The following is a 576,716-nucleotide window of genomic DNA, read 5'->3' as shown; positions in this document are numbered from 1 at the left end:
GGCTTAAAAGGCTTGTCTTTATTTCACCTGACTCAGAACTTGCCCAGTGCTAAAGCTGCAACTCAGAGTGAAGGGCTAGATTGCATGTGTGGAAACTATTTACAGGGAAATTTTTAAATTACTGCTGCCTGAGGTGATAGAAAACCATTGGGGCAAACAATAGACTAACTAAAAATTGAGAGGAAAGTCTGGGGAAAGAGATGTTTCTAAATACTTGGAAAGACTCTTTAAAAATATAATCTGATATCCAGAGTTGCCAAATCAAACTATTAAAATGTATACTCTTCAACCAAAAACTATGAGGTATGCAAAGAAACAAGAAAATATGGTTCATATACAGGGGAAAAGTTATCAATAGAACCCTCCTTGGTCAAGACCAGAAATTAGATTTTGTAAACAAAAACTGTTTTTAAAAATCTGTTCAAAAGACTGGTCCAAAATAGCAGTGTAGGAAGACCTAAATCACCTTCCTTGCACACTCCAAATATACACCCACACACACAGCAATTCTCCTGAATAACAACCAAGGGCTGATTGAACATCTGCACAATAAACTTGAGAGAAACTACATAGAGAAGGGTGGGGGACCACAGGAACTCCCTGGGATCTGTGGAAACTCTCTAGGGCAGTGGTTTTCAACCTTCTGGCCCTTTAAATACAGTTCCTCATATTGTGACCCAACCATAAAATTATTTTTGTTGCTACTTCATAACTGTAATGTTGCTACTGTTATGAATCGTAATGTAAAGGTCTGATATGCAGGATGGTCTTAGGCGACCCCTGTGAAAGGGTCTTTCGACCGTCAAAGGGGTCGCGACCCACAGGTTGAGAAGTGCTGCTCTAGGGTCTGTGAGAATTCTCAGGGATCAGAGGTGCTGGTGAGTACCATTGTTTATAGTCCATCTCAACCTAGACAAGTGCGGGTTGGAGCGTGGTCCAGGACTGCAGCCGATGTGCAAAGCCAGCAAGTGCATCTTTGGTCAACTCAGCCGGTGCCTGCTCCAGCCACAGCTGGCTAGATCACCAGGGCACTACCACAGCTGTGCACCTGGGGGCACCCTGCCCTGGTCAGCTGGACTGCCAGGGTGCCTCTGGAGTGGGTCATTCGGGAAACCGTGACCCATGCCTCTTCAATCTCCAACCAGCAAGACTACAAAAGCCACCAGGTACAATCAGCCTACACAGAGTTCTCTACACAAAGATCCCGCCTACACAAGGCCAGTTCTTCAAGTTCAAGGGAGGTAGCAATTTTATCTAATCAATGGAAACAAAAAACAGAAATTCAAACAAAATGAGGAGACATAGTACTGTGCTCCAAATGAAAGAAAAAGAAAGAATCCAGAAAAAAAAAAATAAAACACCAAAAAACTTTTTATGATAGCATGGGCAAAAATTTGACCTGAGTGGCTTCAGGAGAGAATGCAATGAAATCATTGGGAAATAGTGGCTACAAAGAACTCACAGACATTTTCTGTAAATGGAAAAAGAAGAAAAAAAAGGCGATGCTGGTGTAGAAATAGGGTCAAGAAAGACTTTTTAACATGACAGAAATAACAGTATGTTGATAGAAATTATCAGAAAGAGTACTTGGTGCAAGAGACAGAGGACAGAGTTGCTTGCGTGGGTGGAAAGGAATGTCATCTAAGTTCCATAGCAACAGAAGAGAAGGCAGAGAGTGAGGGCACCGAGCAGGTGGGTGTTCGGATGAGCAGTGACAGCTTGTGGAGGCTTGTTGCTGCTTGCTTCAGGTTTCTCAGTAACAAGGGAAATCAAATTGTCATATGAAAGCAGGGAATGGGGATAGAGTCAGAATTCTAAGGATAGAAGAGGTAGAATGAGCAATAGTCATTTTCCCTAAGCTACACCCTAATTCACCCAGACAGTACCAAGAATGATTTGACACTGTGAAAATGTTTTCTTCCACGTTTCTAAGTCTTCTTCCATACCCTAAGAACAGTCAGTCTTTATAGAGTGCATTCCAAAATTAGGCATTAAAAGGCAGAAGTGTCTGTATTTGAATTAAAAAAAAAATTCTTAAAGAAGTAAAAGTATTCTTCTCCTTGTAAATATGAAGAGACCCTATCAGATTTCATATAATATTCTACAAGTTTTACCTAAGTTGATGTTCTTGAGGGAAAATGCATGAAATATTCAAAATGCCATGACTCAAGGTCACTGCCAAGCATTCTTATTTTATGTAGAGGTGCTACGTGCCTCCATTCGGCATTTTAAATTTGCATGTTTGTAAGCCTCCAAACACAAATGATTCTCTGGCAGAAATATCTTCAATCTTATGCAGTTTTAAAGAGCCTTTTTTTTTTCAAATAGGATCACCATCCTCTGATAAATTGTGGTTTACATGCTAAAAGTAATATCCATGTATTATATGTGTGTTTGTATATATTCTATATGTATGTGTGTATATATATATGTATGTATATATATATATATATATATATATATATATATATACATAAACACATATAACACATATATTTAAATATCTATCATAACTCCTAAAAAAAGAAAGGGGTAGGATTTGCCCACTTGAGAATGCTAGAAGTATCCTGTATAGTGAATATCATGAAGTCATAAATTTATAATATGAAGCCATTGTGGCTTGAGGGATAAATATTCAGTGCCTGGTATTACCTGATAAAGCCATATATATGTATAGCTCCATTTTGTGTGATAATTACTGAATCTAGCTTAACATCTGCTCTTACCAGATAAACTGTTATATATATTTTTTTCATTTTGAATAAGACAGTCACAATAATTCACAGCATTGTGAAGAACTGGCAAATAAAGGGGTCATGAGAGAGAGGGAAGGTGAGTAGGAAATTTTATTAGAAATTCTAGTCTTAAAAAATGATAGTCTTTTTTATATAAATTTTTAGAAAATATCAATTGTATGTTTAAACTTCATATTCTCTAGAACTAGCTTAAAGTAAAGTACAAGCCAAAGGCACCTGGAGGATTTCTGAACTATCCATTTTAGTCCTTGAATTTTAAAGTGACTTTTATCATCTTTCAAAATAGCTGTGCATTTTCTATATATATACTTACAACCAATATCTGAAGAGGTTTCTCTATTTCCTGTTCACCTGCCTACCATCTAGAAGTGAGTGATAAGCTGAGAAATGTATTTTAGTAATGAAAAAAGATAAGCTAAAGAATAATGTAGGGAGTTGTTCAAAGATATGGATGTAATAAATCCACTTTTACCTCTACAGAATTCCTTTACTTAGAATGATCAGCTTTAAGTTGAATCTTTAAGCTACCTATGTCATAAATACCACATTATTTTACCTTGGTATACTTCAAGAACTCATATTTACCTCAGATGCCATCATTTTCTCAGTCTATTTTGAACGTGTGACTCCTTGCTGGCTGATCCATATCAACATTCAAGTTCCTAGTTTTAGCAAAATTGTCATTGCTTTTAAGTGTTATTTTAGATAAGATACAAAAGTCAAATAAATGCATAAATAGGAATATTAAAAGATTTACAAGAAAACAAAGAGGAATATTTAATCTTGAACTAGGAATGCACATTCTAAGCTCAAAAGTGGAATATGGAATCAAAGAAATAATTTTATATATAAAATAAAAAATATATACACAGTAGAAACAAAGTTTATCAGAAAACTAGAAAGGGATTTAAAATGTATACTGGTATAAACAAAATATATAAGTAATGTTAATAAATAAAGAATTTTAAATAGCATTAAGAAATAATAAACATCCAAAGCTAGAAAGAGAGAGAGAAAGAGAGAGAGAGAGAAAGAGAGAGAGAGAGAGAGAGAGAGAGAGAGAGAAAAAAAAAAAAAGAAAGAAAGAAAGAAAGAAAATGAAAAAAATTCTCAAAAGAAGTAGGAATCTCTAATGAGTATGAAAATATGTTCAATCTCCAATTCATCACAAATATAAATTTTAAAGTAAGAATAAAGCAGTACTGTTTTCCTACTAAATTAGCAACAATATTTAAAGATGAAAGTTAAAATATACAGTGTTCATTTTGGGTCCAATCACATGTTAATGTAAAGAGAAAAGGTTAAAATTCCAGAAAAATGATCTGTCAATAGGTCTTAGAATCTTGTATCTTTTGGTTTAATGTTTACACTTGTTAAATTTATTTTCACAAAAAAGTAATAATAAATATACATAGTAAGTTTACCTCCTGGTAGTTTTAAAAAGTCTATGAATATATGTAGACAGATATCTCCTGCTTTATTTTGTCAGCTTCTCTCCCTCTTTTTCTCCCCACACCCATCTATATCATTCTGCTTCTGTCGATCTTTCTATCTCTCTTTGTAAAGATATATACACAATAGTTATATATAATACAGTACATTAAAATTTTATCTACTTTAAATATATGTGTATATATGTAAATACAAAAGACATACAAACATGTAGTATAAATAAAATTTGTTTCTTGCAAGGAAACTTAACAGTTTTGTCTACTGTGACATTAGATCTTTCCACAATCCTCAAGCCTCTGTTATTCCCTTCATTAGCTTCAGATAATGCATTCCACATTTGTAAACTCTACTTATTGCTTATTCATCTATTTGTTTGTTTGCTTGTTTTTATTACCTAATGTATGCAAGCCCTCTACTGGACATGGCAAATGGAGTATTGAATTAGGACAACAGAATTCTTGCCCTCCTCGATCATACAGTTCGAGGTTGAGGTACTGAATAAGTAATAAGTACAGACTTTTATGAAGGAGAGGTTCAGAGTGCTGGAGGATCATTACATAAACAGAACTGATGTAATGATGGTGGCATGCATGACGAAATTTATCATTAAACAAATGGGATGTAGATAGTAAGGGATTGAGAGCTAAAAGTTGCAAAGGTTGAAGAGGATGATGAGAAAAAAGAAGTTTCATGCAGAAGAACTAACCTTTAGCTTCAAAAGTGTAAATAAGAAATAAAAGGCATGATTGAAGATTGAAAAGGAGGAGAAAGAAAGACCTGACCCTTAATAAGGGTTTTGTAATGGGGGTTTATCAGAGGATTATACATAGAATATTAAAAATGTAAAACATTATATTATAAAGTATTTATTTTTCAAAATGTATAAGGTCAGTATGAAGTTATTACAGTGGTTCAAAGGAAGATCTATTCTCATTTGGGATAGTCTGATGGGATTGTGAATGAAGAGATGTGGACAGATGTGAACCATAATTTAGAGGAATAAATATTAATTGCTCTTAAATGGTGGCAATGGCCAAGGGAGATTGACAAATGAAGAAGAAATCTCAGAATTCTTTCTTGAGCATCTAGGTATCTGTAACTGCTCTTTACTGAAATGTAGAGATTTGGGGGCAGATCAACATCAATAGTTCAGTTTTGGACATATTAAGCCTGAGATGCTTGTGAAATATCCAAGGAGAAATGTCAAGATTGCATCCTATCTAGAATGCAATTGAAAAGTTTGAATTATGTATCTGTGCATTTATCATATTTAATATTATGTATATAGATTAGACCATCTAGGAAGAAAGAAAAAAGAGAAAGAGATAGAGAAAGGAATAAACTCTAGCTATAATAATTAAATCTTGAGTACCTTCACTTAGGAACTTATAAATATACTAGAGGCCCAGTGCATGAAATTTGTGCATGGGTAGGTCCCTAGGCAGGGCCTTCCCTTGTTCCGCACTGCCCCCTGGTGGTCAGTGTACGTCATAGTGAGTGATCAAACTCCTGGTCTCTCAGTCAAACTCCCGAGGGGATACTTTGCATATTAGCCTTTTATATAGATAGATAGATACCTAACCTCAACCCATTGAAAATTTTCAGTCAATCTAGGCTTTGAAGTCCAGGAATCTGATGTAAAAAAAAAAAAAAAAAAAAAACCACAAAAATTTCCCACACTTAACATGATTCCAAATATGTAGCAAAAATGGCAAGATTTTAAGGAGAAACTGGCCAATTCTCCATAACAGTGAAAGAGTTTTAACACTTCTCACTCTGAAATCAATAGATAAAAAAGAAAAAGTCATCCAGCTTGGCAAACATATGAAGGAAATAATTAACAAATTTTGAGTGTGTATGTATATAAAAATCTCAACTCTTCCCAAATAGAGCAAGCGTTTTTAGTTTCATTAAACATTAGTTTTTAATGGAACCAATATAAAACCACAAAGACTCAAAAAATTCCAAAAGATACAGGTCATAAAACCTTGTTCTATTACTATGATGTAATAAAATATAAATCAAATCTAAAATAGAGCAAGATTTAAAGATAAATCACTTCTAATTCTTTCATTAAAGAAAATACAATGGAAATTGTGAAATATTTAGAATTGAAAATTAACAGGAAGATTATTTATCCAAAACATGCAAGATACAATTTCAAATAATATTTAGAGGAAAATTTATAACCTTCAAAGCATTTGTAGAAATCCAATCACATTGAATATAAATGAACCAAACATTTAAAACAAGAAGTTAGAAAATGAAAAACAATTAGTAAATTCAAAGAAAATGGAAGAAAGCAAAACTAAAGATTCAGGTAAATATTAATGAAATATAAAACAAACAAATAAAGGAAAAAGAAGTGATGAATAAAATTAAATGTAGCTCTCTTAAAATACAAATAAAATAAATACAAATCTGATAGACTTGCTAATAAAAGAAAGCCGTAAGTAATTAATACTAGAAATAAGAAAAGTGACAAAATTTTACATTTAGTAGGGATTTTAAAGAATCATGACAAAACATTTTGAAGCAACATATGCTAATACTTTTAAACACAGATGGAATAGATGCTATTCCAAATAAATTACTAAAATGTAAATATATTAATAACCAATATATAAATTATAGTAGTAATTTAAAATAATGTCATGAGGCCTAGATGGTGGTTTCAGAGAGTTTTGGCAAAAAATACCAAAACCATAAGTTTACCCTCTTACAGATTTTTCCATATGTTTGGAAAATTGGGATAGGTATCTAAGTCATTTTAAAAACCAATGAAAACTAATGTTTGATAAAGACAATATAAGAAACTCAAGACGTAACACTGTTGTGTGAAAATAGATGAAAAATCCTAAATGCCATATCAGCACATTAATTTTTAATTGAAGAAGAGTGATGACCTAAAAGCATGAGGAACCTTTCAGAACAGAAACAGTAGCAGGTACTAGTATATGGTTTTTTCCACTACATTTTGCTTTTACAAAAGAGCAAAGTATATGTTATAAGACCCTGTTTTATGATTACAATGCAATAAATTTAGAATCTATCAGGTCTGGATGTCAGAATTTAGGAGAGGGACATTACTAGCTCTTGGGCTGTGGGGGGTTTATAAACTGCATGACTGTGGCAATCTCTTGGCTTTGTACTGGCTGGAAGCGCTATACTCCTCACATCTGTGGGGTATGTAGGAAGCGTGGCTTCCATATTTGTTCTCCCACTTCAGCAGTCGTGGTTGAGATAATACCAGCCCCTTTTCTGGGGTGCCCAAGTCCTGTAGTGGCAGCTGTGCTGTAACATGGACAAATTGCTGCCCTGATGCATTCTACCAGCATCAGCTGCAGCAATCTGCTTTTGCCGATTTCTATAGAGAAAGTTGGAGTTCTAAAATTAATTTCCTCTGTAAGAGGCCAAATCCCTTTCATAGCGGCCAGTCTGCAAGTGAATCTTTTTGGATAAATTACCCATTACCTTTCAGTCTATTGCCCTTCTTGAAATAGTGAACTCTGAGCATCATAGCCCAGTCTGTCATTCCCTGTCATCTCAACCCTTGAAAGCTGCAAGGATAGTTGCTGACTCCCTGTAGAAGACACCAGAGAATGGAATAAATGGTAAATAGGAAAAGGAAGATTATTATTAATAATGGATGCTCTCCTAATAATATGGAATAAGAAACATGTCTATTATTAGGCAGGACTATGGACACTATGTTATAGGAAGTTTGCTTTTTTCACATCAGGATCAGAGGATAGTCATGAGAATTTGGAAGGGGGCCCCAGACAACTTGGAATGGCTGAGTGATCAGTGTCTGCAAAATTCTCCCAAAATTTCTCCAAAATCTAGGAAATTCTTATCATCAATGTAGGTGGTGAGCTGTCCACCATGGTGCACTTAGTTTAGAGACCTGAAGTCTCTTGTTGGCATTGGTTTGATTCACAGGAAAGGGTGATACTGCCTGATGAAGTATGTTAAGAAGATGGTAAGATCTAGAAGCAGAGTTGAGTCTTTAAAATATATTTGAATGGCTACAGATCTTCCCCTGCCTCATTTATTATCAAAGAAAATAAAGCATCATGAAGTAGTAGTAGAAAAAGTCAGTCTTTATGAGGATGTACGAATAAATCCAGGATAACATGAGTGACAATCTTCCTGGAAGAATTCAAATGCAAGACAGTTGATATGTACAGCTCTTATTCCCTGCCTTTTAAAGTTTCTGGCAAACCTGTATTTCTTGAAGCATTATAGCTTCGTGGCTCACTCCCTGAGTACACACCAGACATTGAAGCCAGATTCTTCACCTCCGTTATTTCTGGTAGCTGGATTTCATTTCTTTTGTGTGCACAACAGAGTGATGACAACCAACCAGCATACTGCCCAGTCAAAATGTCTGGATTTTAAAATGAAGGGTCACAGCAGAGAGGGTAAAGTAATAAGTGTAGCTTCAGGCCAGATCCACAGTAGCAACCCAGGAGAAAGCATGCCTTCCTGTCAATGCTATCTATCCTTTAACACATGATAAAGTCCAGTATTTCTAAACTCCTGAGAGAATCAGATTGGAGAATAAAAGGAAAGGTGGGACCCTTCATGTATGTCTACTATGCCAGACTTCTACCATCTCCCCACTTCTGGGTCCCAAAAGATATGGGAGAGAATAAAGGAATACTTGCAAAGGATGGCTTCATTCAGGGTATCTATAGTATGATATTAGCCCAGTGGAGCAGCCAATCCTATCAGTAGGTGGCAAATGCAAAATCAATACACATACCCTTTTGAGATAACTGTTTCAGAGTTCTATTGCTCTGTTTTACGAGTGATAAGATTAGTCACCTGACCTCATCTGTTTGGGTGATATCGACATATCCCAAAGGTAAGCAGAGTCATCCTTCAAGGCTTCAGTGGTGTGTGTGTTTGCATGCACACACATGTCTGTGTGCACACACCTACACTAGTTTCCATAGTTAAGTCTTCATCTCAACATGAGTTATCAGATGACTCTAGACCCCTGGACTCTTGGGACTGTTAATGTGAACCATCCTGGGGACTGCAATATGGAGATATCATCCTAAACCAGGCTAACCTCAGTGAAACCAGAGCCAATTTAGGAACGTGAAGAGACTTTTCAGATGCAATTAAGGTACCAATCAGCGGACCTTAAGGTAGGGATATTTCCCATATGGACCAATTACATGTACCATTTCAATCTGGGTCTAGAGATCAAAACGAAGAAGCCAGAAATTTCAAGTATGAAAAGGACTTGATGCACCATTGCTTACCTGAAGTTTGTTCATGCTGTGTAACAAGGAATGCTGAAGGCCTCTAAGGCCAAAGAGCAGCCTCCGGCTGATAACCAGCAAGAAAATGGGGGCCTCTATGCTATAACCTCAGGCATTTAATTCTTCCAACAAGAATGAACTCAGAAACAGATTTCCCTCAACCAAAAAGTCACCCAGGCCAACACCTTGATTTCAGCCTTGAGATGCCCTGATCAGGGAAACCAGATATGCCATGCCAATTTCTGACCTGCAGGTGACCAAATAAGTAGGTGCTTTGTTTGTTTGTTTGTTTGTTGTAATCCTCACCTGAGGACATACTTAGAGGGGAAGGGAGGGAGGAAGAGGGGAAGGTGAGGAGTAGGGGGGAGGGAGAGAGGGAGAGAGGGAGAGAGAGAGAGAAAGAGAAAGAGAGATGAGAGATTGCCTTCCATATGCTCCCTGACTGAGGATCAAACCTGCAACCCAGGTATGTGCCCTGACCAAGAATGGAACTGACCTCCTTTCAGTGCATGGGATGAGACTCAACCAACCAACTGAGCCACTCTGGCAAGCTTAAAAAAAAAAAAAGTCTACTGTTTTAAACTATTAAATTAGCAGTAATCAGTTATGCAGCAATACGTCAGTAATACAATACAATATTGTTGTAACAATGATATTCCCACTCAGATTTCACAATTAGGTTGCAGTTCCAATCACTATTATGGACCATCATAGAATTACTGCCTTGATCTTATGCATTTTTCTTCTTTCATGTTTAAGTATTTTAATTTGTGGTAAGGAATTCAAACAGTTTTATTTAGCATTAAAAGTAATAGTTGTAATACCTTGGCAAATGCACAGCTCCTGCAACCTCATTGCTTTGCCGAAGTTTTACAAGTTAACACTTTAGTTTATAATAAACCCCCCGATAGCAACTGAAACGGCAGGATTTCAGATCCTAAGTCCTAACAGGTAATTTTTGTTTATAAAAATACTTCTAACCATTGAAAGCTTATTACTATATGATGATTTAGAAATAATATTAGCATGTGTTTACACTGTGTTATAGATAATCTGCCTAATTTCCTTCACTTAGTCCCCATAGGGGTCAAGGTTGAACGCTCCAGAACTGTGAAAGAAGCAAAATCGCTCTTTGTTCTCTTCCTCACTCAATGTTCAAACTCACTCTGTACATGCAGACAACAGAGAACAGCTCTGTGGTTAATAGAAAGCTGTAGTTTTCTAAAACGTTCTAGAAGCCTTCTCCGAAAAGGAGAGTAGCAGGGTGCCTAGCATTATGTGAGAGAGAGAGAGAGAGAGAGAGAGAGAGAGAGAGAGAGAGAGAGAGAGAAGAAGAAGAAGAAGAAGAAGAAGAAGAAGAAGAAGAAGAGGAGGAGGAGGAGGAGGAGGAGGAGGAGGAGGAGGAGGAGGAGGAGGAGGAGGAGGAGGAGGAGGAGGAAAGGAAAGGGAAAGGAAAGGGAAAGGAAAGGGAAAGGAAAGGAAAAAGAAAAAAAGAAAAGAAAAGAAAAGAAAAAGGAAGAAAGAAACTGACTAGGAGTATAGAAATGCAGTTATCCAGACACTAAAGACACAATTCGGCAAAAGTGAAAATGTGTTAATTATTTAAGACTGCCCTAGATAGACCTGAAGGTCCACTAATGACATTCTCCCATGGGGAATATGGATAAGCTGATGCAAGTCATTTGTCTAAAAACATCTGGTTATAGATCACTGTTCTCTGATCAATCTGGAACATTCTATTAAAAACCAAAGGGATGAGTGCTTCTTTACATGAACCAAAGCAATGGAAATAGATGTGGATTTCTCCCCTACATGTGGATTTTGCTTCAATGGTTCAACCTCATATGCTTTGCTTGGTCTTAGTGAGAAATTAACTTCAAGAACACATGGGGGGGGGGAACCATTTTTCTAAAGCAAAGTTTTGTGTATTTATGAAACCTTGGAGAAAACATATCTTTATGTATAATAGTGGTTCTTCATCTTTGTGTGGAAGGTCACACAAGAGAATGGTGATAAAAGATAAAGTAGCTTTCCCTGCTGACCACACAATACATGCACACACAGACCGATAGTATTTCACAAGCAAGGGGCATTCACACTCTGAAGTCCAACATGGAATCACAGGTTAAGAAATTATATTTTTATCTAATCACTTAAACTCTGACAACTATTATAGGCTGTTAATAATTTTATAATGGTACATATTTTCACAACCTTAAATAAGAACACTGTGAAAATGAGCTATGTGTTGTCGCAAATATTTGTATAAAACATTTATGCACAAAATAAATAGATGTAGCATTAAGAGGTAGGACATATGTTGGTTTTATGATGGGGAACATCAAATAACACTAACAGCTTTGCGATGTAGAGGGGGATTATTCAGGAGAAAAATGTTCACCTTGAAATTGGATGCAACTGTGAACAAAGCATTTACTAAATAATTTATAAATATAATAAGGGAGATATATCTAGGGATACTTTAAACAGCCTCTAGGAACATTTACATATCAGACTTAATATATTTATTTTACAAAATATAATACTAATTATGGAGTTATTACAGCAACGTGAAAAGTGTATTTACAAGTGAGAGAAGTAGATTATTAAGCCAAAGCAGGAACTGAATGTCAGTACCAGTCTTTGTAGGCAGATACGTTTATACCTACAAATATACCTATATCAATTAACTATTTCAATCTGAAAATTGTTGCTTTGTTGTTTGGTTTAAGTAACATTAAAAATCAATTTATCTCACTTGACAGATGAGTATGGAGCTCTTGCCATTTGCCAGGGACTATGCTAGGCCATGGGAATACAGTAACAAACAAGACAGGCCTGATTCTTTCCTTCATGGAACTTGCAATTCTCCACTGGAAGAGGTGGCAGAGTGGGGGCTTCATGCAATCTGATCCCAGCATGATTGTATGACCTTTTCCCCATTTTCCTTAATATTACACATCAACAAACTTCCTTTTAGATCCTCTCTTAGTGGCTTCCTTCCTTTTATATTTGGTGTTCTTTGGAAAGTTCTTTCTATACCAATCACCCTCAATACCTACCAGGTCTTTAGCTAACCTCAACTTCTTTTTTAGGTCTCTCTTTTTTTCCCCCCTCAAGGTTTCTTGATTTTATGTAGCTCCCTAAGCTTCTCTTTAACACTCACTATACTTCAAATTATTTGTCCAAAGTCTGTGGTTTTTGTTGTGTTCTTTTTTAATGTTATTTTTATTGATTTCAGAGAGGAAGGGGGGGGAGGGAGAGAGAGAGAGAGAGAGAGAGAGAGAGAGAGAGAGAGAGAGAGAGAGAGAGAGAGAGAGAGATCAATGATGAGAAAGAGTCATTGATTGGCTGCCTTCTGCACACCCCCTACTGGGGATGGAGTCCATAACCCAAGCATGTGCCCAGACCAGGAATTGAACTGTGACCTCCTGGTTCACAGGTCAACTGTCAACCACTGAGTCATGCAGGTCAGGTGAAAGTCTGCTTTTTACTAAACTCTGTGATCCATAATGATATGGATTTCAAGACCCATTCCAATACTGGAATAGAGTATTTGGTTGATAAAGATTTAGGGAATAAACAAATGAGTGATTAGCTAATTATTATTGAGATATTATAATTCATAGGAACTTCAAGTGCTGTGTGGAAAGAGTGACACCTAAAAAGGGAATTAGAGTTCTGTTGCTAGTGGTGGATGCCATTGTCACAGCATGCAAAAATGGAGTGTGCTATGCATACTGTAAGTCATAGAAAAATGTGTTTGCTTCAGACCCTCAGCACATTCATCCATAATTTACACATCCATACAATATACTGAATGTCCAAGAAGGAAGACATTGCTTCTCATCTATCTTCTTCATAAGATTTTCTAGCATAAAACACAATGTGTAATGTCTGGTAGGAGCTCAAATATTCATTTCTTAACTGGATAAACAAATGCACTGAGTTAGAGCCACAAAACTGAGTAAAAAGAATGAATATTAAGAGCAAGGTAAAAGGAACTACCCCCTTATATTTCTTTGAACACTAATGTTTTAGCCAAAATAATCCATGTTAAATATTTATACTGCATAAGCAGGTTGGCATTTTAGAAATTAGTCCTTTTCGTCATTAGATGTCTTCATTAGTTGATAGATTTCTGCATTTAAATTCATTGAAAATGCACACAAATAAGAAGAAGCAATATAGAATCACACATTTGAAAACATTTAAAATCAAAACAGAAAACAGTCATCATCTGTTCCTTTCTCATCATACCTTAATTTGATATGCAAATTAGCATGGGTTCTGCCCTTATCTAAATTTTACTTGGCAATTTGCTAATTCACTTTACATAATATAGCACACAGACACACACACTTATACATGAAATTATACTAAGATCTTTTTATGATTTTTAATATTTTATTAACAGATGTTGAAAGTATGATGGTTTTTAATACTCCAGGGTAATCAACCATTTTACTGTAAAATGTTCTCTAATCTTTTTTCCTGATTACACGTTTGATTTTATTCCAATAAAATGACCTAATTTCCCTTTTATCTCTTTATACACGGGATGAAAAGCCCAATTTAATAATAATGGAGTTTCTCTTTTCTTGAGGGGAAATAAAACCCCCAAATAACTTTCTGATTATGACATTTTTCTGTACTTATCCTTCATGAATAAGCTATTTAGCATCTTAAAACAACATATTAATGCAAAGAATTAGTGGCTATTTACTGAATTTCACACATGGTTTGTAAAGCATAATTGTGGGCAAATAGTCTAAACTTCTATTAATGTATAGTACTACTGTTTATCTTATCTATTAAATGGGTACTTAGAATTATGTGGTGATAGTTTGCATATACTGTATTAAACTATAGTTTAAATCATATAAATACAGAAGTCAAACATCATTTGGCAGTATATAGTCTTCTAAATTTATCTAAGAAATAATGTTATAGGCACTTAGACAGACATGAGCAGAGCAAGGACAATGGGCCAGGTACAGAAAATCACCAGGGCAGAAAGCCTCAGATACCTAGTGAGGGGTAGAACTGGGAAAACAAGAACCTTGACCTCAGGGTAACCTATCGTCCCCTAGCAGTTTGGACCCCCTTAAGTTTTCCTCCCTAAAGATAACATGTAGGTCTCAGTTTTTTTCAGCTCCAGGCCCAGTAAAGCAGCAAAACCAGACAATGATGCCATGGCTGCCTCAGGACCAGCTGGATTGACTAATGACCCCCTGCCCTAGTGATGACCAATCTCTGGAGATGACAATCCTCAAAGAACACCCCTGGAAAGCTGATGAATATTCTACTGAGACCCTCCCCTGAGATCTCTCTTAAGATCTCCACCTGCAAGAGAGATAAATATGCTCAGGATGAAGGACCCAGGGCACGCTCTCCCCACGGGGAGCACGCCTTGCTATTCCCTTCCCCCTCCTTTCCTAAGGGGCCCCAGACTTGCAACTAGGGGAGCAATGGGCAGTGGCAGTTCGTCCCGGGCTCACCCCCTGAACCTGTCCCCAAGGCCCCCTTTTCTCTGACTTCTCAGTGAGCCAAAGCAGCCCTCCTAGGCTCTCCTGTTACTTCTTCTAATGATCTTCCTTGTTTCACTGTCCTAAGTATATGTTTGCTGTTGCCAATAAATTCTAACTTATTTTACTACACTTGTCTCCTGATTGAAATCTTTCTTTCAAGAAGACAAGAATGGAGTTCTTTTCATCTCCCTGGTAATAATACCAGGTGTGCCGGTTAATAATGCAGATTTTGTAATCAAAGAAAACACGATAATTTCAAGAGAAACATCAAAAGTGCTTTATTCAAAGTAATGTCCATCACTAGCTACACATTTCCCCCATCTTTCAGGTAATTTGTGGATACCATCCCAATAGAACTTTTCTTGTTTGTGGGGAACCATTCAGAGACCTAATTTTCCACTTGTTGGTACATTTTGAAGTGCTGCTCAGAAAGTGTGTGTGCCATTGATCAGAAAAAGTGGGAATCTGAAGGAGCAAGGTCTGGCCAGTATAGCGGGTGGGTTAATGCTTCCTAGGCAAGATCTTTTAATGCATCTTTAACTGCTTTTGAAGTGTATGATGATGCATCATCATGAAGCAAAATTACTTTGCCGTGTCTTCTGGAACATTCTTGTCATTTTACGATCAAAGCGTGGTTCAAATTGATTATTTGTTGTCGGTAGCGATCAGTATTAATGATTTCACCTGGTTTTAAAAGCTCATAATATACCACACCTTCCTGATCCCACCAAATGCAGAGCATTGTCTTCTTTCCGAAGCGATTTGGCCTTTCAGTCGATGTTGATGGTTGACCTGGATCAACCCATGATTTTGTGCATTTGGGATTCTCAAAATAAATCCACTTTTCATTGCCAGTCACAATTCAATGCAAAAAAGACTTCCTTTTGTGCTGTTGAAGCAACATTTTACTGATGACTTTCGGTTTTCCATTTGTCTTTCATTCAGTTGATGTGGCACCCATTTTCCCTCCTTTAAAATCTTTCCCATTGCTTGTAAATGATCGGAAATTGTTTACTGAGCAACGTTTAATCTTTCTGCAAGTTGTTTTTGAGTTTGACACGTATCTTCATCCAATAATGCCTGTAATTGTTGGTCTTCAAACTTTTTCGGTTGACCTGGACGTTCTTTGTCTTTCACATAGAAATCATCACTTTTAAAGCGTTTAAACCAGTGTTCACAAGTATCTTGAGATGGAGCATGTTCACCATAAGCTTCCCAAAGCTTTCAGCAGCACTTTTCTTCAAAACAAAGTAATGAATTAAAACTTCCCGCAAATGTTCTTTTTTTGGCACGAAATTCGACATTTTTAAGTGTAAAAATATCTATGATGTTAACACCTTCAGCAAATTTGACATATGAAGTTTTGAAGCTTGCTGTCAATACAACAAAATAGCATACATATCAAATCGCATATATATCAACATATGTGTAACTTCAGCTAGTGAAAAAAAATCCTCATTATTAACCGGTATACCTGGTACGAAGCATAAACTATCCAGAATGACTTTTTTAAAATTTTATTTTAAAGGCGCTGACTTCCTTAAGAGAATGAAAATTCATGCCCAGCAGGTAATAATGTATCTTTATACATGGTCACATCTATAAAAAAGAGAAATTTGATCCAACTTGCTTTTATAATTACTTAGATCCTAGAACATCTCTTTACTTTTCTTCAGCCTCTAAGCATGTGAATCTGCCTTCTATTTTAAACTTAACCAAGGAATTGGTGAAAGCTCAGTGTAATGTCTGAAATAGCTTGACTTCCTGGAAAAAGGGACATACTTCAACAATAAATTGGTCTGTTGTTTGACTCCACTGTAGCCTCCAAGACTTCTATTTGCTTCATTATAAGGACAGTAACTCTGTTTTAACCAATCAGCTAATGCCCATGATGACTTCCTTGTTCCTCCTCTCTTGGGTCTATCAAACCCTCTTGTTTTATACAACTCTTTGGAGTGCCTTTCTACTTTCTAGACTTGATATTTCCCAATTCATAAAAGAGTAAATAAATAAATAAATAACTAGACCTAAAAGTATCTGTGAAATTTATTTTAATAATTCAAAGGTTAGCTATGTTTTATGAATAACTAAAGTAATTGCTACCTTTAATTTCAGTATTTGATTTTAATAAAGGAAACTCCACTATCTCTTCCTGCTCCATTATCACTGGTATTACTCTGAGGTTTTCCAATAATCTCCTATTTTGATCATCTGCTTCTGCTGGATATATGGCATCACTATGGGCTCATTCACAGAGACTGGGCTCAGCACTGTAAGTGCGGCAGGCAGTTAGACATGAGCAAAGGGAGGACACTGGGCCAGGTACAGAAGGTTACCAGAATGGAAAGCCCTAATGTGCCTAACAAAGGACAATGAACTGTAGAATAGGACCTTTCCCCCAGGGTGAATTTTCCTCCCCTAGCATATGCTGTTTGGACTCCCTGACCTTTCCTCCCTAGAGATAACATCTAGGCCTCAGTTGTAATTCAGCTCCAGGCCCAGATAAGCAACAAAACCAGCCAGGGCTGACCATAGGACCAGCTCCATGGAATAATGACCTCCTGCCCTGGTGCCTACCAATCAATTGGTGGAGACCACAACCCTGAAAGGGCAAACCTAGAAAATTGCTGAATATTCTATTAAGATCTTCCCCTGGCACCTCCCCTAAAATATCCACCCTTAAAACCCTTGGGACTGAGGACCCAGTTAGCTTTCCCTCCTAGAGCGCACCCGCCCCCCCCCCCCACACACACACACATGCTTTTCCCTTCTCTTGTCCCTCCCCCTCCCTGCCAAGGCAGGTTACCTTAGCTTCCTCACTTCTAAGCTCCAAGGACCCTTCCTTTGCCTCCATAACATGTTTCCTAAAACCATTTTTTCTAGGAATTACTTCTATCTCTGTGATTTACCAAATAAATGTTCTCTTACAGTTTAGGTCTTGGTTCTGAATTCTTTCCTGCCAGAACCCAAGTACCAAGGTTGCTGAACCCAGGTTCAGTCTGCCCCCCCCCCCCCCCACCAGTCAGATACTTGGTGCTATTCCTGCTACCTACAACATAAGGACTAAAACAAGAAACAAAGATTCTTTTACTTAGATTTTCCATAGAAAGTCCTCACAAAAGGTAATTGTATATTGCAGATATTTCCTGACACAACACTATGAGCACAACACTGAAGATTCTAGCACAGAGCAACATGCAATTCTATATAATAAAAGCATAATATGCAAATCAACTGAACAGCAGGCCAGCCAAGGCACATGCCAGCGGGCAGAGGGAGGGGTCAATGATGGGTAGGGGGGGAGGTGGGGCCGTGCTGGCCAGCGCCATTCCCTGATCAGCTGCTTGGTCACCTCCTGCAGAGGGAGGCTGGCAGTGGTAGCAATGGGGTGATGAGAGGGTGCAGGCTAGGCTAAAGGACCCCCCCGCCCCAGTGCATGAATATTTATGCACCGGGCCTCTAGTTTACTAATAATAGGGTTGTGTGTGTGTGTGTGTGTGTGTGTTTAGAAGACTCATCTTCCTATTTCTAGCCTCCTATATGTCCACCACCCTATTTCTTTGAAGTGAAAATTTCTCACACTTTGTTATGTAGAACAATTTTTCTCCCAGGAACTTAGTTCTGGGGCTGCTTTACACATGCAAAAATTCATGAAGTATTCTGCTAAGCAGTGATCCATTTTACTGCAGAACTCCAACCTTTAGCAACACAAAGCCCTGACAAAATGCTTTGAAAGTAAAATCTTCCTTTAATATTAGCTAGCAAAAATGTCAAACATTCTGGCTTATCTAAGTGGAAGAGAGCAGAATTAAATTTACCCTCCTCTTGATATTAATTATAGCATATATCTTATATGACAGACCATATAAGATGGTCTCACTTTTGCTATTGTTACTTTAACTTACATTTAAACACCATAGCAATTTGCATGATGTTTAAAGTGTGCAAACCTGTGAAAAATACAAAAAAAGAACCAAACCAAAGATTCCTTGACTTTTTCCCCTCTATTTTTTTTCCAATTAGATAATCACATTATCATATGAATATGCAAATGTGATTTCATTGAAAACATTATAAGTTACAGAATCACTCAAATCATCTCTAACCCACCACTTGAATCCCATTCCCTTTACCATAGGTATATATGGTTATCCATGTGATTATGCATTCTTTCAGTGGATTTTTCCCATTTCATAATTTCTTTTTTCTTTCATTTCAAGCTAAGATTTGCTAAAGAAATATTATTCATGAAACTTGTTGAAATAGGAATTTTTAGGGGTGAAAAAGGCAGGTTTAGGGGATTTTTAAAATTAAGGGGGTCCATGGAAGAAACACAGGGTTACATAGCTACGAAGGTTACATTTCCATAAGACAAGAGGCAACAGTTACATTTCCATAAGATACGGGAACTGGGAGTAGCAAAAGGTCTATATTTACGAAATAAAGGAGGAAGAAAGCCCAGAGGGAATGGGAGAACAATGAGGGAGAAGGGCCTCACTCGTCCCATGTGAGGTTTGACCTTTGAGCTCAGGAGTTACTTATAGTGACCAAATCAAAGGGGTCTAGTGACCAATCAGAGGGGATATCGAGGCACAAAAAACTGCAGCCTTTATAAACCATGGAAAAAGGAACTTGGTGAGACTCTCCCCCTCCCCACGTGGGAGTGTGTGCTGTGGGACTTTCCCCTCCCCACGTGGGAGTGTGTGCTGTGGGACTCTTTCCCCCTCCCCACGTGGGAGTGTGTGCTGTGGGACTTTCCCCCTCCCCACGTGGGAGTGTGTGCTGTGAGATTCTTTCCCCTTCTCCACTCCGGAATCTGTACTTATTCTTCAATAAATTTCCACCTTTGCTATACCATCTTCCATCCATGGATTCATTATTTGACTCCAATGGACAAAACATCTGGGGAAGCCATCCTGCCCAGAGGAACACCATGTGTTCCAGTCCAAAAAAATCCCCTATCAGTGTTAAAACAGTAACACGGACTTTATTCAGGACCATCACAATAAGTATTGATACTGAAAAGGAGTTTTGCAGTAGTGAAGAGAGATTGGGTTTAATTCAAATTTGAGGAAAAGTGGGGATTTGCAGCCAAAGAGCAGGCTGAGGAGATCAGTGGATAGAAAGTTCCTCATCATTGCTGATGAGGTTCCCAGCAATTGGGATTTTTGGCTAAATCAACCTTCTTGCAGAAGGTAGGCCAGATGATCACATATCACTTAGGAATGGTGGAGATGAAAAATTTAGTCATATCAAGGGTGTTCAGATATTGAGGGTGGGAGATTCTAGCTAAAATCTGGCTCAAGGATAGGGCCTAGTGGAAAAAGAGCTCAGAAAAACCCAAGTAGAATTTAGTCAGGGAGATAATCTGCCAATTCCTCTATTGGATTATGTTTTAATAAGCTTTACAAATTTATCTCAAACTAAGTCAATTATTCAAAACTAAAATAGTAAGAAGGAATGTTTCCAATTAGTCCCACCTTTGTTCATTACATTGATTTTTCTTTTATGTATTTTTTTTTTATTGATTTCAGAGAGGGAGAGATAGAAACATCAATGAGAAAGAAACATGGATCAGCTGCCTCCTGCACACCCACAACTGGGGATTCAGACCACAACCCCTTGGTCTGAATCAAACCTTTACCAGGAATCAAACTGTGACCTCCTGGTTCATAAGTTGCCACTCAATCACTGAGACCTATCAGCTGGGCAATCTTGATTTTTCTATTTTTTAAGTGAATTATATCTCACTTAGGAGTCACTTGCAATGAGCTGCCTCATGAGTCAGGAGGGAAGTTGACTACTGGTGGTCAGGTTGAAAACACCACTGGAACACAGAGGGTTTCAAGTGTAAGCACAGGCAGCGAGTTAGTATTAATAAAGGAAGGGAACAAAGGGAATCAGACATTAAGCATAATAAACTAGAGAGCGAAGCAGACAATAAGTCTACTTCACTAGAAAGCTGCAGCATTTAGAGGCTCCCCAGGGGACTGCTGCATCCTCCACCCTTGGGACCCAGTCACCAAAGCAGGCAGGGAGGATCTGTACCAGCCATCATGTGGGCTTGCCTAGGGAGGAATAAAAAGAGCAGGAGAAATTTCTCTGCTGAGCACATGGTGCAGGCATGTGCAGTAGGATCCAAGATGGAGACCATAGAGGGGTGGAGTCTCGCCTGTGGAAATCTGGGGAAAGAAGCAGATTGGAAGAGGCATGAACTCAGGAATGTCTAGGAAAGGGCACAGCATGCGCCTGCAAAGGAGTGGGAAAGAGACCGGTCTATTTTCAAGGCAGAGAAAATGTAATCAAAGCTTAACAAATGCCTTTCACTGGATAACATGCGCTTGCCCATTGGCTTGCATGATCTCTCTCATTAGCAGCCAGGCAGTCCTAGCAGCTTCACAGGCCCAAGTGTGGGCCCCAAGAGTGGCTCTCACTGCAGATCTGGGTACAGAAACACAACACCAGCTGGGGCACAGCAAGGAACAAAGACCAAGCTCGCCGGATAGGGGACAGAGAGTCAACCGGACTGAGCTTTGGCATGGGCTGAACTGATGACACAGAATCTCTGGACCCTGGCCTTTCTGCTGGGCTTGATGAAGACAAGGCTGGACTTCTTCCACAGCAGAGGGATGGAGATGAGACACTGAGAAGCTGGGGACAGTCTTTCATTTCTATTCTAATAAATCTTAGCACTACATCTTATCCTTCCATGTGTGGGTCCCCGGAAATGGTTTTCTTGAGACTCAGTAGAAAGACCCCACCAGCACTGGCTAAGGGAAGACTCTCAGCTCTTTGCACCACAGATTCTACTGTTCATTAATACATATGTTTGCATCATGTCTCTCTTCTGAAGCCATTGCAGTTTGCGTATAGACACTTAAGCCTGAAACTGATAGTGGTATTCTTCTATGGATTCAACCCAGAATATATTTATTTGCCTCTCCCTATTGCATTCTTTTTTTTCTGTAGGACTTTCCCCCCTGCCCCATTTTTCTCTAGTCTCATAACTTTCTTCCATATAAGCTAATATATGTCCAACAACTTTAATAAATCTAAAAAGCCTCGATCAAATCATTAGTATTTTTTTTGTCTTTTTAAACAGCCTTTATTTTTACTCTAGTTTTACTTCATTCTTTATAATTACAATATACACAGATATTAGATATATACTAGATTCTTAGCTATAAATGGAACTTCTCTAAATTTTCCCCTTTTTTATGCAAGAAGAATGGGTACAATACAATATAAATTGGGTATGGTAGTATTTTTGACACAGGCTAATAATAAAAATTATTTTTAATTTTAAATATTATTTGAATTTTTAGATATTTACTTAGAATGAGTTTCAAACATGTTCGTCACATATTTATTAAGCATAATAGACCAGATTTTGTTAATTGATGTGAATCACATGAATTATTAATAACTGCAAAATTATTTATTTTCCCTTATAATATAGCATCCCTTTACTTGCTCCCATGGAAATAAGCCAGGTAATTATATAGCATCTTCTATTTAATTTGCTTCAGAAATTTCAGAGCATTACTCTTATCACTAACCTCTACTACGCTGTTTTATTCTTTTTAAAATAACTGTTTGAATTTATTTTGCAATCTCTATTTGCCTGAACTATTATTCTGTAAAAATAATATAAAAAAAACCATGACATCCATGACATTATAATAAAATTGTGTTTGTATTATTTTTGTCTTACTCTTTATTCGCTGTTTGTTTTGCTATGAATAATTATCTTGTCATTCTGTAGAGAAAAATGACAGGTGACACTAGGTAAGATGTATTTTCCAAATATAACTCTTTTTTATTCTCAAAGCACTTACTTCCCTCAAATATCTGCCTTTGAACTGATCACTTCATAACTCATCATTGCTGAAGAGAGAGGCATCACACGAAACTTAATTGCTCAAAATGTGAATGATGCTAATAGATGGGAGAAGAGATGGCCATGTTAAATTCATTAAGTTTTCAAAAACATCAGATGCTGCCAGGAAATATACTCCAGAGACACATTTGACAATAGTGCTCAACTCATAATGAGATTCCTCTGAATCAATTTCGTACAGTCTCCATATAAACTATAGAGAGATTGCATATTAACAAGTGGGGTTGACACTCAGCAGAACAGTGACAATGATGTGCCATCCATCCAATCTTAATTTACCGATGCTGACAGTGCTGATTTCTCTAGTAAGTGTCTCACTCTTAGCAAATCTTAACACCCTAGATGTACCTAGCTGCTGGCTTGCATCACATCTCTACCCTATTAACACTTTGCATCTCTTACAAACTCATTCTTTCCACCTACTCAGATAAGTAGTAGGAACAGAAAGAGGGTGGCGGGCACACAATGTAATATATAGACCATGTATAATAGAGTGTACACTTGACATCTATGTAATCTTATTAAAACATGTCACATCAATAAATTTAATAAAATTTTAAAAAATAATATGGCATTAATCTGCAGTCATCTTCCAGTGAAAGACCTTAAACCCAGCCCTAGCTTCATTGAAAGAATTTGAAAAGAGAAAGAAGTAAATTAGCTGAATGCTTATATAATCACAATTCAATATGATCATTTTTACACCGACTTATTTATTAGAGGGCATTAGCTAGATCTGACTGACCCAAAGGGACTTCAATAGAATGTCAGACAGTCTAGTTATACCCTTATTGATAAATCAAACATCTCTACACATGGAAAAGCAAATTGGAATTATTTGTTCAGCAAATATTTATAGAGTACAACCTGTTGTCTGATATTGTACTAAACACTGGGGACTCTTCAATGAACAAAAAGCTCCAAATCTCTGTCCCTGCAGAGCTTATTTTTAGTGTGTATAATTGTGTATGTGTGTGTGTATGTGTGTGCATGTGTGTGTGGCGGGAGGGATAAATAGTGATGGAGGAGAGTAAGACAGACACTAAATGAGGTAAGGACATCTATATATCCTATCTAATAAAAGAGAAACATGGTAATTAGTGTATGACCGCTACCCTTCCCATTGGCTAATCAGGGCGATATGCAAATTAACTGACAGCCAAGATGGCGGCCGGCAGCCAGGCAGCTTAAAGCGAACATGAGGCTTGCTTGCTTCAGTGACGGAGGACTCCAATGTTCCCCGCCTGCCTTGCTGGCCTCTGAGCTTTCAGTTTGAAACATTGTAACAAATATAGAAGCTAAACAAAACCCCAGAAACCTGCTTTAGTCCGTCAGGCTTCAGCCAGCAGGATCACACTTGTTTCAAATACAGAAGGTAAACAAAGGCCAGAAACCTGCTTTCAGCAGCGGAGGTCTAAGAGCTGGAGCCAAGCCTGAAAGCTAAAGCTGGCCCAGAATAAAAAAAAAAAAGAAAATAAGGAGCGGTTGGGAGCTTCAGTCACCCACCAGCCTGAAAACAGCCCTCAGCCCCTCACCCAGACTGGCCAGGCACCCCAGTGGGAACCCCCACCCTGAAGGGTGTGTGACCAGCTGCAAACAGCCATCATCCCCTCATCCAGGCTGGCTAGGCACCCTGGTGGGGGCCCCCACCCTGATCTAGGACACCCTTAAGGGCAAACCAGCCGGCCCACACCCATGCACCAGGCCTCTGTCCTATATAGTAAAAGGGTAATATGCCTCCCAGCACCGGGATCAGCGGAGTCGCGAGGCCTCCTGGCACTGGGATCAGCATGACAGGGGCAGCGCCCAAACCCCCTGATCACCCTGCGGCTCTGTGTGTGACAGGGGGTGGGGCCACAACCTCCCTATCTGCCCTGCTCTGTTCGTGACAGGGGGAGGCGCCCCAACCCCCTGATCACCCTGCTCTGTGCCTGATAGGGGGGAGTTCCCCTACCCCCTTATTGCCCTGCAACTCTGTGTGTTACAGGCTGCGGTGCCCCAACCCCCTGATAGGCCCTGCTCTGTGAGTGACAGGGGGCAGCCCCCCAACCCTCTGATTGGCCCTGCTCTGTCCATGACAGGGTGTGGCGCTGCAACCTGCCCATCGACCCTGCCTTGAGTGTGACAGGGGACGGTGCCCCAACCCCCCAATCGGCCCTACCCTGAGCGTGACTGAGGGTGGCATCGCAACCTCCCGATCCGCCCTGCTCTGTGCATGACAGGGGCAGCGCCCCAACTCCCCAATCAGCCCTGCTCTGAGCCCGACCAGGGGCTGCACCTAGGGATTGGGCCTGCCCTCTGCCACCCGGGAGCAGGCCTAAGCCAGCAGGTCATTATCTCCTGAGTGGTCCCTGACTGCGAGAGGACACAAGCCGGGCTGAGGGACCCACCCCCTTCCCCCTGAGTGCACAAATTTTTGTGCACCGGGCCTCTAGTATATATATAAAAGGCTAATATGCAAAGTGTCCCCTTGGGAGTTCACCCCAGAGACCAGGAGTTCGATCGCTTGCTATGACGTGCACTGACCACCAGGGGGCTGCGCGGAATGAAGGAAGGCCTCGATAGGCAGCCAGAAGGCCTTGATCAACCCTGATTGCTGGCCAGGCCTAGGGACCCAACCCATGCATGAATTTTGTGCACCGGACCTCTAGTATATATATATATGAATATGTATATCTGCACATATGTGTACACTAGATAGAGATAAGCACTATTTTTCAAAGTAAACTAAACATAGAGCTAGAAAGTATGAACAGGAGAAGGTTTGGGAGAGGTTACAATTTTTAAATAGACCTCTATGTAGATCTCACTGAAGTAAAATTTCAATGAATGTAAGGAGAAAATGAGGCCAAGAGGAAGCCAGAGAAAGATCATTCTAACTATAGGAATTGAGAACATAGTATGGAAAATATAACTATATCAGGGGTTCAGGTAAGATGGAATACAGGATAATTAGAAGAGAGTGACCTGAGACCCTGGTGGGTTTAGGCTACCTCCCTTGGTTAAGGGTACTCTATTTTCGTTTAAGAAACAACACACCACCTCATCTTTATACATGAAAATCGTGTAGAATTGGTTTCTTTTACGCATTTAGGATGAGCCCTGATTATCAACATCCTCAAGACAAAAGTGTTTGTTTGATCTCCAACATTAGCTAATGCAATGTCAATAAATATTTACATTTTTGAAGGAAGTTAGAAGTTTCTTCTCCTTCACAAAAACTATTAGAAGATGCATTTCTTCTACCTGAATATTATGTGAAAAGAATACTTGAAGGAGCTGCATGGGCCACTATGAAGAGCCAACAGGAAGCTAGCACTGTAGTCGGTAGACCCACGGGAAAGAGAGAACCTAGTTCCCTGAGGGAATTATTTGACTCCCAGATTAAGCCTTGCTTGAACTATCTGAATATTTCAGTCATGGGCATTGCATATATTCTTTCCATTATTAAGCCAATGGGAATTTTTTAAAGCGCATGAAAATTTTATTCTGCAGAATCTGGCTATAGCCTCTGGGGTAGCAAATAACCTGAGCTAAAGATTGAAGATGGCCTTAGAGACAGACTTCAAAGAGCATATTACAATGTGTGACAGCCTGAAACTATTACTGGGCACATTGGAAGATAAAGAACTAGAAGCAGTTTGAGTTAATAATGACAAAGGAAATGAAGATTGTATGTAGTCATTGGTAGTGGGGTTCAGGACATGTTCCCCCAAAATATGGCACCTTACTCTTCAAACTTCTGAAGGAGTTTAAATAGCAAAAAAAAAAAAAGGTCACTTTGACCTTTTCCAACCCTTCTAGCCTGAAACAGGTCATAAAACCCTCATGTGTGAAGTGTCCTCCCTGTACCTGAAGGACAGGGGCATCCTTATCTTCAAAGACAAAAAGGACACCAAGAAGAATTCAAAGAAATCAGCATTGCTAAGTTTCCCCCAGTTTATTAAAATTACTTCATACTCCTTGGCCTATTGTATTTTTCTATGACTGTCTACTCTTCCTCAAACCTAACATAAAAGTACACAGGTTTAACTGTTTCCTTAGGTCTCATGCCCTTATAAAGGCTCCTGTGTTACATAAAACATCTATTAAATAAATACGTATGTTTTCCTTCTATTAATCTTTCTTTGTCAGTTAACTTTCAGGCCCAGCCAGGGACACTAAGAAGGTCAGGGAAAACTTTTTCTCCCCTACATTGAGATATTGAACAAAATAATGCTATCATCCCATTGGTTCAACCAGTTAAGTGGAAGTTTGGAGAATAGGATCTGCTAATATAATTATTACCCTATGAATGGATTTCTTTTTCCTCCTGTCAGAAACAACATGGAGTATAGTGTTATAATATGAAAATTAGAAATGAGTTCAAACAAGATAAGATTCAGGCACAGACATCATGAATAAATACAGCATAGCCATGGTGATATCATTATCAGAGAAAATGTTAGGAAGTGACCTTAACTGTAATCCACAATTGTGTGGGCACCACTACAAGCATTGCCCTGTATTATTGCAAAATTGGCCTTGTTTCAAAGTATTCCTTTAAGACTGACATTCTAATTCAAATCTTTCTGATCTGTGGTTCCTTCCACTGCCTGCAATTAATGGTATGCTTAATTCAATATATGTGGTCTATAGAAGGGTTCATTCATTGTTTTATTGTAAATAATTAACAAACTCTTAAGATCAAGTGTGAAGTTATTTTTCTTTTAAGTAGATTAAAAATAATTTTACATTTGAATGCAAGAAATACCAAAATATTAAGTAGTCAGTTCCATAAACCATTTCTTCTTTTGGAACTAAATTTTCACATAAACAGATTATGCTGACACAATGCATTCTAGTCTGGAATTGATTATGTTGTAAATGAAAAGATGTTAAATTTATTTAAACAATAGAATTATAAGTGCTTTAATGACATATATATTCATACACACATTATACACACACACACACATATTCGGAAAAATATTTTAATAGCTGCTGCATGTCTTGTGTTCTTTTAAATTAAGATTACTTTTTATACTCTTAAAGAGTATACTCTTAGAGGGTCTCAGAGTTTTTACATGTTTGACAATAGACGTTTTATTACGATTTTTACCAGATATGCCTATGATCATGAACAAGTAAGTGCTAGAGATATTTCCCGTAGCCACTGTTCCACTTTACCCTTTCAATTAGTTCATTTACTCATTAAATCTTTTATTAAGGGCAGAACCAGAGGCCCAGGTCCAACCACCCAGGGCCAAAGCCCTCTTCTGGCTTCTTCTCCAGCCCCCACTCCAAAGCGGTGGCTGTATATCAGGATCTTCAAAGATCTTAAGTGATACAAACAAATTTCCTGGCTTTGGGGGAGCAGATAAAAATCTGGAGTGGTGGGAGAGGGCAACAGTAAACAAAAGTATATAATTGGAAACAATCCTGCAGATAAGACTGATGCTCTCTCACCCCTCTCTGTTCACACACCAACCACGTGCTCATGATGCAGCGCTGTTTGTCACATTCATGCTATGCTCTGCCAACGAATCTATTCCTGTTTTCCAAAAAGCTGCAACTAAAATATCTCGCTAATATTAACTCTAGGCACCGATGTGTGGAGTTCCCACATCTAGTGTGTATGTTTTCTTCTTTCCACTCACTTCCTATATAAAACATGACTGTGTTGTCAAATAAAAAGAATCTGGGTATAGGGAATGACAGCTTATTCAAGAGAATAGTGCAATGAAGAGAGTGAGGGGGAGGAGGGAGATTTCTGTAACGGGGAGAAATGTTCTCACCACAAGATCTGCAAGTGTCTCAAAGATGCGACAGAGAAGAGTTTTCTTTTCTAGGGAGAGGTACACAGGGCTAGAAAGAACTGCACATGGAAGGGTGAGATGATGAGCATGGCAAGGTGGCTTGATCGGTGGGGTCAGGGGGTGCAAACAGTGCAGCTAATCATTCATGACACAGCCAATGGGCTTTGGAGGGTCTGCTCTTCCAAAGAGGTAAAAATGGGGTCCCCTTCCAGGCTTGTCTAAGTCATTTGGGAAATGGTAGTGTTTTGCTGTTGAGCAGTTTCCCAGAACTCAAAAGGGTTGTGGGTGCATGGAGGTGGAGAAAGGGAGGAAGCATTCTGAATTGTCACTGCTTGCCAGGAACAGAGGGCTCGGGTGAAATTAAACATGGTCAGTGTGACACAAACAAACAAACAAAGAGGCAGTTCCACTGCTTTGAAAAAAAAGAGCATTGGAAGGGCAGAGCTGTTGACAAAAATGTTTCAGAGACATCTTTGCTCCTCTACCAACTATAGAGCCTGAGCGAACTCTAGCAATAGGACAGCAGATCGCCGGCGCAAACAGAAGTTTTCCCATAGGGTGGTGGATGCTGTGGAGGGACAGGAAGAACAGGATTAGGTCTTTCTGCCCCTCCGTCCCGGCACTGATGTTTGACTTGGGAATGACAGACTCTGGGGAACGAAGCGGACTCGTTGGTTGGCTGAGTAGGCGGGCAATCTGTTAGCACTTGTTCATAGACTTCTCAGAAAACTGTCACTGTTATCCTTCGCAGGGGAACCCTTTCTATGAAAAGTCACAGTAGTTTGATCTATAATCCAAGCCTTCACAGACTCTGCTAAACCCATTTGCCATATTTGACTAGTTATGCTATAAATCTGAAGATTAAGTATCCACATGTATCTCTTTTAAATTCCCAGGAGTATTTTTCTAGATCTTAGAACAATTAAAATGAAAAATCTGCATCTTTTCCTATTAAATTACATCCAGCCCCAGCCCCAGCCCCAGCTGACTCACTGTCAGTTCCCCTCATTTCACCTCCTTTAAAACTGCAGTCCCAGCAGCTTAGGGCTTGGCAAGCGAGTCAAACAGGGTTATGTCTTCAAAAATTACATTTGAAACCTCACTGAGCTCTGAAATAGCCTTTGGCAAGGGCATGGCTATAGGATAGTGCCCCCCCATGAAATTTCAGAAAAGATGTTTATTGTTATCATTAACATGGTTCACCTGTCCAATCTGTTTATTCATTTACCAAACATTATACTAGTATACATTATATGCTAAGTGATAAGAATACAGAAATAGAAATATATACCCTCAGGCTCTCAAACAGCTGAAACCTTAGTCAAGTCTCAGTCACACACACACACACACACACACACACATACACACACACACACAGAATTATACCACCATGTACTTAAGATCTTAATGTTTATAAGCTCAAAGGTGTATGAGAAAATGTGCTTAATTCAATAGTTTTACATGTTAACATAGGATTTAAAATCCCTAAACATAACAAATTAATCATTTTAATTTTTTTAGAAGATTTTTTACCCTGACCGGTTTGGCTAAATGGATAGAGCGTTGGCCTGTGGACTGAGGGGTCCCGGGTTCGATTCCAGTCAAGAGCATGTACCTTGTTTGTGGGCACATCCCCAGTAGGAGGTGTGCAGGAGACAGCTAATCAATGTTTCTCTCTCATCAATGTTTCTAACTCTCTATCCCTCTCCCTTCCTTTCTGTAAAAAAAAAAAAGAAAATCAATAAAATATATTTTTTTAAAAAATAATAAAAAATAAAATGATTTATCCTTAACAGAAACCCAGATCAAAAATACAAGACGTTTTGGCACAATGTGACTGCTGTGATTATCAGCTTAGGTATAGAAAGTGCCATTTACAATTTAGTCAGTCAGAGCCTGGGGATGCTTATACCACCTCTGTCACTTCCTCTTAACAGCTCTGATCTTGGTCAACTACTTAGAATATTATTGCACCATTTTTCAATCTCTGCCTGCAGTCTTAACAGAGTCACTGACACCTTTTTTTTTTTTTGCAATCTAAGTTAATATAGACAAGCATTTTTGAAGGCAGCCCTAAGGCCAAGGAGAGTATTTATATCTACTGCCATTCAGAGAATAACTGAGCCAATAAAGCACTCGATAGATTTTGCACTTTTCCCATTATGTTTCTGAGCCTCCTGTGGGTATTCTACGCAAGACTGTGGGTGTTCTTAATAAAAAAAATTTACAAAGCCCACAACATATTTCTTCCATTATTCTGTACTTGCCATGCTTTCATTTACACAGATTTCTTGTCAAGTGATATTGAAGTTTCAAAAATATTTACTTTATCCACTGGAACATGTACCATAATGGCTCTAATGTATTGGTATCTCCTAACCACATTCAATTAATTTTGTTGGACTAAGAAATGCATTAGGGTTTTTCACATAAAGCATTTTTTTGCTTTTGTCTTTTTTAAAAGACTACATGAAACCCAGGCATGGCCAATAAGGATACAAATCAAGTTCCAGTAAGGCTCCAATGTGAATATAAAAACCCAAATTCCCTTAAAGTTGAAAACTATGTGGAATCCTAAAATGTCTAAGCTACTAAACTAGTTACCATTAACTGAATTTATTGTGTTTCAGTATAATGAGGTCTATCTTTAAGGCCTCCTAGCATTCCCAATCCTTGCTACATCCAAAATTAAGATAGATGGATATATTTGTTAGATAGATGGCTAGATAGATAGATGGCTAGATAGATAGATAGATAGATAGATAGATAGATAAAATAATTAAGGGAAAACTACTAATGGAAATCTGCCAATATGTATAGAGTAAAAACTACCTATTATAGTTTCACCTTATTCATGGGAGATGACCCTTTGAAATTGTGGATAGCACCAAATCCTGTACATACTATGTGTTTTCTTATACATACATATCTCTGGTAGGTTTAATTTATAAAATTCGGTACAGTAAGAGGTTAACAACAACAACTTGTAATAACTTAGAACAATTATAACAATCTATATATATAAAAGCCTAAGTGACCATTATGATGGAATGACAGGAATGACCGGTCAACCAGTCACTGTGATGTGCACTGACCACCAGGGGGAAGATGCTCAACACAGGAGCTGCCCCATGGTGGTCAGTGTGCTCCCACAGGGGGAGCGCCGCTCAGCCAGAGTAGGGCTCACAACTGGCGAGTGCAGCTTCAGCGGGGAGCCTCTCCCAGCTCCGCGGCAGCACTACCGAGAGGCGACAGCAGGTGCAGCAGGCCGGGATGAGCATGAGTGCTGCGGTGCCTGGCCCCGGTTTGGGCTCCTCCCTGGCTGCTTGCCACTTGGCGCACAGCTACATCCCTGGAGGGGTCCCGAATTGCAAGCAACTATGTCCTAGCTTATAAACTGCTCATCCCACACACAGTTAAGCAAGGAAGGCGGCTTCTGCAGTATTTGAAAAAGAGATCTGTGGCTGCTTAATCCTGATCCATCAGAAGAATCTCCAAACTGTTCACATCTGTTTATTCTACGTCTGAATGAACATGCATTCCTATATATTGGGAATAGGCTCTTAGATTTAAAAATTAAAATCTGGCAAGGCTACTCTAACACTGAAAGAAACAGGATGATGCAGCGATGACATACATGGACTCTGGCCTGCACATTTTGTGGTCAGCCCTGATTCTGACACTTATAACTGTGTGACAAAGCCAATTACTTAACTTATCTCTGCTTCAGTTTTTCCACCTATAAGATGGGGAAAATGGTACTACTGCCTCAGAAGGATCATGTTATGTACTGCTTTTTATAATCAGGGCAAAAAAATGTAGCTGCCCGTACAACAGCAAGATGCCTTTCACCTGTATGAAAAGTATGGTCACTGGTGCATGCAACATCCTGGATTGTGAGAGGGATGTCTGACTGCCGGTTTAGGCCCAAAACCAGCAGTCAGACATCCCCCGAGGGGTCCCAGATTGCGAGAGGGCACAGGCTGGGCTGAGGGACACCCTCCCCCATGCACGAATTTCATGTACCAGGCCTCTAGTATACTATAATAAAACTTAGGTGAATGTAGAATTACTAAGTAATATAAGGGTCACTTGAAAATAAGCACTTCTTTAATCCTTTTTAAACAATAAAGATAAATTTAAAATAAATAAGAAAAGAAGCACTGTGATAACTGAGATGGCTAGTAAGTGGGTAACAGGCGCGTAGCTCATAAAGTATGGATTCGCTGGACAAAGAGATGCTTCAGATCATGAGAGGGAGAGCAGGACAGTGAGATTTCATCACCTTACTCAGGATGGTGAACAATTTAAAATGTACTAATTGTTTATTTCTGGAATTTTCTGTTTAATATTTTTTGGCCCTTGGTTGACTGCAGGTAACTGAAACCACAGAAAATGAAACCTGGAATACTGTACAGCATTGGATATTAAGCAACTGAAAATAGTTTTTAATAGAATAATTAAGTAAAGGATTTATTACATTCTTATCCAATTTAGTGCTAGTAATGAAAAATAATGCAGGGCTATTGCAGGGGTATAAGAGATAAAGATTAAATATCTAAGCAAGAGTATCATGAGAGGAGTGTTCTAAGGAACTTACATCTTTTCACTGTAAATAATGTAATTTATAATTCTGTTATGATATATCTAGGGTGAGGGCAAACAGTGTTTTATGCAATATTTACTTCTTCCTCTCCTTTTACTTCCTCTTGACGTGAAGGTTTTAAAACATAGAATCCGATGATGAAGAATCAGATTTACCCTTTCATTTTTTGTAATTACTAGATGCCAATGCTCCCCTTTAATATCTAGGTCTTCACAGAAACTCTGACGGCTGTTCTTACCTAGCTTACTCTTTATTTGCAAGGCTAATGGAGGACAAAGAGAAGAATTAACCTTGTTTCAATGATAAAGATATACTTTTATTGTTCCTAAGAAATGAATGATCCAAGAAAATCTTTTTTCTTAATTTTATATACTTCATTTGGATAATGTTCAACTAGGTTATTAGGTTAAATTTGCTAATATGTTAACCTATTCTGAAATATTTAGCATGCACAACTTAAAATATATGAATTTACTGAAACTATATTCAGTGACGAAAAATCCTTCATAGAGGAATTACTTCACTGATGCTTTTCATGAATAGTTGGCAGGAAGATGAGGAGAGGGATATTAACATTTTCTATATTGGGTTTAGTAAACTGATAAACACAGAAGAAATATAACAAGTGATCCCCACAATCAAATTTATCAGACTGTGGAAAATTGAAACTACTCTGAAAAATAGAAGCAAAAGAAAATTCTTTTGGGTTTGCTGAATTTGAATATTTCTTTGCATGTTCTTGGACTTGTGAAAAATAAAATCAAATACATATCAGCTTAGAAATTTGGTTACAGCTTAAATTATTGTGTCTTTTATCTAAAAAATAGGTTAATTTTTAAAAATACCATGTATTAAATAATGCAAGGCATGACCTTACATAGTTTTATCATTGTTTTACTGTACTTAATACATTATGTGTAACGATCCAATGTGATTTATTTATGTTGTTGAAACTAACATCATAAAGAACCAAGTATGGTTTATGAGTTCTGACTTTATGATGGCTCAAAATTCAAGGAGCCCTGCTGGTATAGCTCAGTGGGCTGAATGTCATCCCATGCATCAAGAGTTCACAGGTTTTATTCCTGGTCAGGGCACATGCCTGGGTTGTGGGTGATGTTTCTATCTCCCCCTCTCTCTAAAATTAAGAAAGAAAATAATTTAAAAATTCAAGGGTATAGAAAGTTCCAGAATATTTTATATATGATAGGTATGCATTCACATTGCATACTTTTTTTTTTTTTTTGTCAAGTCCTGATCAAAGAAGTAAAAGTTCCCATAGTATATGCCTTAAAACTCATATAGAAAATGTTAACTGTTTTAAAAGAAAAAAATTTGAAAAAAAAAAAGAGAAATAGTTATGAGGAATGATGTAATGGAGATGATTTAGTTCAGAGAAGCCCAAATGTATGTACCTGATTTTACAGCCAACTTTCTGTGGGCCAGATGCTACAAACTTACATAAAGAATGAAGGCAACTGCCTTATATAGGATACTGTGTTCATTCATCTCTAAATATTTACAGAGAACACTATATGCCTCAAGGTTCATTAAACATCAGGGATTGTGGGTGCTATCTTCCTGTCTGAAGAACAGAACATGCTTACTACTCTTGTCTACCTTTGATTATTTTTCCCTTAGTTTCTCAGCCCCATAATGCCCACCAGATCCTTCTTCTCCAGTTTTCTCTCTGGACTACCCAGATTGGCATCTACTCAACAAATGCTCGCTGAGCTCCCACCATACTTCCTGGCCAATGGCAATGCAACCTTGAACACGAAAATGTCCCTGCACTCGTGGAGCTTACATTCAAGTGGCAGAATGAAAAAAGTAAATAAGTGAACAAGTAACTGTATAATGTCAAGTGTTGACAAGCGCCATGGAGAAAAGATGTGGCAGCTAATAAGAATAAAGAGAGTGATGAAGCCACCAGGACATTCTTTTAAAGGAAGGCTTACTGAGAAGCAGGGGAACCCAGTTCACTTTACTCTCTAGACGGAATGTGCTCCTGGAAGATGCATCAGCAAATGCCAGAGACCAGAGACCTGTGCTGGGAAACAGACCAGTGTGGCTGAAACAGAATAGAAAGTGGCAGAGTGGTGGGGATGGGATGAAAGTTCACCTCAGTTCAGATCCTATTAGATCCAACTAACACAGTCAAGTCAGCAAAGACCTTACAATCTTCTAATAGCCTTCAAATATATAAAGGAATTTACCATTGTTTTCTGAAAACATAAGTGTTCTTCCAAGTTGAGATTACATTAAAACATAAAATTAAGGTAATATTTTAGTAATAAAACATTATTAATCACAAGAATAGATTACTAAGGGTAGTTATATCATCTTTTCAGATCATATTTTTATTTATTTCTTTTTTAGATCCACAAACATATATCTATCAGGCTTTCTGCAATATGGATATAGTGATATTGACAGAAGCTTAACACAGTATATATAGTGAAAGAGGCATAGTTCCTGCTTTCAAATGAACGACAATAATAAGAACTTTGCTAGATGCTAAAGTGAAATCAGACAGTGCCGTGTACTCTTCTTCATGTGAGTATCATGAGTATCATGTGACTAATGAGCTAACAAAGTAAATAAAATCAACAATCACAAGGGAAAGAGAGCTGGCTAGGATGGTTCACAACTATTTGCTTTGGGACTGCTCTGAATTTGTCAAGGTTTTATTGCTACTAAGAGAGAACACAGGCAAGCATTTTTGTCTTGACACCTAATTGCCACTTAAAAAACTCAAAATTTCTACTTTCAGACCCTCGCTCTGCTTTTGTGAACAAGTCACTTAACTTTGTGTACTTTCCTATGTATTTATAGAATTGGTAAGAAAATAAGTTAGATGATGGATGAGAAATTATTTTAAAAGTTGTGAATGTTCTACAAATATTAATGCCATTTCATTATTTTTCTCCACTACTTGTACTTTCTATTCTATTCCATATTTGATTTTTATTTTAGCTTTCCCTCCATTTACTTCCTATAGTATTTTTCTTCTTCACCTTCCTCTTTTAAAACCTTTCCCCCCCCTTTCAACACAATAAGTACCTGTTCTTGCTGCAGTGAGTAATTTCTCCTCGCTATCAGTGAATGATCTCATTATTAAAGAAACTTCAACAGAGCATGTACTGAGATATTTCATGTAGAATATTTCATGTAACTAGATCATAGGAAATGTAGATGTCTTCTAACAGTCATACAGAGTGTGTCATAGAACTCACATTTGGTATTGATAATAAGGAAGACGATAATAATAGATATTTTTTTGAGATTTATTGAATTCCAATGCTCTTTACATGATCAAATTTAATTCTTATTATAGTCTTGTGGATGGGTGGTATTATCCCAATTTCACCTGGACACTGAGTCCTAAAGAATAAAAAACATGCTTAGTTGATGGAGATCAAATTCATATAGAATGTCTCTAAACACTTTGCTGGTAGCATTCACTTTCTTCCACAGAAACATATAATGGGTCTAATAGATATTTTGCCAGGTTATTGCCTTCCTATTTCTAGCTTCTAAGTTTGTTTGTTTTTTTCATTCTATCAGCATACATAGGCATGGTACTGAGCTTGGTGCTAGAAGAGAGCCATCACCACAACACAACAATGCAAATGTGTGTTAAACAAGTGTACCCACAAACTTATAATCATTTGTAAATAAATATAAAATGATCTTTATATGAAATTACATTGACATTTGAAAGTTTTCTAGAAAAAAGCATAAAGGCACACAGATATTCAACATGCTCAGGAAAAATCAAATAGTTCAGGGCATCAAAAAAAACAGTGTTCATCACACTAGGGAATGCAAACCCCTAAAAACTTCCCCAGGGTAGCAGAGCCTAGAGGATTTTAAGTCAGTGGAGAGCGTATGGAAACATAGTGACTCTAAAATTTCTCTTTTCTTCTTTATTATTTTTTTCTATTCTTTTGCTTGGACTTTTGATTTGTATTCAGAGTGTTCATAATTGTTGAAACACTTTTATGGTAGCTACTTTAAAATACATGTTAGATAACTCTGCATAGATGGTTGTTTGCTTCTGATGTTTTCCTGATTTAGACTATTCTCTAGTAAGAATAACCATTCTAAACTAAAAATATGATCACTATTTTTCATTACTCTATCCCAAGAACCTGACACATTGAACTTGGAAAACAATTGCTTGGTCCTAGCCCATTTGGCTTAGTGGATACAAAGTCGGCCTGGAGAACAAAGGGTCCCAGGTTCGATTCCGGTCAAGGGCACATAACTTGGTTTCAGGCTCCTCCCTGGCCCAGGCCCTGGTCAGGGCTCGTGCAGGATCAACCAATCAGTGTTTCTCTCCGTCTTTCCCTCTCTCTTCCACTCTCCCTAAAAATCAATGGAAAAATATCCTTGGGTGAGGATTAACAAAAAACCCAAACCCAAAACAAACAAAAAGATTTGCTTGAAGAAACGAATGTGTGAATGAAAAGGTTTGAGCCTGGTTGACTGAGCAGATGATGATGCCATAATTATCTAAGTTAGGGAACCTAGCAGGGCCTTCAGTTTCCTGGCAGATTAATTAAACCCTTCTTTTAACTTGATGACTTCATTGTGGCAATAGCACTTCCATTCTCGGACACATCTATATATCTGAGGGTGAGTGACTATGCCTACACAATGTTTTCCTACATGAACAATTTGCAGATAGTATCATGTGTAACTAAGCATAAGATTAGAAGACTTGGAAATAATTTAAGTTTATGAGAAATGTTTATAATATGAAGTCGGAACATGTTTAGATGAAAAAATACATACAGAGTTGACTATAGACTTATAGCTAAAAATCCAGGAGAGCAAGGGGAGTTTGCAGAGGCCAGTTAGTTATACAAGAGAGAAGTATAGCCTCCATAAACGAATGAGATTAAAGAGTGTAAAGTATTGTTTGTCCTTGGGTCTGTGGTTTCTACAACTCGGTATTGCTTTGGGCTTACCTTCCCAAAGCCTAATGTTGACAAAACTTTATTAGCTTTCAAAAGTGTACTACTTGATGTTTTAATATACATTCAGTAAACACACACAGACATAGATCTATGCCAATAAAACTACAACACTATTCTACTTTAAGTCTACTCTGCTCTTTTCACAGTTAGAAGCTAGGCATCATAAATTTTTAAAATTAGTATCTGTGTGCAGCCTTTTGTGTATCCTCTTGTTTCTAAAGCTTAACACATAAAAACAAATATATAAAAGTGTAACACTTGATTTAAAATAAGTCAGAGACATTAATTCTTTATAATGAACAAGTGCAGATACTGAAATGTATATAGTTGTTGGTTCCAGAATTGCAATTTATATGGAAAGTGCAGTGAGAGTCTAAAGCACTAATAAGACTTGCAATTTCCAGTCTGGAAGATAAGGAGCATAGAAGTCACCACTTTATCCTGACAAGAAAGAAGCTAGACAAACCAAAACCTAAATTTCTATAGCCTCGGTTTTTATACCTATAAAATGAGGTAGAAACATCTATTCCATAACAATGCTTGAACATCAGTGTTATAATAGATGTAAAATATTTACCACATGTCTAGGTCAAAGTAGGAAATCATTAGAAAAAAATGTTAAGCTTGTTTAATGAGCAATGATGGAAGGAGCAAGATTTTTCTCATAAAAATTATTCTCAAAGAGGCAGGACACAGTTTTGGCTTGTTTTATTGAATATTAAGTCATTAGAGTAGTGTTAAGTTCTACTCAGAAGGACCGTGCGCCCCTCACAAGCTCTGCACCATGCAGTTGAAATTTGAAGTGACTGATCATTCCTCCAAAATGTCCAGATTCTCAGTTATTTTCCTTTTATCCATCTATTTATATGTCTATTTATGAAGAACTACTTTACCAAAACATGGAAATAGGCAAAAATGACCACTGATTCGTTAATATTTTGAAGTACATTTTTTAAAATATTTTTTTTATTTACTTCAGAGAGGAAGGGGGAGGGAGAGAGAGATAGGAGCATCAATGATGAGAGAGAATCATCTATCAGCTTCCTCCTGCATACCCCCTCCTGGGGTCCGAGCTGAAACCTGTGCATGTGCCCTGACCAGGAATCAAAGCATGACCTCCTGGTTCATAGGTCGACACTCAACCACTGAGCAACTCTGGCTGGGCTGAAGTGTATTTTTTATAAGCGCACCTCAATCTCATCTAATTCTCTCAAGAGATTAATATATATTTGATGTTTTGATGTGTTCCAGCCTCATAAAGGAAAGTATGAAGTTAACATACTAAAAATGATAAATTATAATGTGCATGTGGCCTATAGAAACAACGACCCAGAGCTTGTGGTTTTGTTGTTCTATAGAAATTTAACCTTTTAGCTAACTTGACATTCTTATTTTCGTACTTTCCTTAATGAGTGATTCAGATACTATAAACACAATGTATTGTCTTTCTGCTGGTGTCTCATTAAAATAAAGTTCTACTGGAACATAGCCGTGCCCATGTTTCCTTCCTATCAATAGCTACAGTTAGGCATGAGCCACAAAAGCTAAAATTTTACTCTCTGGTCATGTACAGATTGTGTTTGCTGACCCCAGGTCAAGAGTAAAGCTTTGAGAGAGCTGCTACTTCCTCAGCCTAGATTATAACCTTGGAGATTTTAACCCCTCCAGCTAACCACAAGATTCAGAGGATGAAAGCACGTTTAGGCATGGTTATCAGTCAGGATCCCAACAGCGCACTGACCACCAGGGGGCAGATGCTCAACGCAGTAGCTGTCATGATGCTCACTGGCCATTTACAGAGAAATGGCACCAACAAAGCAACACTCGGCTTCCCCCAAGTGGACACAGGCCCCGCGACCACCCTGGAGCAACAGCGCACCAAATCGCAGTCGCTGATGCTGAGGCCCCAGGCACAAAATGCAGCCCACAGCCCAACCCAGCTGAGAAATGGTGGCTGTGGGTGCCAGGTAATGATGTCACGTAGCAATGCCCAGCTTCCTCTCTAGCGACTAGTGACTAGCCTCCTTGCAATTTCTTTAGCCCAGGAATACAACTTGCTTTATAGCCAGGTGGAAACATTTCACACTTTAACCAAATGTCTGTGAAGCATTTTCCTGTGCCTCATCTCATTTTATCCTCACAGAAGTTCTGGAGTAGGTAGATAGGAGACTTGGTGGAATCTTATTTTCTTTTCATTAGATGGAAAATGGAGATTTAGAAAGCCTAGAGACTTGACCCAACTGAAAAGAAGTAAGAAATGGTGGACCTTGAAAATAAGTTCAGGTTTTCTCACTGTGCAGAATATAGTCAAACACTGCCGCAGTTCAATATTTTACCTTTTGTTTTCCCTGCATGATCTATAATAATAATCTGCTTCATGTTGATATTTACTGCTGTGTTGCTGACAATTACTTGAAAGAGAAGTTGGGGTGCTTCGCTGGGCTGGAAAAGTTTAGCTACATCAGAAAGCAGGTCTAATTAAGCAAGTTTATTCTATATATATATATATATATGGCTTAGTTGACTCAGACATGTGCAATCATATAAAGCTCTCACTGGTGCCAATTGCAAGCATGTGTTTCGATCTGTCATTGTCGATCATGAATTTGGTTGACACTTCTATTATAAAGAAAGGACAAATAGCGATATTAAAATATTTCTCCTAATTAACTTCCTTTCAATGTGCACAAATTCATGCACCAGGCCACTAATATATATGTAAATTATACCTATAAAGTTATAAAACAACCATGGTCAAGTAATAGCAAAGGAGATGTTATCACTCCAAAACCAAAAGGGATAAAGAAGTCACCAGAACACAAAAGAGAGAGACTTATAACAAGGATTGCTTTAAGAGGAGCAGCAATCTTTTGTCAGTGACATAATGATCTGAAGGTACTTCTTGGGGCGAGAGCCAGAGCAGTAACTCCTTGACCTCACTTCCTTCCTTCACTCTTTCACTGTGGTATCCCACTAGGAATTGAAATAGAAGTCAAAGGGCACAGAAATCAAGTCTTTGTTGTAAACCAGGCCAGCCTCTTAGGACACAGGGCAGAGTAAAGTGGACCAAGGAGAAGATATGAAAAGACAAAACATATGGCTAAAATAATGAGTTAGTTTTTTCAAGAAGTAGGGTCACTTGACCCACCATTTATAAAAATGCACCAACCAATAACCTCCAATCGCACTAGTAAAGTGTGTTTATGTGTGTATGAGAACAAGAAAGGAGGCAATAATGGCTGAGGAGTTCCTTCTGATGTCTGTTTGAGTGCATAGGTGCACATGCACACACACAGAAAGATATAGTATATCTCAGCTGGCATGGCTCAGTGGTTGAGCATTGACATATGAACCAGGAGGTCATGGTGGTTCCATTCCTGGTCAAGGTACATGCCAGTGTGGGGTGTGCAGGAGGCAGCCAATCAATGATTCTCTCATTATTGATGTTTCTATCTCTCTTTCCCTCTCCCTTCCTCTCTGAAATCAATAAAAATATATTTGTTTTTAAAAGATATAGTACAAATGGAATTTAACTATTTTCCCCTAAACATGTAAATTCCTAACATGATTTGTTCTAGGTTCCCTAGTTGCTTTAGAAGTTGATTGAATACTTTCAGAAAACAGCAAGGATATCAACCTTTGAGCATGTTCTTGATAAGTCACTATCCATAAATTATTTAATGGAGCAATTTTCAATAGCAGCTGTGGCTGAATTCAAACAATGACATTAAGTTTTGGGGAAATATTCTCTGTCTAAAATTATTTATGTAGGCTGCAGCAAATATAAATTATCTCAGTAATCTATAAATTTTCACTTTGATTTTTATATCTGGGTTGCAAAAATGCATTTAAACCCTGGCCGGGTAGCTAAGTTGGTTAAAACATCATATCAATACGTGAAGGGTGTGGGTTCAATCTCTGGTCAGGGCACATACAAATATGAACCTATCAATGCATAAACAAGTGGAACAACAAATCTCAATCTCTCTCTCTCTCTCTCTCTCTCTCTCTCCCCCTTCCCCTCTTTCTCTAAAATCAATCAACAAATTTTTAAATATGCATTCAATACTTAAAGTCTTTTGCTTTGAAACATAAGCTCCACCTAATTATCCTTTTTGTTAGCTATCACATCACAAGTTGTTTCTATTTCCTCTGCATATTTCATGGAGTCAGGAAAATCTGTGAACAACTTTGAAATGGGCAAAAAAGATCAAAGGGTAGTTATCTTTTAGCTACTTTGTCTTTCATTTTTACCAATGTATTAACTTGTAAAAAAATAAAACCATACCTGATAATTATTGCAAATGATTTTTTCCATAAGTATGCAAATAAACTCTGACCAATGAAAAAACAATTGATTATTTCCTGTGGATATTGACTAGTTTTTTTGTTTGTTTGTTTTTTGTTTTTTATTATTAGTTAAGGTACTACAAATGTATCCTCATCCCCCCCATTAACCCCCAACCTCCCCCTCCCCCCGATATTGACTAGTTTTGCATCTATTTGTGAATTTAGTTCACCATTCCTGTGTGCCTAATACTACATGTGTGGGTTTTTGAATTCTCCTTAGAACCAACTCTTAACAGCTTAGCATTTCCCTCATTACTTGGTTACATAAAATCTTTAACACGTGTCTATTTTATATTTGTATGAGAGTCATGGTTTTACCATTAAAAAAATTAGCTTTCACTGATAGCATGACTAAAGCCAAGAGTCATTATTTAAACTGGAGGAGGCATTTTAGTTTCTCAAGAAGCTTTAAAAGATGTTGCTGATTCCCTAGAGGGTGGAAGAAGGATCGCTCAGCAGTAGTTCAAGTAAACATCAATTTAAGCACCATAGGCTTTCTGTGACAAGTTGATAAAAGAAACGACTTAAAAAGACAAACACATATAATGCTCCTTAACTTGATCTGTGATTTTTATGAGCAAATACAGTATTTAAAAAGCCTGTTGTGTTGTACTTCGAAAATACCTCAGAGAGTGACAGGGTTTGATTTCTGTTCTTTTTTATGGTAGAGAAAAAGTAATTTTATTGCTGTTTGAATATTTTCATACATATCCTTCACACTTGGGCTGCTTTGTCATGAAAAGTGTGGGTTTCCTATGGTTCTGTATTGTTATCAGGTTGAGGAGAAAAGGTTTCCATCTCATGCAAGATTAATTAGGTTTTTGCCAATTTAAAAGGTATCATCTGTATCCTGCAGGTTCAGAAAGATATTTGGCAGCATCTTCAATCACTCCCCAGTGTGCCTGTATACTAGTATATATAAATAATCTGAAGGTGAGCATGCTTTGTGTATAGGTACAGAGAACTTTTGCCTTTGAAAGTTTTAAATTTCATGTATCTTGGATAATAGCCCAAAGTTTCATCCTATATGAAGTGCTAATACTAAGCAAAGTATATGTATTTTTAATTGGTGTTCTTTGAAATGGGAGTTATGCTTAATGCCATGAACTGTAGATATATGAGATGAACAATTAGAAAGAAAAACTCAGATGTATTCAAATATTGCTAATTGGCACTTTGCTTTAAACCAGTGGTTCTCAACCTTCTGGCCCTTTAAAAACAGTTCCTCATGTTGTGACCCCAGCCATAAAATTATTTTCGTTGGTATTTCATAACTGTAATGTTGCTACTGTTATGAATCGTAATGTAAATATCTGATATGCAGGATGGTCTTAGGCGACCCCTGTGAAAGGGTCGTTCGACCTCCAAAGGGGTCACGACCCAAAGGTTGAGAACTGCTGCTTTAAACAAATAAAACAGTATTGGTATGGATTTAGATCAACTTTTGACACATGAGCAAATGTTAATAGAAATTATATCCATTCAATGTTATTTCTATATTCTGTGTAAAAATCCATAGGATAGAAGTAGACTTTCTTGATGGTTTGGCTGCTAAGGGATAGAGTAAAATTCTTACTTCATCCTCATTTCCTACAGACCTTAAAGCTGTGAATTTGTCCTTTTCAGTTGAAAATAAATATGATCCCCTTCACAGCAAAGGGAACCATTTACAAAATAAAAAGAAAACATACTGAATGAAAAATAATATTTGCAAATCATGTTTCTGATAAGGGGCTAATATCTAAAATATATAAAGAACTTCCACAATAGCAAAAACAAACATTCCAATTAAAATTGGGCAGAAGATCTGAACAGATATTTTCTCAAATAATACATTCAAGTGGCAAACAAGTAAATGAAAATGTGCTCAACACCTCCAAACAGGAAAATGCAAATCAGGACCACAATGAGACATCACCTCTTATTTATCCGAATGGCTGTCATCAAAAAGAAATAACAAGTGCTGACAATACAATGGAGAAAAGGGAACCCTTGTCCACTGTTAGTGGAAATGAAAATTAGTGCAACCACTATGGAAAACAGTATAGAGGGTCACCAAAAAATTAAAAATAGAACTACCATATAATCTAGCAATTTCACTTCAGGCTATTTATTTAAAAAAAAAAAAAAAAGAAAACATTGACTCAAAAAGACATAGTCATCCCCATGTTCATTATAGCATATTTATATTAGCCAAAATTTAGAAACAACCTACGTGTCCATTATGAAGAAAATGTGATATATATATAATTAAATATTATTTTGCCATAAAAAGAATGAAATTATGCCATTTATGACAACATATATGAACCTCAAGGGCATTATGCTAAGTGAAATAAGTCAGACAGAGAAAGACAAATACCATATTACCTCATATGTGGAATCTAAAAACAAAACAACTGCCCCTCCTCCCCAAATAAGCTCATAAATATAGAGAACAAATTTGTGGGTACCAGAGAAAGGGGTGAGGGGAAAGTGGAAGAAATAGGTGAAGGGGTCAAAAGGTACAAACTTTCAGTTATAAAATAAGTCTTGGGGATGTAATATACAGCATAGGGACTATCCTATATAATAAAGGCTAATATGCTAAGTGTCTGGTCTGATGACCAGTTGACTGTTCAGCCAATCAAAGCATAATATACTAATGGTATGCTAAGGCCACTCAACCCCTCGCTATGATGTGTGCTGACCACCAGGGGGCAGACAGTTGATCAGTCGACCAGTTGCTATGACATGCACTGACCACCAGGGGGCAGATTCTCTGACCAGTAGGTTAGTTTATTGCTGGGTTCTGGCTGATCAGGACTGAGCAAGATGGGCCAGACACTCCTTGGAGCCCTCCTGTGGTCCCTCCCTGGCTGCCAACCCCCCGTGTCCCTTTCAGGCCGGCTGGCCCTGATCGGGACTGGGCGAGATGGGGTCAGACATGACCTGGAGCCCTCCTGTGGTTCCTCCCCAGCCCTGATAGTGCACTGGTGAGGTCCCTTGGCCTGGCCTGTGCTGTCTTACAATCCAGGACCTTTCATGGGCACACCGGTATCGCCCTAGGAGGGGTGCATGGAGACCGCAGCGGAGTGGCAGCAAGCCTACCGAGTGGCGGCAGACACAGTAGAGCTGGGATGAGAGGGAGCAGTGCAGCCCCCAGCCCAGCCTTGGGCTCCTCCCCAGCAGCCTGCCACTTTGCGCACTACTTTGCGCTGTGTAGGACTGACATGGACAGTGGGCTGGAAGACAACAAGCTGGCAGGTAAGGCCAGGCTGCAGCAGCATGGAGGTCCACTGATCCCTGCAGACCAGGCCGAGGGAACCCCACCAGTGCACGAATCCATGCACCGGGCCTCTAGTCTATAATAATAAAAGCATAATATGCTAATTAGACCGAACATCCTTCTGGCCATCCTTCCAGATGATTTTCTGAACAACCTTCCGGACGAAGCTAGGGCCCGAGTGCCAGAGGGAGTCAGTGCTGGCAGCCGGGGGAAGGAAGGCCTACTCTTGCACAAATGTCATGCATCAGGTTTTTAGTAGTAAATAAAACCATATTACATATTTGAAAGTTGCTGAGGGAGTAAGTAAATCTTAAAAGTTCTCATCACAGAAAAAAATACTTTTTGTAACTATGTAAGGTGATGCATTTCAACTAGACTTATTGTGATATTCATTTCCCAGTGTATACAAATAAATCATTCTGTTGAATCCCTAAAATTAATTTCATACTATATGTCAATTATACCTCAATTTAAAAAAATAAGCAAACATAATCATAACAACCTCTCATTCAAACAAGTGGTGACTTACTATTACTGACCAAAAGAACAAAATCACCACCAAAATATTTTTCCCAGCCTCAGAAATGTATGCCAGTTAGTGGTCCTTTAGCACAGACAGGGTCAATGACCTGTAACAACTTTTTACAGCTTTCTGTTGGGTCTCAGTGAGTTCCAATCAACCCTAGAATCTAGCCAAGAAAGCAAGATGCTAATAAAAATTGGGTAAATAGCAAACAGATCCTTTGATCCTGATGCTAAAGACTCATTTCCTTTATTTAGGTCAAATTAATAGTTTCCCTCAAACTGGAAGAAGACTGTCACTCAGAATGGTTCCCAGCCATGGGACAGGTCACACCTGTAATGTATATACTTGCTAGTAACCAAGGAGATAGTTATGACATCACCTACTAATGGGATTTCAGGCTGGACAGTAAGTCTGAAACTGGCTGCTTCTATTTGGGACACCAATAAAAAACTTAGCAGTTAATTTGACCCAAAAAGAACTTTTTAGAGTAATATGCCTCTGATCCCTATTGTATATTGACATATTTCCCTATCATCTCTTCATACAGATGACCAAGGGCAATTTCTTGATTTCTACCTCCAGGGCAAAGTGGTCCTGTCTTCATAGTCTTCTAAAATGTTCAGCTTTGTGATTTGTGGTATATGATTGAATGTAAGGCAAAGCATAAAATGCAGACATACTTCAAACACTATTCCTCCCTCTCCCTCTCTCTGTCTCTCCTATGTGCATGTGTGTGTGTGTGTGTGTGTGTGCGCGCGCGCGCACACACACACACAAATGTAGAGAAATGATACTGCTTGGTTCTGAACCTTCAGAATAACTAATTTTAGGTTTGAAGTCTCTTAGGGCAATTAAAACTTCCTTAGTCTTTTGTGTATTGGGCAAACTTTCAGTAGAGAACTCTCATATACCTGCTTCACTAACATGCAGCATTGCCTATAATAAAAGTTATAGAGAACTTATACTTTCTAATTATGTCAGGTATACTTCACATTGCCTTTTCCGCATCATTGTGACCATAAGATTGCTTAAATGATTGATGGTGCTTCAATGACTTAAATCTTTGCTTTTCATTCTTAATGTGTTTGTTTCTGCTTCGCCACTCGTAAGAATGGGAGTCACCTTTATAAGCTGAGGCCTTTGTCCACTTTTCTAGAGATTGTTGAGAGCATCATTGCTTCCCATCATGTACTAGTATGAAATGTCCCAGGGTCATGTTGCTTTTTCCGCTAAAAGGTCCAGTTCTGATTACTGCCAAGGAAACCCTGATTCCTTACAGTGGACAGTAGGGTAATGAGAAAGGAGTCAGGGCCTGGGAAAAGCAGACGCTTACCTGCTGGGGAAGCCGGGTGACATTAGAGAAGCAGTGACCAACTGAAAGTTGGAACTTTTTAATGTTACTAACTACATGTTTTTCTCATTCTACTGTATAACAACCTTGAGCCAGTTTAATTATATCATGCTTACTAAGGGAGTGACTTACAATAGTGCCCAACACTTTACAGTCATATCACACACAGTCAAACCCCAATCTGTTATTGTCATGTGAAAAAACTAAAAAAACAAAAACTCCTACTGACTCAAGGCCTAAATGTACATGGAAGAGTTCTATTTCACTGTATTCCCTTTATTTACAACATTTCCATACATAGTATATACAGACCGACTTATAATAGTGACAACCTATATAAGATTGAACCATACCTATCTACAAGTTTTTGTTTGAAAACACATAGAATAAGTGGAAACCATAAAACAAAACACAAACTTTTATGTATTTAAATTAGCATACAGATCTATCTAATTTCTACTAACTGAAAACAGAAAGCAGATAGAATTGATATCACTGGAGATCCAGAGCAGTCTATGTGTGCTTTAAGTTGTAAAGGAAACAGTCAAATAGTAAGCACAGCTGCTGCTGACATTCCATTGCTTCTGTCACATTCATTTTTTCTGATCCTTCTCTTGGGATCATTTACTCCAAGTGTCTATTATGTGAGAGTGAGGAGTTTGGGAAGCTCTTCAGAGTAACACCACTTTTTATTTAATGACAAGCTGCTATTCTGCCCTTTCCAAGTTGTGAGATAATACATCTTCCCTCACAGACGCTGGGGTTGGAACTGTTTAATGGTCAGACAATATTTAACCTCAGCCAGGGATTTTTTTTTCCTAAATGATATTCCCCAGTAGCAACATATAGCATTGTGTTATTTTAGGAGCCTAATAGTTGCAATTAATTTTTCCCCAAGGCAGGATGCCAAGTACTACAATTTATACACAGATTATCTACTGACACCTGTTCTAATTCTCCTCTGAGGAGAAGGGCCAAACTGCAGGGCATTCTGATTGATGAAGGAACTGTGCACCAGGTCAAACTATTTCTAAGAAAAGTCATCTTTTAAAAAACTCTGTCAATGGACCATGGTAAGAAGGTAGGTTTCACAGCTGATGGGGAAGATCGATGCTCCCCAAGAGCAGGAGATAAAAGAGCCCATTGTCTGTGCTAGCAGGCTGGTTTCAGTGGAGTAAGAGGTCATTCCTGATCTTAGTGAAAATGTCTTTAATAAACCCCATCTATTGGGTTGAAAATAACTAAAACATGCTTTGCTAGGAAGTGATTACTCCTTGGACCCTGAGATGACTCACTAAAGCTGGAGGCCCACTATTTAGTGTGCTTCTCTCTTTGTTTATGGTAATTTCATTTTTGATGTGATACATTATCTATACACCAGCCAACAACTCTAAATAGTGATGCCCTGGGAGCAAGTACAAGACAAACTATTGGGTGTTTTATAGACAGTTACACACCACTTAAACGATGGGGACACATCTTAGAGATATGTCATTAGGTGCTTTCATTGTGGTGCAAGCAACATAGAATGCACTTACCCAAAACTAGATAGTATAGCTTACTACACACGTAGGCTATACAGTATAGCTAGGCTACAAGTCTGTGCAACATCTTACTATACAAAACAACAAGAAATTAAATCAAGCACAAGAGAAGATGATGTGATCAACAGATGCTGTAAATATCAGATGTATGAGACTGATATCATAGCATACTGTTTTACAGCAAAGATGTTTCTTTAATAAGTAGAAAAAGTACACTCTAATGATAAACAGTATAGCAAATACATACCAGTGGCATAGTCACTTATCATTATTAGTCATATGTGCTATACTTTTATATGACTGGCAGCACAGTAGGTTTGTTTATACCAGCATCACCATAAACATTGACTAAAGCAAGACTACCATATAAATTTTTCAGCTCTATTATAATCTTACTAGAGGCCTGATGCACAAAATTCGTGCAAGAGTAGGCCTTCCTTCCCCCAGCTGCTGGAACCGGCTTCTCTCTGGCACCCGGGACCTGGACTTCCCTCCTGCCACCGGCAGGCAGCCGGGACCCAAGCTTCCCTCACAGCCCCAGCTTCATCCAGAAGGATGTCTGGTCTAATTAGCATATTACACTTTTATTATTATACATAGGTCAATGGTCATATAAGCAATCTGTCATTGACCAAAAGGTTAGATGACACATAACTATCTCTAACCAATCAATCTCTACCAAACAGTATTTCATATGTTGTTCTCTGGCCTCAAACCCACAGTATTTCTTTCATGATCTTCATGCTCAGCGGATGCACCTGCTTGTTATTTTCTGACAAAATAAAAGGAATCTTTCATAACATTTTGCCATCCCATTTACTCACTGGCCTGCCTCTGTATCCATGTTTGATAAATTTCATCTTATTTTATTTATTTTAAATATATTTTCACTAGAGGCCTGGTGCACAAAATTTGTGAACTCAGGGTGGGGGCTCCCTCAGCCCAGCCTGCACCCTCTTGCAGTTTGGGAGCCCTCGGGAGATATCTGACTGACAGCTTAGCCATCAGTCAGACATCCTTAGTGCTGCTGTGGAGGCAGGAAAGGCTTACACCACCACCACTACACTTACCTGCTGTGAGCCCGGCTTCTGGCTGAGTAGTGCTCCTCCTATGGGAATGCACTGACCACCAGGGGGTAGCTCCTGTATTGAGTGGGGTTGGGCCAAAACAGGCTCTCCGCCATCCCCCGAGGTGTCCCGGATTGTGAGAGGGTACAGGCCAGGCCTAGGGACCCCACCAGTGCATGAACGCTGGGCTGGGGAGGGATGCAGGAGGTTGACCAGTCGGGGAGGGACCACAGGAGGGTTCCAGAACATGTCCGGCCCATCTTGCTCAGTCCCGATTGGCCAGACCCCAGCAGCAAGCTAACCTACCCGTCGGAGTGTCTTCCCCCTGGTGGTCAGTGCATGTCATAGTAACTGATCAACCAGTGGACTGTCTGCCCCCCTGGTGGTCAGTGCATATCACAGCAAGCAGTTGATCAGCCTTAGTATATCATTAGCATATTATGCTTTGATTGGTTGAATGGCCAACTGGATGACTGGACACTTAGCATATTAGGCTTTTATTATATAGGATTGATTTCAGAGAGGAAGAGAGAGATAGAAACATCAATGATGAGAGAGAATTATTGATAAAGCCCACAACCCGGGCATGTGCCCTGACCGGGAATTGAACTGTGACCTCCTGGTTCATAGCTTGATGCTCAGCCACTAAGCCACGCTAGCTGGCCATCTTATTATTTTAGGTCTGCCTACATAACATGAGTTATTATCTAAGACCAAACTTTCCATTGTGCCCTAGCTTTCACTCCTCTTGCTTACTCAGGGTTATTGCTTCAATGAGATTCTTGTATATTTTATGCACTATTAATTTGTACCATTTAATTGGATTATTCAAATCAGTACACAGACATTACCTAATTTCTCTCATACTGAAAAGAAAGACACAAAAAAACTTCTCCTGACCCTCACATATGTTTCAAGATGCCACACCATTCCTCTGATTTTCTCTGACCCTGTCTCCAATGTGATTCTTCAATCATCTCTAACATCTCTAAACTCCATCAAGATTTTGTCTTTGTTATTCTAATTATACTGTTTCCTTCAGAGTTCCAAATTACCTCCATATTCCTAAATCAATGGCAATTTACCTGATTTCATCACACTCGACTTATTAACAGCATTTGGCTCACTCTAGCGGTTTTTTGAAATCCTTTCTTCATTCAACCTCTGAGATACAACACCTCTTATAAAACAAGAATAGAGTGTCATGTCTGAGGCTGTGAGCATCTTAGGAAGCATATTTTATACATTTCATTAAGAAATTGGACTCTACCTAAACCACCCAGAGCCAGAGCAGGAATTTAAGAAGAGTGAAACAATAGGATTTGTTTCGAACAACAACTCTGCAAAGACTCTTATTAAAACACAAACAAACAAACCATGAGAAACTGTAGTATTGGTCTCCCAAATGTACTCCCTCCCATATAAGAAAATTATACTCTTTTCCATATATAAGCAAAGAGTCTTTCTCTAGGCAGATGACACTTCCATATCCATTGTTAGGCTGATCCATGTGACATACTTGGGCCGATGAAATATAATTGTACTTGAATTATGTTGTGTGGAAGAGAGGCTTTCAATGTAACTCTGTGGTTTGGCTTGTCTTACTCTTTTCTTGCCTTCTGGAATGAGAATAGCAGGCTATAGAATAGTTGGTCCTTTCCTTTAAAAAGGAAAAATCACATAGGGTAGAAGCAAGTAGAGTTTAGCAGTCACAACCATCCAGCGATGTATAAGGTAGAAGTAATATTTATTATTTTAAATTACTGTCCTTTGGAGTTGGAGGCCAAATGTAAGTGTTTCCAGTATAAATTCAAAAGAACTTGATATTAATCATCTGAAATATAAGCAAAATTGGGGAGTAAAAAACTAACATGTTTTTAAGGAAAAGGGACCTTTATTTCTGCAACGTATGAACATAGAGATATAGTGAACTTTCTCCAGAAATCCTATGTAATAAAAGGCTAAAATGCAAATCGATCAAACAGCGGAACGACCAGTCGCTATGACGTGCACTGACCACCAGGGGGCTAACACTCAATGTAGGATCTGCCCCCTGGTGGTCAGTGCACTCCCACAGGGGGAACGCTGCTCAGCCAGAAGCCAGGTTCACTGCTGGTGAATGCAGCGGCGGTGGCAGGAGCCTCTCCCACCGCTGCGGCAGTGCTAAGGACCCCTCAGGGGATGTCCGTCTACTGGCTTAAGCCCATTCCTGTCAGAGGGCACGGGCCAGGGCCAAGGACTCCCCAACCCCCAGTGCACAAATGTCATATACTGGGCCTCTAGTATATTGAGAAAAAAAATGGATATAAAATGAACCTTACATGAAGCCAGAAAACATTGACTATAGAAATGAGCAGTCATTCTCAACACAGTGCAAAACCATTTGTGGTGAGAGGAAAATAAGATCCTTGGAAACATTATAACTAACAGTGTGTTGACTTGAATGTAACAGGAAAATATATTATATTAATTATTTCTAAAATAACTCCCATGTTCAGGCTAAAGAATGACAAACTTTATTGCTAACACTAGAGCCCAGAACCCCTCAGGGGATGTCCACCTGCTGGCTTAGGCACCTGAGGGGATTGGGCCTATGGTGGCAGTCAGACATCCCTCTCACAGTCCGGGGCTCTTGCAGTCCAAAGCCACTCACTTCTTACCGCCCGCCTGCAGTGGAGGTGGGAGAGGCCCCCGCCCCATGCCGCTGTGCTTGCCAGCCATGAGCCTGGCTTCTGGCTGAGCAGTGCTGCCCCTATGGGAGTGCACTGACCACCAGGGGGCAACTCCTGCATTGAGAATCAGCCCCCTGGTGGTCAGTGCGCATCATAGCGACTGGTTATTCTACTGTTCAGTTGATTTGCATATTAGGCTTTTATTATATAGGAATATTCAGGAAATTAAAGCAACATTTTGGCTCGACATTTAGTTAGAATAATGTGCAATTTAGGGCTGAAGTTTTTTAAACTTTTTCTTAGGAATTATAGATTTTTCTAGAAATCTAATAGCCAAGGATCCAACTAAAGTTATTTGGAGTATCAATTTAACTATTTTCTAAATGATGTGAAGAATGCCCTCAATATTAGAAGATAGATGAAGCTCATTGAAAGGAATAATTAAATTATTTCCTTTTTGCCTATTTCAGAAAGGTAAAAATGCATGAGGAATATGAACTGATCTTATTTCAACTTCACCATAATCCTTCTTTACCTTCCTTGTTTCATTTAATCTTCACAATAACCTGAAGTAGGTACTATTTCTATTATCCCCATTACACAGGCACATCTAGGTAATTTTCCAAGCTCACACAGTAAGTTGGGAAGCTAGACTGTTTGTTCACTACACACATCTTCTGTTTCTATCAGAACAATGCAGGCATTTGACTACAGAGATATTGCAATTTACAGTTCATGGATTTTATGTTATCTTTATTGTTGAAGATATTACTGATCTCCCCTCTCCTCCTAGTTATCTCCTCCTCCCTACTCCCTCCCCCTCCTCAGGCCTTCACCTCACTATTGTCTAAGTCCATGGGTTTTGCATACATTAAAACAAAAGTAGAAAATGTTCAAGTTATAATAGATATATATAATTTATCTCAGGATGAAGTGAAGATACATTACTTGAATGTAAAGCACTAAGTAGAAGTTAATTATTGTGCTGATATCTACCATATTGCTTAGAGAACAATTTCACCAGACACCCCATTGCCTTCCCTTCACACATACACAAACACATACCCAATTGTTCTCCCATGCTTATGTGATTATCGGGTCATCTCTCCATTACTATGTCATTGCTCTGCCCACTATCATAAGTACTTGTTTGTCCCAGGATGGTCTGAGTCTACATCCCAACAGTCAGACTATAGCTCTTGGATTTTGTATTTTTTAAACTACACTTAAAGTTTTTCAACCTCACTTTAAAGCTAAAGTTATAAGTTAGGAAACTTGGAATGTTTGTGGTCATAAGCTATTCATTGTTTAAAAAGACAAAAAAAACAAACAACAAAGCTATGCTGCCTCAGAAAGGAAATAAAACCGACAGGTAGTGAAAAGCAAAAACAAAAATAAAAAGCAAAGAAACAAAACACAAAAGAGAAGACCTGGTCAGATTCATGGCTCTGGTTCCACTTGCTTCAATTCCATGAGGAAATGAATTCCACTTTTGCTTGAGCTAGTTTTAATTCAGATTCTACCACTTTTAACCAATGGGGTCCTAACAAAGAAAGACAATATTTTAGAAAGTTCTTATCTTAATTTAGCAAAGCTGTCTCTACAACACTTATTGCATAGGCATTGCAGGGTGGGTTCTAAAAAATGAGAGGAGATAAAACATTATATCTTTCATAATGGAGAAGAGAAAGAGATATTGATAAGGAGAAAATTGTTTTTGCATAAATACACCCAGATTGTTACAAAGAATAATGAACTTTGCATACTTTATCTAGTCAGTGGTTAGATTTAACAAGATTCCTGTTGTCTTCCAGGGTGAATATGTGCCCATAACTAACGATGAATTTGCTTGTCAAAAACCTCAATTAATGTGAAACATCATAACAATGTTACAAAAAAAGTTCTTCGTTATTTTGCACATAGAAAAGGATAAAATTCTAGACCAGGATGACTCTGAAGTGTTAAGTCAGTAATGAGGAGCAAGGAAATAAAAATACAGCCATAGGCTTTGTAGTTAGCCTGAAGGTAATTGAGGATTATCAAAGTTAGTTTTGTCTTCCTTCCATAAAATAAACTGAAATTTGAACATAAAACATAGTAAAATATGTTTGTATACATAGATATATATGTTCATGTGTGCATGAGTGTTTTACATCTACACCCAACTATAACAACTCTTATGACAAACACAATGTCTTCACTTTTTTCTATTTTTCAATGAGGCTTAATAAATTGGTAAGAAACTCTCCCACTGTATATGTTTTTCTTTTTTTGTTCCTTGCTTTTTCCCTACCAAACGAAAGCTATTGCTGACACAGCACAAGTATCAATAAAGAACTGCTGAACAACAAATAGATTCTATCAACAAAAATATTAAATAATATTTAAGTGAGATTACTCAAGGAGCAATAAAGAAATAAGTGTGAATCATAACAGTTCATAAAACATTTATATGGATACAGTCTCTGAAAGGTCTAGCCTCTATTTGAGTAGGATGTAAACCTTTATCCTACAAGTCAGAATTTTTAATTCACTCTTATCTACCCTCATACTCACACATTCTAACCAACTACAATCACAGGAAGAAGGACGAGGGGAAAAATCCAGAGGCATATAATAAACAAAAATGAATATATCATTCTATGGTACAAGGAGGCAAAGTGTGATTGTGTGGGAAGCAGCAAATTGTGATGGTTTGTAAGCATTCTGCTAGAAGACATAAAATACTCACATTTAGCAAATGTATAACATGGTTTACTTTGTTTTTATTTCCTTATTCTGCATGATAGTTATATTCTGAGATTTACAGAGGAAGAGAGAAATAACATTTCCCAACAGATAAGTATTTATTGAATATGGATTCAGTAAGCAGCATTATGTTAGAACAGAAAAAAAAATATTTGGAGAAAGATAGTTGGTAGTGTTAGAAAAGGACTAAGTAATTTGTCATCAAAATAAAGCTTTTGTTTTGGTCAAATATGTGTTATAAATATTATATTACATATTATGTATTGTGCTACATGTTATATGCTATATATATTGTATTATATATATTAATAATCTAATTATTAAGAATTTTGATAGAATAAGGAATTACTAATGAGAATTCAGCAAGTAAATAGCATTTTCAGAAAAGTCTGAAATAAACTGTTCTCACAAAATCTTTGAATTTCTTTCTGACTTAGATTTGATCTCTCACTTAGCAACAGATACTCATTGAGTAACAAACATACTAGTTATTTAACAGTCAATTATTTAATAAATAAGCTCATATTTAATAAGTATGTATTTACAGTTATTGAAAAATCTATTTGGTAATCAGATACTAGTATGAGAAAATATATTTGAACATTTGAAGTGTAAATCAAGGTATGTTTATCTTTTTAAATCATTTTTATTATAATGCTTGCTAAAGCATAACTTATTGTGATGACTTTAAGAGAAAACATGTTAATGAACAATTTGTATTATGATTTCCTCAAAGAGTATGAAGGGCTCTGATATTTGCCCACCAAATACCCAGTAACCTTCCAGATAGTACTGAGGGGGGAAAAGTATAACAATTACTAATGAGATTGATTGGACCTGATCCAGGGCCTATAATAAAAATAAACTGAAAAATTATGAAGTGAAAGAAGAAATCTGAAGTCACATATTAAAATGTATTTCCAGCCCTAACCAGTTTGGCTCAGTGGATAGAGCATCAGCCTGTGGACTCAAGGGTCCCAGGTTCGATTCCAGTCAAGGGCATGTACCTTGGTTGCAGGCACATCCCCAGTAGGGGGTGTGCAGGAGGCAGCTGATCGATGTTTCTCTCTCATCGATGTTTCTCTCTATCCCTCTCCCTTCCTCTCTGTAAAAAATCAATGAAATATATTTTAAAAATGTATTTCCAAAGGCTGTTGCTAAAACATCACTACAACAAACAATTATTGAGCATTACATATAATAAATATGCTAAATATAAATTTACTCTTAGATAGGTTAAATATTTTCTTTAAAATTTTATGAGTAAATTTCAAAACCTACACTTTAACTTTGTTCCTTTAGGCCCATATTTGTTATTTATTTCTATGTAATTTCTTGTCCTCCAATCTGAATAATTTGCATCCCTTCCATAGCTAAAATATCCTTCACCTCTCAAGTTCCCAAAAGTCTCATTGCATTACAGTATTAGCTCCTAGTCTAGAATCTCATTATCTAAATTAAGTCCTGGTGGGAATGAGGTTTCTGGGATGTAGTTACTTATGTACGGTTTCTACAGTGTAGTTCTTCACTATCTGTGAAACTAAAGTCTTATTTGCCTCCACACACCAATATAATCCTGGGACAGGCATAGGATACTTGTAGAAATTTCTGTTCAAGAGACCAGGAATGAGTCACTAGTTACAGTAATTCTTGACTCCAGCTGGGTGGGAAGATCCTGGAAATTGCTCAGTCTCTGCACACTAGGCTTTGGTTTGTGCTCTCTGGGTCATCCTTTTGCCAACTCCACCCCCCCCCCCAAAAAAAAAAACAAACAAACAAACAAAAAAACAAAACTGGCATGGGTTTTTAAGTATTTTAACTAACCTTCTTCCTTTTGGTATAATTTTATGGATAATGACCTATTTTTATGTTGTACTGTCCCTATTCCTTTCAGTTAAAAGTGTTATTGTATCTGTGAATATAATTCTCTCAAAATCACCGTAGTCCTTCTATGCCTGTACTCTGAGGATTATTCATTCAGATTTCAAAAGGCACAGCCCCAACTGTCTTTGTGATAATCCCTCCTCTACCTTGGGCTCCAGTTGAGGCTGCAGTGGTAGAACCACCTCAAGCTTCCTAGGCGTCCAGTTCTTTGAGAGGATCTGTGAAGCACACTTTTATCTCCTTCACGAGCCTCTCGCTTGACAGCACCTTTGGTCTTTTTGACTCTTAAAAGCTTTTACACCCTAGTCACACCCTAGACTAGCATTAGACCAGCAATTGTCAACATTTTCATCTCAGGGCACAATTAAACTACTAAAATTCTGTGGCATGCACACACAAAAGTGTATTTTTTGCTGATCTAACCAAAAACTAGGTATAATTTTGATTCATTCATACAAGTGTTGGCTGTTTTTATTCGACAATCTGAGGGAAAAGAGGTGCATGCCCCTGACTAAATAGTCAGGTAATGCATGTTTTAAAAATTCTTGTGGTACACCAGTTGAAAATAGCTGTTCCAGACCGTGTTTTCCTGGGAATGTCCTGGATTCAATATTTACTCAGAAGCCAATTTTGAAATTCTTGCATCATTTGTCATTTGAAGAAGTTAAGAATTTTCAAAACCATAAAATCTTGGTTATTTTATGTTTAGCAGTCTTTCCTTCAATATCTCTATTTTCACATTTTCCAATAAGCAGCACCAAGAAGTCAGGTACCATATTCAACACTCCTTAGAATCTCTATTGCTGGTTTAAACAGGTAATTTGGTATATTTCCTACTCCAGGCTTTACTTTAGTGCAGGTGCTGGTGCTGCTAATCTTTTTGGCTTTTGCCTCATTGACACTGTCCTCAAATGTCCAGAATTCTATGAGCAGTCTGCTGAAGTCAATTTAGGCTTTTTTAAAAAAAACAATTCCTCAAAATCCTTTCAATCTCTACCCACTCAGTTCCAAAACCATTATATTTTTTGTTGTTGTTGTTTAAAGTATTACAAATAGTAGTACACATGTCTCCTTTCTTCCCCGTTGACTTTCCTCCAGCTTCCCCACCCCTCCCCCACACACGCCCTCACCCCCTAGTGTGTGTCCATTGGTTATGCTTAGATGCATACAAGTCCTTTGGTTGATCTCTTACCCCTCCCCAAACCCTCCTCTGCCTTCCCGCTGAAGTTTGACAGTCTGTTTGATGCTTCTTTGTCTCTGTATCTATTTTTGTTCATCACTTTATGATGTTCTTTATATTCCACAAAGGAGTGAGATCATGTGATATTTATCTATCTCTGACTAGCTTATTTCGCTTACCATAATGCTCTCCAGTTCCATCCACGCTGTTGCAAATGGTAAGAGTTCCTTCCTTTTTAGAGCAGCATAGTATTCCATCATGTAGATGTACCACAGTTTTCTAATCCACTCATCTGCTGATGGGCACTTAGGCTGTTTCCAGATCTTAGCTATGGTGAATTGTGCTGCTAGGAACATAGGGGTGCATATACCCTTTCTGATTGGTGTTTCTATTTTCTTGGGATATGTTCCTAGAAGTGGGATTACTGGGTCAAATGGGAGTTCCATTTTTAATTTTTTGAGGAAACTCCATACTGTTCACAGTGGCTGCACCAGTCTGCATTCCCACCAGCAGTGCACAAGGGTTCCTTATTCTCTGCATCCTCGCCAGTGCTTGTCATTTGTTGATTTGTTGATGATAGCCATTCTGACAGGTGTGAGGTGGTATCTCATTGTTGTTTTGATTTGCATCTCTCAGATGATTAGTGACTTTGAGCATGTTTTCATATGTCTCGTGGCCTTCTGTATGTCCTCTTTCAAAAAGTGTCTATTTATATCCTTTGCCCATTTTTTGATTGGATCATTTATCTTCCTTTTGTTAAGTTGTAGGAGTTCCCTGTAAATTTTGGAAATTAAACCCTTATCAGAGATAACATTGGCAAATATGTTCTCTTCCATGCAATGGGCTTTCTTGTTGTTTTGTTGATGGTTTCTTTGGCTGTGCAGAAGCTTTTTATTTTGATATAGTCACATTTGCTTATTTTCTCCTTAGTTTCCATTGCCCTGGGAGCTGTATTGGTAAAGATATTGCTACAACAAATGTCTGCTATTTTGCTGCCTATGGCTTCTTCTAAGATTTTTATGGTTTCCCATCTTACATTTGGACAGATACATGCAAAAAAAAAAAAAGTGAAACTAGATCACCAACTTACACCATACACAAAAATAAAGTCAAATGGGTAAAGGACTTAAACAAAGCCATTACATTTTATGTTATGGCAACACCCAACCTGATTAAACTAATATCAATATTAGTTATCTATCGCTGCATAAAATATTACTCCATACCCTAGCATAGATTAAATAAAACCAATTATTTTCTCAGTTTCTGTGGGTCAGTAATCTACATGTGGCTTAGATGGTAGCTCTGTGTCAAGGTATCTTAATGTCTAAAATGAAAAGGCTGATTGATGATGGGGCTCACCTGAAGACTTTATTGACAAAAAATGTTTGTTTTCAAATATGCTCCCCTGGTTGTTGGCAGGAACTTAGTTCCCTGTGGGCTGTGGTACTGAGAAACCCAATCCTTTAATAGTAGTTGGCTAGCAACCTTCCTCAGTTATTTGTCATGTGGGCCTCTCCATAAGGCGGCTTCCAACATGCCAGCTACTTCCCTCAAAACCAGTGATCGAGGGAGGAAGAGAGAGAACCCCACGATGGACACCTCAGGATTGTTGTACTTTAATCTCAGAAGTGATATCTTCTGCCATATTCTGTTTGTTAAAAATGGATCCCTTGATCCAGTCCAGGGGTCCTCAAACTACGGCCCGCGGGCCACATGCAAATACAAATATTGTATTTGTTCCCATTTTGTTTTTTTACTTCAAAATAAGATATGTGCAGTGTGCATAGGAATTTGTTCATAGTTTTTTTTAAACTATAGTCCGGCCCTCCAACGGTCTGAGGGACAGTGAACTGGCCCCCTGTTTAAAAAGTTTGAGGACCCCTGATCCAGTCAATCCTCCGAGGGAGAAGAGTTTACAAAGGCATGAACACCAGGAGGCGGGACACACTAAGGCCAGCAGAGGCTGCCTACCACAAAGCTCCAACCCAAGTGTTTCCTCCGGACCGCATGGCGCATTTCTGGTTACATTTATTCTGACCTCTAGCAGTGGAGAAATACAACTCATTTATGGAATTTTTTTTTTATACTGTGCAAAATACAACCAATTTTACAATTATACCTTAAGTTTCATGACTATGGGGTGGTAAAATACCTAAATTGGGCTTTGAAAATCTATTCGTTTTAGTATTCCATTACCGTTTTTATTAAGGTCAGTATTATTATTTTAAGATTGATCAGAGGCAAAATCTTGTGGATTCTTCACCATTTTGCACATCTTATGCATAAGGTACTAATCACAATGTGTTGCTACCTATCTCTGCAAATATTTTTGTAGAGCAAATAGCTCTGGAAGATAGTGTGTCTCTCTCCAGAGCAAAGGTCTCACATACTTATGGCCAATATTTAAATTTTAGTTGCCTAAACTCCACGTTCCTCTTCTATAACACAATCCTCTGTGCGTGCAGCTTTTATGTGATCTTCTTAATGAGAGAATTAGTGCTCAGATAAAAATAATGCTACTACTCTGGTTACTGCTATGGCTGTGAATATATATATATATATATATATATATATATATATATATATATATATATTATTAAGTTATTACATATGTGTCCTTATCCCTACATTACCCCCCATACCCCCCACTCATGCCTCACTCCCTGTTGTCTGTGTCCATTGGTTAGGCCCATATGCATGCATATATGTCCTTTGGTTGATCTCTCCCCCTTACCCCCACCCTCCCCTACCTTCCCTCTGAGGTTTAAGGGTCTGATCTCTGATCCAAGAGTCTTATATCTTCAACCAGCATCTATGAAACTAAAGCAGGCTAATGTGTTGATTTCTAAGTATGGTTAAATCTCAGGCCCTTTAATTGTTTTGAGAATGAGTGGTTTTGGTAAGATGTGTTAGATTTTTAAAAAATATATTTTATTATTGAAATGGTAATATTCCATTGTATGAATGTGCTGTCATTTAACTCATGATTCACCTACTTTTAAACTAATAGTCCTGAAAAGAGATCCAATTTAGTCATTTTGAAATTAAATTGCCTAGAAACAACTGAAATTGTTTCCACTCCATTTTGTCTATTCATGTCATTGAATACAAACAAAAACTGAAACTAACAATTATTGATCATTAGGAAATTATGCTGTTCATATTATTAGTATTTTTTTTTCTATTAGAGTTCCCTTTATGGAAAATACCACAGAATTCAGATTATTTATATGGGAATATGTTAAACAAAAATGTCTGTCTATTTTCTCTTTTGCAATTTAGAAAAATGTCATTATTCATTTTGTTTTCACATCCTCTCAGTCTAGACTGAGGAGCACCTGTTTATCCTGGAGCATAGCCTGAGCATCACTGCAGTATTCCGTGCACCAGAAAAATAAACACCTGTGCACTCGGTCACGGAGTTAGGAACCTTATGCCAAGGGAAAGGGGGCTTGGCAGAAGATGTGCTATTGTCCAGCAGAATACTGATGGGCTCCTGTATAAAATAAATATATAGCTATTTTGTTAGGAAATGTGTACGTAGGTAAATTTTCTGTCACTCAGTTATGTATTCTTTTGCTTAATTAACTTCATTTAGCATTTTATTAGTAGGATTCAACCACGAAAACAGAAGCCACTGTAGGTATTTTGAGTAGAAAGACATTTAATACTAGAAACTAAATTGGCTTCCAAAGCCTCTGGTAGGGTGAGAGAGAAAAGAAGATTTCAGGAAATTTCAAAATGTACTGATATCAAGGTAACTATCACCGATGAACGTAGCCACCTGCAACTCCAAAGTGGACCATTCTCAGGAGAATGCCTGCAAGCCACAGATGAGAGTTTATATCTACTGTCTCCCAAAGCCCATAGGCCTGCTGACGGCAGCATAACAGCATTGCCTTTCATTTATGTCCCCACGGTTTTGCAGACAAAACGTAACTGAAGCAAGAGAGCTTTGATACCATAGTTTGCAGACTTTGAATCCCTATAGTACAAAGGATAACACAGAAGAGTAGAAATGGTATTGAGTATCAGCAAATGACATCCAAAGGAGTTCACCCGTTATCATCTTGTCATCATTACCCATCCTTCTATAGTTAACCAAAAAAACAAATCAAAAGTACAGTGGGTTTCAGAAATTATTACTTATATATGGATTTCAAATATAGAAAAAACAAAGGCTAAGTCTTGACAAGTAGATGTTGAGCCTGCATATCATCTAAGAAGTTTTATACAATGGAATTCAAATTCTGATGAAATAAAATATAATTTTAGAATCTGTTGTCATGTTATTACATTTAGGAAGTCAGCATTCCATTGGCCTGGCTATTTGATTCCACCATGGGTTCTCGATTTCCCGAAAATATCCTGGGGCAACATCGTGAATTCACAAGGTTTTTTTTCTCTCAGATGATGCCAAATATATTTAAATAAACCATTTCTCTATTTCATTAGGTCACATGTTTCTGGGCATTGGGGTTCATGATAAAGATGAAGAATACCTATTATCCCATTTCTCAGTGCGATGTGATTTCCTCATTCAGAAGCACTGCTGTGTAGAATACTATAATAAAGCATAATAAGTCAAATATACTATAGGTTCAGGCAAGACATGACTGGCACAGGAATAAAATGTAAGTTGACAATGTGTTAATTTAATTGAGTACAGATTAGTACCTCTGGCTTTCTGGAAGAAACCCAATATATTGTATTTAATATTTGGTCTCTGGCTTGTTCTACTAAAGTATGGCCTTACTGGGGGGCTAAGACAAATGAGGCATTTGGCAGTGCCCAGATCATCCATGGTAAAGCAAGTCATTATTACTGAGCTCATGTATATGTTTTCCATCCCAATGACTATGGCCATTCAGTTTGCGAGACCAAATTGAACATGTACTAAGGAACTTAGGAAAAATAGGCTGACCAAAATATACAGAAAACTTTACCTGGATTACAGATATCTGATCTGTAGTAAGGCACCTTTGGTAAGCACTTCTATGGGACACAAATATTAATTAACTGGGCCTATTCTTAAAAGTCAATTCACTGTATTTGCCCTTTTGTTTGTTTTGTTTTGTTTTGTTTTGTCATCAATCTTCTTAATTTTTCCTTCCAACCCCTGGTTATCTGAATGATTGTTGACTCCTTGCATCCACCATACCAATTCCATGAACGGGGAAAAGAAGATGCTCTAAAATCTTTCCATTTGGAAAGTCTACCTTCTCCAATGTCCTTTATAAGACCAAAAATATCTCAAAATGGATTTAAAAATTAGACATAGCCAATACTGTAAAAATCCTAAGAGAAAACATAGGGGTGAAGCTCTCTGACTTTGGTATCAGCGGTGATTTTTTTGGTATATGACCCCAAAAGCACAGGCAACAGAAACAAAAATTAACAAGTTAAAAACTTCTGCACACCAAAACAGTCAACAAAGTGAAACAGGCAACTACAGAATGGGACAAAATATTTGCAAACCATGTATTAGATAAGGGATTACCATTCAAAATATATAAAAAACTTATACCACTCAATGGCAAAACAAACAATCTGATTTAAAAAATGTCAGAGGAACTAAATACACATTTTTTTTTTCAAAGAAGATGTACAAATGGCCAACAGGTAGGTACATGAAAAGGTGCTCAATATCACTAGTCACCAGGAAATGCAAATCAAAACCACAAAACCACACCTAACATCTAGCTAACACCAAGAAGACAAGAGAGAAGTGTCAGCTAGAAGTTACAGAAAAGGGAACACTTTTACCAGTACACTGCTAGTGGGAATGTAAATTGATATATCCACTATGAAAACAAAATGGAGGTCCCTCAAAGATTTTTACATAGAACTTCCATATGTTCTAGCCTTCCTACCTCTGAGTATATATCCAAAGGAAAACAGAATATTGAAGAGTTATCTGTGATTCTATTTTCACTGCAGGATTATTCATAATAGCCAAACAATCCAAGTGCTTGTCAATAGATAATGAATAAAGATGTGGTATATATAAACACAATAGAATATTATTCAGCTTTTAGAAAAAAAGGACAAACTACAATTTGTGACAACATGGATGAACCATAGGGCATTATGCTAAGTGATATAAAAGACAGAGCAAGACAAATATTAGTATGTGATATCACTTATATGTGGGCTCTAAAAAAGCCACTCATAAAGACAAGAGAGTAAAATTGTAGTTACCAGGGGATGGCAGTGGAGGGACAAGACAGATGGTGAATATGGGCATAAATTTATAAAGAATAGTAAATAAGACCTAGAGATCTAATGCACAGCATGGTAAATACAGATAACAAATTAAAACCATCAAACTTCCAATAACCAACAAAATTATTCCAAACACTAAAAAGAAATGATAATTATGTGAAGTGATAGAGGTGTTCATTATCATTACAATGGCCATCATATTACTATATACAAATGTATTAAATCAACATGTTGTACACCTTAAATTTGCACAATGTTATGTCACATATATTTCAAGCAAAACTTTCTTTACGTTTTTGTTGTTAATCCTCACCTGAGGATTATTGCATTTCAGAGAGAGTGGAAGGGAGGAAGGGAGTGAGAGAGAGAAAAATCCGTGTGAGAGAGACACATCAACTGGTTGCTTCCTGCATGCGCCCCTACTGGGGGCGGGGAGCCAACAGCAGCCCAGGTATGTGCTCTTGACCGGGAATGAAACCAGCAACCCTTCTGTACTCAGGCCGATGCTCTAGCCACTGAGAATTCCATCCAGGGCCAAAGAAAACATTTTTTTTAAATATATTTTATTGATTTTTTACAGAGAGGAAGGGAGAGAGATAGAGAGTCAGAAACATTGATGAGAGAGAAACATCGACCAGCCGCCTCCTGCACATCCCCCACCGGGGATGTGCCCGCAACCCAGGTACATGCCCTTGACCGGAATCGAACCTGGGACCTTTCAGTCCGCAGGCCGACGCTCTATCCACTGAGCCAAACCGGTTTCGGCAGAAAACATTTTTAAGTAAAGAAAAACCTTCAGACTCAAGCCACCCTTATGCTAACTGTTTCAGGATGAGAAACTTCTGTAAAGAGAATGTTCACAATCATGAGACCAAAATGAAAATCAATCACCTATCCACTCTCTACCTTTAAACCAAACTAACTCTTATGTCAGGTTATTTAACCACCACCCTGCCCCCATTCCCCTGCACTTGTTATTTATTTTTAAATCTGTAACAACATAATTACATAATTTTATTTTCCATTTGAACTAAATTTAAGTGTTTCGGGGCTTCAGGATTACTGGATATTTCCTTTCTCATCAATCTGTGCTTATTCCTAAAGGACTAATATACTATATTTGCTGAAGCTGCAGAATTCAGTAAGACTATATTACCTAAAAGTTAGTTTATTGAGCAAAGATGCAGTGACATAATTTTTAAATGAAGAGATTCATTAATTTACATTTGTATTCATTCAAAATAATTTTCTATGTTTATGACAGATGGTTTAAGGTCAGCAAATATAGTTCTGCAATGAAAAGTCAGAGAACTTGAGTCCCAGTGGAATGATCCACAGAGTGAACTGTGTCATTTTCTAGCCTCATGCAGTGGTTGTCAGCATCAGTTCACATTGTTTGAAAGAACGTGTTTGTAAAATGAAAGCTGGCACACAGGTACTAGAGATTGCTATTCCCACATTCCCGGCCTTTTCTCTTGATGCTACTGTTTTTCCTGTTAATCAATACAGCACCCATTTCTCTCTCAGGATAAAGAGCATCTGCAGGGATATGGTTGGGGCATCCCTGCCAGTGCTGTTTAACTAAGTCTCACAGGAGAAAGAGTGTGGTTCAGAGCTGAATTTAACCATATTGATAATGATTTGAATGTCATCTGTCATCGTAGAGCAACGATTTATCAGAGAGATTCCAGGCCTCTTTTTCTTTTGTATGCAGAGTAGAAGCAAATTTGCATATCATTACCCTTTGCTACATTCTACCTTCCTTAACCATTAGCCATTACTCTCAGAGTGACCCTGGCTGCTTTTACCCAGAGGAAACCGGTAAAACTGTTTAAAATACACATTTCAATACCCACTCCTGGAGATTTGGATGAAGTGGGTCCAGGGTAAGGACCAGATGATCCCCAGGCAGCCAACAGATGTACCGGGAAGCAGGTCCCCTTATAACCATTGCAGAGTCTGATCTCAGAAGATTGATAAAAATGGACCTACAATTTATTCACAACTCCATTTATGGATCTAGGTTAGTGATAAGACCCAATTCTCTACATGTAACTTTTCTCTACTACTTTATGAAGTTTGCTAAGTACTTTATCTCTGTAAAAGAACTGACTCAAATAGCATCATCTTACACTACTCCCTCCTCCTCCCTCTTCCCCACCCCGACCCCCAGATATTTTATCTTCAGAACCCTTTTTATCTGATTTAGACCTCTCATGTGTAAAGCTTTTATTTGCTAAATGTATTTTGGGGTATGTATAACAGTAAATGAAAGTTGAATTTGAAGGAAGTATTTTCATCTTAAAAAACAGATTTTTGTTTTCAACATAGAGTTATATTTTGCTAGAGTTTCCTCAGCTATGCCACAGAGGACGTGGTCCAAGTTCACCATTCACCATATTCTCTCATGTTCGCATGCAGTTGGCTTTCATTCTGTGTTGGGAGATGTATATGAATGATCTCATTAATGATTTGAGGAAAAAGTTCAGGGAAGATATATTTCACTTCTTTAGTTTATTGTACTAAATCTATGCATTTTACCTGACATTAATTTGACAAGGTATAAGCCAATTGTAACTTACCATGTTTCCAAAGCAAGACCTCACAATCTTTCTCTAAGACAGATATTACTGCCAGTCCCATCTACCCATGGAAACCTGGCTCCAAAGTGGTTCTCTTGAAAAGCTCACACAAAATTCTAACCCATCACCTCTCTGATTTGACTTTTCCTGCAGATCCATAGAAGAACAGGAAAAAGCAGCATTTAAGGATACAAATTTGTACAAGAAGGGACTTACCTATATCTAGTAAGTTGCTGCCTTGCTTGCACAAGAATTAATTAGATGAATACCACTAGTAGCTAATGGTATCATTGAATCATAATGTGGGAATGGTAAGAATCTCACTTAGTTTAAAAAAATAGTCAAGGCATGATCCATAGAAGAACAGGAAAAAGCACACGCATGTCATTTGAAATAAATGATAGGTTTGGTCACAGTTTGAAATCCATTAAGAATAGTTAAACACCATATAGATTACACTGATTCCCTGGGTCCTCAAAATACAAGCCACATGAGCCAACCCAAAACTGGAACTCACATTTCCCTAAGAACAGTGTTAACATTCAAATGGTAACTCCACTTAAATAACTATTAATAAAGGCAGTATTCGCCTAAATCCCAAATGCTTAATAACATATAGCGTAGAGCTGCCCATCTGAGCTAAACTAATACCTAGTATGTATTATGACCTTTCCTATCACATTTTATTATGTGATTGTTCTTAGTGAAATTTCTCTTATGTGCCTATGCCTTTCAAACTGCAGAGGAGAATAAAAAAAAAATGACAGGAAAAGGTCACACCACTGCATGGTGTGTGGCTCCAATTTCAAGGGAATATGAAATTCAGGTACCGAGGAGCTCTGGGTCGCGTCCATGAAACCATCAGGAGAAGGCAGCAGCCTTTAATGATCACAGGCCTCTTTGTTCAATTGAGTGTGACTAGATGAAGCAAGAATTCAAACTGAGTCTCAGCGGTGAACTGTCTGCTGATTGAGATGTAGCTCAGCCAGAGGAAAATGCTCCCGAGGGATTGCCATTCTACAGAGAAGGCAGGAGCTAAAGCTGATTTCGGGCCTGGCAGTGTTCAATTTAGGTGCAGTGTAGAATTCTAATTCAGTAAATAAGACGTTTTTAAGGTGCTCTCCTTTTGGATCTAGTAGATATTCCAAAAATAGTTTAGGAAATATTCCTTACTTCTCCAAAATCTCAACAGAAAAGAGTTATTTTATTTTACCCGCTAACTCTACCTAGATTTCTAAATAGTACATATCAGTTAAATCAAAACAGATAAATACTGAAATAGAGCCAAAGAGATAACAGTATTCAATTCATTTTTGTGTGCATGTATTATGTAAACATAATAAAGCTATATTTTTACCAAGCCGCCTAAGGTTGGATTATATCTGATCCAATTTGTCCATTTCACAGATAAGCAAGCTGAGTGCCTACAGTACCTTGTAAGTGGCACAATAACCCTCACAATTCATGTGGCTTTCCTGCCACTCTAAGGTTTACCATTATACCATGATGATAGGCAAGAAAGTTCTAGAAATACATACAAAGTTAGAAAGCACACATATCAGCTGTTTCAAAGGGTTGTCTCTGACCAGTAGCATTGCCTTACTAGAAATACAAATTCTCAGTTCCCAGCCCAGAAGTACTAAATCAGAAACATTGGGGAAGACACCCAGAAATCTATCTTTAACAAGCCCCCCATCCCCCACCATGACTCTGACACACACTGAAGTGTGAGAACCAGAAATACTGATGCTTACAGCAAAGTCCTGCACACGTTACACCTTCTTTATCCCATCTAGACTTTAGAATTAGCTTGTCAAATTCTTTCAAAGGAAACTATTGTGGAGAGATTTTAAATTAGGGCATTCAATCTACTAATTTTTTTTATATTTGGTCTTCCTATCTAAGAACAGGAGAAAGTTTCTCAATTTAAATATTTGTTCGTGTTTTTCGATTAAGTTATATCATGTTTCTCCTTAATATTCCTGCTCATATTCTATCAAATTTGTTCCCATGTGCCTTGTTCCTTTGTTTCTATTTAAAATTGTATTTCCTATCAGTTTGCTCTGGTTTACTGAAATGCTATTTTTGTTTTAAATATATCTTTATTTTTGAAAGTATTAAAAATGACCCCTTGTTCCCTGCATTGACCCCCTCCACCTTCCTCCCAAACCCTCCCCAGGCCTTCACCAAATTATTGTCTGTGTCCCTGGGTAATGCATATATGCATGTAAGCTCTTTGATTAATCTCTTCCCACCCCCACTCTCACCCCCTGCCTTCCCTCTGAGATTTGTCAGTCTGTTGCATGTTCCCATGTCTCTGGATTTATTTTGTTTATCAGTTGATTTTGTTCATTAGATTCCACATATAAGTGAGGTCATGAAGTATCATCTCACACCTGCCAGAATGACTACCATCAGCAAAATCAACAAACCACAAGTGCTGGCAAAGATTGGAGAAAAGGGAACCTTAGTGCACTGCTTATGGGAATACAGACTGGTGCAGCCACTCTGGATAACAGTATGGAGTCTCCTAAAAAAATTAAAAATGGAACTGCCATTTGACCCAATGATTCCAATCCTAGGAATATATCCTAAGAATACCAAAACACCAATCAGAAAGAATGTACGCACCCCTAAGTTCATAGCAGAATTATTTACAATAGCTAAGGTCTGGAGATAGCCCAAGTACCCATCTGTAGAAGAGTGGATAAAAAAAGCTGTGGTACATTTACACCATGGAATACTATGCAGCTTTTACAAAGAAGGATCTCTTATCCTTTGAGACAGCATGGGAGGAGGGGGGCTGGAGAATATTATGCTAGGTGAAATAAGACAGTCAGTGAAATGCTTTCTACATACTGATCTTAAACACAGAACCCTTTCTGAAATATTTAATTCAAATAATTTATCTGTATACTGGCCAAAAATCTAGTGCTATGTATATTAGAAATTATGATAACAGAAATGATGCCCTGTGCCTGATTTTAAAAGGACGGCTTCTAAGATATTCAACCATGCTGAGTCCTGTGAGCTATAAGTTTGGAGGGATATGCCTTTTTTGGGGTGAAATTAGTTCTTACTGATTCCTTTTAAAGAATTTTATCATAAATGATATTTTATGTCAAATACATTTTTTCTGGATCTACTGAGGAAATTGTTTTTATATGTGCTACTGTTATAAATATTATTCTTGCATTCCAGAAATAGACCTAACTTGGTAATACTATGCTATGCTTTTGTAATTAGATTCATTTTGATACTCAAGTTCTTCATAAGAAAGAAAGGATTTGCTGATGAAGACTCTTCCTCTTTCTCCATTTCCTTTCCTTCCCCTTTATTTCCTCTCCTTCCCCTTTGCTTTCTAAAGAGTTTATGTTATATTGGAATTACCTGAGCTTTGAAAAATTTTATGTTATTTATATGAAAAGTCATATGGGAGAATTGTTTTATTTGCAGGAATATTTCAAACTACTGATTCTATTTAGTTATTTAGTAATGGGTTATCCAGGATTTCCAGCTCTCCCTTGAATAACCATAGGAATATACTTTCTTTAAATTTTATGATGTTTCTAAATTTTCAACTGTATTGCCAAACAGCTATTTATATTTTCTTAACTTTTTAGAAACAGCTCCATTTTTAGTTAAGTACTCTTTCTTACTTCTTAACATATTTGTGCTTTTTTTGGCCCATTGTAATGCTAGATTCCATTTTGAGGATAGATATGAAAAATCAGTATATGTGAAAAAAAATCAGTATATGTGAAATGTATACAATTTTTTAAGTTCAATGTAGATGTAGAAAGTATGAAAAAATTTGGTAAGCCTGCAATTGGCTCCTTCTTCAGAATATTTATGTATATTCTTTCCAATGTTTGACTTATTCTTAGAGTAATCACACTGCTAACTTAGGAGAGAAATAAATTTTATGACATGTGGTGTTATTTATACATGAAATGTATTTGGCACTTCTAGAAATACAAGAGTGAACAAAAGTAGGTTTATAGTTATGTGTATGTGAAACGGAGTTTATTCTTATTTTATTATTTATTGTATTACTTATTTGTATTATAACTGTAAACCTTCTCTTACCAACCCCATATATTGCTAAGAATAAACTTCTACCCAAGACTTAGTAACGAATGAAATTCATAGGAGACAAAAACAGGCATGGGGAGTAAAAGTCCCCAAGAGTATCTTTTCTGTATCACCATTTACAACTTCTTAATGAAAACTATGAATTTAAATTAGACCATTTAATAGATGTGAATGAAAAAAAAAAAAAAGGAAATTAAAAGTGCAGGTTAGAACAACATTGTTTGCATAAGAGCTAAAATAGCAAAGTGATTAAAGAGGCTCCCTAGGATTACACCATGGATAAAAAATTGCTCAATTACTCATACAGACACCTATATAGCAATGTACATTTTCATAAATTTTAAACACTTAAAAGCTACCTTTTTTGGTAACAGAATGGTACAATACCTAGATAAATTCCTTTAAACCCAACAAAATGCAAAATTTTATTAATTTTCTGCGGTAGTTATTTTAATTGAATAATTATATTACTAATTCTCAAATTCTGAAAAGTGAAATTGTACAATGGACATCTCCCATTGTTTAAAATTACTCCCTTTTCTATCCCATACCTCCAATTTAGATTATTAGTTCATTTCCAAATTAGATTTACTTTGTTTAGAGTTTTAAGGGAGAGTTATAAATTATATCACTTAGCTGAAAAAACAGTAAGTGAGGCAAAATGTGTCTACCACACAGGATAATTTATATTCTATGATACTGTCTCAACCTCATGCTCATAGATTCCTGGCTCACCTGAAGAATGATTTAGTCAATTTCCAAAAGAAAGAGAGCTCAAAACTGAATCTATTCACTCAAATCAATGTTACCAGGCACCTGTTTATGGAAATATTTATTAAATAAATTGTAAATGTTAGGATACAAAAGGAGAAATATCTTTACCCAGCTTCTATGGACCACTTCCTCGTTAACTTTCACAGTTTCACTCACTCTGAAGAAATAAATGTATGTTTATGGATTAGAACATTCAGTCCTGTGTAAAAGAAAAACTCCACACTCTCAGTTTAGTATAACCTCCTTCCCTAGTTTGGTCTGTCTTACTTCACCCTGGGAAGCCTGTGGGTATAAAGGCACGTGATCCCTTTCTCCTCTAAATGTCCTATAGTCACCTAGAACTGACCCTAAGTCTGCAACAGAAAATGCTGATAACTGATGCTTACAACCTTTACCTCAGTTAGTTCCTGCATCTGAATATACAGGTCAACGTTATTCTGCTGGTATCACCTTTCCTCTGGAAACAAGGCCCTCTTATGCGGGGTCCCTTTCAAAATATCTCATAGTTGACTGCATTTTGCCGGGTCTATATTGTGTTCCCTGAATCCTTAAGCATCCTTTGTTGATCTTCAGTCACAAAGCAGACAGCGAACTAGCCATTTCCCTGAGTCAGATAGCATTCCCTGAACGAGTCCGTCTCCAAAACACACCAGCCAGAGTCCACAAATGTTTATCTTGGACTTTTCTTCACAGAGCCGAAAGTGATGTAGGTTCATCTACAAAACACTATAAACAGGAAATTCCCCTGAAATAAATTCATGCTCTACAATCGATACAACTTTCAAATTAATCTCATTTATGTCCTGAGTTGGTAATAAGCCAAGGGTCACAAACCAGTTTTAAAATATTTCATCCTATACTACTTAGGAGATGTAGCACTCATTTACCTTTCTGCACCTCTGGGATTTCTGACAAAATTTTTAGACAACCAGGATCTCATTCAACATATTTGTATATATAGACTAACTTTTCCAGACATGGAGATGAAAAATAACCCTAATTTTCTTCTGCAAAAGAGGGAAGGTAAAGTAAGAGAAGAAAATAGCTTAGGATTTTACAAAGAAAAATGGCAAAAGAAATGATTAAATTCCAGTATAGATTACATGTAGTGTAATGGTTCTGGACCACTTCCATTTGGAGATTTCACAGGTAATAGATGTAACATGCATTTGTTCTATGTAGATGTGATCTGTTCTATCTGATCCCTCAATATCCCTCAGAATATGGCACTTAAATACCCGTTTATTGCACAAGGAAACAAAGAGTCCAAGATGTGTTAGTTTCACCACAGGAAAATGGTGGATCACATTTCACATCCAGGTCGGTCAGAATCTAGAGCCCAAGCATTTCCAGGGGCAGTTTTTCTAGTCAGTACTTATGTGTACAGCAATGAAAAGAGAAATGAAAGGCCCTGCTTAATCTTCTTAAATTTCTTAAGATCTAGGTTAGTACAGTCAATTTTTAGTATTAATGTGACTCCTATTGTGCCACCAGCAATTTTTCATCTAGGCATTAGTTTATCTTTTTTTAAAAATATATTTTATTGCCGAAGCTGGTTTGGCTCAGTGGATGGAGCGTCGGCCTGCGGACTGAAGGGTCCTGGGTTCGGTTCCGGTCAAGGGCATGTACCTGGGTTGCGGGCATATCCCCAGTGGGAGATGTGCAGGAGGCGGCTGATCAATGTTTCTCTCTCATCGATGTTTCTAACTCTCTATCTCTCTCCCTTCCTCTCTGTAAAAAATCAATAAAATATATTTAAAATATATATATATATATATATATATATATATATATATAATTGATTTTTTTACAGAGAGGAAGGGAGAGGGATAGAGCTAGAAACAACGACGAGAGAGAAACATCGATCAGCTGCCTCTTGCACAACCCCTACTGGGGATGTGCCGGCAACCAAGGTACATGCCCTTGACCGGAATCGAACCCGGGACCCTTCTGTCTGCAGGCCAACACTCTATCCACTGAGCCAAACCCGTTAGGGCATTAGTTTGTCTTTAAACAATGTAAAGTGTTAAGACTGAAAAATTATTATCCAAGATTGAAATGGGTTAATTAAAAGAAGACTATTTGGGTGATAAGAGAAATCTCAATATGAATGACCCCACAATGCAGGTATTAAATTTTTAAAACTGTTTATTCTAATGTGTGGAATCCAAGGAATATATATGTATATGCTTATGTATGACATATATTAATATATATTGTAGAGAACACATATATGTATATATATATATACATGTGTATATATATGCATGTATGTGCATGTGTGTGTGTATATAGAGAGCAAGAGAGAAAGAGAGAGCAGACACAATTATATAAGAGAATATTCATTTGCACAAGGGATCAGAATACAAAATTGAGGCTAGACAAAATGACTTAGATTGGTACAATGAGCAGGAGAGAGGTGTTTACTTGGGCCACCTCTAGGTGCCTAGTTATTCTAACCACAAGAAATACTTTTAGATTCCTACTTTGTAACAGGCGAGTAAAATAGACACATTCTCTGTTTTAATGGGGCTTACATATTATTGGAATCAACAATTAAACAACTGATAATAAGTACGTTGGTTTGGGTGTATGGTGGCTGCCTTCTAAATGCTCACCACTTATGTCTGTAATTAGAGGTAATGAACAACCCCTCTGTTTCAAACAAATAATTGTAATTACACTTGCCTAAAGCTTTCCAAAATATTTAGCAGTTTACTTTGTTTTGCCTCTTTTGTCAAGAGCCTCTCTTCGGTTAGAAAAAGAGAATATTCCCTCCTTAGGCAAAAATAATTCCTTAAGGGGAATCCACAAAATGGGCTTTAATGACTAAGGCTATGAAGTTAGTCAACTAATATAACTTAAATACTTGTCAGAGCCAAATTATCTCAGAGATCTAGACTAGTGTATATGTTTGACCTGTCCAGAAACCTCCACTCCCATACCACCGTTATGAGAATGAAAATGAAAATCTGTTTAGCATTTGGAGGATGTCAGATCACTAACTCACATGTTGAGACCGTCTTTTCAGCTTTGCTCTGGTTTGTAACTGAGCATGAGGAGAAACTGCTTGAGAAAAAATTACAGTATTTCAAATGGGACCTAATAAGAAACGGAATATTTTGTGTTATAATTTCTAAACACACTCAAAGTGACCAAGCAGCCAGGTCTCTGCTGCTGCTGCCATTCTTGTTACAGACTAAGGAGCTCCTTAGATGTGCCACTTATCCTTAAGTTCACTGTAGCAGTGCACCAGCCAGTGGGAATCTACAGAGGACCTGGCTTCTCCAGTGACAGCCCACAGAGGTTTGGATGCACAACATGAAAGTATAGGTGCATTCATGTCCAACAGGGACACCGGCCAATGGAAGACAGGTTTGGGCAAGAAGCTTGGGGATAAATTATTTTTCCTCCCTCACCCTTTTAAGACCTGTTACTCCACATGGTCCCCCAAATGTTATATGGGGAAACTAAGTATTTGGTTACTTCTTGGTGTGGGGGATTTCTTAAGATTGCATTTCTTTAAAGTCCCATTTAGTTTGGTGAAGACTTTACCTAGTTTGCTTTATGCATAAGTTATGTCACACCAGTTTCCCATAACTAAGTCTACCCTCTTGTCTATTATTCATTTATTTTATTTAAAACTATTCACAGAGTGCCTACCATGTGCTCGTAACTATTCAGAATGTAGCACCAAAAAATAACTGAAAAAGTTTTTGCCCTCATAGAACTTGCATTCTCATGTTAGAGAGTAAAATAAACAAAGAAATACATACACATTTGTTTAGTAACAGCAGGTAGCAATAAGTGATGTGGAGAAAAATAAGGCAAGGGTGAGGAGGGATGTGTTGACTAGGGGAGACCTCTTCAAGGATCTGACACTTGACCATAAATGTGAATGAACTGAGGGAGTAAGCTAAATGAATATCTAAGGCAAAAGACATTCTAGAGCTAAAGCAAAGAGCCTGTGGCAGGTGCATATGTGGTGTTTTCACAAAAGAGTGGGTTTAGTGAATCTAGGAAAGGAATTGATCTTGATTTGCTCATTTAAGATTGTAAATTATCCTCCAAGGACAAAAAAGAGACAATACAATAATAGCTTGTTTTTCACACAATGAAGAGTTAGTATGGATAAATAGTTGGCCATACTTGGTGACTGAGAGAAAGTGATAGATGAGACAAAAGAGGTATCAGACAGACTCCAATTTTTTAGGAGCTATTTTCCAAAAAATTAGGAGCATGAAACCCTAATTCCCTAAAAGATGAAATTTTAAAAATGGCACAGATTTTGGATAGAGTATATGTTCACATTGGGAGAATGGCAATAGCTAAACATTAATAGAAAGCAGAAGAAAAGAAAGAGTGATCAACCATGTTAAAAAGACATGATAGAAAGCCTGAAGGTAGCAACTGCATTTCCCAAGTAGGACATTTTTTGGTAATGTGGGAAGAAGTGTTTCAATGGAGTAGTGAAATAAAATTTATGACTGCAGTGAATCTAACATAATATGCAAAATATGCATTGTTTTCTTAGCAAAGGGGTTTAATGGTAAGCAGAAAATGTATGTTCCAGATACCTCATTTTCAATTAATATTATAGTTTTGAAATTATGTTTTAAAAAGAGATAGTATAGATGTGAAGATAAAGATAGGGAAAGAATAAATAAGAAAAAAGTCCCTGAAGATATTGGAAATTATTTAAAATATTAGGGGAGTGAAAAAAAGGAAGCAACCTCTGTCTGGGAGAGTTAACACATGCTTCGTGGGTAAATATCCTGTGCTATGTCCTATGTTTTTAAATACTTAGTAACTTGTAACATAGTCAAGTATATGTGCCTTTTCATATAAGGATGTGAAATACTACCAGGGAAGGGTCTGTCTTCTGTCATCCTTTGCATACTATATCCAATTCAGCTTTAGCTTGCCTAAACATATCTATTTATGGAATAATGAGAGAATGGAAGAACCATGAATGATTTAAAACTTCTCTGCTTGTAAATTCCACCCAAGAAGTCTTATTTTCTATTTAAAGATCACATTGCTAGTTGTATATGTATCTGAGTTCATTTTGCTCAACCATATTAAAGGTTTACTAATGACAAAATGATTAAAGGGCACTAAATTGAAGAAGGGTAAAAAGAAAAGGTAATGTTATTTGTTTATAGGACGGGCAATAAGTGAGTATACTTTTAGACTTTTGTATAACTAGGCTTTTCTGAGAAATACACTGTAGGCCACTGATGGCGAACCTTTTGAGCTCGGCGTGTCAGCATTTTGAAAAACCCTAACTTAACTCTGGTGCCATGTCACATATAGAAATTTTTTGATATTTGCAACCATAGTAAAACAAAGACGTATATTTTTGATATTTATTTTATATACTTAAATGCCGTTTAACGAAGAAAAATCAACCAAAAAAATGAGTTCACATGTCACCTCTGACACGCGTGTCATAGGTTCACCATCACTGCTGTAGGCCAATTCATTCATTCAACTACTACTGCTTTAGTAAAGTCATAGTAAAAGGATGTGTTTGCAGGAAGATCTTCTTCAAGAGCATTTTCTCTCTGTGTTTCATTTTTAACAAGGGTATCTTCACAACATATTAGTTTCCTCTGAACAAAAGTACCTTGAGCCAAAAAAAATGAGGCAATGGTGGGTTAAACTGATTTCATTGTCTTAAAAATTTCAAAGCATCTGTGTTGACTTTAAAACACATGTGCATATTATTTGATAATCTCATCAATATAGGACGTCTAATTCTCCTCCCCTAAATATGAACTGGCCTAAGCAACTCAATTCTAATCAATAGTATGAAGGGGAAGTGATACTGCCTGATGTCTGCTAAGTCATAAAAGGCCATGTTACTTCCACTGGCTCTCTCTTTCTGCTATTAGGATGGTCTTCTTGAAAGACAGCCACCATGAACTACAGGAGCCAAGCAGCCACATGGAAAGTCCATGTGTTGGTGTTCCAGCAACAGCTCCAGCTGAGGTTGCAGCTGACAACCAGATGAACTGCAGGACTTATAATCAAATGATAGTAAAAGTAATTCTAGCCTTCAACCTTGGCCCAGACCCTGATGATGCCCAGTAGGCTGTTCCTATGAAACCTTTCCTGCATTGCAAATTCACAAACAAAATCAATTTGTCATAGTTTTAAGCACTGAATTTTAGAGTGTCTTGTCACACAGCAATAGATATTACAATGACCTTTTATTAACTAACCAAAAGGAATTTTAGAGACAGGACAGGCAGTTTTAGGGAAAGGGGGTCCATGGGAGAGGAATGCATGTGTGATGGCTCCAATGTTTATCTTACTTTCACAGAGGATAGAGAAGTCACAAGATAGGGGGAGAGGGAGAAGGAGAGGGAGGCACCAGGTGGGCTTTGGACTTTGAAACTGATACTTTGCAAAAGAGTGACCAATTAGGAAAACACAGGGCTATAAAATGGGGAAGAGGTCCAATTAGAAGGAGCATGAATAGACAAAGAACTTCCAGACTTTAAAAACCTTAGAAAAAAGGGCTTAGTTGGTTACCCCCTACGTGGGAGTTTGTATTTGCTTTCAATAAATTTCCACACTTTTACTAACAAGTCCTTTTAGTCTGAGAATTTTATTCTCAAACTTTGTGAGGAAAGAACCCACAAGGAGAATCTCCACCCCAAATTCCACATCACAATACAATGGACTGCATAAGAGGAACACACTATTTTTATGCTTTTGAAATTATTTTTCATGGATCCCTTCTCTATAAGCATTAAACAGAAGTAGTGTACATAAGACCCACTTTGAGAGAAGTTTAGCATCAGTCTTTACTTTTCTCTAAAATTTTTGAAATATTCATTATTTTTATATATTTTTTAAATTTCTACTTAGTGTTATTTTAATGTCTATGATTTTTTTGCATATTGCATCGTTCAAAGGGGTTATCACTTCCATTGCACTGACTATATATTTTTTCTTTTTTATGTCAGAATTAAATATGGAGAAGCTGCCCTAATTTATTTTGATTTCTGAGAGAAGAATTTGTGGTCGAAATAATTCAAGAATTGCTCAGACACTGTATATTAAGCAGTCCTTCAATGGAGCTGGCTATTTGAAGGACCTCCATGAAATTTTGTGTCCTATTAAAAACCATCTTTTTCTACCAATATTAAAGCATATAGTACATTTCCTTATTGATGTCATTTCAGTCTTATTCTCTCTTGGTTATCAGCAAGTTTCTACCCTCACATTTATGTATTTCCATAAAGGTATATGCTTTCAGGAACTACATTTTTTCTTCTTCTGCCTTTGCTCTTATGAAGTCTATTGCTTTTGAGCATGAAATACCATAGCATATTGTCGTTTTCCAAACTCGATGTCCACTTCACAAAGCCACAGTGATAGCAATAAGATTACTATATATATATATGTATACTGTCCTATTATAGAGTCTCAAATGAAGTTTACTTATTATCCATCCTCTGTGTGTTTGTATATAGATACTGAACCCATGAATATAATGAAATGAGAAGCATTTTAAGCCATGGTCCTGAAACCCAATTTTAACTCAAGCATGACATTTTCAAATACAGATAGCTCCTTGGAGATTTTGTTTTCTCTTCTGTAGTCCCTAAGCTCTAGGATAATCTGTTATGAAAATGATATAATAAAAAGTTTTATTTGATTTATTGGGTTTCTAGATTTAAGATTCAGAATACTAAAAAGCACACTATTAGTTTCATGTTTTTCTTTCTTTGCATGTTCATATCCCTATCTATAATCAAAAGTTGTAATTACATTATTTTAACGGTTTTTATACCTATGCAAATTCTTTAATGGATGCATATGCAATCTCTCCTAAAAGATTATCAAACTTAGGCAAAGCAACCTTGTATTAATAGCAGAGCCTCCCTTTGTCTCCATGCTGTTTTTTGTTTTTTGTTTTTTGTTTTTTTGTAGAGCATCTATGAATGAAATAAGAAAACAGCATAGCCTAAAGAGACCTATAACTTATTTTGATAAAATCTAGGGAGTAAATTAAATTGTTTTATAATTCAATAAATAATTAGCTGAATGGAAGGGTGAAAGGGTAAATATAATAAAACACATATAGTAGTCCAAAATAATAATTCAACATTATTCTTATGTAAATTTCTAAAGAAAAATTTTTTCCAGAGGTTTTTCTGAATATAAGAAAATTAATTAGTACAAGAAATATTTATTGATTATCTATTCTCACAGTTTTAGGCAGAGGAATTAGAATAGTGAATAGGAAAATATTTTTAAACCCTGTCATTCTTAGAATACATTCCAGTAAGAGATATAGAGCTTATGTGTATAAATGAGGAAACAACATAATTTTAGGAAATATTAAATGCTAAGAGAGAAAAAAAGGTAAAGAATTAGTAAAATTAGGTAAAGAATTAGTAAATGATCAGGACCTAGCTTAGCAGTTGTACATGGGGTGGTGAGAGACACAGAATAGTGAGATGATAAATAAGATGATATTGAATTTTCTTGAGAAAAATGTGTGAAACCAAACCATGCAAAAACCTGGAAGAATAGCATTATAGGTGAGAAATAAAGGTATTCAAAAGACTCAGATATTGAATAGAAGCAATATTGTGAATACTGAAGAGACCTAAGAAAAGCTAGTTTGGCTGCAGAAATAAAAGCCAGGAAAATACTTAAAACACATCATAAAATTGTGCACAGAGCTTGGAATGAGAAGGTCTCTGTTAAATCTTGGCACCACTGGTGCATGACCGTAGGTCCCTCTGAGCTCAATTCTTGAATATGTCAACTGGAACTAAGCACACCTGCCTCAAATCACCTCAAATCACCATTGTGAGTATTGAATGATTAATACATTGAAGGACCTCAGAACACAGGCATCCTCCGCTGCTGCACTGGGGGCAGATGAAGACATGGCTTTAGCTGGGAAGAGATTATATCTCACCTTGTAGGCCATATAAAAAGTTTGCATTTTATTCTCAATGTGATAAGAACATTAGAGAATTACAAGCAGGTGGCAAGTATGAACTGATTTATATTTTGAAAAAAATAAAATAAAATTTGGCCCTAGTGGGTTTGGCTCAGTAGATAGAGCATCAGCCTGTGGACCAAAGGGTCCTGGGTTCATTTCCAGGCAAGGGCACGTACCTTAGTTGCAGGCTCTTCCCTGGCCTGGGCCCTGGTCAGGGCTTGTGCAGGAGGCAACCAATCAATGTGTTTCTCTCAGATTGATGTTTCTCTCCGTCTTTCTCTCTTCCACTCTCCTTAAAAATCAATGGGAAAATATTCTCAGGCAAGGATTAACAACAACAAAAATAATAAAAAATAAAATGAATAAATAAAAATTTGTCAAGTGTGGGTTGGAGCATGAATAGAAGCAAGGAGGCCAGTTAGAAGACTTTCAATAATTTCAATTTAAAGGAGGAGGAGCTGTGCTACAGTGAAACTAAAGTGCTCTTTTAGTTTGGGTTTGATTGACCAAAAATTGCCTCCAGGCCTAAAACATCTCTTGGGCTTGGGGCCAGATGTTATGAGACACTGGAAAACTACCAATCTTTAAAGTATAAGAAAAATACCTTGATTTTAGTCCTACATCTACAGTTTTAACTTGAGTCATTTGCTATCTTTAAAATGTTACATAAAATCAGTCACTAAATTCGATAATAATGGAGGTTACTCTGGTTCTATAAACTTATAATAAATTTTATATGGAGTTTTAAAAATGTAACTTAATATGAAAAGGGAAATAAAATGCTACATATTATATTAACACCTTTCGTACCACTCACGAGCTTTCTCGTGTTTCGCGCGCCATCTGCTATGGACCTTAGATGTCAACACACTGTCTTGTCCACATCGAATGAAGCGATCTCATTGGTGGAAACCATGCAGGTCAATCTATGAAAAACTATATAATTGCACGAACCCATAAAACATTGCAGTTACATTGTATTTTGGTCATTCGAATAGTCTTCATCTTCAAGTTCCTGGCGCTTTTAGAAATGCCCTCTCTCAGAAAAAGGAAGGAAACCAACAAAATTGATATACTTCCTTTCGTGTTGTTCCATTCTAAGGAAAACGATGAAATGGATAAAAAAAGTAGTGCTGTAGCTTATAAACTGTGGACTTTTCAATTCATTTAGAGTGTACAACGTCCTCAATCCACAAGCAAAAATGAAGTATAAACAGTTTCTGCTATCGGTGGCGAGAGACTGGATAACGATGACAATAATGAAGGCTCTCCGGAACCAAAGACAAATCTGTCCAGTCCTTCCCCTGGGGGTGCAAGGAGAGCACCTCGTAAAGATCCACCCAAAAGGTTGTCAGATGATATGAAGCAGCATGAACCTACGTGTATTCCAGCGAGTGGAAAGAAAAAATTTCCTACGAGCGCCTGCAGAGTTTGTGCCGCCCATGGAAAAAGGAGCGAATCTAGATACGTATGTAAATTTTGTTTGGCCCCTCTTCATAGAGGAAAATGTTTTACGCAGTACCATACGTTAAAAAAGTACTAGGAACTTTAATTGTTTAATTGTTTTTGTACATAAAAATGTTATAATTATTGAAAAACAACACCTAAAGTGCATTATGATCTGCAGTTATGATGATTTAAATAACGTGCAGTTTGCCCCAAAACGTGCGATCCCTGGCATATGTCTTAGAGATTTCTATGCGGTACGCAAGGTGTTAAAAACTTTTAAATTGTCCACTTAAATTATCTCTTATTTCAAATAAATTTTTTATGTGTGAAATAAAAAAATTTTATGTCAAATAATTGTTTTTAATAGCCTAAAATTTTTCATTTTTAATAAAGCATGCATAATTCCTTAATTTTAGGGTCATGGATTTGGATAAGATACTAAACATTTCCAAAATTTGCATTTAACAAATTGCTCAATTATTTTCAGAACTATAGATAATCATGCCTAAATATATCTTCAGACTAAAATCATCAGGATTTCACTAAAATATCTATTTAAAATTATTCCTGTAGACCACAGTCTCTCACTAGCGTTTATTCTATATCTGCTTCTCCTCTGTCAGCTATTCCACTCTTTCTTCTTCTTCATTTAGTTGCCCATCTCTTGAATATCCCTGTCTACAGCCAAATACCAACCCTTCTATATCAATTAATTCCCTCTTGCTTTTTCTTAAGGTATCTCATGCTTGTTGAGCATTAGGGCACTTTATGGAAACAAATAGTCACTACAACCTTAGTAATAAAAGTAATTAAAGAACGCCCATGTCTTAGAGTTATAATTCCTTCTGAGGCTTTAAATTTCCTGGTTATTTTTATTAAACCTTAATATTAAGAATATTTTTCACAAAAATATAGCCATTTTTATTTGCTATATGTTTTATACTTTATGTTTTACCAAATGATAACATTAAAAATTGTAGCTATAAAAGTTTTAGGCCTGGACACTAATTATTTAAACTATTGTGTTGTCTGTGAACATTTAATCAAGGAAACTAGTATGATGTTAAATTAATCTGTGTAATATTTACTTAATAGTAATTTTCCCTACATAAAATATAGAATTCATTTTCTTCCAATAATATCATACATGTTGAGGGTGTTATGAAGTATAAAATAGTTAGCTTTTTTGGATCTAATGTACATTTCACTTCTTTCCTGTTTTATCATTTTTATCACTTTATAAAGAAAAATGTTAACTATAGCAGTAGCTTTTAATTGTTATCAAGTACATTTTTACAGAAATATTCTTGATCATTTGATGATATATTTAACCAAAAGTGTTCTTGGAGAAAATACAAGATACTGATTTAGGTTGTTTTATTGAGCAGGATGCAAGGGTGATTCCTTTCCCAGGTTCTTGTACATATGGATTCGAAGAATGAAGCCATGGACAAAAGGTGGTAGGTGAGAAGTGCAGAAACTTTAATGCAAGCAGATACTATCTCTAAAACTATAATCCTAAATTCCTCAATCCTAAGACTCTGTCCCTCTGGGCACACAGGGACATAGGAGTCCCCTAAGAAGGGTGGCCACTGCTTTCTTTGTCTTGAAGCATTATATAGGCTGTAGTTCTTTGTCTGAACATGGCCCTTTCTAATTGGATTCTTCCTGAACTTAGGACCCCCATGCTTTCCTCATTGGTCACTCTGCTAAGGCCAAAGCCCACGTGGTGCCCCCTTATTCTGTGTCTTTTCTTTGTCCTTTATATATTCATCTTATTTGTTCAAATTGGAGTTACTTTTGATCTTTCTTATGGTACCTAGCAACAGTATCCTGCCAAACCTTGAAACTGAAACTGCTGGCTTCTCTGTTCAAAAGAGTAAAGTGGCCTCTTTTTTTTTTTCCTTTATTCTCTTGGCCAGAGATTTATTGCCCCAGTTGCTCAGGCCAGAGATATCTCTGTCTTTGGTTTATGGCTGTTTTAATTGCTCAGGCCAAGATGCCTCCATCCTCTCTGGACCCCCTCCCTTTCTGTCTTAAGCTAGCTAGTCAACCCTTTTCAATACCATCAACACTTAAAAATGACTGCAAAATAAAATTTATGAGAAAAGAAATGGATAAGCTTAGTTTCAAAAACATTTCAAAAGTTCTTTGAATATCATTAGAATAAGTATTTTTGATAATGAAAAGATGAAAAAGAAACAATTCATTTTTAAAGTGCTTCTGAGCTAAAATAATACCATTACTATGATACTCCATAGAATATTTGAATTTCTATGTTCTTTGAAATTTCAATATAGTGAAGAAAAATCACTTAAATGAAGTCTATTATCATGTTATCTTAAATATGATGAGGCAATTTTGCTCCTTACCAGAATAGAATATTTCTGTGTATAGTACCATATCTTATAATAAAGGGATATGAGTACCCTCTCACTTTTATGTAATTTCTTTCTTTGTTAAATTAGATATAATATAACCAGGTAAGAGAAGAGGAGGCTCCAATGCAATTTTGTTAATTGATAAAACAAAGGCATCCAGTTCTCCTTTGTTTCAGTGGTGGGAAGATATGGGAGAATAGTAGAGGAATGTTTGCTGGGCTAAAGAAAGTTTAGAAAAAAAATGGAGCTAGGTTTTATCTACATGACTTATAAAATATTCTCCACTCAATGTTTTGAAAAATTGGCTTTAGAGGTCCACCTGTTTTAGAAATAAAGGAAAAAACAGTCGCGATTACATGTTTGGGGCCTCTTTTACCTCATTTCTCATGAAGATTCTTAAAATGTTCTCTTCCATAATTTAGTTATCAAGTTAATTTGTAACTGTTTAACAGGGTAGCATCTATAAGGTAATCACTTATGGTTCATGATATATGAGGGAAGTTTGCTTTCAAGTTATAATAATATTTTAAGCTAATTAAAGACTGGAGAGTAATCTATTGAAAACCATAATTCTTACTTATGCTCATTCTCCAAAGATGTCAAATTACAAGTATCTAACAGTTTGGTAGATAGTCTTTTAAATCAAAACAATTATTATCCAAAACACAGAAATTATATGAAAATGAAATACTCCCTAACAGTGCACTTCCTTAAGTTGGTACTTAGTTTTACCTGTATAATGAAATTCTCTGATGAGAGTATAAATGGAAGGTTTGAACATGTGTTCACATGGGGATAAAGACCTGTGGATTCATTTAGGGTAAAGAAAGTGGAAAAACATTTTACTTTTAAATTGATGTTTCATAAGTTGTCACCTTTGCTTGAATAGAAATTACTAAAACATTTATAGCATAAGCTTACACTAAGGTGCAAGATTCAGAGTATATTTTGAAATAAAATAGGGGGAAAGTTACTGTATTATTCTTCAATTAATGTCACAAAATTGTATATATGCAAATATCTAAGGTCTAAAGCCTTCTTATAGACTATAAGATTTAGAAAAATACATGTATAAATAATCCTTTTTCAACTCCTAACAATGTCAAAGAAAAAAATATTCCCAGATACAGTTAAACAGGCAAGAAAGGCTTCAGTTCAAGGCTATTACAACAGGTGAGAAAAGTCAGACACAGTTTGAGCTTCACTCCACTGAGACAAAGTTCATGAGAGTTTTTAAGAGCCAGTACAGGAGGGATCTAGGTCATCTGTGTTTTCTAAATGGCCTAACCCAAGGGAAAATTAAGCTGCCTCTTCTTGACAGGAGGCAGTTTTACAACTTTGAGCAAGGGGCCCACAAAAGTGAGGCTCCTACCAATCACAGAGCCTTGAGGTGCTAGCTTCCTTGGTAATTACATTTCAAAGTGTCCTTGAGAAAGACAACCATGGGTTATAAAACTGGCAAGGAACTTTTCAAAAAGATTTACATCTCAAAGGGGCAGAAAAGGAACTGAAAATTTTCTAAGTCCAACTCTCTAAGAAAAAGGAGGTCATGGCCTAAGTCAGAAAGGAGCCTGTCTAAAGTTTAGTCAAGGCAAATGTTTAGCTCATCTTGGTCAGCATGCACACATGTATGCACATACATGTTATCACGTACTAGCATAATAATGGTGAGGATTAAAAAATGAAATAAAAGTGCTTCAAGAGCCAAGAGAACAGTTGTCTTTTGTTAACTAATTATTTCTATTCTCATAGAAGTTGCAGCACATAAAATCAACCTACAGTAATGAATGGCATTTCTATATACTAACAACAAAATATCTCTGAAAAAATTAAGAAAACTATCTTATTCACAATAGCATCAAAAATAGTAAAATACATATTTGCGCAAGGGGTTGAAAGATCTGTTCAATGAAAACTATACGAGATAAAAAAAAAAATTTGAAGACAAATTGAAAGATATCCCATGTTCATGGATTAACATAAACATGAACATTCTCATGGTTAAGAATTAACATTATTAAAATGTCCATACTACCCAAGCCATCTATAGATTCAATGTAGTCCCTATCAAAATTTCAATTGCATTTTTTACAGAAATAGAAAAAAATAATCCTAATATTTGTATGGAACCATACAAGACCTCAAATAGCCAAACGCAATAATAAGAAAGAAGAAAACTAGAGGTATCACACTCTCTGATTTTCAACTATATTACAAAACTATAGTAATTAAAACACAAAGAAAAATGAAAACAAGGGGGGGCAGGAGGGGGCGGGTAAGAGATCAACCGAAGGACTTGTATGCATGCATATAAGCATAACCAATGGACATAAGACACTGGGGGGTAGGGGAGGCCAGGGGATTGTCAAGGACAGGGGGGGAAAAAAGGAGACATGTGTAATACTCTTTGTAATACTTAAAGCAATAAAAAAAATAAAAAATGAAAACAATACTGGTATAAAATTAGATAAACAAACGAAACAGAATTGAGAGCCCAGAAATAACCCCTACATGTACTACAGTCAAGTAACATTTAACAAGGAAGTCAAGAGTACTCAATTTTCAACAAATGGTATTGGCTCATATGTGCAACTTCCTGCAGAAAAATAATCTTGAACCTTTATCTTGTATGAATCACAAAAATTAACTCAAAATTGATTAGAAACTTACACATAGGACCTGATACTATAAAACTCCTAGAAGAAAATATAGAAGAAGCTCCTTGACTTTGGTCTTGACAATAATTTTTTGGATATAACACCAAAAGTACAAGCAACAAAGCAAAAATCAACATGTGAGACTTTAAAGTTTTTTCAATCCTCTAAGTAATGTGTGTTAGATATAAATTAGGAAAGCCATTGCTAAATTGCGGGTTCATTTTCCTGAACAGTCAATTTTTGCTATTAATAGACAGTGTTCCAGGTATTGAAAGCCTTTAAAAATCAATGAATATTGTTCCTGTGTTATTGCCAGGCTTCAGACCACATAGCACTACATCACAGATTTTCAATAAGGTGGTAATTGTGGACAAAATTGCAATGACAATATGCTCAGTAGTGATGTATTTTCATAATGTTTACACTCACTGAGAATTGTTTCAACTCCATTTTTTAAGGTAGGGCTAAGAAATAGGAAATTATGGGTTGAAGTGAATGGGCTGTTAAGATTTTATGATAATAATCAGCCTTGTTCCTTTTAAGGGGCAGAGATTTGTCAATATTAAAAATACCATTGGCTAAGAGAACCTGATTATCTTTTGGGCATCTTACAGCTTGAGTAAGGAAATGTTTATTTTTGACTTTCTTTATGAAATGTAAATTGTGAAATGCACTTATCTATACCATCATTGGAACTTATATAGTATGTGCATCTTAGAAGGCACTAGACCCCTGTAGATTTTGTCAGTTTATCTCTAGAAGGATGACACAGGCAAGCCAAAGATGGAAAGACTATAAGAAACATACTACAAATAATTATGTTTCTCATGCTTGGAAAAATATTGGGTATATGAAAAAAATTTTAAAGTGTCTATTACTCATGATCTTCTCAGGAACAGGCTTCTCTTTCCAATTATTAAGCCACCCTTTTCCTGATTTATTACTTTACTTTAACTCAAAGTAAGCTTCTTGTTTAAATCTACCTTATAAGCCACTGACAGTGTTGATTACTTACTTCTTCCTAAGCATTTTCTTTCCCATTTTTCTGATACAACCATATTGATTTTTCTCTTTAAATAGTAAATACTCCTCTTCCTCATTTTAAGTCTTGACCTTGTTTATCAGGTTATTAAATGCTTATGTTCCTCAAGTTTAGGTCCTAGAACTTCTTTTTATTCTATTTACTATTATCAAGACATCAACATCTACCTATAAAACACACATTACATAAATGTTTATCCCTATCCCAGAACTTCCTATTAATAGTAGACTCAACTAATTATTGGATATATTCTCTTGGATGACTCACAGGCAACTTATATTCTATGATTTCCACCATAAGTTTGTGATCTTACTTCCAAACCAAATCTCATCAATTCCAGTGATATTCACCTCACTAAGTGGAATCTCACGTAGTACTGTCATTTGTCAATCTTTCTCTCCTCTTGCTATTTTTTTGTATTTGATTTATCACCAAATATTGCCAATATTATATCTAATATCTTGGCTCTATTTAATTGATACCATTTCCATCAAAGTCATCCTAGCCAATCTCTCTTCTGATTTATTAAAATAGTCTCCACTATTAACAGCCACATTTCCACTGTTCTTTCAAGCTCTTCTCTACAACTCAACCAATGTGATTATTCCAAATAATGCCAGTATCTTCCTTAAATCCCTTCAATGGCTCCCCAGTAGGGCTTATTCAGGAAAATAGAAAATAGCAGTATTTCAGAGATTCACTTGAGAAAACTGGGTATGCCCATGTTTGAAAGCAAAAAGAATAAAAATTGACATAATCCAGGGTCTAATCCAGCCGTGGGCAAACTACGGCCCGCGGGCCAGATCCAGCCCCTTTGAAATGAATAAAACTAAAAAAAAAAAAAAAAAAAAAAAAGACCGTACCCTTTTATGTAATGATGTTTACTTTGAATTTATATTAGTTCACACAAATACTCCATCCATGCTTTTGTTCCGGCCCTCCGGTCCAGTTTAAGAACCCATTGTGGCCGAGTCAAAAAGTTTGCCCACCCCTGAACCTACACCTCTGCCATGCAGCCCTGTTCCTTTAAATCTAGGTGTCAGCAGCCATGCTTCCATGTCTTGTGCCCTATGCACACGAGGAGATTTCACCAAAGTTTTCTGTCTGTACTCTCTGGAGAGGCAGCCACTATGGCCCATGCCACTCTGGGGCTCAGTGGATCCAAAATCTGGGGCAGACAATGAGATGGCGCCGAAGTGTGGGGAGTGGAGCCTACAGTGTGAGGTGGCACTGGGCAGCATAGGTGCCAGTGTCCCCTCCTTTGAAACTGCTCTGCTCCTGCCCTCTGTGACCTCTTAACCTTTCTTCCTTCCACTCCACTCCAAGTTCAGAAAAACACAGAATCTGGGCTTGTGAAAGGAGATGATCTCTGAATCGCCTTCAGGGTCCTTCTTCCATTGTCTTGGAGAATAGCTCCCGGCTTCTGTTGAGAGGGCTGATCTAAACTAATCTCTTAATCAAGGGATTCCCTGGCTACTCCCTTAGTGTTCTCTCCACAACAGTGTTTCTCATTCTGTTCAATAGGATAGGCTGTGAATTTTCTAAATCATTATGTTCTGCTTTCTTTGTCCTAACAGGTTGGTCTTTAAGTCATTTCTTCTTGCCTTTTACAATAAGCAGTCAGGAAGAACTAGACTGCTCTTTCAACATTTTCCTTTAGATGTTTTCTCTGCCAAATATCCAATTTCATATCTTGCAAAGTTCTACCTCTACCTGCCACAAAACACTAGGACATGAACACAATTCAACCTGGTTCTTTGCAACTTTATAACAGGAACCACCTTTCTCCCAGTTTCTAATAACATATTCCTCATTTCTGTCTGAGGCCTCAGCAGAATTGCTTTTACGATTCAAATTTCTGCCAACATTTTGTTTAGGTATTTTGTTAGCCAGTGTCAACCCAATAAATTCAATTTGAGAGAGAGAGAGAGGGAGAGAGAGAGAGAGAGAGAGAGAGAGAGAGAGAGAGAGAGAGAGAGAGAGAGAGAGAGAGAGAGAGGCTCTACAAATTCAAAGACTAAAAAAAAATTACTTCGGCATTTTTATATAAGATGGAAGCCTTCCTCTCCAACTATCCTCTCTTCTGAACTCTCACCAGAAACACCTGCCACAGTCCATTGGTGGTAGACAGACGGACAAGAGCAGAGCAAAGATGATGAGCCAATTACAGAAGGTCACCAAGATGGAAAGCCCCAGGTGCCTGGCAACAGACAATTATAGGGTGGGACCTAGTCCCTAGGGCAGTGATGGGGAACCTTTTGAGCTCCGCGTGTCAGCAATTTGAAAAACCCTAACTTAACTCTGGTGCCATGACACATATAGAAATTTTTTGATATTTGCAACCATAGTAAAACAAAGACTTATATTTTTGATATTTATTTTATATATTTAAATGCCATTTAACAAAGAAAAATCAACCAAAAAAAAAGAGTTCGAGTGTCACCTCTGACACGCGTGTCATAGGTTCGCCATCACTGCCCTAGGGTGACCTTTCCTCCCCCCGGATATTGCTGGTCATTCCTGACCTTTCCTCCCTAGAGATAACATCTAGGCCTCAGTTGTATTTCAGCTCCAGGCCCAGAAAAGCAGTAAAACCAGACCAGCAACGTCCAGGCTGATCTCAGGACCAGCTGCATTGACCAAGGACCTCCTGCCCTGGCACTGACCGATCAATCCGTGGAGACACCAACCTTAAAAAGACACGCCTGGAAAACTACTGAATATTCTATTGATGTTTTCCCCTTGGACCTCCCCTAAAATCTCTACCCTGGAAACCCTTAGGATGGAGGACCCAGCTCACTCTCCCTCCTGGCGAGCATGCCTGCTCCTTTCTGCTCAACATCCCCCGCCCCCCACCGCCCCAGGTGCTTTACCTTCCTCACTTCTAAGCTCCAAGGGCCTTTCCTTTATCTCCATTATTTCCTCAGCCCATTTCTTCTACAAATTACTTCTTCCACCTCTGTACTTTTCTAAATAAATGTCCTCTTACAATCTGAGTCTTAGTTCTGAATTCTTTTCTTAGCAGAACTCAAGTACAGAGGTTGCTGAACCCAAGTTCGGTATGACTCCATCAGCCTAACACCAGGTGCCATTCCTACCATTGCCAACACATTCACAGAAATTGGGCTTTTTCTAGCGTTCACTTCAAAACTCTTCCAACCTCTACCCATTAGCCACTCCCAAAGCACCTTCCAGGTTTTTTTAGTTTATTTGTTATAGCAGTGGCCACTGCTGGTATCAATTTCTGTCTTAGCCTCTTCTGGCTGGTATAACAAAAATATCAGACTAGTTGGCTTTTAAACAATGGAAATTTATCTCTCACAGTTTGAAGCTGGAAATCCAAGAACAAGATGTGAGAAGATTCAGTGTCTGGTGAGAAGCTGCTTCCTGGCTCAAGGATAGCCATCTTCCCCTGAGTCCTCACATGGTGCGAGGGGATGAGGGACCCCTCTGCAGTCTTTTTTTATAAGGATGCTAATCCCATTCATGGCAGCTCTACCCCCAAGACCATGTGATCACCTCCCAAATTTCTTACCTCCAAATGCCAGCACATCGTGGGGTAGAATTTCAAAATATGTATTTGTTGGAGAGACAAATATTTCATCTACAGCAGACCCTGATGGGAGTTACTGAAGAGCATGATACTTTTCCCAAGAGTAAATAGTAAAAACTGCTTATTGCAATTCTGAAAACAAATTTTAATTATTGAAATTTTTGTGTGCTAAAATTGTGCACACAAAAAGAAAAGAATGATATTATAACCTTGACCATCACCTATGAGTACCACAGGTACCTCTTTTACCACTGATTTAAGTCATCCCTTCCCCATGTTAACTAAGGGTCAAGTTTTAGAAACAGTCATATTACTTGCCCTGATATATTTTTGAATATAATTAAATGATCACTTAGTGCCCCCTCATAAAATAAATTTGAACCCAATGCCTATATCTATGTCTTACATTATGTAGTCTAGGAGCTCATCTCCTTGCTCTGATTCTCATAGGGAAAATATTAAATTTCTTTATTGAGGGGTAGTATAATCACTAAATATTTTTGGAGCTGTAGTTTAGTGATAAGTGACATTTTTCATTAGTGGAAGTAGTGCTTAATATAAAAATTAAATTGCTTTTATCTAAAATTTTTCTTGGTAGCATGAAAATTTAATTGGAGAAAATTTTAAGTAGATAAAAGGCACATTTATGCTAGAAGATTATATCATTAATAATATTTTTCTCATTAGAAATCCAGGGAAAATGTCATAATTACATAGTATTAAAACCAATTTAAAGATGTTTCATTTAGTTATATTGCCAAAGTACAAAAAGAGATAGAAATTAATTGTACTCAAAGCAAAAAGTGTCAGTAGGAAGGTTTGTCCAAAGGAGGTTTATGTCTTCAGGACTCAATCAAAATTTTAATGAAGAATTACAAGCTAAATCCACATAAAGTAAAACACTTATTTAAGAATTTTAATACACTTCTTGAATGTATTATGATTATTTTTAAAAAAAATTTGTTTGAGCCATTAAGGAATCATTTGCTAAAACGATTTTCAATACTGCCCCACTATGTAGCATGTTTTCCTTTGATTTTGCAAATTAGAAATTTTTTTTATTATAACTGAAAATATGTTCATCTCAATTTGCATCAATTTTATAAAATATCTATGCTACTAAATCAATGATTATATTAATTTTAAAGAATTGATTTAATTTCTCATGGCTCTAATAATCAGTGAAGCATTGAATTTCACAGTTACTTATATTCATAATATTATAGATATTATTCTGATTTTTAAAAATTGATAAGTACTTTAAAATCTTATCATTTGCTCACCTTATAATTTGCTCTTGCTTATGTTTTAAAAGCCTAAAAATATCTTAATTTTAAAAAATGAGATTCTAGAGAAAATTATTTTAATTACATTTTTATGAATATATAGGATGTCCCAAAAAATGTATACACACACTTTGAATAATTATAAAGGCAGTGTTTATTCAAATACATTTCATTTTCAAAATTGAACTACCAGCTGTTAAAGTGTGTGTACATATTTTGGGGACACCCTGTATAAATGTACATCTAACATGAAGCAATAAATTAAACAAGATAAAATTTTAATGGTAGGTTTAATGGTTTAGTAACATGGAAAATTTTGGGACACTCATAACCCAAGTACTGGGCTCAGTCTCATCTTTGATTTAATATAAGAAGTAAATTTTCCTTTATTCCAATGTAAAAACCACATGATTATTCCACATTTTGATATTTATGCTATTGTGATTTCTTTTGTATAATTGCTTTTTAGAAGATGACACTTAATTTGCATTTAATACTTTATAAGTCTGATTTTCACTAAGTATGAGGCATCTGCAGACCCTCTGCTGAAACTGCCTCGTATGGCAAACCATCAGACTAGACATGTTATACATCTGGCATGTTTTATAAGCTAAACTGCTGCAAGAAGGAACGTGCATTTCTATTTTATGATGAAAAGGAAGTGTCTGAATGTCAACTAGCACACATAGAATATTACCATCTGAGTTGCCGGGCATGGGTCACCTGGCATTAAATGTTTTACCAGCTAATTCTTATGACTTACTGATGTTCTCATCATTTAGCAAATGGATCACATCACTGTAGCAATGAGCACCCTGCCTCTTCTGCTTATCATGTTAATGTGTCATGAAAGTTTAGTTTAACATTCGAAAAACAAGGAGATCTGTTTATGTTCCATGGCTAAACAGAAAATAATAATCTAGGTCTAAAGGATAATGGTCAACAGTTTTATGGTCTCGACTGGCTATGTATGAAGCTATCCCTTTCTTTCAGGTGTTTCTTTGGAGGATTAATAATGATCTATTCATTATATCATTGGGAAGATGAGAATTTAACATGCTCCCATGTTATCAAAAAATAACATGTCTTCTCATCATGCAATTGATTTTAGACAGGCAGAGGACAATGATTTTCAAAAGTTACCACTTTATAACCAGCTTTATATCTATTACTAGAGGCCCGGTGCACAAAAATTTGTGCACTCAGGGGGGGGAAGGGGGGTCCCTCAGCCCAGCCTGTGCCCTCTCGCAGTCTGGGACCCCTCAGGGGATAACGACCTGCTGGCTTAGGCCTGCTCCCGGGTGGCAGAGGGCAGGCCCAATCCCTAGGTGCAGCCCCTGGTCGGGCTCAGAGCAGGGCCGATTGGGGAGTTGGGGCGCCGCCCCAACATGCACAGAGCAGGGCAGATTGGGAGGTTGTGATGCCACCCTCAGTCACACTCAGGGTAGGGCTGATTGGGAGGTTGGGGCACCGTCCCCTGCCACACTCAAGGCAGGGTCAATGGGGAGGTTGCGGCGCCACCCCCTGTCACGCACAGAGCAGGGCCAATCAGGGGGTTGGGGCACTGCCCCCATCACACACAAAGCAGGGCCCATCAGGGGGTTGGGGCACCGCCCTCTATCACCCACAGAGCAGGGCGCCGCCACTCTCACACTCAGGGCAGGGCCGATGGGGAGGTTATGGCTCTACCCCATCACACACAGAGCAGGGCCTGTGGGGGGGGGGGGTTGGGGAGCTCCCCCCTATCAGGCACAGAGCAGGGCTGCTCAGGGGATTGGGGCCCTGCCCCCTGTCACACACAGAGCCGCAGGGCGATCAGGGGGTTTGGGCGCTGCCCCCTGTCATGCTGATCCCGGTGCTGGGAGGCATATTACCCTTTTACTATATAGGGTAGAGGCCTGGTGCATGGGTGGGGCCAGCTGGTTTGCCCTGAAGGGTGTCCTGGATCAGGGTAGGGGTCCCCACTGGGTTGCCTGGCCAGTCTGGGTGAGGGGCTGAGGGCTGTTTTCAGGCTGGGAGTGACTGAAGTTCCCAACTGCTCCTTTTTTTCTTTTTTTTTCTTTTTTTAATTCTGGGCCAGCTTTACCTTGAGGCTTGGCTCCAGCTCTTAGGCCTCCGGGGCTGAAAGTAGGTTTCTGGCCTTTGCTTACAATGTTGCGAATCTGCTGGCTGAAGTCCGGCAGTATTTGTTACAATGTTTCTTAAACTGCCCGCTCAGAGGCCTGCAGCCGCAGGTGGGGAACGTTGGTTTCCTCCGTCACTGAGGCAAGCAAGCCTCATGTTAGTTTCAAGCTGCCTGGCTGTTGGCCGCCATCTTGGCTGACAGTTAATTTGCATATCTCACTGATTAGCCAATGAAAAGGGTAGCGGTCGTACGCCAATTACCATGGTTCTCTCTTATTAGTGTAGATTCTTTATTACTAATAGTTATAACTGTAAATATTCTACTTAAAAATACCTTAATAATTCTCATCTAAATAAAAGCTAAGTACCTAAATCTGATAGTGGATATTATGAATATTATACTTTTATTCTTTTTTCAGATTTTAACTCCAATTTACAATGCAGTAATAATGCCAAGGCTTCAAGGCATCACTGTCACCTGGATTACCTTTAAGTAAGATGAAAACCAACAGAGTAGACAGGGATTTAATAATCCTCCAGCAATTTTAATAAGCAAGATTTTATTATAATCCTAAAATTTCTTCAGGTACATAATATTGGGAACAATTCAGTTTTTGCAAGTCTAATATTCCTAGTAGTTGAGTAATATTACTTTCAAATATCCTTTCTTAAGAAAGCCATTTAATTGGGAATAAAGTAGCTCGTCAGCAGTTTGTCCATTTCTCCTGGCAATAGAATTGTTTCTGACTGTCAGCCAAGTGTTTACACATGTCTCTAGGTCCTGGGGTTTTAGGGATATGAGGTCAGAAGCCAAAAAAATACACCAAGAAAATATCTCCCTTCTACCTATTTGCTTCTACCTGTCTCTAAAATAATGAAAATTACATTTGCCTTTTCTCTATAATACTCAGGCACTGGTCTATCAAACAATAAGAGTTGCTAGAGCAGGAAGTGGCTTTATTGACTGATACTAATTTTATCCCTAATAGCTTGAGGGGTGTGTGTACTTATAGGACAGCAGTACATGGAAATTGTCTTTGCTGTACGGAGTTTGAAATTTTAGCCAAAGCTGATCCTGACAATCATGAAAAATACATACAAATTATTAATAGAAATGTTGAACAAAAAAAGGAAACAATGTAAAACATCAAGTAGAAAAATAATGCAAGTTTATGAATTAGTCTTAAGTGCCTCTATATAAAACTGAAACAGTGAATATGAACTCTTTCATTATAGCTGTTGTTATTGTTATTTTTTGAGGCATATTCAGCTATACTACTCAACGTTTTTTGATTTCCCCGGACACCTCTTTAACATCAACCCTAGAGCACACCTCAGACCCAGAATCACTGGGTCTCTGAATCACTAGGTCTCTGGGGAGATAGCTTGGGATTGCACAAAAACAGTTCTGTTATCACTTGGTGTGGAACTTGGCTGGTTAATCTCTTTTGTATTTAAAACATGAAAAATTTATCTCATCTCTATACAGTGTAGAAACTCTTGCATGCAAATTAGTCAAAAATCAGGGAGGGGAAGGAAAGATTATGACTGAAGCATCCAATGTCTGCCTGGAGTAATTTTACTGAAACAAATGGTTGGCAGGAAGGAAAGGGTAAAAGAACACAAAAGATAAATGGAAGATGAGAATGTAATGCTTGAACTTTCCTTACACTTTGAGAGCAACGGATGGCCAGAGGAATGAAATTACAAAAACATCAGCTTAGGAAGACGAATATTATGTTAATGAGCAGATGTGATTGAGTAGAAAATAAAGGCAAGGATACCTGTTAATTATGACAACAATAAAGATAAATTTGACACAAGTTTGGAAACATTTTCAAAAAATCTCAAGAAATGAAATGTCATAAAAAGAAATAAAAAATATTAATGTTTAAGTTACTAGAGTGTTTTTATTTTTAGGTTGGGAAACTACCTTGGAAGCATTTCAAGAACAACTGAATCACCTCACTTTTATAATCATAGCAAATATAAAAATACATTGTGAACAAAATGCCCTTTATACTTCTGTAGTATGGAAGGAAAATAAAAGTAGCATATTCTTATTTATTTAAAAAATTCTACAATGCTTACGTTAATGCCAATATTGTTAATATAAACTCATTTAATTCTCACAACAATTCCATGAGGAATGTATATTATATATTCATTTAACAAAGAAATGAACTTAAGGCATGGACAGGTTAAGTAATTCACCCAAGCTAACACAGCTAGTGGATAGTAAACCTGGGGTTTGAGTCTAGAGTTCTAAAGACTAGACTCATAACACCATTTCATTATGTTGACTTCCTATTGCTCCTAATTTAAAAGATGGATACTATGATGTGGTAGGCACATTTAATGATTTTGAGTCCTCATTAATTTTTCTGAAAACACAATTAGTAGATGAAAACATTATTTTTTTCTGTAAATTCCAGACATAAAATTTTGATTCTGTGGGCATAATTATAATTTTCCCATATTGGCCTAGAGCTGTGGTCAGCAAACTGCGGCTCACGAGCCACATGCGGCTCTTTGGCCCCTTGAGTGTGGCTCTTCCTAAGCCTTAGGAGTACCCTAATTAAGTTAATAACAATGTACCTACCTATATGGTTTAAGTTTAAAAAATTTGGCTCTCAAAAGAAATTTTAATCGTTGTACTGTTGATATTTGGCTCTGTTGACTAATGAGTTTGCCGACCACTGGCCTAGGGTAATTCTTGATTTAAAGAATATAAGTTAAAGAGGTCATCAAATTAAAGAAGTTGCACGAGTTTAGTCAAACCTATTTGGAAGGAGGCGATAAGTTTAAGTGTAAATAAATTCCACTTGACATATATTTTGAGTGCCTATTATGTACAAGACATTGGGACTGTTAAACTGTGTAAAATACAACTTCTCTGTCTTCAAGGAGATGGCACTGTAGTGGTAGACTAAATGAGAATGCAGATAATGACTGTGATAATATGATGAGTGCAATTAAATTGTGCAAACACAGTCATCATTTAAATGGGGGAAAGATCAAACTGAGATGAAGAGATTACAAAATGCCTGAGGGGAAGGTAGTTTCTAATGTCAAGTTCAAGAAATGAATAGAATTTCAACAAGCTTAAACTCATAGAAATATTCAGGAAAAACAGTGGCTTGACTATTTTCTGCCTAGTTGCACATGCTTCAGACTAGTCTAACTAGGAAATAGTTGTTTTATTTTTTAAATATACTTTTTTTTTTATTTATTTCAGAAAGGAAGTGAAGAGAGGAGAGAGAGAGAGAGAGAGAGAGAGAGAGAGAGAGAGAGAGAGAGAGAGATGATGAGAGAAAATTATTGATTGATCGGCCGCTTCCTGCACTCCCCACACTGGGAATCAAGCTCGCAACCTTACTGGGAACTGGAATAGGCCCTGGCCCTGGCCCTGGCCCTAGCTAGCCCTAGCCCTAAACCCTAAGCCCTAAGCCCTAAGCCCTAAGCCCTAAGCCCTAAGCCCTAAGCCCTAAGCCCTAAGCCCTAAGCCCTAAGCCACACCTGGCTGGGTGAGGTCTTTGTTTTGTTTTGGAAAACGTAAATAGCAAGGAAGTGAAATAGGAGAGATACATATTTCTGATTTAAAATAATTTTGATTTATATATGAAGGCTAGGGAAGAGAGACATGTCAAGGGCAACTTTAAGATATCAAATGATTAGAGCTCAATGAGGATGTGGCCACAGGAACTCTCATTCACTGCTGGTGAGCAAGCAAAATGGTAAGGCTACTTTGGAAGGCAATTTGGGGGTTTCTTAAAAACTAGCATAGTCTTACTATGTGACCCTGCAATCATGCTCCTTTGAAGGAACTCCACACAAAAATGTGCACATGGACGTGTACAGCAGCTTTATTCATAATTGCCAAAATTTGGAAGCAACCAAGATGACCTTCATTTCGTGAATAGATAAATTGTGATATGTTCAGACAATGGAATATTTGTCCACACTAAAAAGAAATGATCTATCAAGCTATAAAAAGACATAGAGAAAACTTAATCTTAAATGTATATGACCAAGTAAGCTCTAGTAATTTAACAGGGAAATACCTGTCTCCCCCTTCCTCCCCGACTCCTTTACTCTGCTTTTGTATTTTTCCTCTTAATGCTGAATCCAAAAGGCAACATACTATTATTCAATCTATTCTATTTGAAAGAGCTTATTGCTTAAACTTTTACAAAAATGGCATATGGCTTTCCTTCATGTTTTATGAACCACCGTTCAACATTAATTTACTTGAATTTATCGTATCTTTCTTCCACCCTGTCTATTCTGTCTTAGATATGTCTTCATTTGAGTTGGGTTGCTTTCTCAGGAACATGAAATAATTGTGCCTTACTGAACCTAATTGTGCTTGTCTGAAGAAAATTCTAGTGTTGTTACAAAAATTGTCAGAACAAATTAAGTCACAGAGAATATGATAATTCATTTGGGAAATCATGTTTTACAATTTGCTTCATTTTGTATAGCTTAACATAATACTTAAAAAAATTTTACACCTTTTAGAAAACGTATGCACACTGTAAAGAATGATAGTTTTGTGAAATGCTGTCTCTAGCTAAATAATATCTACTTCCAGATTTGAAAACAAATGTACTCTAAAGATTGATATAAAATTTATTATCATTGGCTGCTATGTAAATATCTTAGTCACGTGATTCCTTTAGAAGGCATGCTTAAATTTCTCTGCCAACTAAGTTTATGAGAAAATATAGTTAAATGTCTCACACCCCCTTTCAGTCACAACTTCTACATTCACATTTATCACTAGGCAGAAAAATGAAAGATAAAAAAGAGATTATTCAGCTTAATGATTAAATCATTTTTAACTTTCAGTGTTTCACATTATGCATTAACAACCTACAGTTACCATCATAGATACCTGACTTTAAGGGTATAATAAATTACATATTCATAAAAACTCTGAAGTTAATATTGTTATCAAGAGAAAACATAGCCCAAAATAACTATGTTTGTTTACCAAGTGACAAAATACATTCCTATTCATCTGTATGTACTCAATACCCATATGGCTCATCTAAAGTGAACATTTTTATTTTATTATTAAGGAACTAATTAAGGTAATACTTACTAAGCAAATACTAAGCCCTAGCTGGTTGGCTCAGTGGATAGAGCATTGGCCTGTAGACCAAAGAGTCCCAGGTTCCATTCCAATCAAGGGCAGGCTCCTCCCCGGACTGGGCCCTGGTTGGGGGTCATGCGGGAGGCAACCAATTTGTTTCTCTCTGTCTTTGCCTCTCTCTTCCACTCTCTCTAAAAATAAATTGGAAAAATAACCTCGTGCAAGGATTAACAACAACAACAACAAAATACTAAGATGAGAGATAAATTATACAACCTTTGTGGTAAATGTCGTAACATTATTAATATGGGAAAGTGTTGATGTGGAGCAAAGAAACACAAAATAAAAAATAAGCAAACAAACAAACAAGATTTGAGAAACCTGTTTTCCAGTGTTCTATACCTATTCTTATATTCTTAAGTAAGTGTACACTCAAGACTTGTGCAATGAAAGATGGGTCTTCATTGTTCAGCAATGTTATCTAAAGAAATTTTGACTTTTGGTTAAATGATTCTCTTACTTACTCTCATTTTTCCTCTTCATAATAAAATCTTTAAAGTTAGGAAACTAAAAAGCTTGCGAGTTTGAGGTTAGTAGGCTAACCAATTGTGGAAAACTCTGAAATAAATGGTAAGCAGAATATAACCATGGGTGTGCAAAATAGCAGTTAAGTAGTCCTTCTCATGTAGCTGCAAAATATGCTGTTGGAATTGCTACCAAAGGACTCCATGAGCAAAGCATGTGCAATTACAGTATGTGTCTAGGTTAAGGTCATTAAAAGATAAATTAGGTTACAATTTGCATATATTAGTATATCAGAAGAGTGACATTCTGTATTTACTATATATATAGTTCTGCATAAAATAGCAATATGATTAGCATTTTTATAGCATGAGTTAATGGCAAAAAGTGGTCACTGCAATAAGTAAAATGAGATGTTGTCTTTGCTTGTGTAATATCCTAGTCTTTTCACTTATTAATAGCCTTCAATATAATCACATGAATTAAATCCTAAAAAATGATCTTCCCTCATTTAACATACCCCATAAACACATATTTCCATATTTATCTACATACACAATCTTTTATTCTGTTGCTTTAAGTAATTTATTTTCATTTCATCTCTGATATTAAGAAATCTCATCCCTAGCCTACTTAATTTCTATACCTACACACAACTTCCAAAGTAAATTGGGAAATCATTCTCTTTTTGCTGACCCACCAGTTCCTAACAGGCTTACATGTCCCCACTCATTCCCCAAATTTCTTCCTATTATTTGCAAGGAGACCCACTTTATTCCTGAATTCGGAATGTATTGATTTAAATTGGCTTCATAATTGTGCTCCATCTATTCCCCTAAGATCCGCCAAACTATGTACATTTATAATATTTTCACTTAAGCAGAAAGTTAAAAAAAAAAAAGTGGACCTTCTTGAACCCCACACCTAAAGTTCCATTTTCCAGACAAAATAATTAATACTTGTGGGAGGCCTCAACTAGAGAGCATGAGAGCTCACATGTTGCTGCATTTCAACCCAGATGCTGTACCACTCTTCCTGTGGTCATTGTGTTTTCATTAATTCATAGGAAATTTGATATTTATTATAAGAAAATTTGGTTGAACATCCTGCAGAACTTTTAAAAAAATCTGCAGGCCTTATGTACCATAACTTTTGAAACCTCTCTCTTTATATCATGTCAAATTAATATTAACCTACAAGTATCCCACTCTAAGGAGTTTTGCTGAAAATCTTTAAAACGATTTTTATTGATTAGAATTGTTAAAAATTAAGTCACTTTGTTTTAGTACAGTTCATTAGTTCATATATTTAATTTTATTTCACTAACATCTAAGTTGTTTTTTAACATTCATAATTTATATAGATTTTATATTTATGTTTCTGTGTGGTGTGGTGAGTACGTAGTTGTGCCTGTGTTTAAGCCTCAAAGAATTTTGCATGTTTTTGCAAAGTTTACAAACATTTGATACTAGTTTTATAATACCCAGTGTTTAAAATCAGCAATGATAATATGTTAGCCCAGTGATTTTCAACTGGTGCATCACAGCACACTAGTGTGCCACAGAATTTTTAAAACATGCAATACCTGATTATTTTAGTCAGGAGCACTGACCCCTCTTCCCTTAGATGGTCAAATTAAAAAAAAAAAAAATGACAACAGCCAACACAACAATAGCCATCCAGTGTGAATGAATCAAAAGTATACCTATTTATTGTCAGATCAGCAAAAAATGCATTTTTGGTGTGCTGCAGAATTTTATATGTGCCATGAGATGAAAAAGGCTGAAACTGTTGTGCTATCCTAAACTAACCTGCAATGACTGCATACAAGAACTGCATACATGATACTGACTCAACTTGGCCCATGAACTCACATCTCATTTACCTTTCCCAATAAGAACACAGGAACAAGATTCTTTTTTCTTTTTCCTTTTTTTTTTTTTTTGCGGGCCCATGAGGCTCAGAGGCTGGCCCTGCCTTGGCGAGACGCTGGTGGGGCGGGGCGGAGGAACAAGATTCTTAATACTTTTCCCCAGCTACCTTGAGTTTTCTTAAAGGTACTTTGCAAAACCATCCATGCCTGCTCTTCCCTCAATATTACCTTCTTTTTTTCTTCCTAGCTCCAAGTCCCACTTCTTCTAAGTATAACAAGCTATCATTTATTCTACTATCATCTGGAATCCTCTTACCCAATCACTTAATATATAATTCCTACATAGTCCTTAAACAAACTAAGTTATTTTTCTATTATAAAGGTAATATCAAACTATAATAAAAATTGCAGAATATAAGAATATCTACAGGTCTTTATATTTTAAATTATTAATATTTTGGTGTATTAGCTACTTATTTTTGCATTTATAATGTATAAACCAATCTGTGTTACTATTTTTAAAAAGTTTTTTAGAATTATAAAGGTAACAATTGATCATCATAAACACTGGGGGAAACTTTAATACATTGAGTTTGAATGAAAACACCCAGAATCCCCTTACGCACAACTACTGTTAACATTTTCCTAAATGTTCTTGTGGTGTCTTATAATGATTTCAACACCTGTATATACTTAGAATTTTTTTTAAAAACCTATGTCATTCTGAACTTTGTTAGAAATTTTCTAAATTCCTGTCTGTAAACTAGAAGGCACCAGTTACAACTGAGAGAAATGATACCAAAATGAAGAGAGGACTGATTGAATATTATATTTTGAATACTGACTCACCAAAAACGTATTTTTCTATTTTATTCTTCAGTCAAGAAGTTAGATGTGCCTTCTTGAGAAATTTGACGAATTTGATTAAAACATATTAATGAAAAAAGAGCTCTCCATTACAATTCCCAATTAGCATACTGAATTGTGAAGTTCACGGTTTCCCATTGTTATCCTCACGGGTCAGAGTTTCCAATCAGATTTGGTCTCTAAGAACAGAGAACGAGGTGGTATAAACTGGGGCCATCGAAGGTGTGAAAATATTAGGAAACCTCTCTCCAAAACCAAGCATGAAACTAAGCAAAATAGTAAAAACAAAACAAAAACACAACAATTTCCTATAGCTCTGGAAATTGAATTTAAAAAATTATTTGCTCATGAAAAATTGCTAGCATTTTGGGTAAGAAAAATAGGAGGCTGCAGGAGTTATTACCTGCGTCTCCTCCACGTGAGCCACGCCAGGCGCACTTTTACCAGGGCAGAGTTTACCATGAAAACCAGCCGCATAGGGACCACAGGTGGTAGTCTTGATTTTAGTGAAAAAGGCAAAAAAATTCATGCCTGATGCCATTTTTAAACATGTAGCAAACACAGGAAGAAATAGATGTGAATACACACTGCTCTTGTAGCCGGAAGCTATAAGCCCAGGTAGGGTGAGCAGTGTGATTCAGTCAAATATTTAACTAAGAGATCCTGCAGATGAGCAGAGGATTAGACAAGCTGTCCAAGTACCCTTCCTGGTTGGGAAATGTTGTGCATGAGCGTGAGCGTGCCTGCAGGAAAGGAAAAGCCGAGGTAGACATGAGACCTGGGTGAACTTTGAATACACTCCCCGATCCACACACAAATTCAGCAGCAAAGAATATTAGGTCTGTCTGGGCACAACTTTTGCCCAAATTATTAGCTGACCACTAAGCTTTGCAGACACACAGGAGACTCCTAAAAATCCAGGTAGAAAAAAAGAAGATTTAGCAAAACTGAGCAGAGTTATCAGTGATTGCCCATATCAAAGGAAACATCCAGTCAACAAGTCTTGGCAGAAAAAAACAAACAACAACAACAAAAAACGCATACACACACAAAACAATCGGAAAAATAATTGCTAAAAGTAAAATATCCAGTTTTCAACAACAGCAACAAAAACCAAACATGCAGAGAAGCATAGACTTAGGACTAATAATCAGGATAAACTATTATTAGTAGAAATTGGCAAAAGAGTTGGATCTAACTGGCAAACATTTGAATAAACTGTTATTAATATGTTCAAGGAATTAAACAATCAATACCTGAGAATTTTAAAATCATGAAAAATATACCCATTGGACAATATTCAGCCTTGTACGTAAACTCAGAAATTAACACAAAATACCATATTTTTCTATTTAGTGAACTTATATGAATTTTAAATGTAATTTAGAGAGGGTGTGGTGAATTGCATCCTCTCATTCTTTCCTTCCAAAACTTGACAAGCATTTTTGAGCATCTACAATGTGCGAGGCACTGTTTTTGTTTCTGAGCACACAGCAGGGGAGAAAACAAAATACCCTTTGCTCTTATAGATTTTATATTCTAAGGTAAATAAGACAATAAACCTAAGACATTAAAAAAAAATTGTCATAATCCAGCAAGCAAAAACCTTCATAGATTAAACAGAACTTATCAAAATCTAAAGCGATATTTGGGTGTTGAAAATTTTAACAGCCAAAGTAAAAATTTTACAAGACAAGTTCCATCACAGATTTAAAATGGCGGAAAGTAAAAAAGTGCCCAATAAAATGTGTGACAGTACCTCTGGTCCTCAGGTCCTGCATGTGAACAGCTAGGAAGTCATCACTCCTCTTCTTGTAATATGAAAAATCCCAATTTCTTAATCAAAATTAATGACTTTTCTTGGATCCATTGAAGAACGAAGGTTACAGAGTAAAGAGCCCAACTAAAATCTGAGACAAATTCAGATGCTCACAGCTGAGGCCTATTTATTGTGAGCAGAAGTTGCCAGGTGCTACTGTTTTTCCCACCCCCAGACAATTGGTAGGAATACCTATTGGTACTTTCTGCAGATTACTGGAAGCTGGAGGCCTCTGCAGTCCAGTGTGAGAATGAGGAACTCCTGTGGTCCACAGTATTGGGTCATCTGTATTTTGGGGGAACTCACCAGCTTCTCACAATAGAAAGGCAGGAAAGATGTCCTTGTGGCTTTGACTAGGAGAAAGGGGCAGTACCCTTTGTGAAATATTCCAGAGCCTACTCTACAGGGGAAGAGAGTCTCCCAGAAACTCATGCCACACACCTGCTCTTTTAAGGGACGGTGCCATTCAAGGTCTTATCTCCAGTCTCTGTTCCTGGAAGGTTAGACAAGCAGCAGCACAAGGAGCCATATTGATCTCAGTGATAAAGAAATGCTGTTGAACCCTAGCTGATTTAGAGCTTCAGCCCACGGACTAAAGGGTCTAAGGCAGTAGTTCTCAACCTTGGCTGCACATTAGAATCACCTGGGAATCTTTTTAAAACCCTGTTTTCTGGGCCTCATCCTCCGGAAATTCTGTTTCTTTGTTACTAATGTTGTGGCCTCACCCCATAACAAAGAAACAGAATTTCCAGAGGATGAGGCCCAGAAAACAGGGTTTTAAAAAGATTCCCAGGTGATTCTAACGTGCAGCCAAGGTTGAGAACCACTGCTCTAAGGCTTGATTCTGGTCAAGGGCAGGTACCTCAGTTGCAGGCTGGATCTCGCCCTTTTGAGGTGTGTGAGGGAGGCAACCAATCAATGTGTCTCTCTCACGTGGATGTTTCTCTCTGTCTCTCCCCCTCCCTCCCACTCTCCCTAAAAATCAATGGAAAAATTATCCTCAGGTGGGGATTAACAGCAACAAAAAAAACAAAATGCTGTCGAGTCCAGTCACAGCTTCCATCATTGTCTCTATTCTTGGGTCTATTATGAAAGCATTAGGATGTAGATATTCTAAAAATCAAAATCGATGTACATTTTTACATTCTTTAATAAGTTCCTAACAAAATCTTGATATTATTTATCGTAATATAAAATCTTTCCAAATAAAAACGTTTTCATGGTTTAATATCAGAAATGTATTTCTCGATGTTCAGAAATTTTACGGTGTAAGATATGGAGAAACATGAAATCCATGATATGGCATCGATTTATTCCAGAAGGGTCAGAGCTGAATTTAGAACTAAAATACACTAAATAAGCTTTATTTAGGTATTCTACAGCTTTCTCCAATTCATTACACGACTGTAGGTCATTTACCAATGTTTTCTTTTATTATTGCATGGATAAAGCTACAGTGTGATATATAATAAGAAGCACTGAGGTGCACTGAAATATTGGAAAATGAGAAAAATTTTATTATGTAATAATTAGCCATAAGGCCCTTATTTCTGTGAAACCTAGAATAATAATTTATATGTGAGGCTCTTTGAAGAATAAAATAATCTTTTTTATATAAGCTACTTACAATTAAGAGATTTATGAATGCAGTAAAAATTCAAAACACTTTGTGCACCTGAATTTGCATAATCATATACAAATTTATGAAAAAATATATAATTGGTGAAGCCTGAAATCAACCTACTTTATAAATTTCCAATAAAATAATTTTATGTTAAATAATATTTAAAAGGTTAAGTAGTTATTACATCATAAATAAACAAGCCATATAAATGCAAAAAGCTCATGAATTAAGCACTCTCATTTACCAATAAAAGTAAAATTTTTAAACACTATGACAATGTCTTTAAGAACTGGCTATTATAATTTATAATTTTAATTTACCTTTTTAATGTATACTGTGCCTCTTTGCACTATTATAATTGTATCCAACTAGCAACTGAAAATAAATAAATCAATAGGAAAAATGAAAACATTTTGAATATAATAGAAAATGTGACTTTATCATTCTTATTTTTGGCTAATATGTAATCTAAGAAGACATAAAATTACACTTCTCCCATTTTGGTCAAAATCACTTAGCTAAGAGTCACAAAATAGTGTGTAGATCATTATTGTTTTAATGTATCTAATGAATTTAAACAAAATCTAAAAGTCATTATTATACTCAAAAAATTATGGTAACAGCTTTTCTGAGCTATTTCCAGGCTCTGAAACTGTCAGATTCCAGATATCATTGAGCTGTATTGCTCTTTAAAACATGCAATGCCTATATTTCAGCAAACTGTGTTTTTAACCTTAAATAGAAAATAGCTAAACAATATAAGTTGACAACTGAGTAACTTGTGACTACAGTATTTCTTTAGGAGAGGTGTATAAGCTTATGAGGCTTATCCAAAGAAAACAGAAGTGCTGTGAATTCAAAAAAGAAATATTTTTGAACTATAATTGAATTATTTTATAAGGATTAACAAATAAAAAGTATAAAAATACTAAATACAGCACCAATATAAACTGGTTTCACTTTTTCTATGGAAATTAGCAGTGAAATATTGAGTTTTTGTATTTTAAATATGTGTGGTAATAACTAAGATAGAAAATATAATAGGAATTATTGTCTACTAGCTAGTCAGTCTTAGCTTCTGAACATAATCACATCATCATGTTTACAAAAAAATTCAGTTTTGAAGATACAATAATTAATGAACTGAACTATCAGGTTGAAAATTAAATTACTTCCTCAGAAGAAGTCTATCTTAACAAATATGATCTTAAAACTATCAGAGCAATAAATTGCCTTAGATAATTTAAATCAAATATTAATAACCCTTAAATAAAAATCAAATCACTCTGTTTATTTTTTTCAAAGAATGCATGACATATAATTATTTGTATCATATTATGATTTGGAAAGCTTCATGTGTTGCAAAAGTTCCTACCTGAAAAATAAAAGCCTACACTCAACCAATTTAAGAATATTTTATTCAGCTCATTTATTCTTAATTGCTTTATCTTAGCTTCCAGAGTTCCCAATTTCCCAAAAAGGGTAAATGGATTAAACTATTAATGACTAACATATCAATATCTACCACTTATGTCCAATAAATCAACAGGGTTATAAATAATTTAAAGCTTCAATGCCTGCAGTTATACAAATATTTATTCATGTTTTGTCATAAATAATTTTCCCACAGTTGGTAAAAAATATCTGAAGTGAGTATTTTATCTTTGGGGCATTCCGGAAAACCAAACTTGTTAGGATTATTTCTATACTTTTTAAAAAATATATTTTATTGAATCTTCTACAGAGAGGAAGGGAGAGGGATAGAGAGTTAGAAACATCAATGAGAGAGAAACATGGATCAGCTGCCTCCTGCACACCCCCCGCTGGGGATGTGCCTGCAACCAAGGCACATGCCCCCGACTGGAATCATACCCAGGACCCTTCAGTCCTCAGGCCAACGCTCTATCCACTGAGGCAAACCGGTCAGCACATTTCTATACTTTTTTTTTCTGATGTGTGATTTAAGTGGTATGGTGATTTTATTCATCTGGACCTAAAATATGAGCAAAAAACCCAACAACCCCCAAAACCTCACATCACTGGATTATAATAACATATGGACATCAAGTCAATCTTTATATGTAATCAAGAAATATACTTGTTTTTGATTAATAGTTGAGGACATACTCTATAAAATATACTATATAAAATTATAATTAATCAATGTTTATGAACCACTTGACTGTAAAGCATGCTTCTTTGTTAACATTTAAAGAGATGAGTTAACACAAAAACACACTCATCTTTCTGTGAAATTGTCTTCATATTCTTCCCTTCAGGGAGTCAAAATGTAAGCTCTGGGAGAACAGGAACATGTCTGTCTTATTCTTTGATATATTCCAATTACTAGTTAGAGTGCCCAGAAGGAATTAAATGAATCTTTTTTTCAGAAATGAACTCAATGTACATATTATCCACCTCTTTTCCAATCCCTGGATTTTACATTAGGTCATAATCTCTATTCTGACTGTATTTCTTCTTCCATATGAATAACTTGATCATTGAGCTGCAAAATCTTTTTAAAAAACAAAACTTTTAAGACCAAAATTTCAAACTTGAAGAGTGTATAGTGTTTAACATTCTAGTGAAAAAGTTATAGAGTAGGGGTGGGGAACCATTTTTCTGCCATGGGCTATTTGGATATTATAACTTCATTTGTGAGTCATACAAAATTATCAACTTAAAAATTAGCACCTGCTAGCCTGGTGGGTATGGCTCAGTGGTGAAGCATTTACCTATGAACCAGGAGGTCATGGTTGGATTCCTGATCTGGGCACATGCCTAGAATGCAGGCTTGCTTCCCAGTGGCGGGCATTCAGGAGGCAGCTGAACAATGATTCTCTCTCATCATTGATGTTTCTATCTCTCCCTCCTCCCCTTCCTCTATGAAATTTTTTAATATATATATATATATATATATATATATATGTGTGTGTGTATATATATATATATATATCTGTATATCTATATATATAGAGAGAGATATACAGATATATATATATGTATATCTATATCTCTGTCTCTATATATATAGATATTTTTATTTAGCCTGCTATATTTGATCAAACTTTTAATTAACTCACCCCTAATGCCTTGGCAGGGTCAGACCAAATTATTTTGTGGGCCTTATATGGCCCACAGGCCAGATGTTCACCACCCCATTGTAGAATAGTAACATGTCTAAATTTTGAATAACCAAAAATCCTCATTAGAAATAAAAAAAAAAATATATGAAGGTACTTAAAGAGATTGTAGACCAGGGCTTCCCCAGAGCTAACTTCAATATAGCAATCAGGTTTCTTTGTGGAGGTAAAAATTTTGAAAGAACCAAGTACAAGGAAGCAGCTAGAAATGAGAAAATACAAAACACCAAAATAAACCACTAATAATTTTGTCAGAATTATTAAGTTCAGCCAAAACCGGTTTGGCTCAGTGGATAGAGCATTGGCCTGTGGACTGAGAGGTCCCAGGTTCGATTCCGGTCAAGGGCATGTACCAGGGTTGTGGGTGCATGCCCAGTAGGAGATGTGCAGGAGGCAGCTGATTGATGTTTCTCTCTCATCGATGTTTCTAACTCTCTATCTCTCTCCCTTCCTCTCTGTAAAAAATCAATAAAATGTATTTAAAAAAAAAGAATTATTAAGTTCAGATATGAATCACTAAGACCTAAGCACAATCTTTTCTTTTCAGTTCTTCTTGAAACTTAAAAGAAAAATAAGAAATGGATAACTCCAGGAGATTGTCAATATGTTAACAGATGGCAGTAGAAAAATTCACCTTTCTATTTAGCTTCCATATTTTCTAATAAAGAAGGTAATCTTCAATCTGAAATAACAAAGCTGCGGTAAAAAAAAAGGAACTCTTGCCTTTTGCAACAGCATGGATGGAACTGGAGAGCATTATGCTAAGTGAAATAAGCCAGTCAGAGAAAGATAAATACCACATGATCTCACTCATTTGTGGATTATAGAGAACAACATAGACTGATGAAAAGGGACAGACTCAAAGACTGAGAAACAGCAATCAGGCTATCAATCCCCAGAAGGAAAGTAGGGGAGGGCGGGGGTAAGGGGAAGAGATCAACCGAAGGACTTGTATACATGTATATAAGCCATACCAATGGACATGGACAACAGGGGGATGGGAGCATGAGTGTGTGTGGGGGGGAGGTTGGGGGTTAATGGGGGGGATGAGGAGAAAAAAAAAAAAAAGAAATAACAAAGCAAATTAAAAATAGATTTAAAAATTAAAATCCATGATTGAGGACGATCTGGTAAGAGCTCATCACACCCCTTTAAGTGAATTTAGGTGTCGTGACTGAGATGTATTTGAACAGAGGACCAAAATGATTTTAAGTCTGGACACCACAATGCATTTCAGAATTCATAGGCATGACAAAGTTAACAGAAGATTTAATAAATACAATTATGATGAATTTTTTAAAGGAAAATTTTGTAGTCTCTTGCAGACTGCATATATTTGAGTGTTATTTTTATTTTAATACCTTCAGTTACTATATGTCTTTTAATTGGAGAATTATATTATTACTAGAGGCCCAGTGCACTCGGGGGGGTCCCTCAGCCTGGCCTGTGCCCTCTCGCAGTCTGGGACCCCTCAGGGGATGTCTACCTGCTGGCTTAGGCCTGCTCCCCAGGGAAACGGGCCTAAACTGGCAGTCAGAAATCCCTCTGGCAGCCCGGGAGACCTTGGGTGATGTCCACTTGCCAGCAGGGAGCAGGCCTAAGCTGCAGTTGGACATCCTTAGTGCTGCTGAGGAGGCGGGAGAGGCTCCCACCACCACCGCTGTGCTGGCAGCCATCAGCCTGGCTTGTGGCTGAGCAGAGCTCCCGCTGTGGGAGTGCACTGACCACCAGGGGGCATCTCCTGCATTGAGCGTCTGCCTCCTGGTGGTCAGTGTGTGTCATAGTGACCAGTCATTCCCAGTCATCCCGCTGTTAGAGTCAATTTGCATATTACCCTTTTATTATATAGGATATTTAGAGTAATTATTACTAGGTAAAGACTTCCAATCACCATTCAGTTAATGACCTTCCGATTGTTTCCTAGTTCCTTTTTACTTTCTTTCTTTGCATATATCACAGCCCCTAGAATGACAGGGTGCAGCAGTAGGGTGGGCGTAGGAGGCAGGGGCAATAGCAGCACACTTTTGGGATGGTGATTCAGATTCTGGTGGAGTTGGGCAGTCATAGAGCAGCAGCAGTTCACCCGAGTGATGATAGGTCAAAGCCGTGACTTAGAACCCTGAGGTCAGGCACATAACTACAGCAGTAGGGCCCTAGTTATAGAGGGTCAAAGCCCCAATAAAGGACTCCAGGGTAGGGCATGGAGCCGTGGCAGCTTGGTCCTCAGTTTTTGAGCTCTGGAGGCTTTCTGCTGCTTCTTTGTTGTAGTCCAGGCTTCCCCAGAGCTAACTTCATTTGTTTGTAGCTGTGTATTCATTGGTTTTGTGTGGGAGATGAGCATTGGTCTCTCCTAACCCTCCATCTTGGTGAAGTCACCTTAGCTTGTCAGTTTACACACATACACACACACACACACACACACACACTTTCTTGCTGAACTTTTTATATTGTAATTCCATTGAATCTGTAGATAAATTAGGAAGATTTGACATTTTTACAACACTAACAATTTCTAGCTATATACATCTCATTACACATTTTAAAATATTCTTTAATTTCTTCAAATAAAGTATATAATTTTAATCTGTGTATATGACTTACATACGTTTTGTTAGATGTATTTCTAGAAATTTTTCTGATTCTTTTTAAAAAGATATGTTTTATTTATTTCAGAGAGGAAGAGAGGGAGAGAGATAGAAACATGAATGATGAGAAACATTGATCTGCTGCCTCCTGCACACCCCACACTGGGGCTGGAGCCCGAAACCCTGGCATGTACCCTGACCAGGAATCAAACTGTGATCTCCTGGTTCAAAGGTCAAGGCTCAACCAGTGAGCCACACTAGATGGGCTGATTCTCTCTTTTTAAAAGAACTTATTGATAATATCAAAAATTACATGGTAGTTTAATTATTTTAGAGATTTAGATATTTGTTTATTGTGTTTACTCAAATTAGTGCTCTGTGAACTATTACCTTCAGTGTTTCTTCAGATTTTATTACTTACTAGTGGCCTGGTGCACAAAATTTGTGTAGGAGTGGGGTGTCCCTCAGCCCGGCCTGCACCCTCTCCAATCCGGGACTCCTCGGGGGATGTGCGATGGCCTGGGGGATCAGGCCTAAACCAGCAGTCAGACATCCCTCTCACAATCCAGGACCACTGGCTCCTAACTGCTCACCTGCCTGCCTGCCTTATTGTCCCTAACCACTCTGCCTGCCAGCCTGCTCACCCCCAACTGCTCCCCCCCGCCCCCTCCTCCCCCCCCCGCCCCCCTCGCCGGCCTGCTTGTCCCTAACTGCCTCTACCTCTGTCCTGCCACCATGGCTTTGTCCAGAGGACATCTGGAAGGTCTCCTGATCTAATTAGCATATTACCCTTTTATTAGTATATATTTCTATAAGCTCTTCTTCCTTTGAGGATGTCTTTAGTTTCTTGATATTCTTTTTAGGATGACAAAGATTATGAACTCTACTGTTCTCATACAGTTAGGTTATAGAATTCTCTAAACCCCTTGCTGTCCCACAACTCCTTAGGTAAGTAGTTTGTGTGACAATAGTCACTGACCGGGTTGACAATGATAAAGTAATACACCAGTATATATTGTGGCAAGGTCAAGATAGATAACCATTGTGTTTTCTTTTCTCATCAGGGGAGAACAGCTGTTTACTTAGATAGCAATGACTAGTAGTAAGAATATATACCAGGATATTTCTTTTAAAATATTGGTACCAGGAAGTAAATAACTTAAAAATAACATAAAAATAAATAATGATGAATGCTCTGAGAAATGCAGTTTCACACAATGAATATTACCTGTTTAGTACCTGTCTCTCAATAAAGATATCTTTCATCATGATAACAAAAAGTAGAAATACAAAGTAAGACAACCTAAGAGAGTAGAAAGGGAAAATCAATTGAAGAATTTAAAACACAGCCTCTCTTCTCCCCTAATCCATTTTGGACACAAATCTCAATGAATATTTTGATGGATAAGGAAGTATATTTAATTCTTTTCGGTAAGGAAAACACAACTTTTGTTTTGTTGTTTAATATTGAGTGTTCATTATGAAGAAAATAATTGTTCATAGGGATACTGATTCATAATAATCTCTCCATATGCTCATGAAGAATATGCAGTGATAAAGTATAGCAGGAAAGGTGTGAATCTCTGCCCCCAAAAGAAAGATTGGTTTAAACTGGGAATAAATATAGGACTAGGTTTAGGTAAGATCAAATGCTATGTATCAAAATTTAGCGATTTATCCTGTTTTAAAAAATATATATTTTATTGATTTTTTACAGAGAGGAAGGGAGAGGGATAGAGAGTTAGAAACATCGATGAGAGAGAAACATCGAGCAGCTGCCTCCTGCACACTCCCCACTGGGTATGTGCCTGCAACCAAGGTACATGCCCTTGACCGGAATCGAACCCGGGACCCTTGAGTCCACAGGCCGACGCTGTATCCACTAAGCCAAACTGGTAAGGGCAACCATTTATCCTTTGATTTAATTTTTATTGTTCTCAAATATTTTTCAAGTACTCATCCTATGTGAGAAGAAAAAGAAAGGAGGGGGATAAAAAGGAAAGAAGAAAAAGAAAGATATATGTTTCTTGTTCACAAGGAGTTCTCATGCAATGGGTATTAAACATTCTGATTTACAAACAGTGGGTGGGTGTTTAATATAGTTATTATCATCCTAAAATAAGCTATTGGTTAATAACAATGACAGTATAATGAGGATCTGATATATAAATTTCAGTGGGTCAGAAGTGAAAGAGTACACTTAATTGATATAAGAAAAATTGGAACCTTTTCAATATTAATGAAGAGTCATTGAAAGTATGCATTTCTGATATTCTGAAGTCAATGCTATCAAACATTGCCTTTGCAAAATGTTGAGTAATTTAGAAAACACTCAAAGAGTGAGTGGCTAACTGAGGCACATACCTGTTTCATGCAACTCTCCAGTGGCAGGTGATTCAGCGGCTGAGTAATGCAGATATGAAGGCTCAGACCCATGAAGGCCTCCTGAGTGTTCAGTGGTCCTCAAAGAGTCCCATCTGTAAAAGCATATATTTGCCATATTTCTTGTTAGGTATAATTATAAAGCTAGGTTCTAGAAGATAATATGCATTTTTAAAAGAATAAATAAAATGCTCTAATACTAGATAAGTAGAGAACATTCAAAAGTATGAATTTTAAGAATTTTTCCAAGTTACATATCTTTGAAATGAAACAGTAAAGGATAGTTAAGTTTATATTATTTTTTTTTCTTTTTCCCTGCCATGCATATCACTGTTTATCATTGCTTGCTTGTGGCATTATTTCATAAATTAGTTCAGGAAATTGTTGTTCTGTAACACTTTATTGGACTGTCTCTATACTTCACTTGGGTAACTTTATTTTCTAAGTATTTCAGGCTAACACTATTAACATGCAACAATATCTGAGTAATTTTTGTTTTAATTGAAGTTAGCAGAAGATATTTCAATTAGTTTCAGAAAGCAAATCAAGGTTTGCTAGGTATGCCCTAGCCGTATAGCTCAGTTGGGTAGAGCATCCCAGTACACCAAGGTTGTGGGTTCAATCCCCATCAGGGCACATACAAGAATCAACTAATGACTGTTTTAAAAAAGCGGAGCAACAAATTGATGTTTCTCTCTATCCCTATTTCTCTTCTTCCTCTCTTTCTAATATCTATAAATAAATTAAGGATTTAAAAAAAAAAACAGACTTGCTGGGTAATGTTTCTGAAATTTCTTTCCATTGATTATTCCTTATAATTACAGATAATTTTTTATTTCCTGATTCTTTTTTTTAAGAAGAATATCACTTGAGTTTTTTATATATAGCTTTATGAAAAGAGAACAGAAACTCAAGGAGAAGAAAATGGGAACCAGCAGGAGGCTCCTAGATAGTACATTTTCACTACAGGCAGTTTCAGAAGAAAATAAAAAAGATAAATCGAGAATTTACCCTTAATCATGTGGCATTTATTCTGCTTTATAAATGTTTATTTTAACCGCCAAGTATACTGAACACTTAACAATGAACTTAAATCTATAACGAAACATTCAGTGACACATGCAACCTAAAATAAAATTATTTCTAATTTTAGCAGTGCCATTAATCTCCTTGCATTTAAATATTTTAAATTTTATGCTGTAGGAAATAAATTTTAGCTGCTCTTTGTGAGATATGTAATAAGGAAAATTGCCACATTGATTGCCTTGCCTTTTCTTAAATTAATATGTAAAGCACTTGTTCAGCTGTGCTGAAATAAATAAGCTTGCTTAAAAAAAAAAAAAGAAAGAAACGCATCAACCTAGTCAAAGCAGTCAGCAGATTCCGGTAAGTGCTTTAAAACTCACTTAGATAACTATTTTCTTTTCTTTAAGAAATATTTTGCAAATTGAGGGCCTAAATGAAAATGTACTTTAACAGTTTAGACCAGTAGTCGGCAAACTGTGGCTCACTAGCCACATGCGCCTCTTGGGCCCCTTGAGTGTGACCACGAAGTTTCAATCGCACTGTACACGCGCGCCCGCACGTGGTATTTTGTGGAAGAGCCACACTCACCGCTGTTTGCTGACCACTGGTTTAGACTTTCAATCAGGTAAATGATACTATATTAATCTGTATCAGTTCACAGTTTAGAATTTTATGCACAATTTTGTTGTTTTTTTAACATAGTAAAACATGTGACCTTCATTCATATATTTGTTTTTCATACAATAACAACATGAGGAATCTGTTTTCAGAGAACTATTGCTTTCCTATTTATCTGTAGATAGTAAACTCTTTTAGGTCCCAGTAGAGTGAAATAAGTTTCACTAATTCTGAACTAATTTTCAACCATTGCTTTGTTCTTCTCACATAAAACATTTGCCATAACCAGCTTATTGGAATAATAACCTAACAGTAAGCAGAAGTTCTGAGTCTCTGTCTCTTTCATCCTTTATGAGAACATAAGGTAAACATAAAGGAAAATTCAATATTTCTTTGTCAAATAAGGGTAAAATATAGACTAGATCTTAAGACGGTGTATTGCAAGTCTCGTAACATTAGCCTCTAAGCCAGTAGTACTCTAAGACTCAGATAAATCATCCTCAATATCCCATATATATGAATGAAAGAATTTGCCTTTTCATGTCAATATTTCTCTCCAATGTATACATTAATGATTACTCTTTCATTTTTTAATTTGCATGATTACAGGATATAAACTCTTTACACATAAAGAACCCAACACATAATGTTGATTTGACATTATCAATGTGTTTTGTTTCTCCTTCTACTGCTATGCTTAATAGCTACATCTACCATTTCTCACAAATGTGTTGTTATGTGTATTAAGTTCACAATTTCACTTTTAGTAGGGACTCATTTAAAAGTAAATGCCATAAGAAAATTAGACACAACTCGTATTTTTTAAACAGAAGATTTCTGCCATATAAAGAATCTGGGCAGATAATGTGTAATATATAGTGAGATAGGAAAATTTTGTTGCCTGCAATGACACCAAGGAGATAAGTGACAGTATTACCAATGAGCATCCATAGTGGTAGTAGTCTGTGCCAATCCTCCCTTCAATCAATAAAAACGTGTTTGATTGAAGGGTTTTTTTTCCCCCCTCAGGGAAGCCTAAACAGTTACTTCACTAATGATCCCAATTTCGACCAGTGACCCAGAAATGAAACACTACATTTCACAAAACTCTTGGAGTGCACTATAAACAAGACTTACAAAATGTCATGTCCTTGAAAACATGAAATCTAACATGCTGGTATGTGTCTTATACTCAGAATCGGGTTCAGAAAGGAATTGTTTAATGGGCCACAGAAGGAGGCTAGGTCTATTATTAAAAAGAAACTCCCTTATAAGTAAAACAATAGAAAATCTGAAATGTGAAGTTTCTATAGTACAAGATTGGCCGCTCAATTCCTTTCATAACCTGGTGGTGCCATTTCAAGATTATTTATAGCTCTGAGGAGACTAGATGGTTTTTGAAAGGTGTTGATCTGGGAAATCCTAGAGAGTCCAGGTTTGTTCACATGCAAAAAGTATTAAATCTAATTTAGCACTAGCTGATTGCCTGATTTAAAAAATTTCAAATGATAATTATGATGACCCATTTTTTAAGAAAACAATTTTGCTTGACAATTTATATCTTGAAATGTACTGTTTTTTATCCTCATAGCCAAAGAGAAACACAAATTTAAACCTAACAAATATTCGATTTCATTATAGTATATATGAAAATGATGTTGATATTATTTATTCTTTATCATTTATATGTTTTTGAGGAATGTCTTTCATCATATGTGATTTTCAAATATTTCATTGCATTCATGTTTTGCCTCCTCGTTCTCTTAACAGAATTTTTTTAAGTCCAATTTGTCAGTTTTTTCTGTTATGGATTTTGCGTTTGATATTTTAATCTAAGTAATATTTTCTTAAACCAAAGTCACAAAGGGTTTAGTCCTATATTTTACTCTGTAAGTTTTATAATTTTTCATTTACCATTTGGGTCTTTGGCACAGTTTGACTTAAAGTTTAAACATGATGTGCTTCATATGAAGGTTCATTTTTTTGCATATGGATATCCAGTTGGTATTGCACCATTTGCTGAAAAACTTCACTGTATGCATTGAATTGCATTTGCACATTTGCTGGCAAACAATGGATGATCTCTGTGTAGGTCTATTTCTGGATTCTTTACTTAGTTTTCTTATCTATATATCTTTACTTGTGCCTATACCAGCTGTCAGCAAATTATTTCTATAAAAGGTCAAATAGTAAATATATTAGACATGTTTCTTTTATTTAATTTTAGTAAATTTAACTTTATATTTACATAACCAAATAGGACCAGTGTCTACCATATTTGACTGAGCAAGTGTAAAAGGAGGTAGACATCTTATTTATATCAGTATTAGATAACTCAAGGGTGCATACTGTAATCACTATACTAGGGGATTAAAAAAGGAAAAAGGTTTAATTACTAAGCTTATTAGGTGTAAAGATAGAACGATAAAAATATTCATTTAATCTCAAAGAAATGAAGTAAAAAAAAGAATAAAAATCAAATATTTAAACATAACTAAAGGAAAAGCATGAAAAGCTATACTATAGAAACACAAAAGCAAAGCTGACTTAACTATATCATTAAAAACATAGGTTTTAATGTAAAAAACTCTACTATAGATCAGGGGTCCTCAAACTTTTTAAACAGGGGGCCAGTTCACTGTCCCTCAGACTGTTGGAGGGCCGGACTATAGTTTAAAAAAAAACTATGAACAAATTCCTATGCACACTGTACATATTTTATTTTGAAGTAAAAGGCTCTCCTAACTTCAAAAAAAAAAAGGCCCTACTAACTGCAAAATAAAAAAAAAAAAAAATAGACCTCCTAACTTCAAAAAAAATAAATCCTAACTTGTTCTTACCTTGGTCCTCAGGCAGCAGCAGGCTCTGCACAGGCAAGCTCGTGGCTTGTCCGGTCACACCCGAGACAGAGAGGAGGAGTCCAGAGACAGAGAGAAGGAGGGGAGTCGGTGAGTGCGGCGCACATTCCACACATGTGCACTGTGGGCCCAGGACGAGTTGGCTGCTAAGCAACAGGCAGCAGCGGCAAAAACACCCAACGGGACATATAAATGTTTTCGGGGGGCCGCATGTGGCCCGCGGGCGTAGGTTGAGGACTCCTGCTATAGATGAAGAGGATTTTTGCAATGTTAAAGGTTTCAATCTGTGACAACATCATAACAATTTTACTTTCATATACCCTAAAATATAAAAAGTAAAACTGGACAAAACTAAAATCAAAAGTAGATCATTTGACAATCATATTGCAAGATTTTAACAAACATCTGTCAATAACAAATAATATATATATAATAACATGTAATAATATGATAGATATAATATTGTTTTATAGATACATATATATATAATTATATTTAAAATATGAATATAATTTACAATAGCCAAACCCAGGAAAATGACATGTTTTTAAGGTTTTTTAAAAAGCAAATCTAAACTATCGTGTTAGAAAGAATAAATGTTTTTTAAGAAGGAGAGAGGGGACAATGGCAGGCGAGCAGGAGAGTTGCAAGTCCCTGAGCGGGCTGCTGAGCGGCCTGCCCCAGAAAGATTTCCACGGGCACCTGGGCATTCCTGAGGAGCTGCTGCGGAGCCAGCTCTACCAGGAGGTGCCACCCAAGGAGTTCCAGCCTTTTCTGGTGAAGATGAGGGGGATTCTTAAGTCTGTTGCATCTGCAGACATGGATTTCAACCAGCTGGAAGCATTCTTGACTGCTCAAACCAAAAAACAAGGAGGGATCACATCTGATCAAGCTGCTATCATTTCTAAATTCTGGAAGAGTCATAAGACAAAGATCTGAGAGAGCCTGAGGAACCAGAGCTGCTGGGACAGTGGGCTTCAGGGCCTAAACTGGAGAGTTGATGGCAAATCACAGTCGCACTCAGCTCAGATACACACCCCTGTTGCTATAAAAGAGCTGGACAGGAATCTGAATTTCTGTGTTTGGAATTTGATGAGGCCAAGATCAACCAAGTTCTGAAGAAGCTCTCAGAGGCAGAAGAAAGTATCAGCACACTGATGCAGAGCCTAGCTGAAAATGGACTTGTTGAAGCAAAGGTGTTCATGATCTGTTTTGTTTTCTTTAAATATTATTCACCCATTAGTATTAAATCCTCAAATTCAAATTTGCCTGCCTCTGCTTGCTGGGACTTATTTTTTCCATTTAATCTTATAGTTGTTCTATTGCAAAGGCTCTTATACTTCAGCATGTAGAGGTACTTGTAACAGCATTTTTTTTTTTTTTTTTAAGGAGGTGTCCAGAACCCTATCCCCAGAGACTTGGATTCAGGTTGGCTGGGGTCAACTTTAGAAACCCATACTATGGTGGTTTGTTCCTGAGTAGGATTTTAGGAATATATACATGATAAATTATACAAGAATTAGAAAACATTTTATGCAAACAAATACAAAGCTGACCAAATACTGTGTATCTTGAGCTGAGGCCTAGAGGAGATTTGCTGACCCTTGACAGTAAAACCAGAGGTGCTTCTGGAACTGATTCAGGTATTTGAGTTAGTTCTACCCGAATCTGGGGGAATCTGGTTTGATCTGAGCTACTGAGAAACATGGGGTTTTTTAGAAGCTAGAAATAAACTGATCTCATCACAAAGGGACTCCCTCACCTCAAGTCAGGACTGTGGGAAGAGAAAAATGTCTCTAGAGGTGATGTGACGTTCTTTACCTCAGAAAATGTTACTTGAGTCATCAAATAAAACCTCTTTAAGAAAATATCTGCAGCCCAGCCAATATGGCTCAGTGGTTGAGCATCGGCCCATGTACCAAGAGGTCACTGGTTTGATTCCCAGTCAGGACACATGCCTGGGTTCTGGGCTCGTTCCCCAGTAGGAGGCGTGCAGGAGGCAGCCAATCAATGTTTCTCTCTCAGTGATGCTGCTTCTATCTCTCTCTTCCTCTCCATTCTCTCTCTAAAATCAATTAAAACATATTTAAAAAAAAAAAAGGAGAGAGGGTGGTTGGTTGAGGACAGAAAGTAGTCCTCTTATATACCAAAAATAAATGTGTAAGGTCTTGACCTGGGCAGTGATTATATGGACATTCTCTTTGAGGTCATTTATTGGGCTGTATATTTATGTTTGCCTACTTTCTTTCAGTCTGTGTTTTATTTCAGTATTTGGTAAATCGTGATGAAAGGAGACTGGACTTAGGGTGGTAAACACACTACAATATACAGATGATGTGTTATAGAACTGTATACCTAAAACATATATAATCTTATTAACCAATGTCACCCCAATAAATTCAATAAAAAATTAAAAAAATAAACAAAAAAATGAGAAATTGTACTTTTGCAGATGACATAATTTTTTAAAAATATAAATCCCTGGCAGAGAAACAAGATGGCAGCATAAAGTATAAACCTGTACGTGCCTCCTCCCACAACAACATTAAAATTACAACTATAAGACAAAGCAGCTATCATCCAGAACCACGGGAAAGCTGGCCGAGTGGAACTTCTACAACTAGAAGGAAAGGAAAAAGTGCATTGAGACCGGGTAGGAGGTGCAGAGGCACCAAGATGCAGCCCGGTTCAAATGCACCTCCGTAGAGGCGCATTTGAACCGGGCTGCATCTGGGTGCGTGGCAGAAGGGGATACAAGCTCTTGAATGCACTGAACTCATTTACAGCGAGACTCTGGCGTTCCAGACTCCTACAAGGAGAAATTGGACAGTCTTGCAGCAGGTCGGAAAGTGAGGGTGGCTTTCTCGAAGTGCTGCTCACAGGGATCATTGTTGCTGTGGGGGCACGGGACTCAGGGACGCGGAGGGACTGGGGCACGCAGAGGCCCAAAGTTGCGCAGAGTCGCCCGGAGTCGGGGAGACTCTGATGACAGCCATTGCTGTTTTCTCTGCCCTGGTGATTCTCTGGGACCCCGCCCTACTCAATTTACATCCCATGGCAAGCTGTGCTCAGCGGTGCAAAGGAACCACCTGCGTTTTTGCAGCCTAACCTAACAAACTGCAGCTGGGTCAGCGAGCTCCAAAATTTCCAAACCCAAAACAAGGAGGAGAAATTTGCTGATATCGCTGTAGTTACTGCTGGGTGGACACACACAGTGGTTGACTTGGAGAACCAGGAGCCAGAGTACCCCTGGCTAGATACCAGATTTCAACTCCTCACACCCATAAGGGAGAAAACTCAAGAAGCAGACTCAGTGAGCACCAAAGCCCCACTGAAGCAAGTCCTACCCCATAAGGATGTCTCCAGCACAGCAATTCTTCCACTGTAGACACAGAGGGTCCTCGCAGTCAGCCAAAAATGCAGAGACAAAGAAACATATCACAAATGAAAGATATGGAGGAAAGCAAACTAATGGAGGACATAGAGTTCAAAACCACAGTTATAAGGCTACTCAAGAACCTTCTACAAACCTCTGAGGAACTTAGTGAGACCTTCAAGGATCTTAATGAGAATACCAAAAAAATGGAAAAGGACCAGTCAGAAATTAAACATACATTGACTGAAATTAAAAATATTATACAGAGATTCAACAGCAGACTAGAGGATCCCAAGAATCAAGTGAAAGATTTGAAATATGAAGAAGCAAAAAACACCCATCCAGAAAAGCAAAAGAAAAAAGAATCCAAAAATATGAAGATAGTGTAAGGAGCCTCTGGGACAACTTCAAACATACCAACATCTGAATTATCGGGGTGCCAGAAGAAGAGAGAGAGCAAGATACTGAAAGCCTATTAGAAGAAATCATGACAGAAAACTTCCCCTACCTGTTGAAAGAAATAGGCTTACAAGTCCAGGAAGTGAAGAGAACCCCAAATAAGAGGAATCCAAAGAGGACCACACTAATTAAGGCACATCATAATTAAAATGCCAAGGACTAAAGACAAAGAGAGACTCTTAAAAGCAGCAAGAGAAAAACAGTTAGTTACCTACAAGGGAGTACCAATACGACTGTCAGCTGATTTCTCAACAGAAACCATGCAGGCCAGAAGGGAGTGGCAAGAAATATTCAAAGTGATGAATAGCAAGAACCTACAACCAAGATTACTCTACCCAGCAAAACTATCATGTAGAATTGCAGGTCAGATAAAGACCTTCACAGACAAGAAAAAGCTAAAGGAGTTCATCACCATCAAACCAGGATTATATGAAATGCTGAAGAATATTCTTTAAGAAGAGGAGGAAGAAGAAAAAGATAAAGATAAAAATTATGAACAACAAAGTGGCAACAAATAAATATCTATCAACAAGTGGACCTAAAAATTAAGTCAGAATAAACTGGTGAATATAATAGAAGCAGGGGCATAGAAAGGCAGTGGACTGACAATTCTTGTGGGGAAGGAGGTGTGGGGGTGTGGGAAGAGACTAGACAAAAATCTTACACCTATGGATGAAGACAGTGGCAGGGTGTAAGGGCATGGGGTGGGATTGGAACCAGGTGGAGGGGAGATATGGGGGGAAAAAAGAGGAACATCTGTGATAATCTGAACAATAAAGATTTATTAATAATAAAATATATATAAAATCCCTTATCTTAGTCAGGGTTCTCCAGAGAAGCAGACCAAATAGGATGTCTATGTATAAAAAGTAATTGTTTAATGAAATTGACACATGTGATTAAGGAGCTGGCAAGTTCAAAATCTGGAGGGCAGATGGATAGGATTATGGAGGGCAATCAGTTAAACTCAAAGGTCACACATTTAAATGTTAATCTCCATAAAAGTCTTCACAGAAACATACAGAATAATGTCTGCCCACATATCTGGGCACCAAGGCCCAGCTAAATTGATACAATCTTTTCACCTCTTTCACCCAACCCCCCCAAAACCCTCCCCTCTGGTGATCACCAGTCTGCTCTCCATATCTGAGGTAAAGGGATTTAGAAGTACAAATTGGTAGTTAGAAATTAGCCAGTCAATTATAAAGTGCAGCACAGGGAATATAGTCAATTAAATTGTAATAACTATGTATGGTGCCAGGTGGGTACTGGAAATATTGAATATTGGGGAGAACACTTTGTAAAGTATAGGATTATCTAACCATTATGCTGTCCACATAAAACCAATATAAAATAATACTGAACATAAACTGTAATTGGAAGTAAATCTTAATTTTCATACTCCTTTTTTTTGAAATAGTTTTGTGTAAAATTCTTTAAATATTAAACACATTGTCATTCTTCAACAACATAAATGTTAATGATATGCAAATCAGAAACTGAAACACAAAGGACTAAAAGCTATTACTTTCATTCTTTAAATCTAAGTCGTTTCTCACCTTTTTCTCTCCTATTCCTGGCAATAGATTTATAGAGACCACTAAAACGAATCTTTATGCATGGCTAACAAAGAGATGATGAGTGAGTCAGGTTTAACTTGGAATTGCATAGTTAATGGCCACAGTAATTTTGGATGAGAGAATTTTCATTTAAAGCCAAAAAAACTTGCATTTAGCCCAAAGTAGTATAAGTGAGTAATGATTTGATGACATATCCTGAAATGCTAAAGTTATATTATTAAAATTTCTGATTGCAAAGAATTTAATCTTTATTTAATGGTGACTATGTTCTTTAAGAATATATACTAGTACAAGGCTTCTTTTGATCATTGTGTTTGCAAAATGGATAAGCTTAGCCATTTTCTGGTAAATTGACTAGAATTCTAAGGATTTACCTTTTGGTTTATTTTAATACATTCTCAGTTGGGATCTTAAATTATATAGTAAGCTGTGAAGGCTAAATTATTTTGTAATGGTGTTGTTTTAAGATTTATTATGCTTATTAACCCAAATCTCTAAATGGTTTTCTTATTATCTGGAAAGCTTGATTCAGTTGAATAAATACTCTGGCTCAATTGTTCTGACCAATTAGGTAGTGTCTTTCCCCCAAAGTTGGAATTTGTCAGAGTTTTGTTTAAATATAAGTATATCTTTAACATAATTATGAAACCCAAGTTTTATATTTAAAATCTCAATGAATGAAATTTATATATCTTCACAGTTAGGAGAGTGTTAATTGTCATTTTTGTAGGCTGCGCTGTGAGACACAAAGATATAATTTATTCCTCAGAGATTTACAAGTACATTCTGTAGTTTCATTTTTCACTAATTGAGTAGAGCTATTAAGTTCATTTGTTTTATTTGATTTTATGTTAGACAAAGATAATATGAATAATTAATGGCCAATTAATAAATACCTTAAAATTCTCCTCACCTGTTAGAGATACTCAAAGTACCTTTGTGGTCTATGATTTCCAAGATTCTTTTGCACTCTTTTCCAAAACCTTATAAATTTTGACTTTTAAAAACAAAACGAAAATAAAAGCAAATTATTCTATTTGCTCACATGAAAGTAAATACATATTTTAAAAAATCTATTTGTATCTCCCTGTCCTTTAACACACTTTACTCAAAGTAAAGCTGGTTTTTAGACTCGATTCTGCCATAAATAAGAAAATATGTTTAGTAAAATCCATATTTAGCATTTAAATTTGTAAAATAAAGTTGCATAAAGAAATAATATTTTCCTAACTGATAGACATTTTAAGAGTAATTTAAAGTAGCATTTTTCAAAATGTAATCTGTAACTTCCTATGTGATAATCACCTAGGTATATTACACAAACAGGTTTCTGAACCCCGCACCAATATCTGAGCTGCAGAGTGGGAACTTGAAACCATATGGTGTAGGAAGAGTCATAAAGCTAGGATTCTACATATTCATTCATAATTTTTCTATACACATAACATTTCTTTACCGATATATATTTGCCAATGACATAACTGATAAAAGGTTAATGTTCAAAATTTATAAAGAACTTATACAACTCAACACCAACAAAAAATTAAATTAAAAAATGGACAAAGGAACTGTGTAGTATAGACGCTTCTCCAAAGAGAACATACAGATGGCCAATAGATATATGAGAAGATGCTCAAGTAGCCATTAGAGAAAGGCAAAACCACAATGACATATCACCTCACACATCTCAGAATAGCTATCATCAATAAATCAACAAACAACAAGTATTCATGAGGATGTGAAGAAAGGGAACCCTCATGCCCTGTTAGTGAGAATGAAGATTTGTGTAGTCACTGTTGGAAACAGTAAGAGCTTCCTCAAAAAATTAAAACTGGAGCTGCCTTATGATCCAGAGATTCCACTTCTGGGAATATAACCAAAGAAACCAGAAACACTAATTAAAAACAATACAGGCACCCCATTGTTCATTGCCGTGTTATTTACAATAGCCAAGATTTGGAAGCAGCCCAAGTGCCCATAAGTAGATGAGTGGATAAAAAGCTGGGGTACATTTTCATAATGCAACACTGCTCAGCTATAAAAAAAAAAAAAGAAGGATATTTTCCCTTTTGTGACAGCATGGACGGACCTGGAGAGTATTATGCTAACTAAGTGAAGTAATCTAGTCAGGGAAAGACAAGTACCCTATGATTTCAATTATATGTGGAATCTAATGAACTAAATAAATTAACACAATAGGAACAGACTCATAGGGACAGAGAACAGACTGACAGCTGTCAGTGGGGAGGGGTGTTGGGGGACTGGGTGAAAAAGGTGAAGAGATTTAGGGAAAAAAGGACACAGAAAACTATGGTGATTGTCAGAGTGAAAAGGGGTCAGGAGAGTTAGAAGAGGTAAAGGGAGACAAATGGTGATGAAAGACTTGACTTTGGATGATGAATACAGAATTCACTATACAGGTCATGTATTATAGAGTTTTATACTTTAAACCTGTATAGATTTGTTAACCAATGTCACCCCAATAAATTCAATAAGTATTACAAAATACTACAAAAAATCACCGTTCTAGAAGACTTTACAAATGCCTAGGAATATTTTTCAATGTGTTTTCAAGTGAAGAATTTTGAGATGTGGCATACAAAATGTAGCTAAGAGCCCTGGCCAGGTGGCTCAGTTGGTTGAAGTGTCATCCCCATGTGCCAGGGTTGTGGGTTTGACCCCTCATCAGAGCACATACAAGAGTCAAGTGATGAGCACATAAATGAGTGGGACAACAAACTGATGCTGCTCCCTCTCTTTCATTCTTTTTTCATCTCTCTCTCAAATCAATTTTTTAGAAAAAGCATTTTTTTTTAAAAAAAAATTCTAGCCATGAGAGCAATATATGTCGGTTAAATCTTAAATTCTACATCTAGAGTAAGTTTCCCACTTCAACACTATTTCCACCAGATTGATTATTTATTTATTTATTTATTTATTTATTTATTTATTTATTTATTTATTGCAACATGGTCGGCACATTTTAGGACATTTAGCAGCATCTCTGGGCTCTACCCGTTAGATGTCAGTAACCTCTCCAGCCCATTTGTGACACAATAAAAAATGTTTCTAGACACTACCAAATGCCCCTATGGTTAAAATTACCCCCACTCTGATTGAAAAACTGGTCTAGGGAAATGATTATGGGAACCATTTACAAATGCTTTATCCTCTGATGGCATTGAAATCTGGATGGTTTGGAGAATATTTGTTATTGATATAGTTGATATTTCCAATTTTTATAACAAGTAGCCTACAAAGTTGGTCTACTGCAGACACATGACTTTTACTAGGAAGACTGCTGTTCCTTTCTGCTTTCTTATTTTATTGATTGCCCTTTTATTTTACCCAACCCATATTCCTGCCCTTTAGTATTATTTTTTAACTGAATAAATTGAGAGATCATTTCTTTACATGATCAGAAGAGGATATGAATATGGAGTCATAAATTATTTCAGAACATGCCCTAACTGGTTTGGCTCAGTGGATAGAGCATCGGCCTGTGGACTGAAAGGTCCCAGGTTCAATTCCGGTCAAGGGCATGTACCTTGGTTGCAGGCACATCCCCAGTAGGGAGTGTGCTGGAGGCAGCTGGTTGATGTTTCTCTCTCATCGATGTTTCTAACTCTCTATCCCTCTCCCTTCTTCTCTGTAAAAAATCAATAAAATATATATTAAAAAAAATTTATTTCAGAACAAACTGTTTTATCACATGTAAATGTTCTTTGTCCTTCTTAAAAAGAAGTATAATACTCTGTAATTTCAATCAGATACATTGCTCATAAATTACTGACCGAGTATGAATACTGGTAAACTTAGTCTAGTAATTTTGCATAAAATCCCCAGACTTCCATTAACTGAATTTCTAAATTGCCCATTGGTAAAGCATTTAGTTTAATGCTACCTTGGAGTGTTGTCCAGTATTTCAGATCTAAAGGTCCCAAGGTCATGGCATGCTCAGTCACAAAGTTAGCTTTGCTGTTCTTTTGATCTATACAAACAATTCCCTATTGACATCACCCAAGTCCCACTGAGGACTAAGAGGGACATAAGGCCCTTCTATTGTGCCCTTAGGTTCATAATGAAGAACAAGCCTGAAACATGTCAAAATTATGTGACACTATCAGGAAAATTCTAACCAGTGTGGGCTCAGCATCTTTATTCTCTACAAAGAGTGTCTATCTGTAGAGGGCCTCCAAATGGGCATAAAAATGGAAAACAGCACATTCCATTAGTTGGAGTCATAGAATATTTAGTGGTTTTCTTCAAATTACTTTCTGATCAATCCCCATGAAGCACTTTATTCTTTTTCCAGTAAAATACATTTAAACTAAAAATTAAAGTAGTTTCATGTGCAAGAAAATATGTTTATATCTTAAGGATAAGAGGGTGCTTTGTTATTTTTAAATTACAAAATGTCCCCAATATTAGTAGATTTTGCTGTTTGTGTAAAGTTTCAAAAAGCACAAGGGGGCACTCTTTTACTAAATCCATCAGAAGAAAGGGCAATGATTTGTGTTGACTTAAATCATTGACTTCCTTTTTTCTAAATAGTTTTAAATGATATAGTAGTTCTATCCTTACACATCTAATTATGTTTTTAATGCTTAATTTAGAATATTCTAAACATGTAACCCTGTCCATAAAAAATACTTGTTTGCAGCAAAAAATTGATTGCTCACTTAAAATTGCAGTACAAGGACTTTCTCTTGAAAACGAGTAAGAATTTCAATTGAGAACATATGTGTGTATTTTTTAAATTTGTTTTTTAGACATGGAATTTTTTGAAATATTTTTTTTCTGCTTATACTAAGAAAAATGTTGATGAAGCATCCATTTTTAAAAGTTTCTTTTGTCAGCAAGTCAACATTTTATTTTTCTCTGGATTTTGTATTTTAGACACTTTGGCAGAAATCCATGATATATCTTGCATTAAAATGAAATGTGAGTATTCTCCCTATATGCTGATAATACTATTTTGAGTGATTCAGGAATGATGATTATGACATTTGAGCATGATACACGGGTGCAATATTTGTCAACTGACTAAAATTTAGCACTGGAAATGTTAGCTTTTAGGAATGGAAATAAACTAAGTGGTCCACTTGAGTGTAAAACCAACATTACACTAAGTAATAATATAATCTATTACTTTAATTAATTGAAGTAAAAGTAAAAAGTATAGAGAAAGCTTGAAAATAACTAGCAATTATAATTTTAATATTTTCCATGTAAAGAGGATAAGGGTATTCCAAAATGAACAATAAATGTCAAATTCATTGGTGTGGTATTACTGTTGTATTTGAAGATGATTCATTAAACTGCAAATGTTTAAAATGAAAATTTTAAATTAAAGTTGATCAAAATATGAAAAAGTTTATAAATCATAAAGATCACCATATTTTTCCAAAGAAACTACCAATAACACCTAGAGAAGAGTCTAGAGTAGTTAAAATTTGCTAGGACTAGAACAAAGAACCCCAATTTCCCAATTAGAAAACATATATGGCACTTACTCTGAATTCTAAGTGGCAGACATATAGTAGGGAACCAGAAAGGATCACCATCCTCAAGTTACTGACTTTCCATTGGGGGAGGTAGGGGATGCAATACTAATATTTACAAAATAAATAAAGTAATTTTCAGGTACAGATAGATTCAATTAAAAGAAAAAACAAACAAAAAACAACAAGGTAATATGGCAGTTACCACTGGGAATACCTAGGTGCTTGGGCAAGGCAAGTCAGGGAAGAGCTATGCTGTAGTAATATTTATATTGAGATTAAACATTGAAAAGAAGTCAGCCCTGAAAAGATCTAATGGAAGGGGATTCTAAAAAAGACAAATAAGTATAAAGTCCTTGTTACTTAATAGCATCACATGTTGAAGGGGCAGGAATTGGGGTTATGTGCAGTGAATGCAAGGGAGAGAGAAAACAGAAGGAAGATTGGCAGGGACATACCAAAGGGGCCATGTGAGGAGTTAATGGTTTCAGTTGGTATTCTAGGTTCAAGGCAACCTCTTTATGATTCTTAAGTATAGAATCATAATTATATATACATATATATATATAGTCAATACATACTTTATATATACATATACATAATATATACTTAATACATACTTTAGGAAAATTTGCAAAATTACTCTGCCTGCTCTGTGGGTTTTAAGAGACGGGAGAAAGAGCATGACAATGAGTTGAGCAACCAAGGCAGTTGAGTTTGCAGATAATAAACTGTTTTATCGGGAGAAAGTTGTAATTTTTAACAGTTGCAGTATTTTTGTTATAATTTGTACAGGGGACTTAGGCTTTATAGGCTATAAGCCTCTGTTTCCTTAACTTATTAATGGGCTAATAAAACTAACTTTCCTACTTCTCACTCATTTGTTATTTGGGTTAAATAAGGACATCTATGTGAAAGCCTGAATAAGCGATAAAGCATTTGTAGTTGTTATGGTCTGTTCTGTTAAATTGTCCCTTGGCAAGAACATCTGTTTCCTCAGAATTGATCCTGACATTGAAAAGGTTAAAAAGAAATATAACATACAACAGTTTGCTTTTGTGAAACTCACCAAAAGTGTATACATTTCTGTGAAATATGACTTAATGGTATTGTTTTTGATGTTTAGTGACTTCTACATATTCCTACAGCTATTATAGCAAATCTGACACTAGTTGATTTATCATATGAAAATTTATATCTTCTCAATATGCACAGAGCAAATATTAACATTCCAACCAAAAGAATTGAATACTAACAGATTAAGGGTCATGTTTAATTTAATCAAGTCAAAATATGGCAAGTCGTCTATCTATCTATTTTATTTATATACTAGAGGCCCGATGCACGAAATTCATGCAAGAGTAGGCCTTCCTTCCCCTGGCTGCCGGCACCGGCTTCCCTCTGGCACCCGGGATCCAGGCTTCCCTCGCAGCCCCAGCTTCATCCAGAAGATTGTCCAGAAGGATGTCCAGTCTAATTAGCATATTATGCTTTTATTATTATAGGTATAATAGATATAGATTTGTTCCATTTCCCTTTCTGCTTACTCAGTTCAGGGATTCAAAAGGCAATTTAACTTCTAAAACACATTGTGAATTTTTTTTCCCTAGTGTTTTCCACTTGTTTTGCCAATTATGAGTAAATTTGAATATCTCACCTTGGAAATTAGTTTACTTTTTGACCTGTAAGTTTCCAATCAATTCTAAACTTGTTTTGCTCCATTCCATTTATAATCAGAATTTTTTTTCTTTTATTGAAATTCTCTGGATCCAAATGCTTTTGAATTTTTAAAACTGCACAAAAATTGAACAATAAATCTATAGCAAGATTACACATTACAAAAAGTAAGTCTGTTGCTCCTAAATGAACCCAATTTGAAACTAATATTCATAAAAATTGGAGACCATCAATGTGCCAGGCATTATTCATAGCACTTGGTACATATCAAAGGAAAAAATGCCTGACAGTCATGTAACTAAGTTTCTAGTTGTCGGAAATAAACAACAAATAATGAGCATAATGTTCAATAAGTTATATATTAGTTAGAAGGGGAAAAAATAACTATGGCAGAAATACATCGAGGTAAGGATTTGCACATTTATTTCATTTATTCTTTTTTTTTTTCTTTTCCTGCTGATCCTCTTTCACTGAGTTGGCAGTCTCAACATCAAACTCTGCATTTACAGCTCCATTTTGGTGTTCAGCCCAGACTGGCAGGAATTTCTCAATGCAATTTCCTAATTCCTGTGGAAGAGAATCTGATTGCTCCAACTCGAGTCAGGGTTTCCAGAGCTGAAACATGTTCTATAAATCTCCATCTCGAGGCTCATCCCTGTGCACAGAGAAGTGCTTCCAGAAGAGAGCTGTGGCCTAGACGCACACAGCACATTGTGTTGTCATCCTCCAGTTCATAATCATAAAATGGTTTCCAGAGACCATTCATTACTGCGAGAGAAAGGTTGGCCTGTTGGATTAAAGAGTCGTACCCACATATGACTTCTTCTTTCAGGGAGGAATATCTTCTCCAGAAGTGTCCCTTCCGATTTCTCATGTATCACCAGTCAGGGCTAAGTCACGAGGTTTGAAAAATTCATATCTGGCATTTTGATGCATTTGCTCAGGGGGCAGGCCATTGCCAGTAAAGTGAATGTGATAGAAGGTTTAGGCAACCCAAGATATCAACCGGTATTAGATTACCAGGTATTTTGATACCTACTAACATATTTATTTATTTTAGATGCATTTTATTTGTCCTTTATTTGTCACTAACTCTTATAAAGATTAAAAAGAAATGGAATTTCTATGACATTTTATTAGGAAAACTAGGCTAGTTAAAATTTCCAGGAAGTCTGTAAGTTAAGTATTATAAATACTTATACATTTCATTGAGTATGTACTACTGAAACTAATTCTTATATATCAGTATTAACGCTGAAACTAATACTTATATATCTTACTGAGTATGTAATATGTGAAAAAGCCTAAAGTTTTAAAAATATAATTTAATAATTGATTACTGATTCTTTTACTAAGGCTGGCCCAATTAAAACACTTAGAGTCTATTTTGAAAAAAATTAGAAATTTTGGCCCTGACTGGTTTGGCTCAGTGGATAGAGTGTCGGCCTACGGGCTGAAAGGTCCCAGGTTTGATTCCAGTCAAGGGCATGTACCTTGGTTGTGAGCACATCCCCAGTAGGTGTGCAGGAATCAGCTGATCAATGTTTCTCTCTCATCAATGTTTCTAACTCTCTATCCCTCTCCCTTCCTTTCTGTAAATAAACAATAAAATATATTTTAAAAAAATAAAAAATTAGAAATTTTGGAAGATAGATTTTTTTTGCATTGAATAGAGAACAAAACTCAAATGTCATTCATGTAAATATAAATGTTTTGTTCTCCATTTTTTGTGAAACACAGGACGTGCTTCCTAGAATGAAGACTAAAGGAGCCGAGACCGGTTTGGCTCGTTGGCTAGAGCGTTGGCCTGCGGACTGAAGGGTCCCAGGTTCGATTCCGGTTGGGGGCGTGTGCCTGGGTTGCGGGCATATCCCCAGTGGGAGATGTGCAGGAGGCAGCTGATCGATGTTTCTCTCTCATCGATGTTTCTAGCTCTCTGTCTCTCTCCCTTCCTCTCTGTGAAAAATCAATAAAATATATTTTTTAAAAAAAACCAAAAAACTAAAGGAGATAGTAAGCATGTTACTCATTTTTCATTTAATAGTTTTTGATTGACAGTTACTATTATGTAGTTTAGGGTTCAATGATGAATTGTATATATACTATGATCTTGGGGATCAAAGTCTTCTGGTAAAGATATGTATGTTAAAAATAATTAAAATAAACTAGATAAGTGAGCAAAAATAGACACATGAATATAAAACACAATATATTTTGGAAGCATAGAGAAGGAGTATCTAGCTTTGCATAGTGAAATAGAAGTTTTCAGAGAAATGGGGTATCTGAGCTGGTCAAATAAAAATTATTGTCCTAGCCCTGGCCAGGTGGCTTAATTGGTTCAAGCAACAACCCATACACCAGAAGGTTGTGGATTTGATCTCCAGTTGGGGCATGCACCATAGGCAACCAATCAATATTTCCCTCTCACATCAATGATGTCTTTGCTTTTATCTTTCTCTCCACCTCTCTCTACCCTCTCCTTTCCCTTCTCTCTAAATCAATAAATGTATATTCAGGTGAGGATTAAAAAATTATTTTTCTAGACAGTAAAAAAGAAGGTTCTTCAATGGAAAGTAATTAACATACACGAAAGCATAAAGATGTTCAAGGGAATGAGAAAAACGTAGAGACCAGACTAGAAGTGTGCACACATCACACAATATATTCTGGAAGTAGGGATTTTATTTTGTAAGCCAGCAGGAAGCTACAAAGCCACCAGAAGTGATGAAAGCGGGCACGTATGAAGTATTTAATTTCGAAGTTACCATATTGACAACCACAATGAGATACCATTAAATAACCAGCAGATGTCAAAAACTGAAAGGACTAATGACATAAAAAAAGTATCAAGGAAAAAAAAAAGTATCAAGGATATAGAGCAACAGGTGCATTCCAGAATTTCTGAGTATAAAATGTACAATCACTTTGGAAAAGTGATGTCTAGAAAAGTGATTTGCAGCTTTTTACAGTGTTAAAAAGTAAACCTACGTATGACCCAGGAATTCCCCTCCTGGCTTTTAACTCAAAGAAAATATAAACATATGTTTGCAAAAAAAGAATTGCAAAAGAATGTTCACAGTGACTTTATTCATAACTAGAGGCCTGGAGCATGAATTCATGCACATTGAAAGAAAATTAATCAGAGGAAATATTTTAATATTGCTATTCACTCTTTCTCTATAATAGAAGTGTTAACCAAGTTCACGATCAACAATGACAGATGGAAACACACAGATGTGATTAGTGCCAGCGAGAGTTTTATATATCCTATATAATAAAAGGGTATATGCAAATTGACCCTAATGGCAGAACAACCAGAACTCGACTAGTCACTACGAGGCACACTGACCACCTCTCGGTCCTTTCCCCTAGCCATCAGGCTCCAATGGCCCAATGTGAATGAGGAACCATACCTGCTCACAAATTTTGTGTGCCGGGCCTCTAGTATAGATAAACTTGCTTAATTAGACCTGCTTTCTGATTTAGCTAAACTTTTTCCAGCCCAGTGAAGCACCCCAACTTTTCCTACTCCAGGACTGCTGTGAGGATCAAATGAGATGAGGCATGGGAAAATGCTTCACAGACATTTGGTTAAAGTGTGAAATGTTTCCACATGGCTATAAAGCAAGTCATGTTCCTGGGCTGAAGAAACTCGAAGGAGGCTAGTTCCTAGGGAGAGGAAGCTGGGCGTTGCTACATGATGTCATTACCCAGTGCCTACAATGTTTCTGAGCTGGGCTGGGCTGTGGGCCGCATTTTGCGCCATGGGGTCTTGGCAGTGTTGTCTGTGATTTGGTGGTGGGGCATGTTTCCCACATGGAGGAAGCCAAGTGTTGCTTTATGGGCACCAGGTCCATTGTGCCACTTATTGTTAAATGGCCTGTCGCTAGGAAGAGGAAGCCAGGTGTTGCTATGTGATGTCATTATCTGGCATCCACAGCCAGTTTCCAGGCTGGGCTGGGCTGTGAGCCACATTTTATGCCATGGGGTTTTGGCAGCATTGGCTGAAATTTGGTGGATTGTTGCTCTGGGGTGGTGGAGGGGCCTGTGTTCCACTTTGGGGAAGCAGAGTGTTGCTTTGTGGGTGCCAGGTCCATGGTGCCATTTCTTTGTAAATGGCCAGTGTGCATCACAGCAGCTCCTGCATTGAGTGTCTGCCCCCTGGGGGTCAGTGCACATCATAGCGACTGGTTGGACAGTCAGACACTTAGCATGTTAGCCTTTTACATATATAGATAGTAAAAAATTGGCTATAATCCAAATGCTCATCAATAACAGAGTAGGTAAACAAATTGTGATATATCCATGCAATGGAATACTACTTACTCATCAATAAAAAAGTAATAACCTACTTTTAAATACAAAAAAAAATGGACAAATCTCAAAAGCATGTGATCAACAAAGACAGATACAAAAGAAGACCTATGGTATGAATCCCATTTATGTGAAGTTCAAAAAAAGTCAAACTGATCTGTTATCATATAAATCACTAGAGGCCTGTTGCACGAAAAGATTCGTGCAATAGGCCTTCCCTTCCCCTGGCTGCTGGCACCGGTTTTCCTCTGGCACCCGGGATCCAGGCCTTTGCTCCAGCCAGAGCAGCCTTCAGTCTTCACTGGTCTGGCCAGAGACGCCTTCAGTCTTCACTCTGCCACTTCGTGCCTATGTATGCAAATTAACCGCCATCTTTGTTGGTGATTAATTTGCATATCTCGCTGGTTAGCCGATGGGAGGCATAGAGAAGGTATGGTCAATTACCATGGTTGTCTATTATTGGATAGGATAGTACTTAATTGCTATGGGGAATAAGGATTGACTGGAAGTAGGCTTGAGGAAGTTTTCTGAAGGGATTAAAATTCTCCAAGTCTTGACTGGGGCCATAATTATAAGGAGTGTGTATGAATTAAAACTTATTGAATGTTTAAGACTGTATGAATTTCCTCAAATGTTGTTAATTGAGGTAGATGTTATCTCAATTTTTAAAAGTGACACCTTTGACAGCAACATGGAAGTGAGATATAAATAGAAGGGATCAATAGCAAAAATACCACTGAAAAGAATGATGGCTTATGACAGGTAAAAGTAAAGATTTGAATAAAAACAGTGACAATGAGTAAGAGAGAGGATTTCATGAGGAAGAGATATTTCATAGGTAGAGATAACTGTGTTTATAATATGATGATGGTGAGGGTGGTGGGTAGACGAAAAGAGAAAAAAATAAAGAATGGTTGTGTTTTGATATCATTGTTAAAAAACATATTGAAGGGCAAAAGACTCAGAATAGTCAATGCAATATTGAAGAACAAAGTCATACCAGACTTCAAGACTTACTTCAAAGCAATGCTAATCTAGACAGTGTAATATTGGTGAAACAAAAGGACAAATAGATCAATGGAACACATTAGAGAACGCAGAAATGGACCATATAGTCAAGTGATCTTTGACAAAAGAGCAAAAGTAAATGAATGCAGAAAGCATAGTCTCTTCAACAAATGGTGATGGAACAACTGGGAAAACCTCATGCAAAAAAAACCCACAAAAAAACCAAAAACAAACAAACAAACAAAAAAAACCCACTAGACCCCCCAGACCTCAGACTTTTCACAAATATGAAATCAAAATAGATGATAGGTCTACATGTCATATCCCAAACTACAGAGTTTCTGGAAGCTAGCACAGGAAAAGTATACATGAGCTCAGTTTTGGCAATGACTTAGAAACTTTACCAAAAGCATGTTGCATAAAAAATAATTGATAAGTTGAATTTCATTAACATTAAAAACGTCTGCAGTACAGAAGACACTGTTAAGAGAATAAAAGACAAACCACAGACTTGGAGAAAATATTTTCAGAACACATAACTGATAAAAGACTAGTATTAAAAAATATTCAAAGAATTTTAAAACAATATGAAAATGAACAATACAATTTAAAAATGGGCAAAAATATCTGAACAAGTACCTTCCAAAAAAGATAAAAAGGTTGCATAAAAGAATATGAAGAGATGCTCATCATTATATACCATTAGGGCATTGCAAATTAAAACAACAATGAGCTATCACTACACACCTTTTAGAATGGCTTAAATACAGAACACACCAAATGCTGGCAACAATGTGGAACAGGAACAATCCTTCATTGCTGGCAGGACTGTAAAATGGTGCAACCACTTTGGAAGACAGTTTGACAGTTTCTCACAAAGCTGAACCTCCTCTTACTATACAGCCCAGCACTCAGCTCCTTAGTTTTTACTCAGAGGGTTTTAAACATGTCCACAGGAAACCTCCACATGTTTATAGCAGCTTTATTCATAATTGCCAAAACCTTGGAAAACCAAGACTTTCTTCAGTAGGTGAATGAATAAAGAAACTGTAGCACATTCATACATGGGATGTTATTCAGTGATAAAAGGAAGTAAACTATCAAGCTACAAAAAGACACAAAGGAACCTTAAATGCACATATTTAAGTGAAAGAAACCAATCTGAAAAAGTTACATACTGGCTCTAACCGGTTTTGCACAGTGGATAGAGCATCGGCCTGCAGACTGAAGGGTCCCAGGTTGGATTCTGGTCAAGGGCACATACCTTGGTTGCTGGCACACCCCCAGTAGGGGTTGTGCAGGAGGCAGCTGATCAATGTTTCTCTCTCATTGATGTTTCTAACTCTCTATCCCTCTCCCTACCTCTCTGTAAAAAAGCAATAAGATATATATATATTTTTAAAAGTTACAAACTGTATGACTCCAACTACATGACATTCTGAAAAGGAAGCTATGGACAATAAAAAGATCAGCGGATGCTAATGTATAATAAAGGGAAGGGAGGAGGGATGAATAGATGCACAGAGCATTTTTAGGGCATTGAATTAGTTTGCATGATACAATAATGTGGATACATGTCATTATGCATTTGTCAAAACCCATGGAAGATATAACACAAGGGTTAAACCTGAATGTAAATTATGGACTTGCATTAATAATAATGTACCAATATTGGCTCACCAACTGTAACAAATATACCACACTAAAGCACCATGTTCATAATGAGGGAAATTGAAGAAAGTTGGTAAGAGGATATATGAAAACTAATTATTTCAGTTTGCTATAGAGTGTGTAAGTATATGTTTATTATTCAGGTTAGAAATATAGCACCAATAATATATCTAATATCCAATAAGAAATGGATATACTAGGTGTAGAGGAAGAAAAACATAAAACCTATGTCAGGAATCTAAGAAACACCAGAATTGAGAAACAGATGGAGAAACAAGCAAAAGAGAGGGTAGATGAGTAATTCAGTAAAAGTAGAGAAGAGACAGAATAAGTTGTTTTTATGTGAGCCAATGATGAGCATGTTCTGCGGTGTCAAATGTTGCGAAAGATAGTTTATGAGTATGAGAAAACAAGGTGAAATCTAGGCTACTATTTTTAGTAAAGTGGTGGGATGTAAGCCAATTTTTAATGAGTTGAATAAAGAAACAGATTTGAGAAATGAGAGTGCAAGTTCAGAATAATAATTGAAAAGTATGATAGAGAAAGAGAAAATTCCAGCTATCATTCTCTCATGACTCACTCTGAAAATGTCAAGGAAGCTTTTTTACTTTATAGGTCTTCAAATGGTGGACTCAGATCTTTGATGACGCTTTGCTGTTGTTGACATAGCATAAATCTAGTTAATGGTATTGTAGTGAGTTTTGAAGTGTATCCATAAAATGGATAAGCTTAGGTACTACTCAATATATAAAGAAGACTCTTACAGAATATATTTAGCAACAAATGATTGAATATCTTACCTAATAATAGACAAACATGTAAATTGACCATCCCTCTGCTATGGTCACCAGCCAATCAGGAGAGTATGCAAATTAACCCAACAAAGATGGTGGTTAATTTGCATACGTAGGCACAAAGCTGCAGAGCCAAGCAAAGACTGAAGGCTCCAGCCGGAGCCGCAGGCCTGGGTCCCGGGTGCCCGAGGAAAACTGGTGCTGGCAACCAGGGGAAGGGAAGGCCTATTGCACGAATCTCTTTGTGTAATGGGCCTCTAGATTTATATATAATGTTAAATTTTCTACTTGAGATATTAAAACAATCATATGGAAAATAATGATAGTTTACCAATTTCTTGTTGACCTCTAATCTATTTAAGATGAACTAATTCTGAAATCTATAGCTTCTATTTTTAAATGATGTATTGGTTACCACAAAGGCATTTCCCTTATTAAAATTTGATTTCCTAAGATAATCAGGTTGACCATAATAATTCTGATCAACATTTAGATAATCTGAATGGTAAATCACACTTTGCTTTGGTTTAGCATATTTATATTACTCTTAAAAATTTTTATTAAATAATAGGAATAATCATATCACTGCAAGGATGGTCTAATGAATGCCTAAGAGATATTCTCTAAGAAACCCTTATGTTGAAATACACTTTAAATACATATTTTAAGAATTTTATATTTGCTTGACTTTTTTTCTAGATTAGACTGACCACTCTATTTGTGTCTATCTAGTAATCATGTTTTAGGTACAAAACAAAACATTTTAAAAATGTAAACTCCATATTATTTAACAGCTCTTTGATTTCACCTGTGTTCCTTCTTCTAGAAGGCATGGCATTCCTACCATACTTCCCTGGCTAATAACTCTTATTCTTCAAAGCTCACAAGTCTTGTCTCACATTGGACCTGTCTCTCCCACAGTATTCTATGTAGACCTTTGGTGAAATTCTGTCACATTTGCCACCCTTGATCTGGTCATTTGTGAAACAATGGTCCAGTTATCACTGGTACCTCTCACCCTCCTCGGTCTAGGCATCTATTCAGAGTTTGGTGTCCTGGTATAACCAAATCAAAACCAATGTGATTCAGGGAAGGACAATTGAATCCCCTAAGGTGGGGGGACTACCCTTTTCTTGTGCATGAGCTACTAGAAGAGAATCTCTCCTTTTTCTTAGATTCTAGTGTTTTTCATGTGAGATTTCTAGATCCTATGGTTTGTTTTTTTAAAAACATTATGAACACACCTGTATTTGCAGGGGTGGAGTTTCATATCACTAAGGTGGCTCATGATGGAGAAATTTGATCTTTAATAGTTTTGTTTGAGCTATTTGTCTGAGGTCATGCTTATCTCTAAATTTTTTATTTTTATAGAGGACAATTAATTCACATTTCAGTGTCCTCATATTGGTTCAGGAAGAGACCTGCTTGACATAATTCCTATCATAACACTCATTGTACTGTCTTTAAATTATTAATTTATGCGGGTTTTCTCCCTCAAAACAGTGGGAGCTTTTTGTGGAATGAGATAATGTAGCAATTTATTCATATTTTTTTTCTCCAGTTTCAAGTTCACAGCATAGCAGTTAGAGAACAATCAATCAATATTTTTAAAGTATGGAAGTCCCACCAAATCTGCAGGAGATGCATTCCAAGACCCTCATTGGATGCCTGAGACAACAGATAGTACTTAACCCTATATGTATATACTGTTTTTTCCTATACATACGTATCTATGATAAAGTTTAATTTATAAATTAGGCACAGTAAGAGAGTAACATAATAACTAATAGCAAAATAAATCATACTTATACACTGTAAAAAATGTTATGTGACTATGGTCCCTCTCACAATATATTACAACCATCCCTCACTTGCAGGAAGTGGTTTAATGTCACTGGTTTCAGGGGATCCCTTGCTGAAGTCTTGTACTGGCTCAGTGTTTTCTGGCACAACATGTTGCCATAAATCAACATGTTTTCTGTTCATGTCTTCTACCCACAAATTTAATGCCTTTTCCATCTTAACTAAGCACTTACCATGCACTGTGACCGTAACTTTTGCAGTTTTAGGTGCAACAGCAATACCAGCGCATTTTTTTTCCTTCTTCACAATTTCACTGATAGAAGATTCATTCTTACCATTCTTACCATAGGTCATAGCAACTTCAGCATTTTTTTTTCTTTTCTTACTAAGTCCAGAACTTACACCATTTCACTTAAGGAATTATTTTAGGTTTCTCTTTGACATATCCATATTCCAGCATCACTACTCTTGCACTTTGGGGCCATATTAAGTAAAATAAGGTTTGACTCGAGCACAGATACATACCTCCACAGTCAATCTGAGAATGGTGGTGGTTATTACATGACTAATGGGTGGGTAGTGTATACACCATGGAGACACTGGACAAAGGAGTGATTTACATCCTGGGCTGAATGGATGGTGACTCAAGAGATTTCAGCATGCTATTCAGAAAGGCACACAATTTAGAACTTATGAATGGTCTATTTTGGGCAATTTCTATTTAATATTTTTGGACTACAGTTGACTGAGGGTAACTGAAACCATGGAAAGCAAACTGCGGATAAGGGAGGACTAGTGTCAATAGCAAGTTAACTGGTTTTTATCTTTAAGAGAGGAGAAACTTGCATTATTTGTGAATTATTTCATGTTTTTGTCTAAGTTTTAGGTAATACTTTCTCTACTTTCAACAAACCTATAGTGTACAGAATTCTTGACCTTGTATGTATGGACAGTAATCACAACTTTTTCTCCCTTTTAGGACAACTGCCTAACATGGAGAGAACTCTCCATTTATCCAAGTAGCACTTGGTGTAGTTTTTACACTCTGAAAATAATTAACTAACAATAATTTAATAGAAAATGATATAAGAAGCTTATTTTTCCTAACCCACTAAAATTAGATACAAAACAGAAAAGTTCACAAATATAACATAGCAACATAGAGGACTCTTTGCAGACCTTGATTTAGAAACTTATAGCCCTTGGAGAACATAATACCCTCCAAGCCAAATAACATTCATAGTTAAAGAATAATCTCATTTCACACCCATTTTTATGTGAATGTTATTACTGTATATAAATAAATCTGCAGGTCAAACAAATTGTAAAAAAAACACATCCTTATTAATCTTAACGACATAGGTACTTCTAAAAGTCCTTTTGGCCTGTGGAATTTTATGTTTAATAACTTTAGTATAAGAATGTGAATTTCTGTGCATGTGTGTAGAAGATATTGTTTAAATATTCTTATATGTTTTTCCTGCATTTTTATGTCAGAACCTTGTACCTAACAATAGAATTTATGTTTTTATAATCAATATTCACTAAAGTTAAAAATAGTTTTTTTTCCGAAACTGGTTTGGCCCAGTGGATAGAGTGTCGGCCTGCGGACTGAAGGGTCCCAGGTTTGATTCTGGTTAAGGGCATGTACCTGGGTTGCGGGCACATCCCCAGTAGGAGATGTGCAGGAGGCAGCTGATTGATGTTTCTCTCTCATCGATGTTTCTAACTCTCTATCTCTCCCTTCCTCTCTGTAAAAAATCAATAAAATATATTTTTAAAAAAGTTAAAAATAGTTTTTAAAAATATTGAAGAATTACATTTCAATATAAAGTAAAAAAAAATTTGAATTGCTTTATTGGCCACATTCTAGCATCATCAACTTACTAATCAATTAATTTAACCAGATTCACCCACTTCTTTAAATGTTGAAAAATGCTTTTGTAAGAATCACAGTACTTGAACTGCTTGATGTGCTTCTCATATTTACGGAAGTTTGCAAATTCTGTTTATCTACTGAATGTTTTAGATTATGTTAAATCACAGACGGCCTGTTTATCAAATTAGGTATCTAATATCTTCTAGGTTTGGTAAAGTGGAGTTGGTTTCTGCAAGCAACAACAACCAAAAAGCCCGTTATACTATTCTAACAATTCCATTCCAGTTTTCAGAATGTGTTTATTTTTGATGTCCCAATGAAAATATTAGTAATTATTGCTACCTTATATTATAGTAAAAATACAGCTGCTATAAGACTTACCTGGTTTCAGTAAAAAAAAAAAAAATCTAAAATGAAGACATAGAATGCTTCTTCTTGGCATGTTTTTGTGATGGTGTTGGCAGGTCTTTAATGTGCTCCTGAATTTTTAATACCTAGAGTTTTTCTTTTTTCTTTTTTAAATTGCTGAATTCAATCTCATAGACACAATTTGGCATATGGCACAGCTCTAAATGGTTGATTTTAATAGATTGCATATTGTTTCCCTCACCTTATAATGAAATATTTCAGACATGGCTAAATTGTGCCTGTAGGATAACTCATCTATCATTAAACTATAGCTTCTGGTGACCGCAGATGCTCTGCGAAGCCACTTAATGCCCATCTCTCCTTACCCTCCACCAGCTGTCTGTACTGGAAAGACAAACCATATTTTTGCAATAGGAAAGAGGGTCAGTCCTGGCTAATTCCCTCAATCAACCTGGGGAATTGCCTGCTGGGTTTCAGGCTTGATACTGCTGAGGCCCCTACTGTTGGTAGTTGACAGGGTCATTTGAGACGGGGACTAAGGTGCTGAGCATGAAGGTGGAGTGACTTCTGCCTCAGTGTAGTAGTAAGCTCCCTGACATAACCATTTCCTCTTTCCCTGACTTAAAGATGAGTCCTGGCTCTTACTGGAATGCGGGTACATAAATGCACAACAGGTGAGGAGGAAAGGCATGGGCACTTGGAACTGAAGAACATAAACAGGAGATGACCTAAATCAGTGGTTCTCAACCTTGGCTGCACATTAGAATCACCTGGGAACCTTTTTAAAATCCTGATTTCTGGGCCTCATCCTCTGGAAATTCTGTTTCTTTGTTACTAATGTTGTGGCCTCACCCCATAACAAAGAAACAGAATTTCTGGAGGATGAGGTCCAGAAATCAGGATTTTAAAAAAGGTTCCCAGGTGATTCTAATGTGCAGCCAAGGTTGAGAACCACTGCTAGAGAGAGAGAGAAAGCCTGGAAGCAGTGTGGCCTAATTGTTCTAGAGAACGTCATAGGCTCCAAAATCCTTCCTTTGTATTTACTGTTGGATCCGGGACAAGCCTTGAAGAATAAAGGTCATCCTGCATATAAGGTGCCTGGCACTGTGTCTGACACATGAAAGATGTGCAATAAATCGGACCTTTCCTGCATATCCTCATGATAGTTCAGATTAACCAAAGAGTAGCATATTTTTACAGTAGCTGCGAAAGAAAGTAACCTATAAAAGATAACTCGGTGTGAGTGTGTATGAGAGAGAGAGAGAGAGAGAGAGAGAGAGAGAGAGAGAGAGAGAGAGAAAGAGCTTAAATAAAAGGAGTCCTATTATGGTCTTCCTAGAACCTAATGGAACCTAACCTAGAAATGGACCCACTGTCACTATATATTTAGTATTCCTTTTTCTAGAACTGCGACAAATTTAAAAATTAGGGTAAGGAAACCTAGAACACGATGTGTTTAATATAAAAAATTTTCTAGTAAAATAACTTGCACATATTCCATAAACAATGTTTGTTGATTGATTTACTTAAAATTTAGTGGAGGAAAAGTTAAAAGGATAGAGAAAGGGATTTAGAGGTGAAGTTAAAGCTTGGAGTGGCCCTCATATTGGCCTTTCCTAATGTATATAAGCTATTATCTGGTGTGAGGTGACAGAAGTGACAGAGAGGTCTGGGAATCTGAAGACCTGTGTCTTGCTGTGAGATCCAATTTGGTAAAACATGACCAGAACCAACTCCAAGGGCTAGCGCCCTGCCACTTACTTTTCCGGTACCACTGTTACTGGGGAGACGATAAGACTTTGGTTCTTGTCTTCTTGAAGGAAAAATTTCAATCAAGAGATAAAGTGTAGCAAAGTTAGTAAGAATTTAGAGGCCACAGCAAAAATATACTTAGGACAGTGAAACAAGGAAGGGCATAGAAGTAACAGGAGAGCCTGGGCGGGCTGCTTTGGCTCACTGAGAAGTCAGAGAAAAGGGGCCTTGGGGACAAGTTCAGCGGGTTAGACTGGGACAAGCTACTGCTGTCCATTGCTCCCCTGGTTGCAAATCTTATGGGGTCCCCTAGAAGAAAGAAGTGGGGAGGGAATGGAGCAGCATGCTCCCCTGTGGGACAGTGTGGGCGCTGGGCCCTTCATCCTGAGTGTATTGCAGGTTGAAATCTTAGGGGAAGTCTCAGGAGAGGGTCTCAATAGAATATTTATCAGCTTTCCAGGTGTGCTCTTTCAGGCTATTGATCTCCACTGATTGGTCATCCCCAGGGCTGGGGGGTCATTAGTCAATGCAGCTGTTCAGGAGACAGCCATGGCATCACTTGTTTGGTTTTGCTGCTTTTCTGGGCCTGGAGCTGAAATATAACTGAGGCCTAGATGTTATCTTTAGGGGGAAAAAGGTCAGGGGATCAAAATTGGATGACCAGGGATATGCTAGGGAAGGATAGGTTACCCTGGGGGCAAGGTGTTTGTTTTCCCAGTTCTGTTCCTTGCTCTGCATCAGGGCTTTTTGCCTTAGTGAGTGTCTGTATCTGGCTCATTGTCCTTGCTCTGCTCATGCCTGCCTAACTGCCTTTAAACTCCACTCTAATTTCTCCTTTTTTAGCCTTTCCACTTTTCTATGCTGATTCCCAATAAAATTGGGAAGCACAGTCAGTGAATATTCCCCTCTGTATTCACACTGTGCAAGGTTACTAACTACCCCTTCCATATCTTACCTCCCACTTAAAACTTTTCCTGTACTCTTCCCAGCTGTGTTTTGCTCTCAGCAAGCTTTCAATTAATCCCCATTGAGCTGTTAACTGATAACTAAGGTGTTTACTGAAGTGTGAATTCTCTCAGGATTATTTAAATTTTAAAAGCAGGCTCTTTGAAGACCCAAACATCCTGTTATACAGAGAAATTGAGAGGAGCCATTCCTGTGATTAATAACATCACACCATCATACTTAGTAGACTTTTACTTGCACCACCAAAATGCCCAGAAGCTTAGCATTGGCCATGACAGTGGCTGTGGAGAATGGCGGAGGTGTAAGGAGCCCTCCTGGTAGTGAGAGGTGAGCTGCACTATCCCAGACCAGCACAAATACCCTGGGGACAGGCTCATTCTACCTCTTTTGACTCAGAGCTTTTCCAACTTGCAATTTGTTGGTAAATTCTGATTTATTACCACATCTGGAGTTTGATACCCTAATAAAGGCTTTTCTCCCAGACAACGTAACTGTCATTGTGTGTTCTTCAACACATTTTTACATCTTGCAGTCATCCATGTGAAGCTGCATTTTGGGAACTTGCCAATAAAAGCTAGATGTGAAGAGTTTCTATGAACATGTCAGGTTCATCAGTGAAATTTATGCATTTTGGTGAAAACTGAGGTATAAAACTAAGTATATATGCTCCCTGAAATCTAAAGGTGATTATGATATTCTTAAATGACAATTCCTATGCTAAAATAATAATGGATGCCCAAGCAGGAGAGTGTTGCTGTATCATCTCTCATCAAATACTTTGTGTCAAATATATCTTTTAAAAAGGTAGCTTACAAAGGTGAGGTCATTTTTATTTAATAATTACTGACGTGCTGTGCATCAGAGTTACATCTAAGGCATAATTTCTGTGCTTTATCCATTAGATTTAAGTTTTGAAAAATGAGGTTTTTAAAACATCTTAAAATAGTCTCATTGAATTAAACTACTTCAAAATTTGGGTCAAAGAGGTTTGGCTGGGGATATGGAGGAATGAAGGGCCAAAGCAGGACGAGGTGAGAGTGGAGGATGGACCTCCAAATGATGGCCTTAATACATTTCAGTATTCTTTTGAAAAATATATATTTTTATTTATGTCAGAGAGGAAGGGAAAGGGAGAGAGATAGTAACACCAATGATGAGAGAGAATCATTGATTGGCTGCCTCCTGCATGCCCCCCACTGGGGATTGGAGCCCCCCCCCCCCCCCCCCCCCCCCCCCCCCCCCCCGATCCAGAATAGACCTGGGACCTCCTGGTTTATAGGTCTAAGCTCAACCACTGAGATCTGACATGTGTTTACATCAGTCAGGACCTCTATGAATTGTAATTATACATTCTGGTGTTTTTTCAACCCATTCCCCCTGCCCCATCCCCCCACCTCCATCATTCACCACAATGGAAAGGAGGAAATTGAGGGGGGGAAAATGGCAGTTTTTTTCTTTTATTTATTTTACATATTATAGATTCACTTTGAAATCCTACATTTAAAAATTAGAAACCAATATTAATCATTGTGTTCAATTCCTATTTTCTTTTTTTAATATATTTTATTGATTTTTTACAGAGAGGAAGGGAGAGAGATAGAGAGTTAGAAACATCGATGAGAGAGAAACATCGATCAGCTGCCTCCTGCACACCTCCTACTGGGGATGTGCCTGCAACCCAGGTACATGCCCTTGACCGGAATCGAACGTGGGACCTTTCAGTCCGCAGGCTGACGCTCTATCCACTGAGCCAAACCGGTTTCGGCTCAATTCCTATTTTAATATAGTTTGAAAACATTACACAGGTGTTATGAGATTGACATAGAAAATATGAGAAAGTACTGCTGCTATTCAAACAGCTTCTGACTTGTGGAAGCTGCATGAAAATTTCAAAGGTCATAACTTTGGGAGCTGTTGTTTTTGGCTAAAATAATCTTTAATAATTTAATAGAAATACATAAAGTTATTGCAGTTTTTAGCCTCCATAATTCTCTTGATTTGCATATAATAATTACTTCACCAAAATCCTCTAAGTCTGTGGGGGAGATTTTCTTTACACGGGGCTAATCACGGATTTCCTTCCAATTTATTTAGAATACTGTGTGGAAAAACAATGGAGAGCCCAGTATTTTGTCATAATTGGAGTTTGGAGGCAAAAATTAGGATTAGGTCTTTGAAACTCTCTTCCACTTTGCAGGAGGGAGGCATAGATTGGGTTTTTTTAAAGTTTTTGATCCACATACTAGAACGTAAAATACAGTTGCCGAGGAGTTTTTACTCAGGGACAATATCTTATGGTAGCTGGCAGATTCAGGTGCACTCAAATGCCCTACCTGGTCACGATTCTTTTCCTTCCTTCCTTCCTTCCTTCCTTCCTTCCTTCCTTCCTTCCTTCCTTCCTTCCTTCCTTCCTTCCTTCCTCCTTCTCTCTCTCTCTCTCTCTCTCTCTCTCTCTCTCTCTCTCTCTCTCTCTCTCTCTCTCTCTCTCTCTCATTCTACCTTCTAATATGAGAGATGGCTTTGCCTTAGGTCCTGGCTCAGCCAAGAGGTTTACAGGACAAAAAGTCCAGGGGATCCTTTGGTCTTGGTGATGCATAAAGTTTTCTCCAGACCTGACTTGGTAAATGCAGAGCCAAGGCTACTAAGAGAGGTGCAGCACGCGCCGCGTTAAATAAATCCAGGAGCAGAGAGAGTGGTCAGTCTGCGTGGCGAACCCCAGAACCTCTTCTGCTAAGGATTCTTAGGCGAAGAGCAGCGCATCCTCTGCCTCCAGCCAGCGGCGCTTCCGGAGTTAACTGCAGCTCCTATCCAGAGAGAGAGAGGAAGGTAGGATAGGAGGAGGTGGTAGAGGGAAAAAAAAAAAAAAAAAAAAAAAAGCTGGGGGAGGGAGGGGGTGAGCCAACCGGAGTGAGCGGAGAGCAGCGCGCGGGGGGAGTGGAGATGCGGGGAGCGCGCCCGGCGCTGGGAGCTGAGTGGACCGCTCCAGACGGCGACGCGAGCCGCGGCTCCTGAAACCCGCGAGTTGGCCGAGCCCCGCCGCCTTTCCAGCCGCAGCTGCGAGCACCGAGCGGGCTCACAGCAAGGTGATGTGCCGGGAAGCCGTCTTCCCCCGGCCCGGCCCGGCCTGGGCTGCCGCGGCCGGGGCTCCCTCCCTTCCACCCCCCTCTCCTCCCCCGGGGCTGCGGGGCTGCGTCCGCGAGTGCCGGTGTCGGGGGAAAGCCCGTCCCCGCCCGTCCCCTCCTCTCCCCGTCCTTGCCGCTGCGCGTTCTCCAGGGTCTCCCCGGTCTCCGCGCCCCTTGCCTGACACTGCCCCCCCCCCCCCCCCCCCGTTGTGTCTCCTTTCCCAGATGCTCAAGGTGCCGGCCGTGCTGTGTGTGTGTGCAGCCGCTTGGTGCAGCCAGGCTCTCGCGGCGGCCGCGGCCGTGGCTGCGGCCGGGGGGCGGTCGGACGGCGGTAATTTTCTGGATGACAAACAATGGCTCACCACCATCTCCCAGTACGACAAGGAGGTCGGGCAGTGGAACAAATTCCGAGACGTAAGTGCTGCGCGGCTGCGGGCGAGGGCCGCGGCGGCCGGGAGCGGGTGGGCACGGGGCTCGGTCTGCCCGGCGGCGGGGTTGCAGGAGCCGCCGCGGTGCCCGGCGGCCGGGAAGTTGGCAGTTCCGCTGCCCCCTCCCGCCCGGTGCAGCGGGGAGGGCTGGCGGGCCCGCGGCCCGGGAGTTCAGGTCTCGCCCGGTTCCCACCGCCCCGTCCCCCTTCCCCTCTGGCCTCCGAGGGTTTGCAAAGTGCCGGCTCGCCCGGCTCAACTTTTCCAGGGTGTTTCTGGCACTAGCCAACACGGTGGATGTGCTTTTGCGATGCATTGCCACGAAAGTAACTAGGATCGATCTCGTTACTAATGGTCCATTAAGGAATTGGAGGGAGGAGGAAGGAAGATGTAAGATTTATAAATGCCCGCTCTTCCAAGGGCGGGAGGGGAGTGGGGTGGGGGTGGGGGTTGTGGGGCGGCACCGGTCGGCAGAAGTTGAACCGCTCCTGATGGCATAACATTGCTGATCAGATGGGTGCTTCGGCATGCACTTTAAAACAGAACGTGTTTGCAGTGCGTTCCGTTGCCTTGTATCCCAAAATGAACCCCCGTGAAATCTGCGGGGTGAGCCGGTGGCGTGGAAGCGAAGTCCTCAGGTGGTAGCACCGAAAGGGTTAATCTGTAGACCGCCCTGGGGAGTTCCCTGACGGGTTCGGGTTCTCCTGACCCAGCCAGGTTTTAGGAGTGGACGCTAGTTTGCCTTGGAGCCAGGGACCCTGATACTCAGATCGTTTGTTTCCCCACCTGATCTGAATGAAGCAGCAGCAGAGCTAGTTCCGCGTCAAGAGCACGGCTGCTCTCCGCGCATCCAACTCCGTTGTCCTGGGAGGAGGTTGATTACTGTCCCCATCCCAGGCTTTAGACCCCAAAGGCCGGAAAGGGAGCCAGTGGGAGTCACAGACACACTGCCAACCCTTCCTGTGACCGGGGAGAGAATTTCTCCTGGAGTCCAGCCGCAGTACACTACGTGCAGGTGACTTAACTTCTTTCATCAGTTCTCACACTGTCACGATTTGAGAAAAATCAATGGAAGCTTATAGACTCGTTTTCATCTTGGCTCCTCTACCCCTTCTCCTAACACCCCTCACGTGAACTAGCTGACAAGCCAAATCTAACATGTAGCTGATTCTGACACATAGATTCCAGAACCGCTGTTTTTTTTTTTGTTTTTTTTTTTTTTTTTTATACTTTAAAATTAGATGTTGCTCATTAATACTAGACTAGGCATGGGTATGGGGATGAAAAACCATAATGATGATAGCACTTAATGGAGGGCTTTGCTTACATGCTTTGTGAACAAGGCTTAAACATTTTGCTAGATGAGTGCTCTTGCCAAAGCAACCCCCCACACGTTTGTTTTATTTCTGTTTATGCTAATATTGAATACAAAAAAAAGTAAAAAAAAAAATAAAGTCAAGCAAACAAATGAAATTATTTCTAAACCCGGGGAAGAATTTCCCTTTATCATGCCCTCACTTGGAAAAATATTGACAGTCAGTATTTGAACAATGCTTCACATATGGCATTTCATTTCTTAGTGGCTGCGTTAAAATATTTTAAAAATGAATTTTAGACTTTCATCTCTAAAATATATTTTAAATCTGAAATAGCTTACTACTCTGACTTTAGTCAAATTACTTTATTGAATTATTATGAGCAACCGGTCTATACTTGGGAAGTTTGTAAATGTGTTTGATTTAAACTTTTTAGGCAAGCTGAGTTGCCTGAATGAATTACATATTCTAGGAGTCATTCAGCCAACTTATATAATGACGGAATAGACTATTTATTGCTATAGTATTTTCAGTTATTTTTATGTGACCTTTGGGGAAAATTCATCACAATTACATACTAAATTTAAGTGAGGGATTTACTGAAGTATTTTTGGCAAATATCTGTTTTGATGCACATGCAAAACATGAAAATATAATGATGGTTTACTTTAGGAAGGTAATTACATTCCAGAGGGCATGGAGAAGATAAGTGCTATATTTTTTCCCCCATTAACTACCTGTTGCTTATCATTAACATGCTAAAATGCATGCTGACAGTGTGACCTCAAATCATCAGAGTACATTATAGGCAACCCTTATTTAGACCATCCACCCCACTCATAATTTACATATTTTCTTTCCCCTTTTTGGGAATCACTAGCTTAATAATATTTTTGTGTCTTTCAGGATGTTGTTCATTTTTTTTTTTTTTTGGTTCAATTTCAGCTGGAAGTCCATGGTTATGAGGCAGTGCTTGAAATCTGTACTGCATGAATATACCTTTAACTGTTCTGCATCAGCATTGACATCTTAAGTAATGGATTTGAATATTCACTTTATATGAAGGCACAGAAAGAAGGAACTCTGAATTTCTTTTAGAAACAGTTTGCTGACGTACTTCCATTTAGTGCTTTTGTCCCATAAAAATATAACTAATTTCACTTGGAAAAAAAAACTTTGGATACTTCAGCATATTTAATACTAGAATTAATCCTTACCTTTTGTTATGTGACTGTTTTACACAGTCAACATTATCGTACAAGTAACTTCTTGATGAAAGTTTGAAGTATATCCTCTTTTGAATTATATATGAAAAATGTTTTAAATAATATTTGATGTTATTCAAATAACTCATATTTAACTGAGTGATTTTTAAATTAATGTGATTTATATATGTGATGTAAATATATAATATATCAGATATAATAAGGCTTTAGGGATAAAGAACATGGATAGAAAGTGTTATGGGAGAGTAGATGAAAACCAGAAGCTCTGTCATTGATGACTCCTTTTCTCAATTTCCTCCATGTGAAACAGAGAAATTATAAAACCAAATGCCAGCTTATAAAGAATATCTATTAATATAGAAGAAACTTCCAAATAATTTTGACCACTTTATATTAGCATTGCTCTTTGGAAAAAGTTTTGTTGCCCTTTAAAGTGTATAAAATGTGATTATATAAACAGAGAACTTTTATCCCTTTGAAATTATTAATATATTTTGTTATTTGCATAAAAATGCCTATAATACCTTAACTCCTATGTTAGGAAAAATAAAAGTTTAACTTAAGATATAGAGAAGTCAACACATTTAAAAGTAAGTATCGTAACTAGAACCAGCATGTTATATTTAGGGTATAATTATTTGACTTTAGATAAAGCAAAGGAACAAAAAACCAGAGGCTCATTTTGAAAGTTGTTTTAAGAAATGGTTAGTATTTGTGTTGCAACACCCACCATCAACTTCAGTTTACATTTATCCCTTAAGTGATTTTTAATATTCTTTAGGTATATTGAAAGCAATAGGAAAGCATTACAAGTCACCTTTAAAAATTCAACCTTAATATAAGTTAAAGGACATGTAAAATGAGAAAATGTAAAGTACAGTGTCTCAGAGGCAATCAAATTATAAATTGACTTTTAAAAAAATGCCTTCTTTGGATATATTGTATAGTAAGTAGACTTTTCTTAACTTATTGTATTTCCCTTTTTCATCTAAGTTGGGCAGATTATTTAAGAGATGATAGTTGTTGAAGGGATATTTCCTGGCATTAGTGGCTATAAGGAATAAAGCCCCCTGAGAATCTATCAACTTTGCTGTTAAAAAGTAAATAAGACAATTGGTTTCCCTGCCTACTCCAAGGAAAGTACTGTATTGCTTTAAAAAGCATTAAAATTCAAACAGTGAGAATCTTGAAAGAATGCTTTCAGTACTTCCCTTAGATTTGTGATGTTCCATGGTTCTGTTTCCTGAATAGCCAGCATAACCTTAACACTAGGGCTCCTCCTCTGTGGTACTATTTTTAAATTAAAATATTTTAATTGAGATATAATTGACAAATAAAATTGTATATATTTAAGTTGAACAAGGGGATGATGTCATATACATATAGTGCAATGATTACCTTTGTGGTATATTAATGGTAGGCAAGAATGTTGTGCTACTTAACTTTTTAAAAAGTAGTGTACCAAAAATAAAATTAAAGAATTAATACTAATTTGAAGAAATTTAACATGTAACCAAGTATTCTCTCTGTTCAGGAATAGTTTCTCAATAATGGAGAACCTATTCTTTTTTTGGGAAGGGGCAGGGGGTAGGGAAACCTAATCTAATAAAAATGCACACATTTTTAGTGTTTCTCATCACGAAACAGTATGTTTAACTGTGGTAACTATTATCTATATTTTATCATAGTTGAGAACGTAGTCTCTCTATGGGAATTCTTCACACTTAATTTGTTGCATTCTCATGAGTGTTTCTCTTTCTTTTTGATCGTTGATTGACTATGGGCCACAGAGTGTTTAAAAAGTCATAAAAGCCTGTGAATATAGTATGCATATTTACAGATCAGAGCTGGTAAAGACTGTAGCATGCAATGTTTTTGATGTTGGACTATTTATATTGTTTAAATCATCTGGGGATGTAATCAAGAGAGAGGCAATTGACTTCTTGAAAGAAGCATTAGGCAATCTTTGAAGATCTGGGCAGACAATGAGTTACTATAGCAGCAAAGGGCTAGCCCCATGCAGCATCCTGTCCTCTATCCTTGTTATTGGGTCCTAGTTAAGCAGTGGTTCTGGTACGATCTCCACATCCCTATTTCTTAATATCCCCCTCCCCCCCACCTGCCACCACCAGTACCATACTCACCAGGCAGGATCTAAGACTGGTTTTGTCAAGTCTGATGTCACATTAGAATGGCAGGTCAAAGGATGCCCACTGATCTGCTGGTTTCATGGAGAGGGCTGTTAGGAAGGGCTGGTATCACATCATCAGATCCCAACAGGAAGTCTGAATTGAATTGGAAATGTAGTCAATTTGGTATGGGTTCATTCTAACGGAAATTATAGGGGGAAGTGTGCAACACTTTTAACTCTCTAGCTTTCATAATTTCTAGTGAGTTATTAGGAAAGTATAATTAAGTGTTTTAAGAAATACATTGTTCTGTGTGTGTGTATATATGTCATCCTATCTAATAGAAGAGAAACATGGTAATTAGCATACAACCGCTACCCTTCCCATTGGCTAATCAGGGCGATATGCAAATTAACTTCCAGCCAAGATGGCGGCTGGCAGCCAGGCAGCTGACAGGAACAGGGAGGCTTGCTTGCTTCAGTGATGGAGGAAGCCAAGCTTCCCCGCCTGCCTTGCCCGCCTCTCAGTTGCACTCTAAGCAACATTGTAACAAATATAGAAGCTAAACAAAACCCTGGGCTTCAGCCAGCAGGACCGAAACATTGTTTCAAATACAGAAGGTAAACAAAGGCCAGAAACCTGCTTTCAGCAGTGGAGGTCTCATAGCAGGAGCCTAGCCTCAGAGCTAAGCTGGCCCAGAATAAAAAAAAAGGAAAAAAGGAGCGGTTGGGAGCTTCAGTCACCCGTAAGCCTGAAAACAGCCCTCAGCCCCTCACCCAGGCTGGCTAGGCACCCCAGTGGGGACCCCCACCCTAAAGGGGTGTGACCAGCTGCAAACAGCCATCATCCCCTCACCCAGGCTGGCCAGGCACCCAAGAGGGACCCCCACCCTGAAGGGGGTGTGACCAGATGCAAACAGCCATCATCCCCTCACCCAGGCTGGCCAGGCACCCAAGTGGGACCCCCACCCTGATCCAGGACACCCTTCAAGGCAAACCAGCCGGCCCCCACCCATGCACCAGGCTTCTATCCTATATAGTAAAAGGGTAATATGCCTCCCAGCACCGGGAGCAGCTTGACAGGGGGCAGCGACCAAACCCCCTGATCGCTCTGCGGCTCTGTGTGTGACAGGGGGCGGGGCCACAACCTCCCTATCTGCCCTGTTCTGTTCGTGACAGGGGGGAGCTCCTCAACCCCATGATCAGCCCTGCTCTGTGTGTGACGGGGGGGAGCTCCCCAACCCCCGATCGCCCTGCGGCTCTGTGTGTGACAGGGTGCGGCGCCCCAACCCCCCCATCGGCCCTGCCCTGAGTGTGACAGTGGCTGTGCCCCAACCCTCTGATCTGCCCTGCTCTCTGTGTGACAGGGGGCGGTGCCCCAACTCCCCTATCGGCCCTGCTCTGTGAGTGACAGGGTGGAGCTCCTCAACCCCCTGATTGGCCCTGCTCTGTGCCTGACAGGGGGGAGCTCCCCAACCCCCTGATGGGCCCTGCTCTGTGCCTGACAGGGGGGAGCTCCCCAACCCCCTGATGGGCCCTGCTCTGTGTGTGACGGGGGGAGCTCCTCAACCCCCTGATCGGCCCTGCTCTGTGTGTGACAGGGTACGAAGCCCCAACCCCCCTGATGGGTCCTGCTCTGTGCATGACAGCGGGTGGCGCCGCAACCTCCCCATCGACCCTGCCTTGAGTGTGACAGAGGGCGGTGCCCCAACCCCCCAATCGGCCCTACCCTAAACGTGACTAGGGGTGGCATCGACCTCCTGATCCGCCCTGCTCTGTGGATGACAGGGGGCAGCGCCCCAACTCCCCAGTCGGCCCTGCTCTGAGCCCAACCAGGGGCTGCACCTAGGGATTGGGCCTGCCCTCTGCCACCTGGGAGTGGGCCTAAGCCAGCAGGTCATTATCTCCCGAGGGGTCCCAGACTTCGAGAGGGCACAGGCCAGGCTGAGAGACCCCCTCTCCCCCCCCTCCCCCCGAGGGCACAAATTTTTGTGCACCGAGCCTCTAGTATATGATTATAGGTATGCATAAGTAGGTCTATGCATACATGAATATATACTTTATATGTTTGTATATGTGTGTCTTCAAATAGGTAACAGCTATAATAATTAGAAAATCAAGGAGATTATATATTGTCTTATATATTTATATGCCAGTTAGAAGAAGATATTCTTCCTAAAATGTTAAGACATCTGTCAGGTATTTTTATTGGCATATTTTATTGGCATATTTGTTTGTTTGTTTTTTGTTGTTTTGTTTCTGATGAAATATTTTATTCCAAAAATTCAGGACATAGTCTCATTTGCTGGTATATGTGTGGTCGCTGTGTGCCTTCAGGTTTTTATGGGAAGTCAGCTTGTTTGAGATTATATGCTTAAACTTTTTAGCTAGATATACAGAGGGAACACTGTACTGCTATAAAAGCATTTACTTTCCTACTCTTACAATAAGACTGCTTTTCGATCTTATGATTCTGACTCAGAGTGGCATTTGGTGTTATACAACTTTATTCTTCATGAGGTGGGCCAGAATTATTTTATTTATCTATTTTTAAAGACTGATCTGTGAATTGTCTTCTCAGCCTGCCCTGCTCCTACCAGCTAGAGTATTTACATGCCTTTTCCATTTATGAAAATCCTTTCATCTTTTCTACCCCTCCTAGTTTCCATATTTGGCTACCCTAGTAGACTGTGAACTCTCTACAGCTATATATTTTAGTCTCTCTCTCTCCTCTCAAATTCCTACAGTTCACTAAGCATTAGCACAATGACTGGGTCAGTATTAGCATTAGAAAAATATCTACGAAGTGAAGGAATACTGTGTTAAATGTGCAATTGAACTGTCCTTAATAAAGGCTTTTTGAACTGTATTGCTTTTTATTAACCATTTTACTTCCATTTCTGACTATCTCCAGCTTAGATTTGTAATTTGAATGAACATTTAATTTTTTATAGAATATAAGGTTTCATGTGCTAACCTGCCTTAGTCCATGAGTTCCCAATGGACCAAAGTGGGCATGCTGTGTATGCTATGTCAAAGCTGTCATGTTCATATTTAGAGTGGTATCAGTAGATGCTAATTGTATGCATGTTGGTGGTCCCTCTGCCAATTCATCCAATTCTTTTTCCATAGTCTCTCTTTGACCACATAATTTTGGTGCTTTAAAGTCTTTAAATGTTTTCATGCTACCTGCTAAGTAATGTCAGAGACCAATATCTTCCCTTTCTTTTTCAACTGCTCGGCTTCAATGAAAGGTTATGTGGCTGAATCCAGGTATTAGACACACAGTCCAGATTTCTTTCTTTTCCTTCTGTCTCTCTTACAGTTGCCAATGTATCATTTAGAAATAGGTTAAGTTTCTGCAAAAGGGGCCTCTGGACCCAAGTGCCTGAGTTAAGGCAGAATTTTATTTGCCAACAATATCACCATCAGGAAGTGAGCTGTCCAGGCTTGGACTTCCAGGGTTATTTTCTCAGGGTTCTCCATAACTTGACATTTCCTATCCAGTAGGAATGATTTAAGAGAAAGGCTAGGACAGTGATGGTGAACCTTTTGAGCTCAGCGTGTCAGCATTTTGATAACCCTAACTTAACTCTGGTGCCGTGTCACATATAGAAATTTTTTGATATGTGCAACCATAGTAAAACAAAGATTTATATTTTTGATATTTATTTTATGTATTTAAATGCCATTTAACAAAGAAAAATCAAACAAAAAAATGAGTTCGCGTGTCACCTCTGACACGTGTGTCATAGGTTCGCCATCACTGGTCTAGGACATGCGGCTCGTCCCAGAATCGACTTGAACGTTGTCACCCATTACCTTGTGTGTATTCCCAAGGCCTGGACTTAGTGGCGTGGCTATAGCTGGCTATAAGAGAGATGAGCCAATGTCACCTCTAATGGGAAAGGATTAATCCGGAAAGAAAGAAGGTGAATCAGGTTCTGGGAGGAAAATATTAGTAGCTACTGTAGCTGTTTCAACATCAGAATATCTCTTGAGAATAGTCTCTGTGCCCACTGATAGAATTTTTTTTTTTTAATCATTTCCTATTAATTGTTTGCTTTGCCCTCAATCTCTTTCTCCCTACTTTCATAACATTCCTCTGTTCTGTATTCAGGGTAGAACTGGAGTGCCTGGTACCTAAGGTTGTGGGTGTAGGAGCTTAAGAACCATTAGTAGTGTGCTCCTGTCTAAGAGGATATGTTACAGGTCAGAAACAAAGAAAACTATCCACAAAAGGTGTTAAGGCCAGCCTGCATCTGCTGATGAGTCCTGTCTTCTAGTGAAATCCTTTAGCATTACCTTTTTAGTTATCTTTGGTCATAGGTCCAGAATGTTCTGGTGCAAGGTAGATAATGGTGATGAGTGGGAAGGAATTAAAATGTAGCTACCATTCCCTTAGGAGGAGGACAGATTACTCACTAGAGCCAATGTTGAAAAAAAAAAAAAAAAAGGAAAAGAAAAGAAAAGAAAGAAAGAAAAAGAAGAAGGCAAGACCATTAATGTAAAGTAGTTTGCCCTGGAATAAATCTGGAAATGATGCCATTGTTGGATTCACACAGCGCTTAGTCCTGAAAGCAAAGAAAACAATTTATTTTAGCATTATTAGTACGGCAGGTCTTTAAATAATGTCTTCTCATTCAATATCGTTCTGTTTTCACATTGATGAGAAGAAAAAAAAATCAATTCTCGGCCTGGAGCCACAGTTTGTGTGGAGTTTGCACATTCTCCCCATGTCTGCGTGGGTTTTCTCCAGAGGCTCATGTTCCTTCCACATCCTAACGACGTGCACATTAGGTGATTGGCATTCTAAATCATCCCAGGCTGTGTGAGTGTGGGTATATGAGTGCTTCCTGCGATGGGAGGGCCTTGATCTAGGCTGGGGTCCTGCCTTGTGCCCTGAGCTTTGGGGAGAGGTTCCAGCCACCCGTGATTCTGAATTGAATTGGATCAATGGGTTGGAAAACAATGATCTTACTTTTTTTTTTTTTTTAATCTTTCTTAAATGTATGTATAGCTCGCTTTTATTTCATTGTTTAATATTAGAAGTCTAGGTTGGGGTCTTTTTTTCCTATTTAAAAAATTTATATAAAAAAATCTCAATTACAGTTTACATTCAATATTATTTTGTATTGGTTTCAGGTCTACAGCATAGTGGTTAGATAATCATGTACTTTACAAAGTGTTCCCCCTGATGTTTCCAGTTCCCAACTGTCACCATATATAGTTATTACAATAGTATTGTTTGACTACATTTTCTTTTCTTTTTTTTTTTTTTAAATATATTTTACTGATTTTTTACAGAGAGGAAGGGAGAGAGATAGAGAGTTAGAAACATCGATGAGAGAGAAACATCGATCAGCTGCCTCCTGCACATCCCCCACTGGGGAAGTGCCCGCAACCCAGGTACATGCCCTTGACCAGAATTGAACCTGGGACCTTTCAGTCCGCAGGCCGACGCTCTATCCACTGAGCAAAACCGGTTTCAGCGACTACATTTTCTGTGTTACAAAATAGTTTTAGGTCTTTATTTAGAACTTTGGTGATTTTTTTTTTTTAAACCAGAAATATGCTCCAGGAACTTAACTCTTGGTTATATCAATTAGCCTATGGTAACATTGGTTTATATGTTTATGCCATTTTGCTTAAAGTCACAGTTTCTAAGGACTTATGGATGAGGTTAAGTGAGGACTTGCTGCCAGATGTGCCGATGTGCCAGAGAGGCTTCATGCTTTCAGATGTGTTTCATGACATGGGAGATAGCTGACATGGGAGATGGCTGACATTGGAAATGGCTGAGCTCCTTGGCTGGACCAGAAGCAGAGATGGTGCATTGCACTATTTGTCTGTCCATCAGTTTGTGTGTGCGTGTTTTTTAAAGAGATGGTTAACTCCTACCTTGCAAAGTGAAAACTTTAGTATTTATTTATCCTTTTTTTCATAAACGTATTTATGGCACGACTATTTTATAAGTGATGATTATATAAATTTGCTTAGCATTTTATTCACACAATTCAGAATATGTTATAATTAAATTAATAATAGTAATGATACTATAGTGTACAAATATACAAGGTAGAAAGGTAGATAAAGTCTTTATAAAACCATTTTGTCCTTGCAGTCACGTACATGGTGGGCAAGAGTAGGTTTACAGATATGAATATGTGAAATAATTTATTCTTCTATAATTATTTATTAATTATAGTATTATTTTCCATATGAACAACTGTAAACCTACTTTTACTCCACCTTGTATTTCTTCCAAAGGGTTGGTGCTTTTCCCAATGTCCTTCCAATGGGAGTCACTGGCTTTCCATATCCTACTCATTAAGCTGCTTTCTTTATCAAGGAAGTAATGGCCTTAACCAGAAATGTCTCCCACTTCTAAACATGGACAGCTGATTTTTCTATTCAGATTCAAGGGATGATGGCTTAATGCAAACTTTTATCCCCTCCTTCAGAAATACAGTAGTACCATGACATTACATTAGTCCATTTAATGGTTTAAAAATAATCACATTTAATAAAAAAATAATGATCTTTAGAATATGAGTGAGGTACTCTTTCCTTTTTTATATGTAGTTTCTGTGCTTTGGGTGTCTTTAGTCAGTATTATCACTCTTATTGTGAAATAGGGATAATTAAAAAAAAAACTCCTGATTTTGTTTTCATGACTGTTTCCTCAGGAACAATGTTATTGAGTTTTAAAATTATATCATTTAACTATGGAAAAGAAAGTTTAACTTGTAGTTGCAGCAATCTGTAATTTTATTATTTTGTTAGGGTTATAATTTGATAGTTTGGTTTACTAATGACATAAATTAGGAAAGGAATTTAAATTTTATATATATATACACACACATCTATGTATATTTTCTACACACAAACTCAGAGAGAGTGGCAAATATGTGAATTTTTTTCTATAGCCTTCTTTTATAGTATGCTCTTTATATTACTTTAGAAATTAACTGTATGCCAATGTGCCTATTTTCAGATGATTGTTTTAATATTTTGTCAATAAAATAATACTATATCTTTATCAATATTTTTTTGTACACACAAAGTAAAATAAACTATGTTTAAACTTTGCTAGATTACTTTATATAATGGAGACCATCTGTTTCTCTTATTTTATTCTCTGAAAACTCCAACCATCTGTACTAATCATGTTGAAATTTAACTATTTCTAATTATGTAATAATTAAATATATCTATATCTATATTTCTTTATATCTATATACCTCTATGTATATCTATATATCTATATCTATTTCTATATATCTACATATATCAGCCAGAATATTAAATAATATAAATGTGAAAACCAATGTTAGGGAAACTATAGATTCAAATTATGAGTAAATGCAAATTTATTAGGCACTTTAATTAGAAATAATATTTCAGTTTAATTCCTAGCTGTTACTCTAATCAAATAATTTTTAAAATAAGTAAATGGATACATTTTCTATAGTTTATATGAATAGGCTACTTTTAAGTTTGGACTTATTATAGCTAGAGGGGGCGATAATGGTAAAAATGTACTCATTCAGAATATCAAATGACTCAGATATCCTATATAATAAAAGCCTAATCTGCTAAGTGTCCGACCATTCATTCTATACCATTGGACCAGTCACCATGACGCGCACTGACAACGACCAGTAGGTTAGCTTGCTGCTGGGATCTGGCCAATGGGGACTGTGACAGAAGGGCCGGACATGCCCTGGTACCCTCCCGCGGTCCCTCTCCTTTTTATGACTGGCTTGTTTTTACTGTCTTCCAGGTTCATCCATGATGTTGCCAATGGCAGGGTTTCCTTCTTTTTAAAGGCTGAATAACATTTCATTGTGTGTATGCCACGTTTGTTTATCGATTAAGCCACAGATGTCACTTGAATTGCTTCTGCCTTTTGGATATTGTAAAAGAGGCTGCTAGGAACATGGGTGTGCGAATACCTCTTCAGGATCTGCTTTCAATTCTTTAGATATAGCATATAAGATAGGTTAGAATAGATCTAGTTTTTAGAGTCATTTTATTGCCTATTTGATATGTTGGAGACTTCTCCATTTAGAATTTCAATTAAGTTACTAAGTATGAACTGTTTCATTGAACATGGATTCTTTGTTGTTAGAGTTTTGTAGCAAAAGCAAAATTAATTAGCTGCCAGGCTGAGGAACGTATGAATACATTAATATACAGTGATTTCTATATTTTGTAGCTATTGAAGTTAAATAATACTGAACTTATTTGATGCTAACTTTTACATTAAGTATTTATATGAAATAAATGATTACATGAAATATTCTCTGATAAAAAAAATAAAATAGATTTATATGGTCAATTTTGGAATAAGTTGAGTGCTCCAGATACTTCTGTGGGTTTCTATTCAAAGAATAAGGAAAAGCCCATTATTTAGCAGGAATGAAAGAAGGAGCGGGCCCCACAGTGAAACAATCTAATTGTGTCTCCAAATCTATAAAACATGATAGGGCATTATCTTCCTGAATATGGTAAACGACCTACTAGATAGAGTTCCCCAAAATATTCGCTTGATAGCCCCTTAATCACAGCTCAGTTTCACTTTTCTACTGCCAGCCTGCTTTGTGACTTTCAAGACATTTAGTAGGGTACTCTGTGCAGGATACTCTGAAATATGAGCTTGCTAATTGCCTTGGCACATGGTATTAGCATCTGCTGAAGAACCAGTTTTAGAATATCAGGAGAATATTTATAGGCCTTTCATGGCATACAGCGTAGTATGAAATTATAGGCAACCTCCTAGTCTTCTAGGGAGACTGGTTAAGGTGCCCTTGGCAACATCTGAGGTTCTCCTCAAATGTCCCTGAGGCAGTCAGATTCATCTAAAATGAACATTCCCCCGAGGCAAAACTTCTCTGGGACATTGAATCAACATCGATTAGCCTGGTATTACCTGAGAAATGTTTCAGTGACACGAAATATAATTTCTTTGAGTTGAGATGCTGTATTCTTTAGTTTTAAAGAGCTATTGTGCCATGTCCAGCTAGCTCAGTTTGATTAGAGCAGTGGTTCTCAACCTTCTGGCCCTTTAAATACAGTTCCTCATGTTGTGACCCCAGCCATAAAATTATTTTCGTTGGTATTTCATAACTGTAATGTTGCTACTGTTATGAATCGTAATGTAAATATCTGATATGCAGGATGGTCTTAGGCGACCCCTGTGAAAGGGTCGTTCGACCACCAAAGGGGTTGCGACCCACAGGTTGCATACCGCTGGGTTAGAGCATTGCCCCAGTATGCCAACGCTGTGGGTTCGATCCTGTATCAGGGCACATACAAAAATGAACCAATGAATACATAAGTGGGACAACAAGTCAATGTTTCTCTCATATCAACCAATAAACAAAATAAGTTTCATGCTTATAGACCAAAACTCTAAAAACAAACCAGCAAAACACCTGCTGTGCTTGTTAGGAAGCTTTGAAATTTGAAAGTAAACCTAGTCAAAGTGATATTTTTATGTAGATCAACACATTGGCCACATTATCCCCAGAATTTCATGTTGACCAAATATGCTAACTTTGCTTGCTAATGTTATTATCATTTAAAATAAGTTTAGAATCAAAAGTTTCTGTTTCCCCTCCCCCACATAATCTGGTAAGTAAAAAGTATAAAAATATGGGGAAGTTGCCACTGGGGAATGACATGTGTAATTCAAATTTGTAGTCAAGATAGGAGAAGACATCCCACACCATTTTTTTTCATCTTTGTTGTTGAAAGTATTACATATGTCCCTTTGTCCCCCCCATTGACTCCTTCTAGCCTGCCCCCTCCCAAACCCCACGCCTTTACCATGCTATTGTCAGTTACCATGGGTTATGCATATATGCATACAAGTCCTTTGGTTGATCCCTTCCCACCACCCACCCCTGCCTTCCCTTTGAGATTCCACAGTCTGTTCCATGCTTTTTGGTGTCTCTGGATCTGTTTTGTTCATCAGTTTATTTTATTCATTAGAATAAGAAGTCTTCGAAAAAAATTGTACTTTGAATGTATGCCACGTATCAAGTTTCGAGTATCATCGAAAACCACAGCAGTTTATAGGTCAGTGCATGAGATCTGGAAATCTAATTTCCAGCTGGCTTTGTTTGCTCTGAGTAGCTGAAAGCCACCTGGCCTTTGCTGCCAAAAGTCTTGTTTATTCTGAGAATGAATGCCCCTTTGTTTACATGTGCTGTTGGATTTATTAGAGTACTAGAGCAAGCTTGCCATCAGTCTCAAAGGTGACAAATTATCTCTGGGGTTAGTCTCATGCCAGGTCACTACCCCTGCTACCAAGATCACAAGTAAAACATCAACATAGGGACCAGATAATGCCTATCGGGATCTGGGACAGTTATTTTGTTGTTAACACACATTTTTTACTTAAAAACAATTCACTGACTTCTAATGGGTCTGCTTCTGTGTTCCTGAATGGCTTTCCAGTTTTATTACTCCATAGCCTGTCATCTTGGACTTCAAAAATAAGTTCTTTGTGAACAATTATCCTTGTAAGTAGTAGGTAGCTGTAGGTATAGGTAGGCTTACCATGTTTGTTGTTAATTCTTCTACTTGAATATGTAATTTAATTTTTATTCATTTTTTTGTTGTTGGATTAGACTGTGATGTGGTTATGGGTTTAACTTTTCTTTTTACTTGAAAGAAATTATACATTTAAATAGCCTTAGATGGCATGATACAAATTCTACAATTTAATTTCTATAGAGATACAGCATAATTGGTATTACATATAACTATTTTATTGTGAATAGATCTAAGATTGATTTTTTAAAATGAATATAAATTATATGTTCATTTCCAAGTTTCTTTCTTAAATAAGTATTGGTTAAATCATATAGAAACCAAATTATGTTGTGTAAAGAGGTATGATAATAGAATGTGTTTATGTTCCAACTTTTTGTAACATTTTAATATAATTTTGTAAATTGACCAACTGGTTAAGGAGATTCAAATTATTTTAAACAAACTTTTATTTTCTTCTTTAAATCCAAATTTATTTATAAAAGCCAAATAAAATGGCATCATATATTTTATCTCAAATAAATGTTTTGTGTTTTTTTTTTTTTTAACAAAACCATTGGAATAAAGCAGTTTCTGTATGTGTATTTAGTTTGGCATAGAAGTTTATTTCTATGCTCTGATCTTTATATTTACTTTAGGACTTCCCTGTAATAATGTCCAATTATGAGTGTTTGCTTCGGCAGCATAATTAATAAAATGTTTCTACATTGATTAAACCGATGTTATTCCAAAGCTAATCCTCTGAGCTAAAAATCCTTAATCATTTTGGAGCATAGAAACTAGAATTTGAAGACAGCTCTGACCACTTTCCCCAGAAACATCCAGATACATGCAACTTTGCATACGATATATAGGGAATTAATTTGTAAATCTCTGCTGTGATTATTGGCAACATGGTTGTAAATGAGTTGTGCCTTACAATCTTTTCTTCATAACTTATGACAGTCTTTAATTTAAAGCTGTGCAAAGATTTTTTTAAAAAAATCCTCACCTGAGCACATATTTTTATTCTAGAGGAAAAAAAGGGAGAGGATGAGAGAGAGAGAGACATTGATTGGTTTTGACTAGGGATCTAGTACATGCCCTTGACAGGAATCGAACCCAGGACCCTTCAGTCCGCAGGCTGATGCTCTATCCACTGAGCCAAACCAGCCAGGGCTGGCACTGATCTTTTTCTCTGTTCAAAAATTTCCATTTATCCTTTAATTATCACACAGAGTAGAACTGCATATTGCTGCAATAATAGACTTTAGGGGGAAAAAATGGGAGTATAATTGCAATCCAGGAGTTAAATTGTGGAACTTTCACAAAATAGATTAATTCATGTACAGTGGGGGCCTTGACTTACGAGTGTCCCGACTAATGAGTTTTTTGAGATACCAGCTGTCTCTCTGCCGATTTTTTTGCATTGAGTTGACAGAGTAATTTGAGTTAACGAGCTCCTTAACGAGTTTGGTCTCCAAACGAATTAAACTCGTAAGTCAAGGCCCCACTGTATATTTATAGTTATTGTAGAGGGAGATTATGTGATTCCTAAGTCTGTTAGAGTTACTGTAAGCTGTTTGAATATCATAAAATATACTTTGAGGAAGATTGTTCATCAGAAGGAGTCTGAATTGAGAGAGAAAAACAATTCACCTAGTCAAACTTCGGCAGTGCTCAGGAGAGAGAGACAGTGGCCCCTTTAATGGTTGGTCTAATGTTCTGTAACATGTAGATGGAAAAAAATTCTGTCTCTAATTTCATGCTCACCCAGCAAACTTCTGATTTTCATGTAGCTCAGCCTCAGGGAGAGAATGTGCCAGTCATGCTGACACGTGTTTTCTACTGACAGAACCAGGTTTCTGAGGCTTTGGGACTGAAGGCCAGATCCTGGACGGTGGTAAATTCGTCAGGTGATATCACAGTGTGGGTTCTTTGGTACGCAGCCAGGATCTTCCTGGTGACAGACAGGTCTCACCAGGAGCTTCGTATTTTAAGTGGCAGCACCAAATAAAATCCGAATCTCCTGTCCCCAAATCCAGAAGCCCTTTACTACTTGCCTCTAAAACATATTTGCTTTCATATCCTTATTTTCCTTTTTCTGCATGCTGAATACCCATCAAATTGAATTATCTATCTTTCTGTTACACTTTCTGCTTTTTTTTTTTTTTCCCATTCATCTGGAATGAAAACTGCCCTATTATTTTTCTCCTTTCGGATTCTCATTTTCATGATCCATTTTACATTTTTTTTTCCTAATCCTTTCCATAATTTTCACAGTCAAATGCAATCCTACCCTTTTCTGAACTCCCAAAGCACTTGGAGAGGGGCATTGTTAGCAGTGGAGAGCCACGCTTCCTAAGAGGTGTGTCTGTGCCTAGGAGCATAGAAGGAATATTCATGAAACAAAGTCATATATCGATGACCAAGTGAAGTGGTAACCAGTCTTTTCTCATCAAGCTTACGAGTTAATAGTTAATATAGGTATCAAAACCTAGGTTAATACTAATAGTTGATAACACAATTTATTTTATATTTTTCCTAAAGGTTTTATTGAGCATGTCATTTATGGAACCTGTGTTCATTCCCAATACTTAGTCTTTTTCCTTATTTATTTTTCAATTAGAGTTGACTATATGTGTGTGTGTGTGTGTGTGTGTGTATATATATATATATATATATATATATATATATATATATATGGCTAATATGCTAAGTGTCCCTCCTACCGTCTGACCAGACGCTATAATGTGCACTGACCACCAGAGGGCAGATGCTCAACGCAGGAGCTGCCATGGTGCGCACGGGCCGGCACCACGGACCTGGTGCTGACAAACCAACACTTGGCTTCCCCCAAGTAGGACACAGGCCCTACCACCACCCCAGAGCGACACCCCACCAAATTGCAGCCGATGCTGCCGAGACCCCATGGCCAGCCCAGAAACAGTTGCTGTGGGCACAAGTTAATGAATTCGTGTAGCAATGCTTGGCTTCCTCTCCGTAGCGATGACTAGCCTCCTTGCAGTTTCTTTAGCCCAGGAACATGACTTGCTTTATACACAGGTGGAAAAATTTTACACTTTAACCAAATGTCTGTGAAGTGTTTTTCATGCCTCATCTCATTTGATCCTCACAGAAGTCCTGGAGTAGGTAGATAGAGGACTTGGTGGAATCCTATTTTCTTTTCATTAGCTGGAAAACAGAGATTTAGAAAGCTTAGAAACTTGACCCAACTGAAAAAAAGAAATGGTGGGCCTTGACATTGAATTCAGATTTTCTCACTGTGCAGAATATAGTCAAACAATGCTGCAGTTAAATATTTTACCCTTTGTTCTTCCTGTGTGATCTACAATAATAATCTGCTTTGTGTTGATATTCACTGCTGTGTTGCTGACAATTACCTGAAAGAGAAGTTGGGCTACTTCACTGGGCTGTAAAAAATTTAGCTAAATCAGAAAGCAGGTCTAATTAAGCAAGTTTATTCTATATCTATAAAAAGCTAAGTTGACTCACGCATGTGCAATACATGTAAATCTCTCACTAGCGCCAATCGCACACGTGTGTTTCAATCTTTCATTGTCAATCATGAATTTGGTTGACACGTCTATTATAGAGAAAGGGCGAATAGCAATATTAAAATATTTCTTCTAATTAATTTCCTTTAAATGTGTACAAATTTGTGCACTGGGCCACTAGTTATTTTATACTAGACACCCAGTGCACAAAATTTGTGCACAGGTAGGGTCCCTAGCGGCTGCTGGCTGCCGGCTGGGGCCTCCCTTTGCACCTGCCTTGGCCTAGCACCATCCGCTCACCTCCTCCACCATCCCGCCATGGTCCCGCTCTCATCGGGCCCATTGGGGCCCACAGCACCTCCACTGCCGCCTGCTGCCAGTGCTGCATCGCCAACACCCACCATGTTCTGCGCTCCCCCTGGTGGTCAGCGCACGTCTGACTCCCAGTTGGTCAGACTCCCACAGGTGGGAACAATTTGCATATTAGCCTTTTATAATATAGGAGGATTAGTTTCAGGTGTACAGTATAGTGGTTAAAGAGTTACATATAGATAGTCTTTCTTAAATGTCTGATTTCTGCATTTAAGCTCATTTATTTAACATGAACATTATTGCATTTCAATATTACTTTAAGTATAGTAAAAAAAATACAAAAAACAAACAAACCAGGAATATCAGCAAGGGCTTGCTATGTCATATGACACATGTTTGCTCTTCCAAGGAGCCAACTCCTGATACATAATTACTATGAAAATGTCAACAATAGGCTTCTGGATTTTCACCACAAGTCATCAAGAAATTAGCCACCCTTGTCCTGGCTGGTGTGGCTCAGTTGGTTTGAGCATCATCCTGTACACCAAAGGATTTCTGGTTAGGGCACATACCCAGATTTTGGGTGTCATCTCCATCAGAGCAAGTGCAGGGGGCAACTGATCAAATATGTAACCTTATATAAAGGGGAAATTTATAGAGATTTTTTTCTAAAAGAGTGTCTGTGGAAAGGAAACATCTTAATGTGATTTATAATAAAAGTAATATGTCAAAAACAATTATTTGGGTAACACCTATTAAAAAGACATACATACTCTGAGATATATTATGTAGTCTGAGGTTTTATCTCATGAATTAAAAATTCATAATTTTTTGTTATTGCAAATGAAATTGAAATTATATTTCCTCACATAAATTTATATTTCTTCACATAAATTTATATTTCTTTTTTACTTGTAATCTTACATTGTTATGCATTCAATTTAGGAAAACCTAAAATCTAATGAAAAACAGCAGATTTATAATCTATAACATAGGTTAAAGTTACTTATGAAAGATGACAACTACAGTTTGTGGCTGTTTTATTCTTTAAACTATATAGAAATAGTAATAACAACAAAGACAAGGCCAAAGCCAAGAATTATAACCACCATCTACTGAGTGGTTTGCATAACTCTGTTATGCTTTCCTATTTTCTTAAAACAGCTTCTAAATTTATATCTTGGAAAACATCCTCAACCGACTATCATGGAAGCTGTATCTGTTCCCATAAAATCAAAAGCAGAAACGAGGCCTTTGAGAACCTAGTTTAAAATCAAATCATGTGCTCCACTTAGGATCTTACCCTAGCATTTTATAGTATAGCAGTATAGGATTGAAGTGTTTTGTCATTATAATAAAAATTCAAGCTATTTGAATCATGTCATCTGCGGCAATGCAATAGATCAGCGATTTTCAACCCGAATGCCACAAGAATTTTTAAAACATCCAATACCTGACTACGTAGTTAAGGACACTGACCTCTTTTCCTTTAAACTGTCAGAAAATAAAAATAAAAATGACAGCTAACACAGAAATAGCCCTCCAGTGTGAATGAATCACAATTACTAGTATACCTATTTCTTTTGTCAGATGGGCAAAAAACATAATATATTTTTTGGTAAGTCGTAGAATTTTAGTCATTAGTGTGCTATGAGATGAAAAAGGTTGAAAACTGCTGCACTAGATGAACAAATTCATGTGATGAAACATCATCTTGAAGTTTACTATTTTTATGGTGACTGCTTATTAACTTTATAGTATGGTATTTATATTTAGTGTTCTTTTGTAAAGTTTTTTTTTTTTAAATTCAAGAATTAGATGCTTAATTTCTTAGACTTTCAGGATCTGAAGGTTTACAATACAAGTTAAATTTAGTTGTGTGAAAACACTGATATTTTGATTTATTATGCTTGTGTTGGTTCATAACCTTGGGAGCTCCCCCAGGTAGAATTTAAAACTGGTCCCCATACTCAGAGGACAAAGAGAGACTGCAGAAAGAAGCTGAGCACTACAGGTTGGGAGATAGTAGGTTTCCTAAGGAAGGGAGTTTGCATACGATGGTTGTCTTGGGAATCAGCAAGATAAGTAGATCTCTACACCTACCCACCAGAATCTTAAGAGTTTATACAGAGGCCCTCATAGGGTTTAGTCATGTACATAGTCCAGATGGTTTCAACAGCACATTACTCTCAAGGCCTTGAAGCGGCTCCTAGTGTCATAACCTAGGCAGAAGGCCCATTCCAAGGGACAGGGGATGGCTGAGGAGCCCCAGGTGGCCCTGGCCTAGGTCTCAGGTCAATTGGTTGTCAGATGTTTCTAGCACCTCCACCCACAAATTGACACTGAGATTGATCATGAGATTTTTATTTTATTCATTATACTTAAATGAATAGTTCTGGCAATTGTGTTTGTGTTTTAAACTAGAATTCCTGTTTCTTGCTTAACATTAAATAACAGCTGATACTAGGGAAAAACAAACACACATGGGAATAACGTCAAAATGTTTTTGCTAGATATTTACGTTTTCTAAATATTTTTAGAGCTACTTTTTTATTGTTTAAAGTATTACATATGTCTCCTTTTTCCCCAATTCACTCCCCCGCCCCCCCGCCCTCCCCCCTGCCATTCTAACCCCAGAGGGCAAGCTCCCCTTGCCCCAGTGTCTGTGTCCATTGGTTATGCTAATATGCATGTATACAAGTACTTTGGTTGATCTCTAACCATCTCCCTCCCCTGCCTTCTCTCTGAGGTTGGACGGTCTGTTCAGTGCTACCTTGTCTCTGGATTTATTTTTGTTCCTCAGTTTATGTTGATCATTATATCCCACATATGAGTGAGATCATGTGATATTTTTCTTTCTCCAACTGGCTTATTTCGCTTAGCATAATGCTCTCCAGTTCCATCCTTCAGAGCTACTTTTACAATATCACTTACACCATATTTTTTATGATTATCATTGATTGTGTTAAATTACATGAAGATAATAGAGTAAATACTTATAGAATATCTTCATATAAACATTAGAAAATATTTAAGAATGATTCCAACTTTTGAGTATATTTTTTATACCTATAAAGTCAGAGAACCTAGTGCATGTACTTGGTTTTTGACATAATCTAAGATATTATGTATTGCTGAACAGAGTTTGCTAATATTTCGTGGAGGATTTTTGCATCCATGTTCATCAGGGATATTGGGAGCCTTTCCTCTTATTGAGTTCTTTTTTGGAATAGTTTGAGAAGGATGGGTATTAATTTTTCTGTGAATGTTTGGTAAAATTCATCTGTGATTCATCTGAGGAGTTTTGTTTGTTGGAAGTTTGTTTAATTGCCTAATTAATTTTGTTGATTGTAATAGGTCTCTTCAGATTTTCTGTTTCTTTTTGATTCAGCCTTAGAAGATTGTATGTTTCTAGGAATTTACCTCTTTCTTCCAAATTGTCCAAATTGATGATATATAATTGTTTGTATTTTTTTTTATAATCCTTTGCATTTCTGTAGTGTCAGTTGTCATTTCTCCTCTTTCTTTTCTGAATTTATTTCTTTGTGCCCTTTCTCTTTCTTGCTTGATGAGTCGGGTTAAAGATATATATATTACATATATATGTATATATATGTATTAGACTATATTTTGTTTATTTCTACTCTGAATCTTTATTATCTTCTTCCTTCTCACTTTGAGCTTTGTTGTTCCTTTTTTAAATTCTTTAGGTGTAAGTTTAAATTGAGATTTTTCTTGTTTCTTGAGGTAAGCCTGTATTTCTATAAATTTCCCTCCTAGGACTGCTTTTGCTGTGTCGCATAGATTTGGGGTTACTGTCTTTTCATTTTCATTATGACCCAGCAATTCTACTTCTGGGTATATATCTGAAGAAACTCAAAACACTAATTCAAAGAGACATATGCACCTCTATGTTCATTGCAGAGTTATTTACCATAGTTAAAGCTTGGACGCAACCTCAGGAAGCAACCACCAACGGACAAGTGGATAAAAAAAACTCAGGCACCTTATTGGAGGGATTACACATGAGAGCTGGCATGATTCTTAAGCCCCTTTCAACTAAAATAATCTTGTATATGAGGACAAACTTCTGTAAATTTTTAGAAAAATTATGAAATAACTTGAGACATGGTAGACTATCACTGTGTGCTATTTTTGAGATACTGATTAAACATGAATGAGTAGTCAGAGGTTTATGGATTCTGTAACTCAGAGAGTCCTAGAGATTATAAGCACCAGTTCCTGAAAGTTCTTAAATTCTGTACTAATAACATCATAGGAAAATCCAAGCCTGATAGTATTTATCTGATTGACTCCTGGGCTAGATACATTCAACCAAAGTATAGCTAAAAAATGCTTTAATACACAGTAATATCAAGGGGCCTTATTACTCTCCATAAACATAGCAGAGATGTCATTTATTTAGTTCAATACAACAGAATCCTAACTTTGACTATTATGCAGTTAGGTCTGGCTGCTGTAATGCAGGTATTATAGGATTACTGTATCTTGCAGTTAGACTCCCTGAGGTTGAACCCTGACTATCACTTGCTGCTAGATTAGTTTGAACTCTGGCTCTGACACTTACCACTAAGTAACCGTGGGAAAGTTTCTGTTGTCCACATTTTCTGACTCTGTAAAAAGAAGATGATGTTAGTATTTATAGAATAATGTCAGGTGGGAGGGTTATAAGTTAATACATATGAAGTTTTTTTAGTTCATATTACCATACATCAAATACATAATACAGTGGGGCCTTGACTTACGAGTTTAATTTGTTCCGTGACGGAACTCATAACTCAAATTACTCGTATGTCAAATCAAACAGTGAACGAGTGAGACACGTGATGCTGGGCTGATGTTGTGGCATTCACTGTGACGTTCGTTGCACCAACTAGCGGTGGGGTATCTGAAGCTGGCTCATAACCCGAATTTTAGCTCGCAACTCAAAGCAAAAAATCGGCCGAGAGACGGCTCGTATCTAGAAAAACTCGTTAGTCGGGAAACTCGTAAATCAAGGCCCCACTGTACATGTTAATCATTATTATTTCTATGGTCAATAGCTATTACTGTTTAAATTTATGTTGAAATTTAAAAAAAAATTCTTGTTTGACAACTGAGTCACATTTAGATTAAACATATCTTAAATATGCAGGATCTGGCATTTTTTCAATAAATTAATGTATTTATCCAATAAAATAAATATTATCAGATATTAAGAAAAATATATAGATTGAGAGCATGTTGCACTTATCTGTGTGCACATAAATTTGTAAGACTCAGTTACTTAGCTTGTAAAATGAGAACAATATTTGCTCTTTCAGAAAATCAGAGGATTGTTACTAATATCAAATGATTTAACACACATGAAAACACTTTGGAAAAGTAATAAATTGCTAAAGTATGGTATAATTTCAAAAACACACTCTTCATGTGTGTATATATCTAAGTCTCGTGGCTAATTATACACTTTATATTTTAATGTTTTTAAAATTTATAATCATTGAGACTAAAAATATGTCAAAACAATGAGGAAAACACTGCTTTGTCTCTACATAATTATGTGTGCCCTTTTAAACCCTCCCAGAAAATATGCCATCCCTTCTCTGAAGAATCCTTGGAAGAATTAAATGGATTGACATGTTGAGGAATGATTAGAATGTGTTGTGCCAAGGGAAGTAAGATAAGTACATGCAAATCACATCTGTAAAGGGAGGTAATTCAATGAAAGCATCACAGAGAGTCCATGCCACTTAATCTGGATTTAAAAAAAATATATTTTTATTGATTTCAGAGAGAAAGGAGGAGAGAGAGAGAGAGAGAGAGAGAGAGAGAGAGAGAGAGAGAGAGAGAGAGAGAGAGAGACATCAATGATGAGAGCGAATCATTGATCGGCTGCTGCCCACAACCCAGGCATGTGCCCTTGACTGGACTTGAACATGGAACCCTTCTGCCCACCGACCAGTGCTCTGTCCACTGAACCAAACTGGCTTGGGCTTAATCTGGACTTTGATGGATGAATAGAATTTGCCTTTTGGGTGAAGGGAAGAAAGCATACCTGTTAGGGGTCTGCATTCACAAGGTATGGAGATGTGAAAAGACATCAACTACAAAAAATTACATGTGGCCTAAATAGTGAATGATAGGAAATCATTGGAGATAAGACAAAAAAGTATTAGGTCTAGAATTTAAAGCTATTTCTAAAATTGCTAAGCAAATTTTCCTGTATAGACAATGGAAGGTTCCTATTACACCAGCAGTAGCCACTTCACCAATATTGATAGATGTCCACAGGTTCAGAGTAAGACCTTTGCAGATCCTAATACCTGAATGGCCCCATATATAATTCAAAATAAAAATGAATATGAAATTAGTGTCAAGAATTTCAATGAAGTTCTGCCTTCCTCCCTCCATGATGTCTACTTTGATTAATTCTTTCAAGAAAAAAAAAAGAAATGTAAAAAAATAATACATTTTCATCATTTGCATGCCTCTAGTTTGGACATGTTCTAAGCACATGTTTCATCTCTTCTAAAGTTGTACTAAATTATTAATCTTCTATATAATGATGGGTGAATGCATTTGCACTTTATGTTCTGCCTATGTAAGTGAGAATGAGAACTAATAAAATTTTGTGTCACAAACTGGGCAATAAGAAATCCTTAAGAAAAATATGGGTATTTTGAACATAAGGACTTACAAAAATTTGCAAGTTTTCCTCCTAGCAAACACAGAAAACACAGTTTAATTTCCACCCTAGAACAGATTGGAAGACTTTTAAATGTTTGCTTTAAGTTTCTTTGAAATATCTCTTCTTTAAAATTCATTTATATTGTGTTTCATTATGGTAAAAGTAACAATATCTACTCATTCATAAAATTCCAGATTAAGCCTCATAAAACCATCTTTGCCTCAATTTCAAAATAATATTTTCATACTCTAACTACTTGAAAAATTGATGTTTTGGCTATTTAGGAAGAAAACACAGTATTTCTCCCATGGCATTGAGCATCCCACAGCATGTTGCCTAGTTAATTACATGTACCCTAGTTTGAGAAGCACAATGTTGACAAAAGCTAATTCACCTTGCTCTCAGCTTATTGAAACTAATGTGCTGATGACCTGTCTTCAGTTGGGACTATAGCAGCTGTGGTTATTTTACATCTAATGAGACAGTAATAAAAATTTAACACTTTTGCTCATCCAGTGTTATTTGCATATTAAAGTGTCAAAGGAGAAGTGTAACTGTTAGTGATCAATATGCAGAATACAAGTATATAATTACTATATGTAATTTTTGAAGCATGATTGCAAACTTATAGAATGTATAGGCTGTTGTAGTTAATGTTTAAATCTTTAATATGTTTTCTCATTAAGGTACTGTTTTAGATTCTCACCTTAACTACTACAGGAAAGAAATATTTTCTGGAAAAACATTAATAAAATAATTACTATTCATTTTAGTAGATAAAATAATGCTTACTTTTTGGAAGTATTTTCTCATATTTTCAATAAGATCAACTTGTATAAGTGAACATCTAAACTGTCATTTAATTTACTACCATCAAATAGTAAATATATGTTTCCAGTTCCAAAAATGTGCTTAGGTAAAAAAGGGATAAGAAGGTAAAAAGAAAAAATTGTAAGTTTCAATCAAATTTGAAAAATGAGGTTGAGACTTTAAGATATTTGCCCAAAGTAACTTAGGTAGTAAGATGACAAGTTTGGTCACTGTTCTCTACTGACTTCCCAAATTGGCTTGAATTTTCTAAAAAGTAAATGACTTTAATTTCTAATTACTTGAAGTGAAATAATAGCTTTAAAATAAAACAAAACACCCACATTTCTTATATTCCTGAAAAACTACAAGTAATTTTTAAAAGTTACCTTTCTTGCCTGGCTAGCTGAGCATTGACCCATGAACCTGGAGGTCACAGTTCCATTCCAGGTCAAGTCACATGCCCTGGTTGTAGGCTCCATCCCCAGTACAGGACCTGCTGGAGGCAATTGATCAATGATTCTCTCTCATCATTTCTACCTCTCTCTCCCTCTCCCTTCCTCCCTGAAATCAATAAAAATAGATTTTACGAAAGTTACCTTTCTTGCTATAACATTTTAATTTCACTTATTCAATAAATCTCTATGAAATTGCCTCTCAGCATTTTTCTACCTACTGTGCTAGGCAGTGGTGATTCAAAGACAAATATTAAGGCCAAGCTATAAGAGCTGAAGCAAACTCAACCAAGGACGGTCATGGGACCTGGACAGTGTTGGGAACACGGGCTTTCTTTTGTTCTCCCCTTCTCCCCAAGGAGTTTCTATCTGGTGGTTCATCATAGCTGCTCTACTTCTGCTGAACATTTTCTCCCAAGCCACGGGGATGGGGTGGAAAAGAGAAAAGGGAAGGTAAGATCACTTTTTCAGGCTCAACCTAGGAAGCTGTACACAAGAAGTTCACTCTTTTCTGTTTGCCCAGGACTTAGTGACATGAGTTCACATAGCTGCAAAGAGGTTTGGAAAGGCAATCTTTAGCTGTGCATACTTCCAAAACTGGAGGTTCTATTACTAACATAATGAGAGATATAACAAAGTTACAATTTTAACAAGAAACATAAAAATATCAAAAGAATATTTAAGAGGAGAGGAAAAATGCAATATTAAAAAAAATCTTTAAGTATAAGCCAAATGGTTTGGCATTTCTCTTTATCTATATCTTAGTATTGCTGACCTCTGGTTTTGAACTAAGAATGCTTAGATGAGGAAGAAGAAGAAAAAAAGGCAGTCTTCCTAGTTTTGTTTATTAAAACTTGTAAGGCTATTTTAGGGATAGTTCTTCCATTAAAAGTGCAATGGAAGTTTAGGAGCAGGGAGACATGCACATCTCTACCTTTTACAGTTGAAATTGACAATATGCTTTTTAAGAAAGGTCTAAAATAATAGAAGAGAGTTATTAAAAATTGCAAATAATGACAATTAGACTATTTGAATTGGTTTGACATAGTTCTAGAATTCAGGTAGTATCCCTAAATGGCCCCAATGAATTGGTTGGAAAAAGTCTTGTGTAGGCAGGTCGGTGTGGATTAGTGGTTGAGCAATGACTTATGAACCAGGAGATCAGAGTTTGATTCCTCGTGGGGGGGAAGGTGTGCAGGAGGCAGCCCATCAGTGATTCTCTTTCATCATGTCCAGACAGTAGTTCTGCTGTTGGGTCTAATTAGCATATTAGTTCTTTATTATATAGGATGTGCATTTATTTTCTGAAGCCAAAATATATTGAGTTTACTAAAAGATCAATAAATTCTGGCCTATACATTAAATAAAGATTATGAAGTTGAACAAAGGTGATGAAAAGTTAATTATACTCTTTGATCTTATGGTCATGATATATGAAACTGAGATATTGCTCTGGAGAAGTCATACTGGAATCATAATTAATTGGGTTTCTTCTGAGATTGTCTGCAGGTACAACTCTAAACTTTTTTAGCTGGGATCATTAGAAGTTATTCTAGTTTAAAGCTAGTTCTCTTGCTATGTAGCTAACTTTGAGTAAGTCAAAAACTACAGTGGGGCCTTGACTTACAAGTGTCCCGACTAACGAGTTTTTTGAGATACCAGCTGTCTCTCGGCCGATTTTTTTGCATTGAGTTGATAGAGTAATTTGAGTTAACGAGCTCCTTAACGAGCTCGGTCTCAGAACAAATTAAACTCGTAAGTCAAGGCCCCACTGTACTAGGTGAAGCTTTGGTTTTAATTTCCAAAATGAGAGAAATAATCCCACATTATTAGTCATTGAAGAGAAAAATAGAAAGTGAATTCTTGTGTTATAAATTAGAAAATCTTTTTATATGCATATTTATGCAAGAAGACATTTTATGTCTTATTCGTTACATACATTTATACAAATACTAGAGGCCTGTTGTACGAAGAGATTCCTGCAATAGGCCTTCCTTTCTCCTGGCTGCCGGCACTGGTTTTCCTCCGGCACCTGGGACCCAGGCCTTCACTCAGGCCGGAGCTGCCTTCTGTCCTCCGTCTTCGAGGCTCCGGCTCGCCTTCAGTCTTTGCTCTGCCGCTTGGAGCCTACGTATGCAAATTAACCACCATCTTTGTTGGTGGTTAATTTGCATATCACTCTGATTAGCCAATGGGAGGCGTAACGAAGGTACGGTCAATTACCCTGTTTGCCTATTATTTACAAATATGTGTGGAAATTAGGTGGTATTAGTCTTGCAGATCCAGGCTGGCATTCATGTTGAGCTCTTTATTTCCAGTAATGGTTTAGATTTCAATTTAAGAACTAAGAACTACATGACATACATTTGGAAAATATAAGAAATACAGTGATCAGTCTTCATATTTCTTTCCTAAACTCCCATATATTTTATAAGCTTTTTGGATGTACATTGTTTGCCATACATTGTTCTTTAAAGTGACCAACGATGATATTGTTGTCCTCATTGTCATCATATGAAATAACTTTTATTCTCTTAAAATGCTGTAGCAATGTACAGTTGTTCATTTGTGACTACTATTAGAAAAGAGATCATGCATACAATATCGTTTTGATCTTCAAACCTTTTATATTCTTACCTAATTATTAAAGGAATGCATTTTTATTTCACTGTGTGAACCTTTTTTTTTTTTTTTTTTAACCTTTCTCTTCTAGGAGCTTGCATTCTCTCTCTCCCTCCTCGCTTTCTCTCCATAGTGCCTCCAAGGAGAAATTACCAGTGTCCCAAGGAAGAAATTTTATTCAGCTCAGTTGTCTCAGAGCTTGATAAGAAGCTTTAATAATCCATGCAGCAAGAGTTAAAATTAAGTTGTTTAATTATAGTTGATGTGTCTTGTGGGGAGTCCCAGTGGGTGGCTTCTGTGAAGGGCTGTGTTTTGGGTAAAGCACTATAGAATGCTATGACAAGAGGATATGTTTATTTTTGTGTGTGTGTTAAATAAAAGGTCCAGGTACTTTTGCTTTTAATAAAATAAGTAATTTTTTATCTCTTCCATTTGATGAGAATTGACCTATGACTGGACAGAATTTCCAACTTGTATATGTACTTCCAAGGTCAGAAATTGAAAGTTGCTGTGTAGGATCCTGGGTGACGGTGAAATCAGCAGCTCCCGGAGGCTGTTTGCATCATTTAACCTTCTCTTGCTCTTTCATGATCCACTCATTATCTGACGACTTTGCTATTCCTAGCTGTTATCAGTTGTAATATTATATGTGTGTTATTAAAGTAAAAATGCTTAAGTATGGAATGTATGAAAAAAGATAATTGTAGGGAGTACTCTACGGTGTATCTAGTGACAGATAGAGTCCATTGCCTTTTCAATGTAGCATTTCCTGATCTATTTTTTTTAGTGTGTAATTTCAACCTATGGTTTTAGTTGTTAATGAAATCAATGTGGCATCCTTAAACAACATAAAGAGCATATTTCATAATTGCATTGTACCTGTACCTGTTTATAATTTTCCTATGTATTTAGGCAAGGAGTAAGTAACATTGTGTTGCTTTGAATACATAGACATTTCTAAGAAGATCATCCACTGTAAGCAGGATTTTAATCCATCAAGTAGATGAATCCACTTTATGCTTCCTCTTTTGCATCCTGAATTTTCAGAGAGAGAAATGCTTTATGCTGGTTAGTTAATATCTGTTGAACAAATTCCATGTTTGGGTGCAGAGTTTGCCTTCTGGAGGAATAGAGAAACATAATTCTATGCCCATATAATGATCATTTGAAAGCATTTATCATATCTTTTGCTTTCTAAGCCGAACATTCACTATTAAACATGTACCTTCCATAGATTGAATCCTCTGCATGATTTTTTTTTGCATTTTTAAGTAATTATGCAGTCATTTCCCCCCGTATTTGTGAGTTTTTTCTATAGAGAGTATTTATCTATCAAGCTATGAAAATATTCAGAGTTTAGGATAGAATATACAGTAAGTACACAAAGCACAGAAAAGGAATATTGCGTATGGTTTCATCACCCTGTGATAATTATGGTTATTTGTATTTGCATTTAAAGTTATTATTATTTTAAATTTCATGATACTCTAATAGGTTGGGCTCCCAGGAAACATTCTGAGATTCGAGTGCAGGAGTTTTATTGGGGAGTGTTCTTAGGAACACCTTTTAGGGTTGAAGGGAAAAGGACTGAGCAGGAAAAGGTGACTGGGAATGAACTTGCAACAGAAGCCTCAGTAAATTGTTTGAGGTACTGTGGGGCTAAAGATGACACTTAAAAACTGAATCACTGAGATGAGGGGCCAGGCCTTTGGTCTCACAAACTGACTAGTCTGGATGTGCTGGCACCAGGAATGGGGTATAATCGTGGGTGAGGCAGCTGCCTTTGGTGGAAGGCAGTGTCTACAGAGGAACTCACCTGTGCACCATCAGCAGCAACACACGTCACAGCTGGGGCGTCAGAGTCCGAGTCCTGAAGACGCCTCTGGCAGGACCATACCCACTGCACGTGTGCGGAAAGATATTGAGCATTTTGTGGATCATATCTTTCTTTTAAATTTTTTACACTTAACGATGATTTCTGTGACTATGAATTAGAAATGTTAGGCAACAACTGACTCCCTCATGTAACTTGAATGCAACTTTAACTTTTTTAACTCATTTTTGTGAGGATCCTATAAAAATAATTCATATATTCATATCATTATTTCATATATTCAAAAACATACCTATGGGTCATATGATATGAAGTCTGACATGTTTTCCATAAAAAAAGTGAAAGGTGTTATTAGTTGCTCCTAATATATTTTCTGGGCCATCTTAAATCAAGGGACAATTTCAGGGCTATATATTATTATTTTTTTAAAATACATTTTATTGATTTTTTACAGAGAGGAAGGGAGAGAGGTAGAGAGTTAGAAACATCGATGAGAGAGAAACATCGATCAGCTGCCTCCTGCACACCCCCTATTGGAGATGTGCCCGCAACCCAGGTACATGCCCTTGACCGGAATCGAACCTGGGACCCTTCAGTCCGCAGGCCGACACTCTATCCACTGAGCCAAACAGGTTTCGGCTCAGGGCTATATTTTATAGGCCTGAATAAATTACCTTTAATCCAACCTTTTACATTAGAGTCACTAATCAATTGCGTTTAATTTCTAACCTATGTTTGTGACCGTACAATATCTGCACTTGAGTGGGCTGCAATCTCAGTTGTCAGATTTAAACTATGGCTCTAGGAGATTGAACTGACAAAGAGGTGAGGTGGAATTAGTCTGAGATTCAGAGCATAGACCCAGAAGAGACCTAAAAGAAGGTTCAAAAACAAAAGAAAAAAAAACAAATAAAAACAAACAGAAAAATGACCACCTTTCTTCATTTTTGACTTATGTAAATATTATGTGCAAGGTTCTAACAGTCGATTATATGTTTAGCCACTAGAGTCCTGGTGCACAAAAATTTTGCACTGAGGGGGGGTCCCTCAGCCTGGCCTGTGTCCTCTCGCAGTCTGGGACCCCTCAGGGGATGTCCAACTCCTGGCTTAGGCCTGCACCCCGGGCCTAAGCTGGCAGTCAGACATGCCTCTGGCAGCCCGGGAGCCCTCGGGGGATGTTCACTTGCCAGCAGGGAGCAGGCCTAATCTGCAGCCAGATATCCTTAGTGCTGCTGAGGAGACAGGAGAGGCTCCTGCCACCACCGCTGTACTGGCAGCCATCAGCCTGGCTTGTGGCTGAGCAGAGCTCCCCCTGTGGGAGCGCCCTGACCACCAGAGGGCAGCTCCTGCATTGAGCGTCTGCCCCCTGGTGGTCAGTGTGTGTCATAGTGACCAGTCATTCCCAGTCATTCTGTTGTTAGGGTCAATTTGCTTATTACCCTTTTATTATATAAGATAGAGGCCTGGTGCATGGGTGGGGGCCAGCTGGTTTGCCCTGAAGGGTGTCCCAGATCAGGGTGGGGGTCCTACTTGGGTGCCTGGTCAACCTGGGTGAGGGGCTGATGGCTGTTTTCAGGCTGGCCACACGCCCTGGTGACCCAAGCTCCTAGCCTCTCCTTTTTTTCTTTTTTTCTTTTCCCTGGGATTTATTTATCTTCTATAATTGAAACTTTGTAGCCTTGAGCAGATCCCAGGTCTGCTGGAAGCCTGGGAGGCTCCCAGCCCCGACTTGATCTGAGGCCACTGCCAGCTGGAAGCAGGTATCTGGGATTTATTTATCTTCTATAATTGAAACTTTGTAGCCTTGAGCGGAGCCCAGGGCCGCCAGGGCAGGTGGGAAGCTTGGCTTCCTCCATCACCAGGGGCAACTCAAGTCTCCTGCTTGCTCCAGCTCCGTGGTGGCCGCCATCATAGTTGGGTTAATTTGCATACTTATTCCTGATTGGCTTATAGGCAAGGCATGGGGGTGTGGCTTGAGCATAGTGGAGGGACAGTCAGTTTGCATGTTTCTCTTTTATTATAAAGGACTAGAGGCCCGATGCACAAAAATTTGTGCACTCTGGGGGGATAGGGGGTCCCTCAGCCCAGCCTGTGCCCTCTTGCAGTCTGGGACCCCTTGGGAGATAACGACCTGCTGGCTTAGGCCTGCTCCTGGTTGGCAGAGGGTAGGCCCAATCCCTAGGTGCAGCCCCTGGTCAGGCTCAGAGCAGGGCCAATTGGGGAGTTGTGGCACCGCCCAGTCATGCACAGAGCAGGGCGGATTGGGAGGTTGCGATGCCACCCTCAGTTACGCTCAGGGTAGGGCCCATCAGGGGCTTGGGGAGCTCCCCCGTACAACGCACAGAGCAGAGCCCATCAGGGGGTTGGGGAGCTTCCCCCATCACTCACAGAGTAGGGCCAATAGGGAAGTTGGGGCACCGCCCCCTGTCACCCACAGAGCAGGGCCGATCAGGGGGTTGGGGCACTGCCACTGTCACACTCAGGGCAGGGCCGATGGGGAGGTAATGGCTCTACCCTGTCACACACAGAGCAGGGCCCGTGGGGGGTGGGGGGGTTGGGGTGCCGCACCCTGTCACACACAGAGCCACAGGGTGATCAGGGGGTTGGGGAGCTCCCCCGTATCAGGCACAGAGCAGGGCTGATCAGGAGGTTGGGGCGCCTTCCCCTGTCAGGAACAGAGCAGGGCGGATAGGGAGGTGGTGGCCCCACCCCCTGTCACACACAGAGCCGCAGGGCGATCAGGGGGTTGGGGAGCTCCCCCCTGTCACGCTGATCCCGGTGCTGGGAGGCATATTACCCTTTTACTATATAGGATAGAGGCCTGGTGCATGGGTGGGGCTGGCTGGTTTGCCCTGAAGGGTGTCCTGGATCAGGGTGGGGGTCCCCACTGGGATTCCTGGCCAGCCTGGGTGAGGGGCTGAGGGCTGTTTTCAGGCTGGCGGGTGACAGATGCTCCCAACCGCTTCTTTTTTTCTTTTTTTTTTTTTAATTCTGGGTCAGCTTTAGCTCTGAGGCTCCAGCTCTTAGGCCTCCTCTCCTGAAAGTAGGTATCTGGTTTGTTTCGGTTCTATAATCGAAACAATGTATAACTCCAGCTCTGAGATCCCGGCTCGCTGAAAGCAGGTTTCTGGGGTTTTGTTTAGCTTCTATATTCGTTACAATGTTTCTTAAACTGCAAGCTCAGAGGCCGGCAAGGCAGGCGGGGAACATTGGAGTCCTCCGTCACTGAAGCAAGCAAGCCTCATGTTAGTTTCAAGCTGCCTGGCTGCCTGCCGCCATCTTGGCTGGCTGTTAATTTGCATATCTTGCTGATTAGCCAATGGGAAGGGTAGCGGTCGTACACCAATTACCATGTTTCTCTTTTATTAGATAGGACTAGAGACCCCGTGCACAAAAATTTGTGCACTCGGGGGGGGGTGGGGGGGGGGTCCCTCAGCACGGCCTGTGCCCTCTCGCAGTCTGGGACCCCTCGGGAGATAACGACCTGCTGGCTTAGGCCTGCTACCGGGTGGCAGAGGGCAGGCCCAATCCCTAGGTGCAGCCCCTGGTTGGGCTCAGAGCAGGGCCGATTGGGGAGTTGGGGCGCCGCCCCCTGTCATGCACAGAGCAGGGCGGATTGGGAGGTTGCGATGCCACCCTCAGTCACGCTCAGGGTAGGACCGATTGGGGGGTTGGGGCACCGCCCCCTGTCACACTCAAGGCAGGGTCGATGGGGAGGTTGCGTCGCCACCCTGTCATGCACAGAGCAGGGCCCATCACGGGGGTTGGGGCTCCATACCCTGTCATGCACAGAGCAGGGCCAATCAGGGGGTTGGGGCACTGCCCCCTGTCACGCACAGAGCAGGGCCCATCAGGGGGTTGGGGAGCTCCCCCCTGTCACTCACAGAGTAGGGCCTATAGGGGAGTTGGGGCACTGCCCTCTGTCACACTCAGGGCAGGGCCGATGGGGAGGTTATGGCTCTACCCCATCACACACAGAGCAGGGCCCGTGGGGTGGGGGTTGGGGCGCCGCCCTCTATCACCCACAGAGCAGGGCTGATCAGGAGGTTGGGGCACCGCCACTGTCACACTCAGGGCAGGGCCGATGGGGAGGTTATGGCTCTACCCCATCACACGCAGAGCAGGACCCGTGGGGTGGGGGTTGGGGCGTCACCACTGTCACACTCAGGGCAGGGCCGATGGGGAGGTTATGGTTCTACCCCGTCACACACAGAGCAGGGCCGATCAGGGGGTTGGGGCGCTGCCCCCTGTCACACACAGAGCAGGGCCGATCAGGGGGTTGGGGCGCCACACCCTGTCACACACAGAGTCACAGGGCGATCATGGGGTTGGGGAGCTCCCCCTATCAGGCACAGAGCAGGGCTGGTCAGGGGGTTGGGGCGCCTTCCCCTGTCATGAACAGAGCCGCAGGGCAATCAGGGGGTTTGGGCGCTGCCCCCTGTCACACTGATCCCGGTCCCGGAGATCTCTCGGCTCCGCTGATCCCGGTGCTGGGAAGCATATTACCCTTTTACTATATAGGATAAGAGGCCTGGTGCACGGGTGGGGGCTGGCTGGTTTGCCCTGAAGGGTGTCCTGGATCAGGGTGGGGGTCCCCACTGGGGTGCCTGGCCAGCTTGGGTGAGGGGATGATGGCTGTTTGCAGCTGGTCACACATCCTTCAGGGTGGGGGTCCCCACTGGGGTGCCTGGCCAGTCTGGGTGAGGGACTGAGGGCTGTTTTCAGGCTGGCGGGTGACTGAAGCTCCCAACTGCTCCTGTTTTCCTTTTTCTTTTATTCTGGGCCAGGTTTAACTTTGAGGCTTGGCTCCAGGTCTTAGGCCACCACTGGTGAAAGCAGGTTTCTGGCCATTGTTTACCTTCTCTATTTGAAACAATGTTGCGATCCTGCTGTCTGAAGCCCAGCGACTAAAGCAAGTTTCTGGGGTTTTGCTTAGCTTCTATATTTTTGTAACATAGTTGCTTGGAGTTGCAGCTCAGAGGCCTGCAGCGGCAGGCGGGGACCGTTGGAGTCCTCCGTCACTGAAGCAAGCAAGCCTCATGTTATCTTCCAGCTGCCTGGCTGCCGGCCGCCATCTTGTCTGGCAGTTAATTTTCATATTGCCCTGATTAGCCAATGGGAAGGGTATCGGTCGTACGCTAATTACCATGTTTCTCTTTTATTAGATAGGATTATCTCAACTAAATGTGGGTTTTGGCACTTCTGCTTCTATTTGGAAATTTGGTCTTTTGGAGATGGGTTTGGACTGATTTGATTAGGAACATCATGAATCCACATTTTCTTGAAAAAGAGGCTATAGGTTCAATTAATCTTGCATTCATTTTTCTCTCGAGAAATCTCTGAAGCATCTTCTATAACCAAATTCCCAGACAGGGCTATCACTTAGCAGGGTCCCAAGCTAAGGTATGTGGTTTGGCTTTGGGGATGGTGACATGGATCTCCACAGAAATGTTTTGTTATTGTTTTTTTTATTGATTTTTTACAGAGAGGAAGGGAGAGGGATAGAGAGTTAGAAACATTGATGAGAGAGAAACATCGATCAGCTGCCTCCTGCACGCCCCTCACTGGGGATGTGCTCGCAACCAAGGTACATGCTCTTGACCGGAATCGAACCTGGGACCCTTGAGTCCGCAGGCCGACGCTCTACCCACTGAGCCAAACAGGTTAGGGCTGTTATTGTTTTTTGATGATAATCAACAAGGAAGAGTTTATGGTGGTGTTGATAAGACCAAACGATACTCATCTTAGTCCCATTTTTACATTCTTACTTCTCAAGAGTAAAATATACTTTCTAAACCTATATTTCTTTGGTTGGCTGCAGACATTTATGATCTGATTCAGATATATTAGAAGGGATTAAGAAAAGCCTTGCACATAAGACTTTTTAAAATGTATAATGTACAGTAAAAGCAAGCCAGATACACATGAGTATCAGACACTCTTCTGGAGACAAGCTGTATCAGCAATTTAGTGAAAGCGTTGTTAAGAGTCTTGCAAAGCCACTCGCAGATCTTGCTGCAGCTGAGCCAGGTGTCAGGGATAGAGTCAGGTCTAATGCAGTTTGGATCAGCCCCTTCTGAATGGTAATGGGAAAGGAATATTTGTTTTAAGGCCTTTTGGGGCCTTACTTCATTTAGCATGCTTATTTTTCAGGTATACCCTTGAAACATACATGCATTAAGGGAACTTGAAAATGGAGATAGCTAATTTGTGATGAAAACTTAACTTCTTCCTGTTTCTTAATTATTTTAACTTTATTCAAATAACATATACAAATGTATTGCCACTTTGATTTGAGGTTTCTGTATTCTGATTAAAAGCAATTAAGAAATTAGAGTACAACCTTCAAATAATTTTAAGGAGAGTTAACTTTCAGGTATTTATGCAGAAATTTAAGATTAATGAAATATAGATTTCTTATACTTGAATTTCCAATACTAGTTTATCTTCACGTCCCTTATAATTTCACTTACCTTCTAAATAACAGCTTAAGTTTTCACATTTTATGTATTAAAATCTATATCTATATCTATATCTATATCTATATCTATCTATATCTATCTATCTATCTATCTATCTATCTATCTATCTATCTATCTATACACACACACACACTAGAGGCCCGGTGCACAGAAATTGGTGCACTCGGGGGGAGGGGGGTCCCTCAGCCCTGCCTGTGCCCTCTCGTAGTCTGGGACCCCTCAGGGGATGACCACCTGCTGGCTTAGGCCCGCTCCCCGGGGATTGGGCCTAAGATGGCAATCAGACATCCCTCTGGCAGCCCGGTAGCCCTCGGGGGATGTCCACTTGCCAGTGGGGAGCAGGCCTAAATTGAAGTCAGACATCCTTAGCGCTGCTGAGGAGGCAGGAGAGGCTCCCACCACCACTGCTGTACCGGCAGCCATCAGCCTGGCTTGTGGCTGAGCAGAGCTCCTCCCATGTGAGAGCGCCCTGACCACCAGAGGGCAGCTCCTGCATTGAGCGCCTGGCCCCTGGTGGTCAGTGTGTGTCATAGTTACCAGTCATTCCCAGTCTTTCTGCTCTTAGGGTCAGTTTGCATATTACCCTTTTACTATATAGGATAGAGGCCTGGTGCACGGGTGGGGGCCAGTTGGTTTGCCCTGAAGGGTGTCCCGGATCAGGGTAGGGGTCCCACTGGGGTGCCTGGCCAGCCTGGATGAGGGGATGATGGCTGTTTGCAGCTGGTCACAACCCCTTCAGGGTGGGGGGTCCTCACTGGGGTGCCTGGCCAGTCTGGGTGAGGGCTGAGGGCCGTTTTCAGGCTGGCGGGTGACTGAAGCTCCCAACCTCTCCTTTTTTTTCTTTTTTCCTTTTTTTTTTCCTGGGATTTATTTACCATCTATGGCTGTCACTGTAGCTGAGAGCCAGCTTTAACTCTGAGGTTCGGCTCCAGCTCTGAGACCTTGGCTGCTGAAAGCAAGTATCTGGGTTTGTTTGGCTTCTATAATTGAAACACTGTTGCAGCTCCAGCTCTGAGGCCCAGCTGGCTCTTTCTGGGGTTTGTTTGTTTCTATAATTGCAACATTGTTTTTTAGAGTGCAGCTTATAGACCGGTAGTGGCAGGAGGGGAACCTTGGCTTCTTCCATCACTGGAGCAAGCAAGCCTCCTGCTCGCTTCAGCTGCCTGGCTGCCGGCTGCCATCTTGGATGGCAGTTAATTTGCATATCGCCCTGATTAGCCAATGGGAAGCGTGTCGGAGGTATGGTTAATTACCATCTTCGTTTATTATAAGATAGGATATATATTAGAGGCCTGGTGCACAAAATTCTTGCATGGTTAGGGCCCCTATGCCAGGCCAACAATCAGGACCAATCTGTGGGGTGACCAGCGGGGCAATTGGGGGAACCCCTGCTAGCACCTACCTTGCTACCTTGGCCTGGAACCAGGCCTAAGCTGGCAGTTAGACATTCCCCGAGGGGTCCTTAGAGCTTCCACAGAGGTGGCCATGAATATTTTTTAAAGTTTATATAATAACTTTGTCATTTGGGTAAATCTGAGAGAGGGACTACTGGGTCAAATTGTAAGTATATTAACTTTGTAAATAATTGCAAGCCATTTCCAGGGTAGATTAATATGTTGTGTTTTCATTTTCATTTGGTTAAAAAAAGTGTTGTAATTTGTCTTATGATTTTTCCCTTTTAATCATGTGTTAATTAGACATGAATATTTAGACATGCTTTGTTCATCTTTGAATATTTGGAGATATTTCTATTTCTGTTATTGATTCCTAACTTAATCCCTTTATGTTCAGAGAAAATAGGTTGTGTGATTTCAATCCTCTTAAGTTTATTGAAACATGTTTTATGGTCCAGAATAGGGTTTATCTTGCTAAGTCTTCTCTTTGCACTGGGAAAGATTGTACATCCTATTGATAGTGTTTCAGCCCTGCTGATTTTCTCTCTCTTTGTTCTATCAATAACCAAACTAAACATGATAAAATTTCCATTGCTAAGTGTGGCTTCTTTCTGTTTTTCTCTTCCATTCTAATAATTTTTGCTTTCTGTATTTGAAGTTCTGTTGACCATTTATTATGAAATTTCCTTCTTGATCTTTGAAATATACTTTATATAATCTAGAAACTCAGATTTATTTTGAAGTATCTCCATGACATTATCTATTATCTTATTTCATTATTGTACCTTTAACCTCTCCGTATCTTTATATTTATAATGGATTGATTGTAGATAATATACAGTTGGATGTGTACTCTCAGTGCATCAGCATCTTCAAATTCTTTCAAATTCGGTCAGTGTTGGACCTCGGCTACTTTTACTGCAGGTGATGTCTGCACTACTGCAGTTTTCATCAGTATTCCTTCTCTGTTTTCAGCAGTCGCTCTTTCTGAACCTCTGGACTGCAGGTTTCTCACCACTGTTTCCCCTCATCTAGTAACAAATAACCTCTCCCTGCTAGTCAGTGAGGAGTCCAGAGCAAGCTTTCTTCTGCCCCTCACCCTTGCACAATAGCTACACTTGCCTTGTGTTTGTGCAATGCCTAAGGCACAATTGAAGGTTTCACATGTCTTTGCATGGTAATAGTGCTCTGCAAGTAGGTATCTTGTTCTCCTGTATTAATGGCAAAAGGGTTTTGCTTACTGTCAGTTTAAGGTAGGTAGGCTGGTTTCTTTCTCCTCTCCCAGAGGCATCAATTCTTAGTCTGGTATAAAGTCAGGGACTGGCTGAAGGGTGTGGGATATCTGGCCCTTCCTTCTGTGGGGTCATTTTTTTGTCCTTGTTTACAATAGGGTCTCATCTGACTCATAAGCATGCTTTATGGTCTCTTCCAGCAGCAGATAGATCCTTTCTTGTAGGAGTGCAGGATCTGGGGAATGAGCAGGCATCTTGACTGCCCCCTAGTGGTAGTCAGTCCACCTTGTGCCCATGCAGGGTCTGGAGCTGCCATGTGCTTCCACAGGTATTCTTCCTTCATCATTAAACCTTGTCAGGCCTTTCACGAGACATTAGGCAAGGGCTCTGTCAGGTCTCCAGCACCCACAATCTATTCTGTGTGCAGACAGTGGAGGCCTGGGGAAGGAGCTGGTGACTGGATGTGGAATCTCCTTGTTTCTGGGACTCATTGGTCCAAAGCTACCATGCTACCCCATACTCAACCTTTAAATGTTTGTTAAAACTTACGTTGTGTTCCTGTTACTTACTTGGATGCTAGCATGTCTTTGTTCCATGAAAATTAATGTTTGCTGATAAAAAGGTAGACAGAGTAAAATGAGGGGGCCATATGGAAAATTGGTGGTGGTGCTGGGAAAAAATCTGGACCCCTAAAATTGCTTTCTAGAAAGAAGTGGCAAAGCTGCAAGCCAATGAGACATTGAAGGTAAAACAGAAGTTGGAGCATGACATCCTGGATGAATGGTACGGCACCCTCTAACTGAGATGGTGTCCAGTGCATGTGTTAGGGATGATCTCTGCAATTAATTATTTGTCCTTAGTCAATATAAAGTTAATATAAAAGTATAATTTCCTACCTATTTTATAAATTATATATTTTATACCCTGCAACTGGACTTCTGTCTTGAATGGAATTTTTTTCTTAATTATGAACAACTATTGATGAACCATGAAAAATATAAAGCTGAAATATGTATTTGTAAAGCTAAAATAAATATTCAAATTCTTTGCATTTTATATTTTACTTTTGCATTTATGTTTCCATATGAACATAACTTTAGTTGTAATATCCAGGTATAAATTTTATAATTAATTATTTTATGGGAGTTTTGTTTTTTACCGAAGGATGTTTACCTTAAAGACAAGCTCTACAGACTGGGTGTGGGGGGTCTTCTAAATCATTCTTCCACCTATTGGCCTTTTTCCAATATCAGTATCATGTTAACATATTTGACAGTACTATTGTAAGGTAAATTTGAACAAATGGGATGAGTATGAGGCATATGTTATTTCTGAGGATGTACATATGTAGTTTGGAAATAGTAAAAAGCATTTAATTGTGCCTTCATTTAATACAAGAGTGTTTATCAAAGTGTGTAGGTATCAGGATTTGGGAGAAAGGTAAGGGAAAAGAAGAAAATAGCATTCTCATGTTATTGAAAAACGTTTTATTTAAAATGGATAAAACTACTGTTTTAAAATAATTGCTTTATCCCTCACTGAACTCAGTGGTAGTTCATTGTATTTAGATTTACCGTCAGCCAGCACTTTAATTTTTTTTCTCTACAACTGTGCTACCAGGATCTAAATTCCAATTTGTGTGAAGGGGCAGCTGTTACTAGAGAGGGCTGCTCCTCCCACACTGTTGGTTTCAGCTGAAATGTGGAGAGCTCCAATCTGTCCCAGTTTTTCATGTTTTTTGTCGTAGGTGTGACTTCACTGGGTACTGTATTTTCCTAATCATCTCAATTATTTGTGGGAACAGAACCCATACGGCAGATGGTATTGACACAGGGAACCTTGAGGCATGGCCATGGCAGAGCGCTGGATAATTTAGAGTTGGTTCAGTGGTGGAGATAAAGAAAGTGGAGAGAGGAGCTTGGAGGGAGGGGAGAGGAATTAAGTCATGAGGCAGAGGACCCGAGAGAAAGCCACGGCTTTCAAGTATCTGGGTACAGGGTGAGGTGCCTGCTCCCAGGAGCCGGGATGCTCTTGGAGGCTGAGATACGATGGCTAATAGATTTATCACGTATGAGGATATACAGTGAAAAACGAATGTGTGATATGGCAGCTGTGTTAGCCACTCTTTGGATATTCAATTAAAAATATTTCCCATTCCTCCTCCCACATTTCATGTCCTGAGGAAAGTCCAAGATTTTAAGAAAGTTCTTAAGATCGCTGTGGATTTCCAGAAACCTAACATTGTCATGATCACTGCCACATTTTAGTGAATTTATTTAACATTGACCTGGACCTTTGATTACCAGACATCCACAATGCACAAAGCAAACAAAATATCACGCACATAAAGGCTGGTGAATGTAGCCAAGTTGTTGAAAATATGGAAGGGTAGGGGGTTTTCATAATACAAAGTCAAACAGCTTAAAATGGAATATCAGACATCTCTTTTGAAAAATGATTTTTACTTTTCTGCTAAATAAGTATCTAGACTCAGCTCTCTCTTCAAAATTATATTGACATGTATTCCATACTTTTAAAAAATTTATTTTTATTGTTGAAAGTATTACTGATGTCCCCTCTATTTCCCCCATGACCCCTTCCATCCCATACTCTCCAACCCCTCCCCCCCCCGACCCCCTGCAGGCCTTCACCACACTATGTTCTGTGTCCATGGGTTATGCATATAAGTTCTTTGGTTAATTTCTCCCCCCCCCCCCCGCCTTCCCTCTGCTATTCATCAGTCTGTTCCATGCGTCTATGTCTCTGGATCTATTATGTTCATTTGTTTATTTTGTTTATTGGATTCCACATATGAGTGAGAGTATGTGATACTTGTCTTTTTCTAACTCTCTTCTTTTGCTTAGCATAATACTCTCCAGGTACCTTCATATTTAAATGAAGTTGATGACAGATTTTTTTTCCTTTGCTACAAAAACCAGTTCTAAACTAATTATCTCAGCTTCCAAATAACAATTTTTCAAGGTATTTATCAAATCAAAGTGGTCTCTCTCTAAGATGAAATCTGGTAACAAACATTTTATTTTTCAATTTTTTTGAGTTTGAAAAATAAAACAGTTAAGAGAGTCAGTCTGCCTGATATATTATCCTGGTTCTCCTATTATGGGTTAGCAAAGTAATCCTCATTTCTCTAATCTGTAAAATGGAGATACCAATGGAATCTTTTGCTAGTATAGGGTGGTTATAAAGCTTAAAGGAGTTACTAGTAATTCTGATAAAATGCCTATGGTGGTACCTGGCTTAGTATGAATGCTCAGTAAAAATTACCTGTTACTAAATCCTATGTGAATGAGTTTTTTGCTGGAAACAGAAATATCAGTTATGATAGGAGAGAAAGCTATGTAGTGAATTAGGAACATTGAAATACAAATAATCAATGTTCATATTATTGACCTTTTGAATTCTTAATGTGTTGAAATATGCCGCCTGAAACTGAGCTGGCTATTTCTTAATTAAGTTTTATGGTATACTCCTGCCAGACTATAGGAAGAGCTAACATCCAGCTATATGTCTGATGATTCTTTTGGGAAAATAGGTGTAATAGTGAGTAGGGATTAATTTAAAAGTCCTGAAAATTGAAGCCTCTCTTTAAGAAATATGTTCAATATGCACATAAAAGGCTAATTTCTTTCATTGTATATATATACTTAACAAGAACAAATGGGAATTTCAGCAAATTACCTTCACAACCCTTTGATTTATTAGTGTCTTAATGACTCATGAACTGTTGGACCTCAAATCAATGATCCTGATATCATATTCAAACAGGTTTTTAAATCAGTGTTTTATGACAAACTCTAATAAAAGTTTCTGTCTAGATACTTCCTGTATATTGTCTTTTAATGTACCCTAAGGGTAATGTTAGGTTGATTCTGCTAAGCAATTTTGGCTGAAGACCAGTTTCTGTTATTGTTCTCACAGGCTTTTAGATGATCTCTTATTTACAGTCTGATAAATTGTATGCTTCTCTTCATTACATTTTCAAAGATATCTTGCATTATTCTGGGAATTCATTTCTTTTAGACAAACTATAGTTTTATATGGCTATTGTATGCTAAAATTCTTTGTGAAATAATAAAATGCTAGTATCAATGAATATCACAAGTCTTCTATTCCCTGTTTTTCCTGTTGTGTTTTGTTCATACTTCCTTATCAAGAAAGCACTTCAGTATAACATTCATAGTTTTCTAAGAAGATAATTCATTAGCAATTCTTTCTATGCATTTTTATTTTTTTAAAAAAGGTGTCATTTTTCTCATGCTGACTATTTTGACCTAAATTTGGTAGGAAGTCATTTCATAGTTCTTGGTTGACTTTTTCTGACTTATTATGAAGAAATCTCCTTTAGGAAGTTTAAAGGGATATTTTAGAAATAAGATTATGGTGTTTACTATTAATGCATAACAATCTACCTCAAAACTCCGTGACCTAAAACAATGATCATTTATTATCCTTCAAATGTCTGGGGATTTGCTGGGCTGGGCTCAGCTCAGGATTTTGTGGCTAGAAGACTCTATGTGTCACCACTGCTCTGTGGGCTGGTTGGAGTTACTCTGTTCACATACCTTCTCTATTCTTGGACCATCAGGCTAGTCACAACCTGCTCTAATAATTGGGATGACCAAGGAGCAAAAGAACTCTCAAAGTTCTTTTGACCCATACAATTTCTTGTATTCTATGTTCAGAACCAGCACATTGTCACTTCTGCTGTTGGTCAAAGCAAGTCATATGACAGCCCAAAATTAAAGGTTGAGCACCTGCTGTTTGTCAGTAATGAAACTACAGAAAGGATGTGGATATAAGAACACGTGAAGGGTTAAGGTTAGTGATACCACAAATAAGTAAGAAAGGAAACAATAACTTCTTATGCACACTTGTCAGTGTATTTTTTGTAATTGTGGGTTTTTACCATTTAAATATCCTTAAGCATGAAAATCAGGAGTCGATATTTTGTTTTTGTCTTTCTTTGGGCTTCAGAGAACTAATGTTCTTTTGCTCATAATTTAATTTGGGATGGGTCAGTGCAGCTAGGTGCTGGGTAATGTTCTGGCTTTATATTATTGTATTTAAGTATACATAATCTCTGTTCTTTTAAAAAAAAATGGCAGATAGCCCTAGCTGGTTTGGCTCAGTGGATAGAGCATCGGCGTATGGACTGAAGGGTCCCAGGTTTGATTCCAATCAAGGGCACATGCCCAGGTTGTGGGCTTGATCCTCAGTGGGGACCATGCAGGAGGCAGCCGATCAATGATTCTTTCTCATCATTGATGTTTCTATCTCTCTCTCCCTCTCCTCTCCTCTCTGAAATCAATAAAACATATTTTTAAAAATGACAGATATTATAATCTATGGTTGTATTTTGAGGTCTAGAAATTGAACCATGGATCAAAATTGATAGCCAAGGGAAAACTTAAGATTGCTAGACTATGTATGATGTGTTCTCTAATGATTTGTTAAAATCATAAAAATTTGCTAGAATTTTATAAATTTTAACTCTGTACAATGAACTTAGGAAGTCATGAAAGGATAGTTTAAAACAGGCTAGATTGTTTTTGAAATAATGCCATTATTTAATTCATTCAATAGCTATTTATTGAGCAACTGATACAAAAGTATGAGGGATACCAGAGGGGACACCATGAATAGTATCATGACCTCATGCTACTTACATTCTAATGAAGAAAGAACATATAAGCAAACATTAATATAACTTGGGTAGATTGTTGCAATGAAGAAAAAAAAAAAGATAAAGTTAATGAGAGGAAGAAGGCATGCCAAGTTGCTTTAGATGATCAAATAAGTCCCCTCTGAAAATGCAGCCTTTGAGTATATCTTGGATAAAAGGGAGGGAAGGAACCTTACATGTATTTCAATAAAGAGGTTTCTAGTTAGAGGATAAAGCAAATGCAAAAGCTCTGAGTTATGAGTATGGGAATATTAGTGATAGCAAGGATATCTTTGTGGCTGGAATGAAGGAATCTGAAGGGCAAATTGCAGGAGATAAAGCCAGAGAGCTTTCTACTGAACAGCTTTATGACCTTTGAGTTTCTGTAATTCCCGAGCCTCCCTTCCTTTATCTGTAATATGGGGATTAAGGAATAGGAAAGTTTCCCTGATATTTGGAAACGGGCCTGGTCCTCACAGCCAGGACTTAGTATTCTCCTGATGGACATTTAAAAATCTCAGAGAACAGCAACATCAGACAGTGTCATCCTGAGACCATCAGAAGGTGAGGCACCTAAGACCAGTTGGTAATTTTGTCTGAGTACAGTTGAAAGGACAGGTCATTGGTGAAATACGAAATACCTGCTGATGTGAGTGCTTGCTGCTTCGTTAGCCTTGTAGTCTGCCTGCCTTCTAAAAGAGACTTATTAATATACCCAATGATAGAATATACCCTGCTTGCTGACAGCACCCAACCCAGAGTGAACCCCTGCTTTCTGAAACTCTCTTCTAAATTCCCTTACAAATGCCCAAATCCTATGGTCACTCCTTCCTAGAATTCCCTGAGATGCCCCATGGATCTCCATGGATCTGCCTTGCTACAACAGAAGAATTAAACCCAACTTGAGTAACTGCAAGTGTTTCTCCTGTGGTATTTAATTAGAGAATATTGCATGGACAGGGTGATGATGATGAGGAGGATAAAATTAATATGTGAGAAGCACTCAGAAAATGGTTATCATGTTATTTAAAAAAAGGTGCCATTAACCACCAGTTCCCCAAGTCTCTGTTTCCTGGGAATTTTTAGCTATGCCCCTCCAGGTGTATCACCTGAAGATTTCATTTTCTGCCTCTACTCTCAAATTGCTCAGGCCATAGAGCAATAGTTTCCTTGTCCTTCAATGCCGAGAAGATTCTATGAAAACTAGTGCTTTGTTAAATAAGTGCCCCTCTAGTTTCTTTAAAAGAGTAACCAATTTTACCTATACAGTAGATTTTATTGAAAAATGCCACTAGTTGGGATGTCTTGAAAAAATGCCAATGTCTCATCTTCATCATAGATTCATACAGTAATCTGTAATGCTGGGGACATCTGTAATGGTGGTGAGCAGAGACAGTCCCTCCACTCGCGGCTGCTGCTAGCTCATGGACCACCTTTATGCAAAGTGGTCATGTCTGCAGGACCTACAGGGCTCTTCCATGGACCCCTTGACTGGGTGCCCATGTGCAGCAGCCCTAACTATACTTTTGTAGAAGCCGAGGATATCCCTGCATTGTATGCACCATTTTGTTTCTACCCCATCCAGTTTCAGTTCAATTTGAATATCACACTCATTGCCCAGGTTCTGCCTGTCCATCTCTAGGAGACTTGACTGAATATAAGATAACAAATGAAATCCAAGAACTAAAAGACTTGGAGTCATTATTGTTATGTAAAAAAGTTATATATGTGGATAATAAAGACAACAAAAAATATTTAATTACATAATTTAGGAAGGATTTAGAGCAGAATCATTCATTGAATAAATATGCAAAACTTTAAATCCTTAGATAAAATAGGCATAATAATGGAATATCTTAAAATGCCTGGGAAGATTAAATGAGAAAATTAAGGTCAAGTGTCTAGCTGGATGCTTCTGCATGTTAATCAGTATATCTGTGATAGGCAGAAACATGGCTCCCCAGAGTTGTTCTTATCCGAATGCATGGAACCCCTGCATATGTTACACTACATGGCAAAGGGGATTTGGCAGATGAGATTAAATATCCTGATATGGAGTGATTATCCTGAAATATCTTGTGGACACAAGGTAATTATGAGGGACATTATAAGGAAGGGTGCAGGTCAGTCAGAGATGTGGTGATGGAAGCAGAGGTCAGAATGATGGGGCCGTGAGCTAAGGCATCCGGGAAGCATCTACAAAAGACAAGGAAGGGAATCTCCCCCATGGCCTCCAGTGGGAAAGCAGCCCTGCTCACACCTGGACTTTAGTCCAGTGAGACTTCTGACTTTTGAAACCTTAAGAAATGGATTTGTATCGTTTAAGCCATGAAGTTTGTGGTAATTTGTAACAGCAGCAACAGGACATTAGTGCACTTTGATAGCTTTATCATCATCACTATTATTTAATTCGTTTGTTTGATAGGTCAGCCATAACGAAGTTCCACAGACTGAGTGTCTTAAACACAGATATGTATCGTCTCACTATTCTGGAGGCTGGAAGTTCAAGATCAAGGTGTCAGCAGTGCTGGTTCCTAATGAGAGCTGGGCAGGAAAGATCTGTTTCAATTCTCTTGGTGGCATCTAGATAGCCATTTTCTCCCCTTGCTTCACATTGTCTTCCTTCTTTTTGTGTTTCTGCTTCCAAAATTACCCATTTTAAGAGGTTTAGGTTTTACCCTAGTGACCTCAACTTTAGCTGATTACTTCTGTAAAGATGAAAGTTTCAAATAAAGTCACACTTTGAGATACTTGGGGGTTAAGACTTCAACACATAAATTTGGCAGGATGTGTGTGTGTGTGTGTGTGTGTGTGTGTGTGTGTGTGTGTGTGTGTGTAGGGGGGCAAACTATTCATAACAATTATTTGTGTGCATTTAAAATAAAATCCTAAAATTTGAAAGCTATGACTATAGCCTCAGACGCAGCGTGTATAAGAATTAGTTTAACCATAACTTTCATTGGATTAAGGCGGTTCCTTTAAAGGGCAGCATGTTGTAGAGGTGCCGTGACATACTGGTTTAATAAGAAGTAGAACCATTGTTACTACCACTGGGATGTAGTCTCAATTACGGGAAATGACAATTTAATAGTTCTAAAAACATCTCCCTTTCATAATTACAGAGGATTTCCTTAGCATTATCAGGAGTTAAGTTACTCATGTTTTCTCATGAGGTCTGCCTAAGTATGCTGTTACTATATCATTTTGAGTCTCCTCAATAATTCTGCAGGTGGTAAGCAAAAAAGGATGCTTACTATAGCAACTAGCAGGTGCATTCTACAGAGCAAGCGAACCAAATTGGATTTACCAATGAAATTTAATGTTTATTATATTTGTCCAGGATCAGTGGGGCTTAAAACTTCAAGAACTTCTTTGAGAGTATGCATTAAAAAAAAAAATTCTTACCAGAAAAGTGGTGTGTGTGTGTGTGTGTGTGTGTAGGAGAGAGAGAATAAACACAAATTACATACCATTTATAGGTGATATAAAGCTCATTTATGGGACCCCTCCATAGTCCTACCCTAAAGCCTTTTGTTTCTGAGGCAGATTTTCTGGAACTTCTCTTCTTTCCTTTGGTTTTATCTCCAAATTTGGAATCTAATTGTCCTCTAGATCCCCGGTTCCCATCGGGGTGCTCTAGGCTCATTTCCTTCCTCTTGGTTCCGTGTAGTGCTCACTACCTCGTATTCAACCTCTCTCGTCCTTGGAACTTCTCGGAATGCCACACTTCATAAGCTATCGCCTCCTTTCATCGGAGATTATGCCAGATCAGTCACTGTAAAGCCTTCTATATTTTGGTCAACTGTTGCCTAAATTATCAGTTTGCGTTAGAAAACTTGTATGATTTCCCCCCCAAAAAACTTTAGGGTACAATTTGTTGTGCATTTGTGACAAGTTTTGCTCGTACATGGTTCCCTGAAACAGAGTGTAGCTTCAAAATGCATAGAATAACACATATCACTATATTTTCTTACGCTTTTTGTTAACCTTTTAAAAATATTAAGATTTTTAAGGAAAACTTGCAATAAAATTGCTATTTGCTGTATGAGAAAAAAAACAATTCTTGAGTTATAGGGCTATCATATTGGACAAATTATATACAAATACAGCATCCTTTTAAATCAAAATTATATAAATTGTATATTTCATTTGGATTGACAGTTCCATTGTGTTCTTTTATAAAGAAGTCATAAAAAGTGCTATTGTTTTATCTCCAAAGCCATTAGAAGCAGTAAGAAATCTAGGTACCCAGATGTTAAAAATCAGGAGGAAAATTTTCAATCAAGAAGCTTAACTTGAAATGCATACTGCCATTGGTCAGGCTGTTACTGCTGCCTGGAATGTCTGGTTTAGCTCTTCTTTCTTCAAGATGCAGCTCTGTCTAGGAAGTATTTCCTGAACCCCTCAATCCAATGTGGTTTTCTGAATCTGGGGGTACTTCTTTCAGTAATTACCACATTAGGTTATAGTCCTCCCTCCCTCCCTCCCTCCCTCCCTCCCTCCCTCCCTCCCTCCCTCCTTCCCTCCCTCCCTCCCTCCCTCCCTCCCTCCCTTGTTTCCTTCTCTCTCTTCCCCCCCACCCCCCATTGCTAGCCTCTCCCACTGTACTCAGATTCTTGAAGTCAAACATGGTTATTGTTTATATACCCAGTGCCTAGCATAGAGTTCTGTAGTTAGTTGGCATTCAACAAATTGCCTGCTGAATTAACAAAAGGAAGCTTAAGCCAGTAAAGAAGTAATTGGGACGGAGTTGGATTACTCTTCATACTAAAATAAATGTTTCTTTTTTTGTGTTGAGTAATTTTAGAAGGTCATATGAAGAAATTCAGTAACAGTATCTAATACAGTGGCTCTCAACCTTAGCTGCACATTAGAATCACCTGGGAATCTTTTTAAAATCCTGATTTCTGGGCCTCATGATTCTCATGTGCAGCCAAGGTTGAGAACCACTGATCTAATATCTTTAGATTCAGAGCACCTACTAGATAATGGAGCAGGAGGGAGACAAACCCTTCTTTTAGGGAATTTACAAAGGAATTGGAAATATAGGTTTAAAGTACCAGAAAGAATGCAAAGGAACTTAAAAATTTTGTAAGGCACTATTGTGCAAGCTATTTACATATATATTGAGAAGCTATAACATCAGTGATTGGGCCCACGGTAATAGAAAAAAAAACAAAACAGAAAATAATGAAAAGTAAAAATACAGAGGTATTTTGGTTTTTGTAGCAACATCAATAGAGTGCCACTTCTGCATAGATAACCAGAGTGCTTATGGGCATCCATTCACTGTCTTTCATCCTTGTGAATGAAAAGAGGAAGTCACAGAATATACCTCAAGGCAAGTAAAACATAAACATGCACTGCACTCCTACATTGCAAATACCTGGCGCTAATGAGTGATGAAAGGAAGACATTCTATTTGTATCCGGTTCTCTAAATTTCAAGCCTAATTCATGGAAGAATATGGAAGGAAAATAGACAAGAATTTATTTTTGAGATCAATTTTGTCAGATTTTCCATTTTTAGTACATGAAAAAAAAAATTTAAATAAGTCACCTTTAAAAAAATGTTGAGCTCTGACATCTTGCCCAATTCCCTGAAACCTTTGGTAAACTGTCTTTCCAAAATGAATTGCTTATATGGATCTCTATACACATACATACATTTATACATACATGCATGCATTGATATGTAAATATATTTTACAGTGTGTGTGTGTGTGTGTGTGTGTGTGTGTGTGTGACATCACATCTTTTTAATTTATGTCCTGATGAACACCTAGGTTGATTCCATATCTTGACTATTGTAAATAATACTGCAGTGAACATAGGGGTATATTTATCTTTCTGAATTAGTATTTTTGGTTTCTTCAGATAAATATTCAGAAGTGGAATTTCTGGTTTGTAAGGCAGTCCTGTTTATAATTTTTAGTGAACTGCTACATGGATTTATCTAGTGGCTGCACTAATTTACATTCCCACCAACAGTGCATAACAAGTGCTTTTCTCTACTCTTGTTACTGTTGACTTTTTGATAATAGCCTTTTTAACAGGTGTGAGGGGATATCTCATTGTGATTATGACTGGCATTTCCCTGATAATTAGTGTGTTGAGTATCTTTTCATTTGTCTGTTGGCCATCGGTATGTCTTTGGAGAAGTGTCTATTAAGGTCCTCTGCCTATTTTTTAATTGAATTGGTGTGTTTCTTATGCTTAGTTATATGGGTTTTTTATTGTATATATCATTTGTGAATATCGTCTCTCATTCAGTAGGTTATCTTTTCATTTTATTAATGGTTTCCTTCATTGGGCAGACACTTTTTAGTTTGATGTTGTCACATTTGTTTGTTTTTGCTTTTGTTGCTCTTGTCCAAGCCAGCATATCAAAGAAAATATTGCTAAGACAGATGCCAAGAGATTATTGCCTATGATTTCTTCTAGGACTTTTATAGTTTTAGGTCTTATACTTAAGTTTTTAATCCATTTTGAATTTATTTTTGTATATGGTATAAAACAGTGGTCCAGTTCCACTTTTTTCATATTATCTGTCCAGTTTTCCCAGCACCATTTATTGAAGAAACTGTCATTTCCCCACTTTATATTCTTGTATCCTTTGTCATGTATTAATTAACCATGTAAGTTTGGATTTATCTCTGGACTCTCTATTCTGTTTCAATGATTGATATGTCTGTTTTTGTGAAAGTAAATTATATTAAAAAAATTTTAAGTGTCCCTAGATATAATGATTATAAATTAACTGATTTATCTGATTTGGACAAATTAAAGAAAACTAGTTTGAAATTTCTTGTGTGTTTTAGGAAATATAGTTTCTTCTATACTTATGTATAGTAATTTAAACTATACAAAGGTAGAAAAATTATTAGGGATCTATTTCAATAAGCAGATATATATGGTTGCTTATTGGCTATATAAACATCAGCCAGATTCGGCTTTCATTGAAGATGCATTATTTTAGGAAGTGGGTGTCTCTTAATTGGGTAAGCATTACCTGAAAAATGATATTTGACAATTTCTCACAAATTGCCAAAGTAAAATTCAATGTAATCTCTGCCAGAATGACATATATTGAATCAATGAAGTTTATAAAAATTGCCCAGTGAAGAAATGCTAATTATAAATTTTGATTATAATTTTGGGTAACAAATACACTGCCTCGTCCTCTGTCTTGATCTCACTGTCAATCACTTGATGCCTCTCTCTACCGACCACTCTTTTAGAGATTCCAGAATGGACTGCACAGATGTCCCTGCCTTGGAGACTCGCTATAGGAGCTAACATATGCTATTCTTTCCATTAGCTTTAACGCTTTCCCCCCAAAAACCAAGTTAAATTTACCCCATTTAATACCTTCCTGTCACCATCTTTTCTATTGCTTTTTAAGTTATCTGTGGGGAAAAAAAAATCCCCATTTTCTACTTGTCTTTTCTTTCATATAATTTTTCTTTTTGATCTAGTTATCCCTTTCTTGTTGCATATACAAGAGAATAGAAATTGACCAGGTCATGAGAGGAATACCTAATAAGACAGAGATACTTTCATCTTAAAGAAAAATAATGCCATAGATTTCAATACAAAATTAGATATAACCCCAAAATAGTATCATTGACTCAAAATATTCCTAAATTCTTAGAACCTGCTATACCTCTTCTTTTTTCTCTAATTAAATGTATATTGTTTTCTCAATCACTCAAACATTTAAGAAAAAAAATATAAACTTTTGTTATTGGGGTAATGACCATATTATAATATTATTAACTATTTTATTGCAAATATTCATACTTCTGCTGACAAAGGCCTGATTAAGTCATTGATAATTAGCTAAAATAAACATATAATTAAGCCATTGATGATTAGCCTTATCATCTTTTATGAATTTTTCCCTATTGAAAAATGGGCTATAAGCTTTCCATGAGTACTTTCAAAGCCCTATGGAAGCCGTCCTGCTTTCTATTTGGAGAAGTCTTTATTAACTTTGCCATTTGATGACGAACAGAGTATTTTATGCTTTTTAATAGATGAAGTATTTTAAAATTGTATCATTTTTGTTTTTATCAATTTACTAGAAGCCTGGTGCATGGATTCATGCATTGGTGAAGTCCCTCAACAAGGCCTGTGGGAATTGGGCCGAAACCAGCTCTCTGACATCCCCTTCGGGGTCCTGGATTGTGAGAGGGTGCAGACTAGGTCGAGGGACCCCACCAGTGCATGATCAGAGCCAGGGAGGGACAGTGGGAGGGCTCCAGGGCGTGTCTGGCCCACCTCCCCCAGTCCCGATAGGCTGGACCCCAGCAAGCTAACCTACTGGTTGGAGCTTCTGCCCTCTGGTGGTCAGTGCACATCATAGCAACTGGTCAAACGGTTGAACGAACAGCTGGACACTTAGCATGTTAGGCTTTTATTATATAGGATGTACATTCTATACAAATTTGATCTATACCTGGTGATTTAGAAGAATCAATAAATCATTTGTCACACAAATGAGCTCTTCCTTCCCAACTTCCCTATTGAATAAATGAGTTTTTTATTTATAGGAAAAGTATTTTAACTGAGAAACTTGGGAACTGAGTGAGTTTGGTCTGTCAAATCATCTGTTGTCAATGCAGTTAAAAGAATAATTGGAAGCTACTCACACATTGATAATTTCTCCTTCTTTGTTCTTCCTTGCAAGTTTCTCTTATTTTGTCCTCTTCCTTTTACCCCACTTGCCCTTCTTTTGAAATCATGAACACTTAGAGGTGGCTTGCTTTTTTTTTTTTTTTGTTTTCAGCTGTGAGTCAGGCCCCTTGTATTATCCTTTGATTTTCTAAACCAGTAAATAGAATCATCCAAATATGAAATGTAGAACAGCTTGAAAGGTTGAAATGTGACCCTCCTTCATGTTTGGGCTCTCATCTACTCCACATTCTGAAACATGATGTTCTTTCTGTGTTTTTCTTTTTCTGGTTTCAGATAAATGATTATTTTTATCAAATCTTCTTATAAAATATAATTTTATAAAATCAACAAAGAGCAGTTTTTTAAATCTGTGCTGAAAGTGAGGGATTGAGCAAAAAAGAAAAAGAAACAATAACTCGGACATGGACAACAGTATGGTGATGGCAGGGCGAGGGTGTGTGGAAGGAGATGGATGAGGGTATGGGGGGATAAATGGTGATGGATGGAGACTTGACTTGGGGTGGTGCACACACACAATACAGTGTACAGATGATGTGTTGTAGAATTATGTCTGTTTTTGTTAACCATTATCACCACAATAAGTTCAATAAAAAGAAGAAAAGTAACTTTATACAAAATAATTTCCAAGATTCAAAGGTCAGCTCTGCCACTTTCTAGCTGTGTGACTTTAGCAAGATATTAGTTGTGCCTACCGCAATCTTCTCTTTAGTAAAACTGGAATAATTAGAAAATTATAGTGAGGATTTAATAGAAGTGCTTACATAGGTGCCTTTTTAATTGAAATTGCACAATAAATGTTAATTCTCCTCATTATCTCAGCTTGGAAAAGTATGTACTATATAATGGGCATGTAGGAACTATTAGTTGAATGGATGAAGTGGCACTTTTTTTGTTTGTTTTAAAAGAGCTTTCTCTTTGAGTTAAAGATATTAAACACTCAAAAATCTGTCTTAAAGCTTATAAAATTCAGGTGACTTATTCTGGCATTTTAGGTAAATAAATTAGATAATATCCCATTTTAACATTTATCATAGTGAAACAGTAGCTTTCACAAATGGTGACCTGGATATAAACATTAGAAATGACTAATTTTCTTATTGAATTTCAGCAATTTAGTATATATTAGTATTACTATTTAACATTATTTATATATGTCTTAAAAGGGTCCAATGTGGGAAACCCTCTGAAATTCTAGTGCTCATAATATTATATTTATGGATAGATGTACAAAATGAAAACTATTTGTTAACAAATTAAGTCTATTCTTCCCTATCACAATATAGAAATAAATGTTTCCTGTATGCTTTCACTTATTTAACAGACTTGTTCACATCAAACAAATGGTCTTGTTTGTTAATTAAACTCAATTTAATTTGATTGCACCTTTTCACTATATAGATTCTATATCATAAAAAATGGGGTTTCATATTTTTTAGCCTTAATTCTTGCACAATAAAAGATAGTAATTATTTTGATTTCTTACTTTCCTCCTCATAATAGTGGGAAATACTATACCCTCTAAGTTGATGATTTATTATAATTTCCCAAAACTATTTTTACAGGCAGATGAAGTTTGACTGAAAATAATTATATTGAATTGCAAGGCACTTGCAGAAACAAGTACTTGCTTTTTGTTAGATCATATCTAATAAGTAAGAATTGTTCATAGAGTGGTGAAAGAGGACTGTGGCTAAAAATTACCTCTATTCTCAATATAAAACCCAATAAACTCTCATAATAGCAAACAGACTACATCCATGAAATCCCATGCATTTCAAAATCATTTATAAAATATTCAAGTTTCAATACTGTGAGTATTCTTTTTTTGTACACTTATTTTTTCTGGAATAATTGAAGATCATATATATATATATATATTTAATGGTACCATTCTTAATCAAGAAAAATATAGAAAAGAATACTTGATATTAAGGTGGGATGTGCAGGGGAAAGACAGGAATATTACTTAAACGGTTCATGTTGGCACAGCAAGAATTAAAAAAGTAAAATGAAATGTCCTGAGAGGGTATTCGACCTGGGAATATGTCATAAAATCATGGAAGTATACTGAAATTTAATTTTTTCCTGGTTCTCAAAAATATTTAGTACATTGAACTCCTTCATGAATTGAGCATAGTTTATCATGAAACGTTGCAGTCTGTTTGTTGTGGTTGAAACCTTTAGGAAATATTCAGAATATATTTGTCTTATACTTTAGTCCACTATGGAGCTATGGTAATAAAGACTCCTAGATATTTTTAAACCATTGCCATTTTCAAAAGCTCCATGCTTCCATTTCTAACAGTTTTCAAAAGAAATATGTAAACTGCTGCTCTCCCGCTGAGGAGTGAAATTAATGATCGGTGGGCTGCATTTCAACAGACCATGTACCTTCTATTGTCATAAATATTAGCTGTCTGACAAGACACTATTAACTAGTCTGCAGGAAACTAATTGCTGAAAAGGCTTACAGGTGCTTTTATAACAAAAGTTATAAAAATGCCGAAAACTGACAGTAAGAGCACACGAACTCTTGACAGCATAGTAAGAAAGTCAACATTTTTCTGCTCGTGAGAGATGGATTGTAGTACCAGTGCCCCTGACAGATCAGTTTACCTTTTAATGCAGAACAAAGAGAAGGTTGTAGGCTGTCAAACACTCAGCAAGTAAGAAAAATGGCATAACCTTGAGGTTCAGTTGAAAATAATTGTGCCCGTTAGGTAGATTCTGTAAATCACTCAGGTATGTTTTAATTTCTTAGAATTTAGTAGGCATTGACTTCTTATTTGAAAAAGACATTTCATCTGAAATGTTTTATTTTTGTCAGGGCAATATTGCAAGAGTAGAAACATAATTCAGTTGTTTAAAATATAAAAACGTATCCATATTGGATTTGGTAAAATTTAAGTTTTATAACAGTAACATCCCCCCCCCCACACACACACACCTTAATTTTCTTTCTCCATAGAATTTTCATTGAATGTGGATTATGAGTTACTCTGTTTTCAGTAGTTGTCTGTGTTGGATATTAATTTGCCTTCTTAGAGTTCATTGCCTTTTCAGTAAGATGGTATTTAAACCATGCAAATTTTCATAAATCAGTTCCTGGAATTTATTATTTTTACTCTTTCCCTTTCATTTTGCTAATGATGCCAACTACTGGATGAAAATGACTACAGAAAATTTAGTCTTCCTCCATTGGCCTGGATGCGGTGAATCTCTATGAAAGGAGATTTTCCTGAACTGTCCCAAATAGATTTTATTCCTTTAGCCCTCATGTGTCCTCTCAATATGATACAGTCTCTATCCATTGCATTTATTTGGATTTTTCTTGAATCTTTGATAATTCCTAATTGTGTGCATTGCATTTATTTTATTAGTATAATATCTGGTGTGCTCAAGGTGCCTCTGTCACACTACACACTCCATTAGAGTCATTTCTGATTGGTATTTATATATATATTCTTAAAATAAATGTATTGCTTATGTATTCACTTTATACTTCTATGTATATGTCTAATTTCTCAGAATTAAATTAAACTTAACATAGGAAGAATATTACTTTTACCTTGTTTCAAATTTTTGTTCTTGATAAATACCATTTAACCTCATCAATTTCTTGAATTCATGGTTTTTACATGTTTTTTAAAATCCATATTATACAGTAGTCTTAGGATAAATCAATACTTCTAAAATTTAGAGTAATGTAATTGTATTCCCTATAAAACCCAAATAATTTTTGTGTGTATGTGAATATGCTGAAATACTCTGTAGATTAGAGCGTTGATTCTTCTCTATGATGCAAAAAATGAATTAGTTTTTTGAGAATAGAATTCGTTCATTATCACAATACAGTATGCTGCTATTTCCCATTCCCAGTGGAGCACTGAGCTGTTCTTGTTTGGACAAGACTAAATAGTCCTACATTTCTGGGAATATTATTTGAAGAAAGAGAAATCTACAAATTTTAACTTTAAATTCCCTGATGTTATTTTTTTGTTCCAAGATCTGAAATAAAACTTTTATGATTTTTTTACATGTCTAGTTTTTTTTGTGTGTTTTTTTTAAATTCTCACCCAAGGATATTTTTCCATTGATTTTCAGAGAGAGTGGAAGAGAGAGGGAAAGACAGAGAGAAATACCAGTGTGAGAGAAACACATTGATTGGTTGCCTCCTACATGTGCCACGACCAGAGCCCTGGCAAGAGAGGAGCCTGCAACCAAGGTGCATGCCCTTGACCAGAATTGAACCCAGAACCCTTCGGTCTGCAGGCTGATGCTCCATCCACAACCAAACCTCTATACTACTAGAGGCCCAGTTAGAGCTATGTCTAGTTTTTTATAGAGTAAAAAAATGACTTATTTTCATATAGACTCTGATAGGCTACAAAATCAGTTACATTATATAAAGACATAATTAACTCTTGTTCGAAGACCTATTTTACCTTCATATTTAAGGTTTGGGGTTCTTTCTGGATCATACCAACTTGAATCTCATACATTGTGTGCGTGGGTGAGTATCAGCTAATTGGTTGATCAAGATAATATGGTATGAGGGACTCATGGTTAACTAATAATATATTTTTTTATATTTAGCATGGTGAGGATTACCCAAAGTTTGTTAAAAGATTCTACCTTTTTTTTTTTTAAATTAAATATTTATTGTTCAGATTATTACATTTGTTCCTCTTCCCCCCCACCCCCATAATTCCCCTCCTCCCAGTTCCCGCCCCACCCTCCGCCCTCACTCCCCACCCACTGTCCTCATCCATAGGTGCACGATTTTTGTCCAGTCTCTTCCCGCATCTCCCACACCCCTTTTCCCCCCAAGAATGTTCAGTCCATTCCCTTTCTATGTCCCTGATTCTATTATAATCACCAGTTCATTCTGTTCATCAGATTATTTATTCACTTGATTCTTAGATGCACTTGTTGATAGATGCATATTTGTTGTTCATAATTTGTATCTTTACCTTTTTCTTCCTCTTCCTCTTCTTAAAGGATACCTTTCAGCATTTCATATAATCCTGGTTTGGTGGTGATGAACTCCTTTAGCTTTTCCTTATCTGTGAAGCTCTTTATCTGACCTTCAATTCTGAATGATAGCTTTGCTGGATAAAGTAATCTTGGTTGTAGGTTCTTGGTATTCATCACTTTGAATATTTCTTGCCACTCCCTTCTGGCCTGCAAAGTTTCTGTTGAGAAATCAGCTGACAGTCATATGGGTATTCCCTTGTAGGTAACTGAGTTTCTCTTGCTGTTTTTAAGATTCCCTCTTTATCTTTTGCTCTTGGCATTTTAATTATGATGTGTCTTGGTGTGGTCCTCTTTGGATTCCTTTTGTTTGGGGTTCTCCGAGCTTCTTGGACCTGTAAGTCCATTTCTTTCACCAGGTAGGGGAAGTTTTCTGTCATTATTTCTTCAAATAGGTTTTCAATATCTTGCTCTCTCTCATCTTCTGGCACCCCTATAATTCTGATGTTGGTACGCTTGAAGCTGTCCCAGAGGCTCCTTACACTATCCTCGCATTTTTGGATTCTTTTTTCATTTTGCTTTTCCGGTTGGGTGTTTTTTGCTTCCTCGCATTTCAAATCATTGACTTGATTCTTGCGCTCCTCTGGTCTGCTGTCGGGAGTCTGTATAATATTCGTTATTTCAGTCCGTGTATGCTTAATTTCTAGTTGGTTCCCCAGTATAACATCGAAGGTCTCATTAGTTTTCTTGTAGATCTCATTAAGTTTATCGGCGGCTTCTAAACAGTTCTTGAGAGACCTTAAAAGTGTGGTTCTAAACTCTGTATCTTCCATTGACAATTTTGTCCTGTTTCTTTGTCTCCGCATTTTGTTATGCTTCCTTGGTGCACCCCCTAGTGGTCTTTGTGCACAGTCTTATAGTTAAACCTTGATTGTTGTAGCTAATACCAGGGAGGGCTTGACCTCCAGGCCAAGTGGCTATGAGAATCAGCTGTGTCTGCAGTGAGAGAACTTCTGTCCTCTAGGGAGGTGCTAATCTAGCCTTTGCCTGAGGCTACCCGCAAATGCCTCTGTGCAGGACTTGGGCGGGGCGGGTCGCACAGGATCAACAGGGTGGGCCGGAGAGAGCAGTTATGGCTGCTTTCAGTCCTGTCCCCAGGGGTTCTGCCTCTCTGAGTCCCAGCACCCGCTGCAAACCTCGGAGAGAAAGCTGCACTCGCTCTGACCGAAGCCAGACAGTCCCGTTTCTCCCGTTTGAGTCTGGGTCCCTAAAGACTCGCCTGTATCTGGAGCTCAGAGTCTGCGACTCCCTCCCGATTGAAAACAACAACCGCGCCCTCCACCGCCAGCCCGCTCCGTGCACTCCGCACCTCAGAATTTGACTTCAGCACTGCGCCTCCTCTGAGTGTCCGTATGCGTTTCTCTTTCCTCCTAGTTGTAGGACTTCCACTCAACCAGCGTTCCTGTGGTTCTGGATGATGTCCGTTCTGTTTTTTAGTTTCATTTTTGAAGTAGTTGTTCAAGGCAGCAAACTCCGGCGTTAACCTATGCCGCCATCTTGGTTCTCCGATTCTACCTTTTAATTGCAAGATTCAGCTCAACTAGTATAAAAACTGTATTTAAAGAAAAAATGTAATAAATTTAAAAATCTGAGAAAAATATTAAATAATTATTTCATATAATTCAAAATAGAGTTTAGCATTTCTATGAAACATTAAAAAATATAGAAAATATGTCAGATATTTACATTTTTTAAATAATCACAAATCATAAGCTATGTAGCAATGAAGAGAATATATATAGATTACTGGCACTGTAGATACAACTGTAAATGCATTCTGGCAGTTTAATTTTTCTATTATAAATTTATATACTACTAGAGGCCTGGTGCACAAAAATTTGTGCACTCGCGGGGGGGGGGTGTCCCTCAGCCGGCCTGTGCCCTCTCACAGTCTGGGACCCCTCGGGGGATGACCACCTGCTGGCTTAGGCCTGCTCCCTGGGGGATTGGGCCTAAGATGCCAATCAGACATCCCTCTGGCAGCCTGGCAGCCCTCGGGGGATGTCCACTTGCCAGCGAGGAGCAGACCTAAGCTGCAGTCGGACATCCTTAGCACTGCTGAGGAGGCAGGAGAGGCTCCCACCACCACCGCGGTACTGGCAGTCATCAGCCTGGCTTGTGGCTGAGCAGAGCTCCTCCCATGTGGGAGCACACTGACCACCAGAGGGCAGCTCCTGCATTGAGCGTCTGCCCCTGGTGGTCAGTGTGTGTCATAGTGACCAGTCATTCCCAGTCTTTCTTCTTTTAGGGTTAGTTTGCATATTACCCTTTTACTATATAGGATAGAGGCCTGGTGCATGGGTGGGGGCCGGCTGGTTTGCCCTGAAGGGTGTCCCAGATCATGGTGGGGGTCCTGCTGGGGTGCCTGGCCAGCCTGGATGAGGGGCTGATGGCTGTTTTCAGGATAGCCACACCCCCTTCAGGGTGGGGGTCCCCACTGGGGTGCCTGGCCAGTCTGGGTGAGGGGCTGACTGCCGTTTTCAGGCTGGCCAGCGACTGAAGCTCCCAGTCTCTCTTTTTTCCTTTTTTCTTTTTTTTCATTCTTGGATTTATTTACCTTCTATAATTGAAACTTTGTTGCCGTCACTGGTGCTCCCAGCTCTGAGGTCGCGGCTGGCTGAAAGCAGGAATCTGGGGTTTGTTTAGCTTCTATAATTGAAACTTTGTTGCTTTTGGAGCTTAGAGCCAGGCCGCGGCAGGCGGGGAACCTTGGTTTCCTCCATCACTGGTGCAAGCAAGCCTCCTTTTCGCTTCAGCTGTGTGGCTGCCGGCCACCATCTTTGTTGACAGTTAATTTGCATATCTCACTGATTTGCCAATGGGAAGCGTAGCAGAGGTATGGTTAATTCCCCTTTTTGTCTTTTATTAGATAGGATTCTCTTGAGAACTAAATGTAGAGTGATTATGATATGAAGATTTTACATATTTATAATTTTATTTTAAACTTACCCAACATTTAAAGCTTTATAAAAAATTTAAGAGTATATACCGTTGGAATTTATGAACATTTGCCATGATATAATGGAAACAGAATGCCTGCTTGCTCCAGCCCTGCCTACTAGCATATGGTCTTGGGCAAGTTACTTTATCTTTCTCTAATTCTCTTTTCTCTTTTATTAAATTAAGATGTGTGATAAATAATAAATAGATAAGAATCCTAGAGCGGTACTGTAAAATAGACTGTCCTGTGTTGATGGAGATGTTCGATATTGTGTGCTACTTAATATGGTAGTCACTGGAGGCATGTGGCTCCTGAAACATGACCAAAATCATTGAAAACTAATTTTTAATTTTAATAATTTAAATTTAAATAGCCACATGGGACTAGTGATTACCATATTGGAAATATCAGACTTGGAGAGTTATTTCTATAGTCGTTAAGTGAGATTATATATGGTTGTGCTTAAAATAATGTCCAACACATATTATAACAATAATCGTGGCTTATACAATGTTAAACATGTGTACAACAGACATTATTTCTTTTAATCATGTGAAGTTGCTATCACTTTTCAGTTGAGAAAAGCGAAGTTCACTGGAGTTAAATAACTTCTCTCAGGTTATAAAGGACCTAGGGTTCATACCAAGGATTGATGGCTGATGTGAATCCTATTCATGCTAGCTCCCATGGCTTTGCTGACAAATATTATTTTTGTCTATGTTTATATTCAAGTTCAACTAACATATTTACATTTTAAAACTTTTGTCTTTAACCGTGTTTGTATTAGAGTATTTCTGGTTTAGTAGCTGTTCTTTCCAATATGCATCCTTACTAAGCTCTTTCCAAGGAAAGGGACTTCGGGGGGCATCTATAATACTTTCATCAATGAAGATAAATTTAAAAATATTTTCATGACTTTTTACTTCAATTACATTTTTTAAAATGTCCTAGTTGCTATCTGCCTTTATTAAATATTTGGAAAATAAATTCAGGGGCAAAGAATTGATAATTGTAGATACAACTTTACATTTTGCTTCTTCTATGCATTTTTGAGGAACTGGAGTTTATTTGAATTGAACTATGTGGAAAGTAGAATATTCTTAAGCTTTTGTTAATAGCTATTACCTGTCACATTCTGAAAGAAAATCACCCTAGAGTTGCTTCATATCTTAGAAACGTCTCAAGGGTTATTTACTTGGTTCAAGATGGAATAGTAGCCTGGGAAGGAGAGTGGTCCCCTGTGAATAACAGCCCATCCTCACAAACTCTGCTGTACATCAGAATGAAAAAAGGATGTGTGATAGCTTTTTTTACTGCATTTCTTACAAATGTGTGTGTGCGATCTCATTTCTTGGTCATTCTTGATATTTTGTTTTAACATATTTTGCAATTATCAAAAAGCCTTTTTTAAACAGCTGTGTTTAAAACCATGACAGAGACCATTCTTGGGGGTGTTGACATGATGAGAGCTCTATATCTCTGTAAACTGATGCTGAAGATATTTCTATTTCTATGTTTATAAAAGCAAAACCAAAAAAATATTATACAGTAGAGTTAAAAAATAAGATAAGCTTCAATGTATGTGTTTCTTTATCCTCCTTTGCTTATACCCATTTATTTTCAGCCTCAAATACCTGTGTTAGCATTAGGACGCAAAATACGGTAAGGATATAGTGATTTTACACTTAATTATAGAGCACCCCCAAATATTTGCCTTTTAAAATGAATACTGGAAAGAATAGAAAAGACCTTCGGATTCTTAAGTATCAGAATATAAGTATACAATGACTTGTGCATGTGGTTTATTGCAAAATCTATTACTTCCATGGATCTTTTCCAGTGCAGTGGAATTAATGTAACAGAAAAGAATGCAGGCAGAATGAATTAGAGGCCCCTGGATTTGGAGAAATAGAGGCAACAAACAAAATGAAACATATATATGTTGTGTTTCAAGATGGTTACATAAGGGAAATATTGCTGCAAGTATGCTTTTCAGAATTCTAGATCAGTAGTATGTGCATTGACGTTGCATAAAAAGGGGGTTAAAAAAACATCGATTAAACAGCAATTTATTGTTAAATTTTTAAAAAATCTTCACTATGTGAAAGTGTTTGGAAAAAGCCCAGGAAAAGAGATATGTCGTGTTTCCAAGACATTAATACCAAAAATATCCCCTCTCATTTTTTCTCCTAATCAAAGTATAGTATTATTAAAAGTTTAGAATTTTATAAGTATTTATTGTCCAAGGACCTTTCTAAAATACTTTTTTTCAAGTTTTATTTTATTCCTTTGCATGTTCCCAATTGACCAAACAAATATAAAATTGCTTTAGGTTTTTATTTGCTGCACATTTAAACTCCCCATCTCCCTATGTCATGATACGACATGGTACTTAACATTTATCACTATGGAAAATCTAACATACCCGTCTTTGTATTGCTGGCTCTTCTAAAAAACATAATAGTTGAATAAGCTTTGTAATATTGTATTTTTCCCATTTTTATACCTCCATCACTCTTTGATTCAATGTTTCATTTCATATGTTATTAAAGCAGAACTTGAACAAAGCCACAAACAGATTTCGAAGGAGAGGTTTTGGGAATTATATTCACTGTACCACCACTAACCTCCCAGTCCCATGCAGTGACAAATTTTGTGAATCATTCTTGTGCTAGAGACCCTGCATTTACTCTAAAACTCCCAGATTAAGATATAGCACACCGTTTTTAATGAGCACTTGGAGTAGAAAATCAGTGTCTGGCCAAGTTCCAGTTCAAGTAATTATATTCTCCTTTCCTAAATCTTACCCTGTAGTTTTCATTCTTGAATTGTAAAATAGTCTTAACAGTTGTGATCATTTAAATCTGTGTTACAATTTAAGATCTTTAGATGGTTTGGATGAGAAGCTTATGCTGCTATAAATGCTTAAAATAGTATTGGCTAAGTTGGTCATGCTTTAAGGCGTATTTCTCAGTACTTTTAAGTGGAATAGGGAAATTATGCAGACATTAATAAGTGACAGCATTTTATTGTCCAGGTTCTTTGCTTTCATTATGTTTTTACTTTTAAGTAGATACTATATTTTACTGTACTTACAATTGAAAGAACTTCCATGTCTCATAGTTTTTCTCTGCCTAGTTGCTGTTGCTAGTTTTCTCAGATACCTGAATTATAAAAAGGAGGCCAAAGCCCTGTACGATTAGCAACACCAGTCCTGCAAGCTTCTGTGCATAGTGCAGGCAAGGTTCGCACAAGGATGTGAAGGTTCGGATACTTCTTCTGTTGTTATATAAATGGGAGAAGGTTTAGAAAAAAGGAGTGATAAGGTACTAACTTAGTGTGTTTTTATGGACTGAGTGAGAAATGGGACAGGGTCATTGTAATTGCCCCTGAGTCTCATTGATGATATCTCTCTACCCACACTGCCCAATACGGAGCCTATGGAGAACTTGAAATGTGGCTAGTACAGATCGAGATTAGAGTGTAGATATAAAATAGAAAGTGTACTTTGAAGGCATAGTGTTAAAATTAATGTAAAACATGTCAGTTTTCATATTAATTAAATGTTATTTCAAATATATTAAATTAAGAAAAATATATTACTAAAATTCATTTTTCCTGATGTTTTATTTTTTTATATGTGGCTAGTAGAAAATTTAAAATTGCATATGTGGTTCATGTAATATTTCTATTAGACAAGGCTACTCTTCATCTTCCCAATAAGATAAATATCACACGCTCTCACTCATTTATGGATTATAATGAACAATGTAAACCGATGAACAAAAACAGATGTAGAGACAGAGAAGCATCGATCAGATGCTCAAAACTCAGAGGGAAAGCAGGGGAGGGTGGGGGTGAGGGGGAGAGATCAACCAAGGGACTTGTATGCATGTATATAAGCATAAGTGATGGATGTGGACAACAGGGGGTGAGGGTGAGGGCAGGATTGGGGGATGAGGGGACATTGGGGGGATAAGGACACATTTGTAATATCTTATTCAATAAAGGGGAAAAATATATATATTAAAAAAATTTCTCCCTGTCATTTTAATTTTCTTGATGTTTTTAGAAGATGTTTTTATATTTGTGTGTTAATAAAGTCCCCACTTAATACCTGCTGACCAATTATTTTAAAATCAGTCTGTGAAATTGATGAACCTCAAGTGATTTAAAGTTTTTTTAGGAGTTTTGGATTTCTGTGAGTTCACAGTGATAGGTTTTTACTTGCTTTACACAACAATTTTTATGTGTTTTGTTTCCTTTCAAGCTTTTGTTATAACTTCATTTAAAACACTTGGGAATATTGCTTTGTTTCATTTTCTGCTTTTTAAAGGACTAGACACATGATGAAATTGTGGAAGAAATTACATAATATTACCAAGCATACCGTGTAATTTCCTGTTATGAAGGCAATAGACACTTATATGGATGGACGATTTAACACAGGTATTAGGTTAAAATAATTTCAAGGCAAAACTTTAGGATAATTGAATACTGTTTTTCTTCCTGCCATTATCACAAATATGAGGCACAAAGAAAGCAGTAGCAATGGGAAAGCACAACATTAGTGCCTCTACTTTGCTGGGTGCTAGTAATTTCATGGAAGGTTCCTGCGATCGGATTTTAGAGCTGCTGTTCTGCGACATTTGCTCCTCAATCATTGACTCCAATAGAAAAGAGTGTTCTGCAGTGATGTCCTCAAAAGCTGTAATGGTTTTGGAACATGAAGATTGACTTATTAGAAAGACACAGAGATGATAGAGATTTTAAAGTTTTGTTGAATCCCAAGTAATCGTGGGGAGGAGGGATTTTTGAAGCAGACATGGCAGGATTCTAGTGAAAATGAACGTTTGAACAAACTTTTCCTTTTCTGATTCTATTGAAGTAATGTGCTTCTTTTGCTCACTTATTTAAATATAGATGGCTGCATAAAAACTAAGTAATCAAATAATGTTTTAGCATGGCAGGCAGCTCTGATTTTTCTCTCTCCTAACTCTCTCATCGGAACGATATCCGCATGCTCATCTCACATATATGATTTCTGCTGGGGCCTGTGTGTGCATAAGGCTCCGGTCCTGGTCATCGGATAGGCACCTGACCCAGTGGGACACACACTTTTCCTGGGGATTATGGGCTTAAGCCAGAGAACGGACTGGTGGTCTTTCCCTAGTGCAGATGTTCATAAACGGTTTTTTTGTTTTGTTTTGTCACAAGGACCACTTTGGGAAGTCAATGGACCCTTCTCAAAATAATGTTTTCAAATGCATATAAGAAAATACTTGGGATAATAAAGACAATAAGCTGTATTGAAGTAACAGTTCTCAAGCTCTAAATGAAAATTCCAGATTTGATATACGATCAGATACGATTCTTACCAGAGAAAACAGCAACTGGCATCGGGGGGATTGGGGCAGAAAATGAGAATGAAGCAGGCAGGCAGAGAAAGCAGAGGTGAACAAGGGAGGGACAGAGTTCTGACAGTGAGTAAAACACCGGCACTCGTTTTTCCCCGGAGGCACAGTCTATTGCTGTTGTTTGTATGTTTGTTTTTCACTCACCTAATTGTTTCTGTTAGTTGATGACTTTTTAAGCTCCTCTTTGTGCGTTGATACTTAGTGTCGTTTGAATGCTAATCCTGTACAAACTGTGCTATATTGTAGACATTAAACACGTTATGGAAAGGATTGCTACATTTTAGAATCTCAAAGTCAGAGATCATACTATGCTACCTGACATTTAATCTTTGTAAGCCAGGAGGATGCGCTGCTGTCCAGCAGAACTTGCTGCAGTGATGGAATTGTTTCTGCAAGACAGTAGCCACTAGCAGTGTGTGCTTCTGGAGCACTGGGAACGTGACTAATGTGGCTGAGGAACTGAATTTTATAAGATTTTTTTTTCCGTTAATTTGAATTTGACTTCAAATAGTTACATACGGGACGGCAGAGGTTATAAAGCCGTCCTCTTGGATTTATATTTTCTCACAATTTCCTCCACAGGAATGTCTCAGATTGGTGCTCAGAAAGTCGCTCTGGTTAATGTCCCATGGGAATCTATATATTTCTTTTTAAAAAATCCTCACCAAGAATATGTTTATTGATTTTAGAGTGAGAAAGGAAGGGGCGGGGGGAGAGACAGAGAGATGGGGAAACAGCGATGTAAGAGAGATACATCAATTGGTTGCCTCCCTTACATGCCCCAACAGGAGATCAAACCTTTAAGCTAGGCATGTGCCCTGACCACCGTCTTTTGGTGTATGGGATGAGGCACCAACCAACCAAGCTACCCAGCCGGGGCTATTCCGATTTTTTAGGGCATTACTAAGTGCCTAATAGGAAGATAGCCTCATGTAATGGAAAGACCCTTGGCTTAGAAGTCAGACAGGTGATCTTGCCGTTCAGTGTAAACCTGGTTGCACACTAACTGAACTGTCTATGTCAATTAGTAACCTTAGGGGAACGTATCAAACCTAACTGAACCTCAGTTTCATCATCTGTATATTGGGGATAAGAATATCCCTCTCACAGTGTTATTGTGGGAATTAAAGTAAATATATTGAAAATAAAGTTAGCTCTAACCGGTTTGGCTCAATGGATAGAGCGTCGGCCTGCGGACTCAAGGGTCCCAGGTTCCATTCCAGTCAAAGGCATGTACCTTGGTTACAGGCACATCCCCATTAGGGGGTGTGCAGGAGGCAGCTGATCGATGTTTCTAACTCTCTATCCCTCTCTCTTCCTCTCTGTAAAAAAATCAATAAAATATATTTAAAAAAAAAAAAGAAAATAAAGTTAAATACATTTAAAGAGCTTACCATAGTGCCTAACATGGTTGTTAACCAGTAAATGTTTGATATTATTAGAATTTTTTTTTTTTTTTTAGTTTGGATAATTGTTAAAATATTCAGATAGAGCATTTCACTTTAGTTTATGCTAGAGAAATGCTAAGCAATAAAACCTTCTACCTTTAGTAGAAGATTCAATATTTTGTCTCAATATAATTGGAACATATTTTGAAAAGCATACCTTGGTTAACATATCAAGGTTGATATTTGAATAGGATTCTGTAGTATTGTGGAAGCATGTGATGTTTCATTTAATTGTTGAATTTTTTTACATTTAAAAAACAGGCTGTATTCTCTCAAAGTAAAAAAAAAAAAATTCTGCTCTCAGCTATCCACACAATTGCTCGTAATTATATTCTACTTGAACTTAAGTGCATGGTGATTATTAAAGGAGTTTGAATTTAAGTTTAGTTGAAGTTTAGATGTTTTTAAAGTGCTCAAGTGATGCTTTTATCAAACAGATTTATCAGATGTCTATTACTGAACTGTCACAGAATTAAGCCTGTAATGATTCTATTCAACAGTCCTCATTACACTCTCCATATCCAGTAAATTGAGCTTTCCAGGGTCCATTCTTATTTGTGTAAAATGTCAGCATTGGCCATTTATTCCTACATATTACTATCCTTTATCAGTTTGGTACTCTTTATCAGTAATCTGACCTATATATATTGAAATTTATATATCTAGCAACTGCTCCACAAATGGGTTTTTAAACATTGATATTAACAATATATTTTAGCTTGATATCTTAAGCTGTGAAATTATTTATGGATGTTTCCATAAATAATGGCTACATTAAGATCCACAGTGCTATATTTTACAATGATGCAAGATATTTATATTCTTATATAAAATACTTAATCACACTTTTTAAGATTGTATGGCTCCTTTTTATTGAGTTGTTCTTGGGGGTCCATGTATTAAATTCTAAGTAAATTTTTTAGAAACTAAATATTGTGTTTTCTATGCAAAATATATTTGTTAGTAGGACCCCTCTTGGGTATCAAAGCTGAATGCCATTCTGCTACTACAGTGGGGCCTTGACTTACGAGTTTAATTCGTTCCGTGGCGGAGCTCATAACTCAAATTACTCGTATGTCAAATCAAAAAGTGAACGAGTGAGACACGTGATGCTGGGCTGATGTTGTGGCGTTCACTGTGACGTTCGCTGCGCCAACTAGCGGTGGAGTATCTGAAGCTGGCTCGTAACCCGAATTTTAACTCACAGCTCAAAGCAAAAAATCAGCCGAGAGACTGCTCGTATCTCAAAAAACTCGTTAGTCGGGACACTCGTAAGTCAAGGCCCCACTGTAATTTTAAATTAGGTCATTAGCTGTGAAAGCTTACTTAGCCCAGCACAGCACAGCTGCTGAATATGACAGTATTTTCACGGTCAGAGGAAAGCTATATAAGGCTGATTTCACTCTCTTTAATTTCCTCCCATATTTTTCTCTTGATTTCTCTATGATAGAGAAATGCCAGCTTATGTCATGTGGATGTGGGCTGCACTTTGAGATTTTAAAACTGTCTCCAGATGATTCTAAGGTGCAACACAGCTTGAGAATGACCGCAGTAAGCACCCTACTCTAGTAGAGCGTACTTTATCACACGATGGGTTTTAATAGTGTCCCCTTCATTTGTTTCACCTACAGAAGTAAGATGAGGCAATCAGTTCTCTTGATTTCTTTTTTTTAACTTTCATCAAAATACTCTTAAAATAAATGACACATTTATTGCCTTAATGACTTGGGTATCTTTGTTGGTGACACTCTGGGTTATTATTTTATTTTTTTTGGACACAATGAATATACCAGCATTGATCACAGGTACTGAACTGACCATCATTAAGACCACACGTGGCAAACCCACCTCTGGAAACTGTCAACACTTACACTCTGACACAACCAGGCGACCTCTTGGCAGCCTCACTCTCTCACGTGATGGAACAAACATTACATCTTTATTTCCTTAGCTGTATAAAATAGTCTCCCCTCTGTGCACATGCGAGGCTATACTGATTTGTCACTACTCCAAAGTGTATGGTTTTCCTATTTCCTACTATCTCTGCCCACTTATCTTTTCCACTGTTAAAGCTGCTTTGTCCCTCTCAGACAGTTTAGCCTTTTGCTCTGTATCCCACCCAGTGTATCCTCTTTCAGTTTATTTCTTCCTCAAATCCCTTCTAATTTTAGCCTCTCCTATCTTCATCTCTCCTAGTTGCACATAAAATTCCCTTTGAAATCTATGTCTATTTCTTCTTTGTCACCTAAATACCATCTATTCTCTCAACAATTTTTCTGCCATACTTTTCTAACACTTGAACTATGCTCATTTGTACATTTAAAAAAGAATTTATTCTCTGGTTTCTTCATAGCCTATAAACTGGCATTCAGACTATCCACTCTTTCAACATTTCTCTCTAAAAATTTTTAATAAAGTCCTTATTGCCAAATTCAAGGATGTAGTTTCAGGGTTGAAAATGCTCTAGGAAGACAGAACAAAAGCCTTTATTCCATTCATGCATCACTTTGAACAATTATAGAATATCTACTTCCCAGATGACTCTTTGAGAGATAAAATCAGTAAATAATTAAGAGAATAAATTAGCTCATGTTTATTGAGCAGTGATTATCTACTAGATGCTTTCCCGGATCATCCCCTTTAATTCCCATGGCAGCCCAGGCACAGCCCAAGTAAGTGGCCAAACTCAAATTCAAACTCAGGTCTTTCTGACTGCAGAACTCATGCTTTTGTATAACTGCATATAACTGTGGGATATTCCCTTCAATTAGGAAGTTAGAGAATCACTTACTTTTACAGAGATGATTATCCAGTCTATAATCTTCATTTTAATGACAAAAGAGGTAGCATGCTGGTATAGTAATAGCTAAATGGGATTGGTTAAAGTCAGTTGGTTATGTTGTGTCATAAGACTGAAACTGCTGTGCTTCATTTGTAAATTCTGACAGTCATTCTGTCTCTGAAGGACCAGGTAATGACAGAAGATTCCTTTAGAAGAGGGGTTTTCACTCTCCTATTGACACACTTGGTCAAATAATTCATTGATGTGGGGGAGCTGTGTGGTGCATTTTAGGATATTCAGCAATGTCCCTGGCCTGTACTCATGTATTAGTAGCACCTTCTAACCCCCAATGTGACAATCAAAAATGTCTCCAGATATTGCCAAGCATCCCGCAAGGGCAAAATCACTGTTTAAGAACCACTGCACTGCCACTGAGAGGGAAGACATAGGGAAATTAGGCGTTGACATCCAACATTCCTTTGCAACTGCTATTTCCAAGATCCCCCTGACCTGCAGGTTGCAGTGGTCATGCTTTGGAACTCAGTATATTGACCTGTCTGCAGCCTTTGTCAGTGATCTTTCTAACTAAAAATACCGCATTCACTTGGCTTCCAGGAAACCACATTCTTGATTGTCCTCAGTCCCCCCGGGCCCCTCTGTCTCAGGTGGCTTTCCTGGTTCCTTCTGGTTGTTTTAGTCATTAAACATTGACCTAACACACAGCCTCATTCCTGACAGCTCTTCTTTCTTCACACATTTCCTCGGTGATCTTATTCAGTCCTATGACTTTAAAAAACATTTATGTGAATCCGCCATTCATTTTCAGAACTTACTATTAAGTCTCATATGTCTAACAGCTTGATGATTCCTTAATGACTTGGGTATCTTTGTTGGTGACACTCTGGGTTATTATTTTATTTTTTTATGATTCTAACAGTTGATTATGTAACAGGCATCACGAAAGTAATATGTAAATTACAATCCTGTTTTTGGCATAATCAGATAAAACAAACCAACAAACAAACTTGAAACCATCTTTGACTCCTCTTTTTAACAATACACAGACAATCTATCAATAAATCATGTTGGCTGCACCTTCAAGTAAAGTCAAAATTCATCAATTTCTCCACAACTCCACGGTGACCACCCTGGCTATGTTATTTATCACCAGGATTAATTCTGCATCTCACAATTTAATGCCATGAAATCTTTTCTCAGCAGCAGTTTGAGGGATCTTTGTATGCATTATATGAGCTCTTATCATAGCTTTGTTTAAAACCCTCCAGTGGTTCCCTCCCTCGTTGAGAGTCTTCACTATGATTGAGCACTCCCTACACCCTCTGGCTCCTGGTTAACTCTCTGATCTCTTCTCTTTTCAACCTGACTTTGTCACTCCTCCAGCTTCCCGTTCTAAACGTATCAGACATTGCTTCCATGTCAGGCTCTTGTTTCTTTCTTTCCCCTGGAATTATTTTTCTCTAGATATTTGCATGGCTCTCTCCCTCACATTCCTTTCCTGACCACCCTATTTAATATGATAATCTCCCACTTTCCCTACTTTCTTTTTTTCCAAATCATTTATCACCTACCACCATTTGACACTTGCACTAATATTCTTTTTTGCTACTTTCATATCTTATGCTCCCTTGTTATACCCAAGACCTAGAGGGACTTCTGGCTTAGTCCTCTACTTTTCCTACCTTCTCTTTCCTATTTTTCTCTTTGATCCACTTTCCGGGAGATTAAAGACGCATAATTTCATGGAGAATTATTTTTGCATGTTTGAGTAACTACCTTATAATGTAAAGGGTGTTTTTAGTCTAGTTGAGTAGTTATTTCTATTAAAGCACAGAGATAATTGTTAGGTCGCTCTTTTACAGCTTAGGAAAAGCGAAAATAGGAAAATATAGAGAAAGTAGACTGTTCCTAACAATTTTGCAGGCTTCTAAACTGAGGATCCAATAAGATAAAACTGAGAGAAGAGAATGAGCTAAAAACAGGAAAGAAAGAAGGCTCAACACAAACATGTGAAGCAAGGAAGTGGCAAGTAATTTTCTGAGAAGGGAATACTCTGACTCGCATTTAAGAAATTTTATCTTCCACCTGCATTATGCAAAACCCAGGGCAGATGGACAAGAGCACCCACCATGAACCATTGGAACAGATGTGCTCTGGGAAGCACAATCACAGGATTAGCAGCAGGTTTTAAGACCCTCTTTGTTTATTACATTCCAAGGCTGGACCAAACTTGGATATAGGAGGGGGACCCTGATTTAGGACTGTGAGGATTTTAAATGTTACTATAAGCCAAGCACCTCTGCATTATGCTGAGACATCAGGATACAGTAACGACACAATGTGGTGAAGCCTTCTGCTCTAGTTGTATCCTGTCAGGTCAGTGTGTTTGGTCAAAGGTGGGCGCTAGCACATCTCATGGCAAAATCAGGACACCGAGGTCAAGCCTTTGTGTTATGACCATACATTTTATATAAAGTAGGTAGAAGACTTGCCACATGGGTACTTTGGTGTGTGAAAGTATTCACTTCTCTCCTGGTGTAATAGGAGCTGAGCTCCAATCGTGTTAGTGGAATAGGATTTATCACCTGAAGCAAGGCCATTATTATGATCCCTAAACCTTTAGATTCTGTAGTTGCTGTGATAGAAAAAAGCAAAGGTATTTTGATCTAAACAAAAATTGAGGTGCCCTAACTGGTTTGGCTCAGTGGATAGAGCATTGGCCTGAGGACTGAAGGGTCCCAGGTTTGAGTCTGGTCAAGGGCATGTACCTTGGTTGCGGGCACATACTCAGTAGGGAGTGTGCAGGAGGCAGCTGATCGATGTTTCTCTCTCATCAGTGTTTCTAACTCTCTAGCCCTCTCCCTTCCTCTCTGTAAAAAAATCAATAAAATATATTTAAAAAAATTGAGGCAATTTAATGTATAACTTACTAATGTAAAAGGGGATGAGATTATTTCAAATAAGTAAAATCAACCTATATAATGAATATGGTTACTTAATATTTCTTAGTTTTGTATTTTATAAATTTTATAATTTAGTGTAGGAAGTTGTAATTTATGTATTGCCAATAGATTGAAGTGTTCCCAGTTCTGTCATTACCTATTTTAGCTATATATTAATAGTTAAAAATGTATTTATTTGAAGAAGAAGAATATTTTACTTGGTACAGATTATTTTAAGTGCAGGCAAGCTATGATCATCATAAGACTGATTAGGTATTAACAACATTAAGATAAATATGTATCACATTTTTTAGTAAAGTTGATCTTTCAGGATATTTATACCTGTCACCAACAAAATGTTCAGGAAAATTTATTGTCATAAATGCATTTGTTGCAGCAAATACACTTATTTAATATGACCCAGGGTGCTTTGTGCTGAAACAACAGAAAATAAAACTTGAATTTAAAGTACATTGATTCAACATTTCATATAAAGAAATCAAAGGAAAATTGCCTCCATTTGATTAAATTAGCTATTAATTGTGTGACTAAGCACAGAGATCTTTCTACCTCTATATTCTGCCATTCTCTGTGTCAGTTGTGCCAGACTTGAGTGCAAACAAGTATCAGACTCAGATATGGCAATGTCCAGGGGAGTAGGAGGGTCTAATTACTTCTCTGTCTCTTGGTAACAGTGAGATAATTGTCCCAGAAAATGCTAGCACTGAATTGGATCATGTGGCCACAATTGGGTCACATGGTTTTCCATAAAATAAATATTGTCTATGCTAATGTAATGATCATGACTAACTTACAATAAGTATCTGAAATATGAAGGATATAAGCAAAAATGGAGATGTTATTTGAATTGCCTTTTAAAATTTAATGGAAATGATTCTGTACAATTAAATTTTATGGAATTACTTAAAGTATCCCAAATAAAATGCTTGTGAGAATGTGTCATTGCTGATTGCCTTAAAACCTTTAATTTGATCATTTTACTTTGAAAATCCTGATGACCATATCTCCAATTTTACATTTAAAGAGAAATAAAAGCAATTTTTTATATTAGAAGTATATAAAAAAATTGACAATTGACAGTTGTGTCTGCTCTATTGGTTCAAATGTCTCTATTCCATATAAATGTAACCTGCAGAGTGGCAATATTTTCAAACCTATAATTTCCCTAGAATTACTTTCTGTGCTTTTCACCAGAAATATTCACAGAAATTTAAGCCATATTTAGAAAAACACTTAAAATGAACCTTTTTCTTTCAGTTTGGTTCACTTATACACATGTATCAGTGGAGTGAATAACACTCATTGATGGACAAATAAATTATTTTGTAAGTATCTTTTGAAAAATTGCTTACTACAATAACGTCTTTAGATTTACGCACTCAGCTTTTTATCTGATTTCTCACCTGGCTCTAAAAGGGTCATCAGAAAACTGAAGCTATTATATGGGCTAATAAATGAAGCATGGGTTTAGAATTTAAGGACTTTTCCTGGAATCCCTTACCAAAACATAACTTAGTAGTTAGTAGTAAAGTCTTTTAAAAAGTGATCTTATTAAGTGAAGTTTTGCACCAATCTTGTTCTCTAGCCGATTTTTTCAGAGTACAGCGTTTAACATTTTTGTTGTTAATTTAATGAAGTAATCCAATTATAAGTCATATTAATTGATCATGGATCTGCATTAATTTCCTCCAGTCCTATTATTTTGTTTTACTTGTTTCTCCTTAAATGACTTATTCCTATAAATGTTTGGAAGAGAAAATATCTGAGATAATTTTTTTCTCCTAGTATGTTTCCTCTTCTCTAATTCTGCATTTGTTGTTTTCTTTTTCTTTTTTTGAAAAGCAATAACATTTCCAGGAGTGTCTTACCTGTGTAAACATACTTTTTTCCTAGGGCAATTCTGTATTATTGGTGGAGGTGCAGCAAGAAGCAAACACTCCTTCTTCTTCTTTCTGCCAACCTTATACTTTCATGATATGATCCTATTTATGTTTTATTTACTGGATGTACAACACTTTTTCTCCCTAGACTCTTATGATCTTGGAAAATACAGAGTAACCCTGGGTTATGGCAATGTAAGCAGTTCCTTTCTTCTTCTACTGAAATAATGTTATTAAACCTGGAGCCTACAAGAGAGATGAATGAAATCTTGAATCTAACTAGTTTTTCAGTTATCTCCAAAAGTCTTTGTATATGTCTCTCTCAAAGACAAAATATACCTTCCATTAATTTTTACTCTTTGTGTAAACAGCTAGAGGCCTGGTGCACAAATTCGTGTACCAGTCCCTCATCCTGGCCTGCAGGATCAGCCAAAACTGGCTCTCCGACATCCCTCAAGGAGTCCCAGATTGTGAGAGGGCGCAGGCCAGGCTGAGGGACTACCAGTGCACTATCGGGGCCAGGGAGGGACGTGGGAGGTTGGCCAGCCAGGGAGGGACTGGGGGAGGGCTCCAGGGCGTGTCTGGGCCATCTCACTCAGTCTTGATTGGCCAGAACCCAGCAGCAAGCTAACCTACCAGTTGGAGCATCTGCCCCCTGGTGGTCAGTGCACATCATAGCAAGCGGCTGAACAGCCTAGCATATCATTAGCATATTATGCTTTGATTGGTTGAATGGCCAGCAGGTAGATCAGACACTTAGCATATTAGGCTTTTATTATATAGGATTGTCTATATATATATAACCCTAAGCAATCATTATGACCAGTTGAAGGGTCACTATGATGCACACTGACACCAGGGGACAGACGCTCAACACAGGAGCTGCCCCCTGGTGGTCAGTGCACTCCCATAGCCAACCTTCCGCGGCTGGCCAACCTCCTACAGTCCCTCCCCCTGGCTGGCCGGCTGGCCTTGATCAGGACTGGACGAGACAGCCCTGATCAACCCCCATCGCCGGCCTGTCCAAGGGATCCCACCCATGCACGAATTCATGTACTGGACCTCTAGTTGAAGTAATAGCAATGTTAAAGAACATTTTTCAATTATAGTTATTCAGTAAATAGGACTAAACATTTAGGGGAAAATTACTGGAGATAATTAACCTCAGGTTAACAACTTGAATTATTGCATGGTTTTCTTACTTCCCACTTCCACCCTAAATTTAGAGTGCTTTTAGTGGCAAAACAAATATTAAAATACATTTTAGATTAATTAAAATGTAAAATATTAAAGTGTGATATCATAAATATTGTGGGGAAAAAACGGCTATTTGACTTTTGGATCTCATAATAGAGGACCACCTTAGCTTAAAACCAATAGAATATTCACATCAAACTGATGGATGAATTTAAATACATAAATGTATATTAGAACTTTTTGTATCAAAAGTCATTCATATTTTATTATTTAATAGAAGACAATATTGTGAAATAAAATATTTTATTATATATATTTTACGGTTTATACATTTACAAAATTTTATCCTCTATTCCTTTCTGTTTCTTGCCATCTTACCTATGATGACCATGATTTATTTAGCTTTATAGTAAAAAGGATATAGACAAAAATATTGGAATTCCTTATGAGAGAGTTCATGACATCTAAGTATGAGGTCAGGCTGCAATATTATAATGCTGGCAACTAATATAAGCAAGTTAAAAAATTATTTCAGAATTTAATTAGCATATATAAAAATAAAATTCTGTCTAAAAATCGAATCAGTAGCAGTAATATGGTTTTTCAATTTTTAAATGAAAATAATGGGTTTAAAAATCTATTTTATCCTTCTTCAGATTACAGTTTGAAAAGATGCAAAGCTAAGATTAACATAACCAAATCTACTGTAGATCATATTTCCTTAATTAAAGTTCTTATCTTCACTTGATACCAGGGATGAGAAATTCTCAGAAGGAAATGAGTATAAGAATTCATGATTTTCATTTTCACTGTGCATATATATTTGTTTATTTGCTTCAAGCTGTTTTAGAGAAGTGCAGGTTTCCTCTTTGCCCTATCTAATCTAGGTTAGCATCAAAGAAGAACAAATTGAGCAAATGGAGGATGAAGGGCTGCATCCCTGGACAATACAGTATTCTATATAAAACTTACTTATATTAAGTATTTGCCAAAAACAAACAAACAAACAAACAAACAAACAAAAACATACCTGTGACCCCAGAAACATAATGCTGGATTGTTCTATGATTAAAGATGTTATAGGTGAGAAACTGAGATGCCAAGGTGTTAAATCAATTGATCAAGGTTATTCATTAATCAAGTAATTAGTGAGCACATGCCCTGTGACAGCCATCCCTCAGTAATAGAAACCTACTCTATATATAAAGACCTAATATGCTAATTAGACCGAACAGCAGAACGACCATCCACAGGACCTTCCAGACGAAGCCAGGGCTGCAAGGCCTGAGCCCCATGTGTGAATTTTGTGCATCGGGCCTCTAGTCATTATTATAACATGTAACTTTCTACACTCTTAGAACTTACATTCTCAGGGGAATGGCCCACTCTTTTCTAAATGCTGTTTTATTCAGTACACATACCATTGTGCAGCACTCCAACAATAGAAAATTTTGTTGATATGAGTAAGCACTCATGTTTGGAATTTTTTATAAATCATAAATAAAATATTTCTCAGCTTCTTTTGCAGTTAAGATAGGTTCCAAGAATTCTAAATATGACAAAAATTCCATAGATTCAATCAAAACAATGCTATATTACTAATCAAAGTTATTTGAAAATGTATAAATGATATTTGTTATTGCAAACAGTCAATATTGGTGATTAAAATGAATGTTAAGAAAAATAATTGAAATATACAGAATCTTTGATATGATAATAAATTTCACTTTCTCTGTTGAACACCTACCTTACTTGAGAGCTTTTATTCTCACATTTAGTTTATTTTTGTAGAAATATATGTCATTGTTATATAAAGTCCATAAAAAGAGTCATAAGAAAAAATGTAAAAGCTTTCCTAATCTTGCAACTAAGAAATAGTTCCAGTAATTCTTAGTGGCATATCTTCATTTAATTAGGAAATATTTTTGATTTATAGATTATGTTTTTAGCATGCTGAATCTTTATTAGATGATAGTACAGAGTTTAGTTTTTTTAATAATACAACCAACCTTATTATAATCTTTCACACATTAAGTTCGTTTTATCTTTAACATCTTATTAATAACATAGAACAATTAATTGAGTATAGTTCTAAAATATGCACAACTTTTTAAAAAAATAATGAACTTATAACTACAAAATCCATATATAACAATAGAAAGTTTACAATAGAAAACATAAGTCCAAACTTTATAAATTCAATATATTAAAATTTCATTTATTTATTGATTTTTAATAGATTTTTATTGATTTGAGAGAGAGAGAGAGAGAGAGAGATCAATGATGAGAAAGAATCATTGATCAGCTGCCTCCAGCAACCCCCTTCTGGGGATCTAATCTGCAACCCGAGCATGTGCTGATCGGGAATTGAACTGTGACCCCCTGGTTCATAGGTCAATGCTTAACCATTGAGCAACACCGGTCAGACAAATATTTTCATTTATTGACACTGTTGTCTAGTTAGGTTTCCAATGAACAAGTATCATTAGAAGAGAAAAGTTTAATCCTTATTAATGTAATTTTATGTGTAGCTTTTTCCAATATTTAGGCAAATATACCATTGGATAAAATCAGGGAAGTATTAAAGTTTTATGCTTTTTTTTAAACAGTAGTAAAAGAGTTAAAAATTCTATAGAAGTTGAATATTCTCCTCACTGACATCTACTCACGTGGAAATGTGACTGTAGGATGAGGAGAAATATGAAAAATTAGCTGCCTCTAAATTACTCAGGAATGAAAGAGCTTAGTATCACTCACCATCCATATAAATGACCACAGATATGGGCACCTCAGAAAAGATTGGTGGTCTCTGACACAACACGATGGGACATTTCTAACTTTGATAAGTAGACCTACTGTAAAAATAGGAAAATACTCTGACAAAATACTGCAGTTGAAAGTGTTTACCTCTATGAAGACATGACATTTATTGATGCCTCCCCCACAAAGAACTTTGTAGCCCAATTCGGCCTAATGTGAAAAAGTGGTTCCTCAATAAACACAAGCATTACCACGATACACATAACTGATATTTTTACACTGTCAGTTTTGTTTTTGTTGTTATTGTTAATCATCATCCGAGGATATTTTCCTTCCAAAACCAGCTAAAGAAACCACAAAGAAAGAGAATCACAGACCAATATTCTTGATGAACATAGATGCTAAAATCCTCAACAAAATTCTAGCAAATCGGATCCAGCATTACATTAGAAAGATCATACACCATGACCAAGTGGGATTTATTCTGGGGATGCAAGGATAGTACAATATCCGCAAATCAATAAATGTGATTCATCACATAAACAAATTGAGAGACAAAAATCACATAATCGTATCAATCAATGCAGAAAAAGTATTTGACAAAAGCCAAAACCCTTTCTTGATTAAAAACTCTCAGCAAAGTGGGAATGGAGGGATATACCTCAACATAATGAAAGCCTTATATGACAAATCTACAGCCAACATCATACTCAATGGGCAAAAACTAAATTAATTTCCCCTAAGAACAGGAACAAGACAGGGATGCCCACTTTTACCACTCCTGATTGACATAGTACTGGAAGTGCTAGCCATAGCAATCAGACAAGAAGAAAGAAAAGGCATCCAAATTGGAAAAGAAGTAAAACTGTCATTATTCGCAGATGACATGATACTGTACATAGAAAACCTCAAAGACTCCATCAAAAAACTGCTAGACTTAATAAATGAATTTGGCAATGTAGCAGGATACAAAATTAACACCCAGAAATCTATGGCTTTTTTATACACCAAGAATGAACTCACAGAAAGAGAAACTAAAAAAAAATCCCATTCACCATTCCGCCAAAAAATTAAGATACCTAGGAATAAACTTAACTAAGGAGGTAAAAGACCTGTACTCGGAAAACTACAGGACGTTGAAAAAAGAGATAGAGGAAGACATAAACAAGTGGAAGAACAAACAGTGTTCATGGATTGGTAGAATCAACATCATTAAAATATCCATACCACCCAAAGCAATTTATAGATTCAATGCAATCCCCATTAAATTACCAATGGTATATTTCACAGACATAGAACAAAGTCTCCAAAAATTCTTCTGGAATAAAAAAGACCCCGAATAGCTGCAGCAATCCTGAGAAAGAAGACCAAAGTTGGAGGGATCACGATACCAGATATCAAGCTATATTACAAAACCACTGTTCTCAAAACTTCCTGGTACTGGCACAAGAACAGACATATAGACCAGTGGAACAGAACAGAGAACCCAGAAATAGACCCATTGCTTTGTAGAGAAAGTAGAAGGGAGAGGGAGAGACACAGAGAGAAAAACATTGATTGTTTGCCTCCTGCACAGGCCCTGACCAGGGTCAGGGATCCAGCTTGCAACTGAGGTATGTGCCCTTGACTGGAATTGAACCTGGTACCCTTCAGTCCATTGAGCCAAACTGCCTGGGGCTACATTGTTGATTTAAGAGCAATATTTCTATTATTAAATGGTAGTTTGGAAACCATGCAGCAAATGAGTATGTACTCTTTGAGTTGACAGCAATATAAGTTTGTATGTGAGAACACAGACGTGTGCGCGTGCGCTAAACTGTGGGGCAGTCTTTTCATTTCTTTCCTATTTGTTGCTTCAGGAGGATTTTTAAAATGTACATTTTAAAAAACTGCTCATTCCTAATATGACATTCAAAGAATGTGATAGCTTTTTTGAAAGAAATTATTGATAGCTCAAAACAGAGGTGGAATGATACTTAGAGCAGCCTTATGCACACTGGAAAATGATTTTTTTATATAGCCATTCACTTGACAAGTATTTATTTAGCAGTAAATCATTAAAATATGTGTTGTAGTCATTGCTTGATTAAAACAACCTATTTCATTTCTCATACACACACACACACACACACACACACACACACACACACATGAAAATTCATGCTTTAATGTGTCTAGGTTGGAAAAATTGTGAAATATTGCCTACTTTCCTGGCTTTTGAACCGCTGTGAATTTCTGGTACATGACTTGTAGTATTTTGGTAGAATGTTATTAAGTAGCTTAGACAAGTGACCTCTGTCCAGTGAGATTGCTGAAAGATGAGGAAGATTACAACAATTTGTGATTGAAACTGATTGAAAATTATTACCTTCCACTGAGGAAAATCCCAAACTATCGTTTTTGATCTGTGTTCTATGAAAAAAACAAAACAAAACAAAACAAAAACAACCACTGGTATGAACATAAAACTTTTTTTTCATTGTGTGCCAAATGTTGAAATTGAACATTTTTATATTTAAAAAATTTTAATATTTAATACTTTTGAATAGTAGTGGATATTAAGGCTTAAAACAAAACATTTTCTATATATGCATTTTTAATCCTTGTGAATAAAATGATAAAAAGAATGGCTTTTTCACTTTTCATCTAGACTTGATTATATTATATTGAACAAAATTTAAATCAGTCACTAAGAATTAAACATTACATATTTATATGTGTACATTTGAGGCAACAACAGCCTCTTAAAAGTATTCTTATTCTCTATTTACAAGTAGAAAATCTAGATCAGTGTTGGGGTCAATTTTTTCCACTTTATGGATTCCTATACTCTAAATAGAACTAGGAATAAGGTATTAAATAATGCTGACTGAAGCCCTAGGAAAAGTCAATAAAGTAGAGAAATAGTCCAAGTTACTAAGGTAAGCTTGCTTCATAGTTATGTTCTTCCATATTATTTTTAAGGAAATCTAATATAGTGGAGCCAAGTGGACAGTATAATCACAGCTTAAAGAATGCATGTAACAACATAGAATATTCTAATTAATGAGAAGTATGACTTTTGAGTATCTTTGAATACTTTTGATAATATTTAAGACAGATTTTTAAAAATATATTTTATTGATTTTTTACAGAGAGGAAGGGAGAGGAATAGAGAGCCAGAAACATAGATGAGAGAAACATTGATCAGCGGCCTCCTGCACACCTCCTACTGGGGATGTGCCCACAACCAAGGTACATGCCCTTGACCGGAACCGAACCTGGGACCTTTCAGTCCGCAGGCCGACACTCTATACACTGAGCCAAACCAGCCAGGGCTAAGACAGATTTTTTAACTTTAAATGGAAATTAAAGTTTGTGATGAATAAATAAAATCAAGAATTTTTAATATGACAGTCATATTTATGGTTACTTGGGAAATTTTCATCCTATTAAAATAACAGAGAAATAGAAATATAATAGCTAACAAAAAATTAAATTGAGAGACCAGGTTATTAACATCTGCTCCTTGATATCTCTCCTTCCCCACCCAAAATATTTTAGTTTCTTTCTTCAGTATATAAGTCATCAAAGTACAAAGACAAAGCATAATCAATGTAGCATTCACCAGCATATTGAATATTCAATATTAATTGCTAGCTCGAGTTTTGGCATAGAAAAATAGATTATTTTTGAAGTTTATTAGCTATCTAAAACTTCTCACATGATTTTTGAGTAAATATACCTATTTATCTAAGTTTTAAACAGGGATAGTAATTTTAAATACTGTGTTATTAAGAGGAAAAGGACTGATAAGAATGGCCTCAAAAGATGATTCCCCTACCCACATAGGCATCCTCTCACAGCATCAACCACAGACATTATTTAGAAGCCAAGGGAAAACAAAACAAAACTAGATTCTTTTATTTATTTATTTATGTATGTATGTATGTATGTATGTATGTATTTATTTATTTATTTATTTTGAGAGAGAGAGGAGAGAGAGAGAGAGAGAGAGAGAGATTCGCTGTTCAACTCATTTATATATTCACTAGAGGCCCGGTGCACAAAATTCGTGCAGGTGTGTGTGTGTCCCACAGCCCAGCCTGCACCCTCTCCAATCTGGGACCCCTCGAGGGATGTCCGACTGCCCATTTAGGCCCGATCCTAAATGGGCAGTCAGACATCCCTCTCACAATTCAGAACTGCTGGCTCCCAACCGCTCGCCTGCCTACCTGATTGTCCCTAACTGCTTCTGCCTGCCAGCCTGATCACCTCCTAGCAACTTCCCTGCTAGCCTGATCAATGCCTAACTGCTCCTCTAACAGCCAGATTGCCCCCAACTGCCCTCCCCTGCAGGCCTGGTCACCCCTAACTGCCCTCCCTTGCCAGCCTGGTCGTCCCCAACTGCCCTCCCCTGCAGGCCTGATTGTCCCCAATTGCCCTCCCTTTCAGTCCTGGTCCCTCCCAACTGGCCTCCCCTGCTGGCCTGATCGCCCACAACTGCCGTCCCCTGCCAGCCATCTTGTGTCCACATGGGGGTGGCCATCTTGTCTGTTGGAGTGATGGTCAATTTGCATATTACTCTTTTATTAGGTAGGATTGGATGATTCTTGTATGTGCCCTGGCTGGTAGTTGAAACCAGAACCTTGGAGTATCCAGATGATGCTCTAACCAACTGAGCCACCTGGCTGGGACAAGAGTTATATCGTTGATTATGTTAACATAATGAACCTGGATTAAGTTAGGTAATTCTTGTGATTAAACATAGACTAGAATTTTCTTCACTTTTCTCACATCAGGCAGCCTCAGCAGTAAGCTAAGACCATGGTAACTCAGGCTCTGTTCTTGAAATCATACACACAACTGTTAATTGGCCCTTAAAAAAAAGTGGATAGTGTATTAGTTTCTATTGCTCTGTAACAATTTAATGGTTTAAAACAAATGTATTACAGTTCTGGAAGTAGAAGTTTAAAATGGTTTTTATGTGATTAAAATCAAGGACTGTCTAGGGGAGAATCCATGCCTTGCCTTTTCCAGTTTCTAGAAGCTGCATCCAACCCTTGATATCTGGCCTATTGTGCTGACCTCTGCCTGCATAATCACACCTTTCATTATGACCCATCTGCCTCCCTCTCAGAAGGACTTTTATGTTTACACTAGAGGCCAGGTGCATGAATTCGTGCATGGGTGGGGTTCCTCTGGGTGGCCTGCAGGCATCGGGCTGAAACCCACAGTCCAATGCTGCCTGCAACTCCTACCTGCTGCTCCCACTCATCCTGGCCCCACTGTGCCTGCCACAGGCTTGCGCCCAAACAGTACAGATCGGGGGAGGCTTGTGCTGCCACAGCAGTGCTCACCAGCCATGAGCCCTGCATCTGGCGCCCTCCCAAGGAGAGTGGCCTGTGGAATCAGATCAGGCTGAAACCAGCTCTCTGACTCCCCTGAGGGGTCCCAGATTGCAAGGGCTCCAGGGCCTGTCTGGTCCTTCTCACTCAGACCTGATGGGCCAGACCCCAGCAGCAAGCTAACCTACCGGTTGGAGCGTCTGCCCCCTGGTGGTCAGTGCACATCATAATGAGGGGTTGAGCAGCCTTAGCATATCATTAGCATATTATGCTTTGATTGGTTGTTCAGTTGTTCTGCCGTTCGGTCTGTTTGCATATTACCCTTTTATTATATAGGATTGCTTCCATCTGAATAACCCAGGTCAATCTTCCCATCTCAAAATCCATCCTCACTTCTACAAACCCCAGCATTATAATGTAACATGTTCCAGGGATTAGAACAGGACCATCTTTGAGGGACCATTATTTTTTCTACCAATTTGACAGAATCAGAATTTCTGATGTAATAACAATGCTTAGTCTCTGTGCTGGGTCAGATGGTGGTCTTTACAAAGGTATATCCATTTCAAATCCCTGGAAACTGGGAATGTTACTTTATTTGGGAGAAAGGGTCTTTGCAGATGCTGAGACAAGGATTTTGAGAAGAGGAGACTTTCATGGATTATATGATTTTAGTGGTGGGTGTACTTTTAAGGCACACAGAGGAGAGACACACAGACAGAAAAGGAAGAAAAAGAGTGAAGATGAAAGCAGAGATTGAAGTGACCACAAACCAAGAATGCCAAGGATTGCTGGCAGCTCCCTAAAGCTGGGAGAGCAGCATGGGGCAGATTTGCCCCCAGAGTTTACGCTAACACCTTGATTTCTGAATGTCTGGTCTCCTGAACTGTGAAAAATTCTCCACCATTTCTGTAGTTTTAAGATACCAAGTTTGGCAATTTGTTACATGTTGGAAGAGGTCATTGAGAGGATGTGACTATTGATTGACCTACAAGCAGGACCAGGGCAATTGGACTTACCTTACCCGCACCCTTATCCGTGGAAGGTAAGTTCTGGCCACTGTGTCTGTGCTAGTAGGCATTTCAGGGACACAACCTTAATGTGGTGCTGAGACCACCTGAACTGGGTAAGTGACTGAACCCAGTTAAGGCCTCTATATAAACTTTTAAGAATCTGGTGGGTGTAAATGGAGATCTACTCATCTGTGGCCAACCCAGACAAGCCTCGTATGTAAGTTTCTTTGCTCATTAAGCCTGACACCTATTAATCTGAAGTGATATGCCTCTTTCTTTCGTCTTTCCCTGCCCTTTGTTATGGGGGCCAGTTTCTAATTTAACCCAGGGAACTGCTTGTGGAAGCTGTGAACCAATGTTGATTTATAGTAGCCATAGGAAAGTAATATAGTCTCTAAATGGAAACATTGTTCAAAGACATGCTTTGAATGTTAGGAGTTCTTCAAAAGAAGATTAAAAATAACTTTAATAGTGGTAAATTGCATAGACTTTAAATTTATTATCTCCCCCCTCACCTAAGGATATTATTTCTATTGGATTTGGAGAGAGGAAGGGGGAGAGAGAGAAACATTGTGAGAGAGAAACATCAATCTGTTGAAACAAAAACCCTGGTATGTGCCCTGAATGAAATGAAACCCACAACCTTTCAGTGCATGGGATGACATTTCAACCAACTGAGCAACACCAGCCAGGGCTAAATTTATAATCTTAAAGAAATTCATTATTTAAGATGCATTTTTAAAAGACTGCATGGAAATATCATCTAGAGATACTGTATACACAAAGGGAATATTTGTGATAATTGAAAGACAAATACTTGATCTCTGATATGTAATGTTTTAGCAGTTGAATAAAATGTTATAGCATCTTAAAAGGTTTACTGTAGTTATTTTGTTGATGGATTAAGCAAAGTAAACTTATAAATCCTATGCATTCATATTGGTTGAATAAAAATAATTTGTAAAGAAATAAATAGACTGAATATGACTCTTACTCTGGGTAGAGTTTTTGAAAGGATTTTTGATAATAGAGTGTGAATTTTTTTATTGATGTCATAATTTATGTTTCTCATTTTTGACAAATTTTCCTGGAGAGATGCAAATATAAAATTAAAATGTTAAGACACGAGTTCATTATAGTTTTCCAAGTAGACGAGATGCACTAAATATCATAGGAAGATTTGTCTTAGTTTCTGAGATTAATAGTACTTATACTTTTTTTTTCAAAGTCTTTTTTTTTTTAATATATTTTATTGATTTTTTACAGAGAGGAAGGGAGAGAGATAGAGAGTTAGAAACATCGATGAGAGAGAAACTTCGATTAGCTGCCTCCTGCACACCTCCCACTGGGGATGTGCCTGCAACCCAGGTACATGCCCTTGACCGGAATCGAACCTGGAATCCTTCAGTCCGCAGGCCGACGCTCTATCCACTGAGCCAAACCGGTTTCAGCAGTACTTAACTTTTGATTTTCCTTTTGTCCTGTTTCTTATCATTTCTCTTGAATATGTCTTTTATTTTTGACCCAAGCTTAAATAAAGTCTAAATTGCTTTCCACTCAGAGTAGTCATATGGCGTAAAGGACTGTCAGAGCCATACACTAAGTATGTAAAGCAGAATGGTCCACTGTTATCAAGGGGGTGAATACGTTGGAACTGTTATCTGAAGCACTCCTGGTTTATATGCCACAGTTTAGCACATGCTTTTACCTTTGGTCTGGTTCATTTGTTTTTATTTATTTTAATCATTTAACTTTTCACTGTGCTGGGGGAAAACACTAAACTGTTGCCACAAACAATGAAGATAAATGGCTCTGTCACACACCATGAGATCTTGTGCAAGTCACAGTGTGTGTGTATGTGCTGTAAGTGACTTCACAACATTTGCAAAATACTATGAGCTTTAGGATTACTCACATAATATTAGTTTAGAATATATGCTCCATTTGGGGTTTGTTGAGATTTGTTCCCTATTAGTTCCAGAGCCTCACACCATCTGCGACATCAATATATTTGCTTAATGAACATAAATATGAATGACATCTGTAACCAGCTTTTTAGTAATATTTTCACATGGAGTTAAACAGCTTTTAAATAAAGATCAAATTTTATTATCTTAAAGCATATTGGAATCTAAACTTTTCTAATGATATGTTTATAATGCAGTATTCTATAATTCCATAATTTTATTTTAAATCTTCTATTTTTATTGACTGCAAGACAATACTGATTTCATGCAGCTTTTTTAGTAGGCGAATGATTTTCCTGGACAAATGTGCTTTTTCGAGCTGCTGACATTTTTTATATGATTACGATCATACACAGTTTAATGCGATGTTTATTTGCAAATTTCTTGTGGAAAGATGTTTAGGTTAAATATGAAAACATCCAAATTAAATATACCTTTTATATGAAGCTTCACACAAGTCGTATTAGATTAAAATATTGATAATGAGAATGAGCCATCAGATGGTTTATCATCTTTGTTTTCTCTATATTGACGTTGCCTTTTTCCCCCTTAAATTGTGTATGTTGTTTAGTAGTTTTTATAGTAAAAAACAAGCCCCCGGATTTTTATGTATAATTTAAGTCAATTTAACTTCTATTGGTCTAGTAAAGTGGAAGTCTGAAGAAGCAGGAGGAAAAACGGTAATTCATTGATTTTGAAAGTTCCTTTAGGATGTGGGGGGGCCCAGTGTTCAGAGCATTAGAGGAAGAATTAAATGTCAAATACTGTTTCAAAGGTGTTTCTTATTGTGACCGGTGTATGGTAATTTATTTCAATAATTTCATTTTATCTCAGCTATAGGAAGAGCTTGAAGTTTGGAGCAGTGAGTCTAAGGTGAATATTTATTTTCTTAACATAATCAAGGTGTTGCTATTTATCTTCATTCTTTTTGTACACTTCAATTAAGTGAAGGATTGGTTACCAACTAAGAAATTCCCCAACACCATTTTCATGCGTTTTAGGTGGCTTACTTGATTTATTTTTTCTATTATATACAAAGTACAGAGCAGATCAGTTTCACTTCATTATGTATGATTTTTTTGTTGCTGTTGGTTTTGGTTTTAGTAATCTATATTTAAGTTAGGACACCAAACTTAAAAAAAAATAGTGTCTGCTAACATTTCACATGTAAAAGAATACTAATACTTGATTTTGGATTAATTCATTTTAAAAATTTATTTTCATTGATTTCAGGGAGAAGAAGAGAGAGAAATATTAATGATGAGAGAGAATTATTGATTGGCTTCCTCCTGCATCTCCCCCCACCCCCCGCTTACTGAGGATCGAGCCTACAACCCATGCATGTGCCCTGACCAGGAATTGAACAATGACCTCCTGGTTCATAGTTAGATGCTCAACCACTGAGCTGCACAGGCCGAGTTGGATTAATTCTTTTTTTTAATTTATTGACTAAAGTTTTACATATGTCTCCTTTTTACCCAATTGCCCCACCCCCCACCCCCCAGCCATTCCACCTTGGGCAAGCCCCCACTGCCCCAGTGTCTGTGTCCATTGGTTATGCTAATATACATGCATACAAGTCTTTAATTCTTAATACCATCTTTCAGGAATATATTATCGGAAACCTTTATATCATATCTCTTTTTAAGCTATAATTTTTCCTCAGAACATAAATAATAAATAAATAAAAATTTCAACCACTTGACCCTTCCTTAGATGGTTCATAGGATCTGAATGAATGACATCTGTAACTTCCTTATTAGTAATATTTTTTTTACTAGGAAAAAACTACTAAACAACGTACACAATTTGAGAAAAAAAAAGGCAAAGTCAATATAGAGAAAACAAAGATGATAAGACATGTGTTGGCTCATTCTCATTATCAGGGAGGCATGTCCTGGGTGTACTTTGCAGGACAAGAGTGGAGTTGTCAGAAAAAGATGGGGCAGATGTATATATATATGGGCCCAGATCCATGGCAAGGTGTGCTTTCCTCTCACCCAAAATAGTGTGAGCCCATGAAAAGGGATGAATCAGGAGTGGAAGAGGAACCAGAGGCAGAAACTGAAAGCTGGAGTAGGATTCGAAAGCTTGGAATAGGAAAAGAAAACACTTTTGTTGATTTTATTGTATACGTGTATATTGTTGATATATTGTATAACATGTTTTGTCATGTTATAAGGATGAGAGGCAGGCACACTGAGAATAGGCGAGGCATGAGGGTCTTAAAAAGGGGACAGTTGGCTATTGGAAGGATGTGTCTTTGAGAATTGCTGGAGTTGGAAACTCACAGAATGTCGAACTTGTGAGTGTGTCAGCATTATGCTTCTTTACGGGCCTCCAGTCAGACCAGATTGACTGACTATTTTAAGTGCCAATCATTGTGCTTAAAATATGGTTGGGAGATGGGAGTTTGGGCAAATGTGTTGTCTGTTGTTATCTATTATACATTTTTATGGTTTTTTTTTGTTTGTATCAATCAATCTAGGGATGAATCACATCCATAACTCTCTTCACTATATATATATTTCATCCTTCAAATACCAGCTCTAAGAAATGAAGGAAGGATGATTGATATGTATGAATATGTGACAGTGATTTCACACTACAATGTAGTTTTATAGTGTTCACTGAAGTAGTCTATCCTTAAGGAAGCAATAGTGACTTTTCCCTTATCTACACAGATGAACAAATTCATAGGTGATCCCTTAAGTGTTTGTTAATAAGCAACGTATTAGCAAAATAAATATGCTTTTGAATAACAGTGTTCCATGGTTAAGTTCACAGGTATTATTTAGTAGTTATTTGTGTTTATATGAATGATTTTGTATTTTATTCATACTGTTTATTATAGTAGTCATAATATTTGTAAGGATGTTATGAATTAATATAGCAAAATTGACTATATTAATATTTCATGGGGCATGACTTATTTGTGACCTCAGTTTGTGAGAAATTTTAAAGCTACCTGGTTGCCATTACATATCATTCTTCTTGCTCTCCAAAGTCTAAATGAAATGGTTTTGGGACAGCAGGCTATTCTTGCTATGTCTCTATTCTCTATGAGAAAATGTGGAGTTAGTAGGTGAACATGAACCCCAGAGATAACAATCACACAAGACTAGTAATAAATAGTATGAAATTTTGTTATGCAATCACCTAATACAAGGCATCCTCTCAGATAAAATATGGCCCTCCACTCTCTTTTTCAGTATTCTCTTATCTCTTACTATTGCTTATTTTCATTTTATTTAGCTTTGAGGTAGGAGAATTAATCTCATCCACATTCCCTTTAGTTGAAACCTGAGAAGAAATCTCTATGAGGCGCTGAGTGATTCTGGCCTCTTTTTCTTAACACTACAACACAAAACTCAGAGCAAGGTTCATTGGGGTTGCTGACAGGAAGAGGATGAGAAGTGGCTAAAAGAGAAAATTTTATGAGGAAGCAATTATTATTATCTACTCTGTGATATGTTGAGAAAACTATAAGCCACTTATATTTTTTAAAATATGAGCTTCTTTGACCTGGAAAAGTTTCATGCGCTGAATGTCAATATTCCAAAATCCACTTTGGGTATTCACAAATTTATGTAAATTGTATATTACTTCAATATAGAGGGTATGCCCCCCAAATGTATATACACTCTTTGAATCGTTATAAAGGCAGTATTTATTAAAATACATTTCATTTTCAAAATTGAGCTATCAGCTGATAAAGTGTATATACATTTTGGGGGGACACCCTATATTCTTAGATTTAGATACTGTGCTGTGCCCTTTATACATAATAGTTCGTTTAATCCACACAACAACCCTCTGAGGTAGAATACTATTATCACCATCGTTTTATACCTAAGAAAATTAAGCCACAGTGGTAACTTGTCCAAAGTCACTTGCAGCTAAAAAGTGATGGAGCAGGAATGTAAACTAAGGCAACCTGGCTCCGGACCCAGTTTCGTTAATCACAATACTTTTGTGCCTCTAGGTGTAGTTTTGAAACTTGCATTTTATATACAAAGCAATCTATGCACACATTTATGACCCTAATTTATAGAAACACAAAATCTACAATGTACGTAATTTGAGTGGCATGGTTTTTTAACGTAATAAGATATTTCAGTGGAAATCACTTAACTTTATTTTTATATAGGTGTTTTCATTACCAAGGAAATTTGCCTTTTCGTGTGTGTGTGTGTGTGTGTGTGTGTGTGTGTGTGTGTGATTTATTTATTTATTGTGTGTTTTTGTCTTTTCTTTTTGGTTTTTGTTGATATCTTTGGGCCATTGGTAAGAAGAAAAAAGAACAGTGGTGGTGATTATATAGGATCACAATCCACTTGCCTGCAGGTAATGAAAAATAGTTTTTAAATATGTAAAACAATAGGGAATGATGGGTAAATGCTAGTAAATTATAAACATAGCATTACCTATCTAAGTACTTCAAATGTATTGTTTATACGGTATACACTAAACAAACAAGTCTGTGACTTAGGTCAGACTCAAGCTTTGACTTTTGGTTTTGTTTTGTTTTTTTCCTGCTACATAGTTTTGTTAGTATTACTCAGGTTGCTTTAAAATACTTCAAAAGAAATTATTTTTAAGATGACTATTTGGTTAAATCCTAAGGTAGAATTTCAACAGGCTTTTCCTTTGTTATTCTTTTCAATAAACTTCAGTAACCTATTTTCAGATGGTAAAAGTAACTTTTAAGATATATTAGAAAGAAAACCTTCCAAAAGACTGTTCTTTATAAAGCCCAGCAATGTTCCACCGTAAACTTTTGCACTGACATGCATGTGTTAGGAATTCTTTTATAGGCTCTGTCTCTTCCCTGAAGTCCTGTCTCGTCATACATTATTCTTGGTTCTTGTCTTTCATGCGTGAGAGTTGGATGTGGCACTGTTCTCCACTACATCTTGGAGCCTACATTCTCACAAAGCCAATAGAAATTTTGCCTCTCTTTAACCCCAGGATTGCCATTATAAATCATTCTTTTTGCAGCTCTCCATTGTTGAAATGAAATAGTGTGGGTTTTTTTTCCCCTCTTCTAGTTTAGAACATAAAATTGCAGTGAACTGGCTTTTGTATATTATAGTTATTTGTGCACCTCTCATCTACTCTGGAGCCATGATGAGCTTCTCTTTTCAACCCTGACTGCAAGGCATGTGGGCTAATAAAAAGGCCTGAGATTGATGGCAAAGAAAGACCAGTTTGAGCCTGAAATAATCTCAGTAATGGTAAGAAGGGCTGGAACCAAAGGAGATAATAGCAAATTAGTGATAAAAAATGGAAGTTTGCTGTGGATTCTATTAAATCTCTCCTCCTAGAATTGCTATTGACATCTGAGTATTTAGGAAGAAAGTAGCAGAACAGCCCAAAGAAACCAGCATTTCTGTTTCCTAAGCAATGAATACCAAGTTCTCCTTTTTCTCTCATGGGAAAAGCATTTAACATGCTTGTAAAACAGGGCATAATGCCATTTGGATGAAGCTTTTTCAAGAATAACTAGTACATGAAATATGAGCAATTTGTCTATCTAAGACTTAACTAGGATGACAGCTGGTATTGCGGAGGATTCATTGACATGAATTTTAGAGTTGAAAACGCTACATAAGCAATCATGAACTATAGACACAGCCAAATGAGACAGTCTCTCAAGGTATAAACTGTTCACAGGAACATTTCAACTCTAAGACTACGCAGCCTTTTAAAGGGTATTTCTACCTATCATTAGAATTAATTTATTTAATCAAGGCTGAACTTTAGAGATAGGCATTCTTTGAAATCTAATGGAGCAGTAACTGAAAGTAAAGAAAGGAAATAATTATGTTGGATTTATAAGTGATTGTGGAGATCCTCTGATAAGAAAGCTTTTAAGCAGGATGTTTGATTCTCATTGTGTTGTCTAAGCTTTAAAATCCCTGGATCTAGCCAGTTTATATTTTGGATTAATGATAATCACACACACACCAAAAGAAACATCACATCTGAAACATCATTGCTTAGTGAAATTCAGATGCAGCAAATATGAAATGTTACTTTATGTTGAAATAACTTTTTGGTCCTGAGATCAGGGGTGAAATACAGGTCTGATCATGAGGGGTCTGTTACTTCTAATTATGGGTTATGTTATCCTGCATGCCAAGCATTTTATGTAAAAGAATAGTAGAAACAAAGTGGGTCCTATTTCCTTCTTTTTTTCTGCGTCATGGCACAAATGTTCAGACTGAATCAATCTAATTTGTATTTGTGTTTGGTCTGCATTTTGTTGCATTTTAGTCTGACTTGGTTCTCCACTAGTTTCAAATGAGACTAGGAATTTCTCTGGAGTTTCTGCACTGGCAGCTCCAGAAATATCAAATCTTAGTTATGCTTTACATCCTACTTCCTTTATTAAAATTTATTTTGAGCCTAACCGGTTTGACTCAGTGGATAGAGCATCAGCCTGCAGACTGGTGTCCCAGGTTCGATTCCCGTCAAGGGCATGTTCCTTGGCTGCGGGCACATCCCCAGCTCGGGGGGGGGGGGGGGGGCGGGTATGCAGGAGGCAGTTGATCGATGCCTCTTTCTCATCGATGTTTCTAACTCTCTATCCTTCTCCCTTCCTCTCTGTAAAAAATCAATAAAATATATTTAAAAAAATATTTTGAGAGAGAGAGAGAGAGAGAGAGAGAGAGAGAGAGAGAGAGAGAGAGAGAGAGATCTCAATTCCTTGTGCTACCCATTCACATATCCATTGGTTTTTTCATGTACGGTATTGTGTCCTGACCTGGGTTTGAGCTCTTAACCCTGAGGTACCAGAGTGATGTGCTAAACAACTGAGCTACTTGGCCAGGGCTACAACCTACTCCTTTGGAGGACTGAAGATTGCACTTTGTTCCTCAGGTCTCTGGGATTTCTACCTTCTCAGCTAGCCTTTCCCAAGCTATTGCTCTGCCCCCAGACCTCCCTTGGTAGCTGCCTTGACATTGATGAAAGCTCTGGGCACCTCCAGTGGGTCTCAGTCCACTTTCTTGCCTTGACCTTAATTGTTGGCAGGCACCAGCCTTCTATCCCTCCCCTGTGAACCTCAGGTTGTTTCAGCTTGTTCATGTTGCTCTGTCTGATCCAGCCATTTGCTGCTTCTGCTCTGCGCTCTTCAGGGCCGATCCCCCAGCACTCCAGCCCAGCTCTCAGACTCCTTCTTGCTGCCTCTGTGCAATCAGTAAAGGGGCCTTGAAACATAATAGGAAGGCGGGTGCGGATGCACTTGGTGACCAGGGCTCTTCAGAATTCTACTCCCTTATCCCAATCCGCAAATGGCAGTTTAAGTTGTTACACATTCTGCTGTCCCTCTTTATTTTATGTCAGGTTTTGCTCTTATATTCTCCATGGCCCCAGGGCTGAAGATATCCATGGATCAGTTCTGTCCTAGGCAGCATTTGTCCTGAGCTGGAATGCCGTACCTTGAGGTTTTCTTAAACCCTTCACTCCATAATGGGCTAAGAAAATGTGTAGGCTTTTATAGTTTATCTGACTTCTTCCCATTTTTAAAGTGGGAGCAATGGTCTTTTCCTGGAATTGGAAGTAGTTCTGAGGTGGCACATTTACATTATTTCCAGGTTTTAAAAATGAAAATTAGTATTGCAATGAATTTTCTTATTCACGTCTCATATATTTCAGTATATTTATGGGTGTGTATGTATGTGTGTGTGTGTGTATGCATGTGTGTATGCATGTATGTATGTATTACCTCTTGGGTATATCTATAGGAGTGGAATCTCTGGATCACAAACTATGAATAGTTCATAGATTTTCAATTTTACATATATTTTGTGCTCCATGAGATATTGTTATTGCTCATACAAATACAAATTATTAGATTTACCCACATATTTTCCATTACTCTGTTCCTTACTAAATTTTAGTGTGTTTATTTTGTTGTTGTTATTGTTTTCTGTTATGCCCTTGTACCTTATGCTTTTAGTAATTCTTCTTTTTAAATTTAACCCCCTCTTATTGTTGAAAGTATTACAGATGCCCCCCCCCTTTACTCCCCATTCACCCCCACACCCTGCACTCACTCCTCCCAGGCCTTTACCAATTGTCTGTGTCCATGGGCGATGCATATCTCTATATATAAAAAGCCTGAGCGACCGGCCAACCGTCCATCTGGTAGCTATGATACTCAGTGACCACCAGAGGGCAGACGCTCAACACAGGAGCTGCCACGCTGCGGTGACTTGCCAGCTGCGGTTCTTGAGTGACACACCTGGAACCAGAGAGGAGGGAGCCCAATTCTGGGTTGCTTCACCCGAGAACCACCCTCTCGCAATCTGGGACCCCTCAGGGGATGTCAGAGAGCCAGTTTTGGCTGGATCCCCACAGGCCAGGCTGAGGGACCCCACCAGTGCACAAATCCGTGCACCAGGCCTCTAGTATACATATAAGTTCCCCAGTTAATCTTCCTCACCTACCCCCCACTCCTGTCTTCCCTCAGAGATTCATCTGTCTGTTCCATGCTTCTATGTCTCTGGATCTATTTTGTTCATTAGATTCCACTTATGAGTGAGATCATGTGATAATTGTTTTTCTCTGTCTTATTTCACTTAGCATAATACTCTCCAGGTCCTTCTATGCTGTCTCAAAGAGTAAGAGATCCTTCCTTTTTACAGTTGCATAGAATTCCATGGTGTGAATGTATGACAGCTTTTTTATCCACTCATCTGCTGGCAGGCACTTGGACTGTTTCCAGATCTTAGCTATTGTAAATTGCACTGCTATGAACATAGGGGTGCATGTATTCTTTCTGATTGGTGTTTCAGGATTCTTAGGATATAATCCTAGACATGGGATCAACACAGTGGAAAATAGTATGGAGTTTCCTCAAAAAACTTAAAAATGGAACTGCCATTTGACCTAGTAATTCTTTTTAATGATAGTCTACTGCTGATGATGTCACTAGGTTTTAGTTTGGCTGGAGATATTTATTTTTATTCTTCATCTCTTTATCTAAAGGTATGGGTATATAATTCTGCTTTGGCAACATGTTCTTTCAGGAATTTAAAGAGTTTATTTCATTATCTTCTGGCTCTCATTGTTTCAGTTCATAATAGTTAATTATCAATTTTATTGTTTTTCCATGAAGGGTAAACTTGTCTCAACAAGCCCCTTCTCCCAGCTGCTTTTTAGTTTTTGATGTTTATCCATTGCCTTATGTTTGAAAATGCGTAGGTTGTTTGTGTTTTCCTGCTAGACATCCATAATAATTCTTGAATTTCTAGCATGATCTATTTCACCACTTTTAGAAAATCTCAGCCATTACTTCTTCAGTGTTGTATCAGTAACACTTTCTTCATTCTTCAGTTACAATTACATAGATTAGACCTTATTATCAGGACATATATTTTATTTTATTTTTACTTTATTTTTATATTTTTAAAATCTTCCAGTGCTTCATTCTGAAGATTTGCTGCTGAACTTTATTTCTGTCATCTATGCTTCTTTTCTTAAGTCATGGATCAGATACCTTTTTCTGTAAAAGGCCAGACAGTAAATATCTTATGCTTTGCAGGGCATATTTCCTTGGTTACAACTAGAAAACTCTGTGTTGTAACACAAAAAGTGTCATAGACAATATGTTACCAGATTACTATGATAGTGTTCTAACAAAAAATTAATTATGAAAACGAAGATTATGCTAAATTTGACCCATAGGCTGTATTTTGTCTGTCCTTTGTCTAATATAACCTATTAAGTTTATAACTTCAATTACTGTATTTTTCAAACCTAAAGTTGGAATTTGGCACCTTTATAAACTCTAGTCTTCTGGTGAAATTTAATATAATGCCAACTATTTTCTGAGCATATTATAATTATTTTAACATTTGTGTTGGACAATTCCAACGTGCGTATCAACTCTGAGTCTATTTCTATTACTTATTTTTTTCTCTTAGCCTATCTCTTTCTTGTTAACTTATCATGAAACTGTAAGGGCTCTGGATAAGATGTTACCTTCAGCATGTAGTTAACATAGAGATGTATCACTTTGGTACCACCAAGTTTTATCTATGTCCAGATTCATTAGTACTTATGAGACTGGGCGTATTACCACAAGGGTTATGTATTTTCAGGAATCCCAAGTGAAAGTCCTGGGAATTTTTTAGAAACCTTTTCATTGGCAAACCCCATATGCCACACTTCATTTCCCAGTACTCTGTGACTATTGAAAATTACATTTAAATATTCACTTCTTCACTTCTAGGTTCTTTATGGCTTTTCTGTACTTGCGCTGCTTATGAATTGGTGAGTACCTAGAGGAGATATGTACAGAGCTCCCTTATAGGATCTTCATTTCCCTGAGGGATCTTGTGTAATTAACCTTGACTGTCTTAGAAGCCCTGGACTTCTGGATTTCAGCTACTAGCCTGAAGAAATTAGGATAAACTCTGTTAAGATTCTCTGTCTCAAACTTTATTCCATTCTGCTTCTCAGCATCTCTTCCTCAGCTTAGAAACAGATATATGCCTTGAAGGGAAGCGTGGCCTATGATAGCAGGCTCTCCTCGTGAGTTCCCCTTCTCCCAGGATCTTGACTCTTTCAGCGCTGGCTCACTTGCTGCTTCTTCAATGCCTTTAAACAGATGTGTGGTTTTGTTGTTGTTTGTTAGCTGTTTTATTAATGTCTAGCCTTTCTAGCTTGTTTCTGGGGAAACAACTATAGGCAAATCCGTTATTCCTGTGGCATGAATATTCACCTGTTACTTTTTTATTTCTCGAAAATAACTCAAAGTGGTATTTTTTTCTTTCTATCACTCCGTGCAGATTATTTTAAGTTTGTTATATCCAATTTCTTCTGCATTTTTCCTCTCCCTGGCTGTCTGGCTTTCTATTGGGTTTAGAGAGTGGGAAGTGCCACCAAGGAAAGTCATGCTTTAGAACATAGCTCCTGTGGGGCGGATGCTGTTCCCCAGGTCTTCACCTCCATTTGGTTCTGGTATCATCATGCTCTGCCTCTTTCAAGTACCTTAAGTCTACCAATAAGGGTAGGTAATGAGGTTTCCTGCTATTGCCTGAACCTTGTTGTTTTACCACCCTAAGTTGTTCTCGTAATCCTGCCAACTACTCCCTTAATAGCCCCTTAGTTAAGGTTTTATCAATTAATCATTTGAATGTGCCATCTGCTCAGACCCTGACTGATAACACATTCTCATTCCTACTCTGGGTAATTAGAGGGCTTATGGGGCTATTTGAGTACGATGGTTAAGTTTTTGCCTAAAACGACGGCCTTTGAACTTAAGCAGACTTGTATTCCGTTGAGAGTAAAACCTAAATGTAAAACTTTCATAAGAACTCCCACAGTGCAGTTACAAGACCCAGAATATTTTTTAAAAAAGTTAGGTGACTATGTAAAACAGGATATACAGAGTTATTACATAAGGCCGTGTGGCAGTGTAATAGAAACGTAACTCAGTAACTAACATGCAGTGGCCAGGACTCAAGTGAGGTGGTGAAAGCTCAACTGGCTTTAGTGTGTCGGTGTCATTGACTTTGAGTATTTTTCATTACTACAACAATTGGTCTAAGATTTGCAGTCTTTCCCTTGGCATGCTGACCTTTTCACATTGATTCTTTCTACCTGCTGTTAAGATACAAAATCAATAGAATCAAGCAGGCAAATCACTTGATACTGCACTAGCCTGCTAATAGAGGAGAAAATCTAGTTATCCAGTGTCCTTGGATGTGCCTACACTGAATAAAGACAGGCACGCAGGCCTACTTTCAAGTGGTGCTGGATTTATACTCAAGTATCTAATATGCACCCTTTACTTTAAAGAAAATATGGTTGAACCAAACCTAGGATGCAGATATGCTAGGCTGACTTTTGATGGCATCACTCCTTGATGACACTAAGAAGATTTAAGAAACTTCATCCACTCCCCATTTCTCTCCCATGTATGCATTCCACCTGACATAGAGTTACTCAAAATCAGGCCTGTGATGCAACCATTTTAAAGGGGATGATAGAAAGGGATGGTGAGCCTTCGACATTTTCCTTCCCTTTCCATCTTTCCACCTCCTGTTGGGCACATGCCAGTCATTTGGAGTATCACAATAACCCCTTCAAACTCTGTGATTTTCCTGCCAGAGTCCTGGATCCTGGATCCTGTTCAGAAAAACCTGAAACAAGTTGTTTCTCATACACGGGATTAATTTGGTAGAGGGACCCTGACAGAATCCCTTAAGTCATAACAAGTACATTGTCATCAATTTATCAGTTAAATTTGGGTTAAGAAAGTGACTGGAGTGCTTGTAACAATTTTGATTATTTTCAAAAAATTAAAATATTCTTTCAGTTTCAGTTTACATTTAATATTATTTTGTATTAATTTCAGGTGTACAACCATGGTGGCTCGACAACCACATACTTTACAAATATTCCCCTGATATTTCCAGTACCCACATGGCACTATATATAGTTATTGCGATATTATTGACTACATTCCCTAGGCTTTACTTTACATTCCATGATTATTCTGTAACTACCAATCAGTACTTCTTAATCACTTCACCTTTTTCACCCAGTTCCCCAACACCTCCCTCCCTTCTGGCAACCATCAGTCTGTTCTCTATATCTGTGTCTGTTTCTGTTTCATTTGTTTATTTATATTTTTCTTTAGATCCACATATAGGTGAAATCATTTTTGAAAAGTCATTTTTAACATTGTGCTCTACTTGGAAAGTGTTTACTATTACTTTCTGTTCTATCTCCTGATACAGACAATACTCTGGGGGATTCATATAATGTAGATATTTGCTGGAAATCATATTTTATCCAGGTATGTTATGTGACAGTGAAATATATATACTGATTTAAGATGCTAAAACTTTTTTCTTTTGAATATTTTTTTTAAAGTTACTTTAAAAAATGGTGGCAATATATTTTCTAATTCATTGTTGCAAATCCAGGAATCAGCCTTGGCAACAGGATAATTTTAAAAATTTACAACTCACTGCTCCCTTTGGCAGCAATATTCATGTAACTCATTTGTGATAATGATATTACACATTCTCCAAATGTGATGAATGAATGTTAACTGATGATACGTTGAGATATTCATTTTTAGTGTCTGATTGGAAATGTCTCAAATTTTAAAAATTGCTACTTAAAAAATTAAGCAGGTCTTATATAGAATAATATATTTTCATAGCTTATTTGGGAAATTTTCCATGAACAGGGCAGATGGGGCGAGTTGGCATCATTATCTCAGCTAGTGCCTCATAATGTTCACTGAGGTTGGGTCTCATGACCGTAATATAAAAATGCATTCTGACTAAAGACCAGTCATTTATCTCAACGTTTAGTGGAAAGAAAGTGGTTGGTGTTGGTGTTTAAATTATGAAAATATTGGAGAATTGAACTACAATTGGAAATCGTGTTCTTTTTTTTTTTAACTGTTTAAAAGGTGTTTAAAGCCTAGGATTATACAGAGATTTCCCTTACACCCTCTGCTGCCACACACGCATAGCTCTCCTGCACTATCAGTATCGCTCATGGGTAGTGCATTATTACCATGAGTAGTGCCTTATCGACACATCATAATAACCCAAAATCCATCATTTACATTATGGTTCACTCTAGTTGTACATTCTATGGATTTGGACAAATGTATAATGACATATTCCAATCAGTATAATAGCATACAGAATAGTTTGCTATGAAAATTCTCTGTGGTTGGCCTTTTTATCCCTCCTCCTTCCCCTCTCCCCAACCCATGACACACACTGATGTTTTTACTGCCCTCCATAGTTTTGTCTTTTCCAGAATGTCATATAGTAGGAATCAATCATACAGTGAGTAGCCTATTCAAACTGGATTCTTTCATTTAGTAATAGGTATTTAAGGTTCCCCCTTGTCTTCTTGTGGCTTAATAGCTCATTTCTCTTTCGTGCTGAACAATATTCCATTGTCTGCGTGTACTGCAGTTTATCTACTTACCTACGGAATGGCATCTTGGTTGTTTCTAAATTTCGACAATTATGAATAAAGCTTCTATAAACCTCATGGGTAGGTTTTTTGTGTGGACATAAGTTTTCAATACTTTTGAGTAAGTACCAAGTGGCTTTATTGTTGGATCGTAGATAAGAGTATGCTTAGTTTCGTAAGAAACTGCCAAACTGTCCCCACAGTGGCTGTCCCAGAGTTCCTATTGTTTCACATCCTCACCAGAAATTGGCTTGACAGAGTGCCAGGTTTTCGAGAGTCTAATGGTTGTGTATCCTGTTTTAATTTGCATTTTCCTGATGACATATGATGTAGAGCATTTATATAGCTTCTTTGGTGTATTGTCAGTTGCAATCTTAGGCCCATTTTAAAAATCAATTTTTTTTGTTTGTTTTTTGAATTTTAAGACTTTGTATATTTTGGAAACAGTCCTTTATCAGATGTATCTTTTGCAAATATTCTTTTTCTCAGTTTGTGGCTTGTCTTCAAGTTCTCTTGACAGTGTCTTTCACTCAGCAGAAGTTCTTAATTTTAATGAAGTCTAGCTTATTGATTATTTCTTCATGGATCATGTCTTTGGAGTTGTATCTAAAAAGGTATCATCATATCTAAAATCAACTGGTTTTTATTTTTATTTTTAATGTTATCCTCTGGAATTCTGTGGCCCATCTGAGTTAGTGCTTGTGAAGAGTGTATGCAACAACGCCCAACCAACTGAGCCACACTGGACATGGCACTTTACTTTTTATTAGGAGTAAATTCATTGATTTAGAGTTGATATTTTCTATCTGCAGACTATTGATGCAGAAGGATTGGGCTGGATGGGTGGGGAGATGAGGTTGACTTTAATTAACTCTTATAAATCTAAGAAATAATTTTCTCAGAAAGAATAATTGTGTGTGTGTGCATTTGTGTGTGATACCTTTGGGATATATTTCCATCACTGAGCTAAACAAGCAGTGAGAGAATCACTTTTAGCAATAGAAAAAAGGTTGGCAGCTACTACATAGAATTTGGATAGAGAGGTCAGTGAGACAGTCAGAGAGAGAAAGCGAGAGCGTTCGCAAAAATAATTGCCTAAATTAAATGACATTTGAAATGACAGAATGAGAGACGTTGGCAAAAGCATACCCAGGTCACATAATTTATTAATCGGAATAAAATATTTGATAAGAAGTAAGTAGACATGGGAATTTGGTATTCACTACTTTTGAAAAGGATAGAGTTATATTTCAGTTGCACAGCATAAATTGATATAGAATATAAGACTAAGTAAAGTTCTGAGCACTTTATAAGACAAGCAGTAGAGAACTGGGTGATATCAGGTTATATTTATTGTGAGAGCACAGACCAAACTACAGAATTGAGTGTCATGTAGCAAGAAATTAATATGTCAACCTGTACTTCAATTTTGCTAAGATCTTCAACTCTTCTCCAAAGTATTTTCTAATACAGTATCTAATATAATTTTCTTTGCGAAGTCATAGGTGAATCATTCAAAAAGGGAAAATTTAAACAGAGAGAAGAAAAAGTTACAGGAACTGGCAGACATGATTTGAAGTCCATTAAATGCCAACCCAATGTTGTTTCTAAAATAAAATTTTTAAAAAGTACAAAGATATAACAAAATTTTAATGACCTCTGTTTTTGCAACACCGTGTTTGTTTCAGAAGGCAATGAGGAGATCAAACTCTGATCAAGAGAAGCTTTAAACGTATGTAAATATGTAAGACAAGCGTGATGTATAGCTTTTTGTGTGTGCTACCAATTCCTGAGCCTTTTCAAAGTTCTGTCAGTCAAATATGCTTGCTTTACAGTAACTCCAACCTTTGCAGGGTTAAGTCTTATTATATCCCTGATCTACTAAGTCATATATCACATATGCATCTAACTTCAAACAACAAAAATTATTTTGGTATATCTTTTCTGCTTTGGTTTACATTATATATGTCCTCGTATTTATATTTTTTGCCTTCACAAGCACTATATTAGTAAATCAGGAATCATGGGCAGTATTAAGGTATATTTATTTTTAAGAATTTCTAAAATATATAAGTAAAAATGAATTAAAAATCAAAATTATTTACTGATAAATGAAGGAAACATGGAGATATCACTATTTATCTTAATTTCAATGCATTAACCTAGATTCACAATTATAATTATATACCGTATATTAACTATGGGAGATAGAATAAGAATGAATGAGGGGAAAAACTAAAAAGAGTAAAGAACATTTATCATATTTTTACTCATTCAGAACATAATTATTAGGGATAATTCTATGTGAAGAACATTATTTGGTGATTTAGAGAGTAGGAAGATGAATGAGACATTGATCCTTGCTTTCTAGGTACATAAAACCTAGTAAAAGAAATAATCCATGAGGTAAATAACAAGATTTGGTAGAAAAGGAGCCATGCATCAGAAAATGATGGATAAAATGTCCTGAATATTTAGAAAAAGTAGAATAGAGATTTTTTTCTGGGTGATCTGAAAATGCATTATGGAAAACTTGGCGTGAGGTTGGTTATTAAAGGTTAGTTACAATTTGGAGTTGGGGACAGTAATAAAGATTAAGAATGGATCTACCAAGTAAGACACAGGAACATGAACAAAATCAAAATGCTGGAAACAGGAAGTCAGCTAAGTCAAAGTGTCTGAGATGTGATACAGAGAGTGAAAAACAATATTTCCCATCAATAGATGGATAAAAAAAAATCTGTGGTAAATTTACACAATGGAATACTATCCATCTATAAGAGAGAAGGATATATTACCCTTTGAAACAGCATGGAGGAACATGGAGTGAATTATGCTAAGTGAAATAAGCCAGTCAGAGAAAGATAAATGTCACATGATCTCACTTACATGTGAAATCTAATGAACAAATAAATGAATAAAATAGAACCAGAGATGTGGAAACCTGGAACTAACTGACCAAACGCAGAGGGAATGGGAGTTGGGGGCTGGAAGAGATTAATCAAAGAATTTATTTGCATATATGCATTACGCAAGGACACAGACAATAGGGTGGTGAAGGCCTGGGGTGGGCTGGAACCTGGTGGTGGTGGGCAAGGGGGAGGAAAGGGGAAGGGCATTTGTAATACTCTCAACAATAAAGATTAAAAAAAAAAAAACCACCCACAAAACTAAATAAAAGGAATTAGAATGGCATGATATCTTGTAAGGGAATCATTTAAAATTGATCATGACATCATTGTTTCATTTTAAAAAAATAAATTCCTAAAAATAAGTGCTTGAGTTCTGGGAAATTTGAAGGATTTAGTTATTTTCTTTTTATTTATCTGCACTACTCTTACAGTTATTATTAAGGAGAGTCTAGGAGATGACAATTTTATTGTTATTATTTTTTTTTCAGATTTAAGGAAATATCCTAGGAACACTATACTTCAAACCCAGGCTTTGCATTCACATTAATATTTATAGACACTATATATTTACAATCTATTATATTTGCAGATCCCTTAGGGTTCAATTTCCCTGTCAGCATGGTGTGTGACATTTTTCGCTCATTTTCCCAATGGATTTTTTGTGAAAAAACTTGTGGAGTTATTGAAAAAGTGATAACAAACTCTTGTTTAGACTGTTTATCAGTACCTTTGCATATAGCTTAGGAAATTTATCACAATTTTTAATGTAAGTCATAGATAAAACTCTTAGTTTTTTTTAAAGAATATATTAAATAAAGGTATATCTCTTTGCTTATGTAAATGCTCAGTTTACATTAGAATTTGCTATGAGAAAAGTTGTGATTTCCCCTTTTAGCCCGGCCAGTGTTGCTCAGTGGTTGAGCATCGACCTATGAACCAAAAGGTCATGGTTTGATTCCTGGTCAGGGCACATGCCTGGGTTGGGGTCTTGATCCCCAGTGTGGAGCGTGCAGGAGGCCGCAGGTCAGTGTTTCTCTCTCACCACTGATGTTTCCATCTCTTTCTTCCTCTCCCTTCTCTCTAAAATCAATAAAAATATTTATTGGGAAAAAAAGATTTCCCCTTTTATGGAAACTGTAATCTCCAGTCTAAGCATCTCCCCCTTAGTATCAGAAACAGGTCCTCTTTGACTTGACTTCTGTCATTTCTTTTTAATTTCCTTTTGTTATTGTCCCAGCCTCCTTCCTGATCCTCTCAGATACTCCTGGTAAGCATTCTCTTTCTATCTTAACACATTTTTTTGAGTTCCCTCTCCTCGGAATTACTGCATTGATGTGATTTGATAAAATGCATTTGAAACTTGCAGTGATTTGGATTTGATTTTCAGCTTACATTAGGTAACTCAACTTTTTATGGAAATTGGGAATAGTGATTATTTGGAGAATATAAGTTACTGGAATATCCTAAAGACTGACTTTAGCCAGAGTTTTCAATGTCCTGGTCATTATTTATGTAAACTTCCTATTCTGTTCTATGTAATGAGAAAGTTCTGCATCTTTGTTATATGATTTCTCTAGATACCAAGGAAGATTCTAATAAGAAGTAAAATGTCCACCATCGAAGAATAATGAAGATACTTTTCATTCAAAATCTTGAGTAATTTTTAAACTTAATAGTCAGCTCAGAAAATTATTACCTTTACCAATCCTGAAAATTTCTCCTACCCACAATTTTCATAGTTTCCATAATGTCAAGTAAATAAGAAGAGTTTTTCTTGTTTGTCTATGAATTGCATTTTTTCTCTTGCCAAATTGTAAGTTTTATAAAATCTTATATAATAAAAAGAGGAGAGACATTACAAATAATTACTGATTAGGTGGTTAATTTTCATTCTCCTCAGTTATTTCAACATTTTATTACTGTCAACATCATCTGTCCTAATTTATAACCTGGCAATATTGCCTTATCACAATGGAAAGAGGTATTCATTTCTTTGATTTATTGCATATGTCAGATCATATCATAATCATATGATGGAAAACCATATTTTTTTGTTAGTTTTGGTGCTTTAGTCCAATTTCTGTGAATAATTAGTGCATAGTGGTAAGCAATTTGAATAATATATTTCTTATTTCAGTTCTCTTTTCTTATATCCTAAAGGCCAAATAAATATGTAATATAATTTTAGGTATTATGATAAATTCCATCTGGAAAATCAAACCAGTCTAAATGGATAGATAGTGATGGGCAATTCATTTTAGTAAGGGTGAGAGAAAACACGTTACTGAAATTATATTTTACTGAGGTATAATGAAAGAATATAAGGCCCTAGTATATGAACAAAAAAAAATTGTTCACAGATCAGCAACAAGATCTGTGTCCAAGTGTGGATGAGGAGGAAAATGAGTAGAGATGAGCTCAAACAGGAAGGCAGGTCAGATTATTTAGGACCTTGTACATTATATGTGGAAAATTCCAAGAAACAATGCAATGAGTATGAAAATGAAAATGAAAGCTCCTTGGGCCCAGCTCCCAGTCCTCACATAGCACAAACAACAGTGACTGGTATATAGGAAGAATTTATAAATTAAATGTTTAACACTTACATTAATGAGAATATATAAAAAGTAGGGGAGGTGATCCTTGACAATCATTTTATGTAAAACCCCTCCCAACCCTGCTGCTACTTCTTTTTCTTTCGTGTTTTTTTTTTTGTTATTATTTTTTTAAATCAAGTTAAGCGACTAAAGCTCTTATAATTGTCTTCACTTACTTACCAGTCCCAAATTCAGTTCACTTTTCAATTTACAGGAATTCCAATCGTATGGAAATGCATAGTTGGAAACTTAGTTTTAGGACCTGAATTTCATAAAAACCACTCACACACCTGTAGATCATCAAGTCTTCTAATGAGCAATTTTAATTTATGTTGCTTTTCTCATGTAACATAAATATGCCTTCAGATTTTTCTATTATTTTCAGACATTTGGGACACTGGCTTTTAATTACCTATATTAAACATTTTGTGGGAGGTTTACATACTTAGAATAGAATGAAAAGCTTGAAACTTAAATACACTTTTTAAATTTATGGTCTCTGAGGACTTTGTCTTAATCTCTGACAATGAATTGTTCAAGAACATAAAGAAATGTATTGAAAACTGAAGATCAGTTCTAACCTAGTGATCATGTTATCTTGCAAGTGCATCTGGGATTCTGTAGCCAATCCTCTGAGCATCCCTAATCCCCCTTGCCTTCCTCTGATCTTATCATACAACTCATTACATTCTAACATATGCCTAATATTATATTGTAATCTGTTGAAAGTAATTTTTTATTTGGTCTCATTTTTACCATAATACACTCTCCACAAAGGTAAAACATTTTTGTCAGTATTGTTGCATGTTGACACCCATTGACAAAAAAGGGCCTGGCACATAGTAGTTAATAGATAAAGATATGGAGGAAAATATTGCTTGACTTTTCAAATAATAATGGATAAAGGTTTTTACAAATTTACATGTTGATGGATTAAAATCTCAATCCTAAATCACATAGATTTTGTTCCTATAATGGACAATTGATAATAAATTTTACATCATGGGTATCAAACTACCAATTTCATCATTTATAAACATGTTGAGGCTTTAATTAGAATTTGCTTGACCTATCAGTTTGGAAAGAAATGATATCTTTCACAAAGTCATTGAGTATTCTTGTCAATAAATATCTGTAGAGATTTTCTTAATGGCTTCTAGTTTATGAACTCTCTCTTTGACTAATTAGTTATTTAATGTATCCATTAGGTTTTAATATTTAGTTATTTTAAGACTTTCTATTGGTCCTTTTCAAATTTATCTCTGTACCATAGCCTTTTGTTACTTGTTTTTTAATATGTGTACATATAATGCTTTGTCCTTGTCTCTTTAATATATAACCCCCTTATTTTGTTAATCCCATAACATATGAAATTTGGCTCCCGAATACCTACACTTTATTTTTTGTTATTGATTATATTTTCTTCTTCTTACTCTTTTTCATGGCAGCTTCTTTCTTCATGTTTGGTTATTTAAATATAAATGTGTTAAACTTAGTCTTTTGGAATACTGAGGAATCTGCATTGGTCATGATGTTATCTTAAAGAAAATTAGAGGTTGCTATAGGTTCACTAACTGAGTCTGCTTTAATTGATTTTCTCAGTTTAGGAATTCCTAAATGTGATCATACATGTTAATGCATGAGAGTCGTGAGACAGAAAGTCTATGATTACAAATTCTGGCAAACAATATTATTATTTCTATTGTTAATCTTTTTATAAATAGTATTTCTTATAGGTTATTTTTGCTTGTAAGTCAATTTCTCATAGCTCATTCCTGCAGCTCAATCTTTCATTATGTGTGTTTACCCATTTTAAGTATCTCAGCTTGTTTTAGTGCCTCTGTTTTAACTGTGCAAGGAATGCAAGCACAGGGCTGAGACTACTATTCCCCTTATGTTATTAAAATGCTGAGATTCTAGGTTTTTGATATTTGTTATTTCTTACAAAGTAGCCCAAGTTCTGTGCTTCTTTACATGTATTTAACAACGTGTGTATGTGTGTATGAGTCTGTGTTTGCCTTTGGATATTCTTGCAAGCTTGGTAATACATTTCACAGTATGTTTCTTATAATTTATCCATAAACTGTATATTTTATGGAAGCAAAGCCTCTCAGACTAATCTTTTCATGGATATATCCTGGTTTTATTATGTTAATTCCTGTTACTTATTAACATTTATGGCTTATTCTTGGTATTAAAATGTTTAATGTAACAGGTTAAGATTTATAAATATTCTTAGTAACTTTTTGTAGAAAAATTTACCACTTTTTTTTTTATTCCTTCCTCCCCCTAATCATTATGATGTGCACTGACCACCAGGGGGCAGAAGCTCCGACCAGTAGGTTAGCTTCCTACTGGGTTCCAGCTGATCAGGACTGAGCAAGATGGGCCAGACACGCCCTGGAGCCCTCCCGCTGTCCCTCCCCGGCTTGATCATGCACCAGTGGGGACCCTCGGCCTGGCCTGTGCCCTCTCACAATCTGGACCCCTCAGGGGATGCTGGAGAGCTGGTTTCAGCCCTATCCCACAGGCCACTCCCCTCGGGAGGGCACCAGATGCAGGGCTCATGGCTGGCTAGCACTGCTGGTGCAGCGCAAGCCTCTCCAGATCAGGACTGATTGGGTGCGAGCCTGCGGCAGGCGCAGTGGGGTCAGGATGAGTGGCAGGAGTAGGTAGGAGCTGCAGGCGATGTTGGATTGAGGGTTTCGGCCCGATCCCTGCAGGCCACCCATAGGGGCCCCACCAGTGCCTGAATGTGTGCATCAGATATATATATATATAGATATCTAGATATAGATATCTAGATATATATATCTAGATATCTATCTATCCATATATATATATATATATATATATATATACACACACACACACACACACACACATACACACTAGAGGCCCGGTGCACAAAAATTTGTGCACTCGGGGGGGATGGGGGGTTCCTGAGCCCAGCCTGTGCCCTCTCACAGTCTGGGAACCCTTGGGAGATAACAACCTGCTGGCTTAGGGCTGCTCCCGGGTGGCAGAGGGCAGGCCCAATCCCTAGGTGCAGCCCCTGGTCAGGCTCAGAGCAGGGCTGATTGGGGAGTTGGGGTGCCGCCCCCTGTCATGCACAGAGCAGGGCAGATCGGGAGGTTGCGATGCCACCCTCAGTCACGTTCAGGGTAGGGCCGATTGGGGGGTTGGGCACCGCCCCCTGTCACACTCAAGGCAGGGTTGATGGGGAGGTTTCGGCGCCACCCCCTGTCATGCACAGAGCAGGGTCGATCAGGGGGTTGGGGAGCTCCCCCCTATCAGGCACAGAGCAGGGCTGATCAGGGGTTTGGGGAGCTCCCCCTGTCACGAACAGAGCAGGACCCATCAGGGGTTTGGGGAGCACCCCCCCTGTCACACACAGAGCAGGGCGGATCAGGGGGTTGGGGCGCCTTGTCACACTCAGGGCAGGGCCGATGGGGAGGTTATGGCTCTACCCCATCACGCACAAAGCAGGGCCCGTGGAGGGCGGTTGGGGCATTGCCCTGTATCACCCACAGAGCAGGGCCGATCAAGGGGTTGGGGCGCTGCCACTGTCACACTCAGGGCAGGGCCGATGGGGAGGTTATGGCTCTACCCCATCACACACAGAGCAGGGCCTGTGGCGGGGGGGGGGGGGTGGTTTGGGGCACCACACTGTGTCACACACAGAGCAGGGCCGATCAGGGGGTTGGGGTATCGCACCCTGCCACACACAGATCCACAGGGCGATCAGGGGGTTTGGGCGCTGCCCCATGACACGCTGATCCCGGAGCCGGGAGGCCTCATGGCTCTTCTGATCCCAGTGCTGGGAAGCATATTACCCTTTTACTATATAGGATAGAGGCCTGGTGCATGGGTGGGGGCCAGCTGGTTTGCCCTGGAGGGTGTCCTGGATCAGGGTGGGGGTCCCGCTTGGGTGCCTGGCCAGCCTGGGTGAGGGGATGATGGCTTTTTGCAGCTGGTCACACACTCTTCAGGGTGAGGGTCCCCACTGGGTTGCCTGGCCAGTCTGGGTGAGGGGCTGAGGGCTGTTTTCAGGCTGGCGGGTGACTGAAGCTCCCAACCGCTCCTTTTTTTCTTTTTTTTTCTTTTTTTATTCTGGGCCAGCTTTAGCTCTGAGGCTTGTCTCCAGTTTGGAGGCCTCGGCTGCTGAAAGCAGGTATCTGGTTTGTTTGGGTTCTATAATCGAAACACTGTTTCAACTCCAGCTCTGAGATCCCGGCTGGCTGAAAGCAGGTTTCTGGAGTTTGTTTAGATTCTATATTTGTAACAGTGTTTCAAACTGCAAGCTCAGAGGCCGGCAGTGGCAGGCAGGGAAAGTTGGCTTCCTCCGTCACTGAAGCAAGCAAGCTTCATGTTCGCTTCAAGCTGCCTGGCTGCCGGCCGCCATCTTGGCTGGCAGTTAATTTGCATATCGCCCTGATTAGCCAATGGGAAGGGTAGCGGAGGTATGGCTAATTACCATGTTTCTCTTTTATTAGATAGGATATATATATAAGCCAAAGTGACTGTTATGACTGGACAACCGGACAACTGGCTGGTAGGTATGACATGCACTGACCACCGGGGAGGGATGCTCAACACAGGATCTGCCCCCTAGTGGTCAGCGCACTCTTACAGCCAACCTCCCGAGGCCGGCCAACCTCCTGCGGTCCCTACCAGTTGGCCCCAATCGGCCCCGATCACCGGCCTGGCCCAGGGACCCCTCCCATGCATGCATTCGTGCACCGGGCCTGTTTAACATAAGTGGAATACAATTTTTCACTGGTTTTGAGGCAAAAGAGGGTCAGAGAAACTTCCAGGGCCAGTACTTAGGGGACAGGTTGTAGCAGTTTAGTGTGAAATGTATAAAACACATCATACATTTAACTCTCATACTTAATTCTTACGTTTGCCCAAATATGCAAAATAGGAATCAAAGGCATTTTTACATAATTATAACTAGCTAATTTGATCAGTTGTTAAAATTTTAAAAGTTGTGTTTCCTGATTATATATATATATATATATATATATATATATATATATATATCCTCCTTTCTACTTTAATTTTAGTAATTACTTAGATCTGAACTATTTGTCAGAACAATGTAATATTAACACATTGCGTACCGCATAGAAATCTCTAAGACATACGCCAGGGACTGCACGTTTTGGGGCAAACTGCACATTATTTAAATCATCATAATGCACTTTAGGTGTTGTTTTTCAATAATTATAACATTTTTATTTACAAAAACAATTAAACAATTAAAGTTCCTAGTACTTTTTTAACGTATGGTACCGCGTACAACATTTTCCTCTATGAAGAGGGACCAAACAAAATTTACATAAGTATCTAGATTCGCTCCTTTTTCTTTGGGCGTGAAAAACGAGAACAGTCGTGAGCGGTCCCTAACAGAGGACACGCGAAACACGAGAAAACTCCTGAGCGGTACGAAATGCGTTAATTATTGGATTAATTTTGATTTAAAAACATTAATTATACTTGTAACAGAAGATATCAGCTAGCAAAATGCTTTTGAAAACATCCACATCTGTACTGATTCAGAAATTTAAAAATACTACATGATAAAAATGTTTACAGAGTTCATGAAAGAGGAGATATGGATGGCACATAAACACAAGAAAAGTTGATCAGCATTATTAGTCGTTATGGGAATGCAATTAAAATTAAATACCTCTACACATTATTAGAATGGCAAAGAAAAACAAATGTTAATGCCAAGTGCTGATGAGGAACTGAACAATTGTAACTTGTTCCTATATGACTTAGAAATCATACATTTTAGTATTTATACTAGAGAAATAGAGACATCTGTCCATACAAAAAACTTTCATAAATATACATAGGAGTTTTATTTAAAATTATCCCAAGTTGAAAACTATCCAAATGTCCTTCAACTGCTGAATGGTTTTACAAGTTGGGTTACATACATACAATGGGATATTATTCAGGAAAAAAAAGACTACTGACATATTAAACAATGTAGATGAATCTTAAATTTATTATGCTCAGGGAAAGATGCAAGAACTGAGCATCTACATTCTCTATGATTCCATTTCAATAACATCCTGGGAAGGAAAATACTATCAGGGCGGAAATCCGGAAAAGGAGATTCACTGTAAAAGAGGTGGGTAACATCCAACCTGCAGGCCGCCCAAGGCCCTCAAAATCCTTTGGTCTGGCCCTGCAGGTGGGAGTCAAAAACTCAATAAATCTGGGAGCTTTTTCCATAGCACCAGAAATTTATATGAAGTGAATTATATTAATTGATGATGTTATTAATATCCAAATGGCCCTTGACAGATGAAAGGTTCCACGCCCCTGCTCTATGTCCTCTCTGAAACTGCAGCATCCTAGACATTTTACATTATCTATGCTGTTTACGCCTCTTTATCAGTTATACTACCTCAACTATATTTTAATTATTTTAAATCTTTATTGTAAGTTACATGTGAGACATTTTATTTATTATTATATTTTCACTCATGTAACACTGGCACTGGATAACTAGGTACAGGTTCAATATAGCATATAATTATAGTGTCTTCATATAATAAATTAACAAATTACTGAACACAATAAGGTGTTTTTTGACACCTTATTGATAACTACAAAAGGGAACTATTGGTCCTTTAGGTTATAGGAACATATTTAAATGACCAAAACTAAACCAAAATATTTACAACCTGTTTAATACAATTATGAGCTGTGAAGGTCTGCTACATCATCAAAAGTAGTTTACAGCTACTATAAAATGGATTTTAAAAATGTATGAAATGTTATAATGCCTAAACTGACCTTAAAAATGCAAATGATTCATTGAGAGAATATAAATATTTCATAGGTCTTATTTACAAGATCGCCTACATTTTCTCCATGTTTGGAAAGAGAAAGTTATTAAAGTTTGTTGGCCTTTCCTCAGTAGAGCTCCAAGATAAAATTACAATTCTAAATCAGTGATTTTCAGAGTCCCAGACCAGCCAGCAGCAGCATTACCTGGAAACTTGTAAGAAATGCACGTTCTCAGGCCCCACTCAAAACCAACTCAATCTGAACCATTGAGGTTTGATCCCAAGAATAGCAAATCATCCAGGTAATGTCATTGTAAGATAGTTTGCAAATGCCTTAAGACATCCATTCCATGTTAATTTTTTCCCTACCATTCTAGATAATATCAGTTAAATGTCATCCTTAGGGGGGGAATTAAAAAAATAGTCATCTTTCCTTTTGCTTCTAAGATATTTCTTCTGGAATAATTTGCCCTCTTTCTGAATGACACCATGCATGAATCCCCTTAGTGTCAGTGTGTTAGTGTGACATCAGTTTTTGTTTAGTTATTACCATCATTTTCTGGTTTCAAAAACAACAAACAAAAGAAAAACACACCTACTAGATTTGAATCACTAATTTTACTAAGCACAGTTGTGATAACTAAAAACATAAGGCTTTTGTTTGGATTATAAATAAGCAACATGCTGAAGCAATGCATTCTAAAGTTTAATCATGAAACACCATTTTAGCTCCCTAGTATGTGGAAAATAAATGAAACCTGAATAAATGCACCATGTCAACAATGCTGTTTCCTTTATGTAGGATAACTTGAAATAAAGTCAATAACTTGGGAGGATTAACTGCAGGAGCAATCTCAGATCACATGGACTTAACAATAAGCAGTTCTAAATGAGACCGAATGGTTTCCAACATTTATCTTGTGATGAAAGTAAGATTTGGTTAAGCACCTATGGGAAAAGGAACAGACATGTTCTTGGGATAAGATTTGTGGATGAAAGTATGTTCTGTTGCCACTAGTACTAAAAAAAATAAATTTTCTATCAGTGGTTCTTACTGTAACCGTAATATATTTGTTGCAAATATCAGAAGAATTATGATCTACGTTTCAAGAAGGTACAGATGACACTCTTCTTGGAACTATTATATCATAATATAATGGTTAGGGCATCAGAAGCTGAAGATCCTGTGACCGAATTCAAATTCTGGCTCTGATATTTATAAACTCTGTTATCTGGGACATGTTATTTATTTAATCTCTATGTTGCAATTTTCTTGTCCATAAAAAGGAAATTATAGTTAACACCTATACCCTATAGGTTTGCTATGATTATTAGATGAGTGAAAAATGTTATTTCAGACAACACCTGGAACAGAGTGTTATGTAAGTAATAAATAGAACAAAGTGTGAACAAATTATCTAGATAAGTTGGTTTAAAGCAATATTTCTTATGTATGCACCTTTATATACAGGTAGACCAAATGTATTCTGTCTTTCTGCATCATTCTTGTAATCTGGGTAGTTTATCTTAACAATGAATTTCATTTCTAAGCATTCACAATAGCTATTTTCATCAATTTCTGATTAGTAGAAAAATGTCATACTTCACATCGTTTTTATTTCTTGTATTATTCATTTACGCAATGATCAAATATTTCTTAAGCAACTGCATTGTGTATGACATTGTGTTAGGGAATGTAGGAGATATAAAATGAATGAGACCTACTTGTTGATCTTAAGGAGATTTTCATTTAGTAGAGTAAATTAAGAATATATGCAATATTGCAGATGATTAATACAGAGTGGAAACTGAATGCTACACCTTTAATAGAGGAAAAATAGGGACAGTTTTAAAGATATGCCCATAGTTCTTGGCAGAATAAAAGACAATCAGTTCTCACAAAAATCCTGTGCAATAAAAATTATCATTAATCTCATTTAACAGTTGAAAGCACATCAAATTAGAAATTTTAAGGTAACTTTCAAAGTTACAGAGCCTGTCACAGTTGATAGAACCCAACAACCAAGCTCCTTTTTGTCTATTTCATATATAAAAGGATGACAGAGATAAAACTTCCATGATTCTAATTTCAGTTTCCACTGCTGACGTTCTTTTGTTTTAACCTCCATATGTCTGATCCATGAATTTTAGTGAATGGAGAATACTTAAGCCTCACTCCAGTAAATGAATTTTATTATATGAAACTATGATGGATTAATATTTGGCAAATTTTTCAATAAAATAATAAGAACTGAACTTAATTTCTTCTGATGCGCTATTATGGTCAAATATATTACTTCTCATAGTCTTTCAGGAAATATTATAATCAATGAACCCAGACAAATTTTTCCATTTTATTATATTTGTTGAAGAATGGATAAAATAAGGTAAAGAAACTAATCACTTAAGTTAGTGAAGAAATGAAAAAATAAAGTTTCTAATGAGACTTTAAATATGCCCTAATATACAGGTTTGCAGACATCCTATTTTGTCCTTTTCCTCTGTGCCATCATTGTAATCTGGGCAGTTTGTTTATCCTACCAGTGGATATTTATTTTAAGTACCTACAATATCTAGCATGCCATAATGTGTTGGACATAAATGTCTGCATCATAATGAAGTATAGTCTGTGCAATGAAAACATATATTAGTTCTATTTTGAGATAGTATGGACATACCTTGAGGTCAATGTAGTTGGTTGACATTTGTCTTTAATAAATGGGAAGTATCTCCCCAAGCAGAGATAGTAAGGTACAGGGATACAGTCAAGCACAAAATGAAAATCCACACTGCTCTGGAATATGCATACAGAATAGATCCTCTCTATTTTGATTATATCCCACCCCCAACCATGTCACTAGATTACTCTTTGTAAAGCCTACATTTTGTCATAGTTCTTTCTTCCATTAGGAGAAATATAACTTTTCATTGAATATAAAATCAAATCCACAGTTTAAAACTGAAACTAATGTAATATGATTATCTCTGACTGTTTAGAAAATTATTCCACATATTAAACAAAAATGAACTTTGATTAAATTTCTGAGAGGTTCTAGTTCTGAATTATATATCCATATGGGGATAGTTTTATCATCATCATTATTATAATCATCATCATCATCATCACCATCAGTAACTACTAATGAGTTTTTCTCTGTCAGACATTATAACTGGGATTTTATATAAAATATCACATTTAATGTTACCCCAATCTTCCAAGTTGGCTATTACACTTTTTGGCAAAAAAGAAAATTGTCACACAGAGCAATTAGCATGTCAGATCCCTATTAAATTAGAAAGCAGATCTTTCAATTTAGGATTAGTTGAATCTAAAAACACCATGCTGTGACCTCTTGGAAATGATCATGAAGAGAACATGGAAACTGGGTATAGAAGTCCTGGTCTAAATGTAAAACTTACCTTTTAACAGCCATATGAGTTTTTTTCTGGGTCCTTGCCAGGGATCTGGCCAATTTGATAAGCAATTTAATAATAAGAGAAAATGTCCTTTTTTGTTTATTTTCCTTCCCTTCCCCTTTTTTTTTCTTGTATTTGAAGTCTTTTCTAAGATAAACACTTCAAATATCTATAGTCATTTTTCAGAGTTTTCTATATTCTGCTATCAGATCAGAGAGGAAGGAGCAGCAACTATGACTTCCTTTTATCCTGATACTTTGGTTGCTTTATATATGTGAAAGTGAATTTAGGACATTTTCAAAGACCAAAGTAATAATTCTGACATTTTTGGCTGCACAGTACATATAGATAAGGAATATATATATATATATATATATATATATATATATATAGAGAGAGAGAGAGAGAGAGAGAGAGAGAGAGAGAGAGAGAGAGAGAGATTGATTTTGGAGAGGAAGGGTGAGGGATAGAGAGCTAGAAACATCACTCATGAGACAGAATCATTGATTGTCTGCCTCCTGCACATTACCCCCTGGGTATCAAGCATGCAACCCTGGGCTTATGCCCCAAATGGAATCAAACTGCCACCTCCTGGTTCGTAGGTCAACACTCAACTGCTGAGCCACTGCAGCTGGGCTATTTTAGTTTTTCTTTAATGTCTATGAGGCTGGTCAAGTCATGCTTTGCATTGAACAAGGCACTCAATAAATATTTTCCCACTTGAGCATTTTTGTAAAACTTTGATTGAGGTCATTGTTAACCATGTCTCATGGTTGCCTTATATGGACTTGCCATCAAGTGATCTAATTACCTTGGATACTCCTGGATAATGCAGGGGGAGGGAGACAAAAAAGGTTTCTTCAGTTAATCAGGCCCTCACAGCCTAATGGGATTTCCAAAGGCTCTTTGTACCTACAAGATATTTGCTATGTAATAGGCTTCTATTTATGACTAGAGGCCCGGTGCACAAAAATTTATGCACTCGGGAGGGTCCCTCAGCCCGGCCTGTGCCCTCTCACAGTCTGGGACCCCTCGTGGAATGACCACCTGCTGGCTTAGGCCTGCTCCCTGGGGGATTGGGCCTAAGCTGGCAGTCATACATCCCTCTGGCAGCCCGGGAGCCCTCAGGGGATGTCCACCTGCCAGCAGGGAGCAGGCCTAGCTGCAGTAGGACATCCTTAGTGCTGCTGAGGAGGCAGGAGAGGCTCCCACCACCACCACTGTACTGGCAGCCATCAGCCTGGCTTGTGGCTGAGCAGAGCTCCCCTTGTGGGAGCACACTGACCACCAAGGGGCAGTTCCTGTATTGAGAGTCTGCCCCCTGGTGGTCAGTGTGTGTCATAGTGACCAGTGATTCCCAGTTGTTCCGCTTTTAGTGTCAATTTGCATATCACCCTTTTATTATATAGCATTACCCTCATATTTGATACATTTATAACTCATGCTATCACCTCACTTAACTTTTTAGATATATTTTAAAAATTCTAATTTATTGCTGATTACTAATATGAAATGTGTAATTTATATTGAGTTTTATTCTAATTTTTACTAAAGACACCAAGATGTAGAGCAGAGTAATAGGAGGGTGGACACCTCAAAGGAATACCTACTAGTATGTTCCTGCTTATATCGCACCAAGACTCTGCTTCCTATGAAAGTGAATTTAGGACAATTTCAAAGACCAAAGTAATCATGCTGACATTTTTGGCTGCAAAACCCATATAGGTAAGGACAATTATTATTATAACTGTCAAGAAAATTATTTCTGGACTCTAAAAATTCCATCCAGATTTTAGTTGACACCAGTGTACTCACCTCAGAGCTGTTCAGTGACATCGAGCACCTAAATTGCGGCCCTATTATCAGAGAGGAAAACATTTGAAAGAGATAAAAATATAAAAGAGGAAAATATTCCAGAGAAATTGAAAATTAAAAGAGAGAAAAAATGATAGGGGAAGAAAAATATGCAATGCTTTCTTATGGTAGAAACAATGCTATTTGTCTTTCCCATCTGGGGGCTGATAGAGATCATAATTTCGAGCATATTTAGATAATTCATACCTGTATCTGTTAACATCTTTTAATATGTAACCGAAAATTGAGAAACCTAATATCAAGAGTTCTTACCCAAGTGTATTGGCACATGGATATTCTTGTAAACCATGGAATTTGAACCCAGTGATCATACCATGATAATCTTCATAAGCTCCATATATTACAAACAAGAGATTTGTGTTTCGCACTTGGAGTAACCTTGAAAAACATCCACCTCCTATGTTAAAGAGCCGTCCAAGTTACATACATTGCATATTAGTAGAAAACTACCAGTTAGCCCAACTAGGTAATGTGTCATTGGAAGCTTTTTTGCAGACGGCATGCCCAGTGTCGCCTGACCTCCCTGACCTTCCAGTGCCACAGAAATTAGGTCACTAGATTGGGACTCTCCTGGTGAGAAATCGCCCTTTCCCCTGTTTTAGAATGTGAAATATCATAAAGAGTAGGAATTTGACTGTCAGGAATAAATATAGTTATATGGAAGATTGATCACTATGAATAACAGCCAGCTTTGGAAAGTGAGCAGAGAAATCTGTAACAGGAAAAAGTGCCTTTGGTGCACTTTGTAAGAAGTCTGCTGGTGAGGGATTACCTGTGCCCCCCAGATAACAGATTCACTTGCATTCTTCATTACAGGGAATTTTAACTCTACTTGCTGCTTTTCTGATGGCCTAAATCCTTTTATCTTTTTAGCACATATGGCCACCCTCCCTGAAACTGGTAAACACTGTTCTGATCTAATTTTGTACCTACATTTGAGTATGTTTTGAATATCGCATCGCTTAGTCCATATACAACTATGCTAATGTATGAAGTAGCTCAGCAGTGCTCCAACATATTACAGTTGCCAACACCATGGAATCCCATTTACTTTTACCTAGAAGTGTTTGATATTGAATTTGCTTTCCCCTGGATTGCAGTTAACAACATTCTGAACTGCTTACAAGATTCAGTTGACTGGCAGTATTAATCACACACTCACACAGAATTGGCTATTGCATCTGATTTTTTTCTTATGCATTCTTGGCATCTAATCACTAATTAAAACAAAGAAAATGACTCCTTTTGCCATATTCCATGGAAATTTTGTTTTCTTTGTATGTTTAGTCTGTAAAGACCCCCCCGCCCCCGCCCCCACACACACACCCCTTCTATTGGCTCTTGCTTCTAAATTTCTATAGACATGGAAGGGAACCAAGAAACAGTATTTCTTGTCAAGAGGAACAGTTTATTCCAGATAATTAAATCCAACAATGTTCAAAGAAAACACAGCAAGGAGCATAAATTAAATTCTACCAAGGGATATAGGTCGTTCCTCATGAATGGATTCTGACAAAACAATTTTGTGGGAAGCTTTGAAAAGTTATTAATAGTTTTGAAACTTTTTAGAACTGGCACACTTTGTAGAAGAAAGTAACAAAGTATAGTTCTGTGTTTTAAAATGTACTTCAGACATTCACAGATGTTTCATCCTTATATTTGACAATATTTTTAAGCTTGTGTCCAAAATTTCTGCATATATACTCTTATGAATGCTAGGGTAGATTTATTTTCATGTGCTCAAATGATATTTGGAGAAGCAAATAAGAAAATGTAAATGTCAAAATACAATAAATTTAGAAAAACTAGATGAATCTTTCCAATGATGGGAGAACCTCTCTATTATCCATAAATATTATATAGAACTAGAGGCCCAATTCATGAAATTTATGCATGCATAGGGTCCCTAGGCCAGGACCAATCTGTGGGGGACAGGTGGTTGGTTGCCTGCCTGTGGCCTGCAGGCTGGGGGAAGCTCCTGCATTGAGCGTCTGCCCCCTGTGTGGTCAATGAAAGTCATAGCGGCCGGTCGTTCTACTGGTCATTCCACCGTTTGGTCGATTTGCATATTAGGGTTTTATTATACAGTGGGGTCTTGACTTACGAGTGTCCCGACTAATGAGTTTTTTGAGATACCAGCTGTCTCTCAGCCGATTTTTGCATTAAGTAGACAGAGTAATTTGAGTTAACGAGCTCCTTAATGAGCTCCTTAACGAGCTCGGTCTCAGAATGAATTAAACTCGTAAGTCAAGGCCCCACTGTATAGGATTGTATTGTGATATAGTTCAGAGTCAGACTCTCTGGTCCAAGAAGACAGAGACACTTGATATTATTACCTGATTTTGCAGTCTTGCTTAGAACCTGAATGTGATAGATAATAACTATCTACTGAATAAATAAATGAGCAACAATTATTTAGGTTGCAATTCCTAAATTATTTGCATAGCAAAATTGCTGCTTATACTTGGAAATTAACTAATACAATAACTAATTAGAAAATTAAAGCAAAATAAAAACGATTAAGAGAATGGACTACAGGAGCAGGTGGTTGGATGTTGAGTCTTGTGTCTGATATTCCCTGGACATGGACCTTATCACTTTTTAGACTTTTATTATCTGTCAACTGAGGTAAATGAAACCTATATCACAGGGCAATTACGATGTTTGAAAAGTAACTGGTATAGAGTGATACCAGCAATATTAGAGATTGTGGTTATTATTGTTACTAGAGGCCCAGTGCAAGCGTGCACCAGTGGGGTCCCTAAGCCTGGCCTGTGCCTCTAGCAATCCAGGACCCCTTGGGGGATGTTGGACTGCCAGTTTTGGCCCAATTCCCGCAGGCCAGGCTGAGGGACCCCACCAGAACACAAATCCATGCACCAGACCTCTAGTATTCTATAAGATCTTTGGTTAATCTCTTCCCCCCTTCCCCTCCCCCCTTACCTTTGAGATTCATCAGTCTGTTCCATGTTTCTATGGCTGTGCATTGAGCTTCTGTCCCCTGGTGGTCAGTGCATGTCATAGGTACTGGTCAAACAGTCGAACAGTCGCTTCAACTTTTATATATATACTAGAGGCTTGGTCCAAAATTCATGCACTGGTGGGGACTGGCTGGCCCACCCAAATTGGGACCAATCAGGCCAGGCCAGCCAGGGGGAGGGGACATGGGAGGTTGGCCAGCTGGCCTGCCCCCAATCAGGGTGTGGGGGGCCAATTTGGGCCTGGGCCGGCTGGGGGGAGGGGCCATGGGCAGTTGGCGTGCCCTGCCACCTGGTCGAACTCCCAGTCCAGGGTACAATTTGCATATTAGCCTTTTATTATATAGGACTAGAGGCCCGGTGCACAAAAATTTGTGCACTCAGGGGTGGGGGCTCCCTCAGTCCGGCCTGTACCCTCTCATAGTCTGGGACCCCTCGGGGGATGACCACTTGCTGGCTTAGGCCTGTTCCCCGGGGGTTGGGCCTAAGATGGCAATCAGACATCCCTCTGGCAGCCTGGCAGCCCTCAAGGGATGTCCACTTGCCAGCGGGGAGCAGGCCTAAGCTACAGTCAAACATCCTTAGCGCTGCTGAGGAGGCAGGAGGGGCTCCCACCACCACCGCTGTACTGGCAGCCATTAGCCTGGCTTGTGGCTGAGCAGAGCTCCTCCCTGTGGGAGCACACTGACCACCAGAGGGCAGCTCCTGCATTGAGCGTCTGCCCCCTGGTGGTCAGTGTGTGTCATAGTGACCAGTCATTCCCAGTCTTTCTTCTGTTAGGGTCAATTTGCATATTACCCTTTTACTATATAGTATAGAGGCCTGGTGCATGGGTGGGGGCCAGCTGGTTTGCCCACAAGGGTGTCCCGGATCAGGGTGGGGGTCCCGCTTGGGTGCCTGGCCAGCCTGGGTGAGGGGCTGATGGCTGTTTGTAGCTGGTCACACCCCCTTCAGGGTGGGGATCCCCACTGAGGTGCCTGGCCAGTCTAGATGAGGGGCTGAGGGCCGCTGTCAGGTTGGCCAGTGACTGAAGCTTCCAGCCTCTCCTTTTTTTCTTTTTTCTTTTTTTTTTATTCTGAGATTTATTTACCTTCTATAATTGAAACATTGTTGCCGTTACTGGCCCTCCCAGCTCTAAGGCCGCAGCTGGCTGAAAGCAGCTTTCTGGGGTTTGTTTAGCTTCTATAATTGAAACATTGTTGCTTTCGGGCTCAGAGCTGGGCCGCAGCAGGCCGGGAACCTTGGCTTCCTCCATCACTGGAGCAAGCAAGCCTCATGCTTGTTTCAGCTGTGTGGCTGCTGGCCGCCGTCTTTGTTGGCAGTTAATTTGCATATCGCCCTGATTAGCCAATGGGAAGCATAGCGGAGGTATTGTTAATTACCCTTTTTGTCTTTTATTAGATAGGATTAGAGAGGCTCAGTGCAGGAAAATCGTGCATGGGGAGGTGGTCCCCTCAGTCCAGCCTGCACCCTCTCCAATCCAAAACACTTGAGGGGATGTCTGACTGCTGGTTTAGGCCATATTGCTCCTAACTTCCCCCGCCCCCACTCCTGCTGGCCTGGTCACCCCCAACTGCCCCCCACCATAGGCCTGGTCACCCCTTAATGCTCCCCCTGCCAGCCTGGTCACCCCCAACTGCCCTCCTCTGCTGGCCTGGTTGCCACTAACTGCCCGCCCGCCACCCCCCCTCCCCCCCACTGGCCTGGTCACTCCACGCAGCCTGCTTGTTCAGTCGTTTGCCATCCCTCACTAATCCAATATATATATATTTCCATTCCGGACTCTATGCAGGTATTAAGGAATCATGTAAATCTATCAACACCTTGATTTTTCTAGAAGCCATATGGCAATGTCAAAACATTTAGAGTAGCTATGAATCTGGAAGCAAGGAAGAAAAATATATCTTGTAGCAGCAGATATGTTTATGCTGAGCTTGCCTATTTATCTCTGCCTAGCCACCTTGCCTATCACTATACCACCCACCCCCATCGCCATTCCTTCCCAACATACCTGGTGCATGCATATACACACGCACAGTTATGATCAAGTGATTGTGGCACACATTGACACTTATATTATGATATATATAGTAGTTTCATATATGCTTGTAGTTATTATACTTACGTGTTTCTTGTGTATGTCTTGTTATTTGCTAGTTCTTGTGCATGCAACATCAGTGCTTGCCAATTTTCAAGCTACAGTTCTTATGCTTTGTCCTCTGATCTTGGTAATATCAGGCTAAGGCAGATTCAACATTCTATATGTAGCTACATTTTTGTTATTACCATGTTTATCTCTCTGTAGACTGTATAACACATAAGAACACATGTATTTTCATCTTCTAGTGGCCAGAACCTGCTATGGTATCTGGGACATAAAAGCTATTAAATGAATGTTAAAAACTCCCTCCCTTCCTCTCTCTGTCATCTCCTTGTTCCTTCCTTTCTCCTTCCTTCCATTTTTCCCTTTCTTCTTTCTATAAATGAACTAACATATAATTATTAAGTGCAATAAAAATGAAACCAATTTTATGAACTATATTTTGATTGTTACTATTATTAATCTTCTTTTCATAACATTTAAAAGTTACTTAGCTTTTGGCTTTATTAGATTGCAGATGAGGAGCATGGAGCACCAATAAAACCAGACATTAGCTGAAACCTGTTTGGCTCAGTGGATAGAGCATCGGCCTGCGGACTGAAAGGTCCCAGGTTCGATTCCGGTCAAGGGCATGTGCCTGGGTTGCGGGCACATCCCCAGTGGGAGGTGTGCAGGAGGCAGCTGGTCGATGTTTCTCTCTCATTGATGTTTCTAACTCTCTATCTCTCTCCCTTCCTCTCTGTAAAAAAATCAATAAAAATATATTAAAAAAAAAAACCCAGACATTATATGTTAAACATTATAATTGAGCCATATTAAAAAATTCATTTTTTTTTATATTCAGGAAAAGGAAAAAAGAAGCAGAATTGTTTCTTGCTTCCTTAAAATGTTCGGGAAATTTTAGATAAAAGATTCAATTAGATAAGAACATCTTGTTTGTTTTATTATGAATTTTAATTCAGTACTCTTCAGTTGATCTATAGCCTTTTGTCTTTCTTTTATAAGGATGAGATAAGAGTAACATAAAATAGGCAATCCAAGATTATTTGCAAATCTGCAGAGCTGTGGAAAGCGTGTGTGTATGTGTGTGTGTGTGTGTACATGTCTACGTACACACACAAAAGCACATACATACATACTTAAGAGTTATCCTTTCAAAACTGATCTTTTCTAATCAAATTGAATACTGGATGAGTATCATGTTTTATTATTTAGGTACACATATTATTCAGTCTCTTGCTTAATATAAAATAAACTGGGTGAATTTCAGCCATACATTTTTCTATTTTTTTATTGATATATGTTAACAGTTTTTAAAATATCAAGTCAGTTCCATGAATACTTTTACAAGTATTTGTTGTACTTTCACTTCAGTCACTTATATGTGAACTTGATATACCTATGGTACATTTATTTTTATTGGCATCATTCAAAATGATGGAAAAATGGCAAGCTGAGTTTTTAAATGGACTATAGTAAAACCTCAGTATAATGGACTAATTCAGGCGATGGACTATCCTTTAAAGGAGCAAATCCGTTATGTAATAAAGCAGGTTTTCCAAACGCCTATGTTAAAAAATTGACAAATTAGTTTACCTGTTTTTACTTATGTTGACACATTTGTGTAATTCAAATTATATATATATATATATATGTGAAAAGTTCAGTTTCACAGAAAAGTTCTCAGTATGCATTACAGTAATTTTAAATTTATACTGAACAGGTCTAGTAAATACTTGCATTCACCAGTCACCTTGAATAAACAAATGCACAGCTGGGGCATGGCTTAATGCACTTGGGAACATCACTGGGCACTCCTTAAAACAGCTGCAGAAACTCACCCTGTGGGTCAACAGAACCAATTATCACATACAATGTGGTGTGACCATGTGCTAATCATTCTCCAAACATTGTTTACAAGCAGTAACTCTTGGATTTAAATATGTACACTATAGTTGCAGATATATAATATTTATGTCCACGAAATTATTGGTGTTTTTTCCAGCATATAGCCTATTTGCCAAATTTTGTTTAAATTAATAATGAATTAATAACAAAAAATAGCCTTTAATTTAATTATAAGCAAATCTTGGTGAAAAGCATTTTAAACATAACACAGTGTTGCCCTGGCTGGTTTATTCCAGTGGTTAGAGCTTTGGCCCTTGGACCTAAGGGTCTTGGGTTTGATTCTCAGTCAAGGGCATGAACCTGGGTTGCAGGTTCAATCCCCACCTGGTCAGGTGCTTGCTGGAGGCAGCCAATAGATGTGTCTCTAATATTGACAAGAAAAATTTGTATTAACTCTAATAATAAGAATCTTAAGTTTGTATTTTATGTCTTTTTTTCTTTTTAATTGAACTTATTGGGGTGACATCTATATTAATAAAAGCATAATATGCTGATTAGACCAGACAGCCAAACAACCTTCCGGATGTCATTCTGGGCATTCTTCTGGACGAAGCTGCAGTGGTGGGGGCTGAGACAGAAGCAGTAAGGGGCGATCAGGCAGGCAGGCGAGTAGTTAGGGGCGATCACGCAGGCAGGCAAGTGGTTAGGGGCAATGAGCAGGCAAGCAGAGTGGTTAGGGGCGATCAGCAGGCAGGCCAGCGGTTAGGAGCCAGCAGTCCCGAATTGTGAAAGGGATGTCTGACTACCAGTTTAGGCCCAACAAACCGGCATTCGGGGTCCCCAATTGCAAGAGGGTACAGGCTGGGCGAAGGACCCACCCCCTCCCCCTCCCCCCCCCGAACAAATTTTGTGCACCAGGCCTCTAGTTGGTTAATAAAACCATACAGGTTTCAAGTGCACCACTATATAATACATCATCTACATATTGCATTACATGCTCACCACCCAAAGTCTAGTATCTTTCAACCATCATTTATTTCCCCCTTTTCCCTCTTTCACCTCCCTCCTCCTCCCTTTCTCTCTGGCAATCACCATACTATTGCCTATGTCTGTGTCTGTTTTTTTCTTTTTTTCTTAATTCCTTCATCTTTTTCACTCAGCCACCCCCCCACCCCTAAACCCCTTTCCCTCTGAAAGCTGTCAGTCTGTTTTCTATATCTATGAGTCAGTTTCTATTTTGCTTGTAGTTTATTTTGTTCAGTGGATTCCACATATAAGTGAAATTATATGGTGTTTGTCTTTCTCTGACTAGCTTATTTCACTCAGCATAATATTCTCCAGGTCCACCCAAGTTGTCACAAAGGTAAGATTTTACTTCTTTTTTATGGCTGAGTACTATTTCACTGTGTAAATGTACCACAGCTTTTTTTTTTTTTTTTTTTTTTTTTTTTTTTTTTTTTTTTTTTTTTTTTATTCCCCCACTGAGCTACCAATAGGCACTTGGGCTACTTCCAAATTGTGGCTATTGTAAATAATACTGCAATTAACATTTTGTGTTTTATTTTTGTTTTATTACTGTTTTGAGTTTATTGTTTGTAATTGGTTATTCAGATTTTCTGATTCTTCCTGATTCAGTTTTGGAAGATTGATTGTTTTTAGGAATTTATCCATTTTATCCTACTTTTCCAATCTGTTGGCATGTAGTTGTTCATAATATTTTCTTAACAATCCTTTGTATTTCTTTGCTGTCAGTTGTTACTTCCCCTCTTTAATTTCTGACTTTCTTTACTTGGGTCCTTTTTTTCCTTGTTGAGTTTGGTTAAAAATTTGTCAATCTTATTTATCTTTTCAAAGAATGAACACTAGGGTTTATTGAATTTTTGTATGGCTTTTTTAGACTTTATGATGTTTCTGTTCTGATCTTATTTCCTTTCTTCTACTCAGTTTGAGCTTTGTTTGTTGTTGTTTTTCAAGTTCCTTTAGGTGTGAAATAGATTTTTTATTTGAGATTTTTCTTGTTTCTTAAAATAGGCCTGTAATGCTGTGACTTTCCCTCTTGGGACTGCTGCCATTATGCTCCATAGATTTTGGGTGGTTGTGTTCTCATTTACTTGAGTATGGCTTCTACCTGCAACTGACTTGGAATCCTTTTAGTGTCTGCTTTTATTTTATTTTAAAATAATTTATTTTGTTGGATACTTATTCTGCAATGGTGGGGGAAAATAAAACTGATTCTTCACCACAAATAGGTTTTGAAACACTGCTACACAAAACAGGTATACACAGTGAGGTTTACAGAATCTTAAACTTGAAGAAATAAGTGACATTTGAAATGCCTTTTCTTGAGATTCTTGACAATGGAAAATGAAATATTGTGGTGTAAAACTAGTAAAATAATTTTTAACACCCCCTTGTGGTGGCAAACCTCTAAGATGGAACCCCATTGATCCCCACATCTTGGTATGAATGCTTTTGTGCTTAAATTTTGTCTAACAAATAAAAAGTGCAATAGTTATTGCATGTTAATCTGAAATCATCTTAAGAAAGACCATATTCTGTCTTAGACATCCTCTCTCACGCTCTGTTGAAGGCCTCATGCTAAGGGAAACCATGGTGTGAGCTGGCCTGTGGAGAGGGCATGTGGCAAGAACCTAGGACTGAGCCAGTGAGGGACTGAAATCCTCAGTCCAAAATTTAGGAAGGACAAAACCTTTGCCCTCCCCCCCCCCGCCCCAATATATGAAAGTTTGGAAGATGATCCTCCCCTGGTGAAACTTTCAGATGAGAATACAGCCTGGTTGGCACCTTGATTGGGAGACTGTGGCAGCAGTATTTAGCTTGGCCAGATTTTTGACCTTTAGAAAATGTAAGGTAAAGGTTTGTGGTTCCAAGCCAGCAATTTTCAACCGGTATGCCTCAAGAATTTTTAAAACATGCAATACCTGACTATTTAGTCAGGGACACTGACCTCTTTTCCTTTAGATAGTGAAATAAATGAAAAATGACAACAGTCAACACAGCAATAGCGATTTGTTATTAATGCTCTGTCTTGACCTATAAATATATAGGCCATATAATAGTGTTACATCTTATTGGTTATGCTGCATAATAACGTTACATCTGATTGCTTAATTCTTGTTACCAGAAAACCTTATATACAAGTAAGACACCTGCTTTTTTAAAAAGTCACTATGGAGCAGAAAGGGTAGGTAATTTTTTTTCTTTGGTAAATTAATAAAAATTATCCTCATTTTTTTTTTGTCAGTTAAGCAAAAACTATAAAATATTTTTGGCTTGCTGCATAATTTTAGTAATAATTAGCTTATGTGTGCCATGAGATGAAAGAGGTTGAAAATCATTATTCTTTTTGTTTATTTTTTCTTTCTTTTCTTTTCTTTTTTTTTTCTCTGAAAATCGCTATTCTAAGACACTAAATTTTGGTACAACTTATTCTAGAGCCGGGGCTAACTGTGCCCTTCCTAAAAGCTGACGGTGGTATGTGTCTCATTTATTACCAGCACACGGAGAATCCAGTGATTCCTGGGGGCTGTGTATTAGCACTGTCCTCAATATAACCCTTTACTACTCATCGTAACTCTCATTTCCGGCTGTTTGGTATACTGGGATATTAAAAAAAACCTATTGTGTTGATGTTTTTGGTGGTATTATCATTTCAGTGTTTCAAGAAATCTAAAATCTAAAACTTAAATAAGAGATAAACTACAAGATACATATAGTACGCCAAATTTTTTAATTGTGGAAAGGATCATTCTTTGAGAAAGTCTCCCATCTCTGTAATGCTGAAGATTAAGGAGAAGATACTAGTCACAAAGCCAAGTTTCCAGGGCAAGAATAAATCATACTTTAGTGTAGTGGTTCTCAACCTTCTGGCCCTTTAAATACAGTTCCTCATGTTGTGACCCAACCATAAAATTATTTTCGTTGCTACTTCATAACTGTAATGTTGCTACTGTTATCAATCGTAATGTAAATATCTGATATGCAGGATCGTCTTAGGCGATCCCTGTAAAAGGGTCGTTCGACCGCCAAAGGGGTCGCGACCCACAGGTTGAGAACCGCTGCTTTAGTGTAAAGATTTTTACAAACCAGTAAACTATGACTATAACACTATTTGAACTATGACTATAACACTATTACTATAGGTAATGGCAACTGTGCATGAGAATCTCAATTTACACATGATGAAATAAAATGATAAGAACCATGAAAACAAATTGAAAATTCTCTTAAAAAAAAATTAAAGATGCAATGGGAGCAAACTAGCTTTCAATTTGTATCTAAAAATACCTATGTTCAAAGAGATGTTATTCACGGGTATTAATCGTCATAAAGTACCCAGTTGGAAGTAATTGGAATTCACTTATAAAATTTTTCCCTACTATCTATTCAACATAGAATCTGCAAAGGCTTACTTTTACTGCTGGAGAAAAAACAAACAGAAATATATTATCGATTAAATAATGAAATAACTAACACACCTTGTTTTTATGGTTGGACATTCTAAAAAAGATAAACATTATTTGGCTTGCATTTATGATGTTAAATTTTCTCTACTTTATACAGTTATTTAGTTCATATTTTAAGTAGTACAATGTTTTCACTGACTATATGCTAATGACTATCAGAGTGATAATATCTATTTTATATATATAAATTTCTAAAATTTACATTTGCTATGATACACATTCTTATATTTAAATTATATTCAATATCTAGTTTTATAGCGTTCTTAAAAGTTATGAGTTATGAAAACTAAGAAAATGTCATAAATACCAAAATAATATGAAATAAATATGGGAATATTCATACTGGATTTCGCTCCAAAACTAAACAATATAGTTTTTGATTTATTAATCTGGAAAGTGTTCTAGGATTAGAAATACTTTTATAGCATCTAGAGGTTCTTTACCTTAACTTATTCTTTGATTTTCATTTTAAATTGAGGATAATGATGTCATACTTAATGCACATTTGAGCATGGAACAGACTGTCTAATCTCAAAGGTAAGGCAGGGTGAGTGGGAAGAGATTAGCCAAATAATTTATTTGCATATATGCATATAACATGGACATAGACAGTAGTGTGGTGAAGACCTGGGGTTGGGGGCAGGTGCAGGCTAGAAGGGGTCAATGGGGAAAAAGGGGACGTCTGTAATATTTTTAACAATAAAGATAACTTAAACTTTTTTGTGTGATATATCATAAAGATTTCTAGAATCACATTCTTCCTTGGTTCCAGATTATTCATTTTGATTTCCTGTGGTGAAAATAAAATAGGCTCATCTGTAGCTTTATATCCAGGCTAGATGATAGATTTATGGTCAGAAAGGGGACATGAAATATTTGGAAAATTTAGAAGCCTTGAGATTATGGGAATGAATCACATAGATTCAGAACATTAAACATCTAAAATACTTTTTCCTCCTTCTAAAGAGATTTGCTTTTCTGTGTGGAAATAGAGATGTTTTCCATTAAGTGTTGTTTTCTTATTATTTCATAACCGTGTTTTATGGGTGTAGTATAGTATAGGATCGTAGTATAAAACCAGCTTTGAAGGCCACTGTGCTTTGTAGGCCGTATGGACTCAGTCATAACTACTCTACTCTGCTGTGATGAGTGCCATAGACAATATGTAAAAGGATGGGTGTGACTGTGTTCTAACAAAACTTAATTTACAGAAATAGGTGGTGGGCCTGGCCCATGGGACATAGATGCTGACCTGTGGTATAGTGTAATGGTTAAGTATGCAGGCTCTGAGTCACACTTCTGGGGTTCAAATCCCACCTCTGCTTTTAACTAGCTGTATAATTTTAACAGATTATTTAATCTCTGCTTCATTTTCCTCATTTGTGAAATTCGAATGATATTGGAAGTACTCACTCTTACAGATGCATAAAGAATTTAGCACAATTCCTTGTATAGAACAGGTGAGCAGTAACTTCAAGACACTTCCATCCCAGCCCCAGTTTCTTTAAGTGTGTTAGTGCTCTTATAGTTACAATGAAGATTCCCATATTTAAAAGTCCTTATTTTATTCATTAAAGCAACGTGTTTTTGGATCTTTTCCAGATGTGAATGAATTTTAAGTTTTGTATATCACTGTAAAAGTGACCAGTACCCACCCATATATATATCCAGAAGGATTTGTACCTCAATTTGCAGAGTTTTTCATAGACAATTGAGGAATATCCCAATGGCACTGTCCTTTGCGCACAATTTATTTTATTTATGTGTTTAATCTGTGGTGAATCAGGGAGCATGAAATGTCCTCTAAAAAATAAAAGGCTCACCAAAGTGTTATAAATGCATTCTTTCAGGGTCCTAGGACATCACATGGAAAAATGTGTGGTACTTTGGTAATGAACGTGACACTTGGGGACCTGAAACAGATAGTTCATCTCATATAGGTAATTTCTTTATAGTCATGCGATGCTTACTTACTCTATCTTGTGATCAAACCACAGATTAAGTATTTTAACACAGGGGAATTGCCTCTTCATGAAATTTGCTGACTTAAAAATTATACTAGTCATTCTTCCCATAATAGGATGAGATGTGTAAATGAGACTGTCATAACATGCAACACATTAAAACACACACACACACGTTTCCATTGCTATGTTTTAGCTCATAGAATTAGCAAAACCTGAGGTATTGAAATATAACAAGTAATAAGAGTTAATTTTAGAGAAATTCGAAGGTTTTGCATGAGAAAGTTTAGACTCACAGTAGTTCTCAACCTTCCTGATGCCACAACCCTTTAAATACAGTTCCTCATGTTGTGGTGACCCCCAATTTAATTGTTACAAATTGAACATAATTAAAGCATAGTGATTAATCACAAAAACAATATGTAATTATATATGTGTTTCCCTCTGTGAAAGTGTCATTTGACCCCCAAAGGGGTCGTGACCCACAGGTTGAGAACTGCTGGCTTAGAGGATAATCACAAAATACAGAAATCCTGCAAAACTTATTCTTATGTTCACATACAAAATTAATAGTTTTTGTCAATGAGTAGAGCAACAGTTTGTTATACTTATTCTGGAGATGTGAATGAGAAAATATAATTGTTGTAGAAAGGTTAAAAATCAGGGATCTTTATGCCTTTTGTATTTCCCCTAAATATAAACATTTTGTTGATTGTCTTATTTCTTAGAAATAAATAGGGGCTTTGACTGTGGGACCTTTGGTCCAATATCTCCTTCTTTGAAGAGATATAGGGGCCAACATACTCTGTCTACTTTCTGAATGTGTTTGTGACTATGTCCTATTAGGGTGAAATCTGAAGCCATATACCCTTTTGTCTTTTACTGGCTTGTGGGGAAAAAAGTATTAGTGGTAGGGGTGGTTATTTTGGCAGCGAGACTTATCCAAATAGAGGCCAGTAGGTCCAGGTTGGGAAGTCAGGTGAGTAGGTTTAGATGCAGGATATTTTACGGGGATTAGGGGTTAATTGAAAAGTCTCGGAAGAGAAACAAAGTCAGTGGATAAAGAGGAGAATCCCAGAAAAGAATGAATAGAGCATAGATTGATATGTATATACAGGGCCAAGATACTGATGACTCCTCAGGATTTGTCCTGAGAGTTCTCTGCAAGGTCAAGTAGCTGTGTTCTAAGGCTAAAGCCATTGTTCAGCATCAGACACCCAGAAGGATTCATGTTGTAAGGATTTATTTAATGGATCACAGCTTAAATCCTGCAAACAAAGGGCATTTTGGAGGCTCAGTATCTATGTATACAAAGACATGCTGTTAGGAAAGACATACTAAACAGGATTTGGAGATTTATAACTGACTAATTGTATGCCTTGGGGGCTTTCCAGTTATTAATTGCTGTGTAACAAGCCACCTTAAAACTTAGGGACTTAAAACCAGTTTATTATTATCTCTCATGCACCTATGCTCTGACTAGGCTCAGTTCTATAGTTATCACTTTGGATCTCTAATAATGATTTCAGTAGAATGGATGCTGGGTTTCAAGTCATTTGGAAGTTCAGAAAGGCTGTCTCATATGCTGGCAAAGAGTGTGGATGCAATTTTGGATATAGACCAGTGGCTTCTCCATGTGACCTGGGCTTCTCTCATAGTGGCTGAATGAATGAAAAGCTTTTTGTAAATTAGCCCTGCAAATTCTTGAAATCTACTCTGCTACATGCTATTGGTCAAGCAAGTCTTGAAAGCCACACTGTTTCCAAAGGGAGGAGGATGAGACTTATCTATTGTGAGTGGTCGGATGGATGTTACAGTAAGGGAAGCAGTTGATGAAGGCCGCCTGTGGAGATTATCTATCTACTCCTATAGGACAGGAGCTTCAGATTCTTCATCTCTAAAGTTGGGGAAGACTAGATACTATCTCAAAGCCCTTGGAACATTAACTTTCTGGTTTCTATATCCTATGTGAGCATGCTTACAAAGTTGCCTTCCCTGTGAAGACTTCCCATGTAGAACATTACAGATTTATTTGCTTGCTTTCTTTATTCCCATCATACTTTGTACAGTTTTGTCTTCAAGTAGCCTATTATGGAGTGCTTCTGGCCTTCACAGTAGATTCTGAGCTCTTTAAAGTCACAGGCTATGTTTCACTTAATTTACTTTTTCTGAGCATCTATTGAATGCACAATAAATGCTCATTGGAATAATTGGGAGCAGGGGGGACAAAGTCACAAATCTCTGATATTTCATTGGGAAGTGAATGGGTCATACTTTATGTGCATTTGGCTTCAAAATCCAGAGGCCACAATGAGATACTAACCAGCTGTTTTCCCACTGTCTGCTCCATATCTTAACAATCTTCCTTCTAGCATATACCAAGTATTTTATTAAAAATTTTTATTTTTGTATGATGCCAATTTAAGAAAGATATTATGACAATCACTAGAATGTTTTCCTGGTTATAATAATGATAGGTGCCAATTTTTATGTGCTTATTGTGAACAAGAAACTATACCAATACATTACATATATTGTCTTCTAACTTAATCTTTACACAGCTTAAAGGCATTATTATTAATCTCAATTTCTATAAAAAAAAACTTAAGAGAAGTTGAAATAGAGTAAGTGGAAGATAGAGGGTTTTAACTGTATCAGAAACCTTACTTTTGGCCTTGATATCCTGATATATCTTCATTTTTGCTTTTTAAATGTCTAACTCATCCATTGAAATTGTCTTTTGAAAATTTTTACCAAAGTAAACCCATTCTTAAATTCTTGAAATTATTAATTCTGGAATTTTCTTAAATTTTAATCATAATTTATTCAAAATGTGAGACATTATATGAATGACATCACTTATAAAACACTACTGCTTTTGGAGGAATCCATTATTGGTAAACTATTAAAAATTACATTTTAAATAGTGTATCACTGGTGAAAGAAAATGTATAAGTACTTAATATAGTAAAATATGGTTATAAATGCCTTAGAGTAAAAAAGAACTATCAAGTGTTACTGTCAATTAAAACAAACAAACAAATAAAACCGAAGAGAAATTGCTTTCTTGCTTAGTATAGTGTGAAGCCAATGTCATGGCTTTATAGAATTCATTGCGCTGTAATGATAAAGTGTCTAAGTATATAGTTGGCGATACCCTAGTTGAATTTATTTATTTAGTCTCTGACTACACTTTCTAGTTTTCCATGGTCATATACAAGGAATGTCTGCAAATTTGTGAAGAAGTCTTATGAACCTTATACCATGTGTATTTTCTTGTTTACATAGCTATAATTGGTTAAAATATATCTGACTTATCATATGACTAAAATGTTACTTAAATGTTATCTAAATGTCATAAACAAGAACTAATTTACTATATACCTATAATATACCCATATATTTAAATATATATTTCAACATATGTGTGTGAATATATATATCCAATGTCTATGTATTCCAAATGGTTGACTACATACAAAGGTCCTGTATGAAATCTGAGATATTCTACTATCAGACTTCAGATAGGGAAGAGAAGTACTATGAAAATATTATCACCTGGCCAATTTTGGTAGATTAGCCATAAAATTTTATACCACACCTAGAATGGGACTGTCATATCTTTAGTATATTCGTATGCAGTATTAGAAATACCAACCATTGATAATCATCAGCTTAACACCCAATTTATTTCTGCTATGTGTCTCCAAAAGTATACTCTTCTGTGTCTAATGTTATACTTGTGGAATACTTTTTCTTTAGCTTAAAATACTTTGTAGTAGTTGTGCAATATAAATTACAGAATGCTTATGGGAATGTAGGACAAAAGTGTGTCCAGCAGACATCAATAGTGTCTCTATTGATTTTTATTTTAAAGTGTCATCCTTAGCTAGCAATATCTTTTCAAATATATTGCCTATACAGCTCTTCATGGACACTGGATCAGAATGGCTTAACAATGGTTAACATTAATGCCTGAGCATCACCCTTTTTATGTTTACCTCTAGGGGTTGAGTTGTTCTTGGGCATCAAGACTCCTTTTCCCAATTGATTACTTACCAAAATCTATGAGGATGCTTAATTAATCCCTGACCTAGTTTTCCAAACCTTGTTATTCCTTCAGGCAATGGGAGGATATATCAGTACAGTTGTAGCAGTGAATGAATGAGTTCAACAGCTGAACTTTGGATATAATTGTGTCCTTCCAATCTACTCTATCTGGTCAAATCCTGGTTATAACCAGTTATTGTCACAGGAAATTAGTTTCTTATTCTGGGTATGGTTTTTATTCCCAGGGACCACCTTCCTAAACTTATATTCTATGTTTATAAGAGAATAAATACTTAGACATTTATGTATGAGTTGTTCGTTATAGCAAAATATTATAAACAATACAAAAGCATAGACATTTGAAGGGCTAACTAAATGATGGTAATAGCTACACAAAATATATTAGGCATTAAATATTTTGAAAAAACATTAATACAATTGTAAAGTGCTCTTAATAAATGTTACACAAAAAAACTGTGTATAGAGTTGAATGTGCAATATTATTTCAATATATTAAAACATCTGTGAAGAAAATCTTTGTTGTTAGTAGCCCATTGTTGTAGAATATTTTGATTCATTTGTCTTGTATTTCCCAATAACTCTGATCAGTAGTCCTCAAAAAGGTGATGTTTTTCCCTCTGAGGAGACATTGGCAGTACTTGGTGACATTTCTATTTGTCACACCTTTGGGGAGGTTGCTACTGGTATCTCCTGGCTAGGGGCTAGGGATGCTGCTAAACAGCCTGCAATGAACAGGACAGTCACTCCCCCAATACACCAAATATCTGGCCCAAATATCATTAATGCCCAAGGTTGAGAAACTGCTCTATGTTAAATATACATTTGATTTAAAATTAGGAAAAATCGAGCATTAAAACCACAATGAAAGAGTTTAAGTAACAGGATACACAAATCAAATTTTGTTATATAGATTATTTTTTTAAAAAATGAACAAATATTTTGTTAAGCATAAGAAATTGGCAAAGGCATAATATTGCCTTTGTAATATTGCCGCTGTGATTCACTGGTGTAAGCTTTTGGACAAGAGTGACAGGAATTCAACTTTGCCTGTTGGAACACTCGGGCTTAGTTTCAGTCATGGGAACCTGCACTTCTCCAAATGGGGGCATTTCTTGCAGTTGTTTTTTAAATCCCTTATTGGCTTATTTTGGATCTAAATTAAAGCCTGAGAACAACCAATATTCACACAAAGCTTCTGAGGCAAAAGATTTGCGCTTGAATGAACACTGACGTGAACACACTTTTATTTTGCATCCTGGCAAACTTCCTAAGATTTAATGAGGTGAAACCATCTTCACACACACACACACACACACACACACACACACACACGCACACACACACGCGCACACACACACACACACTCTCACCCACACACACACGCGCACACACACACACACACACGCACACACACACGCGCGCACACACACACACAGTCTAGTGATATGAGAACACAAAGAAAAATAACTAAAAATAGCTGATAGGCTACCTGTTTTGCTTTTTTATACTGTGTCAGATCCCCACAGTGGCCAGACCTTTGAGATTGCCCTTGACATAGCCAGAAGAACCTGGCTCATGTTTATATTATGATTATAGATTTTTATATAACTGTGGTCCCAGACTAACCCAATGTGATTATGTTATTCTGAAGGAAGTTAAATTAAAAGCGGTTGAGAATGGATTTTACCATAACATTATATGTACATACACTTAATTTCTGCTAATCTGTAAAGATCTTGATTATGTCAAACACTATGTGTTGTGTCAGACGTGTTGCTTTCATGTTATCAGTGTTAGTGTCTGTTCCACACCTATTCCCCCTTCTAGATCTGTCTTATTTACATGGATGGTGTCACTATTGCAATACTTACCCATATCTTCTTGGATGATGCCCCTGGTAGCTGTACCACTTCAGAATAGTCTGAGGTGATTATAGAAACACTTGCCTTGTTGCATTCAATGCTGCACTCATAAATGTAGGCTTTAAAAATGCTCATTACATCTAACATTTGGCATTTGGGAGGGCAGTTTGAACATCAACTTGCACAAATGTTATGAGGAGTCTCTGGCTTTTTCTAAGAAAACTAAAGGACCTTGTCAGCAGTGATAAGAATGTGTCTGATGGTGCTGTGGCCCAAAGGTATTGAGGGAGATGAGCCTGGCCCTTGTGATGAGCAAGTATGCTTTAGCCTCTCCTTTATGCCAGATGTTGTGCTGCTAGTTTATATTTTGTATAACAAATACCCCAGCGACCTTACCAGATAGCTAGGTATTATTTTCCAGCTTTAGTCACAGGGTCCTGAGGCTTAGGTCATCAGCTTTTCTAAAGTTGTGCAGCTAGTAAACAGTAAAGCCAGCCTTAAAATACCAGTTTTCCTGTCTCGACACTCATCGCTCATGTGCCCATTGTCCAGCTTGTAGTTATATTTCAGGAAAGCTCCAATCCCTCCTTCTGCAGGAAATGAATAAGTAGTCATCATCCCCGAACAGTGAGATGTAATCGAAAGAAGCAAATATTTGAAATGAGTGTGTCATGATCCACGGCTAAACTTTAGAGACTTTGAGTGGAATCTTTTAATTTAAAATCTTAGTTGTCCAAGAATTCTATTATGCTAAAATGATTTTTAAAAAGAGATTTTAAAAAGAGACTGAACAATCAATGTTTATTTAATTACCCAGTGGTTTTATCCTCCTTTAATTTAATCCTGGATAATTTTGTAGAATAGAATTTATCATTGTGGATTGCCCCTCTCTTTTTTTATAAGAACATTTATATTATATTATATTAATTATATTATATTATATTATGTTATTATATTTGACAGTATTATTGATGTCCCCCATTTCCTTCCCTTTGCCTCCTTTCCCCTGCCCTTGGCATTCAGTGCAATATTGTCTATGTCCATTGGCTATCTATGCATATAAGGTCTTTGGTTAATCCCTTCATTTGAAGTTGGTGAGGTGGGAATGCAGAAGGTGGTGAATGATTAGTCACAATAAAGAAAATGTTTTGTAGCAATTGATAATTTTTGATTAAATAAAATTGAGAAATGTATTTATTTCCAGAATTAAAATATGCCACATTTTCCTCACTGTTCATTGGAACGTGTTAGCAAAGAGCTTAGGAAGGAGACTCAAAGACTCTCTCCTTGGCCTTTCTGCATTTCCTGTGTTCTGTGTTTCCAATGGATTGCCTTGGTGTGTCCAAGAGTATTGAGCTAGGAGATGTTTCATCAAGGAGCTTCACAATGTGCTTTTTCTTACTCTGGGGAAAACAGCTTATTCATTGAAGCAGTAAAATCTGTTCTACTTAATATAAAAGGGGATATGTATGAGGTATGCATGTGTGCAAGACTTTTAGGGTGTAAAAACCATTAATAAAGTAAATTTAGTCAGTTTGTCTTTACTCTTTGTAAATTTTTTTCACTATACTTTACCCCACATCTATGCTGTATGGTTATATTGACACACTGTATAGTAAATATATAGTAATGATTTTTCCATATAAAAGATTTAAAATTTAGGCAAGATTGAATTGGGTGTGCATTTTTAAAGCTTCCAATCACATTTTGATGAACTTTTTAGATAATCTATCTATATATAAAAAGCCAGCAACCAGAATAACCAGTTATGACACCCACTGAGGCCAGTGAACCGGCCCGATTGTGGGTGGGGCTGGGGCCAACCTACTGCAGCCCCTCCCTGCAGCCGGCCTGCTCCCGATCCCTCCTACCCCAATAGGGGACGGGGCAAGCCAGCCAACCTCCTGCAGTTCCTCCTCCCGGCCGGCCCCACCCCTTATGGGCCCCCACCACCCCAATCGGCCCATGGCCCCTCCCCCCAGCCAGCTCTGCCCCAAGTTGCCCCCCCCCCCACTTCAATCAGAGGCAAGGCCAGCCAGCCAACTTCCTGCGGCCCCTCCCCCTGGCTGGCCACAGCCCTGATTGCCCCCTCACACACTATTTGGGGGCAGGACCAACCAGCCAACATCCACAGGGCCCCCTCCCACCCCTGCGCGCTGGCCTCCCCATCCCCATTCAGGGGCGGGGCTGACTGGCCCACCGCCCACAGCCCCTCCTCCCAGCCAGCCCCACCCCTTATGGGCCCCCACCACTCCAATCGGCCCAGGGCCCCTCCCCCCAGCCAGCTCCATCCCCAACGGGCCCCCACACCAATCAGGGGTGGGGCCCACTGGCCAATTTCCCATGGACCCCCTCCCCCCAGCCAGCCCGGCCCTGATTGGGCCCCGATCAGGGTGGGCTGGCCAGCCAACCTCCCACCATCTCCTCCCAACAGTCCTGGCCCTGGTCCACCCTGATTGGGGCTGGGCCGGCCAGACCCCACCTGTGCATGAATTTGTGCACTGGGCCTCTAGTCAATTAATAAGTGACTGATTTACATCAAGTATATTTATACTTTATAGTCTATTGGAAAATTACTTCGTATTTTTCCTGCTATATTAATGGTTCCATTTAATATTATAAAGTTGTGTAATTGGACACTGCCAAGATACTTTTATAGCTTATTAGGTCAGGGTAATTATCTGCATCTTATATTGCATGTTGAATTGCAGTTTTAAAAGTACTGCATTATGATATTTAAGTGAAGTGGCAAACCAAAATAGTTCAATTATGAGAGTAACCACAGATTTGCAATGAAAAATTAGCACATTTATTGGAAGATATTTCTATAACATGTAAATAATGTGTTCCATTTTGATAACTTTGTTTTTCTCTTGTTCTTTTTATTTTTTTTTATAATTTGCTGCTTGCCATTACAGGAAGTGGAGGTTTGTATTCAGCTTCTGTATTTTCTATTTTATTTTAGATTTTATATGACTCTTTACATTGTATTAACTCATATCCACTCAATTCACATTATTTTTCCCTTAGGATGATTATTTCCGCACTTGGAGTCCTGGAAAGGCCTTTGATCAGGGTAAGAATCTAATTATTTTAAAATAAAAATCTTTACATATCTATAATCACTGTTTTGAACATGATATTAACTGTCTGGTTAGATTTTAAAATACTGAATAGGAGAGCTTAGATGAATGAAAAAAATCTGCAATAATTGCTTTCATTTCTGAATAATGTAGTTAAAATATATTTATTTGGTAACACGATTATGTCAAGATGACTCATTACTAGATGCAGATCTTAGGTTACAATTTAAGCTTCTGAACTATACCATGCCCACTTTTTGTGATACAAGTCACTTCCTCCAATTTTCAAATATAGTCAAGTACAATCACTAGGAAATAGACATGTTTGTGTAAAAATTCAAAATAAATGGCTTTGGTGTCTCTTTCTCAGTAAATAAAACAGTTTTTTTTTTAAAAAATATATTTTATTGATTTTTTACAGAGAGGAAGGGAGAGAGATAGAGAGTTAGAAACATCAATGAGAGAGAAACATCGATCAGCTGCCTCCTGCACATCTCCTACTGGGGATGTGCCCGCAACCCAGGTACATGCCCTTGACCGGAATCGAACCTGGGACCTTTCAGTCCTCAGGCCGACGCTCTATCCACTGAGCCAAACCGGTTTTGGCAAATAAAACAGTTTTATTTAAAACAGAGCTGACTGGTAATTAGACTCAGCTGGGGTCTTAGATAGGCCCAAATGGAAAAGTCTTACATATAATTGGGGTTTCCTGCACCTCTGTACACACAGTGTGTAGCTCTGGTTTGCTTACTTGAGAAGTGAAAGCAGGGCATTATGCATGGGGAAGGAAGTACTTCTTTCTACCTGTGCAATGAGACTGAAAACTCAGGGCAACGATTATTGTATAAATTATTAAACAGATTTGTTTACTGAATTGTACAATATTAGAACCAGATATTTTCCTTTTTAAAGTTTGAAACAAAAGGAATTTCTACTTTATATAGCCTAAAGTAAACTTACAAAAGATGTTACTCCATAAAATAGTATCACTTAAAAATAGAAATAATTTTTAAGAAGGTGCCATAATATGTTATTAAAAGAAGCTTAGTTTATGCCTGGGAACTTTTTATTATATATTTGGAATGAATGCTTCAACAGCCAATCTCTCTAAGAGGGAACCAACCTGGGTGGACCTAGACAGGGACGGTTGTCCACATTGATGTTAACCTGCAATCGGAAAAAGTCACTCATATCCAAGCCCCTCTTTAATATTAGTTTATTTCTTCTGTACTTCATGTGGCCACTGTGTTTGTGGAGTATGCATTTAAAATTTCCAAAAAAATTATTTTGATTTGGTTACTAATAAGTCAAGTGAAATGAACCAAAAGACAAGCAATGAAAAAATAATGACATGCAGATGGAGATATATTTGCAAGCTTTCTTGGGAAATGAATTTTTATGATAGAATTAGAAACCTTGAAAAATTAGAGTTATGTATGAAATGGATATTAACACTTAAATTTGCCATACGTGGTGCATCCAATTACAATAAAGATGGTGTGTGTGTGTGTGTGTGTGTGTGTGTGTGTGTGTGGTGATGTATTGAACAATGATTTATCTCTCACTAAAAAAGTAAAAAAAAAATAAAGATTGCTATAGGAAAGCTTCCAAGCCCTTATGTACCTTAAAACAGATTTATTTTAATTTTCAAAGAGGTTTTCAGCCTCCTAACTTGTCAAAAAACATCGTATTTATGAGGCAAAGTGAAAGATCACGACATAATAGCTGACATTTATTAAGAGTGTCATGTATTGAGTTACTATTCTAAATATTCAATATATTAGTTCATTTGATCTTCAAAGTAACACTGTCAGATGATGTGGAAGGTGAGGCACTGAAGGAGGTTAAAGCTTCTGCCTGGGGTCATATTCCTACAATGTGATGGTCTGGATTTGGGTCCAGGCAGTCTGACCCCTGAACCCCATTTCCTAATTACTATGTGGTACTGTTACTCATATGATAGCTTTGAAATAAAATAATGACATACTAACAGAATTTTAAACATTAAGCTTTAAAAATAAATATTTACTTGAGTGAACTTTAGAAATAGAGCTGGATGCTTTGTTTCTATATTTTAGACAATATTTTGTAGACTATCAGACCCTGGGTTTTGATTAATGGAACATGTATTGTTGGTAAACATACATAGGAAAGTATCTATACTAATTATAGCCTAGGTGGTGTCACGCCCTCACACATCATGCCCTAATGTCGTCACAAGATGGCCGTCACATGATGGCTATATGCACAGCGAATGCAGGGCCCGGGAGCCACTCCGTGTGGTGCGGCTGGGGTTTCCAGCATCTCCACAGTCTTGTGTGGAGGTGGCAGGTCCCAGAGGAGGAGGTGGGCCACAGAAGGGGAGGACAGTTGTGGGCGATTAGGCCCCAGCAAGGGAGGGCAATTGGAGTCAATCAGGCCGGCAGGGGACCAGTTAGGGGGCAATCAGGCTGGCAGGCAGAAGTGGTTAGGGGCAATCAGGCAGACAGGCAAGTGGTTAGGAGCCAACGGTCCCAGGTTGTGAGAGGGATGTCAGACTGCCAGTTTAGGCCCAATCCCTGGATGGGGCCTAAACTGGCAGTCTGACATCCCCCTAGGGATGCAAGGTGACCTGAGGGACACCCCCTGTGCACAAATTTTGTGCAACGTGCCTCTAGTTATATAGAAAAAGTTAGTTTGAGATACATATATTTGTTTTCTATTTGTTTTTGGCTTTGAGTAAGATTAACTAATCCATTGGTAGACCATACTGAGGAGTAGGAAAAACATCCTTTTCCCATCCAATTCTGAATAAGATAGAGTGCATTATTTGAATAGAATAGACATGAGGTGTTGAATTCTAATGTTTGTTGTTTTTCCTGATGATATAATCTTTTGTTAAGTATTATTTTCAAAACATCATTGAGCTGTTGAACATAAAATAGAAGACTTTTTATGAATGTTTATAATTTTTAATATACTCTTTTTCATTCGTTTATGAACAGCATAGCACATCAATATAAGTTGGTTTTTTACACTTTCTTTTTTGGAAATTTCTATATTTCCTGAAAAGAGTGAGAAAAATGTAGCTTAGTATTACATTTTTTTTAAAGTATCAACTATTGTTTTTGATTATCTAAAGTTTTACATATATCTCCTTTTTTCCCAATTGACCCCCGCCCCCCAGCCATTCCCACCCCTAAGGGCAAGCCCCCACTGCCCCAGTGTCTGTGTCCATTGGTTATGCTAATATGCATGCGTACAAGTCCTTTGGTTGATCTCTAACCCTTCCACCTCCCCTGCCATTTATCTCTGGATCTATTTTTGTTCACCAGTTTATGTTGATCATTATATCCCACATATGAGTGAGATCTAGCATTATAATTTTTATGCTTATATTTATGCCATTTTTTAAACCATATTCATTCTAACATCATACTTCCACCTCCATAGAATGCTTCACAAAATATGCAGGAATTAAAGTAACATTAATGAGCATGTAAATTAATATTTCATAATATAAATGGCATCATTTTTCAGCCTGTAATTCCTCAGCACATAGTTATATGTATAAACATAAACACACATACATACACAAATAAACTTATACATATTTACACTCTACAAATACATTTGCACCTGTAAATTTGCTTCTAGGTAAAATTAACTAATTGTTCATACATATCTTATCTACCATTTGGTTTAACTGTCACAGATTTTCCACCTCACATAACTTTTTTTGCATTAATCAGAACATTTCCACTTGGCTTGTTTACCAAAAAAATAATAATAATAATAATAATAATAATAATAATAATAAATAAAGACTTTTGGTAAAATATAATGGCTTCAAATGAATTTAAGTAAAACTATTTTGGTGATGGTAAATCTGCGTTAAAATAAAAGAAAGCATTCCGATGTGTTAAATAAATTGCTTTGGTTATCTCCACTAGAAATTTCTGTGCCATTACTTCTCCTCATTAGTGTGGCTAATCATGAGCTGACACAATAGAAATGGACTGAAAAATAGTTTTAATGAGGACATGCATCTTTTTGAATATGGCGTAAACATCCTATGCTTATGATGACAAAGGAAAGAAGAGATGCATGGATAAACTAAAGTAGTAGCATGATAAATATTTTAATAAATGCTTTGGATAGATATGCTGTAGCTTTAAAACTTTTATTTTTTCCTTTGTAGCAGTACTTAGTGTCCAACAGAAACCACTCCACCTGTTAAACAGTATCTCTGCTGCAAAGCTTCTCTCACTGTTGGGGATAGATAATGACAGGGACAGTCACTATCGCCGTGGCAACAGTGCCCGGGACTATCAGAGGAACAGCGCACATGGCAGGCTGGCTCTGGAGCAGCCATGCCTCAGCTTCCTCCGGGGTTTGCTTTTTCTGCAAGTCTGGTGCGCCCTCGGGTTTAAATTTTTTTTTTTTTTTTTTACTTCTTTTCTCTTTGCTTCCTTAACTCTACATTGTTTTTAGGTCACATATTAATTTAGGTGTGTAAGTGATAAATTACTGGAATTTTAGCAGTATTTCCTGACAGTTGTTTAGAGTCTCTACTTATACTGAAGTGCTATATCTACAAGGATCACCTTTTATTCAAAAGATGTTGTTTTTTGTTTTTGTGTTGCTTTTGTTTGTTTTTTTTCCTGTATGATTTGATATGTAGGTGCCCTGAAGTGAGAGTTAAGAGCAAAATGCGCTTTCTATAATTCCCTAATTTTACTCTACAAGCCAGTTTGGAGTATCTGCATTTGGTATCTACCATGGCAATGAATTATAATCAATAGACTAATAATAGAGAAAGGAAATTTAAATAGATCCAGAAATTTCAGGACAGATTGATGTGTTTCACCCGCTTGTGCAGATTTCTGAGGATATGGAATTAGGGTAAAAATGTGTAGCTGTGACTTAGATCAGCAGCTTTTTTTTTTTTTTACGATGTTTTATTGATTTCAGAGAGAGGAAGGGAGAGGGGGAGAGAGAAACATCAGTGATGAGAAAGAGTCATTGATCAGCTGCCCCCTGCATGCCCCACACTGGGGATTGAGCCTGCAACTCATGAGATGTGCCCTGACTAGGAATCAAATCTTGACCTCCTGGTCCATGGGCCAATACTTAACCACTTAGCCACACCGTCCAGGCACAGCTGTTTCTATTAAGACCAGAGCTCTCTGGAAACAGCAGCTAATTTGGTTATATTTAATTCAACCAAAAATCCCGAAAGTGAAATTCAAACTGCTCAAAATCCAGTTAGGAAAGATAGACTGTGAATAGCTGATCTTGTATCTAGATGAGCAAGAATTGGAGGGAGGTGAAAAAGAAAGACTGCTCTCTGAAAGGCCCGTCATATGCTTAGCCATATATGTACCTGCTGTGTCTTTCTTTTCAGGATCAGTTCTTAGAGTTTTTATCTAATTCGCCCAATTCTTCCTATCCATTTGCAAAACTTGCCACATATACCAACAGTCACAGCTTGAGATGCCCCTTTGCATAAATCCCTGGCTACTAAAGGAGAGGTGTTGATATGTCTTCTGGAGCTTTTATTCCCTTCAATGAACAGAGCTGCTATATTATTATGGCTGTATTTATTTCTGAATTTTAAAAAGATTAGCATTTGAGAAATGCACCCCCATCTATCTTTTCCTTTTTAAAATGCATTTCAAAACTTCTCATTTATTTATTTATTGTTGAATCTTTATCGTTGAAAGTATTGCATATGTCCCTTTTTCTCCCTTTGACCCCTTATAGCCCGCCCCCATCCCCGCTCTAGGCCTCCACCACCCTATTGTCTGTGCCCATGGGTTTTGCATATATGCATTTAAGGCCTTTGGTTGATCTCTTCCCACCCACCCACCCTCCCCCGCCTTCCCTCTGAGATTCCACAGTCTAAAGCAGTGGTTCTCAACCTTCTGGCCCTTTAAATACAGTACCTCATGTTGTGACCCAACCATAAAATTATTTTCGTTGCTATTTCATAACTGTAATGTTGCTACTGTTATGAATCGTAATGTAAGTATCTGATATACAGGATGGTCTTAGGCAACCCCTGTGAAAGGGTCTTTCGACCGCCAAAGGGGTCGCGACCCACAGGTTGAGGACCGCTGAAGGCACTGTATAAATGGATTGCACAATGTAGGTATTGACTCTCCCACAGATGCTTTTAATTTTCACTTGTTTACATATGCTTAGATGGTTTTTATTGATAATAGTCTGAAACAATAGATAGGTCTGATCCAAGCTTCACAATAGAGGCATGGTAGTACCATAATGCTGCTTTGTTTAAAAGCTTCGGTCTTTTTGGCATTTTTCTAGTGGAAAAATTGGTGTTCCACAATTGAAATTCAGTGTGGATAATATGCAAAGATGATTATATGATTATAGTATTTTATAAAAATGCAAATTCTGAACCATTATTTGATCTGAATCAATATTTGATAAACTCAAAATAATTGATTTTGGTTTGTTGTATCATTTTGAAATAATTCCTTGTTAGCTGAGAGCTATGCCAATTTACATCATACACTTTATATCATTTATTTGGGCAAACTTGGCTTATAGAAGCCTCTGTAAAACTGCAAAGACATATTCAACCTAGAATCCCAAAGTACACGCTCTATGTCAGATTTAGTACATAAGAACTACATCCGGCTTCTGCATGACAATATATTTCAGTCTCCCATCTAATTATGATTTACTTTTACAAAAATACTATTCCATTTGTTTCACACCATAATCTTTAATATATCAAAATCAAGAATATTAAAATTGTTTTGTTCTAAGTCAAATACTGCTTTTTTTTCTCCATAGATAATAAAGTTTGTATAAAGGTCGGTGTTTTTAATTTAGAAGATAAAATCTAGATAAATAAAACTTAATTTGGTGTTTATTCCAGTAGCCTACATAGGTGTGCAAAAAGTCAAATTATATTTATTTCTCTTTAATGAACTTATATGTTACTGAATTGTCAATCAAATTTATAGAGCAAGGGGTCGATAAAATATAATTCAAAGGTGTTGAGATATTTAAAAAAATAATATTCTTATCTCAATCTTTGTTAGTCTAACATAGTAATAAATATTGTGAATGTTGAAACATCAGTAGATACAGATAGGAAGTAATATTTTTGGCAGGAATCCTCCACTGGCTAAAGGAGTGATTTTCAGTCATGCCTGAACACGGGATTACAAAGCACTCATTTAAAAATACAGTTGCCTCGGCCTGGTCCCTAAACATTTTGACTTAAGTTAGCTGGGGCGTGTGTGTGTGTGTGTGTGTGTGTGTGTGTGTGTGTGTGTTTAATAAAAATTGAAATATGTATATATATAATATATATATTTGTATATATATATACATATATGTATATATACATATACATATATGTATATATACATATATATACATATATGTATATGTATATATATTAAACAAAATTTACTATTTTAACCATTTTTAAGTATATAGTTTAGTGGTATTACATACATTTACATTTTTGTGCAAACATCACCAACATTCGTCTCCAGAACTCTTTCATTTTCTCAGACTGAAACTATACTCATTAAACAATAGGACTCCCTCTTCCCTTCTCCTCCCAGCCCTTGGCAACCACCATTCTATTTTCTGTCTCTATGAATTGGAATAGTCTACATTTCTCATATAAGTGGAATTGTACACATTTGTGACTGGCTTCTTTCACTTACCATCAAGTGCTCAAGTTTCATCTATCTTGTAAAATGTGTCTGAATTGCTTTCCTATTTTAGGCTGTATAATACTTTATTTATGTATTTACCACATTTTGTGTATCCATTCATCCACTGACGAACCTGTAGGTTGCTTCCACACTTGGTTGTGAAAATGCAGCTGTGAACATTGGAGTACAGATATCTCTTTGAATCTCTTCTTTCTGTTCTTTTGAGTGCACATCTGGAATTAGGAGTTGCTGGATCAAAAGCAATTCTGTTTTTTGATGAACCACCATGTTATTTTCCATAGCGGTTGCATCATTTTACAGTCCAGCCAGCAGTGCAGAAAGGTTCCAGTTTCTTTAGAGCCTAGCCAACATTTGTTATTTTGAGCTTTTAAAAAGTAATATCCATCCTGATGGGTGTGAATGTGTTTGAGTTTTAAACTCTGCACTTGTTTATTTTATGCCAATATAGTTGAGAATCACCAGGCACAAGCACACAAGCAATGGCTTATCAAAATAATTCCTTTCAGTCATTCTGTTCTACAGTACTCAGAAGATGTTTGTTAAGATGGTTATTCTTTTGAAGGCAACAAAATGTGTCATGGAATTTTTATTTTATTTTTTTAATATATATTTAATTAATTTCAGAGAGGGAGAGAGAGGTAGAAACATCAATGATGAGAGAGAATCATTAATCAGCTGCTTCCTGCACACCCCACACTGGGGATCAAGGCCACAGCCCGGACATGTACCCTGACCGGGAATCGAATGCTGACCTCCAGGTTCATAGCTTGATGTTCAACCAGTGAGCCACACCAGTTGGGCTGTCAGGGAATTTTTAAAAACTTATTCACCTTTTCAGAACCAGTGCCAGAAGTAGGTGCGAAGGGGGTCTCAGAATGGATTGTAGGCATCAACAGAACCTCAAAAGATAAAGTCCTTGTTCCCATTGAACAAGCACTTCCTATGTGTCAGGTATTATATATAAGACAATCATTGTACTAACCTTAAGAAGTAAATATATCCTTTAATTTATGAAGGAAACGAAAGTTAAGAGATGTTGATAAAGGTGACAAGCTAAGTAGGGGTTGTAGCTAGATTTGAAATCTTGCAGTAGTGGATTCTGAAGTCCATTTTCTCTCTTACTATGTGATACTCCTTTAGAGTCAACTCATCTATATGCATAGTTTTTATCTCTTTCTCACCTCAGACATACATCTTTTTCATTAAAAAATATTGTAGGAATGATATGGGAATATAGGTTGCAAAAGGGTCACTTATCAGATACACTTGAATTATATTTAGAATTGCTCCAGTATTACAGGAGGAGATGTTTGTAACTTGCATTCTCATTTTTAGAGTATAGGGATATATATTTTAAACTCACTTAAATAATTGTTATATATTAAGTGCAAGGGTATTATTTTTCTATCACTTGGGAATAACAGCATATCTGTAAGACACAGAACTGTTTCAAAGATGTATGACAGCTTCTGTGGGCTTTCTTGGAAATTACTTTTTATGGAAATATGCTGACCAGAATTCTCACCCCACTTCCTTATATGCAAAGGAGAAAAAAAATACATGTGTTTCTAGAACATTAGCAGTGAAGCTTAGAGGTCACTTGGTCTGATCACTAATATAATTATGGAACTTTTACCTCTGTAATGTCTCTGACTTCCAGCTTTGAATTAGACTCTCTATGTGAATATACCATTCCATCCTCACATAGCACTTATTATCTGAAAACTACACATTTTTTAAAAAATATTTTTTTATTGATTTCACAGAGGAAGGGAAGAGAGATAGAAACATCAATGATGAAAGAGAATTATTAATCGGCTGCCTCCTGCACACCCCCTACAGGCGATCGAGCCCACAGCAGGGCATGTACCCTTGACCAGAATTGAACCCGGGACCCTTCAGCCCACAGGCCAATCAATGTTCTATTCACTGAACCAAACCAGCTAGGGCAGAAAACTGCTTCTTTAAGTATAATTTATTTCATTCTTTCCAATTTTTGGCCTTATATACTTATTCTAGAATGAATAAATTTATCTTTCTACATGAAAGTGAATTGAAGAATTAAATGTATTTTATATGGTACTCTTTTTAGAAGCTTTTAATTATTTTTAAAATGAATGAATGTTCTTGATCAGAATACTCTGATAATGATCAAAGAGCATGGGATGCCCTGGCCACAGTCTCTTCTAGTTCTAACATTTCACAAATGTTTTTCTAGATTAGTAATTTGCTATTTAGTCCTAGGTTTTCTTTTCTTTTATTTCTTCACTGCATGTGTCTTGACAGTTCTTTTTTTTTTCATTTTTTTATTGAATTTATTGGGGTGACATTGGTTAACAAAATTATACAGGTTTCAGGTGCACAGTTCTACAACCCATCATCTGTACACTGTATTGTGTGTTCACTGTCCTGAGTCAAGTCTTCCCTCACCATTTATCCCCATTAGTCTGTGCTTTTAGTGTTTCAGGAGAAGCTGAAATAAATGATTGGCAGGCAGGATAGTTGGGTGGACATTTATTTGACTGTGCCATGTAGTCATGAGTTTGAATCACAGCTATGGTCAGACAGGCAAAATTACCTTATGCAAGTAATTTAACAATACTAGAGTTCTTTTCCCTTTGATAAAATATGAATAAATTTCTAATTGACAGGGTTGTGAAATTAAATAAATGTAAGACCTATACACACAAAATATATAAAGTGTTTAGTGTTTTTTTCCTTCTCTTACTCTTATATTTCTTCTGAAAAAAATCCACAACTTTAAGTAACTTTTACTACTTTTATTTATAAAAACATTTTTTTTGTTCTGATATAAAATTTTTCCATTCTTTTCAATATTTTAAAAAAAATGTATTTTTATTGATTTTAGAGAGAGAAGAATGGAGAGGGAGAGGGAGAGGGAGAAGGAGAGGGAGGGGGAGGGGAGAGAGAGAGAGAGAGGAGAGAGAGAGAGAAGAGAGAGAGAGAAGGAAAGGAAAGGAAAGGAAAGGAAAGGAAAGGAAAGGAAAGGAAAGGAAAGGAAAGAAGGAAAGGAAAGGAAAGGAAGGAAAGGAAAGGAAAGGAAAGGAAAGGAAGGAAAGGAAAAGGAAAGGAAAGGAAAGGAAAGGAAAGGAAGGAAAGGAAAGGAAAGAAGGAAAGGAAAGAAGGAAGGAAAGGAAGGAAGGAAGGAAGAAGGAAGGAAGGAAGGAAGGAAGGAAGGAAGGAAGGAAGGAAGGAAGGAAGGAAAAAACATTGCTAGGAGATAACATCAATAGGCTGTCTCCTGTGTGCCTATGGAGCCCATAGCCCCGACATGTGCCCTGACTTGGAATCGAACTGGGGACCTTTCAGTGCACAGAATGACACTCAACCAATTGAGCTACACTGGTCAGAGTTATTTAATATTTTAATAGCCAGGGTGGTCATGGGAATTATTATGCTCAGTATTCTGGCACAATAATTATTTTGAGAGTTTATGTGAAAAATTATCTTCCTTGAAAAATTTAGAGAAATTTGTAATGCTCAAGACATTGAATAGAACAAAGTGTTACTTGATTATATTAAGCAGGATATATTACAATTTTATTATTAACACAATGAAATGTATTAGTCTTCTTTGTAGCACAGTATAGTGTGCTAACATAGAATACCAGTCTTGGAGGTAATAAGCTAGGCTTTGTTTTCTAGCTTTTTCAATTGTTAATATGAAGCTCAATTCTCTATAACTTAAAAGACAGATTTTTTAAAAATAATAATATTAGTACTCCCTATTATAATTACTTTTCTTTTTTTATTTTAAATAATCTGACAGAAAAATTTTCTTGCTTGGTGGTAGAATTAAAAAGATTTATCAATGTTTCACCTGTAGTGCCTTGACAATTCCCTGTTTAAATCAAATAAGAAAGCTTGAAGATAAAAGATATTCCTTTATGAGTCTGTCTTTATTTTGCTTGGTAGTTCACTTTGTTTATTAAATCCCACCTGAGTCATAGATAGCGAGCAGGCAGACAGCTCTGGGTGGTGGGAGTGGGAATTTGCGAAGGTGGAGGGATTGAGCAAAATAATAAAAGAAAGAAAGGGAACTCATGGACATGGACAACAGTCCTGGTGATTGTGGGGGTGGGGGTGTGCTGGGGTCCAACCCCAGCGGGTCCAGGGGTCCCCAAAGGTGTGGACAGAGTCGGCGAAGGAGGAATGACGCGGAGACAGCATTCAGTTGATCAGCAGCCTAGCCAGGATCTCCAGCCAAGTTCTGGTCTGGATCTCCAGAGAGGTTCTGCTTAGGATCTCCAGCCAGGTTCTGTGTCCATGTTCTCTTGCTAGGTTCTCCAGCCAGGTTCTGTAGCCATGTTCCCTCACTAGGTTCTCCAGCCAGGTTCAGTCATCAGGTTCTAGTCAGGTTCTCTTGCCAATTTCTGTAGTCAGGTTCAGTCCAGGATCTTTTGCCATGTTCTCTCCAGTGAAGTTCTTCTGTCTGTAGGTTCTGTGTAGGTTCTGTCTATTCTAAGTTCTGTGTTCTAAGTTCTGTGTTCTAAGTTCTGAGTGTTGCTGTCTTGTTACATCTGTATTTATACCAGTTGATTCAATCCTATCAATCTCTATTACAAAGGTTAGGGCGTTTCTTATCTCCATTCCAGGGAGTAAAGATTATGTAGCTTAAGCATGATTGTTCATAGTTAAAGTGATTAATTACCCGCCTGGCACTTAGTTAAGAGGTTTTATTCCCTCCCTAACTTCAGGGGAAAATCCCTACCTGGGGAAACAACCTTTCTCAGAGAGGTGACCTTGGTTAAAACACATAGTGCCAAGAAGGTGAGCAAACATATTAAGAACAGTATGCCATATATGCCAGGTCCCTTGAAACAGCAAGCATGGACCGGCTCCTGGCAGGGGTGAAGATGCATGAGGTCATAGCAGGAATAAATGGTGATAGAAAAAATAAATAAAAAAGATAGTCCTTAAGCAAGGTTCAGTAGGATGTTCTATTTTTTATAAATAGATCTTTTGGCCCTGGCCAGTTTTCTAAGTGGTTAGAGCATGGGCCCAGGGACTAAAGGGTCATGGGTTTGATTCTGATCAAGGGCATGTACCTCAGTTACAGTTTCCCATGTGTGGGAGGCAGCCAATCGATGTGTCTCTCTCACATTGATGTTTCTTCTCTTTCTCTCCCCCTCCTCCCTCCCTTCTGCTCTCTCTATAAATCAATGAAGGAAATATCCTTGGTGAGGATAAAAAAATATAGACCTTTTGTTTTTATTTTTAGTTTACAGCAAAATTGAATGGAAGTTACAGAGAGTTTCCATATACCCTCTTTCCCCACATATGCATAGTCTCCCTTATTATCAGCATTCCCCAACAGAATGGTGCATCCTATATAATAAAAGGCTAATATGCAAGTTGACCAAACAGTGGAACGACCATTCACTATGATGCGCACTGACCACCAGGGGGAAGGCGCTCAATGCAGGAGCTGCCCCTGGTGGTCAGTGCACTCCCACAGGGGGAGTGCAGTGGACATCCCCCAAGGTGTCCTGGACTGTGAGATGACACAGGCCAGACTGAGGGAGCCCCCCCACACACACACCAGTGCACAAATGTTATGCACCAAGCCTCTAATTTGTTATAATTGATGAACCTGCATTGACGCGTCATAACCACCCAAAGTCCACAGTATATATTATGGTTCATTCTTAATGTTGTACCTTCTACAGTAAGCATGTCAAACTCAAAGGCTAACATGGGCCAAATAAACAAGGTTTAAATTTATGTGGGCCACAAAAAAAAACAAAAGCTTCAATTTTCAAATAAATGTAGGCTTATTTCCAGAGAGACGTGTTGAATACAAAGGGCTGAAATAAATGAATAATCGTTAACATAAAGTAATAGAATATCTTAATAAAAATTAATGTTTTTTTCTTAAACATTAACTTACTAGACACTGAATAACTGCACAAATTAATAAGCATAACGCATATAAACCAATTTTTCTTGTTCTCCGAAAGTGAAATATTTCCTGTTGCGTACACTAAACAAGTGAGTACAAGACTAATGAGGTGGAAATATTTGCTAAAATATTCACTGATAGTATTAGTGGAGAGAAATGGTGTGCCTGCCCATAAGGCGCGTAAGGGAAACAGATGCAACACGATTATAGTAATCAGTCATTAGCGAATATTGTCATTTGTTATTAATAACTAGAGGCCCGTTGCACGAAGAGATTCGTGTAATAGGCCTTCCCTTCCCCTGGCTGCCCGCACCGGTTTTCCTCTAGCACCCAGGACTCAGGCCTTCGCTGCTCTGGCCGGCTGAAGCCTTCAGTCTTCACTCTGCTGCTTTGTGCCTATGTATGCAAATTAACTGCCATCTTTGTTGGGTTAATTTACATACTCTCCTGTGTGGCTGGTGAACATAGCAGAGGGATGGTCAATTTACATGTTTTGTCTATTATTAGGTAAAATTATGTATAACAGGATATTGTAAAGATTAAGTTACGAAATTTTTATTAAAACATTTCTTACATACTGTTATATTGGCTGGGCTGCAAAAATATTTGTTGCAGGTGGCGAGTTTGACATGCTTATTCTACAGGTTTGGACAAATGTATAATAACATGTCTTTGTCATTGTGGTATCATATAGAGTATATTCACTGCCCTAAAAATCCTCTGCTCTGCCTATCCCTCCTCCTTTCCCCAAACCCAGCAGTTCTCAACCAGTTTGCGACCCCTTTGGCGGTCATACGACCCTTTCACAGGGGTCACCTAAGACCATCCTGCATCAGATATTTACATTACGATTCATAACAGTAGCAACATTACAGTTATGAAGTAGCAACAAAAATAATTTTATGGTTGGGTCACACCATGAGGAACTGTATTTAAAGGGCCAGAGGTTGAGAACCACTGCCCTAACCCATGGCCATCACTGATGTTTTTATTGTGTCCATTACTGCCTTTTCCAGAATGTCATACAGTTGGACTCAAACAGTGTACAGCCTTTTCAGACTGGCTCCTTTCACTTAAAAATATGAATTTAAGTTTCCTCCATGTCATTTCAAGACTTGATAGCTCATTTCTTTTTAGCCCTGAATGATATTCCATTATTTGGATGCACCACAGTATTAGTATTTCCACTCACCTACTGAAGAACATCTTGGTTGCTCCCAAGTTTTGATGATTCTGTGTAAAGCTGCTATAAAAATCCATGTGCAGGATTTTGTGTGGGCCTAAGTTTTCAACTCCTTTGGGTAAATACCCAGAAGTGTGATTGCTGGATCATATGGAAAGAGTATGTTTAATTTTGCAAGGATACATCAAACTATCTTTCAAAGTGGCTGTACCGTTTTGCATTTCCAACAGCAATTAATGAGAATTCCTATTGTTCCACATCCTCACACCACTTATTTGCATAACTTATTTGCCCCTTGATATTTTGACCTGTAACCCTTATAAAGCATCTGTAAGTAAACTTGGTCAATTACTCTTTCTATTTTTTCTAGAAATTCTGTTCCCATATTCAGAACCACTTGTTTATTTTTATGATATAATGCATTATTTTAATCTTAACAATTTATAGTTTTACTTTATGGAGGGTCATTTAAGTATGGATAATAGTAATATGGAACCCTGGCCGGTTTTGCTCAGTGGTTAGAGTGTTGGCCTATGGACTGAAGGGTCACTGGTTCCATTTCCAGTCAAGGGTAGGTACCTCCATTGCAGGTTTTATCCCCAGCCCAGTAGGGGGTAAGAGCAGGAGGCAACCAATTGATGTGTCTCTCTCATGTCATGTTTTTCTCTCTCCCTCCTTCTTCCCTCCCTTCTACTCTCTGAAAAAAAATATCAATGGAAAAAATTTCCTTGGTGAGGGTTAACAAAAAGGTTACATGGGTTACTTTTCTTCCCATGTACTAAGTAGACATATTGGTAAATTGGGGTATTTGAATCAGGCCACTCATCAAACTTAACTGTGGAATCTTTTATGTACAAATGAGGTAGCCCGTACCCTACCCACTGCATCAGCAAATTGTGCTGCGATCCCTGGACTTTCTACTTTTCCCAAACTCTCCAACATATGTATGCATCTGACCCAGACCTGTTTCTAACCGATGTTAAAAAAAATTGTTACATGACTTCTTATTCTATGTCCTGTTTTTGTTCTCTTATTTCAGTGTTCTATAAGCAGCAGTTACGTTGCATTACCTGTTATTTGGAATATTTATCACTACATTTGACATGTCTAAGTAAAGGGCTGAATACAAGTCTAATGAGCAGAAGGATGGAGTTTTTAGTATGCTTTTGTCTCACTCAAATACAAGCAGCTGGGCTTGTGCGTTTTATGCAGTGTCATTAAGGAAGTTATGTTTAACTACATGTAAATTACAATTTTCATTTACCCTTTATTGACAGTACGTTGGCTTCTTTATAGAGCATTTTCCCAGCATTTCCAGAAGAATTGTTTCACTTGACCCTCACACACGGAAAAATCCTTCAGAACTTTTAAGTGGAGTAAGACTGCTGCCAACTCGGATATATGAAGAAACGGGGATAATTTGGGCGTTGATTTGCACAGATGACACAAATACTGATAAATGCAATTGAGATTAGAATTCAGATCTTCTAGATACTAGTCCTATTGCCTTCCAAGATATTATGTAGTCTCTGTTACTTTATTAGTAATTTTCTTATAATGGTTTGATTGCAAAATAAAGGAAAGGAAAGGGAAAAGGAAAGGAAAGGAAAGGAAAGGAAAGGAAAGGAAAGGAAACTGAAAACTACTACATTTTTAGCTTATTTTGTTAGGGCATAATTTTCATGAGTCTAAAAAATTAACAAGAATAGTTGTCAAAGTTGTTGAACATCTACTGTCTACCACGAGCATTTAGTTATTATTCCACTCAGTTATCACATCAACTCCTACTTTCATTGCTTTTACTTTGCTCCCATGTTTGTTTGGTAATTATGGCTCCCATTACAAAAAGCAGTAAAACTGTGATTCAGTGGGGGAAATTAATTTCCCTCCTAGAGCTTATTTAGAAAAAGAAACAGAGTTTATATCTATCTCATTTCATTCCTAATTCTGAGGCTCCTCCACACACACGTCCTTTGAGTCATGACCTAGGCCAGCCTTTAGGCCAGGGAGCCTGGCTATATCCATGATCATTCGTTGCAATTTCAAGTCATGAGGACACTGCCCTTGACATTAGAGAAAAGACTGATTTCTTCTCACTCACAGTAACTTTGTACATATCATTTAATGAAATTGTTTGGGTTTCCAATTTCTGCCTCTAAAATTAGGAGGTGGCAAAGAATGATTTCAAAGTTTTAGTCTTTAAGTTTTATCTTTCCAGTGCTCCGCAAGTCCTGTGGATCACATGTTAAAGGTAAAATCTCTGAATGTAAATGTGGACATTATAACACTTAATTCTGCTAATAATTTTCATTCCTGTCATTTTTAAAAATTTTGTTTTATTGCTTAAAGTATTACAAAGAGTATTACATATGTCTCCTTTTCTTTTCTCCCCTTGACCTTCCCCCAGCCTCCCATACCCCCCAGTGTCTTGCATCCATTGGTTATGTTTATATGCATGCATACAAGTCTTTCAGTTGATCTCTTCCCCTCCCCCAACCCTCCCCGGCCTTCCCACTGTAGTTTGACAGTCTGTTCGATGCTGCTCTGCGTCTGTATCTATTTTTGTTCATCAGTTTATAATGGTCTTAATTATCCATAAATGAGTGAGATCATGTGGTATTTTTCTTTCATTGACTGGCTTATTTCACTTAGCATAATGCTTTCCAGTTCTATCCATGCTGTTGTAAATGGTAAGAGTTCCTTCCTTTTTAGAGCAGCATAGTATTCCATCATGTAGATGTACCACAGTTTTCTAATCCATTCATCTACTGATGGGCACTTAGACTGTTTCCAGATCTTAGCTATGGTAAATTGTGCTGCTATGAACATAGGGAGGCATATATCCTTTCTGATTGGTGTTTCTGGTTTCTTGAGATATATTCCTAGAAGTGGGATCACTGGGTCAAATGGGAGTTCCATTTTTAACTTTTTGAGGAAGCTCCATACTGTCTTCCATAGTGGCTGTACCAGTTACATTACCACCAACGGTGCACGAGTGTTCCTTTTTCTCCGCATCCTCTCCAGCACTTGTCATTTGTTGATTTATTGATGATAGCCATTCTGACAATTGTGAGATGGTACCTCATTGTTGTTTTGATTTGCATCTCTCAGATGATTAGTGACTTTGAGCATGTTTTCATATGTCTCTTGGCTTTCTGAATGTCCTCTTTTGAAAATTGTCTATTTAGGTCCTTTGCCCATTTTTTGATTGGATTGTTTATCTTCCTTTTGTTAAGTTGTATGAGTTCCCTATAAGTGTTGGAGATTAAACCCTTATCGGTGATAACATTGGCAAATATGTTCTCCCATGCAGTGGGCTTTCTTATTGTTTTGTTGGTGGTTTCTTTTGTTGTGCAGAGGATTCCTGTCATTTTTTAAAAAGCAGTAATTTGTCACTGGAAAGATGAATTTAATTTTCAAGAGAAATGTTCAAAAGTCATATTTTAGAAAACCATTTTGGGAAATATTTGTTAGTAGTTTTATCAAATTTATTTTAAAACACTTTATCATCAAATATATTGCTGACAAAATCTTACTTTATATGTATTATGTCTGTAATATTTTTCAGTTTCCTCATTTTAATCGGAAGCCAACAAAATTTTATATTATTAGGAGAACGGGACATCACTTAATAATTAAGGGACTTGCCCAAATATATTAAATAATTATAATGTCACCATTGAGATTAAGTTGTACATCTAGAACTAGGACTCATGTCATTAATCACATAGTACTGTGTCTTGCTATTATACTGTGCTCCGAAGTTATCACCTATAATTTTAATCATCATTGTAAAAATGAGCTAATTATTGCCATGCTGCAGTGGAGTGGGTTGTATTTCCAGTTAAGGCTAGAACATTTGGAAATTAAAACAAATTTGAAAGCAAGATAGGCGACATGTTTAAAATTTCACAGTGACCTTTAAGGTAAGAGGCAGCATAATTTTAGGAAAATGTTGTGGGCTTTAAAATTAGTACTGGGCTTTAATCTGAGCTGTACTAATGATTAGTTCTGCAAACTTGGAAAACGTTATTAACCTAAAGCCAAAGGTAATTTTTGCAGATTACATATAACTTAAGCCCTGAAGGTTTCCAAGAGATAGTTAATTATAAGGTAAGGGGAAGAGGAGACCCTGGAAAACTCAGGGGCTGTCATTTGGGCTCCAGGCATCTTAAGTATTCAACATTCTGTTGTATAGACTATTCACATATTTTTAAAAATGTTTCTCAAACATTTAAACTATGTGTAAAATCTTGTATTCTAAAATGTTAAGAATCCCTATCAAAAAAGGAACTAATGAACATACAGATTTTCACTTCTTACATTTCAAAACTAATTATATACTACGCAGTGTAACTTTTGAGCATATTTTTAGTCAATGGAGGCAGGAACTCATGCATAAAATTTTATCCCTTGTTCATTTTACTTTATTCACTTATTTATTTTTAAAATATATTTTTATTGCTTTCAGAGAGGAAGGAAGAGGGAGAGAGAGAGAGAAACATCAATGATAAGAAATAATCATTCATCGGCTGCCTCCTGCAGGCCCCACTCTGAGGATCAAGCCCACAACCCAGGCATGTGCCCTGACTGGAAATTGAACCGTGTCCTCCTGGTTCATAGGTCGATGCTCAACCACTGAGCTACACAGGATGGGCTGGTTCCCTTGCTCATTTTAAAATGAAAACGTTAGGAAGAAAATAAGTACAGTCACATAATCTTCTAAGTGTTATTTCTAGAGATAATCTTTTTGTGTTAATAAGACTCTAATTATTAGATTTTAAGTCATTTGTAAAGTAAGGGTCAGTGTCCTGTGTTTTATTGCATCCTCCCAAATGATAGGTTGATGTCCTTACCCCCAATGCTTCTATATGTGACCCTATGTGAAATAGGGTCTTTATTAATATAATCAAGTTAAGATGAGGTCGTACTGGTTTAGGATGAGCCCTAATCCAATATGGCTGGCGCCCTTTCAAGAAGACAGGAAAAAGACAGACATACAAGAATGCCCTGTGCTGACAGAGGCAGAGATTGGAATTAGGCTGCCACACGCCAAAGAACCTCTGAAGCTACCAGAAGCTGGGCAAGAGAGACATGGATTAGATTCTCCCTCTGAGTTGCCAAGAAGGAACCAATACTACCATTGCCTTCAAGCCTCCAGAAATGTGAGAGGATAAGTTTCTGTTTTTGTAAGCCACCTGGTTTGGGGAACTTAGCTATGGCAGCCCTAGGAGGCCAGAACAGTCAATCATATTAAAATAATATTTAAATAATTCCTATAATGACTACACATATTCCCTTGCATAAGCATACGAGCTGATACACAAGCAGACTAATATCTTTCTTTGATCGAGATATTAAAATAATATGTTAGTCATAACTTTCAATACATGAATTTTTGACTTTATAACATTTTATGTGTGTTGGATGAATGTTCCTACTTATATGCAACATCTATTTTGCTGCTGATTTTCTGTTGGGAAAACAATCCCCATTCTTACCCTCAGACCATATAGGTCCATAGGCTGATGCCACCCCCAAACGAGGGAGCAGTTAAGTGACCCAGCACTGACCCAGTAGAGCCTCCCTGCTCCCTGTTCTCAGCAACTAGTTTAAGGATGAGAATATGACTAAACCAGGCCACAGACTCTGGGATGTGCAGCACAGTTAGTGGGCAGAGAAGCTACCCGTTTGCAGGTGTACCTATGTAATATCACAGGAGTTTGCAGATAACCAGAGACACCTTGGCAAGAGTGCCAAACACTGGAGTGCAGTGTTATAGAATGAAGCAAGTAGAACCCAATCCTGACATACACGTCAAATCTCATGTCCAGCCTCATTTCAAATGACTATATTCATAGATTTCTGTAACTTTTCTTTCTTTGGTTAAACCAGTTTATTTATTTACTTATGTATTTATTTATTTTTAATTGAATTTATTGGGGTGACATTAGTTCACAAAACCATACAGGTTTTAAATGTACAACTCAATAAAACATCATCTGAACACTGCACCATGTGACCATTGCCCCATGCTTTTCCATTCCCTGCCCCTCTTTACCCACCTAACTCTACGTAGCTCCAAACCCTCTTTTCTTTGGACATCACCACACTTTTGTCTGTGTCTTTGCGCTATGCATATATGGTTTTTGTCTAATTTCTTCACCTTTTTTCATCCAGGCCCCTCCCCCCCCCACACCCACACACACATACACTGACATCTGTCAGTCTGTTCCAATTATGGTTGAGCCAGTTTTAATAGATTTCTCTTATACCCAACTGAAAGTGTCCCAACTATATAGAAAATGAGTTTTAAGAAATCCTACAGTGTGTAATTGGCTGAGCCGTGGTGGAGGCCATGGTGCAGAGGATTCCCAGTTCATGTATGGGAAGCTGTCATCCCAGGGTTCATTATAGGAATGCTATGGCTATTCTATGGCCCGTGATCAGACTATTGAAACTCATCCTTTGGGGGCCCTGCTTGGTGAATGTCTTTTTTTGAAATTTCCTTATGTTTATAACATGTAACCACATTTGCTAGAAAGCTTTACTTGCTATTTCTGTGACTGGTATTGTCATTGTATCAGTAGGTGAAAAAACAAAAGTTTGGTTTTTTTTTTAAAGGACCTGAAAAGCCTTTGACCTTATAAACTAAAAATTCACTTTATGTAATTAAATTGGGAGAGACATTCAGGAAAATATCTAGTTTAACTAAGTTATGTCAAATTAAATAGTTGGTATGAACCGGGGTTTCTTCCAAGGTCAAAGCCACTTCCTCTGATTAAGCTACTTGTCCTAGGGGCTCGTTAATCCACAGCAGCTTCTTTGTCTCTTTCCCTGGCCCCTCAGTGGAGAGTGAGAGTCTCCTGGGCTCTTTGCTGGAGCAGGTTGCAGATGGAACCCGAACACTGAAAGCAGTGAAGTACTCTGGGCAGTCTTGTTAAAGATGCTTTGGGATATTAACAAAAAAGAAAAGAAAAACCTGGAATGTTGGGGAGTGTTACTTAAAATCTTTGATCTGGATAAGTTAGGTGGACCAGAAGCAAATGTCTTCACTTTCTGCCCTATTTTGAGGAACAGAGCTAAGCAGCCACAGTCTCCAGTTACACGCTCAACAATCTCTTCTTTTAGTAATACGTAATTGATGAGCCTAAGTTTTAGGCCTGTGCTACCACTTGATAATGGTCAAACGCTTTCAGGCAGTAAGAAGAACATAAGGACCTAGATCCAAAAACCTCACCCTGGGAGAAACAAACATTCAATGTAATGCCCGAGATGAAACTTACTGAACACTAAAGCAATATGAATCTCTAGCGATGCTCTGGTTATTGTCACAGCAGAATGTCAAGGCTCCCACCCCTCTGGTCCATCTAATTTTTTAAAAATTTAAAACCAGAAGAATCTAGAACATCATACGTTTTTATTAGGATACGGAGTAATATGAGTAATATGTGACTTTATGTCTTCCCAAAGTCATGTTTGTATTTCCAGTGTGGTGGAATATACTTGGCAGAGAAGTATATTTAAATTGCATTTAAAAGCAAATGCAATTAAGGGTTGATCATTCTATTTAAGGGGTTTATATGGCAAAGGATAGTATGTTTTAAAGGCATTAGCTTTTTTAACATCTTTTATTTGAAAGACCTCTGAATAACTGTCTAAACTCATCCAAATAACTCTGTCAGCAAGAATATATTCAAGTGCTTTTTGTTTGTTTGTTTATTTGTTTTTCTAACCTTGCTTACAGTAGGACTGGAAGGCATTTCTTTTTTTTTCTTTTTTTTAAAATACATTTTATTGATTTTTTTACAGAGAGGAAGGGAGAAGGATAGAGAGTTAGAAACATCGATGAGAGAGAACCATCGATCAGCTGCCTCCTGCACACCCCCTACAGGGGATGTGCCCACAACCAAGGTACATGCCCTTGACCGGAATCTAACTTGGGACCCTTCAGTCTGAAGGCTGACACTCTATCCACTGAGCCAAACCAGTTAGGGCTGGAAGGCATTTCTAATTGAAGCTGTGACTCTGCATTAGACTGCATTATGGATTTAAATAAAAGAAATGAGGTCAATGGAGATAAATGACATACTTGTACAAGAGGAAACTCTCAAACTTCAGGTGTTTTCTGCTTAATTTAGAAAAGAGAAGAAACGTAGATAAAGACCATTGTGAAGTCATATAACGAGTCCTATATATCCAGGGATGTACATTTTAACATAGCATAAAGTTATATACTAAATAGAACTCAAAGAGTTGAAACAATTTCGGTGTCTTATTAGGGATGTCATCTATCCATGGATAACTACATCATTAGGAAGATTGTGATTTTGGGGGGGTCAAGATATATTAAATGGTCTTTCATAAAAATTAAAAATGTGAAGGTAAAAAACAGGATTATCTCATTGATAGTTGCCGTTAGCAAAAGCTCGATACAATGTTTATCTTTAATGATATTTAGGCTGTGTTGAAGTATTTAATTCAGGTCTAGCCTCTGAGGGATGCGGGTAGGTGAAGGGTATTCAGGTAAGATGGCCTGGCACTGATTTGCCTACATAGAATGATGAGGTTGCAAAAATCAGGAAAAATAAATATTTGCAGAACTCCTGAGAGTAGCTCCCTGAGATAGCAGATTTTATCTGGTTATTGTATTAATTTTCAATCACAGGGCATCTAACCTTCTGGGATGAGAATGAAGATTTGGCTAAATTTGGGCAGGTCTCGTTCTAAAGCCAGAAATCTAGGAAAAGTCTCATAGCAAGGATTCTGACAGGAAAAGAAGATGGAAAAACAATTACCAGGACTAAATAAATTACAGACTAGGTTTCAGGCTCAGAGAGCAGTCTGATATGACATGAAAGCCACATGATCGGAGGTGGACTTGCCCAAGGAGTTGCGTGTTGCTAATCTACCCAGCAGTGTATAACTGGAGTTCATCAATTTCCTTCTGCCTAAGGAAAGTGTGTCCTATAGGGACTTCTAAGCTAGCAGGTGAGATTTCTGTTTCACACCCAAGGAGATATATATGTTTTTCATAATCTCTCACATTATTTCATCTGCTTATCATGACACTTATTCCTGCTCCACTCTCTAACATCCAAATATAAATGACACCTTATGTAACCACATAGAAATAATGAAAGGCATAAAGCGCAAAACAAGCAAGCAAAAACCTAATAACACATCAGCTCCTTGAGGTAGTTACAGTCTATAGAAGAAATGGTATTTATTTTCTTGACCTTTTGACCTTTCCCCCTGAGACTTTACCCCTGTGTGTGTTTTCTTTCTATTTGGAAATGACCTAAGTGTTAAAGTGAACTAACCTTCTCTCCCCTGCTAATTACTAGTCTAGGCTATTTTGTTTTTATCTTACACTGAATGGTTCTTATAGAGTTTTAAAATAATTTATGAAAACAATATTTTATCAATGGGTAGCTGTTAATTTGGGAACTAATACATTACTCACCATATACTTAAGTACAAATGTATTTGTTGATAAAATAATTGCTTAATATATGAGAAGCCTCAAGGTTTAACAATTCTATATGGAGATAAATTACCATTTTTATTCAAGTACTCTGACTTTTTGTTTTCCACCCTGAAAATTACACAACTGTTCATTAAAGTATCTATGTCCTTTAAAATAAATTTAGTATTGCTCAATATACATAGAGAGAAAAATTTAGTAATTTTTCTAGCTAGAGCAGTGTTAGTTTAGGTTAAATTGAAATTCTCACTAGGTACAGATCTTGAAGGACATATTTGATCCTTATTAACATGTTTACAATTAACAGCCCACATGCAAGAGCTATAGTTTTAATCACAGAACATGAATGACTTAAGTCTTGCTGAGCTGATAGAAACTGAACCATCACCAAGCTGCCAAGTTAGATTCTATATTGCAGCCCTGTTTTTAATTAGATGTTAAAATGCCATCAAATTGTACTTTCAAACCATATCTCCATCTTTTCATTAAGCCAAAGACATTCAGTAGCTCCTACTGTGAAATACAGGATGACCTTTTTATTTAAATTAGTTTTGCCTTTCCCATGCCTACTTTATTTTTAGCAGTTTGTGTGTATGTGTGTGTGTGTGTGTTTCTTGATAAATGTTGGTATTTGGATTTAAAATTTTCAGTTTATTATCTTGTTCAAGAATGACTTTTTGGAGATAAAAAAAGTAATAAATATTATGTAGTATAAATACATTTTTGTCCCTTTTTCCCAGGTTGGCTACACTTAAAAGCTTTCTAGAAATCAAGATAATTCTGAGCATTTTGAGAAGCTAGAAATATTTTAGTTTCCATATTCAGATTCTTTCTGAAAGTTAATTCTTATAAGACAATTGAGAAAGAAGATAGTGTCTTCTTCTATCACTATTTCTTTTCTTTCTTTAAAAAATGTATTGATTCTGAAAATTATCTTTTCTTTTTATTGTTGACGGTATTACAGATGTCCCCCAATTCCTCACCCTCATCGCTAGCACTTGTCGTTTGTTGATATGTTGATGGTAGCCATTCTGGCAGTGTGAGGTGATATTTCATGGTTGTTTTCATTTGCATCTCTCTGATGATTAGTGATGTTGGGAATTTTTTTCATATGTCTATTATCCATCTGTATGTCCTCTTTGGAGAAGTGCCTATTCAGGCCCTGTGCTCATTTTTTAATTGGGTGATTTGTCTTCCTTTTGTTGAGCCATATGAGTTCTACATAATTTGAAAATTAAACCCTTATCAGATGTGTCATTAGCAAATATGTTTTTTTATTGATTTTTTTTAGACAGATGAAGGAAGAAGGAGAAGAAGAGAGAAACATCCATATGAGTGTGAAACATGAATAGGCTGCCTCTTGAACACCCCCCGCTGGGTATAGAGCCCGTAATCAGGTCCTGTGCCCTACCAGAAATTGATCAGCAGCCTTTTGGTGCACAGGATGACACCCAACCAACCTGAGAAATTACATATAATTTCTGCTGAGTAGAAGGGAATTCTGAAGTCCAGTAGTATATAATAAATTTAATAATTTATCATTTAGTAAGACACATATTGAGATAAAACAGCTGATGATTTTGAAATGCTTTTATTGGAAGAAAACAAAAAAACTATTGTAATTTTATAGAGGACAGTCTTCATGTAGTAAATTCAAATGGAGAATTAAAAGAGTTTATTCATAAGAGAAACCTTAAATGCATATAAATATTTTTGGTAACACTGGGGCAGAGGAAGGTGAGGAAGATTCCTTTAGCATCCTTGGTACTACTGTATTTTGTATTGAGAATCACTCTGAAACTCATCAGGGATGGGGCATGAGGATCTACGCGTCATGCATTTCCCAGCTCAGCATAATTCTTTCAGTTATTAGGTTGGTTTATGCCTACTCAATTTCACTTTCGTTTTCCCATGTGCAAAAAAGCAGTAGTTCTCCCTCAGAGGACTAGTGTGAAGCTTAAATAATATGTATGAAACTTTAAGAAGTGTGCATACTGCATATTAATAATAAAATGATAACACTATTAGATATAAATTCCCGATTTACAATTTTAAAGAAAAATATACATTTTTTTTGTTTTCTCAAACATGATGTTAACTTGAGCATTTATTTAATAATATAAACCTTTAAAAATACTCAAGTGTAAATCACTTTAATGCTCGGTTCCTTTTAGTTTGAAAAAGTCATATATTAATGCGTGGCACTCTTGATTTCCTACTGCTAAATTATTAGTAATGTTTATGATGATGATGTCATGATACTGTGATATGACTAATATATGCTGCCAGTGGCTCCAAACTAAATTAAATCACAGTGGTAATGATGGGCAACCCTGCTGAGCATGAGCAATTAAGAAATAAAACCATTAGTTGTAATGAAGAATTCTCGTTTCTACGGAGTGATTTTTCACAGAAAACTAAAGAGGATGAATCCAAATCAGCCCCCCAAAATAAAATAATTAGTTCTTGTTGCTTCATTAGCATCTTAAGAGATAATGACTATTGAGCCCTTTAGTATGTTTTCCAGAAGCTAATTAGAAATGTAACTTATAATTTTTTGAACTGGATACAGAAAAAGTGCTCATCAAAATATCATTTAAGTTGAGCTCTTGTTTGTTTTTTGTTTTTGCTTGTTTCTGTGATAATTAATAAAAGTGAAATGAGATAAGCCCATATCTCTAAATAGAATACACTATTTTGTTTCTTTATAAAGCTTAGATATTTAGCCATAAACACACATATATGTTTATATATGCTAAGGTCACAGCAGGTATGCTTGCTAACTGATCAGGTGGTAAAATATACTTTGTATAATCTTAGGAATTGCACAGTCAATGACATTGTTTTACTGATGGAGAAGCCAAAATTCAATAACTTTGTCGTCTGTGAAGCTGGTTAGCTTTTACCTCCGTGTTCATCCTCCCTCACAGCAGGCGGCCTCTGAGCTTCATTCCTCAGTTTCTTGTTCTCTTTCCCTGTGATAGTCAGTTTGCTGTGCCCAGCAGTATTGCTATCTCCATTTTGCCTCTAAAATTCCCAACTGATAATTGAGCATATTTATATTTAAGTAGTTAAGTCATGAGTAAAAATTGGATACTTTATGTTTGCTTCACATACCACCTCCCCCCACTGCCATAAAATGTCGATTTTAAAAAAATTGTATTGGGTTTTTGAATTCTCAGCCTTGTAAGTTTGAACTGGTTTCTAGCCTTTTCCTCTTCTTCATTCAGATTTCCTGTTAATTTGTTGAAGTAATTTAGTGATTGGCTGTGGCTAAATTAAGCAAAAAATTAATGGCTAAAGGGACTCCAAATAATAAAAGTAAGAATGAACATCACCACCCACCCTATGTGTCGTCCAGATTCAGAGTCCTGCAGAACTAGATCGAGTTGCAAGATTTAGGCCAAATACTTTCTGACCAAGGTATTATGGGAACTGAACCACATTGATGTGACGAGGGGCAAACCCATAAGGGAAATACAATTGTGCAACAAGGAGAGGGAGTGATTGCTAGCAAATGAATAAAACCCATATTTGTTTTTTGTTTTTTCCTACCCTCTCCATTCCTAGGTAATAATACTCTACTTCAGGCCCAATCTTCTTAGTCTCTACTTTTTCTTTGCTCAATTCCATAATCAATGGGAAGAGAGCAAACATCTCCAAAGTTTCAGTTTTATAAATTAAATGCCTCTTACTCTTATTTGTCACACATCCTTTCTCTTAACAGTCTGTGGTTTTTGTGGTGAGTCATTCATCATTGATACTATTAATATTTTAATGTCTTCCTATATACTTTATCACAGAAACTATGATTTGTATGACTTTATATTGTTAGAGAATCATATCTTTTATTAATATTTGCTTTTGCTGAAGGCAATTAATAATAAAATAGGTTTATTTTCTTTGTCCTCAGCAAATGTAAATATCCCTTTAACAAAGCACCTCATCTTGTAATTTAAAAACTTATAGTATTTACTTTATAATAAATATATTAATTTTATTTTATAGAGGGGGTGCCCTTTGAAAGAATAGACTCAATAATTATGAAAATATTATTAGACCAGGTTTTATGAATTGAATGCTAATTAATCTGAATATATATAAAAATTTATCTTAACATTGAAGTGAAGTTTAATTTTAATTCCTGGTGAAATTCACTTTAAAATTTTAATTTGTTAATTATGCTTTAAAGATATATTATAAATAACAAATGAAAAATATATCTTATTCAATACAAGAGAAACATTTTAAGGGTTATAATAGAGCAATAAGCCTACATGAAATGGTAGGTCATTGAACTTTAGGTCTGACCTTCTGCAGAGATACCCCGCAGTTCAACTTATTGGGGTAATGGATTCCAGTTGCCCCTGAACAGAACTTCACTTAAGAAATAGGATTAAAAAGGACACATATGTAATACCCTTTGTAATGCTTTAAGCAATAAAACAATAAAAAAAGAAATAGGATTATTATTAAAAAAAACAAGGGTAAGAGTAAGGTTTCTCCCTTCAAGTCATGGGGTTGGGGGAAGAATTTAGTCAACAAAATATTCTGTGCATAGTCTTTATGCCTGTAACCATGGCCATTTTGTATATGGAATTCTCGAACAATGTAAGTGGGAAGAATAGAGAAAAAGTCTTAGCGAACTTGAAAAACAACTGATTCACATCATAGGATTGAGAGCTGTGCTTGGGCAGCACAACTACCTACCTACTCTGTATCTGTTCCTAGAGGACTATCCACGTACCTCTCTCACTGAACTCTTGTCCCCATTCATTCAGTCTTGTTCTTTCCACAGCTATGACTAGACAGCCAGCAAATTAGCCATGGCCCATGATTCAGTATCTCTCTTTAGTCATCTCTCCTTAGTCAGCTCTCCTTTGTAAAGTAGATGTGGTGTACTTCCCTGCACCTGGCCTAACGTAGTTTACCTTTATTACTCTATTTCATGATTGTCCATGAATAGGACCATAACACAGTGGAATTCATTACTGACATACCCATAAATCAGGGCCAATTATTTTCTCCCAACCTATTTAAATTTGTAAATTTAAATTGAATATTTTCTAGTTGCCTCTTCTTGTATCTCACAGTGATATATTCTACTTTCTTCATTTTTAATATATTTGCTTTCAGAGAGGAAAGGAGAGGAAGAAGGAGATAGAAACATCAATGATGAGAGAGAATCATTGATTGGCTGCCTCCTGCACATCCCCTACTAGGAATCTAGCCTGCAATCTGGGCAGTGCCCTTACCGGGAATGGAACCCGTGACCTCTCGGTTCATAGGTCGATGCTCAACCACTGAGACACACTGGCCAGGCTATTGTACTTTCTTTACCGGAAAGTTAGATAGTGTTGAATAAAAGTTTAGTACTTCATAAGACAATATTGTAATGCAAAGTCACAATTTTTGAAATATTTTATCCTTTCTATAAGTTTCAAAGTTGAGCAGTAATATACAGCAACATTGTACCCTATTCAGTTCTATTTCCCCATTTGTCAATCATGGACTACTTTAGAATTTCCCACTTTTCAGTTCCATTGTCTTATTATATGGTCTGGTTCTAATGATGTTCTTTTTACTTTCTAATAGCTAGCAGAAAAATATACTTCTAATACTTCATATAGAAACTACAAAAAGAGCTAACCTTATGGCCATTCATCTCTGCTGCTTCCATTATGTTTGGAATATGATATGGTGCCACCTCTTATAGTTTTAGAGGCTTTTATGCCATTCATTAGAATTTGATTCTGTTGTAATAATTTGATCAGATAATATTGCATTGTCAATTTACAGCCTTCAAAACTGACTACAAATACTTTTTTAATGATTTGGAGATAAATACCTTAGTCAACAAAAATGTCCAATGTTTGACCAAAAGGGCTATGAGCATCAGAAAATGCACCATCATTTGATTTAGTTATCTGGGCAAAATAGGTTTAATCTAATCACACCTACGTAGGTGGTAGTCCATGAAACCTTCCTTTAACCAGGGCCAGATCAGTACTTAGTGAGGATTTTTTTTTTTTATAAGCAATGATATTAATTGGAAATGACAAACTGAAAGCCAAGAAAGATCCATAAGGCACACTTACCTGTGAGGGTGATTATCATTGTTGCTTTGCTAAGGTAGTCGGTTATTGTTACCCTTGCAGTTCTTCTTAAGCAACATCAATCTCCTGAAAGAAGTATTTGACGAACATTTCAAAAGCTTTACTTCATAGACCATGTTCTGAAGATTTGGATGTACATGAAAAATATTCTTAGCTATAAATTTGATTAACTTGTTACTTCAGCCAATAAAGTCATTGATTCTATAAAACAGTCTTAATTTTAAAGGTCTGTATATATACTAAACCTCTCTTCATTTCTAGGATGTCCAGATTCCAGTAGTTACACCCAATGTCTTTTATAGATCACCAAAAATGTTGAATACACAGTCAAGGAAGTGAGATCCAGTTCTGCATTTTCTTTCCTATCATTATTCATTTTTCATTAATTTTACTTTGCAGTATTTGCCTTATAAAAGAATATGCTGCATCGATGGGAAAGAATTGATTTATAGTATCTAAATGTTGATGTGAAATTTGTCATCTCTGATTTTTATTGTATGCTCTGCTGACTTGAGATGGGTGATTGAGAAGGCTTAAATAATCTCATAGAGAATCGAGATTTAAAAAGAGAAAATTATCTTTTTAGTTGTGCATAATTTACATATAATAAAATACAATCATTTAAAGTAATGTATTTTACATTTTGATACATTTTGGTGGGTGCAGATAATTGAATCAACACAGCTTTAATTAAGGTGAAGAACATTTCTGTCACTCCAGGAATTCCTCAAACTGCCTGCTTTGCCCTCTCCCTCCCACCACACACAATCAGTGTTCTAAACTGTTCTCACTTCTTTTACTTTAATTACCTTAGCTTGTTCTAAAACTTGACCCAAATGGAACTACACCATGTGTACACTCATATCTGCTGTTTTTTGTTTTGTATAAAGTTTTTGAGATTTATCAAATGTTATTGCATGTTCTAAGTTTCTTTTAATTTTTTCGTTAGTTTTATTGCCAAGTAGTATTCTGTTTGTATGAAACAATTTGTTTATTCACTCACCTGCTAATAGATATTTAGGTGAGCTCTTTTAACTAAACATTTTATTATAGTCTTTTTGTAAACATTCAAACAATGATTATGGGTATATTCATAGATGTGGTATTAATTGTAAAAAGCATGCCAACTTATTTTCCAAAGAGATTATGAAGGTACCAATTTATTGTCTGTCATCTCTCAATCTACCTTTCATTGCCTATTCTGCAATAATGGAGCTGGATCCTGTATGCTTGTCACCTTGTAGCAAACAACATGTTAAGCTTTGTCAATAGAGGGGACTTCAAGGGTATTGCAGTGAAGGGCTTCTCTTTCTGGCTCTTGGATACATCTATCTCTCCTCCCTTCTGCAGTGGTGCATGAAGGGAAGACATGCCAGGTTATTCCATGCTGTCATCATGCCCAGCGTGTGCCATCCCAAGGCAAGCTTGCAAACTCAGTCTTGGTTGGCACTGTGCACAGCAGGTCTTGCTATTGCAAATGAGCTCCCCATACTCCTCTTCACTCCATGTACCTACCTGGCAGCTCTGGCCCACCTGTATTCTGCGTTTTCCTCTTGCCTGTATCAGCTGAGCTTCCTTGCCTGCCAGCTTTGATGAACCTATACAGGATGGGTGGGAGGAGTGGATGCATGTCGCCTGCTTTCCCAGTGACTATGGAACAGCATTGACCCTGGCAACCAAATAGACTTCTTAGCCATCCTATGCTCTACAACCTTCTCCAATGACATCTGAACCCCTAATCTGGGCGGAAGCACACCTACCTATATCATCACTAGAGTATTCTTTAGAGCTCTCTTTACACCTTTATAGTTACTCCTCTGCTATAATTAGTAATTCCTTATTTTAACACCCCCCCCCCTTGAGTTACTGTGTCTTTTGTTTCTTAATTGGATCTAGATAACACTGATTGTACCATTTTATACTCTCACCAGCCATGTGTTAGGAGTGGTTGATCTAAATTCTTGCCAACACTTCTTATGCTCAACTTTTAAAATTGTAATAATTCTTCTAGTGGTAAAGAAAAAAAATATCCTTTTAATTTTATATCAGATTGAAAAGGGACTCTCTTCTGCTTCACACCTCAGAATGAATTAAATTATAATAACTATATTGTGTATACATCTACATCTGTGTGTGTGTGTGTGTGTGTGTGTGTGTGTGTGTGTGTGTGAGTGTGTGAATATTTGACACACCTCTCAGAGGCAGCATGTCTATACTTAGAGGCTTGTTTTGGTCTTTTAAAAATTACCTTTATTCTTTTTTAGGAAGAGTCATGTGGAAATTATTACTTTTACTATTAAATACGCAAACATTTTAAAATGAGTTTATTAGAGGACATGGGGAGTTTAGTCTGTGGATTTTGTTCCATAGAGATAACCCCATGCCCTGAGAGAGGTCTGAGAAATGCAGTGTCGCTCAAAGTGGGCCGGAGTTCCTCCAGCAGGTGGTTAGAAGAGCTGCTGGGCAAGAAACCAGAGGTTTTGTAGGACTTCAATTGCTATCGATACAGATACAAATTATAATGGCCAAATATAATTCCACATTACAGGGGCTTTTCTTTATAAATATATGTCAAGCAGCCTTTTAACAAGTGAGAATTTAATCATAGGTGTACTTAGCTCTGATATTGCAAAGAATATCCCAAATATTAACTTTTATGATAGGGATTCAATATCATCATCTTTATATATCAAACACTAGATGGGAAAATAGAAACCACTAATAATAACGGGTTTTTACACATAATGTTGCTGGAATGCATCTACTTTATAAAAGAAAGGCTATTAGCAGTTATCACTTTTAGAAATTTGGAAGAAACTATGTAATGACAAAGAAAAACAGTGATACAGAGTGGGAAAGAATGGTGTATTAATATATTCATCAATCCTTTAACATGACTAGAACAACTGTAATATGAAATTCTGCATTGTAGTAACATCTAGAGTTTTTGTTAAATTCAATTTATCAATGCAGTAATTAGATATATGTAATACACTTTTATACGATAAGACATTATTGAAATAAAGACTATGATTTTGATAAATATTTATTATTAACTAAATTAATCCATTAATTGCACATGAATCTGCCAATTTTGTGGAACTCCACATTTAATGTTTGTAATGAAGAGACCAGAGTTAGACTGGATGGCTTTTATGTAATTGAAGTAATATTAAGCTTTGAAACTAAGAAAGTCATTCCAAAGACTTGCAGCCACATTTAATCACATTTAGCACCACAAAATTGGCTGTCAAAGTCTAATTAACTATCAGGCATTAGCTCTATTTTCCATGCTGCTCACTTGCACAGCCTTTCATTTTAACATCTGGCAAGTTTTTTAAAATTCCCCCCAAAAAACATGTTCCTCCTATAGTTTTAGAGCATAGAGTTATAGTGAAATAAACTGTTAGATCTAAAACAAAGCATAACTGATGCTTCATTGTTGAACCATTAAGAAGGTTTTTGTAATCATATTTGAGTTACTGGTCACTTCATTGTAGATGAGTGCACACGATTAAGCTTAAAGAGACATTTTAACAAAAGCAAATGATGACATATAGTTTAGTTTTACTATTTAGTGAGGTTGTAATTTTTCCCAAATTGAAACCCAACTATCAATAGCACATTTCACCTGCTCTTAAATCATGATGCATATCCAACTTAGTCTTGTTTTCTTGATTTTTTTTCTAACTACTAAAAAGTTATTTCAGCACATAATTGTATTTTGTTATTAATTGAAAGTCAAAGAGAAGGGCATATTTGTGTATGTGTTTGCCATCATAGTTAGCGATAACATAAAAGATTAACATAAAACCTTGATGATAAGAAAATATTACAGTCTCCAGGAAGTGCAGTTTGATCACTTACAGAGAGCCACAGACTGACGACTGACATTAATTAGTGACACCTGATGCCAAAAGAACATGAAACTATAACTTCATTGTGGTTAGGAAAGACATCATTATCAAATAAGAATTCCAGACACGGCTGAACCATCCTGTAAGAGTGACTGGAAAATAAAAATATATTCAGAAAAAATATATCAAAATTATAGCACAGATGGTACATGTTGAAAAAACTACAAAAAAAAAATACTTCAGCAAATTGTAGGGAATTACTCAAGAGAAAGCAAAGGGAAAGTGAATTGCAATACTGATGAGCAAAGAAATTGCTAGATTTTATTATTTTAATTAGCTATGTCAGAAAAATAATAATAGAAATAATGACTCATTTGCAGGGGTTTGGTGGTAAAGTCCTAGTCAGGTGTAAATCATTGAAAATGGTGAGGAATTAGAATGTTACAGATTTGGTGTTATGTATTCTAAGGTCCTGATACTCTTCAGAAGGAGGATAAACTACTTATTATATAATTACTTTCATTCATCTATGCCACCTGTGCATGTAAACATTTAAAGGAAATCACTAAAAGAGATTTTGTAACTTCCAAACTAGCAGAAAGGAAAAGAGTACTAAATAAAATGCAATTAATAGACTATGAGGTAGGAAAGAGGAGAGAAAAACAAAGAAAGAAAAGAAACTTGCAAAATAAAAAGCACAAAATAAAGTGATAGAAAAGTGTCCAAATATATTTTTTAAAAATCACAGTAGACGAAACTGAAATAGGGATAGATTTGATTTATAAGTCTATCGAAGGGTTCTTGAGGGCTTCACATAAAATAGAAAAGGTAAGAATTAAAAACAAAGGAACTGGGGGGAGAATTGACAGGCAAGTTCTAATAAAAAGAAAATCAGTTACATCAATATTAATATCAGAAAAAATCCACAAAAGGTGGAAATGAGGAGCTGGAAGTTAATTCAGTTGATTCTGGTGGTGTTGCTTCAGAATACCTATTCAAACAGACCAGTGCTTGATTCCCTCAAAATCATCTTCCTTTTCTGCTCTGTAGTCATCATTGTTCCCATGCCAGTCTTCATGATTAATTTCCTTACAATGGATTCTTATCCTTTCTGTTGCTGACATTTAGTTTCCCCATCTTGATCATATATTCTTCAGAGCCTCTCAAAATTCTTGTGTGTGATCATTCTACCACACAAACCCAATTACACCACTTACCAGTTTAAAACCATTCAATGACATGGTATTAACTTGAGATAAAACTCTTTAAGTAAAGAGTTTTCCATCAGTGTTTTATCACAAAAGTTGATGGCACAGAGCATGTTATTTCAGTAATCCTGAAATCTGTCATTCCAGGAATAGGGCATCCTTTTTATACTTTTACTAGAGGCCCAGCACACGAAATCGGGAGCAGGTAGGGCCCCTAAGCCTAGCCTGCGATTAGGGCCATCTTCCGCCTTCTCACCAGTCTCCAGTCCCACCCCACTGCCTCCACCCACCCCGGTTCCCTGTTCACCGTCTGTCTATGATTGCAGCCTGCGGGCCAGGGGGAGGGATCAAGAGGTCTGCCATTTTGCCCACTTGCCAGTTCCCAGTCCTGCCTCACTGCCACCCACTCTGGTTCCCTGTTTGCTATCCGGCGATCAAAGCCTGCGGGCTGGGGGTGGTCAATGCACCTCATAGCTACTGGCCATGCGGTCATTCTAGTTGTGACACCGTTATGGTCGCTGGGCTTTTATTATATAGGTTGCCTTTCATAATGTTTCCTTATACCAGAGTTTTCTTTCATTGTGTTCACTGTTTATGTTTCAAAACCTACTTAAGCTTTCACTCATTATCCCCCACTCACCATTATATGATCCTTTCATGTGTGTGTGTATGTGTATGTCTATTTAGTTAAATGTGTACACACACATACATAATTTCTACTTAATGTATTCTAATTGCCTATTTATACATCTCTCTTTGAATAAAACAAGTCAGTGGAGGGAAGTGTCTGTTTCATGTAGGATATTTGGTGCCAAAAATTGTATGCTAAAATTGGATAATTCACTATGAAACCAGAATGTGAATTTGGAGATCATCTAGTCCAAATTCCTTATTTTATAGATGAAACTAATAGGCTACATAGAGATTATTAGCATGTACTACATTGGTCTTTGAAAAATCTGTGTCAATATTAGGAAGGTTAAGTTTCTATTATATTAGTCAAGTATCTAATAAATCCTTTCTCTGGCATTGGCCGAGCTAAGGTAACTGGTTCATCATTAACTCCATTAAAATTTACCTACAACATGATTTAAGACTGCTTTAGCCTAGAATCATTAGGATTTAATGATTCTTCTAAAATCTAGGCTTCCTGTGGAAAAACACTGTTAAAATTTATGAGTTTGTACAGATTAGGAGTTTCCATCTTTCCTGTTAAAGCTTACTTCAGTTCTTGTTTCTAACAATAATACCTATTTTTGCAACTTAGTGATGCCACTTTTTGCCTTTTCTTCAAGTCCACCTGCACTAAATATGAATACTAATGAAGGTTCCTCTGCTCCAGTGAGAATTCAACACTTTTCACTGTCCATGTTTATTTTCGTGACCTGCCATCTACATTGTGTCCTTACTTTTCAGTTCCTTAACATTGGGACTTCTCTTCCAGAATTAGATATTTTCTTAGTGACATATAGGTATGTCATCCACATTCACATTCATCTCATATTGCTCACCTGCTGACTCAGGCACTTCCACCATTAGCAGCTAGATATGGCTGGGCACTTCCTGTCTTACTGTGATCTGCAGTAAGTGAAGAATTCTGTATGAGATAACAAGTATTCTGGTGAAAGAATGAGGGAAAGCCTATATCACAAATGTACTACAAAGGTTAAATTATAAGGCAATTGTTTGAAATTATAAGGCAATTGTTTGAAATTTTCTAAAACAAAACAAACAAACAAGCAACAACAACAACAGAACAGTATCAGGTCCCCAAGTAGTTCACATCAATCAGAAAGATGTTGAAATATATGGATAAAGACAAGAAGATGGCCAAATGAATTTAAATACAATAGCAGAACTCATTCTAGGGATAGTTTTACTGGATGCTTGAAACAAAGTTAAATTCAATAATACAGAGTAGAATGGGAGCTGTTAATTTGAAAAAGATGGAAAGAGGAGGATAGTAACAGAGGGTGAGGATGAATTTATGTCAGGCTCTTTAAGATACAGAATTTATTCTAATCCATGGGCTTCAGCCAAGAGAAAGATGCTTCTGTTATTGTTGTGACTTCAAGAATAAAATCTTAGGCATCTGTATTTACAGTGTGTGATGTTTTATAGCTTTTAAGCTGCCAACAATGTGAGTTCTACTGAAAAATACAGATGGTTAAAACCACATGCACAGAAAGTGATCTTTTCCTTATTGCAGATCCTGTGTTTGATTCTTCTGGTTTACTTTTACTCTATTTTCCATCTCCTGACAAGTACTGCTACTGCTCTGTGTTATCATTTATGGTGAATTTTATGCAAAATTTCATTAAATTAATTTTCATGTGATATCTTTGTTCTGATGGTATCCTCTTTATATACCAATTTTTGAGATCTGTTTTCTCTTAAATGGATATAGTATAAGAGAAGTTATGGAACTTTTGTAAATTATTTAATGTAGTATGTATAGATAAAGAAAACTGGGAGAAATAACTAAAAATAACTGTTAATATTTTGCACTCAAGAGTAATTAGATTAGGTTAACCACGATAGTTTTATATGTACTGTAGTGTCTTATCTGAAAATAAAAACTTATTTTTCTGAGTAATATATCCTAGTTAACTATACTGATGATGAGTGTATGACATGAATATAAGGTATAGTGGTAGGTGCAATGACATTGTTTAATTGTTAGGCAGAATTGTATAATTTTAATCATATTAAATGTTATGTAATAATTAAAAATTAAAATAGACTAAGAAGTAGAAATAGCTCAAAACACTTTAATGCACTCTAAGTTATTGATTTTTATTATTTTGTATAGCTCTAAGATACAATAGTTCTATGAGACAGTTTTTAAATTAGTGACAGTTGAAGCTGTGATAGTATGAGAGCATTTTAGCAATTTGTATTTGCATAGTGAACAAAGTATTTTCAATATTTTATGGAGAATAAAATGACTAATGTAGCTTATCTTAATTGTTAGAATTACTGAGAATTTAAAAGAATCTATAATTGATATAATAATTATTTGTAAAAACAAGTTAGGAAATTGAAATATTTGTGTTCCAAATAGATGTATTTAATACATTGACTATTTTTTACTATATATATATATATATATATATATATAATTTAACATTTTAAACAATATGTTCATATTCTTTATTTTTATATCTCATGCTTATGTGGAATCTCAAATAAGAATTTTTGCAGAAGTATATACTTTGTATTTTCACAGAAATAATATATATTTATATTAGTCTATATGTGTGTTTTATTGAATTCATTGGTCATCAAAGTATATTCACTGTACTTAGTGTAGTGCTTAAGTGTGCTTTTCAAAGCTAAATTTGATTTGTACCTTGCATGTTAGTTCTGATTTACCCCAGGTTTAAGATCTAAAGAAGATTGGCTAAAATCCACATTTCATGTCCAGTGAAAGCCCAGAGCTCCCACAAATCCTTCCAGTGCACATTTTTCTAGTCACCCCAGCTACATTTTTCTATGTGTTCTAGAACTTTCTTTTTAGTTTGCCATCTTTCATGTTTTTTTTTCCTCTCAATTTGGACATGTACCCAAACTAGATGCTCAGTGTCATTTTCTTATTTGTGCCAACCCCCTCTCTGACTTTCCGCCCCCCCCCCCCCAAAATAATATGACAACAAAATATCACTAACCATCACCCATAGTGATTATCAATAGCAGCATTTATATATATATATATATATATATATATATATATATATATACACACACACACACACACACACACACACACATATATATATATATAATATGCAAAATGTCTCCTCAGGAGTTTGACCTGGAAACCAGTTCAATCGCTCGCTATGACGTGCACTGACCATCAGGGGGCAGTGCGGAATGAAGGAAGGCCCTGGCCCGCAGCCAGAGGGCCCCTATCAGCCCTGATCACTGGCCAGGTCTAGGGGCCCTACCCATGTACAAATTTCATGCACCAGGCCTCTAGTTATTTATAATAACCTAAAGGAGTAAACAGTTAAAATTCCCATCAATTAGTAAATGACTAAACAAAGTGTGGCATATTTTACAATGGAATGATGTTGTTCAGCAACATAAAAGAATAGAAGTAGTGATGCGTGCTACAACATGGTTAGACCTTGAAAGAAAACATTGTTCCAAATAAAGGAAGGCAGTCACAGGAGGTCACATTTTGTATGATTCCATTTATATGAAATGTGAAGAATAGGCAAATCTATAGAGACAGAAATTAGATTATTGAGTCCCTAGTATTGGTTATTGAGAGGGATTTGGGGGAAATGGGATGATAACTACAGGGTATGGGTATTTTTTGAGGTATAAAAATGTTCTAAATTGATTATGATAATAGTCACAACTGTGAATATACTAAAAACCAATGAATTTTGAACATTACAAGAATGATTTGTATAGCACATGAATTATTTCTCAATAAGACTATTATTTAAAATATCGCACAGTCTTTGTGTTGGCAACTACCAAGACAGAGGTTTTGTCTGGATAAATGTCAGACACAAACAATTGAAAAAATGCAACGTCTCAGTTCTTACTATGAGACACACAGCCAGCACCCTAAGTATAGCTGTAGACTTTTCTGGACATCCAAAATCCCATTAATGCCCAATAATATCTCCTTGGGTCTAATCCATTTTCTCTACCCACCTGAATCTAGATAAGAGAAGTATATATACACTGAGTGGCCAGATTATTATGACCACCTGATGTTTGTAGGCAAATTAGCTATGATTTCTTACTGAAGTTGCTAGAGGGTCAGATCATTATAAATGTCTGAATAGCACAACATACCTAAGTATCGTTGCTGATCAAGTTCATCCTATCATGTTGATGGCGTATCTCAATGGAGATGGCTTCTTCCAATAAGACTATGTGCCATGCCATGATGCTCGTATTGTGCAGGAGTGGTTTCAAGAACATGAGGGAGATTTTACCTTGCTTAGGTGGCCCCCACAATCACCAGATCTCAATCCAATTGAGCATTTGTGGGACAAAGTTAAAAGAGCCATCAGGCAGCTGGTTCCACAACCATCAAATCTCACAGAACTGGACAGTGCTATTCATCAGGCATGGTGTCAGATTCCTTGCATCACCTTTCAACATCTCGTGGAATCAATGCCAAGAATAATCACCGCAGTATTGAAGGCAAAAGGTGGCCCAGCATACTGATGGGTGGTCATAATAATCTGGCCGGTCATAATAATTTGGCCACTCAGTGTAATTCTCAACTGACAGAAGTGTTACAGTAGCATACCCCAACTTTATTTCTCCACCTTTACTGCTTAGGAGGCAGTAGCAACTAGAAGAAGTTTTGGTGTTAACATTCCTGTTTGATTACACATTGATCATAGGAGTATATGCATTTAACTTCTGAGTAGAGTGGATGAGACTACAGTGCAAGTATTCACTCTGAGTTATGTGGGTATAAGCAGAAGTATTGCTTAATAGAAGAGGAATATGAAGACAATTTATAGCTAAATGCTATTTAAATTCCTGGATCAAATTGTGTTTGATGGGATTAGAGCCCCCCATTTTGCACAAGCTCAATTTAATAATTTCTGTACAAATTTCTCCACCCACCCCCTCTCTCTAGCTTTAGATCCAGCTAAAGATCCATGCTTAAAGATGAAATGTAGTCGCCATAAAGTATGCATTGCTCAAGATTCTCAGACCGCAGTCTGCATTAGTCACCGGAGGCTTACACACAGGTAAACATTGTTAAATTAAATGCCACTGATTGAATGGTACTCCTTATACCATGAATAACTGCAGAGTGTAAATATTTGGCAATGTATGCTAAGCGTTCATCCAGAGTTTTATTGAAAGAGCTTCCGAACCTTGGTTAATGCAATTTTGATTCACTTGGGTGAAACATTATCAGTCAGATTTACTAGGGATTATGGAGTTTAGGCATATATTATAAATAAAGAGGATTTTGTGAAGATTGGATTAAAGTAGTATATTTACCTGCTTATGCTTTTTCAAGTTTAAGGAACAAGTACAGTTTTTGTACCCTCTAAATATTGTTTCTTATGCCCACTAAAACATTCTATTTAAAGACAAGTTAAATGGAAAAAAAGGATTGATGTTTATTTTAAAAAAAATTAAAAGTCACAAAATAAAGATACGACCTGGAACATTTATTTATGGAAGCACTCATACTGGTGGAGTCCTTGTAGTCTATTCCTTGAAGGCTGACACAGAATTGTAAGAGGAGAAGAAAGGGTTTTAAACATCTTTTATAATGATCACCACTGCTCCTGTAAGACAGACTCTATTTGGAGAAGAATCAGTAGTTTAGAAATAGCCTGTGAAGTCTGCGGCTGAGTTTAAGGATTGGCACTTGCCACAACCAAAAGTGAAGTCATCGGATAACTGACTGAAGCAAGCAGGTGTACGCATTCCCTTTATCACTTTGAAAGGAATTCTGCTCGGGCCAGGAGGCTCAGTGGGTTGGAGCATCACCCTGATGCACCAGGGTTGCAGATGTGATCCCTGGTTGGGGTGTGGAAGAGGACTTCATGAGAGTTGCTCTTTTCTCGGATAGTGGGACTAATTCGTGTTGTGCTTTTCATCGAATGAGCATGATGGGGCTTTCTCTGTCTGGGTATGTTGAGAGACTAATCGGATTTTAGTTTTAGTGCACTTACATCTAAATCCTATTATTCATATACACCAACAGACAGAGAGTAAGAACATTGGAGAATAAATATAAGTAGCATATCTAGAAAAGAGCAAATATTTGTTTCTTTGTTGTTCCTTATTAATCTAAGGCACATATAGGTAAAACCCTTTATTATATGCTGAAAAGATTGTAAGTCTTTGTTCCATAATTTCAAATCTATATTGGCAGATTTCAAATACCAAGATAGGCTAATGCAACCAAGACAGAGGGCTTGGGAATGAGTTCACCTGGAACAAAGAATCATGTCATGGCATATCAATAATGTACCTTCAGTTGAGAGGGAGAGGGAGTGAGAGAGGGCAGTTTGGGCATATAAAGTGTAAAAGGCCTCCTAGAAATAGCACTTTTATAAAGTCAACACACTGTGAGAAGGCCCAGAAGGGTGAATCAGAGTTCTCAGTAATATATCCCCACTCAGTCATGACCTTTTTGTTGGTTTTGCAAAGGGATAACCAAAACTTTGGGCCAGAATTGTATTTTTCTATTTATTTCCTTGGGGTTCCAAAAAGGTTCTGAATGTCTTGGAAGCTCTATTAATTAATCACCAAACATTTAAAATATCAGTATGTGAAATGATGTATGGGGGAATGGGTGGCCAGTGGGTTTTTACTTGAAAAATCAATAGGAGGATGGTGTTGAAATGAATTCTGTATAATTCCTCACCTAAGTTGCAGAGACATGGTCAGTGATTTCATATAAAATCAAACACTGCTTTATCACAAGTTTGAGACTCAGGGACAGGTTTCCGTCTACCCACAGTTAACACCTTTGAATAGGCTCATCCGCCATTTCACCCCTGGCCTCCTGAATCCAAGTCAAAGAGCAAATGAAGACCTCACAGTTAGCATCACCCCTGGGACAGAGGGACACTCTCCTTTCTATAACTGCTGAACACCGAAGCCAGGAGAGGTTAATGTTCCTGACTCCAGATCACAAAGCTAGGAATGGCCAGAGCATTGATTCCTCTCTATATTTACTAACATCAAAGTCCATGCTTTTTACAACTGTGCCATCTCACTGCTTCTCTTATTTTTAAACAAAGACTAGGGACAAAAGGAAACTTTCTTCACAAGTTAAAGACCCTCAGAAACCAATAAAATGTTATCTTAGTATAAGCATCCTAAGTAGAGAGCCACTGCCACCTTCCCCTTAGATCAGTGTTTGGCAAACTCATTAGTCAACAGAGCCAAATATCAACAGTACAAGGATTGAAATTTCTTTTGAGAGCAAAATTTTTTAAACTTAAACTATATAGGTAGGTACATTGTTATTAACTTAATTAGGGTATTCCTAAGGCTTAGGAAGAGCCACACTCAAGGGGCCAAATAGCCGCATGTGGCTTGCGAGCGGCAGTTTGCGGACCACGGCCTTAGATGCACAGGTGGGCTGGGACCCTAGCAGAGAGAGTTATGCTTTACTAGTAAAGTAGGAGGACTTCAAAGATTTTATGGGAACAGAATTTAGTCCTGTTCTAATTCTGATAGACACTATTTTAAAACATAGACCTAATATACATTAAATTCAATAAATAAATAACTATTTTCCAAAGAATTGATATTAAGATTAATATTTGATATGCTTTATTTGCTTTGAGGATGTGAGTACCTAAGTGAATGTTTCTACAACACTTAGGAAGAGAGAGTATTGCCAAGCGGTTTGATCAATGAAGGCAGCTATTAGAAATTATGTAGATCTTAAATTTGGGGGTTTGTGTGTATTATGGGGATGGGGTACAGAAAGCAGAAAAAGGGCTTACTTAATAAATGTTGGGTATTGACATAGTTCAGATTAGAAATTCTACTTTTTTCATCTAAAGGAACAGCTTTTTTTTCTTTCTTCCTTGATCTCATAAAAGCTGAAAGAAGTGGAAGTAGCTATTTGCCTTTGCAGGGGCAATCCTGTTTTCCAATGAGGTCTTCCTAAGCCCACCCCTGACTCCTCCTACCTGGATTTCACACCCATTTCTTCATTACCTTAGAGCCCTGAACTTCCCATCTGGTAACCCTCCCTTCATGGGTCATAAATGAATTGTATAATATCAATCTTCTTTAATTATCTGGAAATTTTATGAAGGTGGGGGTCTATGTCTTATTCACACCTTATACTTAGAACTTGACAGGTGACTAGTATATGTTTTCTTTGAAGAGTGTATTAAAATAGCTATTTGTATTACATTAAAAATGAGTAATTTGATCAATTGAACTGGTCAATATAGATAACGTAAGTCTAAAAATTATTTTCTGTGTGCTTTGTGCTTATTTGTTGAAGATGGTCTGAGAAGGGCATGAGTCAATCCACAAATACTAAAATGCACTCATCTAATGAGCCAATCATAAATTACTGCCATAAAAAAATGGAAAAGGGGGATAGGAAAATATGAGGGAGAGGTGAGTCCATAACAACTGGTGAAGAAACTGGTATACCCTTGCCTTAGATTTGTAAATAAGTGAAATATTTGCTAAATATATCCTTACTTCATATATTAAATAACAATACTGTCATGCCCTGCTTCATGATTGGAATACATTCTGTCAGGGAGTGCACTTATACAAACTTAGAAGGTACAGCCTCCTATTATAGTGAATGTGCTATGGTTTTATGAGACTGACAGCACAGTAAGTAGGTTTGTCTATGCCAGCAACACCACAAAGGAGTCAGTGATTGCGGTGTAAACCCTGGCAGTTGCCCTTTCTTTTTGTAATGCAAGGGCCTGATTTAAGATTTGATTGTTGAGGCATTCACTTCAGAAAGGCATCCGTTTCAAAGATAGCACCCACTTCAGGGAAGGCTCTCTGCAATAAACACATGGCCAGCCACATGCCTACATTGAGAGCCAGGCCTCACATGCCCACTGAGGCTTCTTTGTCTCAGATCTTGGTTGATTTTGACAAATGGACAGCCAGGCTACTTTTCTTTTTCTCTTTCTGCACTTTAAATTCCCACTCTTATGTTTTAAATTAACCAGTAAAGAGTGATCCCTAGAACCCTAGTCCCCCACCCCCATCCCCAGTAAAAGCAGAACCTCAGGCCTGTGTTCCCATGGTTATCACTGAAGGGCATCTTGCAATCCCAATAAGAACCGAAAGAATCAGTTCAGTTCTAAGATTGGTTCGGAAAGGAGAATGTCTGTGGGAAGGTCACAGGGACCCAGTTGACTGTATCTGGGCATTTCTAACTGATAGCATTAATATGGGCAGACCGAGACTGCAAAAAACCGTAATGTATTGCACTAGGACATTAGGTTGACTATGAGGTGACTAGGTGAGCAGAACTTTTTAGCTCCATTATAATCTTAAGGGACCACCATTGTGTATGAGGCATATTATTGATTGAAATCTCATTATAAGGTTCATGACTGTACTTGTCTGAAATCAAAGAAATAGCCTTATTAGGAGTCTCACTGTGTGTTTTACACTAGCTTTGACCACAATAGCCACTAGAGAAGATTGGGTCAACTATCCAAACATGTCATCTTCAAGGTCATAAATTTAGATATTTGTCTCTTGCTGTTTTGTGTGGGTTTTTTTTTTTTTTCCCCTGTGAATAATTGGCCTCAAATAAGGATGATACCCATGTCTTTGTGTTGGATTTTTGTCACCATTATCATCACCAGTTAAAACTAAATAGTTTTATGAACAATGAAAAATACCTTAAATACAACACATTTTCCACAATGGTAACATAACTAATTATATGGTGTAATGTAATATATATATATATATATATATATATATATATATATATATAATGGCTTGCCAGGCTTTGAAAATGACCCATTTTTTTTTCTTCCAATTTTATTTTGTATTGGTTTCAGGTGTACAGTTTTAGACAACCATGTACTTTGCAAAGCATTCCCCTCGATATTTCTAGTACCCCAACTGGCACTCTGTATAGTCATTGCAATATTACTGAGCATATTTCCTATGCTTTACTTACATCCCCATGACCATTTTCTAACTACCAATTTGTATTTCTCACTCCCTTCACTTTTTTCACCCAGCCTGTCAATCCCACTCCTCTCTGGCAGCCACCGATTCATTTGTTGTGTCTGTGAGTCTGTTTCAATTTTGTTTGTTCATTTATAATTGTTGTTTAGATTCCATATAAGTGAAATTATATGGTATTTGTCTGTCTCAGATTGCCTTACTTCACTGAGTATAATACCGCTAGGTCCGTCTATGCTGTCGCAAATAGTGAGATTTCATTATTTTTTTTATGGCCCAGTAGTATTCTGTTATATATATATTACCACAGCATTTTTATCTACTCATCTATTGATGGATACTTGGCTTGCTTCTATAGCGTGGCTATTGTAGATAATGCTGCAATAAACATAGGGTTGCATACATTTGTTCAAATTAGTATTTTGGGTTTCTTAAATAAATCCCCAGAAGTGGAATCGTTGGGTCATAAAACATCCATTTTTTAATATTTTAAGGAACCTCCATACTGCTTTCCTAATGACTGCACCAATCTATATACCCACCAACAATGCACCAGGGTTCCCTTTTCTCCACATGCATGCCAACACTTGTCATTTATTGATGATAGCCATTCTAACAGATGTGAGGTGATAGATATCTCATTGTGGTTTTAATTTGCATTTGTCTGATGATCAATGATGTTGAGCATTTTTTCATATGTATATTGGCCTTCTGTATGTCCTCTTTGGAGAAGTGTCTATTTAGGTATGACCCACTTTTTTATTGTTATCTTGGGGAAATTTTAATAGATGCTTATATAGCTGAGTGATTTTTGATTCATTGTTTTTGTGAATTGTGAGCATGATGCCCCATGTTTTAAGCTCCCTTTGCTGTCCATGCAGCTGCAGATAATTAACACTATTTCTAGATCAGTGTTTTGAGCCCCAATCAATGCCGCTGATAGTAAAAAATGGTTTAGAATAATAAGATAGATTAAGGTTGAAGATGTTGTTGTAGGACAAAACTAGTCATGTTGATTCTGTTCCATTTACACTAGAGGGTGACAAAAAAATCAATAAAGGAATGCTTTTGGCTTCCCAAGGAGGCTTATCTAAAAGGATAATAGAACTAATTTAAAATGCTATTCATCAAAATTTATGTCAAAAGGTGAGTGCTACTACTCCTCTATTTGAACTATGCACTTTTGAATCCATACTTTTTTATTGAATATGTATTTTTATTGAATTTTAGAGAGGAAGGGAGAGGGAGAGCTAGAAACATCAATGAAAGAAAAACATCAATTGGTTGCCTCCTGCATGTCTCCTACTGGGGATGGAGCCTGCAGCCTGGGCATGTGCCCTGATTCGAATCGGAGACCTCTCGGTGCATGGGACAAATGCTCATCCAACTGAGCCACACCAGCCAGGGCTAGAATCCATAATTTTAATGACCATATTCAAAAGAAGTTTAGGACTTCTTTATATAGTAATTAAATGAATGACTATAGTATTTATAGTTCCACTGCTACAATGTTGAAATATTTTTATTATGGGAAGATTTAATCATATGAACTGAGTTGTAGAGTCCCAAATATGTTTGTTTAACTGAATTGAACTTATAACTACTTTAAAATAATGTTCCTTATGCTTATCTAAGATTTCATCTCTATGTTATATGAATGCAGTAAAGTTGCCCATAGGGAGAATGAATCCCACCATTTATTGTACATTTAATATGTGTAAAGCTCTACTAAGTGCCTTAAATTGATTTTGTTTTTACAACCCTAATGCTTTGTACTAAAGATTAGTATGTTCATTTTATAAAAAGAAATACTGAAGCTCAGAAATGTTGGGTATTCTGTCAGAGATTTATTATATAGAAAGATAATAGGTAGATAGATAGGGCAGATTTAAGATGTAAAATAATGTCTATCATTTTATATGTAAATTCTTTTTATAACTATAAATGAATTTTAATCATGTTTTTAAGTACATAGCTCTCCATAACTCTTTTGGTAAGGCTATAGAGGGTTTGGAACACTCTTTTAAATACTATTTTTAAAAGAACAAGCTGAGACAATAGAGCAATATTTAACAGAAAGTACAGAGAATTTCCCACATAACCTCTGTACCAGCATTTGCATACCTTCCTCCATTATCAACACCCCAACCAGAGTGGTAATTTTAATATAGTTGTAAGCCTACTTTCACAGGTCATTATCACCGAAAGTCCATCATTTAATTGCTTTTTAATATTAATTGCATTAAAAAAATGGGTCATAGTATTTTTGATAATGAATTAGTATAACATTGATTCCCCTTTTTAAACACAGATAATAGCTAAACTTTATAGTGTTTCATTTATGTCTGGGTCTCTTTAAAAGTTTTGTATATGTTTATTTGTGTGTATATGTGCATGTGTACATACATTTGCATATATAAAACATACCCATGCACATGTATATATATATATTTATATGTATAAGTAATTTAATCTGACAACAATGATATGAGAAAAAGTGAGTTACATTTATTGCACACATTTACGATAATAAAAGTTGAGACACAGAATTTGCATGATTTGCTCAGGTGGTAGACTTGGACATTGAGCCTGATCATAGAGATTCCTTTTGATTATAATGCATTAATGTCTTTTTAAAAAAATATTTTTATTGATTTTTAGAGAGAGAGGAAGGGAGAAGGGAAGAGAGAGATAAATGTCCATGTGAGAGTAAAACATCGATTGGCTGCCTCTTCCACACTTCCTATCAGAGATCAAACCCACAACCCCGGCATGTGCTCTGACTGTGAATTGAACTGGCAAGTGCACAGGAAGATGCCCAATCAAATGAGCCACACCAGCCTGGGCTATGTATTCATGACTTTTGAAACATATTAACACTTATAAAGCAACTACACTAATAAAAGGGAAATATGGAAATTAATTGTCACTCCACTACACCCACAAGCCACACCCACCAGACAATCAGGAGCGAGTATGCAAATTAACCCTACTAAGATGGTGGCGGCCATGGAGCTGGAGTGAGCAGGAGGCTTGGGTTGCCCCTAGCAATGGAGAAAACCAAGCTTCCTGCCTGCCCTGGCCGGCCCTGGTCTCCACTCAAGGCTACAAAGTTTCAATTATATAAGATAAATAAATCCCAGATTACTGCTTCCAGCCTGGCCTCTGCTCAAGGAGGTGCTGAAAAAAAAAAAAAAAAAGGAGAGGCTGGAAGCTTGGGTTGCCAGGGGCCGTGGCCAGCCTGAAAATGGCCATCAGCTCCTCACCCAGGCTGGCCAGGCACCCCTGCGGGACACCCCCACACCCTGAAAACGGCCTTCAGCCCCTCACCCAGGCTGGCCAGGCACCCCGGTGGGGTCCCCATCCTAAGGGGGTGTGACCAGCCTGAAAACGGCCCTCAGCCCCTCACCCAGGCTGGCCAGGCACCCCAGTGGGACCCCTACCCTGATCCAGGACACCCTTCAGGGCAAACCAGCCGTCCCCCACCCGTGTACCAGGCCTCTATCCTATATAATATTAGGGTAATATGCAAATTGATCCTAACAGCAGAACGACTGGGAATGACTGGTCACTATGACACACACTGACCACCAGGGGGCAGACACTCAATGCAGGAGCTGCCCCCTGGTGGTCAGTGCGCTCCCACAGGGAGCTGACGTCTGCCAGCACAGTGGTGGTGGCAGGAGCCCCTCCTAACTCCTCAGCAGCGCTAAGGATGTCCGACTGCAGCTTAGGCCTGCTCCCCACTGGCAAGTGGACATCCCCCAAGGGCTCCCGGGCTGCCAGAGGGATGTCTGACTGCCAGCTTAGGCCCAATCCCCTGGATAGCGGGCCTAAGCCAGCAGTTGGACATCCCCCGAGGAGTCCCAGACTGCGAGAGGTCACAGGCTAGGCTGAGGGACCCCCCCCCCCCGAGTGCAAAAATTTTTGTGCACCGGGCCTCTAGTGTTATATAAATGAGACATTCTTCTAAGTATTTTAGAGGTAACTTTATTTTCAACAATCTTATATTCCTTTATAATAACCTGGATAAACATTGCCTAAGGTACTGTTTCTCAGCATATTTTAACCTAGTCTTTTTTGCTGAACATGTAATTCTTAGGTTTTTATTCTATTCTGCTATCACTCTCAAGAGTGTATAATCCTTAGCTACTTCAGACTTGCTCTTAAGGAAAAAGTTGAATTTATTAGAATGTACATCTAGATCGGTCAATATTGATTTGGCCAAGTTTTATTTTAGGTGTTCCACTTACACAAAAAATACATGTTTCTCAACTATGAAAATAAGACAACCATTGGCTTTGTTTTTTAAGTGCATAGCACAGGTCATTAATGTGGCATCATTCCCACTCCTGTTGAAAATCATGGACCTGTTGATTAAAGTCCAATATCTTTGGCATAGCCTCTTGTAAGCTGGCCCATGTGGCTTCACAGCCTGGTCTGCAGCTTTCCCCTGTGGCACATTGCAGCCTTATTGCGGCAGGGAACTCATTGTGTGGGGTGAATGCAGACTCGGGAGCCAGACTGCCTGTTTTCACAGTGTAGTCCCACTCTCCTTAGCTGTGTGATCTTGGGCATGTCACTTCAACTCTCTGTGCTTCTGCTTCTTCCTCTGTTAAGTAGGGATGTTTTTTCAAAAGGTATTTTCTGATGATGTTGTTTTAAGGGTTAATGAGTTAATAACAAAAACAATTAGAGCAGTATCTGATCCATAGTAGGTACAGTGTAAGGGTTAGCTAGTACTCTTCTTCTTTAAAGATGTTGTATTTTTTATAATCATAGATTTTTGTTGTGTTTGAGTATTTTTCCTAGTGAAATGTTCTGCCCACTTCTTTTCTTGTTCTTCTGGCAAATGTTCCATGTCTGAAGAGGCTTTTAGCATAATGGTTAATGGTGAGTAATTTGATACTAGTCTAGCTGGCTTTAAAATCTGTCTCCATTTCTTGGTATCAAAATGGCTTTGAGCATATTAAACTCCCCAGCACTCAGTTTTCTTGTTTGTATGGTAGAGATGATAATTATACGATCTGTCTCCCTCTGTTTTTATAAGAATTAAAGACATAATTTGTGTAAAACACTTTGCACAATGTAAGCACTCAATAAACATCAATTATTGAGACATCTCTATTCAGCTTTCTCCGAGCCCAAGGTAGAATTAAATTCTCCTTCACCATTATGCCCATAGCACATCAGCAACACTTTTATCGACCTGTATTATAGCTACGTATATATTTAGTAGCTACAGGTTGATTTGCTGAGTTGCAGTTGATACAATATTTGTAAAATGTACTGGTTGACTCCTGTCATGGTTATAGCAGATGGAATTCAAGGTTATATTTAAAGTAAAAGGAATAATGTGATTTTGACAGTTTAGAATGGAGAGAAAGGGGACAATGTGTCGTATGTGTAGGGGGAAAAAGTGAGAGACAGCCACTTAATGAAAAATAGCAAGGCAGTAGGCATATATTTGTTCCTCTCAAGGTTGTTAGATTGCTGTCCTTTGGACAAATGTGTTGTCTTTAATGATTTTCTAGTTTATATCTTTTACCACAGCCCATATTCCCCATGCCCCCAGAAAAGGGCCTACAGACCAAGAAGTTCAAAATATATGAGAGGGGTTCTTGAGGGCTGAATTCCTCCTTGAATACTGTCATTGATGATTGTCTGTAGATAAGGCCCCGTCGTGTCCTCTCAGATAGCTCTGATTTCCCCAGTGTTCCTAAAGACTAATAGGCTCCTTCCTCTGAGCATGGAACCAACGTGTATTTGGAGGAAGGAAATGCTGGGTTGAGTGGAGGTCTTCTCCAGTTCTGCTTGCCATACATATTAGCTTTGAAGTTTGTCTACGAAATGTTCATTAATGGACTTTTGTGTACACTTCTATATTTCCTGAAACCTGTCAGCTGTGAGAACAGGGTTGAATGATGACCGTCCACAGAAGGGAGCAAGATGAGCAGTCAACTACAAGAAGCCTGTGTGATAATGACACAGGGCCTACATGGAACCCAGCTGATAGCCTTCTCTGAATAATAAACATAAGGAATTCATTTCCTCCTAAGCCATTTTCTTGCTTCATACTATTTCTTTACAAGGAAAAGAGTAAGAATTAGAAAAAAGTACAACAAAGGAAGCTTCAAATATTGCTTGGTGAAGTTGTTTCCAAATAGACAAAAGAATAGTAGAAGTCTTTGAAGAGAGGAAAAAGTGGATAAATATCCATACTTTTATCATATGTTTCAGCAGTCCCATTCCTTGTTATTTACCCAATGGAGTTGAAAAAAAAAATGAATGTACAAAATCAAACCTGCACAGAGATGTTTATAGCAACTTTATCCATAATTGCCAAAACTTGGAAGTAATGAAGATATCCTTCCATAGGTGAATTAATAAACGGTGGTACACTGACAATGGAACATTATACAGCACTAAAAACAAATGAGCTATCAAGACATGAAGGGATATTTTTTTAAATATTTTTTTTTATTGATTTTGGAGAGGAAGGGAGAGGGAGATAGAAACATCAGTGATGAGAATCATTGATCGGCTGCCTCCTGCATGCCCCCTACTAGGGACCAAGCCCACAGCCCGGGCATGTGCCCATGACCAGAATCGAACAGGGGACCTTTTATTCAGCAGGCCAATGCTCTTATCCACTGAGCCAAGCCAGCTAGGACAACATGAAGGAATCTTAAATGCATATTATTTAGTTAAATCAGTCAAAAAGAGGTTATATAGTTTATGATTCCAACTATGTAACATTCTGGAAAAGTTAAAATTATGGAGACAGTAGAAAGGCCAGTGGTTGCCAGGCATTGGGTGTGTGGGGAGGATAATTAAGTGGCACACAGAGGATTTTGAGGGCATTGAAACTATTTTGTGTGTTGCCATATGATGGATACATGTCATTATATATTTGTCTAAACCCATAGAACTTACAGTACCAAGAGGGAACCATATGTAAACCATAGGCTTTTGGTGATTAGGATGTGTAAATGTAGGTTCATCAAAAATAGCAAGTGGCCCTGGCTAGGTGGCTCAGTTGGAGAGTCCCCTGGTGCACCAAAATGTTGTGGATTTGATTCCCAGTCAGGGCACATACCTAGGTTGCATGTTCAATCCTTGGTTTGATGCACATAGGGGAGGCAGTTGATCAATGTCTCTCTCTCTCTCTCTCTCTCTCTCTCTCTCTCTCTCTCTCTCTCTCTCTCTGATTAAAAACATATCAGGTGAGGATTTTTGTTTAAAGGTAACAAACGTACCATTGTGAAGGGAGATGTTGAACATGGAGGAGGCTTTGAATGTTTGGGGGCCGGGAGAATGTGGCAAATCTACATACTATCCCCTCAATTTTTCTGTGAATTTTAAACTACTCTGAAAAAAATAAAGTTTTAATTTTTAAAAATTGGTATAGATAAAGTCTTATAATCTCTCTTCAGTTTCAACAATAAGTGTGCATGTGTGTGTGTGTGTGTGTGTGTGTGTGTGTGTCTTAAATAATGGATGGACTGTATAACTAGTGGTGGTGGTTTACTACCAGTCATTTGATTCAAGCTGTAGCATGTAACATGATGAAACATGAAAAAATATATAGTGGCAAAAATGTAGTGGCAAATTAAAGAAATTTGATTGTACCAAAAACATATTTTGGAGCTGCAGGGTGTGTGTGTGTGTGTGTGTGTGTGTGTGATGTTGTTTTTTAGATAAGAAGATGGTTTTAATAAAATATCCCAATATTGGGAAAGATATGCTAGATATTTAAACTGTAACAAAATGTGCATAATTTTTTTAATTCTAACTACTATTTAGATCTATTATTTTTTGAAGCAGTTGGTGTTTGATAGGCAGGTGCTATGAGGTGCTAATTACTGTTTTATATCTTTTTGGTAATCACCATATCAAATGAGTATTTCTCATTCTAAATACTTCCCTCTCCAGCTAATCAATTTTATTTCTTAGTATTTTAGATAATTTGTATTATTATTCTTAATATTGTGATTTTTCAATGATCAATCCTGCTATTATTGCATTTCATTGTAATCAAGACATTTTAAATTTTAAACCCAAACTTTCTATTACTGAGTTTTTACTAAAGAATCCGACATCTTGGATAAATTACAGCTAAACCTCCTGCTAGCCAAATGTTGGCAGATAGACAATAGTATTTCTGCATAATGGACTTCAGGGTTGGAGCATATTAATTTTTTAGCTTTGTAGAAAGCCTTCATTCTGTAGCTGATTGATGTAGCTAAATAATTAGGATACTTAGAGTCATGTGCTGCTATATTTAAGTGAATTATCTTTCTTTTCTTTGGCCTGCTTTTATTTAGTTCCTCTAGATTTAAAATATATATATGCTTTAAATACTTTAATACTTTAATGTTGGGCCTATTTAGTGTCAAAATATGAAACTCAATGCTTCTTATTTAATTCTCTATTCACATTATGATTTTGAAATGTAATTTATATTCGTTAATAATCATCTAAGTGCAGAGACAGCTGGCCATACAACCAATCCACCACAGAGATTTGTTGCTGGCAAGTGTCTGCTGGTCAGGAACTAGTTTTCAGCATCCCTTCAGGTCAGCCCTTGCTTTGTGAGATCATGTGACTAGATCTTGTGTGTCCAACCAGAGTCAGTTCAGAGACCAGATGCTAAAGAAATGGCATGACTGTCTCCTCACTACCTACCCATGAGCTATTAGCACATAATTCTAAAGTGAAGGGCATAGTGGACCCACAAGATACAAGGAACTTCATTACTTTAATTACCATGTGAAAGGTCATCCAAGGAACAGTCTCATCTGACTTTTATATGAAAGAAAAATAAGCTTGATATATTAAAATTTACACTCAGTAATGTTTGAGAATGGCTTTAATGGTAGAAAATCATGGAAGTATGTGATGGAGTTATAGTGATTTATCTCATCAAATTTTACATTAGTTAAAAACAACAGGATAGTAGATAAGTGGTTTAAAGAGCTTATCTAGTAGGGACCTCATCTGGATGTGGCATGTTCCTTTTCTGTCACACACGCATCATATCTTCTGTATGAACAGAAGATAACTGTATAAAAAATGAGAAAAAAGACTTTTTTTAAGCAAGTAAACATGGTAAAAACTTGACTTTGAAGTGTTTTGCTTCCCAGCATTTTACTTTGGCATTGAACCAGTGGGATCAATAGGAATAATAGTTTTATAAATTTGGAGAATTTGGAAGAATTAACTTTGAAGTGAGCCCTACCAGGGGCTGTACCTAGGGACTGGGCCTGCCCTCTGCCACCTGGGAGCAGGCCTAAGCCAGCAGGTCGTTATCTCCCGAGGGGTCCCAGACTGCGAGAGGGCACAGGCCGGGCTGAGGGACCCCCCCTCCCCTCCGAGTGCACAAATTTTTGTGCACTGGGCCTCTAGTTTACCTATAATATGGTCATAGTTCTAAGAATGGCATTAGTTAATAAAGGAGACATCCATTTTTCTTTTATGGAGGCTAACATCTAATATGCTTTTTTTTAAAATTAAAGAATAGGTATGTAAATACACTATTCAATCACTATGTGATCAAGATGGAATTGACATGCTACCTTAATTGATAGAGCTGTCACACCTCTTAAGGCTATGATATCAAGGCATGAACATGGAGGATTAAATAGAGATTATCAGGTAAAGTCGAGGAAGAAGAGTGAGGCAGAGGAGGCAGAGGAAACAGCATGTGTGAAGGCCCTGAATAAGGAGAGAATATGAGGAGGGGAGGACAAATGAACTGAAGAGTGTGGCCTAGACTAGGATAGGTGTTGTAGATGGAGAGAAGTGGATCATCAGTGATATACCCTGAAAGTAGAAACAACAAGGCCCACTGATTAATTTCACATGGAGAACCAAGGAGAGGTAAAATCTACATTGATTTTGAACTAATTGTATTAATCACATTGGCAAATTTTAAGAATCAGATAAGCCTGGAAGCGAGAAAGAAGAATAAATCTAGAATTCCATTTTAAACATGTTAAGTTTTAAAAGGCCAGCAATATTTCCGGTATATGAAATTTGTGGAAATGGATGAAGAAGAGACTGAAGACAAAGAAGAGAACAAATCCCTGGAAAATTCCAGTGCTTAGAGGAAGAGCCTGCAAAGGAAACTGAGAAGGAGCAACTCATGAAGTAGGAGAAAATCAAGAGTCCATGGTGAAGCCAAAGCCAAGAGAGAAATTTTAACATGGAGGAAAATGTTGACTGTGTCCATTCTGCAGAGAGGTTGACTGAGATATTTATAGGAAAATATTGAATTTTGATAGTTTGGGGTTGCAATTCATAGTAGAACAGTTAGGGGAGTCAAGGAAAATAGGGAAATAGAAGACATGTTCTAGGAGAAAATGATGGGAGTCTTATTATAAATAACAAGATTTTTTTTTAGTACTGTTTTAATTTGTTTTACTTTAAGGTTTGAGCTAATTGCCAGAGAGCTTTTGGTACTGCTTAGCATTCAGTGAAGCCAGGAGAGTTTTGTGGTGCAGGAGAAACAGAATCAGTCTTTGAGAGAGTGAGACATGAGAGGTCCTATCTACATGTGGATGTGTGGAAAGTATCCTCAGTCTTATCAGAAACAAAAAAGAAAATGTGTGCAGATGCATGTAAATCTGTAGACGTTAAATTGTTAAAGGTTTATTTCTTAACACCTATTTTCTAAAGGCAGTGTCAGCAGGCCCTTATAGTTCGTTGCACAAGTATGTATTTTTTTTATATATATATATTTTATTGATTTTTTACAGAGAGGAAGGGAGAGGGATAAAGAGTTAGAAACATCGATGAGAGAGAAACATCGATCAGCTGCCTCCTGCACACCCTCTACTGGGGATGTGCCCGCAACCAAGGTACATGCCCTTGACCGGAATCGAACCTGGGACCCTTGAGTCCGTAGGCCGATGCTCTATCCACTGACCCAAACTGGTCAGGGCCAAGTACATATTTTTAAAAATGGAATTATTATGAGGTTTCTTGTTGTTATTTGAATAAGGATGGATTCACATGTTTTCAGATTTAAAATATACTAAATTAAATACAGGGAAATGTCTCCCTCACAATTTGTCCCATCCTACCTAGTACTGTTTTTCCTGGATCAAATGATGTTTTCAGTGTATTTTAAGTATTTACAGAAATATTTTATTCACATATAAACGGATACATTTTATTAATTTTCTTTTCCCCTTTAATTTCCCATTATCTTCTCTGCATGAGTTTACCTAATAAGATGTTTTGAGATCACTCCTACTAAGCAGAGATTTCTTCTTCTCTCTCTTTTTGCAGCTATGTTATATACTATTTTAAATTGATTATATATGTGATAATTTATATACGGTATATTACTTTGAACTCAGTGCATGTTGCATGGACAGCAAATGTTATTCGTTTTCCTTTCCCCTGTATTTTATACATATCATGAGACGCTAACCCAAAACCAGAGGCAGGACATAGATTTATCTGTTTTGTTTATACAGCTTTGACCTTAATGTTTTGTTCTAATAACTGATTTCATGTGCTAATCTCAACAATAAGTCTTTCCCATTTCTCTTAACCTTATTCCTATTTGACTCATGTGGGCATGCTTTGGTTGCTTTGAATTTTTTCTTTATTTGGCCTGCACTCTGCTTGTCTTTTCCCAATGCTGTCTTTGGCAGGACCCCTGGATTGAGGTAGGTGCCAGAGATTCTTACTGCTAACATGTAATTAAAAAAAGAAAAGAAAGTGCAAATGAGAAATAAGACTTTTGGAGCGTAAGGGCTCACCTATCTTAACTTGAGAAATTTCTGCTTCTAATATTACACATGTGATTCTTGGTCCAGCGTTAGTGAAAGCATTCTTACTATATACTTGATAGTAGACTGACTCAAAAACCCTGGATCAATATATGCTTCCTCTGTAATGGAAAACTTGTCTTTTGTTTCAAGAGTCAATGGAGACTTAAGCAGATTTGTAGCAATAACTTTGAATCATGGCTAGATTCGAGTCAAAAGCTTATGTTGCTAATAGGAATCTAAAATCTTTGTGTGTATGCATTTGTAGTTTTGCCAAGAGAGAGAAAATTGATGTAATGCTATTCAGATCTGTTTTACATCCTTCTTCTTCAGAGAAGAAAGCTTTGGCAGCTTTCCCAACTAATGGAAAATTTCCAAAGGTTAAAAAAAAGAAAAGTGACTATCAGATTCTGGCTTCACTATCAATGAACAATCACTTCAGAAGCATTAGATTTAAATGACTTACTCTAGAATGTCCATTCAGACTTACCTGATACCCAAACTCTACAAGTCTCCTTGAAAATATGTATTCTAAACATGAGCATTCAAAATCAATCCATTACACATGACTATGAAAGTAGTAGTAGACAAAGCAATCCTGGAAATTCTGTAATTTAAAATTATAGTCAAGAAAAATTACAGTACTATCAGGGAATGTTATGCTTATGAACTTTTACAAATAATCCTCTCCCCCCTTTTAAAAAATAATCATAATAAATATTTTAAAGTATTCATGACATTTACAACTCTTTATATATCTTGTCTTTTAGCTAAATGTTCATAGCAGATTGTCATTAAGTATGAGTTGGTTTAATTGACTTCACATAAAATAAAACCTTTAAAAGTAAATAACTCAACCCTGACTTGTACTGTGCTACTAAATACAGCATGATTAGAAAGAGATTAAAAACCCACTATTTAAAATATATATTTAATAACAAAGCATCATGTTTTGAGTAAAATCTCTGAAAATAACAAAATAGCCCATATTTAAGTATAGCAAATAGAGAATAATCATTGAACACCTTACTTCATTGTAAAAATAAAGATTTTGGTTTGAATTTTTGCTTTGCCTCTTATTAACTCTGTGAACTTGGGTGTTCTGCTTCATCTTTCTGAATCCCATTTGAATCTCTCATAGAAAAACTGGCTAAATTTAAATATTAATTTAAAATTAATTTTATAAGACAAATAATATAATAGAGCAAAATAATTAGATAACATGTTTAGTATCTGGGATATCTTAACAAATGTTAGTTTTCTAAAAATGGCCAATCCTAGAGATGATAAAGCAAATGGTTAAAACTTGTTATATTTAATAGCTAGATTGAGCTTTAAACTAGACATAATAATCCAGTCTAGCCTGGCTGACATGGTTTAGTGGTTGAGCATTGACCTATGAACCAGAAGATCATGGTTTAATTCCAGGTCAGGGCACAGGCCTGAGTTGTGGGCTTGATCCCCAGTGTGGGTTGTGCAGGAGGCAGCCGATCAAAGATTCTCTGTCATTATTGATGTTTCTATCTCTCTCTCCTTCTCCCTTCCTCTCTGAAATCAATAAAAATATATTTAAAAATTATAAGAATCCAGTCTATTTGTTGCTGCAGTAAATATTTAGTAAGTAAGTCTTTGTTTCACGGGTTTTACTAGACACTAGAGGTACAGAAACCTAGTTTTATAGAGAAAAAAGAAAGTAAAGGAGAAAGATGGAATATGTTGTTGAACTGGAAGGAGCAGATGCTGTAAGTTTAAATAGGGTAACCAGGAATGGCTGCAATGAGAAAATAAGGACCGAAAGGCAGTGAGAGGTTGAGCCATGCGTGTATCTAGGTTCTAAGCTGCCTATCACATTCTAAGGCTGAGGACAGCAGCAAAATTCACTGTAACAATTAGACTTTATTTTTTATTGAATTTATTGAGGTGACATTTGTTAATAAAAGTATGTAGGTTTCAGGTGTACATTTCTATAATACAGCATCTGTATGTGATCTACAATTTTTTTTTTTAAAGCTCACATGTGTTTACTTTTCAGTAAACACCTTCCATCTATTGAGGCATAGTGGTCAAAATTTAGTATGAATTAGGAAGATTATACATTTTTTGACAGGGTGTTACAGAGCTTTTTAAAAAATGCTTTCTAGAATCTTAAGAGCTGTCAGTATGGAAAATCATGGATGCTTTTGTTTTTCCCTTTGCAAGTGTTAAATGTTTGATGTTCTTTTGATTTGTCAGTTTTTCTTTATGATGTGCTTGTCAAAACAGGGAGCTAACTTGAGACAGAGCATTCTGAAGCTGCCAGCGCTGCTATTCAGACTGTCATCATTTTACATTGTAACATTGCTGTGTGATGGAGGCCAGCTGGTGCATTTAGGTTTCTTATTGGAACTTTTCATCTGATCATTATTGTGATTTGTGGTTTTGTACAGAAACGCTTAATCATTCTTATGTAGCAAGCACTTCTGAAGCTGCAGAAGGCTTTCTCTTTCGCTGAGTAATTTCTGCTATCAATCTGCTGGTCTGGAAGAATTTCCAGTTTGCTGTATTTTTGTTTGTTTGCACAGGAAGTAATACACCACAGAGGCTAAATGCATAGTAATGGTTTGCAATGAACTAATGAGCGGTACCGTGTTTGTGATACTATTATAGTTATAATAACTTGGATGAAAACAATTACTGAGTACCTGTCTGTCATATTTCTTTCTTGTAGCATCTCAAGGGACAGCAGGTTATTGTTTGCTTTCTTGCAAAGTCAGAGTTAACTGTGCCTCGTGCCTTGGGTGTATTCCTTTATTTTAAAGATATTGGACCTTAATATGTGGGCATGTTTCTTTAATAGTAGTAATGTGCCACTAGTCATTTCACACATATTATTTCTGCTTTTAATATTAACAAAAAATTGCTTTACTATTTGTGTTTGGTTATAAATGGAAGCTACTGATGTCTAATATGTTTCAAGAAAATACATGCATGAAAATATATTACTTTTATTGTATTTATCACGTATTAGTTTAATTACAGGACGTATATTCATGACATTGTATGTTTTGGTATTCAAATCTAATACTTGGGGCAAATAAAAGATATTCACATATAATCAAGGATGAGAAATACATTTTCATGGAAAATTTTAAGTTATCTTTTGTGCTTCATGAGGAAAAATGTGCTTATGAAAATAGAAAACATGAATCCATCCTTTTACTAATAGAAAGTAATAGGGACAGTTCAAATATAGGAATAAAAGTACAAAATGTCGTTAATCTTCACGTACTTGTTAAATACATTTTTCTCTCCTTTTGTCTCTCATCTGTCTTCTAAAATAAGTAAGCATGTTAAAGACAGGATCTCTTTTATGAATGAGCTAAACACTACCAAATTGTCACTGAGGCATAGGGACATAGGAGGCAAAATAATCCATGCTAGTAAAATCTTGACACACTCATGAAAAAATCTACAAATGCTTTCTACACAAATATTTGTGTATCAGAAAACTTAGCAAATATTTCTGTCTCACATCTTGGAGGTCCTTTTCAATTTTTCTCCTGAATTGTATAAATTACACATTGGGATTAAATGCTGGAAAATGTCTATACCTTGATCTATTTCTACTTTTCTTTCTTCCTTTCTTCCTTTCTTCCTTCCTTCCTTCCTTCCTTCCTTCCTTCCTTCCTTCCTTCCTTCCTTCCTTCCTTCCTTCCTTCCTCTCTCTCTCTCTCTCTCTCTCTCTCTCTCTCTCTCTCTCTCTCTCTCTTCCTCCTCTCTCCTTCCTCCCTCCCTCCCTCCCTCCCTTCCTCCCTTCCTCCCTTCCCCTCCCTTCCTTCCTTACTTTCTTTCTTCTTTCTTTTATCTACATCCAAGGATATTCTCCATTGCTTTTTAAAGAGAGTGGAAGAGAGAGGGAAAAACAGAGAGAAATATTGCTGTGAGAGAAACACATCTATTGGTTGCTTCCTGCATGCGCCCCAACCAGGCCTGGGCTAGGGAGGAACCTGTAACTGAAGTACATGCCCTTCACCAGAATCAAACCCCTTTGGTCCACAGGCCAATGCTCTATCCACTGAAAGAAATCAGCTAGGGCTCCACTTATCTTTCTTAGTTTAAGAAATAGCCTGACTAGAGCTGTACTGTAGCAGATAATTTGGATATATTTTATGAGTTTAGAATTATATCATTTTCATGATATATTATAAGTTCTCAACTCCTGTGTTATTCTGTTTTCTGAAACCTTGTTTCTGGAATCTATAGTTATCTGTAGACTTTTATGAGCATGAATTAAATTTAAGAGAGTATACTGGTACATTGTTATTGCAGTCAGACAGGGTTTCAAAAGAAGTATAGACACTCCATAAAAAAATACCAAATCTCTAAAATAAAGTTCCCAAACCTGAATGTTACAGGGAGAGAAAAAAAAAACAAAACTACTGAATGTCAACCTGAAAGTCTCTATAACTGATAACTATCCAGAAAAGGAAACTGCCTACATGTGGATGAATTAGTTCAATGAACTCCTCAAATGAGGATCCAATAAGTTGATGAAGACATATTATTGGAAGTCTGTCCAGGACTCTGATTCCTAAGATCCTTAAAGGTTGGGGGTGGGGGGGAGATCACCTCAGCTGAGCATCAGACAACTATGTAAATAGAACCCAGAGTTCTGGCTATGTTGGGGAGATGGAGCTCAAATCTGGGGCTGCCAAGGTGATAGATGTTCAGAGATTAGGTAATAGAAGGAATCTGCAGAGAGGAGGGGTGTCATAAGTCTGCATAGATTTCATCTTTGGCCAAATACACAAGAGCTAATTTGGGGCAACATGAGGCTCCTAGGGAGCTATGACTTAACTGGAGATTTTGAAAATTACAACATGTCGGTAGGTATCTAACAAGGCAGAACCAGAGACTTCTCTGTGGATGTGTGTGGGCTCAATGGGAACTCTTGGTGAGATAGGTTTTGAAATTAAGGCTAAATTTACACTTCTACAGTATTTTTAAAGTGTGATCCATAACACCCTGGGGATCTCTAAGACATTTCCAGGGGGTCAGTGAAGCCAAACTAATTTACCGTAATAATAATCCTATCTAATCAAAGAGAAACATGGTAATTAGCATACGTCTGCTACCCTTCCCATTGGCTAATCAGGGCGATATGCAAAATAACTGCCAGCCAAGATGGCGGCCAGCAGCCAGGCAGCTTGAAGTGAACACGAGACTTGCTTGCTTCAGTGACGGAGGCTTGCAACATTCCCCACCTGCGCTGCCAGCCTCTGAGCTTGCAGTTTGAAACATTGTTACAAATATAGAAGCTAAACAAAACCCCAGAAACCTGCTTTCAGCCAGCCGGGATATCAGAGCTGGAGTTGAAACAGTGTTTCGATTATAGAACCCAAACAAACCAGATACCTGCTTTCAGCAGCAGAGGTCTCATAGCTGGAGCCAAGCCTCAGAGCTAAAGCTGGCCCAGAATAAAAAAAGAAAAAAAAGAAAAAAAGGAGCAGCTGGGAGTTTAAGTCACCCGCCAGCCTGAAAACAGCCCACAGCCCCTCACCCAGACTGGCCAGGCACCCCAGTGGGGACCTCCACCCAGAAGGGTGTGAGACCAGCTGCAAACAGCCATCATCCCCTCACCCAGGCTGGCCAGGCACCCCAGTGGGGACCTCCACCCTGATCCAGGACACCCTTCAGGGTAAACCAGCTGGCCCCCACCCGTGCACCGGGCCTCTATCCTCTATAGTAAAAGGGTAATATGCCTCCCAGCACTGGGATCAGCATGACAGAGGGCAGCGCCCAAACCCCCTGATCACCCTGCGGCTCTGTGTATGACAGGGGGCAGGGCCACAACCTCCCTATCTGCCCTGCTCTGTTCATGACAGGGGAAGGTGCCCCAACCCCCTAATCAGCCCTGCTCTGTGCATGATAGGGGGGAGCTCCCCAACCCCCTGATCGCCCTGCGGCTCTGTGTGTGACAGGGTGCGGCGCCCCACACAATGATCGGCCCTGCTCTGTGTGTGACTGGGTAGAGCCATAACCTCCCCATCGGCCCTGCCCTGAGTGTGACAGGGTGCAGCGCCCCAACCCCCTGATCCGCCCTGCTCTGTGTGTGACAGGGGGCAGTGCCCCAACTCCCCTATCGGCCCACACTGTGAGTGACAGGGGGGAGCGCCCCAACCCCCTGATGGGCCCTGCTCTGTGCATGACAGCGGGGAGCTCCCCAACCCCCTTATCGACCCTACTCTGTGCATGACAGGGTACGGAGCCCCAATCCCCTTATGGGCCCTGCTCTGTGAGTGACAGGAGCCAGCGCCCCAACCCCCGATTGGCCCTGCTCTGTGCGTGACAGAGGTTGGTGCCACAACCTCCCCATCGACCCTACCTTGAGTGTGATGGGGTGGTGCCCCAGCCCCCCAATGGGCCCTACCCTGAGCGTGACTGAGGGTGGCATCGCAACCTCCCAATCCGCCCCGCTCTGTGCATGACAGGGGGCGGTGCCCCAACTCCCCAATCAGCCCTGCTCTGAGCCCAACCAGGGGCTGCACCTAGGGATGGGGCCTGCCCTCTGCCACCCGGGAGCAGGCCTAAGCCAGCAGGTCGTTATCTCCCGAGGGTTCCCAGACTGTGAGAGGGCACAGGCCGGGCTGAGGGACCCCCCCGCCCCCGCCTCCCCGAGTGCACACATTTTTGTGCACCGGGCCTTTAGTATTATTAATAATAATAATAAGTTATTTGCATGGTGACTAAAACTGTGGTATTGTAGCACAGATTAAGGCAATAACAACAAACTAGGGTAGTAGTCATTTGATTTTTCACTGCTTTGAAATAGCAGTAAAAACTAACACTGTCACTTAAGAGTATCCTCTTTAAAGTAGCAAAGTATATTACTTTTATTAGCCTCAATTTTATGTAAGCCTTCTAATAATCAGGTAAAATCAGAAGTATGCATAAAAACATTCTGCTGCAAAATGAAGTTAAAGTTGTTATGGCAAGGGAAAGCACTTACATGATTGAGTTACAAATAGAACTAGCTATATTTTTTCAAAAAATAACAATTTTATATAAAATAATGAATAATAGAGAACTATGATTATTCTCTTGGTTATTTAAATGCATATTATTATTATTATTATTATTATTATTATTAAATAATGAATGAAGTAGATCTATGACTTCAAAGGAAGCACCTGAGAAACAGTTGATGGGAAAAAAGAATTTGCGTTAATAGTTGCAAACATTTCCCAAAACTGGTGAAATGCAGCACTAACAGTTCTAAGAAGTCCTGTGAATCCTCAGCCAGAGAAAATTACACAAAGCAGGACAATGATCCAACTACTGTCCAACTTGTCATCCAAAACTGGAAGTATGAAGACAATGGAATTACATTTTTTAAATGCTCAAAAATGTCAAATCAGAATATCCTACAAGATTACCTAAAAAATTGAAGGTGAAATGAGGATATTTTCAAAAAATAAGCATGGAAATTTCATTGCTCACAGACCTTTCACTACAAGAAATCCTAATGGATGTTCTTCAAGTTAAAAGGAATTCATCCGTATTAAATCAGCTCTACAGGAAGGAATGGAAAACACTGAAAATATTACACGTCGGTAGATTTATATATGTAAATGTATATGTTTTTAATGTTTAAAATAAAACATGACTTTAGAATGTAAATTATAATTTTCATTATTGGATTTTTGCATGTATACATTTTTGCATGTAGGAAGTTTTGTATATTTAGATAGCGGGTATTTAGGGATTAAAATTCTGCCTATTGAATACTCTGTGATGGCATAGAATAAAATTAAGTGATAACATCCTCTGTGACCTACTAAGTATAAATTATTACGACTTTGTGTTCATTCTGAGTTGCCATTTTCTAAGTGCTCAGAGAGGACCTGATATATAACAACCAGAGGCCCGGTGCATGAAATTCATGCATGGAGGGGAGTGTCCCTCAGCCCAGCCTTCACCCTCTACAATCTGGGACCTCTCGGGGGATGTCGGGATTGGGCCTAAACCGGCAGTCAGACATCCCTCTCACAATCCGGGAGTGCTGGCTCCTAACTGCTCACTTGCCTGCCTGCTTGAGTGCCCCTAACAGCTTCTGCCTGCCAGCCTGATTGTCCCCTAACTGCTATCCTGCCGGCATGATTGACACCTAGCTGCTCCCCTGCCGGCCTGATCACCCCCAACTGTCCTCCCCTGCTGGCCTGATTGCCCCAACTGCCCTCCCCTGCCAGCCTGATGGGCCCCAAGTGCCCTCCCCTGCCAGCCTGATGGCCCCCAAGTGCCCTCCCCTGCCAGCCTGAGGGGACCCAACTGCCCTCCCTGGATACAACCTCCTCCTCCTCCTCCGGGCAAGGTGGCAGAGACGCTGGGGCTGGCCTCCTCCGTGCCATGCAGAGCCGCGGGACCTCCCAGCCTTACGGCGCAGAGTGGGCGGCAGTCCCTGCCTCCACTGTGCATGTGGCCATCTTGTGGTGGCCATCTTTGTGGCAGCCATCTTTTGACGGCATCACCCACGAGGGCAGGAGGGCATGAGGACCACCTAGGCTCTTATTAGTATCGATAACTATATGTCTGAGATCTTTTGTCTAAATACCATTAAATCCCACGGTATGCTGTGCTTTAAATTTTTAAAAAATATATTTTTATTGATTTCAGAGAGGAAGAGAGAGGGAGAAAGACATAGAAACATCAATGATGGGAGAGAGTCACTGATTGGCTGCCTCCTGCCCATCCCCTACTGGGGATGAAGCCCACAACTCAGGCATGTGCCCTGACCAGGAATCAAACTGTAACCTCCTGGTTCATAGGTCGATGTTCATCCATTGGAGCCACGCAGGCCAGGCTGTACTTTAAATTTTCATTCTAGTTTTAGTTTTTTTCATTCCTTTGAAAATATTGAATAATGATAGGAAGAAAGAAAATGTTAATGTATAGGCAAGTTCTTCGGATAAATGTAAATTATTTAAGAAATAATGTGTTTAAGAAGGGAAGTCTATGTTTATCCCTTAATTCAAATTTTCATCTATCCATTCAAATTTTATTGACCGTCTAGTACATATTAACTATAACATAAGGTGGTAGTTTAGCACTTAAAGAGTATTCAATCAAATATATGGCATATGAAATGAGATAGTGGGTTTATTATTATGAAAAGTGAATGCAGAGGAAAAGCACACATGGGTATAGTTTTCCACGCTGAGATTCTGATGAGACCATTAATTTATATTTTAAATCATAATACTAATCAATGTGTTTTATCCAATGAATCATAATATCTAATACCTAATATAATAATGATCTGTCCCTCATTTAGTTTTTGAAAGTCAGGAGAAAATAAAATCTGTCATTGGGATAAAAATGGGTTTCAAATTGTGCTACCAGTGTATTTGTATTCATTCCCTTTCATAGAAAAATGGAGAATGTTAGGCAAATCTTTGTATAAAAAGGAAATCAACAACATTTTCTGTGTGGAATATTTAATAGCACATTTTTAAAAAATTGAATAAAATAATAAACTGTCAGTTTTACATGAATATTTGCTATTCAGTATTACCTCCTGGGGTTTAAGTTAATGAATTTTAGTACTGGAAATTTTTGAATGCTTGGCAGCCTTAAACATTGTCTTGGCGTTATTGTGCTAACTCTAAATCTGTTTAATAAGTATCATTACCAGCAATGATAATTCAAGTATAAAATTCTAACTGATAGAAAATGTTAACTTCTTTATAATGAGTATAAAAGAGCCATTCTGGTAACATTAACAGATTCCCAGATTAAATAATACATTAAGTAAAATAAAAAAGTATATGTCTTTGTTTACTCACATTTCTATTTATCTTTCCAAATCATGTATTTTTATCCACCAGTTGATGATAATAACAAAATGGTCCTGCTTATCTATTGTTAGTAATTCTAGGAAATGTAAAGGTCAAAAAATTACCATCAGGGAGAGGTCTGATACCAAGGGGCACAGAGTACTAGAGATAAGGTTTGGGAAAATCCGTAATTAAGATTTGATGATACAGGTTACGAGGACAAGAGGCAGGAACATGAATTGGAAATATTTTGACTACAGCAAAAAGGAGGCAAATTGTGCTTGGCACAAATTAGGCATGAATGACTGAATGATTGAAGGAATGATATTTATTCAATATGCATCTAAATAGACTAAGTAATATATAGCATATTTTGAAATTAGCTAGGGTGAGACATTTCCACATTGGTATTCTCATGATTGAAGGAGAAACATGTGAAGCCCTATGGAGTTTCATCTGGTGACTCAACGTATTTCCCATGGTTGGATTTTGACAATGATTTGTTCTTTGATTGTAAATAGTGTAAGTCATTTTCAAAGCTACCTGGTGCTTTCCTTTTGTTTCTGAGAGTTCACAGATTCTATGGAACTTTTGAAAATGTTTTCCCAAATGATTTTCTGACATTGGAGCATTATAATGCAGTCCAAAATCATATCCTGTCATTTAGATACAGATTCAAAGAAAATAGATTTCCAGGTTTACACCTTTCTTCTCACCTTCCCTCTCCTACAGCTCTCCACTCTAAAACACTTCTAGTTGGAAGTGACATTTGGGTTACGTGTAGAAGAGTCTCTGATTCTGTTGGTATAATTATGATAAAAAACACTGACCTGAAAAAGTCCTACTTTAACAATTACATTGATAATGGCCAGGACTATGAAATGTCTGGGTTCACCCTAATGGCAAGCTATCCTGACAGTTTCTTGTGCTCTGGAAGAAGTCACAAGACCACTGGGTCAGAGACGGAGGATCCTTTTACTCGCAGGAATAGCATTAGCCAGAATAATACCATTTGCACAGGTTCCTTGAGCTTCGGTTTCCACAGGTTGATATAACAAGGGCCATATGACATCTGTATACATGGTGGTTTCTATTCCAGGATAGGAACCTCAATATCTTATAAGAAGTGAAGTAGACAGAACAATGGCTTCCAACAGATATTTATATCTTAAGCCTAGAACCCATGAATTTACGTTTTTCATTTTCACTTTTACTATTTCTGATTTCTCCTTTATTAAGCCTGATTATATCACTTGCCTATCTTTTCCATTTAAACAAATGTAAAGTTCTAAATCTACAATGGCTAGATCAATCATTTTTTTAGAACAAGAATGATTCTTTCGTTCCCAATTCTACAACCTTTGCTGGATCCAATCAGTTTCCTTGTATGCAGTGAACCACTGCTCAGTCCTTGAGTTGCTCTACAGTATCATGTGCAGCTTTATTCCAATCATTCTGTCCTTAGACCTCTACAAGATTGACCAGACTGAATTTCTTAAAGCCTGATCACTCATATGCCTGCCCACTGTGCTTGTTTTTCTCTTGCTGTTCATTGCTCATAAATATTCACACACAACTCGCCAGTGATCAGTGTTTATCCTATTCTGATTGCAAGCACAATTTGCCACTCTCTGATTCAAGCACTGATTTTGCTGACCTGGCTAACTGGATGCCACTTCTTTTGTCTCTGTAATTCCAAATGTAATTGCCATACTCAGTGGAGAGGTTGACCTGCTGGAGAAGTGCTTTTATTGCCATGGTATTCTATGAGTAGCTGTCCTCCCTATCAGAGCCTCTGCCAAAGCTCTTAGGATTGATTATCTTATACTATGGGGTAATGAATATTTTGAGTGAAAAGACATATATATTCCTCCTTCTGAGTAAATTCCAAGTGCTGTATATTCAGTGAAATGTTTATGTTTCCCACCTGAAGGTATTCCTCCCCCTTCTATATCTCACAGTAATTTATTTCCCTCATTGTGGCTTTTCACTTTTATATGGGTGGTATCTACCATCTGCGAGGGTCTATAACTCATCTGGTTCCTTTTATTTTTGCATTCTCCTTATCAACCTGAACAAAGCCTTGCTTTGAGGTTCACATGTGAAAAGTTAATTGATATAAATAAAACTGTTAAAAGTATAATCCTTGCATTTTCAAGGATTTTTGCTTCTCAAATCAAATATTTCCATACTGCTTGATATTTTTACAATGAGTATATACTACTTTCATAATCAGAAAAATAATTTTATGTGAGTTATTAGCTTTATTCCCTTGGAGTAGCTTTGTGAAAGAGTTCCAAAGTGATTCAGTCTAATTAGACTAAAATGTTTCAATTATTATTCTAGTGTGGTTTTTTATTGTGCTTCATTTTGAAAATAACCATTAAGGGGAAATAAAAAAGAAGTTTTGATCATTTTGTGCCTCCTCCCTTAATTAAAATCTGTGTTTACTTTCTTATCTTGATGATTTATTTTATTTTTATCATCTATTGCATATGATTTACTTATAAAGTTGAGATATTATAATTATAACTGTGTTACTAGTAACTAATAAATATCTCTAGACCACTCTCTATAAGGTGTAAAAACTATAGTTATATTTTAAGTAAAGATGGTATTTTTGACATTCTTATCTAATTATGTATTTTTCTTATTCTTCTGAATTCTTTGGTAATTTAGCTTCTTTACCCACTTCCCCCCTTTAACCTTTTCTTCCGATTTCTCTTATGAGCATTAATTAGTTGGAAAAAGTCACAGGCTCTATTTTCTAACTTATTACATCTTCCTTGATCACTCCTTATTTCCTTCTCTATTTTTTGCTCAGTTAATTTAACAGGAGCCAGGTAAACAATGTCAAATGAGCAAATCATATTTGCAATGAGCTCATGTCATACATTCTAAAATCATTACAAAGTAATTAATACTATGCTTATAGCATCCATTGGATGCTTGTCATATTTTATGAAAATTAATTTCTTTGTCACCAATTATGATAGAATATAAAAAATCCAAAGGTTTAAATAGCATCATTTAAGCTTGTCACTCTCCTCCATTCCCATACCTTATTTCATGACTTTAAATTCAAAAAAAGGAGAGAGGACTTCTCTCTCTTGATCAAACCATCCATGTTCCTATTTGAGTGTCCTTCATAAACATTTGCTAAAAGAATGCATTTCTCAGTTCTGGGAATACAGCAGTAAACAAAGAGAAGAATCCCAGTCTTCATGGACTTTACCTTCTAATAGAAGGAAAAAGAAAATAATCAAATTAAATAAATCTTCCCTTAAATAAAATCTTCTCATTTTGGACATAATCACCTTATTTCAATTGCAAGCTTTCTCCACACCCAACCGCAACCCTCTCCTCCTCAATTATTCTGCATGACACTCTATACTTTCTATATATTGTCTTTTATAATTAAGGGAATAAGAACAAAAAATCACTATAGTTACTTTTTTAAACAAAACCATTGTGGGGCCAGATAAGAATTGAGGCCTTGAGACTTGTTAGGAAGCTACTGCAATGATCCAGAGGAGAAATGATGATGGTTTAGTTCAGCTCAGTGCTGGGGGAGGTTATGGTAAGTGGATGAATTTGTAATTTTGAAGAAAGATCCCACCACTTTCGCTTTAGGTTTTGAGAAATAGAGCAGAGTCAATGATATCTCCAAGGTGTTTGCTTGAGTGACTAGAATTTTGAATTTGAAATTAAGTGGGTTGGGGAAGACTTAAGGAGACACACATTGGTGATGAGGAAAGCAGGGTTTCAGGTTGAACCATGCATTTATGCATGATTTTGTCCTTCAATAAGGAACAAAGGTAAGTGTTCTAAGAGAATAGTGTCTACTTTCAGGGCCCACTTACATTTAGTAATCTGTGAGTTTAAAGTGAGACCAAATATTGAGATTATGTGCTTTCCTTCAAACATGTACATCTGCATAGTGGTAAGGGCAGAGATGGGGTTTGCTAACTGTGCATGATGAAGTGAGAGAGGGGAGTCATTTTAGTAATAGTTAATGGACTCTAAACTTGTTAAATAGAAAAGAGAGGACATAATCAGGGTAAGGAAGGCTGAGAAAATTGCTGGAATTGTGATAGAAGAGGGAGGGAGTTTGGATTAGAGATCATGGAGTCCCTAGAGAGTTATGGGTAATAACACAAACTGATGTGTAACCATAGAGATGAATGTCTGGAATTGGGTAGAGGAAAAGGTCATTGTCATCAAGGGTGTGGAAAATATCTATGTGGCTACTAAAATCACTAAGAATTGTTGGAATGAGTGTCATTGTACAAGGAGCAAAAGCCACTGAGAAATAATTAGGACACAGGGTCCATAAATGACTGTGAAGAGGAAAGATGGAAAAGTCTGAAGATGCAAGATTCCAATGTGGGTGTTTTTAAGGGGAAGTGACAAAGAGTGAGGAGCAAGGGAAATATCTATCTTGTTCATGCTATGAGTCACATAAAACAATAAGAAAGCTGGAGAAGGCTAAAGAAACAAGCAAGTTAGTTTAGAGCAAGAAGATGACGGAAGTGAACAAACTATTATAAATTATATATTTGCAAAATAAAACTATTCAGTACTAATTTCATATTGGCATGCTTTCAGAAATATTGGGAACTATGTTTCTTAGCTACTGAAATGTGCTGAAATACATAAAGATCTGTTTATAATGTGACAGTTAAGCCTTTTGAGTCCCTACTGGAATAGGAATAGTGTAGCAGGCAGGCCAAGGAAATAAATGAGATGATTTGAATAAAATGAATGTAAGGATTATGACAGTCCAATATTTTAAAAAATAATTCATATTCTTTTCCAGGCAGGGAAGCATGTGTACATGCATTTTTCTGTTCCAAACCTCAAATGTTAACAAAGGATTTGCATGTCAATATTTAAACACAGTTGAAACAAATGTTCTGAAATGGGATTACAGCGATGGTTTTCTAATTCTACAAATTTCCTAAAAATCACTGAATGGGACAGTTAAATGAATGAATTTTAAGGTATGTATATTATACTTCAATAAAACAGTTTTATTTTTAAAAAAGTAAAACAGAGAACATTTTAAAATAACATGTAAGCAACAAAAATAGGGCCCCGAATCAAATATGGTGCTGCTGAGTATTAGCTGGTAAGGCTGTTATGGTGTTTTTTTGTTTTGTTTTTTTTTGTGTGTGTGTTTTGTTTTTTTGTGGGTTTTTTTTTTTTTTTGGTCAGTAATCTTGTAATTGGCATAGTAAAACATTATATACTTTGATCCAATAATCACATTTCTGAGAGTGTTTTCTAAGAAAAATAAGTCAAAGGAGGCAAAGCAACATGCAGAACTTTGCTTACAACAGCAGTTTTCCCGTGATGGTAGAATTACAAATGAATAAGGATGAATATTCAGTAAGTTATGCAATATTTGTACTGTAGAGTTTTGTGCAACATAATCACTTTGAGACTTTAGAAAATGGATGCAGTAGTGGGAAAGGTGGGAAAGTGAGTATATTTGACTATGAAAATATATTCATGGAATACAAATTGAATATTAAAAAGAAACTCAAAATTATTGGGGTCAGGCTGTTGATTTCCTCATTTATATAATTGAGATATAATTTTTATTTTAAAATGCAAGTAATAGGTAATGAAAATATTTGTTTTATATAACTAACTAGTGGCCTGGTGCACAAAATTCGTGCACTGGGGCGGGGGGGGGGTAGGTGTCCCTCAACCCAGGCTGCACCCTCTCCAATCTGGGACCTCTAGGGGGGTTTCCAACTGCCTGATTAGTCCCGATCCCACAGTTCCTCTCACAATCTGGGACTGCTGGCTCCTAACCACTCCCCTGCCTGCCTGCCTGCTTGCCCCTAATCCACTTCTGCCTGCCAGCCTGATCACCCCCTAACCGCTTCCCTGACGGCCTGATTGACATCTAACTGGTCCCCTGCTGGCCCAATCACCCCCTACTGCCCTCCCCTGCCAGTCCCATCGCCCCCCAACTGCCCTCTCCTGCAGGCCTAGTTGCCCCAAACTCCCCCCACCCCCGCAGGTCTGGTTGCCCCCAACTGCCCTCCCCTGCCAGCTATCTTGTGACAATGTGGGGTGGCCATCTTGTGACCAATAAGCTTCACTATTAGTGGAACAAATTAACAACATGGCCAAATAACATAATGTATAAGAGGAATGCAACATCATTTCTGCTCAAGTTCTATAAGCTGAATTTAATCATGAAGAAATATCAGGTAAACCCAAACTGAGAAATATTCTACAACATACTTGGTCTATAATGCTCCAAGGTGTGAAGGTTATGAGAGCCCAGAAAGATTCAACTGTTCCAGATTGGAGAGATATTTTAAAAAATGTCAACTAAATAAAACCAAATAGGATTCTGGATTACATTCATTTGCTAAAGGGATATTTTTGGAGCAATTATCAAAACTTGAATGGAGTTAGATGGAAGTAATGTATCAACATTAATTTTATAATTCAGATGGTTGCATTGTTGTTGCATAGACGGCATGTCTTTGTAGCCAGTACACACTAAGGTATTAGGGGGATGATTGGGGATCATGTTAATAACTGATATTCACATCTTTGTCCAACTCTCCATTTGATGTAGAAAAAGGAATCTACTCTCTTATGAAGAATACTTTCTAGAGTAGAGTGTTGAATTAAACTGGCTTGGGACAGCAGCAATATCATAGTTATTTATACTAATACTAGAGGCCCGGTGCACAAAAATTTGTGCACTCAGGGGGGTCCGTCAGCCCGGCCTATGCCCTCTTGCAGTCTGGGACCCCTCGGAGGATGTCCACCTACTGGCTTAGGCCCGCTCCCTGGGGGATCGGGCCCAAGCTGGCAGTCAGAAATCCCTCTGGCAGCCCGGGAGCCCTCAGGGATGTCCACTTGCCAGCTGGGAGCAGGCCTAAGCTGCAGTTGGACATCCTTAGTGTTGCTGAGGAGGTGGGAGGGGCTCCCACCACCACCGCTGTACTGGCAGCCATCAGCCTGGCTTGTAGCCAAGCAGAGCTCCCCCTGTGGGAGCGCACTGACCACCAGGGGGCAGCTCCTGCATTGAGTGTCTGCCCCCTGGTGTCAGCGTGTGTCATAGTGACCAGTCATTCCCAGTCGTTCTGCTGTTAGGGTCAAGTTGCATATTACCCTTTTATTATATAGGATAGAGGCCTGGTGCACCAGTGGGGGACGGCTGGTTTGCCCTGAAGGGTGTCCCGGATCAGAGTGGGGGTCCCGCTGGGGTGCCTGGCCAGCCTGGGTTAGGGGCTGATGGCTGTTTGCAGCCTGGTCAAGCCCCCCCTCCCCAATTGGGGACCCTCACCCTATGGACGTTTGGCCAGCCTGGGTGAGGGGCCGATGGCTGTTTTCAGGCTGGCCAAACCACCCCCCCCTCCCCCAGTGACAGAAGCTCCCAGCCTCTCCTTTTTTTCTTTTTTTTTTTTTTTATTCTGGGATTTATTTACTTTCTATAATTGAAACTTTGTAGCCTTGAGTGGTGCTCAGAGCTGGCCAGGGTGGGCGGGAAGCTTGGCTTCCTCCATTGCCATTGGCAACCCAAGCCTCCTGCTTGCTCCAGCTCTGTGGCCATGGCTGGCTGAAAGCAGGTATCTGGGGTTTATTTATCTTCTGTAATTGAAACTTTGTTGCCTTGAGCTCAGAGCTGGCTGCGGCAGGCAGGAAGCTTGGCTTCCTCCATCACTGGGGCAACCAAGCCTCCTGCTTGCTTCAGCTCTGTGGCTGCCAGCCACCATCTTGGTTGGGTTAATTTACATATAGTCACTCTGATTGGCTTGTGGGCGTGGCTTAAGGTGTAGCAAAGGTACAGTCAGTTTGCATGTTTGTCTTTTATTAGTGTAGATTGAATAATTCCATACATATTTAGTGTTAAAATATATAATAAAATATGAAACTTTCATACCTTTTATTTTATGTTATTTTTATCTTAACTACAAACAACATAAATTTAATTAGTAAAATATTTTCAAAGTATGAGAAAAAGGGCACTACTAGCATTTTAGTGTTCAGCCTATCTTTTCTTGTTAATCTTCAGATTAACAGCTTAACCTTTATTTTAAAATGATGATTTGGAAATAAGGAAGTATATTTTATATGCAGAATATAACCCACATTTGATAATTGTCAGAACAAGACACAAGAAATTAGAATATTTATTAATACTCTGAAATATGTAAAAATATTTAACATAAGAAAAAAGGAAACGTGGTATACATTTGACTTAATTTGATAAGTATTTTTTCCCTACTTCAGTCTATTTTCACCAAATTATCAAAAATTGATAGGTAATTTGGGGTTGATTTTAGCCTAATATTTCTATTATGTCATGTGTCTTCTCTTTGTCAAATTTTAATGCAGTCTTTCACTAAATAATAGCATTGAGATCCAATATATCCTGACCTTGAATTCTTATAAGTCTCTTTGTACCTTGTTCTATGCTTAGAGACTTACTTCTTAAAATATGTCTATATAACCAATGGATATAACTGACTATAAATCAACTCCTTATTTCAGATATTAATGCCATGCCCTTGAATGGCAAACTTTAAAGAAAATCAAGTAGCATTTTGAGAAAGTTTTGTTAAAATAACACAAATACACAAACTATTTAAATTGAATGCAATCAATGTTTTCTTTTTTTCATATGAAAAAAAAGAGAATATGTTCACTTATTTTCTTCCAAACTAACTGATATAAACAGCTTCCACATGTCATAATTTTACATAATGTGGAATCTAAAATGGCTCAAAATTGCAACAAATAACTTTCATTAAGCCATGAATATTGAATAGCAATTATTGCTTAATAGGCTTTTTATAAGACACTATTTACAGTACAGCTGGTAAGTTGCTATAAATTCTGCTTGAATGTATCATGCAAATATCAACACCTGTGATACTTTCAGAGTATTAAGTCAAATTCATTTGGGTATTCTTAGTCTAATCTTTTCTGCTCCATAGTTTTTGAGAATTTTTTCTCCTTATTGACATTCTTTTTAACATTATGCCTTAATAGAATAGTGTCCATTTATTGTGTAAAAAGTATATCATTTTCTGTGGATGTTGGGAGTTGTTTTGAGGTAAAAGGTTTCCCAATATTTCTAGTCTGGCCAGTGTGGTTCAGTAGTTGAGTATCAACCTATGAACCAGGCGATCACAATTCAATTCCCAGTCAGGGCACATGTCCGGGTTGTGGGCTCCATCCCCAAAATGGGACTGCCAGGCAGCCTATCAGTGATTCTCTCTCATCATTGACATTTCCATCTCTTTCCTCCTCTCCCTTCTTCTTTGAGATCAATAAAATATTTCTAGAGGTCATATCCTCTTTGCCAATTCATTAAAAAATATTTCAAGAAATAGAAACACAAAATTATCTAAACTCAAACTATGGATTTACTAACTACCTTTTTATGTGTGGTTATGTTTTTAGAAAGCTAAAGGAAATAACATTTAAATATAAAACACCTTTAAGATGTTAAATGATATGTTTGCTCTTCGTTTCTGTGTAACAAATTATTTGTGGATAAAACCACAAACTCTTTCTGATTTAAGATGGTCTCTCATGAGGTTGCATACAAGCTGTTCCCTGAGTTAAAATCACTTCAAGATTTGCCTGGGACTGAAAAGTTCCACTTCCAGTGTCGCCCATATTTTTCTTTGTGGCTTCATCAGCTCATTTGCTGGTAGACTAAAGACCTCAGCTCTTACCATGCTGTGGGAGCCTCACCTTAGGGCTGACCACTCACAACGTGATATGAGCATGTGCGGGATGAGAGAGAGCAAGAGAAAGTGAGCACCCAGCACAGCGGGCAACCGCACTCTCGCAACCTGATCTTAAAAGTGACATCTCTTCACTTTTATCGCAATCTGTGTATTAGAAGCAAGTCAATGAGCTTAGCCCACACTGAAGGGATGACACTATACAAGGCTGTGAACCAGGATGCAGGGATCGTTGAGGACCATCTTAGAGGCTGCCCACCCACAGATATTAAAATATTTAAGAGATGGTTGCATGTTACAGTTTTCCCCCCTTTGTGGTAGTAGTTTATCTTTCTGATTATGGGAAGAGCAATGTTGCAACTGAAGAAAATGAAAAAAGTTCCAACATATATGGACTGAAACACTTCACATGTTTCTACGTTTTGACCCAAAGTTAGTAATCGATATTTTTTTTTAACTTTATTATTGCTAAAATCACAACACACAAAGTTCAGCATTTTCTGTTTCTCTTGTTCACAGATTCCGATTTTGTAATTTCTCCATGGAGAATGATGAGAGTGCTCTACATTCTCTGGAGGCATACATTGGTTGGCCTGGCTTCTAGCTATTGTTCATTCTAAATCCATTTGAACTGTGACCAAACATGTCTGCAGGACCAATATCTATTTGTATAGATGGCTTTGTTGTGAGCATGGTTTAGGGAGGCTGAAACCAGCACAGATGATCTTGATGTTCTGAGAGAAAGGGGATATTGGAATCTGGGCACGTACTCAAAAGGTCCCACAGATTATTTTATCAATATGGTCAGACAGATAACTGAATCACCAAAAGGTATAAGTATACTTTCCCCAAAATCATTCCTAGATTGTTTAAACAATAGTAGAAAATATGTCATTAATCAGTCTGACCGCTTTACCAGGTATGACACATGCAATTGGCCATTGCATTGTCCTCATTTTCCCATTTATTAAATTAACCTTATTTTAAATATTTTCTTCAGTACTACAGAAAAGGTCATTTTTTTTTTAACTTCATTAACTCAATTAGACTGGAATTTGGAAAAAAGTAAAATAAACTAAGGAATTTTACCTTATGTGTTCCTGATTTATTGTAACTTCAATAATTGGTGCCTTTCTAGTATAATGGCTTTTGCAAGAGAAAAATAAAGTAAATTATATTTACATAATTTTATTGAGAATATGTTTGTTGAAACATCCTATTTTCCTATTAAATGCAAACATAAAATGGCTTATTATATAGAATATAATGATCAAGACTATGGTTTTGAGCTATTTTTAATAGTATTGAGAGGGTCAGATAAAAGTAATTTAGAAGTTAATCATCATTTATTGAGTTTCTAATATATAAACACAGCTAAATCTGTTAGTGGGAATTATATAACCTTAAAAATGTACTTATTACAAAGGAAGAAAAGTTGAAAATTAACATTCTAAGTACTCAACTCAAGAAGTTAGAAGAATTGAAAATTAAAATTAAGAAAGTAGGAGAACAAAAGAGAGTAGAAGAAAGGAAATAATAAATATAAGGCAGGTCATTATTGAAATATAAATCAAATATATAATAGAGAATATCAACTAACCTAAAACTAGTTCTTTTGGGGGAAACTAATTAGAAAGACTATCCCTAGCAAGAATGATCAAGACAAAAGAGAGAGACACTTCTCCAATATCAAACATGAAGAAAAGGAACATCACTAGAGAATCTATAGACATTAAAAAGATCATAATAGCTTATTAACTATAATAATGAATATTGCACTTGATCAAATGTAAAAATTTCTACAAAAAGTCAATTTATCTAAAGTGATTCAGAACAAAATAGAAAATCTGAAATAGTTAGCAATTAGAGAAACATATTTTAAAAACTTTATCTCTAGGTTGAGGTGTTTTCTTCATGAATTATTTTAGATATTTAAAGAAGGAAACAAATATTGTACAAACACTTCTGGATGATAAAATTGAGTTTTGTGCAAATTAATTGTGATTAATTGCAGTATCAAAAGCTGACAAGAACTTAAAAAAATTGCAGGCTAATATTGCTCATGAATATGCATGCAACATTCTTAACAAAAAATAGCATATTCAATCCTACATAAAAGAGTCATACATAATGGAATCAGAGGCATGGAACAGACTGACAAATCTCAGAGGGAAGGGAGGAGCGGGGGGTTAGAAAGAGATTAACCAAAGACTGTACATGCATATATGAATGACCTATGGACATAGACAATAGGCTGGTGAAGGCCTGGGGTGGGGTGGGAGTGGGGTGGAGAAGGGCGATGGGGGAAATAAGGGGACATCTGCAATACTCTCAACAATGAAGACTTTTTTTTAAAAAAAAGGATGAAATAAAGAGTCATACATCACAACTCAGTGTTTATTCTAGAAAAGCAAGCAAGATCAACTAATTAATGTAATTAAGAAAATAAAAGAGTTAAACTGTATGATCCTCTCATAGAGATGGAGAAAAGTATTTGTTAAAATTCAATATCCATTCATGAGAAAAGCTCTTACTAAACTGGGAATGAAAGAAAACTCCCTTAATCTAGATTTTTCAATCTCAGTCTTCTTGTATGAATTCAATTAAATCTTGTCTCATCCTTTTAGTAACTAATGATTTATTTTATTTTATTATATACTACCTCTAACCTGTCAAAAAATCCTTTAGGTCTACCTTCAAAATATATTAGAATGCAACTGCTTCTCCACATCCCCATTGCTGGAACGTTTGTTAAGGCTGCCATCATGTCATGCCTTCATTAATGGGATTGCTTCCTTCACTACCTAGTTTCCTGTTATACCTTTGTCTTATTTCAATCTGTTCTCTAGGCAGCTGAAAGATGACCCCTTATAACTGCTTACATTAATTCTTATGTTCAAACTCGCTAATGGACCTTCTTATCATCCAGAATAAAAGTGAAAATCTTTTCAGAAGTTGGTATAACCTTATCAAGTTCAGATTCTTGGATTTTACTCCACTTGCAAGTTACAGGTTAGCCTTCCATTGTTTCGTGGATGCTGGAAGAAGACTTGGGAATCCTGGGTTAGGGACGTAGGATTTTATTACTCACAGTAAAAACAGTAGCCAGAGCTTCATATTTGTGTTGGATTCTCCGTGTCCCTAAGTTCCATGATCCTGTTATGGATACCAGCTCATGAAGTGGGCTACAATACAGGAGAAGAACATTGAGCTTGTGCTCTCATCACTTTTAGCAAGAGGAAGAAAACCTGCTCTTTGTCCAGGGGGAGACATTACCGCATATCTCAAGGTTACTTGCTGAAAATTATATCTTAAGAAATAGATAGCAGTCAGGGTCTATTTTTGGCATATCAGCATGAACATGTGATCAGTACCCATGGTGGATTGCATCTTCCAAGAAGCCTACAAGTCCGGACTCCTGTTAGAACTCTGTTTTTCTTATGCTCTTGGTATTCCTTGCTTACAGAGCTTTAGATTGCCCTATTTGCTTTTCCTCAAATAGATCAAGCTCCCTTCCCATCACCACTTTTTAAAAAAAAAAAACTCAGGGTGACTTTACTTGAAGTTTCCTCTACTTTGAATTTTCATAACTGACTCCTTCACCTCTTTCAATTTTTATTTTCTCAAATATTAACATTTTAGCTCTTAGCATCCCATTTAAAATCGCAACACAATCACCTTCCCTTCTTTACTTTTCTTCAGAGTTCTCATTACCATTTAAACTGCCTTTGGGAGGGCACTAAAGTGAGGCAGTAAGCATTTTGCCTTGGATTAGGAAATTCAAATTATAGAAAGTTATTCTATAGAAGTAATCAGAATAGACCTCATACATGCGCAACAAATAGTATTTATCACAATATTGTTTTTTGTAGCAATAAATTATTATAACAAATACATGTAGGCAAAGAATATTTTTAATACAAATACATCAGACAGCTGGCATGAAGTATCTTTGGGTGCTGATATTATGTGTGATTTTTATTTTACTTATGTGGTTCCCTAACTTCAGAGTATTCCATACTGTTTTCTGTTTATTTCCTTTTCTTCCAAGTTTTCCTTCACATTAATTTTATATTGTTCACATTTTCCCTCTACTTTTTATTCACTACTAAGAATTATGAAGAGTTTGAAGTTTCATCCTCATTGTAAGCAGACAAATTAGCCTGTGTCAGTTTCAGAGAAAGTAAAGGACACCAGAACCCTGTGTCAGAGACAGAGAACTTGGCAACCATAGGGAATCAGCATATCTGTTGATTCCTCTTGCTCTCAGTCCCATGGGGGCAACATGGGGTGGGCCAGGTAGATACCTGCCCACACTGTGTGTTGCATTATATGAGATAAATTTGAAGTTTAGGCAACACAAGATTTTTATAATGAGTAGTAAGCCTTCCTTAATTTCACTGATTATCTTTATTATTCTGGACAGTGAATAAATTTGGTTTCACTTCCATAGCAAGACAAATCTCTGTGTTCCATGTAAGTTTATAATACACCTTGAAAAGATTGTTTAGAACAATAGGCCATTGGTGCTATGTGTGTAACAAGTGCAGAAATGGGAGGAGTCCCACATGGAGAATTGGTCCCTGACATGCCTTACATTATTGGAAATAATAATATTGATGTCCTAGTCTGTTTGGCTCAGTGAATAGAGCCTGTGAACTGAAGGGTCCTGGGCTCAGTTTAGGTCAAGGGCACATACCTTCATTGCAAGCTCGATCCCTGGCACTGGTCAGGGCATGTGCAGGAGGCAACCGATGGATGTGTCTCTCTCACATCAATGTCTCTCTCTCTGTCTCTCCCTGTCCCTTTACTCTTTCTAAAAAATCGATGGAAAAATGTCTACAAACATGCTAGACAGGGGGGCCAAGTAGTGGGTAAGCCCCACCCCGTGAGAAAGAAAGCACATGAAAGAACTGAATAAAAGCAGCACCTGCTGGGCACCAGGAGCCAGGGAGAGCCTGGGAGGGGCTCTTGTAGAGGTGGGAGAGGCAGATGTTGCTGTATCTTCCTGGTCCAGGGAAGGCCTTTGTTGTTTATCCAAAGATCAGAAGGAAAGCATCAAAAGTTGTGCTTTTTGTTTTTTGTTTGGTCGTTTTGTTATTTTTAGCAATTACAGTTTATTTTGAAAATCTCTTCTGAACTCAGTGTGAGAAAAGATTCAGAGACCAAATTAATGTTATTAGTAATATCATCATTTTAATATTGTAGTAATGAGGTTTTTCATATCTGAAATTAGAGTAAAATTTGACACTCACATTTACATTTTCCTCCCAGAGAATACTTTGTTAGCAAATTTATCAATGTATGTAGTTTTCAGTGCTTTTGTGCTAATAGGATTCTAGTAAAAAGTATAGCTGCTTGTGTTAATTATTATATCAATCACAGTGACCTTGCATGAAGGTTGGAGGGATATTAGGTACACGGAAGGACTTTCCCATGTTATCAGTGACATAGTTCTTAATATCATATTGCTTAATATACAAAGATAAAAAGCAGAGTGCATCAATTCATATACATCTTATCAGTCTAATTCCATCCAGACAGCCATCCTTCTATAAATCAAATAGACTACTGCCTCATGTAATGAAATTAAGCAATTTTTTAAAATTTTACCTAGATCTTATCTCAATGAGGAATCAGGTAAAATCCCCTGAAATTGACATTTTAGCAACAAAAATTTCCCAGTATTATATTTTACTTATAAACCATGAAACAACTTCAGAAGAGTTCACTGGTGGATGGGTATTCTGAAAGAAACACCAGTTAGAAACAAGGCTTATTTAAAAACAGAATGAATATTTCAACTTATATTGACTTAATTATCATATTGTTGCGTATAGTTTTGATATTGCCAGAATTAGTCAGAATTTAACTGAAAAGTCTGAACTTATATGAGGAATACCTGTTTGGTAGGAAAAGGGCTTTTAAGGATGTGACTAAAGATTAATACTGAAGAGCACTCAGTTTAGGAATTTTCTTGATAAAAGAAATGAAATACCTTGCCATTAGTACCAAAAATATAACTTATTAATAACTAATAGAACATCTTTATATCTTTTTACATAAATTATGAACTTATTAAAGTTAATGTTAAACAATGCAACAAGCTAATATATTTTAGGCTATTGCTGTGCTTCTGGGATATATGTATAACCTTAGAAAATGCATATCACATGCAATTTTCCAAGAGCAATAATGGTAATAAATATGAAATGTGAGTTTCTGTCACTACTTAGGAAATATCACAGTTCATATTATCTTACTCTAAACCTCTGTATCCATGCACTTTTAATGTATAAATTTATAGAAGTGCTTGGAAAGAAAGAAAAGATCTAAAAGTACAAGACAAACCAGAAAGATCCAGTAATAATGGAGAAGGTAGATCAGATTCCCGACAGTTTTCTGAGCAAGGCCTATTGAGAACCTGATACTGGTTCCTCCTGCTCTTTAAAGGTGCTTAAAATTTTAATATTCTCACCTGTAGCATATTCAGTATCAGAAACTATACTACACACAGCTAACATAAGAGAAATGAACTTTTAAGTGCAAATAAACCCAAATCATAGATTTAGTGTTCTAAACAATGCAACTAGCAGGTTATAGAGAAGAGATACTAATTATTGCCAGTTATTCGTGTTTTTTTTAAAAAAAATAAATATTTCTTGAGCATTTATACACATATATTAAGAAGTATTTTAGTCACCGGGGTTATAGAACTGAATAAATATGTAGAAATCTCTGCTCTGAAAGAGTTTATATTCTGTTGGGGGTAGATTGATCATAAACAAAATTAAAATCTAGAAGATGGATATTAGATAGATATCAGGTAAGCGGATACAATGTAAGTTGCCTTTAATTTACAACAATGGATTGTTTTAAAATGATATTTCTATTTCAGTGCTAAAGGAAATGAAAGCACTAGCATGACTAAGCTAGAGTAATGTTTGTACTTGTGGCTTGTGTGAATATTGGAAGACTGTGTGTGTATGTACACGCACAGAAAAAAAAATGGTAGAGGAAGACATAAATGGAATCCTTAAAACAGCCCATTTACTCTCTTTGAAAAGGGGCAAGTGAACATATTTATATTTTTTTTAGTCCCAAATCTAATAGGGTTTGTATTTATATTTAAAAAATTATTTAAAGTGATCTTAACATAAATATTATAGAACATGGTATTTGGGGACAAATATAAATTGATCTCATGGAAGTATGTCTTAGATAATGTGGGTTAACTTTCTTTTCTATACTTCATCTTATAATCATTTGACAGGAAATGCAAATATTTTCCATAAGTCCCTTGTATGTTAATCTGAGTGCCTGACCTTTTCATAATGCAGTATTATTTTTAGTACTTTCTCTTTGAGTTATCTTCTCTCATGGAAGGCTGCCTTTTTTTAAAAAAAATTTTTATGGTGCCAGAATAATTATTAAAGAGCTGTCAATTGAACTATGGTTGTCATTGTCCATTTTTACAAGGAGAGAATATTAAACAGGATTTATGTCAATTTTGAAAGAATAGCTCCTTTCTACATACAAAACACTTGTTGCTTATGATAGACTAAAATATTACTATAATCAAAGATGATAAAACCTACACAAATATAACAAAAACCATAAGTGAGGAATGTTGACAGCTTTTATATGTGGAAACATTTGTTACTTTGTGTTTTAAGACTCAATTTTAACTGCTATTCTCTCCTCTCTACCCCCACTGTTTTTAGAAAAAAAATAGTGTGTTTTCATCATAATTATATTAAACTAGAGGCCTGTTGCACAAAGAGATTCATGCAATAGGCCTTCCTTTCCCCTGGCTGCTGGCACCAGTTTTCCTCTGGCACCCGGCACCCAGGCCTTCACTCTGGCTGAGCTCCAGCTGGAGCTGGCCCTGGGGCCTTGAGGCTTTCGCTGCTCTGGCCCCAGGGCTGTCAGGCTTCACTCCACTGCTTGGAGCCTATGTATGCAAATTAACTGCCATCTTTGTTAGGTTAATTTGCATACTCTCCTGATTGGCTGGTTTGCGTAGCGAAGGTATGGTCAATTTACATGTTTGTCTATTATTAGGTAAGATGTACTTTATTTTTTAAAGGGCAGTCATGCTTCTAGAAAAATAAAATATTTTTCTAAGTAAAGTTACTCAAATGCATCTAGTAGTAAAAGGATTACGTTTTAAAAACTAGATAGGATTCAGGAATAAGAGAGCTAGCAATTTCCTAAAAAATGTCCACAAAATAGCATAACTATAACTTTGTGTGATGGTCCACATTTCTCATTGAAATCTATTACTTTGACATTCTTTAAATGAAAAGTTTCTAACGGAGTAAAAATCACTACATTTTGCTATTATTTTTCACTCTGTCTATTAATGATATACATCTTATATAGTCAAAGTTTTCAAATATTATATTGAAATCTTTTTGAAAATTATGTTCTTACATAGGCGAAGATGAATAATTCAAGCTGGATGTGGTGTAGGTATCACCTAGGATGAAAAAACAATAGCTGTGGAATACCTTGTTTTTCAATTAACAAGGAAAGTAGTAGAAACCTTGCTGTTGATTACAAATGAAGCACTACATACTATTAGCAAGCAAGAATGAAACAGATATTTGAGAAATAGAGGTTCTTCATTTTATGGGGGGGGGGGGAACTACACAAAATGTTTGCTAATAAAATGTTTACCAAGGTTTACAACCTCACTGTAAGGTTATTTAAATTCCTAAAATATATTTGGTCCTTTAGATGATCCTACTGAAATCTTCTAGGGAAGATTTCTGATCTCGGCTCAGGGGGCAAAAATAGGAGCAATTAGCGATGTTGGTCAGTGGTCTCTGTGTATCTTCAATGTGGACACATTAGGAAAGAAATTATTCACAACGTTCAACTCCTGAAGCACTTTGGCATCACTGGGAATAAAATGAAGATTTAGAATATGTATGGAAATCTAGCAGATTGCTCATGCATGCACTGGGAAGAATTAGGAAATTAATTTCAAGCTAGTACTCTCAGAGCCCCAACCCATCAATTGAAAACATAACAATCCTGCAAATTTGTTTCTAACATAAAGTAATATTATTTTTTTTATTTAAGAAAACATTCATCAGGATAAAGAAAAATCAAATATTATTGGCATAAGTGAATCATTAACAGAGTTTTAAAATTCTACTCTTCTGTAGTGTACTAGTAAATCTTAAGCAGAAAGTAACTCAAATGTTCTTTAGCATTTTTCCTTTATGTTGACCAACTTCCTTGTTTATTCATAAGTCTTTAAAATTTTATTTTGGAATTATTGTTGAAAGTTGTGTTCAACATAAAGAGAAAAATGGTAATGGAAGAAATACAAATTAACGATCGAGGGAAATAAAACCAAAATTATAAAGAAAAATGTTTATTTTGATTGGTAATAGCAGCAACCTATGACACGATAATGCTATAGCATTTCTATCGATACATTAACAATATTTTCTAAGACCCAATGGCTATTTACCATACAAATGCTGCTGGAAAGAATGGTTCATTAGACATTTTAGTAGTGAAATATTTACTGGACATAAATGTGACCCCGTTTGTACAAATAATTTCAGTTCACCGACACCAGTTTATTTCATATCATAGGGATCTCCTTCAGAATTTTTCTACCTGCTGTTGTGAATGCCTTGGAGGCTATGGAGTTATTGCAAGGCATTGATATACATCATTAAATGTTTGCATCATTTTTCAGAAATGTTATGAGTAAAAAAACAAAAAGTTGCTTTCTGTCATATAATTTCTGAATGAACAACAGTAAAAATATGACTCCTATCAAATGGGAGTCCCAGGAGAGTGTTTTGTTTTAGTTTTAGTTTTAAATGTTGACTCGTCAAGGATGCAAAGTGCTATTGCAGAAGAAAGGCTTTGTTATCTTCCTGCCCTATATCTGTACATAATGAAAAGGACATTGTCTAACTAAACTTAGAAGCTTTTCTCCTGACTTGAAGCTATGAAATATCTGTTGGATCTTTCTTTTGGAAATGGCCATAGGCTACCTTACACCTCTTTTAAGGCCTTTCAGCACTAAAACATTTGAAATGAAATTATTCTAACTTTTTTCTTTAACATTTGATCAACATATTGAACCTAGAGATGGGCTAGAAACTTTAAGGCAAAATCCATATTGAGAACAAACAGGAGATTCTTCGCAAGTGTAATGAAGTCATCAATTGGCTCCCTAAGAACCAGACTATAGATAAAGTAGAATGTGAACATCAGCAGAAAGACCTGAATAAAGCCTGCAACCCCCATCATTACCAAGCTATACCAAGAGGAATGCCTGGTGGCTTTCTGGTGGTGGAGCTCCCTTCCGGTAGTGCCTCCTTTGGGCCCACCATTGAAGAGGTTGTTCCAGAAAACAAAACAAAACATTGCACAACACCAATTTGTAGCAAATTTCATGGCATTTTTAACACCAAGCCGGGCATTCTTGATACGTGAATATGGAGCAGGTGTAAGGGAAATAAGCAATATGGACGATGTGCATAGGGAAAGGGAAAAACATTGCATAAGCATGGTCCTGTAAGTGAAAAATGCAATGTCTTAACAAAGCTGTATGTAAAATTGGGAAAACAATTGTACATCTATGTTCATTGGGCTCTTGTCCCTCTAAGTATAATGCAGAGAGTATATTTTAAGAGTTTGAGGTAATAGTCCATTACTTATTAAATTTCTAAAATAGAACAGGAGGATTTTTTTGGTCTGAAACGTATATACCTGGAATAACTTTCTCCTCACCACACCTAGGGGAAGAGGTTAAAGATTGTGGAGAAAGGGCAAAAGTTAAAATATCTCTTACCAGCAGCTAGGTTGCATTGAGATGAAGGTAACATTTTAAAGTTCTGTTAAAGACAGTAGTCTGAAAACTCAGTTCAAACAGCCCTCACACCTTTCCACAAAGAGATTTCAAATGAGATCTGGAGAATGTAGCCTGAAACAAATGCCGAAGGTGACAACTTTCTATTAAAAGATGTCTAATTTTCCTCCTGGCCTTTAGAAAATGGAAGTTCTGCAGATGCGGCCACGTATGCTGTGTGGCTCTTAGTATGCTGACAGGAACCTAAGAACCCACAGGGTTTTCGTGGTCGCTGAACATAAAACTCAATGAATAATTCATAAGCTGCATTTTAATTTTTCCTCCTGTTCTATAGTTAGTCAAGATTCACCAATTACCCAACATCTGCATTTCATCCCAATCTAAGGGTTTGTAAAATTTAGCTTCACCCAAAGGATTATGATAACAGAACTTATTTTCTCTTGATGACAATGATAAAGATGCTATTCAAACAATAATTCCCCACCCCAAATTTCGCTAAGCTTTGTGAAAAAGAATGTCTACTAATCATTCATTCAAGTGGTTATGTAAATGTATGTGTATAACTTCGAGAAGAAGAATATTATTTGATTTCTTAGTAAGATATAGACATATTTGCATAATTGTTTAAAGTGAGTTGCAAAAAAATTAATGTGATTTCCTTTAGTTATCTTAAAATAGAACCAATTTAGTAACTCTTTCATCTTGCACATTAGGAAATTCACAAGCATGACATTAACTTTAATGTATATTTTCTTGTGAATTATGTTTCTGTTTTCTTTATTTATTCACACTTTCAAGTCCAAGATTAAGTTTCTATGCTTGGGGAACTTAGAGAAGTTAATAAGTATTTTTAAAATATAAATTATCCTCAGAATATTTGAATTAATTTCCGATTTGAAACCAAGAAGGTTGGGAATTACTTTCTACACTTTCATTTTTCAACCATGTTAAAATGAGATGTATCTTAGATTTTAATATGTCTAGGTTGCTTCAAATATCTGTGTTATTAATGTTAATATTATGTTATAGCAAATTTACCCCCAAACTTCAGTGGTATGATGCAATATTAATTTACTATACATGCATTAAATCAAAAAGGGTAGTCATGGATGAGTGGAGGTTCTCTTTTTTCTGTTGATTTAGGGATATGACTCTTACTATAAGTATGCTTATAGAGTTCCCTTCTTTACAAATGTCATAGTAGTGTGTAAACATCGATCTATACATCCCCTGAAGTTAGTGGGGCAGAATTATGATAAGGGTATATTTAGCCTGTTGTTGGGAAGTGATGAAAGGAACTCAGGACTACCCAAATTTCCCACCAAAGGATACATGTGCAAAGCGGGGGGGGAAAAGTAAATAAATTAATACTTATCTCATGCTGAAACGCATGCCCATCTGCCATGCTATTACCCATGAAACACCCTTTATTTAAACTTAAATGTCTTTGCCTACTTAATGGTACAAATCTAAGTAATCCAAGATCAAATTTTATCAAACCAATGTAAATGAAACAAACAAACAAAACCAAGTGAATGCGGCTTCCAAGACATAACACAAAGTGAGTAGACAAATGTTATTATTTACCTAAGATCTGCAGCCAAGTTCCAGCAGTCTCGGTTACCCATTTGGGCTCCCGCTCAATATAGATAGACAGCAGCAAGCTCCCAGGAGAGTATCTGCCAGGCCAGTTGAACGTAGCCTTGTGATCCCTCACCCAGGGACTCACTAACCTTTTATTCAGCCCAGCAATTCTCCTTACCAGACTCTGGTCAGTGAAAGAACAGCAAACATGATAAATCATTAGCCATCTTTCTATTTCTTGCAGGCAGTGCTTAATGGGAGAGTTGGGAAATGCATAGTGGTCTTCATCTACTATATGTTTTATGGCCTCCAAATGGTGAGGAGAAAAAAAAAAACTGTCAGAAGGGCAAGAGAGATAGTTGTATTTTTTAAGGGAAATTAGCATGAGATTGTAGATTAATTGGATTTCATTGTTCTAAAAGTCAAGTGAGAAACAACAAAAATGCAGTAAATTAGCAGTATTTTAAGAGTTAAAATAATTGTTGAAAAGAAGCCTATGTAAATCACTCTTCCCCATACAGTTGTAAAGAGCCAAATTGCTCATTTCCCCCGATGCTTGCTTCCTAGATGAGTAATAGAGAACATGTTGCAGATTCTGAAATATGAGATTGAAAGAGTCTTTGATAAACTGAAGCTACTGACCAAAATAATGTAAAATGCTTTGTCGTGCTCCTTTATGTTATAGCATAATATAATTTGTTAGGAAAAATAAGACTCTTGTTTAATTTTTTTTTTTTTTTGGCAATTTTAAAAAATGTATTGGGGTGACATTGGTCAACATGCTCATATAGGTTTCAAATGTGAGTTTCTATTAAATCTCTTTCAATTCAAGTTGACTGACTTTTAATGTGGAAAATCGTAATGACTTTTAAGGATTTAATTTACACACTATTTATGAAAAGTTTAATTCAGTAAGAAAATAATGTGCCGAAACTGGTTTGGCTCAGTGGATGGAGCGTCGGCCTGCGGACTGCGGGGTCCCAGGTTCGATTCCGGTCAAGGGCATGTACCTGGGTTGCGGGCACATCCCCAGTGGGAGATGTGCAGGAGGCGGCTGATCGATGTTTCTCTCCCATCGATGTTTCTAACTCTCTATCTCTCTCCCTTCCTCTCTGTAAAAAATCAATAAAATATATTTTTTAAAAAAGAGAAAATAATGTGATAGAGTTTCTACTTCTTAAAAGACACATAGCAAAGAAAATATGAGCCACCCTTAGTGCTTCAAGCAGGTACTCCCTCCCTCCCAAGTTTATTTCTTCCTCTCCTCCTCCTCCTCCTCCTCCTCCTCCTCCTCCTCCTCCTCCTCCTCCTCCTCCTCCTCCTCCTTTCTCTCTCTCTCTCTCTCTCTCTCTCTCTCTCTCTCTCTCTCTCTCTCTCTCTCTCTCTTCCATTTTCTCTCATTCTTTTATCCATTTAGTGCTATTTATTAATTTGTGCCAAATTCAAGGAAATATGCTGGAGTAAAAATTATCAGTTGTGATTAAAAGATGAAAAGCTATTAGTGGAAAGGGAAGACCATGTGTAAAGTTTGGGAAAAGATTGATCAGCAAAGTATAAAAACAGAACATTAGCTGGCAATGTAGATAAAGTATATGGACTCACTTTCTGAAATAATTTCTTGGTATAATCCACTAATCCTTTTCAGTTTGTCCCGATGACCACTACCCCTAAATGCAAAAGAACAAAGGGAAGAAAACCCCATTGTCTGTGTCATCTGTTTTTCTACTAATTAAATTGAGGGTCAGATGAGGCATGTTGATATGACTGTTATTTTTATTGTTTATCCACAAAAAAAGGTAACTTGATTGCTTTCCAGTCTTTTCAACTGTAGCATTCAATTTCTCTGAAAATTAGTAAAGTGAAAGAGTGAAAATGCTTCTCTAATCTACTGAGACATAAGGTGAGATTAAAGTACATTGATTGAGAAGCCCCAAACTTTTTATTCACTCGCAGAAGAATCAATTATGTCTGGCTATGGTCCCATGGTTAGGATGACGTATGCATTTGCAGAGGAGCACAGCCCTGTAGCTGAAGAACAATACTTGAAGTCCCAAGATATTGTCATGGAACATACATTTGTCCTTTAGATGTAAGAGGATTGATGGGAGTAATCACAGGGCAAAATACACTGTGATTTTATACATAGTGTAAATTTATACATAAGGTTCATTAAGGCATCCCTCCAAACCAGGGACGCCATTCCTGAAGCTTGTTTGTTGTGAAAAGGTAGAATATCTGTTTTCCTAAGTAACCTCCCTGTTGTAAGCTTAATGGCGGCTCTAAAGATATATCTGCATCTTAATTGCTATAATCTGTGTGTAGTATCTTATTGAGCAAAAGAGAGAGGTTTATCTTATATGGTGAAAATTGTGATTAAGTTGAAGATCTTGAGAGGGAGAGGTTTTCCTGGATTATTAGAGTGGGCCCTAAATGCATTCACAATGTATCCATCTAAGAGGGAGACGGGAATTTCGACAAAAACACAAAGAGAGGAAGCGGATGGGAATAGAGAGCAGAGAAAGATGCAACCACAAGCAAAGGAATGCTGACAGCCACCAGATAACCTAAAACTCCCTGAGAGAGTCCAATGAAACTGCTATTGGATTTTTGACCTCCCTAACTCTGAGAAATTAAGTTTCTGTTGTTTTAAGCCAGAAAGTTTTAGGTAATTTGTTATAGGAGATATAGGAAATAAAAACAATTTACTCCATTTCTGCAGGCACCACCTAACTAAAGGTAAATCAGGAATGTGTCAGAATGTTTGACCTAGTGACTCTAGAACAGTGATGGCGAACCTATGACGCGCGTGTCAGAGGTGACATGCAAACTCATTTTTTTGGTTGATTTTTCTTTGTTAAATGGCATTTAAATATATAAAATAAATATCAAAAATATAAGTCTTTGTTTTACTATGGTTGCAAATATCCAAAAATTTCTATATGTGACACGGCACCAGAGTTAAGTTAGGGTTTTTCAAAATGCTGACATGCCGAGCTCAAAAGGTTCGCATCACTGCTTTAGAATATGCTTTTTTTACATTAAATTTATGTCCAATCCCATGTAATTAAAATGAGCTCTGTTGCTGCCCACCTGCTTTCTACTTACCTGTGAATAGAGAGACTCTAAAGAGGTTAGATGTATTTTTAGGCCATGGACTGTAGGCCTTTACTTTAAGTGACTCCTTTGTCTTCCAAACTTCAAAGCCAGGAGAAATCGCAGAAGTAGGGAAGAAGTGGGTATTTGGCCCAGTCTTTTCTCCTAATGAAGCAGCTGTCATGGGAGCAAGACAGAGACTCAGAATTAGGGGAGCATGAGTATAGGTTTTAAAAAAGATAACCATATGGGCTGTTAAAATACAATTGATAAATAATATTTAAAGAGAGTATGTGTGACACAATCTTGTAGAAAAAGTGTTCTTGGGGGGGTCAGAAAAAATTTACAATAGAAATGGCATGAAAGATGAATAGATATTGGCCAAATAAGCTCAATGTTGTCCTTATTACTTCCTAAACCATAGGAAAACCTCACTCCAAGCCAGGCCTATCTTTTTGTTCCCAAACTAATTCTAAGATCCATGAATTCAATGTCTCTATCCACGTGTTATCTCCAAATTGTAAAATAATTCTTGAACACATTGTCGAGTATATTCATGAATAAATATATGAACAATATTTAGAAGGGCACATAGGTACTATTTGTAGGTTAAACGATAAAAAGTTATTAGATGAGCTAGTGATGGGGTTTTGACAGTGCATAATTCATATCCTAGAGTGTGCTAGGTAAGTTATAGCTATAACTGTAAGTAACAATATATTATAAATAAAAGAAATACAAACATTTTAAAAGGCCTCTCTGATAACTTTTTATATATGCTACCAGTTACCAAGATAGCACTCCTTGAAGAATGTTTCCTTGTCTGGCAAATCTTACTTTATTCCTGATTTCACCAGAAGGCATCAACACATGCTTAGAAGTACATACTTTCAGGACAGGAATTAAAATCTGGTAGAGAGAGAAAAACTTAGACATCTGAACTTTACTAGTTAACTTGAAAAATATCGTGAAAGCTAATGTGTAGAGAAGACTTTGTACTCTTCGTCTTTTCTCTTTGTCTATAATTCAGACTCAAGCAAAATGTGGTAGCTTTCTTTCTCCTTTCTAATTTCTATAACTTTCCTTGTCCCATGAAGCAGTAAGCAAGGAGGAGGTCAGTAGCAATGACTTCCATGAAGATAAGACATGGAGAAAAAGTTCTGTTTTCCTTCCCTGAGTTTGGGATGACCTTTAATGATTTTTTCTTAAATAAATGGTGATATTCAAATGGTTGAATGCTTCTGATAATGCTTTCAGGTCTATTTATTGAACAGTAGTGAAAATATTTGCTTCTGTTTAGAAAAACAAACAAATCAAAAGAAGGTTTCATAATCAAGACATATTTTTATATATAAAACATATTTTGAATAATCAGTCTTTTCCCCGTGTCTTTTGGTAAAAGTTGCTTTGTTTCACGTCATTTTCTTTTAGGTAGAATATTTTTCCTTTTAAGCTGCAAATCTGTCACTGTTATTTTTTAAATGCGAACACATTTTTTCAAATATAGAATCTCCTTGACCTTTAAGAATCACACATTTTTGTGAACTCAAATTTTAGTCATTCTTTGCTCAGTGCTGACATATAGAACTGTTTAAGGTTAAAGTAATATCACAGTTAATGGTTGAAAGCTTGCTTTATCTATGAACATAAATAATTGAAAAAATTAAGAATTTCCAGATTCTTATTTTGAATATATGATGTTATACGATGTAGACTTAGCAATCATATTAATATGCTCATATCTGGAGTGAAATATACCTGTCAACACATTTAATAGAACCAATTCACATATTCCTCTGTACTCTCTAAATCAGAATCACATATATGGTATATTATTTATTATACCATGTAAATTTCAGGTTTAACTAGCCAGATATAGTCTCTAGGCAACATTTATTGGTGGTAGTGAATCTTTCTTTAAATAAAATTTGAAGCAGCTATGCTTTCATTTTTTTCACTTGTTAATGTAATTTATGTTAGGAATAGATTTCAGAGATATATTTTATTAATCAGTCCTTTCACTGTATTTTATTTTTTTTCTATCACTGTATTTTAAAATATGTCTATAAGTGGACTTTTTTATTAAATCTTTGTCCTTTGTAAAATATATAGAGCAAGTAGATATTCATACTGCAGAATAAGCTGTGCCAGCTCATTTTATGTATTTAATGATATTTTCTAGTATGAATTAAGATTTACTTTTTATTTTTATGGTATCTCTTTTACTTAAAATTAAAATTGATAGATCATCTATTTTATTTCATTGCTCAAATTACTGTCATACCAAGTAGAGAAATCATATAAAGCATATTGTGGTCACTATAGTTTTAAAAAGTTCTGTATGCCTGGTAGAGCATTCTAAATTTCTTTTAATTTTATTGCCCCAAAAGGTAATTTATTGCACTTATACCATCTGTTTATTTCTAATGCCCCTGATGAAAAAAGTAAGGGCAGCCTTATTTCTTGAAGAGTTGTGGCCTGTAGGGAAGAAATCATGACTTAGCAGCTGTGTCTTAAGGAAGAATTTCTCCACAATTCAGGCAGAACTTATAAAAACAACAACAAACATGACTGCCTAAAGAAGTTGAAATGTTAGATATATTGAGAAGTCAAGAATACCTCAAGTTGCCTTTAGTTGAGATTTTCACAGAATATTTCTGTTCACTTGAATGCTGTTTTTATCAGATTACAATCAAATTCTTCTGCTGAAGCAAAGTCATTAAGAATTACATTAATATAGGTGCATAGAAAGAAAAGCAAATACACCTACAAAATTAGGAATTAGATACTGATGTTTCCCTGGTAAGATAAATACATAAGAAATACATTGGCATTTTATTTGGTTTGCATATTTGTGGCCTAAAGGATGAACGTGTATCGTATGTGATGTCAGATCCAGGAACTGTAAGATTTTAGAGAAATAAGTAATATGAAATAATTATTTTTATGATTTATTGACAATGTCCCTTGATGTTGTAATAGAAGTATTATTTGATTCTTAGGTATGCTTTATGTGGAAAAAAGCATACCTCTTTAAACACAACCTTCTTTTTATCTTCCCTCTTTCATTAGTTAACAGGGCTCCCTCCTTATCTTTCATTTGCCACCTTGAGATAGCCGAGTTTTGCAACTTCAGCATTCCTAGCAATCTCTTGCTTCACTCAACATCACCCTTCACACCATAATGATATATTTGTTTCACTTGATAACAGTAAGTCAAGTTCTAAAATTATAATATATAGCCAGTATACACTGTCTGCTTCTAATTTTTGAGTGCCTTCATATTAGCAGTTTTATTAAGGATTTATAGACTCATGGAATTCTCAGGATCAGATGATCCATACTGATGAAGCTTAGCATTGTATAAATGAAGAAATTAAGACCTGGAAGGGGGGGGGGCGGGTTCTGACTTGCCAAGGCTAATAACATGCTCACATATGAAACTTAAATCAAATTGGAATGAGATTTTTTTCTGCTAATCATTTTGGTAACATCATTTATGTTCTTTCCAAAGTCAATGTACATCCTAACACATGGAAATCATGTTCAAATTATATTTTTAAATTGCACAACATGATTAACTAAACATAAAACCAAGTATCATACTTGATTAAACAGATGTAGCTGCGATTAAATTGTAACTATTAGAAAATTAAGAGACTGATGTGCTTTCATACATAACTGATGCTGGAGATTCATACTGAGGACCAGAATGAGAGGAAAAGCAGGAAGACAAGAAGGTAGCTCAGGGACAAGAAGATGGTATGACTCAACTGCCTCAAAACCAGTCCTGTAAAGAAGCACTAGCAACAGTATAAATTCATCTTTGTTAGTTTAATTTTCAGCTATTAGAAACATAATTACATGAATATTGGTGTGAAACTACTTAGTGCCTTGAATGGCAGAATATATTGTATTTGTATATAATATATTATCATAGATAGATAGATAGATAGATAGATAGATAGATAGATAGATAGATAGATAGATGATAGATAGATGGTAGATAGATAGAAATAGATATAGATATATATTACAAAGCAAAAATGTACATAAATCCAGTTCTGATAAAGTACCTTCTATTGATTAGAATTCTGAACTTGGTAATAATTTCTCCTGATGTATCTGCAAAGCAGATAATTTGCATAATTGTATGCCTTGTTTTGATTACGCAAAGTGAAAGAAAAATACAAGTAGAATATTTTATTTCTTATTTCTCTCTACTCCATTTCTATGATTTATATGTTTTGAAGTGGTATAGAATACTGTTTCAAGTTTTCCAGTCAGTGTTTTAATTTCCATTAGAATTTTGTACCAATTAATTTATGAGTAATAGCAGCATGGTTATTTTTTTCCCTTGTATCTCTTATGATGTGGACTCTGTGGCCACGCAAGATTTTAAAGTGGTCTTTTGGCAGAATTTACAAAATTGAAATGAATAAAATGCATTTGGAATTATGATAGGTTTCATGAAAATCTTGAGAGAGACAAGCGATGAGAGGCAGGGAGGAGGGAGAAGAGAAAATAATAGACACTAAAACATATTTTAATTGATTTTCAGAGAGAGAGGGAGAGAAAGAGAAACATTGATGTGAGAGGGTAACATCAATCTGCTGCCTCCTGTTATGCCTTCCTCCCCCAAACCAGAGCCTGCAACTCTGGCATGTGCCCTGACCAGGAATCAAATGGGCAACATTTTGGTGCATGGAATGATGCCCAACCAAATGAGCTAGGGCAATAAACATTTTTAAATTTGAAGTATATAATTTGAACTTCTTTTCCTCTAATGAAGATCCTTAATATATTTCTTAATAGTCTTGGAGATTGCGTTTTTGTGTGTTTAACTATTAATGACAATAAAATTTAAAGAAAAAAAAATCAAATGTGTCTAGTAAATCATCTTTTCCCTTCATGATATAGACATTATAGTACACTCTATAAACAACTTTAATGAGTGAGTACCGATTTACTAGAGTAGTTCTAAATATTCTTATTTTTAGGCCCTTTACTAACCCTCTCTATGTAAATTGTGCACACGCTACATACAGAGCAATAATTCAGTTTAATCAAAACGGAAAAACAAATAAATGTAAGGGAAGGTAGCAGAAGAGCATGGGCTTCCCCTAGTCATTCTAGAGCAAAGCCTAATGGATCTATTTGGAAGCATCTCTACACAATAAAAAGAGGATTGGCTATTACTAAGCCTGCTAATTTGGCTCTCTAAATACTGGCTTGTGTAATGGTGTGGTTCTGGATTGCTCTTTCCTCTAAGGTAAGCTGCTTCTCTTTTCAGGCACATGGTGTTCGCCCTGCGGATTAGTGTCTCTTTTCTGAAACTGCTCCTGATGAAATACTAGGGTGGCTATTAGGGAGTCCCAGTTGTGTGAGTCCTTTATTGCTGGGCAATTGTTGTTTCTGTTTCTGGGTCTATGAAAAATTTGTCAAACTATAAATTAACACAGCACATCCAAATAATGAAATATAACTGGTCCATATGTAATTAGCAGAATAGTCTAAGGAATATATTATCATTTTATTGTAGAGAACCCTTGATATATGAAACAAAAGATTATAATGAAGGACACTGTACAGATTAATAGGTTGTAAAGGAGAAAAATGGTTTCTGATTCTCATTTACCTTCAAGGTTTGGAGTGACAGTGGAAACATGTGCTGTTAACATAAATGTATTTGTTTTTAAATAAGTGCATTAAGTCTGGTTGTTTTTACTTTTTTAACAGTATGAAAGATGCAGGAGTAGGCCGTAAGCAATGGAGGGGCCCCGTCTCATCCACCTGCAAACAGTGCCCAATGGTCTATTCCAGCCCCGTTTGTGGTTCGGACGGTCATACCTACTCTTCACAGGTAAAGAATCTTATGGTCACTTAGTATGAAATACACAACTCAGATTTATGACTAAGTGCTTAAGTTTATAAGTTCTCTAATGTGATCATACAAATAATTTTTAACTTAAAATAATGTGGATAATCTCACTGATTTGAAATATGATTCAATATTTATTTGTTTCCCCTATTTAAGAATTTTTAAAGTTTTGAAATGCTGAAGTTGCCAACACGCTGAACCCTCAAAATTAAAACTAACATTTCATTAATTGCTGAGAGAGATCAGAAAGACATCAGAAATTATTACCATGCATATAATAATGTTAATATTATTATTATAACATATCATTAGAGGTACAACCTGTCAATATCATTGCTACTTTTATCTCATGTTATTTCCTATATTACTTTATTTAAGCTTCCAAAAATTGTTTTTAACAAATGAGAAAACTAAGGATGAGAAAGATAAAACAAAATTGTTGTATTTAGCTGACATTGAAGGCAAGATTTAATGTCTTCCCTGATTCAGTGTTCTCTCCTCTACATTAATCTGCCTCCATATTTTATTCAAATACTAGAGGTCCGGTGCATGAAATTCATGCATGGGTAGGGTCCCTAGGCTTGGCTGGCAATCAGGGCTGATCAGGTTCCCTGCCACCCCACTTCCCCGCCTCCCCGCCTCCTCCTTCCCTCACTCTCTCAGCACCCTGCCGCCACCACTGGTCACCTTCCCTGCTCTGCTCTGCCTCCTGGTGGTCAGCGCTCATCATAGCGAGCGATCGAACTCGGTCTCACAGTCAACTCCTGAGGGGACAATTTGCATATTAGTATTTTATATATATAGATTTTGGAGTTTTTAGGATTTTGGAGTTTGTTTGCTTTTTGATGTGACAAATGAATACAGACTCACAACCTCTTAGCTGAAACTTTGGCAACACATACGTGTGTATTGTTGTGTAAAATATGTTTTAAAAGCATAATATATAGTATCCTCAGTGGGGCCTTACCCTATAATTAAGTACACTAATATATCTTTAAGGAACCATATGAATATGCACGTTAAATAGGACATATTAAAAAATAACCTCACCTCAGTTCTTTTCTGGTTTTTCTTACTGCAAATAAGTTCCAAAAATTTGGGGCTATTTGAACATTTTGGTCTATGGGTACCTCTTTATGAACCATACTTTGTCTTGGTGAATATTTTTCTAGAACTTCCACTTGGATTTTACAGTTTCTAATCTTGATAAGAGCACTACAATGATAAGATTGATTAATTCAGTCAATTAAAATATCCATAGTACTTACTGGGTGCCAAATACTGTGTATTCTTAATTAAGCCACCATATACCTACTTGATAAAGTTATAAGACCTTGATGTTGGTGAATATTAGCTTTGCAGGCTTAGGAATTTTATGCTGTCAGCACTAGGGAGAATGAATCTATCTCATATTATCACAGTCCACAGGATAAGGGTGTGCCGACCATTATACTAATTTATTAAATTACAACTAAGGAAGTGTCTTATAATATTCAAACTGGTAGGTAGAGGAACATGGGAAGCCAATTTTAATCATAATTTTACTGATGAAGATTGATCACTGAACAAGTTGCATCATGAGACAGATTGGCTTTATTACCAGCATCCAACTGAGACAGATGCATGTCTTTCTCAACAGTATAAACATATGTGCCAGTAGTACTGATATGTTTGCATCCAGAGTGCATTGGTCTCTGGAGAGGGCTGGCATTAGTCTAGCACCTGCTTGTTTGGGGCTCTCTTCAGGATGCTACTAATAGATGATCGGTTATTTCACAATTTCGTTTCAAAGTATACAGAGTTACAATCACAAGTGATTTCCATCTGTTGAGACCATATGGGAAGCATTGTTTGATGATTTTAGAGAAACACAATTAGCATACTCCCACTTGAAACTAAATACACCTATCATATGTAGATTAATTCCCATACATTTCTAATTCCATGGGGTTTCCTCATTGTTCTTCTTTATATCTGGCACACTCTGAAGCCCAGATTACAAACCATATGCTCTTATTAATATTGTCAATAAATTTATTTTGAATAATCCATTCTTGAATTATTAGTTTAATATTTTTGCATATATATCACTTTCAAAGCAAACTCTGTTCTACCAGGCAAATTTAAATTAACAGCTTTTTGGGACTTGTGGGCATTTAAGCTCACAATAATCGTGAGCCCCAAATCCTAAACTCTGTGTGGTCCATGAATCTCCTTGCTCGAAGTTTCTAATCCCCCAGTTGAGTAATCCTTCCATGATAAAGATTAGTCAGAAGGCCAGGTACTATCAGTCCAGCGAGTGTGACCCCACATCTAGGAAGGAAGCCCAATCCTGTTCTCCAAGTCTTATTATGGCTCTTTATCTGCAGGAGCACTGATATACAGGGGTTTTTGTGTTTTTACTATTATAAAGAATAGCCATAACCGGTTTGGCTCAGTGGATAGAGCGCCGGCCTGTGGACTGAAGGGTCCCGGGTTCGATTCCGGTCAAGGGCATGTACCTTGGTTGAGGGCACATCCCCAGTAGGGGGCGTGCAGGAGGCAGCTGATCAATGTTTCTCTCTCATCGATGTTTCTAACTCTCTATCCCTCTCCTTTCCTCTCTGTAAAAAATCAATAAAATATATTAAAAAAAAAAAAGAGTGCTAGAGGCCCGGTACACGAAATTCATGCGTGGCAGAGGGGAGGGTCCCCTCAGCCCGGCCTGTACCCTTTCCAATCTGGGATCCCTCTCTCAATCTGGAACCACTGGCTCCTAACTGTTCACCTGCCTGCCTGCCTGACGCCCCTAACTGCTCCTCTGCTGGACTGATGGCCCTAACTGCTCTCCCCTCCTGGCCTGATCCCTCTAACTGCCTATCTGCTCTCCCTTTCTTTCCATGCCCTTCGGACCCCTGGCACAGGCATGCTGAGAGCTCTCTGCCATGGCCCCGCCCCCATCCTGATTGGTCATTATGTGATGGCGTCCTGCACAATTCGCATAGTCCTCTATTATTAGTATAGATTCCTATTGGTTCTATTCTAGACCCACAATCTTTCCTCATTACCTTCAGCTCAGTTTAGAGAGTAGAAACTGCAAATTATATTTCCACTCTACAACGTAAGTGGAGGTGAGGTCATTACAAAGTATAGCAGGGCCAGGATGGGTTGAGACAGAGGGTATCCAAATGAAGACTTCAGGCAAATGACATACTAGGATTTGATTTTAGAAACTATGTCTTATTACACAATGTGACCAATTTTGAATAATTATTTTATTAGAGTTCAAACTCTGAACTTGTCAATTTGTCTAGAAATCCTAAGCTAAGTATTTAAAACTGTATACACACACAAAACAAACAAACAAATAAACAACAACAACAAAGGAACAGATGAACTATGGAAAAATAGATTTGCTTGAAAGAATATTGGGACTTTTGCAAGTTCATGAGAAGTATTTTTGTAATATTATCTGTGTTTTATTTTCCTATTAAGAAAAGTGATTGACTTTTTTAAGAAATTCACATAATCTTTCTTTTTCAAAGAACCAATCTATTTTAAATTCTTTTAAATTCAGCAATGCCAGAAAAATCAAAACATAAGTCTGTTTAGGGTTAATTGGAGAGGTAATCACTCCTTAAACTGACACAAAGGATGAAGGTGTTTGCTTCTTTACTCCAGGCAAAGTCTATTTTGATTGTATTGTCAGGCATTAGTAAGAACTAAGAATTGTTCTCTGATACAACATCTGTGTTAGACCATGGATATATCTGTCACTGACTTGTGTAAATTGTATATTGCGTTTGCTGAGCAGAAGTCAATAAGTAATATTAATGTCTTAGAACTCAGCTGGGCATCTGTAACATAAATTCCCTGGGGACAACATGTTGGATGACTTTGAACACTTGATTCTATCATATTTAGTCATGGAGTGCTTGCCAATTGAACTGAATAATGGTGAATTCCTAGGCATAACATTGTTTATAAGAAATGTGTGTGTGTGTTTAGGAAGGACAATAGAAAGCTTATCATTTTACACTGGCTACAGAGACAATACTGTAGTTGTTTGGGGTGAGGCCCTGTGAATCTGAATTTTACAAGCTCCCTGAAAATTTTTACATGTGCCCATTTTTTTTAAAAGAACTGTTGCTTTTATATGAGAAATCTTAAATATGAGAGTTTTAAAAAATATAAAATAGAACACTAAGTTTATCATTAAAGAAGAAACATTTACCTTTTATTGCAATTTGAGAAAATTCCATTTTACGTTTCAACATTGTCCTATTATTTGTTCATCTTTAACTGTTTTCCATATTTAGGGTAGTCTGTTACTTTCTTTTAATAATAGTTCCTGATTCTAATAGCTATATGTACTTTTTGAAAGATAAAAAATTTCTTACACATCACCATTTTGATGTGTTTGCCTCTATTTGTATTGGGTGTTTAATGATCCTGTGTACCTTTTCTTGAATACTTTGTCTGAGCTGAAATAACTTTATGTTGGAAGATCAACAGTCAGAGATATATGTGCACTGTTTCTGTTTGAACTGCTTTTCAACAAAAGCTACATTTTGCTTTTGCTTGGCTATGCCAACTTGATCAAGATTACAACTCCAGTGTAGTATCAGAATCATTGGGATAAGCTCTTATTAAATCACTGAGCATCAAAAGAAATAATGAGTTAACGTTATCATAAAAACTCAGATTTGAAAAGAACTCAATAGGACATCTAGGACCAACTTCTACACAGTATGCAAGTCCCTGATAAGATACCATGTTCTGTGAGATAAATGTCCATTTTTGAAGGCTGTTCTAATTGTCAGAAAAGCTTTTCTCTCTTTATATTGATTTGGCTTCCAACACTCTCTAATACCCCCTCAGCGACATATCAATGCACAAAATACATATTGTATTTTCTTTAATTGGAAAAATATGAATTTCTAAATTTTCCATTTAAAATGTAACAAGAAGCTAAAAGACATTTTGCAAAGCAGACTAAGGGCATAATATTTTATAATTTTTACAAAACTGTATTCCTGGTCTTTCATATGCATTTTACATATTTATTTAGATACAAACTTTTTTACTTAGCTCACCTTCATTGAGTATAGGCCATGCAATGTTTCATGGAAACCCAGCCCGTTAATTTGTCTTAATATTTGATCATATTAAGTCATATCTAATAAAGTTATATAGTTATGATATTAATATATTTGAACTGATTTTAGGGACCAAAAAGTGGAAAGCATAAAACTCATCTGACAGAAATGAGAAAGTTTGCAGTTAAAGTGCTCCAGATGCTATGGGCATCAGTTATTTCCTTACAGATTGACTGAGAAAGAACTTCCAGGTAATTTTTTGTTGTGAATCAGAAAATATTAATTCAGTCTCTGGCCAGTGTGGCTCAGTGGGTTGGAGCTTCGTCCGGTGCACCAAAAGGTCCCCGTTCAATTCCCGGTCAGGGCACATTGTAGATTCAATTCATCATGCAGGAGACAGTGGAGCAATGTTTCTCTCTCTCTCTTTCTTTCTCTCTCTCTCTCCCTCCCTCTCCCTCTCCCTCTCTAAGATCAATTAAAAAAACTAATTTAGGAGAAATTAATTAATATGCTCCTATACTGTAAATATTACATGTTTGGGTTAAATATCATTACCAAGTAAATGTGAAATATGATATTTTTCAGTTGAATTTGAAAAATTAGAAATAATCACTGAATTATCATAATGTCTAAACATTTCTTAGAAAATATTGAGTAAAAATGAATTATAATTATTTTGTCTTTTAATCCTGGATTTATTTTATCCTCAGAACAGTGGATGTGCATGGAATATAATATGTTGAATAATTTAGTGTTTTTTCATTTACTAATTCATCATTAATGTATTTAACTGCACACATATAGCTAAGGAAATAATCATGTATAGTGATGCATGATTTATTTTCAAAAAGGAAGAAGAAAAATAAAATTATATTTAAACATGAAAACTATGTGCCATTTCTATAAAAGTAATCTTATAACAAACTAACTATAAACCTTAGAGAGATTTATTATGTTCCCAACTTTGGCCTACATGGACTACCTTCAAGAAACTCTGAGCAGATTGATCAGATTTCATGTTAATTCCATTTGCAGTGGTTGGCAAACCACGGCTCGCAAGCCACATGCAGCTCTTTGGCCCCTTGAGTGTGGCGCTTCCACAAAATACCACGTGCAGGCGCGCATGTACAGTGCGATTAAAACTTTGTAGCCCATGCGCACAAGTCAGTATTTTGTGGAAGAGCCACACTCAAGGGGCCAAAGAGCCGCATGTGGCTAGTTCAGTTTGCCAACCACTGAACTAGAGGACCCAGGTGGCTGAACTAGAATTGAGTTTGATTCCCCAAACCCCTTTTGCATAGGCTGCTAGTCAGAGAGGACAGCAAACAGACCAGCCTGTAATTACTGTTAAGGGAATGAAAGAAAAATCCTGAATGTTTCAAATAGGTACCCATAACCTCTTTTCATCCTGTTAATTCCCCAGGAACCAGCTCAGAGAGTATGTTCCCTTTCTGGATACAGAGATATTCATTGACTAAGCTGCCGTACTAAGGTGAGGGAGGTAGACTATGATATAGTTTTCAGTAGATATTTTGAAGAGACCATCCCAATGCTTACAATATTAGATACTTGTGGACAATGAGGAACATGGGAGGGGCATTATATATCTTGCCTGTCAGCCCATTATTGAATAGATTTTTTGATATAAGTTTTCACAATTGTCCAATAATAGATAGTCCCAAAAGTGAAACATGTGACACTGATTAGTGACAAAGGACACAGGATGTGGCCAGATGGAACTGGAATAGCAGCAGCAGAATCTGAAAAGTGTCAAGAGAGACGTACAGCTGAAATTGATTCATTGGGTTTGTGGAGCCCCAAAGTAGGGAATATGATGCAGTTTGCTGGATGGCTTCTAAATCGGTCTGTTGGTTTAACTGATATACTAGTAAAGGACCAAGAAGAATGTCCAAGGGAAGAACATACTCTTTCCAATACCACAAGAATCTATGTGGGAGCTAGGACTGATATTTTGATGATCAGCAGAGTAATGGATAAAAACTGCTTAATACAGTGATTGACACATAGTGGTGACCCAAAGAAAGCAGTCGTTTATAAATTGTGTATTTTTTAGTTATAGCTGATTTGTATTTTTGGTTGTTCTGCATAAAGAACTTATAGCTGATAATTTATTTATACCATTGGGTTTATTTTGTATGTATTACTTTAGTGAATGCCCAAGTAAACATTCCTAAAGAAACAGGAAAGAGATCTTGAGAGTTGAGTTAATCTATTCATTATCTTTCAGTGGACCAGTGCCTAAATATGGGCTTCTCAGTCTAGAAATGTATGACATCTGAGGTCAGATAACACTGTATTTTGGGAGCTCATCTGCACATTGTAAGATGTTTAGCAGCACTTTTTACCTCTATCTAGTAAGACACCAGCAGATCTCCCTCCATACTCTAGTTGTAATAACCAAAAATGTCTCCAGATGTCTCCTAGCTGAGAACCTCTGATTTAAGACATCTACCATGGCCATGGTGAGTCCCTGGCCATGAAAACCTGTAACAGTAGACTTTCCAGTGTTTGCTGACACTGATTGCTGAGGTCTTTTCTGTGGGAAGCTCAGATGTCTCCTATTTAGGTCGTATTTTATTCATTGTTATTAAAGCAAATGACTTTCACTTATAAGTGTCAACATGTACTATTGAAAAATCATCCTGCAGGCTTGCTTTTCACAATAACTCATAACTTAAGTGTTCTCAGTACCCAGGTTCTTAATCAGGAATGCATTAATCATGTCTTTCTCTCCTGTATTTGCATTTTGGGGTAATTATAGACTAATGAGTATGCCCTTTATGTGATATTTTGCTTCACTTATAACTTTATAAATATTTCAGGTTGTGATAATTAAGTAAATTGAACATTATTAATTGGAAATGCAATCAGTGGATGTAGCTAAAATTTCTAAAATACTACTTTTGATATCCTATTATTCTTTGAATAATATACTTCACAAATTCTTTTTTCAAAATCCATTCATAAGTAAATAAAACTAAATGGTTTTCTGACTGCAGGAAGCTAAATTCATATACCTATCTATACACATAGTGTGTATTTGCTATACATCTGATTCTGTTGCTCTCTACAGAAACATATAAAAAAAGTGTTCAATAGAATCATTCTGAAGAAAAATTGTTTCCCGTATGAAGTAATTCTTTTGCAGAGCTATAACTTCATCATATGAAAATCTTAAAGACAGCTTTGAAATTTTGAATTTATAATTATGTCAAAGAAAATTAGCCAAAAGGTAAAACTTGATGATAATGAAATCAAATTTTTATAAAGATTGTGCTTTTTTTTTCTTGTTAATTATTTAATAACATTACAAACAATCAATGATCAATTTTTGAGCAAAAAATCATTCCTCTATTTAATAAACTAATAGCTCATGTATTTTAGCTGTTCAAGTATTTCTTGAACTTTCATTTTCTTGGAATAAAAATATCGCTGCTAAAAATTAACCACATTTAAAATGTGAATGAGTATAGAATAACAGCTTTGAAGGGAGCTAACATTTTCAAATTTCAAAATTTAATATTAGCTACAATTAATATTGACTTTTGGCTTTATCTGCTCATATGCCACTTTTAATTGCTGCTGAACTTTTCTTAAATTATGTCATGAGTCAGAATTTTATTATGACAAAATTTAGGGTTCTGAAATATGAAGTTAAAAGAATTTACAGGAAAGAATATTAAATTTGAAGTCTCAAAGTTTTATATAACTTATTTGGCTTTCATTAAAGCACTCACAATTTCTTAACTATGTCTACTTTTGATTTGTTATAGGGAATTATTAATTACATTTAAAATTTATTGTGACTTCATATGACAAGATTGTTTCTTAATTATTGAAATGTTGAATAATTAAAAAGATACCTTTAAAATAACTTACTCCTCCAAAAAGGCCCACTAACCACTACAGATATATTTCGAGTGCAATAATTTTTAATCATTTGTTGTGGGGCTAATTAAGAATTTTGCCAGAGAGAGTTATTTGACAAAGAAAAAAAAAACATGCTGCACAGATGTGAGTAATCTGATTAGTCATTGGGTGGATTCGATGCTCTTGGTATCAGCTGAAGCGGAATTAAATTAGTCACTGGTGCATTTGTCGATGGGAGCCAGAAAGTCTGCAGTATTTCTTCTTAAAATAATTTGTACTGAGTAAATTATGGGGGTAGCCACTAAAGAAATCACATTACTTTAGAATTAGCAAGATCAATTTCTTTTAGGGGAGGAAGATCGTTATTGCCTCTTTAAAGTATGGCGTAGTTTTATAATTTTTAAAATCGTATCAAATGTGCATTTATAAAATATTATCTTAAGAATGATTTATGAGTATTGTGGCTTAGAATACTAACAAAGAGTAATGTTTACAAAGAAAATCAAACCAAAACAAAACTAAACAAACAAACAAAAAAGCTTTATGTGCCTTAGTAATTTTGATCATTTACCTTTAATTTTATTCAGCTTTGTTACCATTTACTGAGGAGAGCCTGGCTCATGGTTGCTACGGCTGTTTGATTCTTGAAACACTATAGTGTAGGTGCTATCCCAATTATTCATATGGGAAAATTGAGGCTGAGAACATTTAAAATACTAGCCCCAAATGTCACATTTAAGAAGAGACAATATTAAGATTTTAGCTCAGATGTAATGCTCTTTGTTCTATTCCATTCATTTATCTTTCCCCATAGCAAACATAATAGAATCACAAGAATACTGTTGTCAGGTTCTCAATATTTTACTGTTTAATGAAATATATTTGAATGACTATTTTTCTCTCTTCTTATACAGTGCAAACTAGAATATCAGGCATGTGTCTTAGGAAAACAGATCTCAGTCAGATGTGAAGGCCATTGCCCATGTCCTTCAGATAAGTCAACAAGTACAAGCAGACATGTTAAGAGAGGTAAGTGATGAAAACCTATTTATATTTTTATTTGTTCTCTCTACTAAAATGTTTTGCAGTAAATGTCATTATGTATACAATGAAGCTTAATTTTATACATGTATCTAGCAGTAATTATATTGTAAATGAACTTTTTCCATTTAGCCTCAATTATTATTGCAAGTAATGTTTTCCTATAGATCTACATTTATCTTAATTGTAATAGTTATATGCTTCTTTCCTACATGAACACCATATATAAGAAATTTAAAGCAATGCCTTCTATGAATTGTTGTGTGAGAAAAGTGTTTTACATCCTTTTTTTTTCCATTTTGGAGCAAGCAACTGATTAGCTGTAACATAGTAAGGGATAGTTTGGTTCACTGTGGAACTGGTCAGACAATTAGTACTAATCTTTTTAATTAATATTTCTACCCCATATAGAGTGTGAATGTGTGTACAAGATGCCCTACTAAATAATTTCATAAATTAAACTTTCTTTTGATTATATCTAATGTTTTGAATCTTTATTTTTATTGGGTCAATGTCTAATAAAATAATGAAATATAAATGAATCCAATATGTGTTATAGTATATAATTCAACTTTTCATTGATTATTTATTGTAGTTGGAATGGCAATGTTTTTATATTTAAGATATTATTTATGCATTTAAAAATATCTCTATGGCTGCTAGTTTTAGCTCTTTGTATCTATAGATAAAGAAGACAATTTAAAGCATTTTTTAAGTCAAAGACTAATTTAGAGAACAGTAATATCCATATTTGCCACATATTTTATAACCATCTGAATCATGTAACAACAATTATTATCATTGGACCTTAATGAAAATAATTTTTCTCCTTTTACAAAAATATGAATAACAGATGTGCATATAAAATATTTCTTGTAAACTATGTATTTTCTTAAACGTGGTATACTTGATATTCTATATTACAATGTCTCACAATGAATATTTTATTACAGATACAACTTATGAACTTCAATTATGCCACTTATATTTGTCTTTACTTAATAAGTAATATTTTAGATAAAATTTAGAATGTTAAAACTGTTACAGCATTGCTTTTAATAAAGCAGCTAGTTGATTGTATTATTAAAAGTAAATGAATTGACTTGCAAATTAATTTCAAGCTAGTGTTTACATATTATGCAGTATGCAGAAAGACACCAACTGGTGGAAGAAAGCTGTCTTCCAGAAGTCTCATCCTGTTGCCTCACCCCAGCCTAGAGTCAATTTCAGAGTAATTCTTTCTGGACTCCCTACCCCCATCTCCCAATCCACTTGCTCTAGCATAGCTCAGATGAGGATGTTCAGGCATGACCTTGAATATATTAATTAGTCCCCTTATAATTAAGAGTAATTATAATTTTATTTTAATTGAAGTATTCAATATCCCTTGTATCCCTCATCTCCATTCCCTATTTACATAATTGAATACATTTTCCTCAGCAAATCACTCTTAATTTTGGAGTAAATCCTACCTTAGTGTTCAATATCCATGTCTCATTGTTTTCACTTGAAGCTATAAAAACATTTGAGTAGTAGTCATAATGTGTATACCTATAATACATCACAACCCTGCACTAAAATTCCTCTTGGATAAGACTTCTTGCTTTTTAAACTCATTTTTGAATAAGAAGATATATTTGATGTTGTATTAATTTATCATAAGTTTCCACAAAATGAACTCAGTATGCATTAAAGAGGATCCCTTGCGAATAAACAATAATTATGTTTTGTGTTGCTCAAAGTCTCTGTACAATGTTTATATTAATATGTCAAGAAGGACACTTCACTTAAAAATCATATCATCAGGGGATAAGGATCATTTGTGTTCAATTGTGCGTAGAAAGAGAGGCAAGAAGAATTTAAACTAATCTGCTTTGATGTATTGTCAGGGAAAAACAAGTACAGAATAATGCTAGCTACTGTGGAAAAATAGTACAGAAAATTGTGAATGTCATTTCTGCACAGTACCAAAGTCCAAGAGAAAAGGAATATATAAAACCTAGTTCCATATCATTTCTAATCTTTCAGTTGTCATTTACATTAGAAGCATGCCTTCAGTAGTCTGTGTAGTACAGGAAATTCAATTTAATGGCATCTCTGTTCTAGAAAAAGGGAGACAAACTACCTAAAATGAAATATTTCCTGAATCTTTCTGACTTCCTACATTTGAGGTCAAATGACACCATAGTAAGTTTTGACTATGTTAACAGCTGAATGAATTCTTTACAGTGATTTGAAATATATTACAACTAATAAAAGTACATTTTCTTTATATAGTGGGAGAAACCAACGTTTTCCTTTGTTCTCCTAATGTATTCAGTAATGGATGTGCATAATTGATCCAAATATATACATTCAAGTAACCCAAATAAATATAATAGGCACTTTGTATTTTTAAAATTCTAGATTCTGACTTTACATAAGTAAATAAGCATACCCCTCTTCAATTAATAAATTAACTCCACAGTTTTCTGCTCTTCTAACGCATAAAAATCAAGATTACAAAGGCCAGTGCTTCTAGGTCCTTTTAGTGTATTACTTATTTCCATTACAAAGAATTGTTGTTTGATCACAAATGCAGAATGATCATTTGGAAGATTAATCTACTTATTCAAGTATTGTTGACATTTTAGATGATTTATAAAACCCCATGCATATGTACTTAGGTTAATATGAGATTCATAGTTGTGAACATGGACTATGGACAAACCATTTTCCATGTATTTTGTATATTGTTTTGCTACATTTTGTTCTTGGTGGCAAAGTTATACTCAGAGACTATTGACTTTGCCAGCAATTTATTTAGCACAGGTTCACAGTGGGGATTATAATAGTTCACAAGCCACTATCACACAGGATAATAATCCAAGAAAGGATAAAAATATATTTCATGCAAATAACAGATTTAATTGTATAGTCATTCCAGGCAAGAGGAGATAAAGAAATAAAAGTCCAGCCCTGTCCAGTGTGGTTCAGTTGGTTGAGTGTCTCCCCATGCACCAAAAAGTTGCTGGTTAGCACATGCCCAGGTTGTGGGCTTCATCCCCTTTAGGGGGCGTCCAGGAGGCAGCCAATTGATGTTTCACTCACATAAATGTTTCTATCTCTGTCCCTCTTCCTTCCTCTCTCTCTAAAAATCCATATTTTTTTTTTTATAAAAGAAAGTCCAAATTTTACAAAAGTGTACCTTTTTACTAGTATACAAGTTTGGTTTCTTGGAAGAGGTCTTGACCAACCATGAGTTGACATCCTGCTGTCAGTGTAAAAACGAAAGCCCCTCATTGCTAGGGAAAAGAAGATGGTGGTGTTGCTGGTCACGGTAGGCTGCTCTGAGACCGTGACATGGTTTAGCACCCCTGCCAGCAGAGTCACCTTGGACAAGGCAGGAGCAAATATCTCAAGATCTTAAGAGAACTACTTAGGTCAGCAAAGTGTGCCTTGCCCAGACTGAAACTCTCAAATTGTCTTCATGACCTCTCAGTATTTATCATCTAAATGTCTCCTCACCATAGTGGTACCTCCACATGTTCTTATCAGTAAGTCTCCAGTGGGGCCCCTCAGCATTGCTGAGTGCTTATAAAGATTGACAGATGAGATGGTAATAACATCCTGACTCAACTTACTTCATTCCCATATCAAAACAACTGTACTTATAAAAAAAACTTTTTTTGTCTTTGTCATAAACAAGTGGATTAAAACAGCTTCACTTGAGCCCTGGCTGGGAGGTTTAGTTGGTTGTCCCATATACCAAAAGGGTGCAGGTTTGATTCCCAATCAGGGCACATACCTCAGTTGTGGGTTTGAACCTCAGTTAAGTCACATACAGGAGGCAACTGATATTTTTGTCTCACATCAGTGTGTGTGTGTGTGTGTGTGTGTGTGTGTGTGTGTGTGTGTGTCCTTCTGTCTCTAAAAACTAATAAATGCCTATCCTTAGGTAGCTTTAAAAAAGGAAAAAACAGCCCTAGCCAGTTTGGCTCAGTGGATAGAGCATCAGCCTGCAGACTGAAGAGTCTGGGGTTAATTCTGGTCCAGGGCATGTACCTTGTTTGCAGGCTTGATCCCAGCCCTGGTCACATGTGCAGGAGGCAACCAATCGATGTATATCTCTCACATCTCACATCGACATTTCTCTCTCTCTCTCTCTCTCTCTCTCTCTCTCTCTCTCTCTCTCTCTCTCTCTCTCTCTCTCTCTTCCCCTCGCTTTCACTCTCTCTAAAAAATCAATGGGAAATATCCTTGGGTGAGGATTAATGAAAAAAAAGGAAATAAGAAAAAACAGCTTCATTTAAGTCATAAACAATATATATATTGCAGTCTTAAATCTAGAAAGGATTTTCAGGACCAAAGATGAACAGCATTGGAAAGGATCTTAGAAAATAATATTTATTTTGCACTTAGTATGCCTAAACTCAAAGGAGACTACCCTAGACATATCTTAAATGATCTACATAGCAGTGGTTCATGATCACAGTAAACTTTGACCTGTGGTATATCGTAAATGCTTTATTAAGCTATTCATTTGAATGACTAGATTCAGAAGATTGTTTTCTGAGAACACATCAGATTATGTGTTGGAAAGGAGTTAAACAAGGACTATGTACAAATAGTTATTTAATGTGGAAAGAATTAAAACAATGCTATCTCCACTTTTATACCTGATAACATGCAACTGCACAAAGTCAAAATATAAAATTCTAACTAGAATTTATAGGAAAGATAGAAAAAAATTCCACAACAAATTCATGTAGAAAATAAAATACTTGTGTAAAATTTGAAATCAGTTAAAGAGCACCACAAAAAAAAAATTAGCTTTTCAGAGAAAATAAGCTTATCATGACTTGACTGATGGGATTTAGGAAAGGAGAGATCTCCAGGAGTCATTGACAGCTCCTGAGAAAATTATGATGATAAAACCAAGATGGAAACATTATTAAAAGATCTAGTGTAGGTGGGAAAAATTTTAAATTCAGCAATGAATTTAAACACAGTGTAATTAAGGGATTCGTGGTCCAAGTGTAGAAACATTTGTGCTTTCACATCTGAGAAAAAAGGTCTTGGTTGGAGTAAATACTGGAGATACACTGAGGTGCAAAAAGTGAGAAAAGTAGGGTAAGAGGTTTACAAAAGACTATTAACCACAGACTCATTACAGGAAGAAGCATCGTGATGATGTTAAATGAGAAACAGGAAAGAACAGTGTCTCAGCAGCTGAGGAATACATTGCACCTCGAGAAAGATGGTGAATTTGACTCTTGTATACAGGAGGGATGTTCTGTAATATGAACCTGAGAAATGACCTCAGACTTTGGCAATTAGAATGTCAGTATTGCCGAACCGGTTTGGCTCAGTGCATAGAGCATCGGCCTGCGGACTCAAGGGTCCCGGGTTCAATTCCGGTCAAGGGCATGTACCTTGGTTGCAGGCATGTCCCCACTGGGGGGCATGTAGGAGGCAGATGATCGATCTCTCTCATCGATGTTTCTGACTTTCTATCCCTCTCCCTTCTTCTCTATAAAAAATCAATAAAATATATTTTTTTAAAAAAAGAATGTCAGTAGTGATGGTAAAAGAGCAACTTGAGCCTAATGGGAGTTAATGGAGATAATACAGACAAGTTACTTAACATATATAATAGGAATTCAATAAAAGTTTGTTTCTTTCCTACCTCTGCTCATCTCTCATTCCCAACATGTAATTTATTTCAGGCAAAATGGTGGGGTTGAGATGGTAGTGATTAAGGTAGCAGGGATATAGAGCAGGTAATTGATTCAATAAAATTTATGGAAGCTAAATGGCCAGGACTTGACTATTGAATTTAGGAGAGAATGTAATCCATATTTGGAATATGAGAAAAAGCAGTGGAAATAATACATATTTACATCAATTATTTTCAAGTTATTTCCTTTACTCTTCAAAACATGTAGGTATTGGTATACCAGTGGGACACTTGAGGAAACTGAAGATCCCAGAATTAAGAGATATTCCCAGCTTGCCCTGACTGGTTTGGCTCAGTGGATAGAGCATTGGCCTGCGGACTGAAGGGTCCCGGGTTCGATTCCGGTCAAGGGCATGTACCTTGGTTGTGGGCACATCCCCAGTGGGGGGTGTGCAGGAGGCAGCTGATTGATGTTTCTCTCTCATCAATGTTTCTGACTCTCTATCCCTCTCCCTTCCTCTCTGTAAAAAATCAAATATATATATATATATATATATATATATATATATATATATAGAGAGAGAGAGAGAGAGAGAGAGAGAGAGAGACTCCCAGCTTAAGATAGTTACCAGGTTACCAGGTAGTCTTTCTGTCTGTTAAGCCTACATTCTATTTCTTTCTTTCTAAGAATAAAGAGACTGATTTTAGCCCAGTTTTGTCCCCATTGTAAAATTTATTTTTTGTATTACAAAAAGATTTTTTATTTTCTAGAAAAAAATCCCCTTGAGTTTTCTTCAGATAATAGCGATTAGCTTCATTTTTTGGTATGTATCTGTCCAATTTTCCCAACACCATTTATTGAAGACACTGTCTTGACTCCATTGTATGCTCATGCCTCCTTTGTCAAATATTAATTGAGCATAATGTCTTGGTTCCATTTCTGGGTTCTCTGTTCTGTTCCATTGGTCTATATATCTGTTCTTGTGCCAGTACCAGAAGTTTTGAGGCCTGTGACTTTGTAGTATTGCTTGATATCTGATATTGTGATCCCTCCAACTTTGTTCTTTCTCAAGATCGCTGCAGCTATTCGGGGTCTTCCAGATGAAGTTTTGGAGAGTTTGTTCTAGGCCTTTGACGTATACCATTGGTATTTTAATGGGGATTGCATTGAATCTATAGATTGCTTTGGGTAGTATGGACATTTTAATGATGTTGATTCTGCCAATCCATGAACAAGAAGCTAGACCACCATATGCAAAATTAAACTGAAAATAGCTAAAGGACTTAAATGTAAGACAGAAAACTATAAAAATCTTAGAAGAAGCCATAGGCAGCAAAGTAGCAGACATTTGTTGTAGCAATATCTTTACCGATACTGCTCCTAGGGCAATGGAAACTAAGGAGAAAATAAACAAATGGGACTATATCAAAATAAAAAGCTTCTGCACAGCAAAAGAAACCATCAACAAAACAACAAGAAAGCCAATAACATTGGAGAACATATTTGCCAATGTTATCTGTGATAAGGGTTTATTCTCCAAAATTTATAGGGAACTCATACAACTTAACAAAAGGAAGATAAACAATCCAATCAAAAAATGGGCAAAGGACCTAAATAGACACTTTTCAAAAGAAGACATGCAGAAGGCCAAGAGACATATGAAAACATGCTCAAAGTCACTAATCTTTCAAGAGATGAAAATCAAAACAATGAGGTGCCATCTCACACTTGTCAGAATGGCTGTCATCAACAAATCAACAAATGACAAGTGCTGGCAAGGATGTGGAGAAAAAGGAACCCTTGTTCACTGCTGGTGGGAATGCAGACTGGTGCAGCCACTGTGGAAAACAGTGTGGCGTTTCCTAAAAAAATTAAAAATGGAATTTCCATTTGACCCAGTAATCCCACTCCTAGGAATATATCCAAAAAAACAGAAACACCAATCAGAAAGTATATATGCACACCTATGTTCATTAGCAGCACAATTTACCATAGCTAAGATTTGGAAACAGCCTAAGTGCCCATCAGCAGATGAATGGATTAGAAAACTGTGGTACATCTACACGATGGAATACTATGCTGCTGTAAAATGAAAGGAATTCTTACCATTTGCGACAGCATGGATGGAACTGGAGAGCATTATGCTAATTGAAATAAGCCAGTCAGAGAAAGATAAATATCACATGATCTCACTCATTTGTGGAATATAATGAACAACATAAACTGATGAACAAAATTGAACCAGAGTCATAGAAGCATCAAACAGACCGTCCAACCTATGAGGGAAGGTAGGAGGTGAGGGGGTAAGAGATCAAGCAAAGGACTTGTATGCATGCATTTGAGCATGGCCAATGGACACAGATTGGGGAGGGGGGTTTCAGGGCATGTGCTGGGGGGTGGAAACGGCTGGGGAGAGGTCACAGGGGTGGGGAGGAGACTCATGTAATACTTTAAAGGATAAAAATTTAAATTAAAAATAAGTAAACAAAATAAATAAGTAAATAAATATATAAATATATAAATAAGTCTTATTCAGGAAAATGTTCATATGAGGTTACAGCATTCCATATTTAAAAAAAAAAAATTCCTAAAGCTTTCTGTTTACAACTTTTCACAATTTATTTAGACTTCTTATATCACAATGCACAGCATATAGTAGGCACTCAATGAATATTTATGAATGCATGAATTAAACATGGTGTCATAAATGTCCAATTAATAGTACAAAACTAACCAATTTTAAAATAAAGTTTGGAGCCAGAGTTTATGCATAAAAAAATAAAATAAAATAATAGCAATTAAAATGGTCCAATAAAGCCATAGAATTCAGCTGTAGAGGAGACTGGCATTAGCTCTAGTAAGCAAGTCTTCCCCTCCCTCTCTCATTCTCACCCTTTCTTGATTCATCCCTCTCCCTCCCCGTCCCTCCCTCCATTCCTCTGTGTCTATGGGTAATGTATATATGTTCTTTGGCTAATCCCTTCACCTTCTTCCATCCAGTTTCCCCCTCTTTCCTTCCCTCTGACAGCTGTCAGTCTGTTCCATGTATCTATGTCTCTGTTTCTATTTTGTGTGTCAGTTTATTTTGTTCGTTATGAAATGGGAAATTTGGACTAGAACACGCGATATTCCCCTGGGCAGGATGGTTCCTGGGCTCTTGTCCAGTGGAGTATCCAGAATGAAACCATGGACGAAAGGTGGTAAAGCAGAGGTGGAAATTTATTGAGAAACAAGCACAGACTCCCAGGTGGGGAGGAGAGAAAGAGTCCCACCAAGTCCCCTTTTCCATGGCTTGTAAAGGCTGCAGTTTTTTGTGCCCCGATATCCCTTCTGATTGGTTACTATTCCCCTTAGATTTGGTCTGTATAGCAACACCTGAGCTTAAGCCTCACATGAAGTACCTGAGGTTCCCTCCTTCTTCTCCCTTATTGTTCTCCAATTCCCTCTGGGCTTTCTTCCTCCCTCTATTTTGTAAATGTGTACCTTTTGCCACTCCCCACATCCCCTATCTTATGGAAATTGCTCCCCTATCTTATGGAATGTAACTTCTGTTGCTCCTAGTTCCCTTGTCTTAGGGAAATGTATTCTTTGTAGCGCTGTAGCCCTGTGCTTTTTCTATGGACCCTTTAATTTCTAAAATTTTCTAAAACTGCCTATTTCACCCCTAAAATTTTCTTTCAGTTAGATTACACATATAAGTGAGATCATGTGGTATTTATCTTTCTCTGATTGGCTTATTTTGCTTAGTTTAATAATCTCCAGGCCCACCCATGCTGTCTCAATGGGTAAGAGATACTTTTTTATTACAGCTGCATAGTATTCCATTGCATAAATATGCCACAGTGTTTTTATTCACTCATCTACTGATGGGCACTTTGACTGTTTCCAGATCTTCAATATTATGAATAACACTTCTATGAACATAGGCGTGCATATATTCTTTTGAATTGTAACTTTTAATACTACTCTGTATCCACAATTTTTTGGATTCATTTTCTCATGTTGTCTCCTTTGATTTTCTTGAATATATCCTTTAATATTTTTTAAAAGGATGCATTGATAGTGGGCTTTTTGCAAACTTCAATATCAGAAAAGTATTTGCTTTTAGGAATAGTAAATAGTATAGCTGAAAAAAAATTCTCAAATAAAATGTCATATTTCCTCAGAAATTAAAGGAATTGATCTTTTGTCTTCTAAGTGCTATTGTTGTTAAGAATAATATCCTTTATATTACATCAAATGTTATAATAACCAAAAAGAATATAGTTAAAGCATTATACCAATAGTATTAATAGTATACATACAGACGATAAAAGTATATATAACAGAAAATCCAAAGCTATATTAAATTAAAGAGGGATTTAACTTCTTGAAAACATAAATGCTGTAATAATACATAATTTTTACTTCTTATTCTCTTAAAGATGCAATGGTAGTACAGAAAAGTGGCATTATTATAAAAAAAAACAATGACTGTTATAGTCTCAATTAATACCTGTGTGTTGTTATTGATTCACATACTGTAAGTATGACGGATATTTCTATATGTCCTTTAAAAACTTTGTATATCAGTTACTCTTCTCTCAGATAATTTTCTTATAGATTTTAGCCTCAATTAAATATAGCAAAGATAAAATATACAATTATCTGTTTATGAAAAATACTTTACATTTAGACATTAGCAAAACCTTTTGATATTCTAGTCTGTACACACATTAAATATGACATATTGGTACAATTACTTAACTAGGTCAGGCAAAATAATTTTTATTAAAATTCTATAACTTTAGGCATTACTTCTTTCAGTAAGGTACTAAATTTGCATTTGGCCTGATTTTCTGTCTGTCTTGTTCTGCATATATCTCATGTACTAGATCAAGTTCTACAATTTACATTTCTAAAAATTGTGATCATTATAAAGACTATTTAAAACCTAACTATCCAGGGTGTCAGTGGGTCCTAGTGCTTAAACTCACAGGTATTGTGGTTAGACATCCATATGCTTACACTAGTGATCCTGCCAGAGTTGAAGTCTGACCTTGAAAAAAATAGCGAAACACTCTAATTTTTAGTCTCCTATTTTCTCATATCATTAAAATAAATCCACTGGGTTTGAAGACTAAATTGAAGTAGATAAAATGTCCTTAGCACAGTTCCTAAATTATCACTCCTATTCCTCAAGGATCTCTATTTTTTGAGGGGTGTGGGATTTTTCCCTACTTGGAAGCCAACAAGTTAACCTACATAGTTTCTCAGATGCTGACAGCAAAGAGGCAACACTCAGTGATGGCGAACCTGTGACACGCGTGTCAGAGGGGACACGCCAACTCATTTTTTTGGTTGATTTTTCTTTGTTAAATGGCATTTAAATATATAAAATAAATATCAAAAATAGAAGTCTTTGTTTTACTATGATTGCAAATATCAAAAAATTGCTATATGTGACACGGCACCAGAGTTAAGTTAGGGTTTTTCAAAATGCTGACACGCCGAGCTCAAAAGGTTCGCCATCACTGATAGGTCATAGACAAAGGACTTGATTGCCCACAGCACAAGGTTCGTGCTCACATTTGTTCCCGTTGACCTCTAGTCCCACAGGAGAGATGTGGAGTGAACACTGTGAACACAGTGGGTTTCAGCCCCAGCTGAAAAAAAACTCAAGTTTATGAAACCCTGAGCGATAAGGAGGCTGGTAGCAAACATGTCCAATCTTTGCCCCAGAGGAAGACTTCATCTTGACATTCCTGGAGAGCATCACTACCTCATCTCTGTAGGTAGATACTGTCCCAATCTCCCAAGTCCATTTGCTCGTAAATATCTTTAAAAAGATGGTGCAAGAAAAAAGCTGTTATGTGTTGACACAAAAGAGACACATGGAGATTTGTCTCTCAACAATATTAACAAATTCTTCCCTGCTTCCAAGTTAATACTTCCCGTTGAGCTCTTTGATTCTACTTTGCCTTGATCTCTTCTCCTTTTGAATCTGTCCCTGTCACCTCTCCTGAGGTGTACATCCTCCCCCAACCACTAACCCTGCTCCTTACAGCTTCTCCAGTGCCTTGGTTATAAATGGAAGTTAGGAAATAATTGTTGAAGTTAAACGGATTTGTGCTTATGAAGATTTCCCTTCAGTTTTCTCTTACTTGTAATGTTGCTGATAAAAGTTGGCTATAATTCCTTTCTTTGTTTCTCTGTAGGGGAGCACTCCCAACCCAGCTTTCTTTAACATGCTTTGACTTTTTACAGTTTGAATGTGGTATGTGTGGGTTTTCTGCTTTTGTTTTGCATTGTCTGCTTATGTTGCTAGGCATTTTCTGAACTTCTTGAATCCATGGTTTGGTGTCTGACATATTTGTTTTCAATTTTTTTTTTTTTTATTCTCACCTGAAGATATGTTTTTTGACTAGAGAGAAGGAATGGAGAGAGATTTAAAAACATACACACACACACACACACACACACACACACACACAACATCAATGTGAGAAACATGGATTGCTTGCCTCTCATATGCACCCCAACTGCAGACCAAACTGGCAACCTAGGTATGTGTCATGACCAGGCATAGAACCTGAGACCTCTACATGTATGGGATGCTGCTCCAACCACTGAGCAACACCAGTCAGGGCTTAGTGTCTGATATTAAATTTGAAAAGATCTTGACTATTATTTCTTTAAATATTTTGCTCTTCTCTTCTCTCTTCTTCTGCTGTTCTGACTGAGGAAATGTTACAGCTTTTGATATTGGCTCATGTTTCTTGTATATTCTGGGTGCTTTGTTTTTCTTTTTTATCTTTCATTATTTTATGTCTCTGCATTTTACTCTAGGAAGTTTCTGTTTACCTATTTTCAAACTCACTGATTTTTATTTCTACTACTTTCTTTAGATTCTTCTATTTTTTATCTCTATGTTAATCATCTGGTTTTCCATGTTTCATCTTCTCTATTAGAGTCCTTAATATATTAATCATAGTTATTTTAAATTCCCTTTCTGATTCTTTTAATATTCAATCAGTTGATTTTGACTCTCATGATAGGTTATTTTGTCTCTTGAGACTTTTACATGTTTTAAAACCTTTTGAATTTTTGTGTTGTTGAAAGCTGGAGAGAGTATATATAGTATAGGGTAGTAAGCACTGAGATGAGTAAGCATTTAGTGTGAGGATTCTGTTACTATGGCTAGGATCTGAGCAGTGTCCCACGTTTATGGTAGCTCTAGGCATCAGAGGATTCAGCTTCCTCTTGTGTCAGTGTTTGTCCTCTCCTGTCTCAGGAACTTCCTTTTGTATATGACTCCTCAGAGTGAGTTAGCATCTGGCAGCTCTTTCAGTTGCTATTTAGTGTTACTGTTATTGGAGGCATGTTAGAGTGCTGGTCAGTTATGGGAGGAGGAGGGGAGTTTTCTAATTTTCAGATTGTCTTAGTCTGTATTAGATCTGTGTCTTAGAGAAGTGGTTCTCTCCCTCCTGTGGGCATAGTGGCTTCTCCCTTCCTGAGCACTCCTTCATTCTCCATCTATAGAGTTCCCAGTCTAGGTCTCCAGAGCTTTATCCCCTGTCAGCTATGACATTTATTTATTTATGGATTTGTTGGTTTGTTTCCTTTGGTAAAATAGGAAGGTTGGAGGGGCTACAGTTGGGGGATTTTTTTTTCACCTAGCTGCCTCCCCTCCTCCCCCCATAAAGTAGGTCTCTATTATGGAGAAAACTCTGGACTATTTCAAAATGGTTACTCTTTTCCTTTCCTACCAGAGGCATAATTTGATATTTCTTTGGGCTTCGAGAAGGCAAGCCCAAGGTGTCTGGAGGCTCCATAGGATGGAAGCATCCAGAGGTTCCTCGTCATCATGCTAGTCCACACTCAGCCTTCAGCATTTTGTCAAATCACCACTTACGTGTCCCCATCAGTTTATGCCTCCAGCGGCCTCTTCTCTGAGACAGTACATCCCAGCTTGACTCCAGCTGCAGCGCAGCACAGTTCCTTCCCTGTGCGGGCACAGTGCCCACCTTGCCCTCTGAGGAAGTCCTTTCCCTCATCCCCAGTGACCAGGAGTTTGTTAGGGAGAAGGAGCTGAGTGGACGTCATGATGGCCACTCTTCCATTCCTGCTGCCAGGGCCTTGTGGGGAGTTGTCTTAAACACTCTCCATGAGAAACCCCTGGGGTCTTGGAAGAACAGCCTTCACAAGTGTGAGTCCCGCGCCTCTGACTTCAGCTTCCAGGAGCTACTCTCAAGCTAGTCCCTATTCAGCCTCCAGCAATAAATCAAAACTACCTTTGTAGTGTTTCAACCTGTTTATGTCACCCATCAGCTTACCTGTGAAGTAAAGAAATCTCAGATGCTATATCTCTAGATTTGCCAGACTCTTAGATTTTTAGTCTGGTGGTTTGCCCTGTAATCTCAGTTCTTTGAAGGGTCCCTGAAAAGTGATTTTTGGTTCCTTCTTTTTCTCTTGGTATAAAAACAGGAATAATGCCTTTTAAGCTCTTTACATTTTGGATCTGACACTTGAAGTCTAAAAATACTTTTAAAATATAAATCACACAGTTATTAATGTATCTTTAGTTATTACCATATAATTTATTGGAATATAAAGCTCATAAGCTGTCTTTTGAATAAAGGATGGCACTGTAACTTAATAGTAAAAAGAGATGAGGTGAAATTTCCTTCCTATAAATAATATAGGTGTTTGAAATTATTGTCCTCTGACCCACATATTCTAGAACCTAATAGCGCACATGTGCAAAAGAGCAATTGCACTTGAGGATTTAGTATGGAGCTCTGAAAAAGAGGAGGGAGACTCACAGATCTTTGTTTTGCTGGTTTACTAGATGGCCTGACACGTAACACTATAAGATTCTTTGTGTAATTTAGCACGTGTTTAACTCTGATTGCTTTAACTCAAAAGACCAAAGTATCACCATTTTGCAAAATGTAAAATGAGCAGCCTGTTCTTTTAACTATTTCTGCTGATCTTGCAAGATGAAGCACCAGGGACGCCTCCCAGGCACTTCTCAGCAGTTGCTCAGTTGAGTTAAATTGAGAGCTCTGCTCCACCAGCATGGGAGCAGCTTGGTAATTTTCTGAATAATTATTGGAGACAGAAACTCACAGTTCTTCCCTCTCACTGCACATTTTTTCTAATTGATTTTCTTAGCAAACAATTGTTCTTAGAAACTTTATTTAAAAAAAAAAATTAGGTTTAGTTATCAAAACTAAAAATTTCACTAAAGTCACCAAAGTAAACATAAAATTAATGTCACAGCATCATAGCATATTAAAGATAATAATGGGGACATTTTGTATGATTTTTGGCCCTCTAGAGACCATTTTATTTGGTTTAGATAGGTCCTGATTCCAAACAGAATAGGGACTTTATACTTAGAATAGTGTCATTGTTTTTGCTTTACTTCGTGAGCTTTAAGGAATAAAACTAAAGGAACCCCTCCCCACCCCCGCCAAAAAAAAATGTATACACATTTTAACAACTGATAGCTCAATTTTGAAAATTAAATGTATTTTAATAAACACTGCATTTATATTTATTCAAAATGGGTGTATACATTTTTGGGACACCCTATATATTGATAGAATTTGACTTTTTAATCAAGGTTATTTTTTTCTGTTTAATAAATACATAAAAGGATGAATAACTTTATAGCCTAGATCAGTTTCCCAAAGGAATTCGAGTTTTTTAAGATTTATTTTATAATCAATATAATGAATAATATGATCATTCCCCTAGCTGGTATACATTTTACAAAAATTAAACTATATAAACCCAGGTTATTCCAGATGATACTCAGTGTGTGATTTAATTCAAACTTCAGAATTAAGAAACAACAAAAATAAACACTCATGATTTATGTAGTAGTTTGCAGTTAACTAATTTATTTTCTTAAAATTATAACTGAAATGCAAATAAAGCTGTTCATTCATCAAATAGTAATTTTTATTATTGTTTTTTTTTTCAAACAATCTTTTTTTTTTAATTGATTTCAGAGAGGAAGGTAGAGGGGGAGAGAGATAGAAACATCAATGATGAGAGAGAATTGGGGTTTGAGCCTGCAACCCGGCATGTGCCCTTGATTCGAATCGAACCCAGGGCGGTTCAGTCCACAGGCCAACACTCTATCCACTGAGCCAAACCAGCTAGGACATCTTCCAGACGTCCATCCGGATAAAACCACAGCGGCTGCAGGGCCAAGGAGCATGGGAGAGGCAGAAAGGCCCGGGAGAGGCCCGGGGTTGTGGCCCATTCTGCAGATGCCACAGGAGAGGCACTGTCACCACTGCCCTTTTCACTGCAGGAGAGGCCACAGCACGGGAGAGGCCTCGGTGTTCGCAGAACCAGGGCCTCAGTTCCTTCCACAGAGGCAGCGGGAGAGGGGGCTGCTGGGTCCCGGGCCCAGTGCTGCCCCTTCTGCAGAGGCAGCCACAGATGCTGTGGCATGGCCTGGTCCCAGCAGCACGTTTCCACAGAGGCTGGACGGAGTGCAACCTGCTGTGCCTCAACCTCCCACAACCCTTCCCCCAGCCGGCCTGGCCCCAGATCTCCCCCAATTGTCAGGGACGGGGCCAGCGCTAAGAAGTGAGGGCCGTGGGGAGAAGGCCTAAGCTGTTAGTAGGACATCCCCTGAGGGCTCCCAGACTAAGAGGGGGCAGACTGGGCTGAGGGACACGCACCCACCACCACCAGTGCACAAATTTTCATGCACTCAGCCTCTAGTAGTAATGATAATAAGAGAAAAAGAAATAACTGATCTCATGCTTAGTCAATAAGGGGAAATCTTAAGAAGGATTTTAATAATTAAACAATAAAGTTTATCGTTATTTAGACATAAAGCTGCTGCATTTTATAATTTACTACTTTGAAGTCTTATGAGGTAGGAAATAAAATATTACACTCATGTTTATTTTTAATTATAGGAAATAAAGCCAGACAATTTTTTTTTTATAAATTCACTAATGCTACATAACAAAGTAATTGTAAAAGAAATGCAAGCTGGGTGTATGATTCTTAACCACAGGAACATGCTAAAGTGAAATAGTACTAATTATGCAAACATTATACTATTTGTGGTCACAAACTGTAAATGATAATATAAATGGGCCCATTGGGTAAATGTGGCAAGTCCTGTGGTAAATGTGAGATGGCTATTGAAAGTTCTTAAAAGAAAAAGAAAAAAATAATAAAGATCTGGTGTAACACTCATTTTCACTTGCTTTACTTGCTAGATATGAGGAACTCAGCATCACCCCCAATAAGTAAAAATTTATTCAGGTATCATTTATATAAGCATTTTACAGACTCATAATGTATACTCTGGAATATTAAGTGATTTGAACAATTTTATTTTATGTTTTTAAGACTCACTCGAGGATATTTTTCTATTAATTTTTAGAGAGAGTGGAAGAAAGAGGGAAAGACAGAGAGAAACATCAATGTGAGAGAAACACATCAATTGGTTGCCTCCTGCATTCACCCTCACCAGGACCAGGGCCCGGCCCGGGCCAGGGAGGATCTTGCAACCAAAGTACCTGCCTTTAACTGGAATCAACCCCAGACCCTTCAACCCACAGACCCACACTCAAACCAGCTAGGGCATTGACCAATTTTTATGTATGAAACAATTATAAAATGTAATATTAAAATAATTTTAAATTTTAAAGTATATGTTATTTTATAGTACAAGTTAAAGTTAATACCCCAACTTTTTTATAAACAAATTGGCAATTTTCTGTTAACCCTCCAAATATCATATTACTTGTATAACAGCCCATGAACTTGACAGGTGTATCCTATTTATATTGTTTCCAATTTAATTTGCTACATTAAAGTAGCTTTCATAGTTTTACTGCCTCCTTTTTTTTTTTTTTAATTTCTAAGACTCCTAAATTTGTTACCTTCAAATCCCCCGACCCACGAAAGACAGATCATGTGCATCCAGTAGGAAGTCTACCTCCCCCTGCTTTTTCTAAATTTAATCATTGTACTCATTTTTTAAGCTTCTATTTTTGGCTTCTGAGGGAGCCTGACCCAGTTCCAACCTACTTGCTGCATGTAATTCCTGAAGTTATACACATTTTCAGAGTTTAAGTCGCCGCATTAAAAACACGGCTAACAGAACCAAGGAGAAAACTTAATTTGATTAAGCACAATATGTTGAGCAAATGCCCTCATCCGGGCTAGCTAGGGCATACAATGTAAATGTCTGGAGGGGCCAAAGGGAACAGAATGTCATCTGGGAATTACTAAAGTGGAGCTAATGAATCCACAGATGTAAAAGCAAATTCTTATAATCTGAACAAACAAAAGGCAGAGTGTGAAAGGGAATCCCATACCAGGTAAGTGTTGAAAAGGTTTGTAGCTGCTGCCAAAACACTCATTCGGGCTGCCTTTACTGAAGTTTTTATTGCTGCACATATTACAATAAAAATTTCTAATCAGGAAAGTCAGCACAAAGGAGATGGGCTTCTCTCCTGCAGAAAGAGGTTTACAACAGCTTCTCAGAATCTACAGTATACTGGAGATGACAAGCCTGGGTTCAGAGGTCAGTGCTGCTGGGAAGTGCCACACATTAGGGCAGCAAGTGGAGAGAGCCACTGCCTAAATAGCACAGGGAAGGCAAGGAGGATCCTGCACTACAAAGAAAATGTACTATTTAACTTCGTTTAACTTTAAACAAACTTACTGCTCGAGGTCATTTGGGCATAATTTTAAAATATCTATTGAAGTGGGGTTTTGCCATTTAAAAAGTGCTGACTAGAATTTTAAAGTTGAATTCAATGAAGTAGGATTAGCTTTTCTTGAAGTATATCTAGGTGAAAATGTTTTTAGTGTTGCTCGTAAAGGGTGTTGAGAAAGATATGGAGAACACGGGGGTTAGTAGGGGGAGAGGGAGAGAAGGAGAGGAGAGAGTGGGGAGAGAGAAGAGAGGAGAAAGATGTATTTATTTCTTTCATCTGAACCAACTGAGGGAAAGACTATTCCTTTATTCCTTGATGGAGTAATCTTCAGGAAATTCTCTTACCCAAGTATTCCATGTTATTATTCACCCTTCAGTGATTATGCTCTGTGGGACTCATTGAAAAGCAACCCCAAATGTAGCCTCATGCATTTTTCTAAAGGTCTAAAATGGAGACAGGTTCCTCGTAGACTTTGAGTCAGAGCCATGACTTTGCACGATTCTGCTGGTTATTCCATTTTCAGGGTAAGGGGGACTGATTACTCCAGCTACCTGCCCAGGGAACCAAAACCCATCATTGCCACTTGAGACCTTCCCACTGAAATATTTATCTGTAATGATCCTTTAAATAATAACTTTATTCTAGACTTTATTGTCCCTGCAAAGGATTAATTGAAAAGTGCCAAACTCACACATACAATAATTCTGAAGTTTATAATGCGATCAATTTAAACATGGAGCTATATTTTTCTTTACTTGTGTGTGTGTGTGTGTGTGTGTGTGTGTGCGCACATGCACACGTGTGTGCATGTTGAGAATGAGGGTTGTAATGGAAGTCACTGACAAGCTCAGCTTCATCCTCGCATGTGCTCATTGAAAGCCTTAGTGATATGTGGCACAGTGGGAAGTACCTCTTTGCACGTGTTCATCTTCTATTTTCCTTGTTCTGTATCGAATGAGCTTCTGTTGTATATACCAGGTTGGTTGTAGGTGGCTTGCACTCCTGTCGGGGATTTTATACATTTTAAGAAGGCTTATCAGTCTTTCTGTTTGCAGCATTTAGACTTCAGTAATAATTTTGTTGCCTATTTACAGCCTGTTTTTCTTATTTCTAGAAATTATTTCTACTACACGGGAAATGCAGTTGTGCCCCAATAATAGCCTCCAAAATAGTTTCTCTCTGTGTCTCCCCCACCCCTTCCAGGGAACCAAAACCCATAATTTACAGTTGAAACCCTTTAATTAAATTAATTATCTGTAATGTTCCCTAAATAATAATTTTGTTCCAGACTTTATTGTCCCTGGAAAGGATTATTTGATAATCACCAAGCCCATATATGCAAGGATCCCTCCATCTGGTAAACCTGTGTTCCATGTTTTTCTCTAGTAGTGGTTTGAAAAAAAAACAAAAAACTATTACTGCTAAACTAATTTAGCCATAGAAGCTTTGCCTGGCAGATTATACTTGAAAATACCACCACCATAGGAAATAAGTGATCAGCATTATATATATAACAAAAAAACAACAGCGTCATAGCCAACTGGGCCTCAATGTGAGTCTTTCATAGCATAATCTCCCATGGAGGACCCTAGAGATTCACTGCCGATAGGTTTGCTCCATATGACTCACCATTTCTTAGGTGATAGGCCACCTACTCTACCTGACTTGTGAGAACACTCAAGTCTGTCACACATTGCTGCCTAGTTGAATGGACTGAAGTTTTATTAGAATCCCTTATATTTCGCTGGCATTTTTGTAAGAGAAATCCCATCCACCTTGCTTAGTTCAAATAAATTGTGCTTGCTCTTCTTGATACTACTCAGCACTTTGTTCTTGACACTAATGCATTTCTAATGCTCCTTGTTGGCAAGTTACTTATAAAAAATGAAATACTTCTGGTATTGTTAGCTGTATAGACTTTTACTAGGGTGTCTTTTGAAAGTTTCGTTCTCACATTTGGTGCCCTGTTTCTGAAGATGTGTCCTATTTAGCACCAGAAACCCCCTGGGTACTAATTACAGGAACATCATTTCCCTTCTGATCTTTCTTTACAAAGAAAACTTATATCTTTACTGTGTTCCCAAGGCACAATGAGTAAATTACCCAATTCAAAGGCAACAATTGCATTTCATTTCATTCTAAGAGGCATCATTTTTTAAAAGAAAGCTTATATTACTAGCATATATAAGTGATTAAGGATATTAAAAAGTTATAGCACTAATAGTAGTCACTATTTATCATATGTTGTATGTATTGTTTGTCAAATATTTAATGAATTCTTCTAGACCAGCCTATTTTTTTTTGTAATTGTTCACTAACAAAGGGTAAATACATTTGTGAAATGTAAGGCTCAAATTGTATTTGCTCCCACAGAAATGTGGTTAAGATACATCTCTGTTAGAAATAATATTGTTGGTTATTTTCATATCTGTATACAACCTGGGTATATCTGTAATTTATATATTTATGTATATATGATAACATATATACATAAATTAATTAATGCTCACAATAAGAAGCTACCAGTGAGCAAGAAGAAAACAATGTACTTATATATTTCATACTTGCTTTATTTAAAATAAATTATTAATTTTTTATTCATGCAATATCTCTGCTGGTAATCCTGTCTTCTATAAAATGCCTGAATTATTCTTTTTGCAATTTAAGTAGATGACTATCCATGTCACATATATTGTACTTCATATTAATACAAAATATTTGCAGTGAGTTTAAATATACTTGTGTTTTTATGGTTTTTTTTTTTTAATATTTTGAACACAAGGTAATATTGGAAGGTATAGTTTTGAGAAAGGTGTAGACATTTTCTCTTCCAAGAATTCACAGGCCATGTAATCTGTACCTATAAATGGTGGTAGGAAGTAAAGACAAATAAATGCTGTAAAAAGATGCTTTTCTGTGTCAGTTTAGAGGAAATTAGGATGGGTTAAACGAAAGAGCATTTGACAGAGACCCAAGGTTGCATATTTAGATAGAAGCATGAAGAATGTAGACAGAGCAAGGAACCTGATCAAATCCATAGCAATATTTTTTCATAAGGCATCTGTTAAAGTAGAGAACCTCCCAAACTCTGAGCAGAATGTTCATACCTGACCCTTCCAGACTTTGTCTCCCAGGTGTTCGGTACTATCTATTCAGCATTGCCGTGACTCAGAAGTAGCCAATGTGTGTAATGGAAGAACGATCCATTGAAGAAATCTATCAAGTGTTTTCCATACACGGGTGCTGTGCTAGGTACTACAGGAGTCCTCGTAAACATACATATTCCATGTGCTACTTAGTTATGTGATGAGCCCAACATTCTGAAGGCTACAATCACAATATGCTGGCTAAAAGAATTGTTGTATTTATGAACTGTAGGTTGCAGGTAATGCCATTTCCAAGAAAAATGTACAGGGAGAATATTGTTCCAACAATACTCTACAAAATGGGATGATGCAGATCGCTCTCATTTGGTAAAATGGGCTGAAGCCTAAGCATATGCAACAACTGCCTGAAGGACTGTGGTTGGCAGGTCTGCCAGACAATGCCTGCACCCCTTCCCCTGCATGTGAATAGATTACTGAAAAGACTTCATGTTTGGAGCTACTCACCATGGAAGGAACGATAATTATCTTAGCTATGGAACCTTTTCAGAAAATTAAAATTTTTTAGTCTTTTTAGTCTAAAAAGGAAATTCAAATTCAACTTTTCAAATTTCCTCTCAGATTTTCCCCCAGTTGTGGGAAAGGATAACTCTGAGACCCCTAATTATGTATGGTTATTTCTTAGACAAGCTTGGGTCCAAGGCATACTGGGACCTCCGTTATAAATGGAGAGACAGCCTAGATTCACCCCAGACACATAGAGCAGTAAAGCTGGAGCAATAGGAATTTCCCGCTGGCTCATATACTCCCTAAGGTCTGTGTCCACAGCCTCCTCCGTCTTCCCAGCTGTGCCACTCACCTGGTTTAGACGTCTGCTCCCACCCCTGTGAACACAGGTTTGTTCCTTGCCAGAGGTCAGACCTGAACTCGGGGACATGGTATGGAGGCCACGGTTCCTGGTGAGCGCAGTGAAGTTCCTGCTGACCCCTGAGTGGAGGACCTGCCATCTGCACGGGTGAGCTGGAAAACGATAGAGGGGAGAAACTAAATTTTAAAAACTTTAAAAGAATCTTCTGTATGATATCATTTGCCCGTTAATAGGGGCAGAACCAGAAATCAATGCATCTGATTTGATTTTTAACCTTGCAGCTGCCCACATGTGGCTTTGTATTTGGTTAGCAGCCATAGGAATTTGTATTAGCTGAGTAGCCATAGGAACCTAGCCACGAACAGGTAGAATATCCAAGAGAGCTGCTGCTTTAGTAGGTATGCCAGTTCAATTCAGTTCACTGTCATTGACACAGTAATGAGCAAGGTATTCTTTCTTCTAATCTGTTCACCATTCTTTTCCTTTAGAATGTAAACTTGATAAGGAAAGTTACTTTGGCCAACTTACCTCTGCAGCTCCTACTTCTAGAAGGTTCTCTAGACCAGCAGGATCAGCATCTCCTAGGAAATTATTAGGATTAGAAATGCAAATGTTCACCTCCCCACCCATACTCTATCAGAAACTCTGGAAGTAGGGATACAACAATCTGTGTCTTAATAAGCCCTTCAAGTGATTCTGATGTAATATATTCCTGGCACATAGAAGACACATAATCAAGCCTTGTTAAAGTCCTGAAGGAAAGTTACATAAGAGTAGCAATAGTAACTTAAGAGAGTCAGGATCACATTTCTGTTTTTTCCTATGTACTTAAAATATTAAGTAAAGGTGCTTGACTTGAAGCAAGAAATTTTGAAAAGCATATTCGGAGTAACCGGCCTGATTTCTTAAGAGGCATTTAATTTTCCATGTTTACACCACACAGAAAAATGTTGGTTGCAATGTCAGAGCAATGGGAGCTAGCTCTAATCCTGTCTTATCAATAAAAATCTGCTGCTCCGGACAAGAATGCATTCGTTTTGGATCTGAAAGTGGCCATTTAGCGCTTGTATCTTATTTTGTATATCACTGGTTAATGTGAGCTCAGCTGTAATTTATTTTTACTTTGTGAATGTGTGCTTCTAACTTAAAAAAATTGCGCTGTATTTCTCAGACAATGGAGGGTAGTTTATAAAGACATAAGAATCACTGAGCCAATGATACTGCTGGAGATAGTGGGAAGAACTGTCCTTAATTTGATGATGAACAGCAAGCTTGCTCACTCTTTCAAAGCTTTTCAGTGATCATCGGTGTATTTTTGACAGTTCTGCCCATGTATTTTTTACTAATAAATTGGTAACTGGAAAACCATTGTGCTGTACCAGAAATTGGGCAGCCCCTCTTGACTGTCACTGTTTCCCTTCCCATTGAAATAATTGTATCAACGCATAATCAGATGACATAATTTTTAGGAATCAATTTCTTAAGTTATACCAAATAGCATATAATTTCCTAAATAGAATTGACAGTCTAGAAACGTTTCTGACAGAAATTTTGCCATGAATGGCAAGCTAATGGCGAGCTCATGCATCTTCTATAACTCTTTCCTAATAGAGTGAGAGAACCCAGCTTGTTGAAACTATTTTGGTGTTGCGCCATTATTATTCTCAGTGAGCAGAGCTGAGCAAATGGCACCAGACATAACCTGTTGGCTAAATCAGGGCTTAGAAAATTGAAAGTAGATTAGGTGTATATTCCAAAGCAGTCGACATATTTATTCTGAGCATACTGTGTGCAGACTACCCCTGTAAAGTGCTGTTGGGAGACACAATGAGTATTAGAAACCTCTTCTGACCTCAAAATCTCTACAAAACTTGAATGTATTGGGGATTTTAACATTCTGTGTTTTGCTAATATAGAACAGTTCCATGTTGCTTGTTTGGAGAGGAATATATATATATATATATATATATATATATATATATATTTTTTTTTTTCAATGTTTCCCCAATGGTTAGAATGCCAGTACAAAGAAGTTATATACTTATACATATAGCCCATGGACACGAGCAATAAGGGTAGTTAAGACCTGGAGGGATGGGTAGGGCCTGGGAGGAGGCGGGAAAAGGGGGGCGGGGTGGGGAGATGTCTGTAATGCTAACAACAATTTAAAAATATCTTAAAAGTAAAGAAATAAAAGGAAATTCTACCTGTAATTTAAAAAACAACAACACAGAGCAAGTGAATAGATATCTTTTTAGTGTTGTCCTGTGTCTACAGATATCTTTAAAGTTTTTCCCTGAAGGTTTCTCTGACAAAACAACTGTTGAATGACTTTCCTCTAATTGTGTATATTATCAGTAGTCTCTCTGTGGGTTACACATAGTCCTGGGTGGATAAAACAATCCATTGTAATACAAATTTAAAATTTTACTTATTTTATATTTTAACTAAAGGAAGCAATTTATATCTTCTTAATGTGTACTATACAGATTTACAGAAGTACATATGCATGATTTAGAACTGGATATATAGAAACAGGCTGAATAGATTCAATATTTTATTGATAAGGATGCTAGAAAAATAACAGCCCTATAATATTGATTATTTATACTGTCTTTCTGACTGACTTTGAAAAGTACATCTCATTTCCACAGTCAAATTATAATCTCAATGTCAAGTCCTGTGTTTTAGATACTTACAGGTTTATGTTTTTAATTCTGATATGTTTGCTTGAATTAAGCACAAACACAGAAAACTGCGGTGATGGCCAGAGAGAAAGGGGCAGGGACTGGGTAGAGGTGAGCAAAGGAGGGGAAAATGGGGGGCATCTGTAATAGTGTTGACAAAAAAAATAAAGTTAAAAGAAAACTTGATAACCTTTTGGCCTCTTAACTCATAGCATTTTGTGAGTCTTAAAAATAATGTCTAGCCTGGCTGGTGTTGCTCAGTGGTTGAGTGTCAACCTATGAACCAGCAGGTCACGGTTTAATTCTCAGGTTGCAGGCTCCATCCCTAGTAGAGGGGATGTAGGAGGCAGCCCATCGATAATTCTCTATTATCATTGATGTTTCTGTCTCTCCCTCTCTGAAATCAATGAAAATATATATTTTTTTAAAAGTCTAATTATGCCCAGGCTGTTGGTAATTATAGAAGATATAGTTTACTCTACCCTTTAAAAGGAAATGGCTAACAAGAAATGACAAGTAAAATGGCCTATATAATAGTATGGAAAGAATAAGATGTTGGACTTGGAACCAAGAGAATGACGGAAGAAACAGCATACCAGAAAGGATTCCATTGCAAACTAGGCATATGCCCTCCTCAAACACTGGCCCAACACGCTGGCTCCCAGAATCCTTTTCATGCTCACTGGCCCAAGCATCTCCTATTGTAAGCTCTGCACCAGAGCTTGAGCAGGAAGTGTAGCCATATTCAATTAGACTTATACAGAGTTCAAGTGATGGGTTACTTTTGATCATTTGGCTGTTTTTGAAGTCAAGTGCTTGTTTCATGTAGGAACTCTCAAAGCACATGGCAGCTCACCACACAGTTCAAATTGGAGTGCTTTCCTAGTCCACCCAGCAGAGGATTTTATTGACTGTTTCTCTATGTTGCATTTTATGTCTGAGAGCATTTCAAAACATCATTCTGTAACAGAAAGAATTCCCTCTGCTTTCGGGCCAGCTAATTCAGGATGCTGCAAACACTGACAGAAAGGAAATAGCATGCGGTGTTTCAATATTTTCCCCTTTTCCTCAAATAAAAATACAAGTCCTCTGACTCTTTTCCCAAGTCAATAAGAGTACATCTGTGCTGCAATCGTTTGAGTGGTTAATTGATCAAAACTTTACTCTGTATTCCAGCAGTTTGTAACTTGCAAATGGAAATTATAAGCCAAATAAACAACAGAAGTACATATATGTAAAATTAAATGTCAAATGTCAATAATCAAAGGAATGGCTACTGACATTAGAGTGGTAGTCATAAAGTATTGCTTGAACATTGAAGTTTTGGTTTCTATCCACAATATGTAATGGTTCCATAAGAACACTGCTGCCCAATAGTGTGAATAAATTTTAAGAACTATGGTGTGTAATTCGTAGGAAACTTGATTGTGATTTGATTCTGGTTGCACACCAGATGGCTCCCAGCTTTGATTTCAACAGTTTCATGAAAATGTTCACAGAATACAGATGGGACAAATATTTTCCAAGTTTTGCTGCCTAACTAGAAACCACTGAATCACTATGTGCAGCACATGGGAATCATCAAAACTTTATTGATATTTTTTTGTTGTTGTTGCATGTACAGCAATTTCTGTTTATCATTCTTTCTTAAAACTGAGTTATTCAAGGATGTTTATTAATTATAATATTTATCATAGGCCCAGTGCACAAAAATTAGTGCACTCGGTGGGGTCCCTAAGCCCGGCCTGTGCCCTCTCGCAGCCTGGGACCCCTCAGGGGATGACCACCTGCTGGCTTAGGCCCACTCCCCGGGGGATCGGGTCTAAGCTGGCAGTCAGACATCCCTCTGGCAGCCTGGGAGCCCTCGGGGGATGTCCACTTGCCAGCGAGGAGCAGACCTAAGCTGCAGTCGGACATCCTTAGCACTGCTGAGGAGGCAGGAGAGGCTCCCACCACCACCGCTGTACTGGCAGCCGTCAGCCTGGCTTGTGGCTGAGCAGAGCTCCCCCTGTGGGAGCGCACTGACCACCAGGGGGCAGCTCCTGCATTGAGTGTCTGCTCCCTGGTGGTCAGTGTGTGTCATGTGACCAGTCATTACCAGTCATTCTGCTGTTAGGGTCAATTTTCATATTACCCTTTTATTATGTAGGATAGAGGCCTGGTGCACGGGTGTGAGGCAGCTGGTTTGCTCTGAAGGGTGTCCCAGATCAGGGTGGGGGTCCCGCTGGGGTGTCTGGCCAGCCTGGGTGAGAGGCTGATGGGTGTTTTCAGGCTGGTCACACCCCCTTCAGGGTGGGGGTCCCCACTGAGGTGCCTGGCCAGCTTGGGTGAGAGGCTAATGGCTGTTTGCAGGCTGCTCAAGCCCCCCCCAGTGGGGACCCTCACCCCATGGAGGTTTGGCCAGCCTGGGTTAGGGACTGATGGCTGTTTTCAGGCTGGCCACACCCTCTTTAGGGTTGGGGGTCCCCACTGCGGTGCCTGGCCAATCTGGATGAGGGGCTGAGGGCCGTTTTCAGGTTGGCCAAGCCCTCCCAGTGACGGAAGCTCCCAGCCTCTTTTCTTTTCTTTTCTTTTCTTTTCTTTTCTTTTCTTTTCTTTTCTTTTCTTTTCTTTTCGTTCCGTTCCGTTCCGTTCCGTTCCGTTCCGTTTCGTTTCGTTTCGTTTCTTTTCTTTTCTTTTCTTTCTTTTCTTTTCTTTTCTCTTCTATTCAGGGATTTAGTTACCTTCTATAATTGAAACTTTGTAGCCTGGAGTGGAGTTCAGAGCCGGCCAGGGCGGGCGGGAGGGAAGCTTGGCTTCCTCCATCACTGGGGCAACCATGCCTTTTGCTTGCTCCAGCTCCATGGCTGCTGGCCAGCATCTTGGTTGTGTTAATTTGCATATAGCTGCTCTGATTGGCTGGTTAGTGTGGCTTAAGGCATAGCAAAGGTACAGTCAATTTGCATGTTTGTCTTTTATTAGTGTAGATAATTGACATGATCATATTGGTTAATACATATTTTCACATAATAATAAATATATTTATATAATATTTATACTTAATAAGAAATATGTTAATATAACAAATATATATTTAATTATTAATATAATCCTAAGAATTACAATTTCAAACTGTAAAAAAATACAGTAAACATGATTCATAATCAGAAAATCTAAGACTGTTTGCTAATGTTCTGTCCTAATTTCTTCTAGAATTGGTCAGCTTTCTCCAAAATCCAAAACCAGGTGAAGGAAGTTGACCAATGGGTATGAGGATAATCTCACTATTTCTTACTTCAGGGCAACATTTCAAGTATAAAAGCCTGCATATTCTTAAAGAGAATACCACTGCTATTTTCCCTGAGGATTTCAAATTTAGTGTGTTCAAGTGCCTTATATTAAAGCAGATAATTCTTTAAGTTACTAGAAACTCTGAAATATTGAACTTTTCAGAAACCTTTTGTTTATGTCATTGGCCTGCAGAAGGAAATTTAGTCCATCTTTTGACAATTTCCATATTCTAGATATCTGACTATGTAAAAATAATCAGTCTCTATCATTGCTTCAGCTCCTCCCAAACGTTGTATGAGCTGGTAAATGAAGAGTGCCTAGCTTGAAAAAGAAACAATGTTCTTGCTTCCTCCATCATATTACAAAGAACTTTACAGTAAAGATGACATATCCATCTTTCATTTGATATAAGTGAATACTTGATATTTCCCCTTCTTTCCGCTTTTGATGCGATTTATTTATGTCCAGTGAGATTAGCTTTTGTGTATAAGTCAAACTCTCTAATTGCTTACTCATAAGGTACCATTTACCTACTATTAACAGATTCATTTGATTTAATATATTTTTCTGATTTAACTAAATTTTATGAACATTTAACTGGGTTGAAATTTTTAGTGTATACTTACTGGAAAATTCAACTTAGAATAAATTTTCTCTTTATATCATTCCATTGTTATGTTTCATAAGTACATCTACATATTCAACATAACAAAGCCTAAAATATAATGTTAGGTAGTTAATAATCTAAGAGTTGCCTTGCATCTTATCATACAACCAAGAATATACACCAAAGTAATTAAAATACAAATTAAAAAATATAACTAGCATTTGGTTTAGTTTGTTCATTAGATTCCACATATAAGTGCAATCATATGGTACTTGTCTGTCTTTAACTGGCTTGGCCCAGAAGAATGGAAGCATGGCACAAACTGATGTATCTCAGAGGGAAGCGGGATGGGAGCATGGACTGAGAATAACTAAAGAATTTATATGCATATTTGCATAATCCATGGACACAGACATTAGTGTGATGAAGGCCGGGAGTGGGACAGGGACTAGATAGAGGTTGGCAACAGGGGAAAATGGGGGAGATTTGTATTACCCTCAACAATAAAGATGAACATATCTACATAAATAAAATATAAAAGATAAACTACAAAAATAAAGATAAACTCTACAGCATTAAGCTACTATATCTTACTTGCAGCATTGCAGTATACCAATTTCAGTTATGTGAAGGACAATGAGCTAATGAGAAAAAAATAGGCATTAAGCAATGTTACCAATTATCTGAAAAAAATATATTATTTTCTGGTCTATGCTAAAGTATTAATCAGAACATTTATAATTGTTTTAATGTAGATTAGATCAATTATGAATTCTTCTTCAACCTTTTTAAAAATGTTTTATTGAGTTATAGAGAGAGGAAGGGAGAGAGAGAGAGAAACATCCATGTGAGAGTGAAACATTGATTGACTGCCTCCTACAAGCCCCCTAATGGGGATCAAGCCCACAACCCACGCATGTGCTCTTACCAGGAATGGAACCAGCAACCTTTTGGTACCTGGGAAGATACCCAACCAACTGAGCCACACTGGCCAGGGGTTTTTATTTATTTATTTATTTATTTATTTATTTATTTATTTATTTATTTATTTTTGGGTTCACTTTTAGGATGTTTGTATAGTGATATTCATAATTAAATGTATGAACTATTATATTTCAAAAAAGTGACAAAATATTGTTAATGATGGAATTGGAATACATGAAATCTTGTTATATTTTTCTTACACAGTGGTTTAAACTTTCAGGGAAAAAAAAAGCAAAACTCAGAAAACTGAGGAGTACTATAATTAGCTGAAGTACCTGCTTTAGGATGTAATGAATAATCTCTTTAGCTATTTTTGCTTTATTAGATCCAGATAACATGACAACAGAAACACTTTAAATAGAACTTATAATAAAATGTCACTATGTTCAACTTGATGGAGTTAACATAACAATACACTTTTTTGAAGACATCTAAAAGGTTTCAATAAAGAGCTGCCTTCTTTGCAAGAATATTGATATTGTATCATGCAGTCCCTCTGGTGATGAATAAAAAGAACCTACAAAGGATAAGCAGTGTTTAAAATCCACAAATGCTGGCTCACTAAAGCTAAAATAGAGCAACATGCAAGATAACTAACAAATTATTTAAGAAATAGTTTGCCAGCAAGGGAACAGTGGAAGTTTCTACACAGATAAATGGAAGATGAAGGCTGAGTTTCACATTGGCTATTCCCTTTTGGCCCTTTATGAATACTTTAAGACCCACATAAAAAATTGCCTCAGATGTTTAAAAAATATATAAAGGATATGTTTGGTTTCCTGAGGTAACTTCTACTTAAATATTGTCCTCGACTGTCTCCAACAAAATGCCCATGACATTGTTGACATTATAAGCACTCATGGTTTCATGAATTCTGAAAATAAAATATACAAGACCTTTTTGGACATTATAAATAATATTTAGTAGAAGTTTAAACTGTTGAGAAGAATCTTAATATCTATAACAGTGGTTCTCAACCTTATGGCCCTTTAAAGACAGTTCTTCATGTTGTGATCCAACCATAAAATTATTTTCTTTTTTTTTTTAATATATTTTATTGATTTTTAACAGAGAGGAAGGGAGAGAGATAGAGAGCTAGAAACATCGATGGGAGAGAAACATCGATCAGCTGCCTCCCGCACATCTCCCACTGGGGATGTGCCCGCAACCGAGGTACATGCCCTTGACCATAATCGAACCCGGGACCCCTCAGTCCGCAGGCCGACGCTCTATCCACTGAGCCAAACCGGTTTCGGCCATAAAATTATTTTCATTGCTACTTCATAACCATAATGTTGCTACTGTTATGAATCCTAATGTAAATATCTGACATGCAGGATGGTCTTAGGCGAACCCTATGAAAGGGTTGTTCGACTGCCAAAGAGGTTGCAACCCACAGGTTGAGAACTGCTGATCTATAAGCTGAGACACCCTCCACCCCTGCACAAATTTCGTGCATTGGGCCTCTAGCACTTATCCTATCTAATAAAAGAGAAACATGGTAATTAGCGTATGACCGCTGCCCTTCCCATTGGCTAATCAGGGCGATATGCAAATTAACTGCCAGCCAAGATGGCGGCCAACAGCCAGGCAGCTTGAAACTAACATGAGGCTTGCTTGCTTCAGTGACGGAGGAAACCAACGTTCCCCGCCTGCCTTGCCGGCCTCTGAGCCTGCAGTTTGAAACATTGTAACAAATATAGAAGCTAAACAAAACCCTAGAAACCTGCTTTCAGCGAGCCGGGATCTCAGAGCTGGAGTTATACATTGCTTCGATTATAGAACCCATACAAACCAGATACCTGCTTTCAGCAGCACAGGCCTCAGAGCTGGAAGCCAGAGCTAAAGCTGGCCCAGAATTAAAAAAAAAAAAGGAGCAGTTGGGAGCTTCAGCCCTCAGCCCCTCACCCACACTGGCCAGGCACCCCAGTGGGGACCCCCACCCTGAAGGGTGTGTGACCAGCTGCAAACAGCCATCATCCCCTCACCCAGGCTGGCCAAGTACCCCAGTGGGGACCCCCACCCTGATCCAGGACACCCTTCAGGGCAAACCAGCCAGCCCCACCCATGCACCAGGCCTCTATCCTGTATAGTAAAAGGGTAATATGCCTCCCAGCACTGGGATCAGCGGAGCCACGAGGCCTCCCAGCACCAGCATTAGCGTGACAGGGGGCAGCGCCCAAACCCCCTGATCGCCCTGCGGCTCTGTGTGTGACAGGGGGCGGGGCCACAACCTCCCTATCCGCCCTGCTCTGTTCGTGACAGGGGAAGGAGCCCCAATGTCCTGATCAGCCCTGCTCTGTGCCTGATACAGGGGAGCTCCCCAACCCCCTGATTACCCTGCGGCTGTGTGTGTGACAGGGTGCGGCGCCCCAACCCACCCCCCACGGGCCCTGATCTGTGTGTGACAGGGTAGAGCCATAACCTCCCCATCGGCCCTGCCCTGAGTGTGAGAGTGGCGGCGCCTCAACCCCCTGATCAGCCCTGCTCTGTGGGTGATAGAGGGCGGCGCCCCAACCCCCCCACCCACGGGCCCTGCTCTGTGTGTGATGGGGTAGAGCCATAACCTCCCCATTGGCCCTGCCCTGAGTGTGACAGTGGCGGCACCCCAACTCCCTGATCCGCCCTGCTGTGTGTGTGACAGGGGTCGGTGCCCCAACTCCCCTATCGGCCCTACTCTGTGCATGACAGGGGGTAGCTCCTCAACCCCCTAATGGGCCTTGCTCTGTGCGTGACAGGGGGGAGCTCCCCAACCCCCTGATCGACCCTGCTCTGTGCGTGACAGGGGGGAGCTCCCCAACCCCCCTGATGGGCCCTGTTCTTTGCTTGACGGAGGAGCTCCCAACCCCCGGATTGGCCCTGCTCTGTGCGTGACAGGGGGTGGCGCCGCAACCTCCCCATAGACCCTGCCTTGAGTGTGACGGGGCGGTGCCCCAACCCCCCAATCGGCCCTACCCTGAGCGTGACTGAGGGTGGCAACGCAACCTCCCAATCCACCCTGCTCTGTGCATGACAGGGAGCAGCACCCCAACTCCCCAGTCGGCTCTGCTCTGAGCCCGACCAGGGGCTGCACCTAGGTATTGGGCCTGCCCTCTGCCACCCAGGAGCAGGCCTAAGCCAGCAGGTCGTTATCTCCCGAGGGGTCCCAGACTGCAAGAGGGCACAGGCCAGGCTGAGGGACTCCCCCTTCCCCCCGAGTGCACAAATTTTTGTGCACCGGGACTCTAGTATAAATATAATAGCAAATTAACATAAAAACATTTTATTAATCTGTTTATAAGTTGAAAAATCAGATTTGTCATATTAATGATAAACCTTTATATATATTTCAAAAAGCATAAAACTATCCAAATCCATCCAAAAAGAAATTGAGATATTAAAGAAAATGGAGATGCCTTTATAGAATTATTCTTGAGAAATCAAAGAGCATAGTAGTGGTGCTTATTGATAGAAATATATTTAATTTTCCTAATTAACAGAATGATACATTGAGACTGGGGAGAAAGAGTCAGGGAATACTTAGTCTATAATTTAAAATGTTTTCAACCTGAATGAAACAGGGAATCATGTCTAGACCATTTTCTTACTTGATCGGGTGTTTGTTTTTTCTTGTCTAATTACTAATGCCTTCTAGCAAAGCATATACTTTCTTAAATACACTTGGATAAAAAATGCTGAAGAAGATAGCCTCTTAGACTCGCATGAGAAAATAGGACTATTTAGATTATAGAAAGACCCAAGCAAAAGTTAATTCCATGTTAATATTGCCACTTGAACTTAGGGAAAAATCCTGATAATCTAAAATTTTATAATTTTTCTTTAGCTCACCAGACAGCTGTAGTAGAAAGGCAATCCAGTCAACTGCATTCTAAACAGAAACAAGACCCCTCCACTGAAGAGAGGCCGTAGGGACTGTTTCAGAGCATGTGAGGAAGGGATGGCCGCCTTATACATTCCTTTTTCCTATATATTGTAAGGTAATTTCATTTATAATCGAAAACTTTCCTTCAAAGAACACTGCAGGGCCAGATGATTTCACTAGCAAATTCTAATAAACATTTAAGGAATAAATTCTACCTAAAATTGTCCAGATAATGGAAGAGGAAGGAACACACTTCAACCCACTTTATGAAGTTAGCATTATCTTGATTAGTGCATTAAATGAAAAGAACAAAACATCATGAGTGAAATCAAAGACAAATAAATGAAAATGCATGCCAGCTAAGGGGCCTGAATATCCCATATTGCTAAACTGATGCTTCTCTCTCACATTGTTCAAGAGACTCCACAAAATAACAATCACATTCCCCCAGGGTTTTTTTTGTGTGTGTGTGTTTGCTTTTGTTTTCTTGGTGGAAGCTGATAAGTTGATTCTAAAATATCTAAAAAAGCAGCTAGAATAACTGAAACCATTTTAAAAATTAATGAAAAGTTGGAGGACTCACATGACCTGATTTCAAGATTAGACATATCTTTTAATGATACCTGTGAAAACCAATGAATAGATCATTTCTTTCTTGAGGAAGTTCCCTAGCTATTTTTACATATTAGTTAGTCCTTGGTCCTTGCCTATTTATATGTGTTTTGCAAAATCTTTTTTTTTGAGGGGGGAGAGGGGGAAGGGAATTAATATCTGTCTGTCTTACATTTCAAAAACATCTTTATTGTTGAAAGTATTACATATGTCCCTTCTTTCTCCCATTGTCCCCTCGCCCCTTCCCAGGCCTTCATACACTATTGTCTGTGTCCATAGGTTATGCATATATGCATACAAGTTCTTTGGTGGTTCTCGTCTAACTCACCCCCCATTTTCCCTCTAAGATTCCACAATCTGTTCCATACTTCTGTGCCTATGGATCTATTTTGTTCCTCAGTTTATTTTGTTCATTAGATTCCACATATGAGTGAGATCATGTGATACGTTATCTTCCTCTGACTGGCTTATTTTGCTTAGCATAATACTCTCCAGATCCATCCACGCTGTATCAAAGGGTAATTGACCCTTTATTTTCACAGCTGCATAGTATTTCATTCTGGAAATGTAGTAGAGCTTTTTTGTCCACTCATGTAGTGATAGGCACTTCGGCTGTTTCCAGATCTAAGCTACTGTAAATATTGCTGCTATAAACATAGGGATGCATTTCCTTGCATATTTAATCATTTAATTACTATATACCCACCCCCTAAGACTACATCCTGCCTTTTGCACAGGAGGTAACAGAGGTAATCAAAAGATCTATTTTGTTCATGTGAGATAACATATGTAAAGTGGCTGGGAACATTGTCTAGCATATGATGAATACACAAAGGATGCCCATCATTATAACTGTTTATTGAGTTGAACAAAGGTTGAATAGCATTAAATACGCACTTATATAGTGCCATTTACTTGAATTCTCTGATAGCAAGTTACACTTCATTTATTGTGAAAAGTTATATATTTCAATTAATTTTTGTTAAACACAACTTCCTTCAATTGCCACAAGAAAAAGAAAGGTTTCAGTTTAGTATTGAGAAAACAACAACAGGAAAACCCACAAAAACAGCATTCCTTTTAAATCAGAAAAAATATGTTAGGACTGTGTATCATGGCCAGCTTTGGCTCTGGGCTACATTACTTGCTCTGAATAGCAGTAAAGCCATAGATCTTGCTGAAATCGACTATGTTCCCCATATATTTAGACATTTTGTGCCTGACATCCACTTCAAATCTGAGAGTGGGAATAACGGCCTTTATTCATACTTCACTCCCAATTGAAAAGAAAATCTATGACAAAACGTAAATAATTCTGAGAACACATTGCTTAATGCCTTTTGTTTATTATACACTACCTCTCTTGTGTGTGTGTTAATCCTCAACCAAGGATATTGTTTCCCATTGATTTTTAGAGAGTGGAAGGGAGGGAGGGAGTGAGAGAGAAGAAGGGGTGGTGGGAGTGTGAGGTATGGTTGTGAGAGAGACACATTGATTCATTAATTGTTGCCTCCTGCACATGCCCCAACCAGGACCAGGATGGAACTTGCAACCCAGGTATGTGCCCTTGACTGGGAATCGGACCCACGACCCTTGGTGCATGTACTTTCTAACCACTTAGCAACACTGGCCAGGGCAGATTATCTCTCTTTTTAGAGAAAAACATCAAAAGTTCATAAATGTAAGATTTAAATGTCCTAAAATTCATTGACTCTAAATCATTGTTAGTTAAAATTAATGGCACTTTAGAAAAATACATAGAGTGCAATCCTCAACAGTCTAATTATTTCTCTTATTTTTTTAAATTACAAACTTAATTATGTTAGTATAATATTTAGTATAATGTCTTCAGTTTTTCAAAAATAATTGATTGCATGTCCTAGAGTCTTTTCCTTTCATTCTAAATACAGTGGAACTGCAGTGGATATTATTTGGCTCCTTATAAATTAAAAATACAGAAAATGATTAATGATAGTTTAATAATTTAGTGCCATATGGTTTTTCACATGTAAATAATTTTGATGTTTCCAAATTCCTCAAAATTGTCTTTATATTCAATTAGTAAATCACATCTATTTCCAAATGTAATTTAGCTTAAATTTACACTTTTTGTTTGACTATTTCCAGAGGAAAAGTACCTATTATCAGCAATATGTAGGAATTAGAGAATATTGTGTAACTTATCATATTAAGTGGGCAAGAATTTTTCTCAGTTATTGCTTTACACCAGGAATTCTCTAATAGTATCTTATTATTTATCTCCAAAGGCACACAGATTATCTTTTATCATGGGCTATAATCATATTTCCGGTACTAATAGCTTCCTCCTTGACATTGTGATGGTGGAAAAGTGCTGTTTTGCACCAAGGGAGTGCAAAAACAGGCATTCCTATGGATGATTACTTGTTCATTTTCATTTTAATGCAATAACAACAAAAATACCTACAGAATAAGGGGTATCACATGTACAGTGGCTCTTAACAAGGTATTTACAAACAATACATTTCAATGAAGCGAGTATTTCTTTTGACCAAAGATTTTCACCAATCCAGCTTTTCCTAAAAGGCTGTAATCCTCCAAGAGAAGTGTATGTTGCTTTAATAATAATGAGAAAGTTCTGAGATGTAGTATATCTACTGAGAAGACTGGTAATAAATCTGGGATGTTTCCCTATTAAATAATATTTTATATGAAATACTGACAATGTTGTGAAGGTGTTTACTTAAGACAATTTTAATGAGCCAATTTAAACAATTTACTTATCTTGTACTAGGTATAACTATCCTTTTTTGTTGTTGTTTATTTGTTTGTTTGTTTTAATGTAGCCAATTTCCAACAAAGAACTTTTTTAAAAAAGTGTATTTTTACCACACACACTTAGACACAAACACAAAAACATGGATTAACACCATTGACATAGGTTATATAGTAGATATCAGACTAATATGGCTACATATAAGCAAGGTGGTTATAATGTAAGTTGAGTTTATCTTCTTTAGAGGTTAAGATTATATAGCCTTAACTAGATGATAAAATCCTAAAGACCACCTTTGTAAAAAAATGACAGAATTCCTAAAAGCCAGATAGCAGACTATGTTTGTGCTCACTAGCATTATGTTTCTCTTTATAAACAGGGCTAAATTTGTTATGTGCTCAGGGCAAAAGGGTTATATTAAATGCTCTTTTATTTCTTTATAACCTTTAACTTTGGAATTGCTTTTTTAATTTATCGGTATTTTTTAAAATATATTTTATTGATTTTTTACAGAGAGGAAGGGAGAGGGATAGAGAGTTAGAAACATCCATGAGAAAGAAACATCCATCAACTGCCTCCTGCACACCCCCTACTGGGGATGTGCCCGCAACCAAGGTACATGCCCTTGACCGGAATCGAACCTGGGACTCTTCAGTCCACAGGCCGATGCTCTAGACACCGAGCCAAACTGGCCACGGCCATATATCGGTATTTTAAATTGAATAAAGAGTGAGACTACATTTAGTTATTTCATCATTTGTAAAAAGAAAGCAATATTCAAAGCATCTACACACTGGAATGACACCCCTAAACTATTACTAATCTCAGTAGGGAAACATTTTATATGCAAGGTCCCACCCTGAGGGTCCAAAAGTTCCCAGTACAAGCTTCCTGCTTGGCCAGACAACCTTTTTATTGCTGCGAATTCAAAGTGTTTAAACAATTTGGGCTTGTGTTATTAATTGTGTCATTGATGCCTCTTGGAAGTTTATATTCTTGTGAACTTAAAATCTCATCGCATTCATGTGGTAACCCTTCGAATTTAAAAGTGCTCACCTCTCTGAACCAGCAATGTTTCACTTTCTGCAGGTTAAATATCTTAATTCCTTAAATCATTCTTCATTTTACACGAGGTAATTATCTATCATCACCTTGTCTGTTCTGTGGTTTGCATCTCTTCACCTGGATGTTCCCATTAAACAAGTTTGCATTAATACCTTAGTAACAACCCACACTGTTGTTGCTGTTGGGCATATTGAAAACTAAAATGCATTTACTTTTCACATGAATTGCTTTCAAACCAGGTCACTCTCATTCTGTCATTTCTAAAATGATTTTTTTTGAGAATTTAAATACAAGTCTTTATAAATGTTTGTTCATTTAAAAATTGTTGCTGCAAAGTTATTTCATGGCTCATCAAGTCTGAGTCTCCCTGTAATATTCATGGAAGGATTCATTCTTAAGCTTGATATTCAAATTTGGTAAGAATATTTGTTAAAAATTTTTAAAACTATATATGTTTCAGTTTTATCAGGTTAATATGAGAAAATAAAATGAACTAATTTAATAAAAGAATAGAAACATTAAAAAGAATATTTTCTAAGTTATTGAAAAACTGATTGGATATAGTGATTGCTGACTACATTAGTCTAAAATGTCTACCTTTATACCAGTACTAGCTTTGTAGTAAACTTTGAAATCAGGAAATGTAAGCCCTCCGGCATAGTTTTCTTTCAACATTCCTTTGGCTATTCTAGGTCCTTTGTATTTGCATATACATTTTAGAGTCAGCTTGCCTGTTTCTGGGGGGGGAAAAAAAAAGAGCCTTCTGAGATTTTGATAGGTATTTTATCAGATCTGTACATAAATTTGGAGAGAATTGTCATCTTTATAATGTTGTCTTCTGATCCATGACATAGAATATCTCTCAATTTATTTAAAGCTTTAGTTTCCTTTAGCAATATATTGTGTTTCAGTGTGTACTTGTTTTGTTAAATCTATTTGTAAATATTTCTCTTTTTTGAAACTTTAATGAATGAAATTGTTTTCTTGATTTCATTTTGTCCACTGTTAGTAGTATAGGAATATAATGAATTTTGTACATTGATTCCATCCTTGTGACCTTGGAAACTCCTTTATTGGTTCCAGTAGGGGTGTGTGTGTGTGTGTGTGTGTGTGTGTGTGTGTGTGTGTGTGTGTGTGTGTGTTTCCTCAGGACTTTTTATATATGGGATTGTGTAGTGTGCAAATAAAGGTAGTTTTACCTTGTCCCTTTCCAATTCTGATCCTTTTATTTCTTTTTCTTGCTTCATTTATCTGGCTAAATTTGTTCAGTGTTGACAGTAAGTGGTAAGAGTATCCATTGTTCTTCATGTTTGGGGAAAGCATTCCGGACTTTCACCTTCAGTTATACTGTTACTTGTAGGATTTTTGTAGATTCCCTTTATCAGGTTGAAGTTCCCACTTATTCCTAGTTTGCTGAAAATTTTTATCATGGGTGAATGTGTATTGGATTTTAAATTTTGTCAAATGATTTTTTGTTCATTTACTGAGGTCATCATGTGTTTTTTTCCTTAATAGACATAATTTTTAAATTATGATAATTAATGATAAAACATGTTTGGCTTTTCTTTTTTATTTTTTCCAAATACTAGTAGTACCATGTTGTGCTAAAAGTCAATGATAAATTCACAATTAAGTATACAATGGCTGAGAATGGACTTTTATTTCTCAAATTATAATAAGTTCTATGGACTTATTAAAAGCAATTCATATTTTGGGTGGCTAATTTTAATTTATAAGTTTCTTTCAGTTATAAAAATTATATTTTAAATTCTATTTATTGAATACCTTGTTTAGGGTACTACCTATATAGTTGCAATAAGACTTAAAATTGCTGGTATGTTCTAAAATTAATTTTAGTATGAATATAACACTGTATGTTCACAGAAGAGTATTTCTAGGAAGTATAAGTCTTAGGTGAAATTTTTAACAACAGCTTTTAGCATTAAGTGTGGTAAGTGAAGTGTGTGTTTATTTTAATGGGTAATGAGAAAGAAGTGATAGAAGAACTTAATGGATATGGTGAATCAAGTTTTATATTATGTAAAAAGCAGTACAACTAGTAACTTAAGATCAAAATAAAAGTCTACATAAATCAAAAAAGTAAGTTAAACCTAATTCTTCCAAGAGAAAAAATACTTGAAATGATTTTCTTTTTTAAAATATAATTTTTATAAGTCTGATAAAAGTATCTTCACTATAATGATGGTTATTGTGTTAAGGCCCTGCTTGAACTACACGTAATAAATGTTGTATTATATAATAGCTAACATTTATTGAGCACATGTATTATTATAGGTAATTTACTGAGAGGTTTAAAACATTCTACTACTTCAGTTTTCAAAGCAATTATCTGGCCAAAGTATTTGTTAACTATGTAATCTTTAAAAAACTACATAATTCCTTATGCTTCAGTTTCTTATTTTTAAAGAATGAAGATAATAATAGTCACCTACTTTATAGGATTGCTGAGATTACTAAAAGAGTTATTAATTTTAAAGAGTTATATGCACTAACTGCCCTTATTTTTAATTTTAGTGTTCTGTTGTTATGTGTATATTTGTCAATTAAGCGTTATATTTTCTCAATTCAATGATCCTCTTAAAATTCCTCTTTCCTTTAAGTTGTGTTTTTTTGGGGGGGTTGTTTTTTTGTTGTATTTTATTTTGCTTTATATTGATATTGTTACTTGGTTTATCATTGAGTTGAATTACCTATTTTTCTTTTTATATTTCTTAATTTTTAAATATTTCTTAGAGCTCCTCTTTCCAGATTTAATGGCTCTAACCCATTATGGATGGGGAGGCATTGCTAAGGGACCACTCAGGAGTGGATATTATATTCATATTAACTGGACTCTGCTTTTCACCCATGTTGGACTCTGGTTCCACTGTCATATTACCTTGTGACCCTAAACTTCTGCTATTACCATTTGGCCTACAATTCTGCACTTCCTTCACATCTGTAACATCTTGTGAGCAGAGGCACTGACTGGCCTTTCCATGTATATCTGTAAACAGCCTTCAAAGAAGGAGAGAGCATCTCCATTTAGAGTAAAACCATGTTGGCCTATAGCCTTGAAAGGTGAGAGTTACTGCTCCTGTCCTGGAAAGAGGCAGGTGTGCTTGTGGGCCACTGCACTAGATGCAGGTTTCCCCAGCTCAGGATTCCTCCCCATTAATGCAGCACATCGCCTGTGCAGGCCTCACCTGGCCCGGTGATGTCACTAAGCCGTAGTCACCTTGCCCTGTGTGGATCAGGCCTTAGTGAAAAAAAAGCAAGAAAATGGTTATGCTCTGGCTACTGCTACTGCTGCGTAATAAACTGACTTTATTTCTGGCCCCGAGTCTGGGTCTTCTGCCCATAACCATAAAACTGTGGCAGGCTACTGTGTAAGTAGGTTTAATTTCAGATCCGTCACAGTACTTGACACTATCCTTCTGTCACAGGTGATGAACAGATAGGAAACGATTCACCCAGTGCAATAGCGAAATAAAAAGGAATCAGACTCTCTCAGCAGTGGAACCCCATCCTCTCAGCTACTGTTTCCTGCTTACAACACAGAGCCTCTGTCTTCTACAAGATCTTGAATAGTGTTTTTCTTATTCATTTTCACCCATATATAGATCTCTTACTTCTCTGGTTTCTCCAGGTTTGGTTTGGGCAAAGGAATGAGGATTATGTGCTTTTTCAACATCCTGTCACACCACATAGACTTTCTATGATTTAAAATTAGTTATGCATTCGTCTTAGCATAAAGTGTTTGATTTGTATGTAATTTCCTTTCCAATCAACACGATGATATTATGTGGCTCCAGAGGAAGTCTGCCCTCTCAGAGAGAGAAGGGGGAAAAATAACACATTTGGCAGACGGGAAAATTGCAGCCTTACAAAGCATACAGGATGCTTTTTTGAAATGCTACTTGATGGCAAAGAAATTAATTAAAAATCTGCAGGGCCAAAATATACACGCATATAAGAATCATTTTGGCATGAATTAACAGAATGAATAATGAGGTTTATAGCACCAGATACCCAGGATATGTAAAGAAATTTGAGACAGCCTCGAGGAAAAACACATTAAGAATTGCATACACATGCACAGTTGGAATTGCATCTCTGAACAAAGACTATCCATATTTTAAAGCTAGAAGAGAGATTGAAGGATAACAATAATTTTTAGGAAAATACAAGCTATTTATATGAACATGGCGTTAAATGATTTTGAAATGAGTTATTTTCATTTCTAAAGAGCAGAGGAAAGGACAATAAGCACTGCAGTTAAAGCAGAAATTATTTAAACTTATTTCCTAGATAATTACTTTCTCTTACTGGAGGAATTATTAAATAGTTCCTACCAGATTATGCCAAGTTTAATAACTCTTTATAGTCGTAAGGATGCTGCAGCACAATAGTAAGAAGAACATGAGTTGAAAATAACTGAATTGGATACATAGTTATGGAATTTAACTAACTGTGTGGATTTGGGTAAACTGTGTAAGTACTCTCAGCCTCAGTTTCCCCAACCTTAAAATGAGGATAATGACTTTCATGGTTGATTAGTTGAAATAAATTATATTAAACGCCTGTTAAAAGTTAAACTTTGGTTAGGAACTCAAAAGTGTGCATATCCATTTATTATATCATATTTTATAACTGTAAGTGTTTTGTGGAAGACCAGATAATATCTTCAGAATTTTGTAACCATATCAAGTGAACAGTTTCTCCTTACTAATATATAAAGTTAATATATGCTCTACACTCAGTATTATAATACATTAAATTTTTATTTGATTTTTGTGATTAAACAGCTCTGTGGTCATAGGTAATTTTCCCCTGATTAGTTTTTCCTGATTAGGCACATTATCTGTTTAGTGATAGTCTGACAATATAACAACAAATTACCAAATGCAGGAAGTGAGCCCCCAGCCTTAGCTGTATCTTAGCAGTTCTGAGAGAAAAATAATTATTCGTGAAGATTTTATAATGCAAAGTTTTTACATATATTCCCTAACAACCATTTTTGTATCAATAAGTTTATGTGCAATCAAAATATAGATATATAAACATTTTCTTATTTCCCTCAAAATATAAAAGCCTAATATGCTAAGTGCCCGGCCATTCAACTGGTCGCTATGAAGCATACTGACCACCAAGGGGCAGATGCTCTGACTGGTAGGTTAGCTTGCTGCTGGGATCTGGCTGATCGGGACTGGGCAAGATGGGCCAGACACATCCAGGAGCCCTCCTATGGCCCCTCCCCAGCCCAATCGTGCACCCGTGGGTTCCCTCAGCCTGGCCTGCACCCTCTCGCAATTGGGACCCCCTCGGGGAATGTTGGACTGCCAGTTTTGGCCTGATCCCCACAGGCCAGACCAAGGTACTCCACCAGTACACGAATCCACACATGAGGCCTCTAGTTGATATATATTAAAATTATATTTCATAATATGTGAATTATATATAATATAGGGTGTCCCAAAAATGTATACACATACTTTGAATAATTATAAAGGCAGAGTTTATTAAAATACATTTCATTTTGATATTGCGCTACCAGCTGTTAAAGTGTATACACATTTTTTGAGTCATCTGGTATATAAAATATAATCCATATAATACCACATATTACTCTATTTTTTCCTTATCATATTTTGGTTATATTCTCTGTTGATACTAATTCCTTATTGGAATAAATTATTATCTTGAAAAAATGAATATTTGTGAATAAACATCTAATTGCTATGTAATCTTATTTTCAGAGTTATTGTTCTTAAATTTGAAGTAAGCCAAGTATTGATGCCATTTCATACACATTCTCCAGTACCTCCCTTTTCATTGGTTTCGATTTATTAGCTATTCCATTTCCATCTCCAAATTAGAATTTCAGGGTAAGACTATGATATTTCATGTATGACCTTTTGGCAGATACTTTCTAAACCTTCTCTGAATATACATGTATATCTTATCTATACAGCCATTTAGTCTTTGTCCAGGAGACTATTAGTGGTTTTTACAAGTTGTGATGAAACATTACAATCAGATTTACTTTATGAAAATGTAATTTAATTTAAATCAGTTGAAGGTTTATGATAAATTAAACATGGACAGAATGTGTGTATGGAACATTAATCTGAAGCAGGGGGAATAAGCAGCTGTGTTTCCCTGGTCAGATAACTATAGTATTTATATTAATTTTCTCACGAAATGGAATGATTAGAAGAAAATTCATTATGTTTCATTAAAGAAAGAGGACGCCAAAATGCTCTTTTATTTATTAATGTTAAAGTATATGCTACTCCACTCCCACATTTCTCCAAACCAGTAATACTTTAATGAAAGCATGTAAATAATGAAATTAAAAATATATAATACCATGACACTACATGTACTTGAATGTTCATATATATGTATGTATGAAGTTTAAAAATATAAAGACTCTACAATTTTTAAATAAATTTCATTCATCCCAGTGAAGAATTATGGTCCAATGGGAGCATACCTCAAAATTTACAAATTCATTTCAACCCTGGTTTCATGGGTTGGTTGGTTGGAGTGTTATCCTGTACACAAAAAGGTTGCAGGCTTAATCTCCAGTCTAGGCACAGACAGGAGGTAACTGATGGATGTTTCTCTCACAATGATGTTTCCTTCTCTCTCTCTCTCTCTCTCTCTCTCCCCCTCTCTCTCTAAAAAAAACCCAAAAACCACACATAGTAAAAACATATTCTCAGATGAGGATTAAAAAATTCATTTCAATATACTATTGATATATTTTGAATATTTTAATTGAACTCATACATATAGAAATGCATGTAAATAAGAACACTATTTCTAAAAATAGAATATATTACCAAAAAACTTTAAGATCATTAAGTTGGAACCTTTTCCTACGTTTAAAGTAAAAATGTTTACATCATAACACCAGACATTACTTCTGCTATAGTTTCTCTGTACCTGAAAGATGCAAGAAGCTCAAGCAATAAAGATGAGAGAGCATGATTCATCTTAACTCAAGAATCCATCAGAGATGGTTTTCTTTAAGTGTTTAGGCATAGTCACTTAGCCCGATAGCCAGTGATGCAGTGCGCCTTGAGAGTTTTGTTACTAGCTTCTATTCCCCAGGCCATTAAGATCACCTTACTATGGGTTGCTTATGATGTGAAACACTCCACAATGAAATACAGATGCTTGGTATGACACACAGTCTTTGCTTGCTTATTCTCATTTATTTATATTTATCTGACATAGATATTACTACTAAATTTCCCTTAAGTTACTATTACAAATATGTGAACCTTAGTCATAGTAATGTATACATTAAGACAAATCCTATATAATAAAAGGCTAATATTCAAATAGACTGAATGGCAGAACAACCGAACAACCAAACAACTGGTCACTATGACGTGTAATGACCACCAGGGGGCATGTGTGGAACATGGAGGGTGTGGTGAAATGGTGGAGCAGGTGAGCAGGGGTGTCAAAGCAAGGCGGGGCACTGGTCACTGTCATTGGGGCGAGCCTCTGGTGGTTGCTGAATATTGTTTGCTCTTGCGCACTGCATTCCTGCCTGGCACTCGCACCTGCTGCTGGCCCTGCTTGCACCTGCTGCCGGCACTGGTCCCGATCACTGGGTGCTGTCAGCAGTGTAAGTGGCAGCTGCTGCCCTGTTTGCCCTTGAAGGTTTCTCCACCTCGCCCTGCTCCTGAGGGGCGATCAGGGCAGCAGTCGCCGCTCACACCCACTGATAGTGCTGGTCCCGCTCATACCCATTGCTGGCACCAGCCCCAATCACTCCATGCTTGTCAGCGGGTGCGAGCAGAGCCAGCGCCATCAGCATGTGGGAGCAGCGGTGGCTGGAGGGGGCTGCCTGCAGACTGAGGACTGGGGCTGGCCAGGGGTGTGGAGGATGGGCCAATACCTACCCCTGTGCCCAAGGCAGCCTCGAGGCCCACAGTTCCTTTCAAGGCGCACAAATTCATGCACTAGGCCCCTAGTCAATTATAAGAAACAATAATAATCCAAAAATTACATATGCTAAAATTTTACTTAATTTTTTATATTGATATAGTCATATATTTGATACATTGAGGGACACTAGTGTTTAACATTTTTAAAAATATATTTTTATTGATTTCAGAGAGGAACAGAGAGGGAAAGAGAGATAGAAACTTCAGTGATTAGAGAGAATTGTTGATTGACTGCCTCTTGTATGTCCCTCATTGTGGATCGAGCCTGCAACCCAGGCATGGGCCCTGACCGGGAATCCAACTGTGACCTCTTGGTTCATAGGTCAACACTCAACCACTAAGTCACTCTGGCTGGGTTAAGATTTTTTAAATAAAATTTATTTTTTAAGAAATATTTTCATGAAAGTCATGTAAATAACCTTTTAACTTCACCATTGTGTAACTCAGCTCATTTACATGCAAAATAAAAGCAACATCCTCCATCTGGTGACAAATCCTCTAAATTAAAGGTAAATGTCTAAGAAATGAATAAAATTATTCACTTATGACAAACTGCACAAAAAACCTATAAACTGTGTAGTATTAAGTCTTGCTGATAGTCAAAAGACTTTATTAGTCATAACAAAAGCTGGTGCCTCATGAAGTATTTTAAGACACTAAAATAAGGACATTTTATAACTTGTGGACCCAAACTAAAATGTGGCATGCATTTATTTGTTTCTATAATGCTTGTGTACATAATATTTAAATATTAGTAAAGTAGTAATTAAGAAAAAGTATACCTATAGGTTAACAATAATTTAACTATTTTTTAATTAACGTTATATTTTAAATAATGCTGCTTTTCTACAACACTCAATTACTTTAGAATTTAGTGTAATGAGTATAAATTCATTAACATTTTATTGTGTTTCCACAAACAGCAATTATATTTTAATGTAGCACTGGGTTATATTTTTTACTATATGTGGAAAAATTTTGTTACACTTTTGAGATAGTATTTATTGTGGAGGGCTTTTAGAAACATGAACTTGTAATATTTTATGTACTTAAAAATGCTTCCACTTGTTTCAAACTTAAATATGTTGCTCTTGCAAATGCCAGTCAGGTTTTATTATTTCAGATGATTGCCAAATGTACTAACATTTTCACATATGACTTCTTTTTTACCCCACAGTAATTCTCTTAATGGCTACTAGAACTGATTGTAATAGCAAGTATGCCTTCTATCAATATTATGCAAGAGTAAAAGCAATTCTTGGCAGGTTCCTGAATGGAATTCATCTGATTAAATATGCATTTTTATTACTGTCTAACCTTCTACAACCTTTAATGTCTGCCTTTTGCCATTGAAGATTAATCTGCCAGTCTGTAAGATGGAGTAAAATCTGAATGGATCTGCATTACTTTACCTCATTTATCATTTATTATTTTTACTGTTTGTAGATATATATGTGACCATAAAATTATCATACATTAGCAAAGGAAACCAATTAGAATATAATGCTAAAATATACAGCTTACCAAATATATTTTCTGGTTATCCAAAATTTACTAGACCTACAAAAGACTCCCAAAGAAAATAATAAATTAAAAAGATTTACACTTTTTTTAATTTACCTAACTATCCATCCATCCACCAATAATTTTTGAAGTTCTGTTTATTATCAATACTAGAGGCCCATTGCACGAAACTCGTGCATGGGTGGGTTCCCTCAGCCTGGCCTGCAATCCAGAACCCCTCTCTAATCCAGGACTGCTCGGGAGATGTCCGACTGCCAACATTCAGACGAATATTCCTCTAACAATCCAGGACCTCTGGCTTCTAACCACTCACCTGCCTGCCTTCTTGATCACCCCTAACTGCCTCTGCCTGCTGGCCTGATGCTCCTAACTGCTCCCCTGCCTGCCAGATCACCCCTAACTGCCTCTTCCTGCTGGCCTGATCTCCCTCTAACTGCTCCCCTGCTGGCCTGATCACCCCTAACTGTCCCCCTCTACCAGCCTGATTACTCCTAACTGCCCTCCCCTGCCAGTCTGATCACCTCTAACTGCTCCTGTGCTGCCCTGATTGTCCCTAAACTCCTCTGCCTTGGCCCACATCACTGTGGCTTTGTTCGGAAGGAGGACCGGACAACCGGAAGATGTCCAGTCTACCTAGTCTAATTAGCATATTACCCTTTTATTAGTATAGATAATTGTGCTGTGCAGAAGATTAGACATTTATGATAAACATATGAGATATATAGGTCTTTTTTCTGTTTTGTAAAATATATGTATCCCTAAAGAACATTATACCTCAGAAAAATATATGATTCTGTGAAAACAAAAATAAATACATACATACATAAATAATTAAATAAATAAATAAATAAATACAGTTTTGATAATGTTATATATTTCATCATTTTGGAGATGTAAATTTGTTTAAAGCATGTTAAAATTCTCGATAATTTATGCAGAAACAAAATCTCTCTTAAAAATTTTTAAGTTCTGTGTTTGTTAAACTTTTGGCTGTGAAACCCTTAACACAAAATGTAATTCTTCACAGAATTGTGATCTGTGAGGCATGTTTTGAAAATGCTGTGGTTGCATTGACTGTTCAATCCATGCTGTCAGTGACTAGAAACCAATTTGGAAACAAATGAAATGTATATATTCATTTTTTACCCCTTTCTTCAATATACAGTAAGGAGTGACAATTGTCAAGGATATTAAATGTTTGAAATGCTGAAATATATGAAGATTTTAAAAAACAGCTGAAAACATATTTGAGGAGAAGCGTTAGCTTTTTAACATGCACAGTGTGGATTTCAGGTGATTTGAATTACATTCAGGGACACTAATAGCGTGCTATCAGCACAGTGCATGCCTTCTGTTATAGTCTGAATTGTGCCACTCAAAATTCATGAGTATAGAAGTACCTCAGAATGTGACTATATTTGGAAACAGGGCCTCTAAAGTGGTAATCAAATCAAAATAACATCATATTGTTGGTCTCTATTCCTGTATGACTGATATCCTTTTATGGAGAGAAGATTGGGATACAATCTATACTGACCAAGGGACGACCAAATGAGGACACAGCTAGAAGGTAGTAAATTGCACAAAATCAGCGATATAGATCAATGGAACAGAATAGAGAGCCCAAAAAGAAACCCACACCTGTATTGTCAATATTTGACAAAGTAGGTAAAAAGATACAATGGGGTAAAGATAGTCCATTCAATAAATGGTGCTGGGAAAATTGGACATGTACATGCAAAAAAAATGAAACTAGACCACCTTCTTCTACCATACACAAGAATAAACTCAAAATGGATTAAAGACTTAAATGTTAGATTCAAAACCATAGCAATCCTAGAATACATAGGCAGTAAAATCAGGAGCATTTCTTGTAGCATTTTTTTTTTATGTCTCCTTGGGCAAGGGAAACAAAAGAAAAAATAAACAAATGGGACTACATAAAACTAAAATGGGTTTGTACAGCTAAGAAAACCATCAACAAAGTGAAAAGACAACCTGTTGAATGGGAGAACATATTCAGCGACACATCTGATAGGGGGTTAATATCCAAAGTTTATAAAGAACTCATGAAACAACACTAAAAAACAAGATAATAATCCACTTCAAAAATGGACAAAGGACCTAAATAGACATTTCTCCAAAGAGGACATAAAGATGGACAATAGACATATGAAAAAATGTTCAATGTCACAAATCATTAAAGAAATGTAAATTATAACCACACTGAGATATCACCTCACATCTGTCAGAATGATAATCACACATAAATCAACAAACATGTTGACGAGGATATGGAGAAAAGGGAACCCTTGTGTACTGTTTGTGGGAATGCAGATTGGTGCTGCCACTGTGGAAAGCAGTGTGGAGTTACTTTAAAAAACTAAAAACAGCACTGCCTTATGGCCCAGCACTTTCATTTCTTGGAATATATCTTAAGAAACCCAAAATACTAATTTGAAAGGATATATGACCCCTATGTTCATTGCAGCATTATTTACACTACCCAACACACAGGTATGGAACCATGGAACAGACTGATGAATCTCAGAGTGGAGGAGGGGAAGGGGAGGGTGGGAAGAGATTAAGCAAAGATCTTATAGATCTAGAGGCATACTAGAGGCTCAGTGCACAAATCCATACACCGGTGTGGTCCCTTGGCCTGGCCTGTGGGGATCAGGCCAAAACCAGCAGTCCGACATCCCCCAAGGGGTCCCGGATTGGGAGAGGGCACAGGCCAGGCGAAATCTGTGCACTAGGCCTCTAGTAAATAAATAAAAAACAAACAAAAAGTGTTGTCACTGACTGATATTTATTCTCCTCCTTGCCTAATGACAGAAGTGGATTTATCTATATTTTGTAGGACATTAAATATTTCCACAAAGTTTGTCATCTTTAAGATGTTTGCCTAGAATGCTACTGAGTCATTTCATCCTGTTTCTAGTTGCTCCTGCTTTTCAGAGAGACGTTTTTATAACCCCAAATGTCACTGACTGACAGCAGATAATGAATCATGTATGCCTGCTGTCCAGGCGCCTGCTTGGAGACTCACCTATTCAACACCTGCCCTTTAATGTCTGAACAAAATGCCTCTCAGTGTAAAGCAGCTCCGTCCTGAGACCGGTCCTTCAAAGCAAATCATTTATAAATCAAAAAGTTTCACATACACTTGTGAACATCAGTGTGTTTTAGTAGCTATAGAAATTGTAGCTCATGGTTTAGTAAAATTGTATGAAATATAGCAATGCTGAGGGCCCATGGTTTCCCTTCCATAATTAATTGGTTAACATTTCCATATGACTTCAATGCATAGCACGCTCAGACTGAACTAACCCTTGGTAAGGAATCATTCTCTTATGATGTATGCATCTGTACTCATGTGTGTTAATTTGTCAGAGAATCTGGAGGGTGACTTACCTGATTCTGTACCCTTTGTACCTGATTGTGTACTACATGCAGCAGAGACCTGGCCTCTGTAGTTTAATAGGGTCTACCTCAAAGCCTTCTTTGTCTCTGTGACAAATACTGTAGGAATTTTTAACCGAACCTTTTAAGAAAGGCATAGTTTAAGCTAAAATTGCTCAACCTTGGTTTGGAATGACAGTTACCTACATTTTACTCTGTAATTAGGAGATTGTGTGTGTATGTGTGTGTACATTTGATTTTACACACGTTTGCTCTAAAAATTTTAGTCCCTCTTCATTTACCAGATGAAGCTTCTAGAACCTTCTTTGATCAGGCATCTTCCTTTTTCCAAAAGGTCAAAACCATGCTATGCTTGTCCCATCTATTTTTCTCTAACATCTTCAGTCTCAGCTTATGGATTTTCTCAGTAAGTCTTGAACTACTGGTTCTTACAGAAAAAAAAAGCACTCGCTGAAAAAAACTGCAAAATGGCCAGCACCACTTATTTCATAGTATAAGCCACAAAATGTTCTCATTTTCTCTGATTTGTACTTTCTCTAATTTATATGTTATTTCCGTTTGGTGTATGTATTGTCTCCTTCCAGGCAATGATGGAAATATTTTTACATTCTGATTTGGGAAAACTTCCTAAGTCCATGGTAAAAACCTAATTCAGAGTTGAACAGAATGTAGAAACTGCCATTTATGTTGAAGCTTCATGATCATATTCCAGTAGGGATAGGGGAGCATTCAGGCATCCTTTCTTTCATTGCTTGATGGTGGTTATTCTGTTGACTACACATGCTGTATGCATTGTTAGTTAGATTGTCTTAAATAAATATGTAATTCAGGCAAGGCACAGAGAGAAGCATCGATGTGAGAGTATAGTAGTTGATGTTGAGTGACACATTGCTTGGACTTTTCTTTTGGTAATAGACTTGGTCTTACAAGAAATTATTGACATCAAGGCAAACTCAAGCCCTTTTACGTGTAGACTAATTGTTTACTAAATAAAGGCTTTTCATTGTACCACATTCACACATCAACCTAATCCCATGAAGCAGGAAACCAGAATCTTTGTCCTTTACATTGTTGCAAAGGGTGGTGGCAAATATTTTTATTTTTAAGCAATGAGATGTGGTGATGTTTTATTTCTTCACTTTGTAGAAAACAAACACTTATGAAATTATTTCTTTTACCAAAAGCTCATGAGGAACAAACATCAAATACCTTTGAGTACCTCATATAATTATTTTCTAACATTGTGCAAGAATGAAGGGTGATTTGAAAAATATTGTATAAAACCTTATGAATCAAGCCCAGTAGACATAGTCATTTTGCTAGACCTACTATGTATTCAAACAGAATTGATAACATTCTTTAAAGTTACTGCACAGTTACCAGGTGGACTCCACCACCAACCAGTGGAGCCTTCCCAGAGCATCCTCTCTGCCCACAAATTTGAAGTTAGGTCTGAGTGTTATAGAATGTTGTTTCAATGAACAACTCACAGTGGTAGGCATCAGTATTCTTTCTTTAGTAAATGATAATCTTAATAATTACATTTAAGTTTGTTACAGTATAGCAGGAGCATTTTAACATTTTTTTGGTAAAATGTTAGTCTATGAAAGTGTTTGTGACTTGAGAAATATTTATTGTCCCCAAAATACAAAAATAAAAGAAAAATAATCAAAAGTATATGTTTAAGAGTTATGAAATATGTCTTCTTTAATTTTTTTTAATTTTGAATTTATAACATTTCATTAAATTTCAGGAAGTATGTGATTTAAAGTTTCTAATTTTGCAAAAATCCCTACTTTGCCCAATGCTTCCAGATAAATCATTGCCAAATTTAGGTTAAATGACTTGTTTTCAAAAGAAAATTCACTTGGATACATTATATAAATATTTTAAAAAATTTGATACCCAACATATTATTTATGTATGCTACAGGTAGGAGCTTCCAAATAAAATGTCTTGGGCTTCTGGTGGGCACTGAAATGTTCCCTAAATCACTCCATCAATTCTCACTACTTGTGATCCTCTTTGAGTAATAAGAACCTAGAATCTGAGTGCACAGTACTCTTTGTTTTTCATTGCTTAACTATTATATATGTCTCCTTTTTCCCCAATTGATGCCTCCCCCACCACCACTCCCACCTCTCAGGACAAGCCCCACGCCCCAGTGTCTGTGTCCATTGGTTATGCTAATATGTAATAACACAGTACTCTTGTGTAGCCCTGCCACTGATATATATTTTATTGATAGGAAAAGATGCTAGTGTAGCATAACAGAGATTTTTCTGATTTAAGAGTACCAGATTTGCCATGAAATAACTATGATATGAAATGAGGCAACAAATTCTCTAAAGTAATTGGTGTTATAAAGGAAGCTAATACCTCCATGTTTGAGTTAATGACTATGATCAATAAATTCTAATTGTCCTCCTTCACCTCCTGTCCACACAATGTGCATTTAGTATTGCCCTGCAGTTTTCATGAAGGAGAGACAGTGCAGGGAGGGAAGTGCCTCTCTCAAACAAATTTTCAGGACTGGGGTGAAAAGCCAAAAGGTATGAAAGAGTATAATCAAGACCGACAATCAGCCTCCCACCCCACTTCTCATTTCCACCCCTAGGTCATAGAGCTGATGGTTTTTAAGCCTACTGCTTCTCCCCATCTGGTGATGAGCTCATTTGTGAAACAGCCATTTATCAACTTCAAACATTACCTTTACATTTTCTGCTTTGATAAATGAGAACGTATTTCACTTCTCTCCCACTTTTCAATATAATTACATGGCTATTCTTAGCTGTTTATTGGTTACAATTTAGAAAGCAAAATCATTAGCAAAAACAAAAACAGAAGCACTTAACCATCTGTTTCCAGTTCCACAGACATCTCTCGCCTCCTCATTGTGTCAGATGAGGACGTTAGTGTGGCCATGTTTCACTCCACATGTGCTTACTCCCGCCTTCGTGTTCCTAGTGGCTATAGTTGGACTGTTCATTGCCAAAACTGATAACACACTTACATTTTATTCTATAATCATTATTAAATCGTCTGTGAATTCTTTATATAGTAAATCAATTTGCACATAAAAAAATTTACAATATGACAATGTGAATACTGTTCACTAAAAAGTGAGAATTTGTGCTGCAGTTATATCTGTACAAATGCATATTATTTCTTTCTTAATGGACGATATTACTAGCCTCAGTTTTAAATGCATCTACCATTTCATATCCCCATATTATGACTATGGTAAGTTTTTACAAGTTGTCAACCAGAGACTATTCTATCAAATCACACTCTGGCCACCACCCACCAGATTTGTTTGTGACTGAGCTGACCGTGAGCTTGCTTCATCTTGAAATGCACTACACTGCTAGTCTGAATACTGTGCTTCTCGGTTTTTGAGTGGGGTCCCTCTTTTGTAAATTTCATGTCCTTGTATTTTTTTTTTTAATTTCCTATATTATTTTGCTGCAACCCATCTTCATGGAGGCAAACCTAAACATGCCTTTATTCTGCCCTACTTGACTGCTAATTGAATTGATGTTAGGTACTAGATTAAAATATATTTATTTTTAATATGTTTTTATTGATTTAGAAAAAGAGGAAGGGAGAGGGAGAGAGAGAAGCATCAATGGCAGAAACATCGATCAGCTGCCTCCTGCAAGCCCCCTACTGGGGATCGAACCCACAACCTGGGCACGTGCCCTGATTTGAATTGAACCTGTGACCTCTAAGTGCATAGGACAACACTCAAACAACTGAACCCCATTGGCCAGGACTAAAATCTATTTTTATTAAAATGTTGAAGGCCTGCTTTATATTTTTCTGTAACCCAGTGTTGCTAATAATTATTGGAAGATAAAGCTGACCCTCTGTGTTTGGTAGTGAATTTTTATTTGTTTTTCAGTCTGATTATTTATGTTTATTTTTTCATGCAAGCTCTTGTCATTTTATTTTTATGTTTTATATTCTAAATATTGAAAGGTATTTTGGTGTCGGTGTATATAGATCTACATTTAATTCAGTCAGAAAAGATCTCGGTGGTTCCTTTTTCTCTGAAAACTTGTTCTTTTGCTACTATAGGAATTATTTTCTTTATTTTTAAAATAATTTTATCCATTTTCATATTATTCTTTCTCTTAATAACTTCCATAAGGCAGATAGTAGACTTGTTAATCTGGATCTTTATGTTCTTTTGCTTTAATCTCCCTCTATTGTTTTTGTTTTATAGCCTAGATTGTTTTCTGGCTTTATCCCCACTGATTCTATTTCATGTTTTGTCTTTTCAAATATGTGAGTAGGTGTGTGAGTACACAAATATAAATGTATATGTAACTTTTTAAATTTCCAGGACCTCTTCCCTTTTCATTCATTTGCTTTACCTAATACCATGCTCTAGTTAATAATTTGACACAGTTGAAGAACCTTGCATTAAAACCTTGTTTTTCAACCCATCTACACAGACAATGGTGTGGTGAAGGTCTGGTGCGAGAGGTGGGAGAAGACTAGAAGGGGTCAGTGGGGGAAAAGGGAGACATATGGAATACTTTCAAACAATAAAGATGATTGTTTTAAAACCTTGTTTTTCTTTTATTCTAATTTAATTTAAAATCATATTTATTTTGTTATTATGATTTATTATTCTGTTATTTATTTCTGGCTACAAATACAATTAGATCAATGAGTACCAAGTACTGTTCTAGTTCACTACTGGCTATAAAATTTAGGGCAGTCATTTATATTCAGTGTCCTAGTTTCCATAGCTATAAAAAATAATAATCATTTACCTAATCTTCCGGGCTTTATAATAAAATCAAATGTGAAACCTCATTAAAAGCATTTCATGCTGTATAAATACAATGAATTATTTCTAGGGGAACTGTTAGAAAATATGCAGATTGGACATTTTGACTTATTCTAGGAAAGAACTGTAGTAAACCACAGATGACTGTCAGACACTCACAAGAGTGAAGTTTGACTGGTCATATTGCAATCCGAACATGTCTGTAACGAAGGATTTGATCAAAAGTGAAGTAGGAATGTCATTCTATAAATAATGTTATATTCCAGTATTGTTTACCTTAGGTATTTTGTTGTGTGATAAGGACATTTGACTCATGACTTATAATAATGCATAACAGCAGTGTAGCCTCTGTCTGGAAAAAAAAAAAAGGAAAGGCGAGTCTTATGGGGTAACCTCCATCATGGGCCCCTTTTAATGCTGAGGAATATGTGGTAGCATATTAACTTATTTTTCCATGAGATCTGTGTGATCTGTTTTTAATTGACATTAAAAATGGACTTGAACAGACTGACAAATCTCAGAGGGAAGGAGAGGCAGGAAGAGATTAACTGAAGAATTTATATGCATATATGCATAACCCATGGACACAGACAGTAGTGCAGTGAAGGCCTAGGGTGGGGTGGGAGGTGGTGGAAGAGGTCAATGGGGAGAGGGAAAGGGAACATCTGTAATACTTTCAACAATAAAGATTAATTAAAAACAATAAACTTGAAGATATATGCTCCTTTAAAGAAGATATATTGACATAGGCTTTGTGTATTTTCTTTTAAAAATCTGTTTTGCTCACATACATCTCTGCAGAGATGACCATGTCACATGACAACAGTCATAACTTACTGAAATGAAAATTGATAAGGTTTGAGTGAAACAGTGTCTTGTTTGATCTAATTTGGATCATGCTACTACTGAGGTAGTTTGCTATAAAGATGAAGACTTGTGCCTGGCTAGCGTGCCTTAGTGGTTGTCAACCAATGAATCAGGAGGTCATGGTTTGATTCCAGGTCAGGGCACATGCCTGAATTGTGGGCTGGATCCCCAGTGTGAGGTGTGCAGGAGGCAGTCAATCAATAATTCTCTCTTATCATTGATGTTTCTATCTCTATCTCTCTTTCTCCCTTCCTTTCTGAATTCAATAAAAATTTTTTTTTGAAAAAGACCTTGTATTCTATCTTTGGATACAGAACTTGGATATGATACTTGCCTGTCTGTCCTCCCAATGCATAATTTTTCTAACACTTAAATTTCAGCTATATTAGCATAGATTTTATTAAGTTTTTGTAAGGATTAAACATGTTACTGTATATAAAGTATTTTTGATAGTATGTAGTTTTTGCTATTAGTATTATTATTATTATTGGTATTATCACATGATTCTTAATTCCTAAAGTATTCCAGTACAATACCTGCATCATCTTACATAGAAATTGAAGGTATGGTGTATGTGGCACACCATACAGGTATATAATGTTTCATATTAGAGTTAATTTTTTAAATGCTATTTTTCTTAAATATAAACTCATTGAACTCCAAAAAATCATATGAAGTCACAGATGTTATTAGATATACATGATAAGCACTATAGCACTAAAATTTACTATCACTGTTAAAAAAACTGTGCTAAATTGATCAACCAACTTTTTATCATTTTTAACAGATTTTTTTTATTGGATAAAACTTTGCTCTTTGTTTGGGTATTGTATAGCCAATAATAAATGTGTAAGTACTCAGTTTGGATTTTCAACTCCGTATTTGCCCAGATGATTACCACCTTACTATGACAAAAGTGTTCAGAACATATATATTTGATCAATTTATGTGATGTTAAAAATGAGAACTTTCAGTTGCTGTTATATTCTAGAGAAAAGTGGAAGTACAATTCTACTAGTAATATTTCTTTATTAAATGAAATATTATACTTAATCTCATTGTGTTTGGAACACATTTATTTTTAGTGTTTGAAAAGCTGAAACACAATTAAGTCATTGTATTACTTTTTTATTTTCATTTAGCTGTTGTTACATTTCAGTTGCTGGAATAGTTTGAGAATTAGCATTGACCTTCTGCTAAGTTATTATTCATGATTTTTGTTATTATTCCTCTTTGTTTTTAGCATGTAGTGACCTGGAGTTCAGGGAAGTGGCAAACAGGTTACGGGACTGGTTCAAGGCCCTTCATGAAAGTGGAAGCCAAAACAAGAAGACAAAAGCATTACTGAGGCCTGAGAGAAGCAGTAAGATTTCTATCTTTGAAATATGCTATTGTCTTTGATGTGGGATTTTATTTCCAACAAATCATTCGATCAAACAAAACACCTACTTCAAAGTTTATCCTTCACTTAGATGCTGAACAAAAATCAGCATTGTATTTACTTCCAAGCACACCTACAGTATTTTGCAAGGAAATAAACCATTTGTGAAACCTCTGATTGGTAGAAAAAGGAATTTCCCTCAGAGACAGCAGTTAGTCTTTACATTGAATTGAAGGTGTAGGAATATTTTTTTCAGTGTTTTCATAGAAGTGGTAAAGAGTAGAATAACATGGGGGCGGGGGAGGTAAGAATTTTGGAACATAGATTTTTAGAGAGCACAATTAGTGCCCCTCATTCCAAAGATTAGCCTTTTCATGATTGCTTTGCGGACATTTCTACTTTGACCCAACTATGACAGTAGACTAAAAGGATGTTTTCAATGACACACTGAAAATCAAATTTATTAACAAGAGTTATATGAATCTGATATGATTCTTTCATTATCTATTCAGGGGTGGGGAAACTTTTTTCTGCCAAGGGCCATTTGGGTATTTATAACATCATTCTTGATCTACACAAAATTATCAACTTAAAAATGAACACGCTATATTTGGTCATAAATTTAATTAACTCACCCATAATGCCTTGGCAGGGCCAGGCCAAATGATTTCGGGGGCCTTTTACGGCCTGTGAGCTGGATGTTCCCCACCCTGATCTATATAATCCCCCCAGAAGTTTTTGTTTTAATTCCTTGGACATCAGAAATGTAAAATAAAATAGGGAGCTTGTTATGAATAATCTTATGAACTTTGCATTTTTCCAAAAAAAATCAATCCTGTTAATATTTTATTTCCAAAATATATCTATTACATATTTAACACTTGTAAAAGAAATAAATTGAAACGTGCTTAATTTTAGGGAGCTCTCAAAGATTGAAGCATTTGACCTAAAATAGGACAAGAGGAAGTAGGCAAAAATCATGAGCAGCATCTTGTAGCAACAAAGGAAGTCCCAAGTATGTTTCCTTTGCTTATTGTGACATGGCCCATCCACTCTCACTTTCAATTCCCAACTATCAGCTTCTAAAAAAAATCATAAGATGGCACACTCATCCATAATCTACATTTCCTAAAATGCCTCATTTGTTTTCTTCTCATCAAGGAGTTTTTTTATAATTTCCACTTTTTGTATTTATAGATTTAATAGTTCTGTCTTACATCATCATTGCTTTTTGTTTCTTTATTTTATTTATTTTTTCCATCATCATTTATTCATCCTCTTATACCCTCTTTCATCTATACCCACCTCTTCCCCCCCACAATCTCTACACTGTTGTCTATGTCCATGAGTTCTTTCTCTCTCTCACTAGCTTTTTCTCTTTTGCTCTATCCCTTTGTTTATGTTATTAGAAAGGTATTCCTCACTGGTGGACTATTTTAATTTCTACATTGTTTACAATTTCATTTTAAACATTTATTTGTGCTTTACCTCACCTTGTGGTGTGAGGTAGGGGTCTAGTGTTATTATTTTTCCCTCAAGTAGTTGATCAAATGTACCAGAACTGTTTACTTAATGATCCTCATTCTATTGCTAATTTAATTCTTTTTTTAAAAGTTCTTTATTGTTTAAAATATTACATATAGTATTACATATGTCTCCTTTTTCCCCCCATTGAACTCTCCCCAGCCACCCCCATTCCCCAGCACAGGCCCTCACCCCCTTAGTGTCTGTGTCCATTCATTATGCTTATTTGCATGCATACAAGACTTTTGGTTGATCTCTTACCCACCCCTCTCCCCTGCCTTCCCTCTGAAGTTTGACTGACTGTTCAATGTTTCTATGTCTCTGGATCTACCTTTGTTCATCAGTTTATGTTGTTCATTATAATCCACAAATGAGTGAGATCATGTGATATTTATTCATTTAGCATAATATTCTCCATGTCCATCCATACTGTTGTGAATGGGAAGAGTTCAATTATGCTATCACCAATGGACATAATTATCTTTAAATGCGTAGCGACTATGTATATGTTTCTTCCCACAACACTCAGAAAGAAATGGTAGTATTTTCCCTATCTTATAGGAGTGTTTCTCAGGTTTATCTTCATAATTATTGATTACATTTTTGGCAGGTCTTAATTTTTTTGATGCCTTGAGAGTAAGTAAATGAGATGCCTTATCTTAGTTAATAAGGTATATTTACCCTTTTTTGTGAAACAAACATATCTGGAATGGGACAAAAGTTTGTTCCAGACCCTTATATTTTGATTTTTTTTAAATTAATGTCTCCATCTCTCCAACCAATTTGCATGCTTGAATATTTACTCTCAAATGTATCCTTTGAACTTGATTCAGAAAAATAATCCCTCCCATACTTGGAGACAGATAAAATGAGAGCTTGTGGAAACACTCAGCACAGTGCCTGTTTAGTTTTCCACATGCATAAATATTATTTCCCTTTCCGGCTTTTTCTTGTAAGAAATGAGACATTCTTAATATAATGGGTTTAATTACAAGGAACTCCTTGAGAGTTGAATATTTTTGGAGAAAAAAGGAAAAAGTAAGTACAGGATTCTTTATACTCTGCTTGAAGAAGTCAGAGGCCAACTAAGAGTAAATTTCCAAAAGGAAGTTATCCATTAGAACACATAAGACAAATACGTGGAAGAGAGATAGCGAGTTCACTCAGCTCCTCAAATGGGTACACCCTCTGAGTGAATCTTCTCCTGACATAATCATATTTAATGTATAAACCAATCCTCTAATATTATATTCCATATCTCCTTTTTATTCTTATTTTTCCTTTGTAGCAATTCTCACTATCTACCATAGTGATCACCTACTTGTTCATTTTGTTTGTTTTTCTCTTTCACACACCATCTGTCTTCCTCTCCATCTTTCTCCTTCTCTCCCTCCACACTCGACTATTGTAAATTTAATCAATGCAGAGGTCTTTATTTACCACTGTATCATTGAACCATACAATAGTTTGACACATAGTATTCATTCAATAAAAGTGAGTAGAATTAATGAATAGATGAAGTTAAGAAGCAATGAAAATACTTCATTGTTTGCATATACCATAATTTAACCAATCAGTTATTTCTCTAGGAATGATTATTTACTATTTTAATTATTTTCTACATAACAATCAATTCTGCAGTTATTTGGTATGCTTTTATTTCCATGAGAATGATTCCATACAATGGAAGTAATGGATCAAAATATGCATGAATTTCAAATTATAAATGTTAATAAATGTTGCCAGACTGCTTTGCAAAAAGTTCAGGGCAATTTTAAGTTTTAACAGATAAGCATGAGAATTAACTTTAGTCTTCACCACTGCCATTTAAAAAAATTTTTTTAACTTTTCCATTCTTGTGAGCATTTTATTATATGTTGTTAATTTAATTTGCATTTACTTTATTAGTGATGGGATTGAACACAATAAGGATATGTTGTACCATTATAATCTGTATACCTTGATATATTTTGTTTCATTATTTAAATCTCCAAAAGTTAAAGAACAAATATTATATATATGTTTTTTGTGTGTCTTTTTTTGTGTGGTTGTAGTTGAGTCTCTGTGTGTCTCCCCTTTGAAAAGATATTGTATTAGTGTTCTTTTTGTCTGATGGAAAAGCACTATCACATGCAATCATATGCAAAATTCTCAGATTAACAGTATTGCTCAGATTAAGAGAATGTCTTATTTTTGCTTTCCTGTACACCAAATGCTCTCCCCAGTCAGAGAAAATGATAGAATTACACCCCCAGGGTGAATGAATACAGTTTAATTTCTTTCCAAGACATTGCTCACTTTATGTCTTGCTGTCTTCACATTGAGAGAAAGATTGCTTTTGGAATCTGATGGCTTAAAGACAATGAACCATTTTAATGTAATTAGGGGCCTTCTAGGACAACATCTTTTGAAAACAAAGATTTATAAAATTAGAAGATACATTTTATTTTCTTTCGTCAAGTAATAAAAAGAAAGATACAGATCATTGCTTATTTAGGTTGTTCTAATTATTGAGACATCTGGCATTTTCTTCTTTTATGAGGTAGACAAAATAACTCTCTATAATAACATTTCTTTATACACTTAGTGATACTTAGGTATTCTCTTACTATCTGCATATTAAAGTTTTGCCCAAGTTATATATTCATATTTAGCTAAATTAATGTCATCCTATATAAATTGAAACTATAACTATAAAATAAAGATAATAAGTGAATAATATAATACAATTGTTTTGTTACATTATTCTGTCCTGGGAAATTAGCTAGTGGATTCACTAGACACCAAACTTTTGATGAACCTCTAGTCCAGTGATGGCGAACCTATGACACGCATGTTAGAGGTGACACGCGAACTCATTTTTTTGGTTGATTTTTCTTTGTTAAATGGCATTTAAATATATAAAATAAATATCAAAAATATAAGTCTTTGTTTTACCATGGTTGCAAATATCAAAAAATTTCTATATGTGACACGGCACCAGAGTTAAGTTAGGGATTTTCAAAATGCTGACACGCCGAGCTCAAAAGGTTCGCCATCACTGCTGTAGTCTTTAGGAACTATATTATCCCAAATAGAAGGAATTACTATTAGCATTGTCAATTTTGGAATCATTAAGAAATAGGTTGATTTTCACAGGGTATGTGAAATATTGTCAATTTTATTAAATTCTGTTTTCAACAAAAGGAATCTCTTATTTTCAAAATATAACTATGTAGGGTGTTCAGCACACATTTCACAAGTAATTTGAATCATTAGAACCTAGTCAAAGTGAAACCTCCTCCCCCCAAAAAGACAACAATATGTACTTTTAAAAAATCTGTGCAGAAAAAACATACATTTTTATAATATAGACATATATTTCTCTTTTTTAAAATATATTTGTACTGATTTCAGAGAGAAGGGAGAGGGAGAGAAATAGAAACATCAATGATGAGAGAGAATCATTGATCAGCTGCCTCCTGTATTCCCCACACTAGAGATCAAGACTGCAACCCAGGCATGCGCCCTGACCAGGAATTGAACCCTGACCTCCTGGTTCATAGGTCTATGCTCAACCACTGAGCCACACAGGCTGGGACATATGTTTCATATGTATTCAATCATTTATAATGTAAGCATTATTTTTATTGAAGTTTACTCCATTGCCTGTTGAGTAACTTAACAAACAACCTGGAAGGTAAGCATTATAGGTGTCTTAAAAGCATCAAGAAATGACAGCCAAACAATGGGGAAAATATAAACAAAAAGGAAATAAAATAGCTCAAAATCATTACATAACATGAGACAAAAAATTGTCAACAGCCTGACATATGATTTTGTAATCTTACTTCATTCTCATATGTATATTACATAAACATTTATTTTAATATTTTATGTGTTCCAAATATTTTCTCACTACATCTTTCTGTTTTGATCTCAGAGTTCTTAGTTTGTGTTCCTTAAGAAAAATCTCTCTCAAAAAACTATTGACTTGAATAATATTCTAATGTATATATTTTTGAACTTATTGGTATGAGATATGATTATTACAACTGATTATGTTTTTCTTGCTGAATTTTGAATAGCATCTTTGAATTATTTAATCCCAATTTATTCTTTGTATTTTTTGTTTAAGTTCTCTACATATTTTTTTCCATGGTTCCTTCTGTTATTTATTTCTACTCTAATTCTATTATGTTCTGATACCATACTTTGTATGATTTCACTTCTTTCAGATTTGTGAAAATCTGCTTTATGCCTCAGAATAGGTTTCATATGCACTTGAAAGGAATGTGTATTATTCTTCTGTTATTGTTTATTGGAGTGTTTTATAAATGTAAATTATTTCAAGTTTATTGGCAATGTTTTTTGGATCTTCTATACCATTGCTGTTTTTCTGTCTACTTCTTTTATTGATTGTTTACAGATTAGTTGAAGTCTCCAGATGTAATTCGGATTTTGTCTGTATCTGTGTTTGGTTCTATCAGTTGTTTTCTTCTCATGCAATTTGAAGCTTCATTTTTAAATACATACAATTCAGGTTGTTAGTCTTCTCTTTGAACTATTTATCATTATGTAATGTCCCTTTTAATCTTGAAGTTAAGTATATTATTAGTATAGTCAGTCTGTCTTTGTTCCCATAAGCATTTGCATGGTAAATTTTTTTCAGTCTATTAATTTCAACCTACTATGCCATTTGATTTAAAACTGTTTCCTCAAGACAATAGAAGTTTTCTCTTGCTTTTTTAATCCACATCATACTTTTTTGTATTTTTATTGATATGCTCAGATAATTTACATTTAATATAAGTATTGATATGATTTAACTGCAATCTACCTTTTTGATAGTTGTTTTCTCTTTTTTTCATTGCTTTGCCCATTTTTCTCTCTTATAATGTCTTATTTCAGACAAATAAAGTATATTAATGGTTATTGCATTGCTTTTGTACAAAATGTTCCTGGCAGGTTCAAAAAAGGTGTGGTTTTGTAGATTATTCAAAGTTTTCTTAATTTTAGTGTGGAGCAATACTTGTTTTAGCTTTTTACTTTCTAGGTGAAAGCAAGGAGTCCTTCATTCCTGATGAATATTTTCACTGGATGTAGATTTTTGAAAATATTTTTTTTCTTTTACATTATTTAAAGTTATCATGCAACTCTTCCTGTCCTCTAAATTTTCAGATAAGATGACAAGCTGTAGTTGAATCGTTGTGTAATTATGATGTGCCATCTCTTTCTTCTCATTTCAAGTTTGGTGTTTATCTTTAGTTCTTGAGAATTTGATTAGGAATGTCCTTCCTTTGTATATATATGGGCTGCTTTATTATTTTGTTCTTCAATTTCCATTTAGTTCTTCCTTATAATTTTTACTTCTCTACTTAGAGTTCCTCTCATTGCAGTTATTGTAAGCATATTTTCTTTTCCTTCAATAGGATACCTATTTTAATTGTTTTAAAATTCTGCCTGCCTTTTCCAACAACTGGGTCATCTCCGATTTGTTCCTCTTGGATTGTTTCTTATGAATATGTCCCATTTTTCTGGTGCTTCATATGTTTTATAATGATGGATGGTGTCCCAGATGTTATGGATATTAAATTGTGGGATACTTTGTTATGTTACTGTAATCCAATGAGAGGCATTTTTCTTGTTGTTGTTTTCTTTTCTTTGTACCACATGCTCATTCTGTTGGGCTCAAAATGAAAATTATACTTCTTGGGTGCCAGCCCTAATCAGTTCAGAATTATAATTTTGAGGAGGTGATCTGAGTCTACAATGTATATGGGTGGTTAATCGGTCATCAAAATCTAGAGCAGAAAATATTTGGTTTTTGGACTCCTTTCCTTCCTGGATTTCTCCTTCATTCTTCAGTGGTTGTGCACAATTTTCTAAGTATCCAGGCTATAATGTGTGCATTCTTTATTTACCAGGGTCCCTACTATCTTTTGCCATGACAACTCTATACATCCCCAGGCTAAAAAACAGTGAAAAATGGGAATTCATTCCATATAATTTCGCTCCTAAACTGTGGACTTTCCATCAGAAAAGTGCTTGCTTCTTATTCACTCTTCTCTTTCTATGTGTATTGTTTTGTTTTGTGTTTTTTGTTTTGTTTTGTTTTAATTATGTGCAGAGCTTAAGAACTCATGGGTAGGAGTGTCAGTCCAGTATTATGTTACGCATCCAGTACTGGAAGCCGGATATAAAATAACTACTAAATGACAAATTAAGGAGAGGATTTTTGTCTTATTTGTCTTTAAATCTACAATACGTATGAACCTAGTGCTTTACTTTCATTATCTATTCCTGTTTATACCCTTTTCTCACCAAATATTATAGTACCTTTTTATTTTTATTTTTTGAGTGTAGAGGAGAATTACAGTAAAATTTAAAATATTAAATCTTCATAATTAAGGCTAATCCTTCAGTCATTTTGAATATATTTTGACAGTTTCTGCTGTCATTTCAATGATTTTTACATCAATTTTTAATCTCAGTTATGCTAATATATCTGCCATTTAAGCAAATGCAATTGTTAAAATTGACTTTCTATTTCTTAGGATTAGGAAGTGAACAGTTGTGTGCCTAATTCTAGAAAAAAAATAAAACTTATTTTCTGCAATCAAATAACCTATGAGAAAATGTGGAGAGATTTTTCAATATAAAGACTGTGTGTTTGATAGCTTCTGCACCAATCTGAGATTCCTTATACTTGCTATTTCTTTTACCTGTAATGTACTCCCCCATATTCTCTGATTACTCATAGTTTTACTTTTATGTTTCTGCTCAACTACCTTGTTTTTAGAGATAGTGGGAGGGCATAATTCTGAAGATGGCCCTTCCAAATTCCTGGTCCCTGGTTATTCAAACAAACATTGTTCTAGGTACTAGTGTGAAGGAATTTTGTAGATGGAGATCAGTTGCCCTTAAAATATGGGCAAAGGAGAATCTAAAAGAATAAAGGTTGCAAAGATGCCCACAAATTTATGAAAAGGGTTTCTTTGGGAAAAGCTCTGCTTTGATTTCACCACTCCTCTAAGAAGAGATAAGTGTGCCTTCCCTCATTTCTAATTGAGGGGGTGATTTCTACAGACCACTTAGAGTTTTACATGTGCTCGCAGACAAGTGGGTTATGGCAAATCTAAGAGGCAGTAGTAGCTATGATCTGTTTACTTGTTTGGTTTTAAAGCAAAGGAAAGTTACCGCTGCTTTGGAATTGTATGTCTAGGCAAGAAATACAAGAATGGTTCCTGTGGGCAATATTTGAGCCATATGAATGAGAAGCAGTGTGAATTCTGCCCAAGAGGGCCATTTGGAATAGTGCACATGCCCTGGCAGTAAAATTGGCTCACCAGATATCCAGAGACTAAGAGGTGTGGTCAGCCAGAGGAAGATATCACATATCACAGGAAATACAGTGGAAATATGAGTGCTCTGGGAACCCGCTGCTTGTGATTAGTGTCTGAAGTGGGGGCAGTCTTGTGGAATCTGCAATAATCTCCAGGACAGAATTGAATTAAGTTGGCCCAACAGGTATGACTCAGTGGTTGAGTGTCGATCCATGAAACAAGAGGTCACTAGTTCAATTCCCAGTCAGGGCACATGTCTGGGTTGTAGGCTCAATTCCCAGTAGGGGGGTGCAGGAGGCACCCGATTGATGATGTTTCTCTCTCATCAGTGTTTCTATCTCTCCCTCTCCCTTCTTCTCTGTCTAGAAATCAATAAAAACATATTTTAAAAGGATTGAATTAAATTGTAGGAGACCCCGTTGCTATCCATAGGGAATTGGAGAATTGCTTGGTGAGGAAAAACAGTATATTTATGGTACAAGTATTACACATAGAGAACAATTTTTTTTCTTTAAAAGAAAAGATGTTTTTGTCTCATTTTTAATCACTTAAAATACTGGTAAGCTGTTTAGAGCAAACATCATAATGGAGTATTGTGGGGTATACAACATATAGAGAATTCAAATGGATAACACTAACAGCAGAAAATGTGAGACAGTGTAAATATACTTTGGTAACTTTCTTATAGCATATGCGAAGTGGTATAATGTTATTTGCAGGTAGAGTGTGATAATTGTGTATACTGTAAACCCTAAGGCAAACACAAAAAATAAAATACATACAGTTACTAAACTATATTAGTTTCCTAATTCTGATGTAATGGATCACCCCAAAGTTTAGTGGCCAAAGCAACACAAACATTATTTTTCAGTTCTGTAGGTCGGTGGTCCAACACAGGTTTCCCCGCACTGAGAGCAAGCCATCGGGAGAACATGAACCCTCCTGTGGGCTCTAGGAAAGGATCCACATCTTAGGTCAATTGTGTTGTTGACAAAGTTCAGGTCCTTGCATTTATAGGAATGAGGTCGCTGTTTTCCTTGCTGGTTATAAACTGAAAGCTATTCTCAGCTTATAGACATCATCCCTGTTTCTAGGCTTCTGGTTTCCTTTTGTCTTCAATGAAATTTTGGGGCGGGAGTCTTATTTCTGTCTGACTATTGGTGTGGAAAATTCTTTACTTTTAAGATTTATGTGATTAGATTGGGCCTATCTAGATAACCCACAGTAATCTTCCATTGTTAGGGCCAGCTGATTAGCAACTTTAATTTCAGCCACAATCTTAATTGCCTTTATATTTGCATTGTATTGCATATAGTGACTATATGATAGTATTATCCACAAACTCTTAAAGTCACCAAATAGTATTTATTAGCTCTAAAAGTTCAAGATAAGACTGGGGAAACCTTTTGTTTTGCCCCCAATTAATTTTATTTTTGTAGCATCGACAGGATCACATTTTATATATATATTTTATTGATTTTTTACAGAGAGGAAGGGAGAGGGATAGAGAGTTAGAAACATTATATGAGAGAGAAACATTGATCAGCTGCCTCCTGCACACTCCCTACTGGGTATGTGCCCGCAACCAAGGTACATGCCCTTGACTAGAATCAAACCTGGGACCCTTGAGTCCGCAGGCCGACGCTCTATCCATTGAGCCAAACTGGTTAGGGCGACAGGATCATATTGAAAGTTTACATTTAATTTAGAATATCAAACTAATTTTATTTCTAGTCCTTTTCTATTACTTATTCTGGTGACCCTTATAACACAATTTTATGTATGTCATTCAAATAACATAAATTCACTGTACTTTTTATTTTCAAGGCAACATAGATCATGCTTTAAAAATCTCTACCTTATCTAGATGTGGACATTAAAGCTGAGTTATATTGAATAACTTAACCTAGTAAGATAGCAATTCATATCAGATAATTTGACATTCTTGATCTAAAACATTATGACATTTCATCAAATTGATCCTTCAGCAGACATGTGCTTTACGAGAATGTAATATCCCTTTAGTATAAAGGGCAAAATCTTAGTTCTATTGTGTCTAACATTTATTAAATATCTGTGAATGTCCTGATTTAAGAAATATTCTTTTTTGTTGATGCTTGGGTTATTAGATAAGTTAAGTTCTCCTCAAAGTAGAGCTACACAAATTATTGAAAGATAACAGCACTTTTCTTTCACACTATAATTGATGAAAATAAGAAGAATGGGTTGAAACCAACAATGACATTTACAAGATATATCATACAAGCTGGTCAAAGATAATTTTAAAATTTAGGTTTTAAAGATTGATGATCAGTCATAGTAAACTCAAGCACTTGTGAATATATGATACACATGGGCTATTCCTGTCACTCCCTATGGCATCCCAGCTTCCACACTTGCCCTCATATTATACACATGACAGAGATAGTCAATTTAAAGCAAAAGTCATATTATGCCACTCTCTGCTTTTTAATATTTTAATCATTCTTCATTGTTCTGAGTAGTCAGTCCAGAGATTTGGCTTAAATCTAAGGCTCTACTATCCCTCCTCTGATTCTCTATTACTTGTCTCTAAACAGGAAATACTGGTTGGTGAATCCCTAGCTGGTGGCCTTCTGCTCATTTTCTCTGAGCATTACCTTTTTTTTTTTTTTTAATTATTTTTATTTTTTTTTATTATTAGTTAAGGTATTACAAATGTGTCCTCATCCCCCCCATTAACCCCCAACCTCCCCCACACACACACACTCATGCTCCCATCCCCCTGTTGTCCATGTCCATTGGTTTGGCTTATATACATGTATACAAGTCCTTCGGTTGATCTCTTCCCCTTACCCCTGCCCTCCCCTACTTTCCTTCTGGGGATTGATAGCCTGATTGCTGTTTCTCAGTCTTTGGGTCTGTCCCTTTTCATCAGTCTGTGTTGTTCTCTATAATCCACAAATGAGTGAGATCATGTGGTATTTATGAGCATTACCTTATATCTCATCTACCCCAACACAAAGTGAGCTTTCAGACTTTGGTGAAATCCCTGAGCAGTATTTGCCTTTGGTCTGCAGGGCCATACTCCAACTATCTTGCTCCTTTGGCAATAACAGGACTAGTGAAAAGTAGATACACAGATATGCAGCTGGAAATCAGATGCCCATCTCTCCTTCTTGCAGACACTGTAGACTTTAGCAGGATTCTCTTAGAGTTCTCCAGACTAAGTTTTGGAAGACAAACCAGTTGAGTCCTCATTCCAGTAAGTAGGTGAAGGGAGAAGATAGCCTCTCTTCACTAACTCTGAATGCTTACTAAAAGATAATGGCTCTTCTCTCTTCTTCCCATAGCTCATACTCATAAAGGCTGGTATATCACCATTAGGCTTCTCCACTGCCCTGAAAATTAGATTGGGAGAGAGGGAGTGATTTAGATGCATACCAGAAATCTCTTACCAAGAACTCAGTTTCTTTCAATGGTTATGCAGAATTTAGTATATTTGTTTTCTACAGGTTGCTTTCTTCATGTAATCCCTAAGCATATGACAACTTCTGGTAGAAATAGTTTTAACCAATACCTCAACCCATGCTATTTTAAAAGTGAGCTCCAAGGGAATAGGGCCTTATCTAGATTTTTCAACCCGGTATTTCCAGAACCAAGTTCAGGACCTGGAAAGGAACTAGGAAATGAGCAACTTATGTATGCCATTGCTTTGTTTGAGTGGGGAATCCTGTTTTGATTATACAAGTAATCTTACATGAAAAATGTAAACAATGAAAATCAATCAGAATGTTTTTCTTTGTGCTTTTTATGAAAATGTCACAAATACCTTTTACCTTATCCACATTGCCTAGCATGGTGGTGCGCAGATAGAAAGCAGTAAATATGTTCTGAATACATTCCAAAAATGCAGTTAAATTTTTAATTTGTCAAGTCCACAAATTTAAGTTTTAATCCCAATAATCTAAAATTGATAAATAGGATTCAAACATTAAATGCTAAATAACTATAACTTTATTTGCAATTATTCTTACATCGTACCCTACACAAACAATTATGTTACTTTATTTTGCTTCCTGCTGATGGTGACTTTCAGCTTTAACTAATCATTTTCTGTCTTTGCCATTAGGATTTGATACCAGTATTTTGCCAATTTGCAAGGATTCACTTGGCTGGATGTTTAACAGACTTGATACAAACTACGACCTGCTACTGGACCAGTCAGAGCTGGGGAGCATCTACCTTGATAAGAATGAACAGTGTACGAAGGCATTCTTCAATTCTTGTGACACATACAAGGACAGCTTGATATCTAACAATGAATGGTGCTACTGCTTCCAGAGACAGCAAGGTAAAAGATGAGACACCTACCAATGCAGATAGTTGACCTGCATGTCAAATTTTATCTATTCGTTCATGATTAAAAAATTGCATTCTATGTATATCCCATTCATTTCAGTAGATGCTTTTCTAATTAGAGTGTTTAATAAAGGGGCAAATAAGAAGCATGTTGAACAATATAGTTCTGCTAGGGATGCAAAACATGCTAAATAAGATGAAAAATAGTAACTAATATTTATATTAATATACTTTATTATAGTTTCCATTATAAACCACCAAGAATCACATAGAGATATGAGAACGTCCATATTAAAAGTAATCAGTAAAATGAATTTGCTATCTACATTACCCACAGTGTAAAATAAATGGTTTTTATCACTCTACTATAGAGCTTTAATGTTCTATTTTGTGATCTGATTAAATGAGCTGAATGAACCACAGAATTTACCATAAAGTTATTTTTACTCATCTGATTTTTAAATGACTTAGTCTTCCAAACTCTCAAAATCATGTAGCTTCATAAAAATCCACAGCAAAGAAAATGTCTTGATTCTCTGGAAGAAATGAAATAACCTGGACAATTGGAATGATGCTAGTTCTTTATTTCTTTTTATTTAGATCAGCGGTTCTCAACCTGTGGGTTGCGACCCCTTTGGGGGTCAAACGACCCTTTCACAGGGGTCGCCTAAGACCATCGGAAAATACATATATAATTACGTATTGTTTTTGTAATTAATCACTATGCTTTAATTATGTTCAATTTGTAACAATGAAAATACATCCTGCATATCAGATATTTACATTACGATTCATAGCAGTAGCAAAATTACAGTTATGAAGTAGCAACAAAAATAATTTTATGGTTGGGGGTCAAAACAACATGAGGAACTGTATTAAAGGGTCGTGGCATTAGGAAGGTTGAGAACCACTGATTTAGATACATTAATTTAATGCAAAAATGGAACCATGCTTACATGCTAGATCGACTAATAATTATAATTATGTATATAAGGAAAATAGATCCAAAAAAATTCATGATAAAGTTTGGGGAAATATAAGGAAATAATGATATGTATAATTTGGAGCTAATTTTATAAAAACAGACTGATGATTAATCTAATGTGATATACCTGCTATTGTCACTGCTTTTTAAAATTTTGACAGCTAATAGAATGAATAAGTTATTTTAAATTATATTAATGATTCTCAGTTTTTCATATGGGAAACTAACACATTATGTAGGATATTTTACTATATCGATTACTTTTTCATATATTAGTAATAGTTTAATAAGTAGGGGTAAGTTATTATCAATAAATGAATTAGCAGTGGATCAACAGCAGAGTTTGTAGAGCAGCTAAATTGTTTATAACTAGTTTAAGCAACATTTAAAAATTAGATTTGCATTATGAAAATATTCTAAATCATACAGACAGACACACACTCAAATAAACACATTGTTGAGTTTATTATTACATAGGTGCTTCTAGGTGATAGAAAATCCTAAAAACTACATGCTAGCTTTAATAACTGTTAAACATAAAAGAATATTTTCCTGTTTTTTCAATAAACAATAAATTCTTAAGTTTACTATAATAAGTGTAATGTAGAAAGTTAACTTTTAACTCTATAGTAAACTTAAGAATGTTTGTTTATTGAATAAACAGGAAATTATTATATATTACATATAGGAAGAAATAAATATATATGGAGAGAGAAAGAGAAAGGTGTATATCTAGGTATTACTGATCTAGATTTACTTAAAACTGCAATCAAGACTATAGTTGTATGGTGTTAGAAATATCTTGAAAATAAAGTAATTGTGTTTTTAAAAAAAAACTTTCAAAATTAAGGTTTATCTCAAGTTTAATAAAAGAGGTTAAGAATTTAAATGTTCAAGCAAGTGAAACACTTGTAGGTTTCTAAGGGAAAATATATTTTAACTTTAATTAAAATACAAATTTGTTTCTGTGACTAATTTTCTGAAATCATGACAATTAAGCACTTACAAAATGGTTATGATTGTGATTTTTAAATTTCTTTTTCTAAGCAATCATGAAAAATGAGTAGGAGGAATATTTATTGGTGATTTTAGTTACCTTAGGAGTTAATAACTTACTTTCATAAAAGTATATTCTAAGTCTCTACTCTGAAAAAGTAAATCAATTACTAGTTGCTATTTCATTTAATGTCCTATTGTATAAGATCTGGGCGGGGGGGGGGGGAAAATTAACTTTTATTTAGGTCCACCTAGTCTTTCATATACATAAAAATATTTATTACCCAAATAGCACTGTGAAAATATTGTTATTCCTATTTTATGCCTACAGCCTGAAGTTTATTGATCTTTAATAACTTCACATTACAGAATGAGGGCAGGAACTGGTATTTGAAACTAGAATCTTTGACTTTTGTCTGAGTAGTTTCAATTCTACATTCTGAGTTTGCAAGGTAATTATATACAAAATGCCATAGAGACATTACTGTGTGCAACTTCTTGGCAAATCCTCCTTAGTTCAGGTAACATCAGGCATAATTTTTCAATCAACAATATAGCCAATGCTTTTTCCTGGGGACTACAATGAAAATAGATGACATTTTTAGAGATTATTTATATAATTAATCTACAGGACGAGATGTTAAAATGTGACTCATGTGTGTTAATTTTACAAAAGATGTTTTTCTGTTTAATGAAAGACATTAAAGAGAGAGAATTTTGTCCTCTGGTCATAAGAATATTTGAAATTTCTACTGATGAAATAAATCTAAATAAAGATTTTCAAGTATATCCATTGTGTGAGAAGCTACGTGAATAATAAAATATTGACTTAAAAAAAAGGAGAATGAGGACAATGGCTAACTGAGAGGCACGCTAGGGACCCACCTGCTGTTACAGCTCCAGGCACCCTTCATAGCGAGGGGGGAAGTGCATACGCCCCTTGGAGCTGCGCGGGGCACAGCCTGGACTGCTGCGTGCTGCCTACGTAGGGAGTCGCTCTCCAGCCTCCATCCTGTCTACTGTTTTCATTTCTGACTGCAGATTGTCTGTATATAGGTGACAGCTAATAAAGATACACTCCTCAGAAATGACTAGTTGTGATTATAGAAAAAAAAACACATTTGTATATTAGAACAATTGTAAACATATTGATATTTCCTTACTTTTTTTTTTTTTTACCCAGTAACTTTTTGTTTAGTTCCAAATTGTATGGGAAGATAAAACTGCATCATTTTCATTATATTGAATATTCCAATATACATCATGTGTGAACGGCCCCAATATAGAGGTTTGAGTTTTTAAACTGAGAATTCAAAACAATGAACAATGTTATTTTCAAAAACAACGTTTTGAAATTGAACTAATAAAAAAAATACTCTATTTTTCTGGTATTTTTAAACTAACATTTGGAGTGATTACTTATAAATTCAATGATTAAAACATATTTTATTAATGCATGATTCTCATAAAATTTTTAGCACATAAAATCAGAAGTTTCCATAAAGTTATAACACCGTTAGGTAGTAAACAGAGGGGATGAATCTTGTGATATAAATTTGTGTGTTACACCCTAAGCTGACTATTCATAGTCTAAACCTTCATCCAATTAATTGGGTTACTATCCTTTATCCATATCAGTTCTTTGCAAGTGAGTTTAAATAATAGATGAAATCTCCTTTAGCACTTTAGGAATTAAGGGCCAGATAGAGCTGCCTTTTAAATAATAAAAAAAAAATATTTCAAAATCAAAAATTTTTTGTAGTTGGATCTGTCATGATTTCTTTTGAAATCTTACAATGTTCTCTTATACAGAATTTGTAGGACTAATAATCAGGTTTATTTCGTGAGCTTACAAATTAAGTCAGACACAGATATACCTGTAGTTTTAGGCAATTCAGTAGTGAACATATATGAAATGCTAGAGGCCTGGTGCATGAAATTTAGGCATGGGGGCGGGGGGGGGGGGTGGAGAGGTCCCCTCAGCCCCCTCTCCAATCCTGGATCCCTCTCGCAATCCAAAACCACTGGCTCCTAACCACTCACCTGCCTGCCAGCCTGATCTCCCTAACTGCTCTCCCTTCCTGGCCTGATCCCCTAACTGCCTAACTGCTCTCCCGTGCTGGCCTGATCCCCCTAACTGCCCTCCCCTGCCAGCCTGATCACCCTAACTGCCTAACTGCTCTCCCCTGCTGGCCTGATCCCCCTAATTGCCTATCTGCGATCCACTGCCAACCTGATCCCCCTAACTGCCTATCTGCGCTCCCCTCCTGGTCTGATCCCCCTAACTGCTTATATGTGCTCCCCTCCTGGCCTGATCCCCCTAACTGCCTATCTGCTCTCCCCACTCCTGGCCTGATCCCCCTAACTGCTTATCTGCTCTTCCTTCCTCACAGTGCCCTTCGGACCCTGGCACTGGTATGCTGAGAGCTCTCCACTATGGCCCTGCCCCCATCCTAATTGGTTGTTACATGACAGCATCCTGGTCAATTTGCATATCCCTCTATTATTAGTATAGATTACTTCTACTTTACAGTATCTGGCCATTAGCAATTAGAAGAATTACTTTAAATATATTGAAACTTCAGCTTAGATCTTTCCTCTTGGTTCTAAATGCATAGGTGGAGGGCAGTACATTTTAAGTTATCTATTCTCTAACCTCATACTATAGAACTTGATTCCTATTCCTTGAATGTTTAGTGTAAGAGCCCACAGATTATTAAGAAAAACAAAGCAATCAACTGAACCAATTTTAAAATGAAATAGAACAAACTCCTTTTTCTTCACAGTTTAGATTCACCAAAGAAAAACAGTTTTGGTCTTGCATACTAAACTATAAATATATATATTAAACACTTTGTCTCATTTCCTTATTCTGCTTTACTTACGTGCAAATTTAATAACTATATGCTATGAGATCGATATAATAAAGAATTTTAAAATCACTTGAATTAATTATACCTTGCTATTTTCTAAACAGTTCTAGTATAGGAGAATAGGTACTAGTTTATTGTTTTGCTGTTTCAAAAGTTTATGGTACAATTTTTATATGGCATATATTAAAAAAAGGGTTTTAGAATATGACTGTAAAATACACTGCACTGCTTTTAGCTAAGAATATGTATTATGTGTAAGGACATATAATCTACACTAATAAAAGAGAAACATGCAAATTGGTGTCACTCCACTATGCCCACCAGCCAATCAGGATGAGTATGCAAATTAACCCAACAAAGATGGTGGTTAATTTGCATACACAGGCACGGAGTGAAGACTGAAGGCTCTGGCTAGAGTGAAAACTGAAGACTGAAGTGGCTTGGCTTCTCCACTGCAGGGGAGAAGCCAAGCCTTGCAGCGGCCACAGCAGAGAAGCCTAACTTCGAGGCTTGACTTCTCTACTGCGGCCGGACCAAAAGCCTGGGTCCCGGGTGCCGGAGGAAAACTGGTGCTGGCAGCCAGGGGAAGGAAGGCCTATTGTGAGAATCTTTGTGCAACGGGCTTCTAGTTGTATATATACTATAAATCAAACTGTATTGTGTCTATTTAGAATTTTATACTCCTAAAAAATAATCTCCTTTAAGTGATTGAGTTTGAAAAATAGCCAAATACTTATTTCCAAATTGTTTTAATATTTTAAGTAATATTCTTAAAGAATAGCTTATGAGAAATTATTGTATATCATATCCTTTCCAAATTGCATATACATGGGTTGGCAAAACTAGGTTTATAGTTGCTCATATGGAAAAAGACATTCAGGTTATGATTATTAAAAATAGCTTTATTAACTCAAAAGTATGTCACATTGGCACAGTGCACTTAGGCACAATCTGGCAAGTGCTCAAATTGCCCTCCTTCATTATGTACCCATTATTTTTTTATTATTATTGATTTCAGAGATGATGGGAGAGGGAGAGAGAGATAGAAACATCAATGATGAGATAGAATCATTGATTGGCTGCCTCCTGCACACCACAAACTTGGGATTAAGCCTGCAACATAGGCATGTGCCCTGACCAGGAATGGAACTGTGACCTACTGGTTCATAGGTCGACGCTCAACCACTGAACCACACTGGCTGGGCTATATACATTCTTGTAGTCTATTTGCTATATATACTCAAGCACACTTTGGCACATAGTTCTTACCTAGTTTTGCCTATCCCTGTATACTGAAGCATCTAGGTGAAATAAAAAGACCAAAGCCTGTCAACATTTTTCAGTATGAAATTTTATTAAGGTATCTCTGATATAACTTGAAAAAAGGATTAACTGTTTCATAGACCACTTTTTAGTGAAAAGCTATGTGTCTATATCTTAGAAAATGTTTTAAGTGAGGGGAAAACATAAACTGTTACTTGTTTGGGTGATAGTCCATCAGTTGGGTTTACATTGATGAGTTGATGGAGTTTTTAAAAGTAAATGATAAGAACCTTTTTTCATTGTATAGTAAGTATTTTATACCATTCTGTTTTTTACATCTAATTCAATCATTCTTAGGAAAATCAAGATAACCTAATATTTATAATCAGGACAGTCTCCCTCTGTCTCTATCATTGTAGGTAGGTATAGAGACATACACACACATGTCTATATGTATCTCCAAAAGTAAAATGAATAATATGTAATATGTGTTTTGCAAAGCCATATAAAAACTAACTGAAGTTTGATAACATAGAAATTACACTTCTTTTCATTAACTCTAAGCCTTGAAGTAACATTGTTAATGTCATTGCAGACCCTCCTTGCCAGACAGAGCTCAGCAATATTCAGAAGCGGCAAGGAATAAAGAAGCTCCTAGGTGAGTAATAGATCATTCTTCTGAAGTCTTTATTACTTACATAAATAGCCCCAAGGAAACAGCAACATAAAATCAATATTAATTCAACAAAGATAGACTACACTAAATTTCAGTAACAAAATTTATGAAGTTTTTGAAAGCAATTAAACGTACTTTTATTGTCTTACCTATTGAAAGATATTATGTTTGTTTTATTACCCTAATATAATGTTCATTTTGAGAGTTATTAAGTAAAAAAGAAAGAGATTTGAACAAAGCTAAAGTTCAAGAATCAGCAGAAACTTCAATTCTATAACTAACAACTCAGGAATTAATGAGAGAGGAAGAGAGAGGGAGAGAGAGAAAAAACAGAGAGAGACACCCTGAATACCTCAAGAAAATATGAGCACACTTTTTAATGTTTTTATTAGAACCTTTTACTAACTTTTAGTAAGTTAATGTATGTTTTAGAACATTCAATTGATAAATAATAGATAATTCCAAATTTTACCCACCCAAAGCTATCAGATTATTAAACTATTATGTATAATAATTGTGTTTTCCTATAAACATCCAATTTTAAGTAAACTCTTTTGGGAGTAATTTTAGATTAACAAATTTCATAAAGACAGTACATAGTTTTCATATATCCTTCAACCATCCTCACCTAATATTACCATCTTATCATGTATCAAATAAACATTATTTGATATATTTGTCAAATTTAAGAAATTAATATTGCCATGATCCTATTCATTAATTATCAGACTCTGGATTTTAGGAGTTCTTCTATTGAGGTCCTTTTTCTATTTTAGGACCCAGGACAGAATGCCTCATATGCAATTTTTTAAATGTATATGAATGCCCTTGTTTATTTAGCGCCACAAATTTCATAATGTATTTGAATCTGATTAATCTGTATATATTCTGATATGCTTATTAAATTATAATATTATTTGTTTACAAAAGAACAAATTTAATCTTTCTTGAAAATTATTGATTCAAAATTAAAAGTTTCATTTTTTAAATAAAGCATTTTTAAGATGTGAAGCATTACTAATGAGAAACGCTGTGCATCATGTTTCTTTAAATTCTTATAAAATGCACATGTATTATAGCTCACAAAAGGAAATAATACATTCGTAAATTCTTTGGTTTGTTTCCAATCATCAAAGTTTACCCATGTACAATGGGAAAAGCCATTGAAATTCAACTAAACATTATTTTAGGCAAGGTTTACTGGTGACAATAGTTTATTGAAATTCAGGCTCTGATTATTTGAAGTTACAAAAAAAAGAAAAGAAAACATATTTAGCTCCCATTTAGGAGGATTCACCTTTATTCCCCTTGCATAATAAAAAGTAAAGTCATTATTATAGAGTACTGAATGTCTTAAGTATATTTTTAATTTGCATAGGATAATGGTACTTGTCTGAAAATTGATAAATTGTTGTATACATGTAAGGCACCATATGTTCCAATTTGTGAGTTCAGTCTTGCTTGATTTCTGAATTTCTAGCATAATTCTTAATAGTGCTCTCTTCCATTTTCAAAGTATACTTGCCTAAAGGTTAAATTAAATGGTCACACTAGTTTTACCTCATAACTTTTTAATGTCAGATATGTCAAATAATGGTACTTTTTTCATGAGGTAGAGTAAGAATGTTAGAATTTCTCCTCATTTTTGTTGGCATTTAATCCACAGAAGTGGTTCTCAAATTTTGGTGATACTCTGTCTACCTCACTGATAAACTAGTAATTCAACTCCTTCAAATGAATTATAATTTTTAAGCAAAACTGATTGTTTAAATATCAGACTTTTGAAACTTTTTAAAGGGAGGAAACTAAGATCCCATATGGTTGCAAGATTAATCGTCTTATGTTTTACCTATTTATTCAGTGTTGTTGTGTTTCTTTCACCAAATAACTCTAGTATGTGTGATCAGTGAGGGGAAAAATTATTAGGAAAGACAAGAAAATGTTCGGACCTTCCAAAGCTTACATTGTAATGTTGGAGTGTTTATTGAAGAATGTGAATTCACTTCTAAGTTATTAGTTAAACGTTTATCGTTAGCAATGTGACAAATATACTATTGATATTATAGATATGAAAATGAATGTCTATCTTTCCTGCTAGACTGAGTTTAAGAATTTTTAAGAAAGCAATCACAACCAATAAACCCAAAAATTTCCAATATAGAGGATATCACAGTATAGCATACAATGACAGACCACACACACACACACAATGAAAATAGAATGTTGTTAGTAATGAGACTGTGAAGGGTTTGGTATGCCATGCTAAGTGGTCTGCATGACCTAATGTGCATATTCAATTAACCAGATTTTAATTCTGTATTATACCTCTCAAAACAGTACCCTTTGCCCAGTAAATTTGCTTAACAAAATAAATAAAGGCAATTCATTGTTACAATGGCCAGCTTCATAGATGGAGCGGGACCTCTATATGTGCATGTCTTGAGTGAATTAATGCATAATTGATCACTGTGTGTTTCATAGGACAGTACATACCCCTATGTGATGAAGATGGTTACTACAAGCCAACACAATGTCATGGCAGTGTTGGGCAGTGCTGGTGTGTTGACAGATATGGAAATGAAGTCATTGGATCCAGAACAAATGGTGTTGCAGGTTGTGGTAAGCAAATGGGTACTTACTTAGTAATATCTCAAGCACAGGATAAGTACTTAAGGATCTCATTCATTTGTTCAAGTGTTTAATGAGGACATATTTTATGCAAAGACTATAGAACATTTTAGGGGTAACAAAATATTCCTAGCATATTAAAAATTATATAATTAATGAATGGAATTACCTCATTTAGATATTTTAAGGAATAATTATTAAAAGATGGGTTCCTTTTACCACATCACATACAAAAAGTATGTTAGCTACCTCTTGTTTCTGAGGTAAGTCAAACCTTTGTCATCCATTCTATCGTAGTGTGTGCCACATGTATATATGGCACCCTTTTTTCTGTAGATCATTGGAGAAGTTGACTTTCCAAGTACGTAGTCTCAACAATGAGAGAAAAACTAATCTTTTTTAAAGGCCCATAAACTGCAGCTATATCAGTTTGTTTCCTTATGTTTGAGTGGCAAAAATATAGTTTAATTGTTTGAAAGGTCATTATAATTAATATTTGAATTCTTTTCATAAGCATACATTTTTATGTACCAAACTAAAAATATTACAATTAAGTTGAGAATCACGTACATGTAGTTTAAAGTTTTAAATGTAACTTCTTTTTTGTTTTATAAAATATTTTTTCCAGAATGCAAGTTTAAAATCAGTATTTTTGTTTGTACTATGGAGAGTTTTTACTACAAAAGCCACTTAGCTACACACACACACACACACACACGGAATTAATGGATTATGTTTCAAATAATACACAAGACCAAAAATGAAAAAATAGTTGGTCAATCTTGTATTGTAGACAGTGTTTCATTGTCTCATTTATGTAGATTTTAAACTAATAGGTTGTTTGCTAGACTTGTGATTGTTTAGAAATATATAAATGGTAAACAATATGAAAGTAATCTAATTTAATGTTTATATGCTTGTTCTACATTTATTTATTCCATAAGATTTTTAACACCTTGATCTTGATTTTCTGGCCAATGATTCTATATTTATATAGGATAAAGTAGTACTTAGTAGCTACCTAACATGCTTTTAGCATGTTTAGAACATGTCTTTGCAATATGTAGTTTAAACTCACTGTATTAATAGTGGCTTCAATTATCAGTGATACCAATGACGGGTAAACAATTTTAATTTATGTTGTAAATAAAAATTATATAGAGGTGAATTCAACAAGTGAACAGGGGAAATATCTTGGAAATGTAATCCTGAGTTTTCTTAGCATTTCGAAATTAAGAAGAAAATACATGAAGTAGAAGAAAAATAACAGTTTGTTCACATAATATATAAATTTCAGTGTGTCATACTATGAAATCAATCAAATATAAATATTGAATTACCACAATAGGATATATTATAATTAGTTACCAAAGAATTACAACACTAAAATGTTAGAAAGGGTAGAAAATAAACACACACTAATATTAGAAGAGTTAAAAAATAAATACATATTAAATAATATGTGTACTATTACCTCTATAAATAGAAATACATATATATGGGGCATCCCCAAAATGTATACACACACTTTGAATAATTGCAAAGGCAGTGTTTATTTAAAAAAAACACTCTCAAAATTTAGCTACCAGATGTTCAAGTGTGTATTTCTAAATATTTTTAAAATAATAACTAGCTATGTTAGTTTTCTATTGCTATTGTAACAAATTCCCACAACTATAGGGCGTACACCACACAAATTCATTATCTTACGGTTCTGTATGTCAGAGGTTGTGCATGGGTGTCCTTGTGATGAACATCAAGATGTCTTCAGGGCTGCGTTCGTTCTTGGAGGCTTTTGAGAAGGACCTGTTTCTTGCCTCTGGAGGCTGCTCACATTCCTTAGGACAGTACATACCCCCATGTGATGAGATGGTTACTACAAGCCAACACAATATCATGGGCCCTTTCCTCTGGTTTCAAAGCTAGCAACATTGCATCTCTGACCATTCATCCATAATCAAATCTCCCTTGAACTCTATCTGGGAAAGGTTATTTGATTGAAAGACACTATTTATTATCTGGGCCCAACAGAATAATCTAGGGTATTCTCCCCTTTTTAAAACCCTCAGTTTAATGACTTCTTCAAAGTCCCTTTAACCAGGTGAGGTCACATATTTGCAGGTTGCAGTGATTAGGAACTGAATATTTGAGGGGGGCAATTACTTTGTTTATTGTAGTAGTAGTAGAAGAAGTTATAATTCTTTATCAGATTCAAAGTTTGACAGGGACTCTATAAAACCTGGGCTGAGATCAGTATTCCTGAACTGGAAATATCGACTTCAGTAACAATTCTGCTTTTTGGTACATACTTGTTAACAAATAATAGAAAATAGGTTTTTTTTTTCCTTTTTTTTTTTTTTGTTAAGTAAGTTAAAGAGCAAATTACATTTTTCTTAATTTTCTCAATTTTCATCATAATTTTATATTCCTCAGAAATTATTTTACTACTCAGAAAAATAACATTCATGTTTACATTTTTCCTAAGCTATTGATTTTGAGATCTCTGGAGATTTTGCAAGTGGAGATTTCCATGAATGGACTGATGAGGAGGATGATGAAGATGATATTATGAATGATGAAGATGAAATTGAAGATGACAATGAAGATGAAGGGGATGATGATGATGGAGGTGATGATCATGATGGGTACATTTGATGAGAGCTGAGATCAATACATTTAACATTTCTATTATTTACAAGTGATAGCCTATTGAGAATTACCTTCTTGCCCCCAAATAAACTGATTCTAAAATTCACGTATATTTTGTATAATTATTTCAGATATTGCAGCTAAAGTCATAGAACTTTATGTTTAAATAAGAATCACTTACTTTGAGTTTTTATACGCCTTAGAGAAAAAGAAAACACATATGGAGTCTAGTCAGATGAAAGTTAGAAGTGCTATTGATATAAACAAACAAATGTTTATAAGAATAAACTATGTAGATCTTCCACAAACAAAACAACAACCATATTTGAGGTCTTACGTGTTATGTTTCTGAGAGAGACTGTAAATTAAACTTATAAATAACTTGCTGGTGACCGGGCACCAGGATTTTTTGAAAGTATGCATGACCTTAATTGCAATTCCAAAGTAGCATTTGTCCCAAACCTGGAGATGAGTGAGGGGATACAACACAGGGTAAGAAAAAGAAGGAGTTCTGCATCATGTTTACATTAATAATGATGGTTTTAATTATGGAGTTATTATGGATATGATAGGATATTTTATGAAATGACAAGTATGGAAAACCATGGATTCTGAAAGTTAAAAACTTAGTTGTTCCTTCTAGTTTTTATTTTAATTTCATTAACAGTCTCGTGTATATATTTTTCTATTCTTAAACAGCATGATTTCTTTACCTTTCTAGGTTTCTTTATCTTTCTTACCAGATACTTAGAGTGCAGAATTTAAAGAAGGAAGACAAAGGGAAAGATTTATTTAAATTATATTTTCACATATAGTTTGTGATATGCCCAATGTCAAATTTAAAAATCTTAGTTCTTTATTTCCTATTATACATAAGAATTTCATTTAATCTAATAATTATACCATTTTTGTTGCTAGTGTTGAAACTTAGAGAACATAATGTATGGTGCCTTGCAAAATAGAAATAGAAAGGTTTTAGCATGCATACCAATATAGAATATTAGGCAATATATAAGCACACCTAATTAACAAAGTAATACCAATAAAGGTACTGCTGCTGGAATGAAGAAAAATGGAATATGTTTCTTTCTTTTTTTCTATTGTTACATAATTGCCATGTGGACTTGTTTATGATTATTGTGTAGAGTAGCATTTAAGATTTAACTGTAACAAAAATTACTTTACTTGCTATATTTAAGTTAGCATGTTAATTAATTGTGTAGACCTTTCCACGCACCATCACTTTTAAGTATATCAGACCTAAGGTTTTGTGCCCATAATAAAAATGAAAAACCTGTTGAATATTTCACATTGGTATTATAATTTAAACAGTGGGTCAATGGTTTCCCGATATACCATCCATTCAAAGTAAAATTGGTGAATTATGTTCATTTGATTAATACACACTGAAAATAAACTTTAATGTTGACTTTATGTAATATTTAAAGTCTAATGCGTTTTCTTTTTTACTGTTTATGTATAGTTTACAAAATAAAGAATCTTGTAACCAAATTAAACTGTTCCTTATTGATTTTCTGGGGTATAAATAGTAGCATGAAGCGTTCTTAATCTGTTTTTCTTTAATGAATATATTACAAAGTAGCTAGAAATGGTTTTGAAAATTGCAAATTTTAAATCAGAGCTCTTGGCATCTTAAATATTGTTTTTCTACCCATGTTAAAAATGTTTTTTGTCTGTTGATTTGTTTTAATGTTTTCATTTGTCTTAATGTTGCAGATCATTTTCTTTATTGAGGGTGATAATCTAAAACCCATATTTGTGGTATTATATTTAGCATATTTAATTAAATGTCTATAGCAACAGCATTTTGAAGAGTGATAAAATAACTTTAACAAATATATAGGAATTATAAAATATAATATAATATAGGTTGATTGGAAAAAGACAATCAAATTCTATGTGGAGGTTTAACAAATGAATTTAAAGTAACAAATATAGTGGGCTTGAAATTAAGATTTAAAAAAAAAGAATCTTTCAGACTCTCTAGAAAGCAACCAATTCAACAGTAGGCATAAAATTGAAAATATTTACATTATTAAACTTTACATAAAGAATATATGTACAATTTATATTTATATACATATGAGTGTATAAAAATTCTATTTGTGATGTTTGTATTAGGTCTTTTGATTATTTGTAGATTTTGTTTCAATATCATTATTTTTATTTATTCTAAAAATATTAGTATTAACCACCTACTATAACGTAGGTACTATTTTAGGCACTATCGATTTATTGGTGAACAAAATAATTATGAAGTTACTATTATAGTTTGGATGTTAGGCAATACATTTATCCCTAAACAATAACATAATGTAATTGGAAAAAATCAAACTAAGCTTTTCTACATTTATTTTATTGGGTTTTTTTTAGCTTTTCTACATTTTATTTAAATAAAAAGCAATGTGCTTTGAACTCTTAAGAAAAGTTCTTGTATAAACTTAGAATTTTAAAAGAGCATTTTTGAATGAAAATATTCAAAATGTTACCCTAACATTTTGTTCTTTTTTAAAAAATATATTTTATTGATTTTTTACAGAGAGGAAGGGAGAGGGATAGAGAGTTAGAAACATCAATGAGAGAGAAGCATCAATCAGCTGTCTCCTGCATACCCCCTACTGGGGATGTGCCTGCAACCAAGGTACAAGCCCTTGACCAGAATCAAACCTGGGATCCTTCAGTCCCCAGGCTGATGCGCTATCCAGTGAGCCAAACCAGGTAGGGTTTGTTTGTTTGTTTGTTTTTTGTTTTTTTAATAAGTCACATTCTAATGCACAGGCATGAATCATGCCTTAGGTTATACTTTAAGCCTTGTTTCACTAGTATTATATAAGGGAGCACACAGGCAAAATAAAAACTATAAGACAGTTTCAGCAAAAACATTAAAATTTAAACTCAGAAACCAGAAACACCAATCAGAAAGGATATGTGCACCCATATGTTCATAGCAGCACAATTCACCATAGCTAAGATCTGGAAACAGCCTAAGTGCCCATCAGTAGATGAATGGATTAGAAAACTGTGGTACATCTACACGATGGAATACTATGCTGCTGTAAAAAAAAAAAAAAAAGGAACTCTTACCATTTGCAACGGCATGGATGGAACTGGAGAGCATTATGCTAAGTGAAATAAGCCAGTCAATGAAGGAAAAATACCACATGATCTCACCCATTCATGGATAATAGAGACCATTATAAACTTATGAACAATAATAGATACAGAGGCAGAGCTGCCTTAAACTGATTATCAAACTGCAGCAGGAACGCCAGGGAGGGTTGGGGGGGGGGGGGGCAGGAGGGAGGGGGATAAGAGATCAACCGAAGGACTTGTATGCATGCATATAAGTATAACCAATGGACATAAGACACTGGGGGGTAGGGGAGGCCAGGGGATTGTCAAGGGCAGGGACAAAAAAAAAGGACACATATGTAATACCCTTTGTAATAATTTAAGCAATAAAACAATAAAAAATAAATAAAAAAATAAAATGACCATAATGAAAGTTAAAAAAAAAAATTTAAACTCATACAGGAAAAGAGTAGAAACATACAAATAAAATATCAAATGTTTCTGGCATGTCAAAAGTCTGATGTGGACATTTATGAATGCTTTTATTTGTGCAATTTAACATGACGATTTAGTTAGGCTGCATAATGCTATTGGGGAAACAAGCTAAATTAACAACAAACATATAACATTTTGATATTGATTGAAAGAACACATGGCCCAAGGCAAAACTTGTATTTCTGCCAATCTTTTAGTAGAATAAAGTCAATCAAGCCAAACTTGCAAAATCATTAGAATTTTCTAATGCATTCATAAAATGGATACTGAGTACTTTATTCTCTATATAAACATTTGCATATTTTAATTTTACATGAAGTTAAAGAAGAGGTTAAAACTAGCTCACAAAATATACATTGATCCACATTGTCTACTCATAATTTACTTTAAGTGGGTTTAGAGTGTTCCATAAATAATTTTTTGCATTGAGACAAACATTTAATATGCTTTGTTTAAAAGGAATGACACCATGGCTGTATTCTGTAGGTCATTCAAGGCCTCTTACTCAGTCTACTTTGCAAGATCCCTAATAGCTCGGGGGGGGGGGGGGGGGGAATGGGTTGGAGAAAGAAACCAACCAAACAGAGCCATCAGCATAGATGAGTTTGTTTTGTCTGATAAGTAATAGCACACGTGTATGCATGCACGCACACACACACTAATTTTTGTCTTTTATTTTAAAGTAGGGGCCCGGTGCATGAAATTCGTGCACTGGGTGTGTGTGTGGGGGGGGGGGGCGGAGTGTCCCTCAGCCCAGCCTTCCCCCTCTCACATACTGGGAGCCCTCAGGCGTTGACCCCCATCACCCTCCAATCGCAGGATCGGCCCCTTGCCCAGGCCTGACGCCTCCGCCAGAGGTGTCAGGCTTGGAAAGGGGACCCCCATCTCCCCCCGATCACTGGCTCTGGCCCCTGCCCAGGCCTGAGGCCTCTGGCCCAGGAATCATGCCTGGGCAGGGGACCCCCATCTCCCTCTGATCGCTTGCTCCACCCCCTGCCCAAGCCTGACGCCTCTGACCCAGGCTTCAGGCCTGGGCAAGGGGACCATCATATCCCCCAAATCCCCGGCTCCGCCCCCCACCCAGGCCTGATGCCTCAGCCAGAGGAGTTGACCCTCATCACCCTCCGATCACCAATCACCGGATCGGCCCCTTGACCAGGCCTGAGGCCTCCGGCAGAGGTGTCAGGCCTGGGCAGGGGACCCCCAGCTCCCGCAGTTGCAGGCTCCGCCCCTGCCCAGGCCTAACACCTCTGGCCGAGGCGTCCGGCCCGGGCAGCGGGGACCCACAGCTGCAGCGGCCCCGCGATCGTGGGCTCCGCTTTAGGCCCAGGCAAGGGACCCCTATCTCCTGGGACTGCCAGCTTCCACCGTGCCCAGCTCCCATCGCTGGCTCCACCCCTACTTCCTGCTATCACTGGCCAGGGGGGCAAAGGCGCCTGATTCTCCGATCATGGCTGGGGGGCAGGGCAAAGGCGGCCCTGGGGCCGCCTTTGCCCTGCCCCCCAGCTCTTAGCTCCCCCCTGGGTTTCCGATCACTGTCAGTGGCAGGGGGCTTCTTCCTGCTTTCCCTTTCGCCTCCCTGCATTGTGCCTACATATGCAAATTAACCGCCATCTTGTTGGCAGTTAACTGCCAATCTTAGTTGGCAGTTAACTGCCAATCTTAGTTGGCAGTTAATTTGCATATAGCCCTGATTAGCCAATGAAAAGGGTAGTGCCGTACGCCAATTACCATTTTTCTCTTTTATTAGTGTAGATGGCAAGATAAATTTACATTTATTTCTCTTCTAGTTTATGATGAATGAAGCATATATTATAGATTTTTCAGATGAAGTACAAAAACACAAAAATTGAGAATATCTATAGTGGTACATATCTGTAAATAGATGATAAGATGAGCTCCCTGTAGTGTATGCTTTTCAACATTATTTTAAACCAAATAGCAGATATTAAGGATAATATAATGAAAACATGTACTCATATACATTTTGATATGAAATATTAGGTTTTTACTTTCATGCCTGTAAAATATGTCATGAATTATAATGACTTCATAAAATTTTTTCCAGTTGTTAAGTCAATAAACAAAGAGAACATCTTAAACATCTACACTAATAAAAGAGAAACATGCAAATCGGTGTCACTCCGCTATGCCCACCAGAAAATCAGGATGAGTATGCAAATTAACCCAACAAAGATGGTGGTTAATTTGCATATGCAGGTGCGGAGCGAAGACTGAAGATGACTGGAGACTGAAGAGGCTTGGCTTCTCTGCTATAGCTGGAGCGAAGGCCTGGATCCCAGGTGCTGGAGGAAAACCGGTGCTGGCAGCCAGGGGAAGGAAGGCCTGTTGCACAAATCTCTTCATGCAATGGGCCTCAAGTTAGTTATATATAATACACTAGAGGCCTGGTGCACGAATCCATGCACCGGTGGGGTTCCTTGACCTGGCTGTCGATCAGGATGATCAGGGCTGGTCAGCAGGGGAAGGGACCACAGAAGGTTGGCAGGCCAGCTGGGGAGAGGGGTTGGGGGAGGGGGGAGTTGGCTAGCCACCCCACTCCCCCCGATTGAGGCTGATGGCGGGGCTGGCTGGGGGAGTGACCCCAGGAGGTTGGCCGCCGGGGGAATGGACTGCGGGAGGTTGGCTGGCCGCAGGAGGTTGGTTGTGGGAGCGCACTGACCACCAGGGGGCAGCTCCTGCATTGCGCGTCTGCCCCCTGGGGTGGTCAGCGCACATCATAGGGACCGGTTGTTCAGTCATTTGGTCCTAACAGCCACTTAGGCTTTTATATAGAGAGAGATAGATATGCCATTCCTCCTTGGACAAGGCAATTTGGAATAGTCTTTTTGAATAACCACTATTTCCTCAATTGTATATGTCATCTTTGTATCTTAATGTCTCTTTTACTTATTTGTTACATTCCTCAACAAAAATATTAGCAAGTAAAATTAATATGTCAGTACATCATGAAACACGATTTAAAATTACAAAATAAAACATTGTAGGTTTAAAAAAATAAAAATTTCATCAGACTGTACACCCTATCATACCTATATTCAACTCTTTCAAAGACATCCTTGGGAACTTTATTTTTAATGTTTGATAAATCACCCTCTCGATCTTTAAACACATAAGTACATAATACACATAACTGGGTTTGGAGTCTATATGGCTCACCTTTCTCATTCTAATGTAGCTTAATATACTTATCTTAGAGGATTGTTGTGAATGCTATATGAAAACATTTAAAACAGGAGCACCATGTCTGTCGTATAGAAGGTACCTATTAAATGCTATTTTTTCTTTTAACTCTTTAAAATGAGTTAGCAATAGACATTGTACTGAAGTTTTCAAGATATACTGGGGGAAAAAAAATAGCTTCTGTTCTTAAAGCTTTATCTATATCCATTTAAAAAAAATAATTCATTTTATAATATATTTATATACTAAATAGGGGTAATAAGTACAGCTTAAATTATAAGGCCACTGTGAAAATACAAATGAATTATTGCATGATTTTTGGAACATAATAAACCCCAAATAAATGCAATTATTATCATTATTATACGGACATGGCATAGCAAAATCAAATTTTGAAATTTAAAAATAAAATTCCAAACCCCAGTATCCTACCTAATTAGTGTTCCTACATGTTTTTTATATTTGAATAGGTCTTTTTCAAGAGTAATATTGGCTAGCATTTGTGTACATTTATTATATATTCCATATATTAAATGCTAGATATATTAAGTCAATATAAAATGCTAGGAGAAGGGTAGTATTTTGTTTCTTATATCAGAGGTAAAGTATCATAGAAATCACTAATACTCACCATACCCAGCTCTCTTCTTCCTGTGCACATGAGACATCTTCCCTTTTTTTTCGTTTTTGATTTTCATTTTCTTCACAGTCAAGTTGGGCCCATTTGACCAGTTCTATTCAACAGTGAGCTGAAGTAACTAACATGTGTGGAGCTGAATAGGGCTATGACTTTAGCCCATGTTTCTCATGTCCACTGGTCATTGCATCCTGACATGCTCTTTTCACATTCAATCTGCAACAATTATACAGACTAGTGCCTTCCTTCTTATAAAACATACAACAGATTTTGAGAGCATCTGAAATCCCTCTAAAGTGAAGCAGTTGACTAATGAAACATCTCTGTATAGCAATATAGGAAAAGGAGCTTCTGGTGTCAGAATTCTGAGCCCAATCTGGTACTGCTTTGTGATGTTGGGCAAACTGTAGATCAGTTTCTTCAAATGTGAAGTAATAATATTAGAATTTACTTCATAAAGCTATAATGGAGCTTTAATTCTTCTTTACTAGTAAGAATCCCAGTAAAATACCAGCTCAATAAAGTTAGCTACTAAAAATTAAAAAAAAAAAATTATATACACAGGGTGGTAAAAAATCATGGATACTAGGGCCTGACTATTAGGTCTTGAATTCTGGTTCTGCCAAAATTCTGATGCTCAGTTTTCTCATCAGTGAAATAGGTACGGGATTAATTCTCACCTCATAGGTCTTCAGGGAGGATTATAAGTTTTAATGTTTTTAAAAGCACTTAGAACAGTGTTTTACACTTAATGAGCACTAAGTAATATTAAGAAGAAAAATAAAATCAATATACTCTCTACTATTTTTAGATTCATCACATTTTTGTTTTAAGATGGGAATGTAGAAATTGTTATTTTTATTTTCTCTATTAGGAAGCCTCTAATCCAGAAAAGTTAGGTGACTTTTGAAGGTCACTGGAACCTCAATATAGAAACTTAAATCACAAACTTGAGTAGCATCAACTCAATGCAGTCCAATTTTAACTTGCTTTTAATATAAGTGTTCTCTCTTAAAATTTACTTTCTATTTAAGGACCAAACTATTTGAAACATTGAATTTACGGTCCTATACAAAAGAGTGGTTAGTTACAGAAATTTCTTAATGTAGGTTTTTCTTCATTGTCACTTTTAATTTTTTTTTAATTGAGATGTTAAGTATTGCCCAATTTTTATAATTTTTTTTTTTTAGTTTTGGGGGGAGAATTTATAAGTTCCATAGTCGAAAGAGAAGCAATAATTCTATACTATAAATCTATTTCAGCATTTAGCAGGGGTTGTGACAATGTGTCCATTTTTCATTTACTAGATTAAAAAAACAATTTGTGAACAGCATTATCTGTACTTTAAAAATAATTTACCTTTTGTGTAGGGAGGCAAAAGTACAAATGGAGCAATGAGAAAGAAGTATGAAAAAGGGAAATTTGACATTCTCAAATAGCCTCACAAAGACTATGAATCTGTGGCATAAATCATTTTACATTTGTCTAAAATTGAACATTTTTATTTTTATGTAGATAGATATTATCCATATAAAATTAATGTGAAATATTATAAGTATAAATATTAATATGAAAATAAGCCATTATTGTTAAACTGTCTCTTTATTTTATTTAGCTGGATACACTTTTTCCTGATTGGACATGTAAAAATGTAACATTTTTCTCTTAGAATAATGTGTTCCAGGTGCTCCTTTAACTCCAAACAACAGGTACTTTTCCTGAACTAATCTGACCATCTGGAAAAAAGAGAAATAAAAGATGGTAGGAAAAGCCCTTTACTCTAAGATATCTTGGTGGGGAAATGAACAAATTAAAGAATATTATATGGGCTTCACATTCTTTTTATAAAATATTATAACAGCAAAATAAATGGTATGTATGTTGTATTGGGCCACAAAATTGAATAATTTGTTCTCAAGGTTGATCAAGTTAGTCATGTGAATCATGCATGGACTATTGGCACTAATGATTTATTAATTTAAAATATATACTTGATATCAGCTTCATAATTATAGGAGCAAGGAGTACTTACATCAATCTCCTTTTAGTTTCTAAAATTTGTAATCATTAGAATAAAGTTTGTTTTCCTGCCAGGGTATATATGTCCTTTGATTCTTTTTTTTTTAATTCTTTATTGTTGAAAGTATTACTAGTACATATGTCCCCTTTTCCCTCCATTGTGGTCTCCCAGCCTGCCCCCACCCCCCAGTCCGGGCCTACACCCCCCCACACACACATTGTTTGTGTCCATTGGTTATGCTTATATGCATGCATACAAGTCCTTCGGTTGATCTCCTACCCCCACCATTCCCCCTGCTCATCCTCCCCTGCCTTCCCTCTGAAGTCTGATGGTCTGTTCAATGATTCTATATCTCTGGATCTATTTTTGTTCATCAATTTATGTTCACTATATTCCACAAATGGTGAGATCATGTGATATTTATCTTTCTCTGACTGGCTTATTTCACTTAGCATAATGCTCTCCAGGTCCATCCATGCCAATGCAAATGATGAGTTTTTTTCTTCTTTTTTTACAACAACATAATATTCCATTGTGTAGATGTACCACAGTTTTTAATCCACTCATCTGCTGATGGGCACTTAGGCTGTTTCTAAATCTTAGCTATTGTACATTGTGCTGCTATGAACATAGGGGTGCATATATTCTTTCTGATTGGTGTTTCTGTTTTCTTGGGATATATTCCTAAAAGGGGAATTACTGGGTCAAATGGGGGCTCCATTTGTAGTTTTTTGAGGAAACTCCATACTGTCTTTCATAGTGGCTGCACCAGTCTGCATTCCCACCAGCAGTGCACGAGGGTTCCTTTTTCTCCACATCCTCACCAGCACTTGTCCTTTGTTGATTTGTTGATGATAGTCATTCTGACTGGTGTGAAGTATTACCTCATTCTTGTTTTGATTTGCATATCTAGGATGATTAGTGACTTTGAGCATTTTTTTCATATGTCTCTTGGCCTTCTGTTTTTGAAAAATGTCTATTTAGGTCCTTTGCCCATTTTTTGATTGGCTTGTTTATCATCCTTTTGTTAAGTTGTGTGAGTTCCCTGTACATTTGGAGGGGCTTCTTGGGAGGCCCATCAGTTAACCCTGCATCCTGGCCATTGAAGGTGAGGAGGAACAGAAAAAAGTTAGTGAGGTGAAACATGTTCTAAGTTAATTACTCCATACACTCAGCATTTATGAATGTAGCATTCATCACTTGAAGTATTCCATAGCCATGCAGGCATTTTTAATTTGAATCCCTCATGCCTCTAAGCAGGTGAGAATAAACAGCCTGACTAGTAAGGGAGCCTAGTCATTCACTCACTATACGGTTTCTTAATAGCTTTATAAGAGCTAGCTCTTCTGTTTTGAGGAATTCTCTCTTATGCTTTAATCCCATTTTATGAAGAACACTGCAAGTCATAGGGTGTCAAGGAAACTTGGGCAAATATTTCTGAAAGCACTGAGTGGGTACGAAACTACTGTCATTAGTTTCCAGTTGTGTTTATAATTACTCTGAATAGGAAGTGGTTTCATCACTGGCATTATCTGGGTACTAACTTATTCTCTAGTGTGATTATGGAGTAGGTGTCCCAGAATCTTGCAAGATCAGAACAGAACTGATATCGCTGCTCAGTGGTATGCTTCCCCAGGTGGCTACAACTTGAGCCTCTTTAATGCCAGGAATGACAGTCATGTCTTATCAGCACAGACAGCCTCACTCCGCATGCAGTGCCTCAGGCAGACTAATTTTAGCTCTGAACTTCAATGGGGACCCACTGAAAGAGCTGTTCTTTTAAAACCTGGTTTGGGATATACTGGGAGAGAAAGTGTTCAGTGCTTATTAATATCACAGTCTCTATTTTAATTCTTCATATTGAAAGGGGTGGGGGGAGACAATGCAGTCCAAAATGAAAATTAAATTTTCATAATAGATATTGTATGCTCTTTTAGTAGCGCCCTGTTAAAAAATGCAGCATGTCTACTAACCACTCTCAAGGTCATTCCTAATGTATTTATGCATGCATTCTTATGGATTTGCCTACTCCCAGATTTATAATGCAAACCTTTTGTGTCTCCTATTTCCTTGACTCCTGTTTTCTGATTTCTGGAAATGAAAGTGATTCATTAAAGGAGAGAAAACATATGCCAGTCCATTTTAAACCTGTCAGTGCCCAGACAAGAGAAGCTTAATAATAATAGGTATAATTAATATGGGCCAATTGTATTAGATTTTCATTATTCTTATAGTCTCTGTACCCCAATAGTATATGTTAAAATTCAACCGAGTAAATTAGAAAATCTAATTGGCTTTATTAAGTGATTCATGGATCATACAGCATCCTATCTAGCAACTAGACGGGCACTCCAAGGGATTGCACAAAACGGACAGTTTGTAAAGGAAGAAGGGTGGGGCTGGGAGCTATGAACTAATGAAAAGAAAGAATTATTTTCAGAAGAGGACATCTTTGGAGGATCTTTGGAGGGCAGGCGGTGGGAATGTCAAGGGTTTTGTCATACAGTGTCTCTTCTCTCTATGGGACATGGAAAGGGCTCATGCGACAGATTACCTTACTGGTGCTTAACCAGGGAATTCCAGACTGGTTGACTAAGACTATTTCCAAGGAAGGTTAAAATAGCAATTAGGGGAGGTATTAAATCTAAGTTTGATGCCATGGATTTAGCACAACTGATACCATATTTGGCCTGTGGTTTTCTCTTCAACAGATAAGTGGCCATTTCTCTTTACACAAGTGGCCATTGTAAATGGTATTCTAGATGCAAAGTACATGTCACTAAACAACAGTCTTCCCAGAGAGAAACTGCAAGACATTCAGTGATATTGACATTTCTTAAAGAGAAAAGGAAAGTAGCAGAGTCCCTGGAGGCCAGTGATGAGCAACAAAAGGAAGTATAGGTTGTGGCCTGAGTCAGCAGTCTTGCCCTCCAGAGTTAGCAGAGCACCTGTGCAGTACTCAACCTTTACAAAATAAAGTCCGTCCTGATTAAATCAACACGTTAGTGAGCCTTTTTTTTTTTTCAACTTTCACCTAACTGTCCCCTCAGGGAGAAAAATCAGCTTCTGCCAGCATGTTTCAGGTCAATTATGCGTCGTTAGCCTGATGATTATACTGTGATATTAGACACAATTCAGGACAAATGAAATGGTGATATTTATTCTTTAAATGGTCACCACCCATTTTTTCTCAATCCCACATGGCAGCATGATGACTAGCTCAGGTTTGCTGGTCAAGTGAGACCTTGATTTCAGAAGCTTCAGCAACTTTAACCACCCCTTGATTTTCTTTTCATCAACAGATAGACAAAACGCCTAAAGACTAACCTGTTTCATGGTGGTGTACAATGTTAAGACCTCCACATGGCTATTTATAACTGACAGCAAAAAAAAAAAAATAAGATTGTTCTATGTCATACTCTCTCATACAACTGCTAAACATTCTGCTTCATTGTTTTTCTTCTAGTTCCAACTCCCTCAGAAATGACTGGAGGTTGACATACTTCCCTTTCATTTACCTTTATTCTCTCTCTTTTCTGCTTTGTTCTTTCAGCAACGCATTAGAAAATGGGAGTTTCCAAAGCATGCATGTGCACACATGCACATATACATAGACACACACACACACACATACACACACACACACACACTCACACACACACACACACACACACACACATTTTTATTCCTAAAAACTATAAAGAGAAAGAAAATACCCAAACATGTACTTTTATTTAATCAGAGAACTTTGACACATTTGTGAGTTCCCATTTCTCCCTGCACAGCATGCATCATGAGCAAACATATAGAATGTAATTACACTTGGAAAGTTGCTCATCAATTTTAGCATGTTAAAAACTAATTATGCTGTGGGTTCTGTGGAAGTTGTGCTGCTGCTGATAGAGCCTTTAATGATGGCTTCCCTGCATGAACAGATCATAAACCAATTGCTGCTGCCTTGCAAGCACATTCATTTCCGATGTAGGAGGAAGTTTCTTTTTTGACAGAAGAAGCTTCCAGTCTAAGCTTTACCACCTGCTTAATCATAAAAGCATATGATGTGATGTAATTATGTTAACTCCTTTATAAAATTAATAAGTGATTAGGTGTTAAAGTAAAATACTGAATGATTAGTTTACATTCCTACATAAATGGCTATGAATTAAAAGTATTAGTAATTTATCCTTTCTGTAGTTGTTGTATAAGCAGAACAATTGATTCCTTTTTGTTGTTGTAGAAAAACTTTTAATTTTTTATTTTTAATTGAATTTATTAGCATGACATGGGTTAATAATAGGTTGCAGGCATACAATTCTATAATAAATCATCTGTGTATTGTATCGTGTGTTTACCACCCTCTAGTGAAGTGTCTTTCCATCACCATTCATCCCTCCTTTACCTTCCACTACCTTCCCCAATCCCCTTGAGAGTGTCTACTGAAGCACAACCAGCACTTTTCATGATTGTCCCTTTTGAACATTTTTAATGCACCCAAGTTTCCAGGCACATGGAACATATGCTCTCCCTCTTAATCACTCACACCTGCACCCTCTCTGACTTGATTCTTCCTTATGCTCATGCCCATGGCCATCGTCCATTGCCTCAATCACTCTACCATTTTGACTTACATGATTAGCTTTCTGCTTCATTTGGTTTTCAGTTTTGCTTATTCCTTTCATGCTACTCTCTCTTTCTTTCCATCTTGGTGAAAGCTCTACTAGCCAAGCCAAGCTACCCTTGCTTTTTAGACAGGTACACATTAGCCAGTCCTTTTAAAAATTGGAAATAACCCTCGTCTTCTTGGCGTGGTTCGGGCCTGCCCCCTCGGCGTCATGTCTTCGGTGCTGGCGGTTGCCAGGCCGCCGGTTCTATCCTCAAGCAGCAGGACAAGGAAAATAAAATTGAAAATAGGTTTTCAACACCCCCTTTAACAAATAATACAAATGTTTGATAATTGATTTCATCACTTATGCTATAAAACATTTATCAAAACATTCTTTAAACTATAGTAGCATTCTTGAAAAGACGTTGATTCCTATGACTCCTGAAACATATTTTATGACTAGTCTCCGATGCTAATTTTACCAGAGAATTTATAAAGCACCTTGATATATGTCCCCTTAAATACATTTTACAAAACTACTTTTAGTGTATCAGGGTGGAAAGCAGAACATCTTGGGTTGTTACTACCTAATTTACCACAAATTTACAAGACTTCTAATACAGGGGCCACCTTCCAGCTTTCTAGAATCTTTGGATTAAAGTAGCTGTTTATGTACTTAAAACTCTCTTATCCCCCCAAATTTTAGATGCCATTGATGGCAACTCTCATTTTGTAAATTGCTTTAGCACCAAATCACTTAGGTGTGCTGAGTTTGAAACTGGGAACACTGGAAGAATAGAAATGACATACAATAGAAATCACAACCCTCTTCTAATTTTAATTTACAAACTCTGTGATTAAGTGCTATCTAATTTTTGTTAAGTTGGCTAGGGTTACTTCTTTTTTATTTTGTAAAAAGATATATTTAAGTGTATGAATGGAGAGGATACTTTTCTAACCTTACTATCCAAAATCCAGGGAATAGAAAATTAAGATTCCTTTGGCAACCTCTCATCTTGTCATTTTTTCAAAATTATAGCCTCTCATTTTTCATCATAGATTAAAATGATACAGGATTAAATAGGGCAATTAATAATGATAACATGTCACAGAAATAGCTATGATAATAATTTGTTATGGAAACAAAAGTCACAATGACCTTTTATCCAAGGTCTTAATTTGGTCCTTCTGAATAATTTCCTCAACATCCTGAAATAGGAAATTAATGTATAAAAGGTTAATTACTTGGACCTGTTCATAAGACAGTGAGTAAACACCGAAGCAGCAAAGAAATCAGAACCTTTCCCATGGCCCTCCTCTCCTCTGTTTTCATGGCATATCTTCTATGGTTCTGTCTCTCAACATCTTTTGCCAAGATTGCTGCAATTTTCTCTTAAGAGATCACTGTTCTTCCAGATTCCCCAGTCCCAACTTCTACCAAAGACTTCAAAAAGCTGTAGAGTGTCCTGCTGGTGTTGCTCAGTATTTGGGCATCAACCTATGAAACAGGAGGTCATGGTTGGTTCCCAGTCCAGGCACATGTCCGGGTTGATGGCTTGATACCAGGTAGGGGGTGTCCAGGGGCAGCTGATCAATGATTCTCTCTCACCATTGGTGTTCATGTCCCTCCCTCTCCCTTCCCCTCTGGAATAAATATCCCACACTATCTCTAGAAAAATAAATAAACAAACAAACTAACTAAAAAAAAAAGCTGCAGTGTAGTCTTCCAAAATATGTATCTGATATCCATCTCAGTTTGGAATAATTTAATCATATTCAATCACTTCCAAACGCTTTGGGATGGCTGCTCCAAACTACTCAGCCACACATCTGTCCATACACTCTATGGTCCTGTTAGCCAGAATAAAATGCCATGCTCTCATTTTCCTCTGTTCCCTGGCATAATATCTGAAAGTCTTCTTCCTTCTCTATCTGTAAAAGTCCAACTCCTCCTTTAAGTCTCTGTACAAATCAGGGTTGGATTCAATATTCAAAGACCTTCCTTGGAAGGCCTGTTCCTGTGGGAGAATGTTGCATGCCCAGCAAATTTATTCAAATAAAACTTTATGGCTTGCTTTGGCGAATGAGTTGTATGCAGAAGTGGCATGAAGCTTGAGTCAGCATGTGTACTCCATGGTTTGTTTGTTTCTGGAAGGTGAGACCATAATCCAGTAAAGGCTATTCCATTAGCTTTTGTATCTGAATGAAGATGATGTGGAACCAGACTACAACTGGCCTAGACATGTAGTACTGAAGCCACTAAGACCTGTCTTTTGACATCACAGCATAATGATATATATAACTGGCTGATCCATTACATATTTCTACAGTGTAATTGCTAGATTTATTGTTATTTTTGGTTATATTTTTCTTTAAAGACTTACCTTTGAAGTCTTTAAAGACAGGCTCTGTGACTTTCAACTTTTTTCCTCTAGCAAATAGTAAAACGCATTGTACACAAAAGAAAGGAGAAAAGTGTTTGTTTATAGAAGAAATGAGAATAAAGATTTATTGTAAAATATAAGTCAACTATCCCACACTATCTCTAGGATGTAGAAAAACGCATAAACAATTATATACCTAAGAAATAAGTGAACACTTTGATCCTCTGCAACTGTTTATTTAGACTCAACATTTGTTTTTATTTCTTCAACATTGATTTATTGTTGCAGTACCGAGAAATAATCCTATGTGTGGGTAGGTGTCCTAGAAATTACTTAAGAAGTGGAGGGGGAGGGTCCTAGAAATTCCTGGGAATATTAACAAAACACTCAAGAATAGGTAATGTTTATTGGTTGAAAGAAGAAATTGCTTAAATTTGGGAATAATTAATGTTCCACAGAAATTAAATTTAAGGGATATGGATGTTTGTTATTATTACTATACTCATACATAATGAGCTAGTCAAATTCCTGACTCTTAAAGTAAATTAGAATTAAACTGAAACTTGTGTTACCTGTCATTTTCTGGATGGTCAATATTTTCAGTTCTATCTTGTTTCTAATTTCACTCTATTTCCTTGGTTGATTGACCAGATTGAATTGAAATTTTTGGTTAACACTTTATTTGATGGCTTATTTGGACTAAGGGAAGTTTGTCTGTACCTGTGTACATATGCATGTGTTTTTTTATGCACATGGAGATTGGAATCTACAGTTTTGTCAGGTAAAACATTATATTCACAGTGCTCAGAAAACTGTTTGCTTAACAATTAAAAATACCTTTAAAAAAGAACAGGTAAGATGTAATATGGTACCAAAATAGGGCAGGCATTTTAGGTAGAGGAAGAAGGAGGCATAAACACCCAGAGTCAAGAGAAAAGCATGGAGAATGAGGTAGGACAGTGTAGATGATGAATTGAATGTGAGGTGGTAAGTGGTAAGTTCAGGACTTGTAAAATAATAAGATCAGAAGGCACTAACATGCTATATTAAGTAGCAGTTATCACAAAATGCTTTCTGGGGAAAGCATTAAACGCATTTTATTAAAGAAGTGACAAGACCGAATTTGTGATGTAGAAATTACAATGTATGTGTATGTGGAAAATAGAGTGGGGGTAAAGACAGTAAAATCTAAAGACAAGGCCAAAGATTTTTAAATGGTGGCCTCGTGTAAAAAAGATGAGCTGAGACAAGCATATTTTCTTTCTCATTAATTTAGGAAATTAAAAGAACTTACCAACCATAGTGCAAGTTGATAATGGGAAGTGGTGATGGCAACCAAATTTGTGAGTAGACAGAGTCAGTGAAGATTAGAGACAACTGGAATGAGGAGAAACTGGTAATGAATGACAATGAGGAGTTCATGTCAATCAAAGAGCATTAGAGTGACAGTATGCATGCCTGCTGCATAGATTCTAGATCTCTCTTATCTCCAGTTCCAGCTCCCATGAGCTCCGCCTCTACCATGGCTTCTCTCCTTGGCACCAAGCAACTTGCCCATCTTCTATATTATTGCTTCCTCTGTGTGCTTAAAATAACCCACCCATTTTGAGACTTGAGAGTTTCTACTTCCTAGAAACAAACTAAAAAAAATCTTAAAACACATCCTAGATTGATAGCCATATGTTATCAATAATAATTCATATGAACGTCATCCAAGCAATCACCCAGGAGGAAGTGTGGCCCATGTGATATAAAGCTTGACATGGAAGGGGAGCTGTGAAATGACCTAAAAGGAGCAGAACATTCTTTTGAAAAGGTACATGTCCTGAAACAAATATATATTCAGCTACTGAAAAATTAATCAATATGTCCTTGTATTTCAGTCTAGGGGAGTAATTCAAATTGCACAGCTTGAGAAAAAGCACCTTGGAATATTTCCATGTGAAAGATGTTACCTTAATATCAAAGGCTACTTTTTTGCTCTTTGGTATCACATATTTTCTTTTAATAAGTTTACCTGCTTCAGGGCAATAACATTTTGTTACACATGGCAAAGTGTTTTGGTGTGTATCAAGATTCCTGTTCATTTGCTCTTGTTTGAGATCCCATGGCACATAGTTATTTGGGGCCTGGGAGAAAAAGGATCTTGGGTGACAGAATGACAAATTGAAATATTTGACAATCTTCGTGCAGGTTTTGTACCCATTGGGATCTGATGTCAGTAAAACTGTGATGATTCAATTTATGTCATAGCAAACTGTATCTGCAGAACAGCCTTAAGTCACCTGGGAAATGTAGTTGCAAGTCAGTGATATATTAGAAATATTTTTTTCCCTATTTACTATGGTAACATTGGTTGAAGGATTTGACGAAGGCCTGGATGGTGAAGGAGGGGATCTTTTCCTGCAAAGCTTTATGGTCCAGGTTAGGCTGTGGGCAGTCACAGTGGTTGTTATTCCCAAAGGACAATGTGGTCCAGAGGTTAAGCACCAGAATATAAATCATAACATCTGTTCACACACCTGGTGCAATAGGATCTCACCGTTGATCATTAATTTCCATATATTTTAAATAAAACCATAGTCCTACTTTCATATTTCAGAAATTCCTATGACTATGAGTAAAGCAAAAAAAGCACATAATTCTTAGAGTTGTTAAGTGAGAGATTGTTGTAATAAGTAGCAAAGCTCTGAAATAAGAGGGTACCATCTCTTCTATTTGTCAGATACACCAGACTTAGATTATGAAATACTAAATTTCAAGTTACTGGTTATTATTTCTAGGAATTACTAGCCTCATTTCAAGAGCTCAATAGTCACATTGTCTAGTGCATCCAGGGAAGAACTGAATTTTTAATTTTAATTGAGTTAATTTTTAATACTGGGGAATGTAAAACATTTTTCTGCTAAACACAACTTTAGTATTTTCATGGACTACATGTCACTTTAAACTTGCATTGCACAATGTATTGTCACACTGTAGTGGATGATTGGGACACATGTCACTTCCAGCAATATACATATGTAAACATGGGGGTTCAGCTTGCACGATTAAGTACAGGGAGCTATGTAATTTTTAACAATCATGATTCAAAAATCAAATGGAGTCTGTCCAGCGTGGCTCAGTGGTTGAGAATCGACGTGTGAATCAGGAGGTCATGGTTCCATTCCCAGTCAAGGCATATGCCCAGGGTGCAGGCTCGATCCCCAGTGTAGGGGGTGCAAGAGACAGCCAATCAATGATTCTCTCTCATCTCTCTCTCTTTCTCCCTCCCTCTCTGAAGTATATATATATATATATATATATATATATATATATATATATATATGAAATCAAATGGAGATGCAGAAGCTGGTACTGTTACCAGAATAGTATAGAGAGAGAATGTGCTATATCCATTTTATGAATAAAGACAATTACAATCTGGTAAAGCAGAGCAAAATAGAAAAGCTTTGTGTTATGTAAAACTAATATGTTAAAATTGACAAAAGGGAAAATATTAAGACATTTTCAGCAATTGATAAATGGATTTTTTAAAAATATACTTTATTAATTTTTTTACAGAGAGGAAGGGAGACGGATAGAGCTAGAAACATCGATGAGAGAGAAACATGGATCAGCTGCCTCCTGCACACCCCCTACTGGGGATGTGCTCGCAACCAAGGTACATGCCCTTGACCAGAATCTAACCTGGGACCCTTCAGTCTGCAGGCTGATGCTCTATCCACTGAGCCAAACCTGTTAGGGCTGGATAATGGATTTGACAAGGATTTTCCTCTCAATGCACAAACACACACACACACACACACACACACACACACACACACGCACACACAACCTATCAACAAACTAATTGTCTAAAAGCAGAATTAATAAAAAATGTTAGACTTTTTAAGTAAGTAGTCTATCAGCTTGTAACTTTAGCCATTTAAACATGGCTGCAATATTTACATAAAAGGAAAAGGATATATTGGAAATATGGCCGAAATATTATTTGTTATGTACTTTTGTGAAAAAAAATTATGATAGAAAACCAAATTTTTACAAAGATCAAAAGAGCTATAATTAAGCAACTAAATAACTTTCCATAGAAAATGAAACCTTTATAACAATATCAAAGAGTAATTGATTCATTATTTAAAAATACTATTCTTTAACTTTAGGTGATTCATATAAGAGACACTGCCCAGTTATCATACATTAATTTCTTCCAAATTTACGAAGAAATGTTGTTATTTTGCAAACTAAACAATAAAGTTTAGGGCAGAGATATTTTGAATCTTTTACTTTTAAGAAATAAATAACTTCAGCTACAAGTGAAAAATATATTTTTATTACATGATGTTGTTCCAACTATGTTTGATCAAAAATCCAGAGTTATTATAATTTAAAAGGAAAAGAACAGCTTCAAAGTAATTTATTTTATTCTCAAAATAATGAAGCAGTTTTGTCAGTGTTTCTACAAACAATAAAAGAGAACAAATATTTTTTAATTTGATTCTATTATGGAAAAACAAGTATACTTGGAACAAACTTAGTGTGTGAGTTTTATATTTCAACTGAAAACTTCAGGAGCTTAAAATAGAGATTAAGTATTTCTCAAAAATGTATGAAATTGGGATGTGATATAAGTAAAATACACATCAGATTTTGAATTTTGAGTAAAAAGTGTATAATTTTTTGTAACATAATTAATTTAATTTATTTGAGCCACAAGACTTTAATTTCTGTGGAAGCAGGGATAGAACTGATTTTTATTACTTTTATATTTCCATTACATAGTGAGAACTTTGTTCGTAATAGGTATTCAACACATATTTTGAAAGAAAGGCAGTAAAGAAGGAAGGGGGGGGAGGAAATAGCTTTAACGGCATCCATATCTACATATCAACTTCCCTATGTTCTCATTTTTACTTCCTGTGGCTCAAATGAATATTAAGCAGATAATTCTTTAAATAAAGCATCGTTATGAAATGAGATAGGTTGGCAAATATGTGAAAATATAAGTAAACCTGAGAAAACTACTTCACTCTAGAATCTAGAATTTTTAATATTTTATCTAATAAAAATTCCCTTTTCTGCCAAGACCGGTTTGGCTCAGTGGATAGAGCGTCGGCTTGCGGACTGAAAGGTCCCAGGTTCGATTCCGGTCAAGGGCATGTACCTGGGTTGCGGGCACATCCCCAGTGGGAGATGTGCAGGAGGCAGCTGATCGATGTTGCTCTCTCATCGATGTTTCTAACTCTCTATCTCTCTCCCTTCCTCTCTGTAAAAAATCAATAAAATATATTTAAAAAAAAAATTCCCTTTTCTATCTACAGCATCCAAATGAAAATTCAATCTGGAAAGGATGTAATGAAGATGCATTTGACAACTTATTTGAGGGCATATGTGTATGCATTTTATAAAATATCATATGTTATATGACTTTGATGAGAGGCAAGCAAATCACTGCTTATTACTCTTTCCAGGAAGAAATGCTTTGGCTGTGAAGTCATTGCCTCTACATTAATCTCAACAACATATGATAGGCCACAGGCAAGGAAACTTAAGTAAGGTCAGAGGTAAATAGGTTTCATGGATAGAACATTAGATGCCTGTATCAAGATCTCGACATAGGCTTGGAATTTAAGGGCACCTGTCAAGATTCATGTTTTTTGTGTGTATCAGACAGATTTATCACCAGCACAGTTATGAAAGCGTTAAAACAGAGGCAGAGTTGGAGTCTTTTCTCCTTACCTAATACATGCGAAAAAGAAAGGGAGAGAAAGGAGAGGGTGAGACCTATTAGTTTGTGCTTAGCCTTTTTGTCATAGATGAACAAAGGAAAAGTAACAGTTCCAGTAGCAATTAGTTAATGGACACATGAGAATGGAGAGAGGGTAATTTTTTTTTTTATTTCAGAGGTAAAAACCACCTATGAAACTTGACTGTGTAATTTTAATCCACTTAGGGGAACATATTTCTGACACAGAGTCTGATAGCCAGAAATACATTACAGGTATCGGAACCCCCACCAAAGCTGGAGTCCAATGCTTGACACCAATACTGTCCTGTGGATATATCTTGTCCCACTTCTATTCTGTACTCTTGGTCTCGTATCAGAACTGGTGGCTGTCACTTAACACTGTAGACAGTTCTAGCTAGGGACATGTTTCTGTCTTTACCTGATGCTTCAACTAGGGAATGCTTTTGGCCTATGGTATTCTGCCCTTCGTAGTGATTTATAAAGGTGACCTAGGCATATGTTAGCAGTCCTAAGCAGGAGGTGTGCTTACTACTTAAACTGCATCCAGCATAACCAGGGGTGAACTTGAGGAGGGGCGGTGAAGGATTTAAGCAAACAGACAAGAGAATATAGTTGGGACCAGGTGGATCACTGTGCCTGGATGAGGAAACAGTGACACAGCCTCTAAGCCGAAGCTTTATTTTATAGTCAGATCACATAAAGCAAAACAAAGGCAAGATGTTTACAATGTTCTTGTGAATTTCAAATCTGCTTCTTTCCTTTGCTGCCATTCTCTGAACTCTATCAAGCCTTGTTTTGGCAGCACTTGCTGCACCTCTCACAGCCCACATGCCTTAGCAACCTAGGACTGCAGGGTCGGACTATAAGGTCAAGCTGACAACCATAGCCCTTTGTCTATAATTGTGCTGGGAGGGCTTTGCCCTCTAAGCTGGGACTTGTATGTGGCTTTGCCACAAGTCAGTCCGAGGCTTGCACTTGTTCAAATGCTGTAGCTGCTTTCCACAACTACTAAGTGGTATGGCTAGTTAGAATAATCCTCCAATTATTCCTCATCACATTACCCCAGTCCCCATTAACAAGGTACTAAAAAATATGTTATGAATAGGATCAATGTAACACTGACACTACTTGGACCATTTATATTTTTAAGTACTTGAGACTGTGGTCCTTCCTGTCTGATGGCACTTACCCAATTTGACATAATTTATACTGTATCCATCATGGCTACAACCATCTCTGAGTCTTTCAAAATCTGCAGGGACACTAACAGTCTTATGAAAATGGACCATTACTTGCTGATTCAACTGTCTGCTTCCAAGCACTTGCTGTTTATACATAAGGCATGTCATCCGTTTTCAGATATATGAGGCATGTAATTGGAAGCAGATTTTTTATTACCAGCCATTCCATTCATTTTTTCTTAACTTAGATTTATATATAATGTTCCTCAAGGCTGACAGGATGGAGCGTGAATGATAAATGAATGACAGCATTCAACCAAAGGAATTTGATTCCATTTCCAGCAGTTCTCAACCTGTGGGTCACGACCCCTTTGGCGGTCGAACGACCCTTTCACAGGGGTCGCCTAAGACCATCTTGCATATCAGATATTTACATTACGATTCATAACAGTAGCAACATTACAGTTATGAAGTAGCAACGAAAATAATTTTATGGTTGGGTCACAACATGAGGAACTGTATTTAAAGGGCCAGAAGGTTGGGAACCACTGGTAGGCTCTCTTGAAGAGATACAATGTAGATTTTTTTTAAAGATTTGAAAATAATTCTTACATATGTATATAAATATACATAATGCTGATTATAAATGTATTTTGCATATATTCTAACCAGGTTTATTTCTATTTTCATTAACTTCAATTAAGTAAATGAATAATACCACTTTATAGGACAATACAGGTATCTTTGCAAACAAAATGATCGCTGGTCTAAGCATTTGATGACCTTCAAAAAATATTCCCTCCTGACCGGTTTGGCTCAGTGGATAGAGCATCAGCCTGGGGACTGAAGGGTCCCAGGTTCGATTTCGGTCAAGGGCATGTACCTTAGTTGCAGGCACATCCCCGGTGGGGGGTGTGCAGGAGGCAGCTGATCGATGCTTCTCTCTCATCAATGTTTCTAACTCTCTATCCCTCTCCCTTCCTCTCTGTAAAAAATCAATAAAATATATCTAAAAAATATATATTCCCTATAAGTTTGACCAGAGAGTAGGGTAACTGGATTAAATGTTAAGTATTATGCCTTCCATCTATACAGTGTTCATAATCAACTATCTTTTCCTGATTATCTGTATGTTTATACATGGACCTACTATATGTATACTTAAATCATAATTGAATCAGATTAGACTGTTAAGTTATTGTGTGTACCTTCTGTGACTTTGAAAAAGTTTAGTTTTTAATGCTGTTTGTGTGTGTATGTGTAAGAGTGACAATAGCAGAGTGAGAGAAAGATTGAGATAGAAAATATTGATGAGAGGAATATAAAATATATTTAATGTGAATCAAATAAGGATGAAAATATAAATTGCAAATTTTTGCATTTTCCTATGTACAAAAATTATAACTTCCACATATGCTATCTTATTTTACCTCATTACAAACCTATATATTAGCTATTATTTTCCACATTTTACACACATACAACAAAGCCACGCCACAGAGCTAGTAGCATGGGAAAATTTAAATCCACATATGCCTATCTGCCTAATTCTGAACCCATTATATTTATGCTATATCATGTTATAGGGAATAAGTCATACTATACTTTATTAACATGGAGTAATATCTGAAAACTTAAAAAATGTTATTTTTCAATAAAGACATAAATTTTATCTCAGATTTGTCTAAATAGAAAATCAAAAATTTCAGTGTGCCTATTTTAACAGGTTTCTTCAGAGAGAAATGAAAATGTGTCATAAAAAATGTATATGCAGGATATAGGCTATTTGTGTTAGTAATTATTTCCAAGAAGGTTTTTCTTTTTTTTTTAATGTGGGTTTTCATTCATAAAGTAACAAATTTAACACAATTAGGAGAAACTAGTTTTAAATGACACTTGTTTCTACCAAGAAAATCTGAACATAAACAGAACCAATGACAACAATAAAAATCAGAGTGCCTAGCTTTTAAGAATATTCTAGGCCTGCAAATAATAACTAATGATCTTATAATAATTAAGGATGCTTTTTTATTCTGAAAAAGAATATAGTTTTCCAGAATCCCAATGAAAGGTAAATGGCAAGAGATGTCTGTTTCAATTTAGGGTTATAATAATTTATTTTCTTTATTGGGCAGAACTAAATTGTTAAAATATTTGTTTATTTTATAAGTGTAAAAACTTTTAAGTGCACTTTGTATTTTATAATGCATTTCTGTCATTTGTACAAGAATATTATCATTCAGTCTGGGTAATAAAAAGCAAACAAGACTGCAGCCTTGAGGGCAATAACTTTGAAGAATATTGCAAATTTAATTTAAAATAATGGTGCTATATTTCTTATTGACATTATTTTATAAGTGTTCACTGTGAGCTATCCTTCTTCCATGTCCTTTGCTGGTCATTGACCTTCTGTTTTGTTTGTGTGTTTAAACCATTGCTACTAAAGGAGATGGCTAAACTTGCCATGCATTCAATGAGATATGAGAAAAATTGGCATCAAAAGGCACTTGGGTATTTTGTAAAAAATGGAGAAATGTGTCAACTCATCAGTGACCTATGCTTTCCAAACTAATATGCCTTAAAAGCATAGACAATAAGAACACGTTGAGTTGTTTGGAGACTATGTTCACAAAAGACATAAGCACTTATTTTAGCACTTTTACAAAGTTTTCTGAAATTGAAAAACCAAGAATATTGCTATGTCTTTCGATCATTAAAAAAAAAAAAAAAAGGATTTATGCATCAGCATAAAACTGGAAGAGCAATCATAGGTTAAAACTGTTGAAACATAAAAAAGGCTGCAAGAGTCAGAGTTAGGGTTGAGGTCAGGGTTACTGAGCCAAGTCTCTGCAACTGGGTCCAGAGAAACTGATGTGGCAAAGGGACAAGAAGCTAGAGATTAGGGAAGAGAGGGTGGGAGGGCAGGATCGGATCCCAGGGAAGGACCTCACATAAGTGATGGAGTTGGTTCCTTTATTTTAAAAAATGGGGGGAGGGAGGAATATGCTTTTGTTTAAAATAAAACAAAATGAGTAAGAACTATAGATCTTTATAACCATATTGTATGAAAGTTTAAGGTCTTTGGGATTAAAGAAAGTACACTATTCTCTATCATCTTGTCTTTCTATGCTTGACTTCCCCCATGCTGGTTTTATGTTCGGAAGTTTGTTTTATTTTGGTTTTCTTTCTTTTTTATGTTAGATTCAAAGAATAACCTAAAAAAAATCACAAATATAGGCCAATACATATCCCAGGCATGAAGAATCAAGGAAGTATGACATTCTTTTTTACTTTATTCCTTTCTTCCCACCACATTTGTATACATTCTTAGATATCTTCTCAACCAAAGTTTTTGATGACTAGGCCACCTCTTTGGATTATAACAGTCGAATTGGGGGGTGGGAGGGGGCCTTCTCTCATCTATCAACATTTAGTCTCAGGTTGAAGGGAGGCAAACTTCTTTCTGATCAAATGATAAATCTTATCAGTGGGAATGATTTATTTTCAATTTTTTCAACTCAAATTTTTAGACACATGCCCACTCTGTTCTAATATTTTCTTCCTGTTATTTTTTCCTTTTATACCCCTGAGGCTGTGGACTATAAAACATGGTTCATTATTTTCCAATTTGGTTATGGTTTATTTATTTTATCATGTGGTTATGTATAAACTCTTTATCCTATGATAGCTATCCAAAGACAAAATCTAACATGAAACTTATTTAGATTTTTCATGCTTTGTCACACTGGATTTTTTCTTTTAACATTCAATTCTTACCCTACAGCCCTTGGACAGAATTCAAAAGTTGTTCATAAACTCCTTGGTATATAGAGTACACAAAGTTTTGTTTGATGTTTATGTAATGAATATGAATTAGTCTACCACGCTTCATTTCAAGTACTTTTTAAAAAAATTCAATTTAATATAAATGTGGTCCTACTGGCCTGATTATCAAATTTCAGACTTTTGGTGGGTCCTCTTCATATTGTTAAAGTTAAGTTGCAGAGAAGAGAATTCTTGGAAAGGGATTTTTTCCAGGGTAACTTTGTATGGAATGCTTGAGAGGGCTACAGGAGCAGATTCTAGGATCAGTTTTCAATTTGACTCCTTGGGTAGGCCACCAAAGGAACTGATGCCTCCAAACTCAGGAACTGCCAATCCAACTGCTGGTTCTAGAACCAGGCCCTCCTGATTCTCAGGAATCCTCCACATTGAGGAGCCTTTTGCCAGTGTTCCCAGCTATAAAACCATGATCTCACACATCAACTAAATGGGTCCCCACAATAGGCCTTTGCTAATATTGTATGTAGTAGGAGATGAAATGCCTGTAGAGCTGGGCTTGCCCAATAAGTGACATATAAAACTGAAACTTATGAACACAAACAGCAGTGTGGTGGTTACCAGAGCCAAGAGGGTGGAGGGCGAAAGGTGTCCTAATATGAGGTGACGGGAGAAGATTTGACTTTGGGTGGTGGGCACATTGTGCTATATACAGATTTTGTAACTTAGTGAACCACACATGAAACCTACATGTTCCTGTTGACTAATGTTACCCCAATAAAATTTAATTAAAAAATAAATAAAATTTAAAAAGTAACGAACACTTTGGAAACACTACTCCTGCCTCAGTTTCTTTCTCCACACCTTATGTGTCTGCACCTTATTGGCTAAGAATCTAAACTTTATTTTGAGCCCAGTTTAAAAATCTAGACAATAAAATTTTCAGCCTCTCCAAAGTTCAGTACACACTCAAACAAGGCTGCATATACATTGAACTCCAAGTCACCATATCTATCATATTCCCCTTCTTCTTTTTTTAAAAAAATATATTTTATTGATTTTCCACAGAGAGGAAGGGAGAGAGATAGAGAGTTAGAAACATCGATGAGAGAGAAACATCGACCAGCTGCCTCCTGCACATCTCCTACTGGGGATGTGCCCGCAACCCAGGTACATGCCCTTGACCGGAATCGAACCTGGGACCTTTCAGTCCGTAGGCCGACGCTCTATCCACTGAGCCAAACCGGTTTCGGCTCCCCTTCTTCTTTCTTATTGTGCAAAACATTTGCAGATGATGCAAGTCAAGAAAAATCATCAAAGGTCATCTCCAAAGCTCTGTGGAAGCCACCATTATGCCGAGTTTTAGAGAGCCATGCTCTCCATGGGTTTTCATTCCAGGCCTTACGTACATGTGCAGTTGTCCTCATCAGCAAACCTGTCATTTCATGGTTCGGTCAGCAGTGTCTCTGGGACCCTAACTCTTTTTTATGAGATTATATTAGACTCTTCTCTTAATTCAGAATATGGAAGCCGCCTTTCTCTTGCCCTCATGAGACAATTTATCTTAATCCCTCTTTAAAGACTGAACTATAAAATGCCCCCAAATCAGAAAACCAATAAATATTCCTTAAGTGTAAAAAAAAATGTAATTTCATTTATACTGCTTCTTTTCTGATAAGTGGAGTAGAGCAAAAAGGCAAGGCAATGATTTTGCAATAACTCATACCATTGTAGGTCCATGTGCATTGTGAGGGTGGAGTAGGTGGAGAATGGCCCAGAGCCTACCTTGGATTATAGAATGAGGTCTGTGAATGCGAGATATTAAAACCATTACTTTAGATCAGCAAATTTTAACCCTTTTCCTCTCATGGCACACATAAACTAATTAATAAAATTCTGCAACACACCAAAAATATGTTATCTCTTTTGCCAATCTGACAAAAATAGGTATAATTTTGATTCATTTATTCCGGATGGCTATTGTTGTGTTGGCTGTTGTCTTTTTTAAAAATGTGACAGTCTAAGGGAAAAGAGGTCCGCACTCCTGACTAAATAGTCAGGTAGTGCAGGTTTTAAAATTCTTGTGGTACACCAGTTGAAAGTCACTGCAGATGATACAATTTTAATCTATGAAGGCATTTTATGACAATTGCTCAGTCTATGGTTCTGCCACAGACATGTCATAAAAGGCTGACACTTCTTGAATTATATAGCCTCTTGCATTCATTCCTGACAATTGACAAACTCACTTCTCTATTTTGGCCTGTTGCAAAAAACTTCACGTAGGGTTTAGTGTCTCTATGTCCTCATAGACTTCAATGCCACCTTAATACTATTTCAACTCTCCTCCCTGGAACTCATGTTTCAGATTTCCTACTCAGCCTCAGATCCTGGAGCCCAGACTTGCCTAACACCCATTTTCCATTGTCATTGCCATTTACCTTCTGCTTATTTGAATGGGAGGAGAGCACCTGCTAAATATATTATGTGCCTGAAATTTAAAGTCAATATCTCCAAAAATAAATAGTAGATTTATCATATGAATTGGTTCAACATTACTAGTATTTTGTATTCATATATGACTTTTTAAATATATTTTAAAACTATCATTGCACTATGTTACTAATATATGTTCTTGACATTTTAAAAAAATCTTTTGGTTTGAAAAATGGGTGATATTGCCATGCCAGCAATCCTAGTGAGACTGAATGGTAAGGCGTAACAACATGTCCAAGACTGACCCCTTGCAGACTGGCCTCCCAGAAGAGAAGTTCATCCCTGCAGTGCTCCCATAATGGGATAGTGGACAGCTTAAAGCAATCCATGGGATCCAAACATGAGGCTTGGAATTCACCCTCTGACCATGCTAGGGGCGGGATTGTTCATTTCCAAACATGAAGGCTGATGCTGGAAGTCCTGATAGTAATTTGCTTTGTAATGCAGCTGTGATCAGACTTGTGCCAGATCCTCTGTTGAGGAGCTAGTGGCACCCTTTAACTAGGAACGCTGAGCTGGTAGGTTCTCCTATGTCATATTGTTATTATAGCCTGGATCTTCATCTCACCAGAGGGTTAGACCAATCCATTTCTAGTCATGAGTTTTCTGCTCCTTTTATAATAAAAAATCTAATAATGAAAAATCATTTCGGGGTTTATAAGCAAAGTTTAGGAATGGCATGTTTTCTACTCAATAGCGGAACTATGTTTATTTCCAATTCCACTAACTGCATGGAATACATTTTTTTTTATTTTTCTGGCTGAATCAAAATTATCTATTTTCATATACTTCAATTTCTGCTCTTTTCAGTCTTTGGAATGACATTGTTGACATGCATAAAAGTAACCATAAATAATACAATGCAGAAAACCTTCCAATATAATTTTGTTTATCTACCTGCTGTCATTGTAAATTATGATTATCATCATTTTTACCTGCCTAGAATTCTTTCTCCCCACCCCTGAGATTTAACAGACTTTGGATACGGCACACTACAATATTCAAGAAGGTATCTTACTATGTTTTTGGGTGAATTTAACACATGTTTATATATTTTTTAAAATATCAAATTTATTAAGGCATAAATTACATTTAACAAAATATATGACATTTCCCAGTCATTTATGCACACACCCATCTTCAGACAACTACTGGTTTGCTTTCTCTCACTAAAGGTTACTTCGTCTTTCCTAGAGTTTCATATGGAATCATAACATATGTATTCATTGCATTTGGCACCTGTTTCTCAGATTAATGATTTTGAGCGTCATTCCTATTGTTGCTTGATCAGTTCATTTCTTTTTATTGGTGAGTAGTATTTCAACATAAACTGTTGAGTAGAACATCAATTTTCTTCTACCCTTAGTGGCTCTGGTTCTCAGGCTAAAGACCCAAACTGGAATCTGTTTCATTGACTCTCTGACTCTTAGGGCGTCTAATTAAGCCATGGGCTTATGTAGGTTTACAGCTTGCATACAACAGATCATGAGACTTCTCAGCCCCCATAATTGCATGGAGCCAATACATTTTCATATGTCTCTTGATATCCATCATCTATCTCTATCTATCTTTCTATCTATCTATTATCTATCTATCTATCTATCTATCTATCTATCTATCTATCTATCATTTATCTATCTAATCTCTCCTATTGGTTCTGTTACTCTGGTGAAACCTAACACACCCTCTTTCCTGAAATGTCCTAAATGTCATGTGTGTGTGTGTGTGTGTGTGTGTGTGTCTTTTCTTGGGTCTGTGAGATGGACAAAAGCTCAGGCTAATTGTTTAACTTCTAAATGGTATGTTTCCACTATGTTTCTTCTTCTTTTTAACAGAGCAATTTAAGATTCACCAAATACCTTGAGGGTGAACCTTATCAAAATGTACAGTTCACTTCTCCAATGATCCTGCTTATTTGGAATTTGGTAAGTGCTGATTTTGAGTGGTCCTAAATTTCAATTTTTGCCTTCATTTCAGCAAAGCCACTACAAGCTCCTGGCACAGTTTTCGCTGAGCTTCTAGGACCTGAGACATGTAATGGCTAATATACCAGAGTAGAAAAGTGGCAGTAAATGTAGGTTTCACTAAATGCTTTTCCATTTCCTACTGGTAAGCTATAAAAAGTAATCTCTTCAAACTTCTTTGTTATGGAAAATTGATTTCTATATATGAGTATACCCTGATATTTTCTAATGTACTTAAATCCAATTTGATATATATATATATATATATATATATATATATATATATATATATATATATATATATTTAATACTAATATATAACTAATTTTATAGCATTGACAACATGTTTTCTTTCTTTAAGGACTTTAAACTTGAGAGATGATATTAAGGTATATACTATGAACTCTAATTCCAAGTAGAGTAATATATATTAAAGAAAAAGATTCATAAGAAATAGTTTTTATATTTTCTCAAAGATATAGTACTTTTAGTCTTGCCTCCTGGTCTAAGAGCCAGCTCCCTATATATTCTAAATAGTAAAGTCCTATACTCATCTACTTTGTAACCTGTATCTGAGTGAGACAGCCATGCTGCCATCTGTTACATTTTTTGTATGATGGCTATTGTCCTCATTGTAGGTTGCAAGTCTCTAATGGCTAGAATCTCTTTGCCTTTGAGCCATGTCCTAACAAAATAAAAATGGCTTGCATTTCCTCCTGTCACTGCACAAGCTGTATTATAAGGATTGCCTCAATTACAGCATCACTTACGTTATCTTAAGCAGAATTGATTTTGTTTCCATGCTGTAAGAAAGAAAGCTGGCTTAGTAAAAGCTTTCGTAGCTACTATGTGGCTGTACCTGAATCTAAACATTATTCTGATTTTACATAATGATATTGACATTATTTAGTACTTATTTTGGATATTTAGGAACAAAAGTTTTTTGAAATACAATCGACCATCTGTGTGCTGTAGGAAAGAAACATTCTAAGAGTTCATTATCACAAAATTAAAATAACAGGGAAGTTCTTTCAATTTAGTATTAAGACAATAGTGTCAATTATCTCCTATTATCCTGGCCAAAACCGGAAAGTTTTATAGTAGAATAAAATAAACATTGTCACTCAGCTTTTATGCCCGAATAGATAATGTGGGAGGCATATTATCTGTGTGAGCTTTTTTTTTTTTCATTTCATTCTTCTATTTCTTCAAAAAGCACAGCTAACGTATTTTTAACTTGCTGAAAGCTCCTGAATGCCTTTAGAATCTGATAACATCACTATGTACCTCTACTATCCTCCTCTAAGCTCTTGATTCTTCTCTTCGGCTATTTCTGGATTGGCCCTAAATGGAATGTAGGTATTTTAAAATTAATTTTAGTAAAAATGTCATTTATCAATTAAAAATGAGGAGAAACAGAAAATAAATCATGGCATAATGAAAAATACACAAAACTTGGGTCCAACAGAGCTAGTACTTTTTTGTCCTACAAATTATCATAGGATTTCAGGATGCAATGTTTCCTTTAAGCAACATTATTGGACACACTTTTGACAGTTATCTTGATGAGTTCTTAGCTATCATGGGGCATTGGTTCCTTTAATGGCTTTCCTGTGAATTATGCAGCATATTATTGCCTGTATCCATGAAAGTTTCAGAAAATCTTCAATTATAAAAATACTTTGGTTTTAGACCAAGGTTTTAATCCAATTTATCTAGGTCTGCCTTTTGGTCTTAATTTTTTTAATGTGATTGCTATTTCCCAGTGTAAATTCTAAAGAGAGGGCATCATTTAAAAGTTCAGAGACAGAAACAGAACAAACAAAAATCCTTGACATTGCTTTGGCAATGATTTTTTGGATGTGATACCTCAAGTTTAGGCAACAAAAGCAAAATAAATAGGTGGGACTACATCAAACTAAAAAAGGCTTCTGCACAACAAATAAAATAATAAACAAAATGTAAAGCTATCTACCAAATTGGAGAAAATATTTTCCAATTATGTATCTGATAAGTGGTTAATATCTAAAGTATATAAGCAACTCATATAACACAATAGCAACAACAACAAAAAACAACAACACCCCCCCCACAAAAAAAAAAATAACCCAATCAAAGAAATAGGCAAAGGACTTAAACAGATGTTTCTTCAAAGAAGACATTTTGGTAGTCATTGGGTATATGAAAAAGTATTCAACTTCACGAAATATCAGAGAAATGCAACTCAAGACCTTCCTCACACCAATTATGATGGTTAATATTTAGCAGATTGCAGAATGAGAAAAAAACAAAACAAGTGAAACAGGCAGAGATGGAGAGATTTTCTGGTAGGAACAATCAGAAGAGTAGATTTCCTGGAATCAAAACAAAATGGGGAAAAAATTTTTTTTCAAGAAGAAGGAAACAGTCAAATGAATGAATATAAGTTAAGGATCATGTAAATTGAGGGTGGTTTATCAACATAGAGATTATTGGTGAGTTTGAGAGTCAGTTCAGTGGCCATATCTGACTGCAGTAGTTTTAAAGGTAAGTAGGAAAAAAGTAATTGGAGACAATGAGTAAAAACAATTATTTATGGAAGAAAAGCAAAAAGGGACAGTGGCTAGAAAGAGATATGGGTTTTAATAAATAGTCATGGAATAGGAGGCAGGTTGTGTGGGCTCAGGGTCTGGTAGGTGTTTAATAAGCTGATAGAGTTTGTAGAAATCTCTTTGTTTGTATTTTCTCAGTGAATTGAATGCAAAGTCCTTGAGAGTGAGGATGGGGGCTGAGAACCTGAAGGGAGAGTAATCCTGGACACATTGTTAAATCATACAGATATTTATTTATAGATTTATGTGGAGGCTTATGCTGAGCTAATAATGTAGACCACTGTAAGAAATATATCTTCCTTTGAAGAAGAGAGACATAGGAAATCATCATGGGGAGAGAGAGTGAGTTAGTGGCCTATAAAATTATTGAAAAGTAGTAATGGTTGATTTGAGGTTAGAAGTCCTGCTTTTAAAGTGAGATAGTCCACATGTCTGTGTTGTTGTTTATTCCAATTATGTTAGGTTACAAAAGTGTAGTCATGGACTAGAAGGAGATTAAGTTTTTAACAGAGCTTTAAATGGTATATAGGAAACAGAGAACCTAAGGCAAAAGAGTTCCATGGGTATATGGAAGAGATTTTGGAATTTAAATTGTTTATGGAGGACAGTGAAACTATGAAAGAACAGTAAAAATATGTTAGGCTCTATGATTTTTAAATACCAGTGAGCTCATAATTAGTTATGTATATGTGTGATACTATGTATAATTTCTACTTTTAGATGACAAAAAATGAGACAGAAATTAAACTGAAGACACTTCTGACCCCAAACTCACTGGTTTTTCACAAGGTTATGTTTAATTCCTCTGCAATGATAACAAAGATGTCTTTTTGGAAAATATCTGACTTTTAAAAGAATACCACTTTGGCATTTTCCACAGTGATGAACCCAAGCATTATTTTAATAAACATCTATTTTGAGCAGAAATCTCTTGACTTGATAATGTTTTAGCTGCATGCCTTGATACCCAATCTTAGATGTCTTTGAACTTTTAACTCTAGTTTTATGGCATGGTTAGAAAATATAAGCATTAGACTTTTAAAAAATCTGACCCTTGTTTAGCTTTGTATTGGGGATGTTATCAATTCTTCATGCCAAATGCACTTTCTTTACTAATTTCATTTTAAAAATCAGATTTATCACTGAGAAAATACAACACTAATTTATTGTTATACATGAACATTAGTTAGGCTTAAATTTACCCAACCCCACAAACTCAAAACTAATTGAGCATAAGGACTTGGGAATAGAATTTTTTTTTAAGCTAAAATAGAATTAGCTTCTCATGCTATCTACCCTTTGCCCAATGACCAGAGATAGATTGGTCTAAAGGAGAAAGAGACATGTATCCAGTGAAACTAATTGGAATGTGGGGCAGCAGGAAAGAAAAAAAATGTAATCATTTAAAGCGGTTCCACATGGTGATTTTTGAAAAAAACCTCTGTTCCAGGAGCCTCTCCATGTATCAAGTGCCTGACACAAATAGCATCTGTGATTAGCCATGGGGAAACTTCATTCTCAGCATGTCTTCAACATAATAATCTGATATGATACTCATCAATTTATTACAACCACCAAAATTAAATATGCTTTCCAAAATCGCTTTTGCAATATGCTATCATAAAAACCATATAGAACCTGAGGTTATATAGCCAAATTTCAAGTGTGGCTTTTTGTCCATTAGCTTTGATCCCTTGGGTAAGTCATTTTACTTCTGAGCCTCAATTTACTCATCCATACAATCAAATTTTAATGAGAGTAAGAATAGGTCTACCTACCTTACAAGACTGTTTTTTAAGAATCAAATAAAGTCATTTATACATGAGAAAATTTTAGGGAAACTATATTCAATGAGTAATGACTCATGTTAAGTGCATGTCATACATGTCTTTATGGGTAAATTATCACCATTTTTTTTAAGATGTGGAGTTGAGACTCACTGGTGATAAATCATGAGAAAGTTTACAGAATAATGAGGCATGGTGCCAATGTTAAAGCCCCAATCTTTTTAAAAATCATGGGCATTTTCTCCTGAAGTAGCATTACAATTCCTATGAACCATAAGAAAGTACTTAAAGCAATAACTACTTTTATAAATTTTTAATAGTATATTAATTTTTAGAAAAAGGAAGAGGGAGAGAGAGAGAGAGGGACATGGATGTCAGAGCATAACACCCATAGGATGCTTCCTGTACACCCCCTACTGGGGATAGAACCCCCAACCTAGGTATGTGCCCTGACAGGGAATTGAAGCACAACCTTTTGATGCACAGGACAATACCCAACCAACTGAGCCATAGCAGCCAAGGCTAAAGCAATAACCCTTAATCAAAAAGATAAAGGAGATGGATTATGTTAATGATGTGAGTATTCTAGGTCAGTGGTCGGCAAACTGTGGCTCGCGAGCCACATGCGGCTCTTTGGCCCCTTGAGTGTGGCTCTTCCACAAAATACCACGTGCGGGCATGCATGTACAGTGCGATTGAAACTTCGTGGCCCATGCGCAGAAGTCGGTATTTTGTGGAAGAGCCACACTCAAGGGGCCAAAGAGCCGCATGTTTGCCTGCCACTGTTAGGTTATTGAAGTACAATTTGAAGTTATAGATTAAGGCCTTCAATTTATCTGTTTACATAGTGTACAACCTAAGAATGCTTGTTTTCCTTCTTTTAATGTTAAGAAGAAATAAAAATAGGGGACTTTAGTCTAACACTTTCTTGTTTCTCTTTCTTACTATTTATAAAGATAATATCAAAGGCCCACATAAAAACATGTAACTTAAAATAATTTTTTCTAATCATAATTTAAAATATATGAAAAGATTTAAATAATTATGTTTTACTATTACCCAATATCCAAAATGTGTATATCCATTATGCTTGGTAGTTCAACTTATTATTTTCTTCACTATAACATAAAATATACTGAAATTTTCTGTCCTTCAATTTGCTCCACCAAAAATTATAAATTTATTTATATCTATACATACAAACAATTCCAGTTGTTGTTAATTTTCAGGAGGAAGTTAAGCAGATAATTTAAGATTTATTTTTAAATTTGTGTTTGCATAATAATTTAAAGTTATTTCTGAAAAAGTATAACAAGATAAATACCTCCAAGTAGAAATATGATATGATAGAATACTATAATAGCGAATCTATGTATATATCTACATGCACACACATACATACATACACACACTGATCAGAAATATTAATAATGGCTTTTTCTCTGGGTATCAGAATCATGGGAATTGTTTAAAATTATCTGTGTGCCTTGAAGTAAGATATGAATTTTCTCTCAAAAATTATAACTTTTATAATTAAAAAAGAGATTACTCAGGAAAAAACTCACTGTAAAACAGCACTTATCTCCCCCTAATATTTTTTACTCAACAAATCTCTTTACTCAAAACTTGGAATAGAACATTAAGTACAAGGCCATTTCCTAAGAGCTAGCAGAAGAAAAGTATGTTTAGCAAAATTACTGCCATTCCAAGTAATCATACCAGCAAAAGGAAATAAATTTTGTTTTGTTTCCCATTATGACAATTTTAAATTAAGTTCTTTTATTCTTTTTTGTTTTTATATCTATTTTGTTTCTGTGTGGCTTAGAAGAGGATTATTGCGTGTGATAGTCTCATCTCTATAGGAGCTCTAAGAATATAGAGAAAAAACTGGGGAAATTGGAACAAACACAAACAACAAAATTCATTCTTTTAGTCCTTCTGTTGACTGTGATTGTCCAGCCCATCCATATGTTTTTTGTTCTTATTCTGAAATCCTCCACCTTCCCAGTGTTTATTTCCTCTGCCACCTGTGAGACGGATTGTCCTCTGGACCCTCGTTGTGAGGTGGAAAGGATTTGCTATCAGAGATAATGGCACCAGCAGGAAAGTTGTTTTCATCTGTGCCAATGTGTTTGGGAATCTGAGGTAAAGGAAACAATGGCTTTCTGTTGTTCTAGTGCTTTGCTTTATTTCTTTTCTTTCTCCTTGATTGAAACTGAAGTTCTATAAATGGCCACTTAGTAAAAGGGTTTAGCCTTTCTTTTCTATGGAGCCTGAAATGAGAGCCTTTAAAAGTATAACTTCTCTCTGTGGGCCATGTAACACCAACACATATAGAACACACACACACACACACACACACACACACACACACACACACTCTGCCCAGATGGACTTATATGCACTCTTAATAATAAGTTGCACAGAAAGATGATAGTTGAAAATATCCACTGATACAATGATAGATATAAGAGATCAATAAAGTGATGAATATAAATTTAATGTATAAAAAGAACAGAATAAAACAATGCAATAGCATTCTATGTATTAAAAAAGAATAAACAGATTAGCCAAGACCATATTAAAGATGTAATCCCACACAGAAAAGGAAGTATGTATAAGGTTTTTTTTAAAAAATTCATACAGGATTATTAGTTGCAGCATTCTATATAAAATAATAAGTAATAAATCATTAATAAAAGTTAGCAATAGCCTTAATGAATCAAATTTGTTATATAAACAACTAGTGGCCCAGTGCACAAAATTTGTGCATGGGTGGGAGGGTGTCCCTCAGCCTGGTCTGCACCCTCTCCAATCTGGGACCCCTGCGGGATCAGGCCTAAACCAGCAGTTGGATATCCCTCTCACAATCTGGGACCACTGGCTCCTAACTCCTCGCCTGCCTGCCTACCTGATTTCCCCAACTGCTCCCCTGCCGACCTAATTGAGGCCTAACTGCTCCCCTGCAGGCCTGATTGCCCCCAAGGCTTTTATTAGTACAGATATGACCCTTCACAGAAAATTTCACTATCCCTGCTTTACAATAAGGGCTTGACCATTGAATCATTGGGGCCAGACACCAAGATTTTCTTTCTTTGAATAGTGGAGGGAATAATTATCTTGTCTTTAAGTTGCCCTGAACATCAAATGAGATAATGACTTAGAAAAGTATAAAAGCACCATATAAAGACAACTGTCTTTTTCATGTACTGAAAAGACAATAAAGTGGTAAAATTAAAAACACTATTTTTATTCTCCCCCTTCATTCCTTTACAGCCTTTATTTAAACTTTGAAATTTATAAAGATTTCACTATTTTCATTTCTTTACGTTCAATATTATTTTGTATTAGTTTCAGGTTTTTTATTAGTTACAGAATAGTGGTCAGACAATCATATACTTTACAAAGTGTTCCCTGATATTTCCAGTACCCACCTGGCATCATACCGTCATTACAACACTATTGACTATTGACTATATTCCCTATTTAAGTGACAATAGGTTTACAGGTTCCTTCCAATCTTTCTTTTCTGTTGCTCCTCCTTCCTTTTCTTTCTCATTTCTTCCCTCATTTTCTTTATATAGTATCTCAATTGGCCCTCAAAGCTCAGCGAAGGCACTGGGACACGCTTAATCCATTTTACAGACCAGGAAACTGAGGCCAATTCCAGTTGCCTGCGGAACTGGTCTCAGGGCGCAGGGAGCCCTGACAACCGTGCTCTCTGCCCTTCCTAAGGTAGGAGCCACCTCTGAAATGCTAAGGCCGCCCTGGCCAGGCAGTTAGTGCTGGGAGCTTCTCTGAATCATGTCAGACAGTCGGGCACCCTGCAGGGCGGCACCCCTCCACTGAGGTGGCACCGCCCCTCAACCCCCGCCTCAGGGCTGCCATCTGTGCCCCTCCGCCGGGGCGTCCTACCATGGCCCTTGTTCCCCACTGGGCTGACCTGCATCCTGGGTCCACTGCAGAACCTCGCTCTCTGCTCTCCACAGGAGATGCAGATCCCAGATCCCCGCCCGCTGGCCCCACCCCGGAACCCCCTCCGGTGCACCCGCCTCGCCAAGTTTTTGCCTTTGATCTGTGGCATTGGTGACAGCACACTCCTAGCAAGCCTGGAACCCAGAAGGGCACAGCGGCAGTTCTTTGTCCAGAACGTTAGAGGTTGCAGTCGCATTTGCAGATGGCGCCCAGAGCCTGCTGGGGAAGGCAGTGCCTGTGTGGGGTGTCCTCACAGAGGGAAGGTGCAGAGCCGCTGTGCACCTCTTGGGCCACCCGCCTCCTGCCTGGCCACTTCACCAAAGCTGGGGCGCTCGCCCAGGAGCCGCCCATCAGGCAGCCCCGCAGTCGGGCCTCCGCCTCTGCTAGGTCTCCAGCCTCACCTGGGTCACCTCCTTTCTTCCACATTCGGCCTTTATCCATCCCTCTCTCCTGCAGTGCTTGCGCTCCAGGCCCCAAAGAAAAGGACCAAGGCCAAGAAGGACAAAGCCCAAAGGACGTGAGTCTTGGACCCCCACATCCCATTCTCTGGATTTCCTCCCGCACCTCCTCTGTGTCACAGCTTGAATGGGCACCCTGCAGCCCAGCCACATGGCCTCCGGGCGCCCGGTAGAGTCAGTCTCCGTGAAGCTGTGGATCTGTGGCCAGAGGTCCGGCCTGGTCTCAGCAACCCCATGCCTGCTGGAGAGGCTTAGCTCCCTAACTCCAGAGGAGGCACCACAGGCTCAGGTCCCAGCCCCAGGCTCCGCTCCCCCATCCCCGGCCTAATTTGCATATTCCTCTCTTATTATATAGGATTATATAGGATGACTATGGGGAGACAGCACTCCATGAGTTTTTCATTTCTCTACATGTTTCTGAGAAAAGACACTGACTTTGATTAGTATAAATTTTTTAAAGGATTTTGTGGATGGACTGTCTTAGACAATAGCGATGTATCCCTCCAGAACAAAGTTCAGGCATGCTCACTGTTTATTGGAAAGCTTTGAACTTCTCTAAGTTCAGTGTTCCTCTCCTGTAATACAACCTACAGCACGTGCAAGAGTTACCTGGACTTCTTTAAATTTTCCTCTGAGTATTGGGGCTTAGGAAACAGGCAGAAGAGATTCGGAAAGAGATTCTGACCTCTGCTACTGCTGAGAATAATAATATCCTTTGTCTCTGACCCTGTAATCTTGAGTCTTTGTCAGGCTGACACATAAACTTGCAAGTAATATAAAATGTCAGACTCATCATAACTCTTGACATTACCTATACAGAAGAAAACAAAATGAAAATTAGAGCCATATGTATTAATATGAACAAATCTATAAAATATACTATAGAATGGAATTTGCATTTAACACACAATATAAATCTTGTTTATATAAATCTTTTAAATGTGAAAAAATTCATTATATATATTTTATTTGAGTATATACATATATAATGAATGTGTAAATTTACTCATACACCCAAGGCAAGAGAGACCTAGAAAGGATAAGAAAAGAGTACCTAAGAAGTTTCCACTGATTTTGTAATAGTTTTTTTTTTTAATCAATATGGAAAACTTTGATTTCTGGTCTGAAGAGCCATCACTATGGTTCTCATTAGAAAAAAAAAAGCCAAATAAGCAGAAAATTAACTACTCTTTTAGAATATTTCAGAAAATTGAGGTCACAGGAAAAAATGTTAATGCAGAATTTGGAAAGAAAGGTGAAGAGAGAGGATCACAATTTACATGGAACAGAAGGCCAGGAGCAGAAGCCTGATGCTGGAGTCAGTATGGGAAGGAACTCTGATTGCAATTGATGAATTGCTGGACACTTAATGATCTGGAGAGTTAAAACCAGGGGATGCCTGACTCATGGAAGGAGTGTGAGGGAGGGAGTCTTAAATCTCAAAAAACCTGTTAGAAGGGCCAAAACCTGAATCACTGACACCAAAGGCTATAGAAGATTCAGAGCAACAAGAACTCGCATTCATCTCTGATGGGATTGCAAAGTGGTCTAGCCACTCTAGAAGACAGTTGGGCAGTTTCCTACAAACCTAAACATATTTTTATCATACAATCCAGCAATCAGACTCCTTGGTATTTACCCAAAGGAGTTGAAAATTTATGTGTACTCTCAAAAATCTGCTCATGCATATTTATAGCAGCTATATTTATAATTGCTAAATTTTGGAAGCAATCAAGATGTCCTTCGGCAGTGAATGGATAAATTCTGGTACATCCAAACAATGGAAGATTATTCTGTGCAAAAAAGAAATGAGCTATCAAGCCATGAAAACATATGGGGGAGACAAATGCATATTAACAAGTGAAAGATGGCCATCTATAACGGCTATATATTATATCATTCTCACTTTAAAATATTCCAGAAAAGGCAAAAATATGGAGACAATACAAATATCTGCCAGGGTGGGGTGGCTCAGTGGTTGAGCTTTGATCTATCAACTAAGAGGCGGCCATTTCAATTCCGGGTCAGGGCACATTCTTGGGTTACAGGCTTAATCCCCAGTGGAGGTTGTGCAGGAGGCAGCCAATGAATGATTCTCTCTCATCATTAATGTTTCTGTCTGTCTCTCATTCTCTCTTCCTCTCTGAAATTAATAAAAATGTATTAAAAAAAGATCAGTAGGCTGTCAAGGTGTTGGGAGGGATAAAGAAAAGAAGCACAGAGGATTTTTAAGGCAGTGAAGGTCCTCTGTCTGATACTATGTTAGTGGACACATGTTACTCTATGTATGTCCAAACTCATAGAATGTGCAACACCTAGAGTGAATCCTAATGTAAACTATGGAATTTGAGTGATAGTAATGTGTTCATCAATTGTAACCAACGTATCACTCTGATAGGGGATGCTGATAATGAAGGAGGCTGTGCATGTGTGGGGTAGGGGGTATATGGAGACTCTGTACTTTCCAATCAATTCTGCCGGGTTTCTAAAACTGCTCTACACAATCAACTCTATTAATAATAAACTGAAGCCTCAGGAGTTGGGATGGCTCTTCACAGTCTTAAAGCAAAGGAACTGAGTCTTTGAACAGCTAGAGTGACAAGTGCTAGACGCTGGCAGCCTTTGAGAAGTTGTCTAATTTGGGGCCAGGTAGTACCTTCAACTGCTGGCAAGGTTAACGGAGGGGGCCAACTTGTGATTGCAGCATTTTTAGCTGAGGTGTGAGCACTCAGGTATATCTGAGCACCATAGATGCCTTTGTAATGTTTCCTTTATTTTGAGAGGTGCTTTGGAATAATAGAAAAAGATCTTCAGCTTAGATTTAACATGAAAAACAAAGCTTGATACATACATCCTATTGTTTCCATTCAACAAGTATTTGTTGAGCCTGACAGCACTGTTAAACACAATTTATGTTGGAAATAATATTCACCGTGGGTATTATAACTATTTTTATTACAGTAGAACTTAACTGGGAAAGAATAGCTTTAAAGATAAACTTTAAAAAGTTCTGTATATTGTGATGACACCTTTTTACTGAATATTAATGAAAAGATGTGAAGATAATTAACATAAGAATTTTTCTAGTAGCTTTATTAATCACGTTTATATTCAAGCATTTTAAAGGAAGTTATTTTACTTAAAAAGTTACATTTTTTTCTAACCAATTTTTTCCTTATCTTTTTCGTTGGTTGCCAAGAAGGACAGGTTGATCTTATAGACTTTTATTTTTATTTTTTTTTAATGTGGAAGAGGCAATTATTTGCAGCTCAGTTTATAAATCTCTACTTGCAGGAATCAAACCACGCTGTGGCAACAAATTCTTTTCTTTTTATTGTTCTTGATACCTGGCGGGATTTGTCTCCATCTGGTCCTGTGATATAATGTCCTGCTGATTTTGATGCAGCTATTATTGCTTAAAGAGAGAGTCCTGTGTGTTTAATCTCAGTGTGTTCAATTGTGTATTTGGTATGTCTTCAGTCAGAGATACTTACAGATAAGCTTTGAAAGTTTGAAAGGGCTTATTTAATGCTTTTATGTAATACTAATCAGTTTATTTAGTCTTTCTTGATGCTGCCTTATATTTGAAATGATTCTGTTTAATTTGCCTCTAACTGGCATATCAATGCTAGAGACACAGGAGAAATACATTTCTAGAGTCATTAAATGCAGATTCAAGCATTCTTATTTTGAAACTACCTCTCTTTAGGGAAGAAAAAAAAATTATTTTTAAAACATTCTGGTTGAAGTTATTGACTCTTTTAAAAATGGATTCTTATTAGTCCTGAAAACAGAAAGTTGAGAGAGATTTTCAAATGTGGCCAGAGATACTATGTTTAAGAAGGCTAGTAAGATTCATTCTTTCATTTGCCGAAATAGGTGGTAGGTATAGCAGGAGGGGTTTAGCTCAGGTCCTACTTAGAGATTCATTATTGTAACTTTATAATACTTAATGTAAATATCTTCAAACTGTACAGAAATAGATGGTAAAATAAAAACTTCATGATGCCTCCTCAGCCATCTTTAGAATTATCCACTCTTAAAAATTAGGTCTGATCCCACTTCTAGGAATATATCCCAAGAAACTAGAAACACCAATCAGAAAGGATATATGCACACCTATGTTCATAGCGGCACAATTTACCATAGCTAAGATTTGGAAACAGCCTAATCGCCATCAGCAGATGAGTGGATTAAAAAACTGTGGAACATCTACACAATGGAATACTATGCTGCTGTAAAAAAGAAGGAATTCTTACCATTTGCAACAGCATGGATGGAACTGGAAAGCATTATGCTAAGTGAAATAAGCCAGTCAGAGAAAGATAAATATTACATGATGTCACTCACTTATGGAATATAATGAACAATATAAACTGATGAACAAAAACAGATCCAGAGACAGAGAAGCATCGATCAGATCATCAAACCTCAGAGGGAAGGCAGGAGAGGGTGGACATATGGGGAAGAGATCAACCAAAGGATCTGTATGCATGCATATAAGCATAACCAATGGGCACAGACAACAGGGGTGTGAGGGCATGAATGGGGGTGGGGTGGGGAGGCAATGGGGCGATAAGGACACATATGTAATACCTTAATCAATAAAGACAAAAAATTTGAACTGCATCAGTAGCTACCATTTTATAATGTATAAATATGATTGTGTATATGTTTTCCAGTGCGTTTTATGATTTAGAATGGAATACATAATTTTCCTTCAACTTAAATTTTTATCTTATACTAGAGGCCCGGTGCACAAAAATGTGTGCACTCGGGGGGGAGGGGGACTCCTCAGCCTGGCCTGTGCCCTCTCACAGTCTGGGACCCCTCGGGAGATAACGCCCTGCTGGCTTAGGCCTGCTCCCGGGTGGCAGAGGGCAGGCCCAATCCCTGGGTGCAGCCCCTGGTCAGGCTCAGAGCAGGGCTGATTGGGGAGTTGGGGCGCCGCCCCCTGTCATGCACAGAGCAGGGCCAGTAAGGGGGTTGGGGCATTTCCCTCTGTAACTCACAGAGCAGGGCCCATCAGGGGGGTTGGGGCTCTGTACCCTGTCACGCACAGAGCAGGGCCAATCAGGGGGTTGGGGCGCAGCCCCCTGTCATGCACAGAGCAGGGCCGATCAGGGGGTTGGGGTGCCGCCACTCTCACACTCAGGGCAGGGCCGATGGGGAGGTTATGGCTCTACCCCGTCACACACAGAGCAGGGCCCGTGGGGAGGGGGGGGGGTTGGGGCGCCGCACCCTGTCACACACAGAGCAGGGCCAATCAGGGGGTTGGGGAGCCACACCCTGTCACACACAGAGCCCCAGGGAGATCAGGGGGTTTGGGTGCTACCCCCTGTCACGCTGATCCTGGTGATGGGAGGCCTTGCGACTACGCTGATCCCAGTGCTGGGAGGCATATTACCCTTTTACTATATAGGGTAGAGGCCTGGTGCATGGGTGGGTGCCAGCTGGTTTGCCCTGAAGGGTGTCCTGGATCAGGGTGGGGGGTCCCCACTGGGGTGCCTGGCCAGCCTGGGTGAGGGGATAATGGCTGTTTGCAGCTGGTCATACATCCTTCAGGGTGGGGGTCTCCACTGGGGTGCCTGGCCAGCCTGGGTGAGGAGCTGAGGGCTGTTTTCAGGCTGGGGGTGACTGAATCTCCTAACCACTCCTTTTTTTCTTTTTTTCTTTTTTATTCTGGGCCAGCTTTAGCTTTGAGGCTTGGCTCTAGCTCTTAGGCCTCCGCTGCTGAAAGTAGGTTTCTGGCCTTTGCTTATAATGTTGCATTCCTGCTGGCTGAAGCCCGGCAGGTTTCTGGGGTTTTGTTTAGCTTCTATGTTTGTTACATAGTTGCTTTCAGCTCAGAGGCCTGCAGCGGCAGGCGGGGAAAGTTGGAGTCCTCCGTCACTGAAGCAAGCAAGCCTCATGTTAGTTTCAAGCTGCCTGGCTGCCGGCCACCATCTTGGCTGGCAGTTAATTTGCATATTGCCCTGATTAGCCAATGGGAAGGGTAGTGGTCATATGCCAATTACCATGTTTCTCTTTTATTAGATAGGATGATATTGTGAGTTTTTGTCTGCATTCTTTAAAATTTCTGCAGCATGTTTTTTATTTATTTTTATTATTTTTTTTCAAAGTCTATAATGTAGATTTATTTTTATTCAGAAACACTTCCACATTCACTATCTATAATTAGAAGTTTAAGATTCAAAACAGACAAAAAAATTACTTGGTCTTAGAAGCTACATCAAATATGCAACATCGTAAGTGTGACATTGAAACTGTAAAGTTAAAATTGTTATATAATATTTTATATGGTGGTTTGGACCTACCTTATTGGTTGTTTTATTTATTTAATCAATATTAAGCATATTTTATGCTCAACCATGAATATATAGAAGTAAACAAGACAGAAAAGTCTTTCTGCCTTCACAGAGCTTCAATAAAGGGAAGATTTATAACAAATGATTAATAAATTTTTATTTATTTATTAATGGCTTTAAGTGGTCCCAAAGACACCTTGCAATCATACTATATTTTCCCAGTCAATTTAATTCTCACACTCTAAGCAATGACAATTTCACACTCATCTCTACTCAAACTTACAAGACCTCCTCCACCATCTTCACTGTTGCAGTTGCTCAGGTTTACAGAGAAAGTTGAAGCAATCATGAGAGATGGAAATTCTAAGATATAACCAAAAGGAAATTCTAGAAATCAAAAACACAATAACAGGAGTGAAGAATATCTTCAATGTGCTCATCAGCATACCTGATCCAGCCAAGGAAAGAATCAGTAAATTTAACGATAGGTCAAAAGAAACTTCCCAAATGAAATGAAATGAGAAATAAAGGTATAAACAAATAAAAATAGAAACAAATAAAAATAGAAACAAACAAAAAACAGAAATAGAAACTAAAAATAAGAGCCACATAGAAATCCAAAGTAAAGTAAGAATAGTACTGTATTGAAAATATAAATAGTATCAGATGAAATTAAGAACAATTTTGAGATGACAGAAGAAAATAATATTGATAAATAGAAATTATCCAATTGGAAAAGCAAAAAGAAAAGAAGAGCCTAAAATTGAACAAAGCCTTAGTTTAGTGGCTATGGGACAACATCAAACAGTAATTTAAAAATTCTTGAAAGACAACAAAAGGAACAGAAAAAAATTATTTGAAACAATGATTCTTAGAATTGTTCCAAACTTGGTGAACTGAACCCTGCCAACAGTTCAAGTGGATCTTCCCATCAGTGAACCTTTCTGACAAGACCCTAACCACAGTCAACATCTAGACATTGTTTCATGAGAGACTTTGAGACAGAAGCATCAGCTATTCTATATGTGGCTCTCTAACACTTTGAGATAATAAATGTTTGTTGTTTTACACTGAAAAATTTCACAGAACTTTATTACAAGCAGTATATATATACCTATATTCCCAAATGATACAGTTGTGGAGATTTCAGTGCTATGTACTGATCACATTAGATGAATTGTTTTGCTTCTGGTCTCTATGTCTTATCTACATCTTCCTTGGAGGGAGCCCTCTCACAGTGCCTAAGCTTAAGTACTGAGCATGATTCCAGCCTCCTATTTCTTATGGAATACTCTCTCTGTCTCATAGGAACTGAATTCAGCACTATCTTTATAGTTTCCCACAGTGGCCATCTACTTTCTCTACCAAACCAGGTTGCTATTAGGAATGAAAGGGGACATTATTAATGATTGTGTTAAAAAAGTAAAAGTGTAAAATAACTGTGCCAAGTAAGCAAGAGTATATGGTTTATCATGACCGGCACATGGTTTCTACACCTTTCCATCTTTTTTTTTTTTTTTTTTTTTTGCTTTTGCTTTTTTAAAAATGACTTTCCTTTATCCCTATCCTCAGGAATTGAAGAGATCATATCAAACTTGACTCAACTTGATTTGCCGTTAAACTGCTTCTCAATCTTTTACCTTCAAATTTTATTTGCTCTCTATTATTGCACACAACTCAAACTGGGTTTCACATATTGCCATGTGCATCTCTCAGGCCTGCATTTGGCAGCTCTGGGCCTAGGGTAAAAAGAATTAAAAAGTCAAATGCCATTCACATCTTTAAATCACAAATTCTACCATTACAATATACTGTAACAGAATTTTCCTGTAGTGGTATCTTCTATTTTTAAAACATATTTTTATTGATTTCAGAGAGAAAATCATTGATCCTGCAAGCCACTCAACTGGGGATCGAGCCTGCTACCTGGATATGTGCCCTGACTGAGAATCAAGCCATGACCTCCTGGTTCACAGGTCAAAGCCCAACCATTGAGCCACCATAGCCAGGCTGTAGTGGATCTTCTTATCTCTACTTTAAAACTTATTAAAGTTAGGCTGTTTTTCTCCCAGTTATTTTAAATTATAATTACCATCAGTTTGGAATTTTAAAAAATCTGAGTGTAAGTCTAGGAAGAATTCTCATTTAAATTTTATCTGTACATTGCTTTCTTTCTTTAACATTTATTTGGTTATGTGATTTTTATTCCATTATAATGCAACTGCTTATACATTATTATGGAATTATTTTCATTTCTCCCTATATATAGCTATATATCTATATCTATATACCTATATTTATTTCTATCTATCCATCATCTGTCTTTGAGAACATCTGTTAGAATTACTATAAGATTTTCAATGGCAATAACCATTTATTATTATTTTTTAATTCCTCTGCAGTCTTTGCATTTAAGTGATTTTAAACACCCATTAAAGGGAAACAAATTGAGTTGTTTACTATCATTTTAAATCCATGAATACTTCTTAGATTAGCATCAGGAAGATATTTTAATCCTGCTTTAGAAAACATTAAGAATCATCTGAAAAAATATTAAATAATTGAGGGTATATAAAATATTTTAAGTAATGATTAGACTCTTTTTTTTTTTAAGTCCAGACCTGCTGAGGCTGACATAGCATTAATGCTGAAATTTTTACACAAGGTTGACAACTTACATATTAGTTCAATCAAGTCAAGGTTATTTCCTTTTACTTTAATCAATCCAATCCTTCCTATAGATAAGAAACAAGTCAGGAGTCTTATTTATCTATTGATACATTTCTCCCATAAAAATTAACAGAGGGGCAGAAAATAGCTCTTAATTCTCGCCAAATGTGAATGTCTAGCAAAGTATTCATTTTAGACAAAACAGAAAGATGATAATAAAAGTGAAATTGTAAAAAAATGAAAAGAAGAGACTCTGGTACAAAACTGTTGAGTTATGTTGTCAATCTCAGTGACAGGGTACTAAATGTTTAATGGCATTATAATGATGATAAAACTAGACTTAGATTGCTCCAGCAGTGCTAATGCCTAGGGAGAATATTTGATGCATTTTTAAAATGTCATGTAAGTGAGATCCAAATACATAGAGATGGTTAGACACACATATAGATATCAACTAATATTTGCTTAGCTTTGACAACTATTTGCTACTACAACTCTATGACAGGACACAGAAGAATAGATTAAAACATTTGCACAGCCAACGGAAGAGATAAATTAGCTTCTTCCTTCAGGATTTTTAACTGAGAAATTGATGACTGTATCCAAGCATGCTAATATTTTAAATTATTGTTTTTCTATATCATACAATTTTAATAAATTGAGCATATGAGAAAGTAGAAATAGATCTTTCCATCTTCAATATTTTCTGATTGCATGAAGGAATAGTCAGATCTTCGACATCAAAGCCAAGGTAAGACTGTATCCCCGGAAAGACATGCTGTATCATGTAATTTACCTTGTTTCTTTATTCTCATGGAGCTTTACAATTTTCTATAAACATACGTTTAACTATTCATTTACTATGCGTTTAATGTCTCTGAATAATCTAGTAGTAATAATATTATCCAGGAGCCTAGTTAAAAAGCATTCCATCTAGAAAACTATTGTAAATGACCACAGAGTTTTAATAGAAAAAAAAATCCTTCAATACAAAGCACAAGCTCTTGCCTATTTAATAAACTGCATTGTGTCTCTCCTTGGTAATGAACTCTTTAGTGTTGCAAGTTCTTATCAAAACCCTAATAAAACTTCAGAAGAAAAACAGTTAAGATAGGAGAAGTCTTCACTAGAAAAGGAGTCTATTTTCCCTGCTATGATAGAGTTCTAGATAACAACTAACCAAAAAAAAAAAAGTCTTCATTTCAAACTGTGTGACCACAGCTAATTGCATTTTATTTTCTCTTTCATGTGTGTATATACATTTATTCATTTAACAATTATTTTATTTCCTTTTTAAAATACATTTTATACAGAGACTAAAAGTTAATGTACTTATTGAGGTCCTAGAAACTGGAATTAGATAGCCAATTAAAATGATCATATCACAAAACTTTAGCAAAGCTCTTCATATTCCAGGATTTACTAGCTCCTCATTGACTGTACATGATTTTAATAATTCAAGACCCAAAATAAAACAGGAGTTGGGAACTCACTGCTTGCTTTGATTTGAAGAATTTATTATCAAAACAGCATTTTAAATATTTAACAAGGAAAGGCGAAATCACTGAAACACTCTAACCGTTTGGGCTCTAGCTGTCAATTTCTGCTAGTTAGTTTTTGTTGTTTTTTTAAGTGCTGATTTGTAAATGCTATTTCAGCTATTTCAGAATGGATATGTTTGTCTATTTGGAGAGAATTAATTTTCTCAATGGTGTCTGAGATAGGATCCACTCTCCTGTTATTGCCATGACTGAAGACAAAACAAAACACTAAGAAAACACTCTTTGGATAGTAACTTATTTTTGGCCTGTGGGTTGATCAGATTTGTTTTTACATATAAGTTGCTGAAAATAAATATGGGTGACTCTATTTGCATAACAAATCTCAGATACTTGTAAACTCCACTCAAGATCGACAATCAAAAACTGAGATCAAGATAGGACATAGGCAAACTTTATGATCAACTACTTCAAGATAAGTCTTCTGACCAGGTAGACTTGACAACATGGAAAACATTTGCCTAGGTGGTACCTGAAACCCAGGACCACTGCAGGTGCAAATGCCAATTTTGCCACATTCCCCATATCCACCCACCACCTAATCAGTATAGATCTTTAGTGCCTACCTTGGTTCCCAGCACCTAACAAATGCATAATGGATAGTGTTGAATGGATGAATGAATATCACTTTCATGACAATGAAAGACAAGTCTCGAGCAAAAAGCCAGAGAAGAGAAAAAAGTGTTTAATCATCTGCTAAGGCTCATCCCTATAAAATATAAGAGACATGGTCCTGATTTTGCATAAACACACTCACACAAACTCTTTTCCATGGGAGTAGAGTGAGGGGAGGTGTTGAAAGCAGTTCATTCTGGGCTGCTTTAACAAATGCCACAGACTGGGTAGCATATAAACAACAGAAAATTATTTCTCACAGTCTGCAGGCCTGAAGTCCATGATCAGAGTGCCAGCATGGTCCGGTGAAGACCCAATCTGGCTTCAAAAGCAGAGGCAGCTAAAGCAAATGTAAACACGTGGGACTCCAGCAAGCTAAAACATAGCCAAGCCAAAACAAACAAACAAAAACTGCACAGCAAATGAAACCATCAACAAAATGGAAAAGCAACCTACCAAATGGGAGTAAATACTTGCAAATCGTACACCCAGTAAGGGGCTAATATCCAAAATATATAAAGAACTCCTACAATTCAATATCAAAACACAAGCAATCCAATTTAAAAATGGGCAGTTTATTTTGTTAATTCGATTCCACACGTGAGTGAGATCATGTGATACTTGTCTTTATCTAACTGATTTATTTCACCTAGCATGATACTCTCCAGGTCCCTCCGTGCTGTCTCAAAGGATAAGAGATTTTTCTTCTTCTTCTTTTTTTTTTTTACTGTTGCATAGTATTCCATGGTATAAATGTACCACAGATTTTTTTATCCACTTGTCTACTGGTGGGCACTTGGGCTATTTCCAGATCTTAGCGATTGTAAGCTGTGCTGTTATGAACATTGGGGTGCATACATTCTTTCTGATTGGTGTTTTGGGTTTTTGAGGATATATTCCTAAAAGGGAGATTGCTGGGTCAAATAAACTGATGAACAGAGTGGATCCAGAGACATGGAAGCATGGAACAGAGTGAGGAATCTCAGAGGGAAGGTGGGGAGGGTGGGTGGGTGGGAGGTAATTAACCAAAGAACTTGTATGCATATATGCCTAACCCATGGATACAGACAACAGGATGGTAAAGGCCTGGGGCAGGATCCTGCTGGAAGGGGGGGGGGGCGGTCAGTGAAAGGAAATGGGGGACATATGTAATACTTTCAGCAATAAAGATTTAAAAATAATAAATAAATAAATATTAAATAAATAAATAAAAATGGGCAGAGAGAATCTGAATAGCCATTTTTCCAAAAACAAACAGATGGCCACCATCAGGTACATGAAAAGATGCTCAACATCACCAATCATCAGGGAAGTCAAATCTAAACAAGGATATCACCTCACACAAACAAATGGGAAACCTATGTTTATTGGCACCCAGAAGCCCCCAAAGGCATCCAGATTCTACAATGTCTGCATGAAACACTCATTGAATAGTCTTGTCTAATTGGAAGTTCGCCATCATCACCATTGTAATTGTGGTTGTCTTAGTAAGCTTTGACGTTTTTGTAGATGTTCACAGCTTTCAGAACCGCAGTTCTTAGACATAAAATATGCAGATGGACCATGCCCGATTCTTTGAAACTTGAGGATCCCATTTCTTGAGCTAAGTCTGGGTTCTTAAAGTCAAATTAATACCTAAGATGGATGTGCCACTGAATTGGGGGGTTTGTAGTGTACCTGAACGACCACCTCCTCGCATGAAAAATGTCTTGATGTTGGCAGATGACTTAGTGTCATTCTACCTAGAGACCAACCTACCCAAGCACGGAAGTCTTAGAGTTCAGTGGAGCGTGCTCTCACAGCTTTTAAGGGCTTGAAAACGTGCCCACCAATTTTGCCATTTCATTTCCAAGGTAATAGATCCCTATTAGCATAGATAGATGATTTTTTTTCTCAAGATTTCTTTATAGTGACAGACATCCTACTGCCTTTTAATAGTCCAGCTTTTGCGTGCGTAGATTTTTATTTTAATGGTCAAAGTAGTCCATGTTTCTTGTCTGAATTTCTTTTCCCAAGTCCCCCAGAGATTTATGCTGTGGACTCACCTCAAGGCTTTGTGAGCTCTAAACGGCTGCCATGTTTCAGACTCTGAATGTAATTATCCTGCAACACCAAAACCTTTCTGGGAACTTTAAGGATTCCTGGAGCCTTCCCGGGACCCCATAAACTTCCTATGGATTTTAGTAAAGTCTGGAACATATCTGGCACCCTGGAACCTTCCAGGAACTTCAACAAACCCTGGAAACTTCAGGGAGTCCCAGAACCTTTCTGGAAACAATACATTTTTATTCTTAAAGTAAGTGTATTTGGATTGGAAAGCTGCATGTAAGGGAATGCACCTCAAATCTGAGGGTGGCTTACCCACCCCTAAGGAGAAACAGTGAACTCAAGGGGATTAGCTGATGCCCCTCACCTGTGCTCCTCCTTGTCCCACAGGCTGTTCGCCACCACATCTGAGTCCCATTCCCTCTCACTAAAACCGGTAAAAAATGATGAAAACAATATAGGTGACACAAACTTTATCTAACACTTCATGAAGCAGTTCTCCTTTTAGAGAACTGGCAAATAGGGCAGGCGGAGGCAGGCAGGACTCTTTTAAGGAATCAATAAGAAAGATTAAAGAGGAGCCGAAAGGAGAGGATCTGATTGGCTGGGGCCACGCAGCCACCTCATTTAAGGCCCAGAGGGCACCGGAAGTCGGTACAGAGCAGCTTTGGCTGGGCTTTTGGGGACTGGCTGGCTGGACAGACTGCGTTTCTGGTCAAGCGGCAATGTCTGGGGGATGCGGGGTTTTCTAAGGCTTCTCTGCTGGCTGGCGGGGCACCGAAAACACGAGCTGCTCCAACTTGGCCCAGAACTTATTTCATCCAGAGGTAAGGTTTTGTTTTGTCTTTACCGCTTTGGCTTCTCCCAGAATTGCTGATATCTTTGGGGTTCACTGTAGTTTGAAAATGAAGTTCTCAGTCAGTGTTGTTTCCAGTGTTGTTTTTTTCAAAACCTTAAACTGGTTTTATTTTTATTTTGTTTTACTGCTTAAAGTATTACAAAGAGATATACAGTGGGGCCTTGACTTACGAGTGTCCCGACTAACGAGTTTTTTGAGATACCAGCTGTCTCTCGGCAGATTTTTTGCTTTGAGGTGACAGAGTAATTTGAGTGAACGAGCTCCTTAACGATCTTGGCCTGGGAAAGAATTAAACTCGTAAGTCAAGGCCCCACTGTATTACATCTCCTTTTTTTCCCCCTTGGCCTTCCCTGGCCTCCCCTATCCCCCAGTGTCTTGTGTCCATTGGTTATGCTTATATGCATGCATACAAGTCCTTCCGTTGATCTCTTACCTCCCCCCACCTACCCCCCCTTCCCCCCCCCAATCCTCTGTTGCATCCCGTGCTCCTTCAGTTGCGCTCTGATCTTCATGCCCCGCAGGTCAGGTTTGGGGGCACTAGTTTCCCCGAAAGCGGGCCCTGTGAAGAACAGAATGCTCAGCTGTGTTTCAAAATGATCTCCCAGCACCCCACACATACACGGCCCTCCCCTCCCGGCCCCCCCCCCCAAACATGGAAGGATTATGTTTACTGTGAGCCCCTGGTTGAGCCCCTCGGAGTACGTGTCACAAGATTGTGGGTGCCTCCCTAGGGCTAGGCCCTCTGGATGGTTTACCTCTCAGACTGGTCTGCCCTGCGCCTCCAGCAAGTGGTAAAAACAGTTCAGGTGTTGCTTCAGGCTTCACAGCGGTTCTTTCCTTTCCACTCAGGAGAGCTCCCTTCTCCCACTTGGAATGCAGAGGGGGTGGAGCTGAGAAGTTCCCTCCCCGCAGGACTGGTAGGCGCTGGTCAGCCCCAGAAGCTGGTTTCTGGTTCATGGTTTATGTTGAGGGCAGGTCTTGCTAAGAAGAACAAACTGCTCTGGGCATTTTTCAAAGTGGCTATTTTCCCCTGTGCTGGAAGCATGAGTGTTTTTTTGGTTGTTTGTTTTTTTTTTCCCTCCAACCTCACTGTCAGAATGTCCTAGAGCAGTGGTTCTCAACCTTGGCTGCGCAGTAAAATCACCTGGGAATCTTTTTAAAATCCTGAGTTTCTAGAGAAAAACTCAAAAAACGTGTGTGGTTCTCCCAGCGAGTGGGACCCCTGGAGACTTGAACTCTCAAACATGGTACTTGGCTAGACTGAGTATCCAGTAATTCATGAATTACAGTTTAGCCTTGCTTAATGGATACTGGTTCTCCTAGAAGTTTCTGCTCAGGTAAGTTGTAATTCTGTCTCTGCCTGTCTGTCCAGTTTTGAGGACAGTATTTTTGTTTTTTCTGTGAAGGACCGAATAAAAGAGAATATTGAAAGGTGAAGGGGTTGAGAACTACCAGTTGGTAGTTATAAAATAGTCACAGCATGTAAAGTACACATAGGGAATATAGTCAATAATAGTGTAATGACTATGTATGGTGCCAGGTGGGTAACAGAAATATTGTGGGGAGGGGGGTCACTGTGTAAAGTATAGGATTGTCTATATACTGTGCACCTGAAACTAATCTATAGTATAAAAACCTAAGCAACTATTAGGGCAGAATGACCAGTTGCTATGACGCACACTGATTACCAGGGAGCAGATGCTCAATGCAGGAGCTGCCTCCAGCCTGCAGGCCCCAATCACCTATGGGGCCTGCCAGCCCACCTCCCAGTTCCTCCCTCTGATTGGCAGGCCCTGATTGCCCCCAGTCAGGGCTGGGACCCTGGCTGGGATGGGGAACCAGGGGTGGGTGGTGGTGGACACAAGTGGTGAGGGAAGGAGGAAGGAGGGAGGCAGGGAAGTGGGGAACCACGCGGTGGTGGTGCATGGGCAGGGAGGGAAGGAGAAGGCAGGGAGGTGGGGAACCTGATTGGCCCTGATTGCCAGCCAGGCCTAGGGACTCCACCCATGCACAGATTTCGAGCACCAGGCCTCTAGTCTATATATATAAAAGCCAAGCGACCAGAACAGCGGACTGATCGACCAGAATGATCAGTCTCTATGATGCACACTGTGATGGACAACCAGCCCAATCCAGGCCCTGATTGGCCACCCTAACCACCTGTGGCCCCTCCCCCCAGCTGGCCCCACCCCGGATACTGCCCCCCCAACTCTGATCATGGGGCATACTCTGATCGTGGGGGGTGGCTGCCAGCCAACCTCCCTTGTATCCCTCCCCTACCGGCCATGCCCCTGATCAGCGCCCCCATCTGGGGTGGGGCCGGCTGGACCCCACCTGTGCATGAACTAATGCACTGGGCCTCTAGTACAAAATAATATTGAATATGAACTGTAATTGAAATATAACATTTAAGCTTTTTTAAAAAGAGGATACCATTTATCATTTAAAAAGAGAGACAGAGAATGTTGTACTTTTGAGAAGTTCAACACTTCTTCTCAAAGCCCTACTTGAGTCTTCCCAGTCATCTCAAGACCTTAAGTTAATAAAGCTCACCAAAACTTTGATGTTGCTCTTCTCCTTTGGTTATAGTTAAAAACCAGTTCAGTATCTATTCCCATTTTTGAGACAGGCCTGAAGGATTGACCCACCCTAAGATTGTGTTCCCTAGATGACTATCAGTTTTACCCCCTTTTGTCTGACTTCAATGATAACAGCCTTTCTTCTTACAAGTGAAGAGTATTCTTAATTATTCCCTTAAACTTTTAAACTAGAGTCTACTGAGTGCTTTAGTTTCCTAGGTTTTTATGTAGTTTTGATTTCCAACGTTCTGATTATTATAGGATGAAATTGTTACTTAGGTCTCTCTATATTGATCATGTGCTTAAATAGAATTTTCTCAAGGATTTTTTTTTTAGGGAAATTTGTTGGGCAGTTTTATGTGCAAGATGTTCTTAGATTCACATTTTTTTAATATAATCAACTAGTGTCCTACTCTCAACATATTTTCAAACAATGATGAGGTCCAGAAAATTACTCCTTTTTTAAAAATAGTAATTGTACCAACATACTCAGATGTTCTAGTTCATAATCTGCACTAATAAGAGAGAAAGATGCCAATTGACCATACCTTCACAATGCCCACCAGCCAATCAGGAGTGAGTATGCAAATTAACCCAACAAAGATGGCAGGTTAAATTGCATAAACAGGCTCCGAGCATCTGGGGACGTTCCGCACCAGCCCACCTGCTCCGAGTCTCTGGGCAGCTTGGGAAGGCGGAAAGGTGGCTCTGGGCCAGAGTGAAGGTGGAAGGCAGCTCTGGCCGGAGCAAAGGCAGTGCCGTCAGCCAGGGGAAGGAAGGCCCATTCTTGCACGAATCTTCGTGCATCAGGCCTCTAGTAGGGTATAATAACGCTCTAAAATAATGAAATTCAAATATAAAATTATCAGTAGCACAAGCAAGTGAATAAGAAGCTTATGGGTGGGTATAAATAAAAGTAAAATGTATTAATGCTAGTAAAATTTGCACATTAGGTTTTGGCTTGATTTACTGATAATTTTCACTTCTTACTTTGTGTAATGGAGCAAATTCTGGAAGGTCATTCTGCTGTTCGGTCTAATTATCATATTAGCTCTTTATTAATAGGATAGGATTTGCTGAGCATCTGCTGTGTAGTCATTTTCCAGGACCTTCGCATTTATTTACTTTATTTCCCAAAACTATATTTTCTTGAACTATCTTGTATCTCCATGTTATTAAAATGTTTTTCCTAGTCCCAGTTATCCCTGCTAGAGATTCCCACTTGACCCTAAAATAGAGTTATTATTGATTAATATACATACATAACTTTTTTTTCTCTCTCTCTCACACACACACTATCTAGGATCATTTTCTTCTTGCTATCATAATTAAAAGGCTGCCTTGTTAAAATTTGTTGAAATTGTCCTTGGGTCTCCAGTCTCAGAATTTCTGCTGCCACTTCTCAAATTCTCAAAATGTCTCCATCCCCCAACCCCAGCACAAAACAAACCCTGTAAAATCCTTTCCCTGTTTATTGCTTAGATGCAGTTTCTTCACAGGCTATCTTCCTTGCTCCATGGCAGTACTAAAATATAAACCTTTATTCCTTCAGATTACTATATTACAATAATCCTCAGGAAAATAAAATCACATTATTGTCACTTTTCATTTGGGAATCTGGCTTTGAGTCACATAGTTGGAAAATAGATAAACCAAGATTCCAACTGAGACATTCTGGCTCCAGATGATGCGCCCACCTTCCTTTTCTTTCTTTCTCTTTCTTTCCCTTCCTTCCTTCCTTCCTTCCTTCCTTCCTTCCTTCCTTCCTTCCTTCCTTCCTTCCTCTCTTCTCTCTTCCTCCTCCTTCCTCCTTCTTCTCTCTTTCTCTCTTCTCTCTTTCTCTCTTTCTCTCTCTCTCTCTCTCTCTCTCTCTCTCTCTCTCTCTCTCTCTCTCTCTCTCTCTCTCTCTCTCTCTCCTCTCCTCTCCTCTCCTCTCCTCTCCTCTCCTCTCCTCTCCTCTCCTCTCCTCTCCTCTCCTCTCCCATACACACACACATGCACACAAACACATAGGCCCCCTCCATTTATAGTCTCCTAAATACACAATTCTTAACCACATTACTCTGCAGTATTATTTCACATTCTTCACTTTCAATGTGATTAGTTAAGAAAATTATAGAAACCTTCATATTGCTTCCTTTCTTGACCTATTCGTTAAAAAAAAGTAATTTCTATATTTAAAAGTTGCATGCGTAGGATAATGAATTAAACTTCTTTCCCAATGATAAATGATAAATAACTTTAATGTTTTGTGTTTATTAATGAGTATAGTTATTTATCCATTTGGTCAGTATATTAAAAGCTCCTGTGCTTAAATAGGTTTCTACATAGCATTTTAATGTCAGTTACAGTGGATGACACTTACCTGGAATAAGCACAATGCTTGCATGTTGATGCTTCAAATAGATTTGTTGAATTTAAAAATGATCTCAACTTATGCAATAGGCCACTTTATACTCATCAAAGGCAAACAATATAAAAAGAAAACAAGTGGAACCTGAGACCGTGTTTCCAGTATGGCGGCAGCGACGGATGTGGATACCCCGAGCGGCACCAACAGCGGCAAGGGCAAGAAGCGCTTTGAAGTGACAAACTGGAACGCAGTAGCCCTCTGCACCTGGGACGTTGAGGTTGATAACTGTGCCATCTGCAGGAACCGCATTATGGATCTTTGCATAGAATGTCAGGCGAACCAGGTATCTGCCACTTCAGAAGAGTGCACCATTGCGTGGGGAGTCTGTAATCATGCTTTTCACTTACACTGCATCTCTCGCTGGCTCAAAACACGGCAGGTGTGTCCGCTGGACAACAGAGAGTGGGAATTCCAAAAGCATGAGCACTAGAAAAAGAATATTCTCCATCAAGCTCAACTGTTTTGTTACTCATTTAATGACTTGCCCTCCTGTTACTTAATTGTAAGTTGGATAGAACTGGGTCTTTTCCGCTTTGTCGTTTCAGTTTGCTATTCCTGCAATCCTATTGTGTTCCGTGTCAAAATCCAGCTGGATTCTAAAAAAACAAAAAACAAACAAAAAAACCCAACCGAAAACAATAACAAAACAAACACAAGTAACTAAATGTATTAAGAATCTGAAGTTTCACTGCTTTATAAATAAGGGGAATATATTTGAAATATATATATTTTATCATATTGTGATCTAGAAGTATAGAAAAATGACAGATAAATATAAGAACTGTTTTATATGAAGGCAAAGTTAGGAGAATTCTTTTTGACATTAATCACAGGATTTTAATTGTGAAGCCATTTCTCTGTAGTTATATGTCATAGTTTATGTTATAGTAAGATGAACAATACTATTTATAACTAAAATTAGCTGACTTTTTGGCACAGAAATAATAAATGAGGAGTGTTTTTTCTGGAAATAAATAACTAAAGGAATTTTATAGGATACATAAATTGATTTATCTTTTGGGTCTGTATTCATTAGTCCTCCCTGATATTTATTCTCTTACATTCTATTTTATAACAATATTTATGTATAATCTTTAAGATATGTCTTTCTCCTATCCATCTGCTATCCAGTTGTCTAATATAAACTTAGAATGTTCAGAAAATGTTAATGGCAATAAAATGATCCAATATTCCTTTGCCTCAGCACTACTAAAATAATATTTATCAGACCACCTTTCTGCATGCACATTAAAAAATTAAAATTCCATCTATGTGATCACTATAAACCTGGTCTTTTGGCACAGGACATGATAATAAAAGATGTAGCATTGAATATTGTGAAAATGACCTTCAATTTATATTAAAATTTCTAATTACTTTGAAACTCTTGGGTGATGAGAGATTCACATTAAAGATTTCTATAATTTTGTGAGTAATGTAGGAAATTATAATGACCTTAAAATCAATGTTCTCCCTGTACTCACAAAGGATAATCCCAACATTTAAAAGATAATAGGAAGCACCCTAAATTTAATTGAAATAGAAATTGATAAATTCAACTGCACAGTAATAAATATACTACCTGGCATGTAATATTCTCATTGTAAGCATGAACAAAATTATTCTGCTCTTGCCATTATTTATTATTGTTTATAATTTTCTTACCAGTGCACTCAGATATAGTATATAAACAGAAGACTTACTTAAGGATCAAAAAAATAAAGAAAACATTATGAACACATGAATTGATGTCTAAAAAATATGAAAGTTTACACTGAACTTTACAAGAGATTAAACCAGAAAATGAATATTAGGTGCCAGGTGCTTATTATTTACAAACATTATCAAGTTTACTGTTTCAAACACTAAAAGTTATGGATAGAGTAGCTATTTGTGACTTAGTTTACATATCTTCTCATACTCTAAAAACTCTGTGAATTATAATTATCGATAGGTAAGAAAATACTATGTTTAGTGAATAGCAAATTCAGAATTAACACAGAACTCTCTGACCCTATCCTTCTCATTGTAATATTCTGAGCCTAATAAAACTGAAGAATTTGCAAATCATAGTAAATTAAATAAGTGAATACTTTAATTGATGAATAAAAAGAGTTAAGGTTTGGCCAGTGACATGGTCTGTGGAAGAATTAATAACTTAAAGAAGAGGTAGATGCATAGAGGAAGTTTATTTTACTTTCTAAAAAGTGAAAGGGCAAGTATTGCTAATCAATACAGGGCAAGAAACAAAAAGTGGCTTTCCCAATTAAAGAGTAATGGCTGCTATTGCTAGTCATTACTGAAGTTGAGCAGTAATCAGGGTCTGTCTTGAAAATATAGTTTGTTTGCTTTCCAGGAGAGAGTCTGGCAGATGTCCTAGGGAGGTGTCTTATCAGTATTTTCTCAAGCCTGTAAATATGCTTAGACCAAAAGTTATAAAGAGTTCAAAGGAGGCTTGTTTGAAAGGGCAGGAGGAAGAGAACATTCTTCTTGGTGTTATTTATCCCTGAGTTCTGAAAACAGCAGGGAGGAAGGGGTACAAGAATGTAGCCTTGAGAGTAGCTTATCTTGTCTTGCAGTTTGAACAGAGGAGCTGTTTGAGTCAGAGGAGCTAACAATCCTGGGGCTTAATTACCAGGTGCTTCTCATAAATTGTGGATGGCTACAGCAAAGAAAAAGAAAGGCCTTTTTTTTCTGTCTGTACAAAGAGTAAAGACACAAATAGATAGTTCATGGTAAATCTTGCTAAGGTATATTTTCTTGTTGACTATATTTTAATTTAATTTGACATTCTTGCAGCATATATATGGGATTTATAAAGAAGCTTTTTGTTAATATTCTATCAAAGAAATTAAACAAAAAGATAGGAAATCCATCAATATATCAGTATCTTATAGAAAACATCCTTTTTCTTCCTTAGGGCTTACGTTCAAAATATTTAACCACCTATAGTCATGGACACTGACAAATAGAATCACATGGTGGTCATAGAGCTAAAGCAAGGTCCTCAAGCGCCTACAGGGCTATAGAGTGTGAGGGCTGTGGCATGGGAGGAGGGGATAAGATATGAGCCCTGATATGGCCAAACAAGTGACTGCTCATCAAAAAGAGCCCTGTAATTTTTCCTGACTTTCTAACACTCCCTTCGTCTGAAAAATGAAGAATATTAGAAAACTGCTCAAGGTACTTACTCTCTTTTAATATAAATAAATAAATCTTGATATATAGAGCTATTTTAAATTAGGAAAATGTGCCTGCTTTCCAACAGTCTCCTTAGTATAATAGTTGACTATATGAAAAACAGTCCAAATTCATTCATTGGTTCTCAGCAATATATGAAATTATCAGTGAGATGGTAGGTTTTGTTAAGTATTTTATGAAATACAATAGAGCTATGTGAATTAATTTATATAATAAAAATAAATTTTTGCATTATCCGATATAATAAAGAGGTAGTATGCAAATTGACCATCACTCCAACACACAAGTGGCTGCCTCCATGTGGACACAAGATGGCCACCACAAGATGGTCAGCAGGGGAGGGCAGTTGTGAGTGATCAGGCTGGCAGCAGGGGAGAAGTTGAGAGGGACCAGGCCTGAAAGGGAGGGCAGTTGGGGGAAACCAGGTCTGCAGGGGAGGGCAGTTAGGGTGACTAGGCTGGCAGGGGAGGGCAGTTAGGGGCAATCGGACCAGCAGGGGAGCAGTTAGGCATCAATCAGGCTGGCAGGAGAGTGGTTATGGGGTGATCAGGCTGGCAGGCAGAAGGGGTTAGGGACAATCAGGTAAGCAGACAGGCAAGTGGTTGGGAGCCAGCAGTTCTGGATTAAGGGATCAGACCTAAATGGGCAGCTGGACATCCCTCGAGGGGTCCCAGGTTGGAGAGGATGCAGGCTGGGCTGAGGGACACACCCAACCTGTGCATGAATTTCATGCACTGGGCCTCTAACATATAATTTTGCACAAAAAACAATCACCCTATTTGTAAGATTTTCAAATTAATAATACTTTAATTATAGTGAATAAGTCTATTTTCCTTTATTTGAAGACTAGAGGCCCAATGCACAAAAATTCGTGCAAGAGTAGGCCTTCCTTTCCCTGGCTGCCAGCACCGGCTTCCCTCCGGCTGCCCACAGGCACCCTGGACATGGGCTGGCTTCCCCCGGGGCACCCACAAATACCCGGACCCGGCTGGCTTCCCTCTGGCCCTGGTTTCATCAGGAAGGACTTCCGCAAAGATGTCCTGTCTAATTAGCATATTATCCTTTTATTATTATAGATGGCAGGCAGTTTAACTAATTCTAGCTGAGCATATTATAAAAATAGATCTCCAGTTGTCTATCATAATTTAAAGTAATATTTTTCAGAGCTGTTTTTATTACAGAAATGGTCAAATAGATTTTGCTTAGATATTCCAAGTTGATAAATTATCATATAATTACTAAACATGGCTCTATTCTCCAAAAGTTAGTGCTAAAGATAACTGTTTTAAATTTCCATTAAAAGAGAATAATAATGAAAAGACACTCTATAAAAATCTAACAGTATTAGTATTATTATTTAGTATAATACACCACACATTACCCTTCTTAAATATCTCAGACTTTTAGATGTAACTCACCTGGGGAAGATTTAAACCTTCCCCCTTAAAACTTAAAAATTTTAAATTAATTTAAAGGCATAAATATTAAATTAAAAATAAGTCATGTTATTTTTTAAATCAATTTTAATCACACAGAGATAAATTCATTTCTAATTCACCTAATTTATAAATTCATATGCATATTTGTATGCACATATATTTACTAAATATATAAATCATTTATGAAATACTAATTATATAAAATTATAATTAATATATAAACAAATTATATTTGATCATTTAAAATATATATGTATATTTATTTTATATATCCATATCTATTTAAAATTATTTAACTATATAAACAATTAGGCCAGAAAATTATAGATTATTTTAATGGCATTTATATATACACATTACTAAGATATATTTATTAAATATATACATTGCATTTAATAAGTAAATTATATTTAATAATATTGATATATATAAATTATTTAATAATATGTATATTTAAAAATATTTAACTATAAACTATTAGGCTAGACAATTTTAGATTATTGTAAGAAAATACATGTGCACATGTATATATGTACATATCCACATATGTGTATATATGAATAAAACATTAATTCATACTCCTATCTTTTTCTAATTTGTACTGTAGGGTTCATTCTAACTTTCTTCCATGGCTTGTTTTTAACTTCCCTGATAATTTATTTACTTATTTTTTCAACCTCAGTATATAAGTAAAGTAGTATAAAAAATGATAAGCTATGTATACCCTCTCAAAAACAAATTTACCAAATAGTTTGGAGTGTTTATTGGTAGTTCTTTTTACCTTTTGCCTTATAATAACCACTCCAAAAACTATTTTCCAAAGTCATTTAGGTCAGCTAACTTTTTCCCAACACCCTTCCATGATGTTATATTATACATTTGTAATGCAGTTAGATTTCTTTTTCAGAGAATGCATTCCATTGTGGTATCTCTACTGGGAATTCATGTTTAAATTTGCATGCAGTAAATTTTTCAATGCATAGTTCTATGGGATTTGAGATATGCATGAAATTATATACCTACCATCTTAGTACCATATTTCTGTGGGAGCCATAAATGTTTTCTTTTTATTATGGAATTGTATGGATGTGCTATAGTTTGTTTATATTTATTTCCTGTGAAAGAATATTTTGGTTCCCAAATTTAAAGCTGCTCAATTATCTCTCTTCCAAAGTGGCTGTAACTATTTGCATTTCTACCAGCAATGAATGAGAATTCTTGTTGCTCTGCATCTTCACCAACATTTAGTATTTTCAGTGTTCTAATATTTTTAAGTTATTTTATTTATCAGTTTTAGTAGGTGTTTAGTGATATCTTATTTTCGTTTTAATTTGTGTATCCTTAATGACTAAAAATGTTGAGCATCTTTTATAGCTTATTTGCCATCTGTATATCTTATTTGTGTTTTCCTTATATTTGCCTTTTAAAAATTGTACCAAGATGCTTTCTTGTCATTATGTTAAGACTGAGAAAAATGAAAAATATTTTAGAGTCTTGTTCTAAGAAATATTCATGCCGTGCAGATAAAATATAAATTAACTGAACACCTGAATTATCAAGGCTAAAATAACAACCTGTTGGTCAAATCTTGGTTTAAGACTTTGTCTCACTATGTCCATCAGTCTAAACCGCTTTTGTCTTACACACTTCCCAACTCTAAATTGTTTCCAGTTTTGTGAGACTTGTCTTAAAATTCACCACCCAGAAAGAACCTAAGAACCACACCATCTTCTACTTTCCCTTTTTGAGATTCTATTAAAATTCTGCCAAGGTATTTTTTCTTTTTTCAATAAATTCAACAAAGTAAGCTTTGCTTGCTGAACAGGTTTTTTTTTTATGGTGTTTTGCTAAGCTGAAAGTTGAGAAAAGCTATAAAGACACAAATCAATAGTTTATCTGTAAGATAGCAGGGCATGACTAGAAATGGAATTGGGAAACAATTCCTTTAACAATGGTCCAATAACAATAAAATGCTAAGAAACAAGGTCCACTAGAATGGTACAGAATCTATATAAGTAAAACAATCAAAGCATATTGAAAGTCGTAATAGAAAATGCCAACAAAATCAAAAAGTGTGCTACATACTTGGATGAGAAGATTTTCTAGAAAAAAAAATATACAAATTTTTCCCAAATTATCATAGAAGTTATACAAAATTAAAGGACTGAAACAGTTGTGTTTTCTAAAATTCTAGCTGGAAGTTAGTATGGGAAAATATAAAAAAGTAATACTGTGCGGTACATTTATCCTAGTAGACATTGTCATATACTACAAAGCCACCATAATTAAATCTAGATCGTGCTGGATATGGGAAAAAGTAATTTCACAAGTTACTGGTGGATATGTATATTGTTATAATATACTATTTGGAAAGCAAAATGTGCATTGTTATAGTTTCCTGTTTGGAAAGCAATTTGGTAATAGCTATTAAAATTAAAAATACATTTATACTTTGACTCAGCAGTTCTACCCCTGGGAATCTTTCTCACAGAAATAAAAGCATAATGATCCTAAGTCCATATTAGCTGCAGAAATCTTCATACCATGCAGCCATTAAAAATAATATTCTATACTAGCACTTCTCAAAGAAGTGTGACCCAGGAAACCCTTTGAATATATGTCATATAATTCAGTAACCAAAACACCTGTTTATATGTGTATTAATACATGCATATGCACAAGGAACTATATGTATAGTTTTATAGGAGGATGTATAAATGATATATTGGCTTTTTATATGGGTATGAAAGGAAACTTATGTATAAAGATGAAGAATAAAGAAAAAGTTAAAGACATTTTTAAAAAGCACAAAATTTAAAAATACATGCGTTTATAGAAACTTTAAGGGTTCAATATTTCTATAAAATTTTTTCAAACTGAAAAAAATAATCAGATCATATATATTTTTAAAAATCATTTTGTAGCTACTTCTTCCCCCACCTCCAAACTCACAGGTAAAGAAAGCCATTTGTTGCCCTGGCCAGTGTGGCTCAGTTGGTTGGGTGTCCTGTGCATCAAAGGTTGCCTGTTCCATTCCCAAACAGGGCATATGCCTGGGTTTTGGACTAGATCCCTGGTAGGGGACATGTGGGAGGTAGCTGGAGGCAGCTGATTGATGTTGCACTTTCACATAGATGTTTCTCTCTCTCCCTCGCCCTTCCTCTCTCTCTAAAAATCAGTGACAAAAATTTTTAAAGCCTATTTGGGAACTTTGTATACATTTGTTCATTTGTTTGTTTTTGTTTTGTTTTGTATTTGCTCTTTGGTTTTAGAGCGTGGCTTGGTTATCAGATGGGGATTTTACTAGTGGACCTTAAATCTCTAAGGCTGAGATTTTTCATCAGCAACTATACATTTAATGTAGATTGAGACTATTGTTGAGAAGAAAGTACTAACTTATTTGACCAAGGGAATTTTTGAGAGATGTAACCAGAACTTGACACTTGACTCCTGAGGATAATTTTTTGGAGGCTTGGAGTAGCAGGGCAGAGGATGCTAAGACCGGAAATCAAATCAGTGGCCTCTTGGTTCATGGATCGATGCTCAACCGCTGAGCCACATTGGCTGGCTCATTCCTTTTTCGAGTGAAAGAAGAATAGTCCAGAGAAGATGGACATGCATCCTGTATCAATACTAGATATTCATATGAATGTGTTGATAGGAGGGGACTTTGAGTGTTTTCTCTCAGAGACAGAAGGGCGATTGTTTGGGTGGGAAGGAAAGAAAAAAGGGATGCTTGGAGACACAAAGACAGGTTGCCCGATTATCCACGAGCCATTTTGCATATTGCCTCCTACTTTAGAGTTAGGATTGAGACTATCTTTGGCCAGTGGATCCAGAGGGAAGTGATGTGAGTCATTTCTAAGTTGGAGTAAATAAGAATCAGCATGGCTGCTCCATCTCCCTCTTCCTCTTCTACAGTGGCCACGGAGCCATGGCTTCCAGATGGTGATTCAAAAGGAAGGATGTCTAACTTGCATTAGAACTTGGGAGATAAAAAAAAAAAAGTGTTCTTTGTGTAAAGCCACTGAGATATTGGGTTTCCTGTTGCCGTGGTCAGCTTAAAATACACTGACTGCTGTTGCTGAACAAACTGGCCTTCCTCAGGAATGAATATATGAATGAGCTAGGAAGGATCTGTAGGCATTTTACAAAGCAGGATGTTGCTAGGGAGAGGGGAAGATGGAGACATAGAAAGACCTGGTGATCCTTGATAGGGAACTACAGACTCTGCATATTTCGAATGCAAACACATACATTAAACAAAGAAAATGCAGGCACCTCTCAGGATACACAGATGTGTGCTGACCTCATGCAACCCATTACCCCAGATACTCACAGGGAGACTTCTCCATGTTTCTCTCCCTATATGCTTGAACCACAAGGTGGCTCAATAATTATTATTGAACAAGTCTAGGTGTTCTATCAAAGAGAGAGAGACGGTTAGATGGGGACATATTATAAAAATCATATTGTGTAAACATGTTTTACTCTCATTTTAGCAATATTACTGATTTCAATTATTCCTATAGGTATTAATTTCCCTTTAACCGTGAGGGGTTGTACATTTTTCTGCTCCTGTGTCACAGGTTTGTAGTGCACTAAAGATCTGGTTGGTGGGAGTTCTCAGATAAGTGAAAAGACAAATTTATTAACTTGTCAAACTCATACTCTCAGCACGGATTAATTAGATTCTTACAGAAATAATCTTTCTTTTCTAGTAATGCTGGCAGTCTATTTTCTTCTCTATTTAAATTCCAACATGTGATTCTGGGGTACTCATGAATTACCATTGCATTCATAGTGATTGCAAATGGTGGCTGAAAACATTTTATAATTAAGCAATTAATATCATTCTTAAATATATAAGTTTAGATGAAGTACAAGTGATATTATATCAGTAATTTATTTTGATAACAAAAGCAAGTGGAATATAGATTTGCATTTGTTTATTTTTAAAAAAATAATATGATTGAATTACATTTTCAAAAGTGTTTAAGTTCAGCTTAATTTAAGTAATTCTGATTTAAATTTTATATTATAATCAGTTTTTTAAATTTTAATAGATAATTTTAAAGAGACTTTTTCATTTGCAACTGTAATTATTACTGAACAAGTCTAGGTGTTCTACCAAAGGGATAGAGATGTTTAAATGGGGACATATTATAAAAATCATATTTTGTAAACATTTTTTACTCTCATTTTAGCAATATTACTGATTTCAATTATTCCTATAAATATTAATTTCTATTTAACAGAAAACCCAAATTGTACAAATTTTGTGATAAGTTTAGTATCTTTAAAATTCTTTATGAAGATAAATGTTTTGTTTGAGAGTTTATTCATTTTCATAATTATATCTTTCAAAATTTAGATATATCATCCATGTACCTCATTTTGTACTCTTATTCTAAGCCCACAAATGTTAGGAGGGGCCTCCAAATTAGTTAGTTAATTATCTTGAATAGCTAGCAAAAAAAGTGAAAAAAGGGTGGGATGTGAAAAAACATAGGAAGTCCTAGGTAACTGACGTACAGAGATCATGTTGCCTATTGAAGCTGGAGATGTAGGCAGGGACCCTTTCATGTAGGGCACCAATGGTTACAATGAGAAGAAACTCTTCAGAGATTTTGATCATGGTTTTATTGGGTTAAACAAGGTTTCTATCTCATGGTTTTTACATTTTACTGGGCTTTAGCCAAAAACAAACATGGGCTAATGGATACAACTACTTTTCTGAGCCCCAAACTGGTAGAGTTTTCCCTGGGGAAAAGGATGGGGAATAAAGTGAATAATAGAATGCGTAGGGTTAATAGTATCACTTACAGATTTCTATTGAAAAAAATTAATACCAACCACATTATGGAGAAAGAGTTGATGAAAGTCCATAATATATATTGTGAGAGTGAGGTTATTTTAGTAATTTAAAAAAATATTATGTTGGTTTAAATTACCTTGGGGCAGTGGAATATAAGAGGTAGGAAGGACCTATGTTAAAGATGAATCTTAGTTTTTAGCATACAAAACTGGATGGCGGCTATTACCATTAACCGAGATCCAGAGTTGTAGAAAAGAAGTATAAGGGGAGGACCATGAATTTGCTTTTTCACATACATATTAAGGAAGGAAATAGGAGTTAGCAGAGCAAATGTAGGGCTCACTGTAGAGATTTATTTTGACTTTTTTTGTCTCTGAGTGATGCATGGCAACTGGGGGTATATGAGTATATGATTGTGCTAGTTGTGTCTACCAAAATGAACACACATTCCTGACTGAAGAGGTGAGGGCTTAAATTCAGCCTGCTTTCTCTTCAGACCTGTGTGCCTTGGGGCAGAGCATCATCACCCCAAAAGAAGGGGTGTCCAGAGAAATGTGCAGAATGAGCCTGAGGCTGTTTTAAAGGGTTATCCATCAAATTCCAAAACCTATCATTATAATTTGATTAATGAGGCCTTTCAACAGCTTTGATAAATACTTTATTTATGGAAAATGAAAACAAGACGAGGGCAGAGACTGCACCTGAGACTCTCACTGAGCTGACATTTCTCGTTATGTACCAAAGACTTCACTGTTGAAAGCTCTGCAGTGACCCCTGACTGCACAGCGCGTTATTCCTTGGACTTTCATTATGTAGTTTTCTGAAAAACAAAAGGCAGTCTGTATGTACATGTACATGTTCAGCTTTCTCAATAAAATTACACAATAGTAGGTACCACTTGTAGAATATTAAGATATTAAGCAGTGTTTTTGAACCATTAAGAGAAAAAATTAAAATTATTTGTTTGGGGTTATTCTTTTAAAATGATGATTGTAAGAAATGTAAAGGCATTTCCCTTCATATTAAATAAGAAAATTGTTATAAGGACATCTGTTATTGTTCAGTATTTTCCTTAAAAGGCAGATTATAATATTTTTTATTGCAAAATAGACATATGCCGTTTCTAAAAGTCAAGCAATTTGGGAGTATGAAGTCAAACATGAAAATCCCCTACCCTGACTATTTCTTCTTCTTACTTTCCTCCTACCCTCTACACTTCAACTTTGTTTCTCTAGGAGTAATTGATCTTAATAGCTTGGCATGGATATTTTTTCACATTTTTCTATATATGCTCAAATACACGCATAATTTTTTTCCTGAAAAGTTGAGTTTTGGAATAAATTGCATTTGTTAATATTTTTTTTTTCAGTAACATGCTGTGGCATCTCTCAGTACATAATAAATAGGAGTCTACTGCAGTTTTAATATAATACAACTAGTCTCTTATTGATCAATGCTTTGTTTTCAATTACTCACTAATATAATGCTCCAATTAAACACTTATTCAGCTATGGGGTGGGCAAAGGTAGATTTATAGTTGTGATACAAATAAATAATACAATAATTAAAAAATAATACAAGAATGAACTCTGTGTTTCATGTACTCACAAATAAACCTACTTTTGCCCACCCCTATATTCTTGTGAATAAAGATATTTAACTGGAGAATTAAAGGATATTTGGTAGGCTGAATAATGCTTTTCTTATCCCCCCAAATGTCCATGTCCTGATCTCTAGAACTGTGACTGCTACCTTATGTGGCAAAAGGAAATTTGCAAATGTGATTAACTTAAGAATATTGAGCTGAAGCTATTATTCCAGACTATCTGGATGAGCCCTAAATATAATCACAAAAGAAAAACTCATAAAAGAGAGATAAGAAAATGAAAGGTGGGAAAGGCAATGTGACAATGGAAGCAGAGGTTAGATAAATAGATAGATGAAAAGATATAGATACATGTATATGCTGGAATTTGTATACATACATGTATTTGTTTGCTGTGTCCACTGAGCAGGCCTAGAACTCCTCATATCCCAGTAGTCCAGATCTTGATTTATGAATACTATTCTCCATGAAAGGTATGTGAGCTCTTGGAGAAATGGTTGATTCTATGGTTGGGGAAAGAAATATACAAGATGATACTGGAGTATTATTTTAGTGCGAGAACATAAGGAAATGCTCAAAGAAACAAACAAAACAAAAAGAAAGGAAGAAAAAAGGATAAGGCATATCAAAAGGATAGAGGAGTCAATCTAAATAAAACCCCAATAGCCAAAACTAAAACAATTTAAACAACACAATAAATAACTACTATATAGGACTCTAACCCAAAGAATGAATAAAATTCTTGAGTCCATGCTGATATTAATAGATGGTTAAATATATAAGTAAATGGAGGATAAGAGACAAATCTTTCAAACAGAAGAGTTCTAATGATATATGCAGATACTCTCTAGTTTATGATTAGAATTTAATTCCTCTCTCCTTGAGGGTGTACTGAATTTAGTGACTGACTTCCAATAACTAGAATATTAAAAGGGAATACCTAATAACTATAATGTAGAGAAATATGAAAATGTGTTAGTCAAGTGATCAACATTAACATCACCAGTGATACAGACCATTATCACAGACACTTTCTATGATAAAACCAGAAGGGCACTTCACCTGGATGTTATTATTTCTCAAAATCCATATGCGATCTCATGAGAAAGCATCCAGATGAGTCCAGATCTACAGACATTCTAGAAAATATTTAACGAGTACTCTTCAAATCTGTCAAGGTCCTGAAAAGCAAGGAAAACATGAGAAACAGTCACAGATTTGGAGACATGATGACTAAATGCATGATGATATACGTGCTAGAATTGGTCCTGGATTGGAAAAAGGGCATTAGTAAGAAAATTGATAAAATCCAATAAAGGCTATAGTTTAGTTCACAGTATCTTGTTAGTGTTAATTTCTTATCTGTGGTAAATATACTATATAAAAATATCCTATATAATGAGGTAATATGCAAATTGACCATCATACTCTCACACAGATGCCCCTTCATGTGGTCACAAGATGGCTGACAGGGAGGGCAGTTGTGGGTAATCAGGCCAGCAGGGGAGGGCAGTTGTGGGGGGACCAGGCCTGCAGGGGAGGGCATTTGGGGGTGACAAGGCCTGCAGGGGAGGGCAGTTGGGGGTGACCAGGACTGCAGGGGAGGGCATTTGGAGGCAACCAGACCTGCAGGGGAGGGCAGATGGGGGCAACCAGGCCTGCAAGGGAGGGCAGTTGGCGATTGGGCTGGCAGGGAGTGGTTAGGGCGGGGGGGGGGGGCAAACTTTTTGACTCGAGGGCCACAATGGGTTCTTAAACTGGACCGGAGGGCCGGAACAAAAGCATGGATGGAGTGTTTGTGTGAACTAATATAAATTCAAAGTAAACATCATTACATAAAAGGGTACGGTCTTTTTTTTTTTTTTTAGTTTTATTCATTTCAAATGGGCCGGATCCGGCCCTCGGGCCGTAGTTTGCCCATGGCTGGGTTAGGGGATGATCAGGCTTGCAGGCAGAAGTGGTTAGAGGCAATCAGGCAAGCAGGCAGGTGAGAGGTTGGGAGCCAGCAGTCTGGATTGTGAGAAGGATGTCCGACTGCCCGTTTAGGCCCGATCCCACAGGGATCGATCTGGCAGTCGGACATCCCCCAAGTGGTCCCAGATTGGAGAGGGTGCAGGCTGGGCTGAGGGACGACCCCCCCACCCACCCCCCCACCCCCCGCCAAAGTGCACGAATTTCGTGCACCAGGCCTCTAATTATATATATATAAAATACTAACACTAGGGGAAGCTGTTACTAGGGTACACAGTAACTCTGTACTATCTTTTCAATTTTCTATAAATCTAATATTATCCCAGATAAAAATTTTTAAAAAAAGAAATTACTCAGTAATTGCATATATCACCACAAAAATTTCACCAGGCAGGCACCAAAGGAAATACTATCTAACATTTAATAATATCAAACATTTTCCTTAATATGATAACCAGTCATTGAGCTTTATAGATATTTGTTACTTACATGCCTTTCTACTTACCTTTCTTCTGTTGGAATCATTTGGGAAAAGATATCTGAAAGCATAAAATATAAAGATCATAGTATTAAAATTTTGCATTTTATTTAGGGAGCTGTTTTTTGTGATAATGACTAAATCTACTAATTTATATGTAAAAATACTGCATTAATTTAACACTGTGTTAATACTTTCTCCTTATAAGTTTTTACATTAATGGTTCTTTTTAAACTCTACAAATCCTGCTGAGATTAGCTTAGTGGATATTTAATTTTTCTTCATGATTGAAAGAACATACGGTACTCGAATGTAAGGTACTATTAAATTTTCTATCCTGTAGAACGTGTTTTCCCCCCAGAGTACTATAGCACAATTACAAAGCACAAATTGCACATGTTGCCACCAATTTAGAAAGTGGCTTTATAAAAGCAACCAGGTTTCAATAACCCTGATTTCTCATTCCATCTAAAAGCAAAGCACAATACCTTTGGGGGGAAAGGGTTAACAGAATTAAGGATCTCCTATGGGCTTAAATGCATGACTTCTGTCATTATAATGTGGGTGGTGGTGGTGGGGGTGAAGATAAATCTTTAAATATTACTAATGCCAGAGGAGATATTTAAAGCCCTGAAGTTTATAGATTCTGTAGCTTTTCCTAAAATGCATCTTTAATCTAAGTTGCAGCTACTCTGAGAATTATATCTCTTCACGTGGCCTGAAGAGCTCAGCCTGGGTTTGGATCACTTTCCCTGCCTTTCAGCCCCCATTTTAGTCATGAGTATCCTCTTCTGTTTACTTTTCAGATGGTAATATTCTGTTCTAGATCTGAAAAACTTAAAAAAAAATCTTTTTAATTGTATTGATTTTAGAGAGGGAGAGAGGGATAGAAACATCATCTATCGGCTGCCTCCTGCACGTCCCCTACTGGAGATTGAGTCCGCAACCAGGGCATGTGCCCTTGACTGGAATCGAATCAGGGACCCTTCAGTCCACAGGCCAACACTGTATCCACTGAGCCAAACCGGCTAGGGCATAGATCTGAAAAACTTTAACCCATAATTTATCTTCTCTATCTCATTTAATATTTTTTATGGAACAAAATTTTGGCAATTATCATAAAGCTTCTCACTGATAAATTCTGATATTTGTGTATGGCTATTTTGTATTTCCCTGTTGAATAGTAATGGTGAGTACTTTTTCAAGTACCATTGGCCATTTGTATATCTTCTTTGGGACATGTCTGTTCTGGTTCTTTAGAGGATCATTTTCATCCATTTTAATGTTGAGTTGAGGCACAATAGCCAGAACAAAAGTCATACAGTTTGTTAGTGGTAAACTTGAATCCAAAGCCAGATCCAGCTGTCTATGAAGTTTATCTCTTAAGTGCTTTGCAGCATGATTTTTCTCTCCTGTCTCATTTATAAACATGAAATTTTAAATATAAAAATGACTTTAATTTATTTGCAAGTTTACTGCTGTTTAAAGATATAATAACTACTGAAAGCCCGTTGTGGGATAGATACTCTTCTCTTCTAGGCATTGTGCATATATTTATTCTTGAGTAGTAATCTGTAAGGTAATTGTTGCCACATTTTACAGTTGAGAAAACCAAGGGTCAGAGAGATTAAACAACAAAGCTAAGTAAGGGGACAGGGTTAGTCACACAGTCTATTTTCAGAGACACTGCTCTTAACTAGTATGCTCTGGAATCACAAAAAATATTTCACAATACAAAAGAAATGAAAAATGCAGTCTTGTGCTTTTCTAATTAATCAAAATTCTTAACGCATATCCATTATTATGTCTTTAAAATCTTGGAATTTGTGATAATGTTACATCTATAAAAATTGAAAATTTTAACCAAATCTTTTAACAAATCTCATAAAGATGTTTTATGGTTTAGTTATTCACGTTGCAATGTTATAGGTAAGTGCTATTTCTTAATGCTATTCTAAAGGTTCCCTGTAGATGTATGTCAGCATAGTTATAAAATTTCATGGCATTTTATCAACCAAAGAACTTGTATGCATATATGCATAACTCCGGACACAGACAATAGGGTGGTGAAGGCCTGGGGCGGGGGTAGAGTGGAACATGCTAAAAGGGGTTAATAGGGGAAAATAGGGGACATATGCAATTCTTTCAACAATAATGATTTTAAAAATAAAAAATAAAAACACAAATGTCTTCACTGTAATACTGATAGAAAATATGAAAATATTAGGAAACTCGATGTTCATATTATATAATACTTGAAAATAAGGATATGTTATAGTCTAAAAGTAAAGCAAGTTTTCAAGCAAAAAAGTAATTTACTAGATAAAGTAAAATGCAATAAGTAACCTGGACCTGAAAAAATACACTTTTTTTTTTTTAAGAAACTGAAGGGAATATGAATTTCAAAGAGTCAGTAATTGACAAAATAGAATGTAGCAACATTTCTATCACTGTTTAGATTGGAAGCCTTATCTTGACATGATATTACTAGAGACTGTGGTTGGGGCCCTTTGATTTGTCTGAGTTAGAAGAGTCAGATGTGTTGAAAATGCATGAGTTTTGAAATTACAAAGCTTAGAGGAAGGCCTTACAAATAGATTTATCGTACAGAGATCTCCATCACTTACCGTGCTGGGTCAACGATTTCCAGTAAGCTAGGCAATTATCTTTTACTTTCATTAAACCATGATGTGATAAGGTAGAACCAAATACATTTAAGTGCATAAATCATGTTATGGATCATTGGACTTAATCTTTTAATAAACGAGTCTCACAGATAAAAATGGTAATCTTATTTGCATTAATTTCCTTAATAATAATAGCTGCTATTTATTGAATGCTTAGTGTGTACTAGTCATTAGTGCCCATTTTAAATGCATTATCCAATTTGTTATGTAATTGTAACAAAAGGTTGGATATTGATGTCCAATACCCTATTTCATCTAAATTCCCAAAGCTATGAAGAATGGAATAATTAACGTAATGTACGACCTAATGCAGGAAAATGTGTAATAATTGTGCATTTGGTCCAAAAATATATCATCCAATGAGAATATTCTGCTAATATGATATGATTGGACCAAATTCAGAACTCATCTAAAATCAACACCAGAACAATCATCCCAGAAGATGAAAATCTGTTCAGCTATCTCCCTCAGAAAGCTAATCTTTTTAAATGACCTGCCTAACCTGAGAACAAGAATAAGTGTGCCAGTTTGTGATGTTTGACAACTATTTAAAGTGATTCTATTTTTAAAAGATTAGAGTAGCTCTAAGTACATACATTATAAGAAAAAGAAATATGCTTTACTTTTTCAATGTCACATCTTTTAAAATAATCTTAATATCGGTAAGGTTTAAGAAAACCTTGACAGTATATATTAAGTCTGATCAAAATGGCATTATCAAAAGAATACATGTTAGAAAGTGTCAGCCACACTGATTTTTTTAAGGTTCTGCCAAGGTACTCAATCAAATTATGTCTACTTTTTAGTCATTTCCCAGAAGTCGTTCCACTGGAAAGGCTGGGCCAACGCTTTAAAATGAAATTTATCTTGGACAAGTAGATTTTCATTACATTTCCTCCAAATGAAACTCATCATAGAAATAAGCTTTTGCTTATTTCAAAATATATCTTCCATTATCATCTTGCTTTCATCAACATCAGGTTTATAAGACATATTCTGATCTAAGTTTATAGCTTAGCAAACAAGAGGTCACTGTACAATTGTGTAATTTCTTAAACTACTACGATGCCTTCATTCTTCAATTCTATCAAGACTTCTTGATTTCTGACTTACACATTTTTATTTTTATTTTTAGAACCTTACATAGTATATGTCAACTAAGAGAACATCAGTAAAGACTTGTGGGATTAATATATTTACAAACACAGGAAAATGCAGATCTCTTTTTCATTTTATATGATATCTTTATTTTAATGCCATTTATAGAACATTCATAAACTTTATTATACATAAAAAAAATAGCTTCTAGTAAACCTTATTAGGAAGAAGATTTGCCAGGGCCCTCATTAGGACTGATCCAGATAGAGCACTGCTTGTGGCTATGAATGGAATTGATAAAAGGGGGTTTATCTGTATTGAGATATAATTGACATGTAGCATTGTGTAAGCTTAAGGTTTACAACGTGATTATTTGATGCACATATACTGCATCAAATACATCACATATACCACATTAGGGTTAGTTAACACCTCCATCACCTCACATAATTACCATTTCATTTTTGTGGTGAGAACATTTAAGATTTACTCTTAGCATCGTTCAGTTTTATAATACAGTAGAATTAACTATAATCATCATGCTGTACATTAGATCCTCAAAATTCATTAGTCTTATAAGTGGAAGTTTGCACCCTTCGACCAACATCTCCCCATTTTTCTTACCTCCCAGCTTCTGGTATCCACCATTCTACTCTCTGTTTCTATGACTTCGAGTTTTATGGTTTAATTCTGTTACAGAAGGCTCGCAAAAGGCACTTTTAATTAGTAGGTTATAGTTGAAGAATTTTTGTTCTGATGTGTTATTTTATTTAAATTTAATACTTTGATGTTATGCCTATTGATGCTATGCTTATTACTGATATTCCATTTCTACGTAGCTACATTTCATGGCATCAATATATTACTTGTGAATTCCATAACTGTAGCTTGAATTACTGATGATACTTTGGCATGGATACATTTTATTTTTTAATCATGTTTTATGTATTTTTATACAAAGCTGCGTCCTACTGGTCTTTACCTTCTCCTTTCCCAGGTATCTGTGAATGTATCTGTTTCTTACAACTTAATAAACTTGAATTATTAGTAATCATTTTCCCCATTTGCCATGTAAAACACAACCCATTATTTTTAGATAAGCAAAGCATGCAATGTCGATGCGTTCAATACAAATGTATGAGCTTCAAATGAATTTTTGCCTTGAGTCTCTTTAGTAGTAACAACAATTAAAAATATTCATTAGAGGAATTATACCTAGACATTGGTTTTGAAGAGTAAATAACTCCTGGCTGTATGACTGTCTGCCAGTCACTTTATCTCATTAGCCCTTTCTTCGAGAAATCTAATAAAAACCACCTCCTTCTAAGGAATGTTGCTTATAAAACAGATTGCTCTGATTGGCATATTACATCTGTACAAGAAGAAATGATAAGTTACAAATACTCTATTGAAAGGCTTGACTTTGGGTTTCTCTAAAGACAATAACTCTTGAATTGGTTTGCTCTTGTGATGCAATGAAAGAAAGGCTTATGAATTATTACAAGAGCTCATTGGCTCCCTGTAGGGTATGGGGCTTTGGAGCCATTGTGGACACCATACCCACCCATGTGGCTCTTACCTTCTGGAACCTGGGCTGTCGTTCTGGGTAAAAATAATTCCTGGAGGGCTCCACTACATGCTGCTAAGGCTCCTGTCACAAAGAGTGATTTGCGACTCCTGCCCCATATCCTTCAGAGTCGATGGTGCCAAGTCTGGCCTGTGATGGGTTTACAAGTCGGAGTGTTTATCGGGGGAAAAAGAAGACTTCGTGGTAGGCAAGGCAACATTATATTCCACAAAACAGCAAAAGTTAAAATTTTCATAAATGTTGCTTTATCTTCCTGCCTTGTATATTAATCATTTCTTTTCCCAGTGGTTTGGGGTGGGAATCTCACAAACTAAAATAATATATTAGAGAAAAACAAATATTTTAAAAGTATAAAAATATCATAGCAAATGTACAAATATTTATTGGATGTACAGATGCAATAGGTAAAAGTGAAAAAAAAAATTTTCACTTTTCTTTCAATTACAGACACTCCTAAATGACCCAAGGTGCTACCATTGATAACTTACATAGAGCCTGGATATTTTTAATTATTGGATTAAGATTCAGAAATGCAAGTGAATAATTATGAATGTGTTTTTGTGTATTCGTTAACATTTTTATTTCAACATTTTAGAGTCAATACCAAGTGAAACTATATTAACTCCTTTGCTGTAAGGAAGATTTTTTTCAATATTAAATTACTACAATTACTGTGTTTATTTGAGCTAAACAACAATAACTCAAATTTAGAATATAGGTGTATAGTTTTTTAAATCATATGGTTGTTGTTTATTATAGAGAAAAATGCACATCAGAATCAACAGGAGAAAAACATATCAGGCAGGGTCTGGAGTGGGGCCACGGGAATGGGAGGGGTGAGGTGGACCCACAGAGCACAAGTCTGTCTCTAGCAATAATTGCAATTTATGTAATAAAAGTTTGGTATTCTTATACTAATGAAGCTATAGTTAAAATAATGGGATAAGAATAAATTCATCTTCAAAACTATATATCAGAGAAATATCTCATTAAATTAACATAAGAAGTAACTATTCATAATTAGACATTGATTAGTTATATTAAAACTACAAAGGGTTCACATAATACTGTTTAGAAAGAGAGAAAGAGTAATAACCATGCATCTAAGTATTATTTTCTCTTTTCAAAGTTGCAGTGCCTTCTAAAATTCATGCCTTTACCTATATCCCACAAGCATCTCTCAAGTATATTTTTTTTATCATTAATTACCGTAAAAATCATGGAAACTGAATTCTTTCTAAGACACACTCATCTAAACCACTAACATCATCCCTGAATTCTTATAATTACATTGAAACAAAACCTTAACATTTTTTCACCTCATTATCATTCATCTTTGCAATCCACATATACTTCTGATATTCTTTTTGAGATAAGAAAACCTAAATGAAAGAAGAGTCAGGAAAATAAGTAATTACTATGCTCTGTAATTGTGAACTGGCAGCAATTTTTTATTTTTTTCACAGTCTTAGTTTAGTTTTCCCTTAGTATCTTTTTCTTCACACCTCCAATATGTGCTGAGTTTTATCACAATAATACTGCTTTTAAATAAAATCCAGTCTCTTCTTAAAAATCTCTCAAAAATGCTTTGCCTTGTGTGAACAAAAGAACAGAAACCACGTAGAACAAATCTGAAATCATAATGCCTGAACTTTGTTGCTTTACAAACAAAAGCACCACAAGTGTTTTAGAACAAAAATGATAATATAATAAAAATAAGACTGAGAGTTACAGAAAAAATTAGGGAGTAAAATTAGAAGTCTTTTAACCTCAGAAAGAAAACACAGGATGTGAAAAATTCAAATGTGTGTGCTCAAAGTATTTAGTGCACTTTCACTAAGAAACACAGATTACTTTGTTTAAAGGTGCTACTTTTTATTTAGACAAACATTTTTAAAAAAATATATATTTTTATCAATTTCAGAGAGGTAGAGGGAGAGAAAGATAGAAACATCAATGATGAGAATCATTGATTGTCTGCCTCCTGCTTGCTCCCTTCTAAGGATCAAGCCTGCAACCTGATGGGGAATCAAACTGTGACCTCCTGGTTCATAGATCAGTGCTCAACCATTGAGCAATACTAGCCAGACTAGACAAACATCTTGAAGTTAAATAAAAGTGGAAGATATCCAAAAATTACATTATGAATATACTATTGTGATATATCCATAATTTGAGAAAAGTTGGGTGTATGTATTGCCTACATTTATGTAAAAAAATTCACTGGAAATCTGAAGCTAAAAAGGAATTGGCCCAAAAGATCAACAGTGTTCAAGGATTAAAAGAAAAAAACAACATGGTATATCAATTAGCAAACTGAACTCTTTTAAAATAAACATCCATTTAAAGTGTTTTGACTGAATATACCACTTTTTGCCTGAATAAATTTTAAATTGCCTCATAAAACTATGTGAAAAACAAAATATTCCCCTAATAAACAGCTTGATGCCCATTTTGTAGCATTAAAATAAAAAGTAGGGACAGATTAAAAAAACAAAACAAAAACAAAAGAGACAACAAAACCCCGATGTTGGAGAGAACTCTAAAAGCATTCAGATTCTTGTTTAAATAACAATGGTTCAGTATTTGCCCTGGTTATTACATTCAGCCTTTAAACTTGTTTCATCTGTATCACTGATGTGCCAACTTTCACTTTAATAGGGCTGTGTTACCAGAACTGGGTCATGGCATTTTACTAATAAGACTTTCTGCCATCGAATTTCAGTGTTGTGAACATGGCAAAAAAAAAAAAGAATACAGAAGGAGATAGGTGCAGATTGTATGGCCTTAGACAAAATGTTATTCACTTTTAAGATGAGCCTGGATGCTTTAAGATGACAGTGCTGGTGACAGTTCAAAACTCAAGATGTGACTTCAAAGGCAGATATTATTGAAGAGTAAAAAACAATATATTTGCATTGATATAAAATTAATTCTCAGCCCCCACCCTATTCCCTTAACACCCATCAATAGTCAACAGTGAACTAATTAAACAAAAGCCAAATACCCCACAGTGTTTGCTCCCTGTAGCTTCGGTAGCTATAAATTTATCTCTAGAATTATATCCCAGTAGGAATGCCATTTAAAAGAGAGAGTTAGAAGCAGTGTGAGTCCCCACCTTTCCATTCACCTCCCAGTTAACAGAACGCATCCTAAAAGGGGCCACTGAGTCTAATGAAGAGGCCATTAACAGTGATGTGGTCAGGTTCAAGGAAGGAGCAGAAAGCCATCGCCACTCCCAGGGCTCTAGCTGTGGCAGAAGGACTGCCTTTCAGGAGCTGTGCCTTAGCGAGAGTAAGGGAGCCATCAACAAATTGTGTCCAGGCAGGTGGAAGAAAAAACACTCTGATGTCTCTCTGTGCTCTGTTCAACTTAACTGGAGGCCAAGGGGGCAGGGGAGTCTGGGTAATGCATTCTTCAGGGATTAGCTTTCACTGGGAAAGAGTGGTGCAGAGATGAGGGAGTGAGGGAGAAGAAAAGTATTAACACAGTTAAATATTGTGAATGTGGTTCTTCCATACGGGAATGAGTTGAAAATGTTCACTCCTGTGCCTTCAGATAAAAAAATCTTGTCAAAGGTAAAATCATTGCAGTGGAAGTAACTAGATTTAATATGAGTGTTCCTGAGTACTTCTGAGTTTATTCTCTTAAGGTGTGACTCATTCGGTACTTGAATAGCACCTAACATAATATACTCCATAAGTCATGGCTGGTCAGGATGACAGGAAACCAGATAAAGTTAGAAGCCAAGGTCAGGAGCAGACCCAGGAGCAGCTGCTTTTTACCAACAGGCAATTAAAGTGCATAAAGAAAATTTGAGCCCTGGCCAGGTAGCTCAGTTGGCTAAAGCATAGTCCCAATGCACCAAGGTTTTGGGTTCAATCCCCAGACAGGGCACATACAAGAGTCAACCATTGGACATCTGTAATACTGTCAACAATAGAAAAGTCAATTGATGAATGCAGAAATGAGTGAAACAACAAATGGATGGTTCTTGCCCTCCCTCCCTCCCTCCCTCCCTCCCTCCCTCTCTCCCTCTCTCCCTCTCTCCCTCTTCTGCTCTTTCTAAAATCATTAAAAATAAAATAAATGTAAAAAAGAGTTGAGTCACTCAGAGATGCACCTCTAATTTGATTTTTACTTTCACAACATAATATATCCTTCTGTTATTCGATATTCAAAGTTTATGATGCTAATTGTAGGGAAACATAACTGTTTCTAGCCTATGCTACAGGCTTTTTAGTATATTATCACATTTAATCTTATAACAAGAGAGGCATGTTCTCTCTTCCCCTTTTCAAAGACTAAGATAGGAAGGCTCAGAAAGACTTGGTAATTTATTTAGCATCCCATCAGAAGTAAAATCTCTCTTTTTAACTTAGTCTTTGTGAGTCTGAAACCTATACATTTTTGTCTTACACACACACACACACACCATAATAAAAAGAACTTATTATACTAGTTTCAAGTATACGTTTAGTGTTTAAAATAAACTTTAAAAGTTATCAAGGTACATCCATTCTCTGCCTATGCCATTTAATTGATATATTTAGTCTAATCAGATATTATGCTGCCTTTCTGACCTTTGTTTTGTCACATCAATTCTATCTAGGGAATTAAAATAATCTTTGACTGCATTGACCTTATGTGCTTTGTTATAATCCTTAGACATACAGTTTTCTTTGGCATGTACAGAAATTATGCTTTTATCTGCTTTATCTGTGTTATTCAAATTTACTTTCTTCTAAATTCAAATCTACATTATTTCCCTCTTCTATCCAGTGATATTTGTATAGCTGTGCTGTTTCTGCCTAGGTCTTTGGGCACCTTTCAAGATATCTTCTATTTACTGTTCACTAAAGTCACATTGTATTCTATTATTTTTGCTATATTCCTGAGTTCTTAATAAGTATAATTTCTTTGATATATTTAAAATGCAGTATAGTTCTCAAGAGCATGAAAAATGATAAGCTTAATTCAACTTGTTAATATTTAATCACTTAACAAATGTTTATTAAGAACTGATTATATGCCAGGCACTCATCTAGGCTTTAGGGATGCAAGCAGTGAGCAAGCAATCAAATCTATCCTCACAGAGTTCCAATTCTAGTGGGGGAAAAGGGAACAACTGAAAATGAATAAATATATGCTTAATGTTATGTAATGTATTATATAGTGATAAGTGCTAGGGGGAAGAAAAAGCAGGGAATGGGTTTAGGGAATGTTAGGGTCATGATACAATTTTTGTGGTTTTTTTTTTTTGAGATAGCTACAGAATATCTCTCTAAGGAGATATCGAGTAAATAATGGAGGAGGTGTGTGTGTATACAAGAAAAAGGGAGGGAGGAGAGAGAGAGAGGGAGAGAGAGAAAAAGAGAGAGAGGGAGAGAGAGAGAGAGAGAGAGAGAGAGAGAGAGAGAGAGAGAGAGAGAGAGAGATAGATTAGTAGAATGAGTGGTTTCAGAAGAGAAAACACCAAATGCAAACACCCTTACACCCTTAGGTGGGAGCAGCTGTTGTGTGTTTGCAGCTTGCAGTGAGGAAGCCTCTCTGGCTGCAGCCAAGTGAATGGGTGAGAGAAAAATTGATGTCTGACAGGTGATGGAGGACCTTGCAAATTATTGAAAGAACTGTGGCTAGTACTCCTTATGACAAAGGAAGGCTTTGGAGGGTTTTGAAGAGAAGAGCATTATCTTATTCAATATGAATAGCCTTTATAATTATATTTAGCATTCAATTCCATTACACAGGGAATCCTATATAATAAAAGCATAATATGCAGATTGACTGAATGGAGGTCAGCAGGGGGCGGGGCCAGTGTGCAGGCGGTGCCAGGCCAGCCAAGGCGCATGCCAGTGGGCAGAGGAGAGCAGGCCTAAGCCATCAGTAGGACATCCCCTGAGGGCTCCTGGACTGAAAGAGGGCACAGGACGGGCTGAGAGACCCCCGAGTGCATGAATTTTTGTGCACCGGGCCTCTAGTTTGTTTATGTTTCTACAGAATTTTAAAGCCAAGCATTTAGTAGTGTAGAAAAGTGACATGCTAAATAATAAATATGGTCAATATTTTGATTAACTTTACTGCAGCCTATGCTGATCTTGATGTGTTTACCCAATATTCAGTTCTTATCTCTGGGGTGCTGTTATGTTTATACAGTCTATCCAGGAAGAAGATTAAATATTATGCTGTGTTATTGTATTGCTCTTTGTGGTATGCCTCTTATATGTGTAAAGATTTATATATTCTGTTCATAACCATATGGCCAGGAGCCACTACACATTACTGCAATGCTTGTATAGCCAACTCTATGGGAATTTTACTCAGATTAATGGCAATCTGACAATTCATTAAATGTAAGAAGTTCAAATGAAGAAAAAAACTAGAAGTGCCTAGAGGTACAGTGGCAGTCACAGAGTGATACGTTGTATGTGTCTCACAAATGTAAAAACATCTTAGGAAATGATACACATTTTCCCTAATATAGAAATCCTTGTGTAATCATATTACTCTAAAAAAGATCTTTCCACTGTTTTATATTTTTATGTAATTTATATTTTTTCTGTTGTAACGAATCAAATTAGTAATAACATACTTTATAGATTATTGGGAAATAGTTTGTTCAATAGACAGTTACTTTTAAAAAGCAGATAAAGGTTAACCAAAGATAATTAAACTCAATCACTTAATAACGCCCTCCCTGCTTAGGTAGCCTTTCAGTGGTGCTTCTCTCTCATTGATGTCTCATCATTCTGTCTCTGTCCCTAACCCTTCCTCGCTCTCTAAAAAAATAATAAAAGCGTTTAAAATAAAACAAAACAAAAAAACCTCCCTTCTTAGAGCAGGTAAGTGCAATCAATACATGTATTTTTTTTTTTTTTCAGAAAAGCCATGGTTTTGCTGTTTAACCCTGTGCTATAGCATGTACCACTTGTTACTTTTAATATTTTGACACTATTCCCCAGGATTTTGGCATGTTGGTTTTTACCTCACAAATGCATTGGTTCCCTGACTCTACAAATATGCTATTGAGGACTAAGTTTCATGACTCGTCATCAAAGAGGAGATTTTTTTCCTTTGACAATGCCCTTTCCCTTAGGGACTGTTGGGATGTCTGCTATGCATGAAGAACTCTCATATTCTGTTTGGTCCCTGAATTAACTAGAGGACATCAATATAGGAATGGGAGAGTCGGAGGACTGCAGAGCAGGTGAATCCAATGCTGCCTATCAAAGGTACATGAAGTGGAAACTCGGAACCTCATTTTTGTAGAAAGGAAGTAGACTTATTTACCTGAGTGCAGAGGACAAATAATGAAACACTGATTTCCTTTACTCTTCATCTTGTATCTTGGTCTCAGGGCTGGGTAGCTTTACAATGCTAAATCTCTCTGAGAATAAGAGACTGGTGATGGATAGGTGTGTTATTGCTGCCTCCCTTTCTCTCCTGGACTTTTGGTTGCTTGTCCAATGACTGGAAATCTAGGGAGTAAAGTTCAGTCCAACCAAGCATGGAAGCAAATAGTATGCTTACCCCTTTAGGTCAATTAGTAACACTTAATTCTTCATCCAAAGCGGCTCCTGGTTCATGTACTTCAAGAATATAACATTAGAATGAAAGACTTATGAATTTATTTGCTCCTGAGAAATAATCATTGGAAGCATGTCTAATTCTTATTGGCTCAAACACGTTATTTTTCATAGCGAACCACACAAGGCATTGAAACAATTTTGTAGCCCTCAAATGCTTAATGAGAATGAGTTTTCATCTGCTTTTGTATCATATTATTGGTCATAAGTACACAAATCTAATCTCTGTTTTTATTCTTAACACACCTGGTCAAACAATTACAAATATGTCTTTTTACAAATCATATAAAAATTATAAATTGTCTAATTGCTTAACACTAACGTTGTGACTAACAAAAGTAATCATTAAATCCAGCCATTATTTTTGCTCCTGATGAACCTGTAGCAGTAAGTATATAACTGATGCCTCTGGCATTCCATTGAACATTTACTCCTAACATATATTAGTTTTTCTCTATTTTAGATCTCATTACATTGCACTATAATCATTGGTTTCCTAACCTTTCTTCTCTTGAAAATTGACACAATTCTCAAAGGACAATATTCTATGTTTTGTGAGTTTGTTATAACAAATATTTAGATTTAAAAGTCAAATGTTATTTTTACTTGACTTGGAAAAATAAAGAGGCTTTGGGAGTTTGTCAGAAACAGAATCAGCTTGCTGGAAACCTTGTGAAACATTTTAATGAAGCTCTTTAGTTGGTAAAATAACATGACAACAGAAGAGCAAATTACGTAAGGAAAGTAAGAGTTTATTTTGCCAACCATAGCCCTTATAGTTTGCTTGCAATAAAATAATGGTTATATATAATTATCTGAAGTTTTTAAATATCATAACAATGTTAATATTTTCTCTTAACATTATTTATAATTATTTAAAATATTTTTATTGATTTCAGAGAGGAAGGGAGAGGGAGAAAGAGAGAGAGAAACATCGATGATGAGAGAGAATCATTGATTGGCTGCCTCATGCACACCCCCTACTGGGGATTGAGCCCACAACCCAGGCATGTTCCCTTGACCAGAAAAGAACCCAGGACCCTTCAGTCCTCAGGCTGACACTCTATCCTCCGAGCTAAACCAGCTAGGGCTATAATTATTTTTATATAGCATACTAGAGGCCCGGTGCACAAAATCCATGCACTCGGTGGGGGAGGGGAGTTCCTCAGCCTGGCCTGTGCCCTCTCGCAGTCCGGAAGCTCTCAGGGGATGTCCAGCTGATGGCTTAGGCCTGCTCCCCACAGGCAGTCAGGTATGCTTAGTGTTGCCACAGAGATGGGAGCGCTGCCATGGAGGTGGGAGAGGCTCCTGCCACTGCCACCACACTCACCAGCCATGAGCCCATTTTCTGGCCGAGTAGCTCTTGCATTGAGTGTCTGCCCCCTAGTGGTCAGTGCATGTCATAGCGACTGGATGTTCTCTGTTGGGTGGATTTTCATATTAGCCTTTTATTGTATAGCATATATCTTGATCCTTGCATACATTGTTTCTCTCTTGACTGCCTAGAAATCTTCCAGTAGTTTCAGTTAAATGTTAACTTTTCTCAGAGGTGTTTGATTCTAGAGTTTCAGTGAATTACTCTTCAGGAAATTCATTTGAAAGGCTTTGTACTGCACCTTTAATACTTTTTCTGCCCTTGAGTATGCTATAGGCCACTTGTGCCACTATACTCCCTTCTCTGTAGTCCATTGTATGTTGTATGTACTATAAATATCATTAGTACCCAACATAAGGAAGTGATTGATTTCTGTATATCCCTTTAGAACAGTGGTTCTCAACCTGTGGGTCGCGACCCCTTGGGGGTCGAACAGTCCTTTCACAGGGGTCGCCTAAGACCATCAGAAAACACATATATAATTACATATTGTTTTTGTGATTAATCACTATGCTTTAATTATGTTCAATTTGTAACAATGAAATTGGGGGTCATCACAACATGAGGAACTGTATTAAAGGGTCGCGACATTAGGAAGGTTGAGAACCACTGCTTTAGAAGCTAAGTGTCATTAATTTAATGATTATGTCTTATTCATCACTATATGCCCAAACTCTGGGATAGTCTTTAGTATATATTTATGAATGGATAAAAAGTTGTCCTGTGGCCGAATCCGGTTTGGCTCAGTGGCTAGAGCGTCGGCCTGCGGACTGAAGGGTCCCGGGTTCGATTCCGGTCAAGGGCATGTACCTGGGTTGCGGGCGTATCCCCAGTAGGGGATGTGCAGGAGGCAGCTGATCGATGTTTCTCTCTCATCGATGTTTCTGACTCTCTATCTCTCTCCCTTCCTCTCTGTAAAAAATCAATAAAATATATTTAAAAATATATATATATATATAAAAATAAGTTGTCCTGTGATTTATGTAACTTATTCCTAGTGTTTGAAAAATGGAGACTAATTTTTATAAAGCAAAATATCATATTTCTTTTTTTCACCATCATGATTGCACCCTATTTAATTACTCAATCCATAACTTCTGTTTCTTTTTTTATTTCCTTAAATTGCCCTTGAGTTCTCTATTTAGTAGATTCTCCAGGTGTGTTATTTACAGACTAAAGATAGCCATAATTTGAAGATACTGGTAAAAAATTAAAGATACACATGTAAAACATATTTTTCTGGGGTGTAAATATCTTAATTTTTTTTAATTACATGAGGACTGACATTGTCACTTAGAGGGGCATTTGCTGCTCATTCAATA

At 36.9% G+C, this 576,716-nt stretch overlaps 2 protein-coding genes, 1 non-coding gene and 2 pseudogenes across 4 annotated transcripts; 4 read left to right on the top strand and 1 right to left on the bottom strand.

The window, feature by feature from the left end:
* The first annotated feature begins 121,078 nt into the window (after positions 1 to 121,078).
* Positions 121,079 to 133,061, top strand: LOC118658483 (annotated as a pseudogene).
* Positions 133,062 to 150,509: 17,448 nt separating this feature from the next.
* Positions 150,510 to 487,191, top strand: SPOCK3 (SPARC (osteonectin), cwcv and kazal like domains proteoglycan 3). 2 transcript variants are annotated; one of them, XM_036315566.1, is made up of 12 exons: positions 150,510 to 150,689; positions 150,954 to 151,142; positions 294,649 to 294,657; positions 294,761 to 294,806; positions 335,911 to 336,025; positions 393,538 to 393,661; positions 403,563 to 403,677; positions 461,684 to 461,803; positions 474,782 to 475,003; positions 481,724 to 481,786; positions 484,286 to 484,423; positions 486,918 to 487,191. In XM_036315566.1, exons 2-12 carry the CDS (start codon positions 150,954 to 150,956, stop codon positions 487,085 to 487,087), a joined length of 1,311 nt encoding a protein of 436 aa, XP_036171459.1. In that variant the 5' UTR covers positions 150,510 to 150,689; the 3' UTR covers positions 487,088 to 487,191. The 2 variants fall into 2 exon arrangements, with proteins under 2 accessions (XP_036171459.1, XP_036171460.1); XM_036315567.1 differs by lacking the exon at positions 294,649 to 294,657.
* On the bottom strand, positions 298,986 to 299,278 carry LOC118659460. Its single transcript, XR_004968576.1, has one exon.
* A 14,129-nt stretch (positions 487,192 to 501,320) lies between the features above and the next one.
* LOC118659459 lies at positions 501,321 to 501,422 on the top strand (annotated as a pseudogene).
* A 45,225-nt stretch (positions 501,423 to 546,647) lies between these two features.
* LOC118659026 (E3 ubiquitin-protein ligase RBX1-like) lies at positions 546,648 to 547,056 on the top strand. Its single transcript, XM_036315007.1, has one exon. The coding sequence runs from the start codon at positions 546,651 to 546,653 to the stop codon at positions 546,975 to 546,977; it is 327 nt and encodes a 108-aa protein (XP_036170900.1). The 5' UTR covers positions 546,648 to 546,650; the 3' UTR covers positions 546,978 to 547,056.
* The last annotated feature ends 29,660 nt before the right edge of the window (positions 547,057 to 576,716 follow it).

The sequence above is a fragment of the Myotis myotis genome, unplaced genomic scaffold, assembly GCF_014108235.1.
Source record: "Myotis myotis isolate mMyoMyo1 unplaced genomic scaffold, mMyoMyo1.p scaffold_m19_p_6, whole genome shotgun sequence".
NCBI lineage: Eukaryota > Metazoa > Chordata > Mammalia > Chiroptera > Vespertilionidae > Myotis > Myotis myotis.
This window is presented reverse-complemented; position numbering and strand designations above follow the sequence as displayed.

Excerpts from the sequence above, each read along its gene's own strand:
- SPOCK3 (XM_036315566.1), top strand. The coding sequence starts at position 150,954 with ATGCTCAAGGTGCCGGCCGTGCTGTGTGTGTGTGCAGCCGCTTGGTGC. Across the intron at positions 393,662-403,562 it reads GTCATACCTACTCTTCACAG|TGCAAACTAGAATATCAGGC; the intron begins GTAAAGAATCTT and ends CTTCTTATACAG. Across the intron at positions 461,804-474,781 it reads ACTGAGGCCTGAGAGAAGCA|GATTTGATACCAGTATTTTG; the intron begins GTAAGATTTCTA and ends CTTTGCCATTAG.
- LOC118659026 (XM_036315007.1), top strand. The coding sequence starts at position 546,651 with ATGGCGGCAGCGACGGATGTGGATACCCCGAGCGGCACCAACAGCGGC.